The sequence below is a fragment of the Mesoplodon bidens genome, assembly GCF_964165515.1.
Source record: "Mesoplodon bidens genome assembly, chromosome: 8".
NCBI lineage: Eukaryota > Metazoa > Chordata > Mammalia > Artiodactyla > Ziphiidae > Mesoplodon > Mesoplodon bidens.
In genome coordinates this window covers 101,927,867-102,378,422 of record NC_138165.1, presented here as the reverse complement: position 1 = coordinate 102,378,422, position 450,556 = coordinate 101,927,867, and the positions used below count along the sequence as shown (strand labels likewise).

Below are 450,556 nucleotides of genomic sequence, written 5' to 3'. Positions count from 1 at the left end.
TAGACTCTAGATTGTGAATCTTTTCCACACTTACTAATGTGGCTTGGGGTCTTCTCTTCTATAAAGCCGGCATAATCAGGGTACCCACCTCAAAGAACTGTAGGAATCTAATTCAGTAATCCATTAGAAGTCCCTTGTCCAGGGTCTTCATAAAACAGTCACATACTGGAATCTGATTCTCCAGTTTTGTAAAGGAAAACAAAGGAAGCTGAGAAATAGTGGCACAGGGTAGAGATGCTTTTCTCAGCTCAGCAGTAAAGTGGCAAGAGTCAAGCATGCTCCACCAGCTCCCTTGAGGTCAACAGACTCCTAAGGCATCTAGAACCTTGCTGCTTGGCATCCCTGGGAGCCGCAAGTTTGGCATCCTGGAGAGCTGGTTAGAAATGCAGAAGGAATCTCAGGCACCACGCCAGACCCACTGAATTAGAGTGGGTCTTTTTTCACCAAGCTCTCCAGGTGGTTAAACGTTGAGAAGTGGCTTGCCTATGAGCCAGGTTTAACCAAGCTCATTCCTCACCTCCCCACATATATACACTCTGCTTTAGTACAATGTCAGTATGCTCACTAGGTGTTAATTAACCAGAATTTTTGATTTTTAAAAAACTGTCTTAGAGTCAAGAGAGTTTCCCAGCTGGTTCTTGAAATGTGATAAAACTAAAGGAAAGTGAGGATGGTTCTCTTTTTGTAAGTACAAAGGACACACAAATCTCTGCTTTTGATTTGGTGCCAGATAAGGGTTTTGAACAAAGGGAAATGGTAATGGCCTTTGACAAGCCCTGTCTTATTGTTTTTGCCCCCTTTTCACAATCACAATATCATGTCTGTTTTTCGCACAGTGCTTAAATGTGTAGTGTTTGCTTCCCTACTTTTGAAAGCTAACTCCAATAGGACAGTGGACTTTTTGGTGTTCTTTAATGTTATTGAATGAATGAATGAAGTTGTTTATTATTTGCTGAACGAATGAAGCTGGATGACTTGACAGATTCACTCAGGATTCACACCCAGGTCTGATTTCTTCCAAAGTTTATGATCTTTCTATAGCCTTCCCTGTGTAGGGATGTGCCTCAGCTTTTGCTGTGATGTACTTTGCCAGGCTGCCTGTAGCTTCTCCTTTAATCTTTTTAAAAGATTAAATTTAATCTTAATTACATTTTAAATTAATCTTTTTTTTAACTTCATCTCCCCACTTAGTCATCTCTCTTCTTTCAAGAGCCTTCTCTTTTCATCACCTCTAAAACAATTAGACTCGGGTTCTTTTACAATCTCAGAGTCATTTTCAACTCTCGCCATTACATCTCCAGATTCTTTCTCCTCTTTTCTAAGATCACGGCCCCTGTCCCAGCGCCTGCACTTATCATCTGTGGATTATGGTAGCCTTCTAGCTAGTCCCCTGCAGATTCTTTCCTTGGAAGTCCACCTTCTATGTTATTGTCAGAATAAAAGTGCACATTATATCAGAAAGAACAGGTTACTTTGGGGGCAGTTACAAACAACCCCCGAATTTCAGAGGCTTGCATAACAAGATTTTTCTTCTCCATTTACACTGGGTATTCATCACAGGGTGTGGGGAGGTGAGAAAGGGGGAGGGGGCTCTGCTTATCATAACTACTCAGGAACCTCGTGGAAATTCCCACTCAACGTAGTTTTCTCTGATCTCCTCCAAAGGGGAAGAGAATGTGGCAAATCAGAAACTGCTCTAACAGCTGCCCCCTGGGTGTGACAGTCGATACATCTGCTTCACATCTCATTGACCAAAGTGGTCACTTCATTTTGAAAGTGATGGGGAAATAATCTACCGCATGCCTGAAAGAGCTCTGGAAATATTTGATGAATGTTAGTAATGCTCATCACATACATCGTGTAACTCGCTTATTTTAAAACATCCAGAAGCTCCTCTTTTTCTTTACAGCTTATTTCACACTTCTTAGGATAGAATAGAGTGGTCCGAAGTCAACTTTTGAAAAACCTCCTGTGTCACCCCGTACTTCTCAAGTTCACTGTACGGCCTTCTTTACCTCACGCTTCTGTACGTGCCATTCCCTCCACCTTGAGGGACCTCCCTTTTGGTTTGTCTGGTGCAACCCTTGCATTTTGAGACCTAGATCAAAGGTCAAAGATCACGGTCTCTGTGAAGACCTTTGTCCAGACCTTTATTATATATCACAGAAACAGTGTCATGTATTTTACTCATCCGCCCTACAAGGCCTTTGAGGGCAGGTACAGAGATTAATTTTTTTTAATATAGCAACTGCGGCATTTAAAAATAAATTTATTGAGGTTTAATTTATGTACCAAAATCTGTACCTAGTTAAAGTACACAATTCATGGAGTTTCACAGATGCATACACCCTGTGAAATCAATAGCATGATCCTGATACAGAGCTTTTCGATCACTCCCCGAAGTTTCCTCCTGTCCCGTTTCAGTCCATCTCTCACTCCCTGTCCATTCCCAGGCAACCACTGATCTGTTTCCTGTCACTGTAGGTTGGTTGGCATTTTCTAGAATTTTATGTAAATGGAGTCATACAGTGTGTACCCTTTGGTGTCTGGGTTCTTTGGCTCAACAGAACAATGCTGAGATTGATCCATGTTATGTGTATCAGCAGTTCTGTTCTATAGCCGAGTAAAATTCCATTGTATGGACATCACTTTTTTAAAGATCCATTTACCTGTTGGACATTTGAATTGTTTCCAGTTTGGGGCTACTAGAATACAGCTACTATGACTATTTTTGTACAAGGCTTTGTGTGGACATGTGTTTCCACTTCTCTCGAATAAATAAATACCTAGGAGCGAAATGGCTGGACCATAGGGTAGATGTATATTTAATCATAAAAGAAAGAGTTTTCCAGAGTAGCTGTATCTTCATTCTCATAGGCAATGTATGAGAGTTCCAATTGCTCCATGTATTTTTAGTGCCTTCTTTTGGTATTGCCAGCTTTTTAAATTTTAGCTATTCAAATGGTTACACAGTGGCAGTTAATGTGCTTTTGATTTCTCTAATAACTAAAGATGTTGAACATCTTTTCATGTACTTATTAACCATTCAGAGAAGTTTTGTGAAGTGTCTGCTCAGCTCTGTTCCCCATTTAAAAAATTGGTTGTTGTTCTTACTGTTGAGTCATAATAGCTACTTATATATTTTGGATACAAGATCTTTGCCAGATGTATATATTTTGAATATTTCTCCATTCTGTGGCTTTTCTTTTCATTTCCTTATTGGTGTCTTTTGAAGAGCAAATGTTTTTATTTTGATGAAGCTCAATTTATCAATCTTTTCGTTATGGTTTGTGCTTTTCTGAGAAATCTTCACCTATGCTAACGTTGCAAAGGTTTCTTCTATGTTTCCTTCTTTTATAGTATTTTTACATTTAGATCCATGATCCATTTTGAGTTAATTTGGGAGTATGGCGTTAGGTAAGGATCTATTTTCTAACATTTTTTTCTGTATGGATATCGGGTTGTTCCAACACTATTTGTCGACTTTTTCTATTAAATTGCCTTGTCACCATCATGGAAAATCATTTGATCATCTCTGTTTGGGCCTTTTTGTCCTATTGACCTACACATCTCTTTTTTTTTTTTTTTTTTTTACCAATACCATATTGTTCTTATTACTATAGCTTTATAGCAGATCTTGGACTCAGGTAATATAAGTCCTCCAACTTTATTGCTCTTTTTAAAAATAACTAATGCTATCCTTGTTCATTTGTATTTACATAAATATGTAATTTGCTTTGCTAATATTGTGAAAAGGAGTGTTGTATTTATGTTCATTAAAGATATTGGTCTGTAGTTTTCTTGTAATATCCTGTCTGTTTGGTACCTGAGCTCGTAAAATGAGTTGACCAATGTTCTCTCTTCTATTTTCTGAAAGAGTGTGTGACGAATTGGTATTATTTCCATCTTAAATACTTGATAGAATTCACCAGTGAAGCCAACTGGTCCCGGAGTTTTCCTTGGGGAAGGTTTTTAACTACAAATTTAATTAATTATGAATTTAACTGTTATAGGGTTATTCAGATTTTCTATTGCTTCTGGTGCCAGTTTTGATAATTAGCATCTTTCATGAAATGTGTTCATTTCTTATACATTGCCAAGTTTATTTGTCTATATATCTGTAGTGGTTTCCTCTTTGTCATTTATGACGTTGGTAATTTGTCAAGTTAATCTATTTTATTTACCTTTTCAAAAAAAACAAAGAACCACTTTGGGTTTTATTGATTTCTCTCTATTGCTTGAGTATTTTCTCTTTTATTGATTTCCTCTTCTATCTTTATTATTTCCTACCTTTTACTTTAGGTTTAATTTGCTCTTCTTCTCTTAGTTTCCTAAGATAGGAACTTATAATTGATTTTAGACTTTTCTCTTTTCCTAAGGTACACATTTATGGATCTAGTTTCTTTCTCTGCTCTGGGTAGGTTGCATCCCATAAGTTTTAATATGTTGTTTTCATTATCATTTAGTTCAAAATATTTTCTTCTTTGGCCCATGGGTTACTTGGGGTGGATTAATTTCTAAATATTTTGAACTTTCCTATATGTTTTATTGTTGAGTTCTAATTTAATTCTCTGTAAGATTTTAGTCTTTTGAAATCTGTTGAGACTTGTTTTATGTTTTATTATATAATTAGTTTATCTAGGTGAACATACCATATCTACTTGAAAAGGATATATACTCTGTGGTTGTTGGGTGTAGTGTTATATATAAATAAATTAGGGCAAGGTAGCTGATAGTGTTGTTCAGATCTTCTGTGTCTTGACTGATATTTTCTACCTTGTTCTATCAATTACCAAGAGAAGAGTTACTCTCCAACTAGGTTTGAGAATTTATTTATTTCTCCCTTTAATTTTTCAGTTTTTGCTTCACGTAGTTTGCAATTCTGTTCTTCAGCCCATATGTTTGTAATATTTATAGATATCTGATATATTAACTTTTTGATCATTATTGTCACTTTCCATCTTGAGGTCTCTTTTATGTGCTATTAATATAGCTCGTCCACCTTCTGAGATGGCCCACACTCTGTGGAGTGTGGCTTAAATATATATATATAGCTCACCTGCTTTCCTTATGCTTACGGTTTGTGTGGTGTCTCTTTTTTTCAGCCTTTTGTTTTCAATCTATTTGTGTCTTTTAATTTAAATTGTGTATCTTGTAGGCAGCATATACTTGGATTTTTCTTTTTTCTATTTTAAATCCAATATCTTGCCTTTAAATAGTAGTTTTTAGTGCATTTTCATGTGGTTGCTATAGTTGTTTTTAGGTCTGCCATCTCTCCATTTACTTTTTATCTATCTCATCTGTTTTTTGTTCCTTTTCTTCTTCCTAGCATTGTTTTGTGTTAATCAAATATTTTTTTAGTGTTCCATTTAAATTTTTTGTGACTTCTAGTTATATCTCTCTGCATTGTTGTTAGTGGTTACTTTAGTGATTATAATATGCATCTTTAACTTTACCCAATCTACTTGAAAGTAATATTGAATTTTTGAATTCAGTTGAATTCAGATTGAATTCAATATTCAGTAAGTTGAAAATTTGATTTACCGAATACTGAGTTCAGGTAAATCAAATTCACTTTTGTATCCATAGTGCCTAGTGCCTAGCATGGCATTTGATACAAAATGGGAAACTGACATATATTGACAGATATTTCTTGAATGAATAATAATCATAGGTGTTTTTTATGTTGTATCAAAGTTATATGGAGATGATTCCAAAAAACATTTTTTTTGGTAATGCCAGGCTAGTTAATAGAAAATCACTTTAAATTTTAACCGTTATTACATATTTAGTGGATTTGAATTTACAAATCCTGTAATTTTCTCATGTAGTTAAGATTCTATGTATTATTTTGTTTCATTCCCATATGTGTAAAGTTGTAGTTGTAAAAATTTAACATAGACCTCTTCTTATCCTTAATTTCTGAAGTTTCAAAAATTTCTCATTTTCAAATTTTAGTGGGGAAGTAATCTTACTTTACTAATGGAATTCTTTATGGTTCTGTGAAACTTCCAACCACGGATTGTCTTGGCCATTCTGCCCACATGACATCCGTATCCAGTACACAGCACATTCTCTTGGCTTTGCTCAGTTATTTTCCGATGTGTAAATTTGACACTGAAACACTGACTGTGTTTTATGGTCTGTAGCAGACTATGGGATGGCACAGTTCTGAAGCCCAGGTTTGAGGGATGCCCTTGAATCTTTTATTAGGTTCCAGAGTGGCAGAAGCATTCCTAGAGGAGTCTAGCTCCAGGTCTTGTCCTATAGGGAGGAAGCCACTAGGAGACTCAGTCTCTAGAACCAACTCCTGCTGGAAGCAAGGCAAACAGGGGTGGGCACAGGACAGGATGCAACCATGAGGACAAGAAGGTGGTTAAGCTCTCCTTAGAAAGGGCCCAAGAGTCACACCAATGTAGTGCTCCTTCCCCACCAAGACAAAGCTTTTCTCTTCTCTTGGAACCAGTTGGACACCTGCCCCAGTATTTCTGTTTAACCTTAAAAGTTCATTTGAACACTTTTGTGAAATCTCTCTCTCTCCCTTTTTTTTTTTTTTTTTTGGCTTACATAGCTGCCTGAAATGCCTTAACTTTCCTATAATCTAGTTAGAAATGGTGCCTTAAGATCTCCAACTGTCCTATAGGAGTTTCTAGAGTTGAAATTCCAAACATAAAGACCTTCACAGGAGAAGGTCTAGTTTTCTGGGATTCACAGGAAACTGAATGTCTATGTATCACAGTGCACTGTTGCATTTATAAATGACTTTCCCTGCTACTACTATATTGAAGGCTAAAGTTGTTCTTTCCGGAGATGAATTGCCCGAAACTTACCCATGAATTTTCATAAACTTTGAAGCTGTGCAGTGTAGTGGTTAATAAGGGAAGCTTTAGAGTTTGAGCCCTGGAAATGTCTCATACTAACTGTCATTATTTGTAAAAGGACATAGTCCTATTACTTACCTTATGGGGTTATTGTGAAGATTGAAGAGCTGTGTTAAACCTTTAGCACAGGGCTTAGCATATAAGTTGCCTACTGAAAATGCTGCTTATTATAATTTCTTATCGCGAGGAAGATGATGATGGTGATGGAGAAGAGGAGGAGGAGGGGGCGGGCGGGGAGGGGAAGGGAGCGGCAGCAGTGGTGCTGGTCACAGCGGAAGGAGCTAGCTCTCAGGTTGGTAAAACCAGATACTGACCTTTTCCTAAGTGTCCTCTCAGAGTCCAGTTAACTTTGATTCTGACTAGACTTGTCCTCCTGTATACCTTCTTCTACACTAACTGAAGAGTCATCCCTCTCGATAACTTCTCCTGACGTTATAAAAGGTACTTTAGGAGAGACTGTTACAGCTTATTTCTCCTTCTCATTTGCCCAGATCTTCCTTCCTTCCCAGATCAAGTGTTGCCCCCCATCCTGAGGTCTGCCAGGCTTGCCCCAGTTGCCAGTTTTCTAGCCCTTCTCTAATTTATCAGGAGCTCGTTTTGCCTGCATGGCAAATTAGGAAGGAAATAAACATTTATCGAGCTGCTACCACATGCCAGAGACTGTGCTGGGCACGGATTGTGACTCATGTAATTCTCTCAAGCATTCATTTTACATACTGAGAAATCAAGAGCTCAGGGTGGGTACAGACTTGCTCAGGGTTATACTGGTAAGTGATCAAGATCTGAACACAAGTCTTTGTAACTCTACAGCCCTGCTTTCAATCCCTCACCGCGAGACCACAAGGTACCAGGAGAAGAAGGCAGCGGGTCTCTAGGGAGGAGGGAAGAAGTCATCAAAAGCAAATGCCAGCCTTTCAGTACATTGGTTGGGGGTGGGCACTTCCCAGTGGAATCAAGGGCTGTTACTGCCAGAGCTTACTCCAAAGGCAGCTCTCAGAGGTCTGAAAGGTCTAGGGAATCCAGAGTCACTCCACCCCTGCCCTGCAGGTAAAAATCACAGACCAAGAATAACCTGGGGGAGTAGTGCTTTTGAGAAGAGACATCTAGCATTCTGAGTTAAGAATGTCATTCTTAACTTGGAGGTAAAGGGAGCATCTGGTTTTGAAAATCAGTTGTGTATTTGTGGAACCTATATCACCTCCATGTGTTTCCCACGTGGTGGCATTAAGATTGTGGTCAAATGTTCTGTTGGTTTTGGGAGGAGACCTCATGGAGAAAAATGATAATAAAAGCCTATATTGGCAGAATGGTTGGTTAGCTGAGATATGGTCCATTTGGCCCTGGACTAGCAAAGTCAACTCCAAGGTCAACTGAGGACTGTGCAGCACTCTCAAACAATTCAGCTGAACTTAGAGGGAAGGCAAGGCGGGGGCAAGCCTGGCCGGAATCCAGCAACATTCTGGATTGGAGCTCACGTTGGAACTTAGAGATATTCGCAAGAATTTACTTGAGTAGTTCTCAAATTTTTCCCGGTTCCTTCTTAGGGAACATGATGCTCCAGCCACGTTCCAGTAGTCCATGGACCACACAACTTCGTGACTTGCTTTAAAAACCTTGTGATGTTTGACAGGATTGACTGTTTTCACTAAAAAGCTGAAATCAACCTGAAGGCTTTGAAAGTCTGCAGGTAGAGTCAACCCAAAGATACGGGGTTTTAGAAAGTAACCAACTTGGATGTTGGGAAAAGGTCAGGTGATCTCTTAACAGGGAAAGCGTAAGCCTCAAAGTAGATATCCAGCCACCAGGCATGCCATTCTTTTTCTGGGAGCATTTTTCTAACCCCTGAGGCCCCTTGCTTATATCTTTACAAAAGCTGAGCCTTTAGGAATTCTATTTTGGAAAGATAAAGGTATATAAAAATAGGTGTTCAGACCATCCAAAAAAGTTAGGCTTGGAAAGAGAGTCTTCAGATAGCTCAGTGTCAGAAAGTCAAAGGAAAGACCATGTAGTCATTGAGTTAATAAGAAATGATTTCCCTGAAAGAACAAATATTGTTAAAAAGAGCTCAGAGACTTAATGTTACTTGGGAAAAGAAAAGACATTATATTTCTGCTACCTTTTGTGACTGGAAGATTCCACTCCTCAGTCTCCTGTTTATCTGGTCCTCCAATCTTGGCCATTGCCCCCTGCCCATCCCCCAATTGATGAGAACTCCAGCACGGTGTATTTCTATTCAAGATTGAGTTGCAGAGAAAACAAATTCCCCATGGTACAGAGAACGATTTGGAAGATCTCAGATCCTGTTACCAGACCTAGCCTTTGGAAAATTTTGGGCACAGACTCCTAAGGAGTCCCAGGGGAATTGGAGTCCAGGAATTTTCATAAAGAAGTGAAGAAAAAAAAAATCCCAGGGAGTTGGAGGAAGAGAACACAATGATATCTGCTGAATATGCATGCTAGAAATTACTGATATAAATACACTGCTGGGCAAGAGCCTATGGACTTGATCAGTGAGGGAGACGGATGTCAAAGGCCCAGGGCACGGATGTTCAGCTTCCCTGTTGGGGGTAGGTGGCTTCAAATGAGCTCCCTGAGGTATGTCGCAGCCTTGGGAGCAGCTGTGATGAGGACAGTGCTTTTTATCGGACTCAGCTGCTCGAGAGGTCAATTCGCTCAAGAAAAGGGAATTGACTGCAAGACTGCGTCAGGAATTGGGGGGGCTCTCGGGAAGGAACTGGTTTTTTCATCCTCTCAGGAGACCATCTGTCTTTCTCTTTTTGCATTTTCCTCTCTTGGAAACAGCTTTTTCTGATTACTTAGCTTATCTGTTTCCTCTAAACTCAGGCTTGCACTTGACCTTGACTTGTCCCAGTTTTCTAACGCCTGGCTGTACTTCAGGAGGTACTGGATGCCTCCTTCCTCCCTCATCTCCCTTTCTTCTCTCAGTGTCCTAATTTCAGAGGACTGGTTCAGAAGATGTTTTTGTACCATCCTGTGGCCCAGAGTTCTGTGTTACCAAGCCAAGCTCTGGGTTGGGTCAAGCTTTGGTTATTCCCCAGCTTTCCGTGTGCCTGGGGAGATGGAATCAGGTGATGAAAACCTGGTCATCCCCCCAATTAAGAGCCAAAGGTGGGGACTTAGGGGGCTCTGCTACAGCACTCCATAGCACTCAACACTCCCTTCTTGAGAATAACAGTTGGCAGAATAAAGCATACCCTTTGAAAGGTACAGAAGTTTTGAAAAACTTTCCAAGGTAGGCATTCTCCCAAAGCTGTTGTTTCTATATGTTTTAGTGGCATTGCATTTGGGTTGTTTAGGCTTTTTTTTTTTTTTTTTTGATAGACTCCAATTAGAAACATACTGTCTTGGCCACTCCTATGTGATGACAGCCTTTTATTTATGAGAAGATAGGTTAGAGGGATGCTCTTCTGAGTGATGGGGTGTTTTTATTTGGTGTCATCAAAAGCATGGTTGAGGGCTTCCCTGGTGGCGCAGTGGTTGAGAGTCCGCCTGCCGATGCAGGGGACGCAGGTTCGTGCCCCGGTCTGGGAGGATCCCACATGCTGCGGAGCGGCTGGGCCTGTGAGCCATGGCCGCTGGGCCTGCGCGTCCGGAGCCTGTGCTCCGCAACAGGAGAGGCCTCGGCAGTGAGAGGCCCACGTACCGCAAAAAAAAAAAAAAAGAAAAAAAAAGCATGGTTGAGACCAAAGGTTTTTTGCTCTTAACACAGGCAGTTGCAACAAAGGAAATCCTCATAGACTGTTGTGGGTACCATGTGTGACAGCCTTTTGGGAACTGTAGAGTGCTGTACACACCGCTGTTCACGGTGTCCAGCTGACAGCCAGATGGGCCTTTACTTAGCTGTGACCTAGGAGCTGCACCCTAGGCTGGAGAACAGTCCTAAAGTCTCTGCGACTCCTCTGTAGCTTTGTTTTCAGGCTAGACAGATGCGTGGGATGAGCAAGTAGTCATGTTAGGCTTGCTCTAGGTCAAACAGTGAACAAGGCAGTGGTTTTCCTTTTTGCAGCTCGTCTAAAGCAGAGAGCCCCAAACTGAGGTACATGTGCCCTTCCTTGGGAGACCAAAAGATTCTTAAAAGTTATGCAAGCAGCTTGGACAAGTAATTAAAGGAATTAATTTCTCAACTGTGACAGATATTCTTTCTTAGGATTGTTCTGTCTGAAAATGGGCCTTTGGACTAGGTTCTCACCACCCCTTTCACAACTGTCCTTTTCAAAAGAAAGGCATACCTCCACCCCATCTATCTGCCCCATCCATCCCAAATGTTACCAGCCTGCTTTGTCCAGACTGTTTGTGGGGCCGGATGAAGGGTATTGAGAACAGAAAGCATCTACCTTCTGGGCTGCACATCCCTTGGGCCAGTTGGTTTCCCACTTTCTGTTTTCATCATGATTGAAGGAAGACTCTATCAACTGGTAGATCTTTCAAAATGATTCCTGAGGATAAATTGTATATTGCTTTTGATATACAACTCAAGAGAAGTTCTCAGAATTGAGTGACATTTGTGTTACAAATTCCTTCCATTCACAACTTCTGAACTTTGTGAATAAGTTTTACTAGGCTTTACAGCTTTAAAAATTAAAATGGAAGTAACATTGTTGCTGAACCTGTCTCATTCCAGTAAGAAGTATTATTACTCTAGGGCTAAATAAACTAATTGAGAAACAAAAGAGCCCACTTCTTTCATTGCCAATGACATTTCCAATATAATTTCACTTTTAATGTTTAGTAATTGTTTATAAAGATTTATTTATGTTTTTGATGAATCATATACTACTAATCATAACAAGTCAATCTGGGAGAAAAATCTTTTTTAAGATTCAGAGATTTGTGATCATAAGAAATTTTAAAAATATCGAATTTATATATATTTTTGTTGCAGAGAAGTAGTGTGGGGTGATCAATATGATTTTCAAATATAAAATTATATTGCACAAGGATATATGTGGGGGAGTGGAATGGAAATACAAAATCATGCAGAAAAATAATGTTAAAAACCGTGTACATATATTTTATACTGATGATGGTGAAAATCAGATTGCCTGGCATTGTGATGTACTGGCTACAGCTAAAATAGTGCTGCAACAGTTTTATTTTATAGGTAACCATTTACAATGTTCCAAATTATACTCCTTGCAATACAAAGATTAAAGATTTTATATGTCAACTTTAAAAAAGGAATAGAGGGTTCAAATAGGTTTTTCAAAATTCTAATGGGAGTTTGAGAGCAGAAAAGTCTGAAGGCTGGGGTCTCAGTTGGGAGAAGGAACATATGTTGGAGTCCAGAAATCCAGATTCTGCCATTTATTAGCTCTACAACTTTGCACAATTAATTAAACTGATCCAGTGTCCTTTTTTTTTTTGGTTGTGCTGCAGGGCTTGTAGGATTTTAGTTCCCTGACAGGGATTGAACCCTGGCCCATGGCATTGAGAGCGTGGAGTTCTTAACCACTGGACGGCTGCCAGGGAATTCCCCAGTTTGCTTTTCTTACGCAATGAAAATAATACTTTTCTTACTAAACTGTGGTGAAAAGAGGTGACTTGATTGTGGGCAACACTCTAGGCAGAGGGTCCTACGTATAATCAGTAAATGTTGGTTTCTCATTACTTCTTCCAATGCCGTTATGATTTTTCTCTCCATCTCCTTCATTCTCCCTTCTTCTACCCTCTTGTATATTCAAAATTAGCCTCATCTTACATCCCCTATTAAATATATTTGATTCACATTTGAAAGGTCCCAGAGTGTCTTCTATAAGTCCATTCATCCAACAGATATACATTGGGTACTTATTATATTTCAGAGACTATTACGGCACTGGGGGTAAACCTGTGAATAAAAAAAGATGAAATCCCTATTGTCATAGAGCTTATATAGTAACTAAGTGCATGGTGATGGGAATGCATTGGCTACTCCCAGCATAGCAGTGTCCTCTCACTGTTACTTAATGTCCTTTCACATTCAGCCCCACTGACTAATGGGAGACCAGTTAGGTTCCTGCAGGTTGGTTCAGCTGTCCATTCATCCATTCATTCATCTATCCACCCAGCCATCTTTTCAATTAAAATGTACTGAGACACTCCTAGGTGTTAGGGCCACCATCAGACATTCTTCCTCTGAAAGGTGACCACAGCAACACACTATTTTAACAAAATCCCCTTGATGCATGCTTTATCACAATACGTCTGGAGACTAATTGCATGATGTATCTATTTTTTGGTTAAAATGCAAATACCTCTGGTTTTCTTTAATTTTTGACTGTGTTTCCTATTTGTTTAAAATATCAAATACATTTTGAATGATTCAAACCAATTTGTGTATTCCTCATAAAACAATTATTTGTTTTACTGAGACTTGCTTCTGGAATGCAAGTAAAAAAATATTTAAAATGATGGATTTAGGGATGGTAGAAGATCTAGGTACTCAAAGTGATTCTGTTTCTACTTGGTTTTGAAACTATCATGGAATGTTGTTCCACCACTTACTTGGAAAACTAGTCTCTCATAAATGCAACACTGAGTTAGTTTATCCAGATTTTATCCAGAAGTTTAAAAATAGTTTGTAACATTCTACACTCCCAGTTTCCTTCTCTCTACCCAATTCTTACAGATACAGGTCTTCAGAGAAGCCAAAGTTTTAAAGATGAGACATTTCAGTTCGTTCAGCCAAAGAGATCTTTTATCAAAGCATACAGTTCTTTGAGTCAAAATATTTTTTCTTTTTTAAAATTGAGATAAAGTTCACAAAATAAAACACACCATCTTTACTCTTTTAAAGTTTATAATTCAGTGGTTTTTAGTGTTCTTAGAATGTTGTGCAACCATCACCACTATCCAGTTCCAGAACATTTCCATCACCCCAACTCTCCCCTTCTCCAACCCCTGATAATTACTATTTTCTATCTCTATGGAGTTGCCTATTCTGGACATTCCATATACACGGAATTATACAGTTTGTGACTTCTTTCACTTGGGATGATGTTTTCAAGGTTCATCCATGTTGTAGCACGGATTGGTGCTTCATTCCTTTTTATGGTCGAATAATATTCCATTGTATGGATGTAGCACGTTTTGCTTATCTATTCATCAGTTGAAGTGAGTCGTTCCCATTTTTTGGCTATTACAAATAATTCTGCTATAAATATTCATGTACCAGTTTATGTGTGAACATATGTTGTCAGTTCTCTCGGGTATATACCTAAGAATGAAATTGCTGGGTCATATGGTAACTCTATGTTTAACTTTTTGACGACCTGCCAGAATGTTGTACCATTTTACATAAAAACATGTTTATATGTATTTGCTGTTTGTAGGCAAAATGTGTATTTCTATACTAGGGGATTCCTTTTTAGTTTCAAAAAATAAAAAAAGCACTTGAAAGAACTGTAGCTTGGATTTTTAAGAGAAAAGATTAAATAGAAGAAAATTCCCCTTAGCAAAACGAAGCAATATTTTTGGTACAAGCATTACAGACATATATCTTTTCATTTCTCAAAAATATATTTATGCCGTAAAGAATTTGAGAATATTTTTACTTCTAAGAATTACAAATTGAGTATTCAGTTTAACCATTGCTAAGAAAAGATTGTTATGTCAAAACACTGTTGAAGTTCCCCTTTAGAAAATATTTCCGTCACTAACTCTGAATGATGAAAGTAATTATTTTCAACATTATAATGCATACTCTGTTTTAAGAGATTTATTTATATTTAACATATACAGACTTTAAACCCAGGACATAGAACCTCACTTGTAGATGAGAGTCTTCTGGAAGAGAAGAGTGGCAGAATTTTTTTTAAGTACCAAGATTTGACTATGAAGTAATTCGTGCACATGGCATTGGTAAGGCGCTCTTTCAGGTGGATCAAGCCCTTGGCCACAGATTCCTGGTGAGTGTCCTCAAGTACGATCACTGGTTTTTATTTAATAATTTCCCCTAAAGGTTGGTTCTGCAGGTGTAAATTATCTGAATGCTTCACATGTCAAAAAGCCCAATTATTCCAGAAATCTATGGATTATGCCTGCTGCCATTCTGCGATTCATTTTTATTATTAAACAGCAGTCCTCTCTCCTCTCCACCAGTTGCACCCACATGATCACCCAATGGGAGGATGCACAAGGCCACAGATTCTTGCTCTTCTATTCACTGGGTTTGAATAGCAAAAACCTTCTCATATGTCCAGAGCAGCAGGGTCCCTATAACTAGGAGAGTTAGGACAATGCACTTCATGAGTGGGGTAAGCAGAATAATGACCCCCAGAGATGTCCACATCCTAATCCCCAGAGCCTCTGAACGTGCTCTGCTATGTAGCAAGGGGGAATTATGGTTGTAGATGAAATTAAGGTTGCTAATCAGCTGACCTTGCCATGGGGAAATTATCCTGGATTATCTGGGTGGGCCCAGTATAATTAAAAGGGTCCCTAGAAGCGAAAGGGAGGCAGGAGAGTGAGAGTCGAGAAGGAGATGTGATGTAAAGAGCAGAGGTCAGAGGGTTGCAGCAACGGACAGACTCAGCTGGTCACCGCTGGCTTTGAAGGTGGAAGGGACCATGAGCCAGGGAATGCAGGCAGCCTTTAGAAAATGGAAAAAGCAAGGAAACTGAGTCTCCCTTGGAGCTTCCAGAAGGAACACAGCCCTTCCAGCACCTTGATCTTTTGCCGGTGAGACCTACTTCAGACTTATGACCTCCAGAACCATAAGAGAATAAATTTGTATTGTTTTCAGCCACTGAGTTTGTGGTCATGTGTTACAGCAGCAGTAGGAAACTAATATGAGATTATTCGAGGTGACTAAAAAAAATATTGGGAATTAAGACAGGGAAATGTTAAATAGTGAAAAATGTGAGAAGTTTTGGAGCTGATGAACATGTATTGATGGGCAGTGAAGGGAGAGAGGGGGATGGGAAGGAGGACTCAATTCTTTCAGAAATGCAGCCAAGTCTTATTTATTTGGAGCGAATGTGAAGGAAACTGCAAAGTACTCTTAATTTTGAATTGTTCTTTAAAGAAAAAAAAAAGCAACCCCACTCCTAAGCGTATATCTGGAAAAGATGAAAATTCTAATTCGAAAAGGTAACATGCACCCCTGTGTTCATTGCAGCACTATTTACAATAGTCAAGACATAGAACAACCTAAGTGTCCGTGGACAGATGAATAGATAAAGAAGATATGGTGTAGATATATACAATGGAATATTACTCAGCCATGAAAAAGTATAAAATAATGCCATTTGCGGCAGCATGGATGCAACTAGAAATGATCATACTGAGTGAAGTCAAACAGAGAAAAACAAATATCATGTGATATCGCTTATATGTGGAATCTAAAAAAATGATACAAATGAACTTATTTACAAGACAGAAACAGACTCACAGACATAGAAAACAAACGTATGGTTACCAAAGGGGAAAGAGAGGGAAAGGATAAATTAGGACGTTGGGATTAACAGATGCACACTACTATATATAAAACAGATAATCAACAAGGACTTACTGTGTAGCACAGGGAACTATATTCAGTATCTTGTAATATATATTGGAAAAGAATCTGAAAAAGAATGTGTGTATATATATATATCTGAATCAGTTTACTGTAGACCTAAAACTAACACAGCATTGTAAATCAACTATACTTTAATTTAAAAAAAACATAAAAAAAGAATTGCCTTATTTTTTTTAAAAACCTGCTGTATTAAAAAAAAGAAGGAATTGCCTTATTTTTAAATATATTAAGCAGCTGGAGGAACAAATGGGGGATGGGGTGGGGGTAGAAGGGACAGTCACAGGGATTCCGATCTGTCCGAAGTGCCACCTCCGAGCCACTCTGCCTACAGCCTTTTGGGCACGTTATCCAACATTTCTGAGTCAGTTTGCTCTGATGTAAAATGTGGAAAAACCTACCCTGCCTACAATTTTAATGAGACTCTACATACGGAGGCCAAAATTGCTACAAGATGTAACCTGTCCTTATTTACAAATGTCCAAAGTGATAACGACCTGCTTAAACAGCAGTTGTTGTAAATACTTTAATTTGATTTAAAACAGTTTATTCCCTCTATCCCCTTTTTCTTTTCTGATTTACTCCATTACTACACTGAAATGCCACCCTGGCCTTTACTGGAATTGTCATGAATTCCAAGAGAAGGGTTGCGGAGAAGGGGGACTTCAGTGTGGAGGACAGTGAGTGTGGGCCGGACCCACCCCCAGTCTCCCATCTCCTAGCCTGGGTCTCACACAGAGGCACGGCTCTGTAGATTTCTGTAATGCTTATCAGCATCTCAGCGCAAGAAGAAGGAGCCAAGGATGGAGAAATAAGGCTCCTTTGGACAGGAGGTTTCAGAGAGGAGAAGGCTCTACATAAAAAAAGGGATAAGGGTGGCAGAGAAATCACAGCCCGAGTCTGGGCCCCAGTTCTCCTCCCATCCAAGCTCTGTTTTAAGGATTCAGTGCGATGATGGATGTGGAAGCTCTTGGACAATCATTAAGCCCGAGGCGGACATACGCAGTTTTGAGTGGTTGTCCTAGTCACTCCAGGCTGCTGTGACAAATACCATCGACTGGGGGGCTTATGAGCAATGCAAATTTATTTCTCCCAGTTCTGGAGGCTGACAGTCTGAGATCCAGGTATCAGCATGGGCAGGTTTTGTGAGGACGCTCTCCTGGGTTGCAGACTGCTGGCTTCATCGTATCCTCACATGGTAGGACTGAGAGAGGGCTCTCCAGGTCCTTTTAGAAGGGGAATAATCCCAGTCACAAGCACCCTCATGACCTAATACTCCCAAAGGCCCCAACTTCTAATACTATCACACGGGGGTTAGGATTTCAACATATGAATTGGGGGAGGACACACACATTCAGTCTTTTTTTGGTTGCATCTTTCCTGTTAAAATTTCTCTATAATAATGATGTTACCCCTGTTGGATTTCTGCCTCACTTATAAGACCCTGAACTACCCAACTCTCCCCTGACTTGTTCGTATTGTTTCCCAAACCGTCTCCCCAGCCCAGTTAGGTTTCTTCCATCCTCCCTCCTTCCGGCTGGTTGCACTTAACAGCATCCAGGAAACACTGGTCTTTGCAGCAGTTCCTGGACAAAGCTGCCTCCTTCCAGCTCTCCTCTAGTTTTCATTCTGAGAGTCGTCTCCCTCCACTCATCCGTCCATCCAGGTCTCACCTTCCAAGTGTCCCCACCGTGCCCAGCACAATGAGGACCACACCAAAGGGTGTGAGTACTTGACTGATTAAAAGGAGGAAATATAGTGATGACATCCAGAGAGAGGATAACATTTATCTTGTGACAATCAACTGGCAACAGAAGCCTTATTGGAAACTAAAAAAAAAGGTTTCTGGAGTTAATTCTTGTGTTCTTTTTCTTTTTAGTTTGTTTTGCGTTAAAACCAGCAGTTTAAATTAATCTGCGTTTTTGCTTTTTCGTAGGTCGCTCATACTTATTCTCTTTTCTGTACAACATGCGTACGGGGTAAGTCCATTAATGAGCTCTGATTGCATGTTGAAAATTCACTTTATTGAATGAATCATTTTTATTATACTTTTTAAACCATTTTTAAAAATGCAAGTATAGTTAATTTACAATATTGTGTTAGTTTCAGGTGTACAGCAAAGTGATTCTGTTTATCTGTCTATCTATCTCTCTAGATATCTATCTATATCTTGATTCTTTTCCATTATAGGTTATTACAAGATATTTAATATAGTTCCCTGTGCTATACAGTAGGTCCTAATGTTTATCTATTTTATATATAGTAGTGTGTATATGTTAATCCCAAACTCCTAATTTATCCCTCCCTCCTCACCTTTCCCCTTTGGTAATCATAAGTTTGTTTTCTGTGTCTGTGAGTCTATTTCTGTTTTGTAAATAAATTCATTTGTATCTTTTTTTTAGATTCCACATATAAGCGATATCATATATTTGTCCTTCTCTGGCTTATTTCACTTAATATGATAATTTCTAGATCCATCCATATTGCTGCAAATGGCATTATTTCATTCTTTTTTATGGCTAATATACCATTTTATATATATGTGTGTGTGTGTGTGTGTGTGTGTGTGTGTGTGTGTGTGTGTGTATATATATATATATATATATATTTACCACATCTTCTTTATCCATTCATCTGTCGATGGACATTTAAGTTGCTTCCATGTCTTGGCTATTGTAAATAGTGCTGCTATGAACATTGGGGTGCATGTATTTTTTCAAATTAGAGTTTTCTCTGGATAAATGCCCAGAAGTGGGATTGCAGGATCACATGGGAACTCTATTTTCAGTTTTTTAAGGAACCTCCATACTGTCCCTCATAGTGCCTGAACCAATTTACATTCCCACCAGCAGTGTAGGAGGGCTCCCTTTTCTCCACACCTTCTCCAGCATTTATTATTTGTAGACTTTTTGATGATGGACATTCTGACTGGTGTGAGGTGATACCTCATTGTAGTTTTGATTTGCATTTCTCTAATACTTAGCAATATTGAGCATCTTTTCATGTGCCTCTTGGCCATCTGTATGTCTTCTTTGGAGAAATGTCTATTTAGGTCTTCTACCCATTTTTTATTTGGTTGTTTGGGTTTTTTTTATATTAAGCTGTATGAGCTGTTTGTGTATTTTGGAAATTAATCCCTTATCAGTAGCATCATTTGCAAATATTTTCTCCCAGTCCATAAGTTGTCTTTTTGTTTTGTTTATGGTTTCTTTTGCTTTGCAAAAGATTTTAAGTTTAATTACGTCTCATTTGTTTATTTTTGTTTTTATTTCCATTACCCTAGGAGACAGATCCAAAAAAATATTGCTGCGATTTATGTCAAAGGGTGTTTTGCCTATGTTTTCCTCTGGGAGTTTTATAGTATCCTATCTTACATTTAGGTCATTAATCCATTTTGAGCTTATCTTTGTATATGGTGTTAGAGAATGTTCTAATTTCATTCTTTTACATGTAGCTATCCAGTTTACCCAGCACCACTTATCAAAGAAACTGTCTCTTCTCTACTGTATATTCTTGCCTCTTTTGTTGTAGAGTAATTGACCATAGTACATGGTTTTATTTCTGGGCTTTCTATCCTGTTTCATTGATGTTTATGTCTGTTTTTGTGCCAGTACCATACTGTTTTGATTATTGTAGCTTTGTAGTATAACCTTAATTCAGGGAGTGTGTTTCCTCCAGTTCCATTCTTCTCAAGATTGTTTTGGCTATTTGGGGTCTTTTGTGTTTCCATACAAATTAAAAAATTTTTTGTTCTAGTTCTGTGAAAAATGCAATTGGTAAATTGATAGTGATTGCATTGAATCTGTAGATTTCCTTGGGTAGTATGGTTATTTTGACAACATTGATTCTTTCAATCCAAATACATAGTATATATCTTTTCCATCTGTTTGTGTCATCTTTGATTTCTTTCATCAGTGTCTTATAGTTTTCAGAGTACAGGTCTTTTGCCTCCTTAGGTAGGTTTATTCATAGGTATTTTTTTTCTTTTTGATGTTATGGTAAATGGGGTTGTTTCCTTAATTTCCCTTTCTGATATTTCATTGTTAGTGTATAGGAATGCAAGAGATTTCTGTGCATTAATTTTGTATCCTGCGACTTTACCAGGTTCATTGATGAGCTCTAGTAGTTTTCTGGCAGCATCTTTAGGATTTACTATGTATAGTATCATGTCATCTCTGCAAACAGTGATAGTTTTACTTCTTTTCCTACTTGGATTCCTTTCATTTCTTTTTCTTCTCTGGTTGCTAGGACTTTCAGAACTATGTTGAGTGTAAGTGGTGAGAGTGGACATCCTTGTCTTGTTCCTGATCTTAGAGGAAATACTTTCAGGTTTTCACCATTGAGTATGATGTTAGCTGTGGGTTTGTCATATGTGGCCTTTATTATGTTGAGGTATGTTCCCTCTATGCCCACTTTCTATAGAGTTTTTTTTATCATAAATGGATGTTGAATTTTATCAAAGGCTTTTTCTGCCTCTATTGAGATGATCATATGGTTTTTATTCTTCAGTTTGTAAATGTGGTATATCACATTGATTGATTTGCAGATATTGAAAAATCCTTGCATCCCTGGGATAAATCCCACTTGATCATGGTATATGATCCTTTTAATGTATTGTTGGAGTTGGTTTGCTGGTATTTTGTTGAGGATTTTTGCCTCTGTGTTCATCAGTGATATTGGCCTATAATTTTCTTATTTTGTGGTATCTTTGTCTGGTTTTGGTATCAGGGTGATGGTGACCTTATAGAATGAGTTCAGAAGTGTTCCTTCCTCTACAATTTTTTGGAAAAGTTTCAGAAAGTTAGGTGTCAACTCATCTCTAAATGTTTGGGAGAATTGGCCTGTGAAGCCATCTGGTCCTGGACTTTTGTTTGTTGGGAGTTTTTAAATCACACATGCAATTTCAGTACTGGTAATTAGTCTGTTCATATTTTCTATTTCTTCCTGGTTCAGTCTTGGGAGATTGTACCTTTCTAAGAATTTGTTCATCTCTTATAGATTGTCCATTTTATTGGCATATAGTTGCTTGTAGTAGTCTCTTATGATCCTCTGTATTTCTGCAGTGTCAGTTTAACTTCTCCATTTTCATTTCTGATTTATTGATTTGATCCCTCTCCCTTTTTTTTTTTGATGAGTCTGGCGAAAGGTTTATCAATTTTGTTTACCTTTACAGAAAATAAGCTTTTAGTTTCATTGATCTTTTCTCTTGTGTTCTAGTCTCTATTTCATTTATTTCTGCTCTGATCTTTATGATTTATTTCCTTCCTTTATGATTAAAACCTTTGGGTTTTGTTCATTCTTCTTTCTTTATTATACTTTTAAACAATTCACTCTCTGGGATTATTCTCTCATCTGTAAAAATGAAGTGTTAGATTAGATGAACTGTAAGGTTTCCTTTATATTCTACAGTGAAGACTGATTACCAAATTGCATAGGTATTAGAGTTTTTTTTGTTTTATAATATAACCCTTTCTTCAAAACGTTTTTCAGAGTGGGCAGGAAGCAGCTGGGCCATTATAGGATTAAATCAAGAAGTATAAGATTAAATTTGAACGTTTTAATTCTGGAGAAGGATAAGCCTAGAACATTCCATAATAAGCCCTCTTTCTTCTGCCTCCTCTCTAGAGAATCTAAGTTATTAAACCCAACTTCAGACATTTCTAGGAAATCCTACTAGAGGCAGCCTTTAGTCAGGTTCATGTTGAGAAAGCCAGACTGGTTTAAGTCACGCTAGTGAACACACGTCTGTCTATCCATCCGCTAGCTTGGACCCACCCGATCCAACTTCTGTGATTTCAAATTAGCATAGGTCTTTGCAGAGTGAATCAAAATAGAAAGTTGCCATGCATTCTCCTTTCCCTTTTAGTCACGGTCAAAAGCACATGCATTAAAGAATAAGACGCCCTAGGTTCTTGGCTTTGCCATTGATTCATCTCTTAACCTATTCAAGACTCAGTTTTCTACTGTGGGAAGTGGGCATGATAACATTTGCCCAACTTACTTCACAGGCATTTCAGAGCATCACCTCAAATAATGAACAGAAACATACTGAAATATTTGTGTGTGAATTATTTTTTCTCTTATCTGACTTTTCTAAGTTCCTTTTGTATTACATTCTTTTTTTTCCATTACAAAACTCTACAGAGCACTAAATTTTACTTCCTTTGTTATTTATGTCTCATATAAGTGCATATAACTCCTGAACCAAAGATTATTCTCTCCTGGACCTTCCTACCATATTCTGGTATGCGAAGATTCTAGAGATTTCACACAGAGAGTGGCTATACTGTAGGTGGGTTTTAAAGGTAGAGAAATAAATTGATGCAATCTCTATGGAAGGCAATTTGGCATTATCTATCAGGATTTTAAATGCACATGCCTATTGACATAGCATTTTCCCTTTTTGGAATTTATCATACATGTTTATTCTGACTTATGCATAAAGGTATATGCACAGGAATATTAGTTTAAAGGTAGTGTTTGGTAGCAAAAAAGGGAGATAATGAAATGACCATCAATAAGGACTGATTAAACAAGTTATAGTACTTTGTTTGGTGGATAGTCATATGTATTAATTCAGAACGATTAAGTGAGAAAAGCAAGGTACAAAGAAACATACCATTTGGGTAAGAATAAAACAAGGACAAAAATCACCAAAAGTGTGTGTGTGTGTGTGTGTGTGTGTGTGTGTGTGATCATTGTTTAAATATGCTCATAAATGCCCAGACACAGATTTGAAGAGAGCGATTACCTTTAGGGGAGGGAACTGGGGGCCAGAGTTGGAAGATAAAATGTCTTTTTCCATTACACTATTTTGTACTGTTTGAATTATCATGTGCATATGTTATTTGTTTTGCCAAAAAAACCCAATAAAAGTAAAAATTGCAAGACTGATTACTAATCTGGAAGCTAGTAAAATATTTTCTTTAACTTTCTGTGCAACAAATATTTGTTTAAAAATATCTGAGGTAAAATAGATAGTGACTTTTCTTCTCTTTGAAGAAGAATAGCACTGGTTTTTGAGAATGCCACTGTATTCCCAGTGAATGTGGTTTATATTTTGGATGTTGACTTGTCTGAGATATTGTCTTGATCTCTTTTTTAATGGGATTATATAGTCTGTTTCTGAGGTGCAGTTTCTTCCTCTATAAATGCCCCCCCTTTAAAGTGATGTTTTTGGGGATATGTCTGATGTAGAAGAACTTTGTAGGGACAAAAATCACCTCGCTTTTTTCTTTTATTGGTCCAAGTCAAAGCTTTACATGTGTTCCTTTATTAGAATTCTGCTAATCTACTTTAAACTGATTCTTGTCTGAAATTTAATTTTGCTACAAACATCTCAGTGATGCTTGGCACAATTAAGTTAAAAAAAAACAAACTTGCCTTTATTTTCAAGCCATCTAATCAACTGACCTTCTTTTTTCTCTGGTTATTTTGATATTTCACTGAACACATAGTAATGAATCCCAACCTTAAATGAACCCAAATGTTCAGCCTAGTTATTTTAAGTGCTTTCATGCTGTCCTGACCTGGCCTTGAGCATTTAAAAAATTGTTTTTACCTAATCAGGGTTTTGAACTTATTGTTTCTGCATTTATAGATAACAGGGTTCCTCAAAACTCGAGAGGCATATGTTTCTGAAACTTCAAATACATTTTTTTAAACTTAAATTAGCTAATTGCTTGGCTCTTGTCAAGGTTCGAATGTTTATATACTCTTAATGACCCATAAGTGTTATGTTTATAAAGATGTCTTTTTTATTAATGCTGAATTTAAAGATTTTTTATTGTGTCCGCACATACTTTTCAAGAAAAAAGAGGTCTTAATTGTATGATTGAAAAGAAAAATGCATGCTGTTTAGACTCCTTTGCCTCCCATCACATATACATATACATATACATTTGTATATTTCATGTGTACACATGTATATTCATGTATATTTATGTACATAAGTATGTTTCTATATTTATGTATATATATCTTCTGTCAGAACTGTACATAGTGGTTCAGTTGTTTTATGTTTCCCCGTTATATGTTGGTCTAAATGCTAAAGTCTACAGTGTTGTTAGTTTTAAGAGATCTATCGGTTATAGAAACGTGTGGTCCTGTCCACACCCTCGGCTCCTAGCACTGAGAGCTGCTTTACCACATCCTCCCTCTCAACATGCACCCCTGTCTGTGAACAAATGCTCAGTGCAGGTGCATGATGCTGGCTGTCGTTAAGGATCTACTTATGGAAACAGTTCCTCTGGGACTATACTTCTGTATTGAAGTGACTGATGACTCGCCATATACATAGAATTTGTGAGAAAAAGGGGCTGATTCTTCCCATGGAGCATGCATGTGTGTGTGTGTGTGTGTGTGTTAAAGTTAAGACAAGATGCAACTGTGGGGTCACTCTCTAAAGAGAGTTGAAGAAAAGCTAGCTAAAAGTGGGGAAAGTGCTCAAATTATTCAAGTCCAAGAGCTTTCTGGTTGAGACACACATTAGAGGGAGCCATCTTGGAGTATTGGCAAATTGTAGGAAGAATAATTTTAATCCGAGTCCAAGGCTATGACTGCGGTTCTGACCCAGGAGGGCCTCCCTGTGGGACACATGCCCTAGCTGATCTTGGAGATAAAGTAAGAGGGTCTTATTGTAAAAAAGCCAAGCTTATAATTTAAACTAGACACCACTGCGGTGTCTAGTTGTGTACACAACTACATAGTTAACATTCTAAGATTGTTCACAACTTGGTAAACGAAGTCTTACCGAGAGAGAGATTGCAGAAGATTCTGATTAAAGCAGAGTAGCTTCAGAAGGAGGTTTTTTTTTTTTAATCCTGGCTCACATAAACTTTTATCCTGCTCACATAACCATCAACTCTTTTATTATCAAGCCACAATGTAAGTTTTTTGCCTTTTTACATATCAATATTAGTCTTTTCACAGTTTCAGAGATAAAATTATACTGTGACATTCTCATGAGTTAGGTAAACCAGCAGTGCTTGTTATAAGGTATATACCCATCGAGGTGATGAATACTGGTAAACTAAAGCAGATTCTTCACTTTCTAGGGTGGAAAGAAGTTTATTGGTCCCTGCGGGGGAAGAGATTGCTCTCTTTGCCAGTGCTTTCCTGAAAAGGGGTCTCGGGTAAGTGATGTAAAAATCAGCATGGGAAATGGGAGCGGGAAATGGGAAATTACTAATCAAAGGGCATAATGCTTCAGTTATGCAAGATGAATAAGTTCTAGATATCTTCCGTCCAACGTTCTACCCACTCTCATCAATAATGTTTTGTTCACTTAAAATTTTGTAGAATCACCTTGTACAGAAAGGATCCTGGTGCAAATGGTCCATGCCGGGTCGCCATTATTGATATTCATGTTGTATATCAACATTTTAAAGGCTCTGTCTGAGAAGTTCTGCAGTGAGTTAAAAAAAAAAAACCTACTTAACTTTGTTTAAAATAGTGTTTCCAGACATTTGACCACATGACTCTTTTTTGGACAACACCTATTAAAATCCCGTGGAATAGCGATCTGTAATCGAAGTGAGAGCTGCATTTATCATGTGCTTCTTATGTGCCAGGCACTGTCCTATGTGCTCAAAATGCTTTAGCTCACTGAGCCCTCACAACAACTGTCTTGCCATTTTATGGTACCATCTTTGCAGTGTCGAAGACTTCAGCACAGGGCAATTGAGCATCTTGCTCAAGTCTACCCAGGATGGTGCTCTTGATGACTACACCCAATTCTCTGCCCTGAGATGCACAGTAACCCTTACAGTATATAGGGTCTCTTACACATTTATTTATGAACCTCTCTCATATATTCTGACAGCAGCAGTTGGCAGGCACTAACTCCTCTGTGCTGGAGTATTAGATCAAACCATCCTTTTGATTAAAAATACTCCCACAATCTTACAAAAAAAGAGTATGGTTCAGAAGTTTTGGACAGTTTTTGAGTCAGATCAGTGATTGTTTTGAAACATGTCCAAATTGATCCCCCAGGGCTGTGTGTGACACTCAAAAAACACAAATCAGTAAAGATGAGTCAACGAGGAGGTGAAATGTTACCTTTCTGAAAGAAAGGACCATTTTTTTCTCCCACAGCATTGCTTTATCGTCACACGAGTTGTGTGATACATGTGCAGGTCCTTCGTTGTGTTCTTGCTGTAAGCAGCTACCTTGTTGAGCTGAAGTTATGGCAGATCGCTTTCTGCTTAAATGGATTTGTTTCTTCTTCAATAAAATGTTGGTGATCAGAATTTATCTCGAGCTTTTTCCAACCACTTTCATGATATAATTTAAAAACTGCATTTCCAGGAAACAAAGTTAGGACCCTAAAAAAGAGCAGAAGTGCTTTAGCTTTTTTCATGTCAATGGACACAATACTCAGGAAAAAAGCCTGGCGTTTGTGTGAGGTTGTCCATATAAATGTGCCAAGATTTTAAGACCCTTTGAGCTTGAGGCCCAAGAAAAATGTAGTGATCAGCTCCGTGGCAGGAATGGGATGGGGACACCACAAAACAAAGAGGGACAGTTGTTTTGATGAAACCGGCTAGGTGTGGTCCTCTGATTTACTGATGTCGAGACATTTTTTTTTTTTTTTCTGTCACAGCTGGATGGAGGGGGGTGCTACTGGTTCTAGTGAATCACAGGCCATGGATGCTCTTCAGTGTCCGCAATGCACAGGACAGCCCCACATGAAAGAACTGAAAGAACTAGCCATCCTCAAACGCCAGTAGTGCCGAGGTTGAGAAACCCTGCTTTAATCCTACAGCAACTCTGCGAGGCCAGTAGGATTCTTACCAATATTTCCACTGGTCAATACAAGGAATCTGGATTTCCCAGAATTTAAATAACTTGCTAGTATGTGGAAGAGGCAGGAACCACCTCCTGGTATTTGCTGTCAGCCCCCGAGGTTGCCCCGTGATCAATGAGAAGAGGATTACACTCAGGTTCAAACACCAGTTTTAGCCTTAACTTTTGGGAGCCCTAGTGTCGGCTTGAATCTGCCCAAGCCTGGCAGTTTCCTCTGCCCAGTTTTCTCATACTTACCTGCTTGGTGCTTTGTCTTCTGTGTCCTTGGGCCGTAAAACCATCGCAAGCATTTGCACGTGTAGAGGATGCTCTGTCTCTCCCATCACACAGTCTTCAGCGCCGTGGGTCAGGAGGGCTCACAGGGGTGGGCTGCGCCCCGCCCTGCTGTCTGCGTCCCTGCTCCCGTCCCTGCTCCTGGGTGGTCAGGGAGATCTGTGTGCGGAGCACCGCCAACCTCTGCCCTTCCTGGCACAGATGGGTCCTTTGTGACGGCACAAGTTGCTGGTGATGTTTTCCAGCTAGGAATTTGGGAGCGTGGCTTGTGCATACCCGGCAGGTGGTTTGGAGGCGACCAGCCAACTTGCACATCATCTCTCGAGCCGCAGTGACAGCTCAAGGTGCACTATAAAGATAGGAACGTACCGAATTCCAAGGGTTGAGGCTCTGCCCGAGGCGGCCTAGCCCGTGAGTGGAACAGCCAGGCCTTCCTAAGAAGAAAATGATTCCTCTCGTATGGTTGAATGGCTGAGTGAGTAGTTTGTTCAGCCCCAAATCAAAACTGCTGTGTCTGCAGCGAGGGTTGGGTGCCAGGCTGGGTGAGGGTTTCAGCTGGAGATGGAAGCTGGGGTTTGAGGGGGAGTTGGGATGCATCAAAGGGCAGGATCCAAGGGGGCCTCCTTCATCTCACCACTGTACCGCTGGAGGCGCACAGCCCAGCCTCAACACGCGTTCTCATCATTAATCACTGTTACCTCCCATTGGACCATCTCCTGCTGCATCAGCTGGGCCACTCACTCTCCCTTGAACATAATCTAAATATTCCCACTCCTCTACCTTTTTATTTTTTTAAAGAATAATTATAGTAGTTTTTATTGTAATATTCCTATATGCTTATTATAGACCATTTAGATAATACTGGAAAACTAGAAGGCACAAAATAAGTCATCCATGGATTCACTACCAGGAAGCAATCACTCAATATTTATTAATTTTTTGACATACCACCTCTACCCTTTTCTGGAAAGCCTTCCCACTTCCACTCGGCCTCCATCTTTCCTGCCCTCCTCAGAGGAGCTCAGAAGAGACGCTGCCCCCATAAGGCCTCCTGCCTGTCCCAGCCGGTGTGGATGGGTCCCCCGTGTGAACCTACTTCCCTTCCGTGATGCTTCTCGTACCCTGACCTGGAGCTCTGCTTGGGTTCGAGTGTGGATATGTCTGACCCTCTTGATTAGATTGTCAGCCCATGCTCCTTAAAGGAGGCTATGTGGACATGTGCGAAATGTTTATGCTGGCTCCCGGCCCATCGTGGATGCTCTAGAAATAGAAGTTGCTTATGTTTGTTTCTCCTCTTTGAGAGATGGGGGCCCTTTTTTGGTATTTCTTTGAGGTGATCACAGTAGATGGCACCTAATAGGTGGTTAATACACATAAATCAATAACTTAAAATTCAGAGTTCAGCCTGGATAGGATTTGGGAGCCTGAGCTGGTGGCCACATGCAGCATGTATGTGGGGACACCCGCCAAGTCCAAGGGAAACGGGAACGGAATTTGTGGGAAGTCTCTCCCCCGAGTCTTTTTTCCCCACACACAACATGTAAACCTGGTAGTAAGTGACCATCTCACAGAGTTCAGATTTTCTTGGAATTTCAAGTAGGGCCAGGAATAAACACTTGGAGCCACAGAAAGGAGCATGACCGTTGCTGTACTCAGACCTTTTAAAGGTTCAGTAGCATCCTGCATTCTCAGTGTGGGACACTGGGGATTACCCCTTTGGTCCTTTTGGTTTTCAGAGCCCTCACCTGGGAAATAAGGGTTTGTACGGGAGGGCGGGTCCTGTCCCTCCCAGCCCTAATACCCTATGGTTCTGTGATGTGCGCCATGACTTTTCACATGTGACAGCGATTTAATGGCTTCCAAAATACTTTGTGACTCTGCCTAACATTTACCCAAACCTAATTATGGTCCCTCTTTAAGGATATGAATGAGGTGGACTTGGGCAGGATTTTAAATTATTCTTTATCTGTTTCAAGGGAAGAATCTCTGTTTCTTTGATGGAGGTCTTCTTGTAGGGAAAATTACATGTCTTCATAGACTAGGATGGGACCTTTTGTAAGTTCTGCTTTAGTAACTAGTTTGATAATAAAGACACCTTCTATACTTTTTTCCAGAATAAAATATATTTGTATTGTTTTCCATTCAAGGGAGTCTAGTAACTGTTAAGTCAATAGAACTTTACAATTTGGTAGTTTCATACACAAGAAGGTCAAATGGCTTAAAACTCAAGGCCTCTCTTAGTTTTTTTTGATTTGAAAACCAAAATCGCACATTAGCAAACCAGTCTTTCCTTTGGGACTTTTAAATCACTAAACTATATACAAGTATCTTTCCTGAAATTTCATTCACTTGTCCCTCACACTCCTAAGAGCTTGCATTCCACTATAAAAATGGAATTTCCTTGGGTAGTTTTAACTGTTGTTTACATTTTTCATATCATTAAATTATCTGCACACAAAGTTCTAGAATTCAACCTCTTTATCACTCACACAGCTGCGTTCTAGTACACTCTATAACTGTAGCCTGATAAATGGTTCAGAGAAATTATTTTCATGTCCCAAAGTTTGTATAAGTCAATTATGTTACATTTTGATAGAAGCAAGTTGCAGTGACAATGGAGAAGTTGGCAAATTTGGTCTGTCACCACCCCTTCGTGTTTTGGTTCTGATTTCTTCTTTTTCTTGCTGCTTTCTCCTCCAAGCACCAACTCCCTAGCTCATTGTGTCTCTACTGGAGAATTCTCTGATAGATGCTGACACACTCAGCTGCCTTCAGGGGACAGCAGGTGACCTGAGTGAGGGGCCCTGGGAAGGGGCCTCAGCCTTGGGGACTATATGAGGAGAAGAGCAGTGTGCTTGTCATGTAAAGGCATCAGAGTTCTGAATTAAAAAAACAAACGGGCTTCCCTGGTGGCGCAGGGATTGAGAGTCCGTCTGCCGATGCAGGGGACACGGATTCATGCCCTGGTACGGGAAGATCCCACATGCCGCGGAGCGGCTGGGCCCATGAGCCATGGCCGCTGAGCCTGCGCGTCCGGAGCCTGTACTCCACAACAGGAGAGGCCACAACAGTGAGGCCCGCGTATCGCAAAAAAAAAAACCAAACAAAAACAAACAAACATGGTGCCTAACAATTAAACAAATTTCCTGGTAGAATTCAACCCACCACGTGCCAGCTTGTAACTGGTTTAGCTTGTTAAAGTGTTCTCCTTGTCATGAATATTAAGCTTAAATTTTGAAGAATGGAAAACTTGCAGAAGTTAAAAGAATGAATCTTTTATGTCAGTGCATGAGGAAGTATTTCTGAACAGGGTATGGGAGACCCGGGGGGTAGGGGGGGAATACATGCCTATCATTTTATATTATTTGGCCTATTAGCTGTCACTAATAGCTAATATCTATACAGAGGAATAACTCCAACTAATTAACATGGCTTTCAGCATGCTTGACAATCTCTCTCTTTAGATCCAGCATTTGTGCTTGAAAAAGGAGAGAAAACAAGCTCATATTTGCCTGCTACTTTTATTAAATAATTTGCCAGTATTATTTACCAAACAGGCCAAGTGTACAGAACCTCACCGAGGAATCCTCGTTGCAGAGGGGGCCTGAAGGTAGATTTTGGCATCTCTGCCCCAGTCAGTCACCTCATTAAACGGGCAGTGATTTGCAGCCTGAACCCTTGGTCTCCTGTGTGGAGTTCAATCCCATAGCAACGATGATTGCTGAACTCTGCGACCCAGTGTGAACCGTGGCCAGGCGGGCACAGAGCTCAGCAAATGTGGGGCTAGGCTGCACTTGAAAGGATCAAGGTCATTACCAAAGTGGAGTCAGCCTTTGTTGTTGGTGAGAAATAAGGTGCATCTCAAAGCAGGGCGTATTCCACGTAGGAACACAGGGAGTGGTGTTTGTGATTCTGAGAATACCTCTCTAGTGCAAAGGTAGCATCCGACGAAACTAGTTAAAATGCTGAATTACAAAGTTTTTAGGAAAGAACAGTGTATTTCTCCTTTCAAATACCATTTTCAATAAGTTGCCAAGAAATCCACAGGGAAACAGGTATGTCTCCAAGGTGCTCTTTTTCCACTCCTCTGTCATACATACAGGAACTTGCAGTTCACTCAGCAAATAACATTCATTCATTCCATTCATTCAGCAAACAGCCATTGAGCATTCACCATGGGCCAGGCATCTGACGCGGCTGTGAGGCTTCGGGGATAAAGAGGACAGTCCCTGTGTCCTGGAGCTCAGTTTCCAGCAGGAGAGACAGATTCACCTCCCAGCCATTATTTCTGGGTGCCTGATGAGTGCCAGGCGTGGGGTGGTCTAGATGCTTGGGGTGCATCAGGGAAAAGAACAGACGAAGATCCTTGTGCCTTCCCCAGGTGGATATTTGGTGCCCTACCTGGATTTTGCACTGGAGCCTGTGTGTATGGTAGACAGTGCCAGGGAAGCTTGGACCTGGTGGAACCGGCGGTCACCTACCTAGCAATGGCCTGGTGGAAGCATGGTGTGTTCATTCCTAGGGCTGCTGTAATAATGACCACATATCTGGTGGCTTTAGACAACAGAAATTTATTCTCTCACAAGTTCTAGAGGCCAGAAGTCCACCAGCAGGGGGTCACCATTGCCGTACGCTCTCCATAGGCAATAGGGGAGAGACCCCCATTCCCTGCCTCTTCCAGCCTCTGGTGGCTGCTGGCGTTCCTTGGCTTGTGGCTGCATCACTCTCATCTCTGCTTCCGTCTTCACTTCAGCTTCTCCTCTGTGTGTCTGTTTCATATCTTCCTCCATGTCCCTCTTATAAGGATACATATAATGGCATTTATACCTAGATAACGCAGGACAAAAATCCTCCTCTCAAAATCCTTAACTTTATCACATCGTTTGCCACCTAAGGTGATACCCACGGGTTCTGGGGTTAGGGCGTGGACATAGCTTTTTGTGGCCACCCTTCAAACCACTGCAAGTGTTTGGGCAGAGAGAACAGCCCCTACTGAGGCCCTGAATTGAGAAGGAGACGGGGTGGTATGTTTGGTGGACCAAAAGGTGACCGGAAGGGTTTGATCCTGCAGGTGAGGGAGCAAGTGGTAAGGGATGCAGTTGAAAAAGCAGAGATACAGTTTATCCTGAGGAGTAAGCAGAGGATTCGAAAGATTTTAGGAGGAGTAGAAACAGGTTGAATTTACGTTGTAGGAAGACCGTTCTGGCTGCTCTTTGGAGAATACAGTGATGGTGGTGCGGGGTGGGAGCAACATTAGGAAGGATGTCAGGAGGCCACTGTCGCCGCCCTGGTGGAGGTCACCGCGCCTTAGCAAGGGCGTGAGCGTGGGCGTGGGCGTGGCGTGGGCGTGGGGGGAGAGGATGGCTGTCGGAATGTTTGGGAGGCAGACTGGTCGGGAGAAGGAGGCTCCATGCGGGGAGGTCGGGGGTTAGGGGTTAGAGGCACCCAGGACGCCCAGGGGCATGAGAGCAGCTGTGTGGGTGGCGGCCTGTGACCGAGGAGCACGTTTTGGGGGATGATCCTGAGTCCAGCTTTGCATGTGGACGTGTGGCCACGTCCTGAAGGGCTCCTGAAGGGCGTCCGGGTGAGCGAGGGAAATAGAAGGGGTGCTCAGAGTTGGATGTCATTGACCCCATGGAGATGGACAAGTTTGCCCAAGAGAAAGCGAGAGGAGGGCAGGGCAGCCCAGTGGAGTTGCAGGGGCAATCCCACCCAGCCCGCCTGCCCCCAGAGTAAGGGGAGCCAGCACAGGAGACACAGGCAGGAGAAGAACACGGCCAGGGCCAGGGGCAGGGACACCAGGAGAGCAGAGACACCAGAGCAAGGGAGAAGGAGGCAGAGATGCCTGGGGTCAAGCTTCTCAGGCGCCGACCAGGAGCTCTCAGCGCTGCCTGTTCCGTTCCCACAGCAGGTGTGTGATGCTGGGTTGATGTTACACCGTTTCTAAAAATGGGAAAACCACTCTTCCATGACCTGGCTCAAGGGGTGACCTTATTTTTTTTAATTGAAATATGGTTGATTTACAATGTTTCAGGTATACAGCAAAGTGATTCAGTTTTATACACACACACACACACATATTCTTTTTAAGATTATCTTCCATTTTAGACTATTGTAAGATATTGAATATAGTTCCCTGTGCTATAGTACGTGGGGGACCTTATTTATTGTTCGGTGGCAAAGCCGTGTCTTCTAGTTCTCAGTGCAGTGTTTTTTTTCCACTGCACCAAGCTGCCTCTTAAGAAAACAGCTGATCACAGCTGATCTTTTTCTTATATTTTGTATCTATATCATAGGAGATGATGGATGTTCACTCCACTTATTGTGATAGTCATTTCGTGATGTGAGTTAAATCACTATGCTGTACATCTTTTTTTAAATCTTTTTTGTTTGTTTGTTTGCTGCACCATGTGGCTTGCAGGATCTTAGTTCCCTGACCAGGGATCGAACCTGGAACTCAGGAATTCCACTGTTTTACTGAGATATAATTGATACACCACTGTATAAGTTTAAGATGTACAGCATAGGGAATTCCCTGGTGATCCAGTGGTTAGGGCTCCACGCTTTCACTTCTGAGGGCCGGTTCAATCCCTGGCTGGGGAATTAAAATCCCACAAACCGTGTGGCACAGTCAAAAAAAAAAAAAAAAAGAACCTGGAAGAAAAAAAGATACAGAAAATATAGCTTATTAATCAAATAAAAAGACATTAATAAGTGAGTTTTACCTGACTGGTTTGGAAGACCACATTATTGTCCTGCTTATGTTTATGAAAAAAATAGTATTCATTTTACATCCATTAAAAAAAAAAACACAGCTGAAGATCCTGAGTCAGCGTTACTACAGGCTAAACTGACAAATTTATGTCCTCATTGAGTGAGGTGAACTTAAGGTACAAGAAAATACTCTGCCCTTGCAGTCCAGTCTCCTTGGATTGTCTACTCTTTGAGTGAAACCTTTTTGGTATTTATTTTATGATCCTTCTAGATCTCCGGCAGTCCTTACATCTGTGATACAGGAGGACCCTGGAGGCACCAGCTCTTTAGCTGCGCATTGAGTCCCATTTGAGGGTTTAAGTGATGTTGTAGTGACACCTAGGGGCTGAATGGTTGAATTACAGTCAAGTGTTACAAAGGCAGAGGGGTGCTGCCGAAGGCTTCTTTGTTGATTTTAATAATAAAAGGCCACGAGTATATGTTTAGAATTTATACTGTGTAAGGCAGTAGCCAAGGTGCTGAGGTGGTAATAAAAATTTACACGGATTCTTGGCCTCAAAAATCCTACTGGACGACATCACCCCAAGCAGATATTAAAGTAACATGCACAAAACAATAATGAAAAATAGGTGCGAGCCTATTTAGGCATTATGTTAGTTGTTTGAGGGTGGACATGAGAGTTTGTACCAGAGTGCGATTGATAAAGACTAGGGTGAAAAGGGAAGCATGTAGGACTCTGCTTCCCCAGGTGGTAGCCAAGTGGCCTTGGGTCACTTGCTTCATCTCTCTGAGCCTCAGCTTCCTCATTTCAGAATGAAAAAGTAGATACAGGATGACTTTCTGCTTTAAGGATGTAAGGATTCCATGAGAAGAATGCACAGTGCTGTGTCAGTGCCCAGAATGGAGCAAGTGCTCAGTGAAGGGTACGCTAACATCGTCATCATCATTGCTGTCATCATAGTTTTGGTTGGAGGAAGGTTGAATTTGAGCTACAGATGGACAAAGGCTGCTATTGCCTCAGGCAAACAGAGCAAGTGTAATTGGAGGGTGTAGGTGTGGACACACAGGGACTAGGGTTGGCTGGGGTGGAGGAAGGTAGACTGTGCTCATTGCAGGTGTTGATGGAAGCAATAACACAGCAAGGGGAAGACTGAAGGTCAGTTGACAGTTACATGTGGAAATGGGGAGGAGACTGGAGTTAGAGAAGCTGGGGAGGCTGGTGCTTGTGTCCCTCACCTGAGATGACCAGACCATGACCCAGGGTCTCCACGGTGGGATGAAAGAAAGACACACCTGAGATTTAATTCAAAGAAAGATGTGGTAGGCTTGGTCTTGGGATGGAATGGATAAGGAGGGAAAGGGGGATCACCAAAGCTGACAGCTGCGTGGGGAGTTTAAATGATGGAAGGAACCAAGTTGTCGTCTGCTGAGTCGGCGAAGAAAAAGGCAGGGAAACTAGTCTGGGATGATGAGCTCACCTCTGATATGATGAGCGTAAATTTACAGGGAAGAAGATTCAAGGAAGTTTCTAGAAAACAGAGATAGAGGATGGGACTAGAAAATTAGATTTGAGAGCCACAAAAATGGAGGTCTTTAACTCATTTGATGAATACTATTGTTCCCCCCCGCAAAAAAAAACTTCTTAAGAGAAAATAAAATACATCATGATAAAATTTTTAAATGTTTACAAATAAGATAAGGCTGGAAGCAGTTGAAATGTCATGGTAGGCAGAGCGTGAGTGTGGTTTAGTGCAGGGACCCTCCATGGTGCCAGGATGACGCCGTGGAAGGAGGTGAGGTTTGGAGAGAAACTGACTGATCCAGGTATGAACTCAAGCTCACTAGGCACCTCAGTTTGAGTAAGCTGTACCCCCCTAGGCTTTCCTCATTTCTACAGGGATAAAAATCTCAGTGTTGCTGGTTGGATTAAGTGAGGAAAGGTATGGACACTGGGAGGTACATAACCAAGCTTAATAAAGAAATACCTTCCCCTTCCTGTGACACTTTTGATGATCAGTGTCATGATCTTATTGACCAAGGGTAATTTGGAAATTTATGTGTAACTAGTATAATAAAAGCATCTTTCTTACTCATTTGTTTGTTCGTTCATTCATTCATTCATTTATACTTCCTTGCACTGATTCTCTGGTTAAAAAAGAGCAAGAAATAGTTGCACAAAAAGTGTGTACATACATTTGTCATTGTATATCTGTAGCTATTTCTCCCAATCCCCATACTGCTAAAATGACAAAGGATTTCTTAGATTTTTGTCATTCCCCATAGGGTTTGGGCCCTGGAGGCAAGCAGATCAGTGGCAGCCCAAAAGGCAGTTGTGGAGATTTGGGTTTTTAAAATGTACATATCCTCTTATCTGTTGGTCTCGTCGACCAAGTGTTGTGAAATAAAAATAGTTTGATCTTAGCCCAGCTCAAGAAGTGTGCCTGACACAGACGATTAACAAGGGAGAATCCTAAAGGAATGTTCCAGCTTCAGAGAGCCAGGCAGGTGTAGGATTCCATGTCCATTCCGATTGCCTGCATCCTTTATTTGTACAGCTGGCCCGAGAGCCCAGTGAGCCTGTAGCCACAGTGGGGAGGCGCGTATAACACGTCTGATGACACGGTGTCAGCCTGGCCTTTGGGTAGAAGACGATGGCCTGGTGGCTTCCCATGGCATGCCAGAGCTTCCTCAGCTGTCAAACCAATTGGCATTTCTGTATTTAGTGAATCCGTTTTCTGACTTCACTGTCTCTCACGGAAAGTCGGAAACCACCACAGAGGCAATTCCATGCAAAAAAAAAAGAAAGAAATTCAGAGATCCCACATCTGGAAGCCAGCCATTCCCCTGGGCATTTTTTCTTTTTGCTATGGTGACTTCAGTGCAGTGGTCCATTGCCTATCGTGGGTGGAGGGTGCATGGGCAGGAGTGGACTATTTCTTTAAAAATTTTTATTTTAAAGATGCAAAATTCCTGTGATTGTTTAATGATTCTGTAGTTACAGAAATGTCTTTTCTGGGCTTGTTATTTACGCCCCTTCATCCTGAAGTTAATTCTGGTGTCGTCTGAGAAATTAGTAAGCTCAACTATTTACTTTTAAACATAGTCTTTTTTTCTTTTACTGACTCCTTCTTTTACATGAAATAACTTCATGAAAGTGGAATTGTTCTCTCCATCACTGTGGATAAATTATTTACTCACATTGGGTGAACTAACAATGACTCATTCAAAGATTGGTGTTTGGGAAGTTTTTGTGAACAGCTTTCTGACAAATTTAATACTGTTATACAAGGTTTAGAGTATTTTTTTACATTTATCCTATAATAAAATACCTATTAAGAGGAAAAAACAGCACTGCATAGAAAACAAACCACAGTCTGCCCCGTAAAAAAGTAGGCATTTAGTGCTTTCTGTTAGTTTTTTCACTTTTCAAGGTAGGGGTTGTGTTTTGCCATTTAGCATGGTTGAAAAGAAGATGGAGGACACCTGTGTCATATCTCAACAGCAACAGACACCAGACGTTACTGTGTTCAAGGCCACTGCTCTGCTTGCCCCAGCGTGGAATCATCTCAGATCTGCATAGCTATTCTCAGCCAGACTTCCAGGGATGTCCATTTAGAGACAGGAGAAAGATCCTTTTCCTCCTTTACAGTCTTCCTTTGGGTTGGGTGGGTGGGTCTGACATTCTTTTATTAAGTATTTATTAATTATTTTATTAAGATTTTAAATTAATTTAAAAATTATTTTATTAATTATTATTTTAAATTATTTTTAAAGATTAATTATTTTATTAAGATTTTATTAACATTATTTTATTAAGTATTTATTGTTCTCTGCTTATCTTAACATCGTGGCCTTGGGCACCTAGACTCTGTCTTCCAGGAGCTCACAGTCCGGTGGATGTAGGCCTGGGAACTCACAGACAAAGAGGTGATCACAGGAGCCAGTGAGAAGTGTTATTATAGAGGCGGCTTGGAGAGACATTTAATTCTGAAGGGTTTGGGACCAGGGCAGGAGATCAGTGGAGTCTTTCGGGGCGGGGATTGAGAGATGACATGAAGGGCATGGGAGGGACACTTCAGGGACAAGACACCGAAGTCTGTGAAAGAACAGAGCTTGTTGAGAAACGGCAAGGATGTCAGTGTGACCCATCAGGGCTGGGGGAGGAGGGGGGAGAGAGGGAGGAAGAATTTAATAATGCAAATTACCATCTCTCGTTGTACTTCTCTTTGTGAGTGCTTTAGATGGCACTTTCTCAAACCAGGACACGTTTCTATGTTGAATGGAGTTTTATCATTCTTGCCCCTGTGCTGAATATTTCCACTCCTTTTTGTTTTCTCCCCAAAGTTCCATTAGCTCCCTGGATCCGGCATCGCGTGTCTAAAATGAAATACATTAAAGAGAATTATAGCCAGTGAATTGGCTGTCCTCTCTGTTACCCTTTATGTTCAAACATGCATTTTGTTGTTTTTAAATAATACGTTATTGTGAAGTACAGCATTCACAAAAGATAATTTAGGAGTTTGTGTAAATTATATATGTAAGACACAAAGATAATTTCCAAACTTAATGAAAAAGCAGTTATTTCCTGAGCCTTTAATTTAGGAAAAATGGGAGCTTTTCACTTATGGTAATTAATCTAAACCAAGTAAGATTAATTAAAACAGGTAGAAAAGGTCAGCTGAATTCATTATTTATTCTTACTTCTAGATTGTAGTTTAAAAACTGTATAATACTTAGAGAAAAGTAATATGCCCTCAAAGTGCCCCCAGATGGTTTGTGCCCATAGAATTGATTTTATATATTATTGTTGTCTTTTCTGTAACACATATTTATATATTTAAGCTTCCTTGAAAGTGCTGAGCTTTTAGTATTTTTATGGATACTCAAGAAGTAGTAGCTATTATAATGATGATGAAAAGCATGAAGAGAAGGGAAAGTTCAAACAAAGTATGATTTTGATTTATAAAATTTAGGCAGATGTTAAAGTTTGTCAGTAATGTCAGTAAGGTCAATGACTTAATGATGAAAGAAATCGTAATTAATCTTTATTATAAAAGTCACATTTGCTGACGGTAAGATGCTCACAAAACAGACTTTATCATTGCTCTGGTTTGCATTTCTCACTCTTGAGATGTAGTAACGTGCCATTTCTTGTATATCCGTCTAGAAATGTTTGTTTATAAACATATATTTTAAGAAAATGTATGTCCATTTGTTTCTCTACCGGTGGGATCATATGATGCACTGTTTTTTTTCCCCACTTAACAATGAACTATTTATAATAACAATCATGTATAATATCAATAACTAGCATTACTGTGCAGGCACTATGCTAAACACTTTACATGCATTGTTCTTTTTTTTTTTTTGTGGTACATGGGCCTCTCACTGTTGTGGTCTCTCCCGTTGCGGAGCACAGGCTCCAGACGCGCAGGCTCAGCGGCCATGGCTCACGGGCCCAGCCGCTCTGCGGCATGTGGGATCTTCCCGGACCGGGGCACGAACCCGTGTCCCCTGCACTGGCAGGCGGACTCTCAACCACTGTGCCACCAGGGAAGCCCGCACTGTTCTTTTTATGTCCACAAGCCACTGACAGATAAAGAAGCTGAGGAACAGAGGGGTTAAGAAACATGCCCAAGGTCACACAGCTAGTAAGTGTGGGCCTGGGCTTCACACACAGGCGCTGACTGCAGAGCCTGGAGCTCAGTCACTCTGTTTCTTCCTCATGAGCATCACAAGGCTGTTCTGTATCCATCCAGAGAGACCTACTTTGCCCTTTAGTGTCTGGGCCCTGTGCATTTCCCTGAGGCCTATTACTTCAGTGCTCCTGTTTTGGAGGGGAGTTAAGGGGGGTCTCCAGCTGCCAGTCTCTTCATCTCTTTGTCTGTGGGCTTTCTCAAAGCCCCAGGAGCAGACACTTCCCACTCACCATCAGTGGCCCTCCACCAGGGAGATAAACACCCTAACTCCCTCACCCCGGGCCGGATAACTCTGAGGTGTGTAATCTACCTTGACATGCAGAGTTTCCTCTGTGGGTTAAGCTCCAGTAACCCATGGTGGTAACTGGCTTGATACCACAGCCTTGTGGGCTGCCTTTCCTTCTCTGTGTCACATCCCTGCTCCTTCACCCCGTCTCCTTGTCACCATGTCTCCTTTATTCTCAAATAAACCGTTTGCATTGATGCCGTGTCCTACATTTGCTTCTGGGGCACCCAGACTAAGACAGCCTGTGCGGTATTTCCTTGTATGAAGATACCATAATTTATTCAATCAGTCTCATTTGCGATTTCCAGTTTTTCTTGATATTACCAAAGATGATGTGGTGAATATTCTTGCATTATTGTCCTTAGACCAGGACAAGCAGGGCTTCTGACCCCAGGCCCTGCCTCTCTCCTGTGTCTGGGCCTGACCGAGGCCAGCAGCACTGTCCAAGATGGCATCCCAACTGGGGACCAGGACCGATGGGTCCCAGCATCTGTTTCTTCCCTTCAAGGTTGTTAAAACTCAAGACAGTTTACAAACAAATTTTATTTAACACCTCATGAAGTGGGCAGCCTCTGTTCCCAAGGATCCGGAGGACTGCAAAATGGGGAGAAGTCAAGAAGCCTTTATGGGATAAAGAATAAGGAACAAGGAAGTACGCGTAGAGCCCAAAGTTGGCTTGGCATCTGGCAATTAGCTGCCTGGATGGATTCCACTTCTGTTTATGAGGAGCATTTACAGGGGCACAGAAGTGACATAAGTTTGCTGAAGTGGCACCCAGGCAGCAGTGGTGCCATCTTGGGATTAAAAGTCATTTCAACAGGACGCTCTCTGACCCTTTATCCAGTGGGAGTTGACCACATGAGGAGCTCTGGGGCTCATGCTCTTGGGCTGGGCTGGGGCCCCATGGCCGGGCCCTGCTATCCAGAGGGTGGCCGCCTAATAGGACAGTCTCACTTGCCCGCTTGTGGGATTTTGTTCTTCGTTCATGGAATTACTGAGATTGGATCACCAGAATGACACTGATACACTGATTTCAGGTGACTCAAATTTTTATGTAGGTGGGACTCTCCAAAACATATTTTTCCCAGGGCCCCATACACCCAAAGGATAGCCCTACATTCTTATACAGGGTCCCGTGCACGGTTAGAGCTGAGCACTAAGGTTGAAATGGCCCAGAGGTTTAAAAGTTCTAAGCAGATATCTCCTGAAATCCACTCAGCTTTTCTCTCCACATATCAAGACTTACTTGCTCTTTGAATGCAGTTATCCGTGTTGTTTGGGTCGGGAAAGGGGATATTAAATGATTTTTTCTTAAGTCTTTGGAAAATTTTTAAAAAGCATAAAATAATTGCAGGTGACAGCCTGACTTCAGATGAATACAGAGTGTTTTCAAACTGTAGTGAAATAAAGCATGGATTTTGACATGTGTTAGACAACACAGCTGGACGCATTAGCCACCACAGGGCATGGTGTCATGTGACCAGATCACCCTGCATCGGCGAAAGCCTTGTTATAAACGTCTCATTATAAAGCTTCTCTTTACCTAATCTAAGAGTATTATCTTAAGAATGCAAAGCGAGTTATTTAAAAAAACATATGAATCTAAGATACTTTCTGCTCACATCAAATTATAGACAGAGATTGAATGCTGAGGCTGGAAGTATCATTTAGAAACCCTGATTTTAGATTCTTAAATTCATTTGAAGAGCCTCATTGTTCCCATGAGTTGATTATTTCATAAAAAGTAAGTTTGAATGTGTAAAATCAATCTGTATGTCATAAAGATTACATTTGATAAAATAGCTTTTTGCAACATTCAAAAATCACTTTCCCAATCATACAGGGCCCTTGTAGAGTGTGTCTGGAGCGGATGGGTGGTCAGGCTGGACCACTAAGCCTGTGAGCGTAGTCACTGCCACATCTATCCCTCATTCATTCATTCATTCCTGAGCCAAAGGCCACGGTAGATGGTAGTTGGAAGACTTAACTGGTGAGCAGATATCCCTGCCCTCATGGTGCTAGTGTCTAGTCAGAGAGCAGACAACAAACTGATGGGCAAACACATAATTTAAAAAATGTGAAATGCTAAGATGCTAAGAAGGAAGTGGACAGGATACCCTGATGGAGACTAATGGGGGTGAGGATGAATTGGATATCCTACTTCACTGGTGGCAGTTTAGGAGCGATCCACGTTATGTGCAGATCTAGAGAAAGAGCCATCCAGAGAGAATGCTCGCAACGAGGCCCGGAGACGGAAAAGAGCAGTGTGGCTGGGACTTAGTGAGTGTGGGGCGGACACAGCACGGGGTGCAAGGGAATCTGGGGCCACACCCTATAAGGCCTGGAAAGTGAGGAGCATGAGGTTTATTCTACATGTAGTGGGAAGACAAGGAAAGTTTAAAAAGCAGGGCCATGCCATGATCTGATTTCTGGTTTTGTTTTTTTTTTTTTTTTTTTTTTTTTTTTCTTTTTGCGGTATGCGGGCCTCTCACTCCTGTGGCCTCTCCCGTTGCGGAGCACAGGCTCCGGACGCGCAGGCCCAGCGGCCACGGCTCACGGGCCCAGCCGCTCCGCGGCATATGGGATCCTCCCAGACCGGGGCACGAACCCGTATCCCCTGCATCGGCAGGCGGACCCTCAACCACTGCGCCACCAGGGAGGCCCTGGTTTTGTTTTTTTAATAAATTTATTTATTTATTTATTTTTGGCTGCATTGGGTCTTAGCTGCTGCGCGCGGACTTTCTCTAGTTGCGTTGCTGTGTGTGGGCTTCTCACTGCGGTGGCCTCTTCTGTTGTAGAGCACCAGCTCCAGGCGTGCAGGCTCAGTAGTTGTGGCTCACGAGCCCAGCCGCTCCGTGGCATGTGGGATCTTCCTGGACCGGGGCACGAACCCATGTCCCCTGTATTGGCAGGCAGACTCTTAACCACTGTGCCACCAGGGAAGTGCCTCTGATTTCTGTTTCAATGTCACTTGAAGAGGGGTAGGGAGGAGGGTTAGAGGAAGCTGGAAAGCCATTTGGGAGCCTGGAACACTGGTCTCACTGATGCTGACCTGCAGGGTCACAGCAAGGCAGACAGTGAGGTGGGTGAGTTTCAGACCCATTTCGGGAGTGAAATGCTAGGAATTGATCATGGGTTAAATGTAGGTGTGGCAGAAAGAGGAATATCTCGGATGAATCCCAGGATTCTGGGGCTGGATTCTGGGTAGACAGGGACGGTGGATGGAGAATCAAATTTGGGGGTAAAATCAAAAGTTCCATTTTGGATTTTTTTAAGCTGAGGGTACCATAGTATTCAAAATGTCAAACAAAGAGGCAGCTAGATATGATCATCCGGAAGTTAGAGAAACTGATGCTGAGACATACCAACCTTCCTACTCCTAGAAAGAGCTGTGAGACTCCCTGTCGTAACTGAACATTCATTCACTGCATCAGTGCATCTAAATGCAACGGAGAACAGGCTTAAAGGGAGCAAGGAGTTCCTCATCTTTGTCCCAGAGATGTTCCCACTGTGGGTTTAGGGGGAGAACTGAGTTCCTGAAACTTCTTTGCCTAAAATAAAAGGTGATGTTTTCATCTTTCTTTCATGGAAAGAAAGTTGGATTGCATAAAAGTAATGTGACATGGAGAGCCTGATTCCAAATTATGGATAAGAAATTAGATAAAAGCAGCTAAAAAAGAAATGTTTTCCCCTAAAAGGACAGACAAATTATGAGCCATTTGAAGTAAATAAAAGATCTGGCAGTTTTTCCTCACTCTTAACTTGTGTCACTTACATAATGTTAATGAGACTTTGATTTTTAAAAATTACTTACTTCACTAAACAGCTCAAGATTTATAAATTTCAATGACAGAATGAAAATAGTAAGAGAACTACAATCAGTTTATAGATGTGTGTGTACATGCAGTAATTCAAATTTATTGTACAGCTTTGATTCAGATTGAAAAAGGCAACATTTTCTTTTTTTATAATTAATTGATCGTTCATGCTTCTATTATTAGAGTTTGCTCCATCTTTAATTTTCCAGGCTTCTGTAAACCCAAGTCACCATATTTTTTTTGTTAGAAAACATTACTTAAGAATCATCCATCCCCCTGCCTTTTTAATCTTGCTTCTTAGGGTCAACCAGGACCACCAGGGCCACAGGGTCCTATTGGACCCCTGGGGCCACCAGGACCCATTGGAATTCCAGGAGAGAAAGGGATGATAGGTGACAGTGGCCTTCCTGGAGCAGCAGGTGACAAAGGTGATAAGGTAAGCCTCTTAAGTGAAAGATTTGTATTAAACACTCACCAGAATTGCTATGCCAGATTTTTTAATAATCACAAGTAGTACGTATCTGAACCTTAGAAAAATCAAGTCTAAACTCCTCTTCAGTATTCAGTCCTCATTCCTAACCCCTTTCCAGAGGAGCATGCCTTTCTGGACCTTTTCTAGGTGCTTAAATACATGAGTTTACCCAGTGAGGAGTGGTTTTCTTTACGGCTTTTTAAAACAACCTAACTGATACTATATGTATCATGCAGAGCCTTTTTTTTTACTCAACCATATGGCTTGGAGATCATTCCATATCAGTTTATGTAGATTGAATTTACTCCTTTAAAAACACTCTATGATATGCCATAATATGGATAAAACTATAGTCTATTCCCTGTTGATGAGAATTTGAGATCCTAGTCCAACTTCATGTAATGCAAGTGTGCAAAAACAGTCCTGTAAATTACCTGTGTTTACATTTAAGAGTTTGTTTCTCTAGGATAAATAGAGCCTGAGAAGTTGAATTTCCAGTTATAGGGTATTGAATGTATTCTTTGAACTAATATTGCCATGTTGGCTTCCTAAGTACAAAAAGAAAAGCACAAGTGGTTGATTTCCAAATGTTGGCATTTGAGCTCCTTAATGTAAAAATAGATGACAATGACTGATAAGATTTTTTTTAAACAAGTTATTAATTATTAATGTTTTTAAGTAAATTAACCTGTTAATCTAATAATTTAGTAGCTTTTATATCTTCATTTTATTTTCTGGGATTTTAGGGTCCAACCGGTGTTCCTGGATTCCCAGGTTTGGATGGGATACCTGTAAGTATCCTTAAATTTTCTCCATTTTTTTTAAAGAAGGGAGAGACACTCATCAAAGCCCTTAAAATCACATGTTTTGTATATATATAAAATATAGTTATATGATATATATTATATATAACATATATGGCAAACTCTTCTTTATTTTCTTATTTTAGTAAATGGAAGGGTGCTTGCATTTCAATTTTGTGTAATAACTCTGAGACCAAAACATTTTACTTGAAGAACAAGGTTTTCAAAAAGATTGGAGAAAAGCATTACAAAATATGAGCTAGTATACTTGTCAGGTCAAGTACAATGTTCTGGAAATAAATTTATACTCATTACAAAAGTTCTTATTTTCTGGTGAGTCCTAATGGTAGGAGTGGGCTTAAACCTCTCATTGCTGATATGAAAACTAGAGGAAAGAAGGAGAAGGTATTTGGCAGGGTTTATAATTCATTAGAGTCTTTCTAAGGACTTCAAGGAAGATTTCCTCCCTAATCTCTGAAAATACTCCAGACTAAATTAATTTAAATTGGGGTATATGAAAATAGTTTATTTATTTTTACTATGCTACATAGTTCTTGTGGGTGGGGAAGGAAGTTTCACAAAACTGAACGACATGTGAGTCACAATTGCCATAATTTGGGGACCCGTATTGCAGAACCTTTTTGTTATGGTATTCTTGCAAAAATGCTTCACCTATCATTGTGTTTCTTGTAGGGGCACCCAGGGCCTCCTGGATCCAGAGGCAAATCTGGCATAGATGGCTACAACGGCTCAAGAGGTGCTCCAGGCTTTCCAGGAGAAAGAGGGGCTCCTGGCCCACAGGGCTCCCCAGTAAGACAGCCACAGTTCAGCCTAGTGGGAATCTTAAGTGAAAAGGCCCTCCAGCGGGAGCAGGCTGGATGTGTTCGAGAAACAGAGTTATTACAAGTGTACTGGGAGCCTGGTGAACAAATGCGGGTGACTGGAGGATGAGGACAGAGAGTTGGGCAGGACTTAGAAGACACGGGGCCTTGTGGACTATGGAAGGAAGCTGGGTTTTCTTTTCCATGCCATGGGAATGCACTGGATGGTTTTAAGGAAGGAAGAAATATGATCTGACTGACGTTCTATCAAGATGCTCCTGGCTGCCATACAGAGAATGGATGATAGGGGAAGGGAGGCCACTTAGCAGAGCTTAGGTTGTTTATCATTCAGGGTTCACTGCAGATACATAAACCCCTCTAGGTATTTCAAGCCGAGAGGATTTTTTTTTTTTTTTTTTTTTTTGTGGTACGCGGGCCTCTCACTGTTGTGGCCTCTCCCGTTGCGGAGCACAGGCTCCGGACGCTCAGGCTCAGCGGCCATGGTTCACGGGCCCAGCCGCTCCACGGCATGTGGGATCTTCCCGGACCCGGGCACGAACCCGTGTCTCCTGCATCGGCAGGCAGACTCTCAACCACTGCGCCACCAGGGAAGCCCGAGAGGAATTTAATAGCAGGACTTTGGCACTTATTATTATGGTTGGAGGATTGAAACTCCAGGGTCACTATGGGACTACTGATTTCAAGGGCTCACACTTAGCTGAGATTCAGACATCAGAAGCTTCTCTTGCACCTCAGCCACTGGCCGCTCTTCTGAATGTCGAGACACCAGCAAACACTCAAGTTTCTAACTTCCTGCTTGGCAGCATCAGCAGTACCCGAAGGGGATGTCTTCCTCAATTCTGCCTCCCAAATCTCATAAGTGCATCTCCCAGGTGGAACCTACTTCACACCCAGCTGCAAAGCAGTCTGGGAAATGTAGTTTTTAGCTTTCTAGCTCCTGTAATGCAAAAAGATAGAAGGAAGAGATTTGGAATGGAGGTCCAGAAACAGCTGACAATATCCAACACTTAACTTTACAGCTCTTAGTTTTTTTATTTTTCCTTCAAAAGTTTGGACTTTTATTTAAACATAACTTCAGCAAGAACTGCCCTTTCCTCTACTACTTATATCTCCTTTCTCTGTCTTTCTTTTCCTTTTTTCTCACTTAAATAAAGACTAGAGATAATTTACCCTTTCAAAGCTGATTTTCTGTGACTGTTTTTCAGCCTTTCCATTTCTTTAATTAAATATCATTTCCTGAGATTCCTTCTAAAAGGTTTTCTCATCATCACCACAATCATCTTGCTTTCTTCTGTGAGTTTTTCTTTTGTTCCAGATCGTAGTAGAAATGATCGATCTGAACACAAAACTCAAAAAAGAATTTCCATATTCACATTTTTCTTGTGGTACCCAGTAACAACCAACTCCCATTGTTAAGCTTCTCAACCACTCTTTATTTTCAGACTCAGCCCCCTTGAAGGCTCAAGTGCAGTCTGGTGAATGCACGTCTCTTAAGATCTTCAAATTGGATCATGCCTTATTCTACTGAGCATCCATGAACATTCAGGAGAGCAGGGTTCTCGATTTTAGCTTGAACACAGCATGTAGTACTGACCACAGTACTGAAGTTTGTCATAATGATCTCTTTGCAAAGCAGTTTTCTTTCCCTTGACCTGTTTCTTATATGGGCAGTGCTCACTTTGCACACAGTGTGAGATGTTAAGAATGGCATGCAATCTGAAGGCACACAAAGCAGCCTTTACATCCAATGGGAAAATTACTATCGTTCCATGACCTTTAAGATATTTTGTTAAAACATCATAAATATATGTAGAAAAAAATTAAACTAATATTTATTTAGTACGTTGTAATCTAAAGCATTAGGAACATTGAAAATTAAAGGGTTTTCTTTCTTTGTAAAAACTTATCAAGGCAGTTTGAACTGTGTTTGCTGTCTTCTGGTCCCATAACTTAGGACATGAAGTGAATGTGTTTTCTATGCTTTGGTGAATGTCATACTCTTCTCTAAGCTTGGACCAGCGTCCAGTGTGGTGAAATATCTCTGAGAGTTTCTTTAACGTGAAGTTCTTCTGCCTGTGTCACTCCCTCTGGCACATCTTCATCCTTTTGGTCACAACCACTTCCCTCTTTTATGTTGATAAGTTTGCCTTCCTAAGTCCCTCTGGCTTGAATGAGAGCAGTGACAACATTCCCACAATATCTATTCCTTCCCTAATTCCACTTACATTCTATTTGAATTTCACCTCCACTATTAGCAGTTTTCATTTCCTCACTTCATTTTCATCTTTCTTGGCAATCCTCTCTTTCAATGATTTGTTTTTATGAAATGTTCTTTGGGTTTATCACTGGGAGACAAGGGGCAACACGGCTACATATTTCGTTGTCTGTGTGTGAACTAACAGATGTTAGTGACCAGTCACTGATAGACTTTGAAAGGAGTGATATGATCAGTTGGTGATCATGGGTCACATGTTACTTATGTAGTGATCTGTGGACCAGTGAGCCAGCAGTGACGTTTGTGCTTTGTGCAGTGACTCAGTTAATTAATACACAGCAGTAACTGAAATTTGAACCAGTTGGTTGGAGGACTGGTGTGATGTAATTTATTTGTGGAACTGAAACTCACACGTATTGGGACTGTGCGAAGCAACAGTTGCTTGTGTAGGCAAATCTGATTTCTCAAGGAAAGCGTTGATGTAATTTACCACAAAACTGTTTAGTATCTCCCATTGGAAGCAAAGTCAAGCACGCTCCTAAGACAGATTAACTTTGAAATCTGCATGTCCTTCACAGGAACCTGATACATGAAGATGGTAGAATTTTCATATGGTAACCAAGTTAAGATGTATTAAGATATTAAGTAGGAAAACTTTGGGGAGAAAGTACATTGAGGTATTTCATTCACTTTTAAAAATTACTCTAAGTAAACAAACTTGCAGCTGTGTATAAAAACCTTCTAAAAGGAACATGTTATGTTTTTTTTAAAGTTAATCTTACAACGGATAACTAGGCCCTGTTTTGAATACAAATACTTAAATGGATAAAATAATTTTTTTGCCGTTTCTAGGGCATAAATTATTAACTGACAAGTGCAAAATTGTTTACTTATAAGTATAATACAAGTATTATGTGCATTATATTGTGAAGAAAAGTGCAATTTTCCTGCTGAATAATTAGTGAACAGCTATAAATGTATTAGTATTATATATAACCTATATAAATATATTACATATTTATAATATATATAAATATGTAATATATTTATAAATATATTAGTAGATATTCTGTCTTAGGAGATTCTTCAGTAGATCTTAACCAAATATTAAATAAGTATATATGACAACTTTAGGATGATAATAAAAATGAGAATAAAGAAATCTCCACTAGTGAAATATGATTATAATGGTAATTTTATTGGTGAGTAATATTTTACTTGCAAAAGAAAATACAGAAATAGTGATATGCACTTTTCCTCTCTTAAAGTGAATATTTTATTTTCAGGGCCTTCTTGGGAAAAAAGGAGAAAAAGGAAATTCAGTGTTCATTGTAGGTGTCATTAAAGGTATTCAGGTAAGCTTCACAATCAGGGTGGGTTTAAAACAATTTTTTTACAATAAATGCTGGAGAGGGTGTGGCGAAAAGGGAACACTCTTGCACTGGTGGTGGGAATGTGAATTGGTACAGCCACTATGGAGAACAGTATGGAGGTTCCTTAAAAAACTACAAATAGAACTACCATATGACCCAGCAATCCCACTACTAGGCATATACCCTGAGAAAACCATAATTCAAAAAGAGACATGTACCAAAATGTTCATAGCAACTCTATTCACAATAGCCCAGAGATGGAAACAACCTAAGTGTCCATCATCGGATGAATGGATAAAGAAGATGTGGCACATATATACAATGGAATATTACTCAGCCATAAAAAGAAACAAAACTGAGCTATTTGTAATGAGGTGGATAGACCTAGAGTCTGTCATACAGAGTGAAGTAAGTCAGAAAGAGAAAGACAAATACCGTATTCTAACACATATATATGGAATTTAAGAAAAAAAAAGTCATGAAGAACCTAGGAGTAAAACAGGAATAAAGACACAGACCTACTTGAGAATGGACTTGAGGATATGGGGAGGGGGAAGGGTAAGCTGTGACGAAGCAAAAGAGAGGCATGGACATATATACAGTACCAAACGTAGGGTAGATAGATAGTGGGAAGCAGCCGCATAGCACAGGGAGATCAGCTCGGTGCTTTGTGACCGCCTGGAGGGGTGGGATGGGGAGGGTGGGAGGGAGGGAGACGCAGGAGGGAAGGGATGTGGGAACAGATGTATATGTATGACTGATTCACTTTGTTATAAAGCAGAAACTAATAAAAAAAAAAGGAAAAAAAAACCAATTTTTTTTCTGTATAAGTAAACCCATGCAGAAAACACATGGACTGAGATTTCCTTTAAAATGTCTCTGAGGACACTGATTTTGATCATTACCCTGACCCTCTGGGATGACCCATACTTCTTGTGTGAAGGCACTTGGCTTTAGCTTCTCTGGCTGCAAAATTCCCCTCCCTCCCTATGATTCTCGCAGAGTTGCAATGAATAAATTTATTTCAGGGTTTTTCAGCCTCGGCACTGTTGATATTTTGGGCCAGTTAATCATTTGTCATGGAGGCTGACCTGTGTATTGTAGGGTGTTGAACAGTTTCCCTGGCGTCTACCCATTAGATGCCAGTAACACCCCCCTGACCACCCCCACACCCAAACAATATCTCCAGACATTACCAGATGTCTCCTGGGGGAAAAATCACTTCCAGCTGAGAATCATTAATTACTTTGTAGTTAAAATATTGTGATATTAATACTTACCATTGATGATGATAGAAGTCACCACTGTTGAACTTGAAAATTGTAGAAACCTGATAGCACTATCCTAAGCAAATGAAATGCTTTTGTGTTTTTCACAGAGAATGATGTACAAATATTCAGAAATAAACTCTTGAATGACCACTGCATCTCTCTAATCTGAGTAGCCATGGATGAGCAGAAGGAGATCACTAGATATAATAAACTCAAGAGGAGAGACACATACAGTACATTTTCAAGACATGGTCATTTCTCTTAAGGAAAGATATTCTACAATAATTAGATAAAAGTAGTCCTAGATTGCCTCTGTCAGATTCCAAGTTCTGTGCCACCTGGAGTGGCCACACCTGAGTGGTGATCCCTTAAGTGAGCTTACAATATTTGTTTATAGCCTCTGTGCCTATTCTTACTTGTTAGACAGCAAGCACTATGCTTCTATTTATAGCTTCTTAAATGATACATTCATAAACTTAGCATCAAAAACAGGGTCATTCTAGGAACCAGTATGATGTATTGGAAGAAGTGAACTGACCCTTACCTACTACTGTGACTTTAAGCAACCCCCTCAACCTCTCTGAGCCTCATTTTCCTTATTTGTGAAAGGAGATTAGTATCTACCCTGCCTTCCTCTCACTGCTGATGATCTGTTATAATAGTTTATACTGCCATGTATTGTAAAGTATAATGTACAGTACAATATTAGTTATGGTGGGTATTTTTTGGTAATTGTGCAAGAAAGAACAGGCGAGACAGAAAGGGAGATGAATATAGAGAATTCCTCATCTTAAAGAGAAACAGAGGATCCCTAATGAAAGTGGCATGCAGATCAATAACCTTGGAGAAACAATGGTTTTAAGAGTCTATATCCACTTCATACCCATTTGGATGATTATTATTAAAAAAAGAAAAAGAAAAACAAAATAATGTGTTAGTAATTATGTGGAAGAGTTGGGACCCTTGTGCATTGCTGGCGGGAATGTAAAATGGTGTAGCTGCTGTGGAAAATGGTAGGGTGATTGCTCAAAAACTTAAATGTGGAATTACCCTATGACCCAGCTATTCTACTTCTAGATATGTTCTCCCAAAAATGAAGGCAGGGACTCAAACAGATATCTGTACACCCATATTCATAGCAGCCTATTCACAATAGCCAAAAGGTGGAAGCAACCCAAGTGTCTACCTACTGATGAATGGGTGAACAGAGTGTAGTACATACACACATACAACACAATATTATTCAGCCTTAAAAAGTCAGGGAATTCTAAAGCATGCTACAACATGGTTGAGCCCTGAGGTCATTATGCTGAGTGTAATAAGCTGGTCACAAAAGGACAGAAAATGTGTGATTCCACTTAGATGAGGTCCCTAGAGTAGTCAAATTCATAGAGACAGAAAGTAGGTGGTGCTTGCCAGGGGCTGGGGAAGGGGGAATGGAGGGCTAGTATTCAATGGATACAGGGTTTCCATGAGGAAATGAAAAAGTTTGGACAATGGAAGCGCAACATGGTTGCACAACATGATGAATGTATTTAATGCCACAGAACTGTACACTTAAAAAAGGTTAAAATGTTAAATTTTATCATACGTATATTTTGCGGTATATTTTACATTTTGGAAAAAAAAAGAGTCTGTATTCAAGAGAATATACACCCCTTGATCCTTTAAAGTGAGTAGACTCTCAGGGTACAGTCGAGTCACAAAGCGGTAGATGTGCACAGTGGCAGAGAGGGTTTCCACACGAATTCCCTTTACATCTGCTCCTGGGTGATAACAAGGTGCTAATTAAGGGAGGAAAGGTCTGCCAATCAGATGACAGACAGTTAAACTGATGAAATGGGACCACTGGATCGAGAATTTAGAGCTTTGTTTTTTTCTTTAGAACATTTTAAACTGAAAGAAGAAATCTCATCTTGATTCCATGTCCTCACGACTCCAACAATCTTTCCCTGGTTTCAGCTGAGTAGAAGTAGAATTCAGGGCTTAAGAATGGAGACAGAAAAGCACCTCCATAGAGCCCTTCCACAGCTGTCTTTTCAACACTGAAAAACTGAACAAACTGCACAGACAGTCCAAATAAGTCCTGTGTGTGTGTGTTTACTTTTATGTTGTGTGTTTTAGGGAAATGGTGTTGCTCTTCTAATGCAGTGTACTGATACTATTGCAGGGTGACAGAGGGGACCCAGGACCTCCCGGCTTACCAGTAAGTCTCCTGGGCAGGCCGTGCGCTTCTGTTTGCTCCTCAAATAGCCTATGGTCTCCACTAGTTTGCATCTCAGCAGGACCAGCTACCTAATTTGCAGGGCCCACCTGGTGCAAAATGAAAATGTAGGTCTCTTGTTCAAAAATTATTACAACTTTTAAGATGGTGACAGCAAAGCATTAAATCAAGCATGAGGCCCTATGTGACTGCACAGGTCCCGGGCCCACAGAGCCGCCCTTGAATCTCAGCAAGCTCTGGCTTACCTTTCTCTTCTATCTTGCAATGATCATTTGGTATTGCTTGGGTAGCTATAGTTGCTTAATATTTAGGAAGATAATTCCGCTTAGAAACTACCTAAATAATATATGTCCAGTGAAAATGATTTTGCTTGCTGAATCAGTAATTGTGTATTATGTTTAATATTTTGCCCTATCTTCATGTTCCTGGAATTTGTGATTCAATGATTATATTTGTCTTTCCAATTCATCCATATTCACAAGATTAAAACTGAAAGCAATTTTGCCTCCTAATGATTCACCTGTAATTTTGTTTGGTAACTTCTGGCTGTTGACAGGATTACTTTCCCAGGTTGGTTTTTCCTTACTACTCTGGAAGCTCAGTTTTACGTTATTAATGAGATACCTTGGTGTCACTGTTAAAATAAATACCAATTCATTCTCTAGGAGAGAGTAATGCCATTGCACACTCTCAGATCATTTGACATGGGCAGGGTGATTGGGAGAACAGAGCCCCTTTCTCCATACTTCTAGAACTGCCCAACTATAACCTTTCCTTGTGAATTTGTGTGTTATTATGCTGTAACTTAACATGTTGCGGAAAATTGTTTATGGCTGAATTGCCTTGATCTTGTATTGGGGACATTTCTATTCAAATGGATCTTACAGGGCACGTTGAAAGGATGTATTAGAGTATAACTACATTAATATTTTAATTTATTTAATGCTAAGTAATATTAATATTGTAAAAGCATTTTGATGTATATTAAATTTATAACATATATGGAATTTAGAAGTAACAAGGTTTCTTTGTTCTCTACTTTTGCTACTACAAGATTTATTTATGAATAAGTAGATTGATCTCTGGGTCTTAATCCCAAATGTAGGAGTTAGTCACACCCACCAGAGTGCTACTGCCTGCCAGCTCTGTGCCCTTTTCCCAGCTGTGTCAGAGCTACTGTCCAAGATGACGCAGCAGGGCAGGTGTGGCCGGGACTGTGATTTCTCCGGAGGTCTTTATCTGCCTGGGATTACATGCAGCTCTCCCATGGACGATGATTATGGTTTTTGGTAACGAATTTACTGATTTTTCTCATGTTTAGGGCTCAAGGGGAGCGAGAGGACCAGCAGGCCCAATGGGATATCCAGGAGAGTCAGGGTTAGCAGTAAGTACAGCACTGCTGATTCTATCTCTCTAAAAGCCCCCTGACTTGATATTTAAATCAAGCAAAAGAAAGCAGAATTGCAGTCTTGGGCAATTCAGGCAGAGATGGGTTCTTTTCGAGATTATCACCTGATGAATCAGCCAACACCCACCATTATGAACGTGACTCCCTCCTGAAGCACGGGTCCCTGGAGGTGGGGGGCAGGAGCGGGGTGGGAGGGACAAGCAGCCCAGCCGTGGGAGGAAGTCCATCATGTGTGTTTCAAAATGAAGTGTTTCCTAAAGAGGAGCTTGGGACATCCAATAAGGGCACAGTCTGATCTCCATCACTGATAACTGATTTGTGTGTTTTTGCTGTTGATTTAGGGACCTCCAGGCCCTCCTGGGAGTCCAGGTTTGAAGGTAGGCGGCCATGAGTAAGATACACAAATGAAGTCCATGTACAATGAGATAAGTGACCACTAATATTTGTCAGAATCATGTCTTCCCTCTTTTTAGAGTTCCCGAGCTATTTAATAAATACCCTTCAACAAATTGCTTAACCAGAAGTCTTATTACTTGTAATTACTTTTTAATATTCCAAAGCAATTAGTTTCCTTTTTCTTTTCTTTTCCAGGGTAATCCTGGCGTGGGAGTAAAGGGGCAAATGGGAGACCCGGTAAGAACTCCCTTTTGCATAGAGGAGCAGATGTTAAAATGTATGGGCTACCCGGGTCGAGGAGACCGTTCTGATTACCACTTAACGTGTTCATTCTCTCGTCACTGTCCAGCTTTATGGCTGAGAATTTGTCTTTGGTGAATTATTATGACACCATTACCCTTGACTATAAAATGACAGTTCTGACAAAACCTAACAGTAAATTCAATTTAATTTATATAACACACTTCCCCCTAGCCCAAAGACATGGAATATTTCTGATAATATATCCGGGGTAACAATTTGTTTAATTACGGATTTGTTTAGCTTAACTTGCCAAATTTCATCAGAGTCCTAAACTTCACACATAAATAAAAGTATGAAGAACTGTGACCCAAAGCATTGAGCAACACACCATCCACCCCTCACACCCATAGTCCTTTCTGCTGAAACACAAAACTAAATAAGGATAAACTTTAGAAAAGTGCTTTAAGGTGGCAGCTCATCTGGAAACAATCTGAATGCTTAAGAGTTGGTAAGGGGCTCTTTCAACAACTGTGGGTAAATAGATATTGAGCATCTACCCTGTGCCAGGCTAGGATTGGTGCTTGGCTTGGGGATTTAGCGAGACAGATCTGATCTCCGCTCTCATGGAGTTCCAGTGTGGTTGGGAAATTTATGGTACCGCCATTTAACACGCTTGCCAAAAATATACTGGAAGACGTCATGATGTGGGGAAAATCCAGGTTCTAGTACTTACTGGGTTGGCCAAAAAGTGCCTTCGGTTTTAAGTAAAAATAAAAGACACATTTTTCATTTTCACCAAGAACTTTATTGAACAACGTATTCACCCTTTTGTACCACTACCTTCTGCCATTTTTCAGGCAACTTCATCATTCCATCTTCTCAAAACATTTTATCTTTTTGAGCAAAGAACTGTTCCAGGTGCCTTTTACAGTCTTCCAGGGAATTGAAGTTTTTTCCATTAAGAGAATTTTGTAAAGACTGAAATAAATGGAAATCCAAAGGTGCAATGCCTGCTGAATACGACGGGTGAATCAGAACTTCCCGGCCAAGCTGTAACAGTTTTTGCCTGGTCATCAAAGAAACATACGGTTTTGCATTATCCTGATGGAAGATTATGCATTTTCTGTTGACTAATTCTGGACGCTCTTCGTCGAGTGCCACTTTCAGTTGGTCTAATTGGGAGCAGTACTTGGAATTAACCGTTTGGTTTTCTGGAAGGAGCTCATAATAGTGGACTCCCTTCCAATCCCACCATATACACAACATCACCTTCTCTGGATGAAGACTGGCCTTTGGTGTGGTTGGTGGTGGTTCATTTCGCTTGCCCCATGAGTTCTTCCATTCCACATTGTTGTACGGTATCCACTTTTCATGGCCTGTCACAATTTGTTTTAAAAACAGAACTATTTCATTATGTTTCAGTAGAGAATAGCATGTGGAAATATGGTCAAGAAGATTTTTTTCACTTACGTGGAACCCAAACATCAAAGCGATTCACATAACCAAGACTGGTGCAAATGATTTTCGATGCTTGATGTGGATATTTTGAGTATGTCGGCCATCTCCTGTGTGGTATAATGTTGATTGTTCTCAATTATTGTTTTAATTTGATCGTATCAACTTCAGTTGGTCTACCCGACCATGGAGCATCATCCAGTGAGAAATCTCCAGCACGAAACTTTGCAAACCACTTTCGACACGTTCGATCAGTCACAGCACCTTCTCCATATACTGCACGAATCTTTTTGTGTGTTTCAGTTGCGTTTTTACCTTTTAAAGCATAATATGCCGAAAATGTTACTTTTTTTCTTCCATCTTCAATATTAAAATGGCTACACAAAAATTCACCAATTTTGATGTCTTTTTTAAATGACGCTGATATGACACCTGTCACATACAATCTAACAAAATTGTCTCGAATGAAGTTAAAGACAACTAAGTGCTACTAGAGCCATCTTATGGAAAAAAATGAACGAACCTTTTGGCCCACCCAATATGATAGGAAAATGGGCAAAAAATAGTGTTGTAAAATATATTAAATGATTTAAAATTTTAATAAAATATAAAAATATAAACTATATTCTACATTTAAATTATGTTTATTATTATATAGTGTTACTTTCATTATAATATATATATTTTTTATTGGGGTATAGTTGCTTTACAATGTTGTGTTTCTGCTGTACAGCAAAATGAATCAGCTATAGGTATACATATATTACCTCTTTTTTGGATTTCCTTCCCATTTAGGTCACCGCAGAGCACTGAGTAGAATTCCCCGTGCTATATAGCAGGTTCTCATTAGTTATCTATTTTATACATATTAGTTTATATATGTCAATTCCAAACTCCCAATTCATCCCACCCCCCTTTTCACCCCTTGGTGTCCATACATTTGTTCTCCACATCTGTGTCTCTATTTCTGCCTTGCAAACAGGTTCATCTGTACCATTTTTCTAGATTCCACATATATGCGTTAATGTATGGTATTTGTTTTTCTCTTTCTGACTTACTTCACTCTGTATGACAGTCTCTAGGTCCATCCACGTCTCTGCAAATGACCCAATATCATTCCTTTTTATGGCTGAGTAATATTCCATTGTGTACATGTACCACATCTTCTTTATCCATTCATCTGTTGATGGGCCTTTAGGTTGCTTCCGTGACCTGCCTATTGTAAATAGTGCTGCAATGAACATTGGGGTGTATGTGTCTTTTTGAATAAGAGTCTTCTATTAGAGTTTCAAATTATGTTTAACACACCATTTAGTCACATATACATGTATGCACACATGCATATTATGCACATATGTGTATATGTAGACATACGTATATGTATACATGTGTGTATACACAGTTATATACCCACACATACATACAAGCACACACACACCACAAAGAACTGTACCAAAGTTTTAATAGAGATTATCTCTGGATGGTAGGATTATGGATCACTTTTATTTTTTCAATTCATTTTTAACAGTAAGTATGTATTATTTATGAAAACAATAAACATTTAAAATTACATTATGTATTTGCCATGATTTTTATTTTAAATCCATGACATACAGGCTTGTAAGCATTATACCACAATATATGGGTGAAAGTCTTCTTAGTTTCAATTTTTATTTCAAAATAAAGTTAATATGAAATTCTTATTATCTTGATTTTTTTTAAAGGGTGAGGTTGGCCAACAGGGTTCTCCAGGACCCACCCTTCTGGTGCAGCCACCTGATTCTGGTCTCTATAAAGGAGAAAAGGTAATTCTCAATCCATATGTTACTTTGGTAAAGTAGTCATAGCCAACATTTTCTGAACATGATCCCGTGCCAGCGAAGAGCTGAGCACCTACATGCAATGCTGCCTTGACCCCAAGGTAAACTTTACAGGCTGGTACTATTATTAGCTCCATTATACAGAGTTGAAAAAGTGAGACTTGGAAAGGTTACCAGTGTTCTCAAGTTTACCCAGCTGTTGAGTGGCAGACCTAGCTTGGGCTGCTAAACTGTGACATGTCCTGCAGGATGTAGTCCCCCATTCATGTCTTTGATAGGGTCACTGAAAATACCACTGGAAATCCAGCTGTCCTTTAGATGTTACATATGGATCTGATGCTTTGATAATTGAAAGGTGACAGATGCATAGAACTGAGCATGTAATAGACTCTTGGCAAATATTAATTCCTTTGTCACCCTCCAGCACTGATGTTACTGATGCCATGCGCACATTCTCTTATCAGTTTTCAATTACTGGATTCAGTTTCACTACCTTGCTCAAAATGAGCCTCTCCCCTCAGTGGCCGCATTCCCAGCTTGTATCTGCCGCCCTGGTTCCATGGTGGCTCCCCCCACCGCTCTGCTGTCCCACACCGCACAACGCTACACCTCTTACACAGAACTGGCTTCCTGAAGAGTGTCAGGTTCAAAGGTGCGCTTGGATCTTAGTTGCTTATTACTGACAGTTGAAGAGTAATTCCGTATTAAAAAATTAGGAGAATGGCTGTTGAAAGAGGTAATTTCTTAAAGAGATGGAACTCAGTATGTTGAATAAAGCCGGTAAGCCAGATTATATTCATTGTGATTTTTAGGGTATTAAAGGAACGCCTGGGATCATTGGACCTCCCGGACCACCAGGACCCAAGGTAATTTATTTAAAGAACTTAAAAAATTGTATGATGTGCTATCTTAATTTAAAAATTTTTACATGGTTATTATCACTGCTTTAAATGCTGATATGTTACTAGAACTTTTCAATATTTCATCATAATTCTGGAGGAAGACTATTTCCAAAGTAGCTGTTTTCTTTAAGCTGCTGGCAATAATTTTTATTTCTCGTTTTGTTTTTGCATTCATATTGCTGAAATACTGTTGCCTGAACTCCTCTAAAAGTGTCATCTCTTTAAGGGGGAACCCGGTATTGGGACAAAAGGAGAGAAAGGTATTCCTGGGTTTCCAGGACCTCGGGTAAGGATCATTCTTGGCGTCCTTAACTTCAGTGAGTTTGGAGGCATTTCTCTCTCACATTTTTATAAGACTAGATCAATATTTCTGAGAGTTCAAAAGTGGAGATTATCTCTAGGAGGAATGCTATATTTTGGTCAGCAAGAATTGTGTGATAGCTAAGTGCCCCAGAGCATCCCTTTCATGGACATTATTTGGATAAAACAGGCAAGCAGAAGATGGGAGAATTGGCAGGAAGTAATGGGATCATGGCATTTTCCTACTGGCTCAGTGTCAGTGTGATAGTAGCTTGGAATTGTTCATTTAAGCCTATTTGATAAAAGAAGGTACTGATCTAGGGGCAGTAGCTAGAAAACAACTATAGCATCAGGCCTCAAACATCTCCACACATGTCACTGATGGGATCCCCATTCATAGAGTCACTATGAAGGCCAGACCTTGGTGAGCATGGGCATTGAGTTTATTTGACTCAGATTTAGTACTTAACGAGACAATATTGACTTCCATAGTAATTTTCATTGCTGATAATGCATAGAGCAACTGTTAATCTCTAGACAAATTATATTGCGATGATTCAAAGATATTTAGCCCAGTTCAAGCATTAAATTCAATAAATTGAAATGGAAGAACAGCAAAAACAACAAAACTGTTCTTAATTTAAAGCACTGTGAAGGACATTAATTTTTTTGAATAAGATTAAAGATCAATTAAAATAGCAAATGTTACAAAGAAATGGAATCTCTTATATTTATTTCCTTTATTCAGCTACCTTTGCAGACAAGATTAAATACCAACAGAACAATCTCATAAGGTGAAAAATGATTCACTGGACTGGTTTATGTATTTTGTTTTAATTCTGCTTGTGTTGATTTTTGTGAATTTATTAGGGGGACCCTGGCTCCTATGGATCTCCAGGTTTTCCAGGATTAAAGGTAAATGAACACGATTATAGAGAGGATAAATACATATTCATTAGTAAATGCAATTCAGTATCATTCAAAAGTTGTACCAGGGCCTGTAGACTCACACACAGTAATGAGAAAGGAAACACATTTATTTTATAAGTTACATGATTTCACCGTGGGTACAAAAACTAAAGCACAAAACTGTCTGATGCAACCCCAAAGCAGTGTTAAGATTCTGTACAGGATCTCAGTGAGCATGTGTCATTCAGATTAAATGAGAATGAGATAATTTGTCACCCAATCACATTTTTTAAAAAAGGCATGTTTCATCCCTGATGTTCTGCAATTACCTTCATTGTTTGATCCTCATGAAAACAACACTGTATATGTTATGCATTGTTTTATTTCCTGTAAATTTTGTAGGTGAATATGTGCATAAAAATAAATGCTTTATATATGCTTAAAAAATAAAAATTAAAAAAGGCATGTTTTTGGTTATTTGTAGGGGGAACCAGGAGTTTTTGGAGATCCTGGGCCATTTGGATTTCTTGGTCCAAAGGTAAAAAAGTGAGCCTACTTGAGTACAGTCTGATAACATCCTCTATCCCTTATGTTATCTAATTTATTTTTTAAAATATTTCAAAGAATCATTCAAAATTGGGTTCATTTTGCTTATATTATTTTAATGCATGTGGTAATGATTACATTTTACATTTGAGCAATGATCCTTTTGAAGGTGAATAATAATGAGAGATTCAAAAATTCCCTAGGGATTATACAGTAGCATGATTAAAAACAGAGGCAACCGTGGAGAGTTCTTTGCTTTGAACACCACTGCATTTTTTTCTTTCCTTTTTATGTGACCTCACCTTCAGCACTTGTGCAGGTCAAGCCATGGTGGCATTAAGGTGACACAATTAAGGGGGACAATATCTGCTGCTAAAATAAAATGTAGGTTCAGATCCTATAGGCAAATAAACTATTTGTTCTAGAGTGCAAGTTAGACATTAATGCTCATAATAGATCTAAGAAACTTCATGGCTTCAGAGGTATCTAGTTGATGCACATGGAAGCATTTTTGGAGTTTGAATTTTTTTTCTTTTGGGAGAACTTTCCCAGTTGGCTGTTAACTTCTGTTTGTAGGTGGGAGGTCTCATACTTTTGCTCCTCTTAGACCACCATGAGCTATTTATTTCTCTCGTCAGCCTATAGGCTTTGTTTCCTCTATGAATGCCCTCTTGGTGATGCTAATATTTACGTAGTGCCAGGAAACATGAGAAAAAGATTAATATTTCTAAGAAAAGTGAATGAATGAATGATTTCAGGGAGATCCTGGAGACCGCGGGCACCCAGGACCACCAGGGGTTTTGGCAACTCCAGCTCTTCCACTCAAAGGTTTGTGTTCCATTCAATTTCTCTATAAATTATGCTGAAATGGGATTTGTGTAGTCCCCAAAAGAAGAGTTTGGCCTAGTCCTTCTGTAGTTTACACACTCGGCAGGCTAAATATACGAACTTTTACCATGAATGTATAATTATACTAGTGCAAGTTGAGATGTGCACCTTGGTTTGTCTCTATCAGCCATAAGACACCAAATTTTATTTTAGTGGGTGAACTGCATGCTGGGATTTTTATTATGTTACCTTTCAGAAAGTAGGTTTTTTAATCGCTAGAAATGTGTGAAACCATTTGACTAAGACCTGCCAAGATGCTGCCTCCAGGAAGAAAGCAGCCTAGATCGATGACAAATTCAGCACTACTTCATATGTTTGCAGAGGAGGGTCTAAGATATTGCACTTGAAACGTGATGAGAAACTGCAAAACAATCTCCTGTTGTACTTTAACAAGGCTCACAAAAAGTGATTGTGCGTGAGCCTTTAAATGTATATATATATGTTTACTTTATACATTATGCCATTATTTTTGGCAGGGCCTCCAGGGGATCCAGGGCACCCTGGCCGCTATGGAGAAACGGGGGCTGTTGGACCACCTGGTCCCCCTGGTCCCCCTGGTAGACCAGGGGAAGTCTGTGCAGGTATGGCTTTTACATGCCAGGTTTGCTGCATCCTCTTCCACACCAGGGGCTCTCCACTCTAGCTGATATTAAAATCACCTTAGCATTATTTCAAAAATACTGATGGCTGTGCCTACCCCAGATCAGGAATGTTGGACTCTCTGAGGGATGGATGGACCAAGGCATCTACTATTATAAAAGTGTCCCCATACTTTTTTATTTTTGGCCGCACTGCGCGGCATGTGGGATCTTATTTCCCTGACCAGGGATCGAACCCATGCCCCCTGCATTGGAAGCATGGAGTCCTAACCACTGGACCACCAGGGAAGTACCCACCACCCACCCCCAACCCCTGCTTAATTCTAATGCTCAGCCAGGATTAAGAAGCACAGAGCTCAAACCAATTAATCATTTAATTGGAAGAAATCCAGGCTCCTGGACTGCACCTCAGAAATATTCAATCACTATCTCAGGGGTGTGATAAGAAATATGTATGTAAAACAGGCTTCCCACAAGATGACCAGATGCAGTTAAGATGTGGAAACTGCTGCTAGGGTTAGAGTGTGTCTTTAGGTCTTTCCCACTTTCTTGGAAGGCCCTCTCTATGGACATCTCCTTGTTAAAATTTAGTTCATCCACCTAGGCCCCAACTTAAATCTTCTGCATGAAATGTGGAAATACAAAATTGCAAATTAAAAAATAAAATTTTAATTCGGACTTAGTTAAAAAATAAACAAAAAACAACAGCCCTCTCGCCCACAAAAAAACCCCTGTGGCTCATGGTAGTGTTTGATGAAAGGCCTGAGAAATAATCTTGTTCACACAAGGACTTTGAACTCCTTCAAGTGCTGTCTTAGCTAATATTCCCAGTGAGATTAAGAATGGAAGTTTAGGGAATATTTGCATTCTGTGAACCCAGGAAGACTGATTAAACATGTGGGGAGAAAAGTCTGGTATAAATGTAATTTTATCCGGTCTGTTTCATGTTATAGCTCCTGAGGAGTTAGAAGTTTCCTGATATATTCAGCTGTGAACTACAAAGTTCTTGTTTAATGTTTCACGAAGCTAGCTTTCACTTTGTAGGATCTGATGACCACAAAGGCAGTAAATAAAGCTTTGTTTAGTTCATTTACTCTTTCGATATCGCAGCCATGGCTTAATTGACCCAGACCTATATAAATCATACAGAATACTCTGTTGGTCGGTAGGCACTAGACTCTGCTCTTACATTTCTCCTTTCGGGCTTGTTTATAATAAAATACTACCTCCAGCAGATTGAAATCAAAACCAGTGGGAGTAAGTAACACCTGTCTCTAGCACATCCAAACCAAGTATAACAGGAAGCTTCTTAATTCCAAAAATCTTTTTTAAAAGAATCCATATTTTGACTCCAACCTATAGTAAGAAATAATTTTATATTGTGTAGCATTTACATTACATTACACACATATATGCATACATACATACATATGGTTGAAACACAAATTTCACAAAATAATATCTCTGGGGTATCTGATGCACTCTATTTTCTATTCCATTCTTTTCTTTTGAAAAAAAAAAGTTTTTAATGCTGGCCAGAACTGAATTGATTTCATGTCCTATCAGTTGGTGGTTGAGGCTGCGATATGCCATACACTGTAACCCATTCTGCCTGTTGGAAGCTGGTTGAGCATTCTCCCTGGTACTGGGACAAGATAGCAGGCAGCATCTGGGACCATCCAGTGACTGATTGTGGAGATTCTGAGTCAGGTCTTAGGACTGTTAAGAAGACAAGATGGTAGCCAAGTCCACAGGAGTACATGTTCATTTTGTTTTAAACATACCATTGTATGTAGCCTTTATTATACATATTTTATTTTATAGTCATCTATAGTATTTACCATGAGATGAGTTGGGTTTTGGAGTCAGACACCTGTGATTGAATCCCAGCCTTCCCAATCAGTATAGTATAGTGAAATAGTTATGTGTTTACACAATGGACTAAAAACATTCCAGGTTCTAGTACTTACAAGCTGTGTGGTCTTGGGCATTTATTAAACTTCTCTGTGCCTGAGTTTTCCTGTCTGCAAAATGGAGTTCTTGTTACAGTTGAAAGGAATAATATGTATACAGTTCTTAGAATACAACTGGGGATATAGTAAAAACTCACAATTATTAGTATTCATATTTGGCCTAAATTTTCTGTGCCTTATCTATAAGGTACGAACTTTTCAAGGTTGTTGAAGGAGTAAAGATAATGTTTGAAAATACACGTAAAGCCCCAGCACATATGCACCCAATAACGAAAGCTATCAATTTAACTTGCATGCTACATTACTGATGACGGACAGGGTTTCAATTGTCTATTGCTGAACACATAACCCCAAACCTAGTGGTTTAAGACAGCAACATTCAGTATATTCCCCTTCACTCCTGTGGTTCAAGAATTCAGGAAGGGCTGAGCTGAGCGATCCTGGAGCAGGGATTTTCATCTGGTTGCAGCCATAGTGGCTGGAACTGAAACATGAGGAATGGCCAGGCATCTCTCTCCTTCATTTCTCATATAGTCTCAAGTCTCTCTGTGTGACTCTGTACTTAATTTAGGCTTCCTTGCAGCATGGTGGCTTCCGAGCCGTGATGTTGCTTCCGTGGTGCCTCAGGACTCCAGTCCGAGCATTTCGCTCACAAGGAAGAAGCTGAATCTTCTTTAATAATCTGGCCTCAGAAACCATATCGTGTCACTCCCGCCATACTTCAGTAGTCCAAACAACCACAAAAGGCTGGTACATTGAAGGGACGGGGAACATTCCACCCCTTGCTAGGGGAGCGTGAAGAGGGACTAGAGCTACCGTGGCACCATCTTTGATCATGTCAGTCTTCCACAGAGAGATCCTGGAGTCAGGCATGCTTAGGAAGAAGCAGCTAGGAGTAATGGTCATTCTTACACCAAGGCTTCCAGCTGTCTTTGAGCCAAAGCCACCAGTGAGGGGGAAGTAGCATGTCAAGGGGAAGCAGGATTTAGCTGCTGCTGCAGCATTACTTTGACCTCCTCTAAACACACTGAACATCCAGTCGTTCACTGAAAACATACCAGATATTGCAGTAAGCTCCTTATGTGGATTATTTTATTTAATCTTCATTACACGCCTCTGAGGAAGATATAGAGGATTAAATAAGTTAAATAACCTACTTAAGTACCTGTGGCTGGAGAGGGAGAGGCCAGGTTCAAATCTAGCACCTCTTTGCTTTTTCACAAACCTAAGTGGTTATAGTCTTTTACATCTACATAGATAATTATGTGAGTCCCATTTTTTTTTGGCTGTGCTAATTAATTTTGGGGTAAAAGATTAGAAGACTGTCTCCACGTAAGCATATCTCAAGCATATCCAAATATTACATTTTAGTATCTAAAAGGCAACACCAGTTTTCTCATTAAATTCTACTAGTCAGTGATAATTATAAAAACAAACAGCTTAAAATTATATGCCAGGTACCTATCTACATGATTTAATGTATTACCTTATTTAGTTTTTTCTAATTTTTTAAATTTTTTATTGAACTTTAGTTGATGTACAGTATTATGTGTTACAGGTGTACAATATAGTGATTCACAATTTTTAAAGGTTATGCTCCATTTATAGTTATTATAAAATATTGGCTATACTCCACATGTTTTACAGTATGTCCTTATAGCTTATTTCATATGTGATAGTTTGTACCTCTTAATCTCCTACCCTTATTTTGCCCCTCCCCCTTCTCTCTCCCCACTAGTAACCACTAGTTTGTTCTCTATATCTGTGAATGTGCTTCTTTTTTGTTATTTTCACTAGTTGTTGTATCTTTAAAATTCCACATGTAAGTGATCTCATACAGTATTTGTCTTTCTGTGAGTCCATATTTTAATTCACTATATGTGCTAATGTGTTTATTCAGGTTATTTTTTATCAAGTTATCAAAGTGGAAATTTTAAAAAATAATTTTAATTAAACAATATATATTTCTTTTCCAATAACCCTAACGAATAGACAAAAAGGTAAGAAAATCTGATTCCCTAAACCTTTATTACCACTTGTGTGCTTGTTTCAAAAGAGGTGAGGCCTAGTTATTTTTTAACTACATTTTTTTCCTTAAAAACATTCCACAGCCTAGGAAGAATGTACTGATTTTGATTTCTTCTACAGAAAAATGTAATATGAGAGTATGTGTGGTTTTCATTCTTGATTTCTCTTTGAGGCATGATGGGACCCCCTGGGCCACGAGGGTTTTCTGGTCATCCAGGATTTCCAGGGGCAGCTGGTATTCCTGGGAGAGCTGATTCTGCTCCAGGAAAACCAGGCAACATGGGACCACCTGGGTTGCCTGGAGTGCCAGGGTTGCCGGGACCTCCAGGATCAGATGGTAAAGTGCTCTTCATTCACATTCACTAGCATTTATGTTGCATTTGATATTTGCAGTATCATTCAGAAAATGTGACTTTCCAAATTTTAAAAAAGATCTAATATTTCATGAGCCAAGTTAGTAGTAGTAATAATACAAGAAAGTAAACTGATGTTGCTCTACCACATCACTTAAATTATGTGAAAATATTTGGATGGGAATTTAAGTATGTTGATAGAATGTTGTAAATTAACACAATTTTTATTTTTTAAATGTAGTTGTCATTTTTATAGAGTTATGTATGGACCTGGCTTGAGTCAAACAGCTCTACAAAGCCTTTTGTGAAAAAACTGCCATCCCAGGCAACCCCTTCTCCTATTCTCTCCTCCCCAGGGGCAATATTTTCCCCACAATTAGCTGGATCTCTTGGTATTTGCCTCTATATTGCCATTCAACATACTTGTGTTGCTGTTTCTTAATTTTTCAGTTTGCGCATTATCTATTGACTTTCCTCTGTAGCGGGTGAATTCACCTCTTTCCCCACCCACCACACATGTGCCATTTTCCACTCCTACAACCTATCAATATAGTTATCGTCATAATTTTAGTTAAATAAATATACAGTGTTTACACAGAAGGGTTATATAAATGCTATTCACCAGTTTAGCCATATAATAATATATGATACTACTTTCCTAGCATAACAGTTTGGTAATAATTGTCATATCTTTGTGTGTTTGCTTGGTTTTCAATATACTTATTGCTACTTCAACCTCAAACCGTCTGGAATTGTATACATCTCTTAATCATGCATTTAACTCGTTACTAGTATTATCTCTTTGAATAAATCTCATCTGGAACTTTTTGACCTGTTTAAATTAGGTCAGGTTGCAATTTTAGAAGCTGATGCTGCGACACTGCCTGGAGATCTTCCTTCACCATAATCCTAGGAAGTCTCTGTCTCTATCTCTCTGTCTGTCTCTGTCTCTCTGGGTCCCTTTGTTTCCACAACTCACATATTTCTTCTAATGGTTTACTCATTATACTCATTATACTTTGTGAGAAAATGTATATATTTGTGGAATCTTCACTGTTTGAAATACCTTTATTCTACTGTGGAATTTGATTGATAGTTTGGTTGAATATAAAATTCTAGATTGGAATAATTTTTCCTCCAGGTTTTTGAAGGCATTTTCCATTGCTTTTTAGTGTTGTTACTGAGAAGTCCGGTAACCTTTAGATACTTGATTCTTTGTTTAAAACCCCTTTTCTTATTGAAAGATTATAGGAATTCTCCTTTGTTTTCCTTAAATTTCACTGTGATTTACCTCAGTGTGGGTGCATTTGTAGGCACTAGGAGCAATTTAACACAAATCCTTCATTTCTGGAAAAATTTCTTGAAGTATTTCTTTTTTTTAATGTATTCTGTTTATTTATTTTGGGCTGCGTTGGGTCTTCGTTGCTGCATGCGGACTTTCTCTAGTTGCAGTGAGCGGGGGCTATTTCTCTAGTTGCAGTGAGCGGGGGCTACTCTTCATTCAGTGCGCGGGCTTCTCATTGAGGTGGCTTCTCTTGTTTTGGATCACGGGCTCTAGGCATGTGGGCTTCAGTAGTTGTGGCACATGGGCTCAGTAGTTGTGCCTCGTGGGCTCAGTAGTTGTGGCTCATGGACTCTAGAGCTCAGGCTCAGTAGTTGCGGTGCACAAGCTTAGTTGCTCCACAGCATGTGGGATCTTCCCAGACCAGGGCTCGAACCCGTGTCCCCCGCATTGGCAGGCGGATTCTTAACCACTGCGCCACCAAGGAAGCCCTTGAAGTATTTCTTTGAAGATACTTTGTCCTTCTTTTTTTCCCTCTGTTTTCTGTTTCTGGACTCAATATATTTGTCTGTTAGAGAATCAATCCTACATGTCTGTTTTTCAAATCTTCACTCTATTATTCTTCACCTTTTTATTTTTCTGTAACACTTTCTGGTAGACTTCCTCAACTCCATCTTCCAAGTCTGCTCCTGAATTTTTAAATTTCTGCTTTCATAACCATTTTTTAAAAAATTTCTGAGGATTTTGTTGTTGCTGTTGTTTTCTCTCTCTCTCTCTCTCTCTCTTTGCTGTTGTTCCCTTTTAATGTTTCTTTTTGCAGCAGCCTGTTTCTGTTTTGGGAGTGAAATGCCTTCCCTTGTCTGCTTTCTAAACTATATAGTTTATTTTAAAGATTTCTTCTTACTTCATGTCTGTTTCCTCCAGTTTTGAGGGGGTTTGTTTTTTCCTGCTGCAGTTTTTGAGAAGGTGTTCTTACTATTTAGCTGCTTCTTTGACCAATCATCCTGTTTGGGGTCTCACTGTCATTCTACTTCAGAGGTACCAATTCTTGAACTTTGAAAGATATTTCCTAGGTAAATTGTGTTCTTTTTCTGCTTTCCCCACAGCCTGCTTGGAATTCAGCTTTTTAAGGTCTGCTAAATCTTTTCACTTTTTTTTTTTTTTTGCTTTTGTTTCTCTTCTTCTTTGTCTTGAAAGATTAAACCTTTTTATAATATTCTTTTACTGTCTGTTATCTTACTGATATTTGGGGAGACAAGGAACTTATTGTTTGCATTTTATGTAACATTTTTAATCAGATGTCTCTGAATTTTTGCTTTTACAAACCCTGCTTTATGCTTTCTTTATTAGGTAATTATTGATAATTAAGGGGGGAAATATATTTGCCATATATTTACTTTTAGCTTTTTTTTAATTTGTTTTGTTTTGGTATATTTGTTTGTTTTATTATCCACTACTTTGCTCTGCAATCCATTAAATTAGGGCTGAGATTAGGGATAGGGTTATCAATGGTTATGGTAGCAGAAGCTTGCTGTGACAATTGTATGGTCTATTTGTATACATATTCTTATAGAAGAGAGAAAGAATCATAAGAAAGGAATGGAAGAAAGAATGGTGTTGAGGGGATGGTGTGAATGTGAACACACCAAGCTCTACTTGTTCTATATCAGATCTATATCAGATGTTCTATATCAGATGTTCACAAAAATTGTGTGATTCTCTCTGCCCACCCCCTTTCCCACTGGAAAGTTGTATATTGTAGTGCTGGGCCTCGTGGACCACAAGGAATAAAAGGCAAAGTGGGTCCTCCAGGAAGAAGAGGCTCAAAAGGAGAAAAAGGCAAGTATGCATCAAAGTAGAATTTCTAGAAAACAACATATGGAGGATAGGGAGGCATTATGAAATGTACAATGTGGATTTCATTTAGATTTTTCACTCACCTTAGTTACCCCTGTGAGTACTTAACTCACCGTGTGCTTGTGATGTGATTAGAACTTACCAAAAAGTCAAATCTATATCTTACAGCATAAAGGAGACACTTACCTGCCATGAAATTTGCCTCAAAGTGATGACTTTTTCCACAGGATCCTCTCAATTCCTTGAAAAAAGCAGAGATAGGACAGTATTGATCTTTAATTTTGGTTTCTCTCTGTGGGTCCCATCTTTCCCAGACTCATCAAATACCTATAGCTCTATGTTTCTGCACCCTAAATTGTTTGGTGCCTTTTTGACCAACTGAGTCAGGTGGGTATGAGAGCTGAGGAGTTTGACCATCCTAAAGGCATTTTTTAAACTAAAGGTCCTGATGATTAGAAAATGCACTGTAGTGAATTATTAGCTGGAACATGCAATACAATCAATAATCCCTCTTAACATATGACTTGGACTCTTTAAATGCCCAGAGGTTATGCTCTAACCAGTTTTGTTGTTGTTGTTGTTGTTTCAGCAAGAACCAAATCAAGAGCCTTTTTTTTATTAGGAACCAAATAAGAGACTTCTAAACTTTTAAAAATAAGAAACTTTCTTATTTTCAAAGTTTCTTCCATAGAATCAGACATCAGCTTTTCCCCTAGATTTTGTCAGTTTGTGTTTATTAAGACAGAACACCCCATTTGTCTGGAAATGATATGTCCATCCACATAGACCATAGCTACCCCCAGGTCATGCCCCGTGCTCTGCACATCACATGTTATCAGTTGTCTGTGATAAGAATTGTGCACATCAGACCCTTTTTGTTCTTATTCGCCCTATTGGTTTTGTATAGTAAAGACTTTATTGGGATTTTGTTCAGGAAATTTGACAAAGCTGCCTTTTATCCTCTGTCTAGGAAGCACAGGGCTCTGTGCCTGCCAGCCTGGTCCCTCAGGCCCACCCGGCCCTCCAGGACTTCCTGGGAGGCAAGGGAGTAAAGGAGACTTGGGACTCCCTGGGTGGCTTGGAGAAAAAGGTTACCCAGGCCTTCCTGGTGCCAGAGGATCTCCAGGGCCACCCGTGAGTAACTCTCTCCAGTATCAATCTTTCTAGTTAAAAGAGACTGATAGAGATAGAATTCACTTGTACCTCTCTCCAATTTATAGTGATATATATATTGTATGTTTTGAATCTGTAAGTATATTCATGACAAAAAATCATCTCTATCCTTTCATTCATCATTCATTCATTTGTTCAGTCAACTAATATTTATTGAGCACCTACTATGTTCCAGGTACTATTCCAGGTGCTGGGCATACAACAGGGACCAGAACACTATCTCTGCCCTCTGGGGGCCTCTACTTTGTTGGGAGGACATACACCATATAACAGATAGATGGGTGAATATAGAGTATGGCTGATGACAATAAAGGCCATCACCATCTGGTGTGGCTTGCGTGGAGAGAGTGAGGGACAGAGCAGACCTGAAGTCAAATGGCTGGAGGTTAGGAGGGGTTGGAGAGCATGAATCGTTGTAGGTGGGTTGGCTTCGAGCTTGTACTCTGGATGACATGGAGCAGCCAGTGGAGAGTTTTAAGGAGAGAGGAGTCTGACAGTAGTTTTAACTGGATCACTCAGGAAGCTTTGTTAAGAACAGACTAGAGGAGACAAGGGAAGGAGTAGGGAGATTTAGCTGGGCTATTGCTGCAGAAATCCTGGTGAAATATGATGGCGGACAGGTGTACCTATTACTGTTGGGTGTGACGGGAAGTGGTCAGATTCTGGGTATATTTTGACCATAGAGCCAGCAGACTGGCTGTGAGGCTGGATGTGGGATATGAAAAGCAGAGAAATAAAGGATGGAGCCAAGATGGGCAGACAATGTGAGGAGCCAGCGTTGGGGGTAGGAAAGGAAGCAGCACTGTTGGGGACATCTTAAGTTTGGGGTGCCGATTAGACAAGCAGGTGGAGGTCTCAAGTAGGCTGTGGGATGATATTCAGGTGAGGGATCCAGATGAGAGATCGGGTGGAGCTGTAGATACTGGCTTTGTCAGAGTTTACGTGATATTTCGTGCCAGAGGATGCATGAGTTCTCGCGGTGACTTCTATTTGCTGACCATTCCAAGGGACTCAGGCTGAGGCAGAGCGGTCCCTCAGAATAAAATCATGGCCCCCGGGGCCCTCCCCTGGAGGCTGGAGACAGCCCTTATTACAGGGGTTTAATCCTGGTGTGTCCAGGAACCTAACCGTCAGCCCCTGTGCACTCTTTTCCATTTTCCCCAGGAAATCTCATGAAAGTAAGGTTCCAGTCTGAGAGCCTTAAGTGAGGGTGATGGTTAAGCTCTTCCTGCACCAACCTTGTCAACTCAATGAGAAGTTAGGTCCTTAATATGCGTATGTTGAATAAGCATAATTGTAATTATCAATATTAAGTAGGCTGCATTTTATTGTCTGCTTCTTTAATTCAACTTTTTATAGTCAATTCTTAATTTTTTAAAACGATCTTTTTTAAAATTTATTTTTGGCTGTGTTGGGTCTTCATTGCTGTGCACGGGGCTTCTCTAGTTGTGGCGATCAGGGGCTACTCTTCATTGCGGTGCACGGGCTTCTCATTGTGGTGGCATCTCTTGTTGTAGAGCATGGGCTCTAAGCATGTGGGCTTCAGTAGATGCAGCACGCAGGCTCAGTGGTTGTGGCTCACGGGCTCTAGAGCACAGGCTCAGCAGTTGTGGCACACAGGCTTAGTTGCTCTGCGGCATGTGGGATCTTCCCAGACCAGGGCTCAAACCTGTGTCCCCTGCATTGGCAGGCAGATTCTTAACCACTGCACCACCAGGGAAGTCCCATAGTTATTTTTTTATGTTGTTACTTAATCTTCTTAATGAAGGTTTTATTGACTCTAAAATATTTTTCTTCCTTCACATTGAGTCGCTTCTCAGAGCTAACATCTTGGAGTGCGGATTACTAGTTCAGCCAGGGTTATCCTGGCAGAGGTTTATGTAATTCAGTTGCTCCAGGGCTTACCTCGTAATTTTAAAAAAATTATTTTAAATTAAAGTGTAGTTGATTTACAATGTTGCATTAAACTGGCCATATTTCTGATGTCTCTGTTCTGTGTATGATTCTGTCCATATGACTTCTCTGTACTAAATTCATCTCACTGTGATCACAGTTAGGGACCAAGTTCATACTATGGGGCACAGGAAAGGACAGGAGGGAGGGAGGGATGGACAGAAAGAGGGAGCTTGAAGGACCCACAGACAAGCATTCTTGGGTGCTCTCACTCCGCCGTACATCTCTCTCTCCTCTGCTGGTCCCTGGCTCTAGAAGCCACAGATTTGTGGGAAAGTAGAAAGGAGAAAAGTAGGTTTAAGTTCTTTGCAATTTTTTCTGTGGTTGGACCAAAACCTTGTATTCATTGCTTTATTAGCCTGAGAGCAGTTCCCAGGATGGGGGTTTGCCACCATGGTGCTCTATTGGAAGGCATAGGGCTTAGGAGCACATGGGCCAAGCTTCAAATCCCAACTCTGACATTGTCACCAATGTGGTGTTCCTGTAAGATGGATATAACAACACCTGTCCTACAAGTTTGTTGGTAAGAATTCAATTCAACAGTATATTCTGAGAGCTACAAGGTACACACCAGTGAACCAGATGACCAGCGTCACTGCCCCTGAGGAGTTGCAGCACAAACCAAAGGTCACAACCTGCCATGGACTAAATCTGAACCTCCAGCATGTTTCATTCTGTCCTCACAGTGTTCGTTTTTATACTATTAATATGTTTATGGCTGCCCTTGAGAAATTGGAAGCTCATTAGCACAGGTCACTGGATCCCCACCACTGCTGGAAGGTGAGGAGGTCTGGGGGCTCGAGTCTCCACCATGCCCTCTTGCCTGCTTTTTGGAAGAGCATGGCCCCCCATTGGGCATCTATGGTTGAAGTCCCTGATCTAGACTGTGTATAAAATAACTAGTACATGCCCGGCAGAGAGGACTTCTTGTGGCTGCTGTGATTTTGTTGTTGTGTTTTTTTCTTTCACCTCTTTATTGGAGTATAATTGCTTGACAATGCTGTGTTAGTTTCTGCTGTATAACAAAGTGAATCAGCTATATGTATATGTATATCCCCATATCTCCTCCCTCTTGCATCTCCCTCTCACCCTCCTTATCCCACCCCTCTAGCTGGACACAAGGCACCGAGCGGATCTCCCTGTGCTATGTGGCTGCTTCCCACTAGCTATCTATTTTACATTTGGTAGTATATATATGTCCATGCCACTCGCTCACTTTGTCCCAGCTTACCCTTCCCCCTCCCCATATCCTCAAGTCCATTATCTACCAGTGCCTTTTTATTCCTGTCCTCCCCCTAGGTTCTTCAGAAACTTTTTTTTTTTTTAGATTCGATATATATGTGTTAGCATATGGTATTTGTTTTTCTCTTTCTGACTTACTTCACTCTGTATGACAGTCTCTAGGTCCATCCACCTAACGACAAATAACTCAATTTGGTTTCTTTTTATGGATGAGTAATATTCCATCGTATATATGTGCCACATCTTCTTTATCCATTCATCTTTTGATGGACACTTAGACTGCTTCCATGTCTTGGCTATTGTAAATAGAATTGCAGTGAACATTGTGGTACATGACTCTTTTTGAATTATGGTTTTCTCAGGGTATATGCCCAGTAGTGGGATTGCTGGGTGATATGGTAGTTTTATTTTTAGTTTTTTAAGGAACCTCCATACTGTTCTACATAGTGGCTGTATCAATTTACATTTCCACCAACAGTGCAAGAGTGTTCCCTTTTCTCCACACCCTCTCCAGCATTTATTGTTTGTAGATTTTTTGATGATGGCCATTCTGACTGGTGTGAGGTGATACCTCATTGTAGTTTTGATTTGCCTTTCTCTAATGATTAGTGATGTTGAGCATCCTTTCATGTGTTTGTTGGCAATCTGTATATCTTCTTTGGAGAAATGTCTATTTAGGTCTTCTGCCCATTTTTAGATTGGGTTGTTTTTTTGATATTGAGCTGCATGAGCTGCTTTTATATTTTGGAGATTAATCCTTTGTCAGTTGCTTCATTTGCAAATAGTTTTTCCCATTCTGAGGGTTGTCTTTTCATCTTGTTTATGTTTTCCTTTGCTGTGCAAAATCTTTTAAGTTTCGTTAGGTCTCATTTGTTTATTTTTGTTTTTATTTCCATTTCTCTAGGAGGTGGGACAAAAAGGATCTTGCTGTGATTTATGTCATAGAGTGTTCTGCTTATGTTTTCCTCTAAGAGTTTTATAGTGTCTAGCCTTACATTTAGGTCTTTAATCCATTTTGAGTTTATTTTTGTACATGGTGTTAGGGAGTGTTCTAATTTCATTCTTTTACATGTAGCTCTCCAGTTTTCCCAGCACCACTTATTGAAGAGGCTGTCTTTTCTCTATTGTATATTCTTGCCTCCTTTATCAAAGATAGGGTGACCATATGTGCGTGGGTTTATCTCTGGGATTTCTATCCTGTTCCATTGATCTATATTTCTGTTTTTGTGCCAGTACCATACTGTCTTGATTAGTGTAGCTTTGTAGTATAGTCTGATGTCTGAGAGCCTGATTCCTCCAGCTCTGGTTTTCTTTCTCAAGATTGCTTTGGCTATTTGGGGTCTTTTGTGTTTCCATACAAATTGTGAAATTTTTGTTCTAGTTCTGTGAAAAATGCCATTGGTAGTTTGATAGGCATTGCATTGAATCTGTAGATTGCTTTGGGTAGTAGAGTCATTTTCACAATGTTGATTCTTCCAATTCAAGAACATGGTATATCTCTCCATCTGTTGGTATCATCTTTAATTTCTTTCATCAGTGTCTTGTAGTTTTCTGCATAAAGTCCTTTTGTCTTCTTAGGTAGGTTTATTCCTAGGTACTTTATTCTTTTTGTTGCAATGGTAAATGGGAGTGTTTCCTCAATTTCTCTGTCAGATTTTTCATCATTAGTGTATAGGAATGCAAGACATTTCTGTGCATAATTCTGTATCCTGCTACTTTAGCAAATTCATTGATTAGCTCTAGTAGTTTTCTGGTAGGGTCATTATGTATAGTATCATGTCATCTGCAAACAGTGACACTTTACTTCTTTTCCGACTTGGATTCCTTTTATTTCTTTTTCCTCTCTGATTTCTGTGTCTAAAACTTCCAAAACTATGTTGAATAATGGTGATGAGAGTGGGTAACCTTGTCTTGTTCCTGATCTTAGAGGAAATGGTTTCAGTTTTTCACCACTGAGAAAGATGTTGACTGTGGGTTTGTCATCTATGGCCTTTATTATGTTGAGGTAAGTTCCCTCTATGTCTGTATTCTGGAGGGTTTTTATCATAAATGGGTGTTGAATTTTGTCAAAAGTTTTTTCTGCATCTATTGAGATGATCATATGGCTTTTCTCCTTCAATTTGTTAATATGGTGTATCACATTGATTGATTTGTGTATATTGAAGATTCCTTGCATTCTTGGGATAAACCCCACTTGATCATGGTGTATGATCCTTCTAATGTGCTGTTGGATTCTGTTTGCCAGCATTTTGTTGAGGATTTTTGCATCTATGTTCATCAGTGATATTGTCCTGCAGTTTTCTTTTTTTGTGACATCTTTGTCTGGTCTTGTCATCAGGGTGATGGTGGCCTCGTAGAATGAGTTGGAGAGTGTTCCTCCCTCTGCTATATTTTGGAAGAGTTTGAAAAGGATAGGTGTTAGCTCTTCTCTAAATGTTTGATAGAATTCACCTGTGACCCCATCTGGTCCTGGCCTTTTGTTTGTTGGAAGATTTGTAATCGTGGTTTCAATTTCAGCGCTTGTAATTGGTCTGTTTATATTTTCTATTTCTTCCTGGTTCAGTCTTGGAAGGTTGTGCTTTTCTAAGAATTTGTCCATTTCTTCCAGGTTGTGCATTTTATTGGCATATCGTTGCTTGTAGTAATATCTCACGATCGTTTGTATTTCTGCAGTGTCAGTTATTACTTCTCCTTTTTCCTTTCTAATTTTACTGATTTGAGCCTTCTCCCTTTTTTCTTGATGAGTCTGGCTAATGGTTTATCAATTTTATCTTCTCAAAGAACCAGCTTTTAGTTTTATTGATCTTTCCTGTTGTTTCCTTCATTTCTTTTTCATTTATTTCTGATCTGATCTTTATGATTTCTTTCCTTCTGCTTATTTTGGGGATATTTTGTTCTTCTTCCTCTAATTGCTTTAGGTGTAAGGTTAGTTTGTTTATTTGAGATGTTTCTTGTTTCTTGAGGTAGCATTCTATTGCTATAAACTTCCCTCTTAGAACTGCTTTTGCTGCATCCCATGGGTTTTGGGTCATCGTGTTTTCAATGTCATTTGTTTCTAGGTATTTTTTAATTTCTTCTTTGATTTCTTCAGTGATCTCTTGGTTATTTAGTAGTGTATTGTTTAACCTTCATGTGTTTGTATTTTTTAGAGATTTTTTCCTGTAATTGATATCTAGTCTCATAATGTTGTGGTTGGAAATGATACTTGATATGATTTCAATTTTCTTAACTTTACCAAGGCTTGATTTGTTACCCAAGATATTATCTATACTGGAGAATGTTCCATGTGCACTTGAGAAGAAAGTGTATTCTGTTGTTTTGGGATGGAATGTCCTATAAATATCAATTAAGTCCATCTTTTTTAATGTATCCTTTAAAGCGTGTGTTTCCTTATGTATTTTCATTTTGGATGATCTGTCCAATGGTGAAAGTGGGGTGTTAAAGTCCCCTACTATGACTGTGTTACTGTCGATTTCCCCTTTTATGGCTGCTAGCATTTGCCTTATGTATTAAGGTGCTCCTATGTTGGGTGCATAAATATTTACAATTTTTATATCTTCTTCTTGGATGGATCCCTTCCTTGATCACTATGTAGTGTCCTTCTTTGTCTCTTGTAATAGTCTTTATTTTAAAGTCTATTTTATCTGATATGAGAATTGCTACTCCAGCTTTCTTTTGATTTCCATTTGCATGGAATATCTTTTTCCATCCCCTCACTTTCAGTGTGTATGTGTGGCTAGGTCTGAAGTGGGTCTCTTGTAGACAGCATATATATGGGTCTTGTTTTTGTATCCATTCAGCCAGTCTATGTCTTTTGGTTGGATCATTTAATCCATTTAAATTTAAGGTAGTTTTCGATATGTATGTTCCTTAATTGTTTTGGGTTTGTTATTGTAGGTCTTTTCCTTCTCTTGTGTTTCCTGCCTAGAAAAGTTCCTTTAGCATTTGTTGTAAAGCTGGTTTGGTGGTGCTGAATTCTCTTAGTTTTTGCTTGTCTGTAAAGCTTTTAATTTCTCCATTGAATCTGAATGAGATCCTTGCTGGGTAGAGTAATCTTGGTTGTAGGTTTTTCCCTTTCATCACTTTAAATATGTCCTGACACTCCCTTCTGGCTTGCAGTGCTCCTGCTGAAAGATCAGCTGTTAACCTTATGGGGATTCCCTTGTATGTTATTTGTTTCTTTTCCCTTGCTGCTTTTAATATTTTTTCTTTGTGTTTAATTTTTGATAGTTTGGTTAATATGTGTCTTGGTATGTTTCTCCTTGAATTTATCCTGTATGGGACTCTCTGCACTTCCTGGACTTGATTGACTATTTCCTTTCCCATATTAGGGAAGTTTTCAACTATAATCTCTTCAAATATTTTCTCAGTCCCTTTTTTTCTCTCCTTCTTCTGGGACCCCTATAATTCAAATGTTGGTGTGTTTAATGTTGTCCCAGAGGTCTCTGTGACTGTCCTCAATTCTTTTCATTCTTTTTTCTTTATTCTGCTCTGCAGTAGTTATTTCCACTATTTTATCTTCCAGGTCACTTATCCGTTCTTCTGCCTCAATTATTCTGCTACTGATCCCTTCTAGAGAATTTTTAATTTCATTTATTGTGTTGTTCATCATTGTTTGTTTGCTCTTTAGTTCTTCTATGTCCTTGTTAAACATTTCTTGTATTTTCTCCATTCTATTTCCAAGAATTTGGATATCTTTACTAACATTACTCTGAATTCATTTTCAGGTAGACTGCCTATTTCCTCTTCATTTGTTTGGTCTGGTGCGTTTTTACCTTGTTTCTTCATCTGCTATGTGTTTCTCTGTCTTCTCATTTTGCTTAACTTACTGTGTTTGAGGTCTCCTTTTGCAGGCTGCAGGTTCTTAGTTCCCATTGCTTTTGGTGTCTGTCCCCAGTGGCTAAGGTTGGTTCAGTGGGTTGTGTAGGCTTCCTAGCGGAGGGGACTGGTGCCTGTGTTCTGGTGGATGAGGCTGGATCTTGTCTTTCTGGTGGGCAGGACCGCATCCGGTGGTGTGTTTTGTGGTGCCTGTGAACTTATGATTTTAGGCAACCTCTCTGCTAATAGGTGGGGTTGTGTTCCTATCTTGCTAGTTGTTTGGCATAGGGTGTCCAGTACTGTTGCTTGCTGGTTGCTCAGTGGAGTTGGGTCTTAGTGTTGGGATGGAGATCTCTGTGAGAGCTTTCGCTGTTTGATATTACGTGGAGCTGGGAGTCCTCTGGTGGACGAGTGTCCTGAACTCGGCTCTCCCACCTCAGAGGCTCAGAGCCTGACACCTGGTCGGAGCACCAAGACCCTGTCAGCCACACAGCTCAGAAGAAATGTGAGAAAACATAAATAAAATAAAATAATAAATAAATAAAGTTATTACAATAAAACATTAAAAAACTTATTAAAATAAAAAAATAAAGAAGTAATAAAAAAGAAAGAAGAGAGCAACCAAACTAAGAAACAAATCCACCAATGATAACAAGTGCTCAAAACTATTTAAAAAAAAATGGACTGACAGAACCCTAGGACAAATGGTAAAAGCAAATCTATACAGACAAAATCACACAAAGAGGCACACACTTACACCCTCACAAAAAGAGAGAAAGGGAAAAAAAAAAAATATATATATATATATAGATTAAAAAAAGGAAGAGAGCAACCAAATCAATAAACAAATCTACCAATGATAATAAGCTCTAAATACTAAACTAAGATAAACATAAAGCCAGAAACAAATTAGGTGCAGAAAAAAACCCCAAGTCTACAGTTGCTCCCAAAGTCCACCACTTCAATTTTGGGTTGATTCGTTGGCTATTCAGGTATTCCAGCGATGATTGTGGAGATTTAATCTGCTGCTCCTGAGGCTGCTGGGAGAGATTTCCCTTTCTCTTCTTTGTTTGCACAGCTCCCGGGGTTCAGCTTTGGATTTTGCCCTTCCTCTGCGTGTAGGTTGCCCTCTGGCTTCTGTTTCCCGCCCAGACAGGAGGGGGTTAAAGGAGCAGCTGATTTGGGGGCTTTGCTCACTCAGGCCAGGGGGAGGGAGGGGTACGGAGTGCGGGGCAAGCCTGCAGCGGCAGAGGCCGGTGTGACGTTGCACCAGCCTGAGGCGTGCCGTGCGTTCTCCTGGGGAAGTTGTCCCTGGATCACGGGACCCCGGCAGTGGTGGGCTGCACAGGCTCCCGGGAGAGGAGGTGTGGATAGTGACCTGCGCTCACACACAGGCTTCTTGGTGGTGGCAGCAGCAGCCTTAGCGTCTCATGCCCGTCTCTGGGGTCCGCACTGATAGCCGAGGCTCGTGCCCGTCTCTGGAGCTCGTTTAGGTGGTGCTCTGAATGGGAGTATTGAGTAGTATGTGGAGCTGTATTTTCTCTACATTAAATGGCTCCCGACTATTTTGTCCACTTTAGTTTTGATACCTGTTGTATACATTTTAGGCTTTTTCTTTGCTCTTACTGTTTGATGCTGCCATTGTCCTTTCTCTACTTGTACCTCTACCCCCCTTTGTAGTTCACTGCTCATGAACTAATAGAGGCCAGTTAAAAAGATAATTAAGCTTGCTTGATCATGCTGTTAAGATTGTATGAAGAAAACACAAAGTGGCATCTATGTAAGCAAAGCAAGTGGTCTGCTCAGTCATTTTTACCTCCTTCCAAATTCTTGTCTGTTTCTTGATCATTGAGGTCACCAGATAAGTGACCTTAAGCTATGTACAGTGCTTCTATAACTGTATTTACCATAATGCTTGGTCATTCTAATATACCAAAGGTAGGATGACAGATTTTTGATATGGCTTACTATTTAGTAATATGTAACACAAAACTGTGACCGAAATAGTACAGTCTCAGGGCAGTGTTGAAGTTAAAAGAAGATGATGAGCCCATTGGCCAAAATTAGTTGTTTACTTGCCATACAGAGGAAATACATTGATTACAGAAAGATTGCCTTTCCTTGCTCATCAATGTCCTACAGTATCACAGTGTTTTTCATCACATTCATTCCTAAACCTCTGCGTTCTGCTCTAGTGCCAGCTGTTGTGGTTAATCTCTCCCCTCCTTTCCTCCCAATTCTACATTACAGCAGTCAAGATAGTTAAATTTTTTAATTGTAAATTATTGCGAGATAAGTTTTTATGTTATTACTCACAAGAAGTTGCACAGTCATACCCAGAGGTCCCATGTACACTTCACCCGGCTTCCCCCAGTGAATATCTTACAGAACCGTAGTGCATTGCCAAAACCAAGAAACTGACAGTGATACATTTCTGTTGACTCAGGCACAGTCATTATTCAGATTCCACCAGCTTTCACATGCAGTTCAAGAACCTCAGTTTTGTAAGGCAGGACCCGCCGTGGAAGGTGGGGAAGAGAATGACACCAACAGTACCAAACTAGAATCTAGAACAGGTGATTTAGAAAGAAAGAAGAGAGAGGTTAGATGTATACAAATAACTTTTGACCCATCACAGTTAAACTGATTTTTTCCTCGTATTTTTTTACCAAGGGAAAACCTGGTACCTCAGGACCACCTGGCAGCAAAGGAGAAAAAGGTGACCTGGTTGTATCAAGAGTGAAAGGTGAGCATAATCAGTCACTTAGCTCCCTGCCATTTTATGAATGATGTATGAACCATTCTCTTGCATTAATCTCTCCTGTGACTGCAGATGAATTCTATAATAAGATTTGGGATTGTTGAGATTGCTTAAAAAAAATACTCCCTGCCCTTCGGAGTCGTGTGAATGTTGAGCCTAAATCCTATGCTCAAATCCTCATTGTTGTGAATTGGGTTTGAAACAAGACCTCCTTTGATTTGCCTAGCATTTATTCACTGCATTATAGTATCCTGTATTAATCAAGAATATTTTGGTTGTAAGCGACAAAAACCCAGCTTGAAGTAGTGTTTTTAGAGAAGTAATTTATTGACTTAAACAAAATTTGAAAGGTTAGGTGTATGGTTTGCACTGGGACGACTGCATGAGGAGGCTGTCTCGGCGTCTTGCATCTTTCTTTGCACCATCTGCATTTTTTCCCTGTCTGGTTTTCTCTGGGCTATGGGTACATGCTCCCAGGTAGCTCCAAGTTCTTACAGCCAGAGGTGAAAGAGAGGTCTACCTCTTTCTGCTCCAGTTAGAATAAAAAAGGTCCAGGAAGGACTGGATTAGCCTGGGGCATGGGCCTGACCATGGACCATTCCCCCACTCACTATGGCCAGGGGATGGCATACCGTGTTTGGTGTCACACAAGCAGAGGAAGATGCTGTAGGGATTGGCACCTCCACACACAACATCCTTGTCAGAAAAGGAAAAGAAACATTTCCCAAATAAGAGATTCAATGGGTTTGGCAATTGCCAGTCTCCCCTTTGACCTTTGCATGATGGTCTTCGTGTGACTTTAGTCAACTGAGACACTCAGAGGAACCTCTACCAGCCCAGGGTCATGGTCATTGCCTTTATCTGTAGTCCTTTGTTTCCTTCTACTTCATCCATTGCTGAGAAGGGCTTGACTCTTTTGGCCTTTGTTACCAGGGCACAAAGGAGAAAGAGGTCCTGATGGGCCCCCAGGATTTCCAGGGCAGCAGGGACAACACGGTCAAGATGGATATGCTGGAGAAAAAGGGGACCCAGGACCGCTGGTGTGTATAATTCTTCTACTGCTATAGAGTTTCACTCTCTTACATGGTCACGCAGCATCTGTTTTCCCCTTCTCAGTTTAAAAAAGCTGAACAGTAAAGTGTCAACGTGCTGTAAATCAGAGTCACCTTTGATTCACTGCCACAAAACGATGGCTGTTATAAAAGGTATGGCTTATTGCAGATGGTCTAAAATCCTGAGTGGCAGCTCATCATAGCAAGACTTTCTGTCCCTAGTCTTTATATTATTCTCGTGGTGCTTGTTTCCTTCTGGGGCCCTTGTCTCTACAAAGCCCCCACTGGTTTCAGGTCTGTTCAGTTGACTCTGTAGGGTGGAGGATAGCACACAGGTCCTGATAATTACCTTCAGTTCTGTTCTCTGGTGAAGAAGCACATGAGGGGAAGTGGCAAGCAAGAAAGGATGAACTAGTGCAGATCCACTGGATAGACGTATTGGCTGATGGAAGGTCCCACTGACAAATGATAATTCTGCATTTTTCAAACATGTTTTGGGTGGAGACCACATGTAGCTGATGAAGTTCATAAGAAAAGACTGAGACATAATCAGGAACTTAAAATATCTTGGCATATGAGGTACTTTTGAATGCTTGCAATGCCACACAAACTGAGCTAGATGTTTTGCTCGTAACTGTTGTCTTCTGAGGAACAATTATCTTTGAGGGTTTACAGTAAGGAGATGGAGGCTTAGGGTGTGGTACTCAAGGTCAACAATCTATCAAGTAGGCTAAACAGGAGGGAAAACCCAGTCTTTCTTATTTCAAGTACATGCTGTTTCCACCAGATCATTCAGCCTGACATTGAGGGTGTTTTAAAAGGAAGGACCACATTCTGATTTTATAGGAATCCTATCTGATAAAATACATGTGAATAAGAGATGGAAGTTTGGAAGTTGGGTTAGATGGTATTTATAGCTTTCTGGTCTTTCAGCGGATATTGAGTATATAAATAATCTTCTCTGCTTTAGATTTGGTAATCCCTGTTTCATTCATTCTTCCACTTAAGAAACTACAGTGGTTCCCCCCCCTTATCCACAGGAGATGTGGTGCAAGACCCCAAGTGGATGCCTGAAATCATGGATAGTACCCGAGCCCATACATACCTATGATACACACCTATGATAAAGTTTAATTTATATATTAGGCACTGTAAGAGATTAACAACTAATAATAAAATAAAACAATTATTAACAATATACTGTAATAAAATTTATGTGACTGTAGTGTCTCTCTCTCTCTCAAAATATCTTATTGTACAAATTTAATGCCTTTCCATCTTAACTAAGCACTTAGCAAGCACTGTGCCATGACTTCTGCAGGTTGCGGTGTGACGGCAAAACTAGCACCAATTTCATTTTCCTTCTTCACAATTTCATGGATATAAAAGTCATTCTTACCATAGATCTTAGCAACCTCAGCATACGATTCTTTTTTCTTTCCTTATTAAATTGAGAACTTGCACCTTTTCACTTAAAGGAAGCACTTTACAACTTCTCTTTGGCATATCTGAATGATCAGCATCACTACTCTTGTGCTTTGGGGCTGTTATTAAGTAAAATAAGGGTGACTTGCACACAAGCACTGTGATACCACTGCAGTCAATCTGATAACCAGACGCTACTAAGTGACTAACTGAAGGATATGCTGGAGAAAGGGTTGACTCACGTCCCTAGTGAGATGGAGCAAGACGGCTTCATCATGCTACTCAGAACGAGCACAGTTTAAAACTTGTGAACTGTTTATGTCTGGAATTTTCCATTTAATATTTTCAGACCGTGCATAACTGAAACCTTGGAAAGTGAAACCGTGAATAAGCAGGGGCCTGCTGTATTTAGAAACCAACGTCACTGAGTGATAAGTGTCATCATGTACTAACCTAACTGTGAAAAACCGAAGTGTATTTACAGATCAAATTGGGAGAGGAATTTCTGTAACACCCGCTAGGGACGGGGGAATCTCTCTAGAGTTTCAGACTGAGTCTGAAACAATTCAGACTCATAGACCACATTTGGGACCAGGCCGCTCAGAAGGCTAGAAGGCGTGACCCTCAACTTGCCTGCAGGGCAGTGTCAGGCATTCCCCATACACAAGAGTCCTTGCGGCTTTTCATTCAGTTGGGGTGAAGGCAATGAGATTCTCATATGCAGAAGTGTGAGCAGCCTGGACTTGAAAGCCTCCTTCTCCACGGGAGTGTTATCTCCACTGCAGAGCTAGCTTGCGGGGACCCCACAAGGAACTTGCCAGTTACAGGAGCCACCTCTTAAGGAAACCCTGACAAAGGCTCCACACAGGTCTTTATAGTTCTTCCAGACCAGATGCAAGTTTTGCAGCCAGGGATTAATTTTACCATAAGCAATGTGGTCTAGTAACGGCAGTTGACATCCATTTTTATGCAGATTCCTGAAGAGCAGAACTAGACCCTTAACCAAAGGTCAAATTCTTAAGCAGGAGGAGAAAGGATTTGTCAGCCCTTGGCCCACAGAGGTGGAGGGTGATGAAGTCCATCCCTGTGTCTTACAATAATGCAGAAAAAATATTTCTAATAGATAAGAATTTATTTAGTTTGTAAGCCCACTACTTCCCTTAATTTATGCATTTCTATATTTTATTGTATTTGCTGTCACAGAGTGGTTCTAAATAAAATTTCTTATTCTGTATTTAAGACATAACACATATAATTTTCTGTTTTTGAGTCATAAAACACACATCAAGAGCATATATATGTCTGTAAATATGTATGTAAAACATTAAGAAGAATCTTTGTTAATCATTTACAATTACGTTTGCTATTAAGTAACTTCTAGAATTAACTGGCTTTCTGCATGCATTTTTGTAGCCTACAGTGACAATGATTGCTTTGAGTTCATGGCCTTTCAAAGGTTGGTAATTGACTCTTGATGCAAATGTTCTCAGGGAGATCATGAAGATGCAGCCCCAGGTGATAAAGGGCCTCCTGGACCACCAGGCCCCCCGGGCAGAGCAGGACCTAGGGGGCCTCCGGGACTGGGATTTCCTGGTCCACCAGGAGAGAGAGGGCAACCAGGAGCTCCAGGCTGCCCAGGCAAGAGGGGCCCTGATGGCTGGAAGGGTCAGAAAGGTAATTTGGAATGTTTTTGTGGCAGAATGTCAAGTGAAATCATGGAAACTAAAGTAAGCCTCTCTTCTGGGCAAAGTTATTACAGTTATGGTAGAACCTCTAAAATAAAATTCCCACAATTCACTGTTCAAACCTTGAATGTTGTCAAACAAATAAAAACATTACAGCACAATCAATACTTAAAACAAATCTTTAAAATGCTAAGATGTCTTTGCTGTTTTACTGGTTTGGCAAATTGCCTTTCATTCATTTCTCAGTATCAGTGTGGACAGTATGACTCAAAATTACATACATGTATATATTCAAAATCTCTCTTTTTTTACTATCTTTTGAGATTATGCATTTTATTGGAATAAAAACACTAATATTTCATTTTAAAAATACAGCATTTTCCATGAAAACCCATTCGTAGGCATTCTAGGGAGAAAAAAGGAGGGATTTTAAATATATTTGACAGTTATTTGGATTTCAAACAATAAAGTGACTTGTAGTTTTATAGCTGAAAACTTTTTAAAAGGTTGGAAAAATATTGATTTAAGATTTTCTCTTTTGTAATATGTGCATATGACTTGAGTTACATAGCTACTTGTGAAATTTTATAATATAATAATATGTTTGGTTCTTGCTTTGACAACATAGAAAGACAAATACCTTGGAATTTGATATGGTTTAAGATCATGGTCTGGAACCATCAAAATATAACAGTATTTTTATTTATATGGTACATTTTTAATTTTAGAGCTTATGGTATAATACATTATGAGATGTAATTTCTGTTATAAAAGGGAAACATTCCATTTTAAAGGAGAAGAAAACTCAGAGCACGACTTTGAAATTTTATTTTCTTTACCAAGTGAAATGAAGGATGACAAAACCATATTGCAAAGTCATTAGAAAAACAAGCGCCAGTATACATATATATTTTTAATAAATTTATTTATTTTATTTTTGGCTGTGTTTTGTCTTCATTGCTGCACGCGGGCTTTCTCTAGTTGCAGTGAGCGGGGCCTACTCTTTGTTGTGGTGCGCAGGCTTCTCATTGCGGTAGCTTCTCTTGTTGCAGAGCACAGACTTTAGGCGCATGGGCTTCTGTAGTTGTGGCATATGGGCTCAGTAGTTGTGGCTCGCAGGCTCCAGAGAACAGGCTCAGTAGTTGTGGCACGTGGGCTTAGTTACTCCACGGCATGTGGGATCTTCCCCGACCAGGGCTCAGGCCCACGTCCCCTGCATTGGCAGACGGATTCCCAACCACTGAGCCACCAGGGAAGCCCCCAGAGACAATATATTTGAAGCACCTGACCCATGGCAGGCCCTCAGTAAACGGAAGCTGTTATTAGTATCTCTCCCAGTCTCTTCATTTGCACAATTCCCCCACATCCAAGCTAGGAGTCAAATCTTGGGAACTCAGTGTTGGATGCTTGCTGCTATTTCATGATTTATCAAAGCTTCTGATTCCATTGTATTGGACATCCATGGATCTATACATCCATTATTTTTTGTAGGTTATTAAACTTATATTTCTTGGAATCAATATTTTTCTTATTCCCCTTCTGTCTATTACTGTCTGACAGTTGAAGTTCAGATTTCAGGACAGATCTTCTAGAAATTCAAAATAAACGTAGTTCAAGTGACCTAATGAGACTCGAGAGTCTTCTTTTCCTTTGAATTCCACATATACTGTATGAAGAAGTATCTTGATCAAGTTGTCATTGAGATTCATGTTGCATTGGACTATCAATTATGTGAATGCCAATTTTTTTTTTCATTCCAGGTGATGCAATTCCTTGTAATGTAACCTACCCTGGGAGGCCAGGCCCGCCAGGTTTTGATGGACCTCCAGGTACGATCAAGGAGAAGTTACTGTCGTACACATTCCCAACTAGAAGAACTGACAAGACAGAGAAACCAATAGCAAATCCTCAGGGAACTATTTAGGATATTTCTACCCTGATTATAAAGTTTTGAGGGACTGTGGGGAAACAGCATTTGTAGCCATTCCCCTTGGGTCCCCAGTCCACCAAACACACTCTGAATAATATTTCTGTGCAACAAAATTTACCTTGATTTGATCACATATCAGCAAAAATGATTGCCTTTTGAGCATTTTAAAACTATATCTTCTTTCTTTACTTGTGCCCTGAGAGTGAAAATTGATCACTTGCTTACTGATTATAAGTTTTACTCTATTCTGCTTTCCAAGAGACCCAAATATCTGACCAGAAACATTCTGAAAAATGCCCATGCATCTACACCCATGATTACACTTTCATACAACCACTGCACTTGACTCAGTCACATATTTATAGCTGAATTAAACCCTAGATCTATATAAGGGATTTTGTCTAATTCTTTTTTATTTATTTAGAGTTCACTTAAATTGACCTGTTAAGTACTAGCATGGCCACTAAAGGTCACCTTTCTTGTTCTACGTAACTATCAATACAAAAAGTACTTAAGCGTTGAATGATGAATGACTCTCTATTGCCCTCTATAACCACTAGCTTTCACAATAGTGTTGTGTGACAACCTCCAAATTGCAGTGGGCTTTAACAAATAATATTTATTTTCTCTCTATGGGTCTGTTGTTGGGTGGGGTTCAGCTGATCTAAGATGGTCTCTATCGGCTTCGTGCCTGATCCTGGGTCAGGTCAGGTCTGCAACAGGCATCTCATTGTGAGGCCAGGGTGTACTCCGCTCCTGTGGTTGCAGAAATGCTAGAGGGTGGGGCCCAGCTTCACTGGCACTGTTCACACCTCTCATTACTTCATGGTGTTACTATCCTATTGGCCAAAGCAAGTCACATGGCCAAGCCCCGGATCAAACTGTGGGAAATACGGGCCACCCACCACAAGGCAGTGGCAAGGGTTTGGAAATATAATTCTATATCAGTGGAGTGAAGAATGGTTGGTTGACTGATTGCACGTTCATCTTCACATTTGCTGGTACTTTGTCATGGATGGGTAAAAAACACGTATGATCACTTGCAGCAGCTTCAGCCTCAAGGGAAATGAACACTCAACGTTTCAGCTAGCAGTTGCATCTCCTTTGAAGTTCATGATTTATAAGTTATTTTAGCTTAGATAACTCCTTGTAGGAAAACACAGAAGGTTTTAAAAAAAATCTCAATTCCTTTTGCAGGTGCTTTTTGCCTGTACTTCATTTAAGGGCAAATGCAGTAAGATGCAGGGAATTAGACTTGCTCTTTATTCTGGTGCTTTCTCATCAAGCCACACACTGGCCACCACCTCTGTCCTCTTACAAGGAAGGCTATCCTCACATATTTGTGTTTGAGACTCAGCATGGGAAGGTATCAAAAGAGTCATCTGAATGGTGGTGTACGTCCCAAAGGCTTTCAGAAAGAATTCTTTACAGTATGGCTTCTGAGAAAGTACCTTAACACAATCTCTATGAAAAGCTTCTTTGGAGCACAAGACTTATAAAAACCAGGCTAGGCACCACCTATACTTCCATAAAGTAGAAATACCCTAAGAAAGACTTAACATAGATTTTATTTTAAAAATTATCTTATTTTGTCCTCATTTGATTTGTGTTTTATTGTGTCTGTGTTTTGTTGTTTTTGTTTAGGTCCAAAGGGATTTCCAGGTCGTCGGGGAGCTCCTGGGTTGAGGTGTTTGGATGGGGAAAAGGGTCAACGTGGCAAACCAGGAATCTCAGAAATACCTGGTCCACCTGGTAAATAAATGCTTTTCATTTAGGAATGTCTCATGATCTTAGTCAGCAAATGGCCCAGGGATCCCCAGATGGTGGGGGAATGGTTTTCCTTGATATAGTAAGCTCTTAGCTATGTTTCGATAACTTCTAGGTAATGATACTGATGTCTCAGGGCTCCTTAAACCTGGAGCATGAGTTATAGGCTATTATATTATATTATGTTGTAGGAACTGCTCAGTCTAGACAGACTGTTTGCCAGTAAATGAAAGCAATTAGGGAAACGCCATTGGCTTATAGGAAACACGGAGTTACAGTTCATTTTCTGACAAAAGGTGGCAAAAAACAGTATTGCCTCTTAAGTTACTCTTAATTTTAGTACGTATCCCTGTATTTTAAAACAATGTGTTTTTATCAAAGTAGTAGTCTTATATGTGTGTTGGTTCTATATCTGTACATGTAAAATTTAAACAATTTAAACAATTTTTTGTTCATTAGGTTTTCATGGTGATATGGGAGATCCAGGTTTCGGAGGTGAAAAGGGTTCCTCCCCTGTCGGGCCCCCAGGCTCTCCAGGTTCACCTGGAATGAATGGTCAGAAAGGACCTCCGGGAGACTCTGCTATTGGCTACCCAGGACCCCCAGGAAAGAGGGGTCTTTTAGGAGTACCAGGGTCAAAAGGACTCAGAGGTGATCCTGGACGACCGGGGGCTGCAGGTATGAGGGCTGTGCTCTTCCTGTGGTCCATAAAGCCAGCTCGGTTCTGGAACAGGTCCCTGAAGAGTGTCTAGACTATCTTGCCTTAAAAATCTAGAATGTAAAATTTTCAGTCAAGCATCTTCCTTCATACATGGGCAGTGGTTACATTTCTAATAACCTACATCCGCAGTGTTGCCTTTGCCTTTTACTGGTTGTTTTCAAACCCAGCTCACCGTGGCTCAGTCTGTTCAGTTTGATTCAGCAGCTACCAGACATCTGCCTGCTTTGGACTCCAGGACAGTATGTTAGCTTTGAGGGGCAGGGACTGAATGACCCGCCCACTGCCATTGCCAGGCTGAAGGAGGGCAGGACAGGCTGTCAGAGAAGAGCAGCTCCGTGGGGCAAAGTAGCGTGGGCTGGCATTCAAAGGAAAGCTCTGGGGGAGAGCTAGGCATGAGCTGAGTCCTGGCAGACGCTGTGTTCTTTGGACAGGTGACAGGATAGAGGGACTTTCATTCCAGCAGGGGTAGCAGGCAGGGCAGTGAAACTTAAGATGGGGAGATGGCCCTGGCACTGATTCACATTCTTTCCTGAAATCGCTATGGATTCTTCAGGATCCCCAGCAGAGGTTTTCAGATTTTAATGTACTTAAAAATACCACGCCCCCCAAAAAACAGGGGTAGAGGTGGGGGTCATTAGCATCACCATGTTCTGGGCCCCAATCTCAGAAATTGTGATTCATTACATCAGAACTGGGTGGAGCCCAGCAGTCCAGTCTGAATTTTAACCCCTGGGGGATGGTGATGAAAAGTGAACCCCAGATCAGACTTTTACAAACAGTGTTCTGGTTCTTTTCTAATGATGGATGGGCCAGTGTTTATTAGGACCCATGATAGTACAATAGTACAGGGAAAATAGAAGGCAGGGAAATAAGCCACATTCTTTGTCCTCAGCTTATCCAATAGTTTGTAAGTCAGAAGCATTCATATACAAAAACCCATTTAATTGGAACGTAACAAGATAATACATTATGTGAGTCAATGAAAATAATTTTGTCCCAGTAATCCCACTATCTCACTTGTGAAATGTATTTAAGGGAAGAATTCAACAGGAGATGGTTAGTATGAAAATATTATTATTATTATTATTATTATTATTATATTATTCACAGTAGAGGAACAATTGAAAACAGTAAAGAGAGTTAAGTAATATGTACATACACACACTCACACACCACACTCAAAGGAATACTATTCAGCTATTAACAATTAAAATTATATTTGCAAAGATTACAATAAAATGGAAAACATTTGCATATTAACATGCAATATGAAATAACCCAACAATTGAAAGTGCACTGGAATTACTATTTTTAAAATGCAAACATATGAACCAAAATACAATGAAAACATTAAACAATAAAACAGCTTTTTAGGTTAGGGTGTTAGAATTATGGAAGACTTTTTTCCCCCCTGAAGATCATGATGCTATCTTTCCAATAAATACAAATTTTGAGAGTTGGAGTGATGAGATCGTTTACAGAATGCAAATTCAGACAGTACAAACTGGGCGTGCAAGCATTGTGGTGTAAAGCCTGCCGCAACGTTAGAGGTTAATGAAAATCAGGAAGAACTGCATGGATTTTTAATTTGCATAAGCAACTTCTATATTGTCTACATAACCTTATCAAGTAATTCTTTTAGCAATGCATGCTTCTACCGTGCACTTGGAGCTCACTACCATCTATGATAAGAAAATCCATTCAGAGGCTTAACACATTGGAGCCCAGAGCCACGATCAAAATGTTTACCTTCAGTGTTGATATACATGAATACCACTGTAGGCCGTCTATGTAGTGTTATGCCCTCAGTGTCACAGATGAACTGTATCATTTCAGGGCCAGCTGGCATGCCTGGATTCCCGGGTCTCAAAGGTCCCAAAGGGAGAGAGGGAAGTGCCGGATTTCCAGGGATCCCAGGTCCACACGGCCATTCCTGTGAAAGAGGCGCTCCAGGGAGACCAGGGCCACCAGGGCTCCCTGGAGCTCCAGGAAGTCCAGGTAAGTGTCGGCAGGTGTCAAGAACTGTGATAGGTGTGGGGTTTACCCTACCTACAGAGGAATAAGCTCACCTGTTGCTCTTTTACGGATGCTGGCAGAAGCAAGATTCTTGGGTCAGAAACAAAGGATTTGCTTATTTATGGCACCGCAAGTAGCATGAGTTTCATGTTGGTTTGTGTCATTTCCTTCTGTCACCCAAGTGTCTCGGCGGTGATATAAGAGGGGCTAGTGGATGCCGCACACATGGTGGGTTGCCGTTTCTGAGCCTGAGATACAACAGCTGTACATTAACCTGCAAGACAGCTTGCTTTTCTTACTGGGGGAGGCACTATATCTGTCAGGCTGCTTGCTGCCAACACAACCTTGAGAAATAGCCCGAGTGAGGATGGGTCAGGACCCTCTGTTCTTGGAATACCCAGCAAGACATCAAAGAGACCCATGAGGAAGTGTCTCTCAACACAAGGTGCTGGGGGGCTATTTCCAATATGATCTTTATTTCACCATCCAGATTGTCACCTGTTATTTAAATTCTACTGTGTTTATCCAAATCCAAGAATACACCCTCTCAAAGGATCAAAACGAGATTGGAGCAAACCCTGCCACTACAACTTTGTTTTTAATCACCAACAATTCTAGATGACGTTGCTGATTCCTATAATTCTCTCATTACACAGTGAACAGCTTGACCAAAATTCACTTGGCTGTAGCTTTAAGAAGCACCTGGAATGTTTTCTTCTATTAGTTCCCACCCTCTCCCCACCCAAGAGTAAATATAAATTCTTTACCCTTATCCATTTTCCATTTTAAAAGACTTTATAATGCATCTCAACTGGGAAATATTTATTCAAGTAATCTGCCTTTCTTTTTATAGCAGCCAGAAAAATATATACTTAGACTGATGGAGAGTCACTACTGTGATTTTAGCTGATAAATATTGTTTACTTGGCCACAGATACACAATTTAAGCTACCGTGGATTTTTTTCCTGCCCGCGTGTGAAGCCAGTTCTCAGTCTTCCTACACTGTTGTTACTGCGGTTTGTCACAGGTGCCCCAGGTTGGAAAGGACAACAAGGGGACATGGGGCCTCCTGGACCCGCTGGAATGAAGGGCCTCCCCGGAGTCCCAGGACGGCCGGGGGCAGATGGACCCCCAGGGCCCCCGGGAGTCCCAGGCCCCACTGGCGATGATGCGCTACCTGGTCTTCCAGGCCCAAAGGGTGGGTATTACTTTTCCATTATTCCCCCCCCCCCGCCATTTTATAAACCTGAAATCCACTGCCAAGTGAAGACAATTACATGTGACCATACTGTAGAGTTTACTGGTATATTAACCTGACTTGGTCCTTTCCTGTGTGACTTCTCCCTTCTTCTTGTCTTCTGTATTGTAATTTCCAGGGGCACAGTGTTCTGGTTTAGGTAAATGGGAGTGTTGGGGGAGGGGTTAGGTCCACAGAACCCCCACACACTTCTGCCCGAGGAACTGGGTGGTACCGATGGAGGGGGGAGGTCAGGGCTGCTGTGCTCCCTCCCTCCCTCCCCCTCCCCCTCCCCTCCCCTCCCCCTCCCTCCCCTCCCTCCCCCTTCCTCCCCCCTTCCTCCCCCTCCTCCCTCCCCAATACCCAGTTGTCTTTTTCTTTTTTTTTTTTAGGCACTACCTGTGTGCCAAGGCCCAGACCAGCATCTTTGAACTTCTGCTTTCTTTTTAAAATTTATTTATTTTATTTATTTATCTTTGGCTGCATTGGGTCCCTGTTGCTGCACGTGGGCCCTCTCTGGTTGCGGAGAGTGGGGACTGCCCTTCATTGTGGTGTGCAGGCTTCTCATTACAGTGGCTTCCCGCTGCAGAGCACAGGCTCCAGAGCGCAGGCTCAACAGCTGTGGCACATGGGCCTAGCTGCTCCGCGGCATGTGGGATCTTCCCGGACCAGGGCTCGAACCCGTGTCCCCTGCATTGGCAGGTGGACTCTTAACCACTGAGCCACCAGAGAAGCCCAGTTCTCTTAAAGTTTTGTGGGATCTGGACTCAGAAGCATAAAGGCCTGCAGTTCAGATCTGTGGGGGGGGAAACTGAGACTTGGATGGGACAGAATGTCTCTTACAGGCGAGAGGCTGGTAGTGACTGTTCCCTTCAGCACAAGCTCAGAGTTAGGGGGAGTTCGCGTCTCCAGGTGGACGGCAAGGAACGCGAATCTAGGTACCATACTAGCCTATAAAACTTTTCCCTAAAAATTCATGTTACTTCTCAGGACCCCAGGGGCTGCCCGGCTTCCTGGGTTTTCCGGGAGAGAGAGGAAAACCTGGCCCAGATGGACACCCTGGCAGAAAGGGAGAACACGGAGAAAAGGGTTGGCCCGGCTCCCTGGGAGACCGAGGAGTGAAAGGTGGCAAAGGTAAACGCAGCTAATGGCACAGCGATGCAGCATAGATTGTTTTTAGTGTTTGACCAGAACCTATAAGTATGATCCCTGAAAAAATAAAATAGAACTATCCTGCAGCTTGGATTCTGCTGCTTTTTGAATCTATGGTGTTTGTTTTAGGATTTTAAACAAGATGTATTTTCCTTTCCTCCCAATCTTATCCCATATAACTATGGCAAATGAATTGCTCTATTAATAGAAAAAAATTAACAAGGACTTTGATTTATAGCTTTTGGGTTTCAGAAAACCTTCTCACCTTTTGGGAAGGGGGTGCAGGAAGGACTCCTGGTCCCCAAACCCTCCTTCAATTTTTCTAAATGAAAAAAGCAGTTTTTTTGTTAAGGCCATATGGTCTCTGTCGAAATTACACAACTCAGCATTTGTAGCACAAAAGCAGCCTGAGACAACACGTAAACAAACAAACATAGCTGTGTTCTGGTAAAAGTTTATTTATGGACACTGAAACTTGAACTTCACTTAACTTCACATGTCATAAAGTATTATTCTTATTTTGAATCCCCTCCCCCAATGATTTAGAAGTGTGAAAGTCATTCACAGCTCATGGATTGTATAAAAACTGGCAGCAGGTGGGATTTGGCTCGTGGGCTGTAGTCTGCTGACCACTGAACTGGATGAGTCCGCTTTCATCTGGGCCATGAATTGCATCTCTCTCAAGCTTCATTTAAAGAAAAGTTTCTGTTACTATTTAAAAAAAAGTTTCAAGACCACTGGTGTCAATGTTCTGTGCCCATCTCTGTTAAATATTTACTTTGATCTCTTAGCCATGAGGCTGTGGTGAGTGAAGGTAAGATTTCATTTCCAGTGTTAAGAATGAATGCTTAACAATTTCTAGAAACAAGGTTTTTGTCTTTAAAGCCCTTTGGGAAAATAGCCTCATATTTAATTCAAATTATTTTTAGATGATTGATTCTACTATTATTTTTTGTTTTACTAGCCTGTAAATTATTTATGTAGAATCAAGGAATCAGAGTCATTCTCTGTTAGCTTAGATAAGTGATGTTTGCTGTGCTATTGTGCTTCTATATAATTATCCCACTAAAAATATTTAAAATTGGGTTAATGCCAGTGATGTTCTGGTAAGCTGGCTCTCTAAAATAAAGTTTTTTAAAAAGTGCCCTGATTACTACACTACAGTTTGCTGATTGCCAGGGTGTAAATACTCCCACCATAAATACGCTCAACATGACTGATTTAAAACTACCGATGGTTTAACAACTAGTTTACAAAATTCTTGACTTGTTAGTAAGTGGCTCTCATCAAGCTGAGATGAGCCCACTCCAGCCCACATCTACAACTGGATAGTGTTTGCAGAAATCAGGAGAAATACTGTATACCCTTCCTACCTCTTAGAATTCTCTATGTGGAGAACCAACTTAAGTGTCTGTTCTTTTAATGTAAGGAAAATATTGGAGGCTGGTTAGGAAGGGGAAGATAAGGAACTGGAAAATATGAGATGGACAATTCAAAATTTACAGGATAAAGAGATGTATTTTTAAAAAATTTTATTGAAGAATAGTTGATTTATAATGTGTTCATTTCTGCTGTACAGCAAAGTGACTCAGTTATACATATATATATATTCTTTTTCATATTCTTTTCCATTATGCTTTATCACAGGATATTGAATATAGTTCCCTGTGCTATATGGTAGGACCCCGCTGTTTATCCATTCTATATATATCAGTTTGCATCTGCTGACCCCAAACTCCCAATCCTTCCCCCCCCCCACCCTTCCCCTTGGCAACTGCAAGTCTGTTCTCTATGTTTGTGAGTCTGTTTCTATTTCATAGATACATTCATTAGTCTTGTATTTTAGATTCCACATATAAGTGATTATCATATGGTATTTTTCTTTCTCTTTCTGACTTACCTTGCTTTGTATGATCTCTAGGTCCATCCATATTGCTGCAAAATGGCGTTATTTCATTCTTTTTAATGGCTGAGTAATATTCCATTTTATATATGTACCACAAAGAGATGTATTTTTGACCTGGAACTTTTCAAGCCTGTCTCTTTTTACTGAAGACTCTGAGATGAGTTTGGTTGAATTTAGCAAACATTCAGTGAGCCTTCAGTGTACACCAGTCCCCTTTGCTGGACAAGTTGGGAAAGGAATGTAAAAGGCATGGCCCTTCCTTTAGGAAGTCAATCAACAATGTTGATACCGTGCAATCTATGAACATAAATACAGTGTAGTAGGTTAAATGGGGATTTGCAAACTGGGAGTGAGGAGCTGTAACAGAATAATCACGTGTGTGGTGCTTCCTTTTGTTTTGCTCTTATATAATTAATATCCAAAGGAGCAAGAGGACCCCCAGGATATGAAGGAGAAATGGATATTATTTCTAAAAAGGGGGAAGCCGGGGAACCTGGACCTCCTGGAGATGGTGGATTCCCAGGAGAAGAAGGTAAATGCTTATGTTTTTTTAACCATATCAAATAAGTTGACTTCTTTACAGGTCATTCAAACAAGCATGCATATTAGACAACTTTCCCAAGAAAACTGTAATTCGGAGATTAGGAAAGGTCATTCTTTAGATAAAAATAAAAATATACACTACAGAACCTCCTGGTACTTTTCTTTCCATGCTAAAACTTAGCTGTAGTTCATATGTGTTTAAAGATTTGGATATTCCAAACTAGGATCAGTCCAGACAGATCCATGAAATATTGGTACCAGGTTTAAAGTATTCCTGGTTTCACTGGCTGATCTTAAAATGAGGAGCACAATGACTGTCCAACTCATTTCAGTGGGTGCTACTCAGCCTTCGTGTGCATCCCTTGGGGCCCTTGTTAAAACGCAGATACTCAATCAGCAGGTCTGGGCCCGTCTGCCTCTGACTTTCTAACAAGCCCCTCGATGCCTGCTGGTCCTCAGAAACACCCCAGAGCAAGGATTTTGACAACCATGTTTGTGTTTTCTTTTCCCAGTTTAGACTTAATTTGCATGGGACCTGGGTTCTTTTGTTGGCCCTCTCCTTAACTAGTTGTTAGGGAATAAATGTTTTAAGTTCTCTGGGTAGGTCCTTCCTCATTTGTAAAATGAGCATGTTAAAATAAAGCAGGTGATGCTGCTCATTCCCCCCGGGATAGCCTTGAGTCTCTTCATGGGCGGCTCCTTTTACAGTGAGGTCACGGAAGCCAGAAACCCATTGTGATGAAGCTTAGGGCAGGAATTAGGACTCCCAGTTCCTGGGAGATGGCTTCGTCTCCTATAAGTAGGACCAAGACCCACAGCCTAACTATCGCCTGTCACAATAGTTTAACTATCCCTTAAAGTTCAAGAGATTTCCTCCAAGAGGTCTGTAACACTTCCAACCCCATCAGGTGATAAAGGCCATCCTGGGCTACAAGGGAAGAAAGGAGAGCCGGGAAGCTGTGGACCACCTGGATTTCACAGAGGGGAGCCCGGGAGGAAGGGGCAGCCAGGCCTTCCTGGACCCCCAGGCCCTCCAGGCTCACCTGGGCTAAGAGGGCTCACTGGCTTTCCGGGATTTCCAGGTGACCAGGTAAGCAACTGCTGTTTTGGAAGGAAAGAAATAATAAAAGTTTTCTGCTCTCGGGATGCCCGAAAGTCATCTTACTTTGCCAGTGTACATCACAGCCCTTCACTGGCTTTTAGAACCTAAGGAGTTGGTCAAGGGAAGAATGGAAACTTCTAGAAGGCCATGATGTAACTGTAATTCTGGCCAGTGCTTATGCCTGGTTCCAGTGACATAAATGATCAAGTCACTTACTCCACATCCTACCCCCAGCCTTGTTTAAACAGCTCCATAGAGACTTGCCTGAGGACTGCTGGTTTACCAGAGCAAAGAGTCATCTGAAAAATGACCCAAATTCTAGTTACTAAGCCTTCCTATCCAATTGCAGACATCATAGATTTTGCTGTAAATATACTTTATCTTTAAAATCATGAGCAAAATACCCCTTGAGAGCCCAGGAAGTACAAAGGTAGTAGCCTACATCATAATTCCTGGAAAATGTATAATATACTTTGCTACCCATCTTTTGGAATAAAATAGATTTTTAAAGTTTGGGGTATAAATTATAACAGTTTATTTCGTATCAATTTGTTCATTCAAAACTTAAAGTTCAAGTGATGTGATGCAGTTACTCTTTTGCAGTCAAGTATTGAGACTCGGATGCCCCCAGTTGGTATCACTAATTCTGGAAGAGTTTCGTCAACTTTTAAAACCTAGATGCATGTAGTAGTATGCTTGCAATGCATTTCCAATTTTCTTTACCACTGCAAATTATGAAAACCAAGTTAGTTCTAGGAAATTATAACTGGATCATGTCAAGCATGTGTCATTTGTATTTGAAATTCAATTACAATCTTATTTCTGTTTCATTAAACTATCAGGGTGAGCCAGGTTCTCCAGGGCCCCCTGGACTTTCAGGAATTGATGGTACAAGAGGACCTAAAGGTATGGTTTGGAGATACAGCAGCCATCCATCAAGCTCATAGTCCTGGGTATTTGTAGCACTGTGAGCAAGTACCTCTGGCATGAAAAGTAAAGTATATCAAACAAACTGCAACATTCAAAGAGTTCTTTTTAGACTCTACTAGATACTCAAACAAGACCTAAATCATCTATATTTGTCATTCAGATCCAAGGGTACCATATAGAAAACAGCATGCCTGCAGGCATAGCATAATTTCCTCCTTGGTGGGAGTACTCTCAGCTGTCCTTCTAGTGACTGCAGCTCTGTAAGTGACAGCTCAGGTTCCAGGAGACACATCCGCATTGGTGGTCCATGTCCCCGTGCCCCACAGGAGCCAGTATCTCTTCTAAGGACTCCATAGGTACAGCTTTTGGGGACCCAGTTACAAGAGTCATGGTACACAGAGAAGGCCAAAGCCATGACTTCCCACCAAGTGCTAATAGTTCACTTAAGAATTCCTGGGCCACACATAATTTACAATTGAGTTATTTTTACCATAAGCCAAGTGTCAGCAAATGTGTTTTTCTTGAAGGGCCAGATCATAAATATCTTCAGCTGTGTGGTCTCTGCTATAACAGCTGTGCATGAAAGCACACACAGCATGAAAGCAGCCATAGACAATGTGCAAACAAAGGGGTGTAGCTGTGTTCCAATAAAACTTTCTTTGCAACAGGCTGCAGGCTGGATTTGGCCTCACAGGCCTTAGTTTAATTTGTGCCAAAGACAGTATTGCCTTGTAACACAACTTGAATTCTACCTTTATCAGGTTTCCAGAGAAATAGGAACAGGAAGTTAGCCCAAGGTAAAAGATGTCCTCAGAGAAAGAGAGGTTTCATTAACCCTTTATCCAGACAAACAAAACAAACAAATTCAGGGTATCTTAAATTGCAGCATTTACACAAAAGCTTTAATATTTTTACTATTTTTGTGTACCACTGGGTTAATATTTTTCTTTAAATCTACCTTAAAATGACTCACCTTTTTAACCTTAGCCTTAACCTCACTATCTGTGAATTCATAGGCTTGTGGTACAGTTATATTTTATTTTAATACAGATTAAAATAAATAACTTTAAAATAAGAAACTGTAATTAGTGAACCACCTAAAAATCTTCTCCCTTACTACCAGTGAAACATGCTTTACGCTTTGAGAGACACTCCATAAATAACTTGATAATTGCTGTAAGAAAAAAATGAACTGTGAACGTGTATTTATTCAGAAAGAATAACTTAGATCTCCTCTTCAGAAATAGTTACAAATAGGGAAGTTTTCATATTTTATTTTGACATTTTATAGCTTCAGTGTTCAGAACTCAGTCCTCTTCTACTCATCTATCCATTTATTATAGACCCTTGGCCTCTCTCGAAGAACAAACCTATTTCTTCTTTTTTTTTTTACACTGGTGTGTTAGTTTCTGCTTTATAACAAAGTGAATCAGTTATACATGTACATATGTTCCCATATCTCTTCCCTCTTGCGTCTCCCTCCCTCCCACCCTCCCTATCCCACCCCTCTAGGTGGTCACAAAGCACCGAGCTGATCTTCCTGTGCTATGCGGCTGCTTCCCACTAGCTATCTACCTTACGTTTGGTAGTGTGTATATGTCCATGCCACTCTCTCGTTTTGTCACAGACCCTTCCCCCTCCCCATATCCTCAAGTCCATTCTCAAGTAGGTCTGTGTCTTTATTCCTGTCTTACCCCTAGGTTCTTCATGACATTTTTTTTCTTAAATTCCATATATATGTGTTAGCATACAATATTTGTCTTTCTCTTTCTGACTTACTTCACTCTGTATGACAGACTCTAGGTCCATCCACCTCACTACAAATAACTCAATTTCTATTTCTTCTTGTTTCCTTCCTACTTGTATTTGGCCGTGTTTGCAAGGAAACGAAATGCAATGAAGGTACTTGGAGTAAAAGCTGTCTCATGGAGCCCGCAGATAAGATAGTTCTGCAGGACCATAGTCTGAAGGAACCTAGCCCTTGGAAAATCCATGGATTTTTCTCTTGAGACTTTTCTCCATGGTCTGTTTTTTACTTACCTGCCTACCAATTGGCTTTATCACTCTCTTTTCAGTATCCTTTCTGGATGTGTTTGGATTGCACTTGATCATGCTCTATATTAGGACATTGTGAAAATGCTTTTGATTTCTGCCTCAATAGGCAAGGGACTCAAGTTCTTACTTTTTATTACAATTCCTAAAGGAAAGACTGGCTTACTTGGGATGGACCAGATTCATACCCTTCAAACAATTAACCACAATTATGAGTAGGGTCAGGTGGAAGAGAACCTACCATAGGTGTGGGTGGGACCCCTTAAAAGGGGTGTTCGTGTGTAGGTGCTTTAAAATGTGCCTAATTAGCTCTCTTCTTCTCTTGTAATCCCATCAATTTCTTGACCTTCCCTACCATACCATTTTGAGTCCTCCATTTGTAATTGGCTCCCAGCTATAATGTAAGTCCTTGTGTCTGGAAGGATGCAGCAGCAGTGTGGAACAGCTCTGTGGGACTGTAGGGGTCACTGCCTACAATGGCCTACAACTGCCTACAATGGCCTACAAAGTGCCATCTCTTGTGAAGTCATCAATAAGATGACTTGTGATTTCGTGTTTTTACAAGGAGACTGAGTTGAGCTTCCTTGAAGAGAGCTTGAAATGTGATTGCAGCAGCTGAAACAGTGACAGTTTCTGCTTTCTGTTTCTAAAAAAACAACATAAGGATACTCAGTGCCAAGTAATTTCTTAAATAGATACCTAAATTTGAAATTATTTTAGAAAATTTAAAATTTTAAACTTATTAAGATCTATAGTCTCTTATGACTGTTATGAACTATAAAATAGCATGTGTGTGTGTGTGTGTGTGTGTGTGTGTGTTTAAATCACAGCTTGCATCTATGTTTCTATTTGTTATGTAAGAAAAAAAAAAGCATTGTTTCAAAAATCCTCTCCTGGAACATTGAGGATAGACTATAAAGGGAAGTATCATGAAAGTTATTAAGTCACTTGTAGGAACAAAATTAAACTCTTAAATAATGTTATGTGCATTTTATCACTTACAGGATACAAAGGGGAACCTGCAATTCAGTTTGGCCTACCTGGTCCAAAGGGTGAGCCAGGTAGCCTTGGATATCCAGGTATAGCTACATACTTTTCTTATTAAAACAAAAAAGAGTAAGTTTGGTTTGAAAAATAGTACAATTACTTTATCTTCCTAGCTAGCAATGGTTGTATCAGTATTATATTCTCCCTTCACTCTTTAAGATACCTATCAGAAGGATTATGTATAAGCACTGGCCTAGGAGGACACCAGGATTATACACCAGCAACTCACCATCTTTTCTCCACCATGGCTCCCATGACCTAGGATGTTAACAACACACGTCCCTAGGCATGTCCACATTTTGGCAGGGTCAAAAATGATTATTGCAAGCAATTAAAATTTGGACTGTTTTGCAAATCTATAACTAAAAATGATACATTAACAATAACCACTCAGCTGACTACAGCTGCAGGTTGTCATTCCAGCCCTTTCTTTCCTACTCGGAAAAGCATAGGCGAGGGACTCCCCTGGGGGTCCAGTGGTTAGGAGTCTGCACTTCCCTGCAGGGCGCACGGGTTCGATTCCTGGTCAAGGAACTAAGATCCCACAAGCCTCACGGTGTGGCCAAAGAAAAAAGAAAAGCATAGGTGAATGCTCTGAGGAGTGCAGTTGCTGAGATATGATTGAATACCTCATTTACTAAGTATCTAATTTACTCAAAACCAAACCAAAAAAACGTAAAGCCTCATCATCAACAACAAATCTCCATCTTTCAAAACAGCACTTCATTTATCAGCAACAATAGATGTGTAATTCCTCAGAACAGATTGTGATGTTCCAGTGAGTTTCTGCTCTCCGGTAGAGGTTGTGGCTCGTTACAGTAGACGACCCACAGCTGACAAAACATACACATGTTTTTACTTAGTAATTCCACGTGTAAGAATATATCTTGAGTCAATAATAAGACAAATGTACAAAGCTCTGTGCACAGGGATATCCACTGCCTGGAAAGAATTTGTTTCTCCACAGATGATTGGTTCAATAAGTGATGCCCAGTGTCATTCAGCTGATAGTGGACAGGTTAGAAGCCAGGCTTGTATTTAGATGGGTCCACTGTAAATTAAAATATCTCATATTAATAGTTTTGTGTATTACCTTAAAATTCTCTTCGGCAATGGCCATGTTTCATTCCATACAACAGAAAGAATATCTGAGCAGAACTATTATGGGAAATTTTATTTCTTTGTTTTTATTTATTTATTTACTTACTTTAAAGAATAAATCAAAATTTTTATTATTTTTAACTTCAGAAATTTTATAGAGTTTGAGTTGTCTTTACACTCTATAAATATCCACAATTCAGTAAATTATGGACACTGGGAAGGAACATTTAAAATCAGGAGAATGAATTAATCTTTGTTTTTATACCATAAGATTGCTAAAATGGAAGTCTAACAGAAAAACAAGCTATTGCACTGGCAAAAACTTCCTTTCCCACTCCCTTTCATGCAGGTCTTTTACCTCTGGCATGGTCAAATAGATTTAGATAATATAATATTTTAACTGAAATGCACAGCTTACGTGTACATTTGGAGGGGAAAATAGCTTTGAGGTTAGCATTGTGGAAGCTCATAAAAAGTACCAGAGGGAGGTCTCAGAAAGGAAAACCACTGGTTCAACGTCAGCCTCCTTTACCACTGAGCATATGGTCTTGGGCAAGTTGCTTATCATCTTTGAGCTATTTCCTCACCTGTAAACTGGCCCTATGCATATTACAGGTTGTTCTGAGGATCAAATGAGATTCCTTGAAAACAATTTATAAACTAAAAATTGCTACACAAATGTAACGTGTAATTCATCATTGTCATCATCAGTCAGCAAAACATGAAGAGATTTTTCCACACTTACTGGTATTTTTATGTAAACCTTTAAGATAGTAAGATTTTATAAGCTAAAAGGAGTCCAAAATGGAAACCTTTGATATTACCTAATATTGTAAGTTAAACATCATAGAACTGAGTTATTTTATATGTAGGCTAACTTTTTCAAGAAAATTTGCCTTGGTGTAATTTCTCTGGTCTCCTGTGGTTGTCACCGTTTAAATGGTTCCCTTTCCCAAATGCTATGGCTTTTGCTTAAAATTTTAAAATTACATCATATGTCATTCATAGAGTTTACCTAAACATGCAATTTCCATTGCCTTGAAAAAAGCTGCATTGAATTTGAACAAGCCTGTCAAGAAGGCGTAAATCTGCAGCCTGTCTCAGGGGATTTTATATGATTGTATTGGGTTCAGTTCTACCTCCCTTTTCTCTATTTCAGAGGTAAAATACAGTACAGATTAACTCACAGGTTCTGTTCTTAATATAACTGTGATTGGAGAGGCAAGGCTTTAATATTTCAGTTTTTTCATTTGGAGGTGGGAAAAGGCTGCCTTACCTTTACCGCAGGAATATTTTCAGGATGAAGAAAACAATACACAGTGAAGCTCATAGATCTTAAATTTGATTGGGAACAAGTATAGACTAACATAGGCTTATTTCTCTTGTGTGTTATAATAAATAGTGACTATGACCTCCATGGGTTTGTAAATACAGAACCATATATTTTATTTGCAGATTCAACTGGTCATTTTCAGCACAGACTAATGGTTTATCCTACAAAGATAAATTGTATTGATATTAAAGTCATACATTATAAATAAACACATGGGGAAGTCATCTTCTCTAGTAATCAAAGAAATGTAATTTAAAGTAAGTCTGAAATATCATTTCATCCTTACTAAATTATCAAGAAAACAAATCAACAAATTAAAAAGTCCTCAGTGAGCACATGGAATTATGGTCTTGGGGCTGTGTGTGGGTGACATGTGGGGCTGTGAGCTGGTAGAGCATTTATCCAAACCATTTGGCAACCTCTGTCAAGAACCAAATGCTGAATGGTCTGTTCTAGAAGACTTAAGAACAGTTGGGCCTTTCTCTTCAGCACGTCACTGTCCTGAGAAGGGGACTGTAGTAGGTGTTTTTTAACCTAATAGATGTATCCACCAGATGTAATGTGTGGTTCTGGAATGGGACCTGGTGTGGACTAACCAGCTGTGAAGGACGTTAAGGGGACGATGGAGAAAACTCAAATATGGAAGGAGGATTATATGATATTAAGGACCATTATTAATTTTCTTGACTGTGATCATGTTACTTTGGCCACATAGGAAAATGTTCTTATTTTTCAGACTTACCTCCTGAAATATTTAGGGATGAAATTCCACGATGTCTGTGATTTACTTTAAAATCCTTGAGCATTTAAAAATGCATTAAAAAGAACAAAAATATCAGACTGTGTTACCTAAAAAGTCTACTCTTAGGAGTTTTTCCTGAGGAACTAATTTAATAGGAGAAAAAATGGATTAAAGATGTATAAAGATCATTACGCATAACAGCAAGAGTTAGAAATAACATGGATGGCCAACAGTAGAGAACATTAGATTAATTCATTTAATTAGGGTTAACTCAATAAGCTATCAGCCAGTTATTTAAAAACAGTAATTAGGAAAATGGTATCAAACTTGGAAAACTACTTATGATACAATGCTAGCTAATTAAAAAATCAGAATATAAAATTGTAGGCCTTATTTGCACATTTGTTATACATATGAAACACTGTGTTAAATTGGTGGGATTACAGGTGTTTTGTTTTCCATTTTTCCTTAATGTTATCTTTTCAACAGAAAAATTGTACATGTAAATAAGTAAGAATAGAAAAGAAAGAGCTGAAGTTGGAGGTTTTATAGATTCACCACCTTGAAGAGCAACTACAGCTACTCAGATGTTTGGTCCTTCTTTCTTTAGGACATTTGGGAGAACCTGGAGAGCAGGGCTTGCCCGGCGTTCAAGGACCTGGAGGACCACCCGGAAGGCCAGGACCGCCTGGCTCCTCTGGACCAGCGGGGTGTCCAGGTACCTCGAAAGGAGCCTGGAGAGTTCCCGGGCACTCATCTATCTCTTGGTGTAGGGGAAGAAGCTGACTCTGCCATTTCCCCGACCTGTGACTTTGGACAAGTCACTTAAATATACTATTCCTCACCTGTAATTTGGAGATAGATCAATATCACTGAGTTGGTCTGGGAGTAAACGAAGACAGCACCTGTCACGCACCTAGGAAGACACCAGGCACGAAGTGATGGTCTGACAGAGGAAAGCTCCTTTCCAACCTTCCCTCATGCACCTACCATTCAGGAGGCTGGTCTCCTTTCCTCCTTTAGACTTAAGCCAAACAGCACACATTCAACACAACATTTTAACAGCTCCCCCTCTTGCCAATTCAGAATCAAGTGAGCATTTTGAGGCATAATTGGCAACTTTAATCACTCAAGTGTATTTTCTCCTCTTGAGATTAAGTTAGGAGGTCTAGAAAGAAAAAGTAATAAAACAGTATCCCAGTTACCCATAGATTAAGAACATAGATGACCTTCCCATTTCACGAAACTCATATCATCTGGGTGTCTGCAAAACCTCCCTGTCGTCCTCAGGTAATCCAGGGCTGCCTGGGCTGCAGGGACATCCAGGAGAAATGGGGGATCCTGGGCCAAGAGGCCTCGTGGGGGATCCAGGGGCACCAGGTCTTCCGGGAATAAAAGGTAAGTCAAAAGGAGGCCCGACCCATCAGAAAGCTCCAGCCAATGATGCTCCCACAAGTTCACAGTGCCTTTCTAGCACCCTAATGACACACACTGGGCCCTGGCTCTTCCCAAGGCTGCCTGTTGCCGCCTCCTGTTCTTTCTTACTTGGGCAGCACTTGCCTGGTCTCTTGACCCGCTCGACCAAAATGATGCTGCTGCCCACTCATTTTTTTTTAACATCTTTATTGGGGGTATAATTGCTTTACAGTGTTGTGTTAGTTTCTGCTGTAAAACAAAGTGAATCAGCCATATGTATACATATATACCCCATATCTCCTCCCTCTTGCGTCTCCCTCCCACCCTCCCTATCCCGCCCCTCTAGGTGGACACAAAGCACCGAGCTGATCTCCCTGTGCTATGGGCTGCATGTCCCCTATTGTTTTCCATGATGTTCCAGCCTTTTCATTTATTCTTTCCCCCCATAGTCAAGCTCCTGTTGTGTCCTAGATTCTAGGACACAATTAATTGTGTGATACTAAGCACACAATTTTGAAGAAAATAGACATGGTTCCTGCCTTCACAGAGCTCACAGTTTAGTAGGGGAGACATATTAAATGTATTTTTGTCATTTGTGCAAAGGAAAAGGAAAAGAGTAAGATGCTATGGAGAAAGAGGAATTAATTTTTATTATCTTTGTTTGATAGAGAAACATTTTTTTCCTGGTTAACTTTTTTCCCTTGAAAAGTATAGTAGACTGGTAATAATATAGGTCTGGTGGGATAGAATAGAATAGAATAGAACAGAATAGAATAATTTGTTATTAACAAATATTCATGCCCCTCCATACAGCCCTGGTACTTATTCCTTTTCAGTCCATTTCTTTCATTTTAGATTTTTTTTTCCTATGGGTACCTTGTGTATACCTCTAGGATAACACTTACGTTGTATCATATTTGTTTGTTTAGGGGTCTTTTTTAAAAAGCAAGAATCATTTTTTAAAATTGAAGTATAGTTGATTTACAATGTTGTGTTAGTTTCAGGTGTACAGCAAAGTGATTCAGTTATACATACATATATATATATATATTTTTCAGATTCTTTTCCCTTATAGGTTATTTAAAAATATTGATTTTAGTTCCCTGTTCTATATAGCAGGTCCTTGTTGATTATCTATTTTATGTGTAGTAGTGTGTATATGCGAATCCAAAACTCCTAATTTATCCCTCCACCCCTTTCCCCTTTGGTAATCATAAGTTTGTTTTCTATGTCTGTGTGTCTATTTCTATTTTGAATATAAGTTCATTTGTATCAATTTTTTTTTTAGATTCAACATATAAACAACAGCATATCATATTTGTCTTTCATTTTCTGGCTTACTTCACTTAGTATGATAATCTCTAGGTCCATCCTTGTTGCTGCAAATGGCATTATTTCATTCTTTTTTATGGCTGGGTAATATTCCTCTGTGTATATGTTACCACAACTTCTTTATCCGTTCATCTGTCAGTGGACATTTAGGTTGCTTCCATGTCTTGGCTATTGTAAATAGTGCTGCAGTGAATGTTGGGGTGCATGTATCTTTTGTGAATTATGGTTTTCTCTGGAAATATGCCCAGGAGTGGGATTACAGGATCATATGGTAGCTCTATTTTTAGTTTTAAGAACTATTTTTTGTATCCTTGGTACCAGTATATTCCTAGTAAGTCTGTTGGTTGGTTATTGTAAGTATTTATTTATTTATAGAAATAAATAAAAATTTAAATATATTTATAAATTTAAAAAATTTTATAATTTTATAAATTTACTTTTATAAATAAATACAATTAATTAATTAATGGAAAAACAGAGAATGAACAACTGAACAAATAGCTATGCGGTTGAGAGTCTGTCCTCACTTCGATCAATAGTTGAAGGGTCCAGCCTTACTTGGTAGATTTCTATAACTGAGACCCCTCTATCTCCTTCCTCCTTTTTCCTCCCACTTACCTTCTGCTTGTTGGCCCATACGTACACTAACTTTTGGTAAAATAAAAAGTACTTCCTCTCAAAAGAATTGGAAATCCCTTCTTAGGGGCTCAGTCAGTCTATTGTTTTGAAAATCCAAGTAATGTTTCTCCATACACTCACCTCTTCACTCATCAGCTAGATTTCAAATAACTCCAGTTTTCCAGCAAGTAGTAGTGTGGTGGTAAGTATTACCTGGTGCCTCTGTAGAGAGGGAAACCATTTAGTTTGAAGAGTTGGTACACTTACGAATTTCTATGCAGCCAAATAACTAGACGGGAAAAGCTCCTACCACAAGATAAATTTGTACTGTTCCTCTTCCTCTCCACTGGCATTTTTAGTAATGTGAAGTATAGTGATTGGTGATAAATTTAGGGTTCCAAGCAAAATAATTTTGTATTTTTAAGAGTTTCACTGGTTATTGTGGCTGTTTCCTGTCTCTGGCAATCCCTGTAGCCCTGGCGGGATATTCTCTGATGCTCTTTTGAGTGTCTGGAGGACAAAATTGATAAAGAAGCAAAAGAAAACGTTTTCCATTACTTTACTTCTACTGCATCTCCACTTCTTCCTCCCCTCCTAGTTTAGTGAAATGGCAAGGATTTTCAAGTGTCCTGGTGCCATTTCATGCTCTCAGTTTGACTAAAATGACAAGGTTCATGTTGCTATTGTTGATTCTTCCTCCCCTTGAATTAGTTCACATTTATCACATAACTTCAGTATGATATGTTATTAAAAAACTAACAGTTAATGAATTTGACCGAACAACAAAATTATCTCCAATTACATCATAATTCGATGCTATGAAATAATAAGTTTGTTAAGAAGAGAAGGTGAGAAAATGAATATATCAACCCAAATATTCATACCAGTGCACAGACGGTTGCTGCAGTGATGCTTCCTGACCATGCAGGGACACTGTTTCCCTGCAAACAGCTCAGTGAACAGCACAGTCTTTAAAAAAAAACCCCACAAAACAGTGAAATACATTCCTAGGAAATGAAAACATCTCCAATATAAATCCATTGTTGCAGTTTATCATGCTGATAGAAAAATGAACCACACTCGGGCAGAAACACTTTGAACTGAGAAACTAAATATTTGAAGTATGTTCTAAATAAGTCAAAGGGACTGATTATCTTGTTTGAACAAACCAGCTGCTGAACTCAAAGTTGTTTGCTCCACTGGAACAAGCCATATGGACTCTTGAGTCTTGCTTGTGTTCAATCAGATTTAAACTTTAACTTCAACATATGTAAAAATGGCTTGATGCCTAGACTTAAATTTTCCAGTACCTATGCCTCTAAAAGGAAGATGCTCGATTTCCTAGTTAGGCATTCATATAAGAATGTAATAATGGAGGGCTTCCCTGGTGGCTCAATGGTTAAGAATCTACCTGCCAATGCAGGGCACATGGGTTCGAGCCCTGGTCCGGGAAGATCCCACATGCCATGGAGCAACTAAGCCCGTGCGCCACAACTACTGAGCCTGCACTCTAGAGCCCATGAACCACAACTACTGAGCCTGCGTGCCACAACTACTGAAACCCACACGCCTAGAGCCCGTGCTCCGCAACAAGGGAAGCCACTGCAATGAGAAGCCCGTGCACCACAGCAAAGAGTAGCCCCCGCTCACCGCAACTAGAGAAAACCTGCACGCAGCAACAAAGACCCAATGCAGCCAAAAATAAATAAATAAAATAAAATAATTTTTTAAAAGAATGTAATACTGGAAACCTAGAATGATAAGCTTTAGCATGAGAATGCGTAAAGAATGTGGACTGGGTTATTTTGGTGGGTGGCAGGTAAACTATTTCATAAGAAAAAAGCACCTAGAAATGTCTTTTATCAACATAGAAATGCCGGGCACCTTACAGCTGTGAAAACCACAGAAATATCCTCCCTCCTTTTCTGCAACTAGTGTCCTCCCTCTCCCGCCTCCACGGCACTTACCACTCTTGAGGTAATTGCCTGTTTGTTCTGTCAAGTCTGGGACTGTTTCTCTCTTGCTCCCATTGTCTGGTCAGCTCCTGTCACTAAGTGCATTTGGGGACTGAAACTTCGCTGTTAGGGGACCATGTCTTAGGCTCTGCCAAGGGGACACCCTTGGTAGGCACTCGTGTATTTTCTGAATCAAAAAAGAATTCTATCTTATTTCAGAATCTGTTTTGATAACGTTTTCCACTTCGTTCAACCTTTACCTGTAGTCACAAAGAAAGGTCTCTCTTTCCCTTTGGCTTTCAAGTTAGGGTGACCAGCTGTCCCGTTTTGCCTGGGACGGAGGGGCTGCTCAGGACACAGAACTTCTAGCGCTAGAAGTATAAGAAAGTCACCGGCAGTCAGGGACGAGTTGGTCACCCTAGTAAAAGTGTTCACCTGTTAAAGGTCCCTGGGGATAGAGTAGCATTTTCAGGCTTTAGAACAAAAGAAAACCTCAGAGAGGGAATCCAGTCACGAAGAGTCAACTGGCTCACATAGATAGAAGCTGCTATTATGATTATGGCTGGGGTGGGAGAGTAGATTCTCCGACTAGAGTGGGGGCACCCTGGCCTGTGAGTGCAGCAAGATCTGGCCTTAAATGATGGTTGTTAAGCCCGAGGATGACCAGAGAGGTGAGTAGAAAATGCTCATTACCAAGGAATGTGCTTTGTGAGACTAATTGCCTCTCCTCTGCCTGGTATATATTTTATGCATGAACAACTTTTTGATTTAGAGAGGGGACGGATACAGATGGGACGGATACAAAAGCTTTCAGTAAAAAGGAAACATTGCCCTTAAAACCCTACCCAGAAGTAGCTGCATTCAATGTAGAAAGATAACATTGCGTCAGACCAGAGTCAGCCAGTTCAACAGTGGCGAGAGGCTGAGGTTGTGACAGTGCTGGACCTGGATGTGTTGATGTGACAATGGAGAGTCGGCAGGAGCTGAGACGTGCCACCCCCAGCCAAGTCCCCAAGCCATCAACCTTGGTAGCTGAAGCTGGAGATCAAAACACAGTGAAATAGCAGAGTAGTCTCAAAAGATGTCTTATCATTTCAGATAGATGGCAATAAATATCCAGATTTGGCAGATGGAGAAGGTCTGTGTGTTCTTTTGGTGCAAACTTGAAACATTTGCTCATGAATAGGAAAGAGAATTGGAAAATAAGCTCAGCCAGAACTGATAAAAGTGGTTAGGAAATAAGAGCTTTAGGGAAAAAAAGGGTGCATTCCCCCCGCCCTGCTTTTTTTTTTTTTTTGGTGCAAGACAGTATGGCTTATTCCCACCAATCTAACGTTTAGATTTTAAAAATAGAATAACTCTGTTTCTAGGACTGATAAAAAATAAAATGGAACCAACTAACTGTTCCATCATCCAGTAAGAAGTGTACAGGGGACTTGCTTTAATGAAGAGATAATAATTAGCACTTGAATTCTTTATATGCAAATGGATAGTACTAACTTCCCCAAATCTTACTCATCCGATAAATCTATCAATGAAAGATGTGACATGCAAATAGAGATTGCAATCCACCCTTTATAGCTTTCTCTCCACCTGTTCAATCCCTCACCCTCCCTGTTCCACACTTGGTCATTCACTGAGTCATTCATTCACTCACTCATTCATTCAACAAACATTTATTGAGCACCTACTGTGTGTCAGGAGTTATGCTAAGTGGCGGGATAGAACAACTAATAAGACCTGATCACGCTCAGTTAATTCATCCAATGTAAACCAGCCACCGCAGACAGGACTGTTGTACAGAGTAGGATGGGCCTGGCAGAAGGGCACTGAGGGACCTCTACATAGGTGTCATGGGGGTAGATGAGGGGCACTTCTCTGTGTTCATCATAAGCTGAGGGTGTGATTATCACTAATTCGAGGGCTGGGACCCTTAACTGAATGAATGGCTGGCTGTGTTCTGAGGGGCTTTTAGCCTCAGATGAAAAAGAACCATTTCTGGATGGAAGATCCATTAATGAAATAGCAAGGTTACCAGGCTTGGCCAGGGGCTGAGGAGAAGATTCTTTCTCCCCCACCAATCAGTGGGACGTGGGTGGAGCACTTGGCAGAAGCTCAGCAGCTAGGAGATGTTCTATATCTGTTAGTTATCTGCCTCTTACCCCCTCTCTCCCTCCTTCCCTTTACTTGCTGCCTACAAATCTATATATTTATATATGGCAAATATATATAACGTATTATATATATGCTATATGTATTATATAAATATAAATATAAATATCTATATATTTATCAATCTATAGATTTATAGGTGTTCGGCTTACAGTGACAACTTATGTAAAGTCAGATTAGTAGATGGCTCCTTAGAGAACTATATTGACACCTGACAGAAGGTTCTGGACGAAGATGCAGGCATCAGCGAGATCCTGTCTAATCACAGAGAATGGAGTTTTCATGATCATCATGAAATAAATTTACTAGTTGCCAAGAGGCATCAGAGTGGTTCTCTTTGAAAGAAGAGGTGGCAAAGGAACAGCTGCAGCCACACCTGATCTGCAGGCCTGTTCTTTCTGAGTAACACGGTGCTCAAAAAAATCAGTAGGGTGTGTATTCCCCAGTGTGCCACCGTCCCCACCTGTCCTTAACTGTCTTACTACCTTTATCCAGATGGATTCTGAAGACACTAGGATCTGCAGACCATGGTGGAACGGGAAGATCCTGGGCCTGGGAGGAAGGAAGAGGGCGTTTGCTCCCAGCCAATCCCTTTCCTTGTCTAGGATCATTTTATTGTTGTAAAATTGGAGGTCCTTTCCTATTCCAAGATTCAGTAATTCTAGACTATGTCTGATTAGAAAGAGAGCGAAAGGAAGAGAGAGCGAGAGCTTCATGATATGGTCATAAACCAACAGCCCTGTGTTAAAACCAAAGCAAGTTATGTGATAGGATATATGCCCGGTTGAGGGATGGCGTGGGAGTTTGGGGTGAGCAGATGTAAGCTATTATATAGAGAATGGATAAACCACAAGGTCCTACTGTACAGCACAGGGAACTATACTCAACATCCTCTGATAAACCAGAATGGAAAAGAATATATACATGTGTATATATAAAGAAAAGTATGTGTTAAGCCATCTTAACAGAAAACATCCATCAAATGAACGTATTTAGTGATGACCACTGGCATGGATTCTGCTTTGATAGTGATGTTCAGAAGGTGAGGTCTCAGGCTTCCCTGGTGGCACAGTGGTTGAGAGTCCACCTGCCGATGCAGGGGACACGGGTTCGTGCCCCGGTCCGGGAAGATCCCACATGCTGCGGAGCGGCTGGGCCCGTGAGCCATGGCCTCTGAGCCTGCGCGTCCAGAGCCTGTGCTCCGCGGCGGGAGAGGCCACAACAGTGAGAGGCCCGCGTACCGCAAAAAAAAAAAAAAATGAAGGTGAGGTCTCCTGGTTCCTGCCTGGAGAATCTGTGGGTCCCCGTCAGCTAACCCTCCCCTGGACTGTGCCTGCAAAGTACAGCCAGAGGATGTACTTTGTGTACTTTGTGTCACAGACCTGTGATGTGTTTCAGGTCCCTCCGGGTCGCCCGGCCTGAACGGCTTGCACGGTTTAAAGGGTCAGAAAGGCAGCAAAGGCACTTCAGGTAAGAGAAAACCCTTTGCAAGAGGCTGAACAGCAGGCAGGGGACCCTGAGAGTCCGCTGGTATTTCCTCCCTTCACAAAATTCGGATGCGAAACTAGAGCAGTGGTTTAGCTTAGATTCCCAATGTTGGAACTGTTTTTAGTGCTGGTGATGACATAAAAAAGACACTCGAGAAAACCCAATTTAAGCAGGAATGGTTGGTTAACAGTGCCTTTTGTTGCTACTGCTTGTGACTGTCTATTAAAAAATACTCTGAATAATCGCTTAGGTGGAGCTAGCTTTCAAAATGTTACGAAGAACCAATAAATAGTCAGGAATTTGGGGTATTGTTTTGTTTTATGTATAGTCATGCCAAGTACAACCACGTGGGTCTAATTAGTACTCCTAGCATCCTTCAATAGCCTGCTGCTAAAGCAAATTACCTGAACAAAATGCTGTTATTTTTGATACCACAAATAGGCTAATCATCAACATCTTAGCTTGTTCCATTATTTGGATAGAATGCACATTGGTGGCATTCGTTTCTCAGGAAAAGAGCTCACAATCAGACAAAGTAGCTGGAATCAGACATGCAGATTTGGGGGACTGTTGGAAAAGGGTTGGATTGCTGTGCTGCATGGTTTGAAGCTATTGTTGAGGAGGGGCAAAACCTAGATACAGTTTGGAAGGTCAAGAAGTAATTTACCTCACTTAGGATTCAGTTAGCGGCTCTTCCAAATAGCCTGGTAAAATGTGTGCCCTCCCCAAGAAACCAGTGATGTTCTGCCTTTTCATCGTGAAACTGCACATTCCTTCTATTGATTTGCTGGTTTCCACCTTAAATTTCAAACCAGTTTATTCACAATCACTTATCGTCGGATCTCATTCGTTTCACTCTTTCCCTTGTAGAGGTTGAAGGGTCAGTATTGTCACTAAGCTGTTGTGTTTTTGAATCTGGGAAATAACCATAAAATAAATCAAAGCTATGCTGGACAAGTGCGACGGGTCATAAGACAGGAGACGGCGACCCAGGAAGAGTGTGCGGCCATCTGGGTCACCGTTAGAGCCACTGTTGAGCCTCAGCAGGACCGGCAGCATCCCTGTCACATGCCTGTTTGGAAGCAGTTCCTTTCCAGGCCCCACAGCAGGGACACACCAGGAGAAGATGCAGTGCTAATGCTGTTTTCCTCGTTAAGGTGCCCATAAAATGGGCCCACCTGGTCCAGTGGGAATGCCCGGGCCAAAAGGCGAGACAGGAGACCCTGGGAGCCCAGGAATTTCTCCTCCAGGACTTTTCGGAGACAAAGGTCCCCCAGGTCCCCCAGGTAAGAAGCAGCATGCTTTGCCCTTCTCTCAGTGACTAAATCCAAGCCTTCCAAATGTAATGAGACTAACAACTGAACATGTCCCTTCTCAGGGAGACCTGGACCGCCTGGTCCTGCAGGTGCCGCAGGAAGAGCTCTTGAGGGTGACATTCCGGACCCGGGTCTGCCTGGAGATCAGGGACCTCCTGGCCCCGATGGTCCAAGAGGTATGAGAAGAATCATGGCAAAGGATGGTGATGCTCCTTTCCTTAGATGCTGCCAGCTCTGTGGGGATGGAGGAGCAGAGAATGGCCGAGTAGAAACGCCTTAGCAGCCCCATCGATTCGGCAGATGGAAACAGGGGGAGTGTGGGCAGTGGCGGGTTCTCAGGACCATACCCAGGACCGGTGCCTAGGCCCCTCACGCTTCTGTTTCAACTCCATCGGACCACCTCTGACTCAGAGCAAGCCTTTCCCGTTGTCGGCTCGACGCTGAGCAGGAGGGTGCACGAGTGACGAGCAGGAGGCCATCTCATCCTCCTCGTGGGTCTCAGTGTCCTCACAGAGAGCACTGCTTCTGGCCCAGGGTGACAGGACCCAGGCCTGGCTCACACACAGAAACAGTCTCCTCATGTGCTGCTAACATTACATGTTATTCCTCGCGTCACTTCACTGGGACAAACTCTAGCCAGTCAATATTTAACAAAGTAAGACTGGATCAGAGATGGTCAGGGGGTTGGAAAAAGAGTGTGGCTCAGTGCAATTTTTTGCCAAATGCAGGCGATCACATTCCTGCTAGCTCACAGAACTCTTCCAGAGAGACAGAAACCTTAACATCTTCAGAATTTTAGTAGGGGTAGGATAAAATATATAGTTCTCTTTTACACTGAGAAAAATAAAAATGCTCAAAAATATGCTGAGAAGTTTAGAAGCTAAGTAGGAATTGAATTTGGGCTCAATTCCCATGTGTAGACTCTGGTTTTCAAATAGGATTTTAAATTTAATTGAGCGGATATTCCTTTTTCATCAGCCAGATTTTCTTAAAAGCCTATTATCTCTCTCTCTGTCCACCCATCCATCTACCCGTACATTCATCTACCCATCTATCCATTTACCCATCCATCCACCCATCCATCCATCCATCGTGTGAAAGCAGCAGGATGGCAATGCAAAACAAAATCATAAACTGATAACTGCCAAAAGGAGTGGCTCTGAAGGGAAGGAAGGCTTTGCTTAGCTCATTTTGTTTAACAGTTACTAACAGACTATTCACACCATTTCTCAGCTTGGGCTCCATTAGACATACTGTTTCACCTCTGATACTACTGACTTACTTACTCTAATTCCTTGCATCCCTTGCTTTGTAAGCCATTAAATTCCTTTCCTTAAGAAGCTCTCAGGCAGCCAGCATGCACGTTTGACTGAAAGAATCTTTTTGCCTACTCCCTGTGGTCAGGAATACCCGGGCCTCCAGGGCCCCCTGGGAGTGTTGAACTTATGAAAGGTGAACCAGGTGACTGTGGTCTGCCGGGGCCTCCAGGTCCCCCAGGCCCACCAGGCCCTCCAGGACGCAAAGGCTTCCCAGGATGTGATGGAAAAGATGGCCAGAAAGGTATGAATGCAAGTAGTTCTTTAAGTAGTACTGGATGACTTTTATTATTTAGCCCTTAAGGGTCTGGGGTATGCACCACTATGGGGTATTTCTCATTTCCTATGGAAATAGTGACTACATTTCCAAAGTGTCCTGACTTACCCAGAGTCCTAAAATTTGGGTAATAGTTGGACAAGTAAGAAGAAGAAACACAAGTTCATCTTTAGCCCCTAATAACATTCTTGATAATCTTCTAGACAAGAACTAAACAATAGAAATTTAATGCAAGCTACGTATGTAATTAAAAGATATAGTAGCCACATTTTCAGAGTAAAAAGAAACAAAAGAAATTTTCATACTTTATTTTATTTAACGTAATATATTCAAATATTATTTTAACATAAAATCGATATGAGTTATCAAAGGGATAACTAGGTCTGGTTGTACAAACCTAGTTCTTATCCCAAATAAGACACTCCTTTCTGAAATCTGTTTTGTATTTTACACTTATGGCACAACACAACTTGGACTTGCCAATGTCAAGTGTTCAATAGCCACATGTGTTTAGTGGCTTCTGTATTGGACAGTTCCCTTTTAGACTGCTGACTTTGTCTTTTTATAATCACAAGAGTCTCCATTACTGAATTCCCCCAGTATTTAAGGCTAAAATATTTATTTTAACTAATTTTTACCTAACTGCTAATAGTTGGAGACCTTAGTTCTTGGTTACGAGAATTTTAGAGAATTATGAGGTTCATAGGATATTTTGTTGAGAAGAGACCAATAAAGCTTATCCATTTTACCTCCCTTATGTCATAAATAAGGAAGCTTGATACCAGAGAAGCAAACGATGGGCTTCCCTGGTGGTGCAGTGGTTGAGAGTCCGCCTGCCGATGCAGGGGACACGGGTTCGTGCCCCGGTCCGGCAAGATCCCACATGCCACTGAGCGGCTGGGCCCGTGAGCCACAGCCTCTGAGCCTGCGCGTCCGGAGCCTGTGCTCCGCAACGGGAGAGGCCACAACAGTGGGAGGCCTGCGTACTGCAAAACAAAACAAAACAAAACAAAAAACCACCATGAGGCCACCATGACTAGAATGCAGATGGCATCCCTGAGATTGTGCAGTGCACAACATATACAATAGTACACAGCAATCCTCTTCACTTTTATTAGCAATAAAATCAGTTTTAGAAATTGTGGAGTATATCTGCAGGTATTTGGGCTTCCAGTTATTAAACCCCAGAATTGGACAGACGCGTCTAGCACTCTATTCACCAAGAGGAAGGAGGAGGGGGTTTGGCTATACAACCTTGTTCCTCTTCCTAATAAGATACTCCTCCTCCCCAGTGGCTTCCCTAGAGAATGAGCCTTCACCTGGAAATATACTTCAGGATTAGGGAAAGAGCAAGCCTTATAAATAACAGCAACATACAAAAGGATATACAAAGAGTTAGAAATATTGGTGGAGCTACTAACGATGCTTCTTAACTCCCATTCCAGTGGGCATAAGGGTCAAAGAGTGCTTAACTGTTAAAAGGATGAGGGAATTTCCTCAGTTTACCTTGCTAGACTTACACAGTGAGAAATACTTGATCTATTCCATAAATTTTTTTTTTTTTTTTTTTTGCTGTACACGGGCCTCTGACTGTTGTGGCCTCTCCCGTTGCGGAGCACAGGCTCCGGACGCGCAGGCTCAGTGGCCATGGCTCACGGGCCCAGCGGCTCCGCGGCATGTGGGATCTTCCCGGACCGGGGCACGAACCCGCGTCCCCCGCATCGGCAGGCGGACTCTCAACCACTGCGCCACCAGGGAAGCCCATATTCCATAAATTATTAAGAATCTATAGAAATACAGTGGTGAACGAATTAAAATAGAGTCCCCACTAATTAAATTAAACATAGGGTTTCACCGGGGAAAAAGTTCCCATTTCAGGATCCATCTGTATTAACTGAGGTAAAAGCTCTGAGTGGTGGAGCACACTTCTCCAAGTGCTTATCAAAAAGCAAGTGGACTTGGGTTGGGATTCCAGGGAGGGCTTCCCTGGTGTGATCTGCACACTACAGAGTGAGGGCACTTGCTGGATGGGGGGAAGGAACAGTATGTGCGAGGCACTGAGTGGCTGGTGTGGCTGAAACAGAGAGTGAGGAAGAATGGGTGGGAACTCAGGGCCGGGTGGTCTCCAGACAGTGGAGCATCTTTCCTTATTTTTCCCTTCCGTGTGGTCCTTTGACTGTCTCCAGAGAAAGTTCAAGATGACTGGGCTTTTCATTCTAATTTAGTTTTGTCTTGGTCATGGAACAATTTTCCTTAGTCCAGTTGATGGATAGTTATGTTTCCTTCAGACAGAGGCAGCTCTTCTCGACCTTGCAGAAGAAAGTTGGGGTCTATTCTGCACTCTAAGTCTGGATTTGCCCTGCATTTTGCTGGAGTGAACCTCTGAATTCAGTCCATTGAGCTGTCATTATCTTTATATTGCTTCCTTCTAGTGCCCTCCTTTTTATATGTTACTTTTAGGACCAATGGGATTCCCGGGGCTGCAGGGGCCACCTGGAACTCCTGGGCCACCTGGAGAGAAGGGTTTACCTGGACCTCCAGGCAGACAGGGGCCCTCGGGTCCTCCAGGTAAGCTTCTAATGCCTAGTCATCTCCACCCAGCAGCCTACATACAGTGTTTTGTTTAAATATTTATGATGAGGGTCATCTTTCAGAAGGTAATTATTCTGAAATTACCAGCAAATTCTAATAAGTTAAGCTCTTTCTGATAAAGATTATGTTTATCTCAGGCTGCACTACAAAGTCTCAGGTTTGTTAAACTTATTTATTATCAGAGCAAGTAAGTTTGAAAGTTAGGAGTTGCTTTTACATGTACTATTTCTAAGGTAAATATCCATAAATCTGTGTTCCCTCAAACAAGAGGGAAAGACTGATTTGATTATTGTATGTGAAGACTATATATTCAATACCTGCCCCCAAATTCCCTCCTATCCATTCTCCTAGATGTTTTATTAAACTTTTCCTGTAAAGTACATTAGTTGTTATGAAGATGAAAGGCTATTCGATTTAAGCTCTGTAGACAACAGGTTTTCATCAGAGAGTCAAAATAAGCAAAGGAAGGGTTGGAAGGGCAAACAGACATGTATTTGAGATTGGCAGAAGTAATACCTTTGAAGATCCTAAATCAATACTATGGCAGTATGTTGTCAGTTCAGAATATTTTGCAATCTCGTAAATTAGCACTCTAGTCCAAAGAATAAGTAAACTGCACTGCTTTATGATGGATCACAGAACAACATGACAAAGAACTTATACTATGATTCATCTCTTATTTCCTTTCTGTGCATAATCTAGAAAATTTGGCAAATTAATATGGAATTTTCAGAAGCCTTCGAATGGACGGAATTTCTACATACATTAAATTGGGGCATATTTGCCATAAGAAATCAACTCGTATTTTATATTGTGCAAGGGAGTTTCACTCCAGGTCTTTCTAGATATGAAAACTCCATTAATCATAGATGTTCTTGTCAGTAACATTGATGTGGACTTTTTATGTAAATAAGTTGCTGTCATTCTACTTGTCATTTCACTTTTGTCCTAATTCACACGTTTATAATCTCTTTCTGCCATATGAAAATCGTTGTGTGGCCTCATTTTTTGGGCTTTGGATCTCTCCAGGTTCCAGAGGTAAGCATTGCTCTAAGATGAATAATTTCCTCTACATCTCATTTGCCGTCATTTCCATACTTCCCTTTTTCACTGTATGTGTGAGTGCAGCTTTGTTACATTTTTTAGATGGGGTGCTGTAATTATATTAGGTTTTAATGCCTTTGCTTCCTTGTTACACATATGGTAACCTCATATTAGAGTGCCCCAATGCTGAGCCTCATTACAGGTTGTCAAGGCGGCGTAGAGACTCAGCTTATAGAATTTCAATTCAGGCACAGAGTATGAGTGCTTTCTCTGTGAAATGCTACAGTACATACCAACGCAGGTTTCCTTTCTAAATTCTACAATACAAATACAGAGAACGTCCCTAAAATAAGTAGAATCAACAACATGAAAAGCTGGGTCCTTACTAGTAAGGACCAGTAAGGGGCTGTGACGAGCCTTTCCCATCACACCCAAAATCCACTGTCAAGGAGCAAGTTTCTTTGTGTGTTAAAATGAGAATGCCATTATGCTTTTCAACGAAGTGTTCACTCAGTCCTCCACAATGCGAAAGCAACCTATGATTTAGTGTCTGGCATTTTTAAAGAGAATAAAAAGTTTCTCAAAAGAAGAAAAGAAAAATCGTGAAAGTGTACATTTGTTCTTTCCAGGCCTCTGTTACTAACCCTAAGGAATGTTGCCCTGAATACAGACACCATTTATTATTTTTAGGGTCCTTACAAGAGATACCTCGGCCCCTTTCTTTCAGCTTCTGGTTTGTCAAAAACTAAAGAAATGCAAAATCAGAATTTTAAGAAATCCTGCTATTTTAAATGTTTATATTTTAAAATTACTATTGTATATTTAATGAGTTTCACTTCAGTCCTTTTAGTGTCTCTCTTGACTGTATATATAAACTCACTGGAATATAACATCAACATCCTAAATGTGAAGCACCAGCCAAATGCCCACCCATCCTCCACTTACTTGCTTCCTCTCTCTACCCTCACTGGTGAATTCCCACCATAATGCACCAGATTATCCAGGGAAAGTAGGAAATACCTACATGCATCTCTCTCAAGTCACTCAGAGCAAAAAAGCCAAGTTTTACATTAAACTGTATGTACTGTTAAAAGGTCTCTAACTTGGTGGCACTTGTGGTTTCATACAATATTTTCGAGGAGTTTAAATTCCAAACAGCTTATAGGGTTCAAGTTCATTTTCCCACAGGCACAGTAACTACCGTGTAGACTGCGTTGTCATTGTGGCCAGGTTTTCTAGGATTTTCTCACTGCTTTATCATTGTTCTTAAAATTATTTTGCACATTTGTATGAATGTTAAGAAGACCATAACTAATAAATGATGTGTTTTACAATATGTTGCATTTCTTAGAATTCACCACGTAGGTGTTCAGAGTTCTTAGGGAAGGCATTATGGGGTGTGGGTGAAGAGGGCAGTTTTGGAGCCAGGATGTCTTGGATTTTTATCTAGACTGTGCCACATAGTAGCTTCGTGACCTTAGGTATGTTGCTTATTTACCTGAGCCTGAGTTTTCTTCCCTGTAACCTTCTAATGACAGCACACACACACACAGGCTGGGTGGGAACATTCAATCATAAAGCACTTAGCACGAGGGCTGATGCATGATAAAGCATCCAGTAAGTGTTAGCTGTTATCATTTTGGCTTAGTGTTATTATTTCTTTTTCCTTGTGGAATGTTTGCAGGGTGACTGAATGAAGATTGAGCAAAAAACCAAAACAAAACAGTTTTTAGAGCTGTGAATGTGCCCAAGAAGAAAAAAAAAATTAAACCTTTAGGGCAGTGGTTCTCTAAGTGAGATTCCCCATGTCAGCACCATCAGCTTTACCTGGGCACATGTTAGATATGTAAAATGTTGCCCCACACCCCCAGACCTACTGACTCAGAAACTCTGGGCTCTAACAAGCCTGACAGATGATTGTGATATGCTAACGTCAGAACTGCAGCTTTCCAGTGGTGCTTCTGAGTCCTGGCTAACATTGGAATCATCTGGAGAGTTTAAAAAATTAGTAATGCCCGGGTTCCACCCCCCAGAGATTCCTTTTTAATTATCTAGATGGGGTGCTGGCAGCAGTATGTTTGAAAAGCTCTGCAGATGGGTTTATTGTAAAATCAAGCTTGAGGGCACTGCCCGGGCCACATGCTATACCAATGAAACCAGTATTTCTGGAGTGGGACCCAGAAATCAGTATTTTTATAACTCGCCTGGATAATTGCAACGTGCACTCAAGGTTGAAAGTCACTGCCTCAGTGCCTCTAGCAATCCTGAAATTGTCCCCTTGAGTAGCAGACACTCTGGAAACCCAGCTGGCTGCAGTGTAGACTGATGAATTAGTGTGATGTTAAGCTGAGTGTGAGGAACACACCAGGACCTCTCCGCATGCCACCTGTGGCCAGCTCCTAGTAAGAAATGGCCCAAAGATTGCGAATCCTGTGAAGGTCACCAAATGATCGCTGTCACGGCCCATTTTCACTATTTCATACTTATTTTGCTTCCTCTGAGATCCCATTCACTCACTCATTCAGGCTTTCAGTCATTACCAAAAAGCATTCTAGAAGTTTTCACAGTGAACAAGACAAAGTCCCGTCTTCACGGAGCTGACATTGGACGCTTGAACACGCTCCATAACATTTCAGTGTAGTGTCAGAAGGTCATCCAGCTCGAGATGGCAGAAGGACCTGGTTCATAAGCATTTGAATCCCTCACACAGGTGGTGATTCTAATTTCAGGTGAACCTGGGCCCCCTGCAGACGTGGATGCTTGCCCCCGAATCCCAGGGCTTCCTGGGGTACCAGGCCCAAGAGGACCAGAAGGAGCCATGGGGCTCCCCGGAATGAGAGGCCCCCCAGGACCAGGTATGAGCCTCACACTGATTGTTCGGTACTGGCAGCATAGATTGCTGAAACGAAAATCTGGGTGTTTGCTACGTAGTTTTTTGGCGTGGAGCCTAAACAACTAGTGGGGATGAAGCAGTGGAAACCTCCTTCCCCTTAAACATTTTCTCTACATCTGTCCAAAAGTTTAATCATGTAGTAATAGGATCGACATATCCCTTCTATTGTGATGGGGAACGCCTACTTTAATCATTTACTCTTGGGCAGCTTTTGGGCATGAGGTTTTGTGTGTGTGTGTGTGTTTTGGCGGTACGCGGGCCTAAGTCATGAGGTTTTGAAACCTCTTAGCACCACAGAGTAGATGCTCTGTGAGTAGTCATTATTAGGTGTTGATTTGACCTTGAGTTAAAAACAATTGAATTGGGACCCAGTGGAGCAGAACAGCCTACAGGAAGGGAGAAGGAGGTATATCACTTGGAAGAGGAAAAGGGAAGAGGGGGAGGGTCATGTTAAATGATGGCAAAGATGGCGTTGTTCATCTAACGGGTCTGAGCATTGCTCAGTCATTGTCAGGGTGGCAGGATTCGTATGTAAGTATTTAGACTAAACCATTCCTTTAAAAGGTGCCCTCCAAATGGTTTATTTTCTCTTCATATATCCCCATCTCATTGGGTAATTTACAAAGAGATTAGAGAGTTCAGGCTGGTCATCTGGAGATAACTTATCTTTTTAGACCAGTGGCAGTGCCTGTGATTCTAGATACCACATTCTAGAAACAAATGTGCAAACTAGCCTAAGAGGCATGAAACCATTCCTCTTCCTGGCTTTCCCAATGCCCAGCTGTGGCTTTGGCTTCTTTTGGTTCAGGGCCAAAGAAATTGGAAGTAAAACCGAATTTTGCACCACCTGTTTTCCTTGTGTTTCCCCAAACCCAAGTAGCTAAGGACCCAAGAGATGTCCCGGTCCGCTGGAGTCTGTGTAGTTCTTGGGTAGCATCCAGAACAGCTCTGGAGCCTTGTTTATGTTAGTATGGGGTTTTGTTGTTTGTATTTGCTGCATTGCATCTGCGTTTGTGCAGTCAGTTAATTGAGTGTGGATGGGAGCAACTTCCTTTAACAGCCCATGGGCGCTGGGAGTTGAGAGTAGTTACTTTTTTTTTTTTTTTTTTTTGGGGGGGGGCACTCTTTGCATGAATAAACCCTTAGTCAGGGCTTCCCTGGTGGCGCAGTGGTTGGGAGTCCGCCTGCCGATGCAGGGGACGTGGGTTCGTGCCCCGGTCCAGGAAGATCCCACATGCCGCGGAGCAGCTGGGCCCGTGAGCCATGGCCGCTGAGCCTGCACGTCCGGAGTCTGTGCTCCGCGACGGGAGAGGCCACAACGGTGAGAGGCCCGCGTACCGCAAAAAAAAATAAAATAAAATAAAAAACAACCCCTTAGTCAGTCAATAAACTCGTCACTCAACCTTATTTTAAAACCAAGCTGCCTTGTTGTGTATATATCTGCAATATTGAGGGCTGGTCTCATCCCCCCTTTAAAAAATTAACTTTCAAGTAGAAGATGTGGCCTGTAATGGGTTTCTGCAAATTCATTTGAGAATACTTCCAGACCCCCTCTACTCTCTTTTTTTTTAATTTATTAATTTATTTTTGGCTGCATTGGGTCTTCATTGCTGCGCGCGGGTTTTCTCTAGTTGCAGAGTGCGGGGGCTACGCTTCCCTGTGGTGCATGGGCTTCTCATTGCAGTGGCTCCTCTTGTTGCGGAGCACGGGCTCTAGCCACACGGGCTTCGGTAGTTGTGGCTCGTGGGCTCAGTATTTGTGGCTCGCGGGCTCTAGAGCACAGGCTCAGCAGTTGTGGCGCACGGGCTTAGTTGCTCCACGGCATGTGGGGTCTTCCCAGGCCAGGGCTCGAACCATGTCTCCCTGCACTGGCAGGCGGATTCTTAACCACTGCGCCACCAGGGAAGTCCCCCTCTGCTCTTTATAAAATGCAGTACTAGGTGTTGTGGGCAAGACAGATGTGAATGAGATGTGGGTCTCACAGCCTCATGGTAGACATAGCTGGCAGATCATAAGTAATTCTAAATAATAGGAAATTATAATTCGTGTTTTGAAGGAGTTTCAAGCAAAAGGCTTTAGGAAAACGGGATGGGGAGAGGTAATTCCAGCCTGGAGGATTGCAGGACTCCTAAGACCCCAGCAGGAGCTGGCATTTGAGCAGAGCTTGTAAGGAGAGATTGCACTTTGAGGAACCAGAATTGTCCAGCAGGGAGATGGCAGGAGGACAGTTGGGGCAGGTTGGCCTAATAATCCAGAAACTGAGAACCGGCTACATCTTTGCTGCTCAAAGTGGGGTCTGAGGACCAGTAGCAACTGATGCCACCCCCCAGACCCACCTAATTAGAATCTGCATTTTAACAAGATCCCCAGAATATTTGTATATCCATTCAAGTTGGAGAAACCCTAACTCTATTATATGAATGCTGTCCTCAAAAGAGTCAGCTAAGAGGGATGCCTTCTTGAGTGACTCAGTCCTAGCTCTAGGTTAAAGTCACCTGGAGGGGCTTGAAAAAGTAATGATGTCCAGGGCTCATCCCAGACCAGCAAAACTCAGAGGGAGACAGGGCCCCGAGCATCAGTGTTTTGAGAAAGCTGCCCAGATGATTGTGGCAGGCCGCCAGGGCTGAGACCCATTGCTTCACCCCAGTATCAGTCGAGACCAGATAGGTGGTTGGGTTCACCCACTGTGGTGGCTTTGGAAAATAACCAAAGAAAGTGACAAAGAAAAAAATCAAATGGGCAAATTCTGCACACTTTAACTTAGTAGTTGTCTTGGTCACATACAAGATTCTCTCTGCATAGATTGTGAGCTTCTGAAAGAGGGCTGACTGTCTGTGGTCCAGGTGTGATCACCTGTCATCTCGAATTCCTCCTGACTTGGGGTCGGCTGGGCTTATCCAGCCACAGGTGGCCACAGAACGGCCGTCTCTGGCTTCCCGTGCCCTCTCCTTACTGATGTCACTGACCCTGCCTGCTGGCAGTGGGGACACCCCGAGGCCACCGTTGTGCCACAGAATGTGATTGTTATGTTAAAAAAAAAGTACACAGTCCTCCCCGGGAAGCATCACCCACTTTCCCCAAACCATCTAACAGTGTGGGCTGCACTCCTCTGTGGTCCAGCTTCCCTGGAGCTCCTTTTGGCCCTGCTGTGTACCCGCTCCCAACCCACTGCTTTCTACAGGGCCCCCTCTTCTCTGATACAGCCCCCAACCCGGATCCTGTTGTAAAGAACCCTCTTTGCCATCAGTGTATTCCTTGCTCCCCTCTCCCTGTCTGCTCCCACTGGCCACCCTAGACGCGTTGGCCGTGCTATCCAGTTACTGAAAAGTGACAGGTATATTCTAAGGGTTTAAAGTGGCCCAGCCGTGATGGACTTGCGTCATCTGTCCTTTTCTGAAGGCGACTCTTTCAGCAGGGTGTGTGGGGCTGTAAAGACCACCCCAAGTTTGGTTGTGAAGGATCAGCTGCCCCTGAGAAGTACCACCTCCACTTAAAGTGACATTGTGGTTTTCTTCCTGTTTTCCCTCAAAACCTTTCATTGCTAAGCTGATTTTGTATCCAAGGGCTGCCGCTGAAATCTACATAGAGAAAAACGAAGTTCTGATTCTTTCCTACCCAGTATGAGTGGGTAATGGCCACACTAAGTAAAACTTGAGTCTGTTAAGAGCTCTCGATCGCAGAAGGTCTAATGCTTTTCTACTCACACATCTCTTTTTTTTTGCCGTACGCGGGCCTCTCACTGTTGTGGCCTCTCCCGTTGTGGAGCACAGGCTCCGGACGCGCAGGCTCAGCGGCCATGGCTCACGGGCCCAGCCGCTCCACGGCATGTGGGATCTTCCCGGACCGGGGCACGAACCCGTGTCCTCTGCATCAGCAGGCGGACTCTCAACCACTGCGCCACCAGGGAAGCCCCACACATCTCTTTGATCTACAACTTTTCCTTCCTGGGTGGCCCTCAAAGGCTGAGACTTCCTGTGATGAACACAGAAGTGGTTTCCATTCTGGTTTGAACTGTCACTGCCTAATGGACGTCCCCATGTCCTGTTGGGAGCGTTTATCTTCTAGTCAGCACGTGACTCTCTCAGAGGAGGGACTCCATCCGACATTGCTGGGCTTTTAGACGTAGGTCTGTTCTGTGAAACAAGTTCCAAGTAGAAAGCTCCAGGCACACAACTCGGGTTAACAAAAGCCTTCCTTCCTGGCTCTCAGAAACGTCATTTGCTGACAATTTCCCTTTGTCTTCCCCTAAAGGGAGCAAAGCCTCTATTGTTAACATCTGGCAGGGAACTCTTTCCCAGACGGGGCAGTGAGCTTGTCGCATGTCCATACTTGGGAAGGAATGTCTGCTGCCTTGTCTGTGATGTGTGCATTGCTTCGCTGTCTCATTAGCCCTGGGCAGCCCTTTCCAGGATCGCACAGTGGCCACGTGTTGGAATCACCTTGTTGGGTGGGAGACAAAAGAGCGCTCTGAGCTCACCGTGCGGCCCTAGGTTCCTTCCGAGATAACGGATATTCTCTTTGAAGCTGGTGGAAAGAGATGCACCAACTCACATACCGTAGCGCCATCCAGGAAGAGGCTTCTGCCCAGTTAGGGGAGGGCGTCCCTCCCCTCCAGGGGAGGAGAGGTTTCCTTTCTCACTTACTGAATGGTGACCATGTAAGAACGTAGTCCAGGCACGGCAGGACATTCCGAGAGAACTTGTTTATGATCCAAGAGGAGACAGAGTGACATCACAGCACCCCGAAAGCCAGGAGCACCCCCGACACCCACACTGAAAGTAGTGCGACCAGCGTCGGGTGTAGGGGGGCGGTGGCTGCTGGATGTGGGATGAAAAGAGGAGGTTTGTGGGGGCCGCTCGGGCAGGTGATGTTAGGACAAAATGTAAAGGCAGTGACGTTTGGGGGGCGTGCACTTCAGATGGCTTTAAGGGTGCCTGTGTGAGAGCGGAGTCGAGTGAGACGTCTGGTCCCCTGAGTACGGCAGCCCCTGCGCCACATCCTCGGGTGGCCCCCGCTGCCTTGAAGAACACGTCCCGGCGTGGAAAAGAGGGGCAGCTACTGAAGTGAGCCCTCTTGGACTTAATGGTTGGTTTTAGGCTAATTTGTGGCAGAGAGAGGGATTGGACAGAGAAGAATGATCGAGAAAGGGAGAGAGGGAGAGAGAATAGAGGTAGAGAACGGCAGCCTTGAGGGACTACTGATTCAGGTAATTAGGGGAAGGGCTGCAAAGTCCCCCGCAGGCAGGGACCAAATCTGCTACCCAGACCAAAGGAGATTGTGGCTAATGAACTTATGTCTTGGGCCAAAAGGAGCCAAACACTTAAGGAACCGCTCGAGTCTCAGTGTGACGGCTGGCTGCCAAGGCCCCAGGGAACACGCCTGAGCCCTGGTCACCAAGCAGGGTCTGGAGATGGATGGCGCAGCCTCTGCCCTCGGCCTGCCAGGCCTGTTTCCTCACTACACGTGGTCAGCACCATGGCCTTTCTTAGCCTCTGTCTCCCCACTGGTAGCCTGGCATGTGGGAGCACCTCGTCACGTGGCTCCTGTGAAGACTGAACTGGATCATTCACATAAAGGGGTAGCACCTTGTAACCCTCAACAAAGAGCTGTTTTTAAAAATTGATGCCCTGGGCTTCCCTGGTGGCGCAGTGGTTGAGAGTCCGCCTGTCGATGCCGGGTACACGGGTTCATGCCCCGGTCTGGGAAGATCCCACATGCCGCAGAGCGGCTGGGCCCGTGAGCCACGGCCGCTGAGCCTGCACGTCCGGAGCCTGTGCTCCACAACGGGAGAGGCCACAACGGTGAGAGGCCCGTGTACCACAAAAAAAAAAAAAAAAAAAAAAAAAAAATTGCTGCCCTTGCTTTAAATTTAACCTGACTCTCAACTAAATGCTATTAAGTTTTATTCATTCCTCCATTCAGGATTCCAAAAAGTTATTCTTAAGGAAAATATTTAATTACAAAAGCCAGATATGTTCAGTGTTAAAAACAACAACAACAAAAAACAAAAAAAAAAAACCCAACCAGGTCAAATATACAAGACTATGAAGAAAATGTGAAAATGTCTCACTCAACACCTCGCTGCTCTGGCTTCAGATCCTGACTCTGCCCATTAATGATTCATTGGCCTTAATTGATCAAGTTACTTGATCTCTTAGAGCCTCAATTACCCCCACTGCCAAGTGGAGACAGTATAACCCCAACTTCAGGTAGCTGCAGGGATGAAATGAGCCAATGCAGGTTGGTCCACATGGGAGGCCCAGGGCTGACACGAGGAATTCATGCAGTAAAATGCTAGCCCAGTGGGGGTCACATCGTTGTCATCACCACCATTGTGAACTTTCCTGCAGGGTGCAAAGGAGAGCCTGGGCTGGATGGCAGGAGAGGCAAGGATGGCCTTCCAGGGTCCTCTGGGCCTCCAGGACACAAAGGTGACATGGGAGAAGCGGGCTGCCCAGGAGTACCAGGTAAGGAGTTTCGGTTTCTCTTCTTTTCCCTGCACAGTGGATCTGAGACTGTTTACAAGATCCCCTGGCCTCTTAAGCATTTGCCTTAGATATCCACTCGCCAGGCTTTAGGGAGACAAAGCAACAAGAACAGAACAGGCTGTGTCCTCCACACTGTAACTGATACTCGACCATCATAAAAACAGGTCAAGGCCCTGTGTCCATTATTTTCCCAAAACACTGTACATTAACCTAAAAGGCTCTGCCATTTCCACTGTTCACTTTCCCGAGGTAAGCCCGGCATTGGCTGTGTGACTGCCACTGAGAGGCTGTGCTGAAGATCTTAGGGACAGCGGGGGTGGTCTCACATCTACAACTGACTGAATCACTTGGCCTCTGGTTTTCTGAGTTCATTCATCTTAGCATACAGCCATCAATCAACTTATATAGAATACAAGGCTGTTCCTTAAGAAAAATATTTGAGAGTGGGCCTTGGATGAGAAGAGATAAGACTCTACAGAATATAAATTTGAACTCTAACACACTAGGCAATATGTTAGGGCCCAAAGACTCCCAGGTACCCTCTCATCTTTGGAGAGTATCTATGTGGCAGTACCGGGTTACTGATGAGAAGCAGGTGAAGGGGTGGGAGAGGGGCTGAGGACGGGGCCCTTCAAGAAAACGGAAGCTGCAGACCAAAAGCAGCAGCTCAGCTTCTGCTCTGTAGAAACCGTTGTCATGTAGAAATGCAGGTTCAAAGTTCCCTCCACTCTGCTTTTCTAGCTGGAAATCTTAACTCATCAAATCTTGGTAAGTCAAACAAAACACGTGAGCAGGATGCAGTCCACAGCTACCGCTTTGTAACCTCTGGTTTATAGATGAGAAGAGCTGCCAGTCTTCCAGAAACAGCACTTCTTTAAAACACCTCTTGATTTCAAAGTCTAACTTCACCTTTTGCTTTCGGCAATTAGAAGTAGCCACGGGCCTTCTTCCACGGGTCAGCCCTTTAGAGATGCCAAAGGAGAGGCTTCTGCCCACGTTCTGTACAACCGTTCATTTCCCACCAGCCACTTAGAGTTCTAGAATTCGGCCCTCCTTCCGCCTCCCTCCCTTATAAAAGAAGAGCTACAAAGCCAAACATATGGATTCCAAGCCCTTGTCCTTCTTAGAATGGAACTGACGATATGGCAGAACAGTGGGACAGGTCTGGGAGGTGTAAGAAAGACTAACTTGGAGATTCACCTTTTCAGAGAGCAGGCTCCCAGTCTAGTCGGAGGGGTCTGGGAGATCCTACGTGGGGTGTGTCATTCTAGTTCTTTTCTTCTCAGCACTTATCATTTATTAAGTATTTCACAATTTACCTTTCGATTATGCTTATTGTCATTTCTCTTCTTTGAGTAAAACGTAAGCTCTAGGAGGCCGGGGATTTTCATCTGTTTTTATGCTAATGTAAGACAAGCAGCTAGAATTTGCTTGGAACAGGTCCTTGCTGAATGAGTTGTTGGTGTACATTGCAGTTGTGTGAGGGGGACATTTCTTTCTGCTCCCTGAGTACTTAGCACAGCAGCAGACAGGGGTGGTGCTAAGAATGCTTGTTAAACTGAACTCGCTAAATGACCTTTATTTATTTGTGTTTCTTTATTCCTCCAGGCCCTCCTGGGCCCGTGGGGGATCCTGGGCCCAAAGGGTTTGGCCCTGGATACCTCAGTGGCTTCCTCCTGGTTCTCCACAGTCAGACAGATGGAGAACCCAGCTGCCCTGTGGGCATGCCCAGGCTCTGGACCGGGTATAGTCTGTTATACCTGGAAGGACAGGAGAAAGCTCACAATCAAGACCTTGGTACGTAGCTGGCACGTGGTCACGCAGGTTCATGGCTTAAGAGCAAAACTTTTGGGTTAGTTGTATGGATTCATCAACATCTTAAATGATCACTCATCTATGGGATTTTTTTTCTTTTTCAACTACCATGCTAATTCTCAACTAATTCTGTTAAACCTATGATCCTGAGAGGTGCCAAAGAAGCTCATTCTGGCTATAGTTATTATTATCTGACTACTTATTATGAGTTAAAAAAATAATTCTTCCTCCATAAGTTAAGGGTAACTCTGATATAAAGTGCAATTTTTATTTCTCAGTGTGAATGATTTGATCAGGATATGGTTGGTTCCTGCGTTTAGATGTAAAATGGTACCCTGGTGGTTACATGGTGTGGCATTAGCCAGCATCAACTCCTCAACCTACGCCAATTTTTTATTTATTTTTTCTTTTGCGGTACGTGGGCCTCTCACTGCTGTGGCCTCTCCCGTTGCGGAGCACCGGCTCCGGACGCACCGGCTCAGCGGCCCAGCTGCTCCGCGGCATGTGGGATCTTCCCGGACCGGGGCACGAACCCGCGTCCCCTGCATCAGCAGGCGGACTCTCAACCACTGCACCACCAGGGAAGCCCTCATTTCTTTTTTGTGGTGGGAATAATTAAGATCTAATCCTTAGTAAATTTGATGATTAGGATACAACATTGCTGTCTATGTTCATTCCGCTGTGCATTAGATCACTAGGACTTATTTATCTACTAGTTGCAAATTTGTACCCTTAAGCAACATCAGAACTTTATTCAGGAAGTTATCCTTGGCACTACTTATCAGTTTTCAAGAGTGGATTTGTGAGCCGCAGGAACTGATTTTTAAGCCGAGGATTGAGTCCCCCCACCCCCTGGGTGCTGGCACTCGTGGTCTCCCTGAGATAGTGGTGGCTGGAGTGGTGGGTGCAGGAGGGCTGTACCCACAGGGACAGCTGGTGTTGAGGTGAGTCTCGTCACGGCTCTCATTGGGCTGTGCCCCCACCCCCGTCCGTAAGGGTGGTGAAAGGGTGCAGGCCTAGAGGGGCAGCTACTTACATGTGTACCACGGGTCACCTCCCCTGCCTTGGTCTAGCCAGAGCCACCATGGCCTCGCTCTGCAGAGCTTTGGGAATAAAATCCAAGCTCCTTAACAAGATGGACAGAGCCCACATCCTCTGGTCTGATTTACCTTGGGACGCCCTTGAGACAGACCCAGACCTGCTCTCCCCACCTTCCCCCCAATGAACTTCTTTGAGTTCTTTGAGCTCCGTGCCCCCCTACTACCCCTGGCCCTCGTTACTGCTGTATAAATAGGCCTTGCCTTTGAAGGGTCACCACCATCTCCAGACCCGGCCAGATCTTTTTCATAATTCAGGTCCTAGCGTAGAGTCACTTCTTACAGCCATCCTTCTTGTAAGCCCCAGTGCCTGCACTTCTCCGGGCTTGTGCTGCTGTGTTCCCAGGGCCCACCTGCCCCTCCCGTTCCCCCATCACGCCGGGCTAGGAGCTTCTTGAAGCTCTCGGGGAAGAGCTGTGCTCCCCTCTCCCTCCAGCACCCGGCCTACTGCTTGGCTCCCGAGAGAGTGATGCGTGGCCGAGGGAACGCGGGCTGGCCCCTGAGACCGCGGAGGCGGCCCAAGTGGCCGGGGGCACGCCCTGCTCTCGCCGCCAAAGCAGCAGGCTTTGGCCAGAGCCTCCCGACGCCAGACCGTGTGCGCACAGATGGGCCATGTCGGGGAGGCCGCGCCTACGCCCCGCACACCACGCTGCTGCCTTCCCTCCCAAGGTCTGGCGGGCTCCTGTCTCCCCATGTTCAGCACAATGCCCTTCGCCCACTGCAATATCCACCAAGTGTGCCAGTACGCCCGGAGGAACGACAGGTCCTATTGGCTGGCGAGCACCGCTCCGTTGCCCATGACGCCGCTCTCGGAGGAGGAGATCCGCCCATACATCAGCCGCTGCGCCGTGTGCGAGGCCCCCGCGCAGGCTGTGGCCGTGCACAGTCAGGACCAGTCCATCCCGCCGTGTCCGCGGGCCTGGAGGAGCCTCTGGATTGGGTACTCTTTCCTGATGGTGAGCCCCTGCGTGCCCGCCGTCCCTAAGCCCCCATCCGTCCGGACTGGACCGTAATTCTGAGAATCCTGTGCAGACCGGACGGCAGTAGGACACGGGGTCACGAAGGCCACCACAGACTATGGCCTGAGGAGATGCAGGGCCACTCTTTTTTCTTATTGTCCATGATTTAAAAAAAAATTTTTTTTATTACTTTGGTAGAATTTGGAAGATAGGTTTGCATCAGCCCTCAGCGAAAGTGGCTTAATGTGTGCACACCCATCACGTCTCCCACGCCTCCTTTCCTCAGCAGATTGTAGTTTCTCCCTCCTGGGATGATTTTCAGGGAAAATGTAAATCAGGCCCAGACCTCGGCGTGTCACTGGATGGGTAGGGGGTTGTCTGCAGATGTCTGAGCCCTAATTCTCTCTTGTTGTCCGGGTAGCACACAGGTGCTGGGGACCAAGGAGGCGGCCAGGCCCTCATGTCACCTGGCAGCTGCCTGGAGGATTTCAGAGCTGCACCGTTCCTTGAATGCCAAGGACGGCAGGGAACTTGCCACTTTTTTGCAAATGAATATAGCTTCTGGCTGACAACTGTGAGACCTGACCTGCAGTTTTCCTCAGCACCCTCACCGGCCACCTTGAAAGAAAGCCAAGCCCAGCGCCAGAGAATCAGCAGGTGCCAGGTCTGTGTGAAGCATAGCTAGAGGACCCACCGCTTGTCATCAGGTCACCAAGAGAAACTTGCTAGGAGGCTAAGGCATCCTAGGCTGTGCTAAGTGATTCAGTGGTGCTCATCTTGGACTCCTGGTTTAGCTGTTCCTTCTGTTTCGATGTGGTTATTCCCACAGTACTGTAATCCCTTCCTCTCTTTGGGACAGATTCAGCAAACGCTTCATGTATGGATTTGTTTGGACCTACCAACCTAGATGAAACCCAGATATTCTTAGCTCGCTTTATTTAAAAGTATGCTAATTCAGGGGAAGGCCAATAGATGATAAAGGCCAGATTACAAATTACATTACTGAAAACGTCATTCATTGGTTAATAGCAACTCAAACAATTGAAGTCAATTCCTCGATAATACAGTGGGCTTTTGGATGGATTTTACAGGAAAAAATAAATAGGCCAACAAATGAAACTAGAAAATAGAGATTTCCTACATTTCAAAATGATTTCCTCTGTAATCTATTTTTCCATGCACTTTAATTGTAAAACTATGACCCACGGAGATTAAACAAAAATCCACACAGCCAGCCTGAAGAGTTCATTTCAAAGCAGAATGAATCATTATGCCAGGAAGGACCACGGTCGCTGTATTCCAGAGATGCGACATTAGCGTAAAACACATCACAGACGAACGTAAAACATTAGGTTCTCTTCTGCATTTTTCAGAGAACAGAAATGCCTGCTTTGGCAACCCTTTGGAAAAGTAGCAATTATGGAAAAAAGTATGTCCAGTAAGGGATTAAGAGCTGAAAAGCTATTAATGAATATTAAGGCAGCGATTCACAAGAATTGACCCCCCACTGCCGTGAACTTCCAAACAGACCGCTTTTGCCCAGTTGGGGTCTGGCTTGTCTTCCAGTGTGCGTGCTAATGGGACTGGAGCCACATGGGGCCATGTTCACATAAAGCATCCTGTTCCCCTCCCTGGGGGCGCCTGCAGAGCTGCCTCACAGAGAGTGCCCGCAACGGACACTTTCCCTCCATCCACATAATGGCATCTCATATGGGGAAGTGACACAGCTATCATTATGCACTTGGGAGAAAATTAAGGACCGACTTAATTAAACTTAGGTAAGAAGATTCATTTAAGTCATCATCACCCCATGCCCCCAAAAGACCTAGCACTCTTTTAAATGAAACAAAGACAACCTACAACTCGAATTTTATGTTCCTGTTATTGGGTCTTACAGGAGTATCCTGCTTTTCTAATCTTAAAAACATTCTTATATTTTATATCAGTCAGTATTAGAGCAAAGCAGCAGTTTGATATTTGGCATTAATATTTTCTGAAAAAGCTTAGAAAATAGGTCACTTTATAGTGAGTACTTTTCTGTATAGCAAAGGATAGGTTTTCTATTTTGCAGGGAATTCAGTGGTCTAATCCTAAAAATTAGAAGGTTTATTGGAAAAGATTTCTAGGAAACTTGCCTTCCTTATTTAAAGAAATGTTTATTCTAGAGAAAACAAGAAATTTCTCATGAGAAAGTGACATTCATTTCAGTGCTCATTTTCAATGCACTTAATAATTAAGAAAAACTCAATTAAAACTTTGTTTATGAGAAATACTTTTCTTGGCAAACGTTGATTGGGAGTGTGCACTTACATGCAGAATATATTTCAAATGAATTTTGCTCTGGGGTGTCCCCCGGATGGCAATTTATTTTAAGGCTACTTCCTGGTAAGAAGAAAAAATATACATTTTAAGAGGAAATATTGTCTTGATGTACCAGAATATTTCCTAGTTCATTTGACCCATTTATTAATTTTTTGAAACTCTCCTATGGCATGCTAAATATTTGATATTGAACCCAATTTCAACCTTGTTTATAATTACAATTTTGTTTCCAAAAGTTTTATCATATATTACCAAAATTCAAGCCTTCTAAAAATTCATCATGTTCATTCATGAAATTGGTCCGAGAACATTTTCTGGGAAGAGGTAAGGGTGATCGATGGACCATAGGAAACATATCTTGCTTGCTATTTTAAACACCTTAACTTTGGTATTAGAATTATCTTAATAAGCTGGTCAAATAAATTTTGAAAATAACAGCCTGAATTAAGTGGGCACGTTCCTCCACAGTGAGTCCGGGATAGTGTAGGAGACTGATTTCAAAATACTGATATCACAAGAGCCCTCTCTAAATCCAGCACAAACGCCACCTGCTGCTTTCGAAAAATTATTTTAAATGGTTGAAAAAGCAAAACAATGGAAAAAATACAATCTTGGATTAGAAGATCCTGTTATTTTAAGCCATCATTTTCTTTACCTGGTTACATATCAATGTACTTTGGACTATCCTTTCTCTCTGAAGGATGAAGAAAGCTTTAAAGTTGTTCTCCTAATCCATTACTGGTGATCATCCTTATCAATATCTCCTTCCCCAGAAGCCCCTCCCCCAGCGGGTTGGTTGGAAGGCCCAAAGAGGGTTGCTCTGGGTCGTGAGCTGAGGGACTAGATGTTTCCTTCTGGGTTCTTATCCTCAGTGAGTGGAGCCCAATCTACGCTGCCAGCTGGGGGGACCCATTCGTATTCCCCATATTCCGTCCCTTCTCAGATTCCCCAGACCTCAACTTCAGTCGCCACTTCCCGTGGATTGCTGCCTTCCCCTCCGGCCTCTCTGCACCTGTCTAAACATACCCTTTGTCTTTCATCTCTACTCTTGTAGTAGACATCTTCCAGCTGCTGCCTCCGGTTTCAAATTCCCGTCGTCATTTCTCTAAGTTGCAAATTTGATTTTGTTATTCCTTGGCTTAAAATCCTTCAATGAGCCCACTGCCTACGAAGTCCAAATGACTTCCTGTGAGGTGAAGGGCCTGTAGGAACTGTCCGCAGCTTACCTCTCTGCTCCTCGCAGAGGTACGCTCCTATCTCTGTGACTTCACTCCTGCTCCTTCCCCCAGTGATGTCCCCTGCAGATAAGTTTACCTGGCAGACGACTACTTATCTTTGGACTGAATTAGCCGGTGGGGAGGAGTGTGTGAATTTCTCCAGGACGACTTGGCCTCCTTTCTGCAGCTCCCAGTACAGTTCGCGGGTCTGCTCACTCTCTCCTGCTTTCCCCACTGCTCCTGTGATGTCTCATCCTGCTGCCTTCCTTCTCTAGCTAAAATGTAAGCCCACAGGGCAGGCAGTATGCTTTACTCATCGTTGTATGCCCTGGGCCTACACAGAGCCGAGCATGTTATTGACCCTTAGTTCTTTCTTCACTGACAATTGCAGCATTAGGCATTAGATGTTCAGCTCTGGGTATAGGGTTCTCATCACCAAAATGGTTACAAGTATAAACCATTTCTTATTTCAAAATATTTTAGTGTGACAACCTATCTGCACACCCACAATCTCCTCTTACAGTTATTGACGGAAAGCCGACTGATAAACTTTAACCATCCCCGCCTCCTGAAAAATAGCTTACTTTTCCATGAACTGAAATTTCAGAAATAAGAATTGAGAGATGTGACAATGAGAGAAGACTCTTCATGGACTTAACTCATGCTGTAACCTGTATTCCCTCATGATTGTCAAAGCGTCCTAGTATAAAATCACCTCTACAGAGTTGTGTACATGTTATTGGTGCTTGGGAAAAGAGGAACAAAGTGGTCCACTAAAACTGGATTTTATCAAGGATTTTATTTTGAGCCTCTTAGAGCTGATAATAAAGCAAATCGTTCTGTTTTCCAGGAACTTACATTAGATTTGTGCTTCTCTCAGCTCACCAGACTAATATGATAATAGTTACTTTTATTTGGTGTGGCTGCAAGAATAGTGGAAAGACGTGCCTTTAGAGTTGGTTGAATCCAAGTTTCAATCCAGCTCTGTCACTCTCCAGAGGTGTTACCCTGGGTGAGTTACACCAACTCCCTGAGCCTCATTTTCCACATTTACAAAGTGGGACATAACACCTACTCTTGCATTGAAAATTAAGTTAGATTCTATGTCCAGCACATAGCAGACCTTGTATATTTATTATGGTCACATCTTCTATTTAAAACAAGCCGTTTAATATGAAAAATATTTCTTGGGATTCTTTACATAGTAGAATTAACATAAGGATTCTCACAGGGCATATAAATTACTGTCTAGAATTATTTATACCAGGCCAATTCTTAATGTCTTTGGGAATGCTATTTTATTTCAGTTCTCAAAGTTATTGTACCACACACACAAAACTCAGAATTTCCTGCAGGGTCATTATCAGGAAGTTCTGCAGGGAACAAAACAACTGACATTAAAAATCAGTACTCTGCAACTGTCACTGTTATTATCTGCCAGAGACTCTGCCTAATGCATTTTCGACCACCAAGGCTGGCTGCCACATCTGTGTGAAATGCTTGAATTTTATGGTGCTTAAATATTTAATGATTCATAGGAAAAAATGTGAAATGTGTCTGATAAGTTGCATCCCTTTCTCTAACCTAGGGTTGTAAAGTTAAAGACTTTCAACATGTAAACTTTGCAAGATGCCTGACCTGCTACTGACATTGAAATCTTGTATTACAATTTATAATATCACTTATGTATAAAAATTCTGTGATGACCTCCAAAAACAACTGTGTTTTATCTGGTGCATTAATTTTCTTTCAAGCCAAAGTGAGTTTACTACTTAACCTACCTTGTAATACAGCCTACCTTGGGTCTGGCTCAGTAGGGAAAACAGGAAAGGTTACACATGGTAGAGGTGTGATCTGCAGATGGGAAGAGCATGAGTAGAGTGTGGAAAGTGACCCCCCTTGGCTTGGGAAAGCGTGGGATTCTGAAGCTCCTGGAAGCACTGTCCTGTACACAGTGATGGGGTGGGGTAGACATGAAACCAGGCCTCAGGGCCCGAGGGGTCCTGCAGCAACCTCTGCTGAGTTGCATGCACCCTCCAGCATGGGGCAGAGACCCCACGGGTCTCAGCTGTCCCATTAGTTGAACCACCTGTTTCACAAGGTTGCTGTAAGGGTTAAGAGTAAGAGATGTAACTACAAAGAGATATAAAATGTACTGTTACTGATGACCAGAGTAACTGGAAGTTAGGGGTCTGTGATGATTATATTTTTATAGCCCATGCACTGCTGAGCACAGGGATGGCTTTAGTGCCGATAATTCACAGGTAATATTCACCTATTTCATGAAGTAACTCTTTTTAAGTAGGAGGGAACTTCAGTGGTATTTGGTCCAGCTTCTCAACAGAAAAATAATGCTGTTTAATTAACATGTCTTGAGCACCTACTATGTGACAGAAACTGTATGAACCCTGTTATAGGCTCTCCCCTCAACCTCTCAACTATCCTATTTTACAGACGAGGAAACTGAGGTTTGGAGAGAATGAATAACTTGCTCAGGGTCACACGGTCAGCACCCAGTAGAACTTGAACCCTGGTCCATCAGTCGCTAAAGATTGTATTTTACCCACACCATTGCCTCCCATACTATTGATTTCATTACATAATTCTCTTCCCAAGCAGCAATATGTATTACCGCCAAATTCAATGATTTCTACTAACAATGTTTCAGTTTTCCTGGATAAAGTATAAATCGTATGTTCCAATCTGCCAGTTCATCTGAAGATCTAAACAAGATGTCAAGATCACTCTCTCCTTGCCCCTAAATATTACAAAAAAAAAAAAAAAAAAGTTAGCACAGACACATCAAACACACCTGCAAAAGTACAGTGGCCAGATTTGGCGGTACCCATAGGGACTCCCTAGTGATACTCTTTGAATGTCCTGGAATCTTGAGTTTTGTGCACTAGGTCGCAGCATTTGTGACGTGGGGCATGCCTCAGACTGACACAGGGGGATGGAGACCTCTCCCCACCATCTGGTGAGCATGCTGTTTTACGAAGTGTTGGGAAAGGCCTGGATTTTTCTATTTCTATGGACAAAAGCTTTCTTTCAAGTGATTCAAGAAAACACACACACACACACAAACCCTCAACAATATCAAGCAGCAACAGGCACCTCTTTTCATGTGTGCCACTGGCGATGGTATAAATGAGCTTCTGTTTCAATCCACAGACGTTTATTGGTTTTGACACTCCAGACAAAGCATTGTTTCAGGTACTGTGAAGAGATACACAGTAACACACTCAGGGCTCCTGCCCTTGTGAAGTTTACAATCTAGAGAGAGAGTCCTCTCACTGAAGGATAACGAGCAATTCTAAGTGGTCTGTGGTAACTGTGACGGACACTCTATAAGAGCGGATCATTCTGGGTTGTGGTGTCTGACGGCAGGACGGGGAGACTCTGGATGCGCAGAGGGAGAGGCAAAGGTTGCTTCAGTTTAAGTCACAGGGTCAGGAAAGCTCACAGCTTGGACGGCGAGACCAGTTAGGAGCACAGACTCTGTTATGGATAAGGGGGGATGAGGCTGAAGGGCTGGCTGGAGCCCCGAGGTTGAGGCAAATGAGTTTGACCTTTATCCTTTGGCAACAGAGAGACAATAGGAGGTACTGAGATGGTGAGTGGCGTCGCAGAAGTAGGTTTTGGAAGACAGCTGGCAGCGCTGTGTAGAACCGAGTGAAGAGGTATTTTAAGTATTGAGCAATGTTCTGAGAGATTTCAAGGTCCTTCTAAGCAGGGAGTCTGTGACTCTGAAATGAAAGACTAGGGGCAAAAAAAAGGAAATGACTGCAATAATCCATGGGAAGGGAAAGGAAGAGATGATAGGTTTGTTTTGTTTTGTTTTAATGACTATTTGATTGACTCTCTCAAGATGAACTGGGACTGGGAGGTCGGTGGCCAAGTTGGCCACACCCTCTCTGTTTTACTGTCCTTGTTTGGTGGTGGGTCTCAGCCCTTTAACTTACTCCCCAGGCGGCAGAATGTGTGACCAATATGTAGACTGGCCCCGATTCTACAAAAACCAGCCATTTACTGCCTGGGCCTCAACAACAGACAGCTTAAAAGGCCAGAGGAGCCTTGAACAATCATGTACAACTTTGGAATCACGGGCACTAACTACTTTCAAGGTCACGAAGAGGAAGCAATTTAACTGCTCCCTCATCTTGAGAACCAAGGAAAGATTCTGAATTAAGAGGTCTCATAAGTTGACTAACCACACCCAAAGTGTGGGGATGTTTAACAATCAGGAAATTACTATTAAAAGCAAAGAAACCAAATTGAAAACCAGCTCTAAATGCTTATTTCCTATTAGAGACAGTCAAATGCACTGGCTTTTGTCTTTCTCAATCCAATTCCAGTTTTTTTGGCATAACTTTGGAGATTCCTTCTTGTAGGGAAAAAAATAAGATGGATATTGAAAATAATAAGCACAGGTTACAAGCAAGCCTATTAACTGAACAAAGTAATTATAGTAATTTCCCAAACACCTTTACTGTTGTGCTAAGATAACCGGTTTATATTTGTGACAAAAATGACCTTTCCCACATCTGTAAAGTTTAGTGATGTTCTACTCCGTAAATAAAGAAGGCGTGCATGTTACAGTTACACACCTGAAATTCAGTTCTGGTGTCTTTATATCTGACAAGTGAAACAGAGCAAGGAGCTACTATTATTGGATTCAACAGCAGCAAAAATATATATATATATATACTTCCATATATAGTGGTTGGACTTTTAATGCATTGAAAAAACACTTTGGGGAAGCTAACATTTAATAAGCCCCTACTGGGAGCCAGGGGCCAGCCTTTGGTGGCAGGGTTGAGGCAGAAGTGTAGAGTTGACAAGACACAGGCCTCATCCCAGAGCCATTCATAACCCGTGCTCCCATGCAGAAGGCACATCTTTCTACAGTTGTGCACAAAAAGTCATAGGGCAAGGTATAAGTGTTATAACAGAATTATCTTTACAATGTGCTATGAGAAGATGGCATGTTAAGAATGAGTTTACTCCGGGCTTCCCTGGTGGCGCAGTGGTTGAGAGTCTGCCAGCCGATGCAGGGGACACGGGTTCGTGCCCCGGTCCGGGAAGATCCCACATGCCGCGGAACGGCTGAGCCCGTGAGCCATGGCCGCTGAGCCTGCGTGTCCGGAGCCTGTGCTCTGCAACGGGAGAGGCCACAACAGTGAGAGGCCCGCGTACCGCAAAAAAAAAAAAAAAAAAAAAAAAAAAAAAAAAAAAAAGAGCTTACTCCCAACAGAGGTCATGGGAAACAAATTCGAAGAGTTTGGGAGAAAAGAGGAATGACATTTAGCTTGAACATTTAAATTTTAAAATGTTTGAAGCTACAAGCCTCAGAGATACAATTCATACTATAAACATGCTGTGCGTAGCTTTATATCAATCATAAATTAACCCAGGGAGCTCAGGTAACACCGTGCCAGCTGGCAGGTCAAAGTGCTCCCAGGTCTCACGTGATTTTCTTAGCTCATGTACATGCAAGTGGCAAAGCCTCTCCCAGGTCAATTCAGATTAGGAACCGGATACAAAAACTGCATAGTTGGTATGCTCCAAATTTGTCAAATGTATACAAAGACTGAGAAAGCAATATCCCCCAAATGTTAACCCTGGGTACCTCTGAGTGGTGGGGATACAGGTGATTTTTTAAAATCTCACATGTATTTTTTTGTATTTCTGTTTATATTGTAAATTTTATCAACGGATACACAATACTTATTATTGAGTCCATTTTCCTGATTATATATTTCTTGATTTATTATTACCATATAAATCAGTTTTCCTACCGCAAAAGTAGGACACATAACATATGTATACACACATTTTTAAAAGACAGCAATACAAAATCATAAGAAACAGAAAGCAAACTCCTATGCACTCCACCTTCCAAAATAACCTCTGTTAACATGTGGGTACATTTCCTGCCAGATGTTTGCTTTATGCATATGCAAGGTATATATATTACTTTCATAATCAGAAAACTATATAAATGCTAGATAAAGCAAAATAGGAAGATCCTTTTCTGCTTCTAACTCCCTTTAAACATAAATATCTCAGTGAAATAAGACATCAGTGATACTTGACTTTTTCCTTTTATTCATGAAACACAAGCACCAGGAAACACCTTAAGTGACTTGCAGTCTGTGGGTTTGGAGAGTGTCTTGGACAGGTGAGTACGACAAGCGGCTGTTACAGTGGTCAATTAAAAGGCACTTTTATGAGAAAAAAATACTTCGCCATGAGGGATTTCTCAGTGACCAACCCACTGGTCACTACCCTGCACGCGGTATGTGCTGCTGCTTTGCTGGTTAGTTCAATACAAGTTGCATCTCCGGGACGGTACATCACCACTGGAGAGGCTGCTGGGAGCCCAACTGCGGATGCCGCCTGCTGTGTCATGGAGTGTGTAAGTGGTTTCCCATCTGAGGTCTTAATTACGCTTTTCCAGTTACACATCCCGTGAAGGCAGAGTGATAGCATAGCAAAGCAGGTTCACTGCAACCACTATCCAGATATGGTGGCCCAAGGAGCCAAGGCACTTGGGCAAGGGAGAACGGAACAACAGCCCGCGACGGTAGCCACGTCCTGTTCCTGGAAAGTCACCATGGCAACATGCCAGGAGGATGAGGGATGGCTCCCTGCTTCCTGCCAAGTCAAGCACTGAGCAGGATGAGGGCCTGATCTTCTGGGCTGGTGAACACAAACCTCCTGGCGAAGGTCACGGTCTTCAAAGACAAAACGAGGCTGAGTCAGCAGTGAGAGAAATGAGTGTGGAAACTGGTCCCTATGTGGAGACGCTGACTTTCTGTCTGCAGGAAGACAAGGCCAGGAGGTGGGCCACTCCCAGAGAGCTGTGAGCTGCACCCAACAAGCCTGGTCTCAAGATGTCAATCTGCTTGCAAATTAGACTCACAGAGGCCATAGGACGAAGGGCCATGGCAGATGTGAGCAGTTGGGATGGTCATAGTGCCCTCTGCTTTTGTTCAAAACTAAGTGGGGGCTTGGGGGCAGTGATAACACAGCTGGATCACATTTGTTCACATGGCTGGGTCACCTCACTGGCCGTCAAATCTGTGAAGCCGCTTTCTCCTCACTTCTTCTTCTGGTGTGAAGCGGAACCCATAGGCCGGGGAGCTATTTCTGCGATGTCCTGTAGAGAGAAAGCACAAAATCAAGCACTGCCCATCCATTGTTCTGACATTTACAGGGCACTGCATCCTAGGATTCCCAAGGGGGAAAAAAAAAGATGGCTTGGGTGTCATCTTTATATTAGCATGAAACAGAAATGTAACAAGCATATTTCAATTTCAGATGTCAATACTACATTTCAACACAAAGTAAACATTTTTAGCAAGGTCCAGTCCATGAAACTAATTTGACTCATTTTGAAACTTCTTGACAATCCTCCCATTTCTATGTTCTTTTCCATCATGTTCCACAATTTGCATCATTTAATTTCCAAAATGTCTCAAGGGCTTACTTTATTTTTTTAATGCCCAGAAATAACTGTCACTGTCCGTAACATCCTCACCCAGTGTGCTCGTAGGTTTCTCCTGTTGGGCCCTTTTCCTCCCTCTAACCTGCTGCCTCCTGTACTTCCCCAGCTGGTGGGAATCACACCTGCCTGAAACTCACAAGCACCTACAGGGCATCACGGCCCATAGAGCAGGGGCTGTGTTACCATAATGACCAATATCTGGGCAGGCAGACAAAAATGCAGGCATAATATTTGAAGATCATATGAAGGACCATGGAAATCATTACTGAAAAGGGTTTCTCGGGGCTACAAACAGAACATATAATTTGCAGTGATACAAGCATTTCAATCACTGCATAAAAAGAAACACTCTTCCAAGCACTGTAGGGGGATAATAAAGGAATAACAGTAGACAGTCCTTGACCTCAAGGACCCAGAAACCTAAATCTAATGAAAGAGCTTCAATATCCTCCATGAGGCAGCCATGCAGGGCGTCACTGATGGATACACGCAAACAGTAGGTTCACGTCTAAGCATGCGGACCAGAAAGATTGCACCTTTCCCCTTCTGAGCCTCTGCTAACCTTGTAAACTCACTCTGAAAGGCCCACTCCCATCACCTCCCTCCCTCAGAAGTCCTACTCGTTTTCCAACGGCCCATCCAAATCGCACTGCCCTCTGGCCACCCCCAGTGGAAGAGCTCTCTCCCAAGTTCCTCAGCTTCCAGCACCTTCCTCTCGGCGGTCCTCATGCAACAGTCACCACATCCCACCAGACAGGGCAGCCACTGTGCATACCGCTGCTCTCTCCTACTGGAATCATAAGCTCTTAAATGGCAGGGAACATTTCTGACGCTTCTCTCTGCTCCCCAGTGCCTGGTACAGCCCCGCACACACAGAAGCTGTTCAAGAAACACATGGGCCTGACTCAGTGGCACATGCCTATGACTTCCAAAGGTATATGTTACGGCCAGACCACCACATTCAACGTTGCCCTCTGAGGTTCTGACACAACTGACTCTGGAAGCCCTGGCCTCGATGGGAAGGGTGGATGGGCAAGAGGGTCGGAGCCAGGAGGGAAAACAAGTGAACAGTTGACCCCTCCCGCTCTTGCTCCAAGCGTGGTACCTTGTCAGAGACGTTGACAGGTAATATATCGACATGGTGGTTGTTAAGACAATGATGAAAAGATGTTAGAGAAAGCAGTGTGAAACTAAGAGTCAGTTTGCTAAGCCACCACTAGAATTTCAGTTGTCAAAAGAAATTTCTAGAAAGGCAGTCAAAAGGAACCCCTTTTTACACTTTTTTCCCCACTGTGATAGAGACCCCAACACGTACCCATGTCTGATTCTCCTTTCCTTTTGAGATGTGAGGGAATTACCCCTGCTGGACCCCTTGTAACATTTCCTGACTAGCCCACCCAAAAGTGATCCAGGTGGGCCAAGCCCGGCACTCACTCCCGCTGGATAAACTCCACTTTGAGGTTTTTTGATAAGTGAAGTATATGTCGTTTTACGAACTTTCACTAAAGATGCTGTTCAAACGTGTAAGGCTTTTACCATAAAGATTTTATGAATACTGTAAGATTAAAAGCTTTACTGGATATGGTTTTCACCACATACATTTGTAAAGGAATTTCTCTCTGTTCAAAGTGGTAAACCCTTTGAAATTACAGAGAAACTCATGAATCCAGTTACCATCAGTTTATTGCTTAAAAGTGCTTTATACAATGAGATCCAACTCCTGCTTTCCTTTTAACGGTTGTTTTTAACAAATCCATTCTTAATTGCACTTATGAGCGCGGGCCAGTGTGTGACAGCCCATTCCAGCTGGGCAGGGAACCGGGAGGCCTGGCTGTGGGCGGAGTTAGAAGCAAGCTCAACGTGGCATCTTGACTCCAGGCCACAGGGCACGAGCCCATAGATGCTGAAAGATGCTCAGACTCCCAAAGGGAATCACAGTGTCCAAGAGGAAAAGCCTGTTCCATGAAGGGAAATGCAGGGAGGCATCAGAGGGGGCAGACTGTGAAGTTTCTGGGGGTTCAGCTCTCAAAATGGCCAGCCGGCACAAATGCTCTCTGGACCCATGCTCGGGGCACTTAAGGAGAACCACGGCTGAGCCAACAGAAGAAATGCCACGTGCTGAAGTAGAAAACTCACATCAAGAGAGGAACAATAATCACTCTTTGACAAGAGCCTTTTTTTTTTTTTTTTGCGGTACGCGGGCCTCTCACTGTTGTGGCCTCTCCCGTTGCGGAGCACAGGCTCCGGACGCGCAGGCTCAGCGGCCATGGCTCACGGGCCCAGCCGCTCCGCGGCATGTGGGATCCTCCCGGACTGGGGCACGAACCCGCGTCCCCTGCATCGGCAGGCGGACTCCCAACCACTGCGCCACCAGGGAAGCCCCACAAGAGCCTTTTAAGGTATCCAATTTGAATTAGCTTTTACTACCAATTTCATGATACCAATTTTACAGATGAAAAAAACTGAGGCTCAGGGAGTGTTGGGGACACACCTAAGGTCACAAAGCTAGCGTGAAGGGAAGCAAAAACTTGCACCTATAGGTCTTCTGGCTGCAGTTCCAGCTCTCCTCCTCCTCTCCCACAGCCCCGCACCGCCGATCCTACTAACACACGGAGCATATTATCACATCCCTTCGCTATGCCTTATCCTCCTGCCAGAACCCAGAGAGTCCCCTTCCTTCATGGATATGCGGGGAGCTCACTGTTATCTGAAAATAGAAAAAGGCTCAGATCCAGCCTAAGCTCTCAAAGCGATGGGGCTGCGCTGTCATCACAGATGTGACTACAAAGTTCCCGCACCGGGTCCCCTTAAATTCTACTGACTACTAGAGTGGTGTGGGTTTTTAGGACCCCTGGAAAGGCCTTGTGTGTAGCAACAAAACAACAATAATGACAATGCCTGATGTGGATGTTTTATGGGTATTTTAAATCCTTCAAACCCAGTGTTTCTGTTAACATCAAAGCCACCCGACTGTCTGCAGAATGACTTAACTGCTTCATTTCAGGCTTTGAACTGCATTCTTCTTGCTGGCAGGTAGTTTTCTTGGAAAGTTTTCAAGACTAAATTAACCTGTGATATGTTGAAGGCAGTTATGTATTTGAGGTCAGTCAGCCAACCCCACAACCCTGCTCGTCACATCTGAGCTCTGGGTCAGTGCCGCACTGGGGACCAGGCCTCCAGCTGCTCCTCTCCGTCTCAGCTAAGCTCTGTCTTCCCATTCTCCGCCTTTTCATTTATTTTTAAACCATTTCTACATTTTTCGCTTGTGTCACATGACCTATTATTTCTCTCCGTAGCCTCCAGGACCCTCTGCAGGCATTTCTCAAAGGGTCTAAGAAATGCGCTTTCCACATCTACCTATATTTATGAAGCACACAGAAAAGGACCTGGATGGGCCTCATCTAGACGGTAAAAGGAGAAGAGGTTCCCACGGGTATACTGGAAAAAGTGTTGGTAGGAAAATGGGAGATGCTTCCGGCCCTGCCTGGAACTAGAGAGGACACCCCAGGCAAGTCTTCATTCCGGCAGGCTCTGGTTGGTTCACTTGTCAGGGGACAGGGTGCAGAACAAGGTGGCTGCCAGGGTCCTTGCCGTGACTCTGGAGTCTGATGACTGGGATAAAATCCTGACTCTTCCACTTACAGCTACACATCCTTGAGCAAGTAGGTTACCTTCACGCGGCCTTACTTTCCTTATCTATAAAATGCAAATAGTAACAGTAGCTCCTTTGCCGGGCTGTTGAGAGAATAAGAGAGGATGCATATAAAATGCTTAGCTGAGTGCCAGCAGTGCAGTTAATGCCTGATGAGCATTGGATGTTAGGACTTCTAACCTCTAACATCACTGAGAATCATATGGGTTAAATGTCTACCTGTTAATATCACTGGCTAAAAGACAGATACCAAATAAAATGACCAAAGACTTCTTAAAAGATAGAGCCCAATTCTGTTTGAGGACCAGTTGGCAGTGTTTTGTACGAAGTGTGGAGTCACTACTTACTAAACGCTTGTCCTCTAAGAGACAGATGCGAAAAAAGTAATTCACAACCTCCACGTGCCAGCACACTTTTGTGACTTTCGGGCACTGGGAAAACTGGAGAGCCCAGCTGAGACCTCTTTTCTCCGCTGAGTTAAATCATGCATTGAACATTTACAGGTCTGGGTGAAACAGCCTTGCTCTGATGAACTTGGTACAGAACATTAGTATTTATGAGCCTTGCTTCTATGGTCCTGTAAATGGAGGTCAGCCCTCAATTTTACTCAAAGAAACAGTGAGCATGCTTCAAAGAACCTCAGGAGCAGTGCCCAGTTTAAGAAGATTTAGCTCAATTATAGCACCAGCAGTGAGATCATAAGATTTATTGATTTGTGGTTCTTGATGGAAAAATTTTCAGTTCTCTACCCTTATGTATAATGCAGTAACCTCTGCATTTTACATCTAAGGGAGGAGAAGCAATTTCATCCACATAAGAATTGCTAAAAAGAATGCCATGAGTTGATGGCCATTTTCCCTACTGTTCGCCATCCCTGTAAATAGAGATGTTTAATTTGCTGTATTCATAGATCCTGCCCGTGATCTGACGAGCCCTCTATGCCATTCAGTGAAATTATACTAAAGTGAAGTCTCAAGATGGCTTATCTTTCCCTTAAATTGGGGACCTATGGAGGCAATCACTTAAAAAAAATTTTTTTTTAAATCAAGAAACCTCTAAATATTCCTGTATTCTCTGAGATTGCTTTTGTCAAATGAGGGCAACAGCATGGGACCCATATTCTCTCTTTCAAAAATGTTACTTTATTAGAATTCCATGAATTCTAAAGCTTCCAAAATGTCTTTTGACAGGACAGTTGCTAAGTCATTTACTATGACCAAAAAGGCCTGGAAGGAACCCCAAGTCCAACAATTAGCAAGATATTCTTTTTTTTTTTTTTTTTTTTTTTTGGTGGTACACGGGCCTCTCACTGTTGTGGCCTCTCCCATTGCGGAGCACAGGCTCCGGATGCGCAGGCTCAGCAGCCATGGCTCACGGGCCCAGCCGCTCCGCGGCATGTGGGATCTTCCCGGACCGGGGCACAAACCCGTGTCCCCTGCATCGGCAGGCAGACTCTCAACCACTGTGCCACCAGGGAAGCCCAAGATATTCTTTTAAAGTACGAGGTGCCCAAGGACAATAGGAGCACTTTCCTTTTTGAGTCACTAATTATAATGATCTATCTATCCATCCGTCCATCGCTTTAAAAAGAGTTTGAAATTCACCTAAAAATCTCATAACTTTCATACAGATGGAAATTTCATTATGGTTTACAATAAAGGTAATATTTAGATGCGATTTGAGAGAGAAAAATTTACATCTACACTCCTCAACTGATCACATCAACAGCAGTGGGATTTCTTAGTTGTGAAACAGTATCTGGAATCCCCAAATGAGAAGCTCTGAATGGAAATCAACTCAGTTGCTACTTTCCCTGTTGTACTTTTCTCTCTGTTCTAGTTGGTTAATTTGGGGGACCGTTAATGGACACAACTGACTTCCAATCAACAGGCTTCATAATCAAGTTAAGTTGATAATTATAATCAACTTAATAATCCAGTTAGCAATTCAAGTAACCTAAAATATTGGGTCCACTCTGTTAGATCTAGAGGTTTTTTTTGCAATATAGAGAACACATGGTATGACCTCTAGAACAAAAAGAGAAAGTCCGGGGGGAGACAATAAATGTTTGCTGGGCAATTGCTACATGCTCACCCTACTTTACTCTCCCTTCCTTTTAAAAAGTGTACAACTTTATTAATTGCCATGTACTGAACATATGGGACCAACATCCAGACCAAAATACAGTATTTCCAGCACTCACAAGCCTCCATGGGCTCCCTTCCAGAAGTGGTCCACGGACTTCTTACAGCAGAGATTCATTTTGTCTATTTTTGTCCATAAATGGATTCATATAATATGTACCTTTTGTGAGTTGCTTCATGTTACATTAAGTTTGTGAGACTCACCATACTGCTGTATGTGGTTTCTATTCTACTTATCCTTCTGAGTAGAATTTCCTTGTCTGTTTTATAGAAAGAAGAATGGAGGCTTAAAGATTTCAAGGAACTTGCCAAGGCCACACAGCTGGTCAGGGACGGAGGCAAGAGTCACACCTAGATCCCTTTGTCCTCTGCTCCAGACATGCGGTGTGTTAGTTGTCTTCCTTAACCCCGAAACCAGAATCTGTAAACCCGAACAGTACTATTCCTTTAAACTTGATTTGGAAGCAGCATCTGTTTAAAAAGCAGCAGGAAATTTTACCTTCTGCTTTAGATAAGCTTCACTGCAAACAGTAAGATTTTCTGGATAACAAAGTGTCTAGAATTAGGATCTCCCTTGACAAGGTTTTAGCAAGAGGCCCACTTGCAAAAGTCAGCCTTGGTGATTAACTGTATCATGTATTTTCTAAACAGAGAACAGCTTATAAATTCTTACAGAAACAACTCTCAATGGGCTGGAGGGGCAGCAAAAAGAGAGGCTGAGGAGAAGAGGGTCTCCCATTAGGAAGCACTGTAACATGAAGCACATATTTCTTTAAACAAATAGATGCAGATTTTATCTATCTATCTATCTATCTATGGCTGTGTTGGGTCTTTGTTGCTGCGTGTGGGCTTCTCTTCGTGGTGGCTTCTCTGGTGGCAGACCACGGGCACTAGGCGCACAGGCTTCAGTAGTTGCAGCACATGGGCTCAGTAGTTGTGGCGCATGGGCTTAGTTGCTCCACGGCATGTGGGATCTTCCCGGAGCAGGGATGGAACCCGTGTCCCCTGCATTGGCAGGCGGATTTTTAACCACTGTGCCACCAGGGAAGTCCAGATGCAAATTTTAATACTAAAGGGATTTTCCATTTTTAAAAATCAATCTGTCTTAAATCCTTTCACAATTCTGTCACCACCATAACCCTTTATCAAGAGGGATTTAAAGGAGATTAGGAATGATTTTCAAGCACCTTTTATATATATTTAATGGCTTTAGGATGTTTCAAATTTTCTTTGATCTAAAACAGCATGCCTTTTGGCCAGCAATCTGAAGCCTCAGATGGAGTTTACCCAATCACATCAGCTGATTCTGGAAACTGAGAAGAGGTTGACTATCTCCTCTGGAGGAACAGCCTTCCCAGTTCCATATAATTTGGGACTGTACCTTTTTTTTTTTTTTTTAATTCAAAATCACCTACGGATATCTACTGGACAGATATAAGAAAATTCTTGGAAAACTAGATGCGGGGCTCCCTTTGCTTCCATATTCTCATTGCCTAGTACCCACGAGGGCCTACGTGCCTGGCTCGGACAGCAGAGAGAAACCAGACAAGGGCCCTGCCTGGAGGGAGAGATTTGAGAACATATTTTACAACAGAAAAAAGAAAACTGAAAGTAGAATGAGGAAGTCTTTTGTGGGCAGGGAGTTCTGATGGAAAACACACACACACACACACACACACACACACACACACACGAGTACAGACAATGCTAGAAAAAAGATGAAGACCCTTTGGACTATTAAAATCCCACACTCCTCTCTGAAGCTCCAGGGCCAATGTGCCTGACTTGCCCAGGACAGGCAGCTGCGGCCTGGGGCCTCTCCTGATGTTTCTGATAGAGATCCCATACCTGCCCGCAAACAGGGCCCTAGCAGGACGCCCCCCAGGGAGGGCTGCTGCCCTGTACCTCCCGCCTGGCCTGCATCTTTGTTGGACTTGGACCCTCCAACCTTAAAGGATTCCCGAGGTCCAAATGGCTACCTGCTCAAACCTCTGACCCCTCCGGCTCCTGGCCCTCTATCAGCTCTGAGCCTCTGATCGTCACCTCTTAGACAGAGGAGGCCTTCCACTGCCTTTTTATGGCCAGACTTCCTGATGATGTTAAGATGGGGCCATGGTGGCAGGGGCAGGGGAAGGACAAGCAGGATGGAACTTCTAGCGGTCTCCTCAGAGCCTGGATACCACCCCTCCTCTTGCTTCTTGATCATGGGGTTATCTTTGAGTAAGTTTTAATTTAATTTTTTATTTTTAGGAGAGGGAAGTGAGTAAGAGATTATTTAAACTATAATAAATTGAGCTCAAAGAGATGTAAAATTGCGTCTTCCCAAGACCCATTGGGTTCCAGCCCTGCTGCTTGCCACTTGCTATGGCATCATCATAAAAGAGTGGCTGAGGCTGAATTCTCCCCTTGCTGGCCTTTAGCAGCCCTGTCCCATGAGCATAGTTTCCATAGAACAGCAACAAACTAGCCGGTGAAGGCAGGAGTCGGAGCTAGGCGCCCAGTTTTCAGTAGCTCAAATGCAAGAGGTTTGGGCAAAGCCAGGAAGTCTTGGAGACTCTATGAACGGGACAGCTATCTGGTTTGCTGCTGTGATTCCTAAACTTTCATGTACACAATAATGGAGAACTTGTTAAAAACGCAGATTTACTAGATCCTACAGCCAGAGATTCTTACGCATCAACTGGTTGGAGAGCAGGAAGGTGCATTTTAATGAAAACCCACCCTGGCGGTGTTTCTGCTGCAGACAATGTATCAGCTCACTGAGAATCACTGGGGAAAAAGAACACATTTCGCTGGATGTGGGTTTGCATCTGCCTCCACGAGGACCTTGGACAAGGCACTTCTCCCTGGGCCTCGGGCTCCTCATCTGTGCAATGAGGGGTTCTGGACTAGAAATTTTAGACCTCCGCACAGACGTGCAAGATCCCGCAGCTGTTTGGTTCTCAGTGAGCCATCAGGGTTGGCTGGCCTAAGAAGGCAGAGTGCAGATGGGCCACACCAGCAACCTGCGTCCTCCACTGCCTGCAGTCTGGGCAGCTACTCTGCCTGCCCTGTCAGCCAGCCTGGCCGTGACTTCTGACAGCTAGGCTGAGAACTGGCCATGCTGTGCTTCTCGGCAACTTCCTCCAATTAATTTGGTCTAATTCAGTGTCCCTCGCCATGCGCCAATGTTTTAATTTTTAATAAACTTATTTTGGAATAATTTTAGATTTAAAGAAAGTGACAAAGGTAATACAGCCAAACATCTTACATTATCATGGTCTAGTTGTCAAAATCAACCACTTACAGGGATGGATGCGTTACTATTAATGAAATTCCAGACTCCACTTGGATTTCACCAGTTTTTCCACTAATTTCCCTTCTCTGTTCCCTTCTCTGTTTCACCAGCTTTTCCACTAATTTCCCAACTAAAGCCAATAGTCCATTTAGTTGTCAGGTCTCCTTAGTTTCTTCAGGTCTGTGGTGCTCTCTCAGTCTTTTCTTGTTTCCTGTGACCTTGACAATCTTGAGCAGCGCCAGCCTGTAGAATGTCCCTCAATTTGGCTTGTCTGATGCTTTTCCTCATCATTATTCTGGGGTTAAGGTTTTGGGAAGAAGACCACAGAGGAGAAGTGTCCTTCCCATCCGATCATACGATTTATCACTGGTGATGTAACCTTGAGCACTGGGCTACGGAGTGTTTGCCAGGTTCTTCCACTTTTAAAATTTTCTCATGAGCTCCAAGGGAATAAAGCTTTAACTCTCATCACCAAGAGTTACCAGGATAAACTGGAATAGGTAGAAGTGGGTACCTCAAGCAGGCTTTGTCACTTTCCCTGCCTGAGGATGAGCAGGATACAGTGGGGTCACCCCCGACCTTCACTGAATTCAGGTTCTCTAACACAGACGTTAGTGTATGAATCACCAGGAGAGCTCTTTGAGAGCTTCCAATTTGGCAGGCTTGGCATGGAGCCCAGGCTACCGAATTTTAATGAGTTCCCAGGTGATTCGGAGCTACACTAGCTTTTTAGAATCAGCTCAGATTTTTTTTTTTCAACTGAAAATATCCACCCTGGGTTTCATGCCAGTATTTATACTTGCCAGCAGGTGGAGCCAGAGGCTCATGACTCAATCCGCTGAAGAAAACTAGGACAAATTCCAGTCAACAAAGCATTCCGCACTGTAAGCAGAATTAGGGTTATTTTGAAACAGATGGGCTCTACAGAAGCCGTTGCACTGAATATTATGCAGTTGTTTATTGTCTAGATGGTCTGAAACCCGGGGACTATTTGCCAGCATCTAGCAGTTTCTGTGTGATGTCAGGTTTCTTCCAGAGCAGAGGAGACTGACAAGACCCTGGGAGACAGATGTGGTTATGGATATGGATGTGGATACAGATATTTTAACCAGCTCTGAACTCAGAATTTACTCCTGCTACGGTGCATACTGCCTTGCACAGCTGAGTGCATCTTCCTGGAATGATCAGGATCGCTTTAACTCCAAATCAGAAGAGTAGATACAATAGATACATTTGGATACACACATATCCAAATAGATACAATCTGTGATGATAAGACAAGGAATCCCGGATGCAATAATTCTAAAACTGCTTTACCTTAACCCTAATCGAAGCGGTTCTGTTTCCTGGTTTACACTTTTACCCACACGCCCACTTACACTTGCCCCTCTCCTGGGCTACCCCAGCTGACCTCAGCAGGGAGGAAGCAAGGGCAAGGAAGGCCAGCGAGCGCTCACCTTGACTGTGCCTGATGCACTGGTTCACAGTGGGCAGGACCAGGACTTACAAATGGAGTATTGTACGAGTCCTGGAAATCTGCCAAGGCCTCCAAGCACCAACGGTTCCTCCGTAGAGAATGTTTTCAATTCCTTAGCCTGTGATCCCAGGCACTCAGCGGCTGCTGTGCTGGTCAGCCCGGGATCAGAGAGGCCGTGAAGGCGTCTCTGAGGTGGGCAGCTTGGTGACGGGTGGTTCAGCAGATTCTGGCTGTCTCCGTGCTGGACAGACCCTCAGTCACCTGAGGGGCACACAGACGTACTTCCTGGTGGATGAGGTCCTGCTGTAAGCAGTGGGTTCGTAACTGCCTGGCACAGCGGCTCCCTCCCTCCAAGGGATAAAACGCCAGTTGATGGTGCCCCCTCTTTCACGAACGGGGGCAGGTCCCCCGCTCAGAAACAACACAATCCCCAACGTGCTTGCTCTTTGCCCACATTCTCAGACGGAGGCAGAGAGGAGCACTGTTGATGACATTTAGACCTGTTTCATTTTTTTTCTCACTCCCTTCAACTTGAGTTTCAAATCAGAGACAGCCCAATGGCCAGCTTTTTAAGCAACAGCCCAAGGTAATGTTTTCACTGACTTTTAAAATCATAGCCCATTTGGAATTAGCCCATATTTCCCACAGAAACCTCAATCTTCTGAAAATACCTTTTAACCTTTGGGCATAGAAAAATGTAAGTAAATATCATCCCAAGAAATCAAAGAATAAGAAAGAAAAAAGATGGAGGGTCAGGAGGAGAACTCTGGAAAGGGACAAAGAAACTTAGATGGGGAACTTCTGCCGAGACCAACCACTGAGGGGTCACGTCCAGGTCACACTGGACAACTGTTGCCAGTGACTGTTCCTCAGGAGAAACAAGGATGTAGAGCCTGGGAGGGAAGGGGTTTGGGACAGCTGAGCCTAGGCTTGGTGGCCGGACTGACTGGCAGCAAATAAAATGAGCCCCGTGACAGGCCCTACACTTACCCACTGCTTGCATGTCACCGTCCTGCGAAACACGTAGCATGTCAAAGCTCTAGAGACTAGATACTGGATCTAGAAGAGTAATTTCCAAACTTTCATGTGGGTGAGCACGGTAAGAGGCAGATTCTAGGTTCTAACTTGGGAGATCCCAGATCAATGGCTGTGGTGAGACCCAAGAATCTGCATTTTTCAGAAGCACCTCGAGTGAGTCTGATGCTCCCAGCCCCACTCTGAGAAACTTGGATCTGAGGGATGCCGTACCACATTCTGGGGTTTTGTTTGGTTGTAACTAACGATCAGCACCAGCACGGCATTTGGTTTTGTACACACAGGTCTTCTGTTACATCTTCCCTGAGCCAGAAGCTCTGGTGGTTTCCCAGGTTGTGCTGTGCTCAATCCTGGACGATGTGAATTCTAAAAGTAAGACACCAATGCCACACAGCTCTCCGGAAGATTCTATTAGTTATAACATGAGAGTGGACGAAACTGGCCACTCACCCAGTCGTAGGAGCAAAGCCACTCACCTCTGGATCCCAGGTGCCTGGGACCTGGTGGGCACGTCATAAATGTTTGGTGAATGAACAAAAAAACAACTAATATGCTATCAGGGCTGAGCAGAGAGGGGGCCAGGAACCAGGGGCCCAGGCCAGGCCAACGGGACTAGAGGACTGTGAGCGAGATGTGGGTAAATGGTGGCAAGTAGGGAATCTCAAGGTCCAAGAGTCTTGGCTTCTGGCCTCAGCCAACAACCAGCTTTCAAACCCTGAGACATAAGTGGGTGAGAACAGGTGACAGGAGGCTTCAGAATACAATTCAGTCTATTTGTTTCCTCTAACAAATGCATGAAGTTGGCCTGGGCTCTGGGGTTCCGTTACATTAGAGAACTTCAGTATCCAGAAGTAGGCCAAGATATGAGATGTGCTACGTACATCCATGTTGAATGCTGTAAACATTCAAATTATTTCTATTTTTCAGATATCATAAGCCTGACTGGTGCATAAGTACACATCAAGAGATACCGATATCAATGCATAATTATGAAAACAATCCCTGACCTAGGAAACTGTCCCTGAGATGTTGAGAAGCCAAGGAGAACGTCATGGTTCGAAGCTCTCACAAAAGCTGGAAGCTGCCGGCATGCTCCTCTCTCAGGTGGAAAGAGAGGAAGACGAACTATTCTGGGAAAAGCCTGCGATGAGAGTGCGTCACAGCTGGTCTCAAAGGTGCAGGAATGTCAGGGTGAAGGTGGGGCGGGCACCCCGAGAGCCACCAGCCCAACCCCACAAGGAAACAGCAATGCAAGGGCCTTGGCAGATACACTTGCTGGGTTTAAAAAAAAAAAAATGGCAGGAGAGGGAGGGGGAGGGAGACCCAAGAGGGAAAGTAACTGGAAGAAGAACGACATCCTTGTCAGCGGTCCGAGCCCCACGAATTTTGAATGGTTGGTGGTTTAGAAAACCAGGGTGGGCTCCTCGGCAAAGGCCTAGATAAGCTGGGAGGTAAGGACGACACAAGTGTATCCCTTCAGAGCGGAGCAGCTCTGAATGAGATAAGCAGCAGGGTGAGAGCATCTGCAGAAACGCCAACAGGCAGGAGCCTTGCTCTCTGCACCAGAAGCTGAGAAATGCTTCCTGTGGGTCAGAGTCGGCCTAGAAGTGGGATGGCTGTGAAGTTCTGGGATGCTATAAACTATCCCGGAAGTAGGATGGTCATCTTAAAAACACGCTTGCTTTTGTATTCGGTGGTATTTAACCAGTTACCTGGCGGTCCAGTGGTTAGCACTCCATGCTTTCACTGCCAAGGGCCTGGGTTCGATCCCTGGTCAGGGAACTAAGACCCCACAAGCCCTGTGGAGCGGCCGAGAAAACAAAACAAAACTAAACTAAACCAAAAAAAAAAAAAAAAAAGGCAAAAAAAATATTGCTCTGATGGTGTGTAACCTAACCCTGAGCTGAACTGCCACTTTTTGTTCTTTTAGGTCTGATTAACCCACTCCCACCCACGCCAAGTTCTGATCCACTAGTGAGAGACAGTATGTGTGTTTGTGTGTGTACATGCATCCTTGTGTGTGGGCTCGAGTATGTGTGTTACAGACACGCCTTGCGACTGAAACTTCTCCCATAAACAAGCCCTCCCAGTCTCAGGAAGAGCCGGGGGCTTTCTCAGACTGCTGGCACACAGTCTTGAAACAGCCTGCCTCTAACTAACCTAGAATGGCTCAGAAGTGATTCTAAAGTGGGCTGTGCTAGGGAGAGAGACTCAGTAACAAGAATGGCTTATCCTTACATGTCTGTTAAATAATTTCTAGTAAAACAAAACTTATGTTATGAACAGAAAGGGAGACCACAGAATGAAATTTTTTGAACTTTGAATTCCAAGTTGGGAATCTAGAGCAAGGCTTACCTTGGATAACTGATGATTTAGATAAGTGGAGAGGAATATGTTGTTCTCTGAGCATCTCTGGAAACAGATGTTTCATCTAAGTGTTTGCTGTATCCAGAGAAAAAGCGAGTACTACAAGGCCTACCTAGAGTTTTTTTTTTTTTTTCTTTATTGGAGTATAATTGCTTTACAATGTTGTGTTAGTTTCTGCCGTACAACGAAGCGAATCAGCTGTATGTATACATATATCCCCTCCCTCTTGGACCTCCCTCCCAGCCCCCCATCCCACCCATCTAGGTCGTCACAGAGCACCGAGCTGAGCTTCCTGTGCTTTATAGCATGTTTCCACTAGCTATCTATTTGATGCATGGTAGTGTATATTTGTCCATCCTAGGCCTACCTATAGTTTTAAGAAAGAAGCTTTAAAGACTGTGTCAAGTGTGGAAAGGAGATTCTGTGTGAGATGCATCCAGCGCATCTTAAAATCACGGATTTTCAGGACTTCCCTGGCGGTCCAGTGGTTAAGATGCTGCGCTTCCACTGCAGGGGGCGCGGGTTCGATCCCTGACCAGGGAAGTTCCACATGCCTCACGGTGCAGCCAAAAAAAAAAAAAAAAAATCATGGATTTTCAGAGCGGGGTGGGGGAGGACTTGGGATGATGGAATCCAATCTGCTCAGTTCAGAGCCCAGAAACGGAAGCCCAGAGAGGGTAAACGGGTCTCCCGTTTTGCACAGCTAATGGGGCAGAATCAGAACCCAGGTCTCTCAGTGCTCTGGTCATGTCACCAGACTTCATTGTTTTCCCTTTTAGCCATTTCATCCTGAAGAATCCAAACCTCCCTTTCAAGTCCGGAGTGGACATCGGTGTTTTATACAAGTGCCTTCTGCTCCCCGGCTCTGTGGGCAGCACGGGAAGGGAATGGGCTCTGGTGCCAGACTGAGCTGCGCTTGAATACGGGCCCTGCTCCTTCCTCTGTGCTCCTGGACAAGTCACTTGCCTCACCGACCCTCACTTTTCTTATCTGTGTGATGCAGGAACCTACCCCTGGATTGCTCTGAATGGAAGGAACTAAAGGATGCCAGCACCTGGCTCAAAGGGATCGGGGGTCAGTGGTTCCTGCTACTATGCTAATAACCCCTTCCAGGCTTCCCCACCCCGGGAATGTCCCCACCATCCATCCCGTTAGTCACACACACCCAGACCCCAGTCATCCTAGACAGCTTCCCCATCCTCATGTGCCCACTTCAACCCACCACCAAATCCTGTCACTGTAACCTGAACCTTCCCCTAACTCGTCCCCCCTTCCCTGCACCTGCCATGTCGCCAGCCCTGCCTGAGCCACCTGCTTCATGAGCCGACACTGGTGCCTGAGCCCCTCGATGAAGTCCTGCCCTTGCTCTGGTCTTCCAACCAGCCACTCTCCAAAGGAGAGCTGGAGAGCTTTGCCAGAACACGCATCTCATCCACTTTATCCTCTGCCTAAAGCCCTCCAGGAGTTTCCTTTCATTCAAGGACAAATATCAAACTTCGTACGCAGCCCAGTAAGCCTGCCCTCTCTCACCTCCAGCTCCCAGGGACCCTTCGCTGCCTCCCCAAGCTCTCAGGAGAGCGGCCGCGTCCCCCTTTGCCCTAAGTTCTCCCAGGATCATGTCCTCTTTCTCCAAAGCACATGATGCCACAGTTAGTAGTTACATGGGACTCTGATGATCCCAGTCAAGTGCATCCTCGTTAGGTGGTGAGCTCTGTGGGCTGAGGGTTTGTGTTCACCTTCTCCCCAGGGATGAATAAATAAACAAACCAGCAGGAATGGGTGGGAGGGAGATGTGGAGGAGTAACTACTGTCCTCATTTTACAGATGGCCAGACTGAGGCTCGAGGAAGGCGTGTGACTTCCCGAGGTCGGGGCCCCAGGAACTGGATGGAAGCGCAGTGGTCCTCACACACCACCCACCATGCTGCTTCAGAAACCAGCTCCCACATTTCTCCTTTACCATCCAACCTTTCTTCACAGTAGCCAGTGGCTCAGCAAAAAATTAGTGGGTTCTTTAAAAAAAAAAAATAGGAGGCTCTGAGGGAATGGGGGGCGGGGACTATAATTGTCACATGGAAAAAAGCAGAAATTGCAAGCTAATAACAGGGAGATTTTGAGTTTAAAAAAAAAAAAAGACCATCCAAAGCTACAAGATTTGTTGCTATTTAGACCAGATGGAACAACATTTCCAGAATTGTCTCTATGGATCTGAAGATTCTAGATTAAGGGCAAGTGACTTGGCCAAAGGCTTAGACCTGTTTTCCGACACAGGTACTCTTAGGCAAGGAAAAACAAGGGCGGTAAAAGCCCCAGCGAGGTTGCTACACCAGGATGACTGATCTAAATGGAACACACTTCCATGAGTCATTTGTAGCTTTAAATACTATAGAAAAAAGCATTTATGAAACATGCCCAAACAGTCTCCCTTTGATGTGGCGAGCTCTTTTCAAACCACATTGTTCAAATTTATGTTAAAATGCAAACCCTTCATGTTTACAATGGTGCACTTGGAGGAATAATATAAAAGTAAAACTGCTAAGTTTCAAAGGCAAGACTTATAACCTCAGAACAATGGGGCATTCCCAGCGCAAATTTATGAGCTGTTAAACCTCAAAAGGTTTCCTCAATTAGCAATGAAGGTTTTGACATATTTGCAGCCTGGTATAGGGGCTGCTTTTTATACAATTTGGGGTGTACTGCTTTTATCGGAACTTTTCCTTACTTTTATTGACCTCGGATGACAACCATTGTGCTCCTCTCTGGGCAGCGTTTGATCCTACTAATTGTGCCGTGGAGCCGGGACGGCATTTCACGGTTTACCATTGCTCCTGGGGCGCACGACAAATTATACATAATGCATTGCGTTGTAATTGCTGCATTGTGAACTTGGCTCGCTTTCCCAACATAAAATACCGACATCCAAGTAGTTTTATTATAAAAAACCATAAGGGATTCTTTTGGATTATAAACATCTGAAGACATAAGGTTCTCATGAATTCCGGTGGCTATTTTGGACACACACGGGGCGGGCAAGGCTGAAAAGCAAATCAAATATACTTCACATGAATGTTTACAGAGAAAAAGAGGAGGCAGTCACGAAGGCAAGGCCATAGGGAATGCAAAACAAAACAGAGTAGGAGCTGAAGGGTAGACAAAAGTCCAAACTGGGAAATCAAAGAGGCAAAAGGTCTAGTGATGGCCCTTGTCTCCCTGGGCCTCAAGTTCCTCCTTTTGAAAACAAAGGCACAGAACAAAATGACCACAAAGGTCCCTTTTCCATGAAGATAGGAGCCTCTGGGGGGCAGTGACCTGTTTTCCAAGTCTGATTTGTCAGCACTAGAAACCTGTGTCTTGTACCAAACACACAGCTTCTCACCACTGCCCTGTTGGTTTGGGGCCTCTTAGAAAAAGATGATGCCTCTTTAAAGGGCAAGGGGCAGAATAAATAAAGCACAAGTTTTGTATATGCAATACGATCAAGTGCAAAAAAACAATCACAAGAACAGTACAGTGATCACGCTAGATGCCCACAGCAGGCCGCGGTCACAGGACTTGCTGCAGAGTTGGAAGCAACACCAAGGCACCAGGGGGTGCCCTCTTAACCCTCCCTTCTCCTCTCTCCCTGCCCCGGGACAGCAACCTGATATATGAATTCAGCCTGGTTTCTTTCCACTTCCTCTCAGGGAAATGAATGTCCTAGAGGAGCCAGAGGTGCTCCAGCAAGATTCCAAGCACAAGGGGTCACCTGGCAGCTCAGCCGGCCACACAGGTCACACATCACTGGACTGTGTTAGACCCGTGGCTTCTCTTTGAAGCCAGGCCACAGACAATCCAACGTGCAGTTGGTAGGCTGTTAACCTCCTGCCAAAGAATCCTGTGTCCCTCGACTGACTTCTCCTCCCACCTGGTTCAAGAGCAAGCAAATGGCCCAGTTAATGGCAAACCGAATTTAAGACTTAAATTTGACAACAAAGTATGCTTAGAACTTTGAGTGTTTGGCATAGAAGGGTCAGAATTCTAACTATTTACTTAAATTATGACACCCAGCGCTGCACAAAAGGCATCCTGGATGAGAAACACACTGGCTGTCCATCTGTCAAGCTTGTGGAAAGCCTGTGAGGCAGCGTGGGCCTCCTCCCCCAAACCCTCGCGTCTACCGTGGGCGAGGCAGCCATTCTGCCACCAACTAGTTCACGTGAACAAAAGGGGACACTCAGGAGGGGACAGCTAGGAGGGCAATGGTCAGGATTACAGTTTTAGGACAGAATACTCTTATTTATTGGCCCTAGAGTTGTGCTAAGGCTCACAGACATGTTACCAGGGAGTTATGACCAGCTGTGATTTTGTCAGTGAATGAAGCACATCAAGGTTCTTCTCTGGTTATCACTCCTTAAGAGACAATAATAGGGAATTCCCTGGCGGTCCAGTGGTTAGGATTCTGCACTCTCACTGCTGGGGGCGTGGGTTCGATCCCTGGTCGAGGAACTAAGATCCCACAAGCCATGCGGCACAGCTGGGAAAAAGAAAAAGGGTGGGGGGGGACTGGGCAGGGAAAGTGAGAGGCCATATCTAGGAATTGTTTTTGGAAACACTCCCAAGGCAATGGACTTTGCTCCAAATAAAGAAATACCAGTCTTCAAAGGGGGATAGTTTTGGGTAAATGGCAAAGCATGAGGAAGCTGAGTAGCAAAGGGAATATGAAAATACTACCTTCCCAACAAATACCATATGCTATCACTTATATGTGGAATCTAAAATATGACACAAATGAACCTATCTCTGAAACAGAATCACGGACACAGAGAACAGACTGGTGGTTGCCAAGGGGGAGGGGGTTGGGGGAGGGATGGAGAGGGAGGCTGGGGTCAGCAGATGTAAGCTATTATATGTAGAATGGATAAACAACGAGGTCCTACTGTGTAGCACAGAGAACTATACCCAATATCCTGTGATAAACCACAATGGGAAAGAATATTAAAAATGTATATATATATATATATATATATATAACTGAATCACTTTGCTGTACAGCAGAAAATCAACTATATTCCGATTTAAAAAAAAAGAAAACACCACTTTCCCAACTTCTTTAGGCAAAACTAGGCCTGAGGTCCCCCCCGTCAGGCAACCACTTCGTAGTCATGAGCATCTCCAGTGCAAGAAAACATCTCACACAATTTTCTTGAGTAATTATTTCCCTAAACTGATGCCAGGAAAATCTTGTTCTTTCTCTGGGGAGAATATACTTCGGGATTCCTGCCACAAATTAAATGGTCTAGATGAGTTTAGAGAGAGATCATTTAAGGACAATCAAAAAATTTATACACACACACACATACACACACACTGGAAAAAGAAAATACCAAACGTGAACAAGAGTGCCTAGGTTGGAAGTCCAGGTAGGAAGCCCATGAGGAAGGATAGTGCCAGGGAGACAACACAAACTCAAGAAGGGTTCTGCATCCCTCTATTTTGAAGTCCAGGTCCATCAAGAGATCTTAAAAGAAATACATAAAAAGAATATAGCAGTGGAATATAGCATCTCCAATTTTTATGTTATAGGCTTCCTTCCCCCCTCTAACTTCAGTTTATAAACTGAAGGCTTCAGTCTTTTGAATACACAAGGACACTTGTGCACACACAACCAAATCCAGCCAAAAAAAGAGAAATAAAAAACCAAAGCCATTTCAAATATACCTCAAGCAAGAGCTTGATCGAGCGTCTGGACTCCAGAGACAAGTCTGCCTGGTCATGGTGGTATTCCCAAGGCAGGTGGCCAATCAGAATTTGTTGAATGACTGAATCCCAAAGAGTTTTCATGGATGGAGGGTTAAGTCCCATCGTTTCCAGCTCCTGCCTTGACCCACAAACTCAGCCATCCAGGGGCGCTGCAGGTTTTTGGTTTAGCCCTAGCCTGCCCTGGAGCAGTGAGATCCATCTAGACACCCTGGGGATCCAGATGAGCTGACAGGAGAAATTGCTCCTGGTGTCCATTTACATAAGAAAAATGAGGATCCACTTTTCTAGGGGTGAAATCAGGGCTGAGGAAGAAAAGGATGACTCTTACACAATCTTCATCTCTCTCTCCCCTCTCATGTAGTCCCTTTGCATTTCTTTCTTTCATAAGAAGGGGGCTCTCTAGCTTTCCAACATGTTCAGTAGCTACCAAATCCGAGAACTCTGAAGACAGACCACGAAGATTCACCCTTGGATTAAAAAAAAGTCACATCTCGTGAAAACACAGACATCACAATGAGAAATACCTGAGAGAAAACACTTAGAGTTCGAAACAAAACAAAACAAAAAAGACGGGCAAAAAACACTTCTTTGGTTTTGTCAAGAAACTTATTTGAGTATTTGAATGTTAATAATATCCACATTTATCCCACACTTGTAAGGCAAAGCAAATAAACCATAGCAATTAAACAGAGAAAAGAATGATCACCCTAAAGTGGCTACTCCTTCTTAAGAGCTACCAAAATGCAAATAACCTGTAGCCTGTTCCTTCTTGTGCCTTAGCTGTAACAGAGGAGAAAACTGGCTTGGAAAAGAACAACGAGAGAAAGACAAGGACTACGTGTTGAATACACAGTTTGGTGGACGTCCACCATGACGGCCGTGTAAAAGAAATAAGCCATCCAGGGCTGACATGGGCTTTAATATAATACCAGGCTTTACCACTTACTATTGATTCGTTTGTTCATTCTTTCACTCTTTCTCTTACTAGGTGATCATTCATCCAACAAACATTTATTAAGCACTTTCCCGGGGGGTCTGTGATAGGTGTGGGGTGCACAGGAGTGAATAAGAGCAGGGGGATGGCTTTATCCACTGTAGAAACAGAGCTCAGGGACTAAGCCTGTGAAAACATCTGAGATCTCAAAGTAATTAAGTGGCTCCCTCAGTGAAAAAAAAAATCTATAAAACTGAAAGGTAATAAGTAGTTGATTAAATGCCTATGAAATGTACCATATCAATCATTGATATCTCAACTCATAAATATGACATATATATTTATAGTCATTTACTTAAATATATATTTATATACTACGGATGGGCTGTCACATGTTTCAACACGTGAAATAACACAGGGTCGGGGTGGGGTTTCTAAAATTAAAAGCCCACAGAAGTCCTCAAAAGTCCCCACAGGATGGACAGGACATCTGTGCTCTCCTGGAGTTTACAGTGTAGTGGAGACAGAGGCACACGCCAGTAGCCACAATCACCTTGTGAAATATCTAAGAAAGTTACCCCTCTGAGCCTCATTTTCTTCATGAAAAAATAACCTACTGAAAACCAGAAACCATGGCCTTCGGGAGCAGTTCTGAGGTCCAAGTTAAAAAAAGAAAAAAGATGGGAAAGTATTTCATAAGCTCAGAGTGATGAGAAGTAAACTTTTAACCCCTTTGGTCTTTGCCCCTCCTGGTAGTAAATGCTTCTTACTATGTCGGATGCTACACCTGCCGCTTACCTGGGAACTGGTGCTCAGACCAGAGACAACTCTCTACCATACCCTAAACATAAGGCTGCTCTGGTGCCCTTCTGCAGCCCACAGATGTCTCTGATGGACAGACACACGTAAACCAGGACGCTTCATGTAAAGATAAAACTTGGTCTGTATCGTGAGATTCCAAAGAGACAGAGGTTAAAAAAAAAAAGAAAGAAAAACAAAAAATCAACCCCCCCCCCACTTACACTGGTAAAAATGAAACCATTTTTCAATTAGCTCAGCCCTAAGCAGACACCACCATCTATTTTGCCCTAAGAATGCAAAGCTGTGGACTGCTCCTAAAGTCAATTTTACTTCTCTCTTTTGTAGACATTTTATGAAATACCTTAATCTTCCCAGCTGGCAACATTAGTAGGTAAAAGAGGAAAATGAACTCAGTTTTGGAAAGAAAGGATCATGTGGTGTAACACAGAAATATATCCTAGGAGGCAGTCTGGTTCTATTATTTGTCCTTTTTCCTATTCTTCTTCATGGGCTCCCTTTTAGGGAGCGGGCTGGGATGGGGCTGGGGCAGGGTATGACCAGGTTAAAAGCAGCCCAGGACACAACATCATAAACGGAAGAGGGATAGCAGTTATAAGCTTCTGCAAATAGAACCTGGCCACTTCAAATGTGTACGACTAGACCCTCCTTCTGGCTTCAAGATTTCCTTTGTGTCTCACCACGGGATGTGTGCTAGGATGACATACAACGTGTTTAAATAAAACAAGAAAACAAACCAAGAAAAATTCTGCATGATGAAGAATGAAAATCTACTAAAAATACTTTACAATGGCTTCAAACATGAAATCACATTTACAAATAACATTTTCATGACTTGGGCATAAGTGACTCAGGAACATATGGATTAAATTTCCTTCAGAATGCATAGGGCTTTAAAAATCAAGCAGAAACTTGCTTGGCAATATTAGCTTTGTTTGTAGAGCAGAGCTCTGGGGAAAAAAAGAAAAGAAGTTTGTCAGACGGCACTCGCTTTGGCATCCCTTCTCTGGTGCTTTCTTTGATGACCAAGTCAACTGGCTACAGTGGCCATTGCCTAGGAACAACTTTCTTGGAAATCGTTTAACTCGCTTTCCCTATTTAGGCAAAGTATTCAATAACTTTATAATAAATGACTCTCCCTAACCTCGACTATCTCAAGCATCAAAAATCATGGTCTAGGGCCTCCCTGGTGGCGCAGTGGTTGAGAGTCCGCCTGCCGATGCAGGGGATACGGGTTCGTGCCCCGGTCTGGGAGGATCCCATATGCCGCGGAGCGGCTGGGCCCGTGAGCCATGGCCGCTGGGCCTGCGCGTCCGGAGCCTGTGCTCCGCAACGGGAGAGGCCACAGCAGTGAGAGGCCCGCATACCGCAAAAAGAAAAAAAAAAAAAAATCATGGTCTAAGGTCCACTTCTGTAAAAAATGTTGAACCATCTTAGGCAGAGAGCAAATGGCTACCGCATCTTTGCGGCAATGAGGTATGACTGCATGTATAGGGATGTTTTTATTTCCTATTAATCCATTTGGAACTAAATACTTTTTCCCCCCAAATTAAAGACACACATTTTAGACAGAGCCCACAACAATCAGGCTCTGTTTTACCTGCCCAAACTTTTTGGTTTCTTTCACCACACAAAGTTCACACACGAATACTACCACCACCAACATTGCTATAAAATAACCTTAGCATTCACAGTGTTTACTGTTTCCAAAATGCACCCTCACACATCACCTCATTCCATTCTGGGGGATAGTCATGACAAGTATTTAACCCATTTTTAGATGAGGAAACTGAGGTTCGGAGAAAGGTCATATAGCAACAACTAGCCATTCTGCAAATACCAATTGTACTTTCCTGTCTTGGCATCTTTTATTGTTTATTTTGATAATTTTTAATAGTCATGTTCTCCAGAATACCTATTCCCTTTATCCCCACTGACTAGAATCTCCCATTCTTCAAGGACCAGAACATATACCACACCTTTCAAGATGTGATCCTTGAACACTAAATCTCCAAGCAGGATGATCTTTTTTATGTATCAACTGGGCTAGGCTACAGTTACCAATTATTCAGTCAGACACTAATTGGGGTGTTGCTCTGAAAGCATGTGGTAGATGTGATTAAGTCTCTAATCAGTTGACTTCAAGGGAGATTATCCTAGTTAATCTAGGTAGGCCTGATTTAATTAGCTGAAAACCCCCTAAGAGCAAAGCTGAAGCTTCCTCAACAAAGAAGAAATTCCACTGATGAACTGCAACTTCAGCACATGTCCCAGAGTTCCAGCCCACCCTTCCCGAAGGCCTGCCCTACAGACTTCAGACTTGCTGGTTCAGTTCCCACAGTTGTGAGCTCCGCAATGAGTCAGGCACTGCTTGTTACTGGATCATGAGAAAACAGCAAGCTTTTCATGAAGTTCATAGGGCACATTTGGGATATCTTGACTTAAAATATCTCTTATGTGGCATTTATTGAATTCACTCTTGGGGATCTGGGGTCACCTCACAAAGAGGTGGTCCATTTTCTTCATCAGGTTCTCAAAGTGATTCCCAGACCAGCATCAGAGCGTCACCTGGGAGCCTGTTAACCAGTCAAATTCTCACACCCCATCCCCAAACCCATTAAGTCAGGAACTCTGGGGGTGGGACCCAGCTCTCAACACAGGAAACCGTTCTGTTTAGTGTGTAAGAGAATCACCCGCAGAGCTTTAGTTGAACTAAAGACTGTTGGGTCTCACCCAGGACACATGGTTGTTTACATGTAAATGAATTAAAATTTAACTAAAAAAGCAGTGCCTCCGTTGCACTAACTACATTCCAAGTGCTTAGCACATGTGGCTAGTGGCTACCATGCTGGACACTGAAGATAAAGACCAGGTCCATCACTGCAGAAAGTTCTATAGGACGGTGCTGCTCTAGAGCCCCTGAGAGGGACCTCCAGGAGAAACCCCTCCAAACATACGTCAGGTACTACAGGCAGGGAAAATAGTAATTTCCATTATTAGCCTTACACTGAAAAAGCACAAGGCCAGATGGTCCAAATCAAAGGCAAATGTCCCTTTGTGATTAGGCTGCTTCTTACGTGGGCAATTCTCTGTAGTTTAGGACTGTAGCTTAGGATGAGTGGCATCGGGGGTTTATTTATTTAACACTAGTTAAGGCTGGGGAGCCCAGCAGCAGTAGCGCAGGCTACGTGAGTCATCAGAATCCTTCTTTTTCTTCTTTCACAGGGGTGGGGGTGGGGATTAAGAAGCTCAAAGCCTTTAGAAGCTCAGGGCCTCTGCTTTAACGCTGGTGAAACAAAGGACAAAAGCAGGGTCTATATCGCACCATCAACTGTTCACTTCCTGAGACAGCTCCTGGCAAGGCTACTGCTAACCTCCGTGTTGCTAAATCCACGGATCATCTCTCAAGTCCTCATCTGCCTGGGACCACTGGGGCATTTGGCACAGATGGATACTCTTTCCTCCCAGAAAAAGATTCTTGTCTTCTAGGACCACCGGCTCTCTTTTCCTCTGGTTTTCCACCCTGCTTCACTGGTTCCTTCTTCTCCCTCTCCTTTGCTGGTACCTCTTTTTCCCTCTGACCTCTTTATGTTGGAGACCCCAGTGCTCAGGCTTTGACCCTCTTCTCCATCTTTACTCACTCTCCCTTGGCGATTCCACCCACTTTCATGAAGTTAAATACCATTTATATCATGCTGATGACTACCAAATTTTTATTTCCAGACCCTACCTGTCATCTGCTCTCATACAGAACTACCTACTCCATCCCCACATGGAACTCTCATAAACTTGTCACTCTCTCCTGGTCCAAGACTGAACTCCATTTTTTCCCCTGCAAACCTGCTCTATCTGCATGTTCAGGTTAATGGAAACTCCAACTTTCCAGTGCCCTCAGCCCAAAACTTTATTCCCCCTTCACTTCTCTTTCCCTCACAATCACCACCATTCTGTCAAAGAATCCTTCTGCTCTACCTTTGAAATGTATCTAGAAGCTAACCGCTATGCACCTCCCCCACGGCTGCCATCCGAGTGGGAGCTGTGGTCCTCCCTTGCCCGGGTTACTGCAACAGGCTCCTAACTGGTCTTCCGGCTGCTACCCTCTGCCTCTGTCTTCACATGGCCTACCCCTCTGTGTCTGTCTTCTCCTTTTCTCTCTCTTATCAGCACACCTATCATTGGGTTTAGGGCCTACCCTCATCAGGATGATCTCACCTTGCCAGTGTTACTTTCATTAGATCTGCAAAGCCTCTTACTCCAAATACAGTTGCATTCTAAGGCTCTGGGGGCATAGCTCTTTTGGGAGTTAGCATTCACCCCACTATGCTGCCCCACAGACTATTCTCAACACAGTAGCCCCAGTGAGCCTTTAAGAAATTAAGTTAAGTTATGATACTCTGTGCTCAAAACCCTCTAATGGCTCCCATCTCACTTAGAGAAAAACCAAAGTCCTTCTGCTGGCCTAAAAGGCCCTATGTGATCTGGCTCTTATACCTCTCTGTCCTCACCGCCTACCGTCCAGTCGTAACAGTGGCCCAGACTAGTGGATGTGGATTTGTGACATGTTTTGACTTAGCATCAAGATCACCTGGTTACTGACAACACCCAGGAGGTAACACCTGATGAGGAACAAGTTGGGGAGGTGGAAAAGGTATGTACATGCTGCATTTGAGATGTCCTTGAGTTCATTTATATATTGATGTAATTTCAGAAAGAGATCTGGGCTGAGAAGATAAATTTGAAGTATAAATCGTAACTATAAAGCCTTAAGAAAAGAGGTCCAAGAATGAAGTCATTAGCAAAACGGATATTCCACGGTGGAGTAGAGGGGGGTGAGCCTGCAAAGGAGACCAAGGAAAGAGGTCAGAGCAGAAGTGGGAAAGCCAGGAGGGTAGGCATCAGGGGGGAAAAGGGAGGAAAAGAGGAGGGTTTCAAGGAGTGGACAGTTATGTTAAGCAAATCTGGGGAAGAGAAGTGTCTCCGGGCCTTAGCAACATTGAGGCCGCTGGGGAACTTGGCTAGAACTGTTCCACGAGAGTAAAGGGGGGCAGCAGCACCACGGAAGAAGTGGAGACGCTGCAGACCGTAAGTGGAAAGGAAAGGTGGCGAATGAAAGGCAGTTGTGCCGTTGGTCTCTCTCTCTTTGGGGATGAGTGTGGAAAGAGACTCGAGTAGGTTTCATTATTGACAGGAAGACTCAAAAGCTGAAGACAGAGGGAAAGGGGGATAATCAGGAACAACAGCTTTTCCTGAGAAGTTAGGACAGGTAAAGGATTAGCTTTTGGTAAGAGGAAAGAGACTTCCCTGCCCAGCGGTTAGGAGGGACAAGTTAAGCATGGGGGTGGATACAGGTAAGTTTGTAGTTTTCATCATGGGACGCTGAGGGCATTACCTACAGGTGGATTCTATTTTTGGGGTGAAGTCGAGGACAGGTGAGATGTTGATATCATTTATAATAGATTCAGTTTACTCTGTTGGGGCACAGTCTCCAATTGGGCTCAGCTGCCAGGTGCAGGGTCCGAGAAGCCTAGTGGCTGGGCTCATCTAAGTCTGTGGAATTTTTCCACATAGGTGGATGAAGGACTGAGCATCAAGGCACGGAAGGTATCTGTAAGAGAGTAACTGAAACAAAGGACTGGAAATCTAAGCACTGGATGGAGGCAAGCAAGACAAGAAGGGAAGGAATTAATGGACTGGAAAGGGAAACCAAGAACACCTGCAGCTGAGTACCCAGAACTTTAAGGTCACCTAAAAGTGGTCGAAACACTACATACTAAGTCCATGAAAGCTAAGAGCCCAGTGTATTTAACACAAGAAGCAAAGGAGTTTTAGATACAACCACTCTACCACCAGGGTACCAAGTGCTACCCTACTTGCAATCAAAGAGAACCAGAGGGACCTTTACATTGAAAAGGTAAGAAGGAGGTACTGAAATTCAAGGAATATCATTCCAAATCTGGATTTCATACCACTAAATCACTTCCAAGTGATGTGCTTTATTTTATTGATTTTGCTATAACTGATTCTATGTAAGTGTCCTATACACAAGTTTACCTGATTCTTTATCATCTAAACTTACCCTCTGGTGCGGTGGTTCTCAACAGATTTTGCCCCCTAAAGGAGAACTGGCAACGTCTGTAGATATTTTTGGCCGTCACAACTGGGAGGAAGGGTGCACAAGCATCTGGTGGGTAGAGGCCGGATGCTATTCAACATCCCACAATGCACGGGACGGCTCCATCCCAACAAGGAATTATTCAGCCCCAAATGTCAATAGTGCTCAGGTTGAAAAACCCTGCTCCAGAACAAACATGCTTGCAAATGTACACTATTTACATCAGAGAGAGGAGGGCTCAACTTGGGATTCAAGTAACAAACTGTCTTCAAATTTTCTGTACCATAAATATACCAACAGACTAAATAAAACTACCTTAGTTTTTAGAAAAACATCAATATATTAGTACATAAAACCTTCTAGACTTAGATATGTAAGAAAGCACATGGATGCCCTTGATGACTTCTTCCTACCTCCTTCCTTCCTTGCCTGGTTTTTCCCATTCTCCTGTTTATTTCTCTCCAGAAGGAGCTCTGTTCTTCACCAATTCCTGCATACTGGAATATTAAATTCCAATGATAAATTAACTTTGACAAAATTCCTTTATCGGAAGTAAAAGTGAAAGTCTGAAGAATTTAGTTAGCTGGCCTTTTGCCCATATACAGCAATGATTAAAGACTAGACTGCGATTAAATTCTGAGCAGAGTGACATAATTAGCAAATTTATGAATGGGTCTTCTTTTCACAGTTCTACTGTCAGGACTAATTACTTGTATTAATTAGAACTGTCAACACATGAATATGCTTGTTGAAGCCGCTTCCTATGGTAAAATACGAGACTGGTAAATATGAAGACACTTGGAAAGATGCAAAGACTTTCATTTATTAGCAACTCTAAACGATGCAGAAGCACTGACTGCACAAATGAGCCTTGGGGATTGACTGTAAATGGATTCCTAGTTAATGAATTTGTTCTTCCTTGCTTAGGCATTAGTCTTGGTTTAGAGTTTGGACGAAATATTCAATATATCACTACTTTAGAAGGACTGTAGCAAGAATAAGGAAAAAATTCTGCAAGTTACTGGAAAAGTAGAGTAGCAGGGATGGTTAAGGTGAGCAAGAGAGAGTTCCTGTCTCGTCTTTGATTAGTCTGAGATCTAGTGTAAAACAAGTTTTAAGAACTGCTTAAGTGAAACGGGAAGGACAGCTGGGGGATTAAGAACTAGAGTTTGAGACCCAGGGGGTTTTTTTTCTTTTTTTTTCTTTTTTTTTTTTTTTTTTCTGGTATGCGGGCCTCTCACTGATGTGGCCTCTCCCGTTGTGGAGCACAGGCTCCGGACGCACAGGCTCAGCGGCCATGGCTAACGGGCCCAGCTGCTCCGCGGCATGTGGGATCTTCCCGGACCGGGGCACAAACCCGTGTCCCCTGCATCGGCAGGTGGACTCTCAACCACTGTGCCACCAGGGAAGCCCTGAGACCCAGTTTTAACTCTATGTGACCTTGGGTAAGTGGACAAGTTACTAAGCCTCTCTGTGCCTTGGTTTGCTCATCTGAAAAATGGGGACAGCAATAGAACTTGTGGAGGGCTGTGGTGAGCCTTAAATGTCAACATATATAAAGGGCTTAGAGCAGTGCCCAGCACAAGCTGCATGCTGGCTGCTACTGTTTTCATAATCATCACCTGGGATGGCAGTAGAAACAGAATTTCGAGCTCCAAGAACGAGATCCTTGGAGCAGGACGCAGTGCTTTGGAGTCAGATAGAGTCGAGGTATGAATCCAGGCCTATTACATTTAATTTTTAAGCTTCAATTGTGCCCTACCTCATGAGTCCTTGTAAAAAGTAAATTTTAAAAAAATGCATGAAAGGTACTTGCTGTGCTTGGTACATAAAAGAGGTTTGCTAGGGCTTCCCTGGTGGCGCAATGGTTGAGAGTCCGCCTGCCGATGCAGGAGACATGGGTTCGTGCCCCGGTCCGGGAAGATCCCACATGCCACGGAGCGGCTGGGCCCGTGAGCCATGGCCGCTGAGCCTGCGCATCCGGAGCCTGTGCTCCGCAACGGGAGAGGCCACAGCAGTGAGAGGCCCGCATACCGCACAAAAAAAAAAAAAAGAGGCTTGCTAAATATTAGTGCTTAAGCATTCATTACTATTATTATCTTTTTGGAGGAATCTCTGAGACATTGAAATAAATGCCAAAAGAAAAATTTTAGTAAGTGACCTAAGGTAAGTGGAGAGAGCACATGTGAAAGAGGAGAAAGGGAAATGAAGAGGATCTATCGAGGGCCTTCTCTGGGAAGGGTGCCCTCATCCCCTGTCTCAAGCGGCCGTCACCACAGCCCCAAGAGGAGGGTTTAACTCCCCAGCCACAGAATCCCCATAAATCCCGTAATTACCTTGTTCACTGGTGAAGGAAAGACAGCTGGGATTCCAACTGGGGCCTGAATGGCTGCGAAGCCCACACTCGTCAAGGCGTGAAAGCCAGGCTGCAAAGGGCTTCATCACAGACTGCGGGGGAAACAGACTCTAAGCTCTTCCTACTTTTTTTCTTCCCCCAACTTTACATATATTTAAAAACACAGTCATCAAATTCTTGATAGGCAAAGCTTGTTCCGACTGGCTAGGTAAACTTTACCTGATAACTGCCATAAAATAACTACCGTAAGACAATTTTAATCCTGTTAAGTACCAACTTGGCAACGGTCCACAAAAGAGAGAATTATTCTCGTTTTATGCTTTGTCTTCCAGAGACACACATTTCTGACAGTGTGAAGATGGCCCCACTCATGGAGGCTGCAGGGAGCATTTGGGGAAAGAATGAGAAGCATCTCCTAGGGTCCCTCCCAATTCAAAAAGCCAATGTTTCTGCATGCAGCAAGATGTCGATGCTAAAGTTGATTTCAATTAAAAACCCATTTCTGTACAAATGTTATAAAACTAGACTAATAAACTGTAAGTTGATGACTCCTAATTTTGTCTTAAAAATTATGCGATACCTTAAAGATCAATCTGGCCAAAACTCCACAGCATCAAAATAATCAGTGCATAAAAAGAAAATCTAGCTGTAGGACGTTCTGGATCCATTCACAAGAAAGCTCGGTTAACTGCAAGACGCCAGTAAATCTGCTGGAGTTCCCAATGTCATGTTAGAAAGCAAGCTGCTCCAAGCTGCTCCCTGGAGCCCCTTAAAACTTACTTTAAAGGACAGATCTTCCCCCCTCTACTCTAGTTACTCACTAGATAGTTCTCGAAGCAAATGCAGGTACCAAAGGATGTTAACTGACAGGTAGTGGGGGATACGTAGTAGTAATGGTCAGAATGTGCAGTATTACTCTTCGAATAACCCCGCTTATTTTTTTGATTGCATATTGTGGTTAAAAATGAACTTGGGGGATATGGTAAAAAACAGCTCTGAATGGGGAGTACGATGATGTAGATTCCAGCACGAGCTCAGGGACGGTTAAGCCGTGTGGCTCTAGCCAACCCCCTGTCTTTCTAGGGTGCAGTGTGCCAAGGTGGTTAGGACCAGGCCGTTTCTAAGGCTCTCACAGAGTTATAATCTCAGAATAACTACACTGACAAGAGCTCTGTGTAATTCTTTTTTTTTTTTTTTTTTTTTTTTTTTTTTTTTATTTTTATACGGCCAAACCGCTGCCACAGGGCTCTTAGGCTGAGGCTTTTTGCATAGTTGCTGAACGTGTCAGCTGAGCTCTCCTCAAATGGCAGTTGTGCTGTCACGTTATCATCGTCTCTCAGTGGTACTTTCGTGACTTGCAAATTTCCTAACCACCAGGAGAGGCCTGAAAAGGAATCTCATTCCTCTGTAATAAGAAACGTGCGAAAAGGCAAAAGAATTTAAAAAGCACACTATGAGCGATAAGCATTAAAACTCACTGCTTTATGTTTATGTGAACATTCCTCATCAGTAAAGACAAGCCTAGAGAACGGAATAGACAACAAACAAACATGCTATTTTACGATTCCTTAATTTTATGATTTCCAATAGGAATTCGTATGTGAAATAAGTCGGTCTTAATGGTTTCTTTTCTTGTCATCGAAACATATCAGGAAACCATCCACAGCCTTTCCTTCCTTCTTTCCATCCATCCGTCCCATCCCTCAATATTCCCAACCATCAGGCACCCTTCTCTTTGATTAGCAACAGTTTCACCCAGATAATAGCTATTTTGGTTGATGCCTTCCTAGTTCCCTCCCTCCACCTTTCCTCACTCTCTCTTCCACTTGACTAAGTTCCCTGAAGGCAGAGAATTTGGTTTTTGTTTATCTTCATTTTGGGAGAAGACAGATGGCTACCTTGCTCATACGTGGCATAATATGGGTTTTCCAAATATTCTAAAAATTACATAGAAAGAATTTAGAAATCTAGGTGACTACTAAAATGGATGGTACTATCTGTACCTTCAATTAAAAAAAAAAAAGTAGGGCTTCCCTGGTGGCGCAATGGTTGGGAGTCCGCCTGCCGATGCAGGGGACGTGGGTTCGTGCCCCGGTCCGGGAGGATCCCACATGCCGCAGAGCGGCTGGGCCCGTGAGCCATGGCCGCTGAGCCTGTGCGTCCGGAGCCTGTGCTCCGCAATGGGAGAGGCCACAACAGTGAGAGGCCCGCGTACGGCAAAAAGAAAAAAAAAAAAAAAAAAGTACCCCTTGTCTTCTGCTAGAGCTTCTTAAGAGCGACGCAGAGAGAAATGGGAACTTCTCTCCGTGGCCCTCAAGGAACTCCCCACCTAAAGACCTAAAGCCCTGCGAGAATCACCAGGGGAACTTATAAAGCAATCCCAGTACCTGGGCCCGCGCTGCTATCTCTGTGCACCTGCCCTCACCCCTGCCCCACCAGCTGTATATTCTGATTTATTTGGGGGCCAAGGCACTGATCTTTTTTATTTTTTTATTTTTTTGGCCAGTTTGTTTGTTTTGTTGACACCTAGATGCTCAGGCCTTGACCACGTACTTCCGGAGTGGGTACAGCCACTCCTTCGCAGCTGCTTCTTGGTCTTCAGGTTCTCTTCATGTTTGTTGGGCTGGCGGCGTGTGGCACGCATTTTCTTGGGCCGCAGATGCAGGGGCTTATACTTCTTGCCCTTATAGAATTTCCTGAGGTTCTCTTTCTGAGTCTGGTTTATGATGGTGAGTACACGGGCGATGGATTTGCGAACAACTCGGATCTTGGAGAGTTTGGAAGCCACGCCGCCTGGTACTTTAGCCACGCGTAGCTGGGACAGCTCCACTTTCAGGTCCTCCAGCTGTTTCAGCAGCTCCTTCTTCTTGCCGTGAAGGTCTCGAGCCTTAATCTTGGCCATGACTGTAGAGTCAGCCTCCGCCACCTTCTCGGAGGGAAAAAGCGGCACTGATCATTTTTAAAAGCTCCCCAGGTGATTGTAACAGGAAGCCAGGATTGAGAACTACCAAAATATCTGAAACCCCTCCTCTAGTTACTTAACAAATGCTAGTTAACTATATGCTTGGCCTTTCATTGTCTTACAGGCCTTGGATGCACCCACCATTCATTTACTGAAACACATGGTTATTCTTTTTTCAGAAATCAAGTGAGGTCACTGCTCGAATACATTTAATTCTCCTTGATGTCAGTGAGCTGCAGCTTTCATAAAAGTCCACTCTCCTTCATTTAATATGGTCTTTTCTAACTTTCCATTGAATTGGAATATTCTGTCTATAGTTAGCTGAGTGTTACCTGTGGCTTGGAAAACAGCTGGGGACTTCATGTTCCCTAGACTTCCACAGGTCTCCACTGAAGGCCCTGAAAACACTCAACCATGAAATCTGCAGTAGAAATTCCCATAGGAAGTTTAAAGTTGACCAAGAAGACATTAATAACCTCTATTTGAAAAACTTAATTTGAAACTTTTTGATAAATATTTTACAGAAAACTCTAACTCACTAAAATTTCTAATTTCATTCCAATAGGAATGAGTATGAATACAAAAAAAAGTTCACTAAGCTAGTAAAATACTAGTAGCATTTAGATTATTTATTATATTAATTATTAATTAAGTTATTATGATGATGACCATACCAATACAATATGAAAGGCAAAATGATGTCATGGGTAATAAGTACATAGACTCTGGAACCAAGACTCCTTGTGCTCAGATCTCAGCTCTGTCACTTATTAGCTATGGGACCTCAGTTTGCCTTCCTTCAGTTTAGTCTCTTCTCTGAAACGGGTAAACAGTAACACTGCATTGGTGGTTGCTGGATTGAGTGAACACACACGCGCATACACACTCATGCGCATGCACATGCACACACACTAAACATGCATACACGTCACTTATAATGGTGCCTGGTGTGCTGGAACTCACTCAAATTCCATCTCTCTCCCTGCAACCCAATCCCCATATATAGCAGAGTGAGCTTAAAATCCAGATTTCACCTTATTGCCCTCCCTACTTAAAAGTCTCAGTGGTTTCCCCTGTTTCCAGGGTCAAGTACAAAACCCTTAAACACAACATACCGGGCCTTTCACAACCTGATTCCCACCCATCTTGCCGCTCTGGTCCGACAATGAAAAATATATTGCAGCCACTACTATCACAGTACCTACAATGGGCCACCCTCTCATCTCAGGGCCTTTACCCATTTTCTCTGCTTCCCTTGCCCCTTTGTTCACACCCTTCACTAACTTCTCATCACATTCAGGGAAAAACCAAAATCCTTAGGTGGCACACGGTCTGGAGCCCACTAATTCAAATTTAGGATCAATACCTCGATTGCCCCAAACTTAGATTTGATACATTCATTCATATGAGAAAGGATGCTCACTCCCTAAATATGTGCCTGCCAATCTGTAAGATAATGAAGGTGATAGCAGGTGTTATGACGTCATTACAGCCACTCAAGAGGAAAACCTGTGAATTCTGAGTTTAGAATAAATAGTGTCCTGTCTGTATACCTCTCTCTTCTGTTTGCTGTAGGTGCAATATTTAATTTATTTCCATGTTAAATAGTTGTTGGTCTATTCATGTAACTAAAACAGCAGAGAAAGACACCCTTTTTAGAAAACACAAGTCTGGGTGTTTTTAAGGACAGTGCTCATTTGATCTCATTATTCTGCCAGTTAATTGACAGGAAAGAACATCCTAATTGCTCATTAACTCTGAAGATGTCCCCTTGTCTGGTGTCAAGGTCTAAGAGATACAGGGTACACAGCAGCTGTACAACTGCTGCTGCTTTAGGGGGACAAAGCATTAGGTTTGCACAGTTAAACAACAGCAGATGTTCTGATACGGGTTTCAAACAATCCCATCTATAATATGGTAGAATTTGGTGGTGAGTTATTTTCCCTTCAGGCTAATAAGAGGAACCACATCGCTGATTAAATATTATTTTCTGGGGCCACAAGGTTTTTTTCACGGCTACCACTTATGGAGACCATTCTTGGTTGGACTGTAAACTGCCAAAATGGCAACTGGTTTGAAAGGCTCTCCGAGAAAGGCATTCCTTGGTGCTCTTTCCCGCTACCCACCCTTGTCCCTACATGCAAGACCATCTGGTCCTGTGATAATAAGCAAAAGCATAAGAAGAAACAAGCCATCAACACAGGCCTGCACAGTGACTATTCAGATCCCTTCCTCAAAGCATACAAAGAAACCCAGAATTCCAGGAAACAGCTATACCCACTTACCAAGAAGCACTGTCTCCATGCTTCCCTGATATATAAAACATTAAGATGATAATAATTAGCAAATAATTAGGGCTGCCAAGGGGTAAGGAAACACTGTCATAACCTGACAAGTGTCATAGTGTCAAAGCTCTGCTCAAAATGGGCCTCGCTGGCCCTGAGTTGTCTAAGCCAGGGGCTCATTTCCCTCCTCACCCCCGTGTGTCTCGCCAAAAAGCGTCCTCTACACAACGGTAAACTACTTGGGGCTTAAAGTTTATCTTTGTCACAGCACAGTGTGCCAAAAGAAGGGCCCTGCTAACCCCCAGAGACGCAGCTTATTTAAAGTTATAATGAAGACAGCAGGTGTTCCATACAGATGTCTCTTCTTTTAGAAGACACCTATTCGAAACACTTAATTCTCCCTTAATCTCAGTGGGCTAAGCTGCATTTTATTTCAGCATCACCTGAGCCAAAAGCAAACTGTTTCCCTTTAGTCTTACTGAGCCGAAAATTAAAAACAACCAGGTTTTGAGTTGTTTTGGTTGATTTGCAGGGAATCCTGAACACGATGATTCTAGAGTCAACTCCCATTGCTTTCTGGTGACAACGAAAGCAACTCCCCAGAAAGTAGGCCAGACTCCCCCTTTCCTTGGCGACCCAAACCTCTGAGGGCCAGTCACCTCACACCTTCCAGTGAGAGGAAGCAGAACAGATCTGAAAGGACTGCACTCGATAAAACGTATGCTGCTTTAACTTTTGTAAACTGTAAAGTCAAATGGAAATGCCTAGTGCCATGGCACTAAAGCAGCCTCAAACTAAGACAGGATCCAGTGTGTTCTGGAACCCTTAAGAAAGAAATCATTGTAGCAGCCAGGGGAGAGCTAGCTACCAGTCACAGGAACCACTGGTCTTCTTGCCCAAAGTGTATGGATACCTTTAGCCTGGAAGGTTGGAGTCGCGATGAGAAGGGAAAGAAGGAAACGAGCAAAGAGGAAAAGTGGAGACAGGATGCCGAGATCCTGGTTTGGATGCTCAGCTCTGCGCAATCTCCCTCAACACTCTGACAGACCATAAGTAGCCCACAGAAGCTGGAGGTGAAGGTGTGAGGTGTAGTTTTCTCTGCATTTCTCTACAAAAAATGACCTGATGCCTTTAATGGGATGGCACTGTGGAGAATATCAAAGAAGAGGAAGGTCAATATTAAATATTTTTAGCAATGCATAGGTTTTCCTATTTTTTCTTAATAAAGGTTCTCCGTGATTTTGCAGACATTTTAGAAAATGGAGTCAAGCCAAAACAAGAAAGTAAGTCACCATGATCTTATTTCTGAGAAATAAGGATGAGTGGCATTTTGCTAAATATTATTCCAATCTTTTTTATAGTACACTTACTAGGTCTTACAAAAATAAATGAGTTTCTACTAAGACTCCTGCTATATCCTGCTCATTTGACTCACTGGGAACCTGCTTCTATTTTTAGTGGCTAAGTATTATTCTAGATCATGATTTATTTCACCTATTTCCTGTTGGGGCATGATTAGGCCATTTGCGAGTTTTCCAAAGCAGATGATTACAATGTAATTTTAATCAGCTTAATATTTATAGTAATCTTAATAATGCTGTGCAATTTTGGTCCTGTCTTGCAACAAAAGTAGATTTAAAAAACACAGATGTGACACAGGAAGATTGCTGGTCCCTAATTGAGATGCTTGAAGATATATAAATATATATTATGCATGACTCTCACATCTGGCTCTCCATAACGAAGTTCAACAGAATTATAAATAGTTTTGAATCCTTGGAGAACTGCCATGTGATGAAACTAGACCACTCTGAAAGCTATTTGTGATTCTATAATAAATGGAAACCAACATATGACTTGATTTTTCTCACTAGTAAAACAACACAACAAAACGGATGAACACGTGCACCTCTGAGTGAGATTCAAGAGGCTGAGTAAACGACAGTGAAAATTCTCACGTGAATGATTCACGTGTAATATTGACAGGTGGCTCAACATAAAATTCTGTCTTAAAGCACACTTAGTGCAAGCACATTTATTTTTTTTTGTTATGAATCTTCTTTTCTAAAAAGAAAGCCACTGAAGAAAAATTGAGTCCTATTTAAATGAACAATGTAAATATCCTTAATTCAAATGTCACTAATTGTCCCTAGTAAAAACAGTATTTTCAAACTCATATGCTATGATTTTTGGTAGAAACAAATCACTGCCCAGCAGATTATTTATGATTGTCTATAGGAAGCATTTTTTTGGTGTGTGTTCTATTAGGCACCTGAGATGCAAGTTTCTTGTGTAAGAAGGGCATTCTTTCCCTAAACAAACTATTTATGTCACAATTTTTAATTAATGTCAGGATTTTTTGCTTAAAAAAAAAAGACAACCCAACCAAACAAAAGAACTTAGCCAATCATGTGAGGACAACAGTAAGAGAGATCTCATTGTCATTCTACAAGTAATACTGTTTTTTTAAATGTAGCTAAGACTGTTCTATAGTGACCACACCTACCAAAGAGTTTTCAGTGTTCTGATTTCAGGATGATCGCAATGGCCAATCCACCTCCCAAAACACAAACATAACTCCAGCTCGGCCATGTGGGCTGACTATGTGGAAGGCTACACACAGGATCATGCTGGTCTCTTCCATAACTGACAACTCACGACAGCCTAGAAGCGCTTTTTCTGAAGAGGCCCCCGACTAGGAATAGAGAAGTCTGGCCGTCTTGCCTGGTGTTTTACCACTCAGAATGTGACCCCGGGCCAGCCATTTAATTTCTCTGTGCTTCTATTTCCCAATCTAAAACAATGGCTATAATTACAAATGCTTATTTCGTAGGGCTCTGTGTGGGGATGTGAACCTTCCTAGCACAGTAACCACGAGGGAAGAGGTACTGCTTGTTGACCTGGAAAGAATTCACCAAAACATCTACAGTGGTTTCTTCTGGGTGCCTATATTATGGGTAGCTGCAAGGATACACCTCAAATGTGATGTGGTTTTTCTCTGGGTGGTGGGGTTACGGATCACTTTCAGTCTTCTTTTTGGTGACTTGTGTTGATTATTTTCCACCGTGCATATGTTCTGCTTTTATCACCAGCAGGACAAATGCTTATCCAGATTCTAGAAGACCATAATAACCGAGTTCAGGGACCCATCATCACCTGTCTCAGGCCCTCAGCACCATCCACCCCGGGACATCTGGAATTCAGTGAGGACTTCCAGCAAAGGAGCTGAGTGCTGCCTATTCCCATAGCAAAACAAAAGCAGAATCGCACGGCAATCACAGCACACATCTAACAGGTGTTAGCACACACACATCAGAGCAGTCTCACACACGTCATCACCTGCCTCCCCTCCTTCTGAAGGCCAGGAGGACTCTGTCCCTGCGGTAGCAGAAAGCTGAGAGTCCATTTGCAGCCAGCCTGGAAGGCGGATGTGGAAGCTAATTCAGGGGTTCAGCTCTGCTCCAGGGTGGACACACAGGAGCCCAAGGAAATGTGGATCCAACCTAGCACCTTCCAGGAAGGTCCTGACCCCCAGGCTCTTCATGCCTGGGGAACCCAACCTACGTCACAACAGCATCTCCAGGGCAGGACACCATCCACAGTAATTGGGCCATAGATATAAATGATGGGATATTAAGTCTCTTGACTTGTCCGAGTCTGTTTCCTCATTGAGTAAGATCAGGTGTCAGATATGCTGACCTCTAAGGTCACTCTCAGTGCCAATTATGTTTGAAAATGGTTCAGCCTTGTCTCATTCTCCATTATCTACTTTAAAAAGTAATTTAAGTAAATTAAGCAAAGGATCGAAACAATAGGTCCTTCCCCAAGTTATGCACGTAAAATGCAGTTGTGTGCTTAAAATGCAGTTATGCAGTTATGTGCTTAAAATTATATGCTAGAATTAGGTGGTATATGTATGTTATCTGTACTTAAAATGCTTAGAAAGGAATTAGAAAGGTTCAAATAAAAAAGAATAAAATTTTATTCACTGAAAATATCAACTACTGAGTCTATGAAATAAAGTCTCAAAGTCTGGGCCTTCAGCTCAAAAAAGAAAATAGATACTGTTTTGTTTGGTTTCATATTTTAGTACAGACACAGAGAATTAGAAACTTCTTCACACCCTCAATTGTTTGATTAATAAGAATGTAAAATCCACTATAATTTTAAAGCACTATTTGACATCTCTCTTCCTAATTAAAACATTTTATGAAATGATGAGTTTCTTAATCACACCTATATTAATAGTTTTCTCCAATCAAGTTTGATCTTATGAAACACTGAATATACACCTCAATAACTTCAAGATTAAAAACTGTATAGATAACTTGAGTATCCAAATCATCATATTAGTAAATTTGATATTCTGTAAAATTCTTACATAACTTAGGGAATCATAGTTGCTGAAGCAGAGTTCATAGATGGGTAAGTAAAGTGATCAGCTCATTTCAAAAGTTACTGTATCTCTTTCCTAAATCTAATATATTGGGTAGCTGAAGTGAAGTCAGTCACTAAAATCTCCTGTCGTTCAGCAGAAAGAACAGTGTTTTTGGTTTGATAGCAAAGAACAAGATTTACTCATTTCCGTACCCTGCAGTACTTAACAGTACCATACACAAACGAGGGGCTCCAACTGGGATTTGCTGAGGAACAGAATGAATAATGATCCAGAGCAACATGATGAGTGTGCAAGGTAATATTTCCGAAACCATCAAGACTTGGTAGCCCACAAAACAGGGTCCACGTGTGGGGGAAGATGACGGGGACATGGGTAGGTGGAATTAATTCATTAGAGGTTTGTGTATACTTTTATTGCTAAATCTACTCATTAGCATCTGAATGATCCCTTTCAATAAATGGTGATTGTGGGGTTAGGTAGCAGAGGAAAAATTATAAATTCACATAGAACTATTAATGTTAATTTCTCAAATATGTTTCAATTTCATGTATCATTATCTTTATTATTTTAGCAACAGCTGAGCTATAGTTAATCTTTTTAAGTATAAAACCTCAACAGAAGCCTGCTCCTTCCCAACAGGGACCTAAACAGAACTCTGGTCCACTTATTTTATTACTTCTTTTCCTGGCTGGGATATATTCACATGTTATTTTGCAGGTTTGAAACATCTTGTATTTACATTTCTTTATATGCACAAGTTCACATCTAGATACAGTCTCAAATATCAAACTTTACTCACTGAAATGAATATCTCCAACGTAGAGAGAAGGGAGTAGGAACCTATAATCCAAAGGAAGTGTTCTGCAATGAAACTGCTTTTAGGAAATCTGGCAGATGGCGCTTTTTCATTACAGAGAAAGTTTTCCTGGGGGAAAACACACCAAATTACTTTAAAAAAAGAAGTGGTCACACGAAATGAGCTGTACATCTCTGTCCTGGCCTGCAACACGCCTGCAAAGCCAAGCAGGCCAGCCGTGATCATTTGCATATGTTAAAAATCGCCAACTGCATTATGCCTGCACTGGGCCAGTGAAGGCTCAAATAATCATGCAACTGAAGCAGATACCACCATCAAATGCATGTATTTATCAATTTAGATCTGCCTTAGACAGTTATGTGAATTTATCTTCCAGAAATGATCTTTCATCCGTCAGCCCTGAGACCTATATGACAGACACTCGCCAATATTCCTGACATTTCTCAATATCCGCATCTCTTTCTAGCTATGCCCGTCCTGCTCAGTCCATTATCACAGAATGGAAAAGGAAGAAACTTTGAAGAGGACCCAGTTCAACTCTCTTATTATAAAAAATAATAATAAAACAAAGGTCTGATCAGATTCAGTGACTCACACTTCAAGTAAAGTTAGTTCACTGATATTCCAGGACTGAAGCTCAGACCACTGAATTCCCATCCTTTTCTCTTTGTACCACACGATGAAAGATTAAAAGAACGTGTACATAATTTATTCCATTTTTTCCAAAATTTTTCATGCAACAGTAAAGAAACAAGACAGATGTCATTTTTATTTACCTTGGTGTAGCCTCAATAAAAAGCAAAATATACACGCAGTTAAAATAAATTCTTTTTGCTTTTTATTTAAAATGTATCTGAATTGGCCCCTATGAACATATATGCCTGTAAACAGGATTCAAAGATATTGTCAAGTGATCTTTTAATAACAAAAGCCTTAGATATTAATTCGGAACCCAGATACTCTTTTCCAATATGGCTCTCCTGGTAATTTTACATGTAAGGACTTAGAGACAAAGCAGCAACCAGTTTCATTCTGAAGGCAAGACCTTTGTCGTATGTCCCACCACAGCTTCACATATGGCTAGCCAGCAACCCCAACTGTACAATGTGGGGAGTGGGTGACAACTCTGCTTGATTTTCACAAGAGAGCCAAAGTGTGATTGTGGCCATTTGCCTTTCAGAAGAGTCTAAGAAAAGAAGCACACGTTATTCCACATGTCACGAGGATTTCCAGTTTTAACCAGTACACATGCTCCAGACTGGCAGATAGAAGTTGAAAAGGACACAGCTTTGTACCCAGCCACCCAATGAGCTTGGTGGCAGGCTATTTAAAAAAAAAAAAAGGGCACAAATTATACATGGAAGGACGTGGGGGAGAGGGGAGAGGAAAATGCAATGAGCTAATGTTCCTAGCTGGCATCTGCCTTTTGACTCAAAGAAAGGAGATGGCTCTCGTCCAAAATTTTTCTGTTATTGTGGTATCAGCTGCCTCTTGGATTCGTTTATAAGAACTGAGACTGCCAACAGAACAAGACAAGATTTCTGTTAATGGTAGTAAATGTGCAAGCTTCTTGAAATAATAGGAATTTCGATATTTCTTCTACAAAGGCTACTTTGGTATTATTATCCCTGGCATGAGCTTTAGGACTTATAATTATGGCCAGGTACTATTAAGAAATAGGACAACAGCAAATTCTGAGGTTAAAAAAGTTGTTACCTTGATTCTTTAATTTACTCTTCCAATATATTGAACTAAAGAAAGTAATTGGTGCTGGATGTCTCTTGCTGGACTGGCATTCTACCAAATGAATTTCTATTAGTTGGCTCTTTCAAATCTCAGTATTATTGATGACTATTACACTAACTTCTTACTCTGAAAACTGGGAATCAAAGAGAAAGAATTAAGCATTTACCTAGCCTTTTAAAAAAAGGACTATAGATTCTACCAACTTCATGAGGGAATGGTCACATTTTTTTTAAAAAAGCCAATAAATAAATTACTAGACAGATTACGTCTAGTAAATGACAGATTCAAACTGGGGATGTAGAAAACTGGAAGAAGCATCACTACTATCCTTATAATAAACATGAATGCTGGACAACCTGCAAATCAATACCTTTTCCTGAACCCAACAGAAAGCTGAAGCAGTAGGGCAGCCAACTACACAGAAGTCTAAAACAGCACAGGCACACTTGCTTACCTAGGACAGACTCTGCTGGACACTAATAAAAAGAAGTCAGCCCAAACTGTGAAACTGCTAAAGGCTGAGTGTGAGCTAGCAAGAGTCTATTCATAGACTATATAACACGGAACATATTGGGAGATGCAGTACAAAGGAATTCACACCCACTTTCAGGCTCTTCTCAGGACCTCATGTGGCCCTTGCAAAAGACACATGTGAGCCCAGAGAAAGTGTCCTTTGTCCTCTGTCATTCCTGGCATAGTCCTGAGGCAAAGAACAGCAGCCACTGCAGGAAAGGTCTGCAGGAAAGGCTGCCTAGATCCTTCTTCCCTATCGTCCCTAAGGAACAAAAGACTTAAATGTCTGGGAGAAAGGCAAAAGCCAAGTTTCCCTTAAGGAAATGGTGAAAACCTCCTGCAGCTTAGAGAAGGGAACAGGAGGAAAAAAAAAAAAAACAAACAAACTCTAAACTGGGGAGAGGGGCAGGGATACTAAGAAGGCCACACCTCCAAACCGAGGGACACAGTGACTGCATGGACTATGGCTTAATCAGAGCACCCCTGGCACTGGTCTCCACCACCAAACTAAAAAGTACAGACTAACATGTAATAGCAGTGTGCCACCAGGGGAGGGGCGACGGAGGGGATGGAGTACCTATCCCAGGTGCAGCACAAAGACTTACAACTGAAGTTCAAGTAGACATTGAGAGGCACTCTGGCAAATCAGCCCCCACCCTAAAAACAAGGTAACATTAGAGGAACTCAAAGTCTCTGATGCACTGAGGGGACCATACAGTACCTACTCAGTATTACTCACAGTAATTCTATATAATTCAAAATACTCACAGTGCTTAATAGAACAAGTAGACAGATAATCCACAGGGATTAGAAGATCTGGGCAACACTATCAACTCAATTAATCTAACTAACATTTGTAAAATACTTCACCCAACTAGAGCAGAACACACATTCTTTTCAGGTGCACATGGTATTTTCACCAGGATGGTCCATAAAATATCACAACCAGGTGAGATTTATCCTGAGAATACAAACCTGCTTCAAGTTTGAAAATCAAAATAATTTAGTATGTCAATGGACTAAAGAAGAAAAAGTATATAATAATCTCTACAAATATAGAATAAAAAATACTATTTTTAATAGCATACCTCCCCCTGCAGAAAGAAAGAAAGAAAGAAAGAAAGAAAGAAAGAAAGAAAGAAAGAAAGAAAGAGACAGACTTAGGTATAAGTTTAAGAAAATATATAAATATATGGAGGAACTGTATGTTCAAAAAATTTTAGTGGTGTGAAAAAATGATTACAACATAATACTGAATGAAAAAAAGTAAGGTTCAAAATAGTACATATCATATGGTCAACTTTTATAAAATAAACTCAAACCAAATATTTTTCCACTGGAAAAAAAGGCTAAAAAGTAATAAAGGCCATTTAAAAAAATGTCTCCTTGGTTTCTCACTCTTAATGAGACAGTCATTAAGTGTTTTAAGGAAAATAAAATTGAAATTAGTATAAACAATTTGCAAAGCTATTTCCTTTGCTGTCACCCGTTACTGTATAATGCACTTCAAGGAGTCTCTTCAGATCAGTTTCATTGGAACTAGTTCCATATGCTCTTAAAACATCCACTGAAAATGAAATTCTGTGGTCAAATAAGTTTGGAAAACATTAATTTAATAAATTGGTTTCTTAATTGTAGAACTAATTACAATCGTCAGTATAATAGTGCCATTCTGAATCTTCAAGGGGGTATAGTTTGCAGTTTCCCAAACTTATGTGAATGTAGAACTTATGAAGGTGGGGAGTGAGCGAGTGAAAGAATGAGATAAACAGGAAAGGAGAGAGCAGAGAGAGTTGTTTCGGCTAAAAATTGAAAATAAGTTGCAGACATATTATTTTGCTTCTAAATACTTCAGTGGGTATCTCCCAAGAATCAGGGACCTTCTGCTACTTATCCATAATACCAAAGAAAGTTAATTTCCCAAATAACATCTAATATCTAGTCCAGATACAAAATTCTCCTGTTTCCTCAAAATTTTTCTTTTATAAGAACCAGTTTTTCAAGGTTCTCATGTTATATTTACTTGTTATTTCCTTTTAATATAAAATCACATCCTGCTTTTTTTATGATACTGTTCCCCCCCGGTTCCAGGAGACCAGTCTCACTGAATTGTAGAAACCTCACGTTTTATCTGATTTCTCAACTTATTCCTCTATTCCATATATTTCCTGTATATGGACCCCTTACATTGGAAGACTTAATTAGAGTCAGGCTAAACATTTTTAGTAAGAATATGTCATAGACGGTGCTGTGTTCCTCATATGGCATCATATCAGGAGACACACAATATCAGGCCCTCCCACCAACAATGCCGCCACGTCTGATCGCTGGATTCAGGTGGTGATTGTCAAATCTCTGTTTCCCACTCCTATTAGCATGTCCTCTATGAGGTGATACTTTATCACCATGTGAATGTCCCGTTTCTTTTTTTAATTTTTATTGGAGTATAGTTGATTTACAATGTTGTGTTAGCTTCAGGTGTACAGCAAAGTGAATCAGTTATACAATGTCCGGTTTCTAAACAACCTTTTAACTAATGGTTTACAGTGCTTGATGATCTTTGCAAGGCTACCAGTTATTTCATTGGTTTCTTGTTAATTTTTATTTACTTCTTTTAAAATTCCTTTTTAGGAAAATGTACTCTTTGTGGGATATAGTTAGGTGAGTTTTGACAAATGCAAAGAGTTGTGTATCCATCACAACAACCAAGATACAGAATAATTCCATCACTCCAAAACATTCCCTCCTGTTGTCCCTTTGTGGTACTAAATAAAGTTTTGTATAAAGTCCATGCTTAGTAGGTTTGCCCTGACTTACTTAACTTTTTTGTGTGTGTGTGGTAGACTGGGATTAATATTTTTATCAATGATAATATTCCTAATGTATTTCTAAGATTTACATATTTTACTGTATTTCTAAGATTTACATCCAAGAGAGCATATCGTATTTACATGCAATGGACAATCCAAGATAACAAATCAGACCACAGTTCTGTTAAGATTATGGCTTGTTCCAAATTAAATTAAATACATAATATCCTTACCTCCAGTAATATTTCATGTCTCACCTGGGAGTGATTAAGCAGCTGTGTGCACAGGACTAACCTTGAGAATTTGTTAAAATACAGCCTCTGGGGCCCTGCCCACAGAGGTTAGGATTCCAAGGCTAAGGCATGCTTTCAGTGATTGTGATACTGAATCTAGTGATTACAAGAATGGCCCCAGTTATCCACCTCTCCTTCTGTGCATCCCCTTTGCAGTGTGACTCTGCAGCTCCTCCCATGAAGAGATGGAGTCTATTTCCCTATCCCATGAATCTTGTCTGGTCTCATGACTTGCTTCAGTAACAAAATACAGCGGAACTGACAATGCATCAGCATAAGTCTCACTTGTTTCCACACTCTCCCTTGGAACCCCCATGCTGAGGCCTTGTGAACGAGCCTGGGCTGGCCTGCTGGATGATGAGTCACGTACGGCCCAGTCTCCACCATCCCATCAGACCACAGTCAGTCAGGCATGTGAAGGAGGTCACGCTAGAGCAGCCAGCACCAGATGACCACTGCAGACACCTCAGCACACCGGCCGAGGTCATGGAAGCCTGGCCCAGTGGACCCGTACACACAGGAACAAGAAGAAATGTGTACTGTTTTAAGCCATGTGTGGCAGGGTGATTTTAACCAGTAATAGACAACTGATAGACCACAGTTCTGATACTCTTCACCTGAGAAGTACTAATTTATCTCTTCCCCCCCATTTCCTAGGTCACCCCCTCCACGCATACTGCTGCTGCTAAGACCATATTCCCTCAATTCAGAAACCAAGTAGTCACAATTTATGCATTCCCATCATCTGGTGTGATGCCTGGTACCCACCCCCAACACCGGAGGTGCTCAATCCTTGTTCGTGAAATGACTGCTGCCGGATTCACATACACAGGTCTGGTCGCATCGCTCCCCTGTGCAGAACTCTTACTGGCATTTACATCATATGCCAGATCCATTTTCCACGTGGCCTATTTAATTCTAGGACCCCTGTGATCAGGCCCCAGCCTAGCTGTCCACCCTTCTTCCCCTTTTCTTAATGCTTCATTCGAAAGTGAAGGTGGGATGACCACACCGCTTGCTTCTGTGTCTGAGCAGATACTGATTCCTGCCTGGAAGGACCTTCCACATCTCTGCAAACCCTACACATTCTTGAAGGCCCAACTCGAATGCCGCCTATTCTGCGAAATTCTGATAGATCTAGTTAAGGAAAAGCTCACCCCTTCTCACTGCCTCTAGCAATTGGCCTAAGCCTCTCCTAGGTACCTGATATTATGGTTACTTATGGCATCTAGCATGCATTTCCCCTACCAGAGATTGTGAACTTTGGGTGGTGGGGGGAGATTCCATTTTTTAACCTTCCTGTATTCTTTATCACAGTACATGAAACACAGTAAGGCCTTAATAAATGTTTATTGAATGAATAGATGATTTTTGCTGCTTTTTAAAAACGGTAATACCCAAACTCATAAGCCAAACCCCGGAACAAAGATGGCAAAATAAATACAGCGGTTTTCATATATCAGTTTGTAAAAGAATCTTCTGGAAAGTTGGTTAAAAATACAAATTCCTAGGCTCTGCCCACAGGAAGACTGGTTCAGCAGGCCTGCAGTGGAACCCTGAGTTTGAATTCTTATCAAGCTATTCATGTGATTTTGAGGAAGGCTTGTGGCCAACAGTTTGATACACAGCGATATATAGCCTACTTTACAGATATGAATTTCAAAGTAAACCCCTTCTTTCATGCACCTAAGAATTTTTTTTTTAAGTTCCTTGACTTTAATGACAAAGCACTGAGTGCAGCAGACCTATAAAAAGAACCACTTTAACAATACATACATAGTCTGGCACCTTATTAGCTTAGGTTGCTAGGAATATGGCATCACACCCCATTCTTTGTAATCACAATCTGCACACATTTTTTCATCTACATATCCTTTTTATAAACTATTTAAAGTTTAATTTGCTACAAATAGTCCTTTTTCAAACATCTCACCACGTGAGGTATGTACTTTAAAATAAAGTGAAGGGTGCAAAACTCCTACCTTGGTCCCGGAGGCTGGCTCTTAACGCTCTCTCCAGCTGTTCCTCTTCACTCAGTCCCGCTGTATACGTGTCAAAGTTCCTGGGTACTTCTTCATAGTAACCTGGCCTGCCACGTGGGTAATAATCCTGATATCCAAAGTAGCCTACAGGCACAATGAAAAAGTTATGGAATGCTGTCATGGACTATTCTTTTCATACTTCCTATTTTGTTAGCAAAGACAATAAAATAATTTATGTCATTCTTTTGATTACAGTGATAATCCTCAAAATAAGAAAAGATGACCGATGGATGGAGAATGCCTCCACGGAGGTGGGCGATGACTGTCCTGTCACTGTTGTATCCTCAAGGCCGAACATGGGACTGGATATGAATGAGTCCTTATGTGCTGAAGACGAAGAAGATGTTTATTTTTTTAAATCAATTTTTATTGGAGTCTAGTTGATTTACAATGTTGTGTTAGTTTCAGGTGCACAGTAAAGTGAATCAGTTATACATATATACATATCCACTCTTTTTTAGATTCTTTTTCCATTAGGTTATTACAGAGTATTGAGTAGAGTTCCCTGTGCTGTACAGTAGGTTCTTATTAGTTACCTATTTTATATAAGAAGATATTTTGAAGACATGAGCAGTACTGGAGAGGGGACTGGAATGGGCTATAGACATATGGAGTGGATTCTTTCAGTTTAGAGCTACTTAATACTTGGAGTATTTTCAGTGAAGTCCTGGCTGGAGTCAAGGGAATGGTTGAAATGATAGCTGATAAAGCCTTACTGTCTGGTGGCTCCAGACAATGAGAGGCAGACCAATATTTAACACACATTCTGCCGGGCTTCTGTGCTAGGGATGATACTTCAGATGCTGATAACTACATTGAGAAATACAAGCCAATGTCTCTCTAATTAGAATTCTATGTCAGAGCTCATAGTTCCTATTACTAGCACTTCCGAGAAACTGGTTGCAAGATTAAATGAGAGAAGAGACAACCTGGTCATTAAATAATGCTTTAAGAATCAAACTTCGACATACCATTAATAAAGGGCAAAGTTGACTTTTGCAAGGTACTTCCATCAACCTTTTCAAGTCCGTTTGAGTTTATTCCTTACATTTTTCTTTAATCACCACTTTTATGGAATTTGTTTGGAAGATATTATTTTTCCCCACAGACGATTACCAATCTAATTCTGGTATAATGAGAGAGAAGTATGTTTGATTTTTTTCCCTTCTCTCCTTCCATTATCACACCCTTTGAAGATGATGTTTCAAATGTTTAATGTGCTTCTTATTGTTGATGAAAATTCCTACCCTTCATATGTCTTATGTCATATGTCTCCATATCACCCACCATAGCATGCCTGAGTTTAAGCTTCTTATTGCTTTAATAAGACTAAAGAAAAAAAAAAATCAAGCCAACAAGGGGAACACTGTAGGGTAGAACCTGGTTAATTGAAATTTCATATTCAGAATTTTTGATAATTGGTCTTGAGCCTATTTTAAAATTTACTTTGGTGTTGGTTATAAAAAATGCTTTCCTAATATATGAGATTAAAATGAAAAGTTAATTTCCCATAAAAAGCTTTCAGGCACTCTAAAAGTCTTTATTTTCAAATAAAAAGTGAAATGACAATAAAATACACTAGTTTCAGCTGATAATATAATTATATGTGTTTACATAAATATTTGTCATATAAAGTGTTTGTGTCTATTGGTATGTTTTTACAACTTTCATGAGATATAACTGACATACTATATAATTCATCAATTTAAAGCATATAACTCAATGGCTTTTAGTATATTCGTTAAGAGTTGTGCCATCAATACCATAATCAATTTTAGAACATATCTATCGCCCCCAAAAGAAATCTGTACCCTTTTAGCTATCACCCTCTGACCTTCCTAGCCCTAAATAACCACTAATCTACTTTCTGTCTCCGTAGCTATGCCCATTCTGGACAATTTTATAAACGGAATTATATAATATGTGGTGTTTTGTGTATGGCTTATTTCATTCAGCATAATGTTTTCATGGTTCATCTATGTTGTAGAATGAATCAGTATTTCATTCTTTTTCATGGCCAAGTAATATTCCATTGTAGAAATATATCACATTTTGTTTATTCACTCATCAACTGATGACATTTGGGTTATTTCTGCCTTTTGACTATTGTGAATAATGTTGCTATAAACATCTGCATACAAGTAGTTATTTGGACGTATGTTTTCATTTCTCTTGGGTACATACCTAAGAGTGGAATTGCTGGGTCATATGGTAATTCTATATTTAACCATTTGGAACCACCAGAATGTTTTCCAAAGTGGTTACACAATTTTTATTCACACAAGCAACATATATGGGTTCATATTTCTCCACATCTTCACCAACACTTGTTATTATCTGTCTTTTTAATTATAGCCATCCTAATGGGTGTGAAGTGGTATATCACTGTGGTTTTTGATGACTAATGATGTTGAGCATCTCTTCATGTGCTTATTAACCATTTGGAGAACAGTCTATTCAGAGCCTTTGCTCACTCTTACTGATTATTACAATACTCTTCTATTTATCATCTATTACAAAATCTTCTATGTTGGTACTATTTTATTTAATGTCCTTGAAAGTCACAGACATGAATGATTTAAACAAACATTAAATAAATTTTTTCAGGATTTCGGGGACTAATCCTTTCTTCTAATGTAGTAAAAATTAGTAGGCATTTACTAAATACCTCCTATAATGCAACTTCCACATTCTCTCTCACGTCTCCCATGTCAGAATATAAACATTATGATATTTGAATCAGGATAAGGATATAAGTATATTGAATGATTTAGGACTGAAATGGGATCTGGACACAATTTTTAACAAGGACACTCTTCCTCAAATTGGTCTCTATGCAATAGGACAATCAGAAAAATTCAGCTCCCACTACTGTGCTGGGGAACACCCACCAGCAAGGTCCATATCCTGAGATAAAGCAGACTGTGGCACTGCTACAAATCTTGCTTTCTATGCTGCTTACCAAAAAAGCCAAAAAACAAATAAAAAATAACTCCCCCCAAAAAAACCTTTTCTATAAGGGCAAATGGTCAAAACACAATAAATGTATCTACTTCACAAAGAATAAAAGAAAGGGGCAACCATTCCAAAACATAATAGAATATTTATGGATATGTCGCTGAATACCACAGGATGCTTCAGCAATGCCTGAATAGAGAGACTGCCCAATTCCCTAAGAGTGCCAATTATTTTATTGCAACACAAAAAGCACATTGGGCACTTTCCCATATGGCTCATTACCACTTTCAAATCCCTGTGGAAAGTCATTTTGTTACAGAAGGTCTAAGCAGCATTTCTACCTTTCTACCCTCAAAAAAATTCAGCTCATTCAAAATCCAAAATAACCCCAAAGCTCTGAATAGCTATCTATGCAGATACCAGAAATACGACATACGTCTATAGAGTTTCAACTGGCAGGTAAATTTGCTACGATTTGAGGCAACATTTTCTTGATAGAGAAAAACATCTTTCTTCGTGTATTTCTTTTAAAATACAACCAAGCAGTGCCTTAACAAAATAAAGCCTACAACTCTAAACATCTGAATATTATAAAATCTAATTTGGTACTTGTCAGACAAAACATGGGGAGAGAGAAAGGGAAAGTTTTAATGCCTTAAGTCAAAAAGACTAGTGTGGTTAAAGGTTCTATATCATCAGTCATAAATCATCAACAGGACCGAAAATCCCATCAATATCTATTATAATGAGAACAGGTCTCCTAGGACCAAAAATTTTCTACAGCTGTTCCACTGGCCCAATCAGATATTTTTAAATCTTCATAATAAACATGGCTGGAAAAACCTAACAATCAAACACTTAAGATAAAAAAGTTTAAATTATATCCTGCAACGAATACTAGTTTAATACTTTTTTGTAGTTATATACTTTGGCTCCATAATAAAAGAAATTCTGGCTATCATTATTCTATAAACTACTCCATCTGTTCCTTATACACATACCAGAATTTCACAGCAAAAGAGATCAAGAAACACCACCGAGATTAGAAAAATTGGTAACAGCTTTTTAAACATTCATGAGGTTCTCTGACCTATAAAGACTTTTCCAGCTAAGGATGGCCATATTAAGAATAAATCATTACTTGTAAGAGATACATATGCTCTCATAAAAGTTCCCTAGATGACCATTAGCATGGCCACCGGGCCTTATGTAGCTCTGCCTTTGAAGAAATCCAATCACTTCAGTGGAAGAAATATAAATATGGTAATCTTACAGGGGATAAGAAAGAAAAGTGAAAGGGGCTTTTATTTTTGCCTTTAACTCTCTGGCCTGTGTGTCTGCTGTGCTTATGCCTCTTTCATATGAAGGAGGCTTTTTGCAGGTTTCCATTTTTCCTTTTTTTTAATAATTTCAAAAAAGATGACAGAAAAGTCAATACGGGAAACTTCCCTAATTTGTAAGGTTAAATCAGTAGAATGTCCATCTCATATCCCTGTACAATAGAAAAAGCAGTGGCTAGGAATCAGTGACTTGCATTTTTAGTCCTAGTTCTATAACTAACTACCTGTATGCCTTTAGCCAAATTACTTAACATTTCTAAACCTCAATTCCCAGCTGTCACACAAGATATTAGGACTAGGTAATCTATGATAGTTCAAGTCATGTCTGTGCACAAGTATGTTATCATTATTCTTTTCATCCAGAGGAACATTCCTGTTTCTTTTGGAGATTTAAAAAATGAACCAGGAGACAAGCTCCTTTTCCTTTGGCAACTCTGAGGTATTAGGAGCCATGTCCTCTGCCTACTGGAGAGAATAAGGTCAACAGGAAGAGAGAAATCACGATGGGAGACAGAACCAAAATGGTCTTCCTGTACAATTCACCTCTTCCTAGTCACATAGGCCGAGAAACCTCTTCTTATATTTAAGTTAGTGTAAACTGGCCTCCATAACAAACAACCAAAAGAACCCAGCGCTCTTCCAAATGACTACATCAGCTTTGTTGACAGCTAATCATCACACCTCCTCTCCTCAGGTGAGTCCACAGATAGAAGTAGGTGAGTCTGCATTGTCCAGCAACCGTTCCTCTCCTACACCAAGTCCACGTTTCTAGGATTTTAAGCATCCAGATCATCAACAGTGAAAGCCTCAGAGTAAAGCCTCTTCTTTGGGCAGCAACAGTATTCATCTCGGTAGCCCCCAAGCCAATCACCTAAGCCTATGATTTTCATTCCTGAACCCATTAGAATCACCTGGGAAGCTTAAAAAAAAAAAAAAGTCCGGGCTTTCCTGGTGGCGCAGTGGTTGATAGTCCGCCTGACGATGCAGGGGATACGGGTTCGTGCCCCGGTCCGGGAAGATCCCACATGCCGAGGCATGGCTGGGCCCGTAAGCCATGGCCACCGAGCCTGCGCGTCCGGAGCCTGTGCTCCGCAACGGGAGAGGCCACAACAGTGAGAGGCCCGCGTACCGCAAAAAAAAAAAAAAAAAAAAAAAAGTCCAAGTCCCTGTCTCTATCCCTATTCTAACTTAATTGGTGTGGGTTGAATTCATGGCATGGACATGTTGTAAAGGCGCCTCAGGTGATTCATACAAAACAGCCAGATGGATAATCATGCTCCGAGCCTTTAGAACTACATCAAAAACATATCTTCACTATAACTCCCACAGGGTCACTCTACTGAATAAATTGTTCAGTGGCACTCCAGTACATTCTGGATAATCCCGGACAGGCTTTTTCATAAAGGACTGCAGAGCCCTTTCCTTCCATGGCTTTCCTTAACTTGTACTTACGCATCAAGACACAGCGCCCCACTTCTTCTGGGTAAAACCTCCAGTGACTACAGCCATGCTCCTTCCTTCCAGGCTGAACACCGACTGCACTGCCTTAATACCGCTGAGTTGAACTTCTACCTCTGCCAGGAAGGAGTAACTGGGACTGGACTAGCCCTTCTACTTAATCTTAAGTAGAGGACTGGAGAAAATATATGAAACCAATGTTTTTAGACATTGTACAATTGGCAGTACAAGATTTTGAATCTTGAGAGAAAGGAAATAAAGGAAATGAGCCTGGAGGCACTTTCCAGACTGTGGTGCAGGGAGCAGGAACACAATCAGATGCAGCAGGCTCCCTGAGGTGAGCTGGAATTTGCAGGGCAGAGTACAGCAAAGGAGAAAACTACGTGTATAGCAAAACCTCCAGAAATCTTCATGGGGTCGCCTGGAGATGTTGTTCAATATTAAGCCATGGGTGTGTAGGTGAAATTCCATGAGACCAGGCAAAGGATGCCTGAGAGCTATAAACTGAACAATTCCCAGAGCTCAGGCAGGGCTGGGAGACCTTTGCATTCCAACCAGCCAGAGTAGAGTCCCTGCTGAACAAAGGGCATTCAGCAGAGATCCCACAAAAGTAACATCTCAGCCACAGCACAGAATTAACCCTAGAATAAAAGTTACTTTAGACCCACCCTCAAGAATTAAAAAATAAGACCCAGAAGGATCAAACTAATCATCAGGAAAGTTAACTGTGTGCCAGAACAAAGTCCAGATTTCTTTAAAAGACAAGAGACTCTAGCACTCAATACCACAAAACACACAATGTCTAGCATCCAATCAAAACTCACAAGATAAAAAAAAAGAACTGTGACCAGGAAAAAAATCAGTCTAATGAAGCAGATGCAAAAAATATATAGATAAGACAGAATTAGCAGTCAAGGACTTTAGGATAGCCATTATAACTATGCCCATGATTTAAATAAATAAAAACATGAATGGGAAGAGAAATGAATGAGAAGAGAAACATGAATGAGAAGATAAATGGAGGATATAAAAAGGAACTAAATGGAACTTCCAGAACTAAAAAAGAGAGTATCTGAGAGGAAAAATTCACTAGATGGGATTGACAGCAAATTCAACATTGTGGAAGAAAGATCATAGAGCTTGAACACACAGGCACAGACACTATCCAAAGTGAAGCCCACACACACCAAACAACATAAACAGAGTCTCAGAGACTTGTGGGACAACATGAAGTAGTCTAACATTGGTGTAGGTGAAAATCAGATGGGAGCGGATATTCTTTAGTTCTTTAGTAAGACAAAAGCTAGAAGAATTGATTACCAGGAGACCTGCGCTAGAGGAAATGGTTAAGGTAGTTCTTGAGGCACGAGAAAAATGATACTACCTGGAAATTTGGATCTGCACAGAAGAAACTTCTATTTCTGCAGATCAACTGACACAAGCCCTGGGCCCATCCCTGAGCTATGCATGCAGTGAACAGACCCAAGGGAATAAAAGAAGCAAAGACTTGGAAAACTGAACTACCACATAACTTAACTACACAAGTATCAGATCACCTCATGAGTGGTACATGAATGGGATAGGCCCAAATAGTACAGTAAAGGATTTGAAAACTGAACTGACATTGGAACCCACCACCCACAGAAAGAAAAACAGAATTTGTGCTCTAAACCTAACCAGGTTGACTGCTTGGTCAAACAAACAAAAATCAACATTCTGAAGAGGATTTTAACAGAATCTAAAATCTCACAATAAAGGTCAAAATGTTCAGATATAAGAGAAATTTACCAGGCATACAAAACCAAAACAAAACAGAAGAATGTGACCAATTCTCAGGAGAAAAAGACAATCAGCAGGTGCCAGCCACAAAACAGGACTCAGATGTTGGAATTATTAGACAGATTTTAAAGATATACAATAACTATGCTCTATGAGATAAAGGTGCACTCCTGAAATGGAGAGACAGAGTTTTCATCAGAGACACAGAAACTAAAAAAAGAACCAAATGGAAATTTTAGAACTAAAATTACATTATTAAAAAAAAATGTCACTGGATAGGTTCGTTAGGTTCAATAGCAGAATGGAGATGACAGAGAAAGGAGGCAGTGAGCTTGAGGATAAATCAATAAAATCTATCCAATATGAAGAACATAGAGGGAAAAAGATCGAAAGAAATAAATAAGAGCCTGAGGAGCTTGAGGGACATTATTAAAATGTCTAAAATTCATGTCATTAAAGTCTTGAGAGGAGAAGCAGATTGGTGAAGAAAAAAATACTTATAGAAATTGTATCTGAAACCCTTCCAAATTTAGTGAAAGACAAAATACATGATAAAAAATTAGATACAAAACCCAGTAAAGACCCAGAAAATATAAACAAGACTGTAAACCGCCTTAACTTAATTGATATGTGTAGAGTACTACTTTCAACAATGGCAGAACACACATTTTTTTCAAGGGCACATGGTACATTCACCGGGATAGACCATACACTGGGCCAAAAGAAAGTCTCATTAAAGCAAAAGGATTAAACTACACTGAGTGTGTTCCCTAACAACAAGAGAAATAAATTAGAAATTATTAACAAAATGGTATCCAGAAAATCTGTGGCATATTGAAACAATAAAATACTATTCAGCAGTAAAAAAGAATAACTACTGACACATACAACAACATATATGGATCATAAAAAATGAGGTTGAATAACAAAAGCCGGATACAAAAGAGTACTTAGTAAATGAGTAGATTTATATGAAGTTCAGGCTCAGGCAAACTAATCTATGGTGACAGAAATGAAACCAGAACAGTGAAGGGGGTAGTTACTGGAACGAGACATTTTCGTAAAAACTCAACAAATGTCATTATTAGCTATCATTGCCTTATTGTGTACCACCCCACTCCACAGTTCACCATTCTACTTTCTATACCCTAGTTAGTCCTTTTCATTTCTACTGTTTCACCTTTTTAAATGTATGGCACCTACATTCTCACTCCTGGTTAAATACTGAGACAGGGACTATAGCTATTTCTTTCTCTCTCTCCCACAGTGGTTAGTCTGACACATGCACAATGGACCACTTACAAAGTGCTACTGCGTAAACCAGGCTGAGGCTAAGAACCTGTACGGAAAAATAAAGCAAAAGCACTATATATATATATATATATATATATATATATAATTATATAATTCTTTGTACTTATATGATTTAAGCCAGGGGTCAAAAAGCTACAACTTGTAGTCCAAATACAACCCATTGCCTGTTTTTGTAAATAAGGTCTTATTGGAACACACACATGCACATTTGCTTATGAATAGTCTATGGCTGCTTTCATGCTACGACACAGGTTGACTAGTTGAGACAGAGATCATATGGTCAACAACGCCTTTAGAATCTCAAACAGTAGCTATCTGGCCCTTTACAGGAAAGGCTGCTGACCCCAGATTTAAGCTGCAGCAATTCTCGATGGGCAGGACAATAAAGCCACCCACTGCTTCCAGAGCCTATGGCTTCTTTGACACCTATCTGCTGGTATTGATCCAGGATATTGCAGTGCAGCTTCCCCAGGCTGGAATGTAAGAACTTTAGCCTAAAACAGGTCATATGCTTCAACAGGAAGTCCTTTCTACCTATTTACAAAGATATCTAGAAAAAATACATTCTCCTCTTTAAGTCACATGGTATTAACTATTAGAGGAATGCCTACATTAGCCTCTTAGGGCAAGCATGATTCTTTCTGAATATGTAGGTGGCGTGGACCGTGGAGAACTGTATATCTGAAACTAACTTCTAACACTTAGCCAGCAGAATGGTCTCTTAGGCTGAGAATCAAGGGACCTGGATCTAGTATGACTCTAACCATGTCTGAGAGACCTCAAACCAATCATACAGTATTTTCACACCAGAGTTCCCTCCTTCCCTAGCCTTCCCTAACAACGTGCCCACATATGCTCCCCGGGTGACCCCTCCATCTAGCTTCCATGCATGTTAGAGGCACAAGTATATAATGTGTGAAGTACTCTCCAAAAGCATAAAGTATTATTTTAAAGTAGCTCTACAGTAGCAAACGCTATCATTTTAAAATATAAGTTTAAATGTATTAAATGAAACAAAGTACGTACCTAAACTATTAAAGTCATACTGCTGTCCTGGGTAATCAATATTGGAGGGAAAAATGCCTAAATATGAAGGAAACAAACATTTTAATTGAGGGGGTAGGCTTCCCCTACCACCCCTGCCAGCTTTACTGAGGTGTGACTGACAAATAAAAATTGTACATGTTTAAGTTGGGTAACGTGATTTTTTAAAAGGTGTACAATGTGATGATTTAATATACATATGTTATGAAATGATTTCCAGAATCAAGTTCATTAACACACCCATCACTTTATATACTTACCATTGTGTGGGTATGTATGTGAGAACACGTAAGATATATTCTCTTAGTAAATTTCAAGTATGTAATACAGTATTATTAACAATAGTCACCATGCTGTATATTACATCCCCAGAACTTACTCATCTTACAACTTAAAGTTTGTACCCTTTAACCAACATCTCTGCATTTACCCCACCCGCCAACCCCTGGAAACTACTGTTCTACTCTCTGGTTCTATGAGTTAAACTTTTTCAGATTTCACAAATAAGTGAGATCATACAGTATTTATCTTTCTCTGGCTTATTTCACTTAGCATAATGTCCTTCAGGTTCACCCGTTTTGTCAAAAATAACAGGATTTCTTTCTTTTTTATGGCTGATAATATTCCATTATATACATATAAATACCACATTTTCTTTTTTTTGAAGATGTTGGGGGTAGGAGTTTATTAATTAATAAATTTTTTTTGCTGTGTTGGGTCTTTGTTTCTGTGCGAGGGCTTTCTCTAGTCGTGGCAAGCAGGGGCCACTCTTCATCGCAGTGCACGAGCCTCTCACTTTCACAGCCTCTCTTGTTGTGGAGCACAGGCTCCAGACACACAGGCTCAGTAGTTGTGGTGCACGGGCCTAGTTGCTCCGTGGCATGTGGGATCCTCCCAGACCAGGGCTCGAACCCGTGTCCCCTGCATTAGCAGGCAGATTCTCAACCACTGTGCCACCAGGGAAGCCCAATACCACATTTTCTTCATCCATTAGGTTGTTTCCCTATCTTGGCTATTGTGAATAATGCTGTAATGAACATGGGGGTGCAGATATCTCTTCAAGATACTGATTTCATTTTCTTTGGATATACACACAGAAGTGGGATTGCTGGATCATATGGTAGTTCTTTTTATTTCTTGAGGAACTTCCATGCTGTTTTCCATAGTGGCTGCACCAATTTACATTCCCACCAACATCTTCATCAATACTTGTTATCTCTTGTCTTTTTGATAATAGCCATCTTAACATTTCCTGATTGCCATCTATATTATAAAGTTATAGTAAACAAAACAGTATGGTAGTAGCATAAAAACAGACACATCTGATAGAACACAACAGCCATAAGGCTGTAACTACTAACCTTTCCAACAATTAAGAGATTCTTTGTAACAAAGCTCAAAGCCATTATAAATGATTTCTAAACAATTGTTAAAATAAGCTCTATTTTGTTTGAGGTTAGCCCTACAGGGAACAGAATGTGGTGGGGACAATGAAACCCTAACTTATACTCTCTGAAGTTCCTTAAGGTTCCTAACAACCTAAGATGGTCTTTGCCTTCCAAGGGACCAAGCTTGGTCTTTGAGGTCTCTGACAAGTAGAGATGCTCTGGCTATTGAGAGAAGCTGCCCCACAACAAAGGTGCTAGGTGAGCCACATTCTTACCCCTCCTAAGGGACTTTCCCATTTCTTATCCCTAAGAAAGCAGTAGGACAGACGACTCAGTACTGCTGAAGGAAAGGTGAGAGGGAGGAGTAACAGGGGACACCTTCAGTGTGATGCTCCTCTCCCAGGAGTTATCAGACAGCAGCTTTCACGTACTTGATTATTTTCCACAGGGCTCCCGTGCCACCTCAATTCTCAGATCACTCTAGATCTTTCTCTGGCTTCACCAGAAAAAATGGCAGAGAGATTGCAGGCCATTTGTAAATAGCACTGAATGTTTCAACTTTTAGCATTTAATTTTCTACTGTATTACACTGAAAATAGAATGATATAAAAGTAAGTCTCCTTAGAAAATAGACAAGGTTTTAAGAAGGAAACTAAGAGTTTAAATGTTATAATTGTGGGGGGAAATCCTCTTTAAAACCAAAATACTTGCCTAAATTTCATAATATGTCTGTAGAAAGCTTTACTAACCACTTAATCCTCAGACACACAAAGAAAAAGGAAACAAAACATTAGACGCCTGAGAATCATTTCTTTTCCTTTGTCAGCACTGAGAGCATTTGGGCAACAAAGCTCATTACTAGATTTCCATAATTAAGTTGTATCAAAAATACAATAAAACTGGACATTTTCAATAAAGGAAGCTCCTGCTGCCTCTTCCAAGCACACACACTAGAAACACAGTAATAGGCAAACATAGGAAAATAAAAATCTGCATAGATGCAACACAATCTGTAAAAATCACCAGAAAGCGAATACAACCAGCTAATAAAAGCAACAGCACAATGCTTGGAAAGCTTTCTAATATCATGAATATCATATGGTTCTCAAGAATACCAGTCACTGGCATAAACTGTGAAAATAAATTATTTATGGCTCAAGAAAAGGTAAAATAGTCTCAGGAGATTTCCCATGAATAAAAGATGAAATACTGGGGACTTCCCTGGTGGCGCAGTGGTTAAGAATCTGCCTGCCGGGCTTCCCTGGTGGCGCAGTGGTTGAGAGTCCGCCTGCCGATGCAGGGGACACGGGTTCGTGCCCCGGTCTGGGAAGATCCCACATGCCGCAGAGCGGCTGGGCCCGTGAGCCATGGCTGCTGAGCCTGTGCGTCCGGAGCCTGTGCTCTGCAAGGGGAGAGGCCACAACAGTGAGAGGCCCGCCTACCGCAAAAAAAAAAAAAAAAAAAGAATCTGCCTGCCAATGCAGGAGACACGGGTTCGAGCCCTGGTCCAGGAAGATCCCACACGTTGCGAAGCAACTAAGCCTGTTCACCACAACTACTGAGCCTGTGCTCTAGAGCCCGCGAGCCACAACTACTGAGACTCTGTGCCACAACTACTGAAGCCCACGTGCCACACCTACTGAGTCTGCACTCTAGAGCCCATGAGCCACAACTACTGAGCCTCCATGCCACAACTACTGAAGCCCACGTGCCACAACTACAGAGCCTTCACTCTAGAGTCCACATGCCACAACTACTGAGCCCGCACGCCTAGAGCCTGTGCTCCAAAACAAGAGAAGCCACCGCAATGAGAAGCCCACGCACCACAACGAAGAGTAGCCCCTGCTCTCTGCAACTAGAGTAAGCCCGTGCGCAGCAACAAAGAGCCAACACAGCAAAAAATAAATAAATAAATAAATAAATTTATTTTTTTAAAAGGATGAAATATTGGAACTCATATGGTCTATAGAACAAGTGTTTGCAAAATATCAATAGTTTCCTTCTAAGTCAAGACCAGTATAGCATTTTCAATTAAGAGATCCAAAAAATTCATAGGTTTCTAAATAAAATAAAGTATTTTCATTGAGCATCAATTAGATGAAAAAAAAATTTTTTAATTAAAAAGCAGAAGCCACGCTTCAAGCAATAACAGACTTGGTTTGGCCATGCATGAATATATGTCTCACTCGCCAAGGACCTAGTGGTCATTCTGAATTCTTTAAAATACTGGTCTTGCACTTCAGTACAGATTTGTCTTTCTTTTTTTAACTTTTCCTTGTACTTTGAATTCATGGAATATTACAGAAGAAAGCATATTTTAAACCCGCTTTAAGTCTCCAAATTTCAAGGAAATCATGGTTTTTGGTGAGTAGCAATAATGCTGTGGGTATAAGTGTGCAATGCTATTTGTCCCCTAAGAAAGCCTCAGGTTTAAATTTAGGGTTTGCAGCCTCTTCTTCGGAGCAGTGTGAGGACCAGCACCAGCTGGTTTACCTCTTGGTTTAAAAAGAGCCTATTAGGGAGTTCCTAAGTTGAACCACAGGGAACTGTTCCCGTTAAATGAAGATTCCCGTTAAAATGAAGATGCTTCTGTTCCCATTAAAATGAAGATGAACTTCCAACCTGTCACGCCAAAAGTGTTCTGTACCTGAGCACGTTTCCATGATCTTCTTCAGAGGTCCACAGGTGTACATTAGTCCAACAAGGATGCCGGCCAGATGCCCGGCGAAGGAAGTCCTAGGGGAGAAGGAAAGCCTTCGTGAGTATTTGCTCTGCTGCAGACTAGCGACGGTCTTCTCATCAGCCCAGGGTGCGTCAATTAGTCACAGTCTGCAGGCTCTCTTCCACATCACGTGTTTCATGCTGAGCAGCATTTAACTTAGTCCCAAGAACAACATTTCCTATCTTACCAAAAATAAAAAGTACAATGAATAACAACCATGACATGTTTAAAAGGCAATATCCCTCCTTAACCAAGAAAAGTGGGCTGGCTCCTTCAGAGTAGCAGACGCATTTTGTTAAGACAACCCATTACGCTTCTTCCAGTTTTTTCTCTGTAGCTCTTATCACAAAACATAAATGAAATGCATTTTCTCTGAATTAAATCTTGAATTAGCTAGCCACTGTGAGGGATGGGAGCTATCTGTGTTCACCACAGAGCAGACCACTACGTTTTTACCCACCCCTGACTAGTGAGGCGGAGAGCAAGAGAAACTCGGCAGAAGAGATGTCCACGCTGGGCCCCCCTAGCCCCGCTACAAATATGCATCTTTCAGTCGCTCAGCCAAGAAAACCCAAAAATGTAAACTTCAAGCTTGAAAGATGAGATAGAGCATTAAATTGGTTCCACTCTTCTTAAAATAGCATCTAAGATTGGCAATCACTTCTAAATATAAATACAAGGCAAGCCTCAGCTAAGTATATGCTGAATGAGTAAAAGAGTAAGTGAAAGAAGATCATCCACCGGGGCTCTCTGCCGCCCCCCAGCTCTTCCTCTCAATGCAGCCCATACCCTGCCATCAGTGATTCTCCCGGAACAGAGGTGAGGTCATGTATGTCACTGCCATGCTGTGGGGATCGCCGTCTTCTCCGTTGACAGGACGCTCTAGCCTGCAGTCAAGGCCTCCCAACACCTGGCCCTGCCCACCTCCTCCTTCCACCCTCACCTGCTAAACCCATCCCCACAGAACCCCTCCAAGGGCTCACTGTTGACCACAAGGCTAGGAGGAAGAGCACCCCTCTCGTAAAACATCACGTCCCAGTTGAAGAGTTGCTCTTTCCTTCTGCTGCCTGGCAACTGAAAGTTACCAAGGAGCCGGATGTGAACTCCAAGAGAACAGTGACTTCTGTGGTTTTCACATATGTATTTCATACACCTAGGACTGTGCCTGGCACAGGACAGACACTCAAATATGTGTTGAATGCGTGATTCCAGTGTCCCAGGATGGTTTCACCAAGAGCACCAGGAGGCAGGTTAAAACCACTGTATCTTCAACCTCAGAGCGCTGGCTGTGCCATGGCAGTGACCGAACCATGGCGCTGACGTTGTCACCCACGCAAAACCTAGAATCAAATCCAATACACCTTGTGACCACGGCCACAGAGGGCAGGGGAAAGAGGCCCTAAATGCCACAAGCAAGGCAGCCACAAGTGACTGGCATTAGCTCAGAGCCAGGGAAAGACTTGCTGGTTCTCAGGAAAGGAACAGGCAAGGGAACACTTCAGAGAAAAAGACTAAAGGAAGCTTTCTGTAGACAGGACAGCACTGCCTCTTGTTCCCAACAGCCAAGTCGATCACACTGTTGCCCAAACAAGGTCCTGCGTACATCTACACACACCGAAAGTCACACCATTTGTGCGTGCGTGCACATACACACACACACACACACACACACAATTATCCCTTCAGGACAGCTATTATTTTCATCAAATATATCTACCTCACAGTATGTTTAACCTGATAATAAAAACATGGGATCAGATACTCAGTTTTCCCATTTTCAGGGAAGAATAATATCAACTGTGCTTTCCTTTAGCTTTTCCAAAAAAAACAAAATTGTACTTATTTTATTCTATTTTTAGGCTAAATAAACTCTCCAACTAGTTCTAGGAATGGCAAAGAAAGTGGTAGTTTGAGGGAAACAAAGAAGAGGCCAGAATCAGTTTTTTAAAAACAGTAACCTCAATTTAACTGAAAAGAATAAAGTACATCAATATTTTTGAAACTTATTAAGCCAATCTTTATGGTGAATCATATAGATATAAATTGACAAGGAAGAAAATTTTCAATTTTAAATCCCAACCTATTAATCAACCTTGAATCTCATTTACAAGTTAGAGTCTAATAGAGTTAAATGAATTTTTTCGCTCTCTAAATGGGTTTGTAGAAGTCTGAGTTATAACCTAATTGCAAATAACTAGGAAAGGGAGGCTGGCAGACCAGAGACCACACAGCATTATCTGCCAACATGCAGCATTTTCCACAAAAGTCCCAACTCGACACTCTTGCTATCCTTACCATTTTCTTCAAGCTCTATATTAGTGTGCTTCTTTTAAAATAAAAAACAAGAAGAGTTAATGATCTTATTCAGTCAAAACTGAGACCCTCTCAACATTACACACAGAAAGGGGAGGATACCGTCAATGAAAAAGGAATCATATGCTTGTTTCAAGACGTATGTTAACTTGCTCCATGCCGTAGGTAACCATGTGACCAACTACCTCTCTTGGCCCCCTAAGAGATACCCATGTCCTGAGAGAGGAAACAGACCTGCAGATAGGAAATGGAGCTGGGAGCCACCTTCTCCCCAGCAGGATGGGGCACCCCAGTCCTAGGATTAGGGTGCTTTATCCCCACTCCCGGGGGGTGCTGTGAAGCCACAAGGAGGCCCTGAGCTTCGGGGGATGAAGACACATCTGGGTGCTGATCAGTGGCTGGGAACTACCTTCAAATGTAACAGCTTTAGAAACAGACTGTGTTATTATGATCATAATTATACATGCTAAACATGTTTCAACATTTGTGGTGTCTGAGCATGCCCGTGGCTCCACAGAAGCCCTCCTGGAAGGCATACACTCCCCTCTGTTCTTAGTTATACCTTCAGGCTGACACCCCAAGGGGCAGGCTGGGAAAACCCTGCTCTTAGGAACAGCTTATTCTTTTTTTTTTTTTTTTTTTTTTTTTTTTGTGGTATGCAGGCCTCTCACTGTTGTAGCCTCTCCCGCTGCAGAGCACAGGCTCTGGATGCGCAGGCCCAGTGGCCATGGCTCACGGGCCCAGCCGCTCCACGGCATGTGGGATCTTCCCAGACCGGGGCACGAACCCGTGTCCCCTGCATCGGCAGGCAGACTCTCAACCACTGCGCCACCAGGGAAGCCCGGAACAGCTTATTCTTGACCTAAACAGGTCTTAGGCTGGGACTGAGGATTTGGTGATGACCTGCCTCCTCACATCCTAATTTAACGTAATTCCTCAGGAACAGAACCACCATATTCAATGCTACATCCATGATCACACCTGCTACAGTAAATGGCCTGACACTAACACTCAGTAAACAACTACTGAATGAGTGGAGAAGTGGAATTAAAATAACACATAAAATGCACATATCTAACGTACATTACAACTGTATTCTAAAAACACAAGTCACACCGGTCACCAGTTAATAGTTGTTTTTGTACCAAATTTCACTGGGAGAGCTAATGATTGAACACAACACCTCCTCCGCTCCCTCCCCTGTGCACACTTGGACAAGGTATTATACAAAACATGTGCTCAATTAACAGAACAACAGCACTAAGCCTATTATTATAGCTTAAAATTGATCATTTAGAAGCTTCACTTCTTCTGATAGCTCAATAGTGACTCTCTTTAGAAAATCAGAACAGCTATAATCAAACACTGATTGTGATGGTGCGAAGAGGTCACAAGAGCCAGATACACTGCTGCTGTGTGTGGTTACACAGGTCGTACCCTGTACACGCTATGAGAAGGCAAATCATCTGTCCAGGGTCTCAACAGTTCCACAAAGTAACTGACAGATCCAGCATTCAAATTCATATCATTCTATCTCAACGTCAGAGCAAGTTAAGTACTGATGTAATTTCATCTTAATAGGGGACAATACCATAATCCAGTAGTTCTTAAACTTGTCCAGGTTCTAAACCCCTTTAAATATCTGATAAAAGCTATGAATCCTGTCTGCAGAAAGACTACACATACACAAAATATGCCATTTATAATTTTAAGAAGTTCATAGATGGCTTGCATCCTATCCATGGACCTCTCACTAAAAATCCTTGGCTAAAAACAATTCATCACAAACAGAAGAATTTTGAACATCAGCACCAAGTCTAAGCAGTTATATACTCAATTGGAAAAACATTTTGTTTATATTCAAATTCTAACACAGAGGCAGCCATTTACTTAAATTACTTAAGTTTATGAACATGTCCAATTTTTTTATTGGCCCACAGCTCTCTAATCGTGGAATCTACAGCTGGGTTCAATTTATTTCTTTCTAAAATCCAAATTTCAGTAATTCTTTCAGTTAAAGTCTGAGACTAAAAAGTTCTGCTAGTCTTTGTATGTTCGAGAAGGTCCTTATTTCTGCATACTGTTTTGTTGATAGGTGTAGTGATCTACTACTGCTGCTATGAAATGCACTGTCCATTGGACAGTCATTTTTCTGCAGGTAATGTCTTTTCTCTCAGCCTTTGAGATTTTTCCCTTTGTGTTGGATTTACTATCATTATAGAACAATCATTCCAGGTGTAGATTTGTTTAATTTACCCTCCTTGAGATTTGCTGTGTTTTTTCAATCTGAGGTCTCATGTCTTTCTGTAATTCTGAAAAATCTTCAGCCATTGTTTTTTGTCCTATGGACCTCTAGATATACAGCACTTGTGCATTTCCTGACTCAGAGTAGGAGCTCAATACATGTTTATAGAAAAAACTATAAAAAAAAGAAAAAAAGATGAAAAGCAAATATCAAATCAATGTTGCTACATATTACTTATAAGGGACAGTGATGGTGGAAAGATAATTTGGGAGCAAAAGTAAGATTAAGATACTCTAGTGGATTATATGTCAGTTATATCTCAATAAAGCTGAAAAAAAGATATTATTGTGGATTTTAGTTACACAAACTATATGTGGATATTATTAACACCAGCACACAGTGTTCTTTCCTACTATGCCAGCATTGGCCGATCCTCACTCCTTAAACAGGCTATTTGTAAGGCTGAGCTACCTTACATGCTTATGCAAATGTTCTTGCTGTCATGTGCACTGCTGAAGACTCAAAAACTAAAGCTATGATTGAAATCTGGGATAAGTTATACAGGTCCTCTGTTAAATGGCAATTTCTTCCCACAGTTGAAGAGGCTGCCCTCTCAAGCACAGCTCAGAAAGCAGAAAATGAATTACTCTAAGACATAATCTCCCGTGTATGCAGAGCAAATGACCTCATTAAGGGCGTAACTCGATGGAGACACAGGGTTGGACAAGGTAAGATAATAAGGCAAGGTAAAAGTCTGTCAGCTAGAAGTGGCCTCTTGTACTGTACGTTCCAGAATTTCCTCCTGTAAAAGCAGTTACTATTACCAGATAGGGACTGAGCTGATCAGAAGCTCTGGGGTTTGGGGATCTTAATAAAAGGTCCCAGATTGGCATTAGAGCAACAAGATGTAGCAAGAATTTTTTCAGGTTTAATGAATGCCACTACAAAAAATCTTGATCGTATTGCTTCTTCCCAAGATAAACTAGTCTTAAGCCATCTGTTTCTATCTGTGATGCTGCCTAGAACCACACCAGCCTGTGTCTTTGGCAACGGCAATCTGGGAGAGACTCGGTCTGTACGTCCTCTTTGTTTCTCTTACCATACCTCCCGCATTCCACCCCCGTCCCGCTCCACCCAGCCACCTTTGGCTTCAGAAGTAAAAACTAGTCACCTCCCAATATTACATCCTCCCAAAGGCAATGCAACCTCTACTACTCTTGCTGGTTTAATAAACATGGCTCCAACCCTCAGACATAGGGTTGGGAGCTGACTGCTGACATTTACTTCAGTCCCGGACAAACATGACCTGGACAAAAACAAGCATTACAAAGGTGGGAGAAGCCTCTTTTACAAAAGAGCTTCCAATATAATAGATGATGCCCAGCAATTCCTTGGCTCTCAAGCCCATGTCTCTCAGCCGGGCAGGAAGAGAATTCCATGAGCTGGTTCAAGGATGTAGCATTCATTCAGTCATTCATTCATTCATCCATCAAATATTCATTGACTGACTACTACATAAATAAGACAAACACAGTCACTGCCTCACAGATCTTACGATTTGGGGGGGTAACAGACACAGACAGACACAATAACTGAAAATTGTGGGAAGTGTAGGAAAGTGAGTCTCCTTTCCCTGGAGTGGTCTGGGATGGCTCTGTAAGTGGCATTTAAAGTGACACCCACAGGATTTGGAGCTCACAGGTCACAAGGTGAGGATGGCTGCTTCTGGCAGGGAAAAGCCCATATGGAAGAGCTGTGAGGCAGGGAAGAACTTGGTGTTTTAAAAGCACTGAGTGGCTATCAGGCGGCTGAGCATAGTGAGGCAGTGTAAGGACATGGGGTACAGCATGCGGTGAATTTAGAAAAACAGGTAAAAGTCAGGTCCTATAGGCCTTATGTGCCATGCGGAGGAATTTGGGCTGTTTGATAAGTACACTGGGAGGCCACTGGAGAAGCTTAAACAGGAGAATTCTTAAGAGTGATCTATCCTGTCTGCTGAGAGAACAGACTCCAGAGAGGCAAGAATGGCCAGGGTAAGCAGATGAGGAAGGAGGCCGATGTAGCTCAGGTGAGAAACGGTGGCAGCTTGGGAGAGGGTGGCGGCAGTAAGAGTGGGCAGCAGTGAGTGGCTTGGGGTCTGTTTTGGTGGCGGAGAGAAAAGGACTTGACGGATTCAGTGTCGGGGGTGAGGGAAAGGGAGAAAGCTAGGCTTTTGGCTTGTGCAAGGAGATGCACGAGGGAACCACTTACTGAGATGGGGAAGATGGGAGAAAAGGGGGAGGGTGTGGGGAGAGCCCAAGTGCTCAGTTTTGTTGTGTTTACTCCGAGATGCCTGCAGGACAATCAAATGGCAATATCTAGGGCAGTGTTCAGTAGGTAGCTGGATACCAAGTTGGAAACTGAGAGGAAGAAAGATACAAAATATTGCTCACATACTTCATTTTATTTGACTTCTAGACCATTTGTATACAACAGGACCATGATATTATATCTTTAAGTATATGACGTATAATGCATTATACACATGCAATTATATGTATAATATCTAAAAACAAGATTTAAAGGAAATACATAAAAAGCAACAGATAATATGGGGAAAATACATCCCCCTTTCTTTGTTCCAAATTTCTTATAATAGTGTTTTAGTGATTTCATTATTATTTTTTGAAATATAAAGGGAACCGTAACTGAGCAAGGCTCCCATTTGAAAAACAGGCTCCCATTTCTCTCATCGTTGTGGCAGATAAATCTAAACATTTTCATTGCTGTTGGGGTAAATCATCAAGAAAGCTTTCCCCCATGGGGCACGTGCTAGTGCTTTTAAACCGAACTCCAGATGAAAATCATGATCACTAGCTTTGTGGTATTAATAAGTTTCTTTAGGAACTGTGTTGTTATTCCAATCTCCTTCAAAGCAGAATGAGAAGTTGTGCCCAATTAAATGAAAGAAACAAGTAAGTGAAATTACATGCAAAATCAAGGAATAACCCAGTACACTTAATTGGAGGACAGATGTTAAAGAGTCAGTGTAATTCCATACGTGAGGCCAGTGTTCTTCTCCTCACCAAACTCTTCACATAACTAGACACCTCCTAGAGTCCCCTTTCCTGTATCTTCCATATCACTGCTGAGTAGATTCCAATTGCCCAAAATCTCTCCATCTGCTCTGCACCACCCCCCCACCACCCCCAGTCCTGCCCCACCCCAAGCTTGAGCCATTTGCAAAAGCCATGCTTCCACTCTTCACAACTTTGTATGCACTCTTCCCTTTGCCTAGCTAAGCCCTAGCAAAACAGCCTTCCTGGTCTGCCTTCCCTCAGGACAAGAAAGGGGCTGCTTCTGGGCTCCTGCACTGTAGTCTGAGTTCCTCTAGCATTTAAGGACCTTCCCTGTTTGCTGACTTTTCTGCCATTGCCCTGCTGCTTAAGCTACTGGCTACCAACCCTATCACACCCAATGCCCCCTTAAACCCAAATATTCTTTAATGCTTTTTCTATTTCCTTGTAATGGAATTTATAAATAACTTACCTACACACATACTTTTAAAAACACAGACACAACAAACACGTGCAATCTCAACTCAATACCCCAGTTGTAAAAATTAAGAAAGAAAATTTTAATTCACATAGTAAAATACTATGAATTATAAACGATGAGGCAGAACACCACCAGAAGACATAAAATGTCGTCCTCTGCTTGCCCCTATGTACGGAATCTGCACGAAGGTGAGGTTAAAAAATGCAGGGAGGTACAGATGGGCTTTCTGTGACTCAAACACCAAAGGCAGGGTTCCACTGGCCACGTGCTCTTACATGAGGGTAACTAACTTTTGACTCCAAATAAAGCAAAGTATAATACAATCTTCCCTTCAGTTACATTTACAATTCAATTTACAATTTTCCTGGAAAAGTCACTGTATATTAAATCTATGCCAAAGAAAAAAAATCTTTGTGTTTATATGAAAAATACAATCAGGTTTTAGGCTCGGATAATCATGAACAGGTTTTTTACCTACAGAAAAGTCCTTTCAACAGACTGGGGTGTGGGGTGTGCAGGACACTGTTGTTGAAGGGGACGGTCCTGCGCGCTGCAGGGCAGCTAGAACCTCTGGTCCTCACACACCAAGTGCCAGTAGCACCTCCACTAATCATCATGACACCTACAAACAGCCCTGTAAATGTCCAAGATCCTTCCTGGGGACCATGTGACCTATCCCAGTGGAAAACCACTAGCTTAGCACACAGCAAATGCTTATTAAATGTTTGTGGAATTGATGACCTTTAATCATTAGGACTCAAAAATATTTCTTTTCGAAGTACGTCTCATGTGACCACATCATGCACAAATTCCAAGGATTCCAAGTAAATTTACAACATATTGAACTGATACGCAAGAGAACTTCCCACCACAACTGACACGCACGTGGGGAGCGAGACTGTTTGGAAGAGGCCGTGATCACTTCCACACTGTGCTGTGGCAGAATAAATGCAGCCTGGCACATGAAACCATTCTGCCATCTGCTATTACTACAGACGAAAATATTTCTGGATACCACATGAATGATTATGTGCACATCACCTCCAGAAAGTAAATGTAAAATGAAAGAGAAGTTGGATTGTTTATAGCCTGATTTTAACATATGCTACTGTTATGACACAAATCGGCCTTTTGGAGGTATTTTCAGAAGCCGTGTCATAACTGGAAATCCTACGGCCCTATGGTAGCTGGGCTCTTTGAGGTTGCAGGAAGAGACTGGCTTAGGTGACCCCGATTAATGTGAGTTTATCATGGGGTACACAAGGAAGAGAGGATGGCAAGGAACAGTCTCAACTGTGAACTGTGGCAGGAACTACTACACTGTGTTTGTACACCAGAACACAAATGGACGGGATGCCCTTGCCAGGGGGTGAGCTTAATCCACTGGCTCTCAATCCTGGCTACACAACAGAATCTCTTAAAGAGATTCTCAGAGTTACAGCCCCCTGGACTCCACTAACAGAAATTCTGCAGAATTGCTCTTGAGTGGGACCCTGACACGGTTGGGTTTGTTGGGGTACTTTTTGATTATGTTGTTTTTAATTCCCCAGGTGATTTTAATGTGTTGAGGTTGAGGACCACTGATCTTAAGCCAAAATTCAAATTCTAATGAGATTTCGGCTGGCATAGTACGCCAATAGGGAAAACATTTTGAGTATTGGCAAGACTCTTCACCCTACAAAGTACCCCACAGAAGTGACATCTGTTTCCCTCCTTGGGAAGTTGGTCTTAATATATTCTGAAATGCTGCAAGAGAAGTAGGTATAGCTTTGAAAATACATGCAAGGAAACATATGAACTTACTTCAAAAGATTTACAAGTTCTTTGTTCTTATAAAAACATGATAATTTAGCTAATGTACCCACATATTCAAGACAGTCATATACACACAGTCAAAGATGAAGACAGTAAGAGCTAAGGTAGCCCCTCAATCCCTCAATCCAACAGAAAGACTGGGAAACAAAACTGGATCATAAAGCTAGCCTATAATTTCAGAAAACGTAAATACTACATGTGGTTAAATCTGGTCTGAATCAAAATTCTAACTATGAATGCCCCACCTATTATATGACTCGAGAGACCTGGGCATGCCGTGCATATCACATACTGCTCCTGTAGCAGCTTTACTGGTATGCCTGTAAGGCACAGTTAATGTTGAACAAGAGCACAGAACCACCAGCTGCAAAGTTCTGAAACCACCCACATTCGTTTATGCAAGACAACATGCTAGGCTGAACATCTATAGACAAAGTAACCCCCGTGAAGCCACGAAACCCATATGGGCTCATCTGAGGAACACTGTCCCAGTTAAAGATACACAATTCCACCTCTGATGGAGGCCCAAGCAGGGCAGGTGTCCCCTCATCTCCCTTCCTGTCAGCTAGAGCACAACTGTGGGACTGATACTTGGCCAGTGAGATACACCTCATTCCTAATCTTGAGAATATGGTGATGAGAGTCCAAGGAAGCAGTGGCAATGGTACAAGTGTCCATCCAGTTCTCACAGGTTTTCCAGCCCCAAACTTCAGAATTCTCAACAATTCTAGAAGCTGCTTGGTATCCTTCTAATAAGTCCTTTTGTGGTTAAATATGCCAGAGTTAATTTCTGTTTTCAATCAAGAATCCCGATTGGTAAGGAACAGGTACATATATGGATGCCGAGGAGATATGTGGCTCTATCATCTCCAGAATTGCTAGCCTTATGCTGATGTAAGACAGGAGCTGTTGGTCAACTCCGTCACCATGTGGAGAGAGCTTTCCTGAGAATGAAGCTGTGTGTACACATTCTAAGATGGGTCTGGTGATACCTGATTCCTGGTATTCTCACCCTTCATAAATCCTTTCTCCCTGAGCATGGATGGGACTACAACTTGCTTCTAACCAACAGAACAGAGCATGCCACTTCCATGATTATGTTACATAAGACTGTAATTTCTGCCTTGCTAGCAGACTCTTCCTTGCTGGCTTTGATGAAGGAAGCTGCCCTATGGAGAGATTCAAGTGTCAAGGAACTGAGACTCTGGCTGACAGCAGACAGCTCTCAGTCCAACAACCCCCAAGGAATTGAGTTCTTTCAAAATCTACATAAGCTTGGAAGCAGATCCTTCCTCAGTCAAGCCTTCAGATGAGACCTCAGTGCTGACTGACACCTCTGTTGCAGTCTCGTGAGAAAACCTGGAGCAAAAGACCCAGATAAGCCATGCCCAGCCTCCTGACCCCCACACACCATGAGATAATAAATGTCTGTTTTAAGCCACTACGTTTACTATAACTTGTTACATGGCAATACATAACTAATACAGAAGCCAACACAGGGAAAAACAAAAAACAGAGCCAGAAGATAGAGATAGAATCCTGACGACATTGCTTGAGCTGAATCCCAGCACATCTGATGTCTCTGAAACCCTGAAATGCACCACTGGAAATTTTAATTATGTAAGCCAATATAGGTCCTTTTCTTTGATCAAGTTAGTTTGAACTGGGTTTCTTTAAACTGTAACTAAAAGAACCTCGATTAAAGTGTCCAAAGATGACAGAGGCAATGTAGAACCAACAGATCTCAAAGTCTCAAAGAGAATTCTGCTCTACACTATTTCAGTTCCCGTGTTGGCCAAGACTCCAGGTGGAATGGAGGGCTTGAATATTCTAATAAAACTGTCAGAAAGGATGTTACCACACTAAAGAAATATTAACCCAGATGTTCAAGTCACTATGAATTTCCAGAACCTACACCCTTGAACTAGATACAGCTCCATTCGTCACGTGTGGGAGAAATAAAAATAATATTGCAAGAATTAAAAGAGAAAATACACATAAAAGTGTCCCATACATATAATGTCTAATACATTGTAGGTATTAAACAAAATTGTGAGTCAAAATCCACCCACCTCACTTTTTTAAACTGAAAAACACAATTTGTGATTACTCATTTACTATCTCTACTCAAGAGCTCTTTGAAATCCATAGATACTTTCATCCAGTAAGGTGTTATTCTCAGGGACTCTGATGTGCTCAGACTTGTGTGAGCTTCATCAACCCTTCTTCTCGTACCCACAGAAGACAGCTCAGGGGCACTGAAGTGGTGGCAGCTCTTCCAAGGAGCCAGACACTGATTTCAGGACCTTCCTGTGTTGTATTTTTAGTCCTCCCAACAAACCCATGAGACGGGTACTGTTACTGGCCCCACTTAACTGATGAGGAACAGTAGAAGTGGCACTCAATAAGTGTGTGTTGAAAGGAGAATTGAGTAATGGATCCATCCCCAGTACCCCCTCACTGATGGATACACTTTCTGCCTGCCTTTGCTCAGCTTCTGTGCGTCTAGGAGAGCATAAGTAGGATGTATAATCTGCAATGAGGAACATGAGAACAAGACTCCACATATATAACCAGGAGCCATATAATTGTTCACATAACACAAGTCTAACAATATAATGGATCATGTTTTACCCACAAAACACTTCCAAAAAATGAATTAATCTACTCTGATTTCTAATTTGCACCTCTCAACAAACTTTTTCAAGAAACAATGTGTGCCTTTTTCAAATCTACTGAAAAATTTGTTTCACCAGGTGGTTTTAATCTTCTTTACTATTTTCTAAGAACTTCTGCCTCCTGTTCCCCATCCAATCTTTTTTTTTTTTATTGTCGATTCTGCGCTGAACCTTAAGAAAACTCAACTGAAACTGACATGCAAAAATCTATGAAATCCAGATCAAAAGGGGACCTCAAGCCATCATTAAAAACGAAGACCTCTGAGGAGGATCTTAGAATAATATGGACCACAGGAAGAACACCTCTCTCATTAGTTGGGCAGTCCACCTCTACCTGACAGGGAACAACAGCTCTCATGAGTCTTTTCAGACTGAATACAGTAGTGCCCCCTGGTCCATGATTTTGCATTCCAAGGTTTCAGTTACCCAAGGTCAACTGTGGTCCAAAAATATCAAATGGAAAATTCCAGAAATAAACAATTCATAAGTTTTAAATTGTGTGCTGTTCTGAGTAGCTTGATGAAACCTGTCACTGTCCTGCTCTGTCATGCCTAGGGTGTGAATCATCCCTTTGTCCAGCATGTATGCCTGTTAGACACTGAGTAGCCATCTGGGTTATCAGATCGACTGTCATGGTATCACAGGGCTTGTGTTCAAGTCACTCTTATTTTACTTAATAATGGCCCCAAAGTGCGAGGGTAGTAATGCTGGCAATTTGGATCTGCCAAAGGGAAGCCATAAAGTGCTTCCTTTAAGTGAAAAGGTGACAGTTCTCAACTTAATGAAGAGGAAAAACTGTATGATGAGGTTGCTAAGATCTACGATAAGAATGAATCTTCTGGGCTTCCCTGGTGGCGCAGTGGTTGAGAGTCCACCTGCCGATGCAGGGGACGCGGGTTCGTGCCCCGGTCCGGGAAGATCCCACATGCCACGGAGCAGCTGGACCCGTGAGCCATGACCCCTGGGCCTGTGCGTCCGGAGCCTGTGCTCTGCAACGGGAGAGGCCACAACAGTGAGAGGCCCACGTACCGCAAAAAAAAAAAAAAAAAAAGAATGAATCTTCTATCCATGAAATTGTGAAGAAGGAAAAAGAAATTTGTGCTAGTATTGCTCTCACACCTCAAACTGCAAAAGTTTGGCTATCATGATGTATGATAACTGCTTAGTTAAGATGAAAAAGGTATTAAATTTGTACAATAAGATATTTTGAGAGCGAGAGACCACATGCACATAACTTTTACTACAGTATATTGTTATAATTGGTCTATCTTATTATTGCTGTTGTTCATTTTTTTCTGTACCTAATTTATAAATTAAGCTTTATCATAGGTATGTATGTAGAGGAAAAACATACATATAGGTTTCAGCACTATCCATGATTTCAGGCATCCACTGGGGGTCTTGGAATGTATCCTCGGAGGAGAAGGGGGGCCTACTGTACTCAGAATGAGTCAATCCTGCATCATTTGAAACATCGTTACAAACAGTGTGCGTTAAATAGTGTATCATCAGTATGCTCAAGACATTGATAGCAATCATATGTGGTGTACTCAGAGAGACACGGGAGTGGAATTTATGAATTTTAAATGAACTTTTACTGTTTCCTAGGGCAGATCTTTAAAATTACTGCTACAATGCAAAAAGCTTAAAGACAGGTGTTTTCACCCTTCCTGGGTCTAGCTATAACCCTCCAATCACTGTGGTTGTGACTTGAGCCATTTCTCAATCCCTGCAAACACACCTTAAATCTTTCGCCATGAAAGCCATTTAATGCCTAACTCTGAGATTCTCAGATTAGAGATCTGATAACTCCAGAACATGACTAAGACCGCTATTATTAGTGTAAAATACCTGAGGAAAACAAAACCAAATACGAACCATAATAATGACCATGATGAAGGAGAAAATTCTTCCGCTTTCAGAAAAACCACAATTCTTTATTGGCAGGAGGAAGAACTGTACAGAGGACCACACATGCCACTTAGCTTTTCCCCATAAACAAGTTTTCCTGGATAAGATCAGGAGAAATACGAGAGGAGCAATGAGTCAATGAGAAATGTGGCGAAGTCTCATCATAATCTATGATCCTTATTTTTTCACTCCCAATTAGACTCCTGAATTAAGGAGGAGACTTAATATTCCACAAGGTTATTTGGCCACCACCTATCCAGGCAGGCAAGCTCTTAGGAATCTCACACTTATTCAAAGTGAACTGTCTTCCACGTGGACGCTCCCCTCATCCCTCACTCAGCAGCACACAAGAGGGAAGCAAAGGGGAGGAGGCTGCCATGAGTCAGTGATCAGGTTAGATAAACCAGACACGGCTCCTATTAGAAACCTACCAGAAGTACACATGTGGTACCTGTGCTGAAACGACTTTAAGGCAATTCTCTAATGGGGAAATGCAAAAAAACAAACAAAAAAAGAAACATTAGTAACAGAGAATGTCTATCAACACAATACTGGTTATTAGTAAAAAGATGTATCGGATAGTGTTCATTTCTAATTCATAGACTCTACTTGTATATTCAGTACAAAAGAGCATTGCAAGTTTATAAGGCCATTTTTCTGCCACCTGCATGGTACTGAATTATTTAAAACTCATTTGAAAAACACACACACCTGACAGCTTTTAAAATATTGTTTGACAACACCGTTTGCAACATCTATAAAAATATGTGCTAGAAAAGCAGATTCTGTACACTCTGTCTTTCATTAGCAAGTCCTGAAGTATTTTTACCCACTGGTGCATCACACTTCACAAAATCACTACAGAGGAATCGGAAGTAATGTGAGCCTTTGTTCAGAGTTCAAGTTACTTGGTTTATATCATACAATGAATTTATATCACCCTCAAAGTAAAATGAACTGCTTCACCAAAATCTGCACAATGTCAGTTACACTGGGACATCTTCCCTCAAAAGTTACAGGATCTAAGCCCTCACAAACTGACTCAGTAAGACCTCATCAAATAAATTCTACAACTTTGGATGCAATACTGATGTTGGAATACACCTTAGAAACTCAAAGACCTTTTAAAGATTATATATCAATATTGTTTAGACCATAAAATCTCTATAATGTTTTCTTTTAAAAATAATTTTTGGGTTTAACAATATTAGTCCAAAACTTTAATAATAAAAAAAAGTGATCTCTTAAAACAGAAAAAAAAAATTTTTAATAAATTTATTTGTTTACTTTTGGCTGCGTTGGGTCTTTGTTGCTGTGTGCAGGCTTTCTCTAGTTGCGGTGAGCGGGGGCTACTCTGCTGCGGGGCACAAACTTCTCATTGCAGTGGCTTCTCTTGTTGCGGAGCACGGGCTCTAGGCACGCGGGCTTCAGTAGTTGTGGCGCATAGGCTCAGGAGTTGTGGCTTGTGGGCTCTAGAGCACAGTCTCAGTAGTTGTGGTGCACGGGCTTAGGTGCTCTGTGGCATGTGGGATCTTCCCGGACCAGGGATCGAACCCGTGTCCCCTGCTTTGGCAGGCAGATTCTTAACCACTGCACCACCAGGGAAGCCCCAGAAAAAAATTTTTTATGAAAATATACATCCTTTTAGAAGTTGATTTAGCTTCCTCCATACCTACTTACATCTGTTTTTTCATATCTACTGTTTCAAGTTTTCCTTCTAATTTTCTTAATTAAACCTGCCATAGACTTGTCCATTTGATTAGTCTTTTTAAAGATACGGCCCTCCAATTATCTATCATTTTTTCCTTTTTAGTTTATTAAATTTTGCTTTTATCATTATCAATTTCTTCATCCTCTAATCTTGTATTTATTCCTTTTCTAGCTTCTTAAATTGAGGACGTCATTTATTTACTTTTAAAGTTCCTTGCTATATTATAAAAAGCACTTAAGAGTTTGACATGGAGTGTTCTCATTGTTCATTTCTAAAGGTTTTTTTTTTAATTTCCTCTTAATCATGGAGTTATTTAAATTTCCAAGTGATTATGAATGATTATTGCAATTGGGGTTTTTTTCCTTTTACTCATATTTAGTTTTTAAAGTCTTTATTATTATTCTGTGATCAGAGAATATGGCCTATAAAATCTCTATTTTTAGAGGTGATTGAAGCTGCCTTTGTAGCCTGGTACACAGTCCCTGTTTATCTTATTATCTCATGTAGGAATGTGTGGTCTCTGTGTAGGATGAGGCTGGGCCGACGGGGCCAGGTACTGCTGGGCCCCAAGGGGTACTTCAACCATTCTAGCCCCCTTGTTGAGCTGCCTCTCACGCTTCCTGAGTGTTGTTTTCTTTTTTGTCCATTTGAATTGACTCTGCCTTCTAACTCAGCACTCAGGTTTTGCATCTGACTTCTTTCCTCTCTAGACTTCTGAACTCGGGTCAGTAACTCAACAATTTACACTTCGCCTATTTTCTTTAGTTGGGCCAGCCACCCCAAACTGTCTTTATTCAACAAACGTACACTTTTGAGTAACTGTGATGGGCCAAGCACTGTTTTAGACACTGGGAATACACAGCGAACAGAACAGACTACAGCTCTGCCCTCCTGGAACTTAGGAGGCACAGGTAAGTTAGGACTCATGAAAATACGCTACTGTTAATATTTTAATAACTCAATTTTTCCACTGTAAATAATGCATGCTCACCATAGAGGATTTGGCCAAAAAAAGTTGAACAAAAACAATAAATAATTCCATAATGTTAACAACTAATAATATTTTTATGTGCTTTTCTTAGTCCTTTTGGTGACCATTCTTGCTTTGGAAAAAAACTGAAACCACATCATATGTAATATTTTGTATTCTACTTTCTACCCTTATCTTTTTTTTTTGGCCTGCTGTGCTCAGCTTGCAGGATCTTAGTTCCTTGACCAGGGATTGAGCTCAGGCCCACGGCAGTGAAAGCGTGGAGTCCTAACCACTGGACTGCTAGGGAACTCCCTCTATCCTTATCTTGATGATCTTCCAATTCCATTAAAATAATCTCTGAAAATAGCATTTTAATGGCTATATAATATTCTATCACAACATGATTTATTAAACCACTTACCTACTACTAGATATTTAGGTGGTTTCCAATTTTCCAATACTTCATGACAATAAATATACCTGCGTCAAAAAAATTTTTTTGTATTTACAGTTATAATTTGGACAATTTCCTAGAAAGGTAATTACCAAACTAAAGGGTATAAACTTTTTACAGCTCTTGATACAGATCATCAAATTACTTTTCAGAAAGTCTGTACCAAGATACAGTCTCATCAGAAGTTTATATAAACTCCCATTTCACCAAACTCTTAACAACAGTAATAATTTTCTTATCTTTTTGGTTTAATAAGTAAAATAGCTTATTATTTTAATTTTCTGTATTTGGTCAACAATGAATTTTTATGTTTTACATTTATTAGTTACTGATTAATTTTTTTCTGAACATTGTCTATTGATGGACTTCTTTCTTGCAGTTAGTACTGTTCATCGCAAAGAGATGATCCTCTTTTTCCATATATATTTCTAACTTTTTTGCCTTTCATTTTAATGTATAATGTATTTGGACCTGGAAAAAAAGTGTTGCTTTTGACTTTATTTGAGGTTATATTCATTGTTTTTAGGTTTAGAAATTCCCTCCCAATTCAAGAACTGAAAAATTTCCCTCACACACTCCTAGACATTTTTCAGATGCTGTTTTTTAAATCTTCTGAACATAATCTATATGAAATTTGTTTTGGAGTACAGTGAGTTAAAGCTATAAGTTTAATTTCTTCCAGATGGTTAAACTATTCTTCAAGTACCATTTGCTAAATAACCCTTATTTTCCCCCACTGATTTATGGTGTTACCTTTATTATGTTTGTGGCCTATTTTGCCCTAAAAAGATGTAGGGGAAAAAAAGTGTGTCTTAGAATCAAGGAACTATAGTAATATAAATAATAGAAGAGATATATTGCTAGAAATAAAACTTGTTATTTATTTGACCTGTGTGTTATAAATGATTACAAAATTAAAATGTTCTCCTCTTGAATTCAGAGGGGAACAATGTTCATTTAAAGAGAGATAAATTAGAATCAAATTATTTCATCTCTCATATAAGCTAATGAGAAGCCAACTGTAAATGGAAGGAGCATTTAAGTAGTCTACAGCCTGTTCTCAGCTGGTTATCACAATAATTGATGTACTAATGATTTCAATTCATAGCACCGACTGTCTTCATTTTGTATAATTTGAACCAAACCTGAATGTAAATGGAAAACAGTCCTCTTGACTATTTAACTCCCAAGACTTTTAACTAAAAATCACTTAATACTGCAGAAGAGGAAGGGGGAAATTAACAAATATAAAGAACTTTCTATTTAAAAACATTCTTCCTTATACTGAAATGGGAAGAATTAAGTAAATACATCAGAAAGTTCCAGAGATGTAATTTATCATCTTATTAATTGAGAGTGAAAGTTGTGTAACATTTATCTCCAATAGTGTCTCCTGAAAAAAAAAATTCCAAACAGACCAAAGTGCATATTCTAAATACTCCAAAGGGAAATAAATGTGCTTCACAGGGTTGTTTTTTTTTAATTAAAAAAAAATTAGTAAGAAAAAAAGTCAACTCAAAATAATTGCTACAATTGGTAATTAGCTTCTCAGATTAAAAAACACCCTTTTTCCTGTAACACACATTATACAGAACTCTTTAATTTAATAAGATGTACTTATTGATATCACCTTTTAACTTAGGGCGTATGATTTTTCTTTGATTTTTAAAAAATTCTGTCTTTTAAAAATAACCTCCAGTCGTCATTGCCTGAGACATCCAATACAAGTCTTGCACCTGTCACTAAGTCACCAGAATTGACCATTAACAAGCCTAGTTAGTTAAGTACAGATTGGGTAAGTGCTATCATCCACACACCCACAATTACATCACAGCATGATGGCCAATTAGTTTCAACCTGAGTAGTGAACCTTATTCCAGACAACTCTGTGTTCAACTGGAAAAACAGCTGCTACCTTATTTCTACCTACTGTTCTTCTCTGCTGTTCTGAGCCAGCCAATTGGGTGAAGCAGGCCTGAAACAAGGTCTGAGTAATTTACAGACAGCAGGAGTCCTCCATTCTGGTGTGCTCTAGTAGGGATGGAAGTTTCTCATATCTACCTCTGTGTATGACGTGCACATTTTACAGTGGAGCCACAGCAGTTCCATTTAAGAGAAGACAAGATGTGCTCATACACCTAAATTAAAACTTGCTTAGAAACCATGCTACATGGCTAACTGAACACTACTTCTGGGTTACAAGAGGGCAAATAAAAGGAAGTTAATGCTTATACACATGGACATTCAGGAGTGATATCTTACAACTCTTCATTAAAAATAAAACCAATTGTCACCGCCAAGAGGAGCTGCTATGGACTGAATTTTGTCTTTACCCAAATTCATATGTTGAAGCCCTAACCCCCAATGTGATGATATTTGGAGATGGAGCCTTTGGGAGATAATTAGGTTTAGATGAGGTCATGAGGGTGGGATTCTCATGATGGCACGCTCTCATGCTCACTCTCTCTCTCTCTCTCTCTCTGTCTCTCCCCCTGTCATGTGAAGACACAGTAAGAAGGCATCCATCTACAAGCCAGGAAGAGAGTCCTTGCCAGACTCCAACCATGTTGGCACCTTAATCTTGGACTTCTAGCCTCTAGAACTGTGAGAAAATAAAATTCTGTTGTTTCAGCCAGCCAATGTATGGTGTTTTGTTATGGCAGCCCAAGCTGACTAACACAGGAGCCTAAGGATACATGAAATGTCATGTGGTATTCCAGATAAGAACCTAGAACAGAAAAAGGACATCACATAAAAACTGGGGAAATCTGAATAAAGCAGTTTAGTTAACAATAACGTGTCATATTGGCTTATCAACTGTAACAAATATACCATACTAACATTAAGATGTCAAAATTAGGTGAAACTGGGTGCAGGTTATGTGGCAGCTTTCTGTATCTCTTCAAAGTTTTTCTTTAAATCTATAAAGCCATTCTAAAAAATAAAATTTACTTAAAACATATAAATAAATAAAACCTGTCTTCAATCTACTCCCAAAACAACCTATCAGATCATTTCTTTATTTTCAGTGTAAAAGACTTTCTGTTCTTAGCTATAGTTTAGAATAAATCTTTATCCATTCATATCAGCCAAAAAAAATCCCCATAGACATTGTCTAAGTTATTATTTATAGAACTTAAAATTGTACTGTGTACTTAAGGTTTCTTAGTATACATAATCTAATAAGAACCCCTTGAAATTCAGTATCATCACTCTAACAATGAACAATTATAGTGTCCTGAAAATATGTAGAGGACACAAAGACAAATCACAGACAAGGAAATATAACTTACTAAAAAGGAAATAAAAAGTTGTCCCATTTCACTAACAATAGAAGTGTAAATAACAGCAAGAGAATAATTTTTGTTACATATCAGATTTCCAAAAACCTTACAGCAAATATTCAGGCTGGCCAAGAAGTGGGGAAGCAGACACTTTCATATGCTGTTGGTAGGCTATAAACTAGAACAAACTTATAGAAATCAAGTTGGTAAAATGTAAAAAAGTGCCATGAGGGGCTTCCCTGGCGGCGCAGTGGTTGAGAGTCTGCCTGCTAATGCAGGGGACACAGGTTTGAGCCCTGGTCTGGCAGGATCCCACATGCCGTGGAGCAACTAGGCCTGTGAGCCACAACTACTGAGCCTGCGTGTCTGGAGCCTGTGCTCTACAACAAGAGAGGCCACGATAGTCAAGAGGCCCGTGCACCGCGATGAAGAGTGGCCCCCGCTTGCCACAACTGGAGAAAGCCCTCGCGCAGAAACGAAGACCCAACACAGCAAAAATAAATAAATAAATTAGTTTAAAAAACTCCTACCCCCAACATCTTCTTTAAAAAAAAAAAAAAGTGCCATGAAAATAGTTCAAATCCATTATTCTAATTCCAGAAATCTACTCTAAGGACATATTCAGATCTGGGAGCGAAGACTAGCAAATAATGCTTATTAGACATCCTCACTTATAATTTGGACGATTAGGTAATAAAATTAGCATGTAAAATTAGTGAATGAGTAAATAAAGGAACCACAACAGGAATCATTATACACCATTAAAACTGAGGCTTTTGAAGAGCTGTTGCTTATAACAAGTTAAATGAGAAAATAGGAAATATAATTGCATATAAGGGAACGGGTGTGCGATGGCAGAATGCTAAAAGTAGTTTTCTCTGGGAAGGAGACTATGGGCAATTTGTTTTCTTTATCATACTTTATATATCTTTAACTTTTCTACAATGAATATATTGTTCTTTCAATTAGGAGCTGAGAAATTAGGTTACACTCTCATTCAGCTACTGCTTTCTTTTCAGTTTAATTCTTTACGTAATATAACCAGTTTTTAAAAGAAATTGTTACATTAAATATCTTATAAAAGAAAGAAGAAACTTAGTAGTCAGATGCAATTCTTTTCTGTTCTTAATGCACCTCCTACTTAGCTTGAAGCTCTTCCTACGGTGGTCAGGGATGGGCTCAGGACAAGGCTGGGTCTTCTCTCTTGCCACAGACTTGGACTCCAGAGCTACAGAGATGATTTACACACTCCCTTTGCCTGGAAGAGTTCCAATTCTAGTGGGAGGGAAAGTTCTCTGCCTCGAAATTTCTCATTCTCATCTCGTAAAACCTAACTCAAGGGAATCATTGCTTTGGTTAAGTACTGCTCTCACCTTGAGTTCTGTTCAACTGGAAGCCCTCCTGGAGACAGACAAATTAACTAACTCCTTTATATAACTCATATAACCTTCCTTTACCGGAGTCTGTACAGGGAAAAGGGAGGAAATATATCAATGGACATCCAAGGAATGCAGAAGAAAAATCTGCTCAGGAGAGTCCTGGGACGTTGATTCAAACTGAACTCTTTAACAGGCTGTGAAAACATGTTTCCGTGAAATAAAACAGAGGGTGAGTATCAATTCTATATATGCAACATTTGTCATCCAAGTTTAGTAGAAAAATGCAACTGTCCCAGTAGATACAAAACAAAAGATGTAATTGTGTAATATAACTTCTTGAAAAACAACTTAATCCACCCTTGAAAAACAGGAATCTCAGACAGCAGCCCTCTCTCCTCTCCATGAGCCGCCATAACGCAGCCCCAGCCCTGAGAAGACCACAGTTCCTGCTTAGCTCTCATCCATCAGGCCTTTTTTGTCAAAGGAGCATTCTCTCCAAAGCACAATTGAGTATCATTGGATTTACCTATTTGCCACTTGCTTGCTTACACAAACTCCCAATGTATATTTTAACCCTACATCCATTCAGGTTTTGTTTTATTTTCTACTAAGTTATTGAATACGTCTACATTTAAAAGGCTTGGAGAGGAATACTATATTTTTTGGAAAAATGTGGTAACTTTTACACTTCATAGTCTCCTTTGCTCTAGATAACCCCTTTCTCTTGAATTCTCAAAGGATTTTTACGAATAACTTTGTTTATAACTGAACAACTGTTACTAGCATTTCTGGTTTAGGTGAAGTCTAAATCTGTTAGCATGCATCTCCATATACAGACAGCTATCTTGAGAGCTCACTTGGTCATTGATAAGCCTTGTAAACTAACACTTATTCTAAAGAAAGACAATAAATTAGTAGAAATCTGGAGTTACAGCCTGTTCGTCTCATTGCCACCAAAGACCTGGCAATCTAATCCTCTTTCGCTGAAGGCAATAAATGTTTCTGATCCTATAAATGTATTTAACTCTAGTTTAAGCAACTAGTAGCTGCTTTAAAGCAACACCTCCCAAAATTTTTGTACTGTGTCCCACAATAAAAATACATTTTTAGAAATATAGCACACATACACATAGAGCTAAAACAAAAGTTCCTTGAAATAATACCCTTACCACATTCAACACTAATCCATCTTTCTCTTTCCTTCCTTCCCTCCCACTCCCCTCTCTTCCTTCCTTCCTTCCTTCCTCCCTCCCTCTCTCTCTCTTTCTTTCAAACGCTGGTTGTGACCCAATACATTGATTTCAGAACGTTTTAAAGGATTAGAACCCACAGTTGCCAACCACTGCTTTAAAGCCCTGCTACTTGATGGGTGGTGATGTTATGACTCGTGGTACCACAGCATCTCAGCATGGATTCCTCCCCAGGCCTCCATCCTTGGCTCTCTTCTTTCACTCCACTCTCTCCCCCACTGCCCAAACACTGCCCTTTGTACTCCTTTGCTTTTCATTCTAGTTTCCCTCCCTTTTTTTCATTCAACTCGTTGACATTACGTAGAACAAATCTCCCCAAATGTAGTGACATAAAACAACACTTGTTTTCTTCCACTCACAGATTCTGTGGGTCAGGAATTCAGAAAGCACAGGGGGTAATGGGTCTCTGCTCCACAAGGCTGAGGCTGAGGGGACTCATGGCTGTATCTAATGGCCACTCACTCACACGTCACGCACCACTTCCTCGTAGCATGGTGGAATCAGGGAACATGGGCTCCACGGGCAAGTGTTCCAGCTCACAAGGCAAGCAACTTCTTGCCTCGGAATTAACATAGCACTTTTGCTGCCATCTACTGATTACACTGCGTCACAAATCCACCCACTTCAGGGGGAGGTGCACTGGACCCCACCTCTAGGTAGAGTGGCAAAGTTCTAAAAGAACACGTGGGACAGGAGATGGTGTTACCGTCGTCTTCCAAATTGTTATTCCCCAACCTCAGTTCTAATTCCCAAGGCAAAAGTCCAATAGACTACTACGTAGCTAGATCCATAAGGGTGTCAACTGATACTCAAGCACAGTGTATGCCAGCCTAATGCACTTTCCTTTTAGATTCCCTATCTCAGTACTACTGGGGAAGAAAGAACTGTATGTTGCATTTTAGATGAATATGCCAGAAGCACCCTAGCACAAAATGTAAGCAGACGCAAGAAGAGAACTGCAAGTAGGACGGGAGTTCCCTGCATCTAAGGAATTCTGTCCTGCGTGGAACACAGGCAGATCTTATAGTCAGTCCCTGTAATGAGAGTGACAAGTGGCCATTCTCCTTCAGACAAAGTGTTAACAGTCCGTGCTAATTAGCAACTGATAATTAGCAATTTCAGTGGTTATACAGTCTATGTTCTCACATACTTCACTGCTTCCCTTTCTCTGCCATCCCTGACTGCATGAAGCTCCCCATCTTTCCTTTCATACAAGCTAAGAAACGGTCAAGAGTAGTGCTAGAGAGGCAGCATGAGAGCTGGGAGCAGCGATTCTCAAAGTGTGCTCCATGGGCCACTGGAGGTCCCAGAGGCCCTTCCAGCAGTTCATGAAGTCAGAACTATTTTCATAATTATACTGAGGTATCATGTGCCCTTTTCCACATGTTGATGTTTGCACTAGTGGTCTAAAAGCTATGGTGGGTCCAACTGCTTGTGCTTTGGCCGCTTGAATCAAATGAATCAAGGCGGTGACTCCAAACAGTACCAGTAGCCGCTGTATTTTTCACAGTCACACATGCACATTTAAAAAGAAAAAAGAGGGTTTCCCTGGTGGCGCGGTGGTTGAGAGTCCGCCTGCTGATGCAGGGGACACGGGTTCGTGCCCCGGTCCGGGAAGATCCCACATGCCGCGGAGCGGCTGGACCCGTGAGCCATGGCCGCTGAGCCTGCGCGTCCGGAGCCTGTGCTCCGCAACCGGAGAGGCCACGACAGTGAAAGGCCCGCGTACCGCAAAAAAAAAAAAAAAAAAAAAAAATTTCTACTTAAGAATACCTTGATAAACAGTAAAATTTTAATGTTTAACATGTCAATAGTAGTATACATCTTTTTCATATGCTATATACAAAATGGAAATTTGCATAAAGCACCTCAACTCCATATCCAAGAGAGATGCTTGTCTCCAGACGAAGCACTAGTGTGCTTGTTTGAGCTGTGAGATGAACTATCCACTTTTCGAGGACCCTCCCCCGCCATGCCTGCTTGAAAGAAAAACTGACAGACCATGGTTAAATAAATGGAAAATGGCACACGTTTTCTCAAAAATGAACAATGTGAGTGAGCCTTCAGAAAAAAACAACTAGTGATATTTATTGTCAATGATAAAATTTGAGCTTTAAGGTGAAAATTAGAATTTCGGAATCACCTCCCCACTGTGCCACCTTGGGAGCAGGGTCACTTCTTTAAACACAACCACCTACCAGGGCCTCAGGACATGCAGGGAAAGTAAAAGACCATGTGAGGCAAAGATGTCACTGAAACAAGGGACACACAAGAACTGTAAAAGCAAAAGCTCCAGCAAAGGAGTGCGATTACTTCACTCTGCTGGTCAAGTCCATACCTCTCACAGTGCTGAACGAACGGCTGGCTGTTTGGAGTGGCTTCCCTCCATAAAACTCCCTAACTGGGGAAATTACTAATTCTGTGGCTTTCATAAAACACAGAGGTCCACCACATGTTTGCTTGGCAGGTTTTTTTTTCTCCCAAAGGGCAGCTCATTAAGTCCCTCGATAAAGCAGGCTTTGTTGTAAAGATTTACAGTGTTTTCCCAATGAATACTCTAATTGACAACCACCAGGGGAATAACAATGCAGAGCAGAGAGAGCCCTGGTTTCCCCCATTCTTCCAAGATTCATCTCAAGAAGCATGCCCCTCTTAGGTTTCCTGGACCAGTGTTCAGCTCCGTCTTTAATGGACACATGCATAAGTAGATGCCTGGATATCAGAAGTTTATCATTCAAAGTAGTCAAATCTTAAAAACCAAAAGATTTATTAGTCTTTCAAACTTCAAAGGAAATTCCATTTAATTCCCAAGCTCAGAATATCAGGTCCCTCCACGCAGAATAAGCATATTACATAAAAATGCAACCATCCCTTATCTATGGAAAGGGGGGGACCCTAAAAAAATAAAATGCATGATGGAGTCTTCAGAAATAGTTGCATGAGACTATTAAAGGCACTGCTGTTCAATGGATTCATTATAGAATAAAAGTTCAAGTACCAGAGAGAGTGATTTTCATATGAATGTTGGGTGTTACCCTCACACACAAGAGTCTCTGGTCTACACAGAGAACCGAGTCACATCAAGCAAGTCAGGGAGCTGTGAGTGACAAGGTATAGAGAGGGCTGTTCAGATAAGGGACAGACATTACTGGACCCTTTTTCAAAGAAAACTTTGAAGATTTTGTTAGGCTTTCTTCGTGGAACTGTCACAAGATAACAATACAGTTGCAAATGAGTGGTGTTCAGTGGCCACATCACTGCCTTTTACAGACCAGCTGGCAATGGCTGCCCATGATGGGAAATTAGCATTAAAGAAGGACTCGAGGTTACTGGGCTGACACACAGAGCAAGGAGAATACTCTCAAATAAAGTACGACACCCAACGCGGTCACACACACCGAAAGCTGAGAAAAAAAGCTCCTGTCTGAAAAGAACAGCAGCAAAAAAATATCCTCCTTACTTCTTTCTGAATCTTCCTGAATCTCTCCCTTCTCCAAACAGCATCCAGGTCCCCGAAGTAAAAATAAATGAGCAAACCATGGGCTTCCAGGTGCATTATACCGATTAAGAAAAGTGCAGCTGGTGGAAGAGGTGGGAAAATAACACAATTCACTCTCTTTTTTCTGAACAGAAAGTAGAGAAAAGAACCAAAGTGGAAAAGCACGTCCCACCTCACCCCCGTCCCCCCACCCCGAGAACACCCAGACCAGGAGTCCAGAGGCCTGAATCCTAACTAGTCTAGTGTCTACCACGACACTGCTTGATGAGTCCGTAAACCTTCTCAATTTCCTCGTCCTCATCCGTAAAGGAAATTCGCAGACATCAGTGATTCCCAAACTGTGTTCCCTGGAGCTCTAGGGTTCTGCGGAGGTGCCTCTTAAGGCAGCCAGTGACACAGGGGTAAGGCAAAGGGAGTGGAGCCCTGTGCTTCCTCTCCACCCAAAACAGTTCAGAGTTGACCCGTTTTCTATACCAAAATTGTGAGTAAAGTCTTTTGTTTAAAGGGTCTACCACCAAGAAAATTCACAACTAAAATGGCTTAAAAGCACTGGACCAACATACCTTTTGATTTCGTATCTTTCTAATTATGTGGTTTCTATGTACCTCTTTGGATTATTGTTATTAGAATTAATTAATTGACAGGCTGGTTAATATTAATCCCCAAATCTGTGTCTCAGGTTCAACTTAAAAGATGAGGAAATGGAAACTCAGATAAGACAAATACATCAAGGTCACTCAGCTCAGTAGCTGACGAGATTCAAACACAGGAATATCTGACATTAAAACCATTAAGCTGGATTCTGTCCTTTTAGTTAAAGAACAAACTTCACTGTAAAAGACAATTGATTACCTCATTATGACTATAATTCTTTCTCTACGGAACATCAGGTTCTTCATTTGTATTCTCTAAGAGTAAACACTTACCCTGGCGAGATGAAATGAATGGCCAAAAGTTCTGCCCAACAAGCAAATTTGCTGGGTACAGGAAAGCCCAAAACGTTGACAAAGCCTCCAGGGCAATAATGGTTGTTAAGAACTTTCAAAGCAAACAAAACTCCTAAAAGAGGATAAAGAGCATACAAACATCAACAATCCCAATGTGGAAATGATTAACATTTACAAAGAAAACTAACTGAAAGTGAAAATGATTATTCCATTACATCCAACTTTTTGCTTCGAAACATACTCTATTCCTTCCAACAAGTCAACCCAGCATTCAGTAGAAAGACAGTCTTCAAGGCAATGATTCCTTTGATGTTTCTTAACATGGAAATTCATACTGACTTTGAGTATGCTACTAAATATATAACACATAAAATGGGAATAAGACACCCACAATGGTGCAATACTAAATGCCACTGAATTGTAAACTTCAAAATCGTTCATTTTATGTGATTTTTAACTCAATTTAAAAAAATATCCTTAACGTGTATTTTTCTAACTCCTATGGAAAGACATATTGAAGGCAGGGCTTATTTCCTTTCTTCTCACACAATCAGATGCATGAGGATGCACCTTAGAGGGAAGGGGTAAGGACGGCAGGGAAAATAGAGGGAAGGGTTTGATCTCCTTTGGTTTCAGGACTATTTCCCTCCTACCCTTCACATGCTAATTTTCAGAATACCTATTTTAAGTCCTGATGGCAATTTAGTCCTATGAGAAAAATGTAAAAAAAGAACTAGTGAGGGGGACAGTGAGAGGCAATGAAATACGTGTTTTTGTTTTGTTTTGTTTTGTTTTTTTGCGGTACGCAGGCCTCTCACTGTTGTGGCCTCTCCCGTTGCGGAGCACAGGCTCCAGACACGCAGGCTCAGCAGCCATGGCTCACGGGCCCAACCGCTCCGCGGCATGTGGGATCTTCCCGGACTGGGGCACGAACCCATGTCCCCTGCATCGGCAGGTGGACTCTCAACCACTGCGCCACCAGGGAAGCCCAATACGTGTTTAAAGTCATGAAGATGGGGTTCAAATCCCAGCTCCATCACTTATGAGGTGTGTAACCTTGAGCAAGTTACCTGACTTCTCTGGGCCTTAGCTTCCTCATCTACAAAATCAAGACAAGGCCACCTCCCTAAGGACCTGTTACATTAATTAAACAGCATGAATTATGTATAAAGACTATCACGGCTCTGAAAACACAGTGAGCATGCCATTGTAGGGTGTGGTGCATTTATTTTAATGGCGTTATTGAGATGCATACCCATCTTTTTAGAGAACTCCCACACGTGCACCACTGCCTCTCTCCCTCGTCCCACCATAATGGAGCCAGTGAATATTTCCAGGACCACGTCTCCTACAAAAACTACCTTTGGGCAGACCCTAGTCTCAACCGTCCAAGAGTGAATGATGCGGCATAATGGGAAATAGCAAAATCTATGTCTCTCCTGTGCTCCAATCAGCCTATTCACCAAAATCCAAGCCCCAGCAGCGCTTAGCCACTCAGAATTCAGTTCCCTCACTAACTGGGGCCCCTGCTTCAAAAAATGACAACAGCTGCACCTCCCTAACTGTTCTCATGCGGGCTACCTTAGAAATGCATCTGCCTTACCTGAGAAACCTACGGCACAGTTCCTTCTGAAGTCAGGTTCATCCATAAGTTCTGCCAGAGCAAATTCCAAGAACAGGTACACCACCCCAGTGAGTAGGGAGAACGTGGTGATGACGTAGGCAAACCATCGACTTCCTAGTCTTCTCTCCAGATGAATTCCTTTCCAGAGCATGGATGCCATATTGAAATACAAGTGCCAGTCATCCACGTGGTGAAGAGGGGAAAGCAGTAAGCGCTGCCAGTCGTTTTGCTGGTAACACTTCTCCACGCTAAGGCAGGAGCTAAGCAGCGGCTTCAGAGGATTCAAGAAGAACCAGATGTTGAGAGCCAAAGTTGCTAGGGTGACAGGTGGAATATTGTTGATCCCAACGTGGAAGATTTGAGAAAGGAGCAGAAGCAGCCCAATATTAATTCCTCTTGACCTCCGCTGCATGGTGAGGTATCAGGCCTGTGACGGGAAAATGTGGTCAGACGTGAGGAATCTGGGAAGATACGGAGGCAGCTGAGCCTAAGATGTAAAATAAAATGCACGTGAAAATACATCAATTAAGAATTAGGACAGTGACAAGACGTGCTCACTTAAAGATGGGCTCACATTATGTATATCTCATCTCCCATCTAACAGAAGCATTATTTTCTGTGTCTTCCAGAGTAACGCCCAGGACACTGGCTGATGTCCCTCCTCATTTTACATCCTAAAGGAGAAATGTCATCCCAGATCCCAGTGGACCAGTTAATGGATGGGTATGCTTTTTCTGACAAATATGCCATGAAAATGTAACTTGTCTTCCTTATAAACAAACTTATAATAACCTAACCAAAAAACATACAAAGATAGTGCACAAATATTTAATAATTATTTCTTCTCAGAATGCTGGAGAGAATTCTTCACTCCTTCACTTTTTTAAAGAAATATTTGATTTTGATATATTAGATAGAGTCTGCTCCAAAGTTCTTCAACATTAGCAAGCAAGTCTTAAAATGCAAGCATATATTATCTTCTATTCCATATTGCCAGATGTCAACTGCTAGACTGCTTTATTTTCAGAAAAATTTCCACTTTTAAAAGTTACCTACTATGAACCAAATCCTGGATTAAAACACAGTCACTGTCTTTAAGGAGCTCATTTTCTACTAAGAAGTAAACCAACAACTGCCACACAATGTTCTAAATGCAGGGACAGAGGAAGCCCAGACCCAAGGCACACAACTCAGGCTGCGGTGGTCTTGAAGGGTAGATTGGATTTACCCACGAGGAAGAGTGCCATGCTCACGGGTCTACTTCTCCATGACCTGCGCTGGCCTTGTGACCTGCTTTGGTTGACAGAATGAAAAGCAAGCGACACTAGTTCTGAATCTAGGCCTCAAGATGATTTGCAGGCTTCTGCTCTCTCTTGAAACCCTCCTAGGCAACCATGTGGACAAGTCCAGGCTGGCCTACTGGATGATGGAAGACACATGCTCTAGTCACCCTGATGGCCCTGGCCACTGACCAGCTAATGCCTCAGAAGCAAAGCGGTCTAGCTGACCAGCAGCTGACCACAAATGCATAAGTAAATCCAGCTGAGCCCAGACCAATCTGTTGACCCACAGAACAGTGAGCTAAATAAATGATATTTTAAATTAACTTCACCAAATTTTGGAGTGGTTTGTTATACAGCAATTACTAACCAATACAGAAGGTATTTGCTTCAGAAAAGGTCTAGGTTATGCTTATGGGAAGAAGCTAGTAAAGAAACAGACACAGACTAAAGATGCAAGACATAAAAAGAATCAAGTCCTTAGAGGGAATAGCCTTGTCCATCGTAACAGGAAGGAAGAAGAAGAATTTCAGGTGCAGATATGGGTAAATAGGCAGATTAGGGGACAGGATGCTGAAAAAGTTCTCATCTAATGGTTTTCTGATTTCCCTGTGGAGCTATCGTGGCTCCAATCAAATATATAATGCACTCTGGTATCCTAAAGGTTCTCACTCAGACAGCACATTGGAAAGTGCATGGGCTTTAGAGTAAAAAACGGCTAGATTCCTACTTACTAGCCCTGAGATCTACAGTAAATTACTCAAACTTCAATTTCTTCACTTTAAATTAGAAATACTTCCTTCTCAGGATTACTGTAACATGTCTGGAACAAAGTAGGTACTGAATAAATGGTAGCTACTTTTTTCATTACTATAAAGTAATCTCACTTAGGAGAAAAAGCCTTTGCAACGGTAGCATCCTAATAATAAGATGCAAATGTATTCCCCACCCCTCTCCACACAGGGATTCTTATCAACTTCACACCCAAAAGAAACCCCCAAGAAAAAATTATATATATGTATGTGTTATGGGTGTACCCCCATTATTAGCACAACCCCAAGTTTCTTTATTGCCAGGGCTTATTTTTATAGTTTTGTAGCATTCTCATGAACTAGAGAATTTAATAAAATTTCAACTGAAACGCTCCCAGATAATTTTGGAGAAATAGTCTATATTTTTCACATTGATGTTCAGGTTGATTTTCAGATCTCCAACTACTGTGACATGTTTTCAATTCCCCTAGATAATTATATATATCAAACATCATTACCTGTAACAGGAGCAATGGAAAAATATGGGCCTGATCATTAAGTAACCAGCTTATAAGAAATCACAAAATCAACCCTTCAATATCAGTACAGTGTCCTATGATGGCAGGCTATGCACAGCAGAAAATCAAAAATAATTATGTCTTTGCTTAAGAAAAAGTTCCCTCTCGATCGGAATCATTAGTAGTGGAGAGTATAAACAAAAGGACGGTGGAATTTCCCCGAGCTTATCTCACACTGTGCACCCAGGCTCACATTAACTTGCTTGACTCCTGCCCAAACCCAAAGGCCCCTTTTTGTTCACATCCCTTCTCACCTCTGGGCTCTATCTCCCCACTGCTGACTGCTCTTTCTTCCCTGGGACGCTGTGCTCTCCTGCAGGTCCCTGCCTCCTCCCAACTCCCCTTCCTCTGCTTTTCAGTTTCGCTCTACTCTTATTCTACACTATTTTGCATACACTTATGGAATTCCACTCTCATGGTTTCTATAAGTCTTTTTATCACGATGGTTCCCAAATTTATATTTTACAGCTTTGACTTCTCAGATTTCAGGGACATAACCTTGTAGGAAGAATATAGCCCACCTGATCTCTTGATTTCCCAAAACTGAATTAGCCCTCCTTCTTACAGAAAGACTATTCAGCCATTCCTCGATCACTTAGTTTTTAAAATAAATATCAAGTGCCAAATGCATGCCAGTCCCTGTGCCAGGCATTAGAGGTACAGCAAAGACCCAAACACTTGCAATCCTGGCCCCTAAATGGCCCATTTCTATCATTTCTATTTGTTGAAGGAAATAAAAATACTGGCTGTAGAAAATCACAAGATGAATAAAATGATGTGGTATGCTTCATGTAAAGGCAGATAGAACCATAACCAATGTGAGAAGTGCATAATATATGTTGGGCTCTGTTTTCCAAAAGGCCACTAGTCCGTAGTTTTAAGTAGCGAAGATAAATCGACACCATTTCAAACCAGCTCTATGGCCCAGTTTCCTTCCTAATAAGTAATCAAGTCAGCCATCCAAGGTGAGGGATGTAGCCTGTTTGTAACAAGATAACAGAAAATCTAACTGGTTCATGTGAAGATCCAATCTGTAACCTGACTTTGTGGGCCAGGCAGGCACACATCTTACTGTAAGATGAATATTGTTTCATCCTGCCCATAATTACATAGATATTTTTAGAGAGCTGAGCTGTAGCAGAGAGCATAGAGGCATGATTCATAAGCTGGAAACCAGTGCAATGTGTTTGGTTTTGAAAGTGACTTGTTTATTCTAACCTGTACTCAGCCCATAACCAGTTACACCAGCACGAGGAAGAGTAGGCTGGTCCTTGCACTCCATCCCCACCCCCCGCCTTGTAAACATATCCTCCCCCTCACACTCAACATGCCCCAAACTGAACACTGGACAGTCCCTTCCAAGTCTAGCCCTCCTCCCATGTGCCAGATCTCAGGACACAGAATCTCCCAGTTGTTCAGGTTGGAGATACAGACACCATCCTCGACACATGCTTCTCCCTCTTCACTCTGCTTCCCCCAAATCCCATCCACCACACTTTGCTAACTCTTCCAAACTATTTGTATCATCTACCTCTTTCTAGCTCTAGAGCCACTACTCTAGTCTAAGCCACCATTATAACTTGCTCTAGTCTAAGCCACCGTTGGCTTAGATGGATTGCCTGGATTACAACAAACTCTGCTTCTCCTCTTCTACCCAATGACCATTTTTCACTACTGCTCAGGGTAATTTTTATAAAACTAAAGTTGGATTCCCCTGCAGTAAGCCTTCAATGGCTTATCATTACAGTTGGAATGAAGTCCAAACTCTTGACCGTAACTACACACTTGTGATTACCACTGTCCTGCCTACCCCTCTGGTCTCACCTCACACTGGTCTCTGCCTTGGTCACTATGATACAACCACCCGGGTTGCTCCCACACCGGGAGCTCCACGATTATAGCATAAATGCTGAGGGCAGAACTATCTATTCTGATCACCACTGAATACCCAGAGCCTAGCATAGTGACTCGTATACAGTCAGTGCTTAGTAAGTGTTTGTCCAATGACTCAGGATGAGCATGCTGAATATATCTACATTATAAAATAAACAAGACTGACTGAAAAGGTCTATGATACATTCATCCCTAAGTATTTTTCCTACAATTGCAGCAACCTTCCCCATAGCACTGTACATATTATTCCACTTATCATTTAGTTCCAGAAAAGTGTTGTAACATTTATCTCAACTTTACCGGAATAAACCTCTGATCCATTTAAAACGTATTAATAGGTTGCTTTGCCAGAACTATTTGATTAAAAAAACATGGCATTTAAACCCTGACCGGACAACTGTTTTGACTTCTACTTCCACAAGGGCTCTGTTGATAAGAGCTTCCACGGCGTTGTCACTCTGGTGTCAGTAGGTTCCATGAACACTACAAGGTTCACGACAATTTACAAGTTTCAGTGCTACCTGCAGTGCAAGCCACAAGGATTAGAACTACCTAGAAGATCTGGCTGTCGGTTAAAATCTTTACCAAAGACTGCTCTTCTGAAAACGTGGAGAGAGCAAGTAAAAGAGAGGGAAGAGCAGGGTGATGAGAAAAAGTAAGAAACCAAACTTCTTGAAATTCGTATTGTAGTGGTTTGTTAAACAGTTACCTTGTCCTGGAAGTGCTCTGTTTATGAGGAAGAAAAAACAAAAAAAAACATGGCATTTTAATTATGTAGTAATACACACCAGACAGTGCTATATCAAGGTTGTGACAGAGAGAAATGGAAGACCTCTTGAAATATGGGTAGGAAAATTAGCCATATTTACTTTTAATGAGAAATTAAACAGGTTGTAATAAGGAAAACTAAGTGGCTAGAACAAACAAAAGAAACTGAATTCATAACTTGGGAAGCCAACGTGTCTCACGGAGTAAAGAAAGGAATTTTACCAAAAGGGAAAAGAAACTTACTATGATGATTTTCAGTTCTACTTACAAAGCAGGAAATATTTCATCATTATCATTTACCAGGGTGACATTATATATCAATTTTCAGTTTAAATGTTCAAGAAGAACTCAGGCCATTAAACTGCAAGAATATGTACCAGTTATAAATTATAGTCCCAGTCTGGCATCTGACAGTAACCAAATTAATTTCACATGAAAGAAAGAAACTACAGTCTTAATAGGGGTAATCGAACGCTTTTCTGAAAACAGCCTTCCAGGTCACTAAAAGTGCAACAAATCTTAAAATTATTCATTGAGATCCTTTAAAACTGTGTGAGATTTTTAGTTAAGAATCAAGAAAAGGTTTATCAATACTTATATGAGGTAGATTAATGATATGTCATTATTACTATTTTCATGCCTTTGGAAAATTTCATTTACGTTCCATATATTTTAAGCATATTCTCTAAAAAAAAAAAGAGAATCATAGAGGAGAATGTAGGTTTGTTCAAGTCACTTGGCAAGTATTTATCAGAGGCCTGCTATCACTCAGGTTGAATATTTTGCTAATGCCTGACTTTCCAGATGCTTAAGCATTGGTTTTTTTAAATTGAGATATAATTCACACACCATAAAACTCACTATCTTAAACTACACAATTCGGTGGTTTTTGTATATTCACAAGGCTGCACAATCAGCACCACCATCTAATTCCAGAACATCTTCATTACCCCCAAATGAAACTCTCCCCACTTATCTCCCCATCCTGCCCAATGCCTGGCAACCACCAATCTACCTTTCATCTCAACGAATTTGCCTATTCTGAACATTTCATCTAAATGGAATCATACGATATGTGGCCTTTTGTGTCTGGCTTCTTTCACTGAATACTGTTTTCAAGGTTCATCCACATCGTAGGAAGTATCCGTACTTAGTTCCTTTTTATGGTCCAATAATATTTTATTATATAGATATACCACACTGTGTTTTTATCCATTTATCAGTTGATAGACACTTGGGTTGTTCCCACTTTTTTGGCTATAATGAGTAATGCTGCTATGAATATTCATGTACAATTTCTTTGTAGAAACATATGTTTTCAGTTCTCTTGGACATATACCTAGGAATAGAATTGCTGGGTCATACAGTAACTATGCTTAACTTTGTGAGGAACTACTAAACTGTTTTCCAAATTTTTGTCCATTTTTCATTCCCTCCAGCAGTGTATGAGGGTTTCAATTTCTCCATACTCATATATACTCAACAATACTTGCTTTTATCCATCTTTTTTATTATAAACATCTTAATGGGTGTGAAGCGGTACTGATTTGCACTTCCCTAGTGACTAATGATGTTGAGCAAATGCTTAAATTTTCATTGCTTAAAATATAAATATGCATGTTCATAGGTACACGTAACCATACAGACAAACATGTCCCTTCTCGCAACCTCCCCACGCCATCCCCCTCCAATAGTTTAACAAGCTCTTCAGAAGAAAGCTTCAGAAAGAAAGATGAAACCATGAAGAAATCACCCTGGTTAAACTGCCAGGATTTTAGCACTACCATCCCCCTGCACTGTGATGGGTTAAAAGTGAATGTGAATGTACTTCAGTAGCAGGGGCAGGGCTTAGGCCAACACATTTGACTCTAAACCCTGTAAAATCTTTTTGAAAGACGCAGAGGGTTAGTATGATTTATCGCTTCAAACAAAGCAAAAAAGCTATGGAAAAAGCAGATTGGATATGCTAAACATGAAAACTTCCTCTGCTTTTTAAATTACAAGAGCTGAACAACAAGTTAGAGCATCATAAATACCACATTGACTTGGGCAAAATATTCACAAAACAACTAGATGCATTTTTTTCTCTCTCTTACTGTTTTAGTACAGTCTACCTTCTTTAGGAATGAAATGAACTGGATCATTTCTTCTCACTCCTGTAACTCTCTCAGGAATCTTTTCATTCATGGCTTTTTTAATCCAAACATAAGAGACTGTTTTCACCACCTGTTACTATAGGGCCAATAGATGAGAACGTTTTAGTCTAGCACAATAATAAAATCCCTTGTTCTTCCAATAACATATCTTAGTATAATTTTATTTTTCCTAAAAGGTATTAGCTTCCTTAGGCCCCAAGAAAACCCAATTACAAAATGCAGATTTTCAAGATATTTTTGAAAATAAGAAAATGGTACAGTATAATATGTATTTGCATTTAGTGGAAAACAAGAATTTATTAACTGAATGCTTGTGAAGTAATTTGTTCCTCTTTTCAAATATATGAATGCATTTCAAAGAGCTTACATAGCTTCAATGTGATCACAGTTGTTAAATGCAATACACAGTTATATCAATAACGTGAATTATACTTTTAAAACTTAGTATTTAAATATTAAATGTAATAGCAGATGGTCTGGCTTCACACCACTGCATCCTATTCAATTCACCAGAATGCATCATCTACCTGAGTTGATCAGTAAATGGGGAGCTCTGGGGGTCCAGTATGAAATCTGTGTCAGAGCACCATCTTCATTTAATGACAAGTTGCACATGAATGACAAATTTTTTCTGGCCATTGAAATCTGTTACATGGCTTCATGAGCTACATTAATGGTAAAAATCAAAGAGAATCGGCATAGGATTCTGTTTTCTTATTTCACATTAAAGGCAGAGAGATACAAAGAAATGAGGTCAATCGAATGAAAACTGACTTCATGAATAAAAAATGAAAACTGAAATCAAATTATATTCAGAAGCTAATGGGAATCTAGTCCTCATGAATACTGTGACAACTCAGTAATTACATTCCAGTATCTATTCATGGAAATATCTACAACTTGGACTCTGTTCCAGAAGAAACTGGGAATTGAGAGCACTTCCCCCTTTGAAGGCTGCTGAGATCTCCATTTATACGATGGTGCTCCAACCTCACAGACGTCATCATCATAACCATATAAGAAATTGTCTTACCCAGCTAGAGACAACCGTTAAATTCTCTCTCAAATACCAATGGGCTAAATCTTTCTCATCTTAAGCCACCAGACCTAGCTTAAACACACAAGACCTAGCTTTTAACACACAGGAGCTCCTCCTTCCCTTTTTCCCCTCATATACCATCTCTCAAAATGAAAACAAATACAAAATTTCCCATACCTTAGTGGAACAATGGCCGACTATCTTTTACAAGGCTTGTCTTAAGTATCAATGCCATCCACATGGAAGGCAAAATACCTGACCTCTAGGGAGTTAGGATTTAAGACCACTAAAACAACCTAAGATGCTAAAGAATCTTCAAGACAAGTAAGCAGCCATCAATAAGGTCACATGTTATGTGGTGACAGACCTAACCAAAGGTCAGACCCTTATCACCTGACACATTTCCCCCAGTCTTACTTATATAACACCTGACTTGGTTTGCTTAAAATCCAATCTCATCATATTATCCCCAGCCCCAACCCACCATGCTTTCTTACCTAGATCAGCCTTCTGTACTTCATCATTGGAAGACTGAGTAGTATCAGAGTAAACAGAACGGACTTCGAAGCCTAATAGCTTGGGCTCAAATCCTGGCTCAACTGCTTGGAACTGTAGGACCTTGGGCAATTTTGTAATCAATGTAAGCTTACCTAAGTTTCCCCACTTATAAAACAGACACTAACAATAATAAGACAGGCCTCGTAGAGTTGTTGATGAGTTAGTATATGTAAAACACATAGAAAAATGCCTGAAACATAATAAGGACTTTATAGGTATTAACTGATATAAAATCATCATCTGATCAACTTCAAGCATTTCAGCCTATACTTTAGTCTTGTAATATTTATATACCTTTCCCAATAATAACTAATATTTATACAGTTATTTATAGTTTACAAAGTAGTTAAGTATACTTGCTTCATTTCACTTAATTCTCACAATCTGGTGAAGACAAAGTTAGTTCCATGTTACCTACTAGCTGGTCTACCCAGCACTTACCAAAAAAATCACTTTACTGTCCTTTTAGCCATTCTGAAGCCTGCTCTGTAGAGCTGTCCAGGTAAGAAGGAGCTCAGTGAAGACTTGAGACTTTCTGGGCATGTGAAATTTCTCTGTCCAAGGTGCTAAATAAGTGTGGCTATCTCCACAGATGGGCAGTCCCATGGGGCTCTCTCACCACCAGAGGTCACCAAAGTGAATTTCACATGCATCCCATAGCTTTTATTTTAAGTCTGACCATTCCAAACATAACCGCCCAATTTAATGGAAATCCTTTCAGTAATTTTGGTGTGAAACCGTCAAAGAGAGATAGAAATTCCATTTCTTTTCTGATATAAAGAACCCAAGATGACAATGCTCTTAAACTGGACTATCAGGACTCAAATCCAGCGCTTCCCACCAGACGGTGCTGCTTCTCTAGCAAGCCCTTCAGGCTTCTGCCTCTCACAAATGCAAGCCTTGCTGCTACTGTCTATACCTTTGAGAGGCCTCCATGGCCCTGCCTGTCCATCACTCAAGAAGCAAACGTCCACACTTCCACAGCACATAACAAATTCCTTGATTGTCTATAAGGGATTAAATAAAAATCTTTTGAAATTCTAGGCTGTGATCTAGAGGCAGACCAGGAAATAGTTCAAACTTCTGCTTCACAGCCAATCCTTTTTAACTCAGTAGAAACCCTTAAACAAGATGTCTGCTAGTTTTCTTTCACATAACTGCTTCTTGGTGGGTAAACTCAAGTTTAAGAGAATTTTTTTTAAGTACTAAGAAAAGACTAAAACAATGTTTCATTTTTAGTTCAACGTCTACTTATATGGTGTAAAATTTAATTAGAACTATTTTAAGTAATAACATGAGAAAAAAGTGATTAAAAGGGTGATGATTTCAACATTTTTCATTTAGAAAGGCTTCCTTTTTTTTTTTTTTTTTTTTGCGGTACGCGGGCCTCTCACTGTTGTGGCCTCTCCCGTTGCAGAGCACAGGCTCCAGATACGCAGGCTCAGCGGCCATGGCTCACGGGCCCAGCCACTCCGCAGCATGTGGGATCTTTCCGGACCGGGGCACGAACCCGTGTCCCCTGCATCAGCAGGCGGACTCTCAACCACTGCGCCACCAGGGAAGCCCCAGAAAGGCTTCCTTTTATGAAAAATAACATCTTACCAAAGAGATAAGGTAGAGCTACACATTTTAAGTTAGGGATTGCTTTGGGCAATAATGAGAACCACTAAAATGCATGCATTATCAAGTGAGCTATCTCTATGGGAGACAGGCTTAATCTCACTGGGAACTCTGGGAGCTTGCCTAGATATGCCTCAGCATTAACTGCCAAAGGGCTCGGGGTCTGCCTTAACTCCCTGTCACGTGTGACTTGCCACAGCAGGAAAAGTGAGCATCAGGGGGTCAGAGAAAACACTCAGGTGAAGAACCGCAGGGGCTGGAGGCTGGGAGTCCACCAGGGCACACTAAGGGCATGGGGATGCTGGCAGGGTCCTGACAGCACCACCAGCATCACTCCCTGACCCGAGACACACTCCCTCCTCGTCCTCCCAACCCATTCACTTTCTCCCCAACCTTCAAAGTCCAGCTCCTGACTTGCAGCCTTAATGTCGGGTGCCCTGACCACATCACTGCTCATCGACCTCCACAATGCCTTCCACATGTACTGTCCACCAGTGCCAACAGGATGTCACCAGAAGCCTTCTATCATCTCTACCAAACTGTGTTTTCCAGGTACCTTGGGGTTTGAGAGCACATGCTCTGGAGTCTAAACTGGTCCCAATGACTGGCTTTAGCGTTAAGAGCTGTGTTAACTTGTGCAAGTCACTTAACCTAAGCCTCAGTTTCCTACTATGAAAATGGAATAGTAATAATAGCTAAATCTGATCCTAGAATTCTTGTAAGGATTAAATGACTGAAAACACCAAGTGAGGGGCTTCCCTGGTGACGCAGTGGTTAAGAATCAACCTGCGAATGTAGGGGACACGGGTTCAGCTCCTGGTCTAGGAAGATCCCACACGTCATGGAGCAACTAAGCCTGTGCACCACAACTACTGAGCCTGCGCTCTAGAGCCTGCGAACCACAACTACTGAAGCCCGCGTGCCTAGAGCCCGTGCTCCGCAACAAGAGAAGCCACGGCAATGAGAAGTCCATGCACCACAACAAAGAGTAGCCCCTACTCGCTGCAACTAGAGAAAGCCCACACACAGCAACAAAGACCCAACACAGCCAAAATATAATAAATTTAAAACAAACAAACAAAAAACACCAAGTGCTTAGAATAATGCCAAGCACACAGTAAACACATTAAATCTCAGCTATTGTTTTAATGAAACAGAAATACCCATTTGCTACTGATTTAAAGTTTTCCTCAATACAGGTGAAATAAAAAAGTCAAATCATTGGCTAAAGTTACACACTTATATAGTACTAGTTCATCTTTGGTAGTACTGTTCTCAAACTTTACACGTGTGCCATTAGCTGACAAAGTTAATTCATATATTGGGACCCACACAATGAAGGCCATCCCAGGGGTCCAGCCCATGTCACAAGTCTAACCCTAAGTCAGCCTGCCTTTATGGGAACTGCCTCACTGTCCAGGAAACCTAACGCCAATCACCATCCTCCAGCTCAGCTTACCCTGGAAAGGAGGACCTGCTGGCCTCAAAAGGAAACCCCCCACCCCCTAGCCAACCACACCCTGTTTTGTCCGTTGCCTTTTCGAACATTCTATAAAACTCACTCTGGCCCAAAATCCCCTGGGAAGAATGCTCCACTGCTTGTGAGGCGCCCTACTCCCCCAGTCTATGGACTGCTTTCCTTTGAATAAAGGATATCAAACTCATTACTAAATCGTTTTAGTTTTGTCATCTGGCATATCCCATTCAATCCTCTGAACTTCATGAGGCAGGTATTATTTCCTCATTTTACAGATGAGTGGGGATTTTAACCAAGATAATCTGGCTCCGGAGTCCTTGTTCTTTTTTTTTTTTAGTTTCTGCTTTATAACAATGTGAATCAGTCATACATATACATCTGTTCCCACATCCCTTCCCTCATGCATCTCCCTCCCTCCCACCCTCCCCATCCCACCCCTCCAGGCGGTCACAAAGCACCGAGCTGATCTCCCTGTGCTCTGCGGCTGCTTCCCACTATCTATGTAACTTACGTTAGGTAGTGTATATATGTCCATGCCTCTCTTTCGCTTTGTCACAGCTTACCCTTCCCCCTCCCCATATCCTCAAGTCCATTCTCAAGTAGGTCTGTGTCTTTATTCCCGTTTTACCCCTAGGTTCTTCATGACATTTTTTTTTAAATTCCATATATATGTGTTAGCATACGGTATTTGTCTTTCTCTTTCTGACTTACTTCACTCTGTATGACAGACTCTAGGTCTATCCACCTCATTACAAATAGCTCAGTTTCGTTTCTTTTTATGGCTGAGTAATATTCCATTGTATATATGTGCCACATCTTCTTTATCCATTCATCCGATGATGGACACTTAGGTTGTTTCCAGCTCCAGGCTATTGTGAATAGAGCTGCAATGAACATTTTAGTACATGTCTCTTTTTGAAGTATGGTTTTCTCAGGGTATATGCCTAGTAGTGGGATTGCTGGGTCATATGGTACTTCTATTTTTAGTTTTTTAAGGAACCTCCATACTGTTCTCCATAGTGGCTGTACCAATTCACATTCCCACCAGCAGTGCAAGAGTGTTCCCTTTTCTCCACACCCTCTCCAGCATTTATTGTTTCTAGATTTCTTGATGATGGCCATTCTGACTGGTGTGAGATGATATCTCATTGTAGTTTTGATTTGCATTTCTCTAATGATTAATGATGTTGAGCATTCTTTCATGTGTTTGTTGGCAGTCTGTATATCTTCTTTGGAGAAATGCCTATTTAAGTCTTCTGCCCATTTTTGGATTGGCTTGTTTTTTTGCTATTGAGCTGCATGAGCTGTTTATAAATTTTGGAGATTAATCCTTTGTCAGTTGCTTCATTTGCAAATATTTTCTCCCATTCTGAGGGTTGTCTTTTGGTCTTGTTTATGGTTTCCTTTGCTGTGCAAAAGCTTTGAAGTTTCATTAGGTCCCATTTGTTTATCTTTGTTTTTATTTCCATTTCTCTAGGAGGTGGGTCCAAAAGGATCTTGCTGTGATTTATGTCATAGAGGGCTCTGCCTATGTTTTCCTCTAAGAGTTTGATATTTTCTGGCCTTACATTTAGGTCTTTAATCCATTTTGAGCTTATTTTTGTGTATGGTGTTAGGGAATGATCTAATCTCATACTTTTACATGTCCCTGTCCAGTTTTCCCAGCACCACTTATTGAAGAGGCTGTCCTTTCTCCACTGTACATTCCTGCCTCCTTTATCAAAGATAAGGTGACCATATGTGCGTGGGTTTATCTCTGGGCTTTCTATCCTGTTCCATTGATCTATCTTTCTGTTTTTGTGCCAGTACCACACTGTCTTGATTACTGTAGCTTTGTAGTATAGTCTGAAGTCAGGGAGCCTGATTCCTCCAGCTACGTTTTTCGTTCTCAAGAATGCTTTGGCTATTCGGGGTCTTTTGTTTTTCCAAACAAATGTTGAAATTTTTTGTTCTAGTTCTGTGAAAAATGCCAGTGGTAGTTTGATAGGGATTGCATTGAATCTGTAGCCTTGTTCTTAAAATGAAGTTGTGAGTCAGGTCTGTCTGCAGAAAAGCTGTGAGTTTTCAACTCTCAAGACAGCCTACGCTCATACTCCAGTCGTCTGTCAAAACTACTGTTAAAGTGTTCCAACGAGTTACTGCCGTCAGTGGTTCAGTTCCAGCTAAGCTGACTGTAGGGTAGCAGAATGTGCAACACCAAATATGCCACTTGGCATAAGGATTACCTTGAGCTGAATGCAATTAAGAAAAAGCAGATACAACTAAAGCTCTCTGCTTCCCCCCATCTGCTTAAAAGCAGGACATGAATTTGTGAAGGTGTTCCCCCCTCCCCCTACCAGGTATGACAAAAGTTAATCACCAGAGATAACCTTACAACTGGCTCCAAAAACATCTACACAACAAACTTTACTAACTAGCCCTAATCTTCCATTAGTTCCCCCACCTAGTTGCCTTCCTACCATTTGCTGCCCTAGAAACTCAAAGTCCTTTTCCTTTGCCTTGTCACTTCTCTAAAAATGTATTGTTCAGGCTTCCCTGGTGGCGCAGTGGTTAAGAATCTGCCTGCCAATGCAGGGGACACGGGTTCGAGCCCTGGTCCAGGAATATCCCACATGCCGTGGAGCAGCTAAGCCCATGCGCCACAACTACTGAGCCTGTGCTCTAGAGCCCGTGCTCTAGAACCCGCAAGCCACAACTACTGAGCCTGTGTGCCACAACTGCTGAAGCCCATGCACCTAGAGCCTGTGCTCCGAAACAAGAGAAGCCACCGCAATGAGAAGCCCGTGCACTGCAATGAAGAGCAGCCCCCACTCACCACAACTAGAGAAGGTCTGTGTGGCGCAACGAAGACCCAACACAGCCAAAAAAAAAAAAGTATTGTTCTTTTGTTAAGATGCTATATAAGCCCAAGTTCTAACCATCTCTTTGAGTTACTCATCACTGGGCACTGCCACTGTGTGCACGATCCTGGGCTGTGATTCTCAAAATGAGCCTGTATCTCCAGATTTGGGTGTGATAGTTTGTCCTGTGACCTCAATTCTCTGATGGATCTAAGAAAAGTCACTGATTTTCAGTTTGTTCAGGGTTCTTCTTGTTGTGAGGACAGGGGTGATGACCTCCAGGCTCTTTACATGTCAGAGGTGAAACAGGAAGTCACTCCTTCGGTCTTATTAAAATAAGAGATATGACACTTCAACCACCAGAAGAATTAGGAAAGACATTATTTGAGCATAAAGAATTGTCTTTCCTAAGAAAGTGCAGTTGGTGACTTCCATTAAACACACCAAAATGTATATGCATTTTGAAATATTTCAAATGTAGAAAATCTCAGAACATAAAACTTTTTTTTTTTTTGTGGTACGCAGGCCTCTCACTCTTGTGGCCTCTCCCATTGCGGAGCACAGGCTCCGGACGCGCAGGCTCAGCGGCCATGGCCCACGGCACTAGTCGCTCCGTGGCATGTGGGATCTTCCCGGACCGGGGCACGAACCCGTGTCCCCTGCATCAGCAGGTGGACTCTCAACCACTGCGCCACCAGGGAAGCCCCATAAAACTTTTACTCTACCAAATGTAATTGTTTCTTGATACAATTTAACTTGTAGATCTATATTTAAGAGAGTAGTACAAAGTAATGTTCAAATACCCAGCTTCTTTTGGTAACTGTTATCACAGTCATAGCTTAAAAAACAACAACAAAAATCTGTTTTTAAAATCAAATTAAAAACAAAAAAAGTAACAATAATCCAAATGTCACTTTTCTCATTTGGGGATATAATCTATACAAATAGAGAAGCTGAGGAACAAAAGCCCCTTGCCTTCTCTGACTTTTTCCCACCAGGACCAGGCATCTGCCTGGCAAGAACTCTGGAAAGAAAGGGATGTGGCCGGGGGATGTGAAGTGTGCCCTGCTTGGCATGCTTTCACCCCCAGGCCCTATCCTGCAAAGTAAGGTTTAATCTGAGAAGGAAGCCACAGAGAGGCAAAAACATCTTTTCTACCTTTTAAGAATTACTGGTATAAAGGAACACTTTCCCAACTTTTAGCCCTGTGTTTTGCCAAATCTCCAAATGCTGCATGGTCAGATCACGTCACTTTGCCTTTGAAGAATGACTTTTGCAGAAACGCACCTTCATATTATCCGAGGCCTTGACATAGGTCTCACTCAGCCAAGGGACTGCCACAGGGTAATCATTTTCACACTGCTGTAAAACACTGTTCCGACTTACTGTTCCTTGTGCAAAATCCCATCACCGCTAGAAAAACTTAATTTCACCTAATAAACACGTATGCTTTCTTCTGTTGAGAGCTACTCAGCCATCTGGTTGCTAATTTTTCCCCCTTTACTACTAACTTCTGTCTTAAGTCATTTCTAGAACCGACACTACCTGGAAATGGGCAAATAATGTACAAATATGTGCCAATATAAAAACTGTTAAGTTAATTCAATTCAGAGAAGCTTCCTCACCTGCACCAGACTTTCAAAGAAAGTAATTAAAAGGAGGAAACGTATTTTAAAGAGAGGAAATAGCATGCATGTGCTGCCAGCACAGAGATAGGAAATATGTGAAATATGCTTAGGGAAGTTTAAGTTCATTAGGCCGATCAGTTCTGCTATAGTGCTTGTTTTGAAACAAGCAAATTTGTTCAAATGCAACCAATATATATCAAGGAACAATTTGAGCACGATGCAAATTTTGCACCTGATTGTGCACAATTTCATCAGCAACAAGCCCTAGGTGAAGGCAGGAAACTGCACCCAGCTAAAGTAAGCTGCATAGAAATTCACCAAATGTACACATTTGCACACCTCAAACATCTACCAGCTACCTCAGTTCGCTGAGTATTTTATGAGTTACACCCATCCACATCTGCAATCATGACTTGACATCCAATCCAGATAACCCTTCTTCCACCACTTGACAATAATTCACAAGCTGTAATCCTTTTGACAATCGCTTCTGAAAGCAAAGTTCAGGACTTTTTGAAGGTGAAGTGCCATATTTCTTATGTACTTCTGCATTTCTTAATCATTTAACAGGTGTAAAATCGTGCTGCCATTTTATTAGGTTCCTATCTTTTTTTTTGTAATGTGCCACTGACAACGTTTTTGAGTGTTTTGCTCCTAACACCCTTTGCACCATAAGCTCTATGGTTTTTATTGTGTGATTTCACATAGTATGGTGATTTTAGGAATGCCTATGTCACTTCTGGCAGAGCTGACTCTTCCTCTAGTCTAAAGCATGTGGGAGGGAGGACAGCCTGAACCCAGGGATTGCTGCTCATTAGCCATTGTTATCCCACATCCACTTTGTGCTTTATTCCTACCATCCCATTCTTTAACCAAAATCACCCAAGTTAGAGGCTCTCATCCCTCAAATATTTAGACACTACATTCTCTGAACTTTCTTGGGTAAATTAGAATAAAAGGGAAAAATTCTCTTTCAACCTAGCAAATATGCCCACTATTTTTCCCTTTATGTCTTCTCTACTAAAAGTTGTTTTACCTTCCTTCACATGGAATTTAAAACCAAGGTTCATATAATTTTGGCATTTGTTTACTTGACTGTATGTCCTAAATGTGCCAAGGTTTCGTGTCTGGTTATAGTTATTCAAGGACACAGACAACATCTGTGTTTGGTCAGATGCTTTTAGTAAGAGATATCAGTACAATATTCAGTTCGAGTGTAACAATTTCAGCAAAGAAGTAAGGGAAGAATGAAGTAAGGACCCAAGATCAGATGCTCAGACAACACATGAAGCTCAATAAACCAACTGCATTTACATGCATTGTGCATGTTTCACTTCTAGACAGCATACAAGGTCAAAGTGCTGTCAGTTACAATAAGCTTTCAAACTTCTGGTCAATTACCTGGTTAATAACAAAAGACAAGGCTATGACATCATTACAGTTATAATTAATTTACACAGATCAGCCTCCTGTTAATCAAATACATCTTTAAAAGCATTTAATTATTTTTCACCTAGAAAGCAACACTTAGCTTTGTTAAATGAAAAGCAACCTGGCTGAATTCAACATGAGAGGCTGTCAGACAGCTCTAAGACATAAAGGACAAAAGGCTTCACAGGGCACACTGTGCAATATAGGAGCTACTGCCATACTCACAGCAAACAGAAGCATGAGATGATGGATAACACAACACATTTGAACAGTTTCCAAACATAAAGAAGTTGTCAGGGAACTTGGGGTAAACAGACAGATTCTGGAAAAAGAAACATCACAGTGCTTTTTGTCAAAATGATACACAGGGCTAGCAATATTAACGTTTGCAGTAGAGGACAGTAATCAAGGTCATGGACTTTGGTAAGAGCTCCACAATACGCCAGCCATGTGACCTTAGGAAAGTTATTTAACTACTGGTTCCTCACCTGTACAAGGAGATAATGCGGCCATATTTGGTGTTGTGAGGATTAAATGAGATTTTATATATATAAAATCATAAATTGGGAAATGATACTGTTTTAATGCATATCGATACATAAATTAAAATAAGGCTTAAGATTAAAAAATTTAAATAGCTTTAAAGTGTCTTTATAACTTAGTAACCAATTAGCATTTTTCTGGGCTATGATCCTACATTTTTAAACTGCATCATGTGATTCAATTACACATACATTTAAAAAAACAGTATGATGGGCATTGGAACAGTGGAAGGCACATGAAAATAGAAACGATTTTTTTAACTAAGATAAATTTTGCAATAAAATCTCAAATCAGAGTTTTTGTCAACATTATCTTTAAATTACCATTACATTTGAGAATTTAATGAGCCTCCGTTTTAGGATTAAAAAAACTCTATATGTCAGATGGAAAAAATTTTTATCTTCCCTCCTTTTTAAAGGGTTATAGTCTTAACAGAAATGATTAGATTATCTTTATACGTGAAAAATGAAATACTGGATTTTGTATATAATCTTGACTTTTGCTCCACAGTGAGGTGAATTAGTGCCAACTCCAATTCTGATCCATCACCGCTTATGATTTCCAATATCAATCATAAACTGGTTCCTTCTCTCACGGACTACAAGTTTTAGTTTAACGAGGGCTCATTAAAGTTCTCCGACTGACAGCCCTGCAGACGTAGGCCCTTAAACCAGGAGGCACACAGGGAGCAGCAAGGCCAGCATCCCACCATCACTCTCTTCAAGAAGATTTAAGTGATTCTATTCTCAGGTTCGCTCCACACCAGATTTCTCTGTTTGTCTACCTAAAGTCAATGAAAAAGTGATAGCCATAACCTCATTTAAATTAACTCATGTAAGAAATGTTAGTGAACTATTTATGTAACTTGAAATCCTCCCAACACAAGAGCTAAAGAGGGGAGAAGCATGCCAGACTTCAGAGCTGTTCACGTTCCACAAGCACACAGGACGTCCACTAATTACCAGGTGGTGGAGACAGCTTGGGGTTTGTTTTCTTTCTTTTTCTCTGCCCAGCATTAACACCTCATTCTTTCAGTAACAGGTAAGAGACACCTCTCACCCCCATTGGATGTGGTCCTGGGCGGGGGCGACCAGAAATCCAGGATGCCTTTCCTACACTGATTCAAGGGTAACAGTGACCAAGACTGGAATAATAACTCTCTTCCTGGAATCTAACACTTTTGCAGAGACACTAAGACCAACAACTTCTGGATCTGATACTCAGAACATTAACTTAAAGAATTTTCCAGATCTATCAAAGTCTACCCAAGCCTCAAGAGCTCACCTAGCTGCAGTCCTGTGTGGTTTGGTTTTTCTGTAGATTTTCGGAGCTTATCCATATACTTCCAATAAACCTCTTGTTCTTGAATAAGTTATCTGGATAACTTAGTTAACTTAATTTCTGTTGTTTGTAGTCAAAGAACCCTACACAGATACTAGGAAATTTGCCAAGGGCTGGCAGCAGATCCTAGTTTATTTCAAGCATCATCAACTCTCATTTTTCAGAGTACATACAACACTCTAGCTAATAGGAGAACCAAAACGTGGAGGGTATACAAACAGCATCTCAAAGGTCTGCCACAGGCTGAACATCTAGAAAGCAAAAAGGTCCCTTATTAATACAAAATTAACATTCCTTGGAAAGAGAAAGAGGAAGCCCTGAATACTTCCGTGTGAAGGAACTTCTACTACACGGGCAGCACACACAATATTTATTCCTACATCTGTTCAAACTCAGCATCACAACTGACTCATTAAAATACACATCCCTGAAAATTTCTGGTATCTGTAATATAAAAAAACATAGCAAAATTTCTTTAACAGTGTTGCCCAAGGGACTTTCCTCAAGGGAAAAAATTCCAAAATTAGAAGTGGCTGCCAACACACACACTCACTCACTCACTCATACATACACACACACACACACACACACCCTTATATATTATTTATATAAAACTGAAGTCATTGTAATATGTATCTAAATTTCATTCATACTATCCTGATATTGTGACTTTGGATTAAAAATGCATAAGCGGGCTTCCCTGGTGGCGCAGTGGTTGAGAGTCCGCCTGCCGATGCAGGGGACACGCGTTCGTGCCCCGGTCCGGGAAGATCCCACATGCCACGGAGCAGCTGGGCCCGTGAGCCATGGCCGCTGAGCCTGCGCGTCCGGAGTCTGTGCTCCGCAACGGGAGAGGCCACAGCAGTGAGAGGCCCGCGTACCGCAAAGAAGAAAAAAAAAATGCATAAGCAAGTGAACACTGTGGAGAAACAGCTGTTGGTGTAATGACAACATTCCTGGATCTGAAGCTAGATATGGGGTCAAGTCTGGATGCCATCGCTTACTAGTACGTGGTCTTGGGCAAATCCCATAATCAATCCTGCTGAGCTTTGGTTTCCTTATCCATGGATGATGAAAACTCCACTTACTTCCTGGAGTCATCGGGAAGAATAAATGAAATAGCATATTATGTAAAAGCACACAGCACATCCCCAAAGTTTCTTTTCCATTCTCCCTTCCACTCCATAAACTAATGAGCCTTTTGCCCCCATGGAACTAGACTTTATTGCTTTATAATTATGATGCTCATGTAACAATGTCCAAGAAACAAGATGGTAAATAATACCAACATGCAAACCTGAATGTACACATTGTTAGTTGGCTACCAGCTTGATCCCAAAGGGCTCTTGCACACTATCTATTGCTTCCCAGAAATTTGATACATTTTCTCTTCTGAATGCAGCCAGAATTATCCATGGGCTTTGAAATATCACCATCATGATGTTGCACAGAGCAGCTGGTTGATTGAAAGTGACTCCCCCTCCCCCATGCCCCAGCTGTCACCAGGAAACCCTCCTCAGTGTGTGAAAAAGGACAATGTGATATTACTACTATCGCTATTAAAAACAATCTAGCAAATACTTAGAATTTGAAATTGTTTTTCTTATGAAAGCTCACTATTAACTAAAAATTAACTCTTTAAGAAAAACCCTTTACCATATAAATGCAAACCAGCTGCTTTCATACAACAAAATACTAAAGGACAGTAAACACAAGTAATATATTTCCATTGACTCCTTGTTTCTTTTTCCTTGAGTCATTTGTAATGCTAAACAACAGCCAGTTAAAATATTAAAGTTTTAACCGTGGTAACAGCTGTCACAGCTTAGAGGGATTAAAAAAAAAAAAAACTTAGATGATTTCTCAAAAAATGTGGATAGATTCCTCCCTATTTTTATATAATATGGGTCAGATTGAAGGCTGGATTTTTTTTTTTAAATCTCTCACTTCTCTACATGAGAAACTATACATATGTCTGACACTGCTAATAACCCTGGGAGTTGTCTTCAGAACAAGTTTGTGGATCCCACTCAGGAATTCTCAACATCTGACTTTTTAGGTACAGCTCGTCACCTGAGGATTTCTACCCCACAGATGAAGGGTTTCACACCCTGTCACACGGACTCCTTGAAGTGTCACTGCAGGAGGCTCAGGATGAGCACCAGCAGGCAGGGCCTATGCCCTTCAACCCCTCTTCTCTTAAAACCTCTCAGCTCCTGAGCTTTACAGGTAAGATGCTGCTAAAGAGGGTCCCCTGCTAAAAAATCTGAGGCCCCCTGCTTAGATGACTAGAGCTACAGCATAAAAGGCAATCTATCTTTCTAAGGCATTTCTATCTTTGTAATGGTTTTTTAAAAGAATTTTTACATACACATGCATTTACCTAATTTTACTTAAATGTACAGATTATTTTTCCCTACCTCCATAGTATAATACATTGCCAAGTAAACGAAATTATGACCTAGTATGACACCTTTCAAGTAGTTTCCATGCTCACATATTCATACGCACTATGTACAGAAATACATGAGATTTTTTTATCATTTTTTAAAATGGAACATAAAACTCTTCACTTTCCTATCATTAAGCGTCCATATTGAAAAATAATGATTTCAGAGCTATAATAGCATTTTCTTATTCTTTGGTGCATGTCTTCAGTGATGTCTCATCTCCTGTAACAAAGTGCCCCCTTCTGTGGCTGACTGTCCCCATTAACTAACTGTAGATACTTAAACAGTAATCACCCGCTGACCTTGACCTTCCAGTAAACACTCAAAACAATTTATGAAAGTTGCTCTGTTATGCTGATAGAACTGAAAATGGTGTCTTTCTACCAGGTTTAGAGTTTTAACTTTCTCCAAAGTGACTGCTTTCTCTCATTCACAATACTGTGAAAGCTCTTCAGCATTTTGCTTAAAAAGAAAAGCAGTGCAGTCAAGTAATTAATAAAATTACCTCATTTATAAAAATATTATGAGGAAATGAATGAGATCAAGCTAGGTTTGAGGTAATAACTACCTTTTCTCCCCTGTCCAACATGTACCAGTTACTGAGCCTCTCGGCATAACAGACATGCTTTCCACTTGATTTCATTTTATTCACTGTCCTGAGGTAGTCACACACCACGAGTCCTACTCTGTAGGAGAGGAAGTTCAGGCTGGGAGGGTGTTAACTTGTCTACTGGACACAATCAGTATGTAGCAGAGGTGGGGTTCAAAGCAGGGTCTGCCTGACCCAAAACCACCGCTAAAGATCAGCCTTTCTGACACAGAGAACAAGAAAAATGGGGCCTTTGAAAAGTGAATACTTCATGATGGGACAGTGTTAATTTAGCATTAACAAAATTATTTATAGGGGCAGATATCCAAACTGACTCATAGTTATCTGAAAACTCACCCACAATACCCAGGAGCCACGGTGTGGCCTCGGGAGCAGTGGACTCTAATCAAAGTGACCTGTTGTTTCAGCCATGGTGCTACAGACTCTTCTCAACATCACAATGAGTCTAGGCTTTAGGTCAGCTGCTTCAAATCCCAAATATTTCTCTTTATCCCCCCAACACCGACCACCTGAAAAGGGGAAGGAAAAAGCTGTAACGCTGCAGCTGATATTCTGTAAAAACAGCAGATGGAGGGCACATCTAACTTAATACCTGTGATACTTCCAGAAAACAGAGGTAAGTAGATATGATGAGAACTTCTTTGCTATCGTGGAGCTGTACGACACATGGGGAAAAAAGGACAGAAACATCTTCAGTCTTGTCTCTCGTTTCCAAGTCACTGCTCTATAATACTTCTCAACTCTACAGCTAAGGCTGATCTCTGATCAGTTATGCACTCTACTTTCTTTACCAAATTCTGGGTCAAAAGAAGGTACAATGAAGCTGAAAAAAACAAAAGGCCAAAGAATTAAAAACTGCTCTTTAACACAATGACTACTGCGGTTCTTAAAAATACTACAGCATTGGTATTAACTGAATATCCTACATTCGACAGCCTCAATTGTATACAATATAATGAGAATCCATAAAAATAAACTGCCCTCTAAGCAGCAGAGAGGCACAATATTTGTGCACTACAACTCACATCTAAATCAAGGAAGAATCTTTTCAGCACAATCTATGTACTTATTTTAGACAGTTCTAACAAGTTCCTTAATAACAACTCATCTTTGTTTTCCACCTGTATTAAACTCTTTTCCTGCATTTTTACACTTCAGCCCTATGAAGTAACCTTTAACTAACTTGTCCCAGGTCCTACACCTAAGAAAGGCTTCACCTGGATTCACATTCCATTCTGTGGCTTCACAATGGCTGTTCTTTATCACTATGGCCAGTAATTCTCAAGCTTTAGCACACAGGTGCCTTGGGATTAATTCGAAGTCTTGTTAAAATAGATTTCTGATTCACTAAATCTGGGGTAAGACTCCTAAATTTGCATTTCCAACAAGTTCCCCGCTGACGTTGATGCTGGTAGTCCTGGAAAAATTTGGGAACCCAATGCACTGCCTTCTTCTAAGATTATTTGCTTTCCCAAGCCCTGCCACACCAGCAGCAAATTAGAAGTTTCTAGATTTAAAGGTTATTAGAACAGCAAAAAGTGGCATATAAATGTGAGACATAAGACAGATTTTTAAGGAGCAATTCCAAAGGAAAAAAAAAAAGAGCAAAGTCCAGCTGTCACTGCAAAGGGACCAACCCATCTCGATGACTCAGTCATGACTATGCAATAATTTATTTTGACAGTAACACTGAGTTTATGCTCGGTTTGGAAAATCATATAAGCATGTGATCCGTTTTTGAAAAGGTTTTTAAGGCCTGAACAGAAAAGCATTAAATACACTTAGTGTATTTCCTGTCCCGTATTAGGAGAAATACCACTACTTAGATTAGGATTAGGACTGTGTTTGCCACACACTTGTTATTGAGAAACAGAGTTACTCTTCCAAGAGAAACTGAAACTGCAAGCTGTCGCTGATGCAACGTCCCTTTAAACCAACACACCGCGCCTCCCAGGGCCAACGCCATCCACCCAGGGCCTGGGCACGTCGTTCCCTGTGCGATCGGCCTCAAGCAGAGACGGGAGTGAAGATGAAGAGACCCCCGTTAGACTCCCTCCGGGAAACTCCCTCCCCGTTCTCGGACCTGTTGAGAGCTCCCACGAAGCGGAGGCTGCGCCTCCAACCCCGCCCCCGCCCGGCCCCAAGGAAGCCCACGGCCTCCCGCAGCCCCCGCCGCCGCCGCCGCCGCCGCCACCGCCGCCAGCGCCAGCGGCCCTGAGAACAGGAGAGAGACGCGGCGCACAACGGACAACGGCAGCGGCGCCGAACAGACGCGGAAACTCACGCTCTATACGGCCCGCCTGCGTCCCCACGTCTTCGCGACCACGTGCGTCATCACGCACGGGCGCCCGCCCCCGGACGCTCCAGGTCCCAGAGGCTTGAGGGGCGGGGAGAGAGCGTGGTTGATTTCGCGACGCAGCTCCCACGGCCCCCGTCGGGCGTGGGGAGGGCCGTAAAGCGGGGCGGGCGAGCAGCGGCGCATGCTCAGTTGCGCGCGTCTGCGCTCTTTTTCCCCTGCGGGCTGGCCTCCAGGACCGCGTGCGGTGGCGGTGGCTTGGAGGAGGCTCGACGGGGAAGGGACCGCGGCCGAGCGCGGTGTGGAGGGCTTGTACTTTCTACTCGTCCTCCAAGCTCCGAGTGACACCTAGATAATAATATTCCTTCTGCCATAAGTAACTATTGGCTGCCCACCACGGGTAAAGCAAGCGAACGGCCTGGCCTACATTCGAGGGACCGGACGCGGGCTGGAGATGCGGCGACTGGGCCCCGTGGCGACTGAGAAACTGCCCTACCGGGCCCCAGCCCTGCCGCAGGCTCAGTACCTGCTGCGTGTAGGAGTCACATACTACCTGTGAAGTGGATGGCGGAAGAGACAGAAATCTTCATGAGTTATCAGACGGCTGGAGAGTGGGCCATCACCTATCTCAGGGCGGAACCCGCGGTTACAAAGCAGGCCAGCAAAACAAGGTCGTGGGTGTACATTTCACAACCCAAAGTCTCAGTCTGAGGCTGCATTTCTGTGTCTGTCTGTCCATTTAAGGCTATAGGTGTTAAGTATTTCTGTTAACCTATCATTTGATGCAATTTTAATTATGGGTCTGTTTCTGCTCTGGAACAGGTTTTATGTTGGGTTGTAGGAGTCAGGTTAAGTTAAATGCTGTATTTCATGCCATATGAGAAAACTATCTTATTTGGTATGGAATTTTCTAATAACTAGGGGGAAGATGCGTCTTTTCCAAGGATGAAATCAAGTGCAGGTGGTTTTATGCTGCTCTGTATTTATTGGAAGTTGTGGCAGCTGTGTTTAGATAGTCTACTTAAACAAAAACTGCCAAATCAGAAGAGTTTTGACTATCTTTTGTTATTGTGTATTGCAAGAATTCTTCATGGAAATGTTTATTATGGAGTTTGGAATTTAAGTGAAGATTTGGCTCACGTGCAGGGTATATAACAGACGTTCAAGTGATAAAGAAGAATCAGCAATTTGCAACTGTGTTCCTTGAGCCTTACAAGTTATCCCTTTCTTCTGAAAACAATACGCCGATCAGAAAGTTTGGCTGACAATGAGAAACTGCATTTCTGGAAATAGAAATTCAACTAAAGGGTGGAGGTGAATTGCCAATAGAAGTATTTTGTGTGTTTCCCTAGAAAAAATAAAAGTAATTTCTCAAAAAGAAGGGATTCCCTTTTATCCTGATCCACGATATTATGCATCAGTTTAATTAATGCTAATCCTTATCTTCCATTCTCTAACACCATTTACACCTTTCTATAATTGCATCATTTTTCTTGTCCTTATATGAATATATCAAATACAGACGTGATTTTAAGGGAGCCACAAATCAAGAAGTCTCAATACAGTAATCTCATAAAAATGTCTTTATATATAGGGATTAAGAGTATACTTAGGCAATTTTATTCAATTTCAGACATTATCAGTGAAAATTTTCATAGCCATTTAAGAGGAAAGAAAAAGTCTAAGGTTTAAAAAATGACCTTTTTTGTCCTATATGATTCATTGATCAGGCAAGAATTTTTTAAGCCTATTGAAATCAACATGTATCATACTCAATCCCCATTTAAATTGACAAACAGATCACTTGGATAATAATTGTATATCTTAAACATTAACATATGTGGCAATCAGCAAGATCCTTTTACTGGGGCAAGGCTTCAACATACCAAAAAAATCAATGCCTGAAGAAGTCCTTTAACACAAAAGTTATGCAATTTTTAAATTACCTTGTAAGATAATGATTCCTAAAAGCTCAAAAGTACTCTTGTATCTTTATTGTGATAAAAAAACAGGATTATGCACATGATGTATGATATTTGAGACCTGTGTAATGGTCTGGACAATTTTCTATTTTTATCAAAGTTTTTTTGCAGGAGAGCAAAAATACCTGAGATTAAGCCATCTGATTTAAATGAGTGTTCCTAAAATGTGATTCCTGAGTACAGAGGAGTTGTGGTAAAAAATCTTTGTACATTTCGTAAATCTAGTGTTGGAACTGGCAGAAAGGCAGGTGAATATCATTCGCAGCTTTCAAAACCTGGACTGAAGGTGGGAAAACATGAGTCAACAACACCATGAGCAAGTAACACAACTGGAGTATTATTTTAAAGAGGAGCTTGTTTGGTATCTAATTCCTTGTAATGGAGCAAGTATTTATTATACCCAACACTGTACAGAAAGATGTATGAAACTCATCAAAGAAGCATTTGATAAAATGAAACACATTTATGATTAAAAACTCTCAAAAAAGTAGGATTAAAAAAGAACTTCCTGCTTTTCCGGTCAGCGGCCTGAGGTGACCTCTAAAAATGGTTTGCTATTCACTTGACCCAGAAAATCCCACAAAATCTTGCAAGTCGAGAGGTTCAAATCTTCGTGTTCACTTTAAGAACACTCGTGAAACAGCCCAGGCCATTAAGGGTATGCATATCCGAAAAGCCACCAAGTATCTGAAGGATGTCACTTTAAAGAAGCAGTGTGTGCCATTCCGTCGTTACAATGGTGAAGTTGGTAGGTGTGCCCAGGCCAAACAGTGGGGCTGGACGCAGGGTCGGTGGCCCAAAAAGAGTGCTGAATTTTTACTGCACATGCTCAAAAATGCAGAGAGTAATGCTGAACTTAAGGGCTTAGATGTAGATTCTCTGGTCATTGAGCATATCCAGGTGAACAAAGCCCCCAAGATGCGGCGCAGGACTTATAGAGCTCATGGTCGGATCAACCCATACATGAGCTCTCCGTGCCACATTGAGATGATCCTTACTGAAAAAGAACAGATTGTTCCTAAACCAGAAGAGGAGGTTGCCCAGAAGAAAAAGATATCCCAGAAGAAATTGAAGAAACAAAAACTTATGGCCCGGGAATAAATGCTGCAAAAAATAAATGCAAATAAAAGTAAAAAAAAAAAAAAAAAAAAAAAAGAACTTCCTTCCTAATAAAGGGCATCTGTAAAAAACCTACAGCTGACATCATACTTAGTGGTAAAACAGTGAATGCTTTCCCCTTAAGATCAAGAGCAAGAGAAGGATGTCTGTTCTCACCACTTATATTCTAAAATTTATTGTGGTGACAGTTGCAGAACTCTGTGAATATATTAAAAACTATAGAAGTGGGACCTCCCTGGTGGCGCCATGGTTAAGAGTCCGCCTGCCAATGCAGGGGACACGGGTTCGAGCCCTGGTCTGGGAAGATCCGACATGCCACGGAGCAACTAAGCCTGTGAGCCACAACTGCTGAAGCCCGCATGCCTAGAGCCCGTGCTCTGCAACAAGAGAAGCCACGGCAGTGAGAAGCCTGTGCACTGGAATGAGGAGTAGACCCTGCTAGCCGCAACTAGAGAAAGCCCACGCACAGCAATGAATACCCAACTCAGACAAAAAAAAAATAAAAATGTTACTCGAAGTTTTAGCCAGTGCAGTAAAGGAACAAAAGAAATAAAAGGCATCAAATTGAATATGAAGAAGTAAGATGGTTTTTATTCACAGATGACCTGATGCTGTGTGTAAAAATCTTGAAGAAAACACACACACAAACACTACTAGAATTAATAAATGAGGTAACACAGTCTTTGAGTACAAGATCAAAATTTTAAAAATGTATATATACTACAAATTAAAATTCCAAAAATAGCATTAAAAATATAATTTCATTCCAAATAGCATCACAAAGTAAAATGCTTGGAAATACATGTAACAAAAGAGGTGCAAGACTCATACACTGAAAACTACTTAAAATGGCTGAGAGAAATTGACCCTCCATGTTCATGGACTGGAAGGCTCAATATTGTTAAGATGGCCGTTCTCCTAAATTGATCTATGGATTCAACACAATCTCTCTCAAAATCTTAGCAGGATTTTTTTTGATAGAAATTGACAAGCTGATTTTTGTAACTTAGAATAAAAGGTGTATAATAGCCAAAACAATTTTGAAAAAGAGTAAAATTGGAGGAATGACACTACTCAATTTCAAAATGTACTATAAAGTCTCAAAAATCAAGACAGGTTATTACTGGTATGAGAGTAGGCATAGAGATCAATGGAATGGAATTTAAATAAACCTATATATGGTCAGCTGATTTTCAACAAAATTGCCAAGGCAAAAGATAGTCTTTTCAACAAATAATGCTGGGAAAATTGGACATCTATATGAAAAAAGACTATTAATTTGGACTCATATTTCACACAATACACAAACATTAACTCCAAATGGAACATAGGCCTAAATATAACAGCTAAAGCTATAAAACTTCTAGAAGACACAAGAGAAAATCTTTGTCAGATTAGTCAAAGGCTTCTTAGCTCTGGCACAAAAGAAAAATGATAAATTGGACCTTCTCAAAATTAAACATTTGCTTTTTTTTTTTTTTTTTCTTTTTGTGGTATGCGGGCCTCTCACTGTTGTGGCCTCTCCCGTTGCGGAGCACAGGCTCCGGACGCGCAGGCCCAGCGGCCACGGCTCACGGGCCCAGCCGCTCCGCGGCATATGGGATCCTCCCAGACCGGGGCACGAACCCGTATCCCCTGCATCGGCAGGCGGACTCTCAACCACTGCGCCACCAGGGAGGCCCAAACATTTGCTTTTTTAGAAACATCACTAAGGATCAAGCCACAGATTGGAGGAAAATATTTGCAAATTTTATGTTTGATATAGGATTTGTATCTGGGATATTTAAAGTACTCTTACAACTCAAGAAAAAGATAAACTAGTCAATTAAAAAGTGGGCAAAAGAGTTGAGTAGAAACTTCACCAAAGAAGATATATGAATAACTAATAAACATTTAAAATATCACCAACATCATTAGTCATTAGGAAGATTGCAATTAAAACCAAAATGAGATACACAACACCCCTCCCCCACCCCCAGTGACTATAATAAAGAACACTGAGTAACGGCAAGAATGTGGAGAAACGAATTACTGGTGGAGATGTAAAATGGTGTGGCCACTTTGGAAAATAGGTGGCTTTTTTAAAAAGTTAAACATATGATACAGCCCAGCAATTCCACTCTTAGGAATCTACCCAAGAGAAATAAAACACATGTCCATAAAAGACTTGTGTGCCAATTTCAGAGCAGTATTATTTATAATAGCCCCAAACTGCAAACAATCCAAATGCTTATCAAGTGTTGAATAGATAATAAGAAAGACACAAACTACTGATTAATCCTACGACATGGATGAACCTCAAAAACAGTATGCTAGGGCTTCCCTGGTGGCGCAGTGGTTGATAGTCTGCCTGCCGATGTGGGGGACGCGGGTTCGTGCCCCGGTCTGGGAAGATCCCACATGCCGCAGAGTGGCTGGGCCCGTGAGCCATGGACGCTGAGCCTGCACGTCCGGAGCCTGTGCTCCGCAACAGGAGAGGCCACAACAGTGAGAGGCCCGTGTACCGCAAAAAAAAAAAAAAAACCCAGTATGCTAATTGAGAGAAACCAGACCCAAAAGACTGCATGTTGCATAATTCCAATCATATGAAGCGTCCAGGAAATGCAAATCTATAGAGGCAGAAAACAGATCAGTGTTTGCTTGGAACTGGGGGTGAAAGCCGAGTTAACTGTAAATGGACATGAGAAAACTTTTGTGGCTGATAGAAATGTTTAAAACTGGTTTGTGAAGATGGTTACCCAGCTCTATAAATTCATTAAAAATCACGAAGACACACTATACACAGACATTGGGTGAACTTTATGGTATGTAAATTCTACCTCAAAGTTGTTTATGGATGCCATACTCTAGGAACTTCTAGTCTTGTATTGGAGTGGAGGGATCTACATAAATTTCAGTGAAACCAGATAGAAAGAGCTAACTGCTCTAATGAGTTTTAGTTAAATTAACTTGAGACTTTAAAGGAAGATAATATTGACCGGAACTGGAGACATGACTGAGTGTTTTGTGGAATTGAAATTTGAATAGTTTCCTTGAGGTATAAGTGGGATTGGACCTACTGAGGTGAATGGAAGAGAATTCCAGACCAAAAAAAACAAAAACCAAAAAAATAGTGAAGTGAGAACAGTATTATGAGGAATCAATCATTAGGGTGATTTATGTTTTGCGTAGCATATGAACAGAGTAATTATTTTGATCAAGAATAAGGAGTGAATATGGTATGCCATTATGTCCAATATTCTTGGTGTATGAGCATTATAATATAGATACTGGACTAAAAGGAATGGGAAAAAGTTTTAGAAGAATAGTGGGTAAGCTTAGCCATAGATTATGGATGTAAAATACAGAGAATACTAAATACCACTTGAAACAAATTAATAATAAAAGTGCAATCAATTAACATGTTTTAGAAATTCTTACAATGATCTTGTCTTTGAGTCTTTATATGGAAATGTGTGCTTTAGAACTTCAGTGCCTTTTCATTGGTTTAAATGAAAAATATAGAATTAAGAATCTATCATGACTGAGTTCCTTCTACAGCCAATAGAAGTCCTGGAAGTAATAAGTTATTACTAAAACTACAAATAGGAGCAATGCACTTGCAGTAGACCTGTGATGGTTAATTATCCTGACATTATTATGGCCATTATTATAATTGCATATCAATTGTCACTAATCAACTCTCAGTCAATCTAATGGAGCAGAAATATAAGTAGGAAGCTGTCAGTCAAAGGCGCTCTCTTGGGACTTGGATTCTTGGGAGGATCTGGAGAAGGTGAGGCCATAGTCATCTCAACATCAGAAATGATGGTGCTTCAGTGGGAGAGCTGGAGGCTGAGTACCCCTCAAAGCTCTTATAGAAGGGAAGGGTGTTAGCTCGACCATCTCAGGATTCCCTGAACTTTAACACAACCCTTGACTCTCTACTGCTAAGACCTTCAGATACAGATTTTATTTTCTTACAACTAAGTATCATTTTAGTAAATTTTAAAATTGTTTTCTCAGTCCTCTAACATCCTGTGAGATCTCACTATTACCACTACTGTGACCTCTACTTGATAAGTAAGGTAACGCATTGAGACCTCCTATCAAAGTGCCTGGAACACAATAAACACTCAATACAAATCAACTGTTTCTATAACTACTATTAGCCACCATTTGTTGAGTGTCTACTATGTGCCAGGCACTTCACCTCCATTTTGTAAGTGAGGAAACGGGGTCAGAGAGTCTAAGTAATTTAGCAAAGCTCACAAAGCTAGTGGACAGAGGGATTAATGGTTCAAACTTTCTAATACACTATTTCTACTTCTTGGTTTTGTTTTGTTTTGTTTTTGGCCTCACAGCATGTGGGATCCTAGTTCCCTGACCAGGGATCAAACCCTGGCCCCCCTGCATCAGAAGCACAGAGTCTCATCAACTGGACCACCAGGGAAGCCCCCACTATTTCTACTTCTGAATGTTAAATGTCTAGTGCTGCTTGTCATTGGATGCATCATTGTCCACATAAAAGGTAATTTTGTTTTTATTCACGTACATGTTTACATAAAGTTTTCATTGTTTCATTAATTATCTAAACTATAAAAAGTGAAAATGACAACTTACTATCCATTTCAGAATTATTTTGAATGTGTGTCTTTCAATTTTCTACATTTTTCTATTTTAGGAAGTCTTTTTTCCTATTGAGTGTTTTGGATAAATCTTCCTTAATCTTATTTTGACTCATCATGATTTTTATCTAAAAATTAAATTGGGTTTACAGATATCCCATTGTTCTTATGTTTATAGGATAATAGTAGAATATTGTGTGAGAGTTCCTTTTTCATTCAAATAATCCTAAATAAGCAGCTTATTTTAATAATCATCCTTTAGCAGCATTTTTCTTTTACATCTGTGACTGCCACTTCTGTTTTCATATCAATTAAAATTCTGATGCTTCTATGACCACAATGAATAATTTCACTCCAAACTGCCATGTCACATTTTCTATGTGCCATATGAGACCTCACAGGAGCCTTCCTAAACCACATCTCCTCAAATCTGGCGGAATATATCATGAAGACTGTATATGTCTTTTATGAAAAAACAATTCAGATCATGAATTCTTAGCAAAGGAAGATCTGTAATGTTCTTGCTAGGAAAAAATATTCAAAAAGGAACTTGAATCAAAATATGGGAAATGAGGCTGTGATGACAGTAGCAGTAGATGATGCCGGCATTCTGGCTATCTTTCCTGTCTGCAAGTGGTCCACGGTGATTTTAAGACCTTCTTTGGGCTCATGGGAGCATATCCACACACACATACACACAGCTGTATCTCCACCACGGTTTGCTAATAGTTAAAATCTCTTCAAAAATGCCCTTCCATCCACAATTAGACATAACATGTTTAAAATTTGGAGCTGTTGAGGGAACACTTAGGAGAGAATGAATTTATTAAAGGTCAATGAATCCACCTGTCTCCCAGCATGTGGCAGTCCTGACTAGAGGGAACCAGAGGCAGAGGGATCTTGAGTGGAGGGAGAGAAACTGGGACAAAAGACACAGTAGAAAAATATGCAAAATTATTGCTAAGGTTTTGCCCAGTTTACTACAATAGGACTAGGAAAAATAGAAGCTATGGGCAGAGCAGAAGAGGTGGGAATTTTTGACATCAACTGTAATCACAGATAGCTCCACTTCACATAATTTATATTTTTCTTTTTCCGTTTTAATTTAACACACCTGACTTCTAACAACAGCATCCCTTTCCCAGGGGATTTGTTATTCAAGAGCTAACTATATAAGTAAAGGCTGCCATTTATCTGAGAATGTTAAGTATATATCAGTGAAAGAGGTTTTTTACAGTTCACTGTTTATTTTTCTTAAGTTATCAGAATGCCAGTCTTAAGTGAATGGCATATCATATAAGTTTTCATGCTGCCAATTATGTTTTTAATTTATTTTGAAATAATTGCAGACTTTATAGAAAAGTTGCAAAAATAATACAGAGAATTTCTGCATATTCACAAAATATCCTAAATGTTAACATTTGTTTCTCTTTCTCTCTCCCTTTCTTTATATATGTATGTTATATTAATTTATTAATTGATATATATTATATATATACACACACCATTTTTCTGAATCATATTGTTGTCAAACCCAAGTTTTTGTGCCTGACGCACAGTGAGGCCAAACAAACCGAAACATCAGACTTTGGAGCAGAGAAAAGTTTATTGCAAGGGCCATGCAAAGAGAATAGGTGGCTCATGCTCAAAAGACTCCAACTCCCTGATGATTTTCAGGGAAACGTTTTTATAGGCAAAATTTCAGGGGGAGTGGGGGATGGTCTGTAGGGTGTGTGACCTTCCTCTGACTGGTCAGTGGTGAGGTAACAGGATGGTGTTGTTACCCAAAAACTGGGGTTGCCTCTTGGTGGGTGTTGAGCTTCAGTATGCATTTTCTAAAAGAACAAAAAAAATGTTTTTTTAAGAAAAAGGTTATTAACCTTAAATTTTGTCCACAAAAAATTAATCAGTCAATCTAAGAAAGAAATGGAAAATTGTATTCATGCCAAATTGCGGATTATGACCCAGGAATAGCCTCTCAGAAAGCTCCAAGAACTATTCTGCCTGTTAGAGATCAACGCATAGTTACATAGGTTTTTGAGACAGAGAGCTGTGCATTAAGTGACATAGACAGTTTGCACAATCCAGATCTGTAAGTACAAAGTGATGGGCCATCATGACCCCTTACAAAGTCAAGAAGGAATGTTATCTTTTAAGGAGTTGTCTTGGTGCTAGTAGAATGTTGCTCTTTATGGTTGAGCAGGTATTTCTCCCAATAGGGGAGGTTTGGTTGGCACATAATGGACATATATAATACACAGTAGAGGGGAGAGAGGAGGCCAAAGGGCAGAGAAAATTGTTTAAGTTTTTTTGTCTTGCCATAAAATATGAATTTTATTTCACAATTTCCAGGGTAAATCTAGTACACTATTCTCCCCATTTTACGTTGCTGACATCCAAGTGCCATTGGGCTCAGCTGTGAGAAAATGTTGACATCTATTCAAGGCCATACATCCAAATATTAAGTAGAGCACAAACTTGTTTTAAAAAAATAAAATGCAAATGACCCATTGAGCTGAACTGCTAACATGACTCTTAAATATTTCTCTCTTCATGTGCACCAAAGAACAAGCATCCCAACGAAATTAAATTCACTTGACTAAATAATAGCCCAGAACCTTAAAATTAACTGATTGAATAAAATAATGTAAGCTATAAAAGAAGAAGATTTCAAGGAGACAAGGTCAGGATGAGAGGATGGGTCTAATAGGCTATGGTAGAAATTATTGTCACACAGAACTTTCAAGCAATTTGCGGAGGCTAAGAGAGGTTTTTGTTTCTAATGTTTTTTACTTACAATGAGCAGGAAAGCATAGGAGACTTGGAAAGTGCACAGAATGTGATTTTCAGCTGTAGCACTAGCTATGTGGTCTTGAGTAAGCCATTCAAACCCTCCGAAACTTAATTTTCTCAACTGCAAGATGAGAGAATCACATGAAATTATTTCCAAGGTCTCCTTCAGCTTAAGCATTTTAAGATTCCAAGATCTAGAAGAAAAAATAAATGGCACATTAGAAAAAAACCAAAGACAATAAGATATTAAAATGTGACTAAAAGAGTTGCTGAGCCAAAGGGAAGATAAATTTTTGAGATATAAAGAATCACCATAATTTTTAACATTTAAAAATTCACTTAAGTTGAAGTAAAACTTAGATGGTATAGAAAAATGGAGAGAATATACAGTTTTGTTATATTTTGGAATGAAGAAAATAGAATCAAGAAGTAGTCAATAAACTAAATATAGTTGACAGTTACTTAATAAATATGTCCTGTGCTGTGATGTCCATGAGAGGCAATTACAGCTTTATACAAAGAAAATTCCTAAATTATAAAATAATGCATGACTCAAAAAGCAACTTAAGTTTAAAACTTTCTATCTACTGAGAGCCAGTAAGTCATAGGAAAAAAACAAAGAAAAAAATATAAACAAAGTCAGCAACTCTGGAGCAAACTCAAGCAAAGAATAAGTTGCTTATTTTAAATTTAATAGAAAAAATATAAATATTAATTCACTGCTTTTGAAAAAAATATAGAAAACACTACTAATCATTATTGCATTTATAACTGGCTTGAATTCAGGCAAACCAGGCTTGTGTCCCAGGACAACCCAGAGACTGTGTGATCTGGCCAACCTCTTTGTTTATTTTTATTATTTATTTATTTATTTATTTTTTTTTTTGCGGTACGTGGGCCTCTCACTGTTGTGGCCTCTCCCGTTGCGGAGCACAGGCTCCGGACGCGCAGGCTCAGCGGCCATGGGTCACGGGCCCAGCCACTCCGTGGCATGTGGGATCTTCCCAGACCGGGGCACAAACCCGTGTCCCCTGCATCGGCAGGCGGACTCTCAACCACTGCGCCACCAGGGAAGCCCTGGCCAGCCTCTTAAATGGAGCAATAATTCCTTCCTCTGTGGCTTCTTGTCAGGATTGATTGATATATACGTATAAAATGTGTATCTTAGTGAATGACACGTAGTAAGGGTTGAAAAAGATGTGAACTGTGATATCAACCTTTCCATCATTCATATTCAATCTTCCGCTTTGAGGAGGAAAAACAAGAGCTTGAGTAGCAGGGATAAAAGAGGATGGGGGTACCAGAGGTCTAGAGGAAGAGCAGAAAAGGTCTGACTGATGCTCTGGGGGTGCTGCTTGCCCACCTTCCTGGGCCAGTTAAGAGGCCCCATTTCTTCAGCATGATTCTTTGGAAGACCGGCTGACTTTCTGGTAACTCCCTTTTGGATCTGTGTTAATAGCTCTTCTGATCTTATTTTCAAAAACAAAAGTTAATTTTTAAAAGAAACATTTACTTTTCTGTAGACTTTAATTTTTAGAGACTGAGAAAGAGTCTTAGGTAGGAGTGATGACTAGCTATTAGCCTAAACAGTGCTTTGTCATGAATAACATATTCATTTGCCTTTTCTTTTGTTGGGTGAACAAATCTCTTTAAAAGGAAAATTGAAACAAGGGTTTACTACTTACTTTTTCAGGAGTTTTTCTTAGGTCCTATAAAATATTCTTTAGTAAGTATCAGAAAAAGAGTCACCCTCACTGATTAAGGCTATCACTTATTGAACCTGTGCCATGTACTTTATTAATCAAAGTACATTTATCCTCCTAATGAGTCTATGAAGTAGGATTATTATCGCATTTTACAGAAGCAAAATAAGTAGTATTAAGTTCACAGAGACAAAAAATGAGAGACTTGGAACCCAAACCTAAATCACCATGAATTAATCCACAGAGCTTCTGCTGCCCTAGGTAAAAGGGAGACCTGAACTGCAGGAGAGAAATAATATCATGACATGTAATTTTCAAACTTAAACCCAGGCAATATTTCATTAACAGATTTTTACCTCGAATTTTCTTCAGAGTTATTTTCAGTGAACATAATCAAGGGAGTAAAAATAACGAAGGAAAATGCTTATTTTTCCATTGCCAGGTTATATTTGGTCTTGGGAAAAGGCAACATGTTTGATTTTCAAGGTCCTGCTGAGAAATAATATAAAATATTTTAACTCTATTTTTTTATGGAATGAAGGAAACGTAGGACATGAATTGCCCATTGAATATTCTTGGGTTATTAATCACATGTGATTGATTTAAGGTGAGTTTTTAGAGTGTTTTTTAAAAAACATTATTTCTATTTTTGGTAAAATACTGTAACCAACTGTGTTTTCTGTAAAATGACGGCCTCTATAGCAGTATCTTTCCTTTTGCTGTTAAAAAAAAAGAAAAGAAAACTCACAAAATAAAATATGCACATCAATTAGACATAGCAAATTGTGTAGTCTCTTAGAAAGGCTTGAGTTAGATTGGACCTTCTTTTGATTAATGGGCATTCTTTAAACGAATTAGCCCAGATTCTGCCTAGGAGCATAGTACGGGCATCCCAGGGGGATACAGTCGAACAAGTCTGAACATGGAATATCTGTCTTTATCATCAAATACTGTTCAAAAGCAATTGGTTTTGAAGTACCCTTAAGACAGGGTCACAAACTCCAGTGCCTTGAGGAGGTAGGCAGGTGATATAAATGAATCAAGTGGGCGGGGTGGAAGACAGCATCTGAAATATCGTGGTGACAAATGGCACCTTACACTTGGCCATGGTGTCAGGGAGATGATCTGGAGCCATGGGATTATGGCAGACGGGCCATCGAAAGGGGCAGCTGCTTTTCAGTTTTGGCTGACTGAGGCCATTTGGGAATCGAGGGCCAATGCTCTCAGATCCTCTGATTTTTAAAGAGATTAATTAGAATTTCAAATTTTGATGTATCGTCTTCTAAGCTGTAATGTTGAAAATTAATTTTAAAAATGCTACTTGGGCCAATTTAAAAAACTACCTATGGACCACATCTGGCCAGTAGGCTGCCAGTTTGCAAATTCGGATTTAAGGAAATAAGACAAATAGTAATAGAAATAATACCTGAAACTGTTATCATGGTTCTGAATTCTTATACCCGTATACTAGACTTTATATACATTAAAAATACACTTAAGTTGTACCTTCCCAAAACAAACGGGAACGGTGGTATGGACCTAGGGTTCTATGTGAAACCATAAAGTGTATTTCTCAATATGTGAACTATATACCACCTACTTTACAATTAACTAAAGAACTTATTTAAAATGTGCATGCTGGATTTGCATTAATTATGTCTCAGGTGGCTTCTAGCAGTCTGACTTTGTACAAACACCCTGATCCCCAGATGATTCTAATAGTTATTAATGGAGTTCCTCCCTTTGAGAATTTGCAGGCTCTGTGGTCATTTTACTGCCAGCCTTAACTTCTGTAACTTCTCTATTCTCCCAGGCAGAGACAGCTGTGATTTAAAGAGGGTTAAGTTTTGGATCCTTTGGATCCCTGCTTGGTTGGGTAATCCAGAGCACATCTGTGCTTTCAGATCATTCAATCCCATAGTTGCAGGTTGATACTTCATAATGACACATGTCTACCCCATTAGCTTGCAGTTTATGGTTGCTCAGTATATGTCTTCATTTAGCTGATGTCTTAGTGGGTTATTTCCTCATGGCTCCCTACTGAATATCAGTGTAATGTACCTGATCGGTGCCCAGTAAGTACTTTTTGATTGATATTATAATGCATCAATTAGAACATCATCATCTAGGCCTACCAGATCAACTGTCTGTGACTGAACTGAATAATCATTTACTTTAACCCACTAGGCATTTTAGTTAAGCCAATAATTTGACTAATTTTTAGCTCTCAGAAAATTATTTGATGACATTTGACCAAATGAGCCCATCGCCAAATGATTAATGTAACTTCTGACCTTGCCCACTTTTACATTCAGGGGGCAAACATATTATTAGGGGTATATAACTCATTATGCACTCTTACACAGGAGAAAAATAGTATCATGAAAGTGGTATTGTCACACCATTTTAGACACCGAAACGTTAGCTGTAGAAAATGCTGATAGACTGACATGTTCAGTGAACTACACCGTGCCTAGGGAAAACCACAATTGAAATGTAAATTGTCATTTTGCTTCAGTGAAAAGTGAACCAAAATGCAAATTTCCTTTTAAAAACATTGAGATCAGGAAAAGGCATTAGACCTGTGTTTCCTATCTTGTGCTCACACCCTCTAAATAACAGCATCTTGGATATGGGGCACAGTTTAAGAGATTATTCATCCCTTAGCCTTGACTATAAGTAGGGGTGTTTCTTTATTCCAAGCATTGTTAGACAAAAGAAATGTTTGACCTCTGAGATAACCTTCTCCAGAAGATAAACTAATAATTCCTTGCACAGCTTGTCTTTTTTCATCATTTCCATTCCAGTCTAGTTAATGCAACCAGTTTTGCGTTCAGAATATTCAAATATGCTACTTGAGTTCTGGACACAGTGATGGGTCTTAAATTCTCCCTTGCAGAGGTGAAGTAACATTAAATTTGTCACTGCCTCGTCTAAGTCAGCAAGGTGGCACTGTATAATATCTTTAGAAATACTAAGTTAAGAAGTCCATGGGGAAGAAGGTGAAAAGAAGGTCAGCTACCGACATAAAATCAAGCTTTAGGTGTGATGACCCTGCGTCAGAGGCTTTGTAGCCTGCTAGTCAGCATAATGTTATTGAATCCACGTCCTAGCTGAAGCCAGACACGGTGACAAAGGTGGCCCCACCTGCCCACTGAGAGATGGGCCGTCAGCATCACCTCACAAACCAGGCACACAGAGCAGTTCTTTTTATAAAGAAAGAACTTAAAGCTATAAATGGCCTCTTATTTTCTACTCCCTTCACCCTAAAGGGTTGGCCTTTATTTTAATGTCTGAAGAACCCATGAATGTGCTATAACTTAGAGAAAGATAAGAATTAGCCTTTGGTAGCCAGAGTCCTGAAAATTATACTTTGAAGAATTCCTGGAAAACTCGGTCTTCCAATTGGTGAGCAACTGGAATAAAAAAAACAAACAAACAAACTTTAGTTTTGCTAGAGACAAATATAGTGACAACTCTTCAAATAACCCTTTTCCTCCATAGAACACACCAAAAGTAGCTTAAACTAGAATTAATGAAGTGGAATAGAAATTGCAATTACTAATTTTTACTTTTGCCTCCTGTTATGTAGGTAGAATTCATGGTCTTTAGAATCAATCAACCTTGATATGCTTCAATTAATACAATATAAAAATTCCCCAAAGATTTCTATATTACCTAGAGGATTTAAGCAGTAAAGTATTCAATGAATTTTTTAAAATTAATTTTTATTGGAGTATAGTTGCTTTACACTGTTGTGTTAATTTCTACTGTACAGCAAAGTGAATCAGCTATATGTATATATATATCCCCTCTTTTTTGGATTTCCTTCCCATTTAGGTCACCACAGAGCACTGAGTAGAGTTCCCTGAGCTATACAGTAGATTCTCATTAGTTATCTATTTTATACATAGTATCAATAGTGTATACGTGTCAATCCCAATCTCCCAATTCATCCCACACCACCACCCCCTTTCCCCCTTGGTATCCACATGTTTGTTCTCTATGTTTGTGTTTCTATTTCTGCTTTGCAAATAAGATCATCTGTCATTTTTCTAGATCCCACATATATGCGTTAATATACAGTATTTGTTTTTCTCTTTCTGACTTACTTCACTCTGTATGACAGTCTCTAGGTCCATCCATGTCTCTACAAATGATCCAATTGTGTTCCTTTTTATGGCTGAGTAATATTCCATTGTATATATGTATCACATCTTCTCTATCCTATTCAATGCATTTTTAAAGCTTGGGTGAAATGTATAGTAACTGTATTATCTGATGTGCTGATCCCTATTTTATTTTATTTATTTTTTTTCCTAAAGCAACTGTGGGCGTGGTTTAATTTTTATTTTTTTATTTTTTATTTTTTAAACATCTTTATTGGAATATGATTGCTTTACAATAGTGTGTTAGTTTCTGCTTTATAACAAAGTCAATCAGATATACATATACATATATCCCCATATCTCCTCCCTCTTGCGTCTCCCTCGCACCCTCCCTATCCCACCCCTCTAGGTGGTCACAAAGCACCAAGCTGATCTCCCTGTGCTATGCGGCTGCTTCCCACTAGCTATCTGTTTTACGTTTGGTAGTGTATATATGTCCATGCCACTCTCTTACTTCGTCCCGGCTTACCTTTCCCCTTCCCCATGTCCTCAAGTTCATTCTCTACATCTGCGTCTTTATACCTGTCCTGCCCCTAGGTTCTTAAGAGACACTTTTTTTTTTAGATTACATATATACGTCTTAGCATACGGTATTTGTTTTTCTCTTTCTGACTTCACTCTGTATGACAGTTTCTAGGTCCATCCACCTCACTACAAATAATTCATGATCCCTATTTTAGAAATGAATCTCCAAACTAGATGGGAAGAGGGATTCCAAAAGGCAGACTCTAGAGAATTGTTTATGAAGAAATATTATTTTAGAACTTAGAAAAATAATTTCAACTATTCGTATTGCAGAAATTAGCTTATATAATTACTGATGGGAAATTTCATGATGACAATGTCAGTTACCAACAGAGTTAATGAATAAGGATTAAGAGAAGAAAACTTAAAAAGGTTACATTTGGGCAAAGAAAGGAAAACAACATCAAGCTAGTTATACCTAAAATTGACAAGGAAGCAAGAAGAACTACAATCCTGCAGCCTGTGGAAGGAAAACCACATTCACAGAAAGACAGAAAAAATGAAAAGGCAGAGAGGATTATGTACCAGATGAAGGAAAAAATAAAACCCCAGAGAAACAACTAAATGACGTGGAGGTAGGTGACCTTCCAGAAAAAGAATTCAGAGTAATGATAGCAAAGATGATCCAGGACCTCAGGAGAAGAATGGAGGCAAAGATTGAGAAGATGCAAGAAGTGTTTAACAAAGGCCTAGAAGAATTAAAGAACAAACACCTAGAAGAATTAAAAAACAAACAAGCAGAGATGAACAATACAATAACTGAAATGAAAAATGCACTAGAAGGAATCAAAAGCAGAGTAACTGAGGCAGAAGAACGGATAAGTGACCTGGAAGACAGAATGGTGGAATTCATTGCCATGGAACAGAATAAAGAAAAAAGAATGAAAAGAAATGAAGACAGCCTGAAAGACCTCTGGGACAACATTAAGTGCAACAACGTTCACATTATAAGGGTCCCAGAAGGAGAAGACAGAGAAATGACCCGAGAAAATATTTGAAGAGATTATAGTCCCAAACTTCCCTAACATGGGAAAGGAAATAGCCACCCAAGTCCAGGAAGCTCAGAGAGTCCCAGGCAGGATAAACCCAAGGAGAAACATGCAGAGACACATAGTAATCAAATTGACAAAAATTAAAGACTAAGAAAAATTATTAGAAGTAATGAGACTTCCGGGTAAGATGGCGGAAGAGTAAGACGCGGAGATCACCTTCCTCCCCACGGATACACCAGAAATACAGCTACACGTGGAACAACTCCTACAGAACACCTACTGAATGCTGGCAGAAGACCCCAGACCTCCCAAAAGGCAAGAAACTCCCCACATACCTGGGTAGGGTCAAAGCGGAGAGATTCCCGCACAGAGGATCGGTGCCGAGCGGCACTCACCCGCCCGAGAGGCTTGTCTGCTCGCCCGCCAGGGCGGGCGGCGCTGGAAGCTGAGGCTCGGGCTTCGGTCAGAGCGCAGGGAAAGGACTGGGGCTGGCGGCGAGAACTCAGCCTGAAGGGGGATAATGTGCCACAGCTAGCCGGCAGGGAGTCCGGGAAAACTCTGGAGCTGCCGAAGAGGCAAGAGACTTTTTCTTCCCTCTTGGTTTCCTGGTGCGCGAGGAGAGGGGATTAAGAGCGCTGCTTAAAGGGGCTCCACAGACGGGCGCGAGTCACGACTGAAAGCGCGGAGCCCAGTGACGGGCGTGGGACGCTGGGGCTGCTGCTGCCGCCGCCAAGAAGCCTGTGTGCGAGCGCAGGTCACTGTCCACACCGCCCTTCCGGGAGCCTGTGCAGCCCACCACTGCCGGGGTCCCGGGATCCAGGGGCGGCTTCCCTGGGAGAACGCACGGCGCGCCTCGGGCTGGTGCAACGTCACGCCGAACTCTGCCACTGCAGGCTCGTCCCGCACTCCGTGCCCCTCCCTCCCGCCCGGCCTGAGTGAGCCAGAGTCCCGGAAGAGGCTGCTCCTTTAACCCTGTCCTGTCTGAGCGAAGAACAGACGCCCTCCGGCGACCTACACGCAGAGGCGGGACCAAATCCAAAGCTGAGACCCAGGCGCTGTGAGAACAAAGAAGAGAAAGGGAAACCTCTCCCAGCAGCCTCAGAAGCAGCGGATTAAAGCTCCACAATCAACTTGATGTACCCTGCATCTGTGGAATACATGAATAGACAACAAATCATCCGAAATTGAGGAGCCAGGAGTCAGTGCTGTGCCTCTGAGGTGGGAGAGCCAACTTCAGGACACTGGTCCACAAGAGACCTCCCAGCTCCACATAATATCAAACGGCGAAAATCTTCCAGAGATCTCCATCTCAACACCAGCACCCAGCTTCACTCAACGACCAGCAAGCTACAGTGCTGGACACCCTATGCCAAACAACTAGCAAGACAGAAACACAACGCCACCCATTAGCAGAGAGGTGGCCTAAAATCATAAAAAGTCCGCAGACACCCCAAAACACACCACCAGACGTGGACCTGCCCACCAGAAAGACAAGATCCAGCCTCATTCACCAGAACACAGGCACTAGTACCTTCCACCAGGAAGCCTACACAACCCACTAAACCAACCTTAGCCACTGGGGACAGACACCAAAAACAACGGGAACTACGAACCTGCAGCCTGCAAAAAGGAGACCCCAAACACAGTAACATAAGCAAAATGAGAAGACAGAAAAACACACAGCAGGAGAAGGAACAAGATAAAAACCCACCAGACCTAACAAATGAAGACGTAATAGGCAGTCTACCTGAAAAAGAATTCAGAATAATGATGGTAAAGATGATCCAAGATTCTATTTCCCAGATCCAAAATCTTGGAAATAGAATAGACAAAATGCAAGAAACAGTTAACAAGGACCTAGAAGAACTAAAGATGAATCAAGCATCGATTAAAAACACAATACATGAAATAAAAAATACTCTAGATGGGATCAATAGCAGAATAACTGAGGCAGAAGAACGGATAAGTGAGGTGGAAGATAAAATAGTGGAAATAACTGCTGCAGAGCAAAATAAAGAAAAAAGAATGAAAAGAACAGAGGACAGTCTCAGAGACCTCTGGGACAACATTAAACGCACCAACATTCGAATTATAGGGGTTCCAGAAGAAGAAGAGAAAAAGAAAGGGACTGAGAAAATATTTGAAGAGATTATAGTTGAAAACTTCCCTAATATGGGAAAGGAAATAGTTAATCAAGTCCAGGAAGCACAGAGAGTCCCATACAGAATAAATCCAAGGAGAAATACGCCAAGACACATATTAATCAAACTGTCAAAAATTAAACACAAAGAAATCATATTAAAAGCAGCAAGGCAAAAACAACAAATAACACACAAGGGAATCCCCATCAGGATAACAGCTGATCTATCAGCAGAAACTCTACAAGCCAGAAGGGAGTGGCAGGACATAATTAAAGTGATGAAGGAGAAAAACCTGCAACCAAGATTACTCTACCCAGCAAGGATCTCATTCAGATTTGATGGAGAAATTAAAACGTTTACAGACAAGCAAAAGCTGAGAGAGTTCAGCACCACCAAACCAGCTTTACAACAAATGCTAAAGGAACTTCTCTAGGCAAGAAACACAACAGAAGGAATATACCTACAATAACGAACCCAAAACAATTAAGAAAATGGGAATAGGAACATACATATCGATAATTACCTTAAATGTAAATGGACTAAATGCTCCCACCAAAAGACACAGATTGGCTGAATGGATACAAAAACAAGACCCATATATATGCTGTCTACAAGAGACCCACTTCAGACCTAGAGACACATACAGATTGAAAGTAAGGGGATGGAAAAAGGTATTCCATGCAAATGGAAACCAAAAGAAAGCTGGAGTAGCAATTCTCATATCAGACAAAATAGACTTTAAAATAAAGACTACTAGAAGAGACAAAGAAGGACACTACATAATGATCAAGGGATCGATCCAAGAAGAAGATATAACAATTGTAAATATTTATGCACCAAACATAGGAGCACCTCAATACATAAGGCAAATACTAACAGCCATAAAAGGAGAAATCGACAGTAACACAATCATAGTAGGGGACTTTAACACCCCACTTTCACCAATGGACAGATCTTCCAAAATGAAAATAAATAAGGAAACACAAGCTTTAAATGATACATTAAACAAGATGGACTTAGTTGATATTTATAGGACATTCCATCCAAAAACAACAGAATACACATTTTTCTCAAGTGCTCATGGAACATTCTCCAGGATAGATCATATCTTGGGTCACAAATCAAGCCTTGGTAAATTTAAAAAAATTGAAATTGTATCAAGTGTCTTTTCTGACCACAATGCTATGAGACTAGATATCAATTACAGGAAAAGAGCTGTAAAAAATACAAACACATGGAGGCTAAACAATACACTACTTAATAACGAAGTGATCACTGAAGAAATCAAAGAGGAAATTAAAAAATACCTAGAAACAAATGACAATGGAGACACGACGACCCAAAACCTATGGGATGCAGCAAAAGCAGTTCTAAGAGGGAAGTTTATAGCAATACAATCCCACCTTAAGAAACAGGAAATATCTCGAATAAACAACCTAACCTTGCACCTAAAGCAATTAGAGAAAGAAGAACAAAAACACCCCAAAGTTAGCAGAAGGAAAGAAATCATAAAAATCAGATCAGAAATAAATGAAAAAGAAATGAAGGAAACGATAGCAAAGATCAATAAAACTAAAAGCTGGTTCTTTGAGAAGATAAACAAAATTGATAAACCATTAGCCAGACTCATCAAGAAAAGAAGGGAGAAGACTCAAATCAATAGAATTAGAAATGAAAAAGGAGAAGTAACAACTGACACTGCAGAAATACAAAAGATCATGAGAGATTACTACAAGCAACTCTATGCCCATAAAATGGACAACCTGGAAGAGATGGACAAATTCTTAGAAATGCACAACCTGCCAAGACTGACTCAGGAAGAAATAGAAAATATGAATAGACCAATCACAAGCACTGAAATTGAAACTGTGATTAAAAATCTTCCATCAAACAAAAGCCCAGGACCAGATGGCTTCACAGGCGAATTCTATCAAACATTTAGAGAAGAGCTAACACCCATCCTTCTCAAACTCTTCCAAACAATATCAGAGGAAGGAACACTCCCAAACTCATTCTACGAGGCCACCATCACCTTGATACCAAAACCAGGCAAGGATGTCACAAAGAAAGAAAACTACAGGCCAATATCACTGATGAACATAGATGCAAAAATCCTCAACAAAATACTAGCAAACAGAATCCAACAGCACATTAAAAGGATCATACACCATGATCAAGTGGGGTTTATTCCAGGAATGCAAGGATTCTTCAATATACGCAAATCAATCAATGTGATACACCATATTAACAAGTTGAAGGAGAAAAACCATATGATCATCTCAATAGATGCAGAGAAAGCTTTCGACAAAATTCAACACCCATTTATGATAAAAACCCTGCAGAAAGTAGGCATAGAGGGAACTTTCCTCAACATCATAAAGGCCATATATGACAAACCCACAGCCAACATTGTTCTCAATGGTGAAAAACTGAAATCATTTCCACTAAGATCAGGAACAAGACAAGGCTGCCCACTCTCACCACTCTTATTCAACATAGTTTTGGAAGTTTTAGCCACAGCAATCAGAGAAGAAAAGGAAATAAAAGGAATCCAAATTGGAAAAGAAGAAGTAAAGCTGTCACTGTTTGCAGATGACATGATACTATACATAGAGAATCCTAAAGATGCTACCGAAAAACTACTAGAACTAATCAATGAATTTGGTAAAGTAGCAGGATACAAAATTAATGTACAGAAATCTCTGGCATTCCTGTACACTAATGATGAAAAATCTGAAAATGAAATCAAGAAAACACTCCCATTTACCATTGCAACAAAAAGAATAAAATATCTAGGAATAAACCTACCTAAGGAGACAAAAGACCTGTATGCAGAAAATTATAAGACACTGATGAAAGAAATTAAAGATGATACAAATAGATGGAGAGATATACCATGCTCCTGGATTGGAAGAATCAATATTGTGAAAATGACTCTACTACCCAAAGCAATCTACAGATTCAATGCAATCCCTATCAAACTACCACTGGCATTTTTCACAGAACTAGAACAAAAAATTGCAAAATTTGTTTGGAAAAACAAAAGACCCCGAATAGCCAAAGCAATCTTGAGAACGAAAAACGGAGCTGGAGGAATCAGGCTCCCTGACTTCAGACTATACTACAAAGCTACAGTAATCAAGACAGTGTGGTACTGGCATAAAAACAGAAAGATAGATCAGTGGATCAGAATAGAAAGCTCAGAGATAAACCCACGCACATATGGCCAACTTATCTTTGATAAAGGAGGCAGGAATGTACAGTGGAGAAAGGACAGCCTCTTCAATAAGTGGTGCTGGGAAAACTGGACAGGGACATGTAAAAGTTTGAGATTAGATCATTCCCTAACACCATACACAAAAATAAGCTCAAAATGGATTAAAGACTTAAATGTAAGGCCAGAAACTATCAAACTCTTAGAGGAAAACATAGGTAGAACACTCTATGACATAAATCACAGCAAGATCCTTTTGGACCCACCTCCTAGAGAAATGGAAATAAAAACAAAGATAAACAAATGGGACCTAATGAAACTTCAAAGCTTTTGCACAGCAAAGGAAACCATAAACAAGACCAAAAGACAACCCTCAGAATGGGAGAAAATATTTGCAAATGAAGCAACTGACAAAGGATTAATCTCCAAAATTTATAAACAGCTCATGCAGCTCAATAGCAAAAAAACAAACAACCCAATCCAAAAATGGGCAGAAGACTTAAATAGGCATTTCTCCAAAGAAGATATACAGACTGCCAACAAACACATGAAAGAATGCTCAACATCATTAATCATTAGAGAAATGCAAATCAAAACTACAATGAGATATCATCTCACACCAGTCAGAATGGCCATCATCAAGAAATCTAGAAACAATAAATGCTGGAGAGGGTGTGGAAAAAAGGGAACACTCTTGCACTGCTGGTGGGAATGTGAATTGGTACAGCCACTATGGAGAACAGTATGGAGGTTCCTTAAAAAACTAAAAATAGAACTACCATATGACCCAGCAATCCCACTACTAGGCATATACCCTGAGAAAACCATAATTCCAAAAGAGACATGTACCAAAATGTTCATTGCAGCTCTATTCACAATAGCCCGGAGCTGGAAACAACCTAAGTGTCCATCATCGGATGAATGGATAAAGAAGATGTGGCACATATATACAATGGAATATTACTCAGCCATAAAAAGAAACGAAACTGAGCTATTTGTAATGAGGTGGATAGACCTAGAGTCTGTCATACAGAGTGAAGTTAGTCAGAAAGAGAAAGACAAATACCGTATGCTAACACATATATACGGAATTTAAAAAAAAAAAAAAAGTCATGAAGGACCTAGGGGTAAAACGGGAATAAAGACACAGACCTACTTGAGAATGGACTTGAGGATATGGGGAGGGGGAAGGGTAAGCTGTGACAAAGCGAGAGAGAGGCATGGACATATATACACTACCAAACGTAAGGTAGATAGATAGTGGGAAGCAGCCGCAGAGCACAGGGAGATCAGCTCGGTGCTTTGTGACCGCCTGGAGGGGTGGGATGGGGAGGGTGGGAGGGAGGGAGATGCATGAGGGAAGGGATGTGGGAACAGATGTATATGTATGACTGATTCACTTTGTTATAAAGCAGAAACTAATTAAAAAATTAAAAAAAAAAAAAAAAAAAAAAAAAGAAGTAATGAGAAAAATGACAAATAACATACAAGGAAACTTGCATAAGGTTAACCACTGATTTCTCAGAAGAAATTCTACATGCCAAAAGGGAGAGGCATGATATATTTAATGTGATGAAAGGGAAGAACCTACAACCAAGATTATCTACCCAGCAAGGATCTCATTCAGATTTAATGGAGAAATCAAAAGCTTTGCAGAAAAGCAAAAGCTAAAAGAACTCAGCACCACCAAACCAGCTCTACAAAAAATGCTAAAGGAACTTCTCTAAGTGAGAAACACAAGAGAAGAAAAGGAAGTACAGAAACAAACCCATAACAAGAAAATGGTAATAGGAACATACATATCAATAATTACCTTACATGAATGGATTAAATGCCCCAGCCAAAAGACACAGGCTTGTTGAATGGACACAAAAACAAGACCCACCTATATGCTGTCTACAAGAGACCCACTTCAGATCTAGGGACACATACAGACTGAAAGTGAGGGGATGGAAAAAGATATTCCATGCAAATGGAAATCAAAAGAAAGCTGGAGTAGCAATACTCATATCACAAAAAATTGACTTTAAAATAAAAAATGTTACAAGAGACAAGGAAGGACACTACATAATGATCAAGGGATCAATCCAAGTAGAAGATATAATAGTTACAAACATATATGCATACAACATAGGAGCACCTCAATACATAAGGCAAATGCTAACAGCTATAAAAGAGAAAATCTACAGTAACACAATAATAGTGGGGGACTTTAACACCTCGCTTACACCCATGGACAGATCATCCAGAGAGAAAATTAATAAGGAAACACAAGCTTTAAATGACACAATAGACCAGATTTAATTGATATTTATAGGACATTCCATCTGAAAACAGTAGATTACATGTTCTTCTCAAGTGCACATGGAACATTCTCCAGGATAGATCACATCTTGGGTCACAAATCAAGTCTTGGTAAATTTAAGAAATTTGAACTCATATCAAGTATCTTTTCCGACCACAACGCTATGAGATTAGAAATAAATTACAGGGAAAAAAATGTAAAAAACACAAACATGGAGGCTAAACAATATGTTACTAAATAACCAAGAGATCACTGAAGAAATCAAAGAGGAAATCAAAAAATACCTAGAGACAAATGACAACCAAAAACCCAACGATCCAAAACCTATGGGATGCAACAAAAGCAGTTCTAAGAGGGGAGTTTATAGCAATAAAATCCTACCTCAAGGAACCAGAAAAATCTCAAATAAAAATTCTAACCTTACACCTAAAGGAACCAGAGAAAGAAGAACAAACAAAACCCAAAGTTAGTAGAAGGAAAGAAATCATAAAAATCAGAGCATAAATAAATGAAATAGAAACAAAACAATAGCAAAGATCAATAAAACTAAAAGCTGGTTCTTTGTGAAGATAAACAAAATTGATAAATCTTTATCTTTAGCCAGACTCATGACAAAAAAGAGGGAGAGGACTCAAATCAATAAAATTAGAAATGAAAAAGAAGAAGTTACAACAGACACCGCAGAAATACAAAGCATCATAAGAGACTACTACAAGCAGCTCTATGCCAATAAAATGGACAACCTGGAAGAAATGGACAAATTCTTAGAAAGGTATAACCTTCCAAGCCTGAACCAGGAAGAAATAGAAAGCATGAACAGACCAATCACAAGTAATGAAATTGAAACTGTGATTAAAAATCTTCGAACAAACAAAAGTCGAGGACCAGATGGCTTCACAGGTGAATGCTACCAAACATTTATAGAAGAGCTAACACCCATGCTTCTCAAACTCTTCCAAAAAAATTGCAGAGGAAGAAACAGTCCAAACTCCTTCTACAAGGCCACCATCACCCTGATACCAAGACCAGACAGATACCACAAAAAAATAAAATTACAGACCAATATTACTGATGAATATAGATGCAAAAATCCTCAACAGTATGCTAGCAAATAGTATCCAACAACACATTAAAAGGACCATACACCATGGTCAAGTGGGATTTATCCCAGGGATGCAAGGATTCTTCAGTATACACAAATCAATCAATGTGATACACCATATTAACAAACTGAAGAATAAAAACCATATGATCATCTCAGTAGATGCAGAAAAAGCTTTTGACAAAATTCAACACCCATTTATGATAAAAACTCTCCAGAAAGTGGCATAGAGGGAACCTAACTCAACATAATAACGACCATGTATGACAAACCCACGGCAAACATCATTCTCAATGGTGAAGAACTGAAAGCATTTCCTCTAAGATCAGGAATAAGACAAGGATGTCCACTCTCACCACTATTATTCAACATAGTTTTGGAAGTCCTAGCCAACAGCAATCAGAGAAGGAAAAGAAAGAAAAGGAATACAAACTGGAAAAGGAGAAGTAAAACTGTTTGCAGCTGACATAATACTATAAACAGAAAATCCTAAAGATGCAACCAGAAAACTACTAGAGCTAATCAATGAATTTGGTAATGTTGCAGGATACAAAATTAATACACAGAAATCTCTTGTATTCCTATACACTAACAACAAAAGATCAGAAAGAGAAATTAAGGAAACAGTCCCATTCACCATTGCAGCAAAAAGAATAAAATACCTAGGAATAAACCTACCTAAGGAGGTAAAAGACCTGTACTCAGAAAACTATAATAAGACACTAATGAAAGAAATTAAAGATGATACCAACAGATGGAGAGATGTATCATGTTCTTCGATTGGAAGAATCAATATTGTGAAAATGACTATACTACCCAAAGCAATCTACAGATTGAATGCAATCCCTACCAAATTACCAGTGGCATATTTTACAGAGCTAGAACAAAAAATCTTCAAATTTCTATGGAGACACAAAAGACCCAGAATAGCCACTGAGGGAAGAAAATAGAGCTGGAGGAATCAAACTCCCTGACTTCAGACTACAGAGCTACAGTAATTAAGACAATATGGTACTGGCAGAAAAACAGAAATATAGATCAATGGAACAGGATAGAAAGCCCAGAGATAAACCCACGCACCTATGGTCAACTAATCTATGACAGAGGAGGCAAGAATATACAATGGAGAAAAGACAGTCTCTTCAATAAGTGGTGCTGGGAAAACTGGACAGCTACATGTAAAAGAATGAAATTAAAACACTCCTTAACACTATACACAAAAATAAGCTGAAAATGGATTAAAGACCTAAATGTAAGACAGGAGACTATAAAACTCTTGGAGGAAAACATAGGAAGAACACTCTTTGACATAAATCACAGCAATATCTTTTTTGGCCTACCTCCTAGAGTAATGGAAATAAAAACAAAACTAAACAATTGGGACCTAATGAAACTTAAAATCTTTTGCACAGCAAAGGAAACCATAGGGCCTCCCTGGTGGCGCAGTGGTTGAGAGTCCGCCTGCCGATGCAGGGGATACGGGTTCGTGCCCCGGTCTGGGAGGATCCCATATGCCGCGGAGCGGCTGGGCCCGTGAGCCATGGCCGCTGGGCCTGCGCATCCGGAGCCTGTGCTCCGCAACGGGAGAGGCCACAACAGTGAGAGGCCCGCATACCGCAAAAAGAAAAAAAAAAAAAAAAAAAAAAAAAAAAAAAAGGAAACCATAAACAAGACAAAAAGACAGCCCTCAGAATGGGAGAAAATATTTGCAAATGAATCAATGGACAAAGGATTAATCTCCAAAATATATAAACAGCTCATTAAGCTCAAAATTTAAAAAACAAACAATCCAATCAAAAAAATGGTCAGAAGACCTAAAGAGACATTTCTCCAAAGAAGACATCCAGATGGCCAAGAGGCACATGGAAAGCTGCTCTACATCACTAATTATTAGAGAAATACAAATCAAAACTACAAGGAAGTATCACCTCACACCGGTTAGAATGGGCATCATCAGAAAATGTACAAACAACAAATGCTGTAGAGGGTGTGGAGAAAAGGAAACCCTCTTGCTCTGTTGGTGGGAATGCAAATTGATACAGCCACTATGGAGAACAGTATGGAGGTTCCTTAAAAAACGAAAAATACAATTACCATATGACCCAGCAATCCCACTACTGGGCATATACCCAGAGAAAACCATAATTCAAAAAGACACACGCACTCCAGTGTTCATTGCAGCACTGTTTACAATAGCCAGGTCATGGAAGCAACCTAAATGCCTATCGACAGACGAATGGATAAAGAAGATGTGGTACATGTATACAATGGAGTATTACCCAGCCATAAAAAGGAACGAAATTGGGTCATTTGTAGAGACCTGGATGGACCTAGAGACTGTCATACAGAGTGAAGTAAGTCAGAAAGAGAAAAACAAATATCGTATATTAACACATATATGTGGGATCTAGAAAAATGGTACAAATGAGCCGATTTGCAAGGCAAAAATAGAGACACAGATGTAGAGAAAAAACGTATGGACACCAAGGGGGGAAAGCTGGGGGTGAGGGCAGGTGGTGTGATGAATTGGGAGATTGGGATTGACATACATACACTAATCTGTACAAAATAACTAATAAGAACCTGCTGTATAAAAAGTAAAATACAATTCAAAAAAATAAAACTAAAATTGATCATATGCGTGCACTTCAAAAAAATGGTGTTGGGAGGGGCAAGGACCTCAGTGGGTCCAAAGCAGTCTTTAAAATTCTTGCTGAGTGGCCAGCCTGTAGGTGGATCTGTCTTCTGAGGCAGAGCAGTTTCTGTAACTAGTCATATAGGCAACAAAATAGGTCAAGGTGCACACGGTGCCTGCCGGTAACTGCCCACATCCTGGGGGATGGCAAGGATGGAGGGTGGCTTGTTTGCTGCTTGTGAGGCCTGTGGCCCTGAACTCCTCTCCACTCTCTGTACAAATTTGTATCGGCCAACTGTGTCACCCTGGTGGACTTAGGGGGATTGGGAACTGACACAAACATGCTGACTTCTGACTACTATTTCTGTGCATAATATACTCTTTCATTTCTTGAAAAAAAAAAAGGTGGTCAGATGTCCCACCATCCTCCCAATTGCTCAGGATTAAAATCCCAGTCATCTTTGACTTCTCTCTTACTACTGTACCAGTCAATCTGTTTTCAAACCCTGTCGTTCCCCACCTCTGAATTTTCTCTTACACATGTTCCTTCCTCCTCATTTCCACCACCACAAACCTAACCCAGACCCTCATTATCTCATTTCTTCTTTTGAAACAGGCTTCTAACTAGCCTGCCCTGCCCAAGATTTCCATTTTATTCTGTTTTTCAGATCTGCTCATGTTACTTCTCCTGTTTATCATACCAAGTGCTCCTTATTATTTGCCAAATAATTCCAAGCTCTTTGATCTGCATTCAAAGTCATCTGTGTGGGCCCTCAAGGTTAATGTAATCATATTCAATCCTACAATGGAGTATTGAGTGCCTGCTATGAATGATTCTCAAATGAAGAGGACTCCTCAAAGAATTTGTAGTCTCCACTTCTTATAATGGAACCATGATGGTTACCAGGTGCTTAATCCCTTACATGCATGATCTCATTTATAGACAGGCCGTGTGTTCCTTCTCTTCCAGTCCACACAGGATGCCTGCTTTTCTTCATAACTTTCCCACCATTGTTCAGAGAGTCCCATACCTGGAGTGCTTCTTTCAGCCATCTTTATTTAACACATATTTGTCTGGTGATATATTTAACACATATAACTGGTGATACTTAAGAAAAAATAAAGTAAGTTAAGGCGAGAGTCAACCTGGCAAACTCTTGCCACTTCTTTTACAATAAGATTTCTGTGACCTCACCACTACATCGTAGGCCCTATTCTGCATGGGGTGAGGGATTGAAGGTGGGAGAGATGAGGAGTGGTGGGACTAATCCCATTCAAGACACGTGGTTAAAGACAACAACAATAATGATGATGGCTAATATTTATTGAGCACTGATAACACAAGAACTATCTGTTTAAAATCTCACAATGATCCAGTGAGATACTATCATTATTCCCATGTTATTAATACTTGAGACATGAGGTGGGTTAGATAAGTCATCAACATTTACAATGATGGTAAGTGGCAGAGCCCATTGAACCAAGACGATTCAGTTCTGAGGCCTCAATTAGTCACCTTCCATGAATTAATCCACAGGGTATCAGGGTGCTCTGGGGAAAAGATGGAGAAGGTGATATCTGGGTAGATGCCCAGTGAATTTCCACGTCGATTACCTGTCTGCCTCCAACCTTCTGTCTTCTAAATCCATCCTCGAAAACTCCAAGTCTGATTTATCCAACATGAAAGGCCAACTTTGTTGTTATCCTGATTAAACAATTTAATGGCTCTCACTGCTGGAGAGAGAAACTGTTATTATTCATTGCTTGCTAATGAAATTGACAAGGTGGTGTGTACCTTAACTGTCAGTTTAAGAAAACCTCTGCACCAAATCTAAGCACCTGGTACAGAAGGACACGTTTGTTTTGTTTTGTTAGCCATTATGAAGAGACTCGTTATTGGATGTCATTGACTGTCTGCAAGGAAACTTAGTTTTTATCCACAGAAATCTGTCCTTGGTGGTATCGCAGCAAAGTCAGGAGCAACTCATGGAGTCAAAAGGGTGGAATGGTTAAAGACAGAAGCTTTGGAGTCAGAGTTGGGAATTGTGACACTGACTCTTTGAGCCTTATTTGCAGCAGCCTCAAGTGCAATTTGAGGATAACATCTTTCTCATAGGGTTGCTGTGAGGACTGAACGAGAAAATACTGGGCTAGCCAAAAAGTTCGTTCGGTTAGTGAATACATTGTTCAGTAAAGTTCTTCGTGAAAATGAAAAATGTCTTTTATCTTTACTTAAAACCGAACGAACTTTTTGGCCAACCCAATATATAAGAGGGTTTTAAAACAATGGCTACATAGAAATTCCTAAGCAAGTGATAACTATTACACATCATTAAAGGTTTCATTGTTCTGTACTTGTTATATATAATTATAGTAGTTTAATTCAAGTAGTAGTACAGGAATGTAGTTGAAAAAACAAACAAGCACTATAAGAGAATATGGGAAAAAAGAATCCCTTTCCCAGAGAAAACCATTGCTAAGATTTCTTATTTGCCCTTCTAGATTTTTTTCTATGTATTTAAAAATATACTTGTGCTTTTTTAAAAAAACATAAATGATAGCACTTTTAATACAGTTTTGGACTTTGCCTTTTTTCTCCTGTAAGGATTGTTCCACAGTGACACAAATAAGTTTACTAAATTATTTTTAATGACCATGCAGGATTTCAACAAGTAAATATAGAATAACTTACTTAATAAGTTCTCTATTGATGGACATGTATGTTGCTTTCAGTCATTTTCTATTACAAGATAAATTTCAATGAATCCTTGTATGATGATTTCCATAAAATTCATTTCTGTAAGTGGAATTGCTGGGTCAAATGGCATATGCATTTGAAATTTTTATAGCTCTTGTTCAACTGCCTTCTGAAGAGGCTGAAAGAACTTATATTCCTACTCAGTTGTAGTACAGAGAAGTTATTTAAATATATTGCTTATAAACCACTCCAATTTTCTTAAGCCAATTTTCTCACTGTCCCAGAAAACCCCAAGTTACACTCCTGCCTCCTTGTCTGTGATCTTGTTTTGCTGCTAGCTTAGAATTACCTTTCTTCTCATTTGTCTATCTAAATCCTACCTATCTGCATTAGTAGGACACACTCAGTTGCAAGTAACAAAACTCAAATGAAACTAGCTTAAGTAAAACTAAAAGTAGAGGGGAGGAAAACTGCTGAAAGGATTCTAGGTAGTTCACAGAACTGAAAGATGAGCTGCAAGTTCCCAGGGCAGTTCTAGAAACCTAGGACTGGAGCCCTCACACACTCCTCTAATTATCCATTTCCAACTTCATTTATCTCTGAATGATTTGCATTCTCTTCTATGGTAGACGGGTGGGTCTCATAACTGAAAAAATGTGATAATTTACATAAAAGGTAGCACATCATAAACTTGAAACTTCAAAAGACGTTTTGCACTGGCAGCTTCTAGCTCTGCCTACTTTTGGTGTCTTCTCATCTGTCATTAGATAGAATTCGATAAAGCAATTTAGAAAACACTGATGGAACATTTTAATGTTCCAAAAAATAATTCCTCCCAAATATCAGAGAATCAGAATTCCACTGCTATTCTTTAAGTGAAGGTTGTGCAGCAACAATTCCAGGGTCATCTTTTCCCCCACCTGCATGACTAGAATATTTTGGAAATGCCCCTTTCTCACGCTCTCCGTGGTCCTGAACCACCCGTCGGTGGTCCTGAACAGTGCTTCCTTTTAGAATCAGGTGAAATGTGATTGGAGGGGAATTAGGGAGTAGAGAAATCGAAGAAGCTGTTAGGGAGAAAGAAAATATTTTTGTTTTGTCAATTTTGTTACTATCAAAGAAACCACAGTTAACCTTGGCCAAACTGAAAGATAGTAAGCAAATTTGTGGGAAGTATTGTCATCTATGCAAATGTCCACATGCATAAACAAGGTCACCTAGGGGAGCAGGCAGATCACCACTGAAAACACTAACACAAATATTTGAGAGGGACTAACTCTTCACACCTGTCAGAAAGATTTGACACTTGTGATTGAAAAGAGAGAAACCTCAATGCAGTAATGTCTCATTTAACTTGACTGACAAACCCCCAATCCTCATCAAAGAATGCAAAAGAAAATGAAAATGTAATTAAGGAAATCAAGAAAATTTTTAAAAAGAAAAAGCAAGTCTCTTAGATAAGTGACAGTTATTAGGGACTAATCTAAAAAAGTCACCAATCAGTAAAATTTCTGGAATGGAAAAATTAAATAGTGGCATAGAGTTTTCGCCTTCTCCCTGTCCTTCAACCTTATCCATCTGTTTATTTCATGCTTTATTTAACTAAAACCAACAACTGTTTTGAAATTGTCTTTTGAAAGTATTAGTGTCTTTCTGAAATCCTGTTCCCAAGGTATTTAATTAATTTTCCTGTGTGCCTAAACCAGTGATTCTTAAATTTTAGCATAAATAACATTCTCTTGTAATACTTCTTAGAATGCCTTTGGCGGGGGGTCCAGCATTCTCTGAGAGATCCTGGTTCAATAGGATTTGGATATAGCCAGAACTCTGCATTTTTCATCACACTTTGGAAAACACTAACACAAATGTTTGAGAGAGAATAACTCTTCACACTTGTCAGAAAATTTAATACTTGTGATTGAAAAGAGAGAAACCTCAATGCCATAATGTCTCAGTGAAGCAGAGTTTTTATTGCTGTAGTTCTTGGTATGTATACAATCCAAAAATGTAAGTATCCCCCTTGCCTTTCACAGCACCATATTACTGTGCCTTTAAACTAATCATCAGTCACCTACAACTGTGCTACTGAAAGGGTGGTGCCCACACCCACCCACCCAGCAGAATCAGCGCCCCCTGGAGTGTGACAAAAATGCAGACCCCAGCCTGCTCTAGACCTTCTAAATCAGAACCTACATTTTAACAAGATCCTTAGGTTTGAGATGCATTCATCTAGCAGACTCTCCAGCTAAATGTGACTTTTCAGCTCACTATTTTAATTTCACTACTTCACATTTTCAATCCAAAAGGATGAAAGAGTTTAATTACAAGAGAAAATAAGGTTATTAAGGAGAGAGACATCTGGAGGGTCCCAAATTATGTCTGTGATTGATGATTTTTAAATCAGAAGGCAGTTGGTTTTTATGGTATCTGAGATCACAGTGCTCTGAGATCCCAGTACCTTGTAATTGTATTCGTCTCTCATCTTCACTGTAAGCTTCCTGTGGGCAGGATAATGTCTGAGATATTTATATCTTCAGTGGCTAGCCTAATGCCTAACCCAAGGAGGTGCTCCAAAACGCCTGGCTGGGAAAAAATTGCCAGTTGCTTACGAGTTATATCCACTCTTCAAGTTCAAGCTTAAGGCTCCATTCCTCCGGAAGATTTCTTTGGATATTTCACCTACCATCCACCTGCTCTAAGTAAATACCACTTAGTTGACATTTAACACACACACGACTTTAGTTATCAGTTATCTTTATTTTCTCTCTTATTACCCTACAAAAGCTGTAAGAAGCTGCTTCTTTTTATACTTTTCATACTGCCTTGCAGAGTAGGCATTCAAATATTGCTTACTATTGAGAGCTCTATTAAAATTTTAAAAAACCACTAAAGTGAGAAAATCTACAAGTTTTCATTTTCCTTCAAGCATCATTCTAAATTGTCAGAATTAATTCTAGAGTTGACAATATTTAAACAGCTCCTCCAGTTTTGACCTATTTAACTTAAGTAAAACATGTACTTTGATATAAGAAATACTTTCTAATTTTCAAATGGTTGGTTGTCCCTTCAGCCAACTCAATTCTCATTTCTGTTATTTATGCCAGTAACTTATACTTCTCTATGTTGAGCATATATAAAATGTTTAATTTATAACATTAATTCATAACTAAAATAAATTTATAGCTAGAGATCACTTTAGGGAAATTATGTAATAATTTATAAAGTTTGTATGATGTCCCTGAGAGTGTCACACACAGTGGGATATTTCCATTTTAAAGCTAATTGTAGACATATTGACCTATAGTGCACCCATGGCATGTAAAGTTTTAACTCCTGGAATCATCACTGCATTTGTCAACATCAACATAGCTGTCCCAGTGTTTTGATGTATTATTATTTCAGCTCTTGTAGATTTAAAACGCACTTTAGCCTGTTAGTAAATCATCTCTAACTGTCCTATAGATGGCAGCGTTGAGCAATATATTTGGTAAGATTGCTTTTTTGGTTTCTGTGAATTTTCAGTTGGGAGTGAATTTTTCATACGGCATATTTCATTACAGTACACCGCAAGACTAATTTAGCATACGGTGGCAAGGTAATACGTGTACCTGCTCAAAGTTACTTCAGTTAGTTTCCACAAAAGCATCTCTTTCTATTCTGTATATGAACCAGATTTCCAGAGTTGTCTCAACCCATTAATAAAAAAGTAGAGAAAATATGAAATTACTATAGTATAATTATAATTAAATATTAACCACCTTTAACGTTGATAGTAAAACATCAGCAAGTAGGAAGAAAGGGCAAGAACATCCAATGATCAGTGATTATCTACCACGTGAAATCCATTGGTTTGGAACAAAATGTCACAGCAATCTGGCTTATTTCATGATTTCTAATGAATATATTAGCCACTGAAGTTGTGTTTTTAAAGCAGAAATCCTTTCCCGCTGAGATTTTTTTTTAAAAAAGCTTTTATAATAGTTTTATATCACAATTCTAACCTTTCTGTGATGATTATTCTAGAATAGTTGCAAATTAAGTTGATCTTCCAGACGACTCTTTCTTCTAGAAAAGAGTATTTTGTTTTCCATATAGGTGTATTTCTTTTATTTAGCTTTTTTTTGGGGGGGGGGATCATTTCAAAAGTAAATGGATTGGGATTGTTTTTCCTACAAAATTTGAAATATTCTCCACCCCCGCCCCGCGCTAAACATCCAGCCTCTAAAAAGCCCTTTGGCCTTAGTTTACATTGTTACTGGTAAACAACACTTTTACCTTTTATTTTTATCCTCTCCAAGGGTAAAACCCCACAATTACTTTACTACTAACTTCAGACTTCCCTGCTTCGCATCTCCTTCCTCTGCTCCCCGTAAAGCACGCTATTCCCCCAGCATCCCGGTCACTGTTACTGCCGCCTTGTTACCAGATTATATCTGCTATTTATAGCTTTGCTGTAGTGGGCACGTGTGCCCACATCACCAAGCTGTCAGAAGTGGAGAAGGGCGGGCTTTCAATTCAACAGCGAGTACAGAAATTATAGGTTAACCAGGTTGAGATGAAGCTGCACGATGGCACGGGATAAGAAGGTGAGGGAAGAAATGAGAAGCTCCCAGGCTTCGGTGGAGAGTAGCCGCCTTGCAGATATCGGCTCCCCCAATTCACGTATCACACGCTGCTGAATGGCGCCTTTGGTTCTTCTTCTTCTTTTTTAACTACGCTTTGCAACCTACCTTGGTACCCTCACCCTTTCTCCCCACCTCCCTCCTGCAATGCAAGGCTTGAAAGACAGGCAGCCCCACCAATCAGCAGGCTTCCCCAAGAAACTCCCCCCGCCCCTCAGCCCGGTATTAGGCCCAGGCGCGCTCCTCGGCGGCCCAGCGGGTCCCGTCACTGAGCATGCCCGGCGCCTCCACTGCTGCGTTTCCCGGCGACCGTCTTGCAGTGCTTGAGAGCTGGCGACCCCAAAACGGGCCAGCAATGGGGTGGGAAAATAAGATAGCGTTAAAAAGAGTGACAAGCGTCATTTTATTAAGGGTCCTTAATGCCACCTGGACCAGCAGGGGACAAACTGCTTGTTTACAGGTCAGTTTAACAAACAAACAAAAACTTCGGGGAGCATTTGCTTGTGGTGACACTGAGACCGCAAGCTAACAGTGTAAGAGTCTCTGCAAGTAGACCCAAGCTGCTGACTTGTTCTACTCATGAAGTGGGGCCTTTTCCTGTACAGTTGAGCTGGCACCATCCTTGTTTTTTTCCCGATTATCCTTGTGGTCAAGGGTAAAAATTGTATGGGGTGGTTCAATGGGTGTGGAAGCTGTGTGTGACACAAACACTTCAGCCGGTATTTACACAGTCGAGTTCTGGCCTTGTGAACCCTCTGTAGGTCCGTAACATCTTTTTAAAATCACAAATAGATTTCAGAATATGGTAAGGGCCAGGCGTCTCATTTTCTCCCCAAGCCTTCATCCCAAGGTGTGAATCCCCGCCCTCTCTCTAGGATGGGGCGGGGGGGGGAGCAGTGATATTGCCATTTTCTCCCTCAGTTCCTCAGCAGCTAACCCCACCGCGCCAGACATACGACGCTTCCCAGGGATCCCTCTTCTTGTTTTGGAGTGACCATAACCCCCTCCAATCACTGCCCTTGGGCGTCCCTCCGCTTTTTCGTGGTACTTCATTGCAGCAAATGCGGGGATTCCAAGGTGGAAGGCTGGCCCAGAAGTCCTTTAGAAAACCTCACACAAAATACAGATCTCACCATGGCCTATCACCCTGAAACTGAAATCCAGCCTTTATATTTCCAGGGAGAAAAAGCCTTGACTAGGAACCTCCCTCCGGAGGGGTTGATCTTACCTGTTAGGTAAGATCCAGCCCAGCTCTCGCGCCCCCTCCTCCCCGGGCCCTCCTACGCTGGGCTCTGAAGCCGCAGTGCCCCCCCGTCGCCCCCCACCCTCGCTCCTGCGTCTTCCTGAGTTCGCCCGCCCCCCCCCCCGCGTTTTCCCAGACTCCCCTAGTGCCTTCGGGTAGCCACCCAAACACCCCCGCCCGCGCCCGCGGCGGGGATTCCTGCGGGCCGGGGGCGCCCTGGGTGGCGCGCGAGGAGGAAGGCTCTGCGCCAGGGCGGGCGGCCGCATAGGGGCGCTGCCCGAGCGCTGCGCAGAGGCCGGGCGCGGGCGCCGCTGCGGCACGGCCGCGGGGCGGAGAGGGGCGGGCGCGGGGCGGGCTCGGCCGGGAATGTAGAGACCCGGGCGGGAGCCTCCCGGCGGCGGCGGCGGCGGCGGCCAGGCTGCGGAGCGCAGAGGCTCCGTCACGTGTTTTTCTCCTCCGAGTGAGACGGCGGCGCGGTCGGAGGGGGCCGGCGCGCAGAGCCAGACGCCGCCGCTTGTTTTGGTTGGGGCTCTCGGCAACTCTCCGAGGAGGAGGGAGGAGGGGAGAAGTAACTGCAGCGGCAGCGCCTCCCGGGGAAGAGACGTCTTCCCCGACTCCTTCCCCAGCCACCCCCCGTTTCGTCTCCCGCCCTCGTCCTCCCCCCTCCTCCCCTGCCGACTGGAGCGAGGGGCAGGGATGAGCCTGTCCCTCTGGCGCGTCCCCAGCTCCCCAGGCTGCCTAGTAGCGTTTCGCGTGGAAAAGCCACTTTCTCCGCCTGCCGAGATGGGCCCGAACGGGGGCTGCAGAGGACGCGTCCGCGGGCGGCGGCAGCAGCAGCAGCAGCAACGGCCGCAGCGCCGCGGTCTCTGCGATTGAGCTGGTATTTGGGCGGCTGGTGGCGGCGGGGACGGTTGGGGGTGTGGGAGGAGGCGGAGGAAGAGGCGAAGGAGGAGGAGGAGGAGGGAGAACCCCGTGCAACGTTGGGACTTGGCAGCTCGCCTCCCCCTGCCCAAGGATATTTAATTTGCCTCGAGAATCGTTACTTCCAGAGGGGAACTCAGGAGGGAAGGCGCGCGCGTCTGGAGGGGCAACGCCAGGACCCCCGGCCGCCGCCTGCCTGCGCCGGACTCTGGCCCCGGCGGCGAGAGATGCTTCTTCCCGGCCGCAGCGGCTGAAAGGAGACTTGGCTCTCGGGGTATCCGGGCTGCACTCGCGCCGGACGCGCAACCTCCCCGCAGGGCATGAAACGCCAGTAAACTCCGGTCGGGACTATCTCCTTGGCGCAGCTGCTGCGTGCTCCTCTACTGCCCCTCCCCGGCGCGGAGGGCGGCGTGGATTTCGGAGTCAGGGTTTCTGCCGCCTCCAGCCCTGTTTGCATGTGCGGGGCCGCGGCGAGGAGCCTCCGCCCCCCGCCCGGTTGTTTTTCGGCGCCTCCCTTCGCGCGGTGGCGGCGGCGGCAGCATGGCGAGCCCTCCGGAGACTGACGGCTTCTCCGACGTGCGCAAGGTGGGCTACCTGCGCAAGCCCAAGAGCATGCACAAGCGATTCTTCGTGCTGCGGGCGGCCAGCGAGGCTGGGGGCCCGGCGCGCCTCGAGTACTACGAGAACGAGAAGAAGTGGCGGCACAAGTCGAGCGCCCCCAAACGCTCGATCCCCCTGGAGAGCTGCTTCAACATCAACAAGCGGGCCGACTCCAAGAACAAGCACCTGGTGGCCCTCTATACCCGGGACGAGCACTTTGCCATCGCGGCGGACAGCGAGGCCGAGCAGGACAGCTGGTACCAGGCCCTCCTGCAGCTGCACAACCGTGCCAAGGGCCACCACGACGGGGCCGCGGCCCCCGGGGCGGGAGGCGGCGGGGGCAGCTGCAGTGGCAGCTCCGGCCTTGGCGAGGCCGGGGAGGACTTGAGCTACGGGGACGTTCCCCCAGGACCCGCCTTCAAGGAAGTCTGGCAGGTGATCCTGAAACCCAAGGGCCTGGGTCAGACAAAGAACCTGATTGGCATCTACCGCCTCTGCCTCACCAGCAAGACCATCAGCTTCGTGAAGCTGAACTCGGAGGCTGCCGCGGTGGTGCTGCAGCTGATGAACATCAGGCGCTGTGGCCACTCAGAGAACTTCTTCTTCATCGAAGTGGGCCGTTCCGCAGTGACGGGGCCTGGGGAGTTCTGGATGCAGGTGGATGACTCCGTGGTGGCCCAGAACATGCACGAGACAATCCTGGAAGCCATGCGGGCCATGAGCGATGAGTTCCGCCCTCGAAGCAAGAGCCAGTCCTCCTCCAACTGCTCTAACCCCATCAGTGTCCCCCTGCGCAGGCATCACCTCAACAACCCTCCACCCAGCCAGGTGGGGCTGACCCGCCGCTCACGCACAGAGAGCATCACTGCCACCTCCCCGGCCAGCTTGGTAGGCGGGAAGCAGGGCTCCTTCCGGGTCCGTGCCTCTAGTGATGGCGAAGGCACCATGTCTCGCCCTGCCTCTGTGGACGGCAGTCCTGTGAGTCCCAGCACCAACAGGACCCATGCCCACCGGCATCGAGGCAGTTCCCGGCTGCACCCACCTCTCAACCACAGCCGCTCCATCCCCATGCCTTCTTCTCGCTGCTCGCCTTCCGCCACCAGCCCGGTCAGTCTGTCGTCCAGTAGCACCAGTGGCCACGGCTCCACCTCGGACTGTCTCTTCCCGCGGCGGTCTAGTGCTTCCGTGTCCGGTTCCCCCAGTGATGGCGGTTTCATCTCCTCTGATGAGTATGGCTCCAGTCCCTGCGATTTCCGAAGTTCCTTCCGCAGTGTCACCCCGGATTCCCTGGGCCACACCCCGCCAGCCCGCGGTGAGGAGGAGCTGAGCAACTACATCTGCATGGGAGGCAAGGGGGCCTCCACCCTCACGGCCCCCAATGGTCACTACATTTTGCCTCGGAGTGGCAACGGTCACCGCTACATCCCGGCAGCTGGCTTGGGCACGAGCCCAGCCCTGACAGGGGATGAAGCAGCCAGTGCTGCAGATCTGGACAATCGGTTCCGAAAGCGGACTCACTCTGCTGGCACGTCGCCTACCATTTCCCACCAGAAGACCCCATCCCAGTCCTCTGTGGCCTCCATTGAGGAATATACCGAGATGATGCCTGCCTACCCACCAGGAGGTGGCAGTGGAGGCCGAGTGCCCAGCTACCGGCACTCCGCCTTCGTGCCCACCCACTCCTACCCAGAGGAGGGTCTGGAAATACACCCCTTGGAGCGGCGTGTGGGCCACCACCGCCCAGACACCTCCAACCTCCACACCGATGATGGCTACATGCCCATGTCCCCAGGGGTGGCCCCAGTGCCCGGGAGCCGAAAGGGCAGTGGGGACTACATGCCCATGAGCCCCAAGAGCGTGTCTGCCCCTCAGCAGATCATCAACCCCATCAGACGCCATCCCCAGAGAGTGGACCCCAATGGCTACATGATGATGTCCCCAAGCGGCAGCTGCTCTCCTGACATTGGAGGCGGGCCCAGCAGCGGCGGCAGCAGCGGTGCCGCCCCTTCTGGGAGCAGCTATGGCAAGCTCTGGGCAAATGGGGTAGGGGGCCACCACTCTCATGCCCTGCCACACCCCAAACTCCCTGTGGAGAGCAGTAGCGGCAAGCTGTTGTCTTGTACGGGTGACTACATGAACATGTCGCCAGTGGGGGACTCCAACACCAGCAGCCCTTCCGACTGCTACTATGGCCCTGAGGACCCCCAGCACAAGCCAGTCCTCTCCTACTACTCGTTGCCAAGGTCCTTTAAGCACACCCAGCGCCCCGGGGAGCTGGAGGAGGGTGCCCGGCACCAGCACCTCCGCCTTTCCTCCAGCTCGGGTCGACTCCTCTATGCTGCGGCGACGGAAGATTCCTCCTCGTCCACCAGCAGCGACAGCCTGGGTGGGGGATACTACGCGGCTAGGCCCGAGCCTGGCCTCCCGCATCTCCACCATCAGGTCCTGCAGCCCCATCTGCCTCGAAAGGTGGACACAGCTGCCCAGACCAACAGCCGCCTGGCCCGGCCCACGAGGCTGTCCCTGGGGGATCCCAAGGCCAGCACCTTACCCCGGGCCCGAGAGCAGCCACAGCCGCAGCCGCCACCACCCCTGCTGCCCCCTCCGGAGCCCAAGAGCCCAGGGGAATATGTGAATATTGAATTTGGGAGCGATCAGCCGGGGTACTTATCAGGCCCGGGGGTGTCCCACAGCTCGCCTTCTGTCCGGTGTCCATCCCAGCTCCAGCCGCCTCCCAGAGAGGAGGAGACGGGCGCGGAAGAGTACATGAACATGGACCTGGGTCCGGGCCGGAGGGCCGCCTGGCGGGAGAGCACCGGGGTCCAGCCGGGCAGCATGGGCCCGGCGCCCCCTGGAGCTGCTAGCGTGTGCAGGCCCACCAGGGCAGTGCCCAGCGGCCGGGGTGACTACATGACCATGCAGATGGGCTGTCCCCGGCAGAGCTACGTGGACACCTCGCCAGTCGCCCCCATCAGCTATGCGGACATGCGGACCGGCGGCGGCGGTGTCGTCGTGGAGGAGGCCAGCCTGCCTGGGGCCGCCGCGGCCACGCCCTCCTCATCCTCGACGGCCTCTGCTTCCCCCGCCGCGCCTCAAGGAGCAGAGGAGCTGGCGGCCCGCTCTTCCCTGCTGGGGGGCCCGCAGGGACCCGGGGGCCCGAGTGCCTTCACGCGGGTGAACCTCAGTCCCAACCGCAACCAGAGTGCCAAAGTGATCCGTGCCGACCCGCAAGGGTGCAGGAGGCGGCACAGCTCCGAGACCTTCTCCTCGACGCCCAGTGCCACCCGGGCAGGCAACACGGTGCCCTTCGGAGGGGGGGCTGCAGCTGGGGGCGGCGGTGGTGGCAGCAGCAGCACGGAGGACGTGAAACGCCACAGCTCTGCTTCCTTTGAGAACGTGTGGCTGCGGCCTGGGGAGCTCGGGGGAGCCCCCAAGGAGCTGGCCCAAGTGTGCGGGGCCGCCGGGGGTTTGGAGAATGGACTTAACTACATAGACCTGGATTTGGTCAAGGACTTCAACCAGAGCCCTCAAGAGCGCCCCGCTCAGCCGCAGCCTCCTCCTCCCCCGCCCCCTCATCAGTCTCTGGGACGCAGCGAGAGCGGCTCCACCAGCCGCTCCAGCGAGGATTTAAGCGCCTATGCCAGCATCAGTTTCCAGAAGCCGCCAGAGGACCTCCAGTAGCTCAACTGGACATCACAGCAGGTGCGTTTCATGGTGACAAAAGTCAGAAGACAAAATTGCTTTTAACCTTGTGCTCGAATTCTCTTCCCCTGCCCCCGCCCCTCCTTCCCTCTCCTCCCCACGGCTTCTTTAGGGAGTGCACTCCTAGGAGGGAGGGTTCAGGGCACTGGAGATGACACCTGGCTGATGGCCCGATAAATCTGTAGGAGCAGCCACAGGAGGGCTTTTTCCTTTGAGGTTCCCAAGTGAAGTACTTTGGTATTTCCAAGACATATATCCTACAATACCAGTTCTGAGGTGTGTGAAGTTCATGTATAAGAACCTTGATCTCTTTATCGAAGTTTTCTTTTGACTATGCAATTAGGTCAGTCTCTGGAAGGGACAGTTCTATAAAAATATTTATTAATACAGGGGCTAAGCCCTTCATGGAAAGGTAATTTCTCAGAGCTCTTAAGGGTGATTTTATCAAGTTGCTCTGTGTACTTTGGTTCTGTGATTTCACAATACCAAGGCAACATAAATAGCAGTGGGAAGCTTCAATTTTTAGTCCTGTTGCCCTAAAAAGATTCAGAAGTAAGAGCTTGCTTAGGCTTATGTATTTAAAGAAATACCTGTCTGTGACTCTCTTTAGAACGTAATTATTGGTGATATTTTTTTTGTTCCTACCTGCATGAAGATTTATGAAATATTACTCACACACTGACCCACAACCTCACAGGCGTGGCTGCTTTTATACAGTGAAGTCTTGCATGCGTCTGGGACCCATTACTGAGTTAAGAGTTACGAAAATTCATCTCAGCTTGTGTGCCTTACAATTGTCTTTTCTTGCAAAGACCCGCACAGAGACACCACACAGGTCATATTGGGGCTACTGTACATCTTCTGTAAAACTACTTAACATTTTTACATTGAAAAGAAGGAATATTAAGTCAGGGGAATGGGAAGAGTCTGGTTTTCATCTGCACTGAATGTAAGGGCTAACCCTTGTACTCTTCGTTTGTAGGATATTTATTGTTTGCCTTTTAAGTTCAAGAGTAGATGCCTCAGTAAATGTTGAAAGTTGGCTTCAGGTGGTCTGCGGCTAAGGCTGTATTGAAAACGAGAAACATTTGTAATAGGAAATTAGCCTGCCCTTGGTTCTGTTGAGACTGTTTTCTGGTGGTCATGATTGTGGGAGGAGGAGAGGAGTATAGTTTGCAAATAATGAGATGAGTTGGCAATGTAGAAATTTCCAGCATTTGGAAACACTTTATTCTGACAAACTGATTATCTTGTGATAGTCTTTTTATATATGCTTCACCGAATGAGCTTTTAAAAGCATTTTTTCTTCTTAATGTGTGTCCATTCATAAGAAATTCATGTGTGTATTGGGTTCCTATTGATAGGTATTTTTTTATTATGTGGTCACAGTCTCCTTGATTCTAACAGTTTCTAATATTTGACCCGTATCATCTTCTGTTTCATAGAACAAGGTACAGGTATACAGACATTCAAACTAAGATTTTAGGTGATACGATATATTACACAAAGCATTTATTTGATTAGTATTCAAGATTTATTTTCATGATTCGTCCTCTAGAAGAGAGATTTACTTGTGTACCTCAACAGTAAAAATTTTGCTTATTTCAAATGATGTTTTTGGAAATGTGAATCTCTCTAACACTTTAACTGTTTGTGTTGCAAAGTGTTTCATTTATAAAGGAATGAGAATTTGAAGGGAAAAAAAACCCAGCAGAACTAAGATTTTGCTTTTAAAGGAGACGAAAGATGAGGCTAACAAACAATAAGTTTTCCTCACCTGTTTTCTTAATTTGAACAGGTTTTTTTTTTTAAGAGAGTAGAATAAATAATATTTTGTTCTGAAGGAAATTGATGACCAAATAAAGTTTTTGTTTTTCAAAAGGGCTTTAAAATAAAATCCTCCTCATATGGAGGATACACTAAAAACGAACCAACCAAAACAAAACAATCTTCTATTCTTAGCTTTCTGAGGGAAAATGTAATATTCTGGAACAACATATAAGCATATCCTTAATAATCCTGGAGTAGCAATAGACCATGCTTTGATAGCACCATGCAATAAAAATTCTAAAATGTGTATTTGTAAGATGTAAATGGAGAGAGATGAGGGTGTGTGTGTGTGTGTGTGTGTGTGTGTGTTTTAAGTGAGGTACCAAATGCTACTTGGCACATTTACATCCTGAATTCTGCTTGTCTGCCTTTGCCCTGTTGAGTTTAAAGATGTGACGTGATAGGCAACTATCATCTGAAACAAAAAGAAATCAAACCTGTCTGTGGCAAACCACTTTGTCTGGGAATGAGTGTGTTAGACTGTGAAAACCTTGTTTTCCTAACTTCCTCAGCAATTGCTGTCTTTGCCTATCTTTCCGTGTTTCTCAGGTAAAACCTGAAATAGGAAAGGAATGAGGGGCTCAGAGATGTGTGCTCTTTCTCCTAACCCCTCATTTTAAACAGCTCTTCTTGTTGAATATTTTTCACTGGAACATTTCTGAGGTATTTAGTGCAGGTGCCCAGGACTGCTGGTTGCCCTTGATTCACCTTCTGTCTGACCCCCTTTTCCGTTTCTCTTCTCTCTCTTGGCCATCCGTGCGTGTCTCCACTGGGTTCTGACCTGCTGGGTTGTTTTATCCCCCTCTCCTATGCCCCTTGTTTCCCACCTCTTATTTCATGTTCCTGCCATTGTCTTTTTTTTTCTTTCGGGCTCCATTTCATAATTTCGCAGTACTTGTGGCCTACTCTCCGCAGAGAGTACATTGAGAGCCCAAAAGGGAGGGCAGAAAGGGCATGGCAGCCCAGCTACCTTCAACCAGCATTTACCGCAAATTTGTGTGTTAGTTTTGTAAGTGCAGCTGGGCAGATAGAGCAGGCTTTGGCAAAGACACAGACTCCAGCCATTGCTTTAAGGTTCCTTTTTTTTTCGGTCATTTTGTTACGTCCCCTTGAAAAACAAAATGGGCCATTTTTCTTCCTTTCACTGCATTTCCTAGTTGTGATTTCCAGGATGCCTACCTCCACGACTACCTCCCATCTCTCCTTCCCTCTCCCTCCCTCCTGTCCCCTCGCTGTGTGGCCTTTTTGTCTGGCGCACACCCTCTGGGCTCTGGCACTTTCCCGTTTCCTCGGTCACCTCTGCTTCCTGCATTCCTCCCTATTTATTTGGGGCTTGGCTCCCCCTGCCTCCTGCAAAGCCCCCTTTGGCCTGGGGTCGGGGGGTCTGCAGCGAGGCTGAGGCCACCCTAAGAAGACTCCAGTCTGGCCCTCCTCCGGTCGCCTGGGGGCGCGGGGGCGGCCGGGTCCCTTCCCCGGCGCGTGGTGTGAGGTGGCGGTGGCGGGCAAGCCGCGGCCCCTGCACAGCAGTGCAGAGTCTGGCCCTGAGCGGGCGGGGCAGCCGGGCTCTGATTGGCCCCGCCAGAGCCAATCAGCGCGAGCGTAGGCCGAGCCGCAGCAGGGGTGGGGAGGGGCCTCGGGCGAGGGTTGATAGGGGGCCTTGGTCCGGAGTCCGGGGGTGGCGGCGGGCCGGGCATCCGTCGCCCACCCCTCTCCCTCCACCCCTTCCCTCTGGAGCACACAGAACTGAGCCAAGTACACGCCCCCTCCACCCCCCTCCCAGAGGATGTTATGCACTCGGCCTTATTCTTGTCCATCTAGACCAGAATCCTAAGAATGAGAAAGTCCAACCAGCCCACTGACAGAGGCCGGAAACACACGCTTCCTCTTATATTTAATTGAGAAAAATCCAGGCCGTGACCATGTGACGTGCCCCATTTTGTTTCCCTCCTCTCTTTACTACGGTTTACTACTACACCACGTTCCTGTTCCTTCACCTTCCTGTCTTGAAATCTGCAAGCAGGAGGGAGCTCTACAGCACGTGGTTGTAGGATTGATTGGGTTGGCTCAAGATTTTTACATTTACTTCTCTTACTATTGGGAGGGAGGAGAGAAAAAAACGGAGTAGGAAATACAAGTGCTGTGGCTGGCACCGTGTGGGGATCATTCGGAAAACACATTTGGCTTGAAATTACGTTAGGCTCAACCGCTTATTGAGTGCTTGCAGTTTGCAAAGCACCAAGCTAGATAAGATCAACAAAAACTGACCATCCTCGGCCGATGGGAGCTCACTGAGAAATGAAAACGTCTGATGTAGCTTGCTTGCAAATCGTGAGAATCTAGAAATTCGTTACAAGGGCTTTGGTAGGGTTCCTTACTGAGCTTGGAGGTAATGCTGCTTGCTTCTCAAAAACAGATTTGTCTTTTGACCAGTGACAGCCCTAGTGACAGCTCATCAGGGCAGGCTGGGCGAACTGATTTTGAAAGCTTGCTAGATTTGTGTTGTGCTCCCTCACATAACCAAAATTGTGTGAAATGTAGTACCAGATGAGATCGGAAATTTGTTCAGATTTGTCTTTTGTACAATAAAGAGGGGAACTAACAAAGAGAAATACCATGGAAGTATTTTCTTCTCCCCATCCCTCTCAAATAAGCATTTCTCACCAGCCAGCAATCCCTGTTGCAATCACTGAATCATAAGCCCCAAAGGCAGCATTTTTCCTTAGGTGTTGATTGAAACATCTCAGGTGAAAATGTAAGGAAGTAATTCTATGCCCCTGAGTAATTCTATGCCCCAATACTGCTTCTGAGCAGGTGGGAGTGAGCTTCTCTGCTGTTCCAGGAAACTTTGAGCATCTAACAATCCTCTTAATTTCTGCAATTGTTTGGGTAGCTTTTTGTGTTAAAAATAAACCCATAACAAAATTTCATATACTGGAGTCATTTATCTGATTGCCCCCCAGATAAACACACTATCTCCAAGATTGTCTTAAGAGTAAGAGACTTGGAATCCAAAAGGGCATACTTCCCTCCCCCCTCCTTTTTTTTTTTTTTGTTTGTTTGTTTATCAGAATTCCCGGAAAGTAGTTTAATGCTATCTTGAGTGATACAATGGAAAAAACAGCTTCTGGGAGCTAGAGATCTTGCTTTGTAGCACAGCCTGTTCCCTTCACTAAGCTGAGCGACCTTGAGAAAGTCACTTAATTTCTCTGTACTATTTCCTCATCAGTAACTGGAGAATTTTGTTCTAAATTATTCTAACTTCCTTTGCAGCTCTAAACGTAGGGATATTTTGGAGAAAATGACTGATATTCTTTAATGGGTCAGTTGTAATGAGGATTCTTTCTGAGGAAGCTATTGATGGGGTGTAATGAGGTGCACTTGAATGTACTGTTCTGTCCTGTTCTAACTTCTGGATCACTCTTTATGGTTTGATTCAGGACTGATTTTTAACCTTTCTTGTTTGGAGGGGGCATTTTCAGGTTTTAACAGACCTTAAGACAAACCTTCCTGACTACACCAGTCTAAATTTTTGGAACCTTCTCTAGACTGGATTCGGTTCCTCTCCCTCCTCCCTAAGGTCAGCTGTTGGAAGCATCCCTCCCCACCTGACAGTATAGGTCCGGCTTTAACCAATCCATGTCTATGACATTATTCTGTTTATTATGTTGGAAATCACCCCTTCTTGCGCTGGTGGTCTGTTTATGGACAGTGTTTCTCATTTGTTCCATCAGAATCCTTCAGTGAGGTATCCACTTGAGTGAATGGAGAGGAAATCTGAGAGGGCAATTGAGAACTATAGGAATTTGTGCACAATTTTTTGTTTAGTTTTATTTTTCTCTGTTAGACGGGTGAAAAAGTTCTTGCTGGCAGAAATCAGTGTTGTCCGACTTTGTGCTTCAGGATTTTTGATTGGTCGTTTGAGCTGTACAGTGCTTTGCTGACCCAGTGTAATCCTGACTGTCCAGTTGCCAATGTAGTCAGAGGTTCCTACCCTTTGGGCACCTCCATGTGTGTTTCATAAATCATTAGAATAGTTTATTGACTTTCAATCAAAACTTCATTAACCTAGTGCTTTTCCAATCCTCCTGCTATAATCATGTATATTTCTTAGCTGTATAGTATATGAATGGTTCCTTTTATTTTGGTGAGCTGGTAGTTTTAGTATAATGGAACGTTTCACAATTTTAAGGTTTTGTTTTGCTTTGTTTTAAAGAAATCCATTTCCTCAATTATTTCCTCATGTTACGGAGTTACTGGAAATTGTATTCAAGGAAAATAGCTTCTTGTGGATTAGTTTGAAGTCGGTTTCACGCTAAACATTCTGTAACTTTTTTTCATACTAATACTTTTTTTTTTTTGGCTGCGTTGGGTCTTCATTGCTATGCATGGGCTTTCTCTAGTTGTGGTGAGCGGGGGCTATTCTTCATTGCGGTGCGCGGGCTTCTCATTGCAGTGGCTTCTCTTGTTGCGGAGCACGGGTTCTAGGCACGCGGACTTCAGTAGTTGAGGCTCGTGGGCTCTAGAGCTCAGGCTCAGTAGTTGTGGCGCACGCGCTTAGCTGCTCCGCGGCATGTGGGATCTTCCCGGACTAGGGATCGAACCCGTTTCCCCTGCATTGGCGGGTGGATTCTTAACCACTGCGCCACCAGGGAAGTCCCCTAATACTTTTCTTGTGTTTAAAATAATAGATACTCTACCACATTTATAATTATGTAATTGACTTATTATTTTATTACCTTGTGAGTCCATAGCTGTATGGCAAACTTTAAAAGTTCTCTTAAAAATGTTATTGAAAGAGGCTCAGAAGTTGTAATCACATTGAATTTTAACTTAACAGAATTAAATTTTGATGTTGGTATGGTATAATTGTATACTCATTTCAAACTATTGTGAAATGTTGCAAAAAGAGTTGTTGTAAAGCTTTTTAAAATGATAGACTAGTAAATATCATCTTTTTGGTTCTATTCTTATCTTCCAGTATAGAAATGGTAGTATTTTCTCCCATTCTTTTTTTTTTTTTTTTTTTGCGGCACGCTGGCCTCTCACTGTTGTGGCCTCTCCCGTTGCGGAGCACAGGCTCTGGACGCGCAGGCTCAGCGGCCATGGCTCATGGGCCCAGCCGCTCCGCGGCATGTGGGATCTTCCCGGACCGGGGCACGAACCCGTGTCCCCTGCATCGGCAGGCGGACTCTCAACCACTGCGCCACCAGGGAAGCCCTCCCATTCTTAATTTATGGGAATAGGCGGAAGACAGATCAGATAAATATAAGGTACTGTCATCTATGGGAAGAGGAAAGTTTTCCATTTTAATAATCTTGCTGCAGGCTCTACTATAATCTATTTGCTAAAACAAATTTGGTTGGATAAATGTTATATGTGCTTCTTCAGTGAGTCAGTGATCTTTGAGTAACAGAGCTTTTACAAATGATGTATTTAGGTTGAAAAGGCTGCTTTTCTTTTTCGACCCCCTTTCTGCATTTTCATGAATGATAGCGGTGGAATTAAATACGTGGGTCAGAAAATAATTTTAATTGTGTTTATCTTCAAGCAGAGAGAAGATTTTTGTGGTTTTATTACCCTACCTTGAATATTTTATTAAGCTGTGTTGCCTTCATTGTCTTCCTTTGCCATTCCCTGTTTTTGTTGTTGCTGTTTTCCAGTCTGTGTCACACTGTCCACCATCACCTCTGTCCCTGTTGGAGCCAAACCCATATACACTGGTTGCTAATTGGTCGGACTGAAGAAAATGCCAGTATAACCCAAGTTGTAGTAAAGAAAAAAGACGTTGATAAACTTCCCTCCCCCCTTTTTTTTCTGTTGACCAAAAAATACTTTGATGTGAGTTCTCTGATCCTCCCTGACATATTTATATTTAGGTCATGGTACTGGACAGTATCAGTTTCTTGAGAAATTGATAGTTGTGTTATGTTTGTTGAAATGATCAAAGAGGCATTCTTTTGGTTGTTGTTGTTTTCCTTCATATATCTAGTGTGGCAAACAAGTTATATTTTACACAGAAAGTTGTGATTCTTTTAGGAAGGTTATGATCTAAATGAGACAGGCAAAATTTAAAAAAAAGACATTTGCTAAAAATAGAGCAGTTGAAGGTCTCTGAAATATTCAGTAATTACTATGTATTTAACTACTATTCAATATTCTCCAATGATGATCTCCCTGTTCTTTTAAAGATTATTAAAAGGGCTCTGTGGGATATGAAACATAATCATACTTAGCCTTGAATTTTAGGGATTCTGGGAATAATCAGAAGAACTTTCCATCTCCATTATTACAATAATGGAGGCCACCCACCTCCCAACCCCAAAATAACTGATCTACCTTTGGCCAGATAGGCCCTAAACTATGATTCCCCTCCCCCACTTTGCCTCAATAAACACCATTGAGCACCTGTGGTATTCCAAACAACACGTACTTTGTTAAGAGGATGGGGATGAAGACATGGAAACGGGGACAAAAATGGGAGGGAGGAGGATTCATCCAAGTAATTACCAAGTTTCTTATGGCACAGCTTACTTGGGGGGAAAAATTGAGATTCAGAAGGTGCAGTCCATGAAAATCTGCATTTTTCCTATACTTTCAGGGCTAAAGTGCCCATCTGTCTTAAAGTTTTGCAGGCATCTAACCATGGCTTCCTGCCTCACCATAACACAAGCATACTTAAATAGTTTATAAGGCTGTTGAAACTCTCCTTTGGGAGAATGGTGCATTTTCGGCCATTCTGCTAGCAAGCATAATATTTACAAGAAACAAGAAAAAGATATCTTTGGTCTAAGTGAAGCAGCCAGGAGAGGGGTCCAGGTGTTAAATGTGCAGGAGTTCTGTGAGTACTTGTCACGGGTTGGTCAGTGTTAGGAAACATGGGGTGAAGATGAGGGCTGCAAAAGGAATTGTAAAATCTTTTCTTTTGGTCTTAGAAGCTCTATTATTCAAGGACTTTTTCTACCCCTTTGGGTAGGTGGTTTTTATTTTTAGTAGTGAAAACCTCTAAGCCTCTGACTTCTGGTTCCTGTGCTTGCTTCTGGCGGGAAGTATAATCTTCTTTGAGATTTTGCCATTTTTCTTTTTTAAGCTCTCTCTCTCTCTCTCTATTTGTTTTGATGGTGTGCAGTCATACTTGTTTTTAAGCTTATCGTAGTTTCTTCCAGAAACATTAAAAAGCATTTTTTTAAAGACCACCAAGTTTTATGATAGTTTGCTGTATCTATTCACACTATTTTTTTCTTTAATATTTTGGTATAGGCAATGCATGCATGTGCTGTAAGTTTCAAGTGGTTTAAACATTTTTTTAAAGGTATAGAGTGAAAATTAAGCCTTCCTCCCACTCCAGTTCCCCAGCTTCTCTTCTCAGAAGCCACCACCAATGCTTGTTTTTTGTTTATCTTTCCAGAGATGAGCTGCTCATAAAATTTGAAGCTTAGTAATAGAAAGTTGGGTAAATGCCCAACAGCTCAGAGTCTTCCATGGAAGAACACACTCAGACCCCACATTTCTGCACGAAAGGATCACAGCAGACAATATACCTCTTACAATAGACTCACTGCTTTGTTTTTGTTAAAGGGAAAAAGAAAAGTACTCTTTATTTTCCATGCCTCTTTTGAATACTCGGGTTAAAAGAAGTACATAACCCACAAAGGAGGAAAAGCATTAGTTAAGAAATGGTCACCTTTTCTAACTTTGAGGTGTTTGTGCTAATTGATGGAGACGGAGAAGGTGTCTAAATTTTCAAATTTTCATGGTATTACTCAAGTATTCGGCACCCAACCCCCTTAGCCCCCCACCCCAAGACTGAATGAATAACTAGTTCTTAATATAGTGCAGTAGGATTAAGTATAAAGGTTAAGGATCTTTGTGAAGACTTTCTGGACACTAGGGTCTCATAGTTTTGAGAGTTCAAATGAATTAATACCTCTTGCTGGATGACTGAGAGCTAGAAGTTCACCTCTGAGAAAAACATAAAAAGTGACTGCTTGGAGCTTCTAGTACCAGAGGCTGTTGTCTATATTTTTATTTAATGCCATTAGTGGTTGGTGAAAATATTCATGCTCTTTTCCTAGAGGAGAGAATTATACTTTCTAACAGTCCTCAGGTGGCTCACACAGGACTGGAAATGAAATGTCCTGGAAGGGCACCCAGAGCCAGAGGACCTGAGGCATCTTGAACGATCCCTCTGCCTGTTCACCAAGACTGCCCTTTTCCCATGGACACAGGAAGCTGGACCGGATGAGAACTTCAACTTGAGTGGGGAGAGATGAGGAGCAATGACTGAAATGGAGTCAAAGACTTTTAAATGGGTCGAAAGAGGTTTTCCCACCTGAGCACAAGCCCAGATCTGGGTAATGCAGAGTTGCTAATTATTGGAAAGCAAACCCAAAGGGTTGGCAACATCCCACTCAAAGCCAAAGCAGGACTTTGAACTCTTTGCCCCAGATCTTCTACCAGGCCGTATTTACTTGTTTCTTTTACCAGAATCCCCAGTGTCTTAAATGTTCCTGAGGTTACAGAACAAAACAAAATGGGGCCACTGTATAAAGTATGTCATGGTAGAGGGAGGGGAGGGAAATCCCTAAAGTGTTTTGAGGGGCTGGCTGAGTGAGGGTATTTATAGCCTAGTCTTGGCAAGTCCTACCTACCCCGCTCAACTCCTACCTTGACTGCCGTTTTTGCCCCCTTTCCCAATTCCAGTGCATGCTTTAAACCACAGCTAAACAATAATTTTCTTTCAAAGTTGATCCCATCCCTCTGGTTAGATTAAGGAATATAAATATTACATTTTTTTTTAAAGAATGGGTAATGAGTTAATTTCTGAAAACATTTTACCTCCACTAGTAGGGTACCCTGGACGTCATTGGGATTATAGTTAAAACTTTCCCTTTTGCCTAAACTTTACTGCGCGTGTGTGTGTGCGCGTGTGTGTATGTGTGTGTGCGCGCACGCGTGTGTGCGTGTGGGGGGGAGTGGGGGGGCAGAGGGTTAGCATATGGAAACTACAGTCCAGTAAAAAGGGTTCTACTCCTAAAACTAAGTCTTTAAAGGTATCTTGCAGCCTGAGCCTTGGTCCCTCGCAAGTCCCTGCAAGGGACGACCTTCAGAAAGTGTGCGGGCTTGTTGTTTCTCGGGCCTTTGAACCGGGTGAGGAATGTGTCTTAAGACGGAAAAATGAATGGTTGGTGCTTTTAGCCTCCAGCTTGAAACTCGCTGGAGGAATGTTATTGTCCCTTCAGAGCCTGCTTCCCAACCCCCAGGGCTCTTGGAAAGCATCTTTGCAGGATGAAGTCCTCAACAAAAACCCATGCCACATACTGGACTGAATGTTAATATTATGACATAGTATGAGTGTGTTTCGTGTTTGGTAATTGCAGTCATTGTTGCTTTTGTTGTGGTCATCCATTTAGAATGCTTGGTGTCAGTTGATTTATCTCTTGTAAAAATAAAATACAGTGTGTTTGTGTGTAAAAACAAAAACAACAACAACAAAACAACCCTTGCCACCCAATTCGATCTAATTCACTACTTTTTGGTGGATTTTAAATGAATGTCTCTTCTCTAAGAATAGAACCCCATTCTATGGCTTCCTCACCACCCCAACTGAGATGATTTATAGTTACTCATGAGATAAAGAAACTTCAGGCTTTTTTTTTTGGCTTGGGGAATATTATTTTAAAAAATAGTGACAGGAGGTATTTAGGGACATAAATAAAGAGTTCTTAGCTCTGATGAGTTCAGAATGGATTTCACCATCTGTAAAATTGCATTTGCAATGTAAAATCAATACATTTAAATGATCAAAGAAAACATTTGAAGTATTCAATTTGCTGGGTTCCTGTGTACCTAGCACCCAGTCTCTTTCCTTTCTTTTAGAAAGCTTACCCCTTCCTGCGAGATGCTGGAAACCCCTGTCCTGGCTCTAATTACTGGTTTAATGCTATTCCTTCCTACTAAAAATTGTAAGCTGTTTGAGAGTAGTGTCACTAATTGTTTCATGACTCCAGTATCTGTGGAGGTGCACACAAAATGCTTGCCAAGTTAAAAATTTGTATATCAACAAACAGTTCTAGAGAGAGTTGTTGAACCAAGGAGAAGACGGCTTTAGAAAAATCCCAAACAAAAACAATACTGTGGATATATTTTGAGTACCTCAAGCCATTTCATTTGCCAAATATTTTAAAAATCATATTCAGATTTAGCAATATATTAAAAAAAATAGTCAAACAAAATTACAGGAGTCTTTGCAATCTGATATGACCGGATATGAAAACTTGGGGAAAATTAATTTCAGCTGCCTCATTGCTGTGTCTGAAATCCTTGGAAACTTCCTCTGTTCCCCCAAACCATTCTTTTAAAGATTGACAGAAACTTTGCTTTGTTTTGACAAGATTTATTTCTTTGCTTCCAACAGTAGTTCATCAACTTTTATTCTGCTAATAGAGTTCTTCTGATGTTAATTGTAGCCTACTGATCTAGGTCAGAGCATAGCATTTTCACTGAGGTTTAAGATATCAAAAGCAATGAGAAAAGTATTTGAAAAATAATTACTGTATCATAGTTACGTCTATTTTTAAAAAGAGGCCAGTTGTTAAGTATTTGATTCATAGAGTAGCCTTCTGATTTGTCCCTATGCTCATTCTTTTTCTTCCACTCGAGTATATTGTTGCTAATTAGCCCTCCTACTAAAATATAGGTAAGGTCTGGGAAAAGGAATTAAATGTAAATGAGTCCATTTTGCAAGTGTGGTACTTCTTACTACTCTGCTAAAAAGTTACCTTGGTCTCAGCAGTTGACCCTAATTGCCAAGATATGAGACTTTTCCCTTGTTTCCGCTCTTGATTACGGCTGGGCTAGTTTGATGACCAAAGGAGTAGAATGTATGTTCTAAACTAGCTGTTCAGCTATTATAGCAATTCTTTTTAAACATTGCTTGAAATTTTAAGTATTACGCTAACAATTAGCATCCAAACAATTTTACATATAGCAAAACATTGGTCATCCTTTCAGATAAAACTCCACAAGTCCCCAGGATCTGTAACATAAATGTGTTCTATTTTATTTTAAATAGGACTTCAGTTTTCTTGGTCCTGCACAGTCACATTGGCATTCAGGCTACTTTCTAAAATTTGAAAGTGTTTCCAACGGGTATGTGTCGGGTATTGAGCTAGGCTATTTTTCTCTCTGCCAAGGTGGTTGACTGGGTTTACATGCTTAGTGCAATGTGTCTGGCATTTGGTTGACACTATTTGTTGTAGATACTGAATGAATGAATGTGGGACCATATGTTTTTAAACCACAGTATGGGAAAGGTGCCAACACCTCATTTATCTGGAGAGCAGAATCCTATTCTATTCATGAGGACAGAGAGTTTTTCTTAGCTACGTTACCACTGTCTGACACTTGGTGGTACTTCTTGTCTTACATGTTTCCATTCATTCCATAATTAAACTGTTGTAATTACTGAACCTGAAAGTTTGAAGAAATCATAACTGGTCTTGAAGATAGTTTTGGGGAATCGCCAAAGACTCAAATGTTTGTAGTTCTGGTTAATTAATGCAACAAGGAGTTAGTGAGATACTACTTAGTGTCAGGCATATCCCTAAGTTTTTGAGTTACAACTGTAAAGAAAACACATGAAAATTCAGACCCTCATAGAGCTTTTTTTAATGAGGACTGGTTGAGGGAGAGGCTAGAAAGGATCGGCCTTCTCGGGGGACAAATAACATCCACTGAGAGAAGGAATAGGGACTACTGGCCCTTTTTCTGGACTTGAGGGGTTGACATTGATTTGTTCATGTACTTTTACTTTAAAACTCATCACGTCCTTTTGCCTGGATCTAAGTACGTCATTTGTACTCCTTGGGGTTTTTCAGTCATGATTAAGGTTGCCTTGTGACTCACAAGTGAAGCAAAGTCAGATTTTCCTAACGTCAAAGGGCAGGATTTGAAAGAGAGGGAAGTAAGACTTGAAATTGGTGTGTGTCTGCTTTAGAGAAGATTGTCTTACATGAAAGGCAAGATCTAGAACAGATGACACCATGGGAAGGGTGTGCGGGGTGTGTGATGTCTCTAGGAGGCCCTGGAAAAGACTGGCCATAGCTGTGGCCACCACTGTGTGTTGGGCCACATGTGTGTGCTGGTGTCATGAACCACAGCTTATGTCGTAGTTTTGGATGGTAGTATTGATAGTTTTCACTGAGTTTTAAGAGGTTTCTTTTGAAGACTATTATGCAAAACTGGTAATTCTTTTCTGAAGTTTTGGTTGAAAATTCTGTTGGACAATTATTTAATATGTTTGCTTTTCTCTACATTTATTCCTTATACAAAATGTGAGGAAAGACCAATATCTTGAAACTACTCTTTAAAAGGTGCTTTTATTTTGCTATTACTGCCTAATTTACTAATAAGGATCTTCAGGTATGTTCCTGTTACATCCATACATCACGAGAGTAAATTCCACCATTTTGAGGTAACTTTTCTAGTGGTTACCAGCTTTTATGGTGACAAAATCTGAGATTATTTCCCTCATTCTGATAGTAGTGGTGACAAGTGATGACCCTTGTCCTTTTTTTTTGTAAATTGAATATATAAATTATATTTTTATCAGGAGATTTAAATTTATGTGGTTAAAAAAAAACTTCTGTGAGGTACAATAAGGTTCTGAAAACAAATTAAAGATAAAACAATGAATACATTTAAACGTGCAGAAGATAAAACAAGAAATCATAACAACATTGGTACTGTTATTAATCAGTTTGCTAAAAGAGGAAATAAGACTGGAAATGAATTTAAACAGAAATTCGTAGAAGAAAATAGGCCATAAACATAAAATATTTCATAAGTGATTGGACAATGCTCATGAAACTGAATATAACCTTCTGTGTTTCAAATATAATATATATCAATATTTAATTGCTGAAATTTAATTGTAGAGCCAGTTGCCTCTGAAAGAAATTTTGCATCATCCAACTTTTCTATAAAAAAATCAATAATTATATCAAATACAGTTTACAATTTGGGGTTCTTTAAAGTGTCCAGAAAATTTAAAGGTGTTTGAAAACCATTTAGAGAGCAGAATACATGAATATTTTTATAATTAACTAAACTTGTTTTATTGCTCATTTTTAACTCAGTAGTATTTTTTTAAGCATTTCCTTACTTTCTGTTACTATAAGATACTCCATGATCATCTTATTTGTTTCCTGCCCCAGTCCTAGAATCATCAGTTTCTCCAAGGAGCCCTGATTCCTTTTATTGGAGAACTGTATTAGAAACCAAGATCTTGGCACTAGGTGTGTTTGTTCCTACTGGGATGTTATTTCTTTTTTGCCCTCTCAGCTGTCAGAGTAAGGAAATGTATGTGTGTATACTAACCCATATATATATATATACACATATCTATAAAAATTTCTGCATGTAACCATCTGTAACTATACTAAGCTAAGCATGAGTTCATACTAATGTATAAACTCTAATAAATTTCTGTATGGATTATTCTAGCCTCCTTCCCTTGCTTATCTGCACCTCCCACCCCAAAAGTGAGAAACTTGGCTGTCACCATCCTTCATCCATTTACTTGTTTGTTCAGTTCCACTACATATATGTACATAGAAGTGTCAGAATTGTCAACCCATGCCCTAGAGGAAATGACTTTATCAACTAGAGTGCAGTTTCTTTTGCCTTTAGTTTTGTAGATTTGCCTCGTTTCCAGTTACCTAGGTCAGCACCTGATAATCTCCACATACTTCAGTGAGGTTGCTTCATGCATCCGTAATACATCTAGATGCTTCAGTCACATTCTACATTCTACCCGTAATCACTGATCTCTCAAATTAAAAAAAAAAATTTTTGCATACACTTAAGGCTTAACTCTTTTTGCTATCAAGTTCTAAGTTTTGACAAATGCTTAATGTCTTGTGTTTACCATTACAGTATCATGCAGAATAGTTTCACTATCCTAAAAATTACCTGTGCTTCCCTGTTTAAACCTCCTCCCTCTCCCCAGCCTCTGGGGATAAACCACTGATCTGTTTATCATCTCTGTAGTTTTGCCTTTTCCAGAATGTTATATAATTGGAATCACACAGTGCGTACGTTTACCAGACTGGCTTCTTATACGTAGCAGTATGCTCTTAAGATTCATCCATGTCCTTTTTTATGGCTTGACAGTTTCATTTCTTTTTATTGGGGAATAATATTCCATTGGATGGATGTACAACAGTTTGTTTATCCAGACCATTGACCTTTTATGGGATGTTTTCCTACATGTGTTTGAAGACCTTTGTGAAGTCATCTCTCAGGTTTCCCTTCATATTCACCATCATTAAGTTTTAGTTGGCATTCTGATTTCTCAAACCTTCAGTCAGTTCTGTGGTTCTTTCCAAAACCTATAAAATATTCTGCATCTTTTTCCTGCCCAGAATTGGCCAACATTCTGGAGTAGAGTGTTTCAGACGAACCCAGGGTACAGTTGGAGATTTGCTTTCTGATTTCTCCAGTTCTCCCCCATTTTAATCTGCTTGTGTCAGTGTTTATTTGTTCAGTGGCAGCAGAATGTTTTGTATCACGTTGGAGCCCCTGTGATCACCTTCTTAAGCTTTCTTGCTTCAAGGACCTAGCTAGTTGGAATTTTTTAAACAGTTACATGAATCCTTCTACTAGTAGTCTTCTAAAAAATATTTTATAATATTGCCTCATTATAGATATTTACAAAATCCATTTTTCTCCTACAGTAATTTTTTCCCAGGTCTCAGGGGATCAAGTTAATCCACTTCATGTGAGCTTGGTCATCATCGATTCTGGACATCCAGTAGGAATCTGGAACTGGCCAGGCATTCCCGTCTGATCTGGTTTCTGGGTGGTTCACACAAGGCAGCCACCAGGTTCATCGCTGTCTGGACTTGTAGTCTGGGGATAGGGCTTTCCTTCCTGAACTGCAGAATTGTTCCTGGCTCATAAAGGGGCCACTCTGTGAGAATCAGTGCTTATCACCCTGGTGTGAAAAAAGGCAGCTACTTAGCAATTGGCTAAAAGGGGCATGAAGAGCCTATTTATAGAATCTTTCAATACTTAACAAAAATTTTTGAGCATTTACTATAATTCAAGGTGAAGTCAACCTTAAGGCTACTGTCCTAGGGTGACTTCCACTGACCAAGGTAAAACCCCTTCCTACCCAGCTGGGGTGGATATGCCCTGGGGCAGGTAACTAGAGGAGGGAGTGATAAGAGGGCCATAAAGGCACAGAAGTTTTGTTCAAATACCATAAAATCCCAGGCCGTTTATCGTTTATGTTCTGTGCCATAGTCCCATTCCACATAGTCTTTCTTTTTTTTCCTTTAAAAACACAGACGTTGATTTTTTTTCTCTCTTTCTCTGAAATGGTCTCAGCTTGTTGTGTGATTCTGGCAATAGAATTCCTGACATACTAGATCATAAAGATTATAGCTAGGTGTCTTTTATACCTGTGTGCATGTGTGTGTCTCCATGTATTTTATCCTTGGGTTACATGAGTAATTTTTCAAACACATTCCCGTATAATCAGTTTTGTTGTCTGTACTTGTTGACTATGAAAGCCCCTGGAAGAGTTGTTTAAAAGACCTAGGGGTTTCTTGAAACACGTCCTTTTCACCAAAATGACTCTCTGAACAAAAGCTATTTTTAAGACTGTTTAAAAATTAACTGACCTGAAATAAATCTTATGTTCTTTTGTGAACTATATATTAAAAATAGGGATCTATATCTGCTAATGGCTTTTGTTTCAAAATTTCCAGAAATATCCAAATAGAGTGCTATAGGTCATTGACTAGGGACATTCATGGGATCCTCCATAGAATTCCTGGGGCTGCTGGATTTTGCACGTTCTCGATTGCCACCAAAGCCTAAGAGGAATTGGTGTGACTGGACTATATTTGCAATTAGAGTGTTAGCAAGCCTCCAGAGTACATATGCTGGGCTATTTATGAAACAACTTCAGCTGACAGCTGAAGATCAGAAGATTCTATTTTGGGACGTGTCCTAAATGTGAGGTTCTGTGGTGAAAAAAAATTTAGTGTCCTACAGATAAGAATACTTAAAACAGGAAGCAATGGTAATTTACTGCATCCTGTATAAGTATCCTTATCAGTCTGATAAGCTTTTGGTTTCAGTTCTGCTTTCCTGATTTCTTTTCCTGTAATCAGCTTCTATAAGAGGATTAAAAAGGCGGGGGGGGGGGGGGGGGGGGGACGGGGGCGGGGCGGGGGCGGTTCAGGAGTCCGGAGAGAATTTACCAGCATCATTTTTCCTGTCTTGATAAGACTCTTTCACTTCCTACCACTCAATGGTATTTACTCTGCTAAGAGAAGAACCGTGTACTATGGTTCACTCATCCCATTGGCTCATCTACTGTGTTTATGCCTATAGGATTGCTTCTGTATATATTGTAATGCAAGGCTAGGTTGCCTATCATACATGAAAGGTTGAATGATATGACAGAACCAGCATGGGCAGGAAAAGAGGAGATGTATATTTTATTCCAGATTCGGCCACTTCCTGGGATCCAGCATTCTTTGACCTAATTTTCTGGTCCATAAAATTGGATGCAGTGATAATTTCCCCAATCTATCTTACAGTTTTGTTTGGATCAAGTAAAAGTGCAGTTGTAAACTATGAATTGCCTTTCGAGCCTAAGGTTTGCAGTGGTTTGAGTTTAAATCCCACCACTCCCCTTTCACCCTTAGAACACAAGGGTGCTTTTGGTTTATGTTCTTTCCTTATTAAAAATATTTTTCAAATTCAGTGAGCTTCTTAGACATCTTGGCTGGACGGGTATATTGTGATTGAGTGCCTGAAAAGATGCATCGACTCTGACTCTCCAGTTCAGATATTTGTTTCATGAAGCTTGAGTGTGTTGTACAGTGAAATTCTAGGAAACTGGGTTGCATTTATTAGCTGGGCATAGAAAAAATAAAGTTCTACACGTGGGCCAAATTATTTTATAAGCTGAGAGTATAAATCAGGATTAAAGACTGAAATGTATTTATTAAATTTTAAAAGGAGGTATGTGCATGCATTTTATAGTTCCTGTGGATTTAATTATATACTAAATATGGAAAATAAAAGTATTACTGGGTGGTGATAAATGTTTTCTTCCACAAAATTCTTGTTGACAAATATCTCTACTCTGGAGTCTCAGCACCCTTTGCCAGAGAGACCTGGTGTTCCTTGCTGTGCTGGGCAGAAGGGTGACCATCTTGAAGTGATAGGGAAAGGAAAGAATGACTCACCCACTTATCTAAGGAACTAGATAAGCTCTTTAAGGTTGGTCTTAGAATCTCAATGGTACAGTTTACCAGTGCTAAAGAAAGGAAGCTTTGGAGAGTGAAAACTCCAATAGCTGAAAGAGTGCTATTTTACTCTTGATAGGATAAAATGGCTTTGGTGGTGTTGGCTGTGTTGTGATTTTGAAAGTACCCCCTTTCCCCCAACCCCTGCCACAGGGGAGAGCGAGTATTCAGGTGTGAGTTCATTCTTGGTCCTGACTTGCATTTGTCAAGGTCACAGGTTTTGTGGAAGGATAATGGCAATAGGGTACACATAGCTGTAGAGGAGTTTCCTGCACGGTGCCCTTTCCAATGCTCAAGTGCAAAGCATTAGTTAGCTATCCAGAACAATGATTTCAGGGGCTCAGTAGGCTCATTTGTAGTCCAAAGTTCAGAGCATGTGGCTCCATTGGTCAAGGAAAAAGGAAATAGAGAAAAAATGAGAACAAAGGGGTAAGTTGGAGGAGATGTAAAATTGTATGACACTTTTGGAGCTAGTCATTGGCCATAGTTAGTTAATGATTTATAACTAACCAGGGGTCAGGAGTTAGAATTTTAGTTATTTTGCTATTTTGTTTTCTATGTAGAGTGGATTATGTAAACTGTTGTATGAGTCTCTAGAATTTATTAAGAAAAATATTAGGGCTGTTAAGTGTCCTTAAAGATGATAAAGCTGAAAATGTTCATTTTATAGATAAACTCAGGCCCAGCAGAGTTGAGTAACTTGCTCAAGATGACACAGCTGTTTTGTGGTATCATCAGCCAAGACCTCCAATGTGTCATCTCCAGCTTGATGCTTTTCCCCATGCTATACTCCATACAGATGTGCGTGTGTATAATGCTTTGTCTATTTTAATTTACATACATGTTAAAACATATTATGCATATGTTGCATATTCACCTTTATATGTGGGCTCTGTGTGTGTGTGTGTTACAGATTTAATTGTTCGTTCATTTGTTCCTCACGTATTTTTAATGCCAGGCACTGTTTTGGGTTCTGGGAATATTGCTGGGGAATAAGATTTCATTTATGTCCTCATGGAGTTTATATTCTAGTGAGACAAACAGACAGTAAACAGATAAAGTTATTTCAAATAGTGGTAAGTACTCTTAGGAAGAAACCAAGCAGAGGAGAGGAGTTGGTGGGCAAAGTATATGATCATGAAGTTATCAAAGAAGCTAAGTGGACCACACTCAGATTTAGTTTTAATTTATTATTTTTGAGGGTTGTTTTGAAAAATTCTATTGGGCAGGAAGCATTCAAAGTTTCAAAGATATGTTGGGAAAAATTGTAATTTATGAGAATAATTAAAGGATTTAAAAGATTGCTCATTAAATGAAGTTTCCTCTTTTATATGTAGAGTGTTTGATTATTAGCCCTGCTTGAAAATAATTTATGAACACTGGTAATTAACTGCCTGTATCTATGATTTAGTCAACCGTTACCATAAAGTTTTAAAAATGCATTTATGACTACTAGGATTTTATTAGTGCTCTTTTTTCAACCTCCTGTTTCCTTCTGGGAGAGGAGTATGTTTTCTAGTGCCTAGGCTTCTCATATAGAAGAGCAGTGAAAACTGTGATGCTATATTTTACACAACTTGAAAGGGTATATCTTATGTAAGAGTAAGGCAATCAATGGATGATATGTCTTAACTAAGATAAATGTATGCTTGTTATCAGTGTAACCCGGAGTTCATTCAGAAAAGTTGGAAGACTGTTTCATTGGCTTATGACTTTTTTTATGCACCTGTTTTCCCAGAGTCATAGATGCAAAGTTTTCTAGAGAGAATAACCAGGAATCCCTCCCTATTATCTCCCCCTTTTCCAATAAAAGGATCACTTTATTAAAGTACTTTGTTGTTATAATGATGGGTTGATAAGTTGTTGCTTTTCAAATGGAAGGTAAGTCTCTAGCCTCCTGTGAAACTCTTAGGAAGCCTGAAATGACACGTCCTGCCTGTCTAGGTCTTCCGTGCATTGACTGGTTGGCTGGATGGCCAGGCCCAGAAGTGGTTCTGTGGTTCCATGGGGTGCTGGAGGCCTGCAGTACTTTGGTCTAATGTTTGAACTTCCTGAAGACACCCTGGACAGTCTTGATTGAGCTTCCTTTTCCTTGTTAGTCACTGATCATATGAACCTGAACTGGCCTGATTTTAATGTCCATGTTCTGCATTGCCATTGTCCATCCTTAGCTGGGCAAGGGCTGGTGTCCTTAGTTGTCTTCAGTTTCATTGTTTGTTTGTAACTCTTTTCTGACTCTGTACAGTTTACTGCAATCTTCGGCACGTCTTCAATGCTTTAAGAGCATTCTTGCGGTCATAGAGCGATTTGGCAGCCTTGGATTAGGAGAATTCTAGTACCAGTTTTTAGGTTCTGATCATCTCTTCAGTTGCATAAACAGTATTGAAATATACAGAATAGAGTTTCATAAAATACGTAGAATATGAGTGGTCCTGTTATGCAAACAACTATTACAACGCTGTTGGAGAATGAGTCACAGAAGGTACCAGCTATCCTGCCTCCGTCAGCTCTGATGACTTTCAAGAAGAACCAAGATCTTGGTGAACTTCTGAGGGCATCCAAAACGGTAATAGCCAAATAACAAGGCCCTACTTTATGGCACAGGGAACTATATTCAATATCCTGTGATAAACCATAATGGAAAAGAATGTAAAAAAAAGAATGTCTATATGTGTGTAACTGGGTCACTTTGCTGCACAGCAGAGACTGGTACAAGATTGTAAATCAACAATACTTGAATAAAAAATAATAATAATAAATAAATAAATAAATAAACAAATTGGTTATAGCCACGGTCTAGTTTCCAATGGATTTTAAGGTCAGCAAGTACAGAAGAGTGCTCAAGACAGTCTTGCCAATAAACTCTTGGCATATGATGTAGTACACAAACACTTATGCCTTTGATTAGCCCTTTGGCTGTGGTTCGGTTTGTTTTCATCTTATCAATGATTATTTGCTTTTTTTTCTTCAGTTTTTTTAAATTTTATTTTATTTATTTTTTTATACAGCAGGTTCTTATTAGTTATCTGTTTTATACATATTAGTGTATATATGTCAATCCCAATCTCCCAATTCATCCCACCACCACCACCACTTCCCCCGGCTTTGCCCCCTTGGTGACCATACGTTTGTTCTCTGCATCTGTGTCTCTATTTCTGCCTTGCAAATTGGTTCATCTGTACCATTTTTCTAGATCCCACATATATGCGTTAGTATAGAATATTTGTTTTTCTCTTTCTGACTTACTTCACACTGTATGACAGTCTCTAGGTCCATCCACGTCTCTACAAATGACCCAATTTTGTTCCTTTTTGTGGCTACTACTCCATTGTATATATGTACCACATCTTCTTTATCCATTTGTCTGTTGATGGGCATTTAGACTGCTTCCGTGACTATTGTAAATAGTGCTACAATGAACATTGGGGTCCATGTGTCTATTTGAATTATGGTTTTCTCGGGGTATATGCCCGGTAGTGGGATTGCTGGGACATATGGTACTTCTATTTTTAGTCTTTTAAGGAACCTCCATACTGTTCTCCATAGTGGCTGTATCAATTTACATTCCCATCAACAGTGCAAGAGGGTTCCCTTTTCTCCACACCCCCTTCAACATTTGTTGTTTGTAGATTTTCTGATGATGCCCATTCTAACCGGTGTGAGGTGATGCCTCATTGTAGTTTTGATTTGCATTTATTTAATAATTAGTGATGTAGAGCAGCTTTTCAAGTGCCTCTTGGCCACCTGTATGTCTTCTTTGGAGAGATGTCTATTTAGGTCTTCTGCCCATTTTTGGATTGGGTTGTTGGTTTTTTTAATATTGAACTGCATGAGCTGTTTATATATTTTGGAGATTAATCCTTTGTCCATTGATTCGTTTGCAATTATTTTCTCCCATTCTGAGGGTTGTCTTTTCGTCTTGTTTGTAGTTTCCTTTGCTGTGCAAAAGCTTTGAAGTTTCATTAGGTCCCATTTGTTTACAAAAATAAACAATTTTTATTGGAAATTTTTATTTTTATTAATATAATGGAAATTTTAATTTCCATTACTCTAGGGGATGAGTCAAAAAAGATCTTACTGTGATTTATGTCAAAGAGTGTTCTTCCTGTGTTTTCCACTAAGAGTTTATAGTGTCCAGTCTTACATTTATTTTATTTATTTAATTTATTTATATTATGTTTATTAATATAATAAACATTATATTATTATTTCATTTAATTCTGCTCTGATCTTTTTTATTTCTCTCCTTCTGCTAACTTCAGGTTTTGTTTGTTCTTCTTTCTCTGGTTCCTTTAGGTGTAAGGTTAGAATTTTTATTTGAGATTTTTCTGGTTCCTTGAGGTACGATTTTATTGCTATAAACTCCCCTCTTAGAGCTGCTTTTGCTGCATCCCGTAGGTTTTGGATCGTCAGGTTTTTTGTTGTCATTTGTCTCTAGGTATTTTTTGATTTCCTCTTTGATTTCTTCGTGATCTCTTGGTTATTTAGTAACATATTGTTTAGCCTCCATGTGTTTGTGTTTTTTTCCCTGTAATTTATTTCTAATCTCATAGCGTTGTGGTCGGAAAAGATACTTGATATGATTTCAATTTTCTTAAATTTACTGAGGCTTAATTTGTGACCCAAGATGTGGTCTATCCTGGAGAATGTTCCGTGTGCACTTGAGAAGAACGTGTAATCTGCTGTTTTCAGATGGAATGTCCTATAAATATCAATTAAATCTATCTGGTCTCTTGTGTCATGTAAAGCTTGTGTTTCCTTATTAATTTTCTCTCTGGATGATCTGTCCATTGGTGTAAGCGAGGTGTTAAAGTCCCCCACTATTATTGTGTTACTGTTGATTTCCTCTTTTACAGCTGTTAGCATTTGCCTTATATATTGAGGTGCTCCTATGTTGGATGCATATATGTTTATAATTGTTATATCTTCTTCTTGGATTGATCCCTTGATCATTATGTAGTGTCCTTCCTTGTCTCTTATAACATTATTTATTTTAAAGTCGATTTTATCTTTATGAGTATTGCTACTCCAGCTTTCTTTTGATTTCCATTTGCATGGATTATCTTTTTCCATCCCCTCACTTTCAGTCTGTATGTGTCCCTAGGTCTGAAGTGGGTCTCTTGTAGACAGCATATAGATGGGTCTTGTTTTTGTATCCATTCAGTGAGCCTGTGTCTTTTGGTTGGAACATTTAATCCATTCATATTTAAGGTACTTATCAATATGTATGTTCCTATTACCATTTTCATAATTGTTATGGGTTTGTTTCTGTAGGTCCTTTTCTTCTCTTGTGTTTCTCACTTAGAGAAGTTCCTTTAGTATTTCTTGTAGAGCTGGTTTGGTGGTGATGAATTCTCTTAGCTTTTGCTTGTCTGTAAAGTTTTTGATTATTCCATTGAATGTGAATGAGATCCTTGCTAGGTAGCGTAATCTTGGTTGTAGGTTCTTCCCTTTCATCAGTTTAAATATATTGTGCCACTCCCGCTGGCTTGTAGAGTTTCTGCTGAGAAATCAGCTGTTAACCTTATGGGAGTTCCCTTGTATGTTATTTGTCTTTTTTCCTTTGTTGCTTTCAATAATTCTTCTTTGTTTTTAATTTTTGTCAATTTGATTACTATGTGTCTTGGTGTGTTTCTCCTTGGGTTTATCCTGCGTGGGACTCTCTGTGCTTCCTGGACTTGGGTGGCTATTTCCTTTCCCGTGTTAGGGAAGTTTTCATCTATGATCTCTTCAAATATTTTCTTGGGTCCTTTCTCTCTCTCTCCTCCTTCTGGGATCCCTATAATGCGAATGTTGCTGTTTTTAATGTTGCCTCAGAGGTCTTTTAGGCTGTCTTCATTTCTTTTCATTCTTTTTTCTTTATTCTGTTCTGCTGCAGTGAATTCCACCATTCTGTCTTCCAGGTCACTTATCTGTTCTTCTGCCTCAGTTACTCTGCTATTGATTCCTTCTAGTGCATTTTTCATTTCAGTTATTGTATTGTTCATCTCTGTTTTTTTGTTCTTTAATTCTTCTAGGTGTTAGTTCTTTAATTCTTCTGGGTCTTTGTTAAACATTTCTTTCATCGTCTCGATCTTTGCCTCCATTCTTTTTCCGAGGTCCTAGATCATCTTCGCTATCATTATTCTGAATTCTTTTTCTGGAAGGTTGCCTATCTCCACTTCATTGAGTTGTTTTTCTTGGGTTTTATCTTGTTCCTTCATCTGGTACATAGTCCTTTGCCTTTTCATTTTGTCTGTCTTTCTGTGAATGTGGTTTTTGTTCCTCAGGATGCAAAATTTTAGTTCTTCTTGCTTCTGCTGTCTGCCCTCTGGTTGATTATTTGCTTATTTTCGTTATTATTTCATAAAATGTATTTATATCAATGCAACAAGTATATGTCCAATTACTTGTTGAGTCCGTACTCTGTGCCCAGACATGTTTTTGGAAAATGGAGATTCTCTAGTGACTCAGGCAGAGTAATAGGTTTTTGTCCTCATGGAGTATATATTATTGCAGTGGAAGAGACAAATGATAAGCAAGCAAACAAAAGTAATATAATTTCAGGGAGTAAGCATTACAGAGAATATCTAGTGTAAAGTGATAGAGATGAAAGGTAGCGTGGGCTGATTTTGACAAGGGTAGTCAGAAAAGTAGGCAGTGTTTGAGCAAACACCTGAATGAGGTGAAGGATAAAGTTATGGCAAGTGTGTGCTGGTGACGACTGTTCTCAGGAAAGGCAGCAGCAGATGGAGTCCTACACTGGGAACAATTCCAGCATGTTCCCACACATCCGTAGCAGCAGAGAGAGGGGCGGGGGATGTGACTGGAATAGTAGGTTAGGGCCAGATCCTGGAGGGCTTGATAGACTGTGATGAGTCATTTGGATTCATTCTAAGTGTGATAGGAAGCCCATGAAGAAGGTTAGCATATATGCCAGGACCACCCAACATGCCTACCAAGTTTCCTATTGGAGAGACATGGAGTTCTGCTGTATGGAGTTCTTCTTTTGATTGAACCAATCAGCTGGAACCGCTTAGATAGGAACTAAAGCCACCTGTGACCTAGATTTTCCTACATGTGTTCCCAGCATCACCCAGGGGTGCATTCAGGAGATTTCCTCTTTAGTCTTGCCACAGCAGCCTACTACTCAGGCCCCTGGGATGCCCATTGGCCAAACTGGGCCCTTTGAATATTATGACTACAGTTTGGTCCTAGTTCCAGGCCTGTCTGGATGCTTGGCCACCTACCTGGTGATCATTGACACATTCCTTGCAAGACACACCTAATCTGGTTTCTTTAAAGCCAGATCCCAGTTCTTCGTAAAGAATGGCAAAGGCCCTTCCTGCTGGGGTAGGAGCACTGATTTAAGCTTGCTAACTGTAAATAATTTAACTCTGTTTTTATATACCTTGATTCGGTCATTTTTGTTTTGGAATCCATGTCACCTGACATGACCTGTTCACATATTGGCCCTATTACTACTTGTACTTATTTCAGCGCTCTTTGTATCTTAACTGGTTTTTAGGTTATGAGATCCAAATTTAAACTTGCTGATATCACTTGGCTGCCAGTTGACTGAGTGGAAGTCTGTATGTTTTAGGAAGTACAGTATTAGTTCGTTTTAATCCTTTACTCTTCTGTATGCTAGATGCTAATCTGCTCCAACACCTACATTTCAGAGCATTCTTTCTGTGACATTTAAAACCCATCATGGAAACATATGGCATCAGTCAGGTGGAGTGAGTTAGCTTGGACTTTTATTGCTTTTTTTAAACTGGATTTTACCTGTCTCCTGGAAGATGTTGGCCGAGCTAACTTTCATTATGTTTGGATATGCCATGTGCTTTAAGGTGTTAATTCTGTGACCATTCTTGTCTCGGACAGCCAGCTCTAGTGGTTTCATGGGGCCATGCTAGTGGGTTGATGAATTCCTCAGTAGGGTGGTGGCTGGGGTGGCTGGTGGTGGGAGAGTGATCTTCATGATCCGAGTTCCTGCAATTAGAAGGGTTTAGTTGGGAAGTAGAAGCTTTAAAAATACTCACTAATGAACGAACCACTCTAAAACTCTCTCCTTGCTTATTATCGTACTATCCTTAATACCAAGGACCGTGCCTCCATCGGTTTAATTTGACATTGAAAATGTGCATTTTGCAAAAGATGCAGGATTTCACGAAGTCAATGAAAGTGATGTCAAAGAAGGTCTGGGATTCACAAGTAGTCAATGACAAGTAAAGGTCTAGCAGAATTAGAGGAGTCACATGTTGAAGAAACAAATCAAAGATAATGACTCTCTTAGTACTTCTAATGCACGTGGTAAAAATATAGGATTAAGAGAGGCCCTTGGGGAAATTGGTAAAGCCTTTGAATATTTCTATAGAAATGATCCTTCATGTGATTGTTCTATAAAAACCAAACAAGTCAAAGATGAAACATGATGGAAAAATAATCCAAAAAATGAACACTCAATCACACTCTGTTCATTCTGAGACTTTGCCAGTAGATGCATCTGAGACTATTTTGTTAAAATAGGGTGAAAGAGCTTTTCCCCATATATTTTAGTTTCAATATGTCCAACATTTTAGTTTTCCAGTATAAAATTCCATTTAAACCCTCCCCCTTTTTTTACTGTGAAAATCAAGTGCCAGTGTTAAATAGACTTTACTTTTTATTTTTGTATGTTTCTTTTTTTTTTTTTTTTTTTTTGGCTGCTCTGCGTGGCATGCAGATCTTAGTTCCCCAACCAGGGATTGAACCTGCACCCCCTGCAGTGGAAGCGCAGAGTCCTAACCACTGGACTGCCAGGGAAGTCCCTAGAGTTTACTTGTTAAAATGACCTTTTTCTGCTACCATTTATGTTCAGCTGATAAAGGCATCCTGCATATTTCTTTTAGGGATGTGGCAGAAGACAGTCATGGGAAGCCCTTTTCTTTTGCTCCCCAAATTTTGCTAAGTAGAACTTGGAGTTTCTCATTGTTCCAGAGCTGTGAGGCCAGTTGTTAAGCAGGCAGGTGGCAAAACTCCAGGGATGTTTCACTCCTGTGAAGCCAAGAAAGACCATTAATGCTCATGGGTTGTTTTCAAGAACTCACTGGAACAGAGTGATGCTGGCCAACTTTGTAGTAAACACAAGATATCGATTCCTACAGGACCCCCATAAAAATTCTTCCTGGCCCTTAGAACTGGATATGGACCAGTTCTGAAGACAGCTGCATCAAGAGGACCCTCCAAAAAAGTTTGTCTGACAACAAATAGCTATTCATAAAGGGCTTGCTACTTGCTAGTCAATAACATTTTAGATATTAAGGGGATTATCTCGTGTCTAATTCCCATGTCAGCTCCACTGTGTTTCCTGAAGGAGGTGAGTTTGAGCAGATTTTTTTTCTAAGAAAGAAATATGAATTGATGAAGTGTTAGTGCGAGATTGGGATAGATAAGGATATAATCCAAGAGGAAGGAAATGGAAATAGAAGCAGATTTTCTTGGCTTTGAAGAGAATTACCAAGAAACAAAGTTTGGGCAATAGAGTTCTGAGTACTATACTGATGGCATTTCTATAACCACCATATCAGTGTGATTGTGCACTGCTGGTCTTTTTTTTTTATTAATTATTTTTGTTGAAGTATGGTTGCTATATAATATTATATGTTACAGATATACAATATAGTGACTCATAACTTATATTAATTTTTTTTTTTTTTTTTTTTTGGCGGTACGCGGGCCTCTCGCTGTTGTGGCCTCTCCCTTTGTGGAGCACAGGCTCCGGACGCGCAGGCCCAGCGGCCATGGCTCACGGGCCCAGCCGCTCCACGGCATATGGGATCCTCCCGGACCGGGGCACGAACCCGCATCCCCTGCATCGGCAGGCGGACTCTCAACCACTGCGCCACCAGGGAGGCCCTAAAATTTTTTTTAATATTTACTTATTTTTTATTTTTGGCTGTGTCAAGGTCTTAGTTGCGGCATATGGGATGTTTCGTTGCGGTGCTCGGGCTTCTCTGTAGTTGTGATGCGTGGGCTTAGTTGCCCCGCAGCATGTGGGATCTTAGTTCCCAGACCAGGGATCGCATCCCCGTCCTATGCATTGGAAGGCAGATTCTTAACCACTGGACCACCAGGGAAGTCCTGTGACTCATAACTTTTAAAGGTTACACTCCATTTATAGTTATTATAAAATATTGGCTGTATTCTCCATGTGGTATAATATATCCTTGTAGCTTATTTTCTACCTAATAGTTTGTACCTCTTACTCCCCTACCCCTGTATTGTCCCTCCCCCTCCCCACTGGTAACCACTAGTTTGTTCTCTAGATCTGTGAGTCTGCTTCATTTTTGTTATATTCACTAGTTTGTTGTATTTTTTTAGCTTTTTAGGGAGCACTTCATTAGTGGTGTGTGGGATGTAATCTTGTAAGAAAACCAGTTAGGCAGTTGACCCAGTTCTGATCTGCTCACATATAGATGAGCATAAGACCTTGACAACTCCAACACCAAAGTTAGACTGTAGATCATTCTTGTACAGAGATAATGCTGTGATGCCACCACCGTGATCTGCCTCAACATCTTTCTGGATTCATAACATTATCCTCATTCATTCTCTCTCTTTTTTCCTGGTCTTCATGTGTCAGGTTTATGGAGTACTTTCCATAGCAATTTAAAAACTCCGTATTTTAAAATCTGATTATCTTGTCACATTCCTTTAGTGATCCCTTGTTATTGCCAAAGGGGCACACACTTTTATTAGTGCAGTAAAAGCAAAAGCAAAATATTATTTAGAAAATCTGGTATGGGGAGAAATCATAAAACTCATTTTCAAATGGAATAGAAATGATACTAGATTGTGTGCTGTTAAAGGTTACCCATGCTCCCTCTACAGAGTTATGTCTAGGGATTTTCATTTTAGTATTAGTATTTAGAGTTCATTTACTGTACAACATGGATACAAATGTGTTCTGAAGCCCTGACTACTAAGTGACTGGCCCAAAGATTATCATATTAAGTAGGGTATAAGTAGGATATGTTAATACCCTGAGGTTCATTGTTGGTATTGCTAATGAAGAAAAGAGTAGCTTGGGTATTGCTAAAGAGAAATTCATTTCAGAAGTCAAAGTTTTTTGTGAATGCGGGATTTATGTAGGGTCTTTTTTTTTTTGATGGCATTTAAAGTTGATTTGGACTTATTGTGAGAATAATGAATAATTCCAGATGAGATAAAACTTCTAGAAACCAAGAAAGACCACAAAAATGTTGATACCTTGGCCACTGGAAATCAAATGCACTATGATCTAATGTTTTGGATTGCTGGTGCTAGAGAAGGAGAGAACTATTTCTACTGCTGTTTTGCCTTTGGAAAGCAGATGGCATCTTTTGAAAGTCATGCTCTCTGAATGGCTCATTTCATTGTCCTGTTGGCATTCAAAGGGGAAAAACCACCAGGATCTGAAATGTGGCATCTATGGCACTTTTTGTGGATTTTGTTTGTAATATTTTTGTCATAAATGTGCATAGTAGCCTTCCCAGAGAGTCTTAATACAGAACCTTGCATAATTTGAGGACTGAAGAAACCACAATATGGTATAAAAAGAAAAACCCCAAAAATGTAGTAATTTGAATAAAAAGAAGCCGAAAATAGGATGGTATGGGGAATGTTTAGGGAATGGCGAATTTAAAACTAACAAGACCCTCCAGTGTAAGCCCCTCAGCCAGGGAGTCTCTGCAGGTCCTTTATTCCATATGCTAATTATCTTCTTCCCTTGCCTTTCAAAGTATTGTCTCTTTTCTCCTTTTATCTTTCCATTCAGAAAATTTCTGTGTCTTCTTTACTACAAAAGCATTTAAAGGAAGATTAAGACCCAGAATGTTCTGAAAGTAGTCTTTTTCTCTTCTGGGTGATCAAAATAGTATTACAGTATTTTGTAAGAATAACAAATACCTATTTATACTTGGGCAGGCCTCTTTTTAACTATTTTCCTTACCTGATTCCTTGCATTAGAAAGGTGTTTTCTGTTTGTAAAGTTGTTACTCTGAGCTGATTTGTTTTTCTTTTTAAATTTATTTTATTGAAGAATAGTTGATTGACAATGCTGTGTTAATTTCTACTGTATAGCAAAGTGATTCAGTATATATATACATATATGTATACATTCTGTTTTATATTCTTTTCCATTATGGTTTATCACAGGATATTGAATATAGTGCCCATGCTATACAGCAGGACCTTGTTTATCCATTCTGCATATACTAGTTTACATCTACTAATCCCAAACTCCCACTCCATCCCTCCCCCATCACCCCACCCCTGATTTGGCACCCCCACCCCTGATTTGGTTTCTGTGTGCAGTCCCTTTGTATTCTCATTACTTTAAAAAGAATTTTTTTTTAATTTTTAATTTTTTAATTTTTTGGTTACACACCACGGCATGTGGGATCTTCCCTGACCAGGGACCAAATCCGTAGCCGCTGCAGTGGAAGAATGGGGTCTTAACCACTGGACCACCAGGGTCCCTGTATTCTTATTCCTGATTTACAGTGGAATATGTGGTTTTGCTGACTTTACACTAGATCAGGAGTCAACAAATTAGCCTTATTGGCCAAAATCTGGCCATCATCTGTTTCTGTAGTTTTGGGGGGGGCGGCACAGCTATACCCCTTTCCTTATGTATTATCTGCGGCTGCTTTCTGGCTATAACAGCAGAGTTGAGTTCTTGCAACAGAAATTATAGGTAGATATGGTAGGTAAAACTTATATTGTGATTTTTTGCTCCTTATCTCTTTTTTACATTTCTATGGTCTCATGGCATTTTGGATGGTTATATCACAGCAGGCATGAGTTATGTGTCTTTAATTGTTAGTGCAATATGACATATGTAATGGCTTCCCAAAGAATTCATTGATTCTGAGTCAGGATGCCACATTGAGATGGTGATAGTGCATTTTTATATTCACAAAGAGCAAGGGTTTTGAAACCTTCACTAAATTAATGAATCAAACCAAAGTCAAATCTGTGTTGTTCTGGAAAATAATGATTGCCAGTTGCTGGAAAAAAGTGAGCCTTAGGTAGCCTTCTGATTTGTGTTGAAAGTGCTTCTATAGTAAGCAAGGATTGTATTGATGTAGGGCTACAGATCAGCTCTTTGTATAGACTAGTCATTTTTGCCCTGCCTACATGCTTTTTGGATAATCAGAATGAGGTGCCTGTACAAGCCAGTAACTAGGGGTCTTTGCTAAAAATAATGAGAAACTTTAATATTTCTTTAGTTTACGAAGGAAAGCAATGTCACTTGGCAACCTCTGTTATTCGTGACCATGCTTATGGCTGTGTCGTGATTTCCAAATTACATTAACGAAACAGTCATTTAAGTTTTGAGGCTGACAATTTGGAACTTCCCTAGGTCAAACACCTCTTCCTTGGGCAGATTCCTTGGCTTTGGAGAATTTCAGATTTATTGAAGTACCTATAAAATCTTAGTTCTGTTCAAATTTTAGAACCTGTATCATCTGCAATTTAGGATTCTTTGTGGAAAGAAGGAGGCTCTTTGAAATCTCAACCATTCTTTATTCAGTGTAAATTTCGATAAGAAGCAAAACTTTGTCACTGTGAATGACAGTTGACCAGCATGGAGCAAGTCATATAAGAAGTATGTGTATTATATAAGAAGTATCAGAGATAAAATGGATAATTTCCAACCCTTTCTGGTATAGCTCTTGGTAGACTTAATAAAACTCACAACCAGCTGAGCACAACTCAGGACTGTTTCCTACAGATGATGGTGTAAATAGCACCCCCCATGGTTACAGTCTCAAAACCTCAGTTTCAACAAAAGCCAAATTTAATACCAAAAACATTCCAAAGCAATTACGCTGTTGTTGTAGTTAAATTATCTGGAGAGTTGGGTTTGATTGCCCTTTGCTCATTAAAACCAATAGTTTAGGATTGGAATTGTCTGTATGTTCACATTCCTGCCCACAGCTAGTGAGGTGATGTAGCTTGATATAGAGCCCAGCTTTATTTCTAAGTTTAGCTTCACATCACGAGCCAGCAGTGAAACCTAGAAGTGTTGGTTTTCATGGAAGTGGCATGGAAAACCTCAGCAATTCCCGAATCTCCACTGCAATGCACATATGTGAGTCTGCCACTGGGACGGGGGCAGAGGTGAAGGGTTAGATTTCACAATGCTACTTTCACAAGACTGGCCTCAGCCTTGTGCGCATTTGCTTCCAAGGCTTCTAGCGACGGTAAAAGACAGCACCTTGGACTTCAGACAGCTTTGATGGCGAGTTTTCAAGCTTTGTTCTTGCAATACCTTTTCAACAAGGAATTGTCTGGTGTCTGATAATAGTACAGAATTCAGTGATAAAAACACTCATTTCCTCGCTAGCTTCATCCGAAAGTGGGAAGAAGAGGGTGTAGGAGGGATTAACCGTTGAGCCATGTGGATGTATGCACTTAATTGGGTTCCTTCCTACGTGCCCAGATCTCTGCCAGCTGTGTACTTGTTCATCTTCCACAGCGGGGTGAGGGTTTTCCTCTGACGTAGGGACATTCCAGATGGACAAGAGTGTAAATGCCAGGTTACATTTTTAGGGGCTTACTAATGGAGCCACAGCAGATTAAGAGGGCAAAGAAAAAGGATGACTGCTTATCTTAGTAGGGAAGTGTGGACCGGACACCATTAGATTTACTGTTCATGAGATCCTCTTCTATTGACATTTTATAAACTAACTGGGTATTTCAACTCCCTCCAAGGAATAGAGAGGAGATTCTTAATGCTACCTTTTGTTGAATTAATATTTCAGATAACCTTTTAGTAAAGCCACTTATCAAATCTTGGTTTTAAAGTTAACTTTTAATCTTGTCTTAGGGCAAAAAACAACAAAACAAACAATACCAAAAAAACATACCACCCAAACAAAACCAACCCAAATTTAATTTATGCACATAAATTAAAAGGCTTTTTGTTTGGAGGGTGGGCTTGTTCTGCAAGTGACTTTTCTCTCATCTAAGCCTGTGTATATGTTCTAACAGAGTTCTAGGAGACAAAACATTTCAATGTGTTTTCGTGATTTGTGGCATATTTACATTTTATTGTGACATTTGATTCTCTCGAGTTTTCGCTAGCGTAAAGAAAGTGGCATGTTTTAAATTATATTAAGAAAATGATTTTTATTTGCCTTTGCATGAATTTTGAAAATAATAAGTTGCTGTATTGTTTTTCATTCACTTTTTAAGTACATTTGAAAACTTCTATCTGCTTTGATCATAATGAGCTCTTCTCTGCTCACATGATCTTCATTCAGACTTAGTGAAGGAAATAAATTTCCCTGCACATCAACGTTTTGTTACATTATAGGAAATGCTGCTGAGTTTTGGAATGTGACTTTGCTTCAGCTGCTGTTTGGTGGTTAATGGTTCAGGATGTTTGCCAGCTGCCATGGTTTGCTGGCGATGTCAAAACCTTTGTAACTTCAGACTCAAGAACCCAGTGCTTATTTTCCCCTTTATTAAATGCAGGTACCATGTTTAGAAGTTCATTTGTTCCAGTCCTCCGTAAAAGTTTGCTCTGGACAAGGTGTTTTGCTTTGTGGAAAGAACTTTTCCATTTACCAACACTGTGTTGTAAAAATACAGCAATTATTTATCTCGTGTTTATGAATAAGCATTTGGATTTGGCTTTCAAAACCACATGGATGCCTAATGAATATTACTTGCTAGTTGTGACTTTTTTTTGTGCCTTGAGCGTTGTGTAATATTTTTTTGCCCCTGATGAAACAGGCAGTTTTGGATATTAAGGCTTATTTTTTTCATGATCCCCCATTGGGACTCTATGAGTCATCTTCTGGGCACAAACAGAAGCAAATATATAATTGCACAGCCTCTCTTATTCCACAATTATTGGATACAATAATTTGTAATATGCACTGAGCATTTTTGCTAAAGGAATTTACAAAAACGTCTTCAAGATAATCCCTGAGTCTATCTGAAGAGTTTCAAAAATTCCACTTCCTTGGACATTTTAGGCATCTTAGATTGGACTATGTCCTATCTGGCTAATTGTGGGGTTGTTACCATTTGCATATGTTAATTTAACTTTCCCTCCCCTGCCACCATTTCCTCTTTGCTTTACTCCTGTAAAACACTATGCTCCACAGGGAGATCTTCTCCATGCTCTGTGAGGACCTAGAGGGGAGGGATAGGGAGGGTGGAAGGGAGACGCAAGAGGGAGGGGATATGGGGATAAATGTATACGTATAGCTGATTCACTTTGTTATACAGCAGAAACTGACACAACATTGTAAAGCAATTATACTCCAATAAAGATGAAAAATAAATAAATAAATAAAATAAAACAAAAACAAAAACACTATGCTCTTTCTGTTTCATTTCCATATTTCTGGGAGTATATAATTTGTACACATAAAATATCTTAGAAAAGATGCATATCATCACAGCCCTTTGGTAGCCAAGAAAGGGATCAAAGTAATAGTCTGATTCATTGTAATTATTGCTATATTAATCAAAATTTAACCCCATAAGATATAATTTCTGTCCAAGTCTAAATATTCACAGATGTTCAAACTTCACATTTTTCCAATATATACAACTGTATACTGAGAAAATATTTAGGCTAAAATAATACAATATTCTGTTTACTATTTTGAAAAAAAAGTATGGTGTTTTTCATTTATGATGTTTTTTATGAAAGTATTCATCATGCGTGTTTGGTCATAGTGGTAGACTAGTGGTAGAATTGGTTTTTCTAGCAATATAAAATATTTTTACTTTTGTCTGTATTTCTTCAAGTGTTATTTAAAATTATCTGTGCAGTAATAAACCATTTCATTTATATGACATTCATCCAGCAATGCCATGAAGGTAAATATAAAGCTCCTTTCATACATGAGCCATGAAAACCGAAGGATGGTTTTCTGAAGTCAAATCAAGTCTATGAATAATTAGGGAAGGAAGTTTTACACCACTCTCCAATTCATTTTATCTCTCTATGTGTATTTATTTTCTTTCAAAATCAAAGCAGCAAATAATACTTTCGACATATGATATGCCAAATTATAAAGGATGGATGCATTATTAACTGCAAATCATATTAGAACTTTAGGAATAAAAAACAAATACAGTATTTGCAAAGTATATTTTCTGTGTTCAGTGAATTTTGATCAACTTTTCCATCCAAAAATGTTTCTTTTGTTTATGCCTATATATTATTTTGTCTAATATTTTATCAGAATACTTTTTGAATAGCAGAGTTCAGGGGAAAATGCTTTTTGGGGGGAAAATTTTTAACAGTCTTTTCCAAAGTATGTTTCACAGGATGTTAAGAGTCGTTAGTATGAAATAAAATCTACATATTTTCTGATCAGAAGTTTAGGAAACACCTGGTTAAACAAAATGTGAAGGCTCTAATGTCTAGAGGGAGATATTGCCTAAATGTCATTGGCCACAGAACCTTCTTTCTCCTGGAGCTCCTGGAGCTCCTGTTCTATAGAACACATCTTGGAACTGTGGGCTTACTGCACGCCCAGGACTGGGTCTGCAGAAGTGGCTCCAGCCATCCTGTACTACTGCTTCTTACTCTGTATATTATAGATCCCCCAAATGTCATATGACTTGGAGTCATTGTCATGACCCATTAATTGCAGCACTTTATAACTAATCAAATTTGTACTTCTTACACCTGCCTTTCATCATTGAAAGCAAGCACACAAGCATCTAGACCTCTCTTTGGCTACTTGGGGCTGCCTTCTCTGAAGGCTATTAAGGAGAGGAACCATTATATCTTTTTGTTGTTGTTAAATGATAAATCTTTTATTAGAAGAATTTCATTCCAGGGCATTGCATGGTTCTGCAGATGTTTTCGCTTCCCTCCCTCGCAAACTTACACACGTAAACCAACCCTTTTAATAATGAACCTGGGCAGCAAAGCTGAATAAAAAGCCTTCTCGGAACCATCACATCTTAAGGGAGACAATTCAGTGCTTCCCTATAATTCTATCTGAATTGTGGTTTGGACCATTGAGTCTGAATTCACATTGCTATTGTAATGCATCGATAAGGATATAATTGATCAGTGAGTCATCTGATTTCAAAACTACCTTTCCTATTAATATTCTAAAGGTAGAATATATTGTTTCATAATTAAACCTTTGGGTGTGAAACACTCAGTGCCCCCTTTTTGGATGTCAAGACATTGACCTCTTGTAGGGTTAATGTTTACAAACAGTCCTTGGAAACTTTTGGGCAACAGTGATTCACCACAGGGATGCCAGTGGTGAATGACAGGGATATCCAGGGCTGTTTCACCACCTTCCATGGAGCATATGTTTTGATTTCAGCAAGGTCATCGATGCCAGATTTTAACATCAGCACTTTCTCAGAAGGATGAAGCTGGTGATTCACCTTGGCTTGCACCTCAGACACTTGGGTATAGGATAAGTGATTTCTTAATGATAGTTCAGGGGTGCCAAATCTTTTATCTCCCTGAGTTTATTGGCTCTCTTACCATTGATGTTAATTGGCTGCTTCTGATGGAAGGGGGCTTATGTTAAGTTAAAACCAGAACGTAAGTCTCTCTCTTGATACGGACAACTGAAAGTAAATGCCATGAGATCTGTGAATGGACGTCGTGTTGTAAAGCCGTTCTGCCCACTACTGATGTCTTGAAATGTAACTAACTAGAATTTTAGAGATTCGACTCCTCCTTTTTCTCTCCTGGGTACATACGTGATGATGGGAGGGGGAGATCCATGCTCTTAAGGCATTAGTGTTGTAATGCTCAAAGGCAAGAATTTAAACAATGGTTATTGGTATGGGGCAATAGTATCAACAGCGATGAATATCAATAGCAATGCTGACAAGTGTATATGGGTGGCACTGAGTGATAGGGAGAAGGTGTTAGGGGAAAGGGGGAAAAAATGTTGGGAGGAGGAGGGAGGAAAGTGGAAAGGATGAAGGGACCGAGTGCCCCCAGTAACTGCATCCAGTGTCATCCAGGCCTCGTGCCATCCAAGTTCAACTTGAAAAAGTTGTTTGGATTATTTTGATTAGTGAAACCAGTAGTACCGTACAATGGGGAACATACACTCAAGCTAGATAGCATTTTAAAGGTCACATATATACTTTAGAGTTTTCTGTAGACAGATAATTAACACAATGATAGCTCTCCATTTGAGCCCTTCAGATCTGTTCTCTCCAACCAGAATCATGCGCACAAACTCAGGTCTGTTTATATGTAAACTGTGTAATATCTTAAAGCTAACGTCATTGTTTGCCCCTTCTCAAAGTACAGGCTGTTTTGATCTACACAGGGAATATTTTTTAAAAGTGGATGTCTAAGAATGTAAACAATTGGGAGGGGAGATGCAGCTGTTTATTATTTACTTTTTAATCTTCTTTCTCTTCTCTCGTGGCTTCTAATGTCAAAGACCTCTCTTTACCTATTCTAGTGTATGGCTTATGGCTCTGGAAGTATACTTTTTCTGGTTTTTATTTTGGTTTTCTAAATAAAGGATGGAAGGACGGAAGGAAAAGTTGTCAGATAAAAATAGCCCTGCGTCTACTAGGTCTTGAGCTACAAGCATTGGGCCAGAAGAGCTACAGTCCTAGGTAAAAAGCGTTTCTATTTTATGGGGACAATAAATGTCAGGCCTTGCTCTTTACCTTAGGGCTCTGTTTGTGTTGTTTATCAGAATCAACTACTCATACCCAGTTGCTGTGTCTACCACTGTCTAGAGTCTTCAAGGAATGAGAGATTTCATATTTAGTGTTTTTACAGGAGGGCGCGAATTAAAGTATAAAAAGGTGCTTTTATGATGGCAATCTCTTTTGCAAACTATTTTCCCTAAGTGAATGCATTTCTGATATCCAGGTCCCTATTAATGTGAAATGTTGTTTTAGCTGATTTCGTTTAGATTTATCAGAATGGCATTTACTGTGTAATTTCTCATTACCCTTTGTAAACATGAAGCTTACCCCCCATTTCCTTTCATAAAAACAGCTTTGTATATTCCAGTGGACTTGACTTAGATGAGAGGTTTGACAACACTTCCACCCATGCTTTTTATAGCATTGTCTATACATTTGTGGTCAAGAGCATGGCTTTGAATCCCAACTGCCCCACTTACTAGCTTTGAAATCTGGAGGAATTTGTTCGTCCTTTTTGAACCTCAATTTCCTCATTTTTAAACAGGGATAGTAATACAATCTCAGGATGGTCGTGAGGACTAAATGAAATAATGCATAATTAAAACCCCTAATACAGGGCCTGACATGGAACAAATGTTGGCTGTGTTGTTGATGGAGACGCTAAGTGACTGTGATGTGTTAGTGGGTTTGGTAAGTTTATACACCACACCGTCACCCCAGGAATGTTTTACTGAAATATTTAGGGAGGGAGGAGAATACAAGAGTTTGTATTGCTTGTATTGTTTGAAAACAGTTATAATCAATAGTAAAATTTCTGTATTTTCTTAGTCATACTTGTAGCATTAAAAAATTGGTTGAGTTTTTTTTTTTTTTTTTTTTAGCAAAAGGGGATAACACTTTTAAAGGGTTAACAACCCCCAGCTTTACTCACTGCCAAATGTGAGGGAAACCTCACAAAAACTTAAGAGCCCAGTTTCTCTGTGGCTGAAATTACCCTTAATTAAGTCTTACAGACCTTAGAATATGTGTGTGAGTACATATGATTTTCCTGTAGATACTTTTTTAGACAGTACAGTTATTGAGAGCCAATTATATACCAAACACTGATACATCAAGTAGAGAGTTGCAGAGAAGAAACCTCAAGAACTATTGGGGAAAGGATATTAATGAAATGGAACTTTTCACAGTCTCAGAAAATTAAACTTCATGGCATACGTGGAGTATGGTGTAATTCTACCACGCTTAGATATAGTTTTTCCTTTCAGCTAGTGAAGTATAAACATTCAGGTTATAAGAGTTAGGGGTGCTTTATACTTGCTAATGACAATCCATTTTAATAATGGATCAACTTTTAAAATTGTAAGTTCAAAGCAAAATAGGAAGCGCCTTCATACCCAGTGTTAAAACAATTGTAACTCAGGCAGTAGTCCTTATTTGAGACCAGTGGTATCATACAAAGAGTGTAATTGCTGGTGTTTCCTTGACAACATTTTTTTAACATCTTTATTGGAGTATAATTGCTTTACAATGAATGGTGTGTTAGTTTCTGCTTTATAACAAAGTGAATCAGTTATACATATATATATGTCCCCATATCTCTTCCCTCTTGCGTCTCCCTCCCTCCCACCCTCCCTATCCCAGCCCTCTAGGTAGTCCTTGACAACATTTTTTGAGGTACTCCCCTCTGCAAACGTGTCCACGGCATGACTGAGAGCAGAGAGCTTCAATGTCAAGTACCTTCCTTTCCCTTTCTTTCCTCTTCTGTGCCCCTCCCATTATGGTTTCTGGTGGCTTCTAGCTGCTGGGTAGAATGAATGAATTGTTCTGCGTTGGCTCAATTGTCAGGGTATGTGCCATGTGTTTTACAGTCACCATCTCTTTTAATCCTTGATACAGGCCAATGAGTTAGGCACTTTTAGTGCCATTTTACCAGGAACTGCAGCTCATTGAGGTTGATCAAGTGCCTGAGTCCCAGTAAGTGGCACTGGGGGAGCTAAGCTTTTACCACTGTGCGGTGCCCACATGGGTCCAACAGCGAGTGTCCTGCAGGCAGTTTCACTTCCTGTTGTAGCCCAGAGATCTTTGTGAAATGTGTCCCCACTCTGCCCCACCTGAGTAGGGTAACAACTCATGGGAATGGCACGGCGTGTGAATTGCACTGCCCAGCCAGTGATTTCGGAATTAGCTCTTGGGGGTATCTCTGGCCACCTCATCATTTTCCTGCTGTTTCCTAAAGCCATTAGAAATGTATGCTTGTCTTGCCTGGGCTTCTGTTCCAGACCCAAAAACTTGTACCTCCTGGTCAGAGCACAGGGTCCTGCCCAGTGAATGAAATTACCATCTAATAATGAAGGCTTTTGCACTCCTGTGAAACTTTATTGATGGGGAAATGGAATCTTGTAAACTGACTTTCTGATAAATCAGACTGATGGGCACGCTCTCGACTTTGGGCTGTTTGCCTTCCTTTAGAGATTGGGACCAGTTTGCTACCGCCTGTTGAGCTGAATGGAAATTATTAGCACCCACAGACTACCTTTTTTGTGCTTATTTTTCAGTCTTTTCCAAATTTTGATACCTTTAAGTCATGATGGCTTTGCAGCTTCCCCTGTTACTACACAATGTGCTGCTTCTAGATCTTCCTCTGCACACATTGATGGTTCTGGGGTGAGATATCTGCATGTGGAATCATCCTTGTTCTTTTTTTTTTTTTTTTTAAATAAATTTATTTTATTTATTTATTTTTGGCTGTGTTGGGTCTTTGTTGCTGCGCGCAGGCTTTCTCTAGTTGTGGCGAGCGGGGGCTACTCTCTGTTGCGGTGCATGGGCTTCCCACTGCAGTGGCTTCTCTTGTTGCGGAGCACGGGCTCGAGAGCACATGGGCTTCAGTAGTTCTGGCACACGGGCTCAGTAGTTGTGGCTCATGGTCTCTAGAGCACAGGCTCAGTAGTTGTGGCGCATGAACTTAGCTGCTCCGCGGCACGTGGGATCTTCCCGGACCAGGGCTCGAACCCCTGTCCCCTGCACTGGCAGGCGGATTCTTAACCACTGTGCCACCAGGGAAGCCCCATCCTTGTTCTTAAGAAAGATTTTAGAGGATGAATTAATACTCATGGTAAGCATATTTTGATATCAGTACTTTTGATATTTCAAAGTTAAAGGTGCCGTAGATTGTTATAATCGTTGAATTGTTATGTTGATTCTGCTCATTTATTTGAGATAAAATCTGAGTAGGCAATTTGGTGGCTTTTACCACCTGTGGGTCCCCTCAGATAATAAAGATGCAATGTTGGGAATTAACCTCTGATTTATGCCTTGTGGTTTATTTGGTAAAAGACAGCAGAGGGCAGGATGCATACATTTCATTGAGTTAGGGTAATGCCCGTTTATTTTGGTTCTGTCATCTGTGAGCTAACACACATGGCCCTACTCAGTTCCTCTTGACCAAAACTGCCAGACATCAAAGTAATCAGCATTCATTTTTGAAAGAGATAGGAATGTATTGGGTCACAGTTTCCATCCCCCTTTTCCCAATCCAACAGTCTCTGTCTCCGATGGCCTGAACACTAGACAGGGTACAAACCCATCGATGTGGAGTCTCTTAAGGACATCTACAATAACTCTTGTTATCTTCCCCAGTGTCCTCTCTGCAATCATCCAGATCCTCTGTGTTGTTCCAGGGCCCTGGAGGCGGAGCTTTCTTATTCTTCTCCAGTTAACTCTTCTAGAACCTTTTCCACCTGGAAATTTTCCTTCGTGTTTCAATTCAAAGCTGTTTTTGCAATTTGAGCTCATTTACCCTATGGAGATGGAGAACAGATGGCTTACAGGGTAGTCCTCCTTATAACTCCCCAACTAAGCCCTCTTATTATTCTTTTCTATCAATTAAATGGTATGTTTTCTCTTTTAGGTTCTTTACTCCTTTGCTACTCAAAGTGTGGTCTCAGATCAGCAGCCCTGGCGTTACCTGGGAGCTGGTTAGAAATGCAGAATCTTGGGTCCCGCCCCAAACCTAGAGAATCAAAATCTGCATTGTAACCAAATCTTCAGGAGACCCTAAGCACATTAAAGTGCGACAGGCACCACTTTATTTTATTTCTTCGTAATTTGGTTATTATTTTCTCTGTGCTTTTCTCTAGTGTGCCTTAACAGTGGAGGCCAAAGTCAGACATAGTATCAATACTACAAGAGTGGAAATATTTTTAGCAAGTGTTTGTCTATCTCAATTCCCGTGAATATTTTGAACTGATGATGTTAAAATATTTAAATATTTTGAACTAGATGTTAAAATATTTTGAACTAAATCAATGTGTAATCTTCATTTACAATAAATGTCTAGTCTTCAGAGACTTTGGGGGAGGTCCTTTTCTGCTGTGTCTTGACATCCGTCACCTAAAGAATCCCCTCACTGTAGTTGAGTGATTTGGCTGCCAGGAATCTTGCTTTGCACTTATAATGAATACCACCCTGTCTTATTCTTCTATTGGGATCCTTTTGTTTTTCTAAAGAGTTGGGCTCTTGAGATTTTAATGAGTCATGGTTAGAAAGAGTGCTACTTTGGGGGTGGGGAAACTCCAAGTCTCACCCCCATGCTGCCACTAACCAGTTTCATGAGCTTGGGCAACTCATTTAATGATGATTTTAACTCTTATCTAACCACACGATCAAGAAAGTCCTGATAATACTAGGCCTGGGACTGCTTTGATTGTTCTGTTCCTATTAATCCATGAACCCTTTATACAGTGACTTGGTCATGGAGTGGAAGTTGCCTATAGAAATAGGAATGGGGCATCTAAAACAAAAATTGGGATAATTGTCATCCAGATATGTATTTTGATTAGTCACTGTACGAACCTCCTTACCACTTTGATAGAACTCTCAGGTGGGAAAAACTTGCTAAGTTGATTTCTTTTCTTTAATTGAAGTATAGTTGATTTACAATATTGTGTTAGTTTCTGGTGTACAGCAAGGTGATTCAAATACATGTATATATATATATATATATATATATATATATATATATTCTTTTCCATTATGGTTTATTACGGGATATTGAATATAGTTCCCTGTGCTATATAGTAGGAACTTGTTTATTTTATATATAGTAGTGTGTATCTGCTAATCCCAAACTCCTAATTTATCCCCCCTTTTCCCTTTGGTAACCATAAATTTGTTTTCTATGTCTGTGAGTCTGTTTCTGTTTTGTAAATAAGTTCATTTGTATCGTATTTTAGATTCCACGTATAAGTGATATCATATTAGTTGAACTTTTGTTGAGTTTTCCTTCTGTTTCTTGGCTCTATCCCTGGAAGAAGTGCTCCTAAACCACTAAATGGTCAAAGGCAGGAGCAGAAGGCCACCATGGGGAAGGGTCCCAGCTTGTTCACTCATGTCCAGTGGTTCTCAAGTCACCTTCCTATTGACTTTCTCTAGCTGTGCATTAGAATGGGAAATTAGCAAGGATCTGGTTGCTCTCAAGTCTTGCACCTCTGTTGAAAGACTCTGGGAGAACCTTTATTTCTACTGGAAGTTCTCTAGGGAGGCTCCAAGAAGAAATGGTATGTGGTAAGTAAGTGGTTGTGTTTCGAGGCCCTGTTAGGAACTGTGATGGTTGGGAGTGAAGAGAGCTGAGAATGGGAAGACAGGAAGAAAGGAGCATCTCTGAAGACTCTGTCTTGGCCTGGACCTTGACCTAGTCACGTTCTTCCTTAACTTGTTAAGGGAAAAAAGCATGGAGAAACCAAGCAAACAGGTAAGCCATTGTCCATTGGTGACACGGTTTTGCAGAAAAAATGTAAGGCAGTTTCTGAGCAGAATTAAGCAAAACTCATCATAGAGCTGTTAATTAAGTGTTAATTATAGCCTGTTGCTGGTGGGTAGTAATATTGAAATTGTGTGGTTCGGTTTTATTTTGAAGGCATTTTGTCAGCGGCTCAGGCTACAGTCTGGAAAGAAGAGAAGCTGTTGTTTTCTTTGTGTACCTTAGGACCACGGCAGCTTCTGTGGCCTATATTGAAAGAGGGTCTTTTCTTATCACCATTACCTTAGGATTCATTCAGAAGAACTTCATATCTAACTACCTGGAAATCAACTTGTTCTCTCTGTTCATTGTCTAGATTTTAGGCTTTCGAACACTGTATCCTCTCATCGATGATGGTACAAGTGCAGTGCCCTGCACCACAATCCCCCACTCCGACCCTGCTATTTTTCTTCAAGTTTAAGTTTAGGGAAAACAGACCTAAAAGTGTCTTCCTGGGAACACATCTTATATTTAGAAATTCCAGTTGCTGTTTCTATCTCAGTCTTGTATTTTGACTATTTTTTTTGTAATAAATCATCTTCCAAGGTGGGTATTTATTTCATCAAGTGAAAGGAAAAAAAAAAAAAACAAACCATGTGGGCAACAGTTCTGTGACTTAGGAGTAGCCTCTTAGAGAACAAAGTCAGTGGATTTATTTTAAAAAGTCAACTAACTCTGGAACCGAGGGGACCTAATCCTTATTTTTTTTGTTTGTTTGTTTTAACTCCCAGACATTTAAAGGGCAATGAGCGGGACTAATAATAACAAGTAACATAAGGAAGGTGTCTTCTGGTTCACAGTGTCCTTCTCTTGTTATCTCATTGAGTTTTGCAAATGATCGTGAGGACAAGGTATTTTCTTCACTTTATTACATTTTGGAGGCAAAATGAGGTCAAATGCCTGGTCCAAGACCATACAGAAGGTCCTGGCTAAGCTGGGCAGAGATACAGACCTGGAGGTGATCAGTTGTATTTCCTTGTGGGGTTGATCTCTTTTCTGTGGTCAGAATAGGGGGAGCAGCATCACACCCTGCTAGTCTTCTCCAAATTCTGTTGCTTTGGCCTCATCAATCCTGATATTCTCCCCGCTTCAGTCAGTGTTTTGCATTGCATCCAGAAGCTTCCTGTTTTCCTTTGGAGCAGGGACATATGAAAACATGGGGCAGATTAATCAGATTAACCAGCTGTCTTCTAGTAAAAAGGTCGTGAGGGAGGGGGATGCAGTAGAGGTAACTTTCCATCAGTGATAAATGGGGAGGCACCCACTGGGACTCTGAGGTCATGGTGTGACAGTCAGCCATAAAGCAAGCCTCAGAGCAGGAACACTGCTTCCCTCCTACTCTTCCCTAGAAGAGTACTAGGGAAGTGATGTGAACTTTTCTGGATGTGAACTCCAGAAACAGCTGACGAGTGTGTGCATGGCTTCCTCCATTTTCTCAGCTACAGGCAATAGCTCTGGAACATGGTTTCTCAGCCTCAGCACTACTGACATTTTGGGCCAGGTAATTCTTTGTTGTAGGCGGCCACTCTGTGCACTGTAGGACGTTTGGTAGTATTCCTAGCCTCTACCCACTGAATGCCAATAGCATCTCTCTCACCTTACCCCAACCCCAGATGTGACCACCAAAAGTGTTTCCAGGCACTGCTAAGTGTCCATCGACAGGAGAAATTATTCCCACCCCCTCAAATTGAGAACTATTGCTCTAGAGACTTTGTGGAATGCTTGGAGGCCAGAGGGTCTCTTTTATGAGAAGTGGGTTTAGCCCCACGAGCACACTTCAGCTGAAGTCCCGATGACTCCTGCCTGGCACTCCAGTGGGCCTGGGGATCGCCTTCACAGACCCCATTTACCTCGCTTGGGACTGTGATCCCCTCAGTCATTGATCAGTATTCTTCATAAGGGTTCCTTAGTTAAGAGTTGTCACCACCTCTTTGTTAGGATTTTGGCCCAGCTGTCCTCAGACTGCTTCTGGTTCGTCCAGGCAGCTAGCTCAGTACTGCATTAACATGATGCGCTTAATTCAGCATGCTAGTAGGGAACTTTTTAGCAAATGCCATTTTGCAAGTCAAAAAGGACAAGGCCGAGATGTCAGATAATGGAGAAAAGAGGGAGGAACAGGGGACAGTGAATGTGAGACTTGAAAGGTGAAAGCGAAGGACCAGGAGCTTGGGGTCAGTGGGTGAAATGTCAAACCCTCTTCATCAACTGGAAGAATTTGCCTCCTTATCTGAGACAAAAAAGAAGTGTTTGCAGTTAGTTAGAAATCTGCACCATTGTCTGCTTCAAAGACCTTAGAGATGCGAGCGATGTATACATTATCAATTATTTCAGATTATCTTTCGGATTTCTTCCCCTCCTTTTCCAGCTGCCAACGATTAGATGTGTGCATCTGGCAGCAATTTCAGTTTTTCGTCAAGTTACCCAGGCAGCACTGGCTGGCTGTGCCACTCTCCTGTTCGGTTCCTTCAGATGAAAGATTGGGGAAAAGAATTTGGAAACAAAAGCCGCCCAATTCTTTCCCCGACAATTAGAAACATGCTTTGGCACCTGGCAATTGTGCATAAGAACCGCATTGAGCATCCATTTAAGCCTATTCGTGAGAATTCTTTGTAAATTCTTTCCTGTAGCATTATAAGTCTTTCATTAGCCGACTTTAGAAAGGGTGGGGGTACTTCAAGCTTCTAATTTCTTCCGGGAAAGCAACAGAAGAAGTGGCCTTTCCGTGATATTTCTGAGGATGGCATTCACTGAAGAACTGCTCAAAGATCTGCTAATGCTCTCCGTCCTGATACTTAACTGGAGCTGTGCCCTTTGTAAGTAAGCAGGTGTTTGTCTAAAATCGTGTCACGGGGTCATTTTTAGCTTTACTACTACTACTTTTACTACTTTTACGTTTTGTTCTGGCCTTGCCCCCGTACCCACCTCCTTTCTGAAATAACTTTGTCTCTCTTCCCAAGATACATCCTAACCTTGGCTCTACCTTCGGTCCTTGGCTGCCCTCTGGTCTGTGGATTCACTGTTGCTTGCTCTTCCCACGAGGACGTTTTGGGCTGGTGTGTATTCAGGTATCCGGAGAGGATATGAGATCCGAGGATTTCTAGTTCTTCATGACAGTGGTTCCAGTAAGGTTTAATGATGGAGGGCTTGTTATGTGTGAAACACAATGATGAGAACTTTTCACATATTATCTCATTGAACTGCAGTGATAACCCTATGGAATGGGCACCGTTAGCCCCATGTTACGGGTGAAAATATTGCGATTTAGGAGGATTGGTAACTTTCCCACAATTACAGAGAGAAGGGTAACGAGAGTAGGGATAATGTACATTGTCAGTCTTTTTTAAAATCTTAACTTGGAAATAAGCCCTGAGTTAAAATTGATCAGTCTTTAAAAAGCATTAACAGCCATGTAATGGCTCTGTCTTCATTCTCAAAATAACCTGCCTGGACGGGGTTTCCTAAATTACATTTTAGAATTCAAAATTGCTTACAGGTTACTCACGTATCACTCAGGTAGTGGCAACCCAAGGGAAACGCATTTATTCTGTTACTTTATTGTAAGCAACATGATGCTCATCTTTAAAGTAACCCAATTATTTTAGAACCTCTGGCCTTCTGTAGTCTAAGGTGGATGGTACAGTTTTCCATCTTCCCTCACATTGACTTTTGTTTAATTATTGCTCTCATAGCCCAGAGATCTTTATGCCTTGCATGTCTTTAACAAGAATCCTTAAGGTAAAATGAATGAGAATTGTGGGTTGAATACATTTGAAATATGCTGCCATATACTTACATAATATATTTATGATCTGTTTCAATGGGTTTCAGAGAGCTTTCTTTCATGATTTAGACTGCTTCAGAAAAAAGAAAAAAAAGGTGGGGGGACAGCTCACTTAACTTCAAAGACTCCCAGTTGAAATTCTTCCCCACATTCCCCCTTGGTATACTCAAAGAAAGAAGGAAGACAAAGACTAAAACCTTGTTGTTTGTGATTTATGCTGATGCGTTTAAGGAGATGTTAATTAGAGGTGTGTAGTAGGGAAAGTTTCCTTCTGAGCTTGACCTTCTTACAAACAGCTGGGAATGGCCCTGTCCTGTGTTAGGCCAGTTTAATGACCAAAACACTTACAGGAAGGAGAGATCAGGGCCACATGGCTGAGGTACCTCGTGGTTCCTTTGAAAGATGCTTGTTCAGTTCAGTACATTTTTCTTGCATTACCAGGTGCCTCCATAAAGTCAACCACAACCTGTATTATCAGGGACTCCGACTAAAACTTGCAGTAAGTAGGAAATAAATTAAACACGGGTTTTCCCTTTTCTCCGGCTGCCAAAAGTGATGTCAGTGGTGTTAATGATCCTTGCCTCTGCTCTCTGCAGATGGTAGGGCTGTCTGTGAGAACACTTGTTCTGTGCTCTGTTTCCTGGGCTGTTACAGAAAAGCTGATGATGGTAGATGAGAAACAATTGAGCAGCCGGACAATTACTCAAAGGTAAAGTCAGGCACTTGCTTCCTTCAATTTATGAGATGACTCCGGGGAGTGAGCAAAGAATGCGACCTCTATGAAGTATTTAACAGAAAAAGTAAGGGCAAGGGGACTAGGTCTGCTTGCTTTTCCTTTTGCCTAATTACGGAAACAGTATTGCAAACACCATGTTGTAAACGAAGCCGTGATTTTCATTTAAGTCTACTAGTTATCAGAGCCAGACAAACAAAACCTATGTCCTGTATTTCTGAACATCACCAAAAAAAAAAAAGCCAATGTGAAATTACAATATAAACCTCAGAGCTGGGATGGTTCTTCCTGGAAGGCAGGAATAAACTGCAGAATTAGCTCCCACAAAGGCAGGAGAAAGAGCGACTTTTATGACTTGTCTCCTCAGGTAGGGAAGATGATGTCCTGTTATTTTCATGTCTTCAAGCAACAGGTTTATTTTGGTTGAGCTCTGTTAAAATGAAAGCTTCCTCTCTCCCAGCACATGTGGTCTGACGTGAAATGTTAGAGGGATTGTTTTTCCGAGTTCCTCTACCTTGACGATCATGTATGTGGGGACTTGTTAGAATTTTGGCAGAAGAGAGATCTGAGACATTTGGATTTACATTTTGGGGGGAGACCGTTATGGTATTGACCCCCACTTGCTTTACCTTTTAATTACCTTTTGCTTTATCAGCATGCTCTGTCTTTACTAAAAAGAATGGGCAATAACTGAAGTGTATATTCTTTGGCTTAAAAGATTTCTGAATGTTTATTCAGATTTCCTTAATAGATCGTTGACAGAATACTTTTCATTGTTGAGAACGATATGTTGTTGTTGTTTAAACCTATCTTCTCCGTAAATCCCTAACTCTCTGCAAAAGTTTCGAGACCCTCCTTCCTCTGCCCTTTGGCGCTGACAGCCTTCCCCGTGCTGGACCACATCGGGAGCCCACAGGCATGACGGTCGGCTCCTTGGGCCCTCCCTCTCCTTTCCTTTGCGTAATATGTGTGCCTGTCTTCATTGGTGGTCTCCTGAAGTCACCAGCCCTGCCAGAAGGTCTTTCCCTGGGACAAAAAGGGAACTGGAGCGAGATGGCCTCTCACATGTTGGCAACTCTCCCCGAATATCCGTCCTTGGCAACTCTGCGCTCTGGAAGGGCTGGCCAGCAACCTTGTTATTTTCACCAACCCTCCCCCATGTGACTCGCACCAGGCAAAACTGCTATTTAAGCAGCTCCATTAAAAAGCTCTGGCTTGGCCGGTTGGTTACCCTTTGCCATTTAATACCATGAAACCAAGTCTTTTCCAGCTCAGTTCTGACCTAAGATGTTGGTTTCCTTCCTTTAGCTAAAACGGCTTTCTCCTTTCAACATAAAGTAGCAAACATCTTGGGTCTTACCTCTAACTTGACTTCTTTAGTTCAATCCTAACTTTTTTTTTTTCTTTTTTCTTTTTGGTGATTATGGTCTGAAGGCTTTAAAACAGAAGCCTTTTTCACTACTTAGAGCTGTCCTTTCCCAGAGTCTCAGCTTGCCCCCATACCTCCCAGCCATACCTTGTGAAGAGCAGAGAAATGTTCCCCTTGGCCCAAACTTCAAGCTCTCTGGATTTAACTTTCTTTTCTTTGGGTGATTACCGTAGCTAACAGAGCTGGGCTGGTAATGCTGCTTCCTCCCTAGATGCTACCATCAAACCCACATGGTAGAACCCAAGCTCTAAGTCAGGAAATTCCTTTCATAAGGGGTTTCACATTCCGTCAGATGGATCCATGCTTTCGTTTATCTGTCGGTGATTGCATCGTGAATGGTAAAATAAGGAACACCTACACACTACCAGGACTATAAATGTATTTGATACTGATGATTTAAAAAAAAATTACTGGGCCTGTTTTTCAGGTTTCAGGTACACTTAAAAACAGAGTACTTTTGCGGTGTGTTATAAGGTGTTATAGGTAAGCATTCTGGAAGACTTGATCAGCTCTAAATTAGCAGTACCATGAATTAACTACATTAGCGTCAGTGCGGTAGCTGAGGAGATGAACGGTGCTCATGGTTAGTGGTACGCAGTTGAATATAATTGTGCGAAATAAGAAATCAACAGACCTGGGAAGACAGGGTATAGGAAGATGTCACAGGTGCTGTGTTCAGCATCCTGCAAGGTGCAGAGTTCCCTACCGACCTCTCTGCGCTCACATCCCTTCCACCTTTTCTCTCCCTCTGATCCCAGCCAAAGGTAACCTTTTTCTCCTCTGAGAGTAGTCTCCCCCCCACCCTCCTGGCTCTTCTGAATACTTTGCCTGTGCCGTTCCCTTAAGGACTTAGGCTTTTGGAAACTAAACCCAGGAAGCCAGAGGGGTTTTTTTCTGCTTTCAAATTGTCATACTTCCCCCCCATGCACAATGAATTGGGAGGATGGGAAAGAGTAGAATACCAAGAAGGTTTAAAATGTTGGTTAACATTTTATCTTCTCATCACAGATTTCTCATCACAGATTTTTCAGAATGGGAAAGATCTAAATGTGATTAAAACATTATTTCCTCGCTACTTAAAATATTTTTGACATTAAATATGGAATATTAAAAGTTCAAATCCTTTAAGTAAATAATGAAATCAGAACCATAGCTGAATAGCGGTTTCCCTTGGGTGACAGGAATTATAATGTTTATAATGAATTATATGTTTATTCCTTCTTTACATTTACTGTCTCATAAATTTTCTATATTACGCTCAAGATTTTTTTTTTAAGTCACAGCTGTTTATGTTAAGGGAAAGAGAAATGTGCAGTTTTGACACATTTCTTCAAGTGGAGGAATTTATTTATATGAATTTTTCTAGTTGAATCTACAATATAAGATCTCAAACAATGATCTCCATTGAAGAAAAGTCATTACTATAGTTACTTTTTTTTTTCAAGCATAATTGGATAAGGAAGAGTTTCTTTCTGGCTACCTTTTTATACATGACAACAGCCAAGCAACTTACAATATTATACTCCCATCTCCTTAGTAAAAGCAGAAACCGCCAGTAACGTTCTAACCAGGTATTTTAACTATGTTGTGCTTAACTCAACAAAAGTTAAATACAAGATAAAAACTTTTAGCCAATGGGTTTGACTAAAAATGCATTGCTGAAAGGGTGTGGATCCTTCTCTTGTACTTATATCATAACCTTATGCTGTTTTCAGCTGCTTACTCAGTGGAGACTAATCAGTAGGCTGAGATAGTGTGAAAGGAAGCGGAAGCTTTGTTTTTCAGCTCTAGCCGGCATAGTTTAAGTGGGTCGAGTCCAGAAGATGTAAATTCCTACTGGATACAATAATGCAATAATCCATAGGTCTCAAGCAGCATTGCCCAAGTGTTGACTTATTTGATAATGCTTTAAAAATTACATTTTTCATTACTGGCAACAGGATTAGGTGGGTTTTATCCTGTGAGAAGACACATGCAGACCGTAGATGCTGATGTGGTGATGAAATTTTGTCAAAATGTAATTTCCTGCTACTAAATCTTGTGACAGGTGCATCGTATTTCTGGGTTCAGAAGTTATTCCCCAGTGATGTAACTAGAGAGAATGTATAACAGGAACATCACCATTTGATATTTGCACAGCTCTTCTCCAAGGATATGTTTTGCTTTTTCCGTTTCCAGTTTATGAGCACTACAAATGAGTTTTTGTAAAACATCGTAGCAATATTTGCCTCATATGGTTGGTTGTGAGTCGATTGGAGTTGTATATATAAAGTGCATTAAACACACATTGCCCATGTCTTCTTTTCCAGCACGTGCGTTACAGCCTTTATCATTGTATTTTTTTTTAATTTGTCACTCAACAGATGTTTATTGCATTTAATGACTGTGGGAGGCTAGTATTGCTTTTTTTTTTTTACATATTCCCAAGTTACAAAGATGTATGAATATAGATTATACTGCATGCAAACAAATATACACGGTTGCCCTTCATCAAGTAAGCTGCTTTATTCAAGCACAGCCCTTCTTGATTGCAAGTGTGTAGAGGCAGGCATATAGACAGAAGTCCCATGAGGCGTCTGCTAAGGTCTGTGTGTAATGTTAGGAGAGTTCCTTTCCGACAAAACTTATTACAACAATGGTAAACAGCTATGGTTTTGGAACTTTAGTTTTTGGAGTTCTTTGGCTTTCGATAATACCTCGCTGGGAACCATTATCCAGCTTAATCAGCTCTTTTACTCACCATATTTGGCTCTCAAAGCTTTTTGGCTGTCTCCAAAGATCAAATGTGCCCTCAGACGGCCAAACTGGCTGCTATAGAGACCATTCAAAAGAATATGCCCAAGGCTGAGAAGGCAGTTGCAAGAAAGAAATGGGACTTGAAGAAGGCATTCCAAAAATGCTTCGAACAATGGCTGCATGATTGGAATAAGTATGCAGACCCCAGGGTGGCTGCAGGAAGGAAGAGTCCTCACTGAGGATGTCTGTTAAAAATCTTTGTCGTTTACTCAGTAGCTAAACTTTATGTACAGACACAGACACACACACACACACACCCTTGCACAAAGATAAACAGTTGTGAACTTCATACTCTCTCTTTAAATTTTTCCAGGCCTCTATCGTCTGTTTATAGCTTCTGTTCCCATTTCCTCTATGTCAGCCTTGCCTACCACTTTCCCACTTTAACTTTTTTCTAGACTCCTAAGTTGATGGTGCTGGTAGGTAGCATTAATGGCTGAGACATATGTTGATCAGGATTTACGATAAAGACTTTGAAAAGTAGTATGCCGAGATTTTGGAGTGGAAGGTATATGAAGGAATTGTTACATCCTTTTATTTCCTGCTCTTTGAACATACTACTTGTGGAAAATTACAAGGATGGTTTCCGAGTGGCCCAAAGCAATAGATTTCAGCATCTGGCGAAGCCATATTTTTTTTTCTCTCCTTGAAGGGCCCCCAATTTCTGCCCTTCTGCATCCATGCAGGTTGGCACATGTGATGACACAACTGGATATAGTTTGTTCCTGTGCTAAGCTGTTCATTCAGCTGTTCTGGATGAGAGACAGACGTAAAATGAAAAGCACATTGTGCATCCTTAACTTTTCCCCCATTTTACATAAATTGGCAGTTTGTTTGTTTGTCTCAAGCCTTTGTAATAAAGTATGGCCTTCCTACTTAATTTTAGGCCCGGATGTATGAAGCTGTGTTAAGCTGTATGTAGATATCCTGGTAGGAACATTTTGGTAGATTGCAGTATGAATTCAGGAGAAACTTGAAAGTAAGTAAGATCTCTGGGGTTTTTGAAAGGCCAGGTTTTCTTTCACTTGTAGCTTTCACAGTAAATCCTGTTTCTCTGGCAATTAGAGAGATAAGCCTGGAGTGCTCTTTTTGGTTTTTTTTTTTTTTTACCTTGGTGTCTCTATGTCAAGGCTTTATTTGTAAGTAGAAAAATAGACTTTCTCTGTCATTTAGGGGCGGAGTTAAGACTGTGAAATGAACAGAAATCTCCTGGTAAAACTGAGTCCTTATCTGGTAAATTTCAACTTCCCTGAAAGCCATTCTGTAGATGATGAATACTGGCTGGTCCCAGCCATACTCTCCTTCAAAGAGGAGAGGCAGAGAAAAGAAAGAAAAAATTACATTGGTCAACATTTACCTCGTGTGGATTTTCTAGTCTATCGCTGTCCTTGTGGCTGACCTGGATCATTACTGCTTGCGTGTGGATCATATCACAAAGCATGTCCTTGTGGTCCCTTCACTTATTTAAAGACATCTTGGCCTGTCCTTCAAGGTTCCTCACCACCCACCCCAACCTGCGTTTGTAGACGTCACTCCTCCTACCCCTTTGCTGATATCTTGTGCTCCGACAAAACCACATTCCTCACTTGGCCTGTCCAGGGCTGGGCTCTCATCCCACTGGGCCTCGTTTTGTCCTGTGCCCCCAGTGGGAAGTGTGCCTTGTCCCTTTCATTCGTTCTGTTCATATTTAGTGAGTTCCTGCTAGGTACCAGCCCTTGTGCTGGGCTCTGGAGATGCAACACTGAAACCCCATCCCTGTTTCCACATCCCCAAACTATTCCATTTCTGCCAAACCAAGCCAAGTGTGTCAACGAGGTGCTTCCTTTACTCTCCTAGCTAGAAGTGTTCTTCCCACCTCCATACCTCCAGAGCTTTTTGCTTATGTGCATCTATCATGGTATTCACCCCGTTTCTGCTTTGCATTCCATCTATCTGTGAATGAAGCTTACCTTCCTTGCTAGAATTTCTAGAAAGCAGAGCCTATAGCAGAATTCACCTTTGTATCCTCCATAGTACTTAATGCAACCATTTACTCATTCAACAGGTATATTGATTAGCTACTCTGTGCCATCTACTGCTCAGGACATTCTATAAATATTGATGTTTATAGATACCTTTTGGATGCATGAAAAATAGGGACCTCAGAAGGATTTTCTAATGTTAAGACTTGAGAGCAAAAGAGGCTTTATGAGGTTGAAAAGGTGTCTCCTCTCTGGAGGGGAATGGGTAACACCCCTTGAGGTTTGACTTTTGAAATTGCATAGAAGAAATGTTGTATTTCTGCCAGAATAACTTATTTCTGTTAGACCTAAATCGGAACCCCTTTCTTTAGTTAATGATTAACTAGGTCTCTTTTGCTTGGATCTCCTTTTGCATCTAAAATTCTCCTGTCAACCAATGTCAGGTTAAAAAACGATTTCAGATTTTGTAATGTTAAGCCCTGCAACTTCAAATTCTAAAGTCTGTAGTTGACTTTTAACCAAAAGAAGATTAAGCCTAGCCTGACTGTAACCTGCTTACCATATTTTGTAGTTGTTTTACACAAAAGCTTCAGTGGACATTTTTGTTTTGATCATAAGAACATCAAAGTGTTTCGTATTTTTGTATTGCTAAACTTCTGAAACCTCCCAATCACATCGATTGGTTTACTGACTTAATATTGACTATTTTGAGTTTGTGATTGCTGTAGACTCTTGCATTTTGAAAGAAAGAAGTTAAGTACAGTTTGTTGATTGTACTGAAGTACTCAGTACTGCTTGTGCCTGTAGCTTCAGTTTACCTGAAGCTGCCCCTTTTAAAAGGTGCTGCCCCTTTTAAAAGAAGAACCCTAAAAAGCTATCAAACGTGCGTTTTGAGATGCCCGTGGTGACGAATTCTTTCGTTTTCCTTTTCAGAATGAAGACCTAAATGACCTCAGCAAATCCTCCTTTAACTCATGGGTACCCAGACTCTAAATATTTCATGATTCACAACCAGGACCTCACATCTTCCTCCTCAGTAGATGGTACGATGCACCCATTTCAGTTTGTTTACTTTACACAATCCTCAGGAGTTTGTTGACTGAACTGCACGTTCTATATCGTGCCAAGAAAAAAGCACTGTGACACCAGAACAATGAGTCTGCATAAACTTCATCTTCAACCTTAAGGACTTAGCTGGCCACATGAGCTGATGTGCCCCCCACCGTGCCACAAGAGAATGGGTTTACGCTCATTGCATTTACAAGACACATTTCATCTGCTGCTGAAACCGTGTACGACAGAGCATCATTGTAAATTATTTCATACAGAACTGTTTGCTTTGGGTGGAGAGAGTATTAAATATTTAACATAGGTTTTTGATTTATAAGTGTAATTTTTTTAATTAAAATGTAACTTTTCTTACAGCACATCTTTTTTTGGGATGTGGAACTGAGGTATACAATGTTCTGTTGTAAAGAGTGGAGCAAATGCTTAAAACAAGGCTAACGAGTAGAATAGGGTACGATCCTTGTTTTAAGATTGTAATTCAGAAAAGTAATATAATAAGAATCATAGTGCCATAGATGGTTCTCAATTGTATAGTTCTATTTGCTGATACTATCTCTTGTAATATAGCCCTGATGTTGAGCTGAGATCCTTACAAGAATTGATCTTAATTTCGTTCTTTTTTTTTTTTTTTCTGTAAGGCAATAGGCCATGTTAATTAAACTGAAGAAGGATATATTCTACTGGGTATTTTCAAGTGTCAGCTTAAAATTGGCAATTGAATGGAAACAAAATTACAAGAAAAGGCAATCAGTGTCTTCCATTGTATATACTGTAAAGAGGAGGCGACATGGGTGATCCCTTGGAATCAAAAGCTCTCTTTGGAATGAACAATGTGGGTGTTTGTAAATTCTGGAAATTTCTTTCTATTCATAATAAACTAGAGACTGTTGATCTTTTCTTCTCCCCTCCCCCACTCTGTAAGCTTCCTGTTCCATTGCCACCATTTTTTTTTCTGTTGCACACATTAGGATCTTTCATTTCCTGCACTGTCTCTAGAAAGATGTAAGACAAGTGAATACTTTTCTTTCATTTCTAACCAGAAATTAAAATTCCAGAACGTGTTTTTTTATCATGACCAGGGCTACATGTCACTTTCCTTAAGACTCTTATCTCATGTTTTCTGAGAATGTCCAGTGTTACATTATTTAACTGAATGTAATTTGGTCCATTTGCCCTGGTGGCTACTGGCCTATGCGTGATTAGTTAATAAAACCCAGGGCACAGAGAGCACATCAAAGCATAATGACCTGCTATGTAAACATCTAGCCAGCAGTGAAAATGTTAATCCTTTTCTTGTTTGGAAAGTACACACATCTTGGAATTTTTCCTTGTGAAAAAGAAATGGCAATGGACGTACTTCAAGAAATTGCCTACAGAGTTTTGAATCTTTGACCAGAAAGCTTCCTAAAGGTTCAGTGAATTAAGGCTAGTATCAGACTCCCCCGGAGTCCATGTAAACTCTCCATCAGGAAGTCCCAGCCCTGCTATTGAGAGGAGCAACATTTTCTTTCACTGAAGGGTTGATCTCCCTGGGTGGGAGAGGGGCTGCCAGGAAGGGGCCAGGGTTGGGGGCCATTGCAGTGGCTGCTCATCAATGGGTCAGGTACCCCCTGCTCTACTCAAAAGGGAGTGGAGATCAATGGAACCCCTCACCCTGCTGAGGCCTGTGTTACTGTTAACTCAGCCGGATGGCATGTACCTCACAGACTCTTGTACAATGTTCATTGTTGCAGATTCTAATCATTTGCATGCTCATCAGTTTCTAAGATAAATAGGTCTGTAGTCATAAGAATCCATTGTTTTCAAGGAACTTACTGAATGACATCATTTCCTATTAGGAGAGAACACTACCGATTTTAAAAAAATTGATAGAAAGTTTTTTGTTGTTTTTTTTACTCTTTATAAAAAAGACTTTCTTAGTCAAACTTTCATTTTTCAAGTATTTTGACTCATACTCTTGCTTGTGTAGGAAGGAGACAAGCTGTCCACTCTCTTCCGTTGAAGACATAAATAATTAAAGAGAAATCAATGAACAAAGTCAGCCCCACCCATTTTCCTGTAAAGGTAGTTATTATTTCTCAAGGAACATAAACTTTGAATATGTATTACCAAGATACCTCTGTATGTGGGGTTATCAACATATTCTGGGTGAGAACAAGAAATGAATCAGACTGGAAAAAGCCATCTCTTGGTTTCTGTTTCACTGATGTTTTCTTGAGTCAAACAGTATCAAGGTAGGCATTCTTATTTAAGCTGCTTCTAGTGGTCCCCGAGCTGGGTTTTCTGATGGTATCAAACTTCACCCATTTAAAACTGGAAGTTGCTGGTATTTAAGGCAAAAACTCTTGCTCTGTCTACATGAGGGGTTGATCTTTAGCTGCTAAGTCCTTGTGTTCAGTTCCTATTCAGGAGACTTGGCTTTTATCCATTTCAAAGTATTTGTAGGCCAGCCAAAGGCTTACCTTAATGGGACTTCTAGTGGCCTCTGGTTAACCTGTAAGTTAGTGGCTTTTCTTCATGAGACCAACCTTTTACAGTGTTCTTTCTTAGAGACTTAGGCAGAGTTTTAAAATTCTCCTTTGTGGAAAGAACAAATATGTTCCATGACTTTGATGATATCTTTATTCTGAGCAAAAGAAAATAAAAGTCCTAGAACCAGCTAAAAGTGAAGAGAATCCATTAATGATCAACCACCTGAGTCAATAATGACAATTCAGTACTGATGTTACATTTGTGGCTGTTTCTTGCTAACTTTCAAAGGTCAGGGACTCTCCTGACTAATCAACATTGACTGCAAAAATGGATTTTCTAAAAATCATCTAGCCAGAAGTAGAGATTTTTAACTTTTCTTTCACTGACGTTTGCCTCCTAGCAGTCTTTTAAATCTGAGACATTTAAAGTATTAAACAGCTTTACTAAACTATAAGAAACAGTATTTGACAATAATGAGGCCCTGTTTTGTTCAATCTTGCATCCTGAATGCAATACGCCGTGTAGTTGAAAACTTTCATTCTTACTCACTGCAGATGGTTTCAAAATGGGGGAGGGGAGCTCATCATCCACTGATAACAGAGCCACGAAAAATGAGATTAATGTGCAGTGTTCCAACTGCTTTGTCAGGGCTCTGTAGGTCAGTCTGTCACGCAAGGAGGCATGGAAACCAGAAACACTGCAGGAATTAAGACCTTGACTGGGGAGAGACAGGACCCTCTGGAAGGCATGGGAAGGAGAATGGATAGAGACCAGATAGAAACTTGCTCCTTTGCAAGGACTTGACAGGGGAGTAAGTGTTCCTAGGACCTCATGTATGTTAGTTGCAGTATGAATGCTGCATTTATATAGGCTGCTGAGAAATTCGAAAGGAAGAAGCATACATTGTAGGGATGTGAGGAAATATGACCTTGCCAGATGTAAGAGAACGACCTCCACTCTGTGAGCTTAGTCATGGAGGGCAAATAGAGCCCTGTGGTCAGTAGACCATCAAGGGGTTAAACACTTGGTGCCATTGGTCATTTCCAAATCCAAGTCAGAGAAGATCATGAGGGTCCTTCTATAGCTTTGTAAATCAGTCTCCTAAGGATGGATAGAGAAGGTGTGGGTCAGATGGCATACAGGATTCCTTCCCTACTTGTAACCAGAGCATCAAATTAGGTGCTGGGAAGTGGTGGAATGATGTTGGAGGTGTTTGACCCTATTCTTAATGAAATTTATCAGTAATCAAGAGCTTAGAATTAGCTAATACAATTAGGAAAGCATAGGGCATAGCTGGAGAGTTGTCTTCCTTTCCTAGTTCATTGATGATGGCATCTGTGATGTATACACCAAGAGATCTGGTATTAAAGACTTTGGCTATTCACCTGGCACTTAAATCTCTCCCTTTGTTTTTGTTGTTAATTTCCCCAGTGTTAAACAATATGCCACATGATAGGACAAATTCAGTGAACAGGAAAACTTGTCTGTATTTGTATAGACATCTTTAGTGCTTTTTTTTTTTTCTTTTTAGAACTTTGTTATTGGCTTAAGATTGTAGTTCCCGGAACCATTTTTCTTACAAAGTTCTTTCCTTACACGTCTTGGCTACAGAGTGGGCCAAATTAAATACATATATATTTTTTCATTTAATGTATGTGCAGTTTGGTTTATCATCTTAAGATGGTGGTGCTGCTTATGGTGCTACTTCATCTGTGTTCAAAAGGACCAATGCATGGTCTGTATTGCTACCAAAACATTTATTGTATATATGTGTATAACATGTATTATGTATATATGTAATGGATACCAGGTCAGGTATATATTTTTATTTAGATTCACTTTTTCCAAGTTTTCTTTATAGTGTTATGCTTATTTTCAGGTTTTTTTTCCCCCTGATTCTGTCTGGTACTTAGAACTGTAGTGTCTTCATCGTTAATTAAAGAAAACTGTCTAAATGAATTCACGGATGTGAATGCTAGTGATCCTTCATGTTTTTGATTATGGGACATGAAACAGAAACTGCCAATTAAAGTTTTCCGGGGCATTTGATTGGGTAAGAGCAGTGTGACACTATTTAACATACTTTAATAGATGATTTTGGAATGGATAGGTTTACCTCACCCTGTCCCTCTTCACTTGGCTTCCAATGGCCAAGAATATAAAGAAAAAGACCTCTGAAAAGATTGTGAGTTGCTTTTGTTGGTGGTGGTGTGATGGGAAGAGAGAGGGGGGAGCAAAAACCTATCCTCCCTGGGGTGGAAAGGTATGTGTTCTGTTGAGAGGCACTAGAAGAGCCTTGTCAACCTTCAACGAAGCTCTTGTTCTGATGCAGGTTGCCTTGGAGGGGACCTCTGGACGGGATCTGAGATGGTTAGCATCATCTGGGTAGCATTTGAAAAATTGTCATCAGTGGCCAGGCCAACTCCAGAGATGCTGATTTACTTTGTCTGGGAAGGGGACTAGGCATCAGTTGCTGCTGCGGCTGCTTTTTATCTTCTCCAGGAGACTCCAGTACAGGTCAGGGCTGAGAACCACTGCAGGGAAGTGTTGCCCAAACTTGTCTGATGACTAGGGCCACTTACTCAACATGCTGATTTCCTGGAGCTGTCTGGGAAAGTATGTCTAAACACGTGATTCTTGTGGTTGGCACGTTTGGAAAATCCTGATTTCTGTACAAGGGGAGCCTTTTGGATCGTTTCACCCCTGGAATGGATAGAACACCAATGATTTTTGAAAATAATAAACCATGTTGCCAATATACAAACAGTGAACCCCCCCGTCCCTCCCAAGTTGAGCTTTCTTGCTTAAACAATTTAAATAGATGATTGATGTGTCCTATGTTGTTAGGGTAGACTCAAATTATTGAACATTTTGGAAACAGATTCGAGATTAATCTTTTTAATTTATTTACTTTTAACGAGCATGGTGCTCCACAAGAGTGACAAGACTGAGTTTTCTGTCTTTTCTATCCTTATTTGGTGCACCAGGCCAGAGGAGTCTTCCTTCTGCCTGGCACGCATAGTAAATGAAATTTTTATTGTTAAGAAGTAACATGCAACATGATCGAATAAATGCTTGAAGTCATTATTTCATCTTCACTTTATATTAGCTTTCTCCATTTATTTTTTAAAAAAACAAAAACAAAAAACTGATTTTTTCCCTGCCAGTGGTATTGCAAAGCAAACATCACTCTAACTTCTATTAAAATTACAAGTAAACATCACTCATTAGTATTAATTTGAGGGAAGTCTAGTTGGAGTGAATTAATGGTGCAATTTATAGCATAATTGTCTTATTATCTTTACACATATACAGAAACAAACTATGGCAAGTAAAATGTCAATAATAAAATGCCTGCAAGAGTGAACAGGCAAGGAGAATTTGTAATTACCTCACTGATTCTATTATAAACAATAGCAGCAGTTATTCTGCGTTTATTCTAGATTAGCCACCAGGATGTACAGCGGTTATCTCTTTTTATCCTTTCAGCAACCCAGAGGTAGATACTATCATGTATCATTTCTATATTCCCTAGACAGGCAAGCAGAAGAGAGAAGGGGCATGACTATGGTCAAGGGATACTATGGGATGGAGCAGCCTCTCAAGCGTGGACTGCTTGATGGCAAAGCTTGTATTCTCATCAGTGCCACTGCAAGTCTCTGGTTTCCAAATTCTTTAAAAAATGAAATTCTCTACATTAAAAACACTATCACTACAGCTTCTTTTTATTACTAACTTACTGAGCAAATATGATCTCACATGAACCAGAGAGGAAACCTCTCTCCAACTTATCATTTTCACCCTACCCAGTAACAGACCCTTATTACACTTATTTCCATTCTTTATCTTTGTGTCTAGCTTAGTTCATTCCTGTCCAAAGTCTTTTTGTGATTCCCCATTTGTTCCCTGAAGAAGCTCACCCCTCTTCAGCAGCACAATAGAGATAACTTTATTTTAGGAATGTAGCAGGACAGTAGGTGAGATGTGAAAGCCACAAAAAAATCCAAGCACCTGTATTTTTAGGCATCAGCTTTTACGTATTGCCTCCTGTAAACTCATTAAATCAGAACTCCTTACCTTCCCTGGTGTGGATACTGATGATTAGATAGATGACCCAGATGGACAATAGGAAAAAAGTGGGGTCATCTGAGCTAGAGAGAGTCCTGACCTGAAGTGATAGAATGGTCAAAGCTTCCTCAATATAGGAATCGCCTCTCTCATATACCCTCCAGGGGAGGGAAAGGTTTTCCTTGACTCTCTTAAGGTCCCTGGCTGGGTCTGAAAATTAAACTGACAAAGACAAATTAACAAGAGAAAAACATATAAATGTATACATATGCATTTTTACATGACATGGAGCCTTCCTAAGGACCTGAAGAAACAGCTCGCTGAGTATTTTTGTGCTGGGTTTGATGGAGCGTGGACCCTTGTGGAGGAATATGATAGGTTAAGGAGCGTGAGGTTAGCATACTGAACTGGGGGAAAATGAGCAAGGCCTGTCTGTTTGCATTCTTCTTGGCGTCTCTTTGTCTTTGGAGATAAGGATGCTCCTTTCCTGAGTGTAGGGAGGGCACTTCTCACATGAGGGTTTTATGACCTGTCTCAGGGGCAGATGGCGAGAGAAGGTCAGAGTGACCTTCCTGCTGCTGCTGTTTTCTCAAACTCCTTCAGCTTAAAATATTCAGTGTGCCAAAGGGCTGTATTTGGGGATGGCATGCCCTGAGCCCCGTGAACCCACAGTGCTTCCCAAAGCTTGGACTGTACACCTATACAGAATTTCCTGACAGGTTTATTATAACATAGAGATTTTAACAGGGGCCGCAGGAAACTATATTAGTAACAAGTTGTTTCCCCAACACACGCACGCGCCCGCGTGCGCACGCGCGCACACACACACACACACACACACACACACTCCTTCTCTCCGGGGCTGTTCTACACCCTGACCTTACTGGAATGTGTTATTGGCAGTCACTAGGCAGTATCCTTTCCACTCCCTTCTCTATGTAAGTTGCTCCAAATCTCAAGTACCACAACCTCTCACTGTAAGTGTGAGAGAAGTGATATCACTAGAGTTTCTCATGGCTCCTGAAAAAATAATCTATAAAGTAGAAATTAGTAAAATTAGTCTAAACTTATGTAGGAATTAGCATAAAAATGCGAGAATTAGGTAAATTTGCACTTACTGTAAATACAGCTTTATCTTGATTCTACCAAACAAAATCCCAAACAAAACAAAATATCTCAAAATATTAAAAAGTGGTATGTTTGATGGATGATGTTTTTTAACGTCTTTAGTGGAGTATAACTGCTTTACAATGGTGTGTTAGTTTCTGCTGTATAACAAAGTGAATCAGCTATACATATACATACATCCCCATACCTCCTCCCTCTTGCATCATTTTTATTTTATATTTTCTATTTTTCTGTAAGTTTTTACAATGATCATGTCTCATTTTCATAATGAGAAAGAAAACAAAATATTGTTTTAAAAAAAGGGGGTCTGGGACTTCCCTGGCAGTCCAGTGGTTAGGAACCAGCACTCCCAACGCAGGGGGCACAGTATCGATCCCTGGTCGGGGAACTAAGATCCCACATGCCGCACGGTGCAGCCAAAGAAAAAAAGGGTGGGGAGAGGTTGAGTGAGAATCTTAGCGAACCCCCATATGCTGGTATTACCATACATCTCAACACTCCGTGATCAATCAGTCGGGGGTCAGCCAGCTATGGCCTGTGAGCCAATTCCAGTCCGGCTGTCTGTTTTTGTAAATAAAGTTTTATTGGACCATAGCTCTGCTCATTCATTTATGTATTGCCTATGGCACTACAACAGCAGAGCTGAGTAATTGTGACAAAAACCAAATGGCCCCCAAAGTAATACACTTCCTATCTGATCCTTTATAAAAATGTTTGCCCAGCCCTATAATAGATGTTTTTGTTTTGTTTTGTTTTGTTTGCTTGTTTTGTTTTTTTTTTGCGGTACGCGGGCCTCTCACTGTTGTGGCCTCTCCCGTTGTGGAGCACAGGCTCCGGACGCGCAGGCTCAGCGGCCATGGCTCACGGGCCCAGCCGCTCCGCGGCATGTGGGATCCTCCTGGACCGGGGCACGAACCCACGTCCTCTGCATCAGCAGGCGGACTCTCAACCACTGCACCACCAGGGAAGCCCTAATAGATGTTTTTTAAGAGAGAGAAGGCGAAGACCCTTACGATGAGGCAAAGACCCTTGCCCTGGGCTTCTGAAATTATCCTGGATCTGTTCAAGGGGCTTTCTGGAGTGCTCCTGCCACAATTACAGTGCTGTTGGACAGAGTTTATTACTGTCTCTTAACCCCTATGGAGCTGATCCTTGCAGTGCTAAAAGGACTTCTTTAACACTAAACTACTTTTACCATTAGGCACGCAGAGCTGAAGCAGAGTAAATCTCGGATGATACTTTTTCCTTTTGTTGCCTCAGTTTTTCTACATTAACAGCCAAAAAAATAATAAAAATAAAAAAAGGAGAAATCATTAGTTAAAAGTTATCATTTTTAAAGAAGTTGGGTTTCCCTAAGAGACTCCAAAAGAAGTTCAAAGTAGACTGTGGTCAGTCTCCAGAACAGCAGGCAGGATCTCGACCAATAGGAGAGACAGTAAACAGGCATCCTCTTCCAGTCTCTTTCTCCAACTCGTCATCAGCCGCAATGCTAAGAACGAAACCAGTGCCAAGAGCATGAATTCAGGTCAGGAAGATAATACCTGATAACCTATGAGACGAAGATAACATATTTGAGGATTATTGGATTTAAAAAAAAAAGCATTGTTATAAGTTGTCATTGGATAGGAACACAATTCCTTGGTAGTTTTAAATTATAAAACCCCACTACTTATTCATTCACCACACCTGTGATATTATATGTGAACTATTATATGCTATGATGTGGCACAAGGACCCAGTTCTTGGCACTCCCGTATTAGTTCTGGAAGTGATCTCAGATCTCAGTGTGTCTGGACCACTTGTTTTATGGGTAAGAAAACTGGATTTCTGTTCCACCCGCATTTAATGTGACTTTATTTTAAAACTGTATCTATACCAGGTTGATTAAAACAGATTCTAAAAGGGCTTTAACGCCCCCTTTCCTGGCGAGGTTTGAGGTGCTCTCATGGCCCAGCATGCAGTGGGAGAAGTGTGTGCGCAGATTGGGAAGTCCTGTCCTGGAGGGTTGCTGAGGTCGACCTGGAGAGTCAGCAAGGTGGCGGGTAGGAGACAGGGACAGTGTTGAAATGGGACAGCTGTTAAGGACCAGAAAGCTAGAATGAGGGAATCAGAGCAGCCAGGTGGAAAGGCTCCCATACCCAGCTTTCAAAGGGACCAGAAAGCATCAGAGAATCTCAAAGGGTTACTGCTGGCCGGAATCTTTTACCTATCGATGGTACAACTCGTTCTCACGTGAAGTCAAGAATCTTAGGTCCCCAGTCTCCTGCCCATGAATTGAGAATGCCTCCTGGATCAGGTAGAGTGAAAACCCGAGTAACACGCACGGCTCACATTTATCAAGCATTTCACCACACGCCTGTCGCTGGTCACGGATCAACTCATGTGCCTTCGTCCCAAAGGTTTGTAGCTATCACATATAACCCCATTTTAGAGAGTAAAATAATCTAAGGTGTAGAAGGGAACCTGTCTAAGTCACTCAGTGGGTAAGTGTAGTGTTGAGGTTCCAGCTCAGTTCCCTCCAACTTCAAACCTTTACTTCCACAGTTTAACAGTTCAAAGACATGGAAACTGGAAAAATTAAAAATCCATGTTCATTGAAATCCTGATATACTTTTGTGACAGTGGGTTGTCAGAAATGCCATGTGGAAAATTCTCTCTTTTTTTTGTTTTGTATTTTTTTTGTTTGTTTTGTTTATTTTAAATTGCTGACTTCCCTTTATTTGGCCTTCAGGTGCTAATAGATGAATGATAAATCTATTTAAAAATAAGTTTTTGGCTTCCACATATTCCCATTGCTATTATTAGATGTTAAATTACGCAGCTACGGGGAAAGTTCTCAAGGCGCAGTTCCGGACAAAACCTGTATCCCTCTCCCACTCCCACCTCCCCAGTCTACCTTTCTTCTCTACACTTTTTTTTTTTTTTTTCTCCTGTACGCTGGCCTCTCACTGTTGTGGCCTCTCCCGTTGCGGAGCACAGGCTCTGGATGCACAGGCTCAGTGGCCATGGCTCACGGGCCCAGCCGCTCCGCGGCATGTGGGATCTTCCCGGACCAGGGCACGAACCCATGTCCCCTGCATCGGCAGGCGGACTCTCAACCACTGCGCCACCAGGGAAACCCCTTCTCTACGCTTTTGCTTTTGGGGGCTCTGGTTAAGTTGGGATGCAAGTGCTCCTCAGCTGTCTCTCATCAACCTCTTGAAGCTCAACTAAATAGAGCTTCCCATTTGCTTTTCACAGAAGATGGCAGCCAAATACACACACACACACACACACACACACACCCTGTATCATACCACTCATACACACACACACACACACCACAGCCCCCCTCCTTCCCCATCCCATCATAAAATTCAAGGAGGAAAAGTTAATGATGCATCTAAAATAGCTAACTTGTTTTTTTACGTCAGCAGCATGTTTCTGGTTTAAATTCAAATTGTTCCTTTAATTTTACATCCCCCTTTCATCACTACCACACACCAACTATTCCAGTTAGCAGGGTCCCATGCCCCATATGTAAAAAAAAAAAAAGTACAGTTCTGAATCTGGTTTACTTCATCTGTTGAAAAAGAAAATAAGTTTGGCTGAGCTAAACAAACTTCTTCCTGAATAGAGTAACCTTACTATTTGTGTTTGCTGAAATGTTTGACAGATGGGAATCTGATGGGGATGTTTCTTTTAGTGACTGTGGAATAATTCAGCTCTCATCTTTGCTTTGCCACTAACTGAGTGACTTTGAGCAAAGCACTTCTCTCTGGCTCGCTCCTTCTTTGTTTATAAAATAGGAGAATTATCTGATCTTACCCTGGGGTTCAGAAATTTGTCAACACTCTAAAATTGAATGTACTGTTTTTCCCGTGTATAGCTGTGTGTATTTTTTATTCCTGGGGAGGGGGGACTGTGACTTCCAGTGAATTCTTTAAAGATTCAGAACAGAGAGATGGTTTCTTAGAATCACAGAATTTCATAATGTTTATGATGCCCTAGAAAATTTTATAGAATTAGGGACTGGCCTAGGGCAAAATAGTAGGTCAGTAAAGTTTGTCCCTACTTCTTTCTCCCCTCAGCTCTACACGTGGTTGAGGTTGGGTATTCCCCCTTTGCCAAATGTTTTCTTGGGACCCAGGGTCTCTCCAGAGTGGAGACAACACTAATTGCTAATAGTGGGGTTTTAGGTATCCATATGGAGAGAAGTTTAGTAGGAGATGTTTAGTTTACTTGGAGCAGATTTAGTGCTTTATAGGCACTGAGTCTTGAAAAGGAAAATGGTGAACTGGTCCCTTGTCCCTTTATGTAATTAAAATAAAACTTTACTTTGACAATGACATGAAACTTGCATGTTTGCCATGAAGAAAGCTTATTTCTAGATTTTCTGAAAAATTTTAATTCTGGGTACATTCATCAAAGCTAAACTTTTTCTCCTTTGTTTTTGGGAGATGGGGTTCCTGGTTGGCTGTTGCTCTCAAGACTTGCCTGGGATTAACACCCCTGTCCTCACATCTCTGAAGTCATCTCTTGTAGGTAACCACCTACTCTACCCGTACATGAAGTTGGCTCTGACCCACCCTCTGATGAGCGTTGCTTAGTTGTTGGCAGAAAAAGAAGGAAAGCAGGAAAAGAATGAAAGAATTTCCTTCGGGCTGACAAACAACTCCTACTTTTTGTTTCTAATGGGAAATCTATTTTTACTCTTCTGTGCCCTAGCAGTGGAGTTGATCTTCATGACACAAAGAAAAACCCTCAGCCAAAAATTTCAAAAGAACATTTCTCTTTGGAAATTATAAACTCAAAATATCTTCTCTAGGAAACTACACTACAGTATTTCAGGTAAGAAGACTATGCTCACTGAATGTGTTCCATTAAAATGTTGAGCCTCCAATGAAAACAATCGATTATCAAAGATTTTCACCAAAGATGACCATGCAGTTGAAATCTGCCATTTAATTGTTTCTATGTGGTTGTGGAGTGATGAGTTTTTGTTCTAGAAAAGGGCTGTAGTGTTGGAACCAGACAGTCCTAGGCCAACCTGGGAATCCCATTGACTAGCTGGGAGACCGTGGGAAAATTGTCAGCTTCTAGGAGCCGTAGTTTTACCATCTGTAACGTAGGGCTGATGACATTTACTTTGCAGAGGTTTGGAGAGCATTCAAGGCATTCTCACCGTATGCGGAGCACTGGAAATAGTGCTTCACCCATAACTGGGACCCCATCCATTGTAAACCTTGTAGAATAATTTTAATTCTAAACATGTTTACAACGTTTGGACAGAATCTCTTCCTTCATGCCAAAACAGTTGGGTCTACCTTTTTATAACCGTGAAGTTTAAAAGGCCTTAGACACAAGGAGTCTTCCTTGCTTGAAGTCTGCAGCCTACCTTTCTGGTGAAAAAGGCCTGTGGTGCAAGGAGGTTTATGATGAAACCATAGATGGAATATTGCAATCATGGCGCCCCTTGTCGGAAATGCACTCATGCAGCTTTCCGAGCACAAAACTGGCACCAGTGAGGAAACTGGACATTATGAATGATGAACATATTAGCTAGTTCTGCCTTTAAGTCCAACGATTGCACTACTTTCTTTAAGATCTGAGCTGAGGTTAGAAACGGTCATCCCATCCAGGTGTGCTCACCTTTAAGTTGGATTCAAATATGGTCCCTGAGTCTCCTACTCTCACACTTCTTGTTCATTCAAACACTGCTATTTTGTTCTGATCCATAAGCCTTCTTTTGGAGATGCTTGTCTCGTAGCAAATACCCCCTGCACCACTTGGCCCCTGGGGTTGAGTTCACTTCGTTTTATATTTAAGACCAAAATAAATGAAGAAAAATATTTAAGATAAGACTGTTGTTTCTGCTTCATTTATAGTCTAGATTCTCCTCACCACAGTGTTCTTACAGAGGAGGGTGTCCAGGGGGACCTGTCACTGAGGCTGTGAAAGGAGCACCCTCTGGAAGATGAAAGGGCCGGGCTCTGGCTCCCTCCCCCTGTCTCGTTTCTAGCCTTCACCTACTGACTATCATTTCTCTTTCCCTACACTTCTGGGCTGCGCCAACCTCTCAGGGCATTATTTTTAGTTCTCCTACCAAAACACTGACTTGTTTCTCCCATGGTTTCTTTTTCCCTTGACCAGGGATGCGAGATGATTTTTCTCCTTGTACGTTCAAGGGCGTCGGGAACATTGTGTGCTGATGTTTAACCCCTTACATTTCCCCGAGGTCCTTTGTTCAGTTGCTCATGAACTTTTAATTTTTTCCTGGCTTGCGTGTTTTGTCCAGACTGCAGTTTTCTGGAGCTTGGCCGGCCACTTTGTTTCGGGGAAGCTTATTGCTTCACAGGGAGACCATCTGACAGTTGTTATCTGTCACCTGAGAGACAGAACTGCCAGCATTGGGAGCCAGAGGCAGCGATGAGCTGTGCTTCTCACGGACCTCCCACCTCCCCAGCCCCCGCCATCATCTGGGACGACCCGAGGAAGGGGACCAGTGTGACACCAAATGTTCACAGGAGGATGAAGATATCTCCACCCACCAAGGCCGGCCTCGGTCTCTCCTTGAGCCCCCGACAAAGGGGAGAAACATCAGAGTCGTCTGTATGGAAGTCTGTACTCTGATCTCCTTCCCTCCTTCCAGCTCTCTCCTCTTTCTCCCCTCCCATCAGCCTTCCCTCCCTTTATCTCTGTCACAACAGTCTGCGGGCTGACGGTGGGGTAACCTCTCTCCAGGAGGCAAACACAATGGCAGGTATAACACTGAGTACAAGCCAGTGGTCCATGCCTTCAAGGAGGCGCCCAACCACAATGAGAATAAAATCCATGCTCTTTCCCACCAACAGCATAGGAGGGTTTCCTTTTCTCCACACCCTCTCCAGCATTTATTGTTTGTAGATTTTTTGGTGATGGCCGTTCTGATGGGTATGAGGTGATACCTCATTGTGGTTTTGATTTGCGTTGCTCTAATAATTAGTGATGTTGAGCATCTTTTCATGTGCTTTGTAATATGGGAAAAGAAGCTTAAAAAGAGTGAATAAATATAGATGTATAACAGATTCACTTTGCTGTACACCTGAAACTGACACAACATTGTAATAAATCAACTATACCCCCCCCAAATTTTTTTTTAATTCACAAAGTGGCGCAGTGGTTGAGAGTCCTGGTGGCACAGTGGTTGAGAGTCCGCCTGCCGATGCAGGGGACACAGGTTCGTGCCCCGGTCCGGGAAGATCCCACGTGCCGCGGAGCGGCTGGGCCCGTGAGCCATGGCCGCTGAGCCTGCGCGTCCGGAGCCTGTGCTCCGCAACGGGAGAGGCCACAGCAGTGAGAGGCCCGCGTACAGCAAAAAAAAAAAAAAAAAAAAAAAAAATTCACAAAGTGTATCAATAGTGCAAAAATAAACATGGATATAATGAAGAAAAATAAAACTCCTTTTGCTCTTCATCAGAGCAAGCAATGACCCTAGGGGACCAGCCCTGCCATCTCTTCCCATTCACCCCCCACCATGCTTTCCGTCAGCTCATTCCCACCCAGAGCCTCCACGCCGATCAGTCGTCCCCTCCTCCTGAAATGCTCTGGCTTTAGCACTTCTCATAGGTGCTTCCCTCTTATCCTGGTTTTAGCCCAAACACTCCCTTCCCAGAGAAGCCTTTGTCTCCCAAAGCCTCTATTGCTGTCTTGCATATTTTCTTCAGTTTTTTCACAGAACTAATCTTCTTCGTCTGAAACTATCTCTGTGTTTATTTGTTTGCTTGTTTACTTTCTGGCTTTACCCACTCCCAAACTCTCTTTTTCTCCATGTGGCCCCCAGTGCCTGACACGTTAGTCTGTTTTCAATAAATGTCTGTTGAATGAATGGATAAATAGATACTCTAGTACGGGACATAAGAAATACAAAAGTAACATCATAAATAATGAAAATAATGAAATAATCATTGACCTTTTTAGTATTTTACCAAGCACTGTGTTTTATGTATACTATCTCCAATCTTCAAAACAACTATGAGACAGAATTACTTTTATATTTTGCCAAAGAAAAAAGGAGGCTCCAGAGCGTTGGTATTTTCCCAAGGCCACCCACCTTGTGAGCAAAGGACCTGGTATCCATCCTCAGACAGGTCTGACTCTCAAGCCAGCAGTGGTTCTTTCCTCTTGACCATGATGTCTCATACACGTAAACAACTATAATACAAGCCAGAAAGAGATAAGCTCCATGAGAGGTACAGATAAACTATCACGGGAATTCAGAGAAGGAAGACGTGGCCTCTGGATGAGGGCAACAGGAAAGGATTGTAACAAGGTGGTTTTGCTTTTCGGGACCTCGACTGCTGAAGACTCAAGGGAGGGAGGTAGGAGGATTTGGACAGTTAGAGGTAGAATGTGGAATCCTGGAGTGTGCTGAAGGAAAATACCAGAAGGCTACTGTGTGTGTGTGTGTCTGTGTGTGTGTGTATTACAGCAGAGAGTAAAAAGGTGAGAATGACAATATGAGTTTAAATTCTATTCTGAGAAAGCTTGTAAGTAGCTGTAGGAGGGCATATTTCCTTCTTTTATCTAGTTCTACCTTCGATTCTTCTTTCAAGGCAAAAGTACACATCTGTGTCTATTAGAGTAAGAGCTTCATATAAACATCTATGATCCCCCATTTCTGTTTAAGCAGACCTTGCTATTTATCTACCAAAAAAATGTATTTTCCTACTGAGTCACATTTCAATGTCAGATGTAGGCTAAATGTTCCCAGGCCTATCTAGCCTCGGGGGGTTACATGTGACCACTTTACCACTTAAATCCAAATTTTCGTGATCCAGTGTCTCCGTCTATTCTAGTAGGATTTATGTCCCCTGCAAAGTCTCTGCCCAGATTTTCCTTGAGTCCTCAGGAAGGCACATCAGCTGTGTTCACACAAGTCCTCCTTACTGGCACCGCTTTGCCTTCTCTCTGCTGCTGGATGCTGAAGTCTGACAGGCTCTTCGACTCTGTGTTCTGGACCAAGTTTCCTGCTTAGGACTCCGAACCAAGAGTCCCTAATTTCCAATTTGACTGCATTCCTTTCAGTCCTCCTGGCAGTGGAGCTTCACAGGACAGGGACAAAGGCCTCCTCTCTTCTGAGGGCTAAGACCTGTGGGGGAGGGCTGGGAATCAGAATCAAAAGCACAGTGAAAGGACTGGCATCATAATAGATTCCATTTAGATTGATACCTATATGTTGTTATGGAACTGAATGTGAAAGTTATCAATCCTGATGATGTCAAGGTGATAGTGATAGTATAATGAAATGGAAGTCATGTACATCACTGATTTCCTGATCTTTCAGGTGAAGAAACAAAATTTATAATTTATAGCTGATAAAGCAAATGGTAGAAGTAATAGTATATTTAAAGTAAAAGTATAAACATAAAATTGAATAATGGGGAGGAAGCAACTATAATAATTGTGATCTACTGGTTGCCTTTATAACTACACCCATATCACAGTTTAACATGACAAAGAGTACAATTAGGAATGAGGATCTAATAGTTTTGAGTCTACATAAGCCTAAGAACAGAGTATCAACATGCACAAAGAAAAATATTTCAATATAATATGTAGGCAGATATACTTTATAGGAAGAGACTTTTCTGCATTCTTTTAGTCCATGGCACATCAAGTGAATAAAAAGTAATAAAGGCAATAGAAGATATAAATAACAAAATTAACAAGAGAAAGTCAATTGATATATATTATACACTGTCCCATGAATACAAAGCATACATTTTCCCCCAAGTGGCCGTGGAATGTTCACCAAAAAATAACTATATATTAGGACACAGAGAAAACTAAGTGAAGTCTGAAAAGTAACATCTGTACAAAAATCATGTCCTGATTGTAATAGAAAAAAAATTAGAAGAAAAAAACCAAACAATAAAAGGACTACTCACCTGGAAAATTTTTTTTTTAAGTTTCTTAGGTAACACTTGAGTCAAAGAGGAATACAAAACCAAAATTACAGAATATTTTACCCTACCTTGACCTCTCTATGTGGCCCTGTGAGGTCTGCTGTGCACTTCCTCAGGACCTATGAGTAATAAACATCTCTATTTCAATTTCTCCTGGTCTTTTGTTGAATTGTGGCTCACCATCCAGCACCCTGGGGCTCTAGTTAACAAACGTTAATTTAACAGTCATAACACATGATTACAGAGGCTGGCATATCCAAACTCTGCAGGGTGAGCTAGTAAACTGGAGATCAGAGAAGAGCTTCCTGTGCTGTAGTTTAAGCCTGAAGACTATTTGCTGCAGAATTCCCTCTCGCTCAGCAGAGGTACATCTTTAGTTCTACTTGAGCCTTCACCTGATTGGATGAGGCCCACCCACAAGATGGAGAGTAGTCTGCTTTCCTCAAATCCACCAATTTAAATGTTAATCTCATGCCAAAACACTCTTACAAAAATATCCAGAATAATGTCTGACCACATATCTGAGCAACATGGTCAGCCAAACTGAAACATAAAGTTAACCCTCACCACTACACATCCAGTTAAGGTGTTTTTAGAAAATCTTGGAGAAAAATACATGTAGATCCATCCCAAGCATCTCAAATAAAGATGAATATTAAATGGATTTAATTAGATAATTAAATTTCAAAGAAAAATTTAATAGAAAAAAAATACAGAAGAATATTTTTGTTACCTAGAACAGAGAAAGATTTTTAAAATTATATAACAAAAGTGAGAGCATAAACTAAAAATCTGAGATGTTTAATTACATCAGAATTAAGGATTTCTGTTTAACAACCATCATCATGACTAAAGTGATGACGCTTGACTAAACATGATGTTTGTCATGACTAAACCAATGACAGAATGAGAGAAGGTATTTGCAATGGCTAAGCCAAGGACTAATACTTAGATTAATCAAGAAACTTTTGAAAACCAAAAAGAAAGATACGGCAAATCCAATTAGAAAGTGAGCAAAGGATATGAACAGGCAGGATGCTGATAAGGACACCTCAAAAGCTAACCAGTATTTGAAGAGAAAGAAAAATCAAAGTTAAAATAACAACGGGATACGGCATACACCTATTGGACTGACAACAGTTAGAAAACTAATCAGTGGGGTTCAGGGCATAGAAATCCTTATACACATAGAGTGTAGGTTGATCAGCCACTTTGGTTAGATTACATAGACATTTACCCTATGATTAGGAAGTCCACCAGATGAATTCTCACATAGGTCCCTAAGGGGCTAGGTACGATGATATTAATTGCTGAGCTTCTTGTGGTGGCAGGGGTCCTGGGTGCCCATCACTGGAAGAGTAGAGATGTACAATTAAGTGGGTGCACACCTTGGAGTTTATTGCACCAGTTAGAAGCAGTGGGTTCCATGTTTGCACAGTGACTGGATGGGTCTTAAACACAGTGCTTGAGAAAAAAGGTAACAAACGGAATAAAACATAGAAGTCAGTCCTCTGTATCCATGGGTTCTGAATCCATGGGTGTGCAAGGCTGACTGTACTGTGCCATTTTATGCAAAGGACTTGAGTGTCATCGGATCTTGGTATCCATGGGGGTCCTGAAACCAATACCCTGTGGAGCCGGTGGGATGACTGTAGCACAATAGCATTTATGTAAATCAAAGAATGCGTGCACACAGAAAAACAATGCACAGTTTGCAAAGATTTTTTTTATAAAGAAATACATAAGAGATTGTCATACTAAGTGAAGTAAGTCAGACAGAGAAAGACAAATATCATATGATATCGCTTATATGTGGAATCTAAAAAAAAAGAACTTATTTACAAAACAGAAACAGACTCACAGACTTAGACAATGAATTTATGGTTGCAGGGGGGAAGGGTTAGCAGAGAGGGATAGATTGGGAGTTTGGAATTGACATGTACACACTGCTGTATTTAAAACAGATAACCAACAAGGACCTAATGTTTAAAAAAAATTAAATAGATAAAAATAAGAGTACTAAAAAAAAGGTAAAAGAAAAATGTGTGTCTTAAGATAAAAGATTGACAATTCTAAGTGTATAATATAATAATATATATGAAGTGGTAAAAAGGTTTAAATGTATAAAATCTAATACTTTGATAAACAGTATTAGAGTAAAAAAAAAATGAAATACATAAAACATGTTAGAATGGTCTCCTGTGAGGGGGAAGGGAAAGGGAGGGAATGTGGGGATGAAAAGGAAGAGATACTTTGAAAGAATAAATAAGAGGGGCCTTGTGAAACCAGTGATAATAAGGTGCCATGAATTGAAGAGTCTGATAAATCTAACTCTCTGTTCCTGAGGCTGAAAAAGCAAAACAAAGCTGAAATATAAACTAGACATATAATACAAACAAAATAGAGAAGTTTGTGAAAGCGAAACATTGGAAAGCCCCAGGCCCAGATGGTTTCTCAGAGAGGTTCTACCAAATCGTTCAAGAACAGATAACTCCACTGTCTGCTTCAGAGCAGAAAAGGGGAAAGCTTCAAAATGAGTTTTATGAAGCCAGGATAGTATTATCCTCACAACGCAACAAAGACAGCACGAAAAGAAAGCCATGAATAGTATGACACAGCTATCAAGACAAACAGCCTGAATAAAATATTGGCAGACAGACTCCAACAACACATTAAAAAATAACTCATCCCAATGAAGGGTTTACTTTAGGGACCAAAGGATGATTTTCAAATAGGAAGTTTAACATAATTTAGCAAATCAGTAGCTGAAACTATGAAGGTCATTTGTCCCAATATATGTGGAAAAGGCATTTGATAACATTTAGTACTCATTATTTTTTTTATTGAAAAATGGTTCCTTAACAAAATAGAAAGGACTGGAAAACTGTATAGTCATCAGTGGGACTAGTTAAGTAAATTATGATGCATATACACGATGAAATGTTCGCTGCCTGTAAAAGAGAGTATTATGTATTATTGGTATGTAGAAGAGGAGAAAAAACATATGTTTGTGCTGCCTTACATATATAAATTTATAAACAATATCCAGAAGAATAATAAGAAAGTGAAATCATTGTTACTGGTGCGTGTGCACATGCGTGTGTGTTGGAGGGGAAGGATGGGAACCAAATGGGTAAGGAAGGCTTTTTTTGTTTGTTTGTTTGGTTTTTGGGTGTTTTTTTTTGCAGTAGGTGGGCCTCTCACTGTTGTGGCCTCTCCCTTTATGGAGCACAGGCTCCGGACGCACAGGCTCAGCAGCCATGGCTCACGGGCCTGGCCGCTCTGCGGCAAGTGGGATCCTCCCAGACTGGGGCGTGAACCCGTGTCCCCTGCATCAGCAGGCGGACTCTCAACCACTGCGCCACCAGGGAAGCCCCAGGAAGGCTTTTTATAGTATACCTTTTTTGCACTTTTTGTTGTCTGAGTTAAATGAATCTATTACCTATTCAAAATATTAGATAGATAACTTGAAAAAGAAATGAAAAATTTGTGTTACTATGATTATATGTGCTCTCACTATAAGAGTGAATCCCTCTAATGATGCTTTCTGAAATAGTCTTGGATTAAACTGAAAATAAATGAATGGTCACAACTATTTCGGAAGTGTAACCATTGGGCTGTTTAATCTGGAGTGAAATTTAACAATTATCAGATAAAATCCAAAACCTCATTTGCCAAGTGAGAAAAGTGAAACCCAGAGAAGTTAAGTGGTCTGTTTTACCCACTGTCAGAGTTAAGCTAGAACTAAGGCACCTTGCATTTTCCTATTGATTCTCTGGCAACTTTAGTTATAGGATTTATTTTAGGCTATTTTGTCTCCCCTGTTCTTACTTAGGTGGCCTTTCCTCATATTTATTGTGTAATAACTACTTCATGTTCCTTCCAAGCTTGTTTTCTCCCAGTGGGGAATTAGTTCCCTCAAATTCATGGCCAAAGAGTAAAGGACAACTAAACTCACCTGTATACAGAAATGTTTTGCTTGGGGTCCTATTCTGAAGTTATGTATCATATGGCAACTCCAAGGAAAAGGAATTTAATTCTGGAAGCCAAGAATTTTCAGAAATTTGAGGACCTGTACAAAATTTTTTAAAATAAAAACAGTAATAAATAATAAAACTAACATTTATTGGGTTCTCTCTATAAACAAGGAACTGAGTTAAGTGCCTTACCTGCATTCACTAATTCAATCTTCATAACAATCCTAAGAGACAGATACTGTCATGAAACCCATTTTATAGAGGAAGAAACTGAGGCTTTACAAAGGTTAACTCACTAAAGTTCACACAACTGGTCAGTAGTGGAAGTGAGTTGCAGACATAGGAAGTCTAACGCCAAAATTACATCCTTTATTGTTTTTCGGGTGCCTCTGTCATAAGGTTTTTCTTAAAAAAATAAGCCTCTCTCTCTAGTTTCCTTCCCCATTTCTCCTCTCACATCCACTGAATTAGACATGTATTCTACTTATGTTTTCATAAATTCCTGAATGCTGTGAGTTCCAATGGCAGTCTACCAACAGTTCTATTTGTTAACATTTCATCTTATCCAAGACTTCATTTAAGAAGAAATCAAAATGTTACAAGGTTATTTCTCTTTGTCAGGCACATACACTTTGGCAAGAACAATTTTGAGTGATAACATTTTGTTAACGTGCACCTAAGGTATTGATAGGTTATAGCCATAAGAGTAATATGTTAATTTGTAATGATTGTTTCCTTAAAGAAGTTAGTTATTGAGTGTTAGGATAACTCAAATGCATTAAAAGGTATGCATTATGACTTTTAAAGAAAAGCTGCTTGCATTGCTTTTAAGTAAAAATAGCAAGTCAAATAAAGTCAATAATCTGTTGCCTAATAAGGACCTTAGGGGATCTCTTTTAATACATAAGGATGATTTATAATGTACACACCAATAACTACCTTAATTTTTATAACACATAAATATTTTAAAGTGCTTAAAATATTTTTCTTTAATGGCTTAGATGTTTTTAGCCACCTCTATTTACAAAAATATAATTGATTTACTTATGTAACAGGATGCTGAGTTGGAGGTTTTAATTTAGTGTCAAGATACAACAAATGCTCACACCATATAAAAAAATTAATACAAAATGGACCAAATTAATGTAACAGATAAAATAACAAAACTCTTAAGAGAAAACAAAGGTGTAAATCTTCCTTGGATTAGGCAATGATTTCTTAGCTATGACACCTAAAGCACAAGTCAACAACAGAAAAAAATAGACAAATTGGACCACGTCAAAATTAAAAACCTTTATGCCTCAAAGAGCACTAATAAGAAAGTGAAAAGACAGCCCACCGAATGGGAGAAAATATTTGCAAATCATATATCTGATAAGAGTCTGATACTGAGAGTAAAGAACACTTACAAGTCAACAATAAAAAGACAAATTACCCAATTAAAAAATAGGCAAAGGATTTGAATAGGCATTTCACCAAAGAAGATATACAAATGGCCAATAAGCATATGAAAAGATGATCAACATCATTAGTCATTGGAGATATGCAAATCAAAATCACAATGAGATAACCATTTCACAGCCTCTAGTGTGGCTATAATAAAAAAGATGGACAACTGCAAATATTGACAAGAATGAAGAGAAATCAGGCCCTCATACATTTAGGATTGCAAAATGGTGTAGCAATTTGAAAAATAGGCTGGCAGTTTCTCAGAAGGGTCAATATGGGGTTACCATGTCACCCAGCAATTCCACTCTTAAGTATAAACCCAAGAGAACTGAAAACAGGTCCACACAAAAACTTGTACATATCAGTCATAATAGCCAACAAATGAAATCAACCTAAATGTCCATCAGTTGATGAATGGATAGACAAAATGTGGTATATCTAAGCAATGCTATTTTTTAGCCATAAGAAGCCATGAAATAATGATGTGTGCTACAATATGGATGAAGCTTAAAAACATTATGCTAAGTGAAAGAAGCCACATATTGTTTAATTCCGTGCACATGAAATATCCAGAATAGGCAAATTTATGGAGATAGAAAGTAGATTAGTAGTTGCCAGGGCTGTGGGAAGTGGAGAAAAGGGTGTAACTGCTACTGGGTATGGGGTTTCTCTTGGCGGGTGATGGTAATGTTCTGGAATTAGATAGTGGTGATGTTTGCACAACCTCATGAATATGCTAAAATCCACTGAATTACAGTCTTTAAATGAGTGAATTTTATGGTTTATGAATTAATCTTAATTTTTTAAAAAGATGCAATAAATGTCATATACCAAATTTACCTATCATCCATCCATATGCATGTTTCAAAAGATATCTTCTAGAACCAGTTATCTCTCTTATCCAAGTGACTCTCACCTAGATGAAGGATATAAAAGGGTCAAGAACATGGGACTTAGGAGATGATTTGTCGGAGGAGTTTTATGGCGAGAGCTTTGCTGGAATCCCTAACCCTCCAGGGGATGGGGAGTGGGGTACCTTCCCCTTTGAGCCAAACCTAACCTCACTCAGAGACACAAGTCGCAGCCTGACTGGGCATAGTGGTCAGGTATCTGGCACTAACCTCGGCAAACAAAAGTGGCTGTGCCTGCAGATCGAGGACTACATCTGGGAACTACTGGCCCTGCCCTCTGTTGACTCCAGAGCCCAATTGTGGAATCCCAGGCTGGAATACAGTCCTGGAGATCCCAGCTGTGGAAAGTCCTTCTGGGAACAGAAGCTGACAAGGATTGAGCCCAGCTTGATGAAGAAGACACTGTTCCTCACAAATTTATAGCCAGAGTATCCCAGGAATGGGTCTCCAGAGAACCCATAAAAACACCCACCCACGAGAAAAAGTGTCAGCTTGAAATATCTCGTAGTCCCAGAGGGCATGAAACCATTTTACGACAGCACTAAGCAGGTCACAACTTTTCACCTGTTTATCGCTCCTCCCTCCCTGCTTAGATCTTAGTGAGGCCAAGAAACAGCAGTTGGTAAGTCAGGAAGGAAGTAGGGGGTGGAGAGAAAATGAGGACTACCCCACTTCCCCTTAGTGGTCCTGTTATCAAATGCCAGTTCATGTGCCTGTTGCACAGTAAGACCAAGCAAACTGAAATGCTGGAGTTTGGAGCAGAGAAAGGTTTATTGCAGGGCCAAGCAAGGAGAATGGGTGGCTCATGCTCAAAAAACCCAAACTCCCTGATGGTTTTTGGGGAAGAGTTTTTATAGGCAAAATTTGGGGTGAGGGCTGCAGGGTGTGTGACTTTCTTCTGATTGGTCAGTGGGGAGGTAACAGGTGGTGCTCCAGGACTCTCAATCATCAGCTTTCTGGTTTCAGCCAGCCTGAGGTCTCAGCTTGTAGTTACCATCTTCCACTTGGGTAAGGGCTTTAGTTCCTGTAGAAGAACTCAAAGATATATCACTTGATGAGGAACCAGGATCCTGCTTTAATCGCTGCACTGTCGTTTCTTGATTGCTCCTCTTTTGCTTCTGCATTCCTTTACTTCCTTGATTAGCAACTGTTTGAATCTGGCCTTTGGAACTCAGGGAAAGTCTTAGGAGACTGGATGAAGCCTATTTCCTACAAACCAGAAATGGGATTTCCCTGGTGGCACAGTGGTTAATAATCTGCCTGCCAATGCAAGGGACACAGTTTCAAGCCCTGGTCCAGGAAGGTCCCACATACCCTGGAGCAACTAAGCCTATGCACCACATCTACTGATCCTGCACTCTAGAGCCTGAGAGCCACAACTACTGAAGTCTGTGTGCCTAGAGCCCGTGCTCCGCAACAAGAAAAGCCACTGCAATGAGAAGCCCACGAATCACAATGAAGAGTAGCTCCCACTCGCTGCACCTGGAGAAAACCCTTGCACAGCAATGAAGATGCAATGCAGCCAAAATAAATAAATAAATAAATAAATATATTTTAAAAAAAGAAAGAAACAGGGGACATGAAAAAGATTTGTACCCAGGAGATCCCCATAGGGTACTACTTGGTTTCAGTCCCAGCCAAGACTCATGGAGGTTGAAGACACACCACTGGTTTCTGGTAGAGCTGGGATCCTTTTTCAAAGCCCATAGCCATACTGCTGTGCTAGGAGAGAAGATGAACATCTCTCTACAGTGGTCATCGACACTTTGATTCCTAGCAGTTAATTTAGAGCAGTCAAGTCAGGGCAGTGATGTAATACAGAAGAAAGAGCAGTCGTGTGAATGGAGCAGGCAGGAAGTGCCGCCTTGGACAGACCTACCGAATCCCTCTAATCTCCACATCTTCCAGGAAATGCTCACCTGTGCGGAGGGTCTTTCCAGCTCTGCCTACCAGCAAGACAAGCACTTTCCTGTACAAAAGTGAAAGAAAAAGAGGAAACCCTTGCACAGTAAATAACACAGAGCTAACAGCCTGATGAACTGCAAATGCATTTTCTTAAGTTTGTGACTGTGGAAAATATTCACCGATAAGTACTTTCTCACCTATGGCACCTATAGTACTGCATATGTTAATTTCTTTCACAAGTAATGATCAGCACTTTCTCCAGAGTGTCTTGATGTTAGAGACTTCATAGGTTTATTTCAGAAGGCGCTTAAAGTGTATGTCGTGATAGCTTCTACAAGTTTATATCATGCGTTAAAGTTTGGCAAAGCATCTAGCAATTCAGACACGTTTATATCTAGGGTTGAATTAAGGGCTTTGAAATGTGATATTCAGTTAAATACTTGGTTAGTTAGCATAGGACTTCACTATCACAAATAAGATAGTTATAGTTCTAGCTGGCATTATTTTGATTGCTCTCTCGAAGTACTCCCTTCAAAAAATAGTCATCTCTACTGAGAATTTAAAAAGAATGCTGCTCATTCTACATAGTTTTATCTGTAAAAGGAAAAATAATTTTCATTGCATATAGATTCTAAAAAAGACTCTCAGCTACACATTGAGCAATGATATTTAAACTATTTTGACAACGCAGACCAATGAAATCAGTAGATAAGAGATTCTGGCGTGCAAACCCCGATCTAATCCAATGCTCGCATTTTACAAATGAGGACACTGAGGCCCAGATGTGAAGTGTCAAAGGTGAGTTTGTGTAATTCTAAGAGCAGTCTACTGTCTACCACCCAATGCTGCCAGAAGATTGGAAGTGCCTGGAATGTGGCCAAAACTGTCTATCAAATGTCTTGAACAATTTCCTCAGAGCTCTTATTCAAAACGTCAACTTGGCCCAAACAATAGGAATTGAGTTACAGTGGCTAAGTCCATTTTGTCCCCTAGCTTTGTTCCTTCGTATTGAGGAAAAGAGGGAAGAACTTTATACCTTGCCCTTGATCTGCAGGCACCATGATCACACTGTGATTTCAGCCTCTCTACACCTATGTGGGATGGCGTTGCAAGGAAGCAGTTTTCTGGGGCTGTGGCATTATGCTGATAGCTGGGAATTTGCAGTGTTTTACCTTGGTACTTGTTGAGAAACAGCAGATGATCTTAGTGGACTTTGGGACACATGGATCCTATTGAAGCCTGCCCCGTACTTACCCTTCCTCCAAATCAGAAGAAATAAGAAGCCAGTCTGCTAGCAGTTAGCAGCGGCATTTGCTAGACCAGCTGTTGCCATTCTTTGTTCACAAAGCATCTGATGATTATGTTTGCTACTTCTTTAGTAACAAGGAAAAGGGAGAGACTAAATGAATGCAAAATAAACTGATTATTCACTCGTAGGCGTTAGTCTGTGTACTAGTTTCCTGTGGCTGCTTTAAGAAATGACCACAAATTTGGTGGCTTAACACAACACACATTTACTCTGTTACGGTTCTGGAGGAAAGAAGCCTGGAATGAGTTTCACTGGACCAAACTCAAGATGTCAGCAGGGCTGTGTTCCATTGGATTTTTTACTGAGTGATCGCATTCAGAGCCCACCTGGATAATTCAGGGTACTCTCCTCATCTCGAGATCCTTAATTTAATCACACCTGCAAAGTCTCTTTTGCCATATAAGGTAACATCCACAGGTTCCAAGGACTACATCCTCGGTGTCTTTGGTGGGACCGTTATTCAGCTGACCACAGACTGCAAGGTCACTGAGCTTCCTCATGGGTTTATGTGAACTCCCATTTTTTTAAGCATAATTTTAAGCATAAGTAATTCTAGAGGGCCGCTGGGTACAACCATTGCTTCAATATGCTGCGGGATCCTAGAGGCCGAAAGAAGTTTATCTACTTCCCCAAAGGCTTAATCTCTACCCAGGTTGGGACGTGGGAACCAGAGTAGATTTTTACCCATAACGGCTATTGCCAAGACTTATGTTCAATCTTCACTACCCTCTGGAGGAGGCCATGTTTGCCTGAGTTTGTGCAGAGAAGAAGGATTATTCCTTTCTCCTCCTGTGCTCTTCAGTCTTCCAAATGCAAGTCTCATCACTGCACAGGAGCACCGACTGGAAGCCCTATTGGCTGAGATCCCTCTGGACCTCAGTGGGGCCTGGAAGGATCCTGTGTGAGGCTCTGGGCTTGGCTGCTTTCCACTCCACAGTTGGGAGCCCCATCTATGACACTGGCCAGTGAATTCCCTCTCTGTCTTCTTGGCATAGCCTTTAGATTTAACTTGTGAGTGCCTGTGACGTCTGGTGCTAGGGAGGCTATCAATGGAGAAGGGGTGAATGAGTCTTATGGCCAGATCGAATGACCCATATAATGTCAGAGGAAGAACCTGGCTTAAGATTGAAGGGCCCAGGGACTTCCCTGGCAGTCCAGTGGTTAAGAACCTGCCTTCCAATGCAGGGGGTGCGGGTTCGATCCCCGGTTGGGGAGCTAAGTTCCCACATGCCTTGTGACCAAAAAAAACAAAACGTAAAACAGACGCAATATTGTAACAAATTCAATAAAGCTGTTAAAAATGGTCTACATCAAAAAAATCTAAAAAAAAAAAAAAAAAAAGATCGAAGGGCCCAGGATCGGAAGTTAAATTGCCTAAGCCCAAATCTAGTCTGTGTGATCCTGGGTAAGTTGAGAAACCTTTGGGAGCCTTGGTTTCTTTGCCTGTAAAATGGGGGAAAAGGGCAGTTCTTAGCTTCCAGGGTTCTGCAAAGATTGAATGATATAACCTTGAGTCAAACTCTTAGCAGAGTGCCTGGCATCTGGAAGCACTCAATCCATGGGTGCACTCGTGAATGATGTGTCCAGCCGTTGGGACTCTTAGAACGTGGGTTTGCTGGTTGATGCAGCAAGGTTAGGCTGAATCTGCGTGTGTCGGGGGGAAATGCATGGCAACGTGATTCCCATCTTTAGTCATATTTATGGAGACCCTTGACTGGAGTCAGTGCTGTGGGGAAGACAGGGATGTATAAAATATAGAACTCAGCATCTGAAAGAGGAAAACAGATATAAAAGCCCTCGTAAATGCCACAGGACTAAGGCAGCTAGGTCATACCGTAGGAATCCAGAGCAAGATAGAGGGATTTGGGGCTGTGGGAAGGAGGGCCAGTTTCCGAGAGAATGTGGTGCTCCACTAACTTGCAAATCTCTGCATGCCAGGCTCTTAATTCTCTGATTTTGCTTCCATGTATGATGATTTGGTTTCCATTTATAGTTAAGAGGGGGGCACGGAAATATGACTGGAAGCTGTTTCTGCACAGGCAGAGCTGGTTGACTTGTGGGCCTCACAGAAGAGGGTTCCAGTGGGGGCACTAGCCAGGGCAGTTGGCTTCTTCAGAGAAATCTCTTCCTGTCTCCTGCCTGTGCTGGGAACAGCTGGGTCCATAAACCTGGAAACTGAGCTGTGGACCTGAGTGGGGGACGTGGGGTGGGATGACTGGCAGGTTGGGAATGACGTATATACACTACCATATGTAAAACAGAGAGGTAGTGGGAACCTGCTGTAGAGCACAGGGAGCTCAGCTTGGTGCTCTGTGGTGACCTAGAAGGGTGGGATGGGGGGGCCAGAGGGAGGTTCAAGAGGGAGGGGATATATGTATACACATAGCTGATTCGCTTCGTTGTACAGCAGAAACTAACAAAACATTGTAAAGAAATTATACTCCAATAAAAAAAAAAAAGGAGGCTCATGGAAGTGCTCGACCTTTCAACATGCACTTTTCACTTTACCTTCCTATAGACAGGAAGTTGCATTTCTATCATGACCCCCCGATGGCCTCTCCAAATCAGGGTGACAGTATTACTTGCCTAGGGCTGTTTGTCGCAAAGTACCACAAACCAGGTGGCTTAAAACAACAGAAATTTACCTTCTCACAGTTCTGGAGGCCAGAAGTCCTAAATCAAGATGTTGGCAGGGTGGGTTCCTTTTGGAGGCGCTGGGGGAGAAGCCATCCACTCCTCTCTCCTCACTTCTGGTGGCTCTTGGCAGTCCTTGACGTTCCTTGGCTTGTGGCAGTGTCATCTCCATTCCTGCCTCAGTTGTCACATGACTTTCTCCCCTGTGTCTCTATCTTCCTCTTTCTGTCTCATACAGGGCTCTCCTCATTGTATTAAAGGCCACCGTCACTCGGGATGGTCTCCCTTTGAGATCCTTACCTTTGCTACCTCTGCACAGATCATTCCGAATAAGGTCACATTCTGAGATTGCAAGTGGATATCTTTTGGGTGACACAATTCAGTCCAATACAGTGACCACATATTTTTTGTTCAGACTGAGACACTTTGGGATTGACAGTGCTAAGCTGGACAGAAGCCAGTTAAGCATCTTTGCCTGGGCACTTGCTCGGACACAAGGACTGGTTCTATGTCCACCTCTAGGTAACCACCCACCTTCTTCCCTAGGAGAAGCAGCTCTCAGGCTGTGGGCTTAGAAGAGGGAATGTGAGGACTGAACTCTTCTGAGTGTTTCCGATATTCTCTGGCAAATATTCACTGGCTCTTTGTTGAATCCTCTCCTTCAGGGACACCGAAGTCGAAACATAAGCCACTTCCCTCTTCCAAACTTTTTGACACCCTCTTTTGCTATTCTCCCTTCTCTTCTTTTTATTAACCATTTTACTAACACTTAGGTAGGAAAAACGACAGCGAGGAAAATAGTACTGCAGGAGCTGGGAATGAGTGGAGGTAAGTGTCTCCATCTGCTTTTGTGTAAAAGAATGTGTGCAAGAGACAACTGCATTTTCGTTTTACTTTTATGCTAAAACACAAGACGTGAATAAGTACAAGGGAAACCTCACCAATAATTTTAAAAATTGCAATTGAAACTACAATATAGCACTTACATTTAAATATAAACCCAACAGATTCTCTTCACTATAATATTGTGATATTTAACGTGACCAAGGATGCAGGGAGAACGGGCACACTCATACGCTGCTGATGAAATATAGAGCAGCAGACTTTTCTGGAGGACAATTCGACATCAAATACCAAATGCCTGAAAAAGATGCATAGCCATTCACCCCATTTCACCTCAAGAAAGATATCTAGAAGAAAAACAAAAAAGAGATTTGTTACAGCCCCATGTATGATGATGTGCATCACACGCTATGTGTAGGTCAGAATTAGTTGAAAGTGTGGTCGTAGTCGGCTAAATGAGAGGGTATCCACATGACAGCATTTCATGCAGCCGTTAAAAACCACGTTTTAGAAGAATATTTAATGATATTGCCAAATGATCAAGATATTATTTAAAATTTAAGAGGCAGGTTACAAAGGAGTGTATTCACAATGATTCCCAATTTTAAAAAAACAGGCAACTTTATATACATTGAAAACAAAATGACAGCTGGATGGATATATGTCAGAATGTTCAAGATGCGTATCTCTGAGGGATGAGATTACAGGTGGTATTTACTTCTATTTTTGTGTTAGTCTGCCTCTATGTATTTTCCACAATAAACATATATTAATCTGTATTGCCATTAGATTAAGAAATAACCCCAATAAAACAAATAGGAAAGATGAACATAACAGGAAAAAATAATCTGAGTCCCTGTCCCCTGTCCTTCTTCTTCTCACTGTGTTCCTTGCGTGGTACAAGGTCAAGCTATTTAGGGACTGGAATCTATATATACTCCCCAGGGACTGCTGCTTCCCCGCCTACCACCTGTGTCCTCGGAATCAAGACCTCGGTGGCTTTACAGACTCTCTGACCCTTTTCTCTAAGCCCGCCTTGTTCACATGTCCTAGTTGGGAAACTCTTTGGACTTCCAGGGTGAAAGGGATTGCTTTTCTTTTAGCTACCAATTTGGAACAAAATTGGAACCGTTTTTTGTGTTACTTTCCTATCCTCCCATAGTGACCCCTTTCTGCAAGCCACCTTGTTTAGAGGGCAGCGTACATTATTACTACTCATTGAACAACAACTATCATACTTGGGCCGTGTGCCATAAGTCGAACCTGCCATTCTTTCATAACATCACGAGCTTTACCCTGGAAGCGAATCTTTTGGTTAGACAGATAATCTTGAACTTATTCTGCTTTGGGCATTAATCAAGTATTTGAGGCTTTTTTTTTTTCTTTCAAAGGTGTTAACTGACCAGTTCCATACACTTCAGAAAGATCCAACACCCACTCTCCCTGTGTCCCGTACCTACTTCCTTACCCACTCACCAGGGCTGAGAGGCTACAATTTCTTATCTTGTATATCGTTGTCCCTATTACTCACTTTCACCTAACTTCTTATGCCTTCAAGTCACCTTTCTCCTGCTTAACCTAGTTTCTCAACTTCATTTGTGTGTGTGTGTGTGTGTGTGTGTGTGTATTTAAGCTGAGCAGATATACAGGAAAATGACAGTAGAGCAATTGGCTGTGTGTGCACACATTTGACAATCTATTTGGGATAATAAATGTAAGACTCCTAATTTATGTTACCCCATGAATATTTATATGTTGCTCCTTTGTTTAGGTAACCTTAGATTCTAAAACAAAAATTACAACATGTGGTCTGATAAAGTATTTTTTATTTATTTATTTTTGCTGTGTTGGGTCTTCGTTTCTGTGCGAGGGCTTTCTCCAGTTGCGGCGAGCGGGGGCCACTCTTCATCGCAGTGCGTGGGCCTCTCATTATCACGGCCTCTCCCGTTCCGGAGCACAGGCTCCAGACGCGCAGGCTCCGTAGTTGTGGCTCTCGGGCTTAGTTGCTCCGCGGCATGTGGGATCCTCCCAGACCAGGAGTCGAACCCGTGTTCCCTGCATTGGCAGGCAGATTCCTAACCACTGTGCCACCGGGGAAGCCCAAGTATTTTTTTTTTTTCCCTAGTGTTTAAATATCTATTTGGTCAAAGTCTCACAAAAGGGTGAAAATGAAACAATGTTTAGTTTAAATGTTAACTGTATCGATAATAAGGACATTCAATGACATTAGGACTGTTTTAGAAAATCTTCAGCACCTATCATAGTTTTGTAACCCTTTAGGGTGTGTGTGTGTGTGTGTGTGTGTGTGTGTGTATCATGCTCACAGATGCTTGATCTACTTTGTATACAAGTAGCATTATATAAATAATTCCATGGGTATTAGAATATGAAATATCTCAAAATGCAGCTTACATTGACCCATCAACTAGTTAACTTATCAGCCCCAAACACGTTTAACACTGAACATGGCTGGTTATTGCTTGCTCTTCTCAGCTGCCAGATAAAGGAATGATGAAAAGGGCTTTGTAGATTGGGAAACTTATACTTTAAAAAAGTGATATTACTTATAAGGAACACAAAGTAAGAGTTTTTAGTTTTTATTTTTATTTTTTTTGCTGTACGCGGGCCTCTCACTGTCGTGGTCTCTCCCATTGTGGAGCACAGGCTCTGGACACACAGGCTCAGCAGCCATGGCTCACGGGCCCAGCCACTCCGTGGCATGTGGGATCTTCCCAGACTGGGACACGAACCCATGTCCCCTGCATCGGCAGGCGGACTCTCCACCACTGCGCCACCTGGGGAGCCCCCGAGTAGGAGTTTTTAGAATAGGAGTTCCAGATTCTGTGGCTCAGATGGCTATGTTACTCATTGTTCTACCTGATCCATTGTTTATCTGACTATAAAAGTTGCTGATTGAAAATAATTTTTAAAATATCAAAGTCTAGAAAAGCATAAAGAAAAATAATAGTAAGTTACAATTTCAACACTCAGAGACAACCTCTACTAAGATTTTGACTTTTAAAATAGTTACCTGTGGATATAGGGAATATATAAAGATCTCATTGAATATATAATTTTGTAACTTGTTTTTTTTTTTTTTACTTAGTATCATGTTAAGCATGTCTCTATGCAGCTAAAAGCTCTTAAGAACATAATTTTTTAATGATTCAAACTCCATTATGGCAGAGATCTTTGTCTGTTTTGCTAATCAATGTCAATCAGGCACCAAGGATAGTGCCTGGACATGGTAGGCACTTAATAGATAGTCATTGAATGGTTCTATTTATTATGAATGTACTCTAATTTACTTCACTCTTTAGTCAGGGACAACTTTTTTCTTTTATAAATTATATTGCTTTGAACACTTTGGGGTACATTTATACATCACCTACCTTGGGAGTTATTTCCTAAAATTTGATTTCTTAAAGTATAACTATCAAGTCAAACAGCACAATTTTACAGGCCTTGATGTAAATTGTTTTTCGGTTATGGTACCCAACTTCAAAAAGACTAGTAGAGATTATAGGTGATAATAATCTCTATGGAAAGAACATAGATAACCAGCTAATAGGATAACCAAACCATGACTTTATTGAAATAATTTAACCCAGGTAGCTTACTAATTAGAGGTGACAGGGCACAGTTAAGTCAATATGTCTAAGTGTGGACCACCTTACAGGTAACACTAGGAGGATGTATTATCTATTCAATAACTGCAGTTTGAGTGCTAATAATGAATCATGTTCTAAATCCTAAGAAAACCATTACTTATCAGGACCATCTCTGCCTTTATGGGGCTTACAGTTGCTTGGGGGAGACCGACGCCAATGTACGTACAGCACCATCTGGGAATGTTGGGTCAGAGGGAGACCTCAGAGTTCATTTCTTTGAGTAAATTGGGGAAAACTATATGTAATGTACTTATTTCTTAACTCACTGTGTTTCTTCTCTTATGGAAGGGATATTCAACATCATTAGGTAGAGTTTAGAGAGAGATGAGACTTAAACCATGTATAAACTCATAGCATTAGGGACAGAGTTCTGAACAGGCTCAGTGAAAAGCTCCAGCAGAGGGTATTATGTTCACTATTTAACTTCCCAAGGCCTTGGTTTTTCATGTGTAAGATAAAGAACGATAATTTCAAACCCAGTTCCAGCCTTCTTTGAAATCTAAGCTTCAGGGATCTCTGCCTACTAGTTTAGAGGGGACCTCTAGGCTACCCCATAATATTCACTGCACCCTAAAGGCAGAACTTTTTGTTCACAGACACACAGAAGCCTTGGGAAGCTTCCTGAGGTAGTTCACGATTAGCTTTTTTTTTTTTTTTTAATTCTTTATAATAAAAATTGGCAAAATCAAGTCTCCAGTCACCTTTTGCCCACTCGTCTAGACACCACATCTTTTTCTTGATGATGTGTTTGCCATATGCAGAGCCCAGAGCATCTAGGAGCACCATGTTGATTCCCTTTACACTATTTCTAGGGTAAAAGTGTGCCTTAAGATCATAGACTGTCAGATTTATATTGTTGCATAGGTATTGAATACATTCCTTTTATTTCACTTGTTTTATATTAACTTTTCGATGTGTGGTCATGTATGATAGCCCATCCACATCCTCTCCTAGATGAGCAGTAGCTTGGGATAATTGTGGTGTGGTACTGAAAGGGCTAGCAATGGCCTTGGGTGCTAATGCTCAGTCACTGAAAGAACAGCCCCAGAGGCAGCAACTGGGAAGAAACTAAAAAAAAAAAAGTCAGATAAAACCATCCGGGTAGTTTGTCAATCTGAAGGATGCATGCAGAGAAAGAGAGTCTGATTAATGGGAGAGAAATCAGATGAGTCAAGAGGGTTAGAAGTAGAAGGGAGACAGAGCCTGAGCTCTGAAAGTGGCTATAGCAGCTTTTTATAGGCACACTGTTACCTCTGGGGATGGCAGAGAGTTACCATTAAGAGCAACAGCTGGAGCTGGCCAAAAATTCCGACTAGAACAGTAGCAGTAAATAGGCTCTTGGCTGGCCAGAAGCCAGTAGCAGATTTCACTGGAACTGCCACACCAGCTCAGGGCCAAGGAGCATATGGCAGGACCCCTGAGTCATCTGTATTCTCTCTAAGCACTTTGAGAGATGCAGTGGAATGCTCACATTTGTGTATTGAGAGATACCAAATGACTTTGTTTGGCCTGTTGTATCAACTAGAATTATAATAGGTTTTACTTAATTGGAGTAAACTTCCTCATGTTGCTTTGTTGCTAGGGAGCTCATCCACAGGAGACTGATGTCAGCCTTCAGGGCTACTCAATAGACAGCCTTTCTCAGGTAAAGAGCCCTTTTGGACAGATGGCTAGATGACAGAGTGCTGGATTTCTCTGCCTTGAGGGCTCTAACAATCAATAAGAGGGGGAACAGAAAATGAGTTAAAAGGGAAAGAAAACTTCTCTTCCATGAGGTGTAGATCATGGTGAAGAAGAAACTGGCATTCCTCATATTCCCTCCCCCAACTTAAAAGCAGGCAAGAATGTACATCTCTATACAGCCATGATTATGCCAAGGAAACTGTATAGTCATCTCATTTGCCCTTGAGTGTTTGGAAGACTTGAACGTCACTCTTTCCTCATGTTAATAACTCTAGGGCCAAATTAGTACTGTGTGTGCTAGTTTAAAATTTTACTTTGGGAACCTACACCATCTCTTCTTGTACTGGCTGTTCCTCCTTTATTGAACAGTAGTAAATGTGCTAACCTCTTTTAAATCCATATTTGGCAAGTTCTTCACAGTCCAGGCAGAAGTGCCAAAAGAGGTGATGGGGTCAGCTTTATTTGACTTTTTATAAGAGATTTAATTCTTCATTTCAGAAGAGGTTTGTCAAGTGTTTACAGTAAAAACAAATATATCCACAAAAACACCATTTGACTCAAATTAGGATAGGCTACACTTTGAATTTAGATGAGATGAATTGCTTAGCTGAATGAAGACTTATTCAGTCTTCAACAAACATTTATTGATTTCTCACAGTTGGCAAGGAATTGTGTTAAATGCTATGAGGTTTGTATTGATAAATGAGATAATCCTTGTCTTCAAATCACTCATAGTCTCTTGAGGGAGACATTTAGTGAAAGATTAATGGCACATTGTGATTAATATTTAGGTGTAAGTAAGCACAGAAGGCTATGAAACTATTTGGGGGGTTCCAGACAGGGAATATCAGGCTCAGAAGATCATCCACTGAAATGCCAAGACTTCTACAGCTACCTATATGGATCCTTATTTCTTTGAATATCCCAAGTGCTCTCTACATGTTACAAGGTTTGGTACCCCATACTCTTCGGGTCTTTCCTCAAATATCATCTTCCTGCTGAAGTCTTCCCTGATCATCCTATTTTAGATTGTACCCTCTGCCAGCATACCCCCAGTATTCCCTACTCTTTTTCCATGGTTTATTTCTTTTTCTCCAGCAACTGTCGCCATCTGATATAATATATGTTAGTTTTTATTTGTTACTATTATTATTAATCAACTTTCTCCCTCTTCCCTCACTGGAAATGTGAGCTCTATTCTTACACAGTTGTAGTCTTAACACTTAGGATTGTGGCTTTCATATAGGAGGTGCTTAGTACATACGTGTTGACGAAAAGCAAGGATGAGGAGTTTTATCATTTGCACAAAGTTAAGGATATATCTAATGGCCTATGCATTTTACTTTTATGCTTTACATAGTCAAAAAATTTAAGGAGAAAATATTAGATAAAGGTGGGATGGAAAAAGAGTCATCTTGCAATTACCTAATTAATATTTATTGAGTGCCTATGACATACTAGGCATAGTATTGGGTGATATGGCAAATACAGTGAAGCTCAAGAGAGATCTTTGCCTTCAGATAGCTTATAATTTAATTGGTGAGGTAGATATGAAACCATGTACGAAAAGATAACAACACATAGGAAAATGAGATATCTCAAGCAGAAAAAGAGAAAAATAACTAAAGGGATGTCTAAGCAATCTTGGCTGAGTTGACTGAGGGTAAGCTGGTTGGTCAGGAAAAGTTTTCTGGAAAACATAGGACTTGACCTTGGGTATGGGTTTTAAGAAGAAAGAAATGAAACTTATGGGGCAGGAGTGATGGTGGTAGAGAAATGTACTCTGCAGGGCACATCACTTATGGGGAAGACTCTTCAAAGCCATGACGCTGGGAGGTAACTATAACATGAAACAGCCTTTAGATGCTTACATGATAACTTTAGATAAATTATCTTGGGAAACTGTAAACTTATTCCAATAGCAATACTTTTCCTCTACCCATTGTGGAATGCCCCTTTGGAAATGATCTTCAGAGACTGTGACTTGTGCTTTTGAACTTTCTCACCAGGGGCATCCTTTCCATCATTGGAAAACATATATAATATTTCGAGATAAACCAACAGTAGTTCACGGTCAAGCTGGGTGCTATAGACTGAATGTTTGTCCTCTCCCTCCCCCTGCATTTATATGTGAAATCCTAATGCCCAAGGTGACAGTATGAGGAGGTGGGGCCTTTGGGAGGTGATTAGGTCATGAGGGCTTTCCTGGGGTTAATAATGGGATTAGTGTCCTTATAAAAGAGACTTCAGAGAGCTCCAGTCACACCTTCTGCCATGTGAAGACAGTGAAAAGATGGCAGACTAAGAATTAGGAAGTAGATTCCTACTACATACGCAGTCTGCTGGTGCCTTGGACTTCCCAGCCTCCAGAACTGTAAGAAATAAATGTTTGTTTTTTATAAACCACCCAGTTTCTGGTATTTTGTTATAATAAACAGCCTGAATGAACTGAGACACTGGGTTCACAAAGTGAATGATCAAATCGGGTAATATCGTTTGGGCCTCAACTGAAGTGTGATTTTAAAGTAATGGGCTGGATTTTCAGAGGTGTCTCATACATTGGAGCTGAAGGTAGCCCCAAAGCCAGGGTTCAGAAGTACGTAGAAGAGAATCGTGTCTTTGGCGTAAATCACCTCCTAAGCTGATTGTTTCGAAAGCCATTGTCCATTTGGACAAACAACTGCCTAAAAAAGCAGTGTTACACCTTAATAAGTCACTCTTCACAGTTGTGAATATGGATTTCTTTCTAATTTCTGAATTCTTTCCTCTGGACCTTTGCATATGGAAACTTGTTCTCTGCTTCTATATTTTTTGGAATTGAACCAATTAGCTGTGATGGTGAGAAATGACAGTTTGACTCAAGAACAACACAGGGAAAAGAGCAGAAAGTTAGCTCTTATTTTATTGTTAGATGAACATTATTGTTGTGGTCAGAGAGGTAATTAACTTTGACACTGTGCTTAATAAAGGAGAGAAGTCAGGCAGTAGTTACATCCAGTGCACAAGAGATCTGGGGATGCAAAGTAACCCATTCTACTTCTATTCCTTTATGCTCGGCCATACCCAGCTGTCCTCCTCAGTCTTTGGCCTCAGGCCTGAGTTCTGAAATACTCAGACAAAGGGCTAGCTATAGTCATGATAATCTCGGCTTCTCTGGGTAGATGTCATTTCCATGTTCTGTGAGGTTGGATTTTTTCCGGTGGGAGTAGTAATCCCCAAACCATTTTTATTTTACATATAAATGGGAAGACCAATAATCAGATTTACTGTCTGGAATCCATATAATTGATCATTTATAAGAGCTTACAGAAGACTGTGACAGGACCAAGTGCTAATACATAACATTAAAAAGAGAGATTTGGTTACCATGGCTTTGAAAGTCATTCACCTCCATTCATCTACCCCAGTGGGGACCATCAGAGAGGAGAGAGGTGAGTGTAGATATCAGCTGGCTAGAGTTTCACTAGCTGCTGACAAACAGATCCTAAGTGTGAGGGATCACTTGGTAAGAACCAGCCTTGTTCAAAGTGACAAGGTCAAGTTTCAGGAATGGCAGTTCAATTGTCACCTCAGGTCTTAACATCCACAAGACTTACAGCCTGTAAGGCATAATGGAGCATTCTGGTTATACTGGCCTAGAATTCCAATGCCATTAAAGTAGAAAGGGACCAGAAAAGATCATTTATTTTCCCAAATTCACATTTAATTAACCTGTACAGGAATTTGTCATTGTTGCTTAAGAGGGGTTAGACTTATCTCCAAGACTCGATTGTGTATCCTTTGGATACAGTACAGAATATTTGCCCTTACATTGTTCCATTTTGATGACCAAGCATTGGACTAATTGGAAACACACAGCTAAATATGTGTTGAGTTACTGTAGGGACTAATTGTTCGTAATTATTATTGGGTCTCACAATATCTGTAGAAATCTACAGAGCTCAAAAATGAAGGGAGTGGGGGAGAATAAAGTGCCCACAGCTACAAAGTGATTAGAGACAAATTACTTTACAGCAGATTTTTCTACCCCTCTGTAGGTCTCGTAGCTGTAGAAGTCATTTAGCTATGTGTGTGGTTTTAGAGCTTTGTTTGTCACTGCTGTCAGAATGTACTACCTGGGGTTTAAGCAGGAAGAGAGAGACTGTGGTATTTGCAGTGAAATGCAGAGAGAGCAGGAAAACGTGAGCAAGTTGGCACTTCGTAGGTCATTATTGCCCTTGCTTAATAAAGTAATAGATGCTTCACCATTGCTTTGAAATGGTTGCCAACTTCCTCACAGTGCTGTGAAACCTGATACTTCTGCCTTTAAACTGTGTGTGAAAGTGCAAACAGTAGTACTTGTGAATTCATTCAGCCACTTCCAAACTGTAGTCTAAGCAGGGAACGGGAATCCAAGACTGAGAGAGGAGGCGGAGAGATGGCCTCTGCAGGTTTCAATATCTGGATGTCAGATTTGGCTGGCTTTTAGTTATGCAGACTTGAACTTTACAGAGATAAACATTGGTTTCCTCAAAGGATATAAAGGAATTAAAAGAAGGAACTTTGATCTTCTTAGCAGGTTTTTTTCATTAAATAAGCTCATGGCAGAGTTAAGTCAAAGCCAACTCAACCCACATTGGACTACCAAATTTAATAGGTGCATTTTAGAAGGTGGAAATTTGTGTCCAAGTAATAAAGGGGTCGGGGCGGGGGGTTGCGTAGGTCAGGAGAATATTTTCTGTGCCTGAACTGAGATGCAGAAGGCTTGCTCCATCCTAAGGCTGAAATAGTTTTCTGTTATCCGCCTTCCCTTCCTGAGCAGGTGGTGCATGTGATGGGGTTCTTGAAAATGTCAAGAGTCATTTTTATATGTGTAGTCAATGCCACCCAGGAAACTAAGGAAGCTTTATTTCCAGAACTGTATTATGACCTTGGCTATGTACTCACAATCTCTGTTGCATTTGGGGAGAACATGATGACGAGATTGTTGTCCTTGCTCAGTTTGCTTGCTAACAAAGTGGTTTAGAACAAAGGTTGACTCCTTGGCAGCCCATGGCCTGCTGACTTGTGTAAGAGGGTCAGAGGTCTGAGTCTGTAACTTTAGCTATTTCTGAGGCAACAAGCCACTACGTCAGAAGAGCAGAGTGGTGACTCTCTCGTGCTACCCACTGGGAAGCAGCAAATGGTCGTGTGGTAAAACAGAGAAGTCTTTATTTGGACACTGGTCCAGAGCAGCAAAAGTCCTCTCCAAAAATTCATCGTCTGGGTGTAGTGTAGATCTCCATGTTCTTCCATGAAAAATCTGTATTCTGCTGCAGCATTGTTCAAAAAAACTTTCTCCAATGAAGGAAATACTCTATATCTGCACTGTCCAATATGGTAGCCACAAACTACATGTGACTACCAAGACCAAGGAACTGAAGTTTCATATTACTTATTGTCAGTTCATTTTACTTTAAGCAGTCACATGTCTAACGGATTTTATATTGCACAGCACAGTTCTAGAGGGACCACAGTAGGGAGGTGCGTGAGCCCCTGCTTCATGTGCTATCTAAAACTGATGGAGACAGTGTCTGCTGTGTGTGTTTAACGTTTGGGAGATTCCATTTAGTTTTCCCATGAAGCCGTGATGCTGATCCTAAAAACAAAACACATTCCTGCAATATGATAAGTCCCTCATTAAAAACCAGAATGAGAAGAAATGAAAAGGAAAAAAAATAAACCTGAGGTTACAGGTGTTCCTAGAAGAGAACTGATGATTATTTCTTGGCCAAACATTTGCTGAAATGAAAAGTGGTAATGTCTCAGCAAGTAGATCTCTCTCCTGCTGTCATTCATTTTCGGATGCTGGGTTCCTGCACTTTTATCTGTGTTGGAGAGCTGTCTAACTCCTTTCCAAGCCACATCTTAGAAAAACAAAACAAAACAAAACAAAGCGATAAAACAGAGAAAGGATGATGTACTAGGTGTGGGAAAATGCTTAACGACACAGGTTTCAACTTGCTACCAAGTCATTCCATACGTAGCTGTAACTCACTTATTTGGAATTTGGAACACGTTGTCTATGGAAACACTTTTATAATTTACTTGTTTCCAAGGCTAAACTCTAGTAGTCTATTTTACCCATCATGGAACTGATGATGGTATATTTGCAATAAAAAATACTAGAAAGTACTTCCGTGGAATATCTGTTGTTAATGGAAGACTGGATCAAAACTCAGCAATGTTAATTATTTGATACTACTTTCCAAAAATATGTATGAAGTTTGAAAAATCGAATAAGAACCAACTTTTTGTTTGTTTGGTTCTGAACTGTTGACTGCTCAAAGAAAAGCAGATTAAACTGAGAAGTACTGGAGACTTCTGGGGACATTCTGAAGAAGTAATTTGGTATTTTGGACTTATTTTTTAAGGCTGTTTGCACTTATTAACCCTAGTCCTATATTTCACTTCAAATATTTTATTTCAAAGTTGATGGCTTCCCTTTTCTTGTCTGTGGTTATATCAATAATGCTGCTCTTAGAATCACTAATAGCCTTGTTTTGATTTGTGAGAAGGGCAAAGAGCAGGAAAGAAAGAAAAATTGAGAGGGAAACAGAGGCTAATGCATAATGTACAGAAGTTGAAAGAGAGAGAAGGAAGAAGTCAAGGTTCAGGATGATGGCTGGAAGTGAAATTCACAGACTTCTGAATAGCAACGGTCCCCACTTACAGAGCGTTTCCTTCCAGCATGAGGAACTGAACTAGATTATTTACATTAATTTTTTCATGTAATTTTTACGAAGTAGGCTTTTCCCTCTATGCCTCAGATGGAGAGATCAAAGTTTAGAGATGAAGCGACTCACTCAAGGCACTCCCTCACCCACTTCCAGGTAAAAGTAGATGAGTATGGATTTAAACAAAAGCCTGCTGAGTGCCAAGCCCCTGCCTTCACGTTACAATATACCCTAGACTTCAGTGAGTGGTGAAAACCGGAGGGTGTGGTGGTCATGATGTGTATGAGGCCTTTGAGAAGGATGAAAGAGGTGGTGAAGACGGTGGTGGATGGCTTCCTGGTCCTCATCACCAGGCCCCCAAGAGAACTTAGGAAATGAGTTACGAGCTGGTGAGGAGTGAGATGGAATTGATCATGGAGCAACCGGCTGACAGCGGGTATCAGAATTTTCACAAGCCAGGAGCTCCAAACCCAGCAATGCCTCTCCTTGTGTCTGTGTGAGTGAAAGCTCATTATCACCTAGGAAGCAGCTGGAGACAACTTGCAAACTGACGGTTGGACCCATTGCTGGGAATGTGTTGATTTGTGGGTTTGCAGTGCTTACCTCTCCAAGGAATTCTTTTCAGAGAATGTTCTTTCTGATCTTAAAGGGTAAACTATGCAAAATGATATATTCATTCAAGCAATTAGCTTTTTCAGAATACCTGCTACACAGGGTCATCCTTCCACATTCCATAAATATTGGATGAACGCCTACTATGTCTCAGATACTCTTCAAGGCCACATGGTATGAACAACTCCACGTACTGGACAACACCTTTAAAAGGTTAAATTTTAATTTACTTAATCTCTTATTTTCATACAGGCTCCTCTCTACCCTTTATACCACAATACTGCAGGGCACTAAAATGCTACTTAAAGGAAGCAAAAGCCCTTTCCTTGTAGTGTATTTATGACTTCTTCTCAATTTAGGGTTTGACATGGCTGAGGAGAAAACTAAATATAACCAGTGTTTGTATTTTCCCTCATAAGCCTATCGGGCATTGAAAAGGAAGGTCAGAACACAAGCTTTGTGAAAAAGGCTCCCAGTGTTAATGAGCAGCTGTATGTATCTCAGGGAAACAGTTTGTAACTAAAAATAGAGTCTCTCTAACTATAGCAACTCAGAGCATTTAATACCCAGATTCTACACGGGCAGAAATAAATCCCCAAAGGGTGTATGATATAGGAGGGGTACAGTTTCAGGGCTGAAGGGCTAGGAAGAACTGTGCCCCCCAAATCCGAGGTTGTGTTAATCCGCTGGTGAGTTTCAATCAGATATGCTTATTGCATTCACACGGGATTTTTTCCCAGTCTCAAAGACAATTAGAAATCAGTTTGTAACAATGAAGCTAAAAGGAAAAACAGTGCACACAGGCTATTTTTAGTACACTAAGCCAAATTGTTAAAAAAAAAAAAAAAGACCAAGGGTAAGTATAAAGTAAGGAAATATAAATACTAAAAGGAAAAGGTAATATAAACTTCTTGGTGTGTAGCCATAGTTTACTAAAGATGTGAGATTTGTCTGGAATATTGAAGACATTCATTTTAGAATGGCCATCTTGGCATTTTATTAGTTAAATTCAGATATCTAGAAAGCCGCTTTCTAAGATGAATTTTAAGATTTTTAAGATTGCTTTTAAGATTTTTTGGTTGCTGTTAACTAGTACTATGGACTGAATTGTCCTCCCCTCCTCAAACCCACCAAGTTCATACAGTGAAGCCTTAACCTTCCAAGTGGGGCATTTGGAGGTGGGGCCTTTTGGAGGTAATTAGATTCAGATGAGGTCATGAGGGTAGGGGCCTCATGATGGCGTTAGTGCCCTTATAAGAAGAGGAGGACACACCAAGAGCCCTCTCTCTCTCTCTTTTTCTCTCTCTCTTTCTCTTTCTCCATCATGTGAGGACATAAGAGGGCAGCTATCTGCAAGCCAGGAAGAGATCCCTCATCAAGAACTGAATCAGGTGGCACCTTGATCTTGGACTTTCCAGCCTCCAGAACTGTGTCTCCAGAAATAAATGTCTGCTGTTTAAGCCACCCAGTCTGAAGTATTTTGTTATAGCAGCCAAGCAAACTCATACAACCAACACTGCCACTATTGTGCTGAAAAGATAAACTGCATGGTTACTGTTCAGTAATCAAGGAATTATGCATCTTTTTTCTTCTCCATATTTTTTTTTCCTTCCTCCTAGAGGACTGAAATCCTTTGGAAACAGCAACAGGTAAATGTATCTCCTAATATATGTTCTGATCCTCATTGGTCTTCACTTGATAAAATGTTTAAGGTATTTCCACAATGTGTAGATTTTAATTTTTAACTAAAAGGCAAGACCTGAGGAGCTGAGCAATTCTGTGTGTATGGAAGTTTAGTATTAAAAAGAGGAAGAGAGAGGCTGCCAGTGTTTAAACTACTTACGGTCACACCTTTGTTTGGAAATAGCAATTGTTAGGATCTTGGCAATGGAGGATGACCTCATTCCATATATACAGGTAAATATAGTAATGAAATAAAACTTCCCACATTGAAGGATTTTGAGCGTGGTAATGCTTATTTATAATGTATTTGATGAATACCCTCCTTGTAACAACAACCATCAGATTAACTTGAGAAATGAAAACACGACAAAAATAGGAAAAGAATAGAATCATTCTTCTAAACCCTTCATGCACATTATCTCATTTTTCTTTGTATTTTGGGGTCAAAATTATAGTGGCAGCTATAATAGTACCCTGTACTGATAGAGAAACTCAGTCAGTAAAGTTCAAGTGAAGGGATCATTTATTCCTCTCTGTTAGATGCTTCCTCAGTAACTTTAAAATAATAGCTTTCCATTTTGAGAGGACTTAGTCCAACCATTCTTTTTTTTTTTTTTTAAATACAACACTCAAGCACCAAGTTGATTTATTTATTTTTTGTCGGTTCATTTGTTTGTTTATTTATTTATTTTTGGCTGTGTTGGGTCTTCGTTTCTGTGCTAGGGCTTTCTCTAGTTGTGGCAAGCGGGGGCCACTCTTCATCACAGTGCGCGGGCCTCTCACTATTGTGGCCTCTCTTTTTGCGGAGCACAGGCTCCAGATGCGCAGGCTCAGTAGTTGTGGCTCACGGGCCTAGTTGCTCCACGGCATATGGGATCTTCCCAGCCCAGGGCCCGAACCCGTGTCCCCTGCATCGGCAGGCAGATTCTCAACCACTGCGCCACCAGGGAAGCCCAGTCCAACCATTCTTAAATTCTGTTGGTGCATTTTTTTTTTTTTTTTTACAGTGATGAAGTGTCCAGAGCTGAGGAAGAAATTCCATTGCTATTCTCAGTTGTATATACCCAAACATGGTTAAGACAAGGAAACATTTATAGCACTGTGTATTGTTGAAGTCCTATAGGTTAAAAATGGAATAAAACAAAACAAAACAAAAACATTGTGGGCAGCCTCCTTCCCCTGATGCAGACCTATCGGGTAGGATTGGATGATTTTTGTTGGTCTCTTCCCCAGGTTGTTTTAATGCAATGTGAGTAATATTAAATTGAACCATATGAAATTGCTGCTTTTGTGGGTCAGAAATGGTCAAATATTGGCAATCTCTTATGGTCATACTTAGAATGGATATTTCTAGGTTTATATTTTGCAGGTTGATTGTAAAATTGATCAACAGTAGTTCAGGCATTTTAAACTTTCTCCTCCCCCTCTTTCTTACTCTCTTCTATGATTAGATAACATTTCCATGTGCTACAGACTCCCTGGATGTACTCAGATTTTATTGGAACACCAGAACAGGAGGAGGGTGGAGTGAGGAGTTATCGACAATAAGTTTTTATCATCACAAGAATTAAGAGCCTGGGGCATAGATAAAATAGGCCTTAGACTATATTTTATTCCCAGTGCTGACATGTACAGCTCTCTCTCCCACTAAAGAAAGGGTGAGTAGAATTGTCATTGTTAGGGAATAACTTGGAATTGGCTCTTATTAAGCAATCATTTTCCAATATCAGCAATAAATTATTTCCAGTACACCTTATACCTAAAGTACATGGTGTCCTGACCCTGCGGATGAGAACCCTTGGTGTTGCTGGAGAATCTGTGGGAGAAAAGGGGTTAAACTCTAAAGCCTCGAGCCTGGGCTCCTGGGAGCCTGTATAACGGGCCTACTGGGGATGATCAAGAATTCCGTATGTCTGGAAATCTCTTTCAGTTTGGATCCAATCTATAAGTTAAAATCAGTTGCTTTAAAAACCCTCCCAGATGCTGCAGTCCCTTGGAGGAGGCTGGACAGAGCCTCAGGGGTGAGATCATTCAAGGTGCAGAAGAAGACAGAGCTACAGTGTGTCTGCAAACAAGCCCAGCCACCATGCCCTGTCAGACAGGTGATGCATTTCAAGAGGACAGAGAATGAGAGCAATTGCAGAAGGGCTCTGCTTGATAAAGACTGAACACTTGGGGCTTCCCTGGTGGCGCAGTGGTTGAGAGTCTGCCTGCCGATGCAGGGGACATGGGTTCGGGCCCTTGTCTGGGAGGATCCCACATGCCGCGGAGCAACTGGGCCCGTGAGCCACAATTACTGAGCCTGCGCGTCTGGAGCCTGTGCTCCGCAACAAGAGAGGCCGCGATAGTGAGAGGCCCACGCACCGTGATGAAGAGTGGCCCCCGCTTGCCACAACTAGAGAAAGCCCTCACACAGAAATGAAGACCCAACACAGACATAAATAAATAAATAGGCAAAACAAAAAAAACCCTTGATATTAAAAAAAAAAAAAAGACTGAACACTTAAAATTGCCGCTTAAAGCAGTTGCAGACTGAGAATCATTTGCAGCCATATGAAATGCCTTGCTACAGAGAAACACCCCTAGAACCCCTGGAAATCGGTCTTCAGGTGACAGAAGTGGGACTACAACAGCAGGAAAGGATGCAGACAACATAGGCCAGGGACAGGCCCCTTAGCCATACCTGCGTAAGAGTTTTCACTAGTTCCTTAGTGAGAAAGGCTTAGAAGCGAACACCAGAACTTTACAGAACAGTATCTGTCGTTTTCTGTTTGTTTTCTGGGTGTGGTGGCAGTCGCTGTGGTCCTGCTGGTGTGTGTGCACACATGCTTATATTAATTAGTTAGTCATCTCTAGCTTCTTATTTCATAGTGTGGGTTTCATCACTTTCAATGGACTCTTTATAAAGTCTTGAGCTGAAGAGTCTGTTCAGACTTTTTACAGACATATCTGTACCAGGCGGAATCAACTAAGTTCTTAGGAGATTCAAATCCTCCCAGGAGGCTGACCAGACAAAGAGCGATCCTTCCAGAGTGTGCCTGGGCTAGGCTTGGTGCAGTCTGGGCGTGTCCCACGATAGGCTAGGACAACAGCTCGCTTGCTTCTGGTCACGTACTCACTGCTTATATTTGGCAGAGATAGGGAGGGAAACCCATTTACATATTCTTTTTTTCTCAAAGCATTGGGAGAGAGATAAATTCTAAAGTCTTTTAAAATGCTATGTAAATGATTTAGATGTCATTGGATATCATGATATGATTTGGATGATTTGGAATTGGATGTCATGATATGATTGAAAAAGGGACAAAGACTTGAATCTTAGGAGCAAATATTTGGGCCATTAATTACATCAAAAAAAGGAAAATGAAATTTCCAAAAAGAGGCTAGTAGAAGCCCAATCAAATACAGGTAAAGACTTTAAGACAAGGTCAGCATTAAATCATCAATTATTTTCTCTCTCTCTGCTAGTTGGACATGAGAAATTATGGTGATAGGTAGGAACAAAATGGGAACTCTGCTTGGTCATGGACACTCAGGGTAAAGCTGAGTCTGATCCCAGCAAGACTTCTACAATGAGGTAGGTCATCTGTGGGGTGAGACACAAATTCTGAGCTTGGGGGGAAGGAACTTTACTTATGTAAATATGCAGTTCAGATAAAAGTGGTATCTGGAACAAGAATTTCTAAATCTATTTTTTGTCCAGTGGAGGTGAAGCATCGCCTCATTGTTGGTGCCTGCCATTTCTTAACTGTTGCTCTGGGAAGAACTTGCACTTGTACCTGTGCTGAAAGCAGCACTTGAACGGAAGGTCTAGGTCAAGGCTGCTGGGAGCTACAGAATTGCCAGTCACTATAATTAGTAAGATTGCCTTGATGATCCTAAAAGACGTGCATTCTAATAATCCCTAAAAATATTTCTGGAGCAAGGCAGGGCATAAATACATAAACTGAAAATAAAAAGATGCATGTAACACTTTTGCACAGTTTAAGCAATTTGTGATTAGAGAAAGACAGGCTAGAAAGAAAAAATGTCTCCAACCTATCCGTCTAGTCTCAGAGACTTCTGTTATACAGCCTGGATTTTTGAAGGTTCTCGTGGAGAGATGTGACCGGATTCATGGAAAGGAAGAAGGAGACATCAAACCTAGAGAAACAAGATTATTTACTTATTTATGGTTTATTAACATCTCTTAGGGTGGCAGCTCCATTTCTATTGCCTCAAATTTCTACATGGAGGGACTTCAATCAGAGCAGAGATTCTTGTGTTTTGGGGGGGTCTCTTTGGAAGTCTGACAAAGCCTATGGACCCCTTTAAAAATAACGTTTTTAAACATATACAACACTGTATTTAGGAGTATAGAGGAAATTAATTATAACTAAAGGCCATTTTCAAAATACCAAAAAAAAAAAAAAAAGGAAAGTTGTGGTATAAATATATATGAGTTTCTTAATGCACTAAGTAACAAGATCGCGTAGCAGGTCTGAACTTCCGTGAGTCTCAAGTACCGATGACCACGAGTAAGATTCCGGATCTCTCCACAGTAGTAACGAGCTATGAAAGCATTTGACAGAGTCACATGTGCTGCTCATATGAGTCTGGCTTATTGCTTCCTTTCATAATAGAAGGAAATGCTAAATTTCAGCTAGAGGTTAGTAGGTCAGAGAGAGGTCGATGACAATAAAGAAGTAGTTTTTCCCCTTTCCAAGTTCATAGTCCCCCGGAATTCTCTCCAGGGTCCCCGTGTTCAGAGCCCCTGGCCACAGCTCTGCCCAGGAGGAGGTGGGTTTCTCTGCCTGGTGACTTTGGAAAAGGAACTCAGCCTGCTCTGCTCAGCCTCTCTTGGGCCTCTTTCTTTTCCTTCCAGCCCGTCTGCACAATTCCTATCTTCCTCTCTGTCCTGTAGAGTTATAAGGGAGACCTGCAGTTTTGATCTGTGCCAGGCACTGAGTGGGCAAATTGATCTCTTTCAGGGGTTGGTGTTCACAGTCCTTCGCAGTGGTACTCAATAAACCACATGCTCCAGTCTAGCTTTGATCAGCCATAAAGCTGCCATTTTGGTCTCCAAATGTCTCTGTGGTCCTCTGTCACCTCAAGGCAGCTTGAGTATGAGACTGAGAGGCATAGACTCTGGAAGCAGGTGGGTTGGGGACTCAGGCCGCCTCAGCTGCTCTCCACCTGGGACTTTGGAAAAGTGATTGTTTGCTCCATCTCAGTTTCTGGATTTGTAAAATGAGGATGACAATAGAACCCAGACCCTAGGGTTACGTGAGAATTAAAGGAGTTTATTCACATTAAGGTCTTAGGATGACATCGGGAATGGGGTGTAAGCTCAATAAATGCTAGTTTTCATGGTTCTGAATGGGATGTGGGGAAAGATATGCTGTTGATGGAACCCCCAGCCTTAGCAACTTCTTCTTGGGATTTAAAATATCTAGTTGCCCGGATGGATGAAGTTAACTAGATACCTGTCAGAGCATATCTACTCGTGCTGGGTAAACACAACCAAAGTGTCAAACTTTGCCTGTTTGCGGGGAGACAGAATCCCTGCATATGCACTGATACAGCTGTGCCAGTTATTAAAATAGTGAGGCATTAGGCTGCACTCTATGAAATCACCAGTTTTGCAGTTTCCAAATGGTTAAATACCAGTAATTTCTCATGATTTAACCCGATATTTCCATGCTGGTTGTTAAATACTGCCTCCCAGTCCCCAAAGGACCCCTTAAGATTCCCTAGAGCTCTCCAGCCACAGGGGTTTCCAGGATCTGGCTGTGGTGCCTGGCTGACATCCATTTTCCCTCTCTGGTGCCCATCTAGTTATTAAGGGAAAGGTTTTTAAGAGTCTTTTTTTTTTTTTTTTTTTTTTTTTTTTTGCGGTATGCGGGCCTCTCACTGTTGTGGCCTCTCCCGTTGCGGAGCACAGGCTCCGGATGCACAGGCCCAGCGGCCATGGCTCACGGGCCCAGCCACTCCGCGGCATGTAGGATCTTTCTGGACCGGGGCACGAACCCGTGTCCCCTGCATCGGCAGGTGGACTCTCAACCACTGCGCCACCAGGGAAACCCAAGAGCCTTTTATTTACTGAGTATCTGATGACTTAAGACTGTGTAAGGCCCTCAACTTACGGTCTGGACTTCAATTTTCCTATGCAATCACTTAAAAAACAAAAAGGATTCAAGACCTCTGATTGTTCACTTTGAAACATCAAGGCATCTGTGACAGTTTTTGAACCTCTATGCTATGTCCCTCTAATTATCTCAGACCTCAGACACATAATATTTAGTGTTTAGTTTTCTCAGGAGAAGCATAGTGTGAGGACTGACTAAGCTGAGGTTCCTCAAAAGATTATCAGCAGGTACGGCTGAAGACAGGCTCCTGGGGGGCACGTTGGGGTGGGGGTGGTGAAGTCCCTGTGCCCGGCAGGGAGAAACAGACTGAACCTGGGAATTGGGTTATAGTGTTATTTCCTGGCATGTGTAAATCATCCCACACAACCAATCCGACATCTGAGCTAACCGGGGGGAGCAGACCACAAAAGAATGATTTTTTTGGCTTTACAGAACCTCTGGAGTCGTCCCATGTGATTTTTTTCACGTCTGCGTGTTTCCCCTCCTGAAATACCATTCACTGCTGAGGTGTGCAGCCCAGCCCAAACGGCGCTTCCTTCTCAAAGCCTCACAAGGCAGATTCTGCACCCTGATGATTCCGGGGTCACATCAAGGCTGCACACAGGCTGTGTTCACCAGGGATTATGCAGATCAGAACTTCCTTCTTCCAAAGATTGCAAAGGTAAGAGGAAGAGGCTTGATGGAGATACACACTAATTGAGCTCCTGTTATGAATCAAATGGTTCTGAGAAAAATTGTTTGATCATCCCTAGGCAAATATTTATGTGCCAGGCATGTTCTAGGCACTGGAGATAGAATGAGAAGGAGGACACCGTCTCTACTCTCAAAGAGACACTGTTCCTAAGCTACCTTTCAAATCTAGATCTATCTTTCCATTCACGAGGCACGGCTTTTAGTGAGGTTGCTTGCTAATCTCTGTCTCTTTTTGTAAGATCACATGAAAGCACAAATACATATGGAATGAGAACTAGATATATTTGCTTCACTGTCAAATCCTTTCCTTCTCCAAATAAAGAATTGTAATCACTACTCCTCCACCTCGACCCCTAGATAGTCGTGTATAAAGTAGAAGGGCCACAGAAATAAACGGAAAGAAAAGAGCCTGGGGTAAATGTGCCTCTTTTCCCTTGTGACTGAAAACCACTGGACTTCTCCCATGTCTCTGTGGATTTTGGTGTGTAACACCCACGATAACACCAAGCGTTTGTCACCGGGCTACAAAGGCGGTGCATATACAAGCCAGGCCACCTGCGTGGAGAAGCCTGCTTAATTTACCAGCCAGCATGTGCAGATACTGAGAGGCCAGACTAAACTCAGCGGCGAGCTCATGCTCAGATAAGCAAGGTCAGACATCCCCGGGGCAGAGGCAATTACAGAAAAGGCAGCTCATTGCAGCCCAACAAATAGGCTGTCATTTGTTTGTGCTTTCCTTTGGGCTCAGGGCCAATGTTTTTCAGGGAGAATTATATTGTAATATTCATTTGCCAAAAAAAAGAGCCAGTGCTTATTTTTTTGTAAGTACAACAAATAGTCTTATTAATCAAAATGTTTTGAATTTTATGGTTCTGGGGCCTAATTTTTCACTTTTAAGGTAAGTGGGTTTAAAAAAATTGTTTGCATTTTGCTTATTTTTGCAACCATTTTGTGGAGTCTATTTTTTATTCGTGATTCACGGTTGCATATTGAGCAGTTCTTTTTTATTTTTATTTTTTAAATTAACTCTTATTGGAGTATAGTTGCTTTACAATGTTGTGTTAGTTTCTGTTGTACAGCAAAGTGAATCAGCTATATGTATACATATATCCCCCGTTTTTTTTCTTGATTTACTTCCCACTTAGGTCACCACAGAGCATTGAGTAGAGTTCCCTGTGCTATACAATAGGTTCTCATTAGTTATCTATTTCATACATAGTAGTGTATATATGTCAATCCTAATCTCCCAGTTCATCCCCGCCCCACCCCGCCGGTATCCATATGTCCATTCTTTATGTCTGTGTCTCTATTTCAGTAAGCAGTTCTTTTTTTAATGAGAGTAATGTAACTGCTATATGTGACTAGGTGAAGATACTACAAATGAAGTATTCTGTACATTTTTGTGTCCAAACATATTTCTGATTGGGAAAGTTCCTCTGAGATGCTAGTGTGAAGTTCGTGTTTGGATGAGAATTTTTACAAAGAGTTGTGCATATCAAATGTAGTATTTTCTAATTAGCAAAATGACTTTGAAACAAAAAATCTAGCTATGCGTCTAAGGAGCAACAGTCTTTAATTGCCCTGTGATAAATTATCAGTGAGATACACAGCTGGATAACAGATAGCAATAAACCCTGTCAATAAAACCAATATTATTCTGCCTCACCAGCTCTGCTCACTTGTTTGAGTGCTGAAAGCAGAATTTGACTGGAGAATTATTTAAAAGACATTTAGGCACGCTGGAACACATCCCAGCTTGTATGATATGATTTGGTGAATTTTTTATCCTTCAAAGCTAATCATAAAGGAGCAAAACACATACAAAAATATTAGGTAAAAAGTCTCCTCCTTTGAGGACACGTGTGTCTAAAAGGAGAATGCAGGGCTTCCCTGGTGGCGCAGTGGTTAAGAATCTGCCTGCCAATTCAGGGGACACGGGTTTGAGCCCTGGTCTGGGAAGATCCCACATGCCGCGAAGCAACTAAGCTGGTGCACCACAACTACTGAGCCTGTGCCCTAGAGCCCGTGCTCCACAACAAGAGAAGTCACCACGATGAGAAACCGGCACGCCACAACAAAGAGTAGTCCCCGTTTGCCGTAACTAGAGAAAGCCCACTCACAGCAATGAAGACCCAATGCAGCCAATAATAATAATAATAATAATAATAATAATAATAAATAAATTTTAAAATAAATAAATAAATAAATAAATAAAAATAAAAGGAGAATGCAGCCAGTATTATTGGAGCTCAGATCAAATGTTGGCTGTGCCTGTTTCTTATGTATGAACACTGTGTACTGGACCAGTGTGATTACCATCTAATTAGGGTAAACTTCACTTGAGGTTAGTAAACACTTTCATCACAGTAGTATTTTTGGTCTGCTTTATGATGTTCATTATTAAACATTTTGTGATATTCAATCTGCTGGACTCTTAATGTATTAGGTGATGTTTGCATATCACTCTGATTTGGGTGGATGGGAATTACCATGATTTTATATTCAAGGTAGGAGCCTGAACATATTTAAATTAACTTTCAGGAAGAAACAAGTAAAGATTAAGACCCAGAGAGTGTGTAAGGCTGTGGTGACTGTGTCCTCTAGCTGTCCTGCAGGCTGCTCCAGTGTCCTTCTGATAACAGCCCTCTGTTTTCCTTTCAGTGCTAACCCTGAACATTCCGCATGAACCTGGTGGGGCTAGTGGTCACAGTGGCCTGCCCTCTCCTCAGCATGGGAGCGAGGCACACGCCTCAGACTATCCCTTTGGCACAGCTACAGTGATCGGTTCGGAGACTGGTACATGGACCAGTTTAAACCAATCACTGACTGCCTCCTCTAAAATGTCTCAGTTGGAGTTAACCATTTTCTGCTGGAGCGGCTAAATGGAGAGGATGCAGCTGGCAGCCACCGGAGGTCACCTTGGAGAGACACAGGTTGAAGAATGAAGCCAAGCTAGATGGGCAATTGGTTTAGGAACTCAAGCACAGCATTCTATGTTTTACAGCTCAGGGGTAAATGACATAGGTCCTTCCAAACGAGAGAAACAAGGCTTTGGTTCAATGCCTGGGGAAAGCATCTTTCTCTTCCTCTCTCCCTGTCTCCATTCACTTGTCCCTCTGTGGACAAGAACATAGAAGCACAGAGCCCTAATTGATTCATGTAATCATCCTATAACCATAGGGCAAACAACCTTAGGATGGAGCTGACATTGTGTTTAGCAGAACAGAGAGATAGAAAGAAACTGAGTGTTTCATGACACTGTCCAGTCCCCCTATCATCCAAACCTTATCAAGACTTCCAGATAAGTAAGTCATACGTTCTGCGTTAAAACCTTTAGATTTCAAAAGGCTAACATAACCAATACAATGAGTTTGTTAGTGTTCTTTTCTGGGCTCAGGTTTTGAGTCCAGGAGAATAAATAGAGCAGGGAAGGAGGTAAAAGGAAAATATTTCCCAGAGGAGGACTGAATAGGATGGAACACAGAGAAAGAGTATGGAACACCAGAAAAGAAACTTTTCATGCTTTGCAGTGTGCTGGAGGGTACACCCTCTCCAAGTAGTCTGAAGATTTGATTACTTTTTCCTATTACTCAGGGATAAAGGCTCCTTTTCTGTAATTTTCCTTGAAACCCTCTAAATCACGCTACACTGAAGGAAAGACCTGCCCAGTGTTTCCAGGTAAAGAGCATAAGTTTGGGCTACAAGTCCAGCAAACAATAATAAGAGCTAACATTAACATTTACAAACCACATTCCACTTTACAAAGGGCTGCCGCTACCTAACTTCATTTGAGCCTGAGAACAACTCCCTGGAGTAAATTTGTATCATCTACATTGTACAGATGAGGCAACCAAGACTCAGGGAGATGAACTGAATGGTACAGGACTGTCCGGCTGGTGTAGAGAATCCAGGACTAAACGCTAGAGTCCCGACTTGCGGCTTCAATGCTTCAACCACCCCGCACTGCTTCTCTGCTGTTCCATGTGGCCTCTCTGTTCCCTGGCAGGCAGCTGCTTCCTCTGAATTCAGAATCAGCTTTCCTTGTTGGCATCCCTTTGGAAAGGCAGCCCCAAGGCTTTCCTTATCGGTTTGTGGTTGCTAGAGTTCTCTTACCATGAAAAGGGCTATATTTCTTGGTATCTAATCCCCTTCCTTATCCACTCCCTCTTCTCCATGACTTCACCGGGCTTCCTGTTGGCTTTGAATTAGGAACACCCTCGGTGGACAACTGGAGTCAGTTTCTGTATTTGATCCAAAGGCAAAGCAATTGAATGAATTCTACACAGTGGTGAACTTAGTGGATCATTACATCTTAAGTAAGCCCCAGGAAATGTGATGAAACAATAGAAAAATTATCCTTCATATGAGCTGAGAGTGAGTAGGCTCTTGGGTTTTTAATAAGACCCATGAGGTGACTGATGTCTTAACCATAAATATGGAAGAAAAAAAAGAAGAAGAAAAAATGAAAAGGCGTGAAAAGGCAGGAGAGAGGAAGAGAAATAAATAGCTATACAAACACTGGAAGTCAAAGAGGATATATATGCAATAATTTTCTAACCTCTAAAGTTTTTCTCTCATTTTTGAGTTAAATTAGGTATTGCTTGCTAAGCACAATTAGCCGTTCCACAGGGGCTCTTGGGTACCGCTGAATGCATGAACTCAGTAATTTGTGGGATGGGCTGATGGAGTTAGCAGCTGACAAAATGGCAGATAGAATCAAGAACCTTACTGACTCACAAACCAGTTGATCTGGCCCCCAAACATCTATTATGTTTATTTGTTAATCTCATGTACAGAATATAGAGAATTTACAAAATGATGTTGATCATTTCCTACAGTTGTTTACTTTTCCTTCTCCCAGTAAGCCCTTACAAATTAAAATGAGTAGTAAAGGCTAGGAATTAATAGGTCAAATTTTGTTTTAATCATTTTCCCCAGTGCTCATTTGCATTTCTGATGGCCCAAATCCCTCCCTTCCTGCTTTAGTGGGGCATGCTATTGTTTCATTCTGTCTTATAAATATATCATGATTTAACTAAGATGAAACTTGGAAGAGGGTCAGGACATGTTAACCAGGGATTATTAGGTCAAGAGAACTTTCAGTCATATTGTCCTAGACTTCCAGTCCTGCTCTGTGGCTTGTGCTGTCTTTGAATCTCCTGATGTGGGAGATTTAGGTGCTGGGGTGTCTACACTCAAGAAAAAGATAGGATGAGTTTCATATATATGTAAACTTCATCTTTTATACTCGGGTGGCAGCCAATTTATTTAAAGCACAGATGAATAAGAGGAGCTCTGAAAGGGAACATTTGACTCATCCTTATCTTTACTTTGAGAATGACAATAATCCTTGGAGTCAAGGAACATGAAAATAAGCCATGTAATGGTGGATTCATCTGATTAGCTTCATTAATAGAACTGTGAGATTTATTGAGAATAATTAAAAATTGGATTTGTTACAAGTCTTAAATGTTAATATGAAGAAGGTAATATAAGGAAAGTTTTCAGGTATATCAGATGAAAGGGTTAGTTATAGTATAGGTAAATGTGGGAAAACATCTGCAAGGTTTATCCACATAACATTTTTTAAGTTGTCATACCAGTGTATTTGTGTAGTAAAAACTGTCCAAGAGGAATTCCCTGGCGGTCCAGGGGTCAGGACTCCACGTTTCCACTGCTGGGGACCTGGGTTCAATCCCTGGTCAGGGAACTAAGATCCCACAAGTCGTGTGGTGTGGCCCAAAAACCAAAACAAACAAACAAAAACCAGAAAAAAAAAAAGGCTGGAGAGATTTTCGGGCTTCCCTTGTGGTGCAGTGGTTGAGAGTTCGCCTGCCGATGCAGGGGGCATGGGTTCGTGGCCCGGTCCAGGAAGATCCCACATGCCGCGGAGCGGCTGGTCCCGTGAGCCATGGCCGCTGAGCCTGCGCGTCCAGAGCCTGTGCTCCACAACGGGAGAGGCCACAGCAGTGAGAGGCCTGCGTACCGCAAAAAAAAAAAAAAAAAAAAAAAAAAAAAAAAAAAAAATCTGTCCAAGAGAACAGACACCGTGGCATGCTCATCCTAGCTAGTGTTTCTCCGAATTGATAGAGGGGAACTTGGTAACTGGAGAAAAGGCATATAAGTTGTGCAATCATTCTGAATTTGCATTCACTTAATGAAAGATTTTTAATGCTTTAATTTGCTTTTACTTTCTCTGGACTTCACGATTCTTATCTCACTGCCTTGGTATGCGTTTACATAGCATAGTTCCGTTGTCCAGGAGGACTTTTTCTTTTCTTTTTTTTCCACTTTCTATCCAATCCAAAGCGGAGTTGAGATGAGGGATGAGGGCCGGATAATATTAAAGAGTCATGAATAGGTCAAGGAGTATGAGCAAGCCATGCTGCAGCTTCATGCTGTTTACAGCTTTTCTCTCTTAAGGCTTCTGATCTGTGTGTGTTTGGCAATGATGAGAGTCAAAGGAGGTCATCTTTCCAGTTCCTATTTCAGAGAGAATAACAGGCAAACAGCGGCAGCAAATAGTCACCGTTATTTAGCACACGATAGAAATGCTTTTATATCCCTAATCTCATTTAATCCTTTCGATAACCTGGGAGAAAGGCAATGTTACTACATTTGATGGATGAAGAAAAGGAGATGCAGAAAAGTCAGGTAATGAGTTCAAACTTGCACAGCTGGTGAATGAAAGTGTTAGAGTTTAAACCCAGCTTTGTCTTCTGCTAAAGCCTGTGCTTTTGTTACTCTAATGGCTGCTTTTTGGAAAGCAAGGTTTTGAGAAGGTAGGGGATGACACGGGGGCCACTGGTTATATGAGTCTTTCTACATTTGTCACATTCTGTCTTGGTTACATTTTCCTCTGGCTTCTCCATCCACCATGCCCAAGCAAGAACAATGGGGACATTAGTTGTCACTGGTTCACAAGTAAAAGAAGCTAGTCTTGTAAAGCCAACTTCAGAATGCTGTTCTGCCGTGTTTCCACGTTCTATACCAGAGGCTCAGCTCTTTACATTGAGCAGATTACCAAGAAATCATTTAGAGGGGATTCTCCGTGAAATGTAGATACATTTTATTTCAAAATTTGGGTACAAAAGATCCATTATCATTTATTTGCATCTCAGTCTTACTCTGTCGGCTCTGTTAGTCTGGGTCAGTGGTTCTCAAGCCTTGGTATGAATAAGACTCAGCCAAGGGTGAATCAGTTGGCATTCTTCAGTTGCAAGTAACAGAAATCTTCTCTGGTTACTGTAAGCAGCAAGGGTTCGGGCAGCTCTCAGGACTAGAGGGGAGCCTGGAGAACAGGGACAGAAAAAAGAGAGAGACAGGCAGCTCTAAGAGTATAAATAAGGGGAACTAATTTTTTTTTTTTCTCTCTACACTCAACATTGTGATTTCATCGAATTCCAAGATTGAAAAATAACTATCTATAGTAGTCAGAATTCTAAGATGGCCCTTAAGATTCCCACCCTCTATGTATTAGTCAGTGTTCTCTGGAGAAATAGAATCGATAGGACATATATATATATTAATAATATATATGTGAGATATATATACATAGATATACTATATATTGTGTCCAGTATTTATGCCATAAGCATCTTTGCCACAGACATCTACATTGTGTAATTAATTGGCTGTAAAACAATATTGCCATGCAAGATAAAATAACTGGTTGACTGTTTGGTTTCCTTTCTCCATTGACACGATACTCCCATTTTTATATCACATACATTTTAGCCCTCAAAACGGTGTATACAGTGATGAGTGGACATGACAGTCTTAAAATAGTGGCTGATAGCAACGATGTATATGGACTTGATAGAAAATACAGTGATAAAACGTACTGGAAATGTGAAATAAGAGACTGTAAAGTCAGATTACATACCATTAGAAAGTGATAACTTATGAATTTACAAATCCTTTGGTGATTTGAAGGCCCAGAGTTGAACCACATTTCCCATAGAACTTTGGAATGTCTATCAATGAACATGGGACAGTGTGCCAAGAACAAACAACAGTGTAGAGGCTTTTACAAGGCAATACAAAGCTTCATGTACAGATATGCATCCTAGTATTTAGAAACTGATACCTCTCTTGATGAAGGAAGAAATTTTAGCAAAAAAGAGAAGTGCGGGCTTCCCTGGTGGCGCAGTTGTTGAGAGTCCGCCTGCCGATGCAGGGGACACGCGTTCGTTCCCCGGTCCGGGAAGACCCCACATGCCGTGGAGCGGCTGGGCCCGTGAGCCATGGCCTCTGAGCCTGCGCGTCCGGAGACTGTGCTCCGCAATGGGAGAGGCCACAACAGTGAGAGGCCCGTGTACCGAAAAAAAAAAGAAAAAAAGAGAAGTGTGATGCTAAATGAGGAGACAAATCAACAAGCAACAACAACAAAAAGTATAAAATACTATGAATGAAAGACTTGGAAGACAAACGTTAAGGTACACCCACGAGATAAAATTAGTTATTTGTGTACTACTGCCATGAATCTACATGCATTTAAATGTACTCATGTATTTTATATTTGCAATAAAATCTTTTTAATTTTGTTATTCATTTCTCATGCTTCATGTTTATGTCCTTTTGCGTGTCCCTTTTAAAATTCTTCGTGGTTTTATTTTTTTGGCAAAATTGCCTTATGGCCAATTAGTTTTGCAGTGAAAATGTAAAGTCTTCTTAACTTTGTTATTTATTTTTCATGTTTCATTACGTCGTTTTTAATGTACCTCTTTTTTGTTGTTGTTATTTTATCTTTTATGACGTAATTGTCTTACAGCCAGTTAGTTATGTGGTGAAAATGTTTGTGATGAAAATGCTTGTGGCAAAATTGCTTATGGCGAAAGTACCTTTGTACTTTGTGCCTTTGAACAAAGTGTACAAGTACCTTTGTATACACACACACACACACACACACACACACACACACACACACAAAGAGATTTATTATGAGACATTGGTTCATGTGATTAGGAAACTGAGAAGTCATACAATCTGCTGTTTGCAAGTTGGAGGCCCAGGAAATCCGGTGGTGCAGTTCTAGTCCAAACCTGAAGGCTGGAAAACAAGGAGCGCCCATGTTCCAGCGCAAGAGAGAGCAAATTCACCCTTCCTCAGCCTTTTTGTTCTATTCAGGCCCTCTACAGGTTGGATAATGCCTGCTCGCACCGATGAGGGTGATCTTCTTCACTCAGTCTACCATTCAGGTGCTAATCTCTTTTGGAAACACTCTCACAGATACACCACAGATAATGTTTCACTAGCTATCTGGGTACCCCTTGGCACTGTCAAGTTGACACATAAAATTTACCATCACACCCTGGTATACACGTCCTGTATAATCCCCTCCCCTTGAGTATGGGTGAGATTATGAATATGATGGGATATTACTGCCAGGGTCAGGTTACTAATCGGTTGACTTTGAATTCATCAAAAGAGAGGATTATCCTAGGTTTGTCTGATCTAATCAGCCAAGCTCTTAAAAGAATGCTGAGCCCTTCCTGGGGTGAGGGATTCTATGAGAAAGAGATTCTCTTGCTGACCTTGAAGCTGAAATCTGGCAAGGACTGGCCACATGGCAGGGAGCTGTGGGGGTCTCCAGGAGCTGAGAGTGACTCTGGGCAACAGCCAGTCAGAAGGTGGGACCTCAGTCTTATGGTTGCAGGAAGCTGAATTCTGCCCTCAAGCCAGCTTGGAAGAGGATCAAAGCCTCACTGCAGCCCCAGCCAAAACCTTGATTTCAGCCTTTGAGAGCCCAAAAAGGGAATTCAGCCACACCGTGTCTGGACTTCTGACCTACAGAATTGCTGAGGTAATATACGGATATTGTTTTAAGCTGCTCAATTAGTGATACTTTGTTACAGAGCAATAGGAAGTAAATATATACTATCCACATGCTGATGACTCTAAAATCTATATTTCCAGTCCAACCTTCTCTCCTGAACTTCAGTCTGATATCCAACCACCTACCTAACATCTCGACTTGGATGTCTAACCAGACATTGCAAACTTAACATGTCCCCAACTAGGTTCCCCAGCTTCCCTTTCTCCTAGCTCACTTCTCCTGCAGCCCTTTTGTGTGAAAAATAACAACGCTATACTTACAGTTGCTTAACTCAGAAACTTTAAATCATGTTTCCCGGTCAGTCCATCAGTTTGAAACTTTGACTCTAGTTTCAAAATATTTCCAGGATTAACCACTTCTCATGAATGCCTTTGCTATCACTTTGAGCTATGTCCTCAATGTGTTTCACATGCAATAGTGCCGTAGTTTCTCATTGGACTCCCAGATTTCATCCTGGCTCTCCTACAGTCTATTTTTAATGCACCAACCAAAGTGATGTTGTTAAATGAAAGATCAGGTCGCTCATCTGCTTAGCACCTTCAGCGGCTCTCTGGTAGACTGAGTTACTGGTCCCGATTCTCCATCTCTTCCTTTGCCATATGACTTTGCAGTCCTCTCATTAGAGGGGAAGTATGCTGCCCCATTCTCTGACTCAGGCCTGACCATGGACTTGCTTTGGGCAAGTAGATAGAAGCGGGGAGAGGTGTGCAGAAGTGACAGTATCTCGGTCCTTAAAAAGCCCAACTTGTGTTTCCACTTGCCCTCTGTACCCTGCCCTCGCTGTGAGGACATGACTGGCTAGCCCAGTTGTTCAAGGAGGAAGAGAGACACGTGGAGCAGACACAGGCCCAAGCTGCCACTTCATGCTGTCCAGCTGAGCCCAGCTTAGACTTGGCTGGTTCTAAGCTGCCCAGTAGGCATGTGAGCAAAAGAAATGTTTATACATGTCACAGAGAGTCTGTGCTTGCTTCTTTCCAAGCAACAGCTGATTGAGACAGGCTCAGAAGAGAAGCCAAAGTATTTCCAATAGCCTACAGAGCCAACAGGCTCTGTGAATTCTATCCCCACAAGAGCCCTAACCTCTTCCCTACCACTCTCTGCTCACTTGCTGTGCTCCAGCTGCACTGGCCTCTTTGCTTATCCTTGACCTTGCTCACTTCCACTCAGGACTTCGCATTTGTTTCCTTTGAGAGTCTACTGGTTTGCCCTCCACCGCCTTCGGGTTTTCACTCAAATGTCATCGCATTTAGAGCTGTTTGCAATTGCAACCTCATCCATTTTCTTTCCCTGCCTCCATTCCTTGGACTATTTCTCTTAGAGTGATTAAAAATTTTTTTTTACAGTACTTATTGCACTGCTACATATTTTATTTATTTTACTTTTTACTGGTTGACAACCCTCCCACCCCCAACTAGAATGTAAGCTTCACGAGGGTAGGGATTTTTGTCTGATTTGTTCACTCCTGAATCCCTAGTTCCTGGATTGGTGCTGAATAATATTGATTGAATAAATATCAACATAAGTGAAATAATTTCTGATCATTTTAACAGGGAGCCACTTTTTTTTTTTTTTTCTCATACTGTATCATTCTGCTGAAGAACCAAGTCTCAGGAGGGATTGGGCCTGGCTTGGATCTCATTTCCACTCCTTGGCCAGGGCAGAGCAAGATACTTTTATTCATAGTCCCTCCAAGGGAGGGGAGATTCCTGGGTGTAACCTAAAGAATGGGGAATGGATGACAGGAAACCCAATACCAGAGAGCGGTCTTCTATGCTGGGCTCAAGCTAACTGTGCCCATTCTCATACCTTATTCTAGAGCTTCCATCTCAGTGTCTGCGGCTCACATTTTGAGAAACATAAGATGCGGTAAAACACATTAGGAAAGTCCTTTGAGAATCTAAAGAAAGATGGGGAAATTGAGTCTCTCCTCCATGTGCAAGGGGAAGAGGAAAGCCCATTTGAAGCCTTTGGACGAAATAAGTCCTGGGCATCTGGGGTGATGAACCCACACAGAATAGGAAGCATCCCCAGGGATTAAAGAATCCCCAGCCTTCCCTAACTGTTGGCATCTGGAATCCTGGATTGAGCCCTTCACCATCCCCCTGGTCTTTTCTCCACCAGAACTGCCATCCCAGGTCTCAGAGGCCCCATGGGCCTCGGCTGCTATTTCCTGGTTAGCAGGGAAGGGGTGAAAGGTGGCTTCTGCCTGGCGTCAGGGCTGCCACGCTGGTTGGCATCCCAACGGCACTTTTCCACTGTCGCCTGTGCTGTGTAGCTCTCTGTGACTGCAGTGCACTTCAGCTGCATGGAGCCTGTGACAGGCCCCTGTGGGCTGGCCCCAGGACCTGACCGCACCATGCAAATGTGGGAAAGAGCATTCTGAGCGACAGATACCAAGCAACTGACCCATTTTTGGAAAGCAGATTATTTGTAAGTTGGAAGTTGTCTGCACTTTTAGGGAAGGAAAATTACACAGTCTTTCTAGGTAAAGTGACTCAACATTTAATAGTTTGCTGAGATGGACTTCCTTCCTTAACAATCTTCCTGCCAATTTGATGTAAACATTAACTTGGGATGTCGGTCATGAAGCTGGAATATGGTCTTTGATTTGCACAAGAAGAAACACTTGTCCCCAGCTTTTACCAGCGTGCCTTTACCATGGCTTAATCACTCAATTATTTATCTTCAACACTTTCTGTTCAGTGGGAGTAAATATATTTCTTTTTTCTGTTGTTTGAATTTTATTTTATTTATTTTTTTATACAGCAGGTTCTTATTAGTTATCCATTTTATACATATTAATGTATATATGTCAATCTATATTTCTTATCTATAGATAGCTCATGTAAAAATTGATGAAGGAGGTGAAATTCCATGAATAACTGTGAGCTCTTTAGAGATAGTTGTTATTTAAATTCATGAATTTATTCTGCACTTTGCTAATGTGTTTATTGGTTTGTCATCTTATGTAGTGTTATTAGTTTAAGCCATTTAACATTTTACTTACAATTTTAATACCATAGGGTATTTCTCTTTAAAAATTATTTATTTATTTATTTATTTAATTCTTGACTGTGTTGGGTCTAGTTGCAGGATCGTTTGTTGTGGCACGTGGGCTTAGTTGCCCCGCGGCATGTGAGATCTTATTTCCCTGACCAGCGATCGAACCCATGTTCCCTGCATTGGAAGATGGATTCTTTACCACTGGACCTCCAGGGAAGTCCCTACCACAGGTATTTCTAAGTCCTGGAAATTAGGTTTGAAGGGTCAGAAGTGCTTGGATAATGATAACAATAGTAGCAACAGCAGCAGTAGCAGCAGTAATAATAATAATCTAATAAACCTAGAAACAATCATTTCTGAGAATTTATTGGGTGCAGTAGACAGTGCTATTCTGTCCTTTAAGCTTTCAAATCCCTGATTCTTCTCACAAGGTTCATTTAGGGAGTGCAGGTTTTAAAGTCAAGTGAATATGGGTCTGAATTCCACCTCTGCCACTGAACTGGCTGTGTGATATCCGGCCAGTTACTTAACGTCTCTGTAAAGTGGGGATAGCAATTCCTATCTCACAGGATCTTTGTGAAACTAAAGTTAAATGCAATGGTGTAAATAAAGGCCTGGGTATGAAGTCAAATAGTCGTCTCTTAAAAAACGACGGCTCCTAATAATGATGTACATAGATCGTATGTTATACATAGCAAAGCTCCTTTCTGTGTGAACAATCAAAGAGGAGTTGAACGAATATGGAAAACTCCTGCCGCTCAGGACTCAAGGAGACAACACAAACGTTTTGATTTTGATTGATCATCACAATTTGCTAACCGTCAGTAAATGAGAAGATAGAGGAACTTCCAAGGACTCTGCCCTGAACTACATCCCCAAATCTAAGATGCGCACAGCATCAATTGTTGCTTCTAAACACTTTATTACTTCCTCACTGAGGTTTCAGTATTTTTTTTTTTTTTTTTTTTTTTTTTTGCGGTACGCAGGCCTCTCACTGTTGTGGCCTCTCCCGTTGCGGAGCAAAGGCTCCGGACGCGCAGGCTCAGCGGCCATGGCTCACGGGCCCAGCCGCTCCGCGGCATGTGGGATCCTCCCAGACTGGGGCACGAACCCGTGTCCCCTGCATCGGCAGGCGGACTCTCAACCACTGCGCCACCAGGGAAGCCCAGGTTTCAGTCTTTGAGTTGTGCAAATACCATCCATAAACAGCAGAGTTCATGGGAGGAGGAGGCTGGGAGGCAGGAAAGACACTCTTTAAAAATTCCTTTGCCCAGGATAATTGTAAACACTGGAGAATGCTGCAGGCAAATTAGCATCGTAAGCTATGGGAGCAGAAGGCATGGTGATGATTTTCCCATAAGAAATACATCTATTTTGGAATTCTTAGTAACTTACTACTTTCTCTACCATGGGAGTCAACACAGTTTGGATTTACTGACTCACTGTCTCTGGAGTGTTTTCCTCTGAATTTTAAACCAAGAGAACAAAGATGAAGAGATAAAGAATGATGGAAGAAATGCAAGGTCAGGAAGAAAAACAATGGGGACAAAAAGGAAAGAAGAGGAAATGGAGAGGCGGGGAAAGTAGAGCAAAGGAAGGAGGGGAAAGAAATTAGTGGCTGGTACAGAGGGTTAGAGTTAAAACATAGTATTTCACTTTCTTCCAACTGAATAAAAGTTGAAAATATTCTCTGATTATTTAAGTATTATTGAAAACATTGCTTCAAAATTTGAGTTCTTTTTCAATCTGTAAGCATTTTATTAAGCTAACTGCAAGTTTTTTTTTGAGTATTTACTGTGTATCTAACTTTGCCAGGTGCTGAGGTGACAGGCTGGGCTTACCGATGGATCAATATCTGCTCCCTCAGAGCCTGTGGTCTGGTTGGGGATTTAAAACAATTAGAAAATTAGATAGCCTATAATCAAGAAGCAAAATTGATAGAAAGGCAGTTTGTTTTAATTCCACAGGCTGCTGGAAAGAACAACAAAAAAAGAGTGGCCGAGTTAAATACCTTTGGGAAGTTCTGCAACCTGCTGCTACTAGGAGGATCACTGCATTACTGTGTTACTTTTCCCTCCTACAGTAAAGGAACTGTCTTAGCCCAGGTTTCCTCAAGGTCAGAGGCTGCCTAGGCTGTGTGCAGGGAGTCTATCAGGGAGTGTGAACCCAGACAGCAAAGGGGAGTGAGGATGGAAGGAAGGAGACAAAGCCAACACAAGTGTCGGTTACTGAGTCTGAGTCGCCACCATGAAGTCCACCTGGTGCTCGACCCTGTGGGCCTTTTCTGCTGGCAAATGAAACCAAATCATGGGAAAGTAGGGTGAGAAGTTGAGAATGAGAGGATGGAATCTCGAGGGGCATCATTTCAGCCTGTGACTGGAGCCCTGTCAAATGTGTCTCAGAATTGTCCACCTAGAAGATGAAAAAGGGAACATTGATCCACTGGATTCTGAAATGCCTTGGTCAAGGATGACACCCACATGGATTGACTCCCTGCTCCTCTGGGTTGCACTTACGGGATTGCTGGGCAGTCCCCATGGGAGAATAGTGCTGCGGGGTCAGAGATGCTCTGTGGTGGGAAGTGAGAGGCTCCAGGCTGTTGACCAAAGTGAAGCATTGCCAGCTGGCATGTATGTCAGCCTGGTTAAAGCCTCACAGACTTGGACTCTACGAGCAGTGGATGGAGGAAAAGGTGGACCCAAGAAGATTCGGAATGGTGCACAAGTGCTGGCCGATCCAGACACCTGTTGAAGTTTTAAAAATTCTTGTTATTTGCCATCCTGTGGAATTCTTCTTCTTCTGAATATTAGTAAACATGGGAATACTTTCTTTGAGTGGTAGGGATAGGAGTTGGTCCAGTTTCAGACAGGGCTCTATCTAGGGGCTCAAATAATTTTTCTTAAATCTCTCTTTTTCTCAACTTTTGCCCTTCTTTGCTGTGTTTTGGATTCATTTGCCAACGGGCTTCTTTGCCACGTGGTAGGAAAGATGACCTCTGGTAACTTGCACTAGTTCACCTGTCCCACTCTTCCTTTTGCTCCTGGGCACACAACCGGACTGTTTATCCCAGCCTCACTTACAGTTAGGTGTGACCATGTGATGGGCTCTGGATCATGGAAGGTGGGCAGAGTGGTATATGCTATCGTCCCTTGTGAACTTTCACTCTCTCTCTTACTCTCTTTCCCCAGCTGCCAGTAGGTTGCAGGGGATTCAGTGAGGACACCATGGCCCTGGGATGGAGGAAACCTGGGTTCCCAAGTCACTGCATGGAAGGTCACCTGCCAAGCGCCCATATTGGAGTGCTGTTAGGTAAGAAAAACACTGCCGTAGTGGTTTAAGCCACTGCGATTTTGGTATTGTTTGCTATAGCACTTAGCCTCCCCTAATACCCTTTCATGATCCACATGTCCCCATCAATTCTTGAAAAGAATTCTCATTATCTCTACTCGAGTTATTTGACAAACACACTGGACTAATGAGAATTTCCAGGGGACAGCGTGGGGGGCAAGGCGGAGATGCTTGATCCCCACCAGAAACACATGGAATGGAACCAAATAGTTTATAAAGTGAAGAGATATGGAACAGAAAAAAAAAAGATGCCATGGCAGTTGTTACAGGATGATACACCAGCATCGGATTCTAGGCTTGGCTTTACCATAACTGAAGTGTGCAGCCCTGGGCATTCCAGTCACCTATTCCAGGCCTTGGTTGCTTCCTCGGGACAATGTGAGAGTTGGGTTAGATGATTTGTACTGCTTTTTCTCAACTCTGAGATAATTTGGTAATAAGATGATAAGAGAGTAAGCTGGACAGTTCCTATTCTTTCCTATGTGGATTGAGTGACACTGCAGAGGGTCCTTCTGTTCCCTCATCTTTACAAGCGTCGTGGGGATCGTGGGCTGCTGGCACTCATCCTTGGCACTGCCTTCAACTGTGCTGGTGTTCTAAGCGAGAGCTGGGATGTGGTGGAGCCAGAGGGAATGGGTCACCTCCATGCGGTGAAGAAGGAAAACACAGGCAGCTCTTCCACTGGCTCTGCACCTGAGGAGGCAGACTACTTGCCAATCTATCTCACACTTGGGCAGGGGTGTTTTGAAAGAAGCAAGCAAGGAAGTCCCAGGACCAGAGCTATTTCCCTTGTTGATGGTCTCCCTGGTTGTCCTGTCTTATAGATCTGGAGCTTCCTTCCTAAACAGTGGGTATGATGAGGGAAATAATTACCCTGCGCACTTGATAGATATTTAATGAGGAAGGGCATTGAGTGCAGATTTAGAAATGGCAGAGTTAGGTCAGTTCAGTGGCTGGCAGCCACGTGCAGAGGCCACATGGGTGGAACTGAGAACAGAGGAATCTAGTGAGAAAATGCAGAAGCAAAGCAAACGTTTCCAGGAGCATGTAGAATTCCCGGAAGGGGGCAAGGCAGTGAGAAATGGCATTTATAGGATTTACAGGAAAAATGGCAAAGGACAAAGATAAACAGTAATAACCACATGCTGAGTCATTTTGGAGGCATCCACAAGGCCTTAGTTGCCTCCATAAGAACATGTCAGACTGTGACAGAGGGGGAAAGGGGAAAAGATGTACCAGGCTAAGTAGGTTTGAGGTGCAGACCTAGCTGGTCCTGGCTAGATGATCTTTATTTCTATGAGGAGGGATCTGTGGTTACAAATAGTACAGTTGGTTGTGTTTTAAAGGGAATTGTTAATTATGCCTGCTAATTTTTCTCATGCTAATCCCTTCTAGGGGCAAGTCCTTCTTAAGCACCTTGATCAGGTATTTTTTCTATATTAGATGTCTTACTTTGTTATTTCTTTCTTTATTTATTTCTGTTGACGTATAGTTGATTTACAATGCTTCAGGTGTATAGCAAAGTGATTCAGTTATACAAATATATATATATTCTTTTTCAGATTCTTTTCCATTATAGGTTATTACAAGATATGGAATATAGTTCCCTGTGGTAAACAGTAGGTCCTTGTTAACTATCTATTTTATATATAGTAGTGTGTATCTATTAATCCCACATTTCTAATTTATCTCTCCCCGCCTTCCCCTTCGGTAACCATAAATTTGTTTTCTATGTCTGTGAGTCTATTTCTGTTTTGTAAATAGGTTCATCTGTATCATTTTTTTTAGATTCCACCTACAGGGATCCTACTCTGAATCTAAGTTGATGACCTTGCTTATTAGGAAAACTAATAGTGCAGCACTCAGACATCTTGTCATGAGGGACTAAGTTGTGTCCAGGGAGAGGGATGACCTTGAGAAAAGATCTGGGCTCACACTCTAGATTCGATAGAAAGTGACTGTATGTCCTGGGGGCAGGGTCAGTCTGGAAGCAATTGGAAGCAATTGCCATGGAGATGGATCTTATAACACATCTGAGCTGGTGGTGGATGTGAAACCAAAAACATGGGGAAAGAATTGCACTCACTAAAAATGTCTAAGACATTCCTTCCTTCCTTGATCCAACAAGTATTTGCTGAGCACTTGTTTTGTGCCAGTCGGGTCACTTGTCCCTGGGATATAGCGATAGGTACCCATCCCAGCTGGATTCAAGGTGGTAAGACCATCGCTGAACCAGGTAAACCAAACAATGCCAGCTGGTGATGAGGACATCATCAGATTAATGGAATGGAGAGGCATTAGGGGCTTGTGGGGGCAGGGTGTTTTGGTTAAACCCGAAAGATGGCAAGGAAGCAGCCATGCAAGGAGCAGGGTGTTTCCAACAGTGGGAAGAACAGTTGCAAAGGCCCCAAGGAGGGAAGGAATTGGCCTGTTCTGTAACCTGAAAGGAGGCCAAAGTGACTGAAGCATAATGAACAGGGTTAGCGAGACAGGAAATGACCTGGTCATTTAGAGCAGAGTTTCTCAACAGCAGTGCTATTATTGTCATTCGGGACCGGAAAATTCTCTGTTGTTGGAGGCTGTCCCATGCATTGTAAGATGTTTTGCAGCATCCCTGGTCTCCACCCACTAGATGCCATTTGTCTTCCCCTCACCTCCCCCTCAGTTGTGACAGTCAAAAATGTCTCTAGACATTGCTACATGTATCCTGGGAGTTTAAGAACAAAAGGAAGGTGGAACACCAAGGAGAGCCACCAGGATATGAAACAAAAGAGAAAAAGGGCATTATGATTTTATGTGTCTACTGGTTGGGCCATGGTACCCAGAGAGCTGGTCAGATTTTATCCTAGATGTTTCTGTGAAGGTATTTTTTAGATGAGGTTAATATTTAAATCAGTAGCTTTTGAGTAAAGCACATTACCTTCCATAATGTGGGTGGGCCTCATCTAATCAGCTGAAGATCTTAAGAAAAGAAAGACTGACCTTTTCCCAAAAGAGGGTATCCTGGCGGTAAACTACCTTTGGACTTGACCTGCAACATAAACTCTTCCCTGGGTCTATAAGCTGATGGGCTTGCCCTGCAGATTTTGGACTTGCCAACCTACATGATCTCATATACCCATGGACCCCTCATCTGACCAGTGCCACTGCCTGGGGAAGTGGGGCTGGGGGCTGGGAGAAACAATGGGTAGCTGGGGACTAACCAACAGCTTTGAGAATAATGCAGAGAACATATGCTTCGTCAGAGAGGGCAGATTTTTGTAGTGAGGCCAGAGCAGGCGAGTGACGTGTTAACAGAGGCCTCAGGGAGAGCTGGTAAAAGATGGTCACACTGAGGTGGGCGGAGAAGCTTTTCCATGGCACACAGGAGGTCATCCCTGGGGTGTTCCTACTAATGGGTGGGCAGGACTTTGAGGGGGGTTGAAGGTAATGTCAGAAGAGGTGACAATCAAGGAAACACAACGACTGCTGTCTTTTGATGATATTTTAACCCTCAGGCTGATGTAGGGGAGCTGAGGATGTAGATATATGCAAAATACCTCCATTTAGGTGTAACATTACCTGGTGGTCTCAAAATGGTGCTCAGGTTAAGAACAGACTATCTGTTTGCAACCTGATTCAGAGGTAACAACACCAATTCCTGGAACCCAGGGACAATTATACCCCCATTTCCCACCTCTAGGAGCACTTAAAGAGGTGTTTACGTTGCCAAATGAACATACCTGACTCTTACTAAAACGAAAGATACAGAATCTCCCTGAATATTTGGAAGTTGGATTTTTTCCCAAGAGAAGCCAGAGGGAGGAGGAAAAGTGGTTTCTTCTCTATTTCCTGCTAGGAAAACACACGGGTTTGCTGATTGGAAGGGGAGATTGAAGAGACGTTTCTTTTTATAGATGTTGGTTTTGGAGTGAGTTCCAGCAGGCATCACAGGTATCCACCTAGTCTCCTCTGTAAACTTGCTGTGACTTGGCCGTAAGGGGAAGCTTTGGTGGCCTCCACTCCTGGGCTATGTTGCTGACCCAACCTGAAATCCTTCTTTAGGTTGAGTCAGCAACATATCCCATGACTTTTGGGTGATAGGTTCTTCTATATATGACCATAAAGAAAAAGGCCCTTTCTACATAGTGTTGAATTTCCCAGAGGCTATGACCAGGGATTAGACTGAATTTAAAAAGTTCAAGAGATACTGCTAAAGAGTGTTGACTAATGCATAACTTGGCTTAGTCATGCCCTTCAAGTATTTGTGGAGAGTAAATAAGACCGTGGATAATTGAGAATAAAATGTGTTGCTTTTCACACATTGGGAGAGCTCAACTGCAAATAAATCCTTTAAGACATTTTAATTTCAATTAACTTCATATCATAACCCCCCCCACACACACACACAGAGTCACACATTTATTTTTTGGCTTGCATTACTTTTGCTGTGGATGTAGTTCTCCAAACCTAATGTTATACAAGCACATAACAGTTTTTCTTAAAAATTATCCAATTTATAATCTAAATATAAAAATCTCAAAAAGGGCTGTGTCAATACATAGCTAACCAAATAGACCCGATCTTTATGGTTCTGGCCTTTATTTGTTTGTTTGCTTTGGCCTTTTGATATTCATTCTAGGTCATTGGTTCCCCACTGTTGTTTTGCCACTGACACTGCTCAGGACTCACCTTCCTGTAGGTAATGGCAGCTCCCTTGGGAGCTGTCTGTCCTCAGGTATTGCTCTTAGACCCCTCAGTACCATGGTGAGCCAATGTCATGGTTGGTAACTGCTGGTCTGGCTTATAAGATGGTCAGTGTGATAAGACCACATATAAACACTTCAAATAAACTTGTGACCTCAAGCTCTAACTGGTAGATTGGAATCATCTGGGTCTGTTCATTTCAGTGTTTTATTTAAATAAGAGACATAGTTTGTTCAAACATTAACAAAAATTGATATTTCTTAATGATGGAGTATTTTTAGTGGTACAAAAACTTTGGTCATTGTACTCAAGAAATCTAGCTGTGGTCAAATCCAACAGGTGACATTAGTAGCTCTGTGACGGAGCAGATTACTCAACTTATTTTGAGTTTCAGTTTCCTTATCCATAAAGTGGGGCTAATAATCATCGGCCCTAACTCACATGCAGGGTTGTTATGGTAATCACAAACAATGGGATTAGTGAAAGTGGTGGTAAGTTTTAAAGCACTGGATTTATATGAGATTGCATTCTGTCACAAATAATTGTTGAGCTTTCACTAATCTGCTGTCATCCTCTGTGTGCTAAGCTCCAAGTGTAATATCCAGTATAGAATAAACAGGTAAGACATGATCCCCGCCCTCGGGAATTGCACTAGGAGAAGCCCATGAAATAAGAAAGAACTAACACTCTCCAGTCCCTATCGAAGAAGTAATGAGAATTTAAACTCCGTAATTAATTAGCTTCACAAAGACTTAAACAGTATTGATTGAATTTTTGTACATTGGGTTCTATTTTGGTTTTGAGTCAAGGTGGTAAGGTTGACGGCTTTAATTTATTTACAGAAATGGAACTCTTTTTAAAATTATAAAAATAAACTGTGCTCATTTAAACTAGAGACTACAGAATTGCAAAAAATAGAAATTGCGAGTCCCTTGGCTTGAACTGGAGATGAACCCTAGCTCTGCTCTCACCAGCTGTGGCTGTCACCCCTCAGACTGTCAGTTTCTCATCATTAAAGTGAGGTTAATAAATACTAATGCAAAATCTTGTGAGAATTAAGAGCAAAATGATTCAAAATGCCAAGCATAATATTTGGTGAGTACTTAATAAATGCTGTGGGTTTTTTCTCCTTCCTACATTTTGAAAGTTAATTTGAGTGGAATTAACTTTATATGTAATGCACTGATCTGAAATAAGCTTGATCTACTATGAATATATATTTGGCTTATTTTGGGTTCCATTAGTGCATATCAAATGCCTCCAAATCGCTAGTGCCCCGTGGAGGGCCCTCCCTCACCATTTTACTAACTAACAGTCTCAAGGACTTTTCACATAATTGATCATTAACTCTCAGAAAATGCCTAACCTGCAAATTACCCTGGCTGCTTTACATTTTTGAGGAAAAGGTACATTTACAAAATTGTCTTTTTGTTTGTTGAATAACTTTAACCTCCAACCACAGTCATTTCCCTGTGGGCGCAAACGTAGTGAAATGTCCTTTCTGAGTATTTAGTAAAGACTGGAGCCATCAAAATAAGTAAATAGTGAAATTTCATTTTCATTATTCTGCAGTCATCGTTTTATTGTAAATTAAGGAAAGAAAATTTGCTGGTTGGCAAAGAAGCAGAAGAGGTTTTCTCTTTTATTGATGTCTCCAGTGTTGTGACACAGAGCCTATCAGATGCGACAAAGTCTACGTTAATGAAAATGGGTTCTGTTTGCTCCTCAGTTAAAGTTAGGAGGTCCCAAAGAATAGTGGATATACTGAAAGTATGTCTCGAAAAGTCTTCCTTCAGGTAGAATGTATTTCACAGTATCATAGGAAACGATCATCTTTTGTTTTGTAAAAGAGGAGGTCCTGGTGTTACAGACAGAGTCTGCACTTTGGTGTCATAAAACCAGTTTCACACTGGACTCCAGATCTATCTTGTGGTCTAGGCAAGTTGGTCAACCTCTCTGTACCTCCATTTCCTCATCTCTGATGTGGGGCACATACTGCCTGCCTCACAGGAAGGTCAAGAGGATAGCACGGGACAGTAGTCACATTTCCTGTACACAGTAGGCATGTAGTAAATCTTTAGTCTTTCACTCTCTGCCTCCCTTAATTAAAAATGTTAGGCTAGGTGGTTTTAAAACTAAACATCTCATTTGTTTGGCAGACTACAAAGTGTTTCCATATACATTTTCTCCTTTGATGTTTCAAAACAGCCCTGTGAAATAGGTAGGCTTGACTTAGTATTAACACTGTTTTACAGATACAGAAACAGTGCTCAAGAGCTTAGGAGAATTAGCTGCCCCCCTTGCTTGGCTGGTGAAGGGAGTTGCAGGGAGGAGGTCCAGGCCATTTGGTACCTGAGTCTGTGCTTTCCCCACAGGCTACTTTGTAGCCCCTCATCTCTTTGTGGAAGATCCAAATGGTAAACTTGAATATATTCTTCTTGTTTTCTGATGATAACTGTGTGTCAGGGTTCAATCAGAGGTTATCACAAGGGATTGGTTTATGCAATTATGGGGACGGACCAAGGAAGCCTGGAGTCTGTGGGGTAGGCAGTCAAGAAGGGAAGATCATGAGCATTCAGAATCCCAGAAGCATGAACTGAAACTTGGAGTCTCTGAACTCAGAGGGTGGGGACGGGGGAAGGGAAAGGCGTGTCCCCCTTTTAAAGGGCTTCCAAATGTTTAAGTCAGGCCTGCTAGGATGATCTCCCTATTGTTTAACTTAAAGTCAGCTGATTAGGGACCTTAATTTCATCTGCAAAATTCTTTCACAGCAGGACCTAGTAAGTCATACTAGTGCCTGACTGACTCACTGGGAGAAGGTGTGCATGTGCTACCACTCGGCTTCTGCTTCCCTCCCTTCTCTAACTCCCAGGAGAGAGGGTAGACTTTGTAGTCCACGCTAACCAGAACAGACCAGAAAGGGAATTCTGCGGTCTGTAGTTCAGCCGAGCGAAGCTGAAAAATCACAAAGCCATCCCCATAAAAAGCCGAAGTCCACCACTGAAATGTATTTCTCCACTAATGTGTTTCTCTGGCATCTGTGCATACCTTCTGGTCACTGTGAGGGAAGCTTGAGCAAACTAGGAAAGAGACTGGTCAACACGAATTTCTACTAGCATATCTGCTGTCAGGTTCCAAGGATAGAGCTTCTCTGCACACTAGCTCTTGTGGATTGGATTTCTGGAAGATTCCCAGAGATATTGCCCACATAGGGCATGTCTGCTGATAGATGGAGTGGACACATGATTCATGCTAGAATGTGAGCTGCTTCATCATCTCAGGCAAAAACAAAACAAAGCAAAAGCAGCCAAACCAAATAAAAAGTGACAACTGCAGCAACAATCAATGGTAATGAGACTATGACACTGATGACACTAGGGTTTTATCAGTTTAAGGTTTCTATTCTTCCCTTGATGACTAGAATTATTTGGTGATGCTGAAACAAAAATCAAGGGATGGCATGCCTGGGGATGGACCATTTTCCTCTACCGTGCGTCGAGTACTTTGTCCTTGTGCCTGGCACAGTTTCCCACTAAGTAGTGCATTAGTCAGGGTCTTCATAGAAATAGAAAAAAACCCTACATATATATTTCATATAATCATATCATATAATATATGATATATTATAAGGAATTGGTTCATAAGATTATGGAGTCCCAAGATCTGCAGTTAGCAAGCTGGATACTCAGGAAAGACATAGTCCAGTTCCAAAGGCCAGCAGGCTTGAGAGCCAGGAAGAGCTGATGTTTTAGTTTGAATTCCAAGGCAGGAGAAAAATACATGTGCCAACTCAGAGGAGGAATTTGGGGAAGGGTCAGCCTTTTGCTCTATTTAGGCCTTCAACTTATTAGATGCAGCCCACATCAGGGAAGGCAATCTACTATACTCAGCCTATCGATTTAAATGTTAATCTTATCCAAAACTACCCTCATAGAAACACCCAGAATAATGTTTGACCACATATCTGGGTACCTTGTAGTCCAGTTAATTTGACATATAAGATTAACTGTCACAGTAGTTTTAGGTGATACCAAGCATGAAAGAAAATCCCGGTTCCCTGGAGGGACTCTAATCCTCATTTCTCAGGATTTCTGGGTTTTTCCTCTGGCTTTCTCAGTGCTGGGCATTCCACCTGTGCTTTCCTTCAAACCTCCACTTCCATTCTTTTTTTGCCCAGAAACACAAATTTGAGCTGTGCTTTGTACATAATTACTTAGGGCAGCTGCCTTGTTGTCTGCTACTCATGTTAAAGTGACCGTTCCCTGTCTCAGGAGTACCAAAAGGTGGGAGGGGTTGCCATGGAGGAGCGTCAGGCATCCTTGCTGCTGAGCTCTGACTGACGCCACACAGGGATGCTGTCCTCAGCCCATGCTGTCACTTACCCCTCTCCTGTTGGGTTTAGTGGCTGTGGCATTAAGGAACACACGTGTGAGAGGTTGTAGGTAGATTGCAAAAATGGCCAGTTTTTCAGGCTTGTGATTTGACTTTGAAACTCTTCTCATCAATAAGTGGGGTTTATTTCCCCACTACTTGAGTCTAGGGTGGGCTAGTAACTTGCTTTGACAACGAAATGCAGTGGAGGTAACAGTTCTAGTTCTGAGCTTAGGCTCCAAGAGGCCTTGCGTATTTCCACACTCTCAGAACCCTGGCCAGATAATTTATGAACAAGCCCAGGAATAGAGATAAGTCATTTACATTGAGACCATTCTAGACTAGTCTAGCTCAACTGGCCTAGTAGCCAACTATAAATGGATTAACGATCCCAACTGAGACCAGAAGAGCCACCGAGTGGATCACTGATCACAGCCCCAGGTACTGACCTACAGAAATGTGAGTTAAATAAATGGCCATTGTTTCAAGCTGCTAAGTTCTGGGGTGCTTTGTTATATAGTAGAAACTAATGGATACAGTTATCACTTTATACCTGGAGTACAATTACTGATATGGACTCTCTGAGCATTTTGTAACTCCCTGTTTTGGAACAAAGAATTAATAGGATATTTCTGCTGCTGAAGTTAATAGGTTTCTTCTGCCTAGCATTTTTCTGATATAGCTTAGCTCCTACACTCTCAAAACTGACATATGCATATAGAATAGAGTTTAGTAGTTTGGTAGAACCTTCAAATTTTAACATAGATTCCTGAATGACATAAGACACTAGGCTTTGAATATTTGTTTAATTAGGTATTCCATGGACCCCCTAAGGGTTTAAGAAAACATGGGCCCTGGCTTCCTTCTTATTCTTGTTCAAGTAAATGCAGGTTTTAACAGGCCAAGTGGCCTAAGTAGGTGACAACTATACTCATTTCCTATTGCATTCATAGTCTCCTGCCAAATTTCCTTGACTTCAATGGGGTCACAGATTTGAAGAATTACACAGCTATTTAGTGGTAGTGAAAGAACAATTTCAGAGGAGATTCATAGATTTTGATGACTATGAATCATACCTTAAGAATCTGTGGCCACCTTTGAAGTGCAAACCACAGGATGTATCTGATTTACTCAGCAGCTGTGCTATTCCTGTGGTTCAGTTTCCAAAAGACCTGACTGAGCTGAAAATCAACTGTTCCCACCAAGAAGACCATTGGTAAAAATGCTGGGTATGTTAACCAGAATTGTACTGAATTTTCTGGCTACACTGTCAAAATCTTGCTCAAGTCTGGAGTTCATTGGCTTTGTAACAATGTTTTCTTTCATGAAACTCTTGAGATCAGAGCTGAGTCTCTCTTAGGGATGTAGATTGTGATTCAGAAATGAGATCTGCTCCAGCTTAATGTCCTCCTGAGTTTCTTCATAATAGCTCGGTTTAACATAATTTTCTTATTGACTGGTCGAGATGTACAAATGACCTACAAGAATGGATTTTGAATGTGTTTGGGGGAACAACTTTTTTTTTTAGATTCCTTCATAGTGAGAGAAGAGAAAGTGTATTCCAGGTAGTCCTCTAATTATAAACTTAATCCAGTTAGTGTACCAATCTGGCAGATGTTTTAGTGTAACACAAATGAATATTTTCATTTACCTGATTTGTTTAGTTGAAGGTTCTGGTGGACCACATGTGTAAATTTCTAGGAACTATGTCTCAATTGAACGGACTACCAAATTTTTGGAGAAATCTAGTGGCTTTGCTGCCCTGCCATGTGCACATTTAAAAAATATCTTCTATTTGATTGAAAAAAGATATTACTTTTCAACTGACAAATCATTCCTATCCTTCATCAGAAACATTTTCTTTTTAAGAGGCTAATTTTATTTTGGCAAAAGAGAGAGGCTGTACCTTCCTAAGGGGTGACATTATGCTTCCAGCTTAGCCAAGCCCAGCTTATTAGACTTCCAATGAAAAAAGTTAATCCAATGACAATTTGATTAGATGATGACGATGATGATGATTAGTAGTAATTACATTTACTGAGTGCTGGGCAAGACACTAAATAATCCATATTAATCATCTTATTTAATCCTCACAACAACCCTGTGAGGTAGGCACTATTATTAACCCTATATTCAGATGAGGAAATTGAGGCACAGAGAAGTCAAATGTCCAGGTAGCATAGCTAGGAAATGGAAGAGATGGGGCCCAAGTATGGTTTTGTTAGACTTGAAACTCATAGCCATTTCAAAATACTATGTAGTATTAAATAAAGTACTAAAGAATTTCTTTTTTGCATCTTATTTTATCAAAACATGAGCAACTAGTGGCAGCTCCTTTTGCAAAGGCAAAGTGGATGCTTATAACAGTAGGAGAGGAAAAACAATTTTCCCTCTACACTTCTGAGTTCTTAGTTGAGACCTCTGTAGTAAAAGAGAGATTAATAAGAGAAAAACAAATATATTTATTAACATGTAGACCTCATGTAGACATGGGAGGTGCCCAGGAAAAAATGAGTCAAAGAGGTGGCTTAGAAGTCAGGCTTCAATACCATCTCAATGATTTTTCGGGAAAGTTGGAGGTCCTAGAATAGATGGGAGATATGATAGTTTGTGACAAAGTTTGTCTGGGTGTGGTGTCAACTGCTAGTCTCCCCTCCTGTGCTAAATCAATCTTCCGTGGTTGATGAAACTCCCGGGGAAGGAATTTACAACAATTGAGTTCCTTTTGGAGGATCTGTCTTTAGTCAGATAAGGGAAGTTCAGAGAAAGTCCCTTCCTGCATTTGCTGTTTTCAAGTGCCTACAAAATAATCAGTATACCAAAGTGGCATATTTTGGAGTGGCGTGTCCTGTGAGCCTTTAAAACAATATCAATTGGTTTAACTTTTGGTTGAGGAACACTGAGTGTTGACTCGTAGGATAGAGTATGGGAAATGATGTCAAGTTTACCATCTCTATTGGATTATACTCTGAAAGATCTTTTAGACTTTAGATTCCATTCATGGAATAATATTTTACCATAATTCTAGAGGCAGGGGAAAGAGAGAGGAAGAAAGAAGGTGGAGAAAGAATGAGAGAGAGAGAGAGAGAGAGAGAGCTGCCTTTACCACTACCAACCGACTGTTGACCATCCCACATCTCTCCAGGCTTCTTTTCATACATCCAGGACATGCCAGTGCAACTCTTAGTATTTCAGTTGCATTGCTTGGAAAATTAAAGGTCATAATATATTGTAAGATGTGGTCTTATTTTAATTAATTCTATATACAGCTGCTTTTATTTGAGCTCTGTCAGCTCTTTCCCCCCCGTGGGCAGCTACAATTGGCTGGCACGCAACTAGCCAAGTACGTGTTAGTTAACACATGAGGTAGAGTTTGTGTACCCACGTAATGAAAAGCCCATGCAATTTAGGCATTTTGAATCTTCTTGGAGCAACTCCAGTGGGATTCTGCAAGGGAACTTGCAGAACTGACTTTTGGCTGCAGGGAAACGCAGGGCCAAGGCCTTTCCCAACCAAAATATGTTGGTGACATTTCCTTGCATAAACATTGACTTTGGGTATCGAGGAAATCCCCGGTGCCTGGAGAGGTAGGAGAAATGGATTCCAAGATGCTCATTTCGTGTAGCTGGCCTCAGACAGCCTTTGACAAAGGAGGAAGAAGCTAGGATGACTCACTCCACATTTGCTGGGTGGGTCACACGCCCGCCTGCCCAACGGAAGAGGAAGGCCCTTATTGTGCTCAATTGTTTTCCTGAATGCCTTTCTCAACAACAGTGAAAGGAAACATTACCCTTTGGCTTCGAGCCATCTAGGCTACTCCATACTTACAGTGCTTAGAATGTAAAAGTTGGGCTCAGCCAAAACCTGCAGAGATGGACGGCTGCAGTTATTTCTGTCTGTATTTCAGATTAAACGGCTGCCTTCTGCAGTAAACAATCCCGGATGATTTAAGACAACGGGAACTCCCTTTACTGGCAAAACCCCCAACCCAAGTCTGACCGTTTGTTTTACAGGCCCATTTCACCATCCAGTAACCCCATGGGGGGCCTCGACACCACCCTCCACTGCATCGCTTGAATAAAATACACGAAAGGCCCTGCAGTCCAGCTACACCCTTCTTGGAGCTGATTGCTCCAGAGGGACGGGGCGGATGGGGAAGTGTGGCCTGGGGAAAAAAAGGAGGAGGAAACTAGAAGGTTCGTTGATATACAAAGGAGGCCTGGAGAGCTTTAGTGTCTGGGTGGGATTACAGGCAGGGTAAGGCCCCAAGGACAGCGCTCCTATCATCAGAGCCCCCAGAAGACCTTAACACCACCCCCCACTCCGGAGAGCCTGCACATCATTGTCAGGGGTTGTGGTGTCCCTCCTGGGGACAAGCCAGGTCATTCTTCTCCTTTGGACCCCCTGCCTGGGCCCTTGCCTGTCCCTCTGCTGCGCACCCCTGAGAAGGCAGCTCCCCTGGGCTCAGGGGCCAGACTTGTGCTGCAGTTTGTGGCAGAACATAGGGTCGGGGGATGAGGTGGAAAGGATAGTTGTCTCCTTGACGCAGGATTGCTCTGTGCCCCGAACAGCCCTCCCTGTGCTCAGCGTGCCAGCGTCCTCCAGGCCTCGGCTTCCTGAGCTGGACTCCGCTTTCCCTCCTCAGAGGCTCAAGCTGGAGGCTGGAGGGGGGTTCAGGAGGGCGGGGTGGTGCCAGGAGGGTAGATTGCGCGCCGTTCCTTCTGATGCCAAAAGCTCAGCTTCTCTGGACACCAGTGCCGAGAACTAAATTGTGGGGAGAGTTTGGGGTGAGGTGCAAAAGCACAGCTTTATTAGTTTGCCAGGCAAAGGGGGACACCGAGGGCTCCTGCCTCAAGAAACTAAGTGTCCCAAGCCGGGAGGATGTGACGAGGAGTTTTATAGCGATATTTCAAGGGTGGGGTTGCTGAGAAGAATTAGGGTGTGTGCAGGGTCTCAGGTGCTTGGTCTCCCAGTCTTGATGAACTTCTCTGGTCCCTTTAATCTCACCTCAGGTGGATTCTTGGCTGCTTCTCCGTGGATTAGCAACTGTTTGAATCTGCCCTTTGGAACTCAGGGAAGGTCATGGAGGCTGGAGTCTTGCCTACGAGAAACGGGGGATAAAAAGGCCTCCATGCCCGGCAGCCCCACGGGGTCCCCACTTGGTTTCATTTCTGGCCTCACACCCTGGCTTCTGCCTTCTTCCAGATTCTTCTGCACCTGCTCCATCCACTTCTTATTCCTGGACTGGCTCGCAGACACAGGCGAAGGGTTTCTTGGCCCATCTGTTCTGACACAACTGAAAGCTGAAATCAGAGCTCACCCAGAAGATTCCGCCTTGTGCGTTTATTCCACATCCTCCAGGGATTTTGTCAGTTTATAGCAATACATACCTAGAAAGGCAGGTTGCCAAAAAGTTTCCTGGGCTCCAAATAGTTTGGGCAACTAGAGTAAGGAAAAGCAAACAGGTGATTTGCTGTAGGACTTCTCAGGGACAGAGCCGTGTGGCTGCGTGCTGTGACTTTGCAAAGAGGCTCAGATGCATGGGTTAACTTGTCTGCTTAAGTACTAATCTCTAGTTCCGAAGTGGGAACCATGCGCAGGGGCTTTTCTGTGAACTGAATGGGCCTTTCTCAGAGAATTCGGGCTCAGTGGACAGGAATAACACTCCAGGCAGCTTCGTGGCTGCCTCTAGCCCCGCTGAATCCACTGAGGGGATGGGGAGGGTCTGGGCTCGGGAGAGGGAAAGCTTAGGGCTTTCAGAGCTCTGAGCAGGGTGATGGGTACACATCATAGTGTACATTTAATGCACTTCATTGGGAGCAGAGTGGGGACAGCAATTGTGGTGTCATGTTCCAGGGGTCGGAGTGGGAGATCAGCATGGGACCTCAGGCTGCCCCTGACAAAGGGCCGGAAGATTCATCCTTTTGGGAGAACTAACCGGTAGAGTCTGGGCTCCTAGTGGAAACAGCCAAGCTTACGCAAGCTAGGGTGCGTACGCTCGCATGGTCCACAGTTCTCTAAGGGACATCAAAAAACAAGCAAGCAAAATCCCAACAACAACAAAAACCAAATCACACCCTTAAATTCAAACATCACGTTTGTATACACCTAAAGTTTGTAAAACATACTGTCAGCATGTTTTAACTGGATGGAACCATCATGCTCATTCATTGGGGCCAGAGTGAAAACCTCATTACGGAGCAGTATTTAGAAGCCTAAACTCCAGGGGCCAGCAGGCAAAGGGGGGCTGTCTGGAGACCACAATCAATACACAATGCTGCTAATGCTGGAACCACCTCCGCCTTTTTTTTTTTTTTTTAAAGAAACATCTCCTATTAACACCTCTTGGAAATATGGGACAGTTAGGAACATGTTCATCTATATACATTCCAACTTTCTTTGTTCTCTTTTCGGGGACAAAAGAGATCAGCAGAATATCTAAAGCAGAAATGAACAACATCCAACCACGCAGTTTTCAAAGCACTTTTTCGACAATTTTATGTTTAAAAAATTACATTCTTATGGCAACCCAGTGAGGAAGTCGTAGAAGGTGTTAAGAAACTGCCGCCCCTCCACTTTTTTTCTAGCCTTATTGAAGTATGATTGACAAATGAAATTGTAAGATATTTGAAGTGTGCAACATATTGATTATATATATAATCACTATATATATATATATATGTCACACACATTGTGAGAGAATTTTCCCCAAGTTAATGAACACATCCATTACCTCCTGTAGTTACCCTTTTATTTTGTGAGAACAAGTTCTCTCTTAGCAAATTTCAGCGACACTATACAGTGTTATCAACGGTATTTACCGTGTTATGCATGAGATCCCCAGCTCTTACTCATCTTGTAAGGTTAGTTAGTTTATTTTATCAACCTCTCCCTATTTCCCCCTGCCCTCCCAGCACCTGGCAACCGCTTTAGGAGTTCGATGATTCCACATATAAGCGATACCAAAAGGTATTTGTACGGGCCCCTTTTTAACGATAAAGAAGTTGAAGCTCACCTGTGGGAGGGAAAGGGCGATTAGGATTAATCGTCACTTGACACTAGTGTCTTCCTAGCTCTTTATTTTTACTTCACTTTGGCTCATCATGTATGATTTGTAATCTTGTAAATATATTTGTCCACTTTCCTACCGGATTATAGTGTACTCGAGGTCCTGAATTGTGTTTTACTCTCTCCCCAGGCTCTGCTTCCTCATCCAGTACCTTACTTTGTGACTCCAAAGTATTTGATAAATTGGGAGTGAATGGAATCAGTAGCAGCACCAAACATTCATGGTTTGAATGCTTTGAAGCTTTCATCTACCACCCAGCAATGCTATCCTCTACCACACAGTGATGGTGGCACCTAACAGGGGTTTTGCTGTATCAGTATTAGAACAGCAAGAAGAGATTAATACTGTGTTCTGTAGGGGAGTCTTCATAGAGAATTCATCAGGACCAGTTCAACAAAGACTTTTTGGATCAGTATGTATTTTTACACAATCCCTTTTTGTTTTCTTTCCCTAATCATACACCACTGCATGGGAATTTGCTTTTGGAAATGTGGAGAAGCAGTCTCCTTTCATTTATTTAGAGTTAAAATGTATACACATATAATTTTCCTGTTTTGCTTTTTTTTTTCTATATTATATTTTGTACAGTTTTGAATTTATTTCCTTTGAGTTTAGACACTCATAAGATTCCTGATATTGGCCAATTTCTGCCCTGGGCTATGAGAAACGAGGTCAATTCCTACAGTACAGGGGAGAGAGAACATTTTTTTCAGGGCGTCCACTGTGTGTACTGTGTGACCTCAGGCAACTTACTTAATCTCTCAAGGTGTGTTGCCTTGTCTGTAAAGAAATCCTTATTGCCTGTATAGGACTTGTAATGAGAATGAAGTGAAATCAGACCTAAAGCTAGCTCATATGGACCCATATGATGTGCTCGATAAATTTTTATTTTCCATCCACTTCCTCTATTTTTAACTCTGACGTTTATTTCTATTGATTGATTGATTGATTGATTGCGGTACGCAGGCCTCTCACTGCTGTGGCCTCTCCCGTTGCAGAGCACAGGCTCTGGACGTGCAGGCTCAGCGGCCATGGCTCATGGGCCCAGCCGCTCCGCGGCATGTGGGATCTTCCCAGACTGGAGCCCGAACCCGCGTCCCCTGCATCAGCAGGCGGACTCTCAACCACTGCGCCACCAGGGAAGCCCTGGTGTATATTTATTATGTAACCTTGAGAGAGCTCTTTCAACACTTAGGCATAATATCAGTCTACATTTATCATTTACTGCTTCTTACTTTTTTTCCATTAGCCTATGCTTTTCCACAATAAATTCTAAACACCCTGAAGATAGAATAATGTATTTTATTTTTTAAGTGTTTTTATGCCCACCTATGATATGCTCATCATCAAGTAGATGATCATATACTTTTTAACTAGATTTTCTTTACTTCAGCTCCATCATTTGTCATGTGGTGATAATGACTGTATTTGCCCCTGTGTAAGAAATTAATAAGAAATGGGAAAAAATGCATAAATCTCAGATATCCATGGTGGAGATCTGAAGTGGTGTTGCTGTTGACTATTGAGTTATCCTACGATCTCCCTAATCAGAGGACACTGGGATCTATACTCTTCACTCATTTCTCTCTGGGTGGCAGGATTCCCAGCTCAATCTGCAAATTGGCAAGCAGCGAAATTTGTGCAGACAAGAGAGTCAGTTAGAAATAAAGTGACTCTATAATTTGTTGTTCAAATGGGAGCACATGTGAAAGTGAAAAGTGTTGCTATTAACAATGGTGGTAAACCAGGGCTGTACAGGGCAAACCATGGTCACTCTGGCTGTAGCAGTTGGGTACCAAGGTTATCTCTGCTTTGTGACAGCCACCCCTCACTAACCCCATTGATATTAGAATATTGAGACAATTATAATGTTAATTGAATTTTGTACGCACTCTGCAGCATGTATTTAACACATGCATTTCTTGACCACTGTCTATTAGTAACTGATTGGGGTACTATGTTGCTAAATTAAGCATATTCTGTTGAAGAGAACTATCTAAGTAAGAGAAGAGTCCAAGTATAGCAGAAGTCCATAGTGTCTTTTTTTCCCATGGTGTCTTTTAACATGCAACTCACAATTGAATGAGAGCCTTAGCTGTGGTGCTGCTACCTATATCACTTGTGTTTCTTTTCCAAGCTACCTGGTCTCTCTGAAGCCCCTGGGCAGCATAATGCCAGCTGTAAGAATTTTCTCTGTAAGGTAATAATCAGTTTTGCTCCAAGAGAACTTACTCTTGTAGAGTGAGTTCTTGTAGAGCTGGGAGAGAAATTTCTTTGCAAACAGAAGATGCCTAAATTGCTAGAGTTATTAATTCTTTACATTTGTCCTCATTTTGTTAGAAGTTGGCTCTCCGAGGACTTGTAATGTCTTCAGTGGTATGGTAATAACCACTGAGACCATAACTTTGTCTTTCATGGAAGACCAATAAATCCACAAAGTATTTAAAATAAAGATGTATATTTAAACGGTTTCACATATGAGATTACTGCCTATTAGCCAGATGGAAATCAGATGACTCCTGATGTGCAGTAACCCAATGAGCATATTTTTTTGTAAACAAAAATCTTTTTAACTAAGAAGGTAAGACTTTTTTTTTTGCTGTTTCTCACCTAGCAATAGGGTTTTATGGCCTGTCCGAAGAGCCTAATGATCACTTCTAACAATGTGTTTAATGGTACATTTTGTTCACTAGGATATTGTAAAGAGGACTGAACATGAAGAAAATCAAGTTCAAATCCATACCTTACCTTTTATTAGCTAACTGGCTTTAAGCCAGTTACTTTATCACTACGGCCCTCAGTATTCTCATTTGTCTAGTTCTTTTACAGATCAAATGAGATAACATATGTCCAACACTCTATCTAGCCTAGAGTCAAAAAGTTAATAAACCTAATTAGGATACAGTAGCATGAGGTGTGGGCCTTTTGTTTACCTTCCTAGCATGGGTGTTTGAACACTTAATAAATAGTAGTGGAATGGATAAATAGTACTGACTAGAAGAATAATTGATCATTTTAACATGTCCCCATGAATTCATTTAGCATAGTGTTGTACATATGTTGTACCTTCCATCTCTCCTATTCTGGGCCTGGAAGTAAAAATGTGAAAGGTGAATAGAGTCAGCACATTTCACAATTCTTCAAGTTATTCAATCATCATTTTTCACTTGTTTGTTCTTCCCTTCACCCTGGCATCTATTACATGTGTAGATCATTAAGAATCTCTGTGGCCTTGCTACTCATGACCAGCATCATCTGAAAATTTGTTAGGAATGAAGAATCTTGGGCCCCACCCCAGCTTTACTGAATCAGAATCTGTGTTTTAACGAGATCCAGATGATACAAGTGAACATTAACATCTGGGAGGCCCTGATGTAAGAATGAAGGAGTCTGTTTGGTGTCTTCTAGGAGCTCACAATTCAATTGGGAAGGCAAGCATGTACATAGGTAGCTAGTATGGATCTCAGACTGCATGCCTTGGCGTGCACAAAATATGACTTTATTTTTCCTGTAACTCAGTTTAATTCCTGTTTCCAGCTCCATATGTTGGCATGGTGGTAACTTCATCTCAGACAATGCAGAACTTCCCCCGCCCCATCCTGGTGCAATACCAAGTTTTACGGATGAGAGCTGATCAGTTCATTAGTCATCTGTTCACTGGGGTGTTCTCTGAGATTCCATGGGCTGCATTGGTCCTTGTTTTCCTACAGGTGTGATAGTCTTATTATTATTATTTTTTCTTATGGACCCCTTAGAGCCTAGTGACTGAACGTCCCTAAGCTTGATGCCGTGAGGGGACATGAAGATTTCAGTGGGGCTCCCCAGGGCCCTGTAGGCTTGGACATGAGCCCATGAGCCTCTGCCCAAGAGGTAGAACAGGTGAAGAGAGTGTATGAGTGTGTGTGTTTCTTCTGAGCCCCACTTGAGACTTTGCTCTTATTATTCTTTCTCTTACTCTTAGCTCAGGAAAGCTCTTTCAACCCTCAGGGAAATCCTTCCCTCTCTTGATTTCTTATATTTTCTTCAGAGGCACCAGCATGATCTCTTAATGGGTTTAAGTTCTTGGAACCACAAATGTCAGGAGATTCTGCCACACACAACAATTCCCTGAGGCAAGGGGCACTGTGCCTCCTCTCCCTTGTATGAGGGAAGAGGGGGAGATGTCCATGAGGTCAATTCAAATAAAATAATTTCTCAGCAATATTATTTCACTAAGAATAATAGAATGGAAAAATAAAGAGAGATTAGTTACAGAGTAAGACATAAACTGGGGCCTGACTGTGTAGCAGTACATGAATGAGAAAGTCATTCATTAAGGAAAAGCCATACAAGTTCTCATTAAGTGATTTGCCTAAGGTCATATAATTAGTCCATGGTAGACCTGGAACTTTCTCCCAGATCTTCTGATTCCAAGGCCTCTGATGCACATTGTTGACTAGAGTGACACAGATGTATTTCTTCATTCAAGTCTTTACTGGATAAGTTTGTGTAAGTGGGTTAGCACAATATACTGCTTTTCACAGGTTTAACATCCTTAAAATTCCAATAGATTGGTAACTGGGGTGCACACCTGTTGATTTTGCCTTCTTAGCACGCAGTTCCCTTACTTCTGATAACAAAACACTGATTTTCCTTTAAGGGCCAAATCTTCCCTGTTATATGTAGATTTGGTGGGACAGTACCCTGGCTCTTTA

The 450,556-nt window shown here is 41.4% G+C and overlaps 4 protein-coding genes and 1 pseudogene across 9 annotated transcripts; 3 read left to right on the top strand and 2 right to left on the bottom strand.

The window, feature by feature from the left end:
• Window positions 1-12,410: 12,410 nt before the first annotated feature.
• COL4A4 (collagen type IV alpha 4 chain) lies at window positions 12,411-142,597 on the top strand. 2 transcript variants are annotated; one of them, XR_014016454.1, is made up of 48 exons: window positions 12,411-12,488; window positions 14,622-14,788; window positions 18,335-18,377; window positions 25,455-25,532; window positions 44,296-44,430; window positions 45,213-45,257; window positions 45,963-46,079; window positions 49,613-49,681; window positions 53,141-53,176; window positions 54,516-54,578; window positions 54,944-54,979; window positions 55,194-55,235; window positions 58,421-58,501; window positions 59,329-59,382; window positions 59,645-59,704; window positions 60,589-60,633; window positions 61,112-61,165; window positions 61,932-62,001; window positions 62,538-62,642; window positions 66,834-66,998; window positions 70,046-70,139; window positions 71,128-71,287; window positions 82,013-82,085; window positions 83,034-83,140; window positions 86,068-86,251; window positions 88,023-88,091; window positions 89,837-89,944; window positions 90,419-90,637; window positions 92,517-92,678; window positions 93,725-93,895; window positions 94,925-95,068; window positions 97,417-97,524; window positions 98,444-98,625; window positions 99,480-99,543; window positions 102,624-102,698; window positions 106,453-106,560; window positions 107,133-107,240; window positions 114,734-114,805; window positions 115,981-116,109; window positions 116,202-116,315; window positions 117,544-117,699; window positions 120,193-120,300; window positions 124,098-124,223; window positions 130,612-130,728; window positions 132,358-132,546; window positions 134,331-134,617; window positions 135,042-136,398; window positions 142,109-142,597. XR_014016454.1 is itself a non-coding variant. In XM_081241946.1 (47 exons), the coding sequence occupies exons 2-47, from the start codon at window positions 14,733-14,735 to the stop codon at window positions 135,303-135,305; spliced, it is 5,052 nt and encodes a 1,683-aa protein (XP_081098072.1). In that variant the 5' UTR covers window positions 12,411-12,488; window positions 14,622-14,732; the 3' UTR covers window positions 135,306-139,864. The 2 variants fall into 2 exon arrangements, 1 of the variants encoding a protein (XP_081098072.1); XM_081241946.1 differs by lacking the exon at window positions 142,109-142,597 and having other exon boundaries at window positions 135,042-139,864.
• A 1,313-nt stretch (window positions 142,598-143,910) lies between these two features.
• Window positions 143,911-262,454, bottom strand: RHBDD1 (rhomboid domain containing 1). Of its 4 annotated transcripts, none has more exons than XM_081242708.1 (8): window positions 262,319-262,454; window positions 237,050-237,557; window positions 235,426-235,558; window positions 207,376-207,464; window positions 203,323-203,379; window positions 198,427-198,513; window positions 193,388-193,531; window positions 143,911-145,321 (listed from the first exon to the last, which is right to left on the bottom strand). In XM_081242708.1, the coding sequence occupies exons 2-8, from the start codon at window positions 237,480-237,482 to the stop codon at window positions 145,227-145,229; spliced, it is 1,038 nt and encodes a 345-aa protein (XP_081098834.1). In that variant the 5' UTR covers window positions 237,483-237,557; window positions 262,319-262,454; the 3' UTR covers window positions 143,911-145,226. The 4 variants fall into 4 exon arrangements, with proteins under 4 accessions (XP_081098834.1, XP_081098835.1, XP_081098836.1 ...); XM_081242709.1 differs by having other exon boundaries at window positions 237,050-237,497; XM_081242710.1 differs by lacking the exon at window positions 198,427-198,513.
• On the bottom strand, window positions 178,100-178,536 carry LOC308621881 (large ribosomal subunit protein uL29-like; annotated as a pseudogene). The gene has a single exon. The product of its transcript is annotated as a large ribosomal subunit protein uL29-like (transcript).
• A 2,365-nt stretch (window positions 262,455-264,819) lies between the features above and the next one.
• On the top strand, window positions 264,820-265,470 carry LOC308621555 (large ribosomal subunit protein uL22-like). Its single transcript, XM_081242192.1, has one exon. It carries the CDS (start codon window positions 264,859-264,861, stop codon window positions 265,411-265,413), a length of 555 nt encoding a protein of 184 aa, XP_081098318.1. The 5' UTR covers window positions 264,820-264,858; the 3' UTR covers window positions 265,414-265,470.
• A 36,083-nt stretch (window positions 265,471-301,553) lies between these two features.
• Window positions 301,554-362,657, top strand: IRS1 (insulin receptor substrate 1). The gene is made up of 2 exons (XM_081241947.1): window positions 301,554-305,403; window positions 361,626-362,657. The coding sequence occupies exon 1, from the start codon at window positions 301,642-301,644 to the stop codon at window positions 305,380-305,382; it is 3,741 nt and encodes a 1,246-aa protein (XP_081098073.1). The 5' UTR covers window positions 301,554-301,641; the 3' UTR covers window positions 305,383-305,403; window positions 361,626-362,657.
• The last annotated feature ends 87,899 nt before the right edge of the window (window positions 362,658-450,556 follow it).

What these genes read in the sequence shown, in the direction of transcription:
- COL4A4 (XM_081241946.1), top strand. Translation starts at nt 14,733, where the DNA reads ATGGCATTGGTAAGGCGCTCTTTCAGGTGGATCAAGCCCTTGGCCACA. An exon ending in GTGTCATTAAAGGTATTCAG is followed by an intron (nt 49,682 to 53,140) that starts GTAAGCTTCACA and finishes ATACTATTGCAG; the next exon opens with GGTGACAGAGGGGACCCAGG. An exon ending in TGGACGACCGGGGGCTGCAG is followed by an intron (nt 90,638 to 92,516) that starts GTATGAGGGCTG and finishes GTATCATTTCAG; the next exon opens with GGCCAGCTGGCATGCCTGGA.
- RHBDD1 (XM_081242708.1), bottom strand. Translation starts at nt 237,482, where the DNA reads ATGCAGCGGAGGTCAAGAGGAATTAATATTGGGCTGCTTCTGCTCCTT. An exon ending in CTGTGCCGTAGGTTTCTCAG is followed by an intron (nt 235,559 to 237,049) that starts GTAAGGCAGATG and finishes ATCCTCTTTTAG; the next exon opens with GAGTTTTGTTTGCTTTGAAA. An exon ending in AGCCAGCCTCCGGGACCAAG is followed by an intron (nt 145,322 to 193,387) that starts GTAGGAGTTTTG and finishes TTCTCTCTACAG; the next exon opens with GACATCGCAGAAATAGCTCC.
- LOC308621555 (XM_081242192.1), top strand. Translation starts at nt 264,859, where the DNA reads ATGGTTTGCTATTCACTTGACCCAGAAAATCCCACAAAATCTTGCAAG.
- IRS1 (XM_081241947.1), top strand. Translation starts at nt 301,642, where the DNA reads ATGGCGAGCCCTCCGGAGACTGACGGCTTCTCCGACGTGCGCAAGGTG.